This window comes from Eschrichtius robustus, chromosome 15 (genome assembly GCF_028021215.1).
Source record: "Eschrichtius robustus isolate mEscRob2 chromosome 15, mEscRob2.pri, whole genome shotgun sequence".
NCBI classification, from domain to species: domain Eukaryota; kingdom Metazoa; phylum Chordata; class Mammalia; order Artiodactyla; family Eschrichtiidae; genus Eschrichtius; species Eschrichtius robustus.
In genome coordinates this window covers 64,953,966-65,530,681 of record NC_090838.1, presented here as the reverse complement: position 1 = coordinate 65,530,681, position 576,716 = coordinate 64,953,966, and the positions used below count along the sequence as shown (strand labels likewise).

Here is a 576,716-nt window from a genome sequence, read left to right as displayed (position 1 = left end):
AGAAATAAAAGGAATCCAAATCGGAAAAGAAGAAGTAAAGCTGTCACTTTTTGCAGATGACTTGAAACTATACATACAGAATCCTAAAGATGCTACCAGAAAAATACTAGAGCTTATCAATGAATTTGGTAAAGTAACAAGGTACAAAATTAATGCACAGAAATCTCTTGCATTCCCCTACACTAATGATGAAAAATCTGAAGGAGAAATTAAGGAAACACTCCCATTTACCATTGCAATAAAAAGAATAAAATACCTAGGAATAAACCTACATAAGGAGACAAAAGACTTATATGCTGAAAACTATAAGACACTGATGAAAGGAATTAAAGATGATACAAACAGATGGAGAGATATACCATGTTCTTGGATTGGAAGAATCAACATTGTGAAAATGACTATACTACGCAAGGCAATCTACAGATTCAATGCAATCTCTATCAACTTACCAATGGCATTTTTTACAGAACAAGGAAAAAGTCTTCACATTTGTATGGAGATACAATAAACCCTGAATAGCCAAAACAATCTTGAGGGAAAAAAACGGAGCTTGAGGAATCAGATGCCCTGACTTCAGACTATACTATAAAGCTACAGTAATCAAGAGTGTATGGTACTGGCACAAACAGAAATATAGATCAATGGAACAGGATAGAAAGCACAGAGATAAACCCACATGCCTATGGCCAACTAATCTATGACAAAGGAGACTAGTATATACAATGGAGAAAAGACTGTCTCTTCAATAAATGGTGCCAGGAAAACTGGACAGCTACATGTAAAAGAATGGAATTAGAACCCTCCCTAACACCATACAGAAAAATAAACTCAAAATGTATTAAAGACCTAAAGGTAAGGCCAGACTCTTAGAGGAAATCATAGGAAGAACACACTATGACATAAATCGCAGCAAGATCTTTTTTGACCCACCTCCTAGAGTAATGGAAATAAAAACAAAAATAAACAAATGGGACCCAATGAAACTTAAAAGCTTTTGCTCAGCAAAGGAAAGTGTAAACAGGATGAAAAGACAACCTTCAGAATGGGAGAAAATATTTGCAAATGAATCAATGGACAAAGGATTAATCTCCAAATTAGATAAACAGCTCAGGCAGTTCAATATTAAAAAAAAAAAAAGCCAATGAAAAAATGGGTTGAAGACCTAAATAGACATTTCTCCAAAGAAGACATACAGATGGCCAAGAGGTACATGGAAAGCTGCTCAACATCACTAATTACTAGAGAAATGCAAATCAAAACTACAATGACGTATCACCTCACACTGGTTAGAATGGGCATCATCAGAAAATCTATGAACAACAAATGCTGGAGAGGGTGTGGAGAAAAGGGAACACTCTTGCATTGTTTGTGAAAATATAAATTGATACAGCCACTATGGAGAACAGTATAGAGGTTCCTTAAAATCTAAAAACAGAATTACCATATGACCCAGCAATCCCACTACTGGGCACATACCCAGAGAAAGCCATAATTCAAAAAGACACATGCACCCCAGTGTTCATTTCACCACTATATACAATACCAGGTCATGGAAGCAACCTAAATGCCCATCAACAGATGAATGGATAAAGAAGATGTGGTACATATATACAATGGAATATTACTGAACCATAAAAAGGAATGAAATTGGACCATTTGTAGAGATGTGGATGGACCTAGAGACTGTCATACAGAGTGAAATAAGTCAGAAAGTGAAAAACAAATATTGTATATTAATGCATATATGTGGAATCTAGAAAAATGTTAAGATGAACTGGTTTGCAAGGCAGAAGTAGAGACACAGATGTAGAGAAGAAACCTATGGACACCAAGGAGGGAAAGCGGGGTAGGGAAGGTGTTGGTGGTGTGATGCATTGAGTGACTGGGATTGACATATATACACTAATATGTATAAAATATATAAGTAATAAGAACCTGCTGTATAAAAAAAAATAAATAAAATTCAAAAAACCAAAAAAAAAAAAGAAAACAAAAAGAAAAGTCTATAACATAAAATAAAAAAATAATTGAAGGGAAAAAATCCCACTGATAAAGGTAAACACATAGTGAAGGCTGTTGATCAACTACTTTAATAAGCTGGTACAAAAGTTAAAAGACAGAAATTGTAAAATCAAATATAACTATAGAAAATATTTAAATGATATACATAAAGATGTGAGATATGACACTTGAACATAAAATGTGGGAGGGTGAGGTAAAAGAGAGCTTTTAGAATATGCTTGAATTTAAACAACTATCAGTCTAAAAGAAGTAGATATATTTATAGGTTGATATATATTACCTCATGGTAATCACAAATCAAAACGTACAATAGATACACAAAAACAAAGGAAAATACATTAAAAGAATCATATACCATGAGCAAGTGTGATTTATCCCAGGGATGCAAAGATTCTTCAATATCCACAAATCAATCCGTGTGATATACCACATTAACAAATTGAAGAATAAAAAACATATGATCATCTCAATAGATGCAGAAAAAGCTTTTGACAAAATTCAACACCCATTTATGATAAAAACTCTCCAGAATGTGAGCATAGAAGGAACATACCTCAAATTAATAAAAGCCATATATGACAAAGCCACAGATAGCATCATATTCAACAGGGAAAAGCTGAAAGCATTTCCTCTAAGATCAGGAACAAGACAAGAATATCCACTCTCACCCCTTTTATTCAACATAGTTTTGGAGGTCTTAGTCATGGCAATTAGAGAAGAAAAAGAAATGGAAGGAATCCAAATTGGGAAAGAAGAAATAAAACTTACTGTTTGCAGATGACATGATAGTATACATAGAAAATCCTAAAGATGCTACCAGAAAACTACTAGAGCTCATCATTGAATTTGGTAAAGTTGCAGGATACAAAATTAATACACAGAAATCTGTTGCATTTCTGTGCACTAAGAACGAAAGATCAGAAAGAGAAATTAAAGAATCCCATTTACCATCACATCAAAAAGAATAAAATACCTAGGAATAAACCTACCTAGGGAGACAAAAGACTTGTACTCCGAAAACTATGACACTGATGAAATAAATAGAAGATGACACAAACAGATGGAAAGATATATATACCATGTTCTTGGATTGGAAGAATCAATATTGTAAAAATGACTATACTACTCATGGCAATCTACAGATTCAAGGCCATCCCTATCAAATTACCAATGGCATTTTCCCCAAACTAGAACAAAAAAAGTTTAAATTTGTATGGAATACAAAAGACCCCAAATAGCAAAAATAATCTTGAGAAAGAAAACCTAAGCTGGAAGAATCAGAGCCCCTGACTTCAGGCTATACTAAAAGCTACAGTCATCAAAACAGTATGGTACAGGCACAAAAACAGACATATAGATCAATGGAACAGGACAGAAAGCCTAGAAAGAAACCCACACACCTGTGGCAATCAATGTATGACAAAGGAGGCAAGAATATACAATGGAGAAAAGATGGTCTCTTCAATAACTGGTGCTCAGAAAACTGGACAGCTACATGTAAAAGACTGAAATTAGAATGTTCTCTAATGCCATACACAAAAATAAACTCAAAATTTATTAAAGTCCTAAATGTAAGACTGTATACTATAAAACTTTTAGAGGAAAACATAGGCAGAACAGTCTTTGACATAAATCAGCAAATTCTTTTGGGATCCACCCCCTAGAGTAATGAAAATAAAACAAAAATAAACAAATGGGACCTAATTAAACCTGTAAACTTTTGCACAGCAAAGGAAACCATAAACAAAATGAAAAGACAGTCCACAGAATGGGAGAAAAATTTGGAAACGATTCAACTGACAAGAAATTAATCTCCAACATATACAAGAAGCTCAATATCAAAAAACAACCAACCCAATCAAAAATGGGCAGAAGACTTTAATAGATATTTCTCCAAAGAAGACATACAGATGGTCAAAAGGTTCATGAAAAGATGCTCAACATTGTTAATTATTACAGAAATGCAAATCAAAACTACAGTGAGGTATTACTTCACATTGTGAGAATGGTCATCATCAAAATGTCTACAAACTATAAATGCTGGAGAGGGTGTGGAGAAAAGAGAACCTTCCTACACTGTTGGTGGGAATGTAAATTGGTACATCTGCTATGGATAACATTATGGAGGATCCTTAAAAAACTAAAAATAGAGCTATTATATGATCCTGAAATTCCACTCCTGGGCATATATCTGTAGAAAACCATAATTTGAAAAGACACATGAACTCCAATGTTTATTGCAGCACTAGTTACAATAGCCAAGACATGGAAGCAACCTCAATGTCCATCGACAGACGAATGGATAAAGAGGATGTGGTATATATATATATATATACAATGGAATATTACTCAGCCATAAAAAAGAAGGAAATAGTGTCATTTGCAGCAACATGGAGGGACCTAGAGATTATCATACTAAGTGACGTAAGTCAGACAAAGACAAATATCATATGATATTACTTATTTGTGGAATCTAAAAAAATGATACAAATGAACTTTTTTAAAAAACAGAAACAGACTCACAGACTTAGAAAACAAATTTATGGTTATAACGGGAGAAAGGTGGGAGGGGAGGGATAAATTAGGCATTTGGGATTAACATATACACAGTACTATGTATAAAATAGTTAATCAACAACGACCTACTGTATAACACAAGGAACTTTATTCAATATTATGTAATAACCTAAATGGGAAAAGAATCTGAAAAAGAACAGGTATATGTATATGTATAACTGAATCACTTTGCAGTACACCTGAAACTAACACAAAATTGTTAATCAACTATACTCCAATATATAGTAAAATTTTTAAAAAAGAACCCAAATTTAATATTAAAGAAAATCATCAAACCACAAGGTAAGAGACTAAAAGAAGAGAGAACTACAAAACAACCAGAAAACAAGAAACAAAGTGGCATTAAATACACACCTATCAATAATCACTTTAAAAGTAAATGGACTAGGGGGGTGATCAAGATGATGGAATGGAATGATGTGGAGCTCACCCCCACACACAAATAAATAAAAAATATATCTACATGTGGAACAATTCTCATAGAATACCCACTGAATGCTGGCAGAAGACCTCATACAACAAAAGATGCAAGAAATATCACCATGTAACTAGGTAGAATGAAGGGGGAAAGAAAGGAATCAGGACAAGACCTGAGCCCCTGGGAGAGAGCTGTGAAAGGGGAAAAATTTCTTCACAATGGGGATCCCCTTCATCAACTCAGATGTCAGTGGGACAGATAGGGAGGATCAGAAGCTCAGAGGAGAGTGCAGCAGTCAGCTTGCTGTAGGGAGAACAGAGACAAGCACAGATGGTCTGTGTTACCTTGCTGTATTTCCTGGCCCAAGATCCATATGCCTGCTTGTGTGTGCAGCAGCTGGGTACTGTAACTCAGGCTTCAGTGGACTGATCCAGGAAGAGGACATGGTTTACCTGCATGGAGACAGCCCAAAGGATCTGGAGTGTGGTCCAGGCCACATCTGAAGGTGTGTATAGGACAGAGCCCAGGTCCCCCATAGAAGCACTATTGTTAACATGCACATGAAGACAGGGGTGTGGCCCTGCCATAGCAGCCTCATTTTCAGTGTGCTCAACTCTGGGAGCATGCAAGCACCAGTGTGGTGCCCACACTTGGAGAGATGGCTGAATCTGAGCAAATTCCTGGTGGGTGCACGAGTTCAGTGAATTTATGCCAGTAGCAGCACCTGGGACACCACCAAGCTGATAAGTGGTACGCCCATAGCAGGCTTTGTGGGTGCCCACACATAGAAGCGGGACTGAAATCTGAGCCAATTATTGCCTGAGGGACATCTGAGCCAATAACCAGTGCTCCTGCAGCAGAAGTGACCCCAAGGGCAGTGGCAACAACAGTGAACTTTGTGGGCATGCACACCACATAGCAGGTACCATCACAGAATCACTTGTCCTGGCAGACAGCTCCTGAGGAGGAACACACAGTGACTCCTTTCCCAGATGGAGTGCTCCAGTCCTGCCTACCTCCCACTGAAGCTTAGAACCAGATCTGGGGGCTTCTACTCAAACAACTGGGAAGCAGACCCTGCCCCTGACAGGGCTGTGACAACCATAGAGCAAAGAGGAAGCCCTGCACAATATCCAGTGCAGGCTCTGGTCACCACAACACTAATTAAACTCCTTATCAAAGGGATAATGGTCAGCACACCCTGAGAAAAGACATTGCAGGCATCCATGCCAACAACAACCCTGACACCAAAAATATTGGACTCACACAGGCTACTCAGGGAAACGCCCACATAAAAATAGCCCTTCAAGACCACGGTAGATAGCTATTTCCTCAAAATTCATGGAGTCAGAGAAATAAAAGTAAAATGAAAAAGCAGAGGAGCCCACTCCCAATTAAAATAACAAACAATGAAACAGACATCTCCAGTCTACCACACCTGGAGTTCAAAAAGAAGATAATAAAAATACTGAGGAAATTAAGAAAGGCCATTGGTAAAAATGCAGATCACTGTAACAAGGAATTAGAAACTATAACAAGGAGCCAATCAAAATTAGACACAACTGCCAACAGAAAACCAAGCTAAAGGCCATAAATGGCAAAAAATGTAATGCAGAAGAACAAATAAGTGATCTGGAAGTTAGAATAATGTAAATCTCCCAATCAGAATGACAGAAGACAAATGATAAAAAATGAAAGCAACATAAGAGATCTATGGGATAGTATAAAGCGTGCCAACCTATGCATAGTAAGAATGCCAGAAGGAGAAAGAAGAGAAAGGGGGATCAATAATGTATTCAAAGAAATTATGGCTGAAAAATTCCCAAACCTAAAGAAGGAAACAAATATCCAGACACAGGAAGCACAGAGGGTCCCTAACAAGATGAACCCAAACAAATTTACTCCAAGACATAGTATAATTAAAATGGAAAAGTTAAAAATAAAGAGAGGATTCCAAAAGCAGGAAAAAAAAAAAAAAACACAAAGAGTTAGTTTCAAGGGAACTCCCATAAGGCTGTCAGCTGATTCCTCTACAGAAACTTTGAAGGCCAGGGGGAGTGGAAAGATATATTCAAAGTTCTGAAAGGGAAAAACAAGCAACCTAGGATATTCTACATAGCAAGATTATCATTTAGAATAGGAAACATAAAGAATTTCTCAGACAAGCAAAAACTAAAAGATTACAGCAATACCAAATTTATCCTAAAAGAAATATTGAAAGGCCTTTTCTAAATAGAAAAGGAGCATGAATCTATAGGAAAGGGGAAATCACAATAGGATAAGCAAATATATAAAAGGATTGTAGATCACTTAAGCCATTACATAGGTATTTTAAAAATCAAAAATAATTTTGTAAAGGTGATTATAACTACAGTGAACAGTGAAGGGATATGCATGAAGATGTAAAATAGGACGTCAAAATAAAAAAAATGTGGGGGAGGGGAGTAAGAAACTGTAGAGTTTTAAGAATGTATTTGAGTTTCTATGACAACCTGTCTAGAGTAAGTAGCTGCACTAATGGGGTAACATAATTGAAAACCAGAGTAACCACAAGTCAAAAATATACAATAGATTCACAAAAATCAAAAAGAAGGGAACTCAAGCATAATACAAAAGAAAACCATCAAATCACAAAAGGAAAAACAAAAAGAACAAAGAAATACAAAATCAAATAGAAAACAAGTTTTAAAATGTTAATAAATATATGTCTATCAATAATTCCCTTAATTGTCAGTGGATTAAATGTTCCAATCAAAAGACATACAATGGTAGATTGTATAATAAAACAGGAGCCTACAATATGCTGCCTATAAGAGACCCACTCTATTGCAAAGGACAACATAGATTGAAAGTGAGGGGATGGGAAAAAAGTTATTTCATGAAAATGGAAATGACAAGAAAGCAAGGCTAACAATACTCACAGCAGACAAAATAGGCTTTAAAACAAAGGCCATAAAGAAAGACACTATATAATGATAAAAAGATCAATACATGAGGAGAATATTACACTCCTTAACATATAGGCACCCAATATAGGAACACCTAAACATATAAAACAAATACTAACAAACACAAAAGGAGAAAATATGGGAATAAAATAATAGTAGGAGACTTCTACACTCCACTGACATCAATGGACAGATATTCCAGATAGAAAATCAACAAGGCAAGAGAGATCTTAAATGACACAAGAGAACAGACTTAATTTATATGTTCAGGACATTACATCCAAAAAACATAGAATACACATTGTTTTCATGCACACATGGAGCATTCTCTAGGATAGACCACATACTAGGACAAAAAACAAGCCTCAACAAATTTAAGAGGATAGAAATTATTACACACATTTCTAACCACAGCAGCATGAAACTAGAAATCAACCACAGAAAGAGAAATGAGAAAAATACAACTGCATGGAAACTAAATATCATGCCCATGAAAAAGCAATGGGTCAACAATGAAATCAAATAGAAAATTTTAAAAAAACCTTCAGAAAACTGACACTGAAAACACAACCATACAAACTCTACGTGATGCAGCAAAAGTAGTCCTAAGAGGGAGTTCATAGAGATACAGGTTTTCCTCAAGAAACAAGAAAAAAATCTCAAATAAACAACCTAACCTACAAACTAAAAGTATTAGAAAAGGAAAAGCAAACAAAACCGGAAGTCAGCAGAAGGAAGAAAATAATAAAGATCAGACAGGAAATAAATACAATAGACATTTATAAAATAGAAACAGGATATGGTTCAAGATGGCAGAAGAGTAAGACGCAGAGATCACCTTCCTCCCCACAGATACATCAGAAATACATCTACGGGTGGAACTGCTCCTATAGAACACCTACTGAATGCTGGCAGAAGACCTCAGACCAACCAAAAGGCAAGAAACTCCCCACGTACCTGGGTAGGGCAAAAGAAAAAAGAAAAACAGAGACAAAGAATAGGGACAGGACCTGCATCACTGGGAGAGAGCTGTGAAGGAGGAAAGGTTTCCACACACTAGGAAGCCCCTTCACGGGCAGAGACTGCGGGGGGTGGAGGGGGAAGCTTCAGAGCCATGGAGGAGAGCGCAGCAACAGGGGTGCGGAGGGCAAAGCAGAGAGCTTCCCACACAGAGGATCAGTGCCGACCAGCACACACCAGCCCGAGAGGCTTGTCTGCTCCCACGCCGGGACGGGAGGGGGCTGGGAGCTGAGGCTCGGGCTTCGGGCGGATCTCAGGGAGAGGACTGGTGTTGGTCGCGTGAAAAAAGCCTGAAGGGGGCTAGTGCGCCACAGCTAGCCGGGAGGGAGTCCGGGAAAGAATCTGGAACTGCTGAAGAGGCAAGAGACTTTTTCTTCCCTCTTTGTTTCCTGGTGCGTGAGGAGAGGGGTTTAAGAGTGCTGCTTAAAGGAGCTCCAGAGACGGGCACGAGCTGCGGCTGTCAGTGCGAACCCCAGAGACGGGCATGAAATGCTGAGGCTGCTGCTGCCGCCACCAAGAAACCTGTGTGAGAGCACAGGTCACTATCCACACTGCCCCTCCTGGAAGCCTGTTCAGCCCTCCACTGCCAGGGTCCCATGATCCAGGGACAACTTCCTGGGGAGAACGCATGGTGCCTCAGGCTGGTGCAACATCCCGCCGGCCTCTGCCGCCCCTGGCTCACCCCGCATCCGTATCCCTGCCTCGCCCCAGCCTGAGTGAGCCAGAGCCCCCGAATCAGCTGCTCCTTTAACCCCGTCCTGTCTGAGCGAAGAAAAGACGCCCTCAGGCAACCTACACACAGAGGCGCGTCCAAATCCAAAGCTGAACCCCAGGAGCTCTGTGAACAATGAAGAGAAAGAGAAATCTCTCCCAGCAGCCTCAGGAGCAGTGGATGAAATCTCCACAGTCAACTTGATGTACCCTGCATCTGTGGAATACCTGAATAGGCAACGAATCATCCCAAATTGAGGAGGTGGACTTTGGGAGCAAAGATATATTATTTTTTCCCCTTTCTCTCTTTTTGTGAGTGTGTATGTGTATGCTTCTGTGTGTGATTTTGTCTGTATAGCTTTTGCTTTCACCATTTGTCCTAGGGTTCTGTCTGTCCTTTTTTTTTTTTTTTTTTTTTTACTTTAAAAAAATTTTGTCTTAATAACTATTTTTTATTTTAATAACTTTATTTTATTTTACTTTATTTTATTTTATTTTATTTTATTTTATTTTATTCTATCCTCTTTCTTTTATTCTTTCTATTTTTTCTCCGTTTTATTCTGACCCGTGTGGATAAAAGGCACATGGTGCTCTAGCCTGGAGTCAGCGCTGTGCCTCTGAGGTGGGAGAGCCAACTTCAGGACACTGGTCCACAAGAAACCTCCCGGCTCCACGTAATATCAAATGGTGAAAATCTCCCAAGGACCCCCATCTCAACACCAAGACCCAGCTTCACGCAATGACCAGGAAGCTACAGTGCTGGACACCCTATGCCAAACAACTAGCAAGACAGGAACACAGACCCATCCATTAACAGAGAGGCTGCTTAAAATCATAATAAGGCCACAGACACCCCAAAACACACCACCAGACGTGGACTTGTCCACCAGAAAGACAAGATCCAGCCTCATCCACCAGAACACAGGCACTAGTCCCCTCCACCAGGAAGCCTACACAACCCACTGAACCAACCTTAGCCACTGGGGGCAGACACCAAAAACAATGGAAACTACGAACCTGCAGCCTGCAAAAAGGAGACCCCTCAAAACAGTAAGTTAAGCAAAATAAGAACACAGAGAAACACACAGCGGATGAAGGAGCAAGGTAAAAACCCACCAGACCTAACAAATGAAGAGGAAATACGCAGTCTACATGAAAAAGAATTCAGAATAATGATAGTAACGTTGATCAAAAATCATGGAAATAGAATGGAGAAAGTACAAGAAACGTTTAACAAGTACCTAGAAGAACTAAAGAGCAAACAAACAATGATGAACAACACAATAAATGAAATTAAAAATTCTCTAGAAGGGATCAATAGCAGAATAACTGAGGCAGAAGAACGGATCAGTGACCTGGAAGATAAAATAGTGGAAATAACTACTGCAGAGCAGAATAAAGACAAAAAGAATGAAAAGAATTGAGGACAGACTCAGAGACGTCTGGGACAAGATTGAATGCACCAAAATTCGAATTATAGGGGTCCCAGAAGAAGAAGAGGAAAAGAAAGGGACTGAGAAAATATTTGAAGAGATTATAGTTGAAAACTTCCTTAATATGGGAAAGGAAATAGTTAATCAAGTCCAGGAAACACAGAGAGCCACATACAGGATAAAACCAAGGAGACACACGCCAAGACACAAACTAATCAAACAAATTAATCAAACTATCAAAAATTAAATACAAAGAAAACATATTAAAAGCAGCAAGGGAAAAATGACAAATAACATACAAGGGAACTCCCATAAGGTTAACATCTGATTTCTCAGCAGAAACTCTACAAGCCAGAAGAGAGTGGCATGATATACTTAAAGTGATGAAAGGGAAGAACCTACAACCAAGATTACTCTACCTGGCAAGGATCTCATTTAGATTTGATGGAGAAACCAAAAGCTTTACAGACAAGCAAAAGCTAAGAGAATTCAGCACCACCAAACCAGCTCTACAACAAATGCTAAAGGAACTTCTCTAAGTGGGAAACACAAGAGAAGAAAAGGACCTACAAAAACAAACCCAAAACAATTAAGGAAATGGGAATAGGAACATACATATCTATAATTACCTTAAAGGTAAATGGATTAAATGCTCCAACCAAAAGACACAGACTGGCTGAATGGATAAAAAACAAGACCCATACATATGCTGTCTACAAGAGACCCACTTTAGACCTAGGGACACATACAGACTGAAAGTGAGGGGATGGAAAAAGATATTCCATGCAAATGGAAATCAAAAGAAAGCTGGAGTAGCTATACTCATATCAGATAAAATAGACTTTAAAATAAAGAATGTTACAAGAGATAAGGAAAGACACTACATAATGATAAAGGGATCAATCCAAGAAGAAGATATAACAATTATTAATATATATGCACCCAACATAGGAGCACCTCAATACATAAGGCAACTACTAACAGCTATAAAAGAGGAAATTGAGAGCAACACAATAATAGTGGGGGACTTTAACACCTCACTTACACCAATGGACAGATCATCCAGACAGAAAATTAATAAGGAAACAAAAGCTTTAAATGACACAATAGACCAGATAGATTTAATTGATATTTATAGGACATTCCATCCATAAACAGCAGATTACACGTTCTTCTCAAGTGCGCACGGAACATTCTCCAGGATAGATCACATCTTGGGTCACAAATCAAGGCTCAGTAAGTTTAAGAAAATTGAAATCATATCAAGCATCTTTTCTGACCACAGCGCTATGAGATTAGAAATGAATTACAAGGAAAAAAAGGTAAACAACACAAACACATGGAGGCTAAACAATACGTCATTAAATAACCAAGAGCTCACTGAAGAAATCAAAGAAGAAATCAAAAAATACCTAGAGACAAAGGACAATGAAAACACGATGACCGAAAACCTATGGGATGCAGCAAAAGCAGTTCTAAGAGGGAAGTTTATAGCTATACAAGCCTACCTAAAGAAACAAGAAAAATCTCAAGTAAACAATCTAAACTTACACCTAAAGAAACTAGAGAAAGAAGAACAAACAAAACCCAAAGTTGGCAGAAAGAAAGAAATCATAAAGATCAGAGTGGAAATAAATGAAATAGAAACAAAGAAAGCAATAGCAAATATCAATAAAACTAAAACCTGCTTCTTTGAGAAGATAAACAAAATTGATAAGTCATTAGCCAGACTCATCAAGAAAAAGAGGGAGAGGTCTCAAATCAATAAAATCAGAAATGAAAAAGGAGAAGTTACAACAGACACCACAGAAATACAAAACATCCTAAGAGACTACTACAAGCAACTCTATGCCAATAAAATGGACACCCTGGAAGAAATGGACAAATCCTAGAAAGATATAACTTTCCAAGACTGAACCAGGAAGAAATAGAAAATATGAACAGACCAATCACAAGTAATGAAATTGAAATTGTGATTAAAAATCTTCCAACAAACAAAAGTCCAGCACCAGATGGCTTCACAGGTGAATTCTATCAAACATTTAGAGAAGAGCTAACACCCATCCTTCTCAAACTCTTCCAAAAAATTGCAGAGGAAGGAACACTCCCAAACTCATTCTATGAGGTCACCATCACCCTGATACCAAAACCAGACAAAGATACTACAAAAAAAGAAAATTACAGACCAATATCACTGATGAATATAGATGCAAAAATCCTCAACAAAATACTGGCAAACAGAATCCAACAACACATTAAAAGGATCATAAACCACGATCAAGTGGGATTTATCCCAGGGATGCAAGGATTCTTCAATATACGCAAATCAATCAATGTGATACACCATATTAACAAATTGAAGAATAAAAACCATATGATCATCTCAATCGATGCAGAAAAAGCTTTTGACAAAATTCAACACCCATTTATAAAAAAAACTCTCCAAAAAGTAGACATATGGGGAACCTACCTCAAGATAATAAAGGCCATATACGCAAACCAACAGCAAACATCATTCTCAATGGTGAAAAACTAAAAGCATTTCCTCTAAGATCAGGAATGAGACAAGGATTCCACTGTCATCACTATTATTCAACATAGTTTTGGAAGTCCTAGCCACGGCAATCAGAGAAGAAAAAGAAATAAAATGAATACAAATTGGAAAAGAAGAAGTAAAACTGCCACTGTTTGCAGATGACATGATACTATACATAGAGAATCCTAAAACTGCCACCAGAAAACTACTAGATCTAATTAATGAATTGGTAAAGTTGCAGGATACAAAATTAATGCACAGAAATCTCTTGCATTCCTATACACTAATGATGAAAAATCTGAAAGAGAAATTATGGAAACACTTCCATTTACCATTGCAACAAAAAGAATAAAATACCTAGGAATAAACCTACCTAGGGAGACAAAAGACCTGTATGCAGAAAACTATACGACACTGATGAAAGAAATTAAAGATGATACCAACAGATGGAGAGATATACCATGTTCTTGGATTGGAAGAATCAATATTGTGAAAATGACTATACTACCCAAAGCTATCTACAGATTCAATGCAATCCCTATCAAATTACCAATGGCATTTTTTACAGAACTAGAACAAATCATCTTAAAATTTGTATGGAGACACAAAAGACCCCGAATAGCCAAAGAAGTCTTGAGGGGAAAAAATGGAGCTGGAGGAATCAGACTCCCTGACTTCAGACTATACTACAAAGCTACAGTAATCAAGACAATATGGTACTGGCACAAAAACAGAAACATAGATCAATGGAACAAGATAGAAAGCCAAGAGATAAACCCACACACCTATTGTCAACTAATCTATGGCAAAGGAGGCAAAGATATACAGTGGAGAAAAGACAGTCTCTTCAATAAGTGGTGCTGGGAAAACTGGATAGCAACATGTAAAATAATGAAATTAGAATACTCCCTAACATCATACACAAAAATAAACTCAAAATGGATTAGAGACCTAAATGTAAGACTGGACACTATAAAACTCTTAGAGGAAAACATAGGAAGAACACACTTTGACATAAATCACAGCAAGATCTTTTTTGATCCACCTCCTAGAATAACAGAAATAAAAACAAAAATAAACAAATGGGACCTAATGAAACTTCAAAGCTTTTGCACAGCTAATGAAACCATAAACAAGACGAAAAGACAACCCTCAGAATGGGAGAAAATATTTGCAAATGAATCAACGGACAAAGGATTAATCTCCAAAATATATAAACAGCTCATTCAGCTCAATATTAAAGAAACAAACAACCCAATCCAAAAATGGGCAGAAGACCTAAATAGATATTTCTCCAAAGAAGACATACAGATGTCCACGAAGCACACGAAAAGATCCTCAACATCACTAGTTATTAGAAAAATGCAAATCAAAACTACAATGAGGTATCACCTCACACCAGTTAGAATGGGCATCATCAGAAAATCTACAAACAACAAATGCTGGAGAGGGTGTGGAGAAAAGGGAACCCTCTTGCACTGTTGATGGGAAAGTAAATTGATACAGCCACTATGGAGAACAATATGGAGGTTCCTTTAAAAACTAAAAATAGAATTACCATATGACCCAGCAATCCCACTACTGGGCATATACCCAGAGAAAACCATAATTCAAAAAGACACATGCACCCCAATGTTCATTGCAGCACTATTTGCAATAGCCAGGTCATGGAAGCAACAAAATGCCCATCGACAGATGAATGGATAAAGAAGTTGTGGTACATATATACAATGGAATATTATTCAGCAATAAAAAGGAACGAAATTGAGTCATTTTTTGAGAAGTGGATGGATCTAGAGACTGTCATACAGAGTGAAGTAAGTCAGAAAGAGAAAAACAAATATCGTATATTAACGCATGTATGTGGAACCTAGAAAAATGGTACAGATGAACCGGGTTGCAGGGCAAAAGTTGAGACACAGATGTAGAGAGCAAACATATGGACACCAAGGGGGGAAAATTGTGGTGGGGTGAGGATGGTGGTGTGCTGAATTGGGCGATTTGGGATTGACATGTATACAGTGATGTGTATAAAATTGAAGATTGATTTAAAAAAAAAGCAGCAAGGGAAAAATAGCAAATAACACACAACGGAGTCACCATAAGGATAACAGCTGATCTTTAAGCAGAAACTCTGCAAGCCAGAAGGGGGTGGCAGGGCATATTTAAAGTGATGAAGGAGAAAAACCTACAACCAAGATTACTCTACCCAGCAAGGATCTCATTCAGACTTGATGGAGAAATTAAAGACTTTACAGACAAGAAAAGCTGAGAGAGTTCAGCACCATCAAACCAGCTTTACAAGAAATGCTAAAGGAACTTCTCTAGGCAGGAAACACAAGAGAAGGTAAAGACCTACAATAACAAACCCAAAACAATTAAGAAAATGGGAATAGGAACATACATATTGATAATTACCTTAAATGTAAATGGATTAAAAGCTCCCACCAAAAGACACAGACTAGCTGAATGGATACAAAAACAAGACCCGTATATATGCTGTCTACAAGAGACCAACTTCAGACGTAGGGAAACATACAGAATGAAAGTGAGGGGATGGAAAAAGATATTTCATGCAAATGGAAATCAAAAGAAAGCTGGAGCAGAAATTCTCATATCAGACAAAATAGATGTTAAAATATAGACTATTACAAGAGACAAAGAAGGACACTACATAATGATCAAGGGATCAATCCAAGAAGATATAACAGTTGTAAATATTTACACACCCAACATAGGAGCACCTAAATACATAAGGCAAATACTAACAATGATAAAAGGAGAAATCAACAGTAACACAATCATACTAGGGGCCTTTAACACCCCACTTTCACCAATGGACTGAGCATCCAAAATGAAAATAAATAAGGAAACACAAGCTTTAAATGATACATTAAACAAGATGGACTTAACTGATATTGACAGGACATTCCATCCAAAAAGAACAGAATATACATTCTTCTCAAGTGCTCATGGAACATTCTCCAGGATAGATCATATCTTGGGACACAAATCAATCCTTGGTAAATTTAAGAAAATTGAAATCGTATCAAGTAACTTTTCTGACCACAACGCTATGAGACTAGATATCAATTACAGGGCAAGATCTGTAAAAAAAACAAACACATGGAGGTTAAACAATACACTACTTAAAAACCAAGAGATCACTGAAGAAATCAAAGAGGAAATCAAAAAATATATAGAAACAAATGACAATGAAAACACGACGACTCAAAACCTGTGGGATGCAGCAAAAACAGTTCAAAGTGGGAGGTTTATAGCAATACAATCCTACCTTAAGAAACAGGAAACATCTCAAATAAACAACCTAACCTTGCACCTAAAGCAATTAGAGAAAGAAGAACAAAAAAACCCCAAAGTTAGCAGAAGGAAAGAAACCATAAAGATCAGATCAGAAATAAATGAAAAAGAAATGAAGGAAACGATAGCAAAGTTCAATAACACTAAAAGCTAGTTCTTTGAGAAGATAAACAAAATTGATAAACCATTAGCCAGATTCATCAACAAAAAAAGGGAGAAGACTCAGATCATTAGAATTAGAAATGAAAAAGTAGAAGTAACAACTGACACTGCAGAAATAGAAACGATCATGAGAGATTACTACAAGCAACTCTATGAAAATAAACTGGACAGCCTGGAAGAAATGGACAAATTATTAGAAATGCACAACCTGCCTGAGACTGAACCAGGAAGAAATACAATATACGAACACACCAATCACAAGCACTGAAATTGAAACTGTGATTAAAAATCTTCCAACAAACAAAAGCCCAGGACCTGATGCCTTTACAGGTGAATTCAATCAAACATTTAGAGAAGAGCTAACACCTATCCTTCTCAAACTCTTCCAAAATATTGCAGAGGGAGGAACACTCCCAAACTCATTCTACGAGGCCAACATCACCCTGATACCAAAACCAGACAAATACGTCACAAAGAATGAAAAATACAGGTCAATATCACTGATGAACATAGATGCAAAAATCCTCAACAAAATACTAGAAAACAGAATCCAACAGCACATTAAAAGGATCATACACCATGATCAAGTGGGGTTTATTCCAGGAATGAAAGGATTCTTCAATATACTCAAATCAGTCAATGTGATACACCATATTAACAAATTGAAGGAGAAAAACCATATAAACATCTCAATCGATGCAGAGAAAGCTTTTGACAAAATTCAACACCCATTTATGATAAAAGCCCTGCAGAAAGTAGGCATAGAGGGAACTTTCCTCAACATAATAAAGGCCATATATGACAAACCCACAGCCAACATCATCCTCAATGGTGAAAAACTGAAAACATTTCCACTAAGATCAGGAGCTAGACAAGGTTGCCCACTCTCACCACTATTATTCAACATAGTTTTGGAAGTGTTAGCCACAGCAATCAGAGAAGAAAAAGAAATAAAAGGAATCCAAATTGGAAAAGAAGAAGTAAAGCTGTCACTCTTTGCAGATGACATGATACTATACATAGAGAATCCTAAAGATGCTTCCAGAAAACTACTAGCGCTAATCAATGAATTTGATAAAGTAGCAGGATACAAAATTAGTGCACAGAAAGCTCTTTCATTCCTATACACTAATGATGAATAATCTGAAAGTGGAATTACGAAAATACTCCCTTTTACCATTGCAACAAAATGAATAAAATATCTAGGAATAAACCTACCGAAGGAGACAAAAGACCTGTATACAGAAAATTATAAGACACTGATGAAAGAAATTAAAGATGATACAAATAGATGAAGAGATATACCATGTTCTTGGATTGGAAGAATCAACATTGTGAAAATGACTCTACTACCCAAAGCAATCTACAGATTCAATGCAATCCCTATCAAACTACCACTGGCATATTTTACAGAACTAGAACAAAAAATTTCACAGTTTGTATGGAAACACAAAAGACCCCGAATAGCCAAAGCCATCTTGAGAACGAAAAATGGAGCTGGAGGAATCTGACTCCCTGACTTCAGACTATACTACAAAGCTACAGTAATCAAGACAGTATGGTACTGGCACTAAAACAGAAACATAGTTCAACGGAACAAGATAGAAAGCCCAGGGATAAACCCATGCACATATGGTCACCTTATCTTTGATAAAGGAGGCAAGCATATACAGTGGAGAAAAGACAGCCTCTTCAATAAGTGGTGCTGGGAAAACTGGATAGCAACATGTAAAATAATGAAATTAGAATACTCCCTAACATCATACACAAAAATAAACTCAAAATGGATTAGAGACCTAAATGTAAGACTGGACACTATAAAACTCTTAGAGGAAAACATAGGAAGAACACACTTTGACATAAATCACAGCAAGATCTTTTTTGATCCACCTCCTAGAATAACAGAAATAAAAACAAAAATAAACAAATGGGACCTAATAAAACTTAAAAGCTTTTTCACAACAAAGGAAACCATAAACAAGACCAAAAGAAAACACTCAGCATAGGAGAAAATATTTACAAATGAAGCAACCGACAAAGGATTAATCTCCAAAATTTACAAGCAGCTCATGCAGCTCAATATCAAAAATCAAAGAACCCAATCCAAAAATGGGCAGAAGACCTAAATAGACATTTCTCCAAAGAAGATATACAGATTGCCAACAAACACGTGAAAGAATGCTCAATATCATTAACCATTAGAGAAATGCAAATCAAAACTACAATGAGATATCATCTCACACCAGTCAGAATGGTCATCATCAAAAGATCTAGAAACAATAAATGCTGGAGAGGGTGTGGGGAAAAGGGAACACTCTTGCACTGTTGGTGGGAATGTAAATTGATACAGCCACTATGGAGAACAGTCTGGAGGTTCTTTAAAAAACTAAAAATAGAACTACCATATGACCCAGCAATCCCACTATTGGGCATATACCCTGAGAAAACCATAATTCAAAAAGAGTCATGTACCAAAATGTTCATTGCAGCTCTATTTACAATAGCTAAGACATGGAAACAACTTAAGTGTCCATCAACAGATGAATGGATAAAGAAGATGTGGCACATATATACAATGGAATATTACTCAGCCATAAAAAGAAACGAAATTGAGTTATTTGCAGTGAGGTGGATGGACCTAGACTCTGTCATACAGAGTGAAGTAAGTCAGAAAGAGAAAAAGAAATATCATATGCTAACACATATATATGGAATCTAGGAAAAAAAAAAAAAAAGAAGTTCATGAAGAACCTAGGGGCAAGACGGGAATAAAGACACTGACCTACTAAAGAATGGACTTGAGGATATGGAGAGGGGGATGGGTAAGCTGTGACAAAGTGAGAGAGTGGCATGGACATATATACAATACCAAACGTAAAATAGATAGCTAGTGGGAAGCAGCCGCCTAGTACAGGGAGATCAACTCGGTGCTTTGTGACCACCTAGAGGGGTGGGAGGGAGGGAGATGCAAGAGGGAAGAGATATGGGAACATATGTATATGTATAACTGATTCACTTTGTTATAAAAACAGAAACTGACAAACCATTGTAAAGCAATTATACTCCAATAACGATGTTAAAAATATACAAACAAATCAATAAAACCAAGAGCTGGTTTTTGGAAAGAATGAATAAAATTAACAAACCTCTCTCAAGACTCACCAAGAGGAAAAGAGAGGACCCAAATAAAGAACATAAGAAATGGAACAGGAGAAATAACAATCAAGACTGCAGAAATACAAATATATATATAAGAGAATACTGTGAACAATTATCTGACAACAAATTGGACAACCTAGAAGATGGAAAAGTTTCTAGAAATATACAGCCCACCAAAACTGAATCAAGAGGAAACTGATAATTTACATCGACTGATCACTAGAAGTGAAAGAGAATGTGTAGTTTAAAAACTCCCTGCAGGAGACCTTCAAGATGGCAGATGAGTGAGACGTGGAGATCACCTTTCTCTCCACAAATACATCAGAAATACATCTATATATGGAACAGCTCCTACAGAACACTTACTGAACGCTGGCAGAAGACCTCAGACTTCCCAAAAGACAAGAAACTCCCCAGATACCAGGCTAGGGCAAAAGAAAAGAGGAAAAACAGAGACAAAAGAATAGGGATGGGACCTGCACCTCTGGGAGGGAGCTCTGAAGGGGGAAAAGTTTCCACACACTAGGAAGCCCCTTCACTGGCAAAGATGGGGGTTGGCAGGGGGGGAAGCTTTGGAGCCATGGAAGAGAGAGCATAACAACAGGGGTGCAGAGGGCAAAGTGGAGAGATTCCCGCACAGAGGATTGGTGCCGACCAGCACTCACCAGCTTGAGAGGTTTTTCTGCTCACCCTCCAGGGTGGGTGGGGGCTGGGAGCTGAGGCTCCGGCTTCGAAGGTCAGATCCCAGGGAGAGGACTGGGGTTGGCTGCATGAACACAGCCTGAAGGGGGCTAGTGCACCACAGCAAGTTGGGAGGGAGTCCAGGAAAAAGTCTGGAACTGTCTAAGATGCAAGAGACCATTCTTTTGGGGTGCATGAGGAGAGGGGATTCAGAGCACAGCCTAAACGAGCTCCAGAGACCGGCAGGAAATACTAAGGCTACTGCTGCTGCCACCAAGAAACCTGTGTGCAAGCACAGGTCACTATCCACACCTCCCCTCCTGGGAGCCTGTACAGCCCACCATTGCCAGGGTCCTGTGATCCAGGAAAAATTTCCCTGGGGGAACACACGGTGCACCTCAAGCTGTTGCAACGTCATGCCAGCCTCTGCTGCCGCAGGCTCACCCCGAATTCCATACCCCTCCCTCACCCTGGCCTGAGTGAGCCAGAGCCCCCTAATCAGCTACTCATTTAACCCCATCCTATGTGGGCGGGAACAGATGCCCTCAGGTGACCTACATGCAGAGGCAGGGCCAAATCCAAAGCTGAACCCCAGGAGCTGTGCAAACAAAGAAAAGAAAAGGAAATTTATCCCAGCAGCCTCAGGAGCAGCAAATTAAATCTCCACAATCTACTTGATGTACCCTGCGTCTCTGGATACCTGGACAAACAAAGAATCATCCCAAAATTGAGGCAGTGGACTTTCGGAGCAACTGTAGACTTGGGGTTTCCTTTCTGGATTTACTTTGTTGCTGGTTTTATGTTTATCTTAGTTTAGTATTTAGAGTTTATTATCATTGGTAGATTTGTTTATTGATTTAGTTGCTCTCTTCCTCTTTTTTTTTGTATATAGATATACATATTTTTTTTTCCTTTTTCCCTTTTTGTGAGTGGGTATGTATATGCTTTCTTGTGTGATTTTGTCTATATAGCTTTGCTTTTACCATTTGTCCTGGAGTTCTGCCTGTCTTTTTTGTTTGTTTTTTGTTTTTTTAAGTATAGTCTTTAGTGCTTGTTATCATTGGTAGATTTGTTTGTTAGCTTGGATGCTCTCTTTTTTCTTTCTATTTTTTAAATTATGCTTTACTTTTTTATGTTTAATAATTAGTTTTTATTTTTTAATTTAATAACTTTATTTTATTTTATTTCCTTTTTTCTTCTTTTTCTTCAGAGCTGTGTGGCTGACAGGGTCTTGGTGCTCAAGCCGGGTGTCAGGCCTGTGCCTCTGAGGTGGGAGAGCTGAGTTCAGGACATTGGTCCACCAGAGACCTCATGGCTCTATGTAATATCAAATGGCAAAAGCTCTAACAGAGATCTCATTCTGAACGCTAACACCCAGCTCCACTCAATGACCAACAAGCAGCAGTGCTGGACACACTATGCCAAACAACTAGCAAGACAGGAACACAACCCCACCCATTAGCAGAGAGGCTGCCTCAAATCATAATAAGGTCACAGACACCACAGGAAAAGGTCCTGCCCACCAGAAAGACAAGATCCAGCCTCATCCAGCAGAACACAGGAGCTAGTCCCTTCCAGAAAGAAGCCTATACAACCCACTGAATCAACCTCACCCACTGTGGGCAGACATGAAAAACAACAGGATCTACGAACCTGCAGCCTGTGAAAAGGACACCCCAAACACAGTAAGTTAAGCAAAATGAGAAGACAGGGAAACACACAGCAGATGAAGAAACAAGGTAAAATCCCACCAGACCAAATAAATGAAGAGGAAATAAGCAGTGTACCTGAAAAAGAATTCAGAGTAATAATAGTAAAGATGATCCAAAATCTTGGAAATAGAATGGAGAAAATACAAAAAAACGTTTAACAAGGACTTAGAAGAACTAAAGAGCAAACAAACAATGATGAACAAATCAATAAATGAAATTTAAAATCCTCTAGAAGGAATCAATAGCAGAATAACTGTGGCAGAAGAATGGATAAGTGACCTGGAAGATAAAATAGTGGAAATAACTACTGCAGAGCAGAATAAAGAAAAAAGAATGAAAGAATTGAGGACAGTCTCAGAGACCTCTGGGACAATATTAAACGCACCAACATTCAAATTATAGGTGTCCCAGAAGAAGAAGAGGAAAATAAAGGGACTGAGAAAATATTTAAAGAGATTATATTTGAAAACATCCCTAATATGGGAAAGAAAATAGTCAATCAAGTCCAGGAAGCGCAGAGAGTCCCATAAAGGATATAACTAGGAGAAACATGCCAAGACACATATTAATTAAACTTTGAAAAATTAAATACAAAAAAAAATATTAAAAGCAGCAAGGGAAGAAAACCCCAAAAATATACAAGGGAATCCCCATAAGGTTAACAGGTGATCTTTCAGCAGGAACTCTGCAAGCCAGAAGGGAGTGGCAGGACATATATAAAGTGATGAAAGGGGAAAACCTAAAACCAAGATTATTCTACCCAGCAAGAATCTCATTCAGATTTGACGGAGAAATTAAAATTTTACAGACAAACAAAAGCTAAGAGAATTCAGCACCACCAAACCAACATTACAACACATGTTAAAGCAACGTTTCTAGGCAGGAAACACAAGAGAAGGAAAAGACCTACAATAACAAACCCAAAACAATTAAGAAAATGGGAATAGGAACATACATATCGATAAATAACTAAAATGGAAATGGATTAAATGTTCCAACCAAAAGACATAGAATGGCTGAATGGATACAAAAACAAGACCATATATATTTTGTCTACAAGACACTCACCTCAGACCTAGGGACACATACAGACTGAAAGTGAGGGGATGGAAAAAGATACTCCATACAAACGGAAATCAAAAGAAAGATGCACTAGCAATTCTCATATCAGACAAAATAGACTTTAAAATAAAGACTATTACAAGAGACAAAGAAGGACACTACATAATGATCAAGGGATCAATCCAAGAAGAAGATATAACAGTTGTAAATATTTATGCACCCAACATAGAAGCACTTCAACATATAAGGCAAATGCTAACAGCCATAAAAGGGGAAAGTGACAGTAACACAATCATTTTAGGGGACTTTAACACCCCACTTTCACCAATGGACAGAGCATCCAAAATGAAAATAAAGAAGGAAACAAAAGCTTTAAAGGATACGTTACACAAGATGGACTTAATTAATATTTGTAAGATATTCCATCCAATAACAACAGTATACATTTTCTTCTCAAGTGCTCATGGAACGTTCTCCAGGATAGATCATATCTTGGGACACAAATCAAGCCTTGGTAAATCTAAGAAAATTGAAATCATATCGTGTCTTTTCCGACCACAATGCTATGAGACTATATATAAATTACTGGGAAAAATCTGTAAAAAATACAAACAAATGGAGGCTAAACAATACACTAATACGTAACCAAGAGATCACTGAAGAAATCAAACAGGAAATCAAAAAATATCTAGAAACAAATGACAATGAAAACACAATGACCCAAAACCTATGGGATGGAGCAAAAGCAGTTCTAAGAGGGAAGTTCATAACAATACAATCCTACCTCAAGAAACAAGAAACATCTGAAACAAACAACCTAACCTTACCCCTAAAGCAATTAGAGAAAGAAAAACAAAAAAAAAAAAACCCAAAGTTAGAAGAAGGAAAGAAATCATAAAGATCAGATCAGAAATAAAGGAAAAAGAAATGAAGGAAATGATAACAAAGATCAATAAAACTAAAAGCTGGTTTTTTGAGAAGATATACAAAATTGATAAACCATTAGCCAGACTGATCAAGAACAAAAGGGAGAAGACTCAAATCAATAGAATTAGAAATGAAAAAGGAGAAATAACAACTGACACAGCAGAAATACAAAGCATCATGAAAAAATACTACAAGGAACTCTATGCCAATAAAATGGACAACCTGGAAAAAGTGGACAAATTCTTAGAAAAGCACAACCTTCCAAGACTGAACCAGGAAAAAATATAAACAGACCAATCACAAGCACTGAAATTGAGATTGTGTTTTAAATCTCCCAACAAACAAAAGCCCAGGACCAAATGGCTTTACAGGCGAATTCTATCAAAAATTTAGAGAAGAGCTAACACCTATTCTTCTCAAACTCTTCCAAAATATTGCAAAGGGAGGAACACTCCCAAACTCATTCGACGAGGCTACCATCACCCTGATACCAAAACCAGACAAAGATGTCACGAAGAAAGAAAAATACAAGCCAATATCACTGCTGAACATAGATGCAAAAATCCTCAACAAAATACTAGCAAACAGAATCCAACAGCACATTAAAAGGATCATAAACCATGATCAAGTGGGGTTTATCCCAGGAATGCAAAGATTCTTTAATATATGCAAATCAATCAATGTGATATACCATATTAAAAAATTGAAGGAGAAAAACCATATGATCATCTCAATAGATGCAGAAAAAGCTTTTGACAAAATTCAACACCATTTATAATAAAAACCCTCCAGAAAGTAGGCATAGAGGGAACTGACCTCAACATAATAAAGGCTATACATGACAAACCCACAACCAATATCATTCTCAATGGTGAAAAGCTAAAACCATTTCCTCTAAGGTCAGGAACAAGACAAGGTTGTCCACTCTCACCACTATTATTCAACATAGATTTGGAAGTTTTAGCCTCCGCAATCAGAGAAGAAAAAGAAATAAAAGGAATCCAAATTGGAAAAGAAGAAGTAAAGCTGTCACTGTCTGCAGATGACATGATACTATACATAGAGAATCCTAAAGATGACACAAGAAAATACTAGAGGTAATCAACGAACTTGGTAAAGGAGCAGGATACAAAATTAATGCACAGAAATCTCTTTCATTCCTATACACTAATGATGAAAAATCTGAAAGAGAAATTAAGGAAATACTCCCATTTACCATTGCAACAAAAAGAATAAAATACCTAGGAATAAACCTACCTAAGGAGACAAAAGACCTGTATGCAGAAAACTATAAGACATTGATGAAAGAAATTAAAGACGATACAAACAGATGAAGAGATATACCATGTTCTTGGATTGGAAGAATCAACATTGTGAAAATGACTATACTACCCAAAGCAATCTACAGATTCAATGCAATCCCTATCAAACTACCACTGGCATTTTTCACAGAACTAGAACAAAAAATTTCAAGATTTATATGGAAACAGAAAAGAACCTGAATAGCCAAAGCAATCTTGAGAAAGAAAAACGGAGCTGGAGGAATCAGGCTCCCTGTCTTCAGACTATACTACAAAGTTACAGTAATGAAGACAGTATGGTACTGGAACAAATACAGAAATATAGATCAATGGAACGGGATAGAAAGCCCAGAGATAAACCCACGCAAATATGGTCACCTTATTTTTGGTAAAGGAGGCAAGAATATACAATGGAGAAAAGACAGCCTCTTCAATAAGTGGTGCTGGGAAAACTGGAGAGCTACATGTAAAAGAATGAAGCTACAACACTCCCTAACACCATACACAAAAATAAACTCAAAATGGATTAAAGACCTAAATGTAAGGCCAGACACTATAAAACTCTTAGAGATAAACATAGGCAGAACACTCTATGACATGAATCACAGTGATATCCTTTTTGACCCACCTCCTAGAGAAATGGAAATTCAAACAAAAATAAACAAATGGGACCTAATGAAACTTAAAATCTTTTGCACAACAAAGGAAACAGTAGACAAGATGAAAAACAACTGCAAATGAAGCAACTGACAAAGGATTAATCTCCAAAATTACAAAGAGCTCATACATCTCAATATCAAAAAAACAAACAACCCAATCCAAAATGGGCAGATCTATATAGACATTTCTCCAAAGAAGATATACAGGGTGCCAACCAACACATGAAAGGATGCTCAACATCAGATATCATTAGAGGAATGGAAATCAAAACTACAATGAGGTATCACCTCACAGCAGTCAGAATGGTCATCATCAAAAACCTACACACAATAAATGCGGAGAGGGTGTGGAGAAAAGGGAACCGTCTTGCACTGTTGGTGGGAATGTAAATTGATACAGCCACTATGGAGAATAGTATGGAGGTTCCTTAAATCTCTGAAAATAGAACTACTGTACAACCCAGAAATCCCACTACTGGGTATATACCCTGAGAAAACCATATTTCAAAAATAGTGATATACCACAATGTTCATTGCAGCTCTATTTACAATAGCCAGGACATGAAAGCAACCTAAGTGTCCATCGACAGATGAATGGATAAAGAAGATGTGGCACATATATAAAATGGAATATTACTCAGCCATATAAAGAAACGAAATTGAGTTATTTGTAGTGAGGTGGATGGACCTAGACTCTGTCATAGACAGTGAAGTAAGTCAGAAAGAGAAAAGCAAATACTGTATGTAACACATATATATGGAATCTAAAAAAAAAAAAAAAAAAAAAAGGAAATTGTTCTGAAGAACCTAGGGGCAGGACAGGAATAACGATGCAGATGTAGAGAATGGACTTGAGGACACAGGGAGGGGGAAGGGTAAGCTGGGACGAAGTGAGAGGGTGGCTTGGAGTTACATATACTACTAAATGTAAAATAGATAGCTAGTGGGAAGCAGCTGCATAGCATAGGGAGAGCAGCTCGGTGCTTTGTGATCACCCAGAATGGTGGGATAGGGAGGGTGAGTGGGAGGTGCAAGAGGGAGGAAATATGGGGATATATGTATATGTATAGCTGATTCACTTTGTTATAAAGCAGAAACTAACACACCATTGTAAAGCAATTATACTCCAAAAAAGATATTAAATAAAAAAAAAAAATCACTTCCTGCAAACAAAAGTCCAGGGTTGGATAGCTTCACTGAGAAATTTAACCAAGTGTACAAAGAAGAACCTTTACTGATTCTTCTCAAACACTTCCAAAAATTTAAGTGTATGGAACACTCCCAAAGGCACCCTAGGGAGCAATTGTCACCCTGTTACCAAAACCAAAGACACTACGAAAACAGAAAATTACAGGTCAATACCTTTGATGAATTTAGATGCAAAAATCTTCAGCAAAATACTAATGCACTGAATCCAACAACACATAAAAAATATCACACCATGATCAGGTTGGATTCATGCCACGGCAAAAGGATGGTTCAACATACACAAATGAATCAGTGTGATACACCACATCAACAAATGAAAACACAAAAACTGCATTATCTTCTCAATAGAAGCAGAAAAAGCATTAGATAAAATTCAACATTGATTCATGATAAAAACTCTCACTAAGGAGGGTATAGAGAGATCATATTTCCACATAATAAAAGCCATTTATGACAAAGCCTCAGCCAAAATAATACTCAACAGTGAAAAGCTGAAAGCTTTCCTACTAAAATCTGGAATAAGACAAGGATGTCCACTCTCTCCACTTTTATTTAAGATAGTGCTGGAAGTCCTAACCACAGCAATCAGACAAGAAAATGAAATAAAATATATCCAATTTGGAAGGGAAGAGGTAATATTGTCCTTAAATGCAGATGAAATGATATTCTGTATAGAAAACACTAAAGACTCCACACAAAAACTATTAGAACTGAGAAAAATTCAGCAAGGTAGCAGGATACAAGATTAACATACAGAAATCTCTTGTATTTCATTAACTAACAATGAAATATCAGAATGAGAAAATAAGAAAACAATCCCATTTAAAATTGAATCAAAAATAAAATAACCTAGGAATAAATCTGACCAAGGAGGTGAATTACTTATTTGCTGAAAACTATAAAACATTGATAAAGGTATTTTGAGATGATTCAAAGAAATGGAAAGATATTTCATACTCTTGGACTGGGAGACTTAATATTGTAAAAATGGCCATACTCCCCAAAGCAATCTACAGATTTAATGCAATCACTATCCAATTACCCATGGCAATTTTCACTGAACTAGAGAAATAATCCTAAAATTTATATGGAACCCCAAAAGGCCCAGAATTGCCCAGCAATCCTGAAGAAAAAGAAAAAAACTGGAGACACAGCTCTCCCAGACAATACTACAAAGCTACAGTAATTAAAACAGTGTGGTATTGGCACAAAAACAGACATACCGATCAATGGAACAGAATAGAGAGCCAAGAAATAAACCACACACCTATGGTCTATTCATCCATGACACAGGAGTCAAGAATATACAGCAGAGAAAAACAGTCTCTTCAGGAACTGGTGCTGATGAATCTGGACAGCTGCATGTAAATCAATGAAGTTATAACACTCCCTCACAACATGTACAAAAATAAACTTAAAATGGCTTAAAGACCTAAATATGACAAGACACTATAAAACTCCTAGAAGGCAAAACATAGGCAAAAGGCATAGGCAAAACATCTTCTGATATATATCATAGCAATAGGTCAGTTTCCCAAGGCAAAAGAAATTAAAGCAAAAATAAACAAATGGGACCTGATCAAACTTATAAGCTTTTGCACAACAAAGGAAACCATAAACAAAATGAAGAGACAACTTACTGACTGGGAGAAAATATTTGCAAATGATGAGACTGAAAAGGGCTTAATTCCCAAAATATGCAAAAACAGCTCATACAACTAAAGATCAAAAAACAAACAAACCAATCAATAAATGGGCAGAAGACCTAAATAGACATTTCTCCAAAGAAGATATACAGATGGCCAACAGGCACACGATAAGATGCTCCACATCACTAAATATTGGAGAAATGCAAATCAAAACTACAATGAGGTATCACCTCACACGCGTCAGAATTGCCATCATCAAAATGTCTGCAAATAATAAATGCCGGAGACGTTACACAAAAACTCTAATTCAAAAAGGTACACACACTCCAATGTTCATAGCAGCACTATTTACAATAGCTTAGACATGAAAAAACCCTAAATGTCTATCAAATTATGAATGCATAAAGATTTGGTATTTATATACAATGGAATATTACCCAGCCATAAAAGAGAATGAAATAATGCTATTTGCAGCAACATGGATGGACCTAGAGATTATCATATTAAGTGAAGTAAGTCAGACAGAGAAGAGAAATATCATATCATTTATTTGTGGAATCTTTAAAGGATTCAAACGAAATTACTTACAAAACAGAAAGAGAGTTATAGGCATAGAAACAATGTTATGGTACTAAAGGTGAAGGGAGGGAATAAATTAGAATTTGGGGAATAACAGATACACACTACTATATATAATATAGTTAAACAGCAAGGAATTGCTGTATAACATAGGGAACTATATTCAATATCTTGTTATAACCTATAATGGAAAAGAATCTGTAAAAGAATATATACATGTATATATGTAATATATGTTTAACTGAATCATTTTGCTATGTACCTGAAACTAACACAATGTTGTAAATCAAGTATACTTCAATTAAAAGAAAATGTAAATGGACTAACTGCTCCAATTTTTATTTTAGATACACAGGGTGGCTGATTGAATAGTGAAAAAGACTCATCTACATGCTGCCTACAAGAGACTCAGTTCAGAGCTAAAGACACTCACAGAATAAAAGTGAAGTGATGGAAAAAAGATAAAGATATCTTTCATGCAAAGATAAATAAAAGAAAGCAGGGATAACAATATGCATATCAGACAAAATTGACAGTAAAATAAAATCTATAATAAAAGACAATGAAGAGCATTATATTAATGATAAAGGAGTCAATCCAAGAAGATGATATAACATTCATAAACATGTATGCACCTAATTTAGGAGCACATAAATATATAAAGCAAATATTAATAGACAAAATGGAGAAATTGACAGTGGTACAATTATAGAAGGGGACTTTATTACCCTACTTAACATCAATGGATAGATCATTCAGACAGAAAATCAATGAGGAAACAGTGACCTTAAATCAGTGGTCCCCCAGCTTTTTGGCACCAGGGACCAGTTTCGTGGAAGACAATTTTTCCATGGACCAGGGTGGGGAGGGTATATTGTTTGGGGATGACTGAAGTGCATTATATTTATTGTGCACTTTATTTCTATTATTATTACATTGTAATATATAATGAAATAATTGTACAGCTCACCATAATGCAGAATCAGTGGGAGCCCTGAGCTTGTTTTCCTGCAACTAGATGGTCCCATCAGGGGGTGATGGGAGACAGTGACACCTGAAGTGTGTTGTTTATGTCCAGTCTACCATAATCTCATTTTGGTTGCTGTCACTGCAGAAAACCCTGCTTCACAAAGATAGGATGTTCAAAATGAAAGACGGCTTTTCAGTGCTTTTGTGCAATGCAATCTCAGGACATTCTGCCTTGACTTTAATCCAGACATGGAGATTTGAATTTGTCTCAAACATACTTTTAAGGCCACCATCATTTGCAATCTCAAGCAGTTGATCCCCTTTAGCACAGAGAAAGTTGATTCACCTGGCTTATTCACAAATGGGTCGTGGATCCATTGCTTCCCAGTTTGGAGGTCTTTTGTAGTTGGGAAGTAATGCTCAAACTCTTTTGAAAGCTGAGATAGGTGATCATGCGCCAGCTGGGAAAAAGAAGGCCTTGGCTCAGTCTCTTTCAAAATCTCTTGCTACTGTTTGAAATATGTCAAAAATCCCAATGTTCACTTGTTGCCCCCATAATTCCAGTTTGGCTTTGAATGCAGCCACTTTATCTGCTGACTTGAACACAGTTATCGTTCTCCCCTGAAGTGACAGATTGAGTTCGTTGAGCAGGTTGAATATGTCACACAAGTAAGCAAGTTTTTGCAACCCATTCTGTGTCACTGAAATGTGATGCCAGTGGTGACTGTTTTTCGAGAAGAAATCTCTGGAGCAGCTCTCATAACTCAGAAACTCAGGCCAGTGATCTACCTTTAGAAAGCCATCTCACTTCGGTGTATAAGAGAAGACATGTGTGCTCTGTGTCCATCTCCTCAAAGAGCTGACTGAACAGACATGAGTTAAGAGCATGTACTTTAATGTGGTGATAATTTTAATCACATCCTACAAAACGTTGTTAAATTCAGGTGACATTATTTGGCTAGCCAGCATTTTTCTGTGGATGAAACAGTGCACAGACTCACATTCAGAAATAAACTCTTTGACCTGAGTAGTGAAACCAGAAAGCCGTCAGTCATGGCAGCTGCTCCGTCCATGCATATACTGACATAAAATGACTAGTTCAGTTTTCCTGATATATAATCATTCAAAGATTTGAATAGTTCTGCAGCTGTGATGTTGGTTGACAACAAAAGTGCACATAACATATCCTCATGCACATCCTCCTGAAAAATATGTCACATAAAAACAAGCATTGTTGCCTTGATGTCAACATCAGTAGACTCGTCAACCTGTATTGCATAGCACGGTGATTCATAAATCATTTCTAACAATTGTGCCTCAATGTCCTCTGCTATTTCATCAATTCGTCGAGTTATGGTGCTAAGCCGAAAGAAGAACATGTGTCACCATTTGAACTGCAGCCTCTCCTAAAAGTTCATGACAAAGGTCCTTAGCAGGAGGCAGGATCAACTCTCACCAATAATAAAGGGCTTCTTAGCTTAACAATGCAGTTAACCACTAAGAATGATATTCTTCAGTGACACATTTGATGAAGTGGTGGCCTTCAATAATTGCTTCTGTTCTTCATGTTCAAGTGTTTTTTCTTTTGAAAAACTCCAAAGGCTCCTTTTAATGCAGGGTGCTTGGTCTCCATGTGGCAGAGCAGTTTTGAAGGTTTCATGGCTTCCTTGGATAGCCAGTTGCCACATATTATACAAAGCAGGCTTGGAGATGTGAATCACCTGTTGCAATGAACCCGTAATTTAAGTAGGACTCTTGGTATTTTCTTTTAAATGCAGCTTTCTTTTTGCTGGCAGTCTTAGAGTCTTCTGCTGTCTCATTATTGGGTCTTTCCCCCTTTTCAAAGAAGCTCTCCAGCTATGTTTGTTTTTTACTCATTTTGGCTAGGGTTAGCTTGTGGGCTTACCAAAACTGTGACTTACCAAAACAAGTGCACAGTGCGGGAAAGAAGCACAGACGGAAGTGGTAAATAAAATAATGGGCAGGCCACACACGGACTAAAATAAGTTGGATTCTGACTTAAAGCCTTTCACCAGATGCAGCTTAATTGTCACTTGCCACTCATTGAAACGGTTTTGATATGAGTCTGCAATCAATTGATTTATTATGGTCTCTGTGCAGTCAAACCTCACTGCTAATGATAATCTTTATTTGCAGCCCCTCCCCAGTGCTAGCACCACTGTCTCAGTTCCACCTCAGATCATCAGGCATTAGATTCTCATAGGGAGTGCACAACCTAGATCCCTTGCATGCGCAGTTCACAGCAGGGTTCACAGTCCTATGAGAATCCAATGCTGCCACTGATCTGACAGGAGGCAGCACTCAGGCAGTAATGCGAGAAATGGGGAGCAGCTGTAAATACAGATGAAGCTTCACTCACTTGTCCACTGCTCACCTCCTGCTGTGCAGCCCAGTTCCTAACAGGCCACGTCCCAGACAGGTCTATGGCCCAGGGGTTGGGGACCCCTGCCTTAAATGACACAGTAGATCAGATGGATTTACTTGATATCTATGAGACATCTCATCTAAAAACAGCAGAATACACATTTTTTTCATGTAAACTTGGAAATTTCTCCAAGATAGATCACATGTTGGTTCACAAAACAAATCTCAATAGATTTAAGAAGATAGAAATCATATCAAGCATCTTTTCTGACCACATTGACATGAAATAGAAATCAATTACAGAAATAAAACTGTAAGAAACCACAAACATGTGGAGACTAAACAACATGCTGCTAAAAACTCCAGTGGATCAATAAAAACATAAAAGAGGAATTTAAAAAAAAAAAAAAAACAACCTTGAGATGAACAAAAAAAGAAATGCAACTTTCCAAAATCTAGTAATGCAGAAACAATATTTCTAAGAGGGAAGTTTATAGTGATACAGACCTACTTCAAGGAAAAATAAATACTCAAAATACAACCTAATTTGCATCTAAAGGTTTTGAAAAAGAAGAACAACCAAAGCCCAAGGTTAGCAGAAGGAAGAAAATAATAAAAAAACAGAGTGGAAATAAAATAGAATAGAGACCAAAGGAAAAAAGATCAATGAAACAAAGAGCTGGTTTTATAAAAAGATAAGCAAAATTGATAAACATTTAGGCAGGCTCACTAAGCAAAAAAGAGAGAGGGCTCAAATAGACAAAATCAAAAAGGAAAGAGAAGGTTACAACCAATATTCCAGAAATACAAATTATCATAAGAGAATACTACAGATGGTCAAATGTCAACAAATTGGACAAACTAGGGGAAATGCAAAATTCCTAGAAACATACTATATACCAAGACTGAATCAGGAAGAAATAGAATATCTGAACGGACTAATTACTAGTATTGAAATTGAATCCGTAATTTAAAATCTCTCAACAAACAAAAGTCCATGACGAGGAGCTTCACAGAAGAATGTTACTAAACATTTAAAGAGGAGTTAACAGCTACTGTTCTCCAACTATTCCAAAAAATATTGAAGAGAAGGGATCACTTCCAGACTCATTCTATGAGGCCAGCATTACCATGATACTAAAACCGGACAAGGACACTATAAAAAAAGAAAACTACACACCAGAAATCTCTCATAAATATAGATGCAAAAATCCTCAACAAAATATTATCAAGCAAAATTCAACAGTACAAAATGGATCATACATCATGATCAAATGGGATTTATTCCAGGGATGCAAGGATGGTTCAATTTCTGCACAAAAATTAATGTGACACATCATGTTAACAAAAAGAAGGATGAAAAACACATGATCATCTCAATAAATGCTGGGAAAGAATTTGACAAAATTCAACATCCATTCATGATAAAAACTCTCAACAGAGTTTGTATGGGGAAACATACCTTAACATAATAAAGCCCTTATGAAAAGCCCATAGTGAACATCATACTCAATGGTGAAAAGCTGAAAGCTTTTCCTCTAAGATCAGATGTAAGATAAAAATGCCCACTCTTACCACTTCTCTTCTATTTAACATAGCATTGGAAGTCCTAGCCACAGCAATCAGACAAGAATGAGAAATAAAAGGCATCCAAATTGGAAGGTAAGAAGTAAAATTGTTATTGTTTGCAGATGACATGATACTGTATATAGAATGTCCTAAAGAGTCAACCAAAGTACTATTTGAAGATATGGGGATATATGTATATGTATAGCTGATTCACTTTGTTATAAAGCAGAAACTATCACACCATTGTAAAGCAATTATACTCCAATAAAGATGTTTTTTTAAAAAGTACTATTTGAACTAATAAATGAATTCAGTAAAGTTGCAGGATACAAGATTAATATACAGAAATCTGTTGCATTTCTATACACTAAGAACAAAGTATCATAAAGAGAACCCCAAATCCAATTTATAATCAAATAAAAAAGAATAAAATACCTAGGAATTAATTTAAGCAGCTAGGTGAAAATTATAAGAAAATTATAAGACATTGATGAAGGAAACTGAAGATAATGCATGTTTGTGGATTGGAAAATTAATATTGTTTAAATATCCACACTACCCAAAGCATTTACAGATTCAGTGCAATCTCTATCAAAATAACTATAACATTTTTCACAGAACTAGAAATAATCTTAAAATGTGTATGGAACCAAAAAAGACACGGAAAAGCCACAGCAATCTTTACAAAAGAGAACTAAGCTGGAGCCACATTACCTGATTTCAAATTATACCACAAAGCTACAGTAATCAAAACAGTATGGTAATGGCACAAAGGCAAACACATAGATCAATGGAATAGAATAGAGAGGCCAGAAATAAACACATGCATATATGGTCTATTCATCTACAATAAAGGAGGCCAGAATACATAATGCAAAAAAGAGAGTCTCTAAAGTAAATAGTGTTGGGAAAACTGGACAGCTACATGTAAAAGAATAAAACTAGAACATTTTACCATACTGTTTACAAAAAATAAACTCAAAATGAATTAAAAACATAAACGTAAGACCTGAAACCATAAAACTCCTAGAAGAAAGCATTTGCATATGCTCTTTGACACAGGTCTAGGCAACATTTTTTGGATCTGTCTCTTCAAGCAATGGAAGCAAATGCAAAAATATACAACTGGCATTTAATCAAACCTAAAAGCTTTTGCAGAGAGTAGGAAACCATCAACAGAATGAAAAGGCAACCTACCGAATGGTTGAAGATATGTGCAAACAATATGCTTAATCAGAGGTTAATATCCAAAATATATAACAAACTCATACAACTCAATATCAAAAGAACAAACTAATGTGTTAAAAATGGGCAGAGGACCTGGATAGGCATTTTTCCAAAGAAGACACGTAGATGACCAACAAGCACATGAAAAGATGCTCAACAACACTAATCATCAGGGAAATCCATACCAGAAACAAAAGGAGCTATCACCTCACACTTGTTAGAATGGCTATTATCAAAAAGGCAAGAAATTATGAGTGTTGGTGAGGATGTGGAGAAAATGGAACCCTCATGCACCGTTGGGCCTTGAGTTGGTACAGCCACTATATAAAATAGTATGGATCTTCCTCAAAAAATTAAAAATAGAAGTCCCATACAATCCAGCAATTCCACTCCTGAACAAAGACAAAGGCAGTATCAATCCAAGTTAACTAGAAGGCTTTCTTAAGAGACCTATGCCATCAAATCATACACAAGTTGCCCTTTTAAATTCTAAGAAGGAAAATAAATTATGGTCAATTATGTATTTCAAGTTTTTCTAACTCATACATTAATTTTAGGTTAAATTAATTCCAAGTATAACGATTTATTTTCTTATGCAGTCTGGAAACTCAGTACACACTTTGTGGCACACTGGGGCTTTTTTATAGACTGCATGAGCAGTTGAATGGTTATGGGAGTTCATTTAACCATTTGTAATGGTTACAGAACTGTTTCATTGTTCTGGGGTTTGGGGTTGTTTTGTCAACTATTGGTCACATTTATAGTTTCATTTGTTTTTTGGTCTTGAACTTCTCAATTATAAAATTATCACAAAAAATAATGATTTATAGATTTGCATAAGACCTTGATTCTGTTTTGTTTAAGTAAATATTTTCAGAATCCATGCATTAGTATAGTAGTTCTGTTCCTTTTAAGATAAAGAGTGTTGTGCCAGACTGATGGGGAGGGAAAACGGAAACGGCTGGAAGCTGGCTAAATTGTTAGAAAAGAGATCAATTTTATGTAAATGTGAGTAATTAATCAGCAATCACATCAAAAACAAATACCATCCTCTGGTATTTGTTTTTGGCTCTTCATGTGAAGAGCCATCCTCTGAGAGGGGAAAATTGCTTTCCTCTATTAAAAATAGACTGTCAGACAGCATTTCAGATCTGTCTTTTGCTTCTAATTTTCCCCAAGCTGTCTGGAGAGGAAGGTACTCCCCCTCCTGCCCCATTCTGAGAAGCTACAGGACTTGAGCTGAAGTTTGGCTAAAGCCATGACTAAATAAAGAGTAAAGAGCTGTCCAGGGATCTCAGAGCTGTGGACTAACGTCAGGCAACCACGTCACAACAAATTATAGAACATTCAAACTATAAAAGAGAAGATTTAGAAAATCTATCTTACCTTTTTCCTGACCCAATATTTATTCCCTTTTCTTCTAAGACAGACTCTCCAACCTGTTGAGCATAAACCTCAGTGATGGTGAAAGGCAGCTGCTCCATATTTACTTTGTTATTGGAGTGTGAATATGTCTCTGGAGTGGAATCTCAGAACTTCTCATTTTCCCATCCTCCAGAACTGAGTGACAAATGGGTTGATTTGAGCCCTTCTGGTGGCTTTACTTGGAGAGATAAGCCTTAATTTACTGGGATTGCTGGCTGGTAGGTCACCTATGATTATAGCTGCCATAACTATATTTCCCAGCATGGGGAGAGATCCTTAAGAAGAACAAAGCCAATGCACAAGAAAGAAGATTTAAAAGATGGAATGAAAATGAAAGGATCCTGATAACACTTTTTGTGATCCTGGCATGGTTGCAGATGACCTGTTCAACCCGCAGACCCTACCCCTAACCTCATTCTATTTTCTCAAACTAATTTGAGTTTTGATTACTTGTAACAGCAACTACTAGAGAAAGAGTTTTCCAAAGGTTACACAGGTTTCTGAAGTTGACTTGTCTATTGGTTGTTTTTTTGTGTTTAATTAATATTTTATGCAAACTTATGTGCCTGTAACTATGCAAATCTTGGAGAATAAAAACGATAAATAAAGCTTAATTTTTTGCTTTCATAGTGTGGGGGAAGAAAACATTTTTCTCAGCCCTCTTAGGGCCCTGGCTGGGCCTGAAAATTAAACTGTCAGAGACAAAGTAACAGAAAAAAAGAATACAAAATGATTTAATATAAGTTTTACATGACACAGGAGGCTTCATAAGGAAATGAAGACCTGAAGAAACAGTTAAACCTGAGTATTAATACCAGGTTTGGTGAAGAGTGTACAGTCTATGATAGGTCAAAGTATAAGTAAGTGTAGTAAACTGAAAAAAACTTAGCAGTGTCTATTTGTTCAGATGTCATCAGAGATAAGGATACTCCTTTCTTCCCAGTATAGGGAGGACACCTCTCACATGATAGTTTTATGACCTACTTTAGGGATGTCTGTGTAGGGAAGGTCAGAGTAATCTTCCTGCTTCTGTTGTTTTCTCAAACTCCTTCAGCTTAAAATATTCAATATGCCAAAGTGCCATATTTTGGGGTAGCATGTCCTTAAACCTCACTAACAGATTACACAATTAGACAAGATAAATCAATGCAAGAGGATAGAATTTTGAAAAATGAAATTTAGGTTGGATTTATTCCATTGCTAAATATCTATATCTCAATTTTAAAGTTTTAAAATATTTGAATTATGATTATTGTTATTATTCAATGCCAGAAGACTCACAGGCTCTGCATAAAGTTTTTTTCCTTCCTTAAACATGACTGTTTCATTTGAGAATGTAAAATGGATATATATTAAATTTGTAACAAAAATATAAGAAAAAACAATTGCAGACTTTTTGTAAAATAAAAACATAAAATGTTTTATACAAAAATGTATGGAAATGCATCCAGCACAGTTCTGACAGATAAATTCAATGCCATACTTCTATTATTAAAGAAAAGATTTAATGTGGATTATTACCAAATTAGAAAAAAGTTTAAAGATACAAGAAAATGTAAATAATGATATAAAAAGCTAATAAAATAGGGGAAAAAAGCAGAATTGAGATATTCTGAACAAATTTTTAAAATATAAACAAGAGTAAACAAATATGACAATTTAATCAGAAAGCAAAAGAATTATAAAACTGAAATTAAAAGATACTAAAAAATTACAAGATTATTCACTTCAACTAATTAGAATAGCTTGATGAAACTGATGAAACTCCAGGACAAGATGATTACTCCAAATTGAATAAAAAATAAGAGAAAACCAAATATACCAAGTATGGTTTCTGACAGAGAGCAGACACTCAACAAATTGAATGAATAAACAGAAAAGATTTGAAATATGTGTCAAAATACAGCATTTAGGCAACTTCTAATAAGTGTAATTTCAAACTTCCAAGGGTTTAGTATCAGCCACACTACAGGAATTGTTTCGGTGTTCAGAAAATGACAGCAATGTATGCAGTCTATATAAAGAAGCAGGTTTTATCTAAGAATATTTATATAGGTGGCAAAAAAGAAAATCACAAACAAAACACATATGGTTATATCTTAAATAAATGGTATGAGTATAATGTGTTTATGATTATATCTAATGAAAATGGATGGATGGATTTCCACTAATTAAGAGACCATGTTTGGGTTGTCTGATTTTAAAGAGGCTGCAGGCCATAAACATTTGTTTGGGTATCCCAAGAAGCAACTCAAAGAGATGAGCACTAGTTTTACAGAAGACAAAACGAAGGTTTGGGAGGCACATATGAATGTCAAGGTAGGAAAAAATGGATAGTAGGGGTAGAAAATAATATGCCCCCCCAACACTCACAGGAAAAAAAGTCAAACTGTGGCTTCCAATAAGTATTTCAAATCAGAAACTTTACGAACTGCAAACCTTAATTTTTGGTCAAACTGCTTCTCACATGGTCATCTATGGTGTGATCCCAAGTGAAGATCAACAATAATTTATAAACCATGATTAGTGTTTCTCCTATGTAATGCTGGCAGTATAATACTAGTAGACTGATTATTGAGTTATTAAGTTAAAAAATAATTCAAATATGAAAAATCATAATACTTAGAAATAAACATAGTTAAAACTTGTATGAATAAGGCTAAAGAACAAAAGCACAAAAAGATTTGGAATTAGAGGGGAAGTGACCAAGATGACAAAGTAGGAAGACACTGAGCTCACCTCCTCCCATTGGTACACAAAAATTACAGCCCCTTACAGAGCAACTACCAATCAGAACAACCTGAAGACTAACAGAAAATATTTTCCATCTATCGATGAGAATGACATGAAGACCAGCAGAACAGATTTTCCTCAACTAAAGACATAAAGAAAGGTCCACAATGAGATAGGTAGAAGGAGTGGAGACATGGTACAGTCAAGAACCACACTCCCTTGGTAGGCAAACCAAAAGGGGAAGGATAATCATAATTCCAGATGATCTCACCAAGGAGTGAGTGATCCAAGCCCCACATCAGGCTCCCCATACTATGCGTCCTGCATTGGGAAGACAAGCCCCCCAAATGTGTGGTTTTCAAGACAAGTGCAGCTTGCATACAGGAGAGCTGGAGCTGTAGAAAACAGACTCTGTTCTTAAAGAGCATGTACAAAATCTCCCACACTCTGAGTCCCAGCACAAAGTCAGTAATTTGAAAGAAGCCTGGGCCAGAGCCACTTATTGATCTTAGAGAGCTTCCCAGAGAGTAAGGAGGCAACTGAAACTCCCCTTAAGGACATAGATGCTGGCAGCAGCCATTTTTAGGAGCTTGTTCTTTGACGAGGACAACAGTGATGGAAAGCACCATTTTGGAGTTCTCCTTCTAGCTTATTAGTGCCAGGGTCTCTACTTCCCACCTGCAGGTCAGCACCAGTCCTGGAGTCCAAAAGGCCAAGCAGCCAGGCATGCCAAGACTAGGCCCCACCCACCAGCAGGCCAGAACTAGCCCCAGGGACCCTGGATCACACAGCCAACCATTCCAGGACTCATCCCTGACCACCAGTACATCAGCACCAGTACTGGGGCCCTCAGGTTGCACAGCCAGCTGTGCTGGGACCCAGCTCCACCAACCAGAAGGCTGACAGTCACCATATGAAGCAGGACCTGGAGGCCTACCAAACTAGGGGCTAGCCAGGCCTACCAGTGCACACACCATAGTCAGCCATCCACATCAGAAAGGTCCATGCAGCCGACATAGGAGACACCCCTAAAACATACAACTTTAGTGACCAGAGTAAAATGTAATGCTCTGCCCCATAAGATGTCTCCTACATAAGGTGACTTCTCCAAGATTAGGAATTGTAACTAACCTATGTTTATGTAGGTCAAAAGGATACAAACACTGAGAATTTGGCAAAATGAGGAGACATAATAATAAGCTCCAAAACAATGAATGAGACAAAACCTCAGAAAAAAATACTATATGAATGGGGGATAAGCAATCTACCTGATATAGAGTTCAAGGTGATAATAATCAAAGAGGCTCATTGAACTATAAGAAAGAATGGATGAACACAATGAGAATTTTAACAAAGAGCTAGGAAATATAAAGGGAAACCAAACATAGCAGAAGAATATAATAAGTGAAATAAAAAATATACTGGAAAGAATCAACAGTAGACTAGATGAGTCAGAGGAACAGATCAACAAACTGGAAGACAGAGTATTAGAAATCATCCAATCAGAACAATAAAAAGAAAAAACATCCTTTAAGACAGCTTAAGAGACCTCTGGGACAATATCAAGCACACTAAAATTTTCATCTTAGGGGTCCCTTAGAAAGAAGAGAGAGAAAAATTAGAGAACACATTAGAAGAAATAATAGCTGAAAACTTCCGTAACCTGGGGCATAAACAGACATCCTGGTCCAGGAAACACAGAGTGTCCCAAACAAGATACATCCAAAGAGGTCCATACCAAAACACATTATAATTAAAATGTCAAAAATTAAAGATAAAGAGAGAATCTTAAATGCTGCAAGTGAAAAGCAACTAATTACATAAGATGGAACTCTCATAAAACTATCTTCAGCTGACTTTTCAGCAGAAACTTTCTGGGCCAGAGGGAGTGGCACAATATATTCAAAGTGATGAAATGGAAAAACCTGCAATCAAGAATACTCTACTTGGAAAGGCCAACATTCAGATTTGAAGGAGAGATAAAGACTTTTACAGACAATCAAGTCTAAAAGAGTTCAGCATAACTAAACTGGCTTTACAAGAAATGTTAAAGGGAATCTTCAAAGGAGAAAAGACTACAACTAGATATATGAAAATTACAAAAGTAAAATCTCACTGGTAAACTCAAACATACAATAAAGGTAGTGAATAGCAGGAAGGTTAAAAACAGGAGTAGTAACATCACCTACATCCACAATAAGTGATTTCGTGATAGACAAAACCAACCAAAAACAAAACCAAAAAAACCCAAAAGACAAAAAATACAATGCTAAAACATTAAAAGTGGAGAGGGAAGGAAAAATTCAGGGTTGTTAGAATGCTTTTGAACTTAAGAGAACGTCAACTTAAAATAATCATATATATAGGTATATATATATATCATATATATATGATATATATATATATGATATATATATGATATATATACATATAAAGAAGGAACAAGAAAAAACCTCAGAAAAAAATACTAAATGAAGGGGAGATAAGCAATCTACCTGATACAGAGCTCAAGGTGATAATCAAAGGGGCTCACTGAACTATAAGAAAGAATGGATGAACACAATGAGAATTTTAACAAAGAGCTAGAAAATATAAAGAGAAACCAAACAAATTTATATTATATATAAATTATATATACATAAACCTCAAGGCAACCCTAAACCAAAAACTTATAATAGATACACACACACACTAAAAGAGACAAGAATCTAAACAACACTAAAGATTGTCATTAAATCACATGTGAAGAGAGCAAAAGAAGAAGGAAAGAAAAAGAACAAAAAAAGTTAATAAAATGGCAGTTGTACACACCTATCAATAAGTGCTTTAAGTGTAAATGGATTAAATACTCCAATCAAAAGACATAGAGTGGCTGAATGGGTAAAAAGCAAGAATCATATATATGCTGCCTACAGGAGATTCACTTCAGAACTAAAGACACACACACAGACTGAAAGTAAAGGGCTGAGAAAATGTATTCTATGAAATAGAAATGAAGAAAAGCTGGGTTAGCAATATTTGTATCAGGCAAAATAGACTTTAAAACAAAGACAGTAACCAGAGACAAAGAAAGACATTACATAATGATAAAGGGATCAATCAAATAAGAAGACATAACAATTGTAAATGTGTATGCACCCAACATAGGAGCACCTAAATATATAAAGCAGATTTAACAAACATAAAGGGAGAAATTTACAGTAATACAATAATAGTAGGGGACTTTAACATCCCACTTATGTCAATGGACAGAACATCCAGAGAGAAAATCAATAAGGAAACACTGGCATTAAATGACACCTTATATCAGATGAAATAAATACATATATACAGAACATTTCAACCAAAAACAGAAGAATGCGCATTCTTTTCAAGTACACATAGAACATTCTCTAGTATAAATCACATGATTAGCCACAAAATATCTCAATATTAAATTAATATTTATAAATATATTTATTATAAAAATATATATTTATAATTAGGAAGATTTAAATCATATCAAGCATCTTTTCTGACCACAGAGGTATGGGACTAGAAATAACTACAAGAAATAAACTGCAAAAAACACAAACACACGGAGGCTAACCTATATATAAGCAAGCAATGAGTCACTTATGAGATCAAGGTGGAAATCAAAAACTACCTGGAAATGTAATGTACAGCACAGGGAATATAACCAATATTTTATAATAAATTTAAATTGAGTATAACCTATAAAAATCACTATTTGTACACCTGAAACTAATATAAAATTGTAAATTAACTATACTTTAATTAAAAAACACCTGGAGACAAATGAAAATGGAAACATAATGATCCAAAATTTATGGGATGCAGCAAGGCATTTCCCCAAGAGGGAAATTTATAATAGCCTACCTCAGGAAACAAGAAAAATCTCAAATAAACAATCTAAACTTACACCTAAAGGAATACAAACAAAACACAGAATTAGTATAAGGGAAGAAATAATAAAGATCAGAGCAGAAATAAATGAAATGAAGACTAAAAAAAAAAAAGAAAAATAGAAAAGATCAATGAAACTAAGAACTGGTTCTTTAGAAAGATAAACAAAATTGAAAAAACTTTAACTAAACTCATCAAGAAAAAGAGTGGGTGAGTTAAATGAAATAATAAATGAAAAAGAAGCTAGAACAAACAGAAGAGAAATACAAAGGATCATAAGCAATTACAGACATTATACACCAATAAATTGGCAACCTAGAAGAAATGGATACATTCATAGAAATGTACGAACTCCCAAGATTGAATCAGAAAGTAATATAAAATATGAACAGAACAATTACCACTAATGAAATTGAATCAGTAATAAAAATCCCAAAAAACAAAGCGTAGAAACAGAAAGCTTTTCACGGGTGAATTCTACCAAATATTTAAAGAGTTAATGCCTACCCCTAATCAAACTATTCAAAAAAAATGGAAGCATAAGGAACATTTCTGAACTCATTCTGTGAGGCTGACATCACCCTGACATAAAAACCAGACAAAGATACCACACAAAAAAGTAAATAGGGCAATATCACTGATGAACATAGATAAAAAATCCTCAATAAAATATTAGCAACTGAATTTAACAATACATTAAGAGGATTATACATCATGATCAAGTAGGGTCTATCCTATGGATGCAAGGATGATTCAATATCTACAAATTAGTTCATGTGCTATACCACATTAACAAATGAAGAATAAGAATCATATAATCATCTCAATAGATGAAGAAAAAGCTTTCGACAAAACACAACATCCATTTATGATAAAAACTCTCAAGAAAGTGGGTCTAGAGGGAACATACCTTAACATAATAAAGGCTATATAAGACAATCCCATAGCTAACATCTTACTCAATGGTGAAAAACTGAAAGCTTTTCCTCTAAGATTAGGAACAAGACAAGGATTACCATTCTCATCACTTCTATTTAATATAGTATTGGAAATTTTCACCACAGCAATCAGACAAGTAAAAGAAATAAAAAGAATCAAAATGGGAAGGGAAAAAGTAAAATTGCCACTATTTACAGAAAACATATAGAATATATAGAAAACCTTAAAGACTCCACACACAAAAAAAAAACTATTGAAACTAATAAATGACTTTAGTAAAGTTGCAGGACACAAGATTAATATATAGAAATCTGTTGCATTTCTATATACGAATAATGAACTACTAGAAAGAGAATTTAAGAAAACAATCCCATTTACAATCAAATCACAAATAATAAAATACCTAAGAATAAAACTAAAGAGGTAAAACACCTGTACTCAGAAAGCTATAAGACTCAGATGAAAGAAATTGTAGAAGAATGAATGGAAAGATATATATACTTATGGATTGAAATAAATAATATTATTAAAGTGACTACACTACCCAAAGCAATCTACAGATTTAATGTAAACCCTTTCAAAATACCAATGGAATTCTCACAGAACTAAACAAAATAACTCTAAAATTTACATGAAAAACAAGACCCTGAAGAGCAAAACAATATTGTGAGAGAAGAACAAAGTTGAAAATATCATGAGCCCTGATTTCAAACTCTACTACAAAGCTACAGTAATCAAAACAGTATAGTATTGGCACAAAAACAAACACATAGATCAATAGAACAGAATAGAGAGTTCAAAAATGAACTCACAGTTACATGGTCAATTAATCTATGACAATGATGCAAGCATATACAATGGGGAAAAAACAGCTCCTTCAATACATGATTGTAGGGAAACTGGACAGCAACATGCAAAAGAATAAAACTGGACTACTTTCTTACACCATATACCAAAGTGAAATCAAAATGGTTTAAAGAACTAAGGTAAAGTCTGAAGTCATAAAACTCTTAGAAGGAAACATAGGCAGTATGCTGTTTGAAACCAGTCTTAGCAATAACTTTTTGAATATGTTTCCTCAGGCAAGGGAAACAAAAGTAAAAATAAACAAATGTGACTACATCAAACTAAAAAGCTTTTGCACAACACAGGAGACTGCCAACAAAATGAAAAGGCAGACTAGTGAATGAGAGAAAATATTTTCAAATGATGTCTGACAAGAGATTAATATCCAAAATATACAGGCATCAAAAAACCGGAACAACCCAATTAAAAAATGGGCAGAGGACCCAAATAGACATTTTTCCAATGAAGGCATACAGATGACCAACAGACACACGATAAGATGCTCAACATCAATAATCATCAGGGAAATGTAAACTGGAACCACAATAAGATATCACCTTAAACTTGTCAGAATGGCTATTATCAAAAAGACAACAAATAACAAGTGTTGAAGAAAATGTAGAGAAAAGGGAACCCTTCTGCACTGTTGACAGGAATGTAACTTGATGCAGCCACTCTGGAAAAGAGTATGAAGTTCCTCAAAAAATTCAAAATAGAACTAATATAAGATCCGACAGTTCCACTTCAGTGTATTTTTCCAAAGAAACAAATACACTAATACCAAACGATATATGCATCCCTTTGTCACTGCAGTCACAATAGCCAAGATATGGCAGGAACCTAGCTGCCTATCAATAGATGAATGGATAAAGAATATGTGAGATATACATAGATACATAGATATAAACAAGAATACTACTCATCCATAAAAAAAGAATGAAATCTTGTCATTTGGAACAACATGGATGGACCTAGAGGGTATTATGCTAAATGAAATAAGTCAGACAGAGAAAGACAAATACCATATGATTTCACTTATATGTGGAATATAGAAAATAAGTCAAATGAATAAACATTAAAAAACAGAAACAGAAACAGAGTCAAAGATACGGAGAAAAAACAGGTGTTGTTAGAGAGAAGGGTTAGAGGGATGAATGAATTAGGTGAGCTAGATTAAGAGGTACAAACTTCCAGTTACAACACAAATGAGTCATGGAGATGAAATGCACAGCATTTGGAATATAGTCAATAATAATATAGTATTTTTGTATGGTGACATTGTTTTAACTAGAATTAACCTGGTGATCATTTAGTAACGTATAGGAATATTGAATCACTATGTTGTGTACCAGGAACTAACATAATGTTATAGGTCAATTATACTTCAGCAAACAAACAAACAAACTCATAGAAATGGAGATCAGACCAGAGGTGTGGTGTGGGGGAAGGGGAACTGGATGAAGGTGGTCAAAAGGTACAAGCTTCCAATTAGAAGGTTAATAAGTAGTAGGGATGTAATATACAACAAGATTAATATAGTTAACACAGTTGTTATATATGTTTCATATATGTTATATATGAAAGTTAAGAGAGTAAATTATAAGCATTCTTATCACATGGAAACAATATATTTTTTAATTTTTCTTTTATTTTGTGCCTACATAGATGATAGTTCACTAAACTTATTGTGGTAATCATTTCATGATGTATGTAAGTCAAATTATTATGCTATACATCTTAAACTTATACAGTGCTTTAAGTCATTTATATCTCAGTAAAACTGGAAGAATATAAATAAAATAAAAATAGAAAAAAAGACTTGGAATTAAAAATACAGCAAAAAGATTTAATTTTGTAAAGTTAACATTTTTTCCCAAATTTATTTATACCCATATTTTTCAGTTGAAATTCTAAAGGGAGATTTTAGAAATTTAATGTACATACTTAGATTTTTCTGAAGGGAAAAAAAAGGGCAAGAGTATCTAGTAACATTTTGAAAAGAAAACTCATAAAATGATTTGTCTTATAAAACAATAAAAAGTTCTTTTAAAAAGAATTATTTTTATGGATTTAAAAATATTTTTCATCTACCAGTAATCTATATACACTACAGGAAAGATCATTTAATCCAATAGCAAATTTTACATTTTATATTTATATCAGTATAATTGATTTAAGCAACATGTTATTGTTTTATTAATTTTTTAAAGACCTTTAAATTTTTCACATCTTATATTTGATAACAGCAACATAGGCATTGTTATAAGATTTTCATGTTCTGAATACATTGAAAGGCTTAGAATAAAACATATATTTTTACATATATGTTTACATAATTTTTTTCAAGAATCAAAGTACAGACAGAAACCATAACCATGATTTTATTCTTTTTTTTTTCCTCTGACCAAAGTACTCAGTTTCATCCAGAAATTTAAAGAGATATTGGCAACTCTCTCAAGGCTTGTAAGAACTTGAAGAGGGGGACAGAGTTATGAGATAAATGTAAATTGTCACTCTTTCCATACGTCCTTAAGCTTCGTTTTGCCTGCTTCATTTGATAAAGTTTGCACTGTCCATTCAGCTATGTTAAAGAGTCTACTTAGCAAACTTTAAAAACTGTTTCTGCCTAAGGATGCTATCCTACTGACTGCCCCTTTGGAGACAATACAACAAATCACTTCTTTTTATGGGGAATCGCAAAGCAAAGCAATAAAACATGTTCAGAAGTAACTAAACACAGCATGCCCAGTCATTACTGCTTGGTTCTGCAATTTCAAATCTATAATTAGATATGTTCTTAGGTTTTTCCCGGCTTTAATGATCTCCATTCTGTTTATGACAAATGCTAGAGAGCCACCTCCTGGGGGAATTGCCTGGGGGGGAAGATGAGCTGATGAGAGATTGTTTTATCTGAGATGCAATTTCTCATTTTCAGGTTGTTCAACATTCCAACATGTCAGAAAAATATAGGTACATTGTCTGTGGTTGTGTGTGGTGGACAGTGTGGGAGCAATGTGGCACAGCTTAGGGAGTTGTCAAACTGAAGCACTAAACAAGCAAAGTCTGGGTTGGAAGTTTTAATTAGAGTCTGCCCCTTTGGGCTATGCACTTCATTGCTGTACTTTGATTCTCATGAGTTGGTTAATGAATAGCTGGGGAAAGATACGTGTATTTATGGTTATTCAGTAAGTTGCCCAACATTTACTGAGTGCTTAGTACACATGAAGTGTTGTGCCAGGAACTATGAGGGACAAAACAACTCCTCATAATCTACCTGGAAAGAAACACTGTCAAAAACAAAATCAATAATGGTGAAGCAGGCAATGAAAGCTCCTCAGGGAAGAATTCTCTGACCTCTCCAGCCTCAGTCAAACCTTTGTCCAAGCCTTATTATGATGCTTAGTACATTGCAATGATTATTTGTTTGCACACTTGTTTTATTCACAGCTCCTTGAGAACGAACTATTTTTATTCATATTCCATTTCTTAGTGTCTTACATGATCCTGACATGAAGTGTGTGCTCAGAAAATGGGAGTGAGTGTGCGAGTTAATGAACATGGAATAGGGCCACCTCTTTATTGGAGGAATGGTACCAATGGCTATTGGTAGAGAGGGTCAGAGAAGGAAGTCTGCGAGAGTGCATAGGGATGCACAAGGGAGTCTTTGTATCCACTCTAGGTGAAAGAGCACTGACTAAAGGATTGATGTTAAGTGTAATACACTTTCAGTGATGATATCATAATGGGTCCATCTGCCTCCCTGAAAAGAGTATTTCCTCAACAGTCCTTAAATTCCTTTGGAGTAAGGATATCTTTATTAAAATTGAAATCTTGTTTGGGAGACTTCAGGCATCAACATCTTGTAAATAAATACTTTATCAGAGACATCCTTTTTGGAATATTCCCAAGGGTGGAAGGGGAACTAGGCTTGACACATGGGAGATCTGTTTGAGGAAGCAGGTCTGAGCAGGATCCTCAGCACAGAGAAGTAGCGTAAGAATATCACCTAGTAGTTAGTTTCTAGGAAAGAGACAAGAGTAAGACACAGCAATTGGGCAAGACCTAAAATACAAGCCTGATAAATGGGCACATGGAGGTAGGTTGCTTTTTGTATTATTCCTATTCCTTTTATTTCCCCATGGAAAAGTTACCTGGAAGTTACAGCAGCCTGTAGAATCTGCAATTTCAAACCTAACTTGAATGAGAAGTGTTTGAGGAGTAAAGACAAATTTGATCCTCCCCATGGCTAGAGGGAATAATTGGTTCCATCTGTACAACCAAGAGAAAAGAACCAAAGCACAAGTTTAGAATCCATTTTCCAATTCCTGAAGGGTAAGCTGGGACAAAGTGAGAGAGTGGCATGGACATATATACACTACCAAATGTAAAATAGATAGCTGGTGGGAAGCAGCCGCATAGCACAGGGAGATCAGCTCAGTGCTTTGTGACCACCTAGAGGGGTGCGATAGGGAGGGTGGGAGGGAGATGCAAGAGGGAGGAGATATGGAGATATATGTATATGTATAGCTGATTCACTTTGTTGTAAAGCAGAAACTAACACACCATTGTAAGGCAATTATACTCCAATAAAGATGTTTTTAAAAATCTAGTTAAGTATAGAGTTTTATTATTATTAATGACTCTAGTTAAGGTTGAAAAATTAGTTTAGTTTACTGAAAATGTTGCAAAATTGCATAGAAAATAACATAAATACCAAGCAACTAGAAGCTACAGGAAAATGAAAGAGAAGTTTCATTTTGAATGTTGTTTTCTATATGAAAGAGTAATCATAATAAACAAAGAAGTCTCTACAAAGGATCAGCCTTTAGTTTTTGTTTTTGTTTTTTAAAACTGGGTCTCAGAAATTCAAAACGTGCTTAGAAACATGCTTGCTGTATAACAAAAAATCATGAGACAGCTATGAGTTAAAGCATTATAACAATTTAAACCATTAAATACCTTAATTTCTAAAGGATTGCTATTGTTTAAAGGATTTCTTTTTATGTCCAACAGTTCTGTGTTCACTTGACCTGATGTCTCTGTCTGCTAGTGGACAAGTTACCTTTGGCATACTCTAGTGCTGTAGGTAAGCATGAAGTACCTTCATCTAAGAGGCTTCTGGCTTTCTTCACTGCAGATGACAGACAAAATATCTGTGACCTTTGGTCAGGGATACATGGGGGCCCTATCATTTACAGGGTTTGTACTTAACTCCTGCCTAAATACAGAGACATGGGAAGCTATCTCTGATAAAACTTTCTGATATATATTTTTCATTCCCATTCTATCCTTGAAGGTAACACACAAGTTAGTAAGAACAAAAAGAGCTTAATTAAATAAGGAAAACATCAGTTTAAATAAGAAATCAGTAATAAACACCTAAAATCCTAATCTCACAAGTACCCAAATCTCTTGAATCCTAGAGCTCCTCAGAGGCACAAAAGAGATTTGGGTTCAAGGCTTTTTCCTTCTCCTCTTGCTCCTCCCTCCCATCCACCTGAAACAGAATATGCTTCAGGAAGCAGAAAGTAGGCCATTAGGTTAATGGGTATTTTAGTACTTGCTAGAGATGCGAGGAACTCAGGCAAAACCCTGACACAGAAGTGAGAAGGCACACAGAGAATGGAGTCTAAGCTTTGGAACCCAGTAGACAGTAGAACTGGGATGGAAGGAGATAAATAAAAGGAATGAGTAGTTGAGAGGAAACTCCAGACCACAGTGAGAAAATTCATGGAGTCCCTGAGGTGGGCTAATAATTTGGCACACCTTCAAATGAATGTGCCTGCTTTAGCTCACCCTGATGTAACATAATCCATTCTGGCTGAACTTAATAGCTCTTGATAACATATCAACAAATTACACTTAAGTTTATATATACAATTTCACTGTACACTCAACCTCCTTGTTTTTCTCAGTTACAACTCCCAAGAAAGCCAGTGACAGCTCTTGGAAACCTCACAGAGTAGAGAGCTAATTATAGGTTTCAGCAAATTCCTTCAAAAGTCTACCTTTGTGACTTGATGATCATTGAAAAAGCTAAGCAGATCAGATGTTCTTTTGAATAAAGCAAACATTTTTGTATCATATTTTGAAATGCAAAGTTCATGTGATAGGAAAACATTCTCCAACTTCACCTCAGTTTTTGTTCTTCCAGCACTTTTCTGTTTGCTCTTCTTGTTGATTACAGCCAGTTAATTACTTATATCTGGTTCTCATTGGAATCAGCCCACCACATTTGGTGAGTCTTCCCAGTTTCAATTGTTCTTTAGCATTTCCAGTCCATCCTAACTATCTTACAGTGTCATTTTATCACCACATTCTAGTCTTCATTGGCTCACCATTTTCAGTGCTTGGTAATGAACAAGCACCAGTGTCTGAGTAATCATGTGAAACCATGACCAATTAAACTTTGAGGAAGCATACCAAAGCACTTCTTATATGCAGATATTTATTCAATTTTTTAAAATGAAGATGAGATCAATTTACCACTAATAAAGATTTTATACCCCATTTATATTTAAAAAATAAGAAATTTATTGCAAGTCATTTGCATATTAGGCCTACTATGATTTTAGTTAATACAAATTATCGCCTTAACATAAGGCATGAATCAGTTTCAGACTTGCAGTTCACCTGACTGCTGGCTTGGTCTCTGAGTTAGTGATGCAGCCTTGGGTTGCACCATGCAACTTAAATACTACATTATAGAAATAGAAAATAAAATGAGAAGGTGATGGTAAGGAACACTTTTCCAAAACTTTCCATGAAGGCTTGTAGAAAGTAATTCTAATCTAGATTTCACTACTTGGGAATCTGAATTAATTGACATCATTATTCAGATTTGCATCACCAATTTTTTAAAAAGATATTGCCTGTCAAAATATTTCTTAAGTCAATCAACTGTGTTGTCCAAAATATCAGTTTTTTTTTAATATTTATTTATTTATTTATTTATTTATTTATTTATTTATTTATTTATTTATGGCTGTGTTGGGTCTTTGTTTCTGTGCGAGGGGTTTCTCCATTTGCGGCAAGTGGGGGCCACTCTTCATCGCGTTGCGCGGGCCTCTTCACCATGGCGGCCTCTCTTGTTGTGGAGCACGGGCTCCAGACGCGCAGGCTCAGTAATTGTGGCTCACGGGCCTAGTCGCTCCGCAGCATGTGGGATCTTCCCAGGCCAGGGCTCGAACCCGTGTGCCCTGCTTTGGCAGGCAGATTCTCAACCACTGCGCCACCAGGGAAGCCCCAAAATATCAGTTTTAATTAAATACTCCACCAAAAATATTAGTCTCATTAAGCCACCACCTCCACTTTTCCAGCCCACCTTTGGTGACACTGATTGATTTTGAAAAGACTAGAAATATTCAGCAATTTCAACATCTCTTATAGAAAGAGTTCATGAAAATATTTGAAAATTTCTCCACCCTTTCTTTCTGGTTCCCAAAATCAACAACTCCTGATCCTGACCCAAACGTGAGTTCATTGATTCCAAATAAAGCTTAAATCTCTTGGAAACGTAAACATTTTTTTTCTTTAACCCAGAGAGGAATTAGAAGCTGCTGATTCTGCATCCATTTTAAACTAAATTTAATATATAAACAATTTAGGTCTTCCCTGGTGATGCAGGGGTTAAGAATCCACCTGCCAGTGCAGGGGATACGAGTTCGATCCCTGGTCTGGGAAGATCCCACATGCCACAGAGCAACTAAGCCCGTGCACCACAACTACTGAGCCTGCACTCTAGAGCCCATGTGCCACAACTACTGAAGCCCACATGCCTAAAGCCCGTGCTCCACAACAAGAGAAGCCACTGCAATGTGAAGCCCACGCACCACAACAAAGAGTAGCTCCTGCTTGCCGCAACTAGAGAAAGCCCACAGGCAGCAACGAAGACCCAAAGCAGCCCAAAATAAATAAATTTAAAAAAAAGATATAAACAATTTAGCTACCTCAGTGAGTGCTGACAAGGAACCAGTCACTTCTTACTCCCATACTGTCCCTATTTAGGCTGCCTAACCACTGGTTTTTATAAATAAAGAGGAGAAAAGGGAAAGAAAAGAGAGATTTAGCTCATCATTGAAATGGAAGCTTATTGGGTTGATCTGGTTGACATTTTTACTTTCTGATCACATGTTGAGCAAGATTGAGTACCACTATGATAAACTATCGATGGAGCTGGGGTTGGGTGGGGTTGACGTGGTCTTGCTCTTGGTGTGTGTTTGTTTGGGGAATATTTTGGTTCTTTGCAAAAATCAAGTCCTCTTGCTAAGACGGTTTACCAGTGATACTGTAATGCCAAGGATGCAAACTTGGTGTCTTGGAGTCTTTGTCCAGCCCATCAGACTTGCTTGTTTGATATTCACAGTCTTAAAAAAACTGAGCCAACACTTAAAGATCAGATGATTTCATATAAAAACTCTCATTTCTAGCTTTCCTGAAAAATAAAAATAAGATAAAATTTGATAAGAAAACAATGGTCTGTATTTCCCCCAAATTCTAATTGCATAAAGCTGAGTAGCAGTTGTCTACCCCAGTCTGTGCTAGTCTTATCATTCACAACTCTTTCCTTTAGTTGAGTTTCACTTGTCATTTAACATCATGCTTGTGCTGTTGTTTTTCTTAGTAATAGTAAAATAAATCTTGAAAGTGGGAAAATGAAAGGCAGGCTAAGAACTGTTTTTTTTTTCCCCCAAGATAAACAACTGACCATGTTTATTTGTGCAGGTGAAAAAAATCCATATGTTTAATAAGCAAACAAGGATCTGATTCATAAGAAAACTTAAGTTGGCAACCCATCATATTAATTTGTGTTACCCTCATGCCCTATGTAGGTGTTGGAGTTGGAACCCCTGAATTATTACATTCTCTTCATCAGTGGTTCTCAACAAAGGGGAGTAGAGGAATGTCAGAATCATAGAGTGCATTTTTCAAAGTACACATCCTTCCACATGGGCATTTCTGGGAAGCCAACCCCTTCTGGAAGCTTCATCTAATTGCAAAAGCTGTCTAAGAGATTCTGATATGATTATCTGGTGGAGAACTCCACATCTGGTATATTGAAAGACATCGTGATGATTTTATTATAATTTTTCTCCCCTGTCCATCCCCAAATAAAATGCCTGACATCACTAGAGTTCAAGCATTATGCCCAACACCCTTAATAGGGCTAAAGTTCTGTGTATACATGGTGAGAAGCTGCCAAGAAGAGTCTTCTGACTGTGAAGTTCTTGCTGAAATGGTATGTGGGACTTAAGTTTGGTGCAAAAACTTCCTGACACCTTAGAAAATGTATTAGAACAGTTAGCTCCAAGTCAGGATATCTCTAGATGGGTGGTTCACAAATTTGTGAACCTAAGGAGCTTATTAAAATATCAATGTAAAGGCCTCATATCATTGTTTTCTACTAGTAATTCTGTGTGGGTGTTGAGAGACAAACCGACAAATCAGCATCAGCCACCATATATAAAAATAGAGCTCTGACCCACAACCTCTGCAACAACTAGTCCAGGAAGCCAAACCATGACATCTTCTGTCCCTGCTTCCAAGTTAGTACTAACCCAAGAAAGCCAAATATGCTCTCCTAACTAACCTCATAGGATGCTCCAATTCTAGTTAGTTGACCTCCAACTTCCCTGTGCCAACAACCTTCAATCAGGGCATACCAGTATCTTTTCTTTTTCCACTGTAACCTTTTATACTGCCCTGCCTGCCTTTGTGTTTCCGCCAAATGCAAATGACGATGGCTAAATTCTTTACTATAGCAAACTCTGAACAAATAACCTTTGTTTGTTCTCTTTATTTATTTTCAGAGGTTCTAGATAATTCTGTTACACACCAACATTTAAGAATTACTTTTGCGTATATGTATGTGGAAAGGGGGCAGATTCTCATGTGCCCCAAGCCCCACTCAAAATTCCAACAGAAACAGAATCTCTCGGAAATGTACTGGGAAATAAAAAAAAAAAATTAAAAATCCTCTTCCAGGTTATTCTAATAATCAAGGAAATTAGAGAGACTCTCTACTATGCTGCTGTCCACAGGTCTGTGCCAGGTTGGTGGAATATAAAGCACCTAGAAAACTTATTATAAATAGAAATTTCCAGGTTTCATCCTTGGAGATTCTGATATTATAAGTCTGGGCTTCCCTACTGATTCTGATGAATAGCATGTTTTGGAAAGCAGTACTCTATCTTTGTGATTCTCAAACAGCAGTGTGCACACAAATCCCCTGGAGATCTTGTAAAAACTCAGATTCTGATTCCGTAGGTCTGAGGTAAGGCTGAGATTCTGCACATCTAACAAGCTCCCATATGATGCTTCTGTTGCTGTTCTGCTAACTCTACTTAGAGCAGTCAACATTGGCTACACAACAGAACCAAACAGCCTTGGGAGTGAAACTCAAGCACCAGGCAATCCCAATGTACAACCAGTCATAACACTGGTTCATCTTCATACTGCCTAGCCACATGATTGGAGCAGTGTTTTCACAGGAATGGCAGCACAAGCAATCAGATTAGAGCTCTGTTGAAATCATCACTGATATGTTATTCACATTTCAGCATGGTTTTGTGGTTCTTGCAATTTCCTGTAGGCATGAGGATGCCTGGAAGGCCACCAAATGCACTAAGGAAGGGTTATTCTATGGAATTCCTGTTAAACTGTTGAACTACCTTGTCTTGATCTTTGAAGGGCTTCCTGCTGAGGGGGAGGTATAACAGTGATCTGGAATATCTCATGTGGAAAACTTTGATCTGAGAGATATTAGTCTTCAATTACTGAGGGAATTTCCATAAGTTAAATTTGTCTTCAACTCAGAGTTGAGTGTGATTGGATGCTACCAACTTACACACACAACACTGGTGATCAGATCTTTTATTTTTCATTTTTCTTCTCTAGGGTTTCATGACTGATTACAAGGATAAGGGAGATGATAGTGTTGTTGATAAGAAGGAATATTTGTATGGGTTATAATTACAATTCATCCTTCACCAGATGGCTTCATCCTGTTGCCAGGCATTTGATGAGCTAATTCATGAACACTGTTGCTGGGATGTGTTAATGTCTAAGAACTTGCTCATTTAATGGACCATTGTGAAGGTGCTTGACAGACCTTTGGATGCTTGGCTCATTTTTGCTTAGAGGATAAATGAGCTAGCACATAATTAAATCTAAGAGAGCTACTCCAGAAGAAAAAGTACCTCATACCCAAGGATTATGTGGGTTTCAAGCAAGAATGGATGACAACAGAATCGAGCAAATTTGTGATAACAGTCTTGGAACCATTTTATCATGAGTTAAATGAACACAAGATTTTTAAAAATCCTCTATCCAAAATGCGCTGTAACAGATCAACTGTAAAGGCCTCATGGCTGATAAATATTCCAATCTGCCTGTGCTCTGTAATTATTCAGAATAAAACAACCTCTGTATAATGAATGTCTCATTTTCAACCATGTCTTAGTGTATAAACAAAAGATATCTCTAAGAAATATTCAGACATCCGAAAACTGGGTCACATTAGAGTTAAACATGGTGAGCCAAAGGTTATTTTTAATTACTGTGATTTAGTACCTAATTCTCAGGCAGAGGCTAGGAAGTTAGCAGGGAGAAGGCAGCAGAATGCCCAAGTGAAAAAAAACCTTTATCATACATAAACCAGTGCATGTCTGCTTTCAAAGGATCAAGTTAGCTCTAAAATATTGATATCCAGATATCCAGTTGTGGGCCTAGTGGCCATGAGTCATTGTCCATGAGTCATGGACAGTTATAAATAAATAAATATTTCTATAAATAAATAAATATATAAATATAGTACCATTATTTTAACAACATACCTTATTTTAACAATATACCCTTGTATATATAACACGTACCTTTATTTTAAAAAGAAATTTGATGTGAGTTCAAAACTTTTCTGAACAGAGAGCTCTAAAAGATAAAATGGGTAACAGATTGGCTGAATTTTATACCAATGTTTAGCAAATTGAGATATAGTGACTCCAAATCAAAGAAAGGAAACATTTGAAATTAACATCTTGCATTATAACGTGGTAATAGGCTAATACTGCTTTCTTTCACCATTGTATTTTAATACCCAAGGAGACATATTTCAAGGAAGAAAACCTAGCAAAGGCACTAAATCTGGAGATTAGAGAAATCTATATGACACAGTCTGGAGAATTTCTAATGATTACCTTATCAATGGGTTTAGCTTGAGAAACACAATATTGAACTGCATATACCCAGCCTTACTTCATCCCCACCATACACCCCCATGGACAGAAACCCAGGGAGCCCACCACTGACCACACAATGGGCACTTCCTTCTAAGGGGCCAGGGCCCTGTCCCCTCCCTTGCACCCACCACACAGCAGCATGTCTATCTCCATTCAGACCCAACTTTGAGAAAAAGGCACGGGTAAGAGAACTGACGATTCCCTTGTTTCTGGGATATGTAGTCATCTCAGAAAAGCCTGGGAACTATGAATATATGTGTATCACATATATAAAAACAAGAGCTGCAGATTAGAGCTGACTCTTTTCCATCTTTAGATAACTCTGTTACTGAACCAAACTTGGGTCCATTCACCCATGTGCAGTAAAGCCAATCTATTGACACTAGGTTTTGGTAAAGGAAAGTGCAGTGTTTATTGTAAGGCAACATACAAGGAGTGCAGGACACCTAGTGCTCAAAAAGCCAGAACTCCCTGAGGGTTTCAGCAAAGCATTTTTTAAATTAACTAATTTTTTTTAAATTGAAATATAGTTGTTTTACAATGCTTTGTTAGTTTCTGTTGTACAGCAAAGTGATCCAGTTACACACAAACACACACTCACACACACATTTTTTTTTTCTTTTTCATAGTCTTTTCCATTATAGGATATTACAAGATATTGAATATAATTCTCTATACTATACAATAACTCCTTGTTGTTTATCTATTTTATATATAGTAGTGTGTATTTGTTAATCACAAGCTCCTAATGTATCCCTCTCCCTTTTCCCCTTTGGTAACCATAAGGTCTGTGAGTCTGTTTCTGTTTTGTAAATAAGTTTATTTATATCATTTTTTAGATCTACATATGTGATATCATATGATATTTGTCTTTGTCTGACTTACTTCATTTAGTATGATAATCTTTAGGTTCACCCATGTTGCTGCAAATGCCATTATTTCAATCTTCTTTATGGCTGAGTAATATTCAATTCTGTGTATCAGAATATTATATATATATATATACACTATATATATGCAACATATATATATACACACAGAATGGAATATTATACATAGTGTGTATATATATATATATATATATATATATATATATATATATATATATATATATACATATATGCACACACAATGGGATATTATACATAGTGTATATATACATATATATATACATATATATACACACATATATACACACACAATTAAATATTATACATAGTGTATACACACAGACACACATCTTCTTTATCCATTCATTTGTCGATAGACACTTGGGTTGCTTCCATGTCTTGGTTATTGTAAATAGTGCTGCAATAACATTAGGGTTCATGTATCTTTTTGAATTATAGTTTCCTCCAGATATATGTCCAGGTGTGGGATCACTAGATCATATGGGAGCTATTTTTTTTAAAAGGCCAGTTGAGGGAGAGGAGACTTAGGGTATGTGATCAGCTTGTGCACAATTCTCTGATTGGTTGATGGTGAGGTAACTGAGTGGTGGTGCAAGGGTTAATATTATCAATCCTTAGGCTCCTTAGGCCTGGGGGCTATGTGCTCATGGTCATCAAATGGTTAACAGCCTTCCAATAGGTGGGGGTTTTAGTATCTGTAAAACAACTCAGGAAATGTGCATCAGATACGTTATCTAGGTACTTCAGAGAGGAGCTAAAGCAGAGGATATTGGGGAGGGGTCTGTCCTAGGAAGGCCCCATAGTGTCCTGCTCAGTTACAACTTGAGGGGAGAAGGTCCATCTCAGTCCAGTAGCGCTCCTTAGGGACATTTCTGGCCAACCTCAAGAATTTGGGCCAGACACTCCCTAAACAATACCCACTAAAATTCTGTGGGTAGCTGCTTCTTAAAGCATTAGTTAACTAAAATATAACAGTGATATGATAAAATTAGCAAGTGAAGGTCCTAAGAATAATTCAGGTAAAGAGAATCATTTGAAGATGCAGAAAGAGTAAATATTTGCAAATTAGTTGCTATAGGAAACAGAATTAAAAATTAAAAGGGGAGAGAGGAGAAGATGGCGGAAGAGTAAGATGCGGAGATCACCTTCCTCTCCACAGATACATCAGAAATACATCTACACGTGGAACTACTCCTACAGAACATCCACTGAACGCTGGCAGAAGACGTCAGACCTCACAAATGGCAAGAAACTCCCCCCGTACCTGGGTAGGGCAAAAGAAAAAAGAAATAACAGAGACAAAAGAATAGGGATGGGACCTGCACCAGTGAGAGGGAGCTGTGAAGGAGGAAAGCTTTCGACACACTAGGAAGCCCCTTAGCGGGCGGAGACTGCGGGTGGCAGAGAGGGGAAGCTTCGGAGCCACGGAGGAGGGTGCAGCCACAGGGGTGCGGCGGGCAAAGCGGAGAGGTTTACGCGCAGAGGATCGATGCTGACCAGCACTCACCAGCCCAAGAGGTTCGTCTGTTCACCCGCCGGGGTGGGCGGGGGCTGGCAGCTGAGGCTCGGGCTGCGGTCGGATTGCAGGAAGAGGACTGGGGTTGGCGACGTGAACACAGACTGAAGGGGTTAGTGCACCACAGCTAGCCAGGAGGGAGTCCGGGAAAAGGTCTGGAGCTGCCGAACAGGGAAGAGACTTTTTCTTGCCTCTTTATTTCCTGGTGCGCACGGAGAGGGGATTCAGAGTGCCGCCTAAACGAGCTCCAGAGATGGGCGCGAGCCGCGGCTATCAGCGCGGACCCCAGAGACGGGCATGAAACGCTAAGTCTGCTGCTGCCACCACCAAGAAGCCTGTGTGTGAGCACAGGTCACTATCCACTGCCCCTCCTGGGAGCCTGTGCAGCCCGCCACTGCCAGGGTCCCGTGATCCAGTGACAACTTCCCCGGGAGAATGCATGGCGCACATCAGGCTGGGGCAATGTCACACCGGCCTCTGCCGCTGCAGGCTCGCCCCGCATCCGAACCCCTCCCTCCCCCTGGCCTGAGTGGGCCAGAAACCCCAAAGCAGCTGCTCCTTTAACCCCATCCTGTCTGAGCGAAGAACAGACGCCCTCAAGTGACCTACACACAGAGGCAGGTCCCAATCCAAAGCTAAACACCGGGAGCTGTGCGAACAAAGAAGAGAAAGGGAAATCACTCCCAGCAGCCTCAGAGGCAGTGGATTAAAGCTCCACAATCAACTTGATGTACCCTGCATTGGTGGAATACCTGAATAGACAACGAATCATCCCAAATTGAGGAGGTGGACTTTGGGAGCAAGATATATTATTTTTTCCCCTTTTCCTCTTCTTGTGAGTGTGTATGTGTATGCTTCTGTGTGAGATTTTGTCTGTATAGCTTTGCTTTCACCATTTGTCCTAGGGTTCTGTCCGTCCATTTTTTGTTGTTGTTGTTGTGTTTTTTTATGTTTTACTTTAAAAATTTTTTTTCCTTAATAATTATTTTTTTATTTTTTATTTTAATAAGTTTATTTTATTTTATTTTATTTTATTTTATCCTCTTTCTTTTTTTCTTTCTATTTTTTCTCCCTTTTACTCTGAGCCATGTGGATGAATGGCTCTTTGTGCTCCAGCCAGGAAAGCCAACTTAAGGACACTGGTCCACAACAGACCTCCCAGCTCCACGTAACACAAAATGGCAAATATCTCCCAGAGATCTCCATCTCAACACCAAGACCCAGCTTCACTCAACGACCAGCAAGCTACAGTGCTGGACACCCTATGACAAACAACTAGCAAGATAGGAACACAGCCCCATCCATTAGCAGAGAGGCTGCCTAAAATCATAAGAAGGCCACAGACACCACAAAACACACCACCAGACGTGGACCTGCCCACCAGAAACACAAGATCCAGTCTCATCCACCAGAACACAGGCACTAGTCCCCTCCACCAGGAAGCCTACACAACCCACTGAACCAACCTTAGCCACTGGGGACAGGTACCAAAAACAACGGGAACTACGAACCTGCAGCCTGCAAAAAGGAGACCACAAACACAGTAAGATAAGCAAAATGAGAAGACAGAAAAACACACAAGAAATGAAGGGGAAAGGTAAAAACACACCAGACCTAATAAATGATGAGGAAATAGGCAGTCTACCTGAAAAAGAATTCAGAATAATGATAGTAAAGATGATCCAAAATCTTGGAAATAGAATAGACAAAATGCAAGAAACATTTAACAAGGACTTAGAAGAACGAAAGAGGAACCAAGCAATGATGAACAACAAAATAAATGAAATTTAAAATACTCTAGAAAGGATCAATAGCAGAATAACTGAGGCAGAAAAACGGATAAGTGATCTGGAAGATAAAATAGTGGAAATAACTACTGCAGAGAAGAATAAAGAAAAAAGAATGAAAAAAACTGAGGACAGTCTCAGAGACCTCTGGGACAACATTAAGTGCACCAACATTCGAATTATAGGGGTCCCAGAAGAAGAAAAGAAAAAGAAAGGGACTGAGAAAATATTTGAAGAGATTCTAGTTGAAAACTTCCCTAATATGGGAAAGGAAATAGTTAATCAAGTCCTGGAAGCACAGAGAGTCCCATACAGGATAAATCCAAGGAGAAACACGCCAAGACACATATTAATCAAACTATCAAAAATTAAATATAAAGAAAACATATTAAAAGCAGCAAGGGAAAAATAACAAATAACACACAAGGGAATCCCCATAAGGTTAACAGCTGATCTTTCAGCAGAAACCCTGCAAGCCAGAAGGGAGTGGCAGGACATATTTAAAGTGATGAAGGAGAAAAACCTACAACCAAGATTACTCTACCCAGCAAAGATCTCATTCAGATTTGATGGAGAAATTAAAACCTTTACAGACAAGCAAAAGCTGAGAGAGTTCAGCACCACCAAACCAACTTTACAACAAATACTAAAGGAACTTCTCTAGGCAAGAAACACAAGAGAAGGAAAACACCTACAATAACAAACCCAAAACATTTAAGAAAATGGGAATAGGAGCATACATATCAATAATTACCTTGAATGTAAATGGAATAAATGCTCCCACCAAAAGACACAGACTGGCTGAATGGATACAAAAACAAGACCTGTATATGTGCTGTCTACAAGAGACCTACTTCAGACCTAGGGAAACATACAGACTGAAAGTGAGGGGATGGAAAAAGATATTCCATGCAAATGGAAATCAGAAGAAAGCTGGAATAGCAATTCTTATATCAGAGAAAATCGACTTTAAAATAAAGACTTACAAGAGACAAAGAAGGACACTATATAATGATCAAGGTATTGATCCAAGAAGAAGATGTAACAATTGTAAATATTTATGCACCCAACATAGGAGCACATCAATACATAAGGCAAATACTAACAGCCATAAAAGGGGAAATCGACAGTAACACAATCATAGGAGGGGACATTGACACCCCACTTTCACCAATGGACAGATCATCCAAAATGAAAATAAATAAGGAAACACAAGTTTTAAATGATACATTAAACAAGATGGACTTAATTGATATTTATAGGACATTCCACCCAAAAACAACAGAATACACATTTTTCTCAAGTGCTCACGGAACCTTTTCCAGGATAGATCATATCTTGGGTCACAAATCAATCCTTGGTAAATTTAAGAAAATTGAAATCATATCAAGGATCTTTTCTGACCACAACGCTATGAGACTAGATATGAATTAAAGGAAAAGATCTGTAAAAAACACAAACACATGGAGGCTAAACAATACACTACTTAATAACGAAGTGATCACTGAAGAAATCAAAAGGGAAATCAAAAAATACCTAGAAACAAATGACAATGGAGACACGACGACCCAAAACCTATGGGACACAGGAAAAGCAGTTCTAAGAGGGAAGTTTATAGCAATACAAGCCTACCTCACGAAACAGGAAACATCTCGAATAAACAACCTAACCTTGCACCTAAAGCAATTAGAGAAAGAAGAACAAAAAAACCCCAAAGTTAGCAGAAGGAAAGAAATCATAAAGATCAGTTCAGAAATAAATGAAAAATAAATGAAGAAAACAATAGCAAAGATCAATAAAACTAAAAGCTGGTTCTTTGAGAAGATAAACAAAATTGATAAACCATTAGCCAGACTCATCAAGAGAAAAAGGGATAAGAATCAAATCAATAGAATTAGAAATGAAAAAGTAGAAGTAACAACTGACACTGCAGAAATACAAACGATCATGAGAGATTACTACAAGCAACTCTATGCCAATAAAATGGAAAACCTGGAAGAAATGAACAAATTCTTAGAAATGCACAACCTGCTGAGACTGAACCAGGAAGAAATAGAAAATATGAACAGACCAATCACAAGCACTGAAATTGAAACTGTGATTAAAATCTTCCAACAAAGAAAAGCCCAGGACCAGATGGCTTCACAGGCGAATTCTATCAAACATTTAAAGAAGAGCTAACACCTATCCTTCTCAAACTCTTGCAAAATATTGCAGAGGGAGGAACACTTCCAAACTCATTCTACGAGGCCACCATCACCCTGATACCAAAACCAGACAAAGATGTCACAAAGAAAGAAAACTACAGGCCAATATCACTGATGAACATAGATGCAAAAATCCTCAACGAAATACTAGCAAACAGAATCCAACAGCACTTTAAATGGATCATATACCATGATCAAGTGGGGTTTATTCCAGGAATGCAAGGATTCTTCAATATATGCAAATCAATCAACGTGATACACCATATTAACAAATTGAAGGAGAAAAAATATATGATCATCTCAATAGATGCAGAGAAAGCTTTCGACAAAATTCAACACCCATTTATGATAAAAGCCCTGCAGAAAGTAGGCATAGAGGGAACTTTCCTCAACATAATAAAGGCCATATATTACAAACCCACAGCCAACATCATCCTCAATGGTGAAAAACTGAAACCATTTCCACTAAGATCAGGAATAAGACAAGTTTACCCACTCTCACCACTATTATTCAACATAATTTTGGAAGTTTTAGCCATAGCAATCAGAGAAGAAAAAGAAATAAAAGGAATCCAAATCGGAAAAGAAGAAGTAAAGCTGTCACTCTTTGCAGATGACATGATACTATACGTAGAGAATCCTAAAGATGCTACCAGAAAACTACTAGAGCTAATCAATGAATTTGGTAAAGTAGCAGGATACAAAATTAATGCACAGAAATCTCTTGCATTCCTATCCATTAATGATGAAAAATCTGAAATTAAAATTAAGAAAACACTCCCATTTACCATTGCAACAAAAAGAATAAAATATCTAGGAATAAACCTACCTAAGGAGACAAAAGACCTGTATGCAGAAAATTATAAGACACTGATGAAAGAAATTAAAGATGACACAAATAGATGGAGAGATATACCATGTTTTTGGATTGGAAGAATCAACATTGTGAAAATGACTCTACTACCCAAAGCAATCTACAGATTCAATGCAATCCCTATCAACCTACCACTGGCATTTTTCACAGAACTAGAACAAAAAATTTCACAATTTGTATGGAAACACAAAAGACCCCGAATAGCCAAAGCAATCTTGAGAACAAAATATGGAGCTGGAGGAATCAGGCTCCCTGACTTCAGACTATACTACAAAGCTACATTAATCTAGAGAGTATGATACTGGCACAAAAACAGAAACATAGATCAATGTTTCTAGATTTTTTGATGATGGCCATTCTGACCGGTGTGAGATGATATCTCACTGTAGTTTTGACTTGCCTTTCTCTAATGATTAATGATGTTGAGCATTCTTTCATGTGTTTGTTGGCAATCTGTATATCTTCTTTGGAGAAATGTCTATTTAGTTCTTCTGCCCATTTTTGGGTTGGATTGTTTGTTTTTTGTTATTAAGCTGCATGAGCTGCTTGTTAATTTTGGAGATTAATCCTTTGTCAGTTGCTTCATTTGCAAATATTTTCTCCCATTCTGAGGGTTGTCTTTTGGTCTTGTTTATGGTTTCCTTTGCTGTGCAAAAGCTTTTAAGTTTCATTAGGTCCCATTTGTTTATTTTTGTTTTTATTTCCATTTCTTTAGGAGCTGGGTCAAAAAGGATCTTGCTGTGATTTATATCATAGAGTGTTCTGATGTGTATAAAATTGATGACTGATTAAAAAATAAATTAAAAAAATCTAGAAACAATAAATGCTGGAGAGGGTGTGGAGAAAAGGGAACACTCTTACACTGTTGGTGGGAATGTAAATTGATACAGCCACTATGGAGAACAGTATGGAGGTTCCTTAAAATACTAAAAATAGAACTACCATATGACCCAGCAATCCCACTACTGGGCATATACTCTGAGAAAACCATAATTCAAAAAGAGTCATGTACCAAAATGTTCATTGCAGCTCTATTTACAATAGCCAGGACATGGAAGCAACCTAAGTGTCCATCATCGGATGAATGGATAAAGAAGATGTGGCACATATATACAATGGAATATTACTCAGCCATAAAAATAAACGAAATGGAGTTATTTGTAGTGAGGTGGATGGGGTTAGAGTCTGTCATACAGAGTGAAGTAAGTCAGAAAGAGAAAAATAAATACAGTACGCTAACACATATATATGGAATCTAAGGGGAAAAAAAAAAAGGTCATGAAGAACCTAGTGGTAAGATGGGAATAAAGATACAGACCTACTAGAGAATGGACTTGAGGATATGGGGAGGGGGAAGGGTAAGATGTGACAAAGTGAGAGAGTGGCATGGACATATATACGCTACCAAATGTAAAATAGATAGCCAGTGGGAAGCAACCGCATAGCACAGGGAGATCAGCTCTGTACTTGTGACCACCTAGAGGTGTGGGATAGGGAGGGTGAGAGGGAGGGAGATGCAAGAAGGAAGAGATATGGGAACATATGTATATGTATAACTGATTCACTTTGTTATAAAGCAGAAACTAACACCATTGTAAAGCAATTATACTCCAATAAAGATGTTAAAAGAAAAAAATAAAAATTAAAAAAATTAAAAGTTATCTGAGTATAAATTGACAAACCAGAAGATTCCAGGGGTCAGAGGTTGAACACTATGCTCAGTCTCTTAACATTGGTACCGAGCAGGGCCCTGTTATTTACCAAAGACGTCTCAACCAGTCAACCAATGTAAGTACTGACACATGTACATACAAACAACAAACATGGTCCCACAAACAAAGTATCGGACAATGTGTAGCCCAGAGATTTCATTTGCACTCCCAAACTGAGACTCAAAGTGGCTTGCAGTGAATGGGTAGAATTTTCCCGTCCTGCACAAGCCTGAGTGGCTCACCCCAAAACAATACACACAAAAATACAAACAACAGATAAGGTATGGCTGCACAGACAGAAAATCAGAGGAGGTATAGTTTAAAAATTCCATTTCTATTCCCAGACAATGGTTTCCAAACAGATTTGCTCAGTTCCTGAAAGAGAATAAACTCACAATTGGCTATCAGGGAGCCCAGAGTGGCTCAGTTCCCACAAGGGAGTGAGCCCAGGGTAGCTAGCCCAGATAGAGTGGAGAGAATTCCCAGCCTTTCTATTCCTGTGACAGTACAGCTCTAGCTGAAGTTAATAATTTAGGCTACCATGTGAAGGACACCTCTCCTCACTTTTAAGACTATACATTGGCCAAACAGAATTACAATAGAATCTCATTCTTTTTAGTCTTAGGTTCATAGCTATAGGTCGACCAGTCTGCCATAATTTTCCCCAGGAAGCTATCAGATGGAACTGAAGAAGCACTTCCCATATCTGATAGAAAAACATGCGAATAAACACTCATGCATGGATGAAAACAAACCAGAACACTCACCAGCAGACAGAAGCCTTATGCCAGAAAAAAACAAAAAAGAAAAACAGACAGCACAAACCTCAGAGTGGCCGCTTCCAAGTCCCACTAAGCCCATGACCAAGTGGCACCTTACAAACGGGATTTCCAAAATGAAGAATCCCCATAAGGGAATCAAATGTTCCCCAGACAGAACCTAAAATTCCTCAGATGGACAAGATCAAAGGAGCCTGGGAGTGCAATCCTGGGGACTTACCCAGATTCTGGCAGAGGTGTCACGACTTCAGACACTATCTTTCTCCTTCCCCAAAATAATCCCTTGGAGTAGGAATTTCAGGCTGACTGAGGCAGGAGGAAGAAGGGAGTGTCCTCAAGGCAAAAGTGACCTTGGCAGCTGCTAGAATGGGCCCTCTTCTGCTGCCCACTCCTGCCTTGGAGTTCAGACTACCAGGACTGGGTATAACCAGGGCTCCACCTTTTCAGGCAAGGATCCCAGGCATCTGGCCTCTAAAAGAATTCTCCTACCCTCCGCTCTCTCGAAGAGGCTGGTTTGGAGAAAAGCTTGGAGTGTCCGATCAAGCCAGAGGATCCTCCAGGGGCCGTCCCCAAGTCATCCCCACTTTGGGCACCAATTTGAAGTCAAATCTGTCCTCTATACCCTGTCTCAAAGTTAAATCTCAGAGACAGAATTTTGGGTGAAGCAAAAAAATATAGCTTTATTGCTTTGCCAGGCAAAGGGAGCTACAGCGAGCTATTGCCCTCAAAACTGTGTGTCCCAACATGGAGAGGGTAGTGAGATGTTTTATAGTAATGGTTCAAAGAGGGTGTGATCAGCTTGTGGGCATTCTTATGTTTGGTTGGTGGTGAGGTAAGTAGGAGTCAGCATCATCAACCTTCAGGTTCCAACTGGTCTGGGGTCTATGTGCTTTTGGGCAGCATACCATCATTAATTGTTAACTTTTCCTACCTGGAGGTGGTTTCAGTATCTGCAAAACAACTCAAAGATATTGTTGTGTGTGTCCTTGATCGGGAACCGGACCTTGCCTCAAAGCTGAACACTGTTTCTCTTGACTTTGTTTCTCCCTTGTCTCGTATCCCCTCCCTTCCATAATTAACAACTGCTTGAACCTGCCCATTTGGAACTCAGGGAACGTCATGGAAGGCTGAATGAAGGTTATTTCTTGTAATCAAAGAAATGGGGGACACAGAAATATTTTGTGCCCAGGATCCCCAAAGGGTCCTGCTCAGTATCAACATCTGCGATTTAACACTCTGTGGGAACAAAGAAGCCCCTACTGAGTGCCAATGAGTCAGCCTGTCTACTCCAGAGGCTGGCAGAGAGAAGGCAGCAGCCATCAGGGAAATCAGATGCAGCTGTTGGAAACTGGGGAGAAGTCAGGATTTGAATTCAGGTTTACTTTATTCCCAAGACATTTCTGCCATAACCATATGCTCTCAAAAAAACACATTCCCACTTCTCTATCTTCTGGTTAAATTGATGTCTTAGGCAGAATTATGGTCCTTAGTTATTTCCCTTAATAACTTCCTTTCCTATTTCTCGGGTCAGTTTACTATGCCTATTTGAGCCTGTACTCTGAATTCACTTTTTCCTTGGCACACATTCTCTCATTTGGACCAGCTACAATTGGCTGGTGATTGTCAGACAATTAGTAACCAATTATTATCAACCTGATAGCAATTCACCAGATGAAGAGTATTAAGGTAATATTGATACCGAGCAGGGCCCTGTGGGGCTCCTGGGCACCAAGGTTTTCTGTGTCCCCCATTTCTTTGATTACAGGAAATAGCCTTCATTTAACCTCCATGACCTCCTTGAGTTCCAAGGGCAGATTCAAGCAGTTGTTAATTATGGAAGGGAGGGGATATGAGACAAGGGAGAAACAAAGTCAAGAGAAACAGTGTTCAGCCTTGAGGCAAGGTCCTGGTTCCCCATCAAGGACACACACAACAATATCTTTGAGTTGTTTTGCAGATGCTGAAACCACCTCCAGGTAGGAAAAGTTAACAATTAATGATGGTATGCTGCCCACAAGCACATAGACCCCAGACCAGTTGGAACCTAAAGGTTGATGATGCTGACTAAAGGTTGATGATGGTGACTTACCTTACCACTAACCAATCAGAAAAATGTCTACGAGCTGATAACTCCTTCTTTGAACCATTACTATAAAAACTTCTCACTACCTTCTCCAAGGGGGACACCATTTTTGGAGGCACTAGCCTGCTGTGTTCCCTCTTTGTCTGGCAAAGAAATAAAGCCACTCTTTTTCTTTCCTCCTAAATTCTGTCTCTGTATTTCTATTCAGCACCAGTGTACAGAAGTCGAGATTTCAGCAACAATATGAAGGGGAGAAAAATTTTCCCCTACTTTCCAGTCTCTGTCACAAAAGAAACTTAAAAAAAATATTACTTAAACCAGTATTACTCACTTTGATAAGTCATCTCAGTAGATACGATTTCAAATGATTTTCTAAGAAAATCAAATCCACTTTTAAAGGACAAAAGTTTGGCATAATTCAGATAGTCAAAGGAATATGATGTATATTCTGAAAGCAATTCAAGGTTAGTTTAAAAATAAAGTCTGAGCAATGATGGTATGGTTGGAATAAATACAAAGTCTTTCAAAGTGACCGTGTTAAAATTCAACATTCCTTTGAATACAAATTTTCTGGCATGTTATTAAAAACTTCATTTTCTTATTTTTTCAGTACCTGAAAACTATCTTCACCTTTCCAATAAGTATTGCTTTGTGCCTAAACTGGACAGAGTTGCTTTATGTTACTTACAATTAAAAACACTAATTAATACACAATTTTGAACCTGAAGTAAGAGTTCATATGACAGACCTTAAATATAAAACCTGGATTACTCAAAGCATGCAGCGTGGTTCACTCTATTCTGTCTCAGATCCATTTAATGCACTATAGAAAAAAAAAAAATGGTTAAACTCTTAGCTGTTTACTGGGATTCAACAGTTTTTTGGGATTCAGATCATGTAGCTCACATAAAACTCCATGGGACTTGGCAGAAAATGTTGCATTATTAAGGGATATTGGCTACTTCTTGTGGCTTCCAGAAAGGGTGCTATTCACGATAGGGTTAACAACAGGTGTATCCCTAGGCCCACCAATCAGAATGGATGCTGGGTGTGGAGCTGAGGCCCTGTTGAGCCCCACATCACCCTTTAGTTTTTGGACATGGTGTCCTATATGTGGTCCTGGGGAGGGGCCCGGAAAGAATGAAAGATAGTAAAGCTACTAAAAAGAGGCTTAAAGCTTTAATTCTTACAGTGCTATAACAATAGTTTTGATCTTAAAGGTAAACTAATTAAATTTTACTTCTGGCCTTCAGGAAGATCCTTCAAGAAAAAAGCTCTTGTCCAAGTTGACACATTTGATAGGAGCAGAAAGAGATTAAAATGCAGCTGAACTTTCTCTGTGACCAGTAATCCAGGATCTATGAGGGCGAGTTAAACTGACAAAGAAAACCCAGCTTAGAAAAAAGCCCATGATACTCAACTCCTAAAACAATTCCCAGGCTCCAAAATCAACAGCGAGGGGACTGTTGAAGCAGCCCCCTGAAGAGGAATCTTCCATACATGTTTCTTAATCATAGTCCTAGAAGTCAAATATATATGGGAAACTTCACCAGGATGAGAGTTCAGGGACCAGGCACAGGAGGAGAGGGTATGTTTTGATCCAGTCTGGCACAGATCATGCATTTTCTGTTTCCCCCTTCATAGATGGGAGCTCCTGTTAGGGTTTTCCTGCTTTCTCTCCACTATTGGTTATTCACTGAGTTGGGGTGATTAAATTTATGAATTAACCATAAAGTGGCAGACAAAAAGAAGCCATAACCAGACTACACCCATCACCTAGGGGTCTTAGTCTTAGAGCTAGATGAGGAACTGGATGTGATTTGGGGTGATCTCCTTTTCAGGGGATGGTGGTGAATGTGTATGTGATTTCACATGAGACAGTTGTTACATTGGGAATTCTGGTATTGTGAGTATAAGAATAAAGGTTAGTATAAGCCCTGGGCAGCCATGAGGTGGAATGTAACAGGCTATGGTAGCTGCATTTATCTGCCTAACAAACTTTCCTTTTCTTCTGTTGAGAGCTTTTGCTTCCATGTCACCAAAGCAGCCAGTGAGACAATGCCTGGCCAATCAAAAGCCCCCATTGTCCAGTGAAGTGATTCCTTCTGGTGTGGTCACGACTTAAGTAGACATGGGGAGAAATGTGTTCCCTGTTGATGGTGACTTGGTAAACTATGGTCCCCACCACATGGAGAAGAGATAAGAACTGAACAATGACAATACTCATAGTGTGGAGTATACAATTTCCGATGCTGAGACCCTCATTCCTGGTTTCCATAGCTCTTCCAAAATTTTTGTGAGCTAATCTCTGGATCTACCAATCTATCATCTATCTATCTATCAATATTTTATTTATGTGAATATATATAATTACACATATATATTCTATATAGAATTCTAAATATATATATGAATTTATTTTCCTTCACTTGCAACTAAAAAAAATTACCATGCAATATAAACTTGAATTCAATTACTAGCAATAGAATGATCAAAATAACCCTCCAAAATGTACAGCCTTCTTATAACATGTATCATTTAAATAATTCTGCCATTATTTTTAAAGAGGTTATACACAGAATACCATGAGAGATTAAAAGCTACCATAATGTGTGTGACACTACAATGTGTGTGACACTACTATGTGTAAAAATTAGGAAAATATTTTAGAATTTATTTAGCAATTTATACAAAGTACGTTCACACTTCAGTTTTCACGGAAAAGGAACATAATACAAATCAGCTGGTGATGATAATAGAAATCACTTATTAAGCACCTACTCAGTTCCATGTCTTAGTAGGCACTTTACATGGATTATCTCTAATATAATGACCCTGCATTGCAAGGATTTGTGTCCCAGTTTACAAATAGGGGAAATGAGGTTCACAGAGGTTCAATAACTTTACCAAGTTTCTAGACAGTGGATTGTAGGGTCAGGTCTGAAGTCCAACTTTGATGCTTCCAAAATTTGTGTGCTTTACCCCATATCACACCACATCTCTTCTTTACTTATTGGGATACCATCTTTCAAATAAGAAGCAAGAGTGACTAGCTGAACTACCAGACCCAACATCTTAGATACAGAGAGGTCTGGCCAGGAAAAGAGGTGAGATGGAATGCAAGACAGTAGGAAGGATTGCACGTTGTTAAGGATAACATTGATTCCTACAGAGGTGCAGCTTTTCAGTTTGCACAGCCCTTCTGTGTTGTCTCATTACAAAGGCATCTGACTACAGATTGCAAGTAGCAAAAAGGGTTTTCTCTAGGTATCAACAAAAGTAAAGCTAAAAAGTGGTGGGGGTCAGGGAGGGGGCAGTACATAAACATAAGCAAGGTGCTGTCTATGAGCAGCAGCTTCCTGGAGCACAAGTGGCAGGACAAGAAGACACTGTCAGTCTGTATTGGGGCAATCAAGGGCAGATGTCTCTCTGCATAAACAAGAGCACTGCATTGATTAGTGCTGCCAAATGCTCGCAGGGGCTAGAGGACCACCCAAGCAGCCACTGGCTCCTATAGATTATATGCTGAGTAGTCTTCCAGCTGCAGAACAAAGGAAGGCTACAGGGAGGCTGAGGGAAGAAGGCAGCTTTCCCTTCCATTCACAGCAGACATAGGAGCCCCTGTCAACCAGAAATGCAAATACCTAGGCTTAAGTGAGCTGAAAATTCTTCTGCTGATTTCTTCACTCACACTGCTTTCTGCTCTGTATTCCTGCTCAAGGTTAATGTAAGAAGTATCAAATTTGTGTATTTAGCAGCCTGATCATACCTCAAAGGTCAGGGAAACCACAGGGTCCCCAAGATAAATAGGCCTCCCCCTTTCCTCTGGATTATATCCAGAGTGTTATTAAGGTATTAGCATCTCTGCCAAATCTTGTTTGTAGAAACAAGATACACTTTGGTTAATTATTCTTACCTAAATTAAAATGTCTGTTCAAACCTGGCTCATTTTCTCCAGGAATTTGGGTCTTTCTAAGAAATAAAAGAAGATCTTGACATTTTTCTCTTTTCATAGGCAGGAGACATATTTATTTTGCAGTTAACAGAAGATATCCTTGGTTACATTCTTGCTTGAGGACAAATTTCCAGATCTAATTCTGTTATTAACCATGGCCTTTGGAGAATTGGTAACAAATAACTAGGAAGGGAGTGAAAACACTGATTCAATAAGTTGAGCTCAGAAAATGACCAAGTCAGAAATAAGAAGGAAGTGTGAAGTGTCAGGCTCCTGACAAGGTTAGGGAGAAAGATTTGTAAGCCAGAGGTAAATCACACTTAGACCTGAACTACTACCTCCTGTCCCCCTTGCAGCCTCTGATGTCAGGACTAAGCCCCCAGAAATGAGTGGCTTTGATTAGTACCGGTGAATCAGTTCAGTTAAGAAATCCAGTGGCTTCAACTTCCAGTTCAAAATGGCAGTGAACAGTAGTTCCTCTATTGTCCCTGGTCTCATAACCAGAGTCTATAACCCATGGATGTGAGTTTTGAGGTGGCCTGAGCATTCTTGTCCTTCCCACCCTTTACTCTTCCATCGTGGTAACTGAGCAGGACCTTATGGGGACTTCCCAGGTCAGGGCCTTCCCAAGACAGGTCCTTCCCCCATATCCTCTGCTTTAGCTCCTCTCTGAAGTACCTAGGTAACAATATTTGATGCACATTTCCTGATTTGTTTTACAGATGTAACCACCCCCCCATCAAATGTAAGATGTTAACCACTAGATGACCATGAGCACATAACCCCAGACCTCCTGGAGCCTAAGGACTGATGATGTTAACCCCTGTGACACCACCCTGTTGCCTCACCATCAGCCAATCAGAGAATTGCGCATGAGCTGATCACCTACGCTGCGACTCCCCTCCCTCACCTGGCTTTTAAAAATGTTTTGCTGAAACCCTTTGGGGGAACTCAGGTTTTTTGGGGACATAAGCCACCTGTCTCCTTGCATGGCCCGGCAATAAACCTTCTTCTGCTCCAAACTTCGACATTTTGGTTTGTTTGGCTTCACTGTGCATTGGGGACACAAACTTGTGCTAACATCATCATACTAAACTTTCTACTGTCAGCAACTATTGTCAGCCCTCCATATCTACTGGTTCTGCATCTGGGGATTCAACCAAAGGTAGATAGAAAATACTTGGGAAAAAAAAAACTCCAGAAAGTTCCAAAAAGCAAAACTTGAATCTGCTGTGCACCAGCAACTGTTTACATAGCATTCGCATTATGTTTACAACTATTTACATAGCATTTACATTGTATTAGCTGTTATGAGTAATCTAGAGATGATTTAAAGTATATAGAAGAATGTGCATAAGTTACGCACAAATACTATGCTGTTAATATATAAGGTATTCGAGCATCCATGGATTTTGGTGTTCACAGGGGATCCTTGACCCAATCCTTTGCAGATACTGAGGGACAAACATACTAGAAAATGATTAAGCCTTAATGGGAGTGGGACTGGGAGAGAATTCTGGGAGGCACAGCCCCACCTGTAAGTAACCTTGTAACAGTTGGGCTCACCTGTGTTCTTAATGTAGCCCATGGGTCTAGGATGCCAAGTACCCAGGGAGTGATCAAAGATATCATTTTTGTTCAGTAGAACCTGCTTCAATGATACTGGGTCACTCTATTATTTGTATTTCAAATGTATTAACATAAAGGATGGAGCCTATGCATTAAAAGTTAAATTTCTCAAATGTCACTAGGAGAAGTTATCCTATCTTACTACAATGAATTAAGTAGATTTCATCTCAGTATATGATCCAAGATATTCTCTAAAGAGCATGGGAGTTACATCTTTCTTAAAGAGTTGAGAGGATAAAAGAATACAATTATCTGGGTTCAGAGCATTTTTTGGATATGATTGTCAAACTTTAAACATGTCTTCTATCATTATTTCTCATGTAATCCAAGTTTCTACTATGTCTTAGCTAATTATTATCATTTATACTTTAAATATTACAGTTCATCAATATTTTAAAAATTTATTAGTGTAGAACTAATATATAATGTGTCCTGCCTTGTTGAATTGTTTGGGAATGGTCTTTTGATTAATGGTCTTTTGTCCTCAGAGCAGGACACTGATCTCCAATAAATATCCATTTGGTCCAACTTGGTGTGTGTAATCCTCTGAATCAGGACCTTATCTTCGAAGATATCTACTGTCTTGAAATCCACTTGGTATAAATCTGGGGACATATTACTGTTACTTTCAGTTCAACAGGCAGCAAGAAAACAACTTGATTTTATTGAAAGTTAATTCTCTATGGTTTCCCATTTTCTCATAACTTCTGGGTCTTGGTTTATTTGACACTGTTTACCTTGGACATTCATGTGTGAAGAGGTCCCCACTAGATAGAGTGTAAGTTCTGAGAACCAGTGGGGAGGCTGTGCCCACTGATGGATGCAAATTCTTACCTGGTTGCCTCTGTTTGCCCCTTCTTCCTGCTTTATAACAGGGTCCTCTCCCTCATGGAAGATGAGAACTGCCAACTAAAAATTGGCACTCACCATCTGCCTTTATAAGGATTAGGTCACTAGCCACTGCAGTCACTGACCTTCAACACATCCTGAAAGGAGTTCAGTGTGGGGATCAGGAATGAGGTTCTCTGTGCTCTGGGAAAAAGTGGCAGAACAGGCCTTCAGGAGAATATTAGACATTCTCAGGAGAATATTTTATGAGCCCAAATTCTTGCATCTTCTCATACCTAGAAAAGCACTAAAACCATTAATGCAGATATCTGTTCCTCATTACTAGCAGTAACCTTCATGAGATGGCAACAATTTCCTGCAAAAATGTGTGCTGATTTCATGTATTCCCCTTCACTAAAATCATATATAATATTTACCCTCTGCCCACCTCTTCAGAGCAGTTCCTCAGAGCTATCTGATATGCTCTCTCCCAGGCTATAGTCCTCATTTTGCCCCAAAATAAAACTTACCCACAACTCTCACGTTGTGCATTTGTTTTCAGAACTCAATATGCTGACTGAACTCAATTTGAGACATTGTTAGCCATTGATGGCAGGAAAAAATAAACCAAGCCTCTTGGGGGAGGAATTAGAAACAATTTAGGAAGGCCAAAGCAAGGATCTACATAAGGGCTACACATGGAAACAGCTAAGAGTCAGATGTTTAACACATACAGGAATGAAAAAGGAGCAAGTTGGGCAAAGCAGGAGTTGTTTTGGGGAGGCTGTTCTGGACAACATTGCACTCTCCACGGTGGGTGTGTTCTTTGAACATATGTCAGGCTGGAGTCACAATAGAAGTCACTCACAGATCGTGACCAGCACTTTGAAGAATACCAAGTCTCCTAGGAAAACTGATAGGAAACTTTCCAGTCCAAAGAATTCAAAAGCTCCCTCCAGCCCCTGGCTCTTGATGGAAAGATACTGCCTAAGCAGAGGAATTATCTCGCTGGCCACCTCTTAACTCCCTTGTCAGCTCTTTGTCATCTCCACAATCTCTAAATATCTAAGTATCCCAGGCCTTGGGTATCTCTCTCTCTCCTTTTAAGAATCCTCATTTCCTAGATTATCTCATCCAGACCCAAGGCTTGAATGAGATATATAGATAGATAGATAGATAGATAGATAGATAGATAGATAGATAGATAGATATAGATAGATAGATAGATATAGATATAGATGTATATATATACATCTATATATATAATTTTTATTGAAGTATAGTTGATTTACAATATTGTGTAAGTTTCAGGTGTACTGCACAGCGATTCAGATATATATATATACATATATATATATATATGTATATATATATATATATATATACACACACATATTTATATGTATATATATATATATATATTCTTTTTCAGATTATTTTCCCTTATAGGTTATTACATAATATTAAGTATAGTTCCCTGTGCTATAGAGTACATCCTTGTTGGTTATCTATTTTATATGTAGTAGTGAGTTTATGTTAATCCCAGTCTCCTAATATATCCCTCCCCCTCCACCCCCCTTTTCCCTTTGGTAACCATAAATTTGTTTTCTGTGTTTGTGAGTCTCTTTCTGTTCTGGAAACAAGTTCATTTGTGTCTTTTTTTAAAGATTCACATATAAGCGATATCATATGATATTTTTCTCTGTCTGGCTTACTTCACTTAGTATGATAATCTCTAGCTCCATCCATCTTGCTGTAAATGGCTAAATGCCATTTATATATTGATGATTCCCAAAATTTTCTCTCTCTCCTTTGAACTCAGAACTTTTATACCGATCTACATATTTGACATCTTCACTTTTGATCTAATGGATATCTCAATATGAATATGTCCAGAATTGATTTGGATTTCCTTGCCCCAAATCTGCTCCTCCTGAGGCTTCCCTATCTTAGTAAACAGCATCTTGATTTTAAGGATTGCTCAGGATTAAAAACCAATAGCTAGTGGGAAACAGCCACATAGCACAGCAGATCAACTCGGTGCTTTGTGACCACCTAGAGGGGTGGGATAGGGAGGGTGGGAGGGAGGGAGACGCAAGAGGGAACAGATAAGGGGATATATGTATATGTATATGATTCACTTTGTTATACAGCAGAAACTAACACACAATTGTAAAGCAATTATACTCCAATAAAGATGGTTAAAAAAAAAAAACTTGGGGTTATCATTAACCCTGTTCTTTCTCCCACATATATATCCAAGATGTTGGTAAATCCAGTCGATGCTTTCTTCAAAATATATCCAGAATAAGACCATTTCTCACTACCTCTATGTGGTGGCTCAAGCTACTGTTATTTTTTAGATTATGCAGTAATCTCCTGACTGGTCTCCCTGCTTTCACCCTCATCTTCTTCCCAGTTTTCCACATAACATCTGAAGAGATTAATTTAAAACAAAGTCTGACTAAGTCACTCCTCTGTTCCAGAACTTCCAGTGGTTTCTCATCTCACAGAATAAACTCCAAAGTCCTTGCCAGGCCCCCAAAGACCAGCTTCTGGTCATGTCTATGAATTCCTTCCCTTCTTCCACTGCACCCTCACTAGTTTCCCTCCCATTCCTCAGTCATTTGACCAGGCTCTTATCTTTGGCTTTTTCTCTTGCTTTTCCACCTGTCTGGGAAGTTCTTCCAACAGGTTTCACAAGACTGACTTTTTCATTCCTTTAAATAACTCCGCATTTTTCAGCTTCTCGGGAAGATCTTTCCTAACTCCCCTGTGTGAAGTAACATCCTCCCTCTGTCATCTCACTATCTCTTCCATCTCTGCCTTATTTTTCTGCATAGCATGTATCACTACCTAATATGCGAGGTTGTAGTTTACTTGGATATTGTCTCTCTTTCCTGTGCTAGAGTGTAAGCTTCACAAGAGCAGGAACTTTGTTGTGTCACTGTTATATTTTCAGGCTCATAGGAGGCTCCCAGTAAATGTTTGTTGAATGAATGAATGGAGATGTACAACCACTTCTGTGCTCTGGCCCTGGTCCTGCAATAAAGAGGACAGGCTCCTTGGCCTATTTGAAATATCTGGGGCAGTTGACCCCATACCTGGCCCTCTCCAACTCTCTTCCTTTATATGGACCACCTTAACCCTCCAGTTCTCAGTGATGTCTCACTGAAAGGAACCATACTGTGCAATCTCTATCTCTGTAGCTTGCCTTGATGGTTGTGGAAGAAAGCCAAAGTATTTGTGGAGACTAATGAATTTTTCAAGTCATTGATTCCGGAATTCAAATGCATGTTTTTTTTCCTATAACTGAACTTAATTTAGTTGTTAAGACTGTATTTCCACTAACTGTCAAAAACTTAATCATCAATTCAAAGTAGCTCAGATAGTCTAGCTTTATGGCAATTCAAGATTTTAATACATCCTTTTATTTTTGTCCTCTTTGGGACTAGATTGGGGCTGGGGAGGCTAAGCTATCTTCCTGTCACTAAAGGAGGGAACTTCTGCTCTATGAGCCATCCTCTTTCCTTCTTGGCCCTGGTAAGATTCTCTTGTCATATCCATACTCCTGTCTTTACCTCAGGCCAAAAACACCACACGTTTCACCTTCCTCATCCTGAGCACAGACTCCTTTGGGATATTTCCTCTCAGAACTTCTTGCAGCCCCTTTGCATGGCTCAGGAAGTCTAGGCTGGAAGTTATGGATGTATCCTTATTTTATGGGGCCTGTACTTTATATAATTTGGGGATGGGGGCTTTTTAAAGAAATAAAACATACAAAATTAGGAAAAAAAGTGAATTTTTACTTTTAATGAGATAAGAAATTACAACAAATTTAACATTTAAAAAAGTTGAGATACCACAAACATTACAAAATCTAGAAAAATACTTTTACTTAATTTACTGTCTTAACTCAGTAGTACTTTTGCTCCCCCCCACCCCCCGCTTTTCTGGCATGTTCTTCCATTACCTCTTAAGTTACAACAATTTTAGAATATTTTTTTAAGAAGTAGAATAGAAAGATAATTCAGTGTTTCCTTCAGGATGGTTGACAAAACATGTGGCTTCACAGGCAGACATATGCTCTCTTGAAAGTATTAATACAAGCTGTGCCTTACTAACAAAGAAATTCTGGTAAATTCTATTTTGTATGATTCTCATTAAAAAAAAAAAAGTTAAGTATGTTTCCAAGAGGAGAGAATGTCTATGTTGACAAGATGGCAATGAGAACCAAACTCTCAGTTTACAATTTTACACATTGTTGTTTAGAAGAATTTCCCACAGATTAGCCTCTGGTGCCATACATTTCAGCTATGGTTTCTTCTCCACTACCCACATTTTTCCAGTAGTTCTGGGCACTACAAGGTATATTCATATTATAATATGTTCTTTGACTCTGTATCTTTCCATCATGATGTCAGACAGGACAGCACAGTTTAAGGTAATAAGAGTATTCCTGAAAGATATTTCTACACTAGGACGACTATGTAAAGTGTCTGCTAGCCCTGTAAATATATCCAATACATGCAACTGGTATGTATTATCAACTAACCTTTCTTTTACACAGATCTCAAACATTTTACTCTATATAAGGGAATTGTGACTGAGGGGCAGATGGAAAAGAAAGAAACAGTAGTCTTAAGTAATTGCAGCTAAGATATCTTACTTGTGAGAACATTTTTGGGCCCTCCCAGGCTTTATAAGAGGGAGGTCCAGAACTTAAGTCTCCTTAGCTTCACAGTAATTTACTCTTCCCTCTGTTGGGAAGTGCTGATTGTGTGAAGCTGCCCTTAGGCACATATACCCAAACTCTTCCCTGGGACATTGTCACTCCACCATTCAAGAGCAATGTTGGATGAGACTTGAGACTCCCAGGCTATGCTCTGACAAGTGAATCCCAAAGACACATCCTATGCTCTCATATTGGCCCTAAAAATATGTCTTAAGTTCCCATCACATATGCAGCACCTGAAACTTGAGGTAAGGACCTGAGTCTATTCTTGGATATCCCAGCAGCATCAAAGTTCTCATTAACTTCCTGCTAGTTTTCCCTTATTGCTGAATGGAATTCTTACCTCATTTAAAGAAGAAAAATTTTATGACATTACACCTTTTCTTTTTCTAACTCTGTACGTTATGGTATAAACTCCACACCTTTTGTTCTCCAAGCTTGGTCCTTGTTCCTTCTAAGCTAGACCATTTTTTTTTTTTTAAGAATTCAAAATGAAAATTATTTCTCTCTCATAAACCCAGTTCTTATAAATCAATAGTGCACTGGCTTTCAAGACTATTCTCTTAACCAAAGATTTGAAAGTCTGTTTGAGAACCAAAAAGTCAAGAAAATGACTCTTCTTTGTCTATGTGTTTGCTTCCTCTGAGTGCTCTTTGGGGGAAGAAAAAAAAAAAGCTACTTCTGAAGACTAAACAAGGGAGGGTAGACTATGGGACAGGGAAAAGCAATCTATCAATATCTCAACATATGTTTCTGCTTTAGAAAGTACTGATTTGGGCTTCTAGGTACCAGAAAGATTAACTAGAATAATTGTGATAAATTATTATCAATGGGGGAGCTGTGATATCAGTAAGAGTCCCATTAGACACAAATAGAAAGGGATTTAGGTGTTTCCAAATTTTGGAAGGGTTTAAAAAAGCAGGTTCTAGGCTAGGTTTCTAGAAATGACTTTTGGAACAAAACTGACCAAGAGATCTGTACTTGTGCCATAATTAGAAATTTGGTAAATCAGTAAGACATTGTACCCCATTCTGGCTCCAGGATCACACACCACTCCATTTCTAACTGGGGATCAAACATCTGCCACCAGAAGAGTTAGCTCCTGCACATTTACATGCCAATTAGAGCCATAATTAGCAACATGGATGTCTCACATGCTGTCACCTCCTTCCCTCAGAACTCGATTCTAAATTCAGGCCTCACATGAATGCATCTGATCATTTTAGTACAGAGAAGTCTGGAACATATAATTTTCAGCTTCCCAGCCTCTGAAGTAGAAAAGAGGAAGGCACACTAGGAGGAGGTTGGAAGAGACGTTAGCGTCCCAACCTGTCATCTACCTGCCAGAGCTGTGTACATTAACCTACCTCTGGGAGCTACATCTTTGCCTCATCCTTTCTGATTGGCATATAATCCATTCCACCTTGGCCCTTCATGGAGGTAAACCTATGTCTTCTTTTACCTGATAGAATTTCTATAAATAGCCCTAGGACTATTCATCCCCATGAGATAGCCTTGAATGTAAGTGTGTTCTTCCACTTCCATCCAATTTGTCTTAGCTTCTGGGGTGTGACTTGTTTACAAACCAAATTTTGATGCTGGAAACAGTCTAGTTTTACTTTCTAAATAACAAGTTTAAAAAACCTCATTTTGGTACAAACAATGCTCTCATAGAAGGGTTCTAACATCAATGATTGAAATTCTGATTTCTTAACACAAAACTGGAGAGATTCAGGTTGCTTGTACTGTGAGAGTCTTACTTTTCTCAACAAACATGCATCTTGGCTATAAAATATTGTGTGGGCTCATGACCCCATTAAATTCTGTAAATTAAATTCCAATTGTTTATTATAGTAAATGATATCAGACCAAGATTAAATGAGTCTGTAGAAACAATATCATTCAATCATGGAGAAACTGAAAGCATTTTATTCATGATGGAGCATAAATAGCATGTTTAGATTTCATTATTTAATAAAAATTGATATAAATTAGCTTTTCTCCTAATTTAGTTTCATTCAGGCATGCCTTTTAATTCCTCTTAATTCACTCATTCATAGAGTCAGTACAGAAACGTATGAAAGACATTAATCTTAATCTCATAATAATTTTAACAAAGGTCCCTTGTTCATGTCTAGGTAGTATTTTACTTCCTTCCATTGTGACACTAAAACTCAATATGTTGGTAGGATGTGTGGTAGGAGAAATAGACACAGGTTATAACAATGCATGTGGTTATCTGGAATCCTCCAACGGTGTCATTAGGTGTCCTCTGGGACATGAGCTTCCTTCCATCACCTTCTACCACCTGGCACTCAATGAGAGGGCCATACTTACATGAACGCACTTCACATCCTCCTTTTGACTTCAACACTGGCCGCACAGGGAGCCCTTGTGGCTGTGCCTAGATACTGTACACTTCTGCCTCCTGCACTTCTCTGTTACCCATATCAATCTACCATTCTGCCCTGGGCTTTCTGATCCTTGAAAGTGTCCTGAGGTGGAGTGTTCCTCAGGAACTATAGAAGTGTCCCTTGGAAGGAGGGGCCCCCACCTCAGTGTGGATCAGGACTCCTGCCTACTTTTATCCCCTCTAGCTGGAGTATGGCAGAGTGCCCAGTTCCCTACTGTGTTTCTCTCCCTTGTCTGCAAACAAGGACATGGACCCATGTTATTGGGTAAGGAAATGCTGAAAGGATATGTCTCCATACCAGGAATAAAAGGTGGCAATCAAACATTCATCCACTTATTTACTTTGGAGCCTCTGTACTCCTCTGAATCCCTAGCTACCCACCAACACACACACACACACACAGACACACTCACCCCCATAAGCTATGGGAGCAGATAATTTTGAAATCTCATATATCACCAACCGCAGAGCAGAGTTCTTGGGTGACAGTGGGAGCTGCTGCCTCTTGCAGCTGGTGCACAGATAACTTCAAACCTGCTATATATGTTTATTGAAGTATAGTTGATGTATTGGTTTGGCCAAAAAATTCATTCAGATTTTTCTGTAAGATGTTATGGAAAAACCCAAATGAAATCTATGGCCAACCCACTAACATATGACATAAGTTACAAGTGTACAATATAGTAATTCACAATTTTTAATGGTATACTCCATTTATAGTTATTATAAAATATTGGCTATATTTCCTGCATTATAAATATAAAGATGTATTTATCCTTATAGCTTGTTTTATACATAACAGTTTATAACTTCATGTGACCTATACATGTCATCAATTGTTAAATGATCCTATGTATTCCATTCCATGTGTTTGAGCTTGAATTCTTGTGTGTGTGTGTGTACAGTAAATGTGTTGAAGAAATGAATGACAGTGCCTAGCCAAGTTCCTGGTGTGAGGTACATTTGAAATAAATCCTACCTACCTTTCAGGAGCCCTTTCTGTTACGAGAGTGGGCTGTCTCCTTTTATAATAGACTCTTTGTAAAGCTCCATCATTTCAAATGTGATTTTCTAATCTTCATATTAGTAGTTCCTCCTCTCTCATATTCTTCTTTCATATTCTTTAGGCTCTTTTATCTAATCAAAGGGTGAGACAAGGCTAACTTCCTCCTCACTTTGCCAGCCTGACAGCTGAGGCTTTGGTGGCTGCTTGGAAAGCAAGAATAAAGACCCCGTGGGCATGGGTCTTATAATTTACTGTGTGTAAGAGCCACCCAGGAAGCTTGTTAAAGTTCAGAGTTGTGGGCCTCCCCACTGGAAGCTGATTTGTTAGGTTGAGAGTTGGGTCCTGAAATCTGTATTTTATTTTATTTTATTTTTTAATTTATTTATTTATTTACTTTTGGCTGTGTTGGGTCTTCGTTTCTGTGCGAGGGCTTTCTCTAGTTGTGGCAAGCGGGGGCCACTCTTCACAGCAGTGCGCGGGCCTCTCACCATCGCGGCCTCTCCTGTTGCGGAGCACAGGCTCCAGACGCGCAGGCTCAGTAGTTGTGGCTCGCAGGCCCAGTTGCTCCATGGCATGTGGGATCTTCCCAGACCAGGGCTCGAACCCGTATCCCCTGCATTGGCAGGCTGACTCTCAACCACTGCACCACCAGGGGAGCCCCTGAAATCTGTATTTTAAAGAACAGCCAGGTGTTTTTGATACAAGGGGTCTTCAAATGACACTTTGAGGAGCACTCTCCATAGGACCAAATTTCTCCCACTATTTGGGTATTTCGGGGCTGCCAAAGTTCGGAAGTTCAGCATGGGTTGACTTTTTCCCTTCACTTGTATCTCAGATGGCTTATATTTGTTAATTTACAAGGGTAACCTTAATCTGCAAAAATAAATTTAATCTCTGAAAGCTAATTGAGGGTGTTATCATAAACCTTCTTTCAGACACCAACATCTATAGGGACTTGCTCTTCTGATTAGTGAGCTCAGGCCCAGGAGGTTTCCCTTCTAGTGTGTCTGCATGGGATATTGGTTTTAAATGCCGAAGAGGAACCTAGGGAATTTGACCCTGCAGCAGGAATTTCTAAAATACAAGATAGTGATAACTAAATCATAAGTTTGGGCTGTAATAGTTGCTCTAAAGCCATGTGCCACCTTGCAGAGGAATGACCACTTCAACATTCAAATCTTGTTGGGGGAGTGGGGAGATGAGGGAGGAGCTAAGAAACAAATCAAGGAGGGCTCCCCTATTGCCTGTGTCTGGCACCTGTGTGGAGGGTGGGGTCACCTGTACAACTGAAGAAAGAAAAAGGGGGAGCAATCAGAATTACAAAGCAGTTGAGGCCATATGGTGAATCCTGTAAAAGTTCTCTGATTCCTCCCAAGCATCTTTTGTACCACATGGTGAATGCTTGATTAGAGTCACAAAGACATGTATCTTACTTATTCAGAGAACATGCATCATACACAGACATGAGTTTTGAAAGACTACAGTGTTTCCTTGTTTCTGGAATTAGTTGATCACATTGAAACATTGAGATTTCACATAAAAATCCAGGTTTCTGGTTGTCCCTGGAAAATGGGAAGATCTCAACACATTGGGCCCTAACTCTGTCTGGTAACCTTAGTTGGAGCTAAGGAACCAGCTGTCTCTGAGAGAGGCTTCTCAATCTTCCACATCTGCATTCCTCAACTATTGTTTTACCTACCAGTCCCCCAGTGCTTTTGGCCTTACACATGATATTTAAAAGCTGCCTTTCACATGTAATGAATTCTTTACAACTCATCTGAGAGGATATGATTTCACACTCTTACAGTGAGTTTCCTGTCTTCCAGTCACTGTCCCTTTGGAAGAGGCCAGGGGAGCCAAAAGTATTCCCAAGTCAGCCCTTGCCTGCCTAGCAGAGATGCCTCTCAATCCCCTCCTCTGCTGCTCTAATAATGACCTCCAGCAAGGGTGACTTCCAGCAAGAGTGACCAACTCATCCTGGTTTGTTGGAGTTATTCCTCATTTTAACACTGAAAGTCCCACTTCCTGGAAAACTCCTCAATCCCAGGCAAACTGGGACAGTTGCTCAACCTATCTCCAGTTGGCCAAAGGGACTTTGGAATTTGGGGCTGTGGGCATCAAGCTCGGAAGCACATTCTTGAGCTCCACCTGCCCTAGCTTTGGAAAGCTCAAAGCATTGTCAGGAGAAGTTCTAAGCAACCTATAATAAGAACTCTTGTATGCTGACAAGGGAGGAGCAATTTATGATGTACTGTGTCTTTCTGTAGGAATGGGAAATTAGATTTCTTCCTATTCTTTCTTTGTATATTTAACGTAACTGAACAAGGAATTAATGGTTACGGATGGCCAACAGTCTTACCTGGCTGCATCTGCCTCCTGCCCAGCTGGACGTTCACTGTGTACCTGGACTTCTGGATCCAAGGGAGAGATCTTTTCCTGTAATTATAAGGATGGTAAATAGAGATTGTAAAAAGACTGCCTTCATAACACTCACATCCAATTTTTGACTCAGACATTTCATTTCAAATGTTTTGGGGGCTATTGTTTATGAAAGTGGAGGTTAGCTTGTACCAGCTTATAAGATCCAGATACATAGGTGTGGTACAAACCCATGATTGTATCTATCTATGAGTTTTATTTTGTTCACATTTTTTTTACAGTCTTAAAATTAATATGTGCTTTTAATGGAAATATCCAAAACATTCAGACAAGTGTAAAGAGAAAAAAGAATCCATTATTCCTCACATAAACTAACTATTATCAACTTTATAATTTTATTTAAAATGTTTTTTATTGAAGTACAGTTGGTTTACAATGTTGTGTTAGTTTCTGGTGTACAGCAAAGTGATTCAGTTACACACCCACATTTTTTTTTCCTTTTCACATTATTTTCCATTATAAGTTATTACAAGATATTGAATATAGTTCCCTATGCTAGTGGTCCCCAACCTTTTTGGCAGCAGGGACCTGCTTCATGGAAGACAATTTTTCCATGGACAGTGGTGGGGGCAGGGGGAGAAGGGATGGTTCAGGCGGTAATGTGAGCAATGTTTCAGGCGGTAATGCAAGCAATGGCGAGCGATGATGAACGATGGGAAACAGCAGATGAAGCTTCACTCATTTGCCTGCCGTTCACCTCCTGCTCTGAAGCCCTCACCGGTCCACGGCCCAGAGGTTGGGGACCACTGTCGTATGCTATACAATAACTCCTTGTTGTTTATCTATTTTATATATAGTAGTATGTATCTGTTAATCACAAGCTCCTAATTTATCCCTTCCCCCTTTCCCCTTTGGTAACCATGTTTGTTTTCTATGTCTATGAGTCTGTTTCTGTTTTGTAAACAAGTTCATTTGTATCATTTTTTAGATTCCACATATATGTGATATCATATGATATTTGTCTTTCTCTGTCTGACTTACTTCACTTAGTATGATAATGTCTAGGTGCACCCATGTTGCTGCAGATGGCATTATTTCATTCTTTTTTATGGCTGAGTAATATTCCATTGTATATATATGCCACATCTTCTTTATCCATTCACCTGTTGATGGACACTTAGGCTGCTCCCACATCTTGTCTATTGTAAATAGTGCTGCTATGAACTTTGGGGTGCATGTATCTTTTCCAATTAGAGGGTTGTTTTCAGATATATGCCCAGGAGTGGGATTACTGGATCATATGGTACCTTTATTTTTAGTTTTTTAAGGAATCTCCATACTGTTCTGCATAGTGGCTGCACCATTCCTACCAACAGTGTAGGAGGGTTCCCTTTTCTCCACACCCTCTCCAGCACTTATTACTTGTAGACTTTTTTTTTTTTTTTTTGGCTGCATCAGGTCTTAGTGTGGCATGTGGGATCTTCACTGCAGTGTGTGGGTTTCTCTCTAGTTGTGTTGGGTGGGCTCCAGAGCATGCAGGCTCAGTAGTTGCAACACATGGACTCTCCAGTCATGGCATGCAGGCTCTAGTGTGCATGGGCTTAGTTGCCCTACAGCATGTGGGATCTTAGTTCCCTGACCAGGGATTGAACTCACATCCCCTGCATTGGAAGGCAGATTCTTAACCACTAGACCACCAGGGAAGTTCCTACTTGTAAACTTTTTGATGTCCATTCTGACTGTTGTGAGGTGATACATCATAGTTTTGATTTGCATTTTTCTAATAATTAGCAATTCAACTTTATAATTTGAATCTTATAATTTGTATCATATAACTCGTATCTTCCTTCTTTCACTTAATGTTACTTCATTAGCAAAGATGTCATTAAAAAAAATATTTCACAACTGAGAGAACACAGGTACATAACCAGTGGAGATGACGCTGATGCTCGGCTAGCTGTTGGGTGGGAGCAGGGTCCTGGAGCTGCCTGCTCTGCCAGGCTTTCACCCTCTAGTGACGAATACCTTCAAAAATCTATGTCAGCATCAAATATACCTAGAGAGCAATATACTATAGTTATATATGTGCATGTAATACATGCACATAGTTTTAAGTTAAAAATCAAATGCTACTAAATGGCTACTAGAAGCTAAGATTACTATTTTTTTTCTTTTCTTCTGGTATTTATCTCTATATTCAAATACACACATACATCACCTGCAATAAAGTCAATAAACATCTAAACATACACACACAGACACACACACACACACAGATATATACATGTGTGTGTTTGGATATTACTTATTGACTTTTTTATTACAGGTGAAGTGTTTTGTGTCATTTGTTTATTTGTTACCATATTCTTTTCTATTCCTACTCTTCCATCCTCTTGGTATGGCTATATGACAGTTTGGGGGTCAATCTGTATTCATCAGTTTTGTCATTTTGACTATGCGAATATTGTTCACTGCTGATCCAAACTGAGTACTGTGATTACATCTTCTTTCTTAGAGAAGTGGCTTAGAACCTGACAATCTGAGTTTGAATTCCACTCTGGTACCTTAGGTACATCACTGCTCTATTATTCCCTCACTGTATAACACAGATATCAAGAATATCAACTTGTTAGGGTGATTTTAAAGATTAAATGAGTTAACATGTAAAAAGGCTTAGAACATTAGTCTCATATCAGGAGTATTCAATAACATTTAGCTATAATTATTGCTCAACTTATTCTGTACTATGGTATTAATATTGCCCCACTAAAATTTTGGCTTAATTTTTTTTAATCTCTTAGTCTTTTTACACCATTTAATAGTTCTATAAAACGGCTCAAACCAATTTCCTACACATTCAAATATATCAGGTAGTCTTTCAGGGTTGAGGGATTTATAAGAGTGGTAGGGATTATGGTAAACTGTAGGAGATATCCATTCAGAGGTTCTCTGTCTGCTTGGTTTTATTTAAGGCAGGTTTCCCTTACAACTTGCTGCACAGCTGTCCTCAGAGCTTTTCTTGCCATCATCCTTGGATTTCCCTGGCCTTCCTTCTATCTGAGACCCTGGCTTACTGAGCGCTATGCTCTTCTCTTTTTGGTGTAACTCCTTGCTTTGGTAGAAATCATCCATCTGTGATATCTTGAGAATACTTGAGCAAGGCTAAATGCAGGCATAGTTTTTGAGATTTTGCTTGTCAAAATATGCCTTAATTCTATTTTTCTACTTAATTGATGATTTGGTTAAATATAGACCTCTAGGTCAAAAATCTGATTTTTAAAGGCATTTTTGTATTCTGGCCTATAGTGTTCCTGTTGAGAAAGTCTACTGCCACTCTCATTCCAGTCTTTTGTCTGAGACCTGATTCTCCTTTCTGGAAGAATTTAGACTCTTCTATTTATCTCCAGTGTTCTGGGATTTCATAACCATGTTTGTGTGTTGTGGTTCCCCCCCCCCCCCCGTTCATTGTGCTGGGCACTCATTGGGTTGAGAAATCTGGAAATGAATATTTTTAGTTCTGGAAAATGTCCTTGCATTTCTTTTCTTTGATCATTTTCTTTCCCACTAATTTAATTAATACTCCTATTAGTACGATGTTGGCCCTCCCAATGGGTTCCCTGATTTTCTATCTTTCTCATCTTTGTCTTTTCTTCTGCTTTCCAGGAAATAACCCCAGTTTTGTCTTCCAAACACTTTACTGGATGTTTTCTTAGCTATCAGTTTTTAAAATTTCTAAGATGATAGCACCACTCAGCAGCATATTTAACTTTATGAATAGAACATAATTTACTTAAATTTTCTCCTAATATTGGACACTTTGATTGGTTATAAATTTTTATAGAAAATGAGGCAATAAACATATGTAAATATATCTGCAACCACAGATCCAATGAATTCAATACAATTTTTCAAAAGTGAACATACTGAGACAAATAATATGAATATTTTAAAGTTCTTTGTTATTGATTTATTTTTCTTTATTTCATTTTTTATTGAAATATAGTTGACATGCAATATTATTAGTTTCAGTTGTACTACATAGTGATTTGGTATTTTCACACATTATAAAATGATATCATGATAGGTGTAATAACCATCTGTCTCCATACAAAGTTATTACAATATTGCTGATGATTTTCCTTATGCTGTATATTACATCCCTATCACTTATTTTATAACTGGATATTTGTAACTCTTAATCCAGTTCACCTATTTCACTCCCCACCATTCCCCTACCCTTAGAAAACCACTTATTTCTTCTCTGTATCTATGAGTCTGTTTTTGTTTTATTTTGTTTGTGTGTTTTGTTTTTTGGATTCCACATATAAATGAGATCATATGGTATTTGTCATCTCTATCTGACTTATTTCACTTTGTACAATACCCCTTAGATCCATCCACGTTTTCTCAAATGGCAGTATTCCATTTTTTAATGGTTGAAATTATTCCATTGTATATGTACCACATCTACTATATCCATTCCTCTATTGTTGGTCACTTAGGTTGCTTCCATATCTTGGCTATTGTAAATAATGTTGCAATGAACATAGGGATGTATATATCTTTTTGAATTAGTGTTTTTATTTTCTTTAAGTAAATACCCAGAAATGAAATTCCTGGATCATATGACAAGTCTATTTTTAATTTTTTGAGGAAACTCCATACTGTTTTCCATAGTGGCAGCACCAATTTGCAATCCCAGCAGCAGTGTACCAGAATTCCCTTTTCTCTACATCCTTGCCAACACTTGTTATTTGTTGTCTTACTGATAACCGCCATCTGACAGATGTGAGACAGTATCTCACTGTGGTTTTGGTTTGCATTTCCCTGATGATTAGTGACATCAATCATCTTTTTTATGTGCCTGTTGGTCATCTGCATGTCTTTGGAAAAATGTCATTTCAGGTCCTCTGCCCATTTTTTAATCAGATTGGGTTCTTTTTTGTTTGTTGACTTGTTTTGTTCTTTTGTTTTTTTGCTGTTGAGTTGTATGGTATGAGTTCTTTGCATATTTTGGATATTAACCACTTATCGTATAAATTGATTGTTAATATCTTCTCCCATTCAGTAGGTTGACTTTTCGTCTTGTTGATGGTCTCCTTCACTGTGCAAAACTTTTTAGTTTAATGTGCTCCCATTTGCTTATTTTTGCCTTTATTTCCCTTACCTGAGGAGATATAGCCAAAAAACTATGGCTAAGACTGATGACAAAGAGCGTATTGCCTATGTATTCTTCTTGGAGTTTTATGGTTTCAGGTCTTTGAGTTTATTTTTGTATATGTGTGAGAAAGTTTGATTATAATTTTCCCAACATTATTTACTGAAGAGGGAGATTTTCCCCCAATGTAGATTAACTGACCATATAAGTGAGAGTTTATTTCTGGCTGCTGTATTCTGTTCCATTGATCTATGTGTCTGTTTTTGTGCCAGCATTATGACACTGTTGTGATTAGTATAGCTTTGTAGTATATTTTGAAATTAGGGAGCATGATACCTCCAGCTTTGTTCTTCTTTCTCAAGATTGTTTTGGCTACTTGGGTCTTTTGTGTTTCTACACAAATTTTAAAATGTTTTGTTCTTGTTCTGTGAAAAATACCTTTGTATTTTGATATGGATTGCACTGAATCTGTAGATTGCATTGTGTAGCATGTTTATTTTAACAATATTATTTCTTCTGATCCATGAACACATTATATATTTCCATTTGTTTGTGTCTTCGTCAACTTCTTTCATAAATGTCTTATATTTTGGGGATACAAGTCTTTTATCTCTTTGGTAAGATTTATTCCTACGTATATTCTTTTTTTATGCAGTTGTAAATTGAATTGTTTTCTTAATTTCTTTTTCTGATAGTTCTATATTAGTGTGTAGAAACACAACAGATTTCTGTACTTTCATTTTGTATCCTGCAACTTTAATGAATTCATTTATTGTTTGAATAGTTTGTGGTGGCATCTTTAGGATTTTCTATGTATAGTATCATGTCATCTGCAAACAGTAACAAATTTATTTCTTCCTTTTCAATTTGAATTACTTTTTTCTTTTTCTTGTATGATTTCCATGGCTAGGACTTCCAATAGTATGTTGAATAAAAGTGGCAAGGGTGGGTATCCTTGTCTTGTCCCTGATCTTAGAGGAAAGACTTTCAGCTTTTAACCATTGAGTATGATGTTAGCTATTGGTTTGTCATATAAACCTTTATTACCTTTATTGTGTTCAGGTATGTACGTTATACCTCCTTTGTTGAGAGTTTTTATTGTAAATGCATGTTAAATTTTGTCAAAATCTTTTTCTGCATCTATTGAGATGATCATATGATTTTTTATTCTTCAATTTGTTAATATGGTGTATCCCATTGATTTGCAGAAAACTGAAGCATCATTTTTTCCCAGAGATAGATCCTACCTGATAATGATGTATGATACTTTTAATGTACTGTTGAATTCTGTTTGTTAATATTTTGTTGAGTATTTTTGCATCTATGTTTACCAGTGATTTTAGCCCATAATTTTCTTTTTTTGTGGTATCTTTGTTCTGGCTTTGGTATCAGGGTGATGCTGGCCTCATAGAATGAGTTGGGAAGCATTCCTTCCTCTTCAATTTTTTGGTATAGTGTGAGAAAAATAAATGTAGATTTCACCTATAAAGGCATCTGGTCCCGGACTTTTGTTTGTTGGGAGTTTCTTTATTACTGATTCAATATCATTACTGGTAACTGGTCTGTTCATATTTTGTCTTTCTTCCTGATTCAATCTTGGGAGGTTGCATATTTCTAGGAATTTGTCCATTTCTTCTAGGTTGCCCTGTTTTTTTTTTTTTTTTGGTGTATTATTGTTCATAATAATCTCTTATGATCATTTGTATTTATTTGGTATCAGGTGTAACTTCTTTTTCATTTCTGATTTTATTTATTTGGGCCCTCTCTTTTTTTTTTCTTGATGAGTCCAGCTAAAGTCATTTTTCTCCAGGTATTTTTTATTTTCCTCTTTGGTTTCTTCAGTGACCTATTGATTGTTTAGTAGCATATTGTTTAGCTTTCACATGTTTGTGGGGGGTTTTCTTGCAGTTTTTTCTTGTAGTTTATTTCCAGTTTCATAACATTGATGACCTATGGAATCATACTTGGAACCAAGATGGAAAAAACGCTTGATAGGATTTCAGTCTTCTTAAATTTACTGAGACTTGTTTTGTGACCTAGCATGTGATCTATCCTGGAGCATGTTCCATGTGCACTTGAAAAGAATGTGTATTCTATTGTTTTTGGATGAACTGTTTTATATATATATAATATATATATATATTTATGTAGTTATAAATATATATATTATATATATATATATATTTATGTAGTTATAAATATATATATATATACATTTATTAAGTTTATCTGTTCTAATGTATGATTTAAGTCCACTGTTTCCATTTTGATTTTATGTCTGGATGATCTGCACATTGATGTACATGGGCTGTTAAAGTTGCCTGCTATTATTGTGTTACTGTCAACTTCTGTCTTTATGTTGTTATCATTAGCTTTATGTATTTAGGTGCTCCTATGTTGGGTGCATATATATGTACAATTGTTATATCTTCTTCTTGGATTGATCTTTCTATTATTATGTAATGTCCTTGTCTCATGTTACTGTTTTTATTTTAAAGTCTATTTATCTGATATAAGTATTGCTACTGCGACTTTCTTTTCATTTCCATTTTCATGGAATACCTTTTCTCCAGCCCCTCATTTTCAGTCTGTGTGTGTGTCTTTAGATCTGATCTGAGGTGAGTCTTTTAGGTAGCATATATTTGGGTATTGTTTTTTATCCATTCAGCCACTCTATGTCTTTTGATTAGATCAGTTAGTCCAGTTACATTTAAAGTAATCATTGATAGGTTCATTTTACCATTTTGTTCAACTGGAAAACATCTGATTATTTTTGCAGTAGTTGTTGTTTTGGTTTCTTTCTTTTGTCTCCTTTTGCTCTCTTCCTTTGTTATTGTTTTTTTAAACTTTTATGTATGTATGTATGTATGTATTCAGGCTGCACCGTACAGCTTGTGGGATCTTAGTTCCTCAACAGGGATTGGGCCCTGACAGTGAAAGCACTGAGTTCTAACCACTGGACTGCCAGGCAATTACCCTCTTCCTTTGTATTTTGTTGACTATTTTTTGTTTTATGTTTTGATTCCTTTGTCTTCTTCGTGTGTGTATCTAGTACAGCTTTTTGGTTTGTAGTTACCATGAGGTTTATTTTTAACAATCTATATATTTACATATAATTATTTTAAGTTGCTGATCTCAAGTTTGAAAGCATTTAAACAACCCTGCATACTTACTCCTCCTCCCATGTTTACTGTTTTTGACATCATATTTACATCTTATTATCCCTTAAATACTTATTGTGGATCTATATGATTTTACTACTTTTGTCAGTTAACCTTTCTACTAGCTTTGTAAGTGGTTGATCTACTACCTTTACTGTATATTTGCCTTACAAATGAGACATTTCCTCTTGTAAATTTTGTTTTTCTAGTTGTGGCCTTTCTTTTCTGCTTAGAGAAGTCCCTTTAACATTTCTTGTGAAGCTGGTTTCATGGTGCTGGACTATTTTAGCTTTTGCTTGTCTGGAAAACTTTTGCTTCCTTCTTCAAGTGTGAATTCTTGGTTGTAGGTTTCTCCTTTTCATCACTTTAAATATATTATTCCACTCTCTTCTGTCCTGCAAAGTTTCTGCTGAAAAGTCAGCTCATAGTCTTATGGGTGCTCCTTTCCTTGTATGTAACTAGCTGCTTTTCCTTTGCTGCTTTTAATATTCTCTCTTTATCTTTAACTTTTTGGCATTATAATTACAATGTATCTTGGTGTGATCTTTTTTGGGTTGATCCTGTTTGGGACTCTTTGTGATTCCTGGACCTGGAAGTCTGTTTCCTTTGCCAGGTTAAGGAAATTGTTAGTTCTTATGTCTTCAACTATGTTCTTTGCCTCTCTCTCTTTTGTCTTTCTGTGACACTTATAATGAAAAATTTAGGAGGTTTGATGTTGTCGCAGAGGTCTCTTAAACTGTCCTCATTCTAAAAAATTCTCCTCTTTTCTTCTGTTCAGCTTGAGTGATTTCCACTATTCTGTCTTCCAGTTTGCTGGTTTGTTCCTCTGTATCATTCACCCTGTGCAGAGACTGCCAGCTGCTGGTGGGTAAGGCTGGGGCTTGTCATGGCTGGTTGCACCACCAAGGGAGTCTAGGTCCTGGTGCTGGGCCACTTGTGGGTAGGGCCAGGTCATGAGGTAGCTGGCTACAGAGTTTGAGGGGTCCTCGGACTAATTCTGGCCCAGTGGTGAGAGGAGCCAAGGTCTCAGTGTGACTGGTTCTGGGGCTAGTGGTCTTGGAGTTAGTGTCAGCCTGCTGATGGGTGTGACCATGGACCAGAGGGTTCCCAAGACTGCTGTTGGCCTGATAGTTGTTGGGGTCTGACATGGCTTGCTGCAGGGTCCATGGTGTTCCAGGTCTAGTGTAAGCCCACTGGTGGGTAGGACCAGATACTGAGGTGGTAGACTATGGGACCCAAAATGTCCCAGTGCTGGTGTCTGCACATTGATGGGTGGGGCCAAAGCCCAGAGAGTCTTGGGGCTGGTGCCAGACCACTAGTGTGAAGAGCTGGGTCCTTGGGTCTCTGGCTGTGAGGCTAGGGGTCCCTGAGATGGGTTGGCCCACTGGTGAATGGGACCAGAATCTAAAGGTTTCTGGGGTTAGTTCTGGACCACTGGAGGGTGGAGTCAAGTTCCTACCTCTCTGGCTCTAGGCCTGGGGTTCCTGAAGCTGGTGTTGGCCTACTGGTGGGTGGAGATGAGGCCTGAGGGGTCCCAGAGCTGGTGCCTGTCCCCTGGTGGGTGAGGCCAGGTCCTGGGGCTAATGCTGGTCAAATGGTGGACAGAGCTGAGTTCTGTGGTCTCTGGCTATGAGAACCAGGAGTCCTGGAGCTGGTGGGTGGCTCTGTTGTTTGGATCTGGGGCCCTGGGTGTCCTGAGGTTAGTGCAGTCCCACTGGTGCATGGGGCCAGGCCATAGGCCCTTGGTAGGTGGGGCCAGCTCCACTAGCCCTGAGCTAGAGGTACTTTGGAGAATACATAGGAAGTAATTGCTTCCACCCTTGCAGTTATAAGAGAGAGAGAGAACAGCAGCTATTGGAGGTGAGATAATGAACAAATATCAATAATTAAGTGTGAGCAGGGATTCGAAACAATAGGTGACCATGAGATAACAAACAATCTTAGAACGGGGCAGGGGCTTAATCCACTGTACTTGAAAATGAAAGGAAGGATGACCTCAGAAGGCTAGATGACCTAGAAACATTTGGATTACACATTGTCATTATTTGTCTCATTTTTCTTCTCCTGCTGCACTCCATATCTAACTTATTCCCTTATTTGTTCCCCTAAATTGCATCTCTCTTTAGACTTACTTACCTGGAAATTGACTGGAATTATTATGCCCCTTTTCAAGCCTAGTAATTTATTGTCTACCCTTAGGAGACAGCTTATTTGACCCTAAATTTTTATAATAAATAAGAAACATGATCCTATTCTTTATAATTATAGTTTCTGAAGGCGATTAAAACAGATTTCTAACCATAGTTTATAATATGACTGAGACATGAGTCATAGACTCAGCAGTGAAGTAAGTTACTGTCTTCTATCCTCCATTTTTTCTGATAAGAAGCCAACCATGATTTACATCATTGTTCTACTGTATGAAATAAATCATTTTTCTCTGGCTACTTTAAATTTTTTTCCTTATCTTTAGATTTTTTTTTTTTTACCAATTTGACTATGTGTCTTGATGTAACTTTCTGCTTGATGTTTGTGGGGCATTTTGAATCTCTAAGTTAATGGCTTTCATAAATTGTATTCATTAGTTCTTTAAGAATTTTTTCTCCATTCTTTCTCTTTTCTCCTTCCAGTACTCCAACTGTGTATGTATTAAGCTGCTAAATAAATGGTTCCACAGGTCTTTGAGGGGCTCTGATGATTTTAATTCAATCTTTTTCTCTATGACCTTCAGATTAGATAATTCCTTTTGATCCATTTTCAGATTAACTGACTTCTGCTATTTCCAATCTATAGTTAAGTCAATCCTATGAATTTTCATTTCAATAATTTTATTTTTCAGCTCTAGAATTTACGTTTCTTTAACATAGCATCTATTATGCTATTTTCCACTTGATTATTTATTGCTCATATATTTTTCTTTAAGTTCTTAAACATATTTGTAAGAGCTGCTTTTAAGTTCTTTTTTGCTAATTACAGCATGTAGATAAACTTGGTATTGGTTTTTATTTTCACTTCCTCCTTCTCCTTCTTCAGTATGTCCATGATTTTCATGTTTCTTCACATGCCTCATGACTTTTATTGAAAACTGGAGATTATGAGTTTTGGAGTTTTAACTGGCTATATTGTACATGTTGAGAGCTGCAAAGTGTCAAGGTGGTCAATTTAGCCAAACTAAATCCTTAGTTCACTTTTTGTGATAGTGTAAGCAAGAGGCCAAAAAGAGAAGAGTATTGTTGGCTCTCCCAATGTTCCCAGTGACAAGGGTCAGTTGGATCACTGCAGCTGGGGAACCAAAAGTTCCTGCTATTTTCTGGAACTGGATGCCAGGGTGAGAGAGAGGGGAAGAACTAGGATTGGAAAAGACTGAGTCAGAGTAGGGAAAAGTATCCCCTTGGAACTTTGATAAAGAGATCTTGGCAGAGGAGTCTGAACATGTCTTAGCTGAACATCCTCCCCACCCTCCTCCTTCCCCACATAAGGAGGTCTCTGAATGGAAGTGCCTGGGATAGAATTGAAGATATTCATAAGAGCATAGTCAGCCCAGGGAGAGGAAGTGACTGAGTCCATTACTACAACTACCTTCAGAGGTCACAGGGTGCACCAAATCAGATGTGGAGAGGGCTGCTTTTCCCCCTATGAGGCTTGCTAGGTAAATTTTGTAACTGTCTATGGTCAGGCCTGAAAGATCACACATAGGATTCTGAACTGCAGCTAACTCCAGTAGAGGCTTTAGATTCTGTCATGCTCCTCTGGAAAGTGATTTTTTTTTTTCTAGCAAGAGTTAACTTGGCTAGACTCAAACTACAAACTGTCTTTGTTTCAATTGGCAGCTGCTAAAATCTTCATTTCGTTCTTTCAGCCTCGGGCTGCTGCTTTGTGACCAGGCTCCCTTGGGTGTCTCCCTTATTTGTGTAGTTTGGCAGCTAATCAAAGTTTTGGGCATATTTTAAATGAATATTTTGGGGTTCAATCGCTCTGAACCATCATTCCTTCTAGAATTTCTCCCATGTAATAAGTTGAATAGTGGATATATCCACATTGCAATCTCAGGAACCTGTGAACTTTACCTTATATGGCAAAAGATGTGATAGTTAAGAATCTTGAGAGGAAAAATTTATCCTTGATCATTTGGGTGGACCCTAAATGCAATCACGTATATAATTATAAGGAAGAAGCAGAGGGAGTTTTGAGACAGACAAACAGAGGAGAAGACAGGCAGAAGAGGAAGAGGTAGAGATTCGAGTGATTTGCCTACAAACGAAGGAATGCCTGGAACCAAGAAGCTAGAAAAGGCAAGGAATTGAGTTTCCCTAGAGCCACCAGAAGGAGCATGGTCCTGTAAACACCTTGATTTCATACTACTGATTTTCAGATCTATAAGAGAATAACTTTCTCTTGTTTCAAGCCACGCAGTTTGAGGTAACTTTTTACAGCAGCCAAAAGAAACAACTAAACCTCTTAACTTTCTGGTTGTTCTGCCACTCTGGCTTTTGTCCTCTGACACCTCAAGACAGTAAGACTGTTGAATTCTGTGGTTTGGTAAATGGAAACAAAAATCATCAAGAAGGAAAAAATAAAGGGAGTTTCATGGTTAAGGTCCCACAGCAAGTTAATGGCCAATCAATGTCATCATTATTTACTTGTAGATGTGGTGTGATTTTTAGGCATTCAGACACTTTTCCTGTCCATGTTGCCTTTGTGGTGCCTAAAATCCTATCATCACTAAGGAGTTTTTTATGAATTGTAAAGACTTTCTGGCTTTTAGGGTCTTCCATTATCATGGAGCTACTCTCAGATGAGGTAACAACTTCTTCCACAAACGAACATGACAGTGAAACTGAGCACGACCCTGTGGGGCTCCTGGGCATGGAAGCCTTTGCACGTTTCCTTTTTGTTTCTTTTTTGAAGGGAATCGACTCCAGCCTCCATGACCTTCCCTGAGTTCCAAAGGGCAGATTCAAACAGCTGCTAATCAGGGAAGAGAGGGGATGCAGAGACAAGGGAGGGGCAATCAAGAAACAATAGTACAACCTTGGGGCAGGGTCTAGTTCTGTTTCAAGGGATACACATAACAATATTTTTGAGCTCTTTACAGAACCAAAACTCCCAATAAATGAAAGACATCAGCATTCTTCATTCCAGAGAAGATCACCTTAGGCCAGATTAAAGGAACCGGGGAAACTCGTCAAGAGATTACCTGAAACCAGATTAAAGGAGTGCAGCCCCTGCACACACCGTAATCTTATCAGCAACCCCACTCTTGAACTGTTGCTATAAAAATCCTCATCAAAGCAATAAAGCTATTTGTTTCAGCATCAACAATATTGAAAACAAACTTAAAACAAGGCTCTGTGGGAAAGAGACAATGTTAGCCATTTTTGGGAGGGTAAAGACATGACCCATGTCCACTGATTTCTACTTCATCCCTTAGCTTCCACAATATTTAGCTTATATATTTAACACCCAGAACTAGGATCAAAGTATGCTGTTGAGCCAGGCAGATTGAAGGGAAAAGATAGCCTAGGACTGGTAGAAGTGGCAGGAAGATATGTAAAGTAGCTGACCTAAAATTATCTACTAATTCAAATTAAGGTGTATTAATTTCTCCAGAGGGAGGCAGGATGCTTTGTTTAGATGGGGTGAGGTAATTGAAGCTGTTCTGTGATTCATCACTGAAGTTACTGCTTATCACTCTTATTTCCCATGGAGGCCTAACCATAAGTAAGCAGAGTATGCTACCCAGAGGGTTGGAATGTGCTTGTTTTATTTATATTTAAATGCAGGGCTGAATCCAAGTCTTGTGGTGATATGATTGCCAGGGTCTTCAGTGAAAGATTTAATTCCTCAACACATAAGAATATGTCCAAGTTGTCATGGTAGTGCTGAGCGTAGTTGGATATGAATGGCATAATCAATTAAGGAAATCATCAATCTATTAATAAATTAATAAATGCTAATTGACTGTAGAAAAGTGGGTTAAGCATTTTAGGGGGATATAAATAGGCATAAGAAGTCCCTGTCCTTAAATTATGTAGGACATACTGAAAGGCCATTTTCAGTCCTATAGACCTCACCTGTAGCAATATTAACCACAATCTATGGCTTCACTCCAAGTCCATTATAGGTATATCAGGCACTCCTTTCCCTGAGAGAACTCTGGGAATTATTTGCCATCACCAGGCTGACCTGAGTGACACATGCATGAGACTACATTAACATTGAGACACAACTTCTTCTTCTACCACTGCTTGGGGACTCTTCATTTAACTGGCCCTCTGCCTTAGTTCCTAGGTTTTAGTTTTATTTTGTTTGTTTGTTCCTGTTCTTATTATTAATGGAGCCCAGCCCTGAACACCAGCTCAGTCTCAAGGTACCTGCTACCCTTAGTCTCTTTGCCCTAGCACTAAAGCAAGATTTCTCCACTTCTGCATTATCAACATTTAGGGCAAGATGATTCTTTGTTGTGGGTGGCTGTTCTGTGGATTGCAGGATGCTCTAGCAGCATCCTGGCCTCTAATCACTAGATGCCATTAGAACCCAACTATTTCCCTCCCAGGTATGACAATCAAAAGTGTTTCCTCCAGATATTGCCAAATGTCTTGGTGGGGCAGAATCACCCTGAATTCAGAATTCTTGCTTTAGACCCTCCCCTACATCTCTCCATTGACTCAGAAAGACTTCCTTTTTCTAGGAGTTGTCGACTATAATCATAAACTTCTTACCTTTACTTTTTTTTTTCCCTCCCACAAGTAGAATAAGGATTTAATATTTATTTTCTTAATGCCTAAGAGGCTAAGTACTTCCATCCTTGAGCCAAGCACACCTGGAGATGGATGCTGACTGGAATCAGACTGAGGTTGTCAGTATCCTTTAGAGTTGATAATTTGGAGAGCTAGCTGGTTGGTTATGCTTAGTACACAAGTTGGCTTGTCCATCCCACTTCTACCTCCCCACCTGATAGAACAGGCTTGTACTTGCCTAACAACTGAGAACACTTAGTACACCTTCAGATAGGGCCATGCTTTTTATGGCAAACATAAAACCACAAGAAGGTTCCTAACACTATAAAGCAGTATACATAAATGTACACTGAAAGATGGCTGCCATTAACTGGCATAATTGTGGAGCACCTGCAACTTGAATTGGGCTTTAAAGAAAGGGATGATTTGATGGAGTAAAAGTAGGAGAGTAAGGGAGTTAGTAATTCTAAGTGTTTCATGTGCAAAAATTAATATGAGCAGTCCAAAGAGTTGGGAAAAACATGATATGGTTTGGAGGGCCAATGTTATGAGGAAATGACCCAGATAGGAAAGAATGAAGACGTTCAGGCGTGAAAATACACAAGAATTTTTCAACAGTAGTTTGAAGGTATGCCTGTCTAGAGTGATTATTATGTAAAAAAAATTTAAGTATCCCTTAGAAGATGCCTGTCTTCTGGCAGAGAGAACCTGAGAAAAGGTGTACTTGATCAGATACACTATACATCAACAAAAATACTTTGGCAAAATTCTCCTAAGTTTATAAAAAGAAATGAACAGGAAAGAAACTTATGAAGTTTTTGACAAAAATGAATATGGGGACCTGTCTCCAGTGTCAAGAGTGAAGGTTTGTGAGGGAGGAGATCAAGATGGCAGAGTAGAGGGACATAGAGCTCAACTCCTCCTACAAATACATCAAAAATACATCTACATGTGAAACAATTCTCCCAGTATACCTATTGAAAGTTTGCAGAAGGTCTCATCCAACCAGAGCTGCAGGAAAGATAGGAGAAGAAGAGGAATCGGGATGGGACCTGAGTTTCTGGAAGGGAGCTGTGAAAGAGGAAAGGTTCTTTCACTCTGGAACCTCCTTCACTGGCTGGGGGGTTTATCAGGACAGATAGGGAGTTTCAGGGGCTTGAGAGGAGAGTGTGGAAGCTGACATGAGGCCAAACAGGATAAAGAGAGGCCAGCACAGATGGTCCTTGCCACATCATCACACTTCCCAGCCCGAGACATGTACCTGCTGGTGTGTGCAGTGACTGGTTTTTGAAACTCAAGCTTCAGTGGACTGACCTGGGGAGAAAACTTGGCTTTGCTGTGCAGAGATAGCCTGAAGGGCCTGGAGTGTAACCTGGGCCAAAACTGGAGCAGGATGGAATGCAGGTTCACCATAGGAGCCCCATTGTCAACATAGGAAGGGAGGGGCGTGGGTTACCATTGTAGCCTTATTGTGTGCTCACAGCAGGGAACAGCTCCAGCCATCACAGGTTTTGCAAACTTTGTGGGTGCACACATGGGGGGGCAGGGCTAAAATCGGAGCTAATTACCAGCACTCTTACTGTGGACATGGAGTTGTGGCTTTGGGGGATTTTTGCACTGGTGGCTTTGTGAGTCTGCACACACACCTGAGGGACATCTAAGCCAATTACTGGCACTCACACAGCAGAGGTGACCCCTGAGGGCAGCACCAGCAACTGTGATCTTTTTGGGTGTGCACAGCAGGTGGCAGGCAGCATCACAGAGTCACACGTCCCAGAAGACAGCTCCTGGGGAAGAACCTGCAATGGCTCCTTTCCCAGAGGGAGCACTCCAGTCCCACCTACCTTACACTGAAGCTTAGAATTGGATCTGGGGGCTTCTACTTCAATAACTGGGGAGCAGACTCTGTATCTGACAGGGCTTTGACAACCACAGAGAAAAGAGGAGGCCCCACCCAACATCCACTGTAGGCTCTGGTCACCACAATACCAAACACACTCCCTATCAAGGGGACAAGGGTCAGCACAATCTGAGGAAAGATGTGGCAAACATCAATAACAAAAAACAAACCTTGAACCAAAAATATTGGATTCTCATAGTCTACACATGGTTGTTCCCAAATAAAAACAACCCTTCAATACCACAGTAGATAACTGTTTCTCCTAAATTCATAGAGTAAAGTGAAAAAAGCAGAGGAACTGCCCTTTTCAATTAAGAAAACAATAGAAATTCCCCTGAAAGAATAAACAATGAAACAAACCTCTGGTAGACCTCTGGTAGACCAAGCCACCAGAAGCTGAATTCAAAAAGGAGGTAATAAAAATGCTGAAGGTACTAAGGAAGACTATTGATAGAAATGTGGATCACTATGGCAAGGAACTAGAAAATATAAAGAGGAGCCAATCAAAATTAGACAACTCAATTACCAAGATAAAAACCAATCTAGAAGCAGTGAATAGAAGACTAAATGAAACAAGAAAACAAATAAGTTATCTGGAAGACAGAATAATGGAAATCACCCAATCAGAACATCAGACAGAAGGGCAAATAAAAAAAAAAAAACAAAAAAAACGAAAGCAACATATGAGATCTATGGGATAATATAAAATGACAACCAATTCATCATGGAATTCCAGGAGGAAAGGAGAGGGAGAAGGGCATCAAAAATGTATTTGAAGAAATTATGGCTGAAAACTTCCCAAACCTAAAGAAGGAAACAGATATCCAGGTACAGGAAGCATAAAGCGTCCCCCAAAAGATGAACCCAAACAGACCCACACCAAGACATATCATAATTAAAATGGCAAAAGTTAATGACAAAGAGAGGATTCTAGAGGCAGCAAAAGATAGGGTCAGTTACAAGGGAACACCCTTAAATCTATCAGCTGATTTCTCTGCACAAACTTTGTAGGCCAGAGGGAGTGGCATGATATACTCAAAGTCCTGAAAGGGAAAAAACTGAAACATAAGATACTATATTCAGGAAGATTATTTTTTAGAATAGAAGGAGAAATAAAGAATTTCTCAGTCAAGCAAAAATGAAAAGAATACAGCAATACTAAACTTATCCTAAAGAAATATGGAAAGGTCATCTCCAAATAGAAAAGAAGCAAGAATCTATAGAAAAGGGAAAATCACAATAGGAAAAGTAAATATATAAAATGATTGAAAATCACTTAAATAAGCCAGTACATAGATTAAAAAATAATCCAAAAATTCTGTGAGATTATAAATACAATGAACTGCAAAAGGATAAACATTAAGATGTAAAATACGACATTAAAATCACTAAATATGGGAGAGAGGAGTAAGAAAATGTAGAGCTTTTAGAATGTGTTTGAGATTTATGACTACCAGTCTAAAGCAAGTAGATATAGTTATGGGTTTACGTAATTGAAAATCAGGATAATCACAAGCCAAAAACATACAATAGATTTACAAAAACAGAAAAGAAAGGAACTCAAGCAAAATACAAAAGAAAACCATCAAACCACAAAAAAGAAGAAAGGGAAAAAGAAGAAATACAAACTCAACTAGAAAATAAGGTTTAAAATGGCAATAATTTATACTTATCAATAATTACCTTAAATGTCAATGGACTAAATGCTTCAGTCAAAAGACATAGTGTGGCAGATTGGATAATAAAATAATTAATATCCTACATATGCTGCCTACAAGAGACTCACTTTAGGGTGAAAGACACACATAGAATGAAAATGAGGGGATGGAAAAAGATATTTCATGCAAATGTAAGGGACAGGAAAGCAGGGGTAGCAATACCCATATCAGAAAATATAGGCCATAAACACAGTCCATAAAAAAAGACAATGAAGGATACAATACAATGATAAACTGATCAATACAAGAAGAAGATATCACACTCATTAACAACATCTATGCACCCAATATAGGAGTACCTAAATATATAAAATAAATACTAAGAGACATAAAGAGAGAAATTAGGAATACAATAATATTCCTAATACAATAGGAATACAATAATACTAGGAGACTTTAACACCCCCACTGACATCAGTGGACCATTCTTCCAGACAGAAAATCAATAAGACAGCAGAGACCCTAAATGACACAAGAGAACAATTCAGGACATTACATCCAAAAAACACAGAATGCACATTCTCTTCAAGCACACATGGAACATTCTCTAGGATAGATTACATACCAGGACACAAAACAAGTCTCAACAAATTTCAGAGGATAGAAATTATTTCAAGCATCTTTTCTGACCACTATGGCATGAAAATAGAAATAAAACACAGAAAAACAAACGAGAAAAAAATTACATGGAGACTAAACAGCATGCCACTAAAAAACCATTAGGTCAATAATGAAATCAAAGAGGAAACTTAAAAATAACCTGAGATAAATGACAATGAAAACACAACCTTACAGAATCTATGGGATGCAGCAAACACAGTCCTAAGAGGGAAGTTCATAGAGCTACAAGCTTTCCTCAAAAAACAAGAAAAATCTCAAATAAAGAACCTAACTTACCACTTAAAAGAATTAGAAAAAGAAGAACAAAATGACACTTAAAGTCTGAAGAAAAAGAAATAATAAAGATCAGAGAGGAAATAAATAAAATAAAGATTTTAAAAAATAGAAAAAAATCAATAAAACCAAGAGCTGGTTTTTGGAAAAAGATAAACAAGATTGACAAACTTCTGGCAAGGCTCACCAAGAAGAAAATAGAGAACCCAAATAAACAGAATAAGAAATGAAAGAGGAGAAATAACATCTGGTACCACAGAAATACAAAAAACCATCAGAGAATATTATGAACAATTATATGCCAACATATTGAGCAACCTACAAGAAACGGACAAGTTTCCAGAAACATACAGTTCACCAAAACTGAATCAAGAAGAAATAGATAATTTGAACAGACTGATCACTAGACGTAAAATAGAATTTGTAATTTTCAAACTCCCTGCAAACAAAAGTCCAGGACCACTGGAGAATTCTACCAAACATACAAAGAAGAACTTATACTGATTCTTCTTAAACTCTTCCAAAAGATTGAAGAAGAGGGAACACTCCCAGATTTATTCCAGGAAACCACCCTCACCCTGATACCAAAACCAGACAAAGACACTACCAAAAAAGAAAACTACAGGTCAATATCTTTGGTGAATTTAGATGCAAAAATCCTCAGCAAAATATTAACAAGCCAAATCCAACAACACATAAAAAGGATCATACACCATGATCAGGTTGGATTCATGCCAGGGTACAAAGATGGTTCAACATATGCAAATGAATCAATGTGATACACTACAGCAACAAATGAAAACACAAAAATCACATGGTTATCTATTATCTCAATAGAAGCAGAACATGCATTTGATAAAATTCATGATAAAATCTCATGATAAAAGCTCTTGCCAAAGAGGGTATAAAGGGAACATATCTCAACATAATAAAAGCCATTTGTGACAAACACACAGCAACATAATACTCAATGGTGAAAAGCTGAAAGCCTTCCTGTTAAATTCTGGAACAAGACAAAGATGCCCACTTTCATCACTTCTATTCAACATAGTATTAGAACTCTTAGCCATGGCAATCAGACAAGAAAAAGAAATAAAATGTATACAAATCAGAAAGGAGGAGGTAAAATTGTCATTAAATGCAGATGACATGATACTTTATATAGAAAACCCTAAAGACTCCACACAAAAACTATTACAATTGATGAATGAATTCAGCAAAATAGCAGGATACAAGATTAATATACAGATATCTGTTGCATTTCTTTACACTAGCAATGAAATATCAGAAATAGAAAGTAAAAAAACAAAACCCACTTAAAATCACATCAAAAAACAAGAAAAAACAAAAACAAAAAACCTAGAAATAAACCTAATTAAGGAGGTGAAAGACTTATATGCTGAGAACTATAAAACATTGGTAAAGGAGATCAAAGATGATTCAAGGAAATGAAAAGATAGCTCATGCTCTTAGATTGGAAGAATTAATATTGTTAAAATGGCCATACTACCCAAAGCAATCCACAGATCTAATGTAATCCCTATCAAATACCCATGACACTTTTCACTGAAATAGATCAAAGAGTCCTAAAATTTATATGGAATCACAAAAGACTTAGAATTTTCAAAGTAATCCTTAGGAAAAAGAACAAAGCTGGAGGCATAACCCTTCCAGTCTTAGGACTATAGTACAAAGCTACAGTAATCAAAACAGGAATGTACTGGCACAAATAGAGACATATGAATCAATGGAACAGAATAGAGAGCCCAGAAATAAACCCACACCTACAGTTAATTAATCATTGACAAAGGAGGCAAGAATATACAATGGAGAAAAGACAGTCTCTTCAGCGAGTGGTGTTGGGAAAGCTGGACAGCCACATGTAAATCAGGGAAATGAGAACACTCCCTCACACCATACACAAAAATAAGTTCAAAGTGGCTTAAATACTGAAATATCATATAAGACATAATTAGCATAAAACGCCTAGAAGAGAACATAGGCAAAACATTCTCTGACATAAATTATAGCAGTATTTTCTTAGGTCTGTCTCCCAAGGCAAAAGAACTAAAAGTGAAAATAAACAAATGGAACATCATCAAACTTAAAAGCTTTTGCACAGCAAAGGAAACCATAAACAAAATGAAAAGACAACACACAGAATGGGAGAAAATATTACCAAATGATACGACTGACCAGGGCTTAATTTCCAAAACATGCTAACAGCTCATAGAACTAAAGATCAGAAAAACAAACAACCCAATCAAAAAATGAGCAGAAGACTTAAATAGACGTTTCTCCAAAGAAGACATACAGATGGTCAACAGGCACATGAAAAGATGTTCAACATTGCTAATTATTAGAGAAATGCAAATCAAAACTACAATAAGGTGTCACCTCAAACAGGTTATAATGACCATCATCAAAAAATATACAAATAATAAATGCTGGAGAGGGTGTGGAGAAAAGGGAACCCTCCTACACTGTTGGTGGGGATACAAATTGGTACAGCCACTATGGAAAACAGTATGGAGGTTCCTTAAAAAACTAAAAATAGAGTTACCATATAATCCAGCAATCTCACTCCTGGGTGTATATCTAATTTGAAAAGATACATGCACCCCAATGTTAATCACAGTATTATTTGCAATAGACAAGACATGGAAGCAACATAAGTGTCCATCAGCAGATGAATGGCTAAAGAAGATATGGTATACATATATAGTGGAATATACTCACCCATAAAAAACAATGCCATTTACAGCAAGATGGATGGACCTAGAGATTATCATTCTACGTGAAGTCAGAAAGAGAAAGACAAATATTATATGATGTCACTTATATGTGGAATCTAAAAATAGTAAATTGAACTTATTTACAAAACATAAACAGACTCACAGATATAGAAAACAAACTTATGGTTACCAAAGAGGAAAGGGGGAGGGATAAATTAGGAGTATGGGATTAACAGATACACACTACTACATATAAAATAAACAATGAGGATTTACTATATGGCACAGGGAACTATATTCAATATCTGGTAATAACTTATAACGGAAAAGAATTGAGTTTGGATATATATCTGAATCACTTTGCTGTAAATCTGAAACTAACCCAAAGTTGTAAATCAACTATACTTCAATTAAAAAAAAAAAAAAAGAGTGAAGTGTTGGAATCTAAGAGTCATATAATTGTTTCATGATCTTGAGCAAATTCCTTAAATGTCAACCTTAAGATAGTGAAAATAGTACCAGTGCATGCTTGTTGAGAAAGTTATTAAATGTAATACTTGTAGCACAGTAGACCCTCACCATATGGCACCTATTTTTAAATATATATCAAATATTAAAACATCACTTAAAGTTACAATGTATATTACAATCTACTCCTGGTACATGGATATAAAGATATCAATAGATAACACTACATAAATGAAAACAATAATATTAATATATGTAACAGAGCTGGACTAAGTAGTATGTAAGCAGAAAGCCACTGTATTTTTTTCTCACTGTCCCTTAATACACTGGCTCTCTATAATCATCCTTCTATGGCACTGAATATAAATGTCTGGCAAATTCCAGAACTTTTCCATATATTCAAAAGTCCCAAACTTCAAAAGCAAATACCAAAACACCAAAACTTTAATCTTTTAACCAATCTCAAACTTCTCAATTTTTCTAAGTTCTGGTCTGAATCGTATTCTGAAATTGATCATAGGGAAAGGGATTGTTAAGACTCTTTTATTATTTCTCTCTGTTTTGATTTTCTGTCAAAAAAATCTTCACTGATTCTGCAGTTGGTTCCTCCAGGGTTGCAGACCCCCTTCCAGCAGGAGACCTCCAACTGCAGTTCCCTGTTATGCACAATGCCTTCTCTCCTGGCCACTTATAACTCCTCCTCAGCCACTTGTTTCTAGGATAATTCAGAGTCCCCATCTGTGCGACAGGAAACACACATTCTTGTCCAACAGAAGTCAGGAAGGCACTCTCCCTTCTCTATGCTGTCAGAACTGTTAGACAGCCTCTTATCTTTGGACTATTTGAGGAGCTCGCATCTTCTGCTCTGTGGGTGGGGGATACCTTAGCACACTTACTCTTTGTCCATCTCGGAGTATCCTTCTTATATAACCTGGAGGTGATAGGAACTAATGATGGTGAAATTTGTTTTCTATCTTCCTATTGCAAGTTCTGTAGAGATATTCTTCCTATTCCAAGTCCAATAGAGATATGCTTTTGAATGATGGGGTAATTGATACCTACTTTTCCCAGGTTTACAATGTAAGTTAAAGCTCCCAAAAGGGAAGAAGTCCTATTTTAACATCCTATTACATGTACACTTAATGATGGTTGAGGCACAAATAAAAACATAACAATGTGGTGACTTTTATTGATAGATTATTTGTTGCTAGTCATTGTACAAAGGGTGGCACAATATTAACTCACTAAACCCCACAACAGCCCTGTGAGGAAACTCTGACTCAGAGAGGTTATGTGATTTGGTTAAGTTCACACAGCTAGTAGTTAGAAAAAGAAACAAGAATTTATAAGATGTGCTGGGACAATTGATTATCTTATTGTAAAATTTCCAGTTTCTTTCATCCACTGAACTTTGAAGCAAACCTCAGACTATTAAAATAGTCATATGTTAGTGAACAAAAAGGAGAAGCAGGAGAAGGAGATCAAGATGGTGGAGTAACCGGACATGGAGCTCACCACCCCCCATGAACACATAAAAAATAGATATACATGTGGAACAATTCTCACAGAAAACTAACTGGAAACTGGTGGAAGGACTCCTGTACAACCAAGGTTGTAAGAAAAATACACACGCAATTGGGTAGGACAGAAAGAAAAACAGTTGAGTCGGGACGTGTGCCCCTGGGAGTGGATTCAGAGGAAAAGGGAGATCGCATGGCTGGACACGTACCCCCAGGAAGTTAAGGGGTTGAGTCACAGACCAGGTGTCCCAGTCCTGGTGTCCTACACCCCATAGGAGACAAACACCCTTGGCTGCTTAGAGAACCACTGGAGAGAGAGAAAAGCTGGAGAAGCCTAGAACCCACTTGTAAGGAGTGTGTGGGTGCTGGCTTGTCCCCAGGCAGTGTGGAAAGGTCTGTATTAGCAGTTGTCACCTCGCTGTGCCCCCTAGCCTGAGCTGAGTGAATGCACTGAGCCCACCTACTCCATGCAACACCGTGGCACTGGGTATAGTGTGGCCAGAATCTGGACAAAAACTTGATCTAGGGATGCATGGGTGACCCAGGGGCCAGAAGCATAGCCCAGGTGGGGCTGCAGTGGCCATTGTTGGTGCTTACAAAGCAGCACCCCAGAAGCAACCCATACTTCTAATTGCAGGACATCTGCTGGAATTTCCATGACTGCCTGGTTTCATGCCCCAGCACAAGCCAAATATATGCTCTAGCTCTGCTAACTCCACACCACAGTGCAGTGCTAGATCTGGGAGGCCACAACCAGGAAAAACACATGACAGTGGGCTCCATTTGAGCAAAGCCACAGACACCTGCACAGGGAGAACATTGGATCTCTGTAAGTGCATGAGTCTCACTTGCTTTATAATTCCCCTCCTTTGAGACAAAGTTTGCCATGCAGGGAGAAGGTAAAACATACTTGGAGGGAACAGAGCCAGCTTGAGAACAACCCACAGTGCATAGGCTCCAGCAACTTGATAGCAGACCCCACTCCTGACAGGGTGGTGACAGCTACTGAGCAGAGAGGAAGTCCTGCCTCACACCCTGAGTGGGCTCTCTATATCCTCCATCAACAGCCACATCCTCTACCAAGGTGATAGCTGCCAGCACACCCTGAGGAAATAATTGATTGGCATCCACATTAAATCCAGCCCCCACCACCAAAGGCTTTGGGCACAAACAGTCTGCGTAGGGATGCTCCCACATAAGAACATCCATTCAAGACCACAAATGCTAAATTTTTCATCTAAATTCATAGAGACAGAGAAAGTTAAGTAAAATGAAAAGGAGAGGAACTACTCTCAATTGAAAGAGCAAGGAAAAAGCCCTGAAAAAATAAATAATAAAAATTAAATAAATAAATAAATAAATAAATAAATAAATAAATAAATAAATAAATAAATCATAATACAGAAATAAACAATTCACCAGATAAAGAATTCAAATCATTGGTATTAAAAATGCTAACTGAATTAAGGAATAAAATTGATCTAAACATAGATCATTTTTACAAGGTACTAGAAAATATAAAGAAGACTCAATAAAAAATAGATAATATCTGAGATAAAAAACAGTCTACCACACTCTATCTTGAGACTGGCCATGGTTGTGGAGTATAAAAACCGTGAACTCACCTCTTCTCATGAACACACCAAAATCACAACTATTTGTGGAACAACCATCAATGAAAAAGACTGGAACCTACTAGAAAAGATCTTCCACAACTAAAGGCATAAAGAAGAAACAATAACAAGATGGGTAGGAGAAGAAGACTGGTGCTATAGTCAAGTCATGCCCCCAGGTGGGTGACCCACAAACTGAACTATAATTATATTGCAGAGGTTCTCCCATAGGACTGAAAGTACTGAGCCACACGTTGGGCTCTCCAGCCCAAGGATCCTGCACCAGGAAGGTGAGTCCCCAGAGCATTTGGCTTTGAAGGCAAGCTGGGCTTGATTTCATGAGTCCCACATGACTGGGGGAAATAGAGACTTCACTCTTAAAGTGTACACACAAAACCTCACTTGTTCTGGGAACCCAGGGCAAAAGCAGTAATTTAGTAGAAGCCAGGGCTAGACTGACCTGTCTTGGAGAGTCTTCTGGAGAGGCATCGTGTGGCTGTGACTCACCCTGCAGAAATAGATGCTAGCAGCAGCCATTCTTGAGAGCTTCAGCTACTGCATGAATGCTGGTGCTGGTGGGTGTCACTGTGGAACCCTCACTCTAGCTTATTCGTTCTGAGACCTGGCCCCACTCAATAGCCTGTAGGCTCCAGTGATGAAATACCTCAGGCTAAGCAACTAATTGGATGAGGACACAGCCGCCCCCCCCCACATTAGCAGACAAGCTGCCTAAAATCCTCCTGAGCACACAGCCACCTCTGGACATGGCCCAGCTCACCAGAGGGCCCAGAACCAGCTCCACCCACCAGTGGGCAGGCACCAGCCCCAGACTACCCTGGGCTCAAGCCCTGCACTCAGGAAGCCTGCTCTAAGCTCTGGACTAGGCTTACCCACCAAGGGTCAGACACCAGATGCAAGAAAAGCACAAATTTACAGCCTGCAGACTCAGCCTGCCTATAGCATGTGAGACCCTGCCATGGGATCACCTGGGCCAAGCCCTGCCCACTAGCAGGCCAAAACAAGCTTTGGGACTCGCTGGACCCCACACCAAGGTGTGTCAGGAACAGGTGCCCCTGCCTCCACCAGTGATCTGAAACAAGTTCTGGGATTTCTAGGCCATGTAAACAGACTCCAGGACTTGGCTCTGCCTGCCAGTAGTCCAGCACTAACCACAGCAACTGGCTTCACATACCAGTGGATGGGAAACAGCTCCAGAATCTTTGGACTCTGACTCCACCACCAGTGCACAAGCATTAGCCCTGGGGTCCCCAGGGGTTCTGCAGTCAGCCACCTTGTGAACTTGCCCACCAACCAGCAGCCTCCACACAAAGCCAGCCTTGGAAACCAACCAGAGGGGGGCCAACCAAGCCTACCAAACTGCCCATATAGTCAGCATGCCACAACAGAAAGACCCATGTCATCCTCCTGGGGGAACCCCCTAGAGCATATAGCTTGGGTTACAAGAAGTGAGTGTATTGCGAGGAAGCATAGGACGTCTCCTACAGAAGGACACTTCTCCAAAGTTGGAAAGTATAACTAGCCTACGAGACACACAAAAATAAAAGTAACAACTTAAGCAAAATGAGGAGACAGAGGAACATGTTCCTCCTGATGAAGGAACAAGATAAAACCCCAGAAGAAGAACTAAGTGAAGTGGAGATAGGCAATCTACCCAAGAAAGAGTACAGGGTAGTGATCATAAAGATAATCAAAGAACTTGGGTGAAGAATGGGTGTACAGACTGAGAAGTTAGAAGTTTTTAATGAAGAGTGAGAAAATATAAAGAACAACCAAACGAGATGAAGAATACAATAACTGAAGTGAAAAATACACTAGAAGAAATCAACAGTAGACTAAATGATACAGAGGAATGGATCAGTGAGCGGGAAGACAAAGTAGTGGAAATCACTCAAGCTGAACAGAAAAAAGAATGAAAAGAAATGAGGACAGTTTAAGAGACCTCTGGGACAACATTAAGTGCACTAATATTTGAATTATATAGGTCCCAGAAGGAGAAGAGAGAAAGGGAGCTAAGAACATATTTCAAGACATAATAGCTGAAAAATTCACTAACCTGCAAAAGGAAACAGTCATCCAAGTCCAGGAAGCCTAGAGTCCTATACAAGATTAACCCAAAGAGGAACATACCAAGACACATTGTAATTAAAAAGGCAAAAATTGAGAGAGGAGAAGATGGCGGAAGAGTAAGACGTGGAGATCACCTTCCTCCCCAGAGTTACGTCAGAAATACATCTAGACGTGGAAATGCTCCTATAGAACACCCACTGAACGCTGGCAGAAGACGTCAGTCCTCCCAAAAGGCAGGAAACTCCCCACGTACCTGGGTAGGGCAAAAGAAAAAAAATAACAGAGACGGAAGTATAGGGACGGGACCTGCACCAGTGGGAGGGAGCTGTGAAGGAGGAAATGTTTCCACACACTAGGAAACCCTTTCATGGGCGGAGACTGTAGGTGGCAGCGGGGGGAAGCTTCAGAGCCACGGAGGAGAGTGCAGCAACAGAGGTGCGCAGGGCAAAGCGGAGAGATTCCCACACAGAGGATCGGTGCTGACTAGCACTCACCAGCCCGCAAGGCTTCTCTGCTTACCTGCCCAGGGTGGGCAGGGGCTGGGAGCTGAGGCTCGGGCTTCTGTCAGATTGCAGGGAGAGGACTAGTGTTGGAGGCCTGAACACAGCCTGAAGGGGTTAGTGCACCACAGCTAGCCGGGAGGGAGTCCAGGAAAAGGTCTGGAGCTGCTGAACAGGCAAGAGACTTTTTCTTGCCTCTTTGTTTCCTGGTGCGCGAGGAGAGGGGATTCAGAGCGCTGCCTAAACGAGCTCCAGAGACGGGCGCGAGCCGCGGCTATCAGCACGGACCACAGAGACGGGCATGAAACGCTAAGGCTGCTGCTGCCACGACCAAGAAGCCTGTGTGCGAGGACAGGTCACTATCCACACCTCCCCTCCCTGGAGGCTGCGCAGCCCGCCACTCCCAGGGTCCCGTGATCCAAGGACAACTTCCCGGGGAGAACGCACAGCGCACCTCAGGCTACTGCAATGTCACGCTGGCCTCTGCCGCCACAGGCTCGCCCCGCATCCGTATCCCTCCCTCCACCGGCCTGAGTGAGCCAGAGCCCCGGAAGCAGCTGCTCCTTTAACCCCGTCATGTGTCAGCGAAGAACAGATGCCCTCAGGCGACCTACATGCAGAGGCGGGTCCAAATCCAAAGCTCAACCCCGGGAGATGTGCGAATAAAGAAGAGAAAAGGAAATTTCTCCCAGCAGCCTCAGAAGCAGCGGATTAAAGCTCCACAAACAACTTGATGTACCTGCATCTGTGGAATACCTGAATAGACAACGAATCATCCCAAATTGAGGAGGTGGACTTTGGCAGCAAGATATATTGTTTTTTCCCCTTTTCCTCTTTTGGTGAGTGTGTATGTGTATGCTTCCGTGTGAGATTTTGTCTGTATAGTTTTGCTTTCACCATTTGTCCTAAGGTTCTGTCTGTCCGGCTTTTTGTTTTGTTTTGTGTTGTTTCTTTTACTTAAAAAAATTTTTTTCTCTTTTTCTTAATAATTATTTTTTATTTTAATAACTTTATTTTATTTTATCTTTATTTTATTTTATTTTATCCTCTTTCATTTTTCTTTCTATTTTTTCTCCCTTTTATTCCGAGCTGTGTGGATGAAAGGCTCTTGGTGCTCCAGCTAGGCATCAGGGCTGTGCCTATGAGGTGGGAGAGCCAACTTCAGGACACTGGTCCACAAGAGACCTCCCAGCTCCACATAATACCAAACAGTGAAAATCTCCCAGAGATCTCCATCTCAACACCAAGACCCAGCTTCACTCAACGACCAGCAAGCTACAGTGCTGGACACCCTATGCCAAACAACTAGCAAGACACGAACACAGCCCCATCCATTAGCAGAGAAGCTGCCTAAAATCATAAGAAGGTTACAGACACCACAAAACACACCACCAGACATGGACCGGCCCACCAGAAAGACAAGATCCAGCCTCATCCACCAGAACACAGGCACTACTCCCCTCCATCAGGAAGCCTACACAACCCACTGAACCAACCTTAGCCACTGCGGACAGATACCAAAAACAACAGGAACTATGAACCTGCAGCCTGCGAAAAAGAGACCCCAAACACAGTAAGATAAGCAAAATGAGAAGACAGAAAATCACACAGCAGATGAAAGAGAAAGGAAAAAACACAACAAACCTAATAAATGATGAGGAAATAGGCAGTCTACCTGAAAAAGAATTCAGAATAATGATAGTAAAGATGATCCAAAATCTTGGAAATAGAATAGACAAAATGCAAGAAACATTTAACAAGGACATAGAAGAACGAAAGATGAACCAAGCAATGATGAACAACAAAGTAAATGAAATTAAAAATACTCTAGAAGGGATCAACAGCAGAACAACTGAGGCAGAAGAACGGGTAAGTGACCTGCAGATAAAATAGTGGAAATAACGACTGCAGAGCAGATTAAAGAAAAAAGAATGAAAAGAACTGAGGACAGTTTCAGAGACCTCTGGGACAATATTAAATGCACCAACATTCGAATTATAGGGGTCCCAGAAGAAGAAGAGAAAAAGAAAGGGACTGAGAAAATATTTGAAGAGATTCTAGTTGAAAATTTCCCTAATATGGGAAAGGAAATAGTTAATCAAGTCCTGGAAGCACAGAGAGTCCCATACAGGATAAATCCAAGGAGAAACACGCCAAGACACATATTAATCAAACTATCAAAAATTAAATATAAAGAAAACATATTAAAAGCAGCAAGGGAAAAACAACAAATAACACACAAGGGAATCCCCATGAGGTTAACAGCTGATCTTTCAGCAGAAACTCTGCAAGCCAGAAGTGAGTGGCAGGACATATTTAAAGTGATGAAGGATAAAAACCTACAACCAAGATTACTCTACTCAGCAAGGATCTCATTCAGATTTGATGGAGAAATTAAAACCTTTACAGACAAGCAAAAGCTGAGAGAGTTCAGCAACACCAAACCAGCTTTACAAGATATGCTAAAGGAACTTCTATAGGCAAGAAACACAAGAGAAGGAAAACATCTACAATAACAAACCCAAAACATTTAAGAAAATGGGCATAGGAACATACATATCGATAATTACCTTGAATGTAAATGGAGTAAATGCTCCCACCAAAAGACACAAACTGGCTGAATGGATACAAAAACAAGACCTGTATATATGCTGTCTACAAGAGACCCACTTCAGACCTAGGGAAACATACAAACTGAAAGTGAGGGGATGGAAAAAGATATTCCATGCAAATGGAAATCAAAAGAAAGCTGGAATAGCAATTCTTATATCAGACAAAAGAGACTTTAAAATAAAGACTATTACAAGAGACAAAGAAGGACACTATATAATGATCAAGTGATCAATCCAAGAAGAAGATATAACAGTTGAAAATATTTATGCACCCAACATAGGAGCACCTCATTACATAAGGCAAATACTAACAGCCATAAGAGGGGAAATCGACAATAACACAATAATAGTAAGGGACTCTAACACCCCACTTTCACGAATGGACAGATCATCCAAAATGAAAATAAATAAGTAAACACAAGCCTTAAATGATACATTAAACAAGATGGACTTAATTGATATTTATAGGACATTCCACCCAAAAACAACAGAATACACATTTTTCTCAAGTGCTCATGGAACATTCTCCAGGATAGATCATATCTTGGGTCACAAATCAAGCCTCGGTAAATTTAAGAAAATTGAAATCGTATCAAGTATCTTTTCCGACCACAACGCTATGAGACTAGATATCAATTACAGGAAAACATCTGTAAAAAATACAAACACATGGAGGCTACACAATACACTATTTAATAACGAAGTGATCACTGAAGAAATCAAAGGGGAAATCAAAAAATACCTAGAAGCAAATGGCAATGGAGACACGACGACCCAATACCTATGGGATGCAGCAAAAGCAGTTCTAAGCGGGAAGTTTATAGCAATACAAGCCTACTGCAAGAAACAGGAAACATTTCAAATAAACAACCTAACCTTGCACCTGAAGCAATTAGAGAAAGAAGAACAAAAAAACCCCAAATTTAGCAGAAGGAAAGAAATCATAAAGATCAAATCAGAAATAAATGAAAAAGAAATGAAGGAAACAATAGCACATATCAATAAAACTAAAAGCTGGTTCTTTGAGAAGATAAACAAAATTGATAAACCATTAGCCAGACTCATCAAGAAAAAAAGGGAGAAGACTCAAATCAATAGAATTAGAAATGAAAAAGGAGAAGTAACAACTGACACTGCAGAAATACAAACGATCATGAGAGATTACTACAAACAGCTGTATGCCAATAAAATGGACAACCTGGAAGAAATGGACAAATTCTTGGAAATGCACAATGTACCGAGACTGAACCAGGAAGAAATAGAAAATATGAACAGACCAATCACAAGCACTGAAATTAAAACTGTGATTGAAAATCGTCCAACAAACAAAAGTCCAAGACCAGATGGCTTCACAGGCGAATTCTACCAAACATTTAGAGAAGAGCTAACACCTATCCTTCTCAAATTGTTCCAAAATATTGCAGAGGGAGGAACACTCCCAAACTCATTCTACGAGACCACCATCACCCTGATATCAAAACCAGACAAAGATGTCACAAAGAAAGAAATCTACAGGCCAATATCACTGTTGAACATAGATGCAAAAATCCTCAACGAAATACTAGCAAACAGAATCCAACAGTACATTAAAAGGATCATACACCATGACCAAGTGGGGTTTATTCAAGGAATTCAAGGATTCTTCGATATACGCAAATCAATCAACGTGATACACCATATTAACAAATTGAAAGAGAAAAACCATATGATCATCTCAATAGATGCAGAGAAAGATTTCGACAAAATTCAACACCCATTTATGATAAAAGCCCTGCAGAAAGTAGGCATAGAGGGAAATTTCCTCAACATAATAAAGGCCATATATGACAAACCCACAGCCAACATTGTCCTCAGTGGTGAAAAACTGAAACCATTTCCACTAAGATCAGGAGCTAGACAAGGTTGCCCACTCTCACCACTATTATTCAACATAGTTTTGGAAGTGTTAGCCACAGCAATCAGAGAAGAACAAGAAATAAAAGGAATGCAAATCGGAAAAGAAGAAGTAAAGCTGTCACTGTTTTCAGATGACATGATACTATACGTAGAGAATCCTAAAGATGCTACCAGAAAACTAGTAGAGCTAATCAATGAATTTGGTAAAGTAGCAGGATAAAAATTAATGCACAGATATCTCTTGCATTCGTATCCATTAGTGATGAAAAATCTGAAAGTAAAATTAAGAAAACACTCCCATTTACCACTGCAACAAAAAGAATAACATATCTAGGAATAAACCTACCTAAGGAGACAAAAGACCTGTATGCAGAAAATTATAAGACACTGATGAAAGAAATTAAAGATGACACAAATAGATGGAGAGATATACCATGTTTTTGGATTGGAAGAATCAATATTGTGAAAATGACTCTACTACCCAAAGCAATCTACAGATTCAATGCAATCCCTATCAAACTACCACTGGCATTTTTCACAGAACTAGAACAAAAAATTTCACAATTTGTATGGAAACACAAAAGACACTGAATAGCCAAAGCAGTCCTGAGAAAGAAAAATGGAGCTGGAGGAATCAGGCTTCCTGACTTCAGAGTAGACTACAAAGCTACAGTAATCAAGACCGTATGGTACTGGCACTAAAACAGAAACATAGATCAATGGAACAAGATAGAAAGCCCAGAGATAAACCCACGCACATATGGTCACCTTATCTTTGATAAAGGAGGCAAGCATATACAGTGGAGAAAAGACAGCCTCTTCAATAAGTGGTGCTGGGAAAATTGGACAGGTACATGTAAAAGTATGAAATTAGAACACTCCCTAACACCATACACAAAAATAAACTCAAAATGGATTAAAGACCTAAATGTAAGACCAGACACTATCAAACTCTTAGAGGAAGACATAGGCAGAACAGTGTATGACATAAATCACAGCAAGATCTTTTTTGACCCAGCTCCTAGGGAAATGGAAATAAAAACCCAAATAAACAAATGGGACCTAATGAAACTTAAAAGCTCTTGCACAACAAAGGAAACCATAAACAAGACAAAAAGACAACCCTCAGAATGGGAGAAAATATTTGCAAATGAAGCAACTGACAAAGGATTAATCTCTAAAATTTAGAATTAGCTCATTCAGCTGAATAACACAAAAACAAACAACCCAATCCAAAAATGGGCAGAAGACCTAAACAGACATTTCTCCAAAGAAGATATACAGATTGCCATCAAACACATGAAAGAAAGATCAACATCATTAATCATTAGAGAAATGCAAATCAAAACTACAATGAGATATCATCTCACACCGGTCAGAATGGCTATCATCAAAAAATCTACAACAATAAATGCTGGAGAGGGTGTGGAGAAAAGGGAACACTCTTGCACTGTTGGTGGGAATGTAAATTGATACAGCCACTCTGGAGAACAGTATGGAGGTTCCTTAAAAAACTAAAAATAGAACTACCATATGATGCAGCAATCCCACTACTGGGCATATACCCTGAGAAAAGCATAATTCAAAAAGAGTCATGTACCAGAATGTTCATTGCACCTCTATCTACAATAGATAGGACATGGAAGCAACCTAAGTGTCCATCACTGGATGAATGGATAAAGAATATGTGCTACATATATACAATGGAATATTACTCAGCCATAAAAAGAAACGAAATGGAGTTATTTGTAGTGAGGTGCATGGAGTTAGAGTCTCTCATACAGAGTGAGGTAAGTCAGAAAGAGAAAAACAAATACAGTATGCTAACACATATATATAGAATCTAAGGGAAAAAAAAAAAGGTCATGAAGAACCTAGTGGCAGGACAGGAATAAAGACAGAGACCTACTAGAGAATGGACCTGCAGACTGAGGATATGGGGAGGGGGAAGGGTAAGATGTGACAAAGTGAGAGAGTGGCATGGACATATATACACTACCAAACGTAAAATAGATAGCTAGTGGGAAGCAACCGCATAGCACAGGGAGATCAGCTCTGTGTTATGTGACCACATAGAGAGGTGGGATAGGGAGGGTGAGAGGGAGGGAAATACAAGAGGGAAGAGGTATGGGAACATATATATATGTATAACTGATTCACTTTGTTATAAAGCAGAAACTAACACACCATTGTAAAGCAATTATACTCCAATAAAGATGGTAAAAAAAAAGGCAAAAATTAAAGATAAAGAGAGAGGGGGAGGAGAGAAGATGGCGGAAGAGTAAGACGCAGAGATCACCTTCCTTCCCACAGATACAGTAGGCATACATCTACACATGGAACTGCTCCTACAGAACACCCACTGAACGCTGGCAGAAAACGTCCGACCTCCAAAAAGGCAAGAAACTCCCCCCGTACTTGGGTAGGGCAAAAGAAAAAAGAAATAACAGAGACAAAAGAATAGGGACAGCACCTGCAGCAGTGGGAGGGAGCTGTGAAGGAGGAAAGATCTCCACGCACTACGAAGCCCCTTCGCGGGCAGAGACTGCGGGTGGCAGAGGGGGGAAGCTTCAGAGCCACGGAGGAGAGCACAGCCACAGGGGTGCGGAGGGCAAAGCAGAGAGGTTCCCGCACGGAGGAGCGGTGCCGACCAGCACTCACCAGCCTGAGAGGCTTGTCTGCTCCCCCGCCGGGGCGGGCAGGGCTGGGAGCTGAGGCTCGGGCTTCGGTCGGATCGCAGGGAGAGGACTGGCGTTGGTGGCGTGAACACAGCCTGAAGGGGTTAGCGCACCACAGCTAGCCGGGGCGGGGGGGGGAGTCCTGGGAAAACGTCTGCCGCTGCCGAAGAGGCAAGAGACTTTTTCTTCCCTCTTTGTTTCCTGGTGCATGAGGAGAGGGGATTCAGAGCGCCACCTAAACAAACCCCAGAGACGGGCGCAAGCCGCGGGTATCAGCGCAGACCTCACAGCAACAGGGGCGCAGAGGAAAAAACGGAGAGACTCCCGCACAGAGGCTCAGCGCCGAGCAGCGCTCACCAGCCCAAGAGGCTTGTCTGCTCAGCTGCCGGGGCGGGCGGGGCTGGGAGCTGAGGCTTGGCTTCAGTCAGATCGCAGGGAGAGGACTGGGGCTGGCGACATGAACACAGCCTGAAGGGGTTGGCGCACCACAGCTGGCTGGGAGGGAAACCGGGAAAAAGTCTGCAGCTGCCAAAGAAGCAAGAGACTTTTTCTTGCCTCTTTGTTTCACGGCGTGCAGGAGAGGGGATTCAGAGCGCCGCCTAAACGAACTCCAGAGACGGGCGCGAGCCGCGGCTGTCAGCGCGGATCCCAGAGACGGGCATGAGATGCTAAGGCTGCTGCTGCCGCCACCAAGAAGCCTGTGTGGGAGCACAGGTCACTCTCCACACCACCCTTCCCAGGAGCCGGTGCAGCCCGCCACTGCGAGGGTCCCGTGATCCGGGGACAACTTCCCCGGGAGAACGCACTGCGCGCCTCAGGCTGGTGCAACATCACGCCGGCCTCCGCTGCCGCAGGCTCGCCCCACCTCCTCCGTACTGCTCCCTGCACCCCGCCTGAGAGAGCCAGAGCCGCCGAAGCAGCTGCTCCTTTAACCCCGTCCTGTCTGGGTGGTGAACAGACGCCCTCAGGCGACCTACCCGCAGAGGCGGGTCCAAATCCAAAGCTGAACCCCAGGAGCTGTGCGAACAGGGAAGAGAAGGGGAAATCTCTCCCAGCAGCCTCAGAAGCAGCGGATTAAAACTCCACAAACAACTTGATGTTCCTGCATCTGTTGAATACCTGAATAGACAACGAATCATCCCAAATTCAGGAGGTGGAATGTGGGAGCAGGATATATTAATTTTTCCCCTTTTCCTTTTTTTTGTGAGTGTATATGTATACGCTTCTGGGTGAGATTTTGTCTGTATAGCTTTGCTTTACAATAGCTTTATTTTACTTCACTATATTATAACCTCTTTCTTTCTTTCTTTCTTTCTATTTTTTCTCCCTTTTACTCTGAGCCGTGTGGACGAAAGGCTCTTGGTGCTCCAGCCAGTCATCAGGGCCGTGCCTCTGAGGTGGGAGAGCCAATGTCAGGACACTGGTCCACAAGAGACCTCCCAGCTCCACGTAATACCAAATGGCAAAAATCTCTCAGAGATCTCCATCTCAACATCAAGACCCAGCTTCACTCAACGACCAGCAAGCTACAGTGCTGGACACCCTATGCCAAACAACTAGCAAGACACGAACACAGCCCCATCCATTAGCAGAGAGGCTGCCTAAAATCATAATAAGGCCACAGACACCCCAAAATACACCACCAGACGTGGACGTGCCCACCAGAAAGACAAGATCCAGCCTCATCCACCAGAACTCAGGCACTAGTTCCCTCCACCAGGAAGCCTACACAACCCACTGAACCAACCTTAGCCACTGGGGACAGATACCAAAAACAACGGGAACTACGAACCTGCAGTCTGTGAAAAGGAGACCCCAAACACAGTAAGATAAGCAAAATGAGACGACAGAAAAACACACAGAAGATGAAGGAGCAGGGTCAAAACACACCAGACTTAACAAATTAAGAAGAAATAGGTAGTCCACCTGAAAAAGAATTCAGAATAATGATAGTAAGGATGATCCAAAATCTTGGAAATAGAATAGACAAAATGCAAGAAACATTTAACAAGGACGTAGAAGAACTAAAGAGGAACCAAGCAATGATGAAAAACACAATAAATGAAATTAAAAATACTCTAGATGGGATCAATAGCAGAATAACTGAGGCAGAAGAAAGGATAAGTGACCTGGAAGATAAAATGGTAGAAATAACTACTACAGAGCAGGATAAAGAAAAAAGAATGAAAAGAACTGAGGACACTCTCAGAGACCTCTGGGACAACGTTAAACACACCAACATTCGAATTATAGGGGTCCCAGAAGAAGAAGAGAAAAAGAAAGGGACTGAGAAAATATTTGAAGAGATTCTAGTTGAAAACTTCCCTAATATGGGAAAGGAAATAGTTTATCAAGTCCTGGAAGCACAGAGAGTCCCATACAGGATAAACCCAAGGAGAAACACGCCAAGACACATATTAATCAAACTGTCAAAAATTAAATATAAGGAAAACATATTAAAGGCAGCAAGGGAAAAACAACAAATAACACACAAGGGAATCCCCATAAGGCTAACATCTGATCTTTCAGCAGAAACTCTGCAAGCCAGAAGGGAGTGGCAGGATATACTTAAAGTGATGAAGGAGAAAAACCTACAACCAAGATTACTCTACCCAGCAAGGATCTCATTCAGATTCGATGGAGAAATTAAAACCTTCACAGACAAGCAAAAGCTGAGAGAGTTCAGCACCACCAAACCAGCTTTACAACAAATGCTACAGGAACTTCTCTAGGCAAGAAACACAAGAGAAGGAAAACACCTACAATAACAAACCCAAAACATTTAAGAAAATGGGAATAGGAACATACATATCGATAATTACCTTGAATGTAAATGGATTAAATGCTCCCACCAAAAGACACAGGCTGGCTGAATGGATACAAAAACAAGACCCATATATATGCTGTCTACAAGAGACCCACTTCAGACCTAGAGACACATACAGACTGAAAGTGAGGGGATGGAAAAAGATATTCCATGCTAATGGAAATCAAAAGAAAGCTGGAATAGCAATTCTCATATCAGACAAAATAGACTTTAAAATAAAGACTATTACAAGAGACAAAGAAGGACAGTATATAATGATCAAGGGATCGATCCAAGAGGAAGGTATATCAATTGTAAATATTTATGCACCCAACATAGGAGCACCTCAATACATAAGGCAAATACTAACAGCCATAAAAGGGGAAATCGACAGCAACACAATCATAGTAGGGTACTTTAACACCCCACTTTCACCTATGGACAGATCATCCAAAATGAAAATAAATAAGGAAACACAAGCTTTAAATGATACATTAAGCAAGATGGACTTAATTGATATTTATAGGACATTCCACCCAAAAACAACAGAATACACATTTTTCTCAAGTGCTCATGGAACATTCTCCAGGATAGATCATATCTTGGGTCACAAATCAAACCTTGGTAAATTTAAGAAAATTGAAATCGTATCAAGTATCTTTTCCGACCACAACGCTATGAGACTAGATATAAATTACAGGAAAACATCTGTAAAAAATACAAACACATGGAGGCTACACAATACATTACTTAATAACGAAGTGATCACTGAAGAAATCAAAGGGGAAATCAAAAAATACCTAGAAAAAAATGACAATGGAGATACGATGACCCAAAGCCTATGGGACGCAGCAAAAGCAGTGCTAAGAGGGAAGTTTATAGCAATACAAGCCTACCTCAAGAAACAGGAAACATCTCGAATAAACAACCTAACCTTGCACCTAAAGCAATTAGAGAAAGAAGAACAAAAAAACCCCAAAGCCAGCAGAAGGAAAGAAATTATAAAGAACACTTCAGAAATAAATGAAAAAGAAATGAAGGAAACAATAGCAAAAAGCAATGAAACTAAAAGCTGGTTCTTTGAGAAGATAAACAAAATTGATAAACCATTAGCCAGACTCATCAAGAGAAAAAGGGAGAAGACTCAGATCAATAGAATTAGAAATGAAAAAGGAGAAGTAACCACTGACACTGCAGAAATACAAAAGATCATGAGAGATTACTACAAGCAACTCTATGCCAATAAAATGGACAACCTGGAAGAAATGGACAGATTCTTAGAAATGCACAAACTGCCGAGACTGAACCAGGAAGAAATAGAAAATATGAACAGACCAATCACAAGCACTGAAATTGAAACTGTGATTAAAAACCTTCCAACAAACAAAAGCCCAGGACCAGATGGCTTCACAGGAAAATTCTATCAAACATTTAGAGAAGAGCTAACACCTATCCTTCTCAAACTCTTCCAAAATATTGCAGAGGGAGGAACACTCCCAAACTCATTCTACGAGGCCACCATCACCCTGATACCAAAACCAGACAAAGACGTCACAAAGAAAGAAAACTACAGGCCAATATCACTGATGAACATAGATGCAAAAATCCTCAACAAAATACTAGCAAACAGAATCCTACAGCACATTAAAAGGATCATACACCATGAGGTTCCTGAAAAAACTACAAATAGAACTACCATACGACCCAGCAATCCCAATACTGGGCATATACCCTGAGAAAACCATAGGTCAAAAAGAGTCATGTACCAAAATGTTCATTGCAGCTCTATTTACAATAGCCAGGACATGGAAGCAACCTAAATGTCCATCGACAGATGAATGGATAAAGAAGATGTGGCACATATATACAATGGAATATTACTCAGCCATAAAAAGAAATGAAATGGAGGTATTTGTAATGAGGTGGATGGAGTTAGAGTCTGTCATACAGAGTGAAGTAAGTCAGAAAGAGAAAAACAAATACAGTATGCTAACACATATATACGGAATCTAAGGAAAAAAAAAAAAAAAAAGGCCATGAAGAACCTAGTGGCAAGACGGGAATAAAGACACAGACCTACTAGAGAATGGACTTGAGGATATGGGGAGGGGGTGGGGTGAGATGTGACAGGGTAAGAGAGTGTCATGGACATATATACACTACCAAATGTAAAATAGATAACTAGTGGGAAGCAGCCGCATAGCACAGGGAGATCAGCTCGGTGCTTTTTGACCACCTAGAGGGGTGGGATGGGGAGGGTGGGAGGGAGGGAGATGCAAGAGGGAAGAGAAATGGGAACATATTGTATATGTATAACTGATTCACTTTGTTATAAAGCAGAAGCTAACACACCATTGTAAGGCAATTATACTTCAATAAAGATGTTTTAAAAAAAAAAAAAAAAAGGATCATACACCATGATCAAGTGGGGTTTGTCCCAGGAATGCAAGGATTCTTCAATATACGCGAATCAATCCATGTGATACACCATATTAACAAATTGAAGGAGAAAAGCCATATGATCATCTCAATAGATGCAGACAAAGCTTTTGACAAAATTCAACACCCATTTATGATAAAAGCCCTGCAGAAAGTAGGCATAGAGGGAACTTTCCTCAACATAATAAAGGCCATATATGACAAACCCACAGCCAACATCATCCTCAATGGTGAAAAACTGAAACCATTTCCACTAAGATCAGGAACAAGACAAGGTTGCCCACTCTCACCACTATTCTTCAACATAGTTTTGGAAGTGTTAGCCACAGCAATCAGAGAAGACAAAGAAATAAAAGGAATCCAAATCGGGAAAGAAGAAGTAAAGCTGTCACTCTTTGCAGATGACATGATACTATACATAGAGAATCCTAAAGATGCTACCAGAAAACTCCCTGAGCTAATCAATGAATTTGGTAAAGTAGCAGGATACAAAATTAATGCACAGAAATCTCTTGCATTCCTCTCCACTAATGATGAAAAATCTGAAAGTGAAATTAAGAAAACACTCCCATTTACCATTGCAACAAAAAGAATAAAATATCTAGGAATAAACCTACCTAAGGAGACAAAAGACCTGTATGCAGAAAATTATAAGACACTGATGAAAGAAATTAAAGATGACTCAAAAAGATGTGGTGCTATAGCATGTTTTTGGATTGGAAGAATCAACATGGTGAAAATGACTCTACTACCCAAAGCAATCTACAGATTCAATGCAATCCCTATCAAACTACCACTGGCATTTTTCACAGAACTAGAACAAAAAATTTCACAATTTGTATGGAAACACAAAAGACCCCGAATAGCCAAAGCAATCTTGAGAACAAAATATGGAGCTGGAGGAATCAGGCTCCCTGACTTCAGACTATACTACAAAGCTACAGTAATCAAGACAATATGGTACTGGCACAAAAACAGAATTATAGATCAATGGAACAGGATAGAAAGCCCAGAGATAAACCCACGCACATATGGTCACCTTATCTTTGATAAAGGAGGCAAGCATATACAGTGGAGAAAAGACAGCCTCTTCAATAAGTGGTGCTGGGAAAATTGGACAGGTACATGTAAAAGTATGAAATTAGAACACTCCCTGACACCATGCACAAAAATAAACTCAAAATGGATTAAAGACCTAAGTGTAAGGCCAGACACTATCAAACTCTTAGAGGAAAACATAGGCAGGACACTCTATGACATACATCACAGCAAGATTCTTTTTGACCCAGCTCCCAGAGAAATGGAAATAAGAACACAAATAAACAAATGGGACCTAATGAAACTTAAAAGCTTTTGCACAGCAAAGGAAACCATAAACAAGACCAAAAGACAACCATCAGAATGGGAGAAAATATTTGCAAATGAAGCAACTGACAAAGGATTAATCTCCAAGATCTACAAGCAGCTCATGCAGCTCAATAACAAAAAAAGAACAACCCAATCCAAAAATGGGCAGAAGACCTAAATAGACATTTCTCCAAAGAAGATATACAGATGGCCTACAAACACATGAAAGAATGCTCAACATCATTAATCATTAGAGAAATGCAAATCAAAACTACAATGAGATATCATCTCACACCGGTCAGAATGGCCATCATCAAAAAATCTAGAAACAATAAATGCTGGAGAGGGTGTGGAGGAAAGGGAAAACTCTTGCACTGTTGGTGGGAATGTAAATTGATACAGCCACTATGGAGAACAGTATGGAGGTTCCTGAAAAAACTACAAATAGAACTACCTTATGACCCAGCAATCCCAATACTGGGCATATACCCTGAGAAAACCATAGGTCAAAAAGAGTCACATACCAAAATGTTCATTGCAGCTCTATTTACAATAGCCAGGACATGGAAGCAACCTAAATGTCCATCGACAGATGAATGGATAAAGAAGATATGGCACATATATACAATGGAATATTACTCAGCCATAAAAGGAAATGAAATTGAGTTATTTGTAGTGAGGTGGATGGACCTAGAGTCTGTCATACAGAGTGAAGTAAGTCAGAAAGAGAAAAACAAATACAGTATGCTAACACATATATACGGAATCTAAGGAAAAAAAAAAAAAAAGCCATGAAGAACCTAGTGGCAAGACGGGAATAAAGACACAGACCTACTAGAGAATGGACTTGAGGATGTGGGGAGGGGGTGGGGTGAGATGTGACAGGGTAAGAGAGTGTCATGGACATATATACACTACCAAATGTAAAATAGATAACTAGTGGGAAGCAGCCGCATAGCACAGGGAGATCAGCTCGGTGCTTTGTGACCACCTAGAGGGGTGGGATGGGGAGGGTGGGATGGAGGGAGATGCAAGAGGGAAGAGAAATGGGAACATACTGTATATGTATAACTGATTCCCTTTGTTATAAAGCAGAAGCTAACACACCATTGTAAGGCAATTATACTTCAATAAAGATGTTTAAAAAAAAAAAAAAAAGAATCATACACCATGATCAAGTGAGATTTATCCCAGGGATGCAAGGATTTTTCAATATCCACAAATCAATCAATATGATACACCATATTAACAAATTAAATAATAAAAATCATAATATAATCTCAAATAGATGCAGAAAAAGCATTTGACAAAATTCAACATTCATTTATGATAAAAAAAATCTCCAGAAAGTGGGCATAGAGGAAACATATCTCAACATAATAAAGACTGTAGAAGACAAACCCACAGCTAACATCACACTCTTATGAATAGTTGGGAAACATTTCCTCTGAGGTCAGAACAAGATAAGGATACCCACTATTACCACTTTTATTCAGCATAGAATTGGAAGTTCTAGTCACAGCAATCAGACAAGAAAAATAAATAAAAAGAATCTAAATTAGAAAGGAAGAAGTATAATTTTTGCTGTTTGCAGGTAACATGATACTATACATAGAAAATCCTAAAGATGCCACCAGAAAACTACTAGAGCTCATCAGTGAATTCAATAAAGATGCAGAATATAAAATTAATATAGAGAACTCTGTTGCATTTATATACACTAACAATGAACTATCAGAAAGAGTAATTAAGGTAAAAATCCAATTTACCATCATGTCAAAAATAACAGAATACCTAGGAATAAACCTACCTGAGGAGATAAAAGAGCTGTATTCAGAAAACTATAATATACTGATGAAAGACATTGAAGAGGACACAAACAGATATACTGTGCTCTTGTATAGGAAGAATTAATAGTGTTAAAATGACCATACTACCCAAACCAATCTACAGATTCCATGCTATCCTTATCAAGATACCAAATACATTTTCACAGAAGAAGAACAAATAATTTAAAAATCTTTATGGAAACACAAAAGACCTTGAATAGCAAAAACAATCTTGAGAAAGAAGAAGAGAGCTGGAGTAAACATGCTCTCTGATGTCAAACTATACTACAAAGATACAGTAATTAAAACAGTATGATAATGGCACAAAATCAGACACAAAGAACAATGGAACAAAAGAGAGAGCCCAGAAATAAACTCACAAAATTATGGTCAATTAATCTATGACAAAGGAGGCCAGGATATACAATGGAGAAAGACAGACTGTTCAATAAGGGTTGCTGAGAAGATTGGACAACTACATGTAAAAGAATGAAATTAGAACATTCTCTAACACCATATATGAAAATATGCTCAAAATGGATTAAAGAACTAAATGTAAGACTGGAAACATAAAACTCCTGGAGGAAAACATGGGCAGACAAAACTTTTACATAAATCACAGCAATATTTTTTGGATCTCTCTCCTAAAGCAAAGGAAATGAAAGTAAAAATAAACAAATGGGACCTAGTTAAACTTAAAATCATTTGCCCAGTAAGGAAACCAGCTACAAATGAAAAAACAGTCTACTGAATGGAAGAAAGTATTTGCAAATGATATGACCAATGAGGGGTTAATAGCCAAAATATATAAACATCTCACACAACTCAACATCAAAAAATTCCAAACAACCTAATTTAAAAATTGGTAGAAGACTTGAATAGACATTTTCCTAAAGAGGCCATGTAGGTACACAACAGGCACATGAAAAGATGCTCTACATCACTAATCAACAGGAAAATGCAAATGAAAACCACATGAGATAAAATCTCACACCTATCACAAAGGCTATCATCTAAAAGAACACAAATAACAAATGTTAGGAAGGATGTGGAGAAAAGGGAATCCTAGTACACTGTTGGTGGGAATGTACATTGGTGCAGCCACTGTGGAAAACAGTATGGAGGTTTCTCAAAAAACTAAAAAGAGAATTACCATGTGACCCTGCAATTCCACTCCTGGGTACATATCAAAAAAAAATACATATTCAAAAACATTCAAGCAGAGACCTTCAAGATGGCAGAAGAGTGAGATTTGGAAATTGCCTTCCTCCCCACAAATACATCAGAAATACATCTACTTGTGGAACAACTCCTACAGAACACGTACTGAACGCTGGCAGAAGACCTGACTTTTCAAAAGGCAAGAAACTCCCCATGTACCTGGGTAGGGCAAAAGAAAAAAGAAAAAACAGAGACAAAAGAATAGGGATGGGACCTGCACCACTGGGAGGGAGCTGTGAAAGAGGAAAAGTTTCCACACACTAGGAAAGCCCTTCACTGGTTGAGACGGGGGGTTGCAGAGGGGAAGCTTCAGAGCCACAGAGGAGACCACAGCAACAGGGGTGCAGAGGGCAAAGTGGAAAGATTCCCGCTCAGAGGATAAGTGTCAACCAGCACTCACCAGCCTGAGATGCTTGTCTGCTCACCCACCGGCCGGGATGGGTGGGGGCTGGGTGTTGAGGCTCAGGCTTCAGAGGTCAGATCCCAGGGAGAGGACTGGGGTTGGCTGCGTGAACACAGCCTGAAGGGGGCTAGTGAGCCACAGCTAGCTGGGAGGGAGTCTGGCAAAAAGACTGCACATGCCTAAGAGGCAAGAGATCATTGTTTCGGGGAGTGCGAGGAGAGGGGATTCAGAGCACTGCCTAAACGAGCTCCAGGGACAGGCGCTAGCCGTGGCTATCAGTGCAGAAACCAGACACGGGCAGGAAACGCTAAGGCTGCTGCTGCAACCACCAAGAAGCCTGTGTGCAAGCACAGGTCACTATCCACACGTCCTTTTCTGGGAGCCTAGGCAGCCCGCCACTGCCAGGGTCCTGGGATCCAGGGACAACTTCCCCGGGAGAACACACGGCGCAACTCAGGCTGTTGTAACATCACACTGGCTTCTGCCGCAGCAGGCTGGCCCCGCATTCCATACCACTCCCTTCCCCCGGCCTGAGTGAGCCAGAGCCCCCTAATCAGCTGCTACTTTAACCCCATCCTGTCTGATAGAAGAATAGACGCCCTCAGGCAACCTACACACAGAGGCAAAGCCAAATCCAAAGCTAAACCCAGAGGTTTGCAAACAAAGAAGAGAAAGGGAAATCTCTCCCAGCAGCCTCAGGAACAGAGGAGTAAATCTAAACAATCAACTTGATGTACCCTGCGTCTGTGGAATACCTGAATAGACAACAATTCATCACAAAATTGAGGCGGTGGACGTTGGGAGCAATGATATTTTTTTTTCTCCTTTTTCTCTTTTGGTGAGTGTGTATGTGGATGCTTCTTGGTGTGATTTTTTCTGTATAGCTTTGCTTTTATCATTTGTCCTAGGGTTCTCTCTGTCCATTTTAATTTTGGGGTTTTTTGGTGGGGGGGTTAGTATAGTTTTTAGCACTTGTTATCATTGGTGGATTTGGTTTTTGGTTTGATTGCCCTCTACTTTCTTTCTTTTTTTTTTCCTTACTTTTTAATTTTTTTTATTTCTAATAATTATTTTTTACTTTTTATTTTATTTACTTTATATTTTTCTTTCTTTCTTTCTTTCTTTCTTTCTTTCTTTCTTTCTTTCTTTCTTTCTTTCTTTCTTTCTTTTCTTTCTTTCTCCCTTCTCTTCTGAGCCGTGTGGCTGACAGGGTCTTGGTGCACTGGCCGGGTGTCAGGCTTGTGCCTCTGTGGTAGGAGAGTCGAGTTCAGGACATTGGTCCAACAGAGACCTTCCACCTCCATGTAATATTAAATGGTGAAAGCTCTCCAAGAGATCACCATCTCAACACTAAGACCCAGCTTCACTCAACGACCAGCAAGCTACTGTGCTGGACACCCTATGCCAAACAACTAGCAAGACAGGAACACAAACTCACCCATTAGCAGAGAGGTTGCCTCAAATAATAATAAGGTCACAGACACCCCAAAACACAGCACCAGATGCGGTCTTGTCCACCAGAAAGACAAAATACAGCCCCATCCTCCAGAGCATAGGCACCAGTCCCGTCCACCAGGAAAGCTACAAAACCCACTGAACCAACCTTCGCCACTGGGGGCAGACACCAAAAACAACGGGAACTATGAAGCTGCAGCCTGTGAAAAGGAAACCCCACACACAGTAAGTTAAGCAACATGAGAAGAAAGAGAAACACAAGGCAGATGAAGAAGCAAGGTAAAACCCCACCAGACCAAACAAATGAAGAGGAAATAGGCAGTCTACCCGAAAAAGAATTCAGAATAATGATAGTAAAGATGATCCAAAATTTTAGAAATAGAATGGAGAAAATACAAGAAACGTATAACAAGGACCTAGAAGAATGAAAGAGAAAACAACAATGATGAACAACACAATAAAATAAATTAAAAATTCTCTAGAAGGAATCATTAGCAGAATGACTGAGGCAGAACTGATAAGGGACCTGGGCGATAAAATAGTGGAAATAACTACCACAGAGCAAAATAAAGAAAAAAACATGAAGAGAATTGAGGACAGCCTCAGAGACCACTGCGACAACATGAAATGCACCAACATTCGAATTATAAGGGTCCCAGAAGAAGAGAAAGTGAAAGGGACTGAGAAAATATTTGAAGAGATTATAGTTGAAAACTTCCTTAATATGGGAAAGGAAATAGTTAATCAAGTCCAGGAAGCACAGACAGTCCCATACAGGATAAATCCAAAGAGAAACGTGGCAAGACACATATTAATCAATCTATCAAAAATTAAATACAAAGAAAAAATATTAAAAGCAGCAAGGGAAAAACAACAAATAACATACAAGGGAATCCCCATAAGGTTAAGAGCTGATCTTTCAGCAGAAATTCTGCAAGCCAGAAGGGAGGGGCAGCACATATTAAGAGTGATGAAAGGGAAAAACCTACAACCAAGAATACTCTACCCAGCAAGGATCTCATTTAGATTCGATGGAGAAATTAAAATATTTACAGACAAACAAAAGCTAAGAGAAATCAGCACTACCAAACCAGCTTTACAACAAATGCTAAAGGAAATTCTCTAGGCAGGAAAAACAAGAGAAGGAAAAGACATTCAATGACAAATCCAAAACAATTTAGAAAATGGGGGGCTTCCCTGGTTGCGCAGTGGTTGAGAATCTTCCTGCTAATGCAGGGGACATGGGTTCGAGCCCTGGTCTGGGAAGATCCCAACTGCCACGGAGCAACTAGTCCTGTGAGCCACAGTTACTGAGCCTGCGTGTTTGGAGCCTGTGCTCCACAACAAGAGAGGCTGCGATAGTGACAGGCCCGCGCACCGCGATGAAGAGTGGCCCCGCTTGCCGCAACTAGAGAAAGCCCTTGCACAGAAACGAAGGCCCAACACAGCCAAAAATAAATAAATTAATTAAAAAAAAAAGTTCACAGAGGTGAATGGGAATGAAAGGGGCAACCCAGTTGGCAGAGCCCCCCCCCCAAAAAAAGAAAATGGTAACAGTAACATACATATTGATAATTAACTTAAATATAAATCGATTAAATGCTCCAACAAAAAAGACATAGACTAGTTGAATGGATACAAACACTAGACCCATATATAGGCTGTCTAAAAGAGACCGACTTCATACCTAGGGACACATACAGACTGAAAGTGAGGGGATGGAAAAAGATATTCCATGCAAATGGAAATCAAAAGAAAACAGGAGTAGCAATTCTCATAGCAGACAAAATCGACTTTAAAATAAACTATTACAAGAGACAAAGAAGGACACTACATAATGATCAAGGGATCAATTCAAGAAGAAGATATAACAATTGTAAATATTTATGCATCCAACATAGGAGCACCTCAATACATAAGGCAAATGTTAACAGCCATAAAAGGGGAAATTAACAGTAATAAAATCATAGTAGGGGACTTTAACACCCCACTTTCACCAATGGACAGATCATTCAAAATGAAAATAAATAAGGAGAAACAAGCTTTAAATGACACATTAAACAAGATGAACTTAACTGATACATATAGGACATTCTATCCAAAAACAAGAGAATACACTTTCTTTTCAAGTGCTCATGGAATATTCTCCAGGATAGATCATATCTTGGGTCACAAATCAAGCCTTGGTAAATTTAAGAAAATTGAAATCATATTAAGTATCTTTTCCGACCACAATGCTATGAGTCTAGATAACAATTACAGGAAAATAACAGTAAAATTACAAACACATGAGGCTAAAAATACATTACTAAAATAACCAAGAGACCACTGAAGAAATCAAAGAGGAAATTAAAAAATACCTAGAAACAAATGAGAAGGAAAGCACAACGACTCAAAACCTATGGGATACAGCAAAAGCAGTTCTAAGAGGGAAGTTTATAGCAATACAATCCTACCTCAAAATACTAGAAACATCTCAAATAAACAACCTAACCTTACACCTAAAGCAATTAGAGAAAGAAGAACAAAAATCTCCATAGTTAGCAGAAGGAAAAAAAAAATCATAAAGATCGGATCAGAAATAAATGAAAAAGAAATGAAGGAAACAATAACAAAGATCAATAAAACTAAAAGTTGGTTCTTTGAGAAGATAAACAAAATTGATAAACCATTAACCAGACTCATCAGGAAAGAAAGGGAGAAGACTCAAATCAATAGAATTAGAAATGAAAAAGGAGAAGTAACAACTGACACTGCAGAAATACAAAGGATCATGAGGGATTACTATAAGCAACTATATGCCAATAAAATGGACAGCCTGGAAGAAATGGACAAAATCTTATAATAGCACAATGTTCCGAGACTGAACCAGGAAGAAATAGAAAATATAAACAGACCAAACACAAGCACTGATATTGAGACTGTGATTAAAAATCTTCCAACAAACAAAAGCCCAGGACCAGATAGCTTCACAGGCAGAGTCTATCAAACATTTACAGAAGAGCTAACACCTATCCTTCCCAAACTCTTCCAAAATATAGAAGAGGGAGGAACACTCCCAAACCCATTCTATGAGGCCACCCACACGATGATAACAAAACCAGACAAAGATGTCACAAAGAAAGAAAACTACAGGCCAATATCACTGATGAACATAGATGCAAAAATCCTGAACAAAATCCTACCAAATAGAATCCAACAGCACATTAAAAGGGTCATACACCATGATCAAGTGAGGTTTACCCCAGGAATGCAAGGATTCTTCAATATACGCAAATCAATCAATGTGATACACCATATTAACAAATTGAAGGATTAAAACCATATGATCATCTCAATAGATACAGAAGAAGCTTTCAACAAAATTCAACATCAATTTATGATAAAAAAAAACCCTCCAAAAAGTAGGCATAGAGGGAATTTACCTCAAGATAATAAAGGCCATATATGATAAACCCACAGCCATCATCATTCTCAGTGGTGAGAAACTGAAACCATTTCCACTAAGATCAGGAAGAAGACTAGGTTGCCCACTCTCACCACTACTTTGCAACATATTTTTGGAAGTTTTAGCCACACCAATCAGAGAAGAAAAAGAAATAAAGAGTCCAAATCAGAAAAGAAGTAAAACTGTCACTCTTTGCAGATGATATGATACTATACATATAGAATCCTAAAGATGCTACCAGAAAACTACTAGAGGTAATCAATGAATTTGGTAAAGTAGCAGGATTTAAAATTAATGCACAGAAATCTCTTGCATTCCTATATAGTAATGATGAAAAATCTGAAAGAGAAATTAATGAAACACTCCCATTTACCATTGCAACAAAAAGAATAAAATACCTAGGAATAAACCTACCTAAAGAGACAAAAGACCTTTATGCAGCAAACTATAAGACACTGATGAAAGAAATTAAAGATGATACCAACAGATAGAGAGATATACTATATTCTTGGATTGGAAGAATCAACATTGTGAAAATGACTCTACTACCCAATGCAATCTACAGATTCAATACAATCCCTATAAACTACCAATGGCATTTTTCACAAAACTAGAAAAAAAAATTCACAATGTATATGGAAACACAAAAGACCCCGAATAGCCAAAGCAATCTTGAGAAAGAAAAACAGAGTTAGAGAAATGAAGCTCCCTGACTTCAGACTATACTACAAAACTACAGTAATCAAGACAGGATGGTACAGGCACAAAAGCAGAGATATAGATCAATGGAACAGGATAGAAAGCCAAGAGATAAAGCCATGCACATATGATTACCTTATTTTTGATAAAGGAGGCAAGAATATACAAGGGAGAAAAACAGCCTCTTCATTAAGTGGTGCTGGAAAAACTAGATAGCTGCATGTAAAGGAATGAACACTTCCTAACACCATACACAAAAATAAACTCAAAATGTATTAAGACCTAGATGTAAGACTGTATACTATAGAACTTTTAGAGGAAAACATAGGCAGAACACTCTTTGACATAAATCACAGCAAGATCCTTTTTGACCCACCTCCTAGAGAAATGAAAATAAAAACAAAAAATTTTTAAATGAGACCTAATGAAACTTAAAAGCTTTTGCACAGCAAAGGAAACCATAATCAAGACGAAAAGACAAACCTCAGAATGGGAGAAAAAATTTGCAAATGAAGCAACAGATAAAGGATTAATCTCCAAAATTTACAAGCAGCTCATGCAGCTCAATATCAAAAACACAAACAACCCAATCCAAACATGGGCAGAAGACCTAAACAGACATTTCTCCAAAGAAGATATACAGATTGCCAACAAACACATGGAAGAATGCTCAACATCATTAATCATTAGAGAAATGCAAATCAAAACTACCATGAGTTATCACCTCACACCAGTCAGAATAGCCATCATTAGAAAATCTAGAAACAGGGCTTCCCTGGTGGCGCAGTGGTTCGGAGTCTGCCTGCCAGTGCGGGGGATGTGGGTTCAAACCCTGGTCTGGGAGGATCCCATGTGCCGTGGAGCAACTAGGCCCGTGAGCCACAATTACTGAGCCTGCATATCTGGAGCCTGTGCTCCGCAACAAGAGAGGCCGCTATAATGAGAGGCCTGCACACCGTGATGAAGAGTGGCCCCCACTTGCCACAACTAGAGAAAGCCCTCACATGGAAATGAAGACCCAACACAGCCATAAATGAATAAATAAATAAAAATAAATAAACCCAAAAGTTAAAAAAAAAAGGTTTGAAAGCAGATATATTATAAAAAAAAATCTAGAAACAATAAATGCTGGAGAGGGTGTGGAGAAAAGGGAGCCCTCTTGCACTGTTGGTGGGAATGCAAACTGATACAGCCACTATGGAGAAGAGTATGGGGGGAGGGTCCTTAGAAAACTAAAAATAGAACTACCATATGACCCATCAATCCCACTACTGGGCATATACCCTGAGAAAATCATAACTCAAAAAGAGTCATGTACCACAATGTTGATTGCTGCTCTATTTACAATAACCAGGACGTGGAATCAACCTAAGTGTCCATCAACAGATGAATGGATAAAGAAGATGTAGCACATACATACCATGGAATATTACTCAGCCATAAAAAGAAACCGAATTGAGTTATTTGTAGTGAGGTGGATGGACCTAGTGTCTGTCATACAGAGTGAACTAAGTCAGAAAGAGAAAAACAAATACCGAATGCTAACACATATATGTGGAATTTTTTTAAAAATGGTTATGAAAAACCTAAGGGCAGGACAGGAATAAAGACACAGACGTAGAGAATGTAGTCGAGGATACAGGGAGTGGGAAGCGTAAGCTTGGATGAAGTAAGAGAGTGACATGGACTTATATATACCACCAAATATAAAATAGATAGCTAGTGGAAAACAGCCACATAGCACAGGGTGATCAGCTCAGTGCCTTGTGACTACTTAGAGGGGTGGGATAGGGAGGTTGGGAAGGAGACGCAAGTAGGAGGAGATATGGGGATATATGTATATTTATAGCTGACTCACTTTGTTATAAAAGCAGAAACTAACATACCATTGTAAAGTAATTATACTCCAATAAGGATGTAAAAAGAAAAAGAAAGAGAATGGCAGAAAGTATTTGCAAATGAAGCAACTGACAAAGGATTAATCTCCAAAATTTACAAGAAGCTCATGCAGCTCAATATCAAAAAAACAAACAACCCAATCCAAAAATGGGCAGAGGACCTAAACAGACATTTCTCCCAAGAAGATATACAGATAGTCAACAAACACATGAAAGAATGCTCAACATCACTATTAATTAGAGAAATGCAAATCAAAACTACAATAAGGTATCACCTCACACCAGTCAGAACGGACATCATCAAAAAATCTACAAACAATAAATGCTGGAGAGGGTGTCGAGAAAAGGGAACCCTCCTGCACAGTTGGTGGGAATGTAAATTTATACAACCACTATGGAAAACATAGTGGAGGGTACTTAAAAAACTATAAACAGAACTACCATACCACCCAGCATTCCCACTACTGGGCATATACCCTGAGAAAACTATAATTCAAAAAGAGTCATGTACTTCAATGTTCATTGCAGCTCTATTTACAATAGCCAGGACATGGAAGCAACCTAAGTATCCATCGTCAGATGAATGGATAGAGAGGAAGGATGTGACACATATATGCAATAGAATAATACTCAGCCATAAAAAGAAACCAAATTGAATTATTTATAGAGAGGTGGATGGACTAGAGTCTGTCATACGGAGTGAAGTAAGTCAGAAAGAGAAAACAAATACTGTATGCTAACACATATATATGGAATCGAAAAAATAAATGGTTATGAAGAACCTAAGGGCAGGACAGGAATAAAGATGCAGATGTGGAGAATGGACTTGAGGACATGGGGAGGGGGAAGGGTAAGCTGGGATGAAGTGAGAGAGTGGCATGAACTAACATATACTACCAAATGTAAAATAGATAGCTAGTGGGAAGCAGCCACATAGAGCAGGGAGATCTGCTTGGTGCTTTGTGATCAGCTAGAGGGGTGGGATATGGAGGGTGGGAGGGAGACACAAGAGGAAGGCAATATGGGGATATATGTATATGTATAGCTGATTCATTTTGTTATAAAGCAGAAACTAACACACCATTGTAAAGCAATTATACTCCCATAAAGATGTTTAAAAAAAAATTCAAGCATCTCAATGTTCATAGCAGCATTATTTACAATTTCCAAGATATGGAAGCAGTCTAATTGTCCATCAACAGATGAATGGATTAAGAAGTTGTGGTATATATATATATATATATATACGCACACACACACACACACACAGACACACACACACAATGGAATATTACTCAGCCATAACAAAGAATAAAATTTTGCCATTTGAAGCAACATGAATGGACTTTGATGGTATTATGCTAAGTGAAATAAGTCAGACAGAGAAATACAAAAACTGAATGATATCACTTATATGTGGAATCTAAAAATTAAAACACACTAATGAATATAACAAAAAATAAAGAGACTCATGGATATAGGGAACAAATTAGTGGTTATCAGTGTGGAGAAGGGCGTGGGAACCGGTGAGATAGTGGTAGGAGATTAAGAGGTAAAATCTATTATGTATAATATAAGCTACAAGGGTATATTATACAACACAGGAGATATAGCCAATATTTTATAATACTATAGGTGGAGTATAACCTTTAAAAATTATGAGTCACTGTATTGTATATCTGTAACTTATATATTATTGTTTTTCAACTATACTTCACTTTATAAAAAAAACACTCTAGAAACAATGTATAGTAGACTAAAAGAGAAGAATGCATAAGTGATCTGGAATATAGAGTAATGGCGATAAGCTAATCAGAACAACTGACAGAATTACAAATGAAACAACAACAACAAAAAACATACAAGATCTATGGGGTAGTATCAAGCATACCAACATTTGCATTATAGGGGTTCCAGAACGAGAAAAGAAGAGAAGGGAATTAAAAATGCATTTGAAGAAATTATGGCTGAAAATTTCCCAAACCTAAAGAAGGAAACAGCCAGGTACAGAAAGCACAGAGAGTCTCAAACAAATGATCACAATAGACCCACACCAAGACATATCATAATTAAAATGGCATAAGTTAAAGATAAAGAGAGAATTCTAAAGGCATCAAGAGAAAGACAAAAAGTCATGTACAAGGGAATCCCCATAATGCTATCAGCTTCTTTCTCTGCAAAATTTTGCAGGTGAGATAGTAGTGGCATGATATAGTCAAAGTGCTGAAAGGAATAAACCTGCCACCTAGTATACTGTACACAGCTAGATTATAATTTATAATGGAAGGAGAGATAAAGAGCTTCTCAAACAGGTAAAAACTAAAAGAATACAGCAATATTGAATTTACGTTAAAAGAAATGTTGAAGGGTCTTCTCTAAATTGAAGAAACCTAAGAATCTACAGGAAAGGGAAAATCCTGATAGGAAAGGTAAATATATAATAAAGATAGAAGATCACTTAAATAAGCCTACACATCCATTAAAAGACAAAAAATTGTAAACCAAATGAAATCTCAGTAAACAGTAAAGGAATAAGCTATGACATCAAAAACACAAAATGTGGGGGAGAGGAATACAATACCTTTTAAAATGTGTTTGAAACTTAAATGACAATCAGTTTAAAGCAAGTAGATACAATTATGGGCCAACATATATGAACTCCTTGGTAACCATAAATCAAAAGCCTACAATAGATACACAAAAACTAGCAAGAAAGGAACCCAAACACACTAGTAAAGAAAATCATCAAACCATAACGGTAGAAACAAAAACAGGGAATGAATAGAGAACAACTACAAAAACGACTGGAAACAAGGAATAAAAAGGCAATAAACACATACCTTTCAACAATTATTTTAAATGTTGATGTATGAAATGCTCCAATCAAAAGACACAAGGTGAACACACCTACGGTCACCTTATCTATGAAAAAGGAGGCAAAAATTATACAATGGAGAAAAGACAGCCTCTTCAATAAGTGGTGTTGGGAAAACTAGATAGCTACATGTAAAAGAATGAAATTAGAACACTCCCTAACACCATATACAAAAATAAACTCAAAATGAATTAAAGACCTAAATGTAAATCTAGACACTATAAAACTCTTAAAGGAAAATATAGGCAGAACACTCTTTGACATAAATTGCAGCAAGATCTTTTTTGACCCACCTCCTAGAGTAATGAAAATAAAAACAAAAATAAACAAGTGGCACCTAATGAAACTTAAAAGCTTTTGCACAGCAAAGGAAAACATAAACAAGATGAAAAGACAACCCTCAGAATGGGAGAAAATATTTGCAAATGGAGCAACTGGCAAAGGACTAATATCCATAATTTACATGTAGCTCATGCAGCTCCATATGAAATAAACAAACAACCCAATCCAAAAATGGACAGAAGACCTAAATAGACATTTCTCCAAAGGAGATATACAGACAGCCAACAAACACATGAAAGAATGCTCAAAGTCATTAATCATTAGAGAAATGTAAATCAAAACTACAATGAGGTATCACCTCACACCAGTCAGAATGGCCATTATCAAAAATCTACAAACAATAAATTCTGGAGAGGGTGTGGAGAAAAGGGAACCCTCTTGCACTGTTGGTGGGAATGTAAATTGATACAGCCACTGTGGAGAACAGTATGGAGTTTCCTTAAAAAACTAAAAGTAGAATTACCATATGCCCCAGCAATCCCACTACTGGACATATACCCTGAGGAAACCATAATTGAAAAAGACACATGCACCACAGTGTTCATTGCAGCACTATTTACAATAGCCAGGACATGGGAGTAACCTAAGTGTCCATCAATAGATGAATGGATAAAGAAGGAGTGGTACATATACACAATGGAATATTACTCAGCCATTAAAAAGAAAGAAATTGGGTTATTTGTAGAGACGTGGATGGACTTAGTGAGGGTCATGCAGAGTGAAGTAAGCCAGAAAGAGAAAAACAAATGTCATATATTAACACATATATGTGGAATCTGGAAAAATGGTATAGATGATATTATTTGCAAAGCAGAAATAGAGACACAGATGTAGAGAACAAATGTATGGATACCAAGGAGGAAAGAGGGGGGCAGTGGGAGGAATTGGGAGATTGGGATTGACACATATACACTATTGTTACTATGTATAAAATAGACAACAAATGAGAACATACTGTATAGCACAGGGAACTCTACATAATGCACTGTGGTGACCTAAATGGGAAGGAAGTCCAAAAAAGAGGGGATATATGTATATTCATAGCTGGTTCATTTGGCTCCACAGTAGAAACTCTGACTTCAGGGCTAAAGAAACAGACAGACTGAAAGTGTGGGGATGGAAAAAGATATGCAAAGGCAAAAGAAAAGAAAGTGAAAACAACAATGCCCATACCAGAAAAAAAGACTAGACTTTAAAACAAAGTTTATAACAAATAAAGGCATTGTATATTAATAAAGGGAATGATAAAGGGATCAATACCAGAAGAGGATATTACACTCATTAACATGTACACATTCAATACAGAAGCACCTAAATATATAAAGGGACAAATTGACTACAACATAATAATAGTAGGGAAATTTAACGTCCCATTGACATCAATGGACATATCATTCAGGCAACAAATAAATAAGGCAACAGTGGTCTTAAATGACACGATAGACCAATTGTACTTAATAGATATCTACACGACATTACATCCAAAAATAGCAGAATACAAATTCTTTTCAACTCTCCATGGGAAGTTCTCCAGAATAGATCATATACTATGCCACAAAATAAGCCTCAACAAAATTAAGAGGATAGAAGTTATATCAAGCATTCTCTCTGACCACAATGGTATGAAACTAGAAATCAACTACCAAGAAAAATGGGGGGGAAAAAAAAGCAAGTGGAGACTAAACAGCATGCTGCTAAAAAATACCAATTGGTCAATGATTAAATCAAAGAGGAAATTAAAAAATACCTCAAGATGAATGAAAATGGAAATATCACTTTCCACAATCCATGGAATGCAGCAAAAGCAGTTCTAAGAGGGAGGTTCATAGCAATATAGGTCTTCCTCAAGAAACAGGAAAAATCTCAATCAATCTTACCTACCACCTAAAAAACTAGAAAAAGGAAACTAACAAAGCCCAGAGTCAGCAAAAGGAAGGAAATAATAAAGGTCACATAGGAAATAAATAAAATAGAGATTGAAAAAACAATAGAAAAATCAATGAAACAAAGAGCTGATGTTTTGGAAAGATAAACAAAATTAATAAACCTTTAGCCAGAAGAAAAGAGAGAGGCCACAAATAAACAAAATAAGAAATGAAGCAGGAGAAATAACCAATACTACAAAGGTACAAAAAATCATGAGAAAACATACAGATGGCCAACAGGCACATGATATGATGCTCAACCTGACTAATCATCAGAGAATTGCAAATCAAAACCACCATGAGATAGCACCCTACACATATCATAATAGCTATCCTCAGAAGGTCTACAGATAACCAATATTGACAAGGATATGGAAAAAACTTAACCCTTGTACACTGTTAATGGGAATGTAAATTGGTGCAGCCACTATGGAAAACGGTATGGAGGTTCCTTTAAAAACTAAAACTAGAACTACCATATGATTCAGCAATTCCACTCTTTGGTATATATCTGAGAATAAAGAAAACATCAATTCAAAAAGATACATGAACCCCAAATTTTAGAGCAGCATTGTTTACAAGAGCCAAGATATGGAAGCAACCCGTGTCTATCAACAAATGAATAGATAATGAAGATGTGGTTTATATATATATATATATATATATATATATATATATATATATATATATATATATATACACCCACAATGGAATATTAGTCAGCCATAAAAATGAAATTCTACCTCTTGCAACAATATGGATGGACCTAGTTTTATTATGTTTAGTGAAATAAATCAAAGATAACACTATGTTATTATTTATATATAGAATCTAAAAAATGAAACAAACAAATCAATGTAACAAAACAGAAACAGGCTCACATATATAAAGAACTATCTAGTGATTACCAGTAGGGAGAGAAAAGGGGGAAGGGGAAAATTAGCAGTGAGGATTAAGAGGCACCAACTATTATGTATAAAATAAATAAGGTACAAGGATATGTTATACAGCACAGGGAATATAGCCAATATCTTATAATAACTTTAAATGGAATGTAATCTGTAAAAATATTGAATTACTATGTTATATGCCTGAAACTAATATAAATTTGTAAATCAACTATACTTCAATTTTTAAAAAGACAGAGTATGCGCCATAAGGGAGTGTAGATACTAAAAGTAAGATGTTTATGTAAGCAGTGTTACATTGCTATTACCATCGTTTACGTAATCAATGCAATGTTAAAGACATACACATTATCTTCTTTAATTCTCAAACTGTCCTTGAGGAAGGTAATACTCATATCATTTTATTGTTGGACATCTTTATGATCATTACCTTGATCTCTTTATTGGGTAAATTGCTTATCTCTACCTCATTTAGATCTTTTCTGAGTTTATGTGTTGTTTGTTTGTTTGAAGCATGCTCCTCTGTGTCCTCATTTTGCCCAATCTCTGAGTTTATTTCTATGTATTAGGTAGGTTGATTACATTTTCCTCTTTTAGAGAAATGGCCTTATGTAGACGACGTCCTAAGGGGTCCAGCAACATGCTCCCCTCTGGTCACCAGAGCCATGTGCTCTAGAGGTGCCCTTATATTTGTTGTGTGCACCTTTCTATTGTGGTGGGGCCAACTATTATGTCTGTGTTGGTAGGTGGGATTGAGCCCTGTCCTGATTGTCTGTGAAGCTGTGCTTCATGCAGTGGCTGCAGGCACACTGGATGGTGGGGTTGTCTTCCCATGCAGGTGGCTCGGGGTTGGTGCTGGCCCATTGGTGGGTGGGGTGGGGTCCCTGGTACTAATACACTAGAGGGGGGATTCCAAAATGGCACTTGCCAGTGATAGCTCCTCATAAGGAGCTCCCCCAAAAGGCTGCCACCAATGGCTCTATCCCCAGCACAAGTCCCAGTTGCCTCCTGCCTCTCTGGGAGGCTCTCCAAGCAATCAGGAAGGGCGTCTGACCCAGGCCACTTCTTTTTTTTTTAAATAAATGTATTTATTATTATTTATTTATTTATTTATGGCTGTGTTGGGTCTTCGTTTCTGTGTGAAGGCTTTCTCTAGTTGCGGCGAGCGGGGGCCAGTCTTCATCGCGGTGCGCGGGCCTCTCACCATCGTGGCCTCTCTTGTTGCAGAGCACAGGCTCCAGACGCGCAGGCTCAGTAGCTGTGGCTCACGGGCCCAGTTGCTCCGCGTCATGTGGGATCTTCCCAGACCAGGGCTCAAACCCGTGTCCCCTGCATTGGCAGGCAGATTCTCAACCACTGCACCACCAGGGAAGCCCCCCAGGCCACTTCTAATTACTGCCTCTGCACTGGGACACCAAGCATGTGAGATTTTGTGTGCACAATTTAAGAAAGGATTCCCCATTTCCTATAGCCCTCAGGCTCTCCCATATGCAAGTTCCACCAGCCTCCAAAGCCAAATGTTTTGAGGGCTCGTCTTCCTGGTGCAGGACTCCCTGGCTGAGGAGTCTGATGTGGGGCTTGGATACCTCTTTCCCTGGGGAGGGCCTCTGCAATTGTGATTATCCTCCCATTTGTGGGTCACCTTCCCAGGGGAGTGAGTCTTGACTATACCATGTCTCCACACTTCCTACCCATCTTGTTGTGGTTCCTTCTTTATACCTTTAGTTGTAGAAAATCTTTTCTGCTAGTCTTCAGGTTGTTCTCATAGTTGCTCTGTAAATAATTGTAATTTTGGTGCGTTCATGGGAAGAGATGAGTTCATGGTCTTCCTACTTGGCCACCTCCTCTAATACCCTATACTTTAGAAAAAGGTGACAGCAAATGAAAATATTGATCAAGCCTGAGATTTTTTCTGTTAAATGTGATATGTGTCACAGATGACACATTTTTATATATTCACATCTCTTATCCCAGGAGGACATCACACAGAAGCCATAAATCCTGGCAAATAGAAATAAAAGCAGAACCATAATTGATAATTTATTAATTTTTCATCTACCCTGTATATTAGCTAGAATTTTACTCTTTAGAGAGGAATGCCTTTTTATTTTATTCCTTTTCTCTTCCACTTTGCAAAGACACATTCAGACTCTCATAATCACTCTGCATCTACTTCAGCTGTTCATATACACTATCCTTAAAAATTTTCCCAGAGAGATACACTAAAATTACTATTATCCCCTGACCATGTTAATATTGGTTTCCATCTCAGTAACGCACAATTATATTCTGTTCCCATGGATGTCAGTACATCCATTGTGTGCTCTTGCTCTTTCTCGCAATACAGCCTTTTTCTTGCAATCATTAACTAAATAACAACTCTTATCCAGTTCATCCAAAATGAAATAACTTGTTTCAAGGTTTTTTGTGACCAATCATCCTTTAAAACTACTTTGGACGGCCTTTAGGTCATTACCTCTAAAGACGTGTTGTTGTCTGCCTCTCTTTAAAAAAAAAAAGCAATAAGGTTAATATCCTCATAAAGTTCCTATATTTGTGACTTCCAAGGTGCTTGGGGAATGTTAGCTCATCAGTTCAAGGTCCCAAATGCAACACCTGCTCCTAGTGGTTGCCTCCATCACTCCTGGTGCTCTATAAACGCTGGATCGTAGGAGTCTAGGGCCTTCAAGGTGGGTTGATGGCAAACGCAAACCAGAGGAATTTTATAGCAGGAGAAGGAGTTGCCAAATAGCCTAAAGACTTCCCCACAGTCACCTGATGATTCAGGCTGAACCCCAAACAGAGTCCAGGCACGCACTCCAGGCTTTGGAGAGGAGCCAACTGGGCGGTGGTGGCCACAGGCCATTTAGAGATGCTTTGTAATAACAAAGACCATGTCCTGGAGCAGTTCTTGGGGCCTCCACAGTGCTGTGAAAGAGGACTAGCACCTCTTCCAAGCCACTGGAGTGAAAGGAAAGGGAAGAGACTGGATAGGACGTCAATGCACAAGTTAGGGATCAAAAATTCAGAGAAGAGCATTCCTAAGGCAAGTGTTTACTAAGGCCCTACTGTGTGTGTGGCATCGGATATGGGGAGACAAAGGAGACAGGTGACCCCCTCAGGGAGCCCACCATCACCTGGTGGCAGCCCTGCTGGGTAAACAGCAGGCTCTGAACAAGGAAGAATGGAGTGAGTGCTATGGCAGGTATGGAGGGGGTCTGCTCACTTTGGGCCATCTTCATCTGAGTCACCAGCACCTCCCATCTGACCTCTGCATTGGTCTATCAACTGCTTTCCTGCAGCCACCACACAACAGCCAGAGAGTGAAAAAATGCAATAACACTTCCCTGTGTCAATGTTCTCATGGCTTCTCCCAGCACGAGTTAAAATCCTGACTCCTTATTGCAGCCTGCAGGGCTCCAGTCTGGCTCCTGCCTCTCTCCCAGACCTCTTCCCCTCTCATTGCCTTTCTAACTCATTTCTCCCCCAACACATGCTTTTCTTTGCTCCAGGAAAACACTGCCTCAACCCTCCCCACAGTCAGCATCTTCTAATCAATCAGATCTTGGCTTACCTCTCTCCTCCTCAGAAAGGCCTTCACTCCGCTTCTTATATATAGTAGCCTGTGCAAGTCCCTCTCCATTATGTGAACCTGTCTTATTTCCTTCACGGCAGTTGTCCATATCTGAACTGCTTACTCTCCCTTATGTATTTGTTCACTTACATATTGCCAGTCTTCCTGTATTCGTTAGCTGTTGTATAACAAGCCACCTCAAAACTCAGTGGCTTAAAATAACGATTGACTGTTTTGTTCATGAGTCTGCAGGTCAACTGGATGATTCATCTGGTATTGCCTGGGCTCATGTGGCTCTGCAGATCTGGGTACCCTCACATGTTTGGAGATTGACGGGCTGTGATCTGGTCTAGGAGGTTCTTGGTTGGGACGACTGGGGTCTCCAGTTCATGGCCTCTTATCTACCAGCAGGCTAGTCTGGGCTTGTTTTAATGTGGTTAGCAGAGTGTATGTGTGTGAGAGAGAGAGAATGGGAAAAGAAGTTCACAAGACCTCATAAGGTTTAGGCTCAGAACTGTGTCTGCCACCCTTTAAGAAACAAAGACTTTGCACCGGAGTCTTTTAAGATAGACCACAGTGTCTGTCCCTACCATGGCTGAGCAGACCACACTGCCTACTCCCACCACCTTCAGTTCAGTTCAGAGGCATCTCACTGTTCAGAACACTATGAGGAACAAGGGTCTGTGTGGGAAATGGTTACTTTAAAAAAAATGTTTCATGAGTCTGGAGAAGTAGGAGGGGCATAACATCCACATACAGTTATAATCATAGTACTCATGTTATTATATTAGAAGTGCTGACGCAAGATAAAATAAAGTGATTATATGTAAAGCACATAGAATAGTGCCTGGCACATAGTAATCACTGTTTAAGTGCCAGGGATCCTCCTCTTCCTCCTCCTGCCTCCTGTTATTATTATTGTTTATTGTTTGGAAGATTTACAGTTTAATGATTTCTGATCTGTTGCTGCCTCCCTGCCTTTCTAAATTCAACCATTTTTGTGTAATTCAATCCAATTTAATACATATATATTGATCATCCACTCTGGGAAGAACACTGTATGGAAGGGAGTGCTAACAAATACATAGTTAAATAACATTATTCTTGCCTTCAGAGAGCTAACAATCTAATTTGAATGAGGTATAATGCACACCAGATAGTCTGTCTTGTGAAAGGTTGGCTGAGGAAGGGAGCCAGTGACTAAGTAACACATCAACACTTGAAGTGGGGAAGGAGTTGCTTCCACACTAGTGGTTCCAGGTGACCAGAGTTTATGGGGAGCTGAATGCAGCTTCCCTCCCTTTCTCAGCCAACTCCAATATCCTCTCTCATCATCCAAGTGGCTTCAGGCCTTAAGGGCAGCTGGACATAAAGTGATTCCTGGGACTCTTTTGGGGGTTGAACTAAGAGAACAATAGAATTCGGTAGAGCTTCCTCTAGCAGACTGGGCTTTGTTGGGAGATCAGAATGAAAACTTGGAGGAGAACCGAAACAGAGGAAACTGGGTACTCAGATCTTAAAATAGGGGCAAGTATCTGCCCTGGGTTGGTGTACCAGGGAGTCTCCATGATGCTCAAAAGGTCTAGAGGAAATAGGAAGGATGAGGTAGGTCTCCCTGCCCCTGGGGCAGAAAAAGGCTAGGAGAATGGAAGGCAGGGATGCTCCCTGGCAGTATCACAGCAGAACTTTGATAGCCTGTATGTTGGGGGAGGGAGTGGACAACCCTAACCCTAATCCCACAACTTCTTTCATGACCTGGGTAATCACTAACTGTCCACTGTTTAGAATGCTTCAACCTGAGCCCTGGTAACGTAAGAAAGAAAACAGCAATCTATGCAATGGTACCTAGCAGTCAGAAAAAAAATGAAGCTAGACAATCAGAAAACATGTTCAGGTAAGAGAGCTGCTGAAAGAGTTACATGAACACCTGAATAAAACATTACAATAACAGTAAGTATCCTTAAGGAGATTCAAGAAACTAAGCAAAAACATTTTGGCTAAAATACTCTACATCTGTATTAAAAGACCCAAGGGAAAGGTTTAGAAAAATCAAGTGCCAGAAATATATTTGAACACAAATCAGAAATATAAAAAAGATGGAAACCATGAGGAAATTTTAAAGAAACTCTCAGAATCGCGTTCAAATTTTTATTTTTTTTTTTACTGCAATTCACACAAGGATGTAATGGAAATAAAAATTTCACAAAACAATACTTACCCTTACTCTATGTGTTATGCACTCTGACATTTTCTATTCTGTTATTTCATTTTTTAGATACTAGTTACCACCAAGGGGTGAGGCATAGTTTTTAAAACATTCACAGAATGAATACAAGAGACATAGCATGCCAAAAATAAGAGTCCCAAAAGGAGAAAAAAGGACTAATGGAAAAGAGGTAATAATTTCAAAAAATACTAGAAGAAAATTTTCTTGAGATGAAGAAAGGACTCATCTAGTTTCATGCTGGATTTTAAATAACAGACCCCTTTATTTCCAAAACTTGCTTGAAGAGAAGACTGACCCAAAGTACTTGATAAAAGCACAGATCACTGAGCCCCAATCCAGTCCTACCAAATTAGAATTTTTAGGGGAAAATGATAACATGTTTATTTAACAAGTAATTCAAGATATTCTTATCATCTGAGAAATTTGGAAAACACTTAGACCTCTTTTAAGCTCCCCTAACTTCAATGTGCATACGAGTCGCCTACAGTCTTTTTTTTTTAACATCTTTATTGGAGTATAATTGCTTTACAATGTTGTGTTAGTTTCTGCTGTATAACAAAGTGAATCAGCTATATGTATACTAATATCCCCATATCCACCCCGCTCTTGTGTCTCGCTCCCACACTCCCTATCCCACCCCTCTAGGTGGTCTCAAAGTACAGAGCTGATCTCCCTGTGCCATGCAGTTGTTTCCCACTAGCTATCTGTTTTACATTTGGTAATGTATATATGTCAGTGCTACTCTCTCACTTCATCCCACTTTACCCTTCCCCTTCCCCGTGTCCTCAAGTACATTCTCTACATCTGCGTTTTTATTCCTGTCCTGCCCCTAGGTTCATCAGAACCATTTTTTTTTTCCAGATACCATATATATGTATTAGCATACGGTACTTGTTTTTCTCTTTCTGACTTACTTCACTCTGTATGACAGACTCTAGGTCCATCCACCTCACTGCAAATAACTCAATTTGGTTTCTTTTTATGGCTGAGTTATAGTCCATTGTATATATGTGCCACATCTTCTTTATCCATTCATCTGTTGATGGACATTTAGATTGCTTCCATGTTCTGGCTATTGTAAATAGTGCTGCAATGAACACTGTGTAATAAGACCTACAGTCTTATTAAAATGCCTACCTAGTTTGGTAGTTCTGCATTGGCCCAAGAACTTACATTCCCAAGTAGCTTCCGGGTGATGCCAATGCTGCTGGTTCAGGGACCAGGAGTAATACTTTGGCCATAGTTAAAGATTAGATGCTTCACAGTTCATTTTTTGATACATAACATTGATACCAAAACCTTATCAAGATAGAAAAGGAAAAGAGGAAAAAAAGCTAGACATCAATCTTGCTTAGGCAAATAGATGCAAAAATGTTAAATAAAACATAAGCAATTTGATTCCAGCAATGTATCAAAGGAATGATATAGCCTCTGGCCAAGCGGAATTCATGCCAGGAAGGTTAGGTTACGTCAGTGTTTGGGTCAGTGTTGGGAAGTCTATCCATTTAATCCATTGTGTCAACAAGTTAGTGAAAAAAATTGCACATTCATATCAGCAAATCCCGAAAAAGGCATTAAAAAAAAAAGAAATGATATGACATTCCAATGAAAACTTCAATGCAAAATATAGTAGAAGGCAGCTATTTAAACGTAAAAGACTGTCTAGCAAATTTAACAACAAATATTATCCTAAATGGTAAAAAAACAAAACCATCCTAATTAACTTCAGAAACTGTATGGAAATACCTTCTACCACTATTCTGAATTCGACTTTGTCTTGGAAGGTAAAGGAAATTCAATGAGCCAAGAAAATGTTAAAGATGTGATTGAAAACCAAAGAAACTCAAGTGAAAAACACTAGAATTTTCTTGAATAAGAAATTTAGTAGAATGGCTAGGTCTCACACACACACACTCACACAGACACATACAAACAAATACATATACACAGAAGTCAATAGGCTTTCTTTGATCTAGGGTAAAAAAGGAAAATATTTCATTTACAATAGAAACAAAACACATGGAAATACCTTTAATCAAAAGACTGGATCTATTTTAACCAAAATTATAAAATCTTTTTTGAAAGGCATAAAACAAGACTTGAAGAAATGGAAAGGCATACCATGTTCTTGGAAGAAAAACTCTAGTATCAAAAATGTCAATTTTGTCAAAATTAAATAAATTACAGGCAGTTCCAATTAGAATAGTACTGTAGTCTATTTTGTTTGGAATTTTTAAAATTGAATTAAAAATACTAAAATTTAAATGTGATGTCCCAAAATAGATAAGAAAATCATGAAATGAGCACTTATGTGAACTTGCCTTACCAGTATCAGAATATTTTTCTGTTAGGATAAGCTACTATATCATAGTGAGTAACAAATTAATCCCAAGCCCTAGTGCTTTAACAAGAGAAGAATTCATTTCTTGCTTATGCTACACGTCCATAATGATTTGGCAGGGGCCTGTGTTATACAGTCACTCCAGAATTCCAGATGATTGGGACCTGTCCTCCTGTAGCTGCATCATTTGGGACTTGGCAGGAGACAGTATATGGAGAAGTCTCTCTCTCTCTTACTCTCTTTATTTTACTCCCTCCCCTGCCCACACACACACACTTCTATGCTTTAGCCTGGAAGTGACACATATCATTTCCACTAACAACCTGTTGGCTGAATTAGTTGTCTCTGCCTAATTGCAAGGGAGCTAGGAAAAGTAGGAGCTCATATGAATTATATGTACAATGTTGCTATAGAATAGATAAATAGATCAGTGGGAAAGACTGGAGAATATAAATATTAAATCACATATATTCAAAATTTTATTCTATGACAAGGATAATGATTTAATTCACTATGAAAGTGGATAGAGCTGTGGAAATGAGCAAACTACACGAAAAAAGTATTTTACATAATATAAAATAGCAAACTCAAGGTGAATTAAAGACCTAAATATAAAAAAAAAGAAACAGTAAAAACCTGAAAAGAAAATCTAGGAAACAATGTGAAAAAAGCCAGGATTTGGGGAGGTTCTTTTAAACCAGAACTTAAAAAACCCAAAAGGTATTAAAGCAAATACAGACTACTTAAAAATTGTTCACATTTTTATGGAAAATACATAAATTCGAGATAAATAATAACACTAGAAAAAATATTTGAAATATTCATGACATGCAAAGTGTTTATACCTATAACATACAAAGAGTACCTAGAAAAAAATGACCAGAAAGCAATCCAACAGAAAAAGGGATAAAGGGGTATGAATAGACAATTTATAGAAGGGACAATCCACATAGCCAAAAAATATTAAAAGAAGTTGTCCAAATTCTCTAGTTGTCAGGAAAATAAACACTATGTATTAACAATGTGATAATATTTTACATATTTTAGACTGACAAAACTAAGAAAAAACCTTAATATCTATTACTGTAGGTGATGTGGGGAAAACAGTAATTTAATCACTAGTGAAATGTTATAGTGTTGTATCCTTTTAGAAGGCAATCTGGCAACATAAAATAGAAACATACAACACATATACATATATGCATATGAATATAAATACAATCCATTACCTAGCAATTCCACTTGGAATCTATCCCATTGAAATAAAGCATCGGACTGTGGAGACATAGAAATGTTTATAGTAGCATTGTCTTTAGCAGCAAAAACTGGAAGCAAAGTGAATTTTAATACAAATAGGGAAGAGAGTGTATAAATTATGATGCATCTATACTCCAAGAATAATATTTAGCCATTGAAAAGAATCAGTTAAATCTACCTGTTGTCTCTGAAGCATCCAAACAATGTTTTGAGTGAGAAAAACAAAATTCAGATGATAGTGAAAATCCTATATGTGTAAATATATGGCTATTGTGTTTGCATTTCTGCTTATATAATATTAAAGGGCCTGTACAAATAAGAAAGAATTTATACTAGGTTGTCAACAGAATTTTCTTTGAGCCTGGTGGGTCTGTGTTGTGTGCCAAGGAGGAAGTTCAGTAGAAAGGAGAGCCAAGGAAACAAATATCAACTCTTGGAGAAAAAAAGCATATATAGGATCTTACTGATAAAATTTTGCAAAGTTATTCCCTGTGTAGGGAAGGAGTGATGCCAGAGCAAGTCCCTGCTTAGAAGGTGTGTGTGTGTGTGTGTGTGTGTGTGTGTGTGTGTGTGTGTGTGTGAATTAAGGACAACTTTGGCTACTGTATGGCTGAGTCATTTTATTAATGTGAAACTATCATGAATATGCTTTGTTTTTTTTTGTGGGAAAGAAATTAACTTTAACAAGTCATACATACTTAGGACATGGCTACCAGCCATGAGGATCCAGGAACAGGAAGGAGCCACCCAGGCCAGCCTCACCCACTCTTCGGGGCCAGGAATGCAGACCCTTGAAGGCCAGAGTAAGAAATGTAGGTGTTCTTCTGAGTTAGCTGGACCTTGTGGGACTTTAAGCAGGGTGACATGATTTGACATATGAAATGTATATATGGGATATTCTCCTCTCTTTCACCCTCAGCCTCCTCTCATCCTTAACATTCTTCAGGCTTAACATTCAAATCCACAGATATGATTTTCTACCCTCTTCCCTGGTTCCCCTCATTGTCTAGATTAATGCCTCCCTCTTCTCTTATCAGGAGATAATACTTTGCTCATCATAATACTGCCCATTTTGTGTAGGTAATTGTCTCTTTCTCTGTCACTATACTGTAAATGTTTTCTAGCCTATATCCACAGCACAGTAGTACCTGGTTCAAATTATCATCTTGCCCCACTAATGGAGGATTAATAGATAAATCATAATTTTTTAGCATTTATTTTAAATTTATTTATATTTAGCTTTTATTATATACTTAGGATTTATTCTCTTTCTTCCCACCCCACCCCCAAGCACTGAGTAAAATTCCTTTAGAAAAAGTCAGGCTGCCTCCACCGGACAGGGAGAAAGAGGGAAAGATAGCTTTAAGACAGCTTGGGAGGAAAAATTAAAGGTGGACACACACATACATACTCACACGGTCAGCTCTGCGAGGTGGTGGAAGCAGCAGTGAGAGATCCAGAGTGGAAGAGAAGGTGTTCCCTTCCACAAGAAGGCTCTCCTTTGATGCCTCTCTAAATGGGGTGGGGTGGGGTGGGGTGGGGACGTGTGGCCACTGTTCTCTTCAAGGTATCACTAGAGTCTTCTTTTCAGGGTTTAAGGGTGCTTGGAGGACCAGGCAGTGCAATATGCGATTCATATAAACGCTGAAATTCCAGGATTCAACAAGAGCAGAGTGAACTAGCAGATTCCCCGAAAGCATCGGATTTTAGCCCGGCTTAAATCCATACAATACGTTTCTGAACATTAAAGCGCTTCCCGCCAGATACTTTGCTCCCTCGCAAGAGAAGCGCTCAACCAGGCAGAACGAGTGCATAAACTCGGCTCCCAGTAGAGTGCCGGCTTACTCAAACCCGAGCTCCCGCGCCCATCCCAGCCGACATCCCACAGTTCCGAGTCCCCGCAGTGAAAGGTGAGGGATCGGGCAGAGGGGTAGATGGCCCCCAGAAAGGCTCGGAAGATTCGAGTGCCCACGGAACCTCATCTCCCAGGGTGTCTGGCTGGAACGCCCTCAGAACCTCAGTCCACCTCGGTTTCTGCGAAACGGTTGGCACCTATGGGCGAGCCCTTCCCAGCTTCTCCCAGCGCCCTGTACCAGCTTGGCCATTTGAAATGGTCTTGGACTAGGAGACGAGGCCTCGAAGCCCGCCAGAGTCGGGTCTAGGGTGGGGAGATAAGGCGAGCAGACATGCCCTCTAGTATTTATGCAAACCTGGCAGCCGGATGGGGAGGGGAGGAAGAGCCGCCGACGCCACCCCGGGACCGGCTCTGGCCCACAGGCCGGGGAGGCGCGGAGGCAGAGGCTGCTGGTCTCGGGACGGCCAACGCGAGACCGCAGTGGGTGCTGGCAGAGAGCCCAGAGATGCGCGCCTGGGAGACATACCGCTTCGCAGGGAGCTCAGCGCAGTCCCCACTGCCTGAGCGGGGGCCTCATCTGGAGAGCGCTACTGAAGATTTTCATGGGGCGAGGGGTGGCTGGGAAAGGTGTCCCCAAAGCTTAGAACCTATCACTGCTTCCCGGGGGAATCGGCCTGCTAGGAAAAGGAACTAGGTATTTTGGGAGTGTTTCGGGCTGGAGCGAGGCCCGGAGCGAGCGCTGGCACGTCGCCCCCACACTTGGCCAACTCCGACCGCCAGAAGCAGGGGCCTCTGCAGAGCTATGGCAGCATTCCTGCCCTCCCTGGATGTTGAGCGTCCATCGCTACAGCTCTTTCGCGAATCCTTCCTTTCCCCTTGGTTCATCTGGGGTTCCAGCTGCGGACCCCATCTGGCGCAGTTACTCCGAGGGGACCTAGCTAGCGCCCCCTCGAGGAGTGCGTGGGGAACCCGGCTTGCAGACTCTCACAGCAGGTAGCAGCAAAAGGCTTGGTGGCTGAGATGGTGCAGTGAGACAGTTGTCAACAGATGGTGCAGCTGCAGCTCTGCGCAAGGGGACTGGCTAGCACGTAGCCAGGTACTGCCCCTTCCCAGTGACGTCTTTACAGTGGGTTATAAAGACCTCACGCGCAGCCTGCCAAGGTTCTGCTAACTCCCGAGCTGAGCAGGACCCGAGCCAAGAGGCGCCTGCAAAGCTGCAGACGGTGGCGGCGGTAGTGAAAGCAAAGGAAAAAATCTCCAGCTGGACGCAGGGCCCCAGAATTCCTGCCACAGACTCTGAACTTTGACAGGTCGTGCTGTGACTAATACCCCCCCACCCCCACCTTCGCCCCGAAGTCCTCACGCAGCACAGGGCTTTGCCTTTCCCGCTGCAGGTAGGAGGAATAGCAGTTGCAAGCAGCAGCAGGTGCAGAAAGGTGGAGGATCTCTGCTTCCTGGAACCGTGACCCGTGGAATTTCTTTCTCTTTTCCAGCTCAACGCAGGAGAGACGCTGTCTCCAGATTACAGAACTCAAGTGCTTTCTGAGGCTCGAAAGTGGAAGAATTCAAAGCCACCAAGGGCATACAGCACATCTAGAAGCTTTTATCTTAGCGCCAAGTCTTCTGCTTACAAGGAAAGAGTTCTGTCCAGAAAGAGCCTGCAGCCCTCCTGTCTTGGTTAAACAGGACTCTGACACCAGGTGCTGGCTCAGGACCCTGCTGCAAAGGGTTTGTGTGTGTGTACAGAGAGGAAGGTTTAACCGCTTAGCAGAAGAATGGATAACGTCCTCCCTGTGGACTCAGACCTCTTCCCAAATATCTCCACCAACACCTCGGAGCCCAACCAGTTTGTGCAGCCGGCCTGGCAAATTGTCCTTTGGGCAGCTGCCTACACAGTCATTGTGGTGACCTCTGTGGTGGGCAACGTGGTGGTGATGTGGATCATCTTGGCTCACAAGAGAATGAGGACAGTTACTAACTATTTCCTGGTGAACCTGGCCTTCGCAGAGGCCTCCATGGCTGCATTCAATACGGTGGTGAACTTCACTTATGCTGTCCACAACGAGTGGTACTACGGCCTGTTCTACTGCAAATTCCACAACTTCTTCCCCATTGCTGCTGTCTTTGCCAGTATCTACTCCATGACAGCTGTGGCCTTCGATAGGTGAGCTTGCCCTTTGTGGAAAAGGGAAAAAATATCCTTAAAGGAAGATAGCATTGCTATGGAGCTTCAGGTTTGGATAGTGCCTGGTTCAAGGTGGAGATTGGCCACTTGAACCCCTGGATTTATACTGACAGTTAGCTGAGTCACTTGTTGATGGGGGATTTTATCTTATCTCATGATTTTCTTTTCTATTTCTCTTTCTTTTTCTACTCCTTTTCACCCATCACCAGTCTCCCTTCCTTTATGTATACATCCCACCTTTTTTCTTCATTTCTCTCTTTTATTTTTCCCTTCTCCACTCATCTTCCTGACATTTTCCATTCAACTCCTACTTTGCTTCTTTCAATATATTCCTTCTCTCTTTTGCCTTTAAAGCCTGAAGGGGATACCCAGGATGTGGCCAAGGGGCTGGCCCCTGGCTAGGGCTTTGTGAATCCTTGCAGGCCAGCTATTTAGCTGTACAGCCTTTTGATACCTTCCAGTTTTAAGTACACATAGGCAAAATTTCTCATTTTCAATTTTTCCTGAATATTCAGGAACTTTCTTCTCCCACCACAACTCTCCAATATTATTTGGATGTGAAGAGCATTTTATTAGAATCATAAAATACTCAGGATTCTAATTCAGCTTTCTCTATGCTGCTAGGGGTTCTCATTCAGAAATGAGAGGCAGCTATGCTGTTCTTAAGGAATTCCACAGATAAGGATCCAAGAGTTTTTCTAAACTTCTCTGGCCATGTGAGGTCAATGTTTTTAGGCTCTCTACATCCACAGAGAAACATGCTTAGCAAAGGCAATTAAAGGCAATTGAAAGCTCTTTCTTTCCTGCACCCAACAGGCTAGGGTTTCAGAAGCTGATTAAAAGTGAAAATGTTGGCATTTTCACACATTGGAGCTACAGTTCTGGAATGAAAGTGTCCTCAGGTGGCATGATGGAAAGTTGATCATTAGAGCACAGCTCTATTTGTATTGACCTTTTTGTGGGTGTCCTAGGTCTCTAATGTGTATATCTATGGGTGTACAAGTGTTAAATGTTTACCTAGGATGTGGAGGTATGTTTAAAACACCTACCACTGTGATTTTAAAATGGGTTCTTTTGATGGCCTTGCTGAGATAAATGAATATGAGAAGCCCAAAGAAGGAGCTAAGAGAAAAACTTCAAAAAAATCATTCCCAAATTACTGAATTCTTTTGTATAGAGATTTGCAATTGATTTGAGGTCTTTTGCAGGTTCTGTAGTCAATGATCACTTTTAAAATCGGAGAAAACTATGTTTCCTTTGCAGTGATGTCCAAATGCTAATTTTTAAGTTCCCTTTATGCAACTCTTAAGTGCTTAATATGTTGTGTGTAAAATAAGTTGTGGTGAATCAATTTATATTTTAAATGTAGAAGGGAAACCAATTACTCAAAGTGGTAGTGAAATGAATTCTTTTGTAAATTTATCTCTTATGCTACTCTGGTTTTTAGATATTTGGTTTGCTGAAAGTGAGGTACCTGTAATCTTTCTGCACTGACTTGCTCCTTTAACTTCACATCAGCCCCCTTAAACTTAGAAAACTCACAGCATGATGTATAACTGATTATATGTGCAGTGAAATCTGGTGCCTTTTCGGTCTTACACACGCTGTCTTGATTATCTCTAAATTAGAGGGAAAGTTGGTATTTTTACTGCATCGGGTACTTGTGTGAGCTCAAGGGAGACCTGACAGTCAGCATGAGCCCAAGCATTCAGTAGCTGATGGAACACCAGAGAACAGCTCTCTTGCTTTGGCTTACACAGAAATGACATGTTCTACAGCCCTTCTCTTTCCCTTTGAATGTAGAAGGTTAGGGGCAAGATTTGGTGTCAAACTCTTCAGTGGGTTGGGCAAGGAGCCAGATTTTGGCTGCCTTGACTCTGGCATCACAGGCTCCACTGTTTCTCTCCAGGCAAACCATAGACCCTGACCCTTCATGACACCTGTTCAGTGAGGTCAGAGGATCTCTGGTGTCAGAGCTGAGAGCAATGACAAAAACAAGAAATGTCACCTGTGCCTGATGTGCAGATTATCAATGGCATGCTCAGGGCTAGAGTTCAGGGCTAGAGTTCAAGGTAGAGTTAGAGATGATGCCTCAAGGCTGTGTCTCCAAGTCCTCCAAGTGCTCCTTCTGTTTTTCCTTGCTCAGCCTCATGAGCTGAGTAAATTAATCCCCTCAGGCCCCCTGATGAATCTAGCTCCACCACAGGCATGGTCATCCATTCTCTCCCAAGAATGCTTTAGAAAGGAAGAGGCCTCCAGCTCTTTCCACATGAATGATCGCTTCTTTCTCCACCATGACAATGCAGACTTTGAGGAAATGTTAAGTTACCTTTTTGTATGCTCCTTGAATTTTTAACAGATAATCTTTGAATCATCTTTAAAATGAAAGCAACGTGGTTTTCCTGATTATAAAATTAAACCTTGTTCATGAAGGACAGAGAAACAAAAATACAAATCAGCCATTAATTCACAACGCAAAAGTTACAACTGTTAACAGTTGAATTTCTTTTATGACTATTACACTACATAATTGAAGTCAGATTCTGGATAATTTTGTAGCTTACTTTTTTCCATTGATATTAATGGAAAACATTAATAATATTTTCCCATGTTATTAAAAAGTCTTCAGTAACATAATCATAGTGGTTTCCTATTATTCCATTTTATGAATGTGCCATTATTACTTTAACCATCCCCCTACTGCTGGGAATCTAGGTGATGTCTAGATTATTTTTTTGCCATTATGATTAAAGTACTAATAAACATTTCTGTATGATAATTTTATTTTGCTTTCTTGATTATTTCTTTAGGGTAGATTTCCCAGAAGTAGAATTACTGGGTCAAATGAAATGAAATTTTTAAAAACATTTCTTCCTAATTTTAAAGGATTATAAACTCTGGGCAGAGCAAGGAACATTTCTCTTCTGTCTTGTTTATCTTCTCAAAACAGAGAAGAGTGCTTGGCACTTAACAGTCACTACATGTTTATTGATTAAACGAATGAATGAATGAATAAAATAATACATGCTCCTAGAAGAACATTTGGAAGAACATCATCAATGGCATGCTCAGGGTTACAGTTCAAGGTAGAGTTAGGCATAAGGCTTCAAGGCTGTATCTCCAAGTCCTCCATTTAAAAAAATGTAAAAATCTACAAGTCCACTATTGACAGTTTACCTGTTAAAAGTCTGGAATGCTAGCTTATACTTTTTCTGTGTTATTTATACCACATAAAGTCACTCATACTTTTTAAGATAAATTTTGGATCATAATAAAAACAGTTTCAGCAGCTGTTTTTTTGTGTGTTTTGTTTTGTCCCTTAGCATCATATCATGGCCATTTTCCATGTCATGAAATAGTTTTCAAAATAGGATTTTTAATGGATGCATTATATTGCAAGGCTGTAATCATTTATTTAACCATTCCTCTATTTTTAGATGTATATTGTTTCCATTTTCAATGATTACAAGTAACTTTGAAATTAATATCCTTGACATAAATCTTTGAGAGCATCCCTTGATCTTTTCATAAAATAAACTCCTTAAAGTTGAATAGTTAGGTCAAACCGTCTTGGTAAACTATGCCAAATTTCCTTCTAGAAATAAAATGTAAGCAAAGAAAAAACTTCAGCTGCAGATTGTAGAACTAATTTGAATCTTTCTTGTAATCTTTCCATAGAATGAGGGGAGAGAGGGGATGAATGAGATCCCCTTCAGAAGGAATACTTATTTACTGAAGGCAATGACTACCTAGAACTTTAAAAAGCTGCAGAGATAAATATACTAAATAATATCATGTCTACCTCTAATTAAACTCCAAAAAACACCAGGGATTTTACATTTTAAAACTCCATAAGATTTTTAAATTCCTTCCTATTGTACAAACGAAAAGGTGTGTGTGATGTTTCATGAAATTAGGAGCTGGAGGACACTGAGAGGTGACACCTTCATTTTTCAGGAGCCAGTGATGATGACTGGTTCTAGTTTTGTGGAGCAGCATCTAAGAAGAGAGGAGGGGGGAACCAATCCTTAAGCCCCACAAGATGGGCTACAAAGGCAAAATGTAACCTCACTTGGAACCTAGCACACAGCAACAGGAGGCTCAGAAAAGCTCTGGTCTGATAACACTGCTTCTCTACCTGGTAGGGGCAGTTATAATTTCAGCAAGATGAAAGGTAAAGGTTGCTCACTACTCAGATTGGTTCTAGATATGTTGTATTTGAGTGAAAGAAAACATCCAATGATGGTCTCTGGACAATATGAAATTTGGTCAGGACCAAAAATATAGTTGCTCAGATAGGGGTAATGGTTGAAGATAGAAGAGGGAATGAACTCTCTGAGAGATTAAAAGAGGAACCAAGAGTAAAGACATGCATAAATAACAAAACTCTGCCTACTAATTCCCTGGTATCCATCCCACTCTGTTCCAGTCATACTCAGCTACAAGTCTAAATAGCCTGCTTCCCAAGTCTCTGCTAGACCTGCAGTCTGTCCTTGAACCTCACCTTGTTGACAGACTTGGATCTCAGGGCAGTCCTTCTCCATCACACCCAGAGGCGAGTCTTAGATCCCAAGATCCTTTTCACTAATTTAGATAGATCTTACAATCCATGACTAAGCACCTGAGTTTTGCTGAGAATGTCCATTCACTAGAAGCTCATCCACAGTAACTGACCCTGTCTTTTCAAATCAGGAATCTCGAATATCAGGGTTGATGCAGATCAACTTGAGTTGTTACATCTTGGATGAGTCATTTTGGCTGCAGAACTTTTCCTGGAGAGGTTTAATGGCCACCTACTCTCTGGAGTTGCCCCACTGCACTTGCCACATCCTCTCCCTACTCATATGACCACCCCCACCCCCAGTGTCCTGAATGGTCAAGGCCCTTGGTGGTGGGGATGGGGTTAGCTGTCAGAAACATAGATAGGTTCAACTGGGGGAAAATAAAGAGTAATTCTCAATGTAAAAGCATGTAGTAGGAGCACAAGACTTTGTTATTATTATTGTTGTTGAATTAGCAAATGACAGAATAATGATCGTGAGGGAGAAACACACGGTTAAACTTGGACAAAGATCATCAGTCCATCAAGAGATGGGGCCACCATGTAAGGTGGTTCCTGAAGCAGGGCTTCATGTCTTCCCTCAAAGGGCTTATACTACATAATGTGGCAAATAAGACTGATTTAAAGATAACTACAACATAAGGTGTTATGTGATAGGTTTCACAGGTATTGTACAGACAAATTCTATAGGAGTGAAGAGGAGGGAGGTTATCTAGCAACAATGATCAAGGAAGACCTCAAATGGTGGCAACTGATTTGGGCCTTGAAGATTAGATAAGATTTTTAGAGAAGAAGATAAATAATGGTGACATTCTAGGTAAAAGAAACTGCGTGACAAAAGTATGGAAGTAAAATGTTGCAAAGTGTTTGGGGAGAATGACAGGCTGACTCAATTGCAGTGAATTCACAAGTGAATCAAGGAATGAATGGAGGAGTTGGTCAGAAGAAAATGAGTACAGTTTTTGTTGGATTTTATGTGAAAATATAATGATTAGTTGGAAATGCCCAACAAGCAGTGTAAGAGATGGGGCTAGAGAATGAGAACCCAGGGACCAAAATGTTTACTTAGGAATTTTCCAAACAGATGGCTTATGGGAGATTTGAAAGTAGAGAACATCTCTTTTACCTATATATGTGTTTCCAGAGAAGAGACCAAAGATTCATGGAAATGTGCTATCAGGCAATAGGAGGGAAAAATGAAGAAACAGAGAGTTAGTGGAATAATCAGGACATGAGGAGAGACAAAAATTAAGAAAGGAAAATTGTGGTGGGTTATATTAATTATAGTGTCATTAGAATCCAAGGATGATGACACTGACTTTGGCAATTAGAGAACATAGGTGAGCTGTGAGAGACAGTGTCAGCAAAGTATGATAAGGGGGGATAAAATTAGATGGCAGTGAGGGAAATGGCCTCTTCCTCATCCATCCATCCATCTATCCATTCATGAAACCATTTTTGAGCACTTAACTATGTACCAGATGCTGAGGCAGTAAAACATTGCCTTTATCCTTCTGCTCTCTGTCTTCAGCTATTGACAAATTTATGAACACCGTTATAACCCAATGTAATTAGTACCATGCAGACGGAGTTTGGAGACAAAGCAAAGAACTATCCTTGGGAAGATGAGAAACACTTACGGTAAAATTAAACAAAGAAGAGGAGGGGAGGAGGAAAGAAAGAGCAAAGTACAGAGAAAACAATGTGGAGTTTGGGTTTTTTAAAATAAACTTCAGGAGCACTGGATCAGGGAATTATCATAATGATTTATTAATGTTTGTCACTAGGAAACTAGAGTGGAGATTTTATGTTAATAAAATTTATAATGATACCTTATGATGTCTGCTCTCCAATCCATTGTCTCATCTAATCTTCAATACCAATGGGGATTCAGTTTCCACCTTGTAAAGACTATTAGAAACAATTTCTTTTAACATCATCCTCATACTCTCCACTCCCTCATAGCTTGGAGACCCATGCAATTTGCATTTATGTGTCTTAGATATCTGCCTGTATACTCCTGCTCAAGGTGGCTTTTGAATGCTATATCATTTAAGGAAAGTGATGTAAGGGTCCTACTGTGTCAGAGAGGATGTTAGAGCACTTTTGACAAGTTTTCACTCAAATAATAATTCAACCCCACAACCTTCTAGACGAGGTCATTGTAAGAGGATCAAATTCTGCTTAAATATTTTACTCAATTGGTCTCATTTGTTAAATCCATTCCATTTTGAATCATTATAAAATTATTCCTTTTGTTGAAGGAATAATGCCCCTGATTTGGGTCTGCTCTTACTAGTATAATGTCTCTTCCATGTGGCCATCTCTCTGATAGATCCCTCCTGAAGGTTCTCTATCCTTGGTTAACTGTCCCTGGTTCCTTCATCTTTCCATCTTCATTGGTCTCTACTTGCTATTCCTGTTTGCTAATGGTCCTTTTAAATGAGAGTTTAACTAATGTCCGGAACTGAGCATTACCCTGTTAAAATCACCTTGTCCATATCTACCTGCTGTGGGGCTGGCATACTACCTGGTGACTTCGTCTTCTTAGACTCAGTTCAGGTGTCACCTCCACCAAGAAGCTTACCTTAATCTACAAGTCTAGATGAGGTGTCCTTCTTATATATTCCTATGTCATTTAGCCAACTCTCTGTATATTCCTATGTCATTTATGCAACTCTCTGTAACATGTTGGTCTCTCCCACACCTCCCTACCCACTAAATTACAAGCACCATGAAAACAGGAATGCTTTGTCTGGTTTCCTGTTACCAGCAGCTATCCAGTTGTCTGGCACAGAATAGGTACTCATTAAAGTGTTTATAGTGGTTGACATGACTGTACCTCTCTTCTGCACACATCAACCAAAATCTAAAAACCAGATCCAATGCATCAGACAGACTTCAAAGCACACCTATGATGCTATGCTTTGAAGCAAAAGAAAAATCAGGCCAAATTTATGTCTACCACGGAGTTTTCCTACAATATAGAACACTTTTGGTTTAGAACTCCCTTTTCAAGAATAACTACATGTTCTAATTCACCTTGTCTCTTCCATACTTCACTTGACTCATCCCCACTGGATTCCTGACCCACACTCTGTCCCCAACAGGTATTACACCCCAGGAGAACACCTTCAGTTGAGAGAGGTGTTTATCATTTCTACCTTACCTCCAGTCTATCAAGGCATACTGGAAACTGAGATCTTTCATGGACACTTCTGTGGCCCAACTGTTGCCAACCCCTCTGGCTTTTTCTCCAACACCCCTGCTAGCAAAAGGAAGTGAACTCTCTGATTTACTTAGCATTCCTGAGGCAGGACCAGCAAAAACCTCTCTTCCATCCAGCCCTTCAAGTCCTATAACTACAGTAGTTGTCTGAACACCTAGACTATACCATATTAAAATACCACCACAGACACAGGAAAATTCCAGCAGAGTGGCGTGAGAAAGTCATAGACCTGGAGGACCGACTGGGAAACTGACTTACATTGCCCAAACCTTCCCTCTTGCCACATTTAGAAGCTGTGATTCCAACTTACTGGAAGGGGAAATATGAGGCTCTATGGATAAGGAACCCCAGGGATGAAAAGACGGTTTAATGATGCCCATGTAACATAAATCTTAGCATGAATATTAATACGTGAACTGCCTTAGGAACTTTGTCTAAGCAGCCTGGAGTCTGATGCCCTTTCCTTCTCTTTTATAATTCTTTACTAAATCTACTTTCCAATTCAGCTTTATCACTACGTTTAATATTTGGGACTCTCCGTGAAGTGCCTTTCATGTCCTTTGTATAAGAGTGTCTTGTAATATACTTACATCTGACCTTTGATTATGGAGTTTAGTGTAGGAAAGAGCACAGGCAGTGGGTTCCAACAGTGGTTCTACCACTTACTAGGTATGTGAATATGGGCAAGATACTTAACCTCTCTGGGCCTCAATTTCCCCATCTGATAAAAGGGATATTAATAAAGGTTACCTTGTGGAATACTGCTGCAAGGAGAGAAGGAAAAGGAAAGGAATGGAAAGGTATGAAAAGTTCCTGATCTGTGATCTCCAAAAAACACTGACACACCATTATAGCCATTATACACACCCATTTCTGTCAGCCTCCTCTTGGATTCCTTCTACATTAGGTATAACAGCAACAGGGTGAAACGATTATATCCTTCCCCACAATAAATATAGTTTAAAATACTTCTAATTGGGTCACCAAACCTGTTTCTAAATGCCATCCAGCATCCTTCCCATCTGTGGAGATGCACACACCCTCTATAAGAAGCCAAGCATTTGGATATTGTATACTGTTGACTCTTGAACAACAGGAGTTTGAATTGCATGGGTCCACTTATACCCAGATATTTTACAATAGTAAATAATATAGTTCTACACAGTCAGTGATTGTTTGAATCCACAGATATGGAGGAACAGAGGGCAGGCTATAAATTATACTGTGGATTTTCAAGGGTTGGTTCCTCTGATCCCTGTATTGTTCAAGAATCAACTGTATTACAGCCCAGAAAAAACAAATCATTTTCTTTTATACCATCTCCAAAATTACACAGTCACTTCCTACATCCTGTATGTCCCAAAGTCACCACCCTCACATGAAGCATCATTTTCGTGTTTAATGACTGGGGAGAACTTGGTCATAGCAAAAAACTCTTACTTACTGCATGTGTTTTTGCTGATACTCAATTTGTTAAAGTTGTATTTCTTTTGCCTTTGAACACATCTTCTAATTCCTGGAAGTTTTCTTATAAATCTAGTTTGTATGTATTAAACATCCACTTTCCCTTGTCCTGGGACTAATGCTCAATTAGCTATTAAATATGAGATGGCGTCCTTCCACCTAAACATTTAACAACATTTTCAAACTTAATCAATTGAATGATCTTACATATTTACAATTAGTCACAAAATTTTATAAACAAACCAAATAAGCTTAAAAATGTAAACATCACATTTAAACTTGTAAATTTCACTAAATATTTCAAACTATAATTGCAAACTTAATACATCTGGTTTTGTTAAAACTTCAGATCCCTAACTGGATGATTTATAAATAGGAGAAACAAAATCTTTCTCCGGATGTACATAATCCCAGCAAAGTTAATAAATCAAAACTTCTAAATTTAGCATATCAAATTCTCTTAAAACATGTCAACCTCCTAAGAACTACACTTACAAATTCAATAAATGAGGTTCTCGTGAGTATCTAAACAATGACTATGATATTACTTAGGTAAATCTTCTTAAGTATTTCAATTAAAATTATAAATCTGGTAGGTCAAATTCTCTAATATTTCAGATTCTCATTTCCAACATATTAAAAACAAATCACCCATAAAGTAACATATACTGCTCATAAAACTTACTACTACACCCACACTTCTTACATAGAAGTACCACTTCTTCATTGTCTATTAACTTTTTAAAAATGCCTCCCTGTGGTTACAGAGTTACACAAGCAGAGGTGGCAGAATCATCTTCTCCTTAAGGGGCAACTGAGTTTCTGGAATCAGGGTTGAGTCAGAGATCTGAATCTGGGTGTGCCTTTCAGGGGTCTTGCCCAGAGCTGCCACCCAATACCCTGTGCCCTTTTCACAGTGGAGCTCTGCTGGCTCAGTGCCCACAGTACCACCAACACCTTGTTACTGGAATTGACTTTTGTAGACCCATTGTGTGTGGTATTTCTGTGGCTTCCTTCAAGTTTTACCCCTTACCAAATTTCATCTTAACATTTTATCATCTGATTTACCTAGACGGAATCACACAGAGCTTCAGCCCACACTTAGTTTGCATCCAACTGTTTTATTACCTGAGTAGAACTAGCTGCATACTGTACTCTTTTTTATTTTACCTTCTTATCGACCTCCATTTCGGACTAGCTCATTTATATGGATAAAATGACAAAAAAAAAAAAAAAACAACAAAAAACAACTACCGTCTGTCCTGGGTCCTTCAGTTTCTTTTTTTTTTTATTTCTGAGATATACATTTTAAAGTAATAACAAAAATTATGACTTATAACATTATACCAGAACATATAAGATTTTTAGAAATTTCATGTAATGTCTGAAACATTTATATTAACATATTTCCATACAAGTAACCCAATGAAAGTTTAGTATTAGTTGTTTTGTTTGTTTGTTTTTATACTGCAGGTTCTTGTTAGTCATCAATTTCATACACATCAGTGTATACATGTCAATCCCAATCGCCCAATTCAGCACACCACCATCCCCACCCCACCACAGTTTTCCCCCCTTGGTGTCCATATGTCTGTTCTCTACCTCTGTGTCTCAACTTCTGCCCTGCAAACCGGCTCATCTATACCATTTTTCTAGGTTCCACATACATGTGTTAATATACGATATTTGTTTTTCTCTTTCTGACTTACTTCACTCTGTATGACAGTCTCTAGATCTACCCACATCTCAGCAAATGACTCAATTTCGTTCCTTTTTATGGCTGAGTAATATTCCATTGTGTATATGTACCACAACTTCTTTAACCATTCATCTGTCGATGGGCATTTAGGTTGCTTCCATGACCTGGCTATTGTAAATAGTGCTGCAATGAACATTGGGGTGCATGTGTCTTTTTGAATTATGGTTTTCTCTGGGTATACGCCCAGTAGTGGGATTGCTGGATCATATGGTAAATCTATTTTTAGTTTTTAAAGGAACCTCCATACTGTTCTCCATAGTGGCTGTATCAATTTACATTCCCACCAACAGTGCAAGAGGGTTCCCTTTTCTCCACACCCTCTCCAGCATTTGTTGTTTGTAGATTTTCTGATGATGCCCATTCTAACTGGTGTGAGGTGATACCTAATTGTAGTTTTGATTTGCACTTCTCTAATAATTAGTGATGTTGAGCAGCTTTTCATGTGCTTTTTGGCCATCTGTATGTCTTCTTTGGAGAAATGTCTATTTAGGTCTTCTGCCCATTTTTGGATTGGGGTGTTTGTTTCTTTAATATTGAGCTGAATGAGCTGTTTATATATTTTGGAGATTAATCCTTTGTCCGTTGATTCGTTTGCAAATATTTTCTCCCTTTCTGAGGGTTGTGTTTTCGTCTTATTTTTGGTTTCCTTTGCTGTGTAAAAGTTTTGAAGTTTCATTAGGTCCCATTTGTTTATTTTTGTTTTTATTTCCATTACTCTAGGAGGTGGATCAAAAAAGATCTTGCTGTGATTGGTGTCAAAGAGTGTTCTTCCTATGTTTTCCACTAAGAGTTTTATAGTGTCTGGTCTTACATTTACGTTTCAAAAACATTTTGAGTTTATTTTTGTGTATGGTGTTAGGGAGTGTTCTAATTTCATTCTTTTACATGTAGCTGTCCAGTTTTCCCAGCATCACTTATTGAAGAGACTGTCTTTTCTCCATTGTATATCTTTGCCTCCTTTGTCATATATTAGTTGACCATAGGTGCATGGGTTTATCTCTGGGCTTTCTATCCTGTTCCACTGATCTATGTTTCTGTTTTTGTGCCACTACCATATTGTCTTGATTACTGTAGCTTTGCAGTATAGTCTGAAGTCAGGGAGTCTGATTCCTCCAGCTCCGTTTTTTTCCCTCAAGACGGCTTTGGCTATTCGGGGTCTTTTGTGTCTCCATACAAATTTTAAGATGATTTGTTCTAGTTCCGTAAAAAATGCCATTGGTAATTTGATAAGGATTGCATTGAATCTGTAGATTGCTTTGCGTAGTAGAGTCATTTTCACAATATTGATTCTTCCAATCCAAGAACATGGTATATCTCTCCACCTGTTGGTATCATCTTTAATTTCTTTCATCAGTGTCTTATAGTTTTCTGCATACAGGTCTTTTGTCTCCTTAGGTAGGTTTATTCCCAGATATTTTATTCTTTTTGTTGAAATGGTAAATGGGAGTGTTTCCATAATTTCTCTTTCAGATTTTTCATCACTGGTGTATAGGAATGCAAGAGATTTCTGTGCATTACTTTTGTATCCTGCAACTTTACCAAATTCATTGATTGGCTCTTGAAGTTTTCTGGTGGAATTTTTAGGATTCTCTATGTATAGTATCATGTCATCTGCAAACAGTGGCAGTTTTACTTCTTCTTTTCCAATTTGTATTCCTTTTATTTCTTTTTCTTCTCTGATTGCCGTGGCTAGGACTTCCAAAACTATGTTGAATAATAGTGGTGAGAGTGGACATCCTTGACTCATTCCTGATCTTAGAGAAAATGCTTCCAGTTTTTCACCATTGGGAATGATGTTTGCTGTGGTTTTGTCATATATGGCCTTTATTATGTTGAGGAAAGTTCCCTCTGTGCCCACTTTCTGGAGAGTTTTTATCATAAATGGGTGTTGAATTTTGTCAATAGCTTTTTCTGCATCTATTGAGATGATCATATGGTTTTTATTCTTCAATTTGTTAATATGGTGTATCACATTGATTGATTTGCGTATATTGAAGAATCCTTGCATCCCTGAGATAAATCCCACTTGATCGTGGTGTATGATTCTTTTAATGTGTTGTTGGATTCTGTTTGCCAGTATTTTGTTGAGGATTTTTGCATCTATATTCATCAGTGATATTGGTCTGTAACTTTCTTTTTTTGTAGTATCTTTGTCTGGTTTTGGTATCAGGGTGATGGTGGCCTCATAAAATGAGTTTGGGAGTGTTCCTTCCTCTGCAATTTTTTGGAAGAGTTTGAGAAGGATGGTTGTTAGCTCTTTTCTAAATGTTTGATAGAATCCACCTGTGAAGCCATCTGGTCTTGGACTTTTGTTTGTTGGAAAATTTTAAATCACAGTTTCAATTTCATTACTTGTGATTGGTCTCTTCATATTTTCTGTTTCTTCCTGGTTCAGTCTTGGAAGATTATACCTTTCTAAGAATTTGTCCATGTCTTCCAGGTTGTCCATTTTATTGGCATAGAGTTGCTTGTAGTAGTCTTTTAGGATGTTTTGTATTTCTCTGGTGTCTGTTGTAACTTCTTTTTCATTTCTAATTTTATTGATTTGAGTACTCTCCCTCTTTTTCTTGATGAGTCTGGCTAATGGCTTATCAATTTTTTTTATCTCATTCTTTATTTTAAAGACTATGTTATCTGATATGAGTATAGCTACTCCAGCTTTCTTTTGATTTCCATTTGCATGGAATGTCTTTTTCCATCCCCTCACTTTCAGTCTGTATGTGTCCCTAGGTCTGAAGTGGGTCTCTTGTAGGCAGCATATATATGGGTCTTGTCTTTGTATCCATTCAGCAAGCCTGTGTCTTTTGGTTGGAGCATTTAATCCATTCACGTTTAAGGTAATTATTGATATGTATGTTCCTATGACCATTTTCTTAATTGTTTTGGGTTTGTTTTTGTAGGTCCTTTTCTTCTCTTGTGTTTCACACTTAGAGAAGTTCCTTTAGCATTTGTTGTAGAGCTGGTTTGGTGGTGCTGAATTCTCTTAGCTTTTGCTTGTCTGTAAAGCTTTTGATTTCTCCATCAAATCTGAATGAGATCTTTGCCGGGTAGAGTAATCTTGGTTGTAGTTTCTTCCCTTTCATCACTTTAAGTATATCATGCCACTCCCTCCTGGCTTGTAGAGTTTCTGCTGAGAAATCAGCTGTTAACCTTATGGGAGTTCCCTTGTATGTTATTTATCATTTTTACCTTGCTGCTTTCAATAATTTTTCTTTGTCTTTAATTTTTGCCAATTTGATTACTATGTGTCTCGGCGTGTTTCTCCTTGGGTTTATCCTGTATGGGACTTGCTGCCCTTCCTGGACTTGGGTGGCTATTTCCTTTCCCATGTTAGGGAAGTTTTCGATTATAATCTCTTCAAATATTTTCTCTGGTCCTTTCTCTCTCTCTTCTCCTCTGGGACCCCTATAATGCAAATGTTGCGTTTAATGTTGTCCCAGAGGTCTCTTAGGCTGTCTTCATTTCTTTTCATTCTTTTTTCTTTAGTCTGTTCCGCAGCAGTGAATTCCACCACTCTGTCTTCCAGGTCACTTATCCATTCTTCTGCCTCAGTTATTCTGCTATTGATTCCTTCTAGTGTAGCTTTCATTTCAGTTATTGTATTGTTCATCTCTGTTTGTTTGTTATTTAATTCTTCTAGGTCTTTGTTAAACATTTCTTGCATCTTATTGATCTTTGCCTCCATTGTTTTTCTGAGGTCCTGGATCATCTTCACTATCATTATTCTGAATTCTTTTTCTGGAAGGTTGCCTATCTCCACTTCATTTAGTTGTTTTTCTGGGGTTTTATCTCGTTCCTTCATCTGGTATGTAGCCGTCTGCCTTTTCATCTTTCTGTGAATGTGGTTTTTGTTCCACAGGCTGCAGGATTATAGTTTTTCTTGCTTCTGCTGTCTGCCCTCTGGTGGTTGAGGCTATCTCTCCTTCAGTTTCTTTTCTGAGACTTTGATGTCATGAAAAATATGTGCCAGAATTTTTCTGGATATATCCTGTCTCTTCACATGAATCATTAAAAATGGAAAGGCCTCCTCAGGACCCACTGGGGCTTTGGCTTCTTGAACACACAGGGCTGAGTCCATGCTGACAGCCCAGAGGCTTCAGAACACAATGGGGTAGAGTTCATGCTAATGGGAGCCAAGTCTCCTCAGGACTTGCTGGGGCTTCACCTTTGGGAAGTTGTGGGGTCCAGTTCACACTGATGGGAGCCCCGTCTCCTCTAGACCTGCTGGGAGGTAGTGCGGCTGAAGGAAAAGGTAATCCACAGGACCCAAGACATGGTAGCTACTAATATACTATTCCCACGGTGCCTCTTAATACCATGAGGACTCCCAGAAGGGAAACAAATATCACAATTTTGGTTGAATTTAGTCTGACCATGTGGCTGACAGGGTCTTGGCCGGGTGTCATGTCTGTGCCTCTGAGGTGAGAGAGGTGACTTCAGGATATTAGTCCGCCAGAGACCTCCCAGCTCCACATCATATCAAATGGCAAAAGCTCTCCCAGAGATCTCCATCTCAGTGCTAAGACCCAGCTCCACTCAGTGATCAGCAAGCTACAGTGCTGGACACCCTTTGTCAAAAAATGAGCAAGAAAGGAACACAACATCACCCATTAACAGAGAGACTGCTTCAAATCATAATAAGGTCACAGGCACCCCAAAACACACCACTGAGGACAGTTCTGCCCACCAGAAAGACAAGATCCAGCCTCATCCACCAGAACACAGGCACCAGTCCCCTCCACCAGGAAAGCTGGAGTAGCAACCCACTGAACCAACCTTAGCCACTGGGGGCAGACACCAAAAACAATGAGAACTACAAACCTGTAGCCTGCGAACAGGAGACCCTAAACACAGTAAGTTAAGCAAAATGAGAAGACAGAGAAATATGCAACTGATGAAGGAGCAAGGTAAAAACCCACCAGACCAAACAAATGAAGAGGAAATAGGCAGTCTACTTGGAAAAGAATTCAGAGTAATGATAGTAAAGATGATCCAAAATCTTGGAAGTAAAATGGAGAAGATCCAAGAAACGTTTAACAAGGAGCTAGAAGAACAAAAGAGCAAACAAACAATGATGAGCAGGACAATAAATGAAATTAAAAATTCTTTAGAAGGAATCAGTAGCAGAATGACTAAGGCAGAAGAAGGATAGGTGACCTGGAAGAAAAAATAGTGGAAATAAGTACTGCAGAGCAGAATAAAGAAAAAAAAATGAAAAGAATTGAGGACAATCTCAGAGACTTATGACACAACATTAAATGGAACAAAATTCAAATTATAAGGGTCCCGGAAGAAGAAGAGAAAAAGAAAAGGACTGAGAAAATATTTGAAGAGATTATAGTTCAAAACTTCCTCGATATGGGAAAAGAAAAAGACAATCAAGTCCAGGAAGCACAGAAATCCCATACAGGAAAAATCCAAGGAGAAACATTCCAAGACACATATTAATGAAATTATCAAAAATTAAATACAAAGAAAAAATATTAAAAGCAGCAAGGGAAAAACAACAAATAAAATACAAGGGAATCCACATAAGGTTAACAGCTGATCCTTCACCAGAAACTCTACAGGACAGAAGAGAGTGGCAAGACATATTTCAAGTAATGAAAGAGAAAAACCTACAACCAAGATTACTCTACTGAGCAAGAATCTCATTCAGAATCGATGGAGAAATTAAAACCTTTACAGACAAGCAAAAGCTAAGAGAATACAACATCACCAAACGAGCTTTACAACAAATGCTAAAGGAATATCTCTAGGCAGTAAACACAAGAGAAGAAAAAACACCTATAATAACAAACCCAAAACAATTAAGAAATGGCAAGAGGAACATATATATTGATAATTACCTTAAAGGTAAATGGATTAAATGCTCCAACCAAAAGACACAGACTGACTGAGTGGATACAAAAACAAGACCCGTATAAATGCTGTCTACAAAAGACCCACCTCAGACCTAGGGACACATACAGACTGAAAGTGAGGGGATGGAAAAAGATATTCCATACAAACGGAAATCAAAAGAAAGATGGAGTAGCAATTATCATACCAGACAAAATAGACTTTACAATAGACTATTACAAGAGACAAAGAAGGACACTACATAATGATCAAGGGATCAATCCAAGAAGAAGATATAACAATTGTAAATATTTATGCACCCAACATAGGAGCACCTCAATACCTAAGGCAAATGCTAACAGCTATAAAATGGGAAATTGAAAGAAATACAATGATAGTAGTGGATTTTAACACCCCACTTTAACTAATAGACAGATCATCCAAAATGAAAATAAATAAGGAAACACAATCTTCAAATGACACATTAAACAAGATGGACTTAATTGATATTTATAGGACATTCCATCCAAAAACAACAAAATACACTTTCTTCTCAAGTGCTCATGGAACATTCTCCAGGATAGATCATATATTGGATCATAAATCAAACCTTGGTAAACTTGAGAAAATTTATATTGTATCAAGTGTGTTTTCCGACCACAACACTATGAGACTAGATATCAATAACAGGGGAAAATCTGTAAAAAATACAAATACATGGAGGTTAAACAATACACTATTAAATAACCAAGAGATCACTGAAGAAATCAAAGAGGAAATCAGAAAATACCTAGAAACAAATGACAATGAAAACACGATGACCCAAAACCTATGGGATGCAGAAAAAAGCAGTTCTAAGAGGGAAGTTTAGAGCAATATAATCCTACCTCAAGAAACAAGAAACATCTCAAATAAACAACCTAACCTTACACCTAAAGCAATTAGAGAAAGAAGAACAAAAAAACCCCAAAGTTAGCAGAAGGAAAGAAATCGTAAAGATCAGAACAGAAATAAATGAAAAAGAAATGAAGGAAACGATAGCAAAGATCAATAAAACTAAAAGCAGGTTCTTTGAGAACATAAACAAAATTGATAAAGCATTAGCCAGGCTCATCAAGAAAAAAATGGGAGAAGATTGAAATCAATACAATTAGAATTGAAAAAGGGGAAGTAACAACTGACACTGCAGAAAAACAAAGCATCATGAGAGATTACTACAAGCAACTATATGCCAAAAAATGGACAAGCTGGAAAATATGGACAAATACTTAGAAAATCACAACCTTCTGAGACTGAACCAGGAAGAAATAGAAAATTTAAACAGACTAAGAACAAGCACTGAAATTGAGATTGTGATTAAAAATCTTCCAAGAAACAAAAGCCCAGGACCAGATGGCTTCACAGACGAATTCTATCAAACATTTAGAGAAGAGCTAACACCTATCCTTCTCAAACCCTTCGAAAATATAACAGAGGGAGGAACACTCCTAAACTCATTCTACGAGGCCACCGTCACCCTGAAACCAAAACCAGACAAAGATGTCACAAAGAAAGAAAACTACAGGTCAATATCACTGATGAACATAGATGCAAAAATCCTCAACAAAATACTAGCACACAGAATCCAACAGCACATTAACAGGATCATGCACCATGATCAAGTGAGGTTTATCCCAGGAATGCAAGGATGCTTCAATATATGCAAATCAGTCAATGTGATACACCATATTAACAAATTGAATGATAAAAAACATGGTCATCTCAATAGATGCAGAAAAAGCTTCTGACAAAATTCAACACCCATTTATGTTAAAAACCCTCCAGAAAGTAGGCATAGAGGAAACTTACATCAACATAATAAAGGCCATATATGACAAACCCACAGCCAACATCGTTCTCAATGGTGAAAAACTGAAACCATTTCCACTAAGATCAGGAATAAGACAAGGTTGCCCACTCTCACCACTGTTATTCAACATCGTTTTGGAAGTTTTAGCCTCAACAATCAGGGAAGAAAAAGAAATTAAAGCAATCTAAATTGGAAAAGAAGAAGTAAAGCTGTCACTGTTTGCAGATGACATGATACTATACATAGAGAATCCTAAAGATGCTACCAGAAAAGTACTAGAGCTAATCAATGAATTTGGTAAAGTAGCAGGATACAAAATTAATGCATAGAAATCTCTTACATTCCTCTACAATAATGATGAAAAATCTGAAAAAGAAATTAAGGAAATACGTCCATTTACCATTACAACAAAAAGAATAAAATACCTAGGAATAAACCAACCTAAGGAGACAAAAGACCTGTATGCAGAAAACTATAAGACACTGATGAAAGAAATTAAGGATGATACCAACAGATGGAGAGATATACCATGTTCTTGGATTGGAAGAATCAAGATTGTGAAAATGACTCTACTACGCAAAGCAATCTACAGATTCAATGCAATCCCTACCAAACTACCAATGGCATTTTTCACAGAACTAGAACAAAAAATTTCACAATATGTATGGAAACACAAAAGACCCCGAATAGCCAAAGCAATCTTGAGAAAGAAAAATGGAGCTAGAGGAATCAAGCTCCCTGACTTCAGACCATATTACAAAGCTACAGTAATCAAGACAGTATTGTAGTGGCACAAAAACAGAAATATAGATCAATGGAACAAGATAGAAAGCCCAGAGATAAACCCATGCACCTGTGGTCACCTTATCCTTGATAAAGTAGGCAAGTGTATACAATGGAGAAAAGACAGCCTCTTCAATAAGCGGTACTGGGAAACCTGTAAAGCTACATGTAAAAGAATGAAATAAGAACACTCCCTAACACCATACATAAAAATAAACTCAAAATGGATTAAAGACCTAAATATAAGTCCAGACACTGTAAAACTCTTAGAGGAAAGCATAAGCAGAACACTCTATGCCATAAATCACAGCAAGATCTTTTTTGACCCACCTCTAGAGAAAGGGAAGTAAAAACAAAAATAAATCAATGGGACCTAATGAAACTTAAAGGCTTTCCACAGCAAAGGAAATATGGTTTCCTTGTTTTCTTGTTTATGAAAAAGTCGAAAAGACAACCCTCAGAATGGGAGAAAATATTTGCAAATGAAGCAACTGACAGAGGACTAATCTCCAAAATTTACAAGCAGCTCATGCAGCTCAATATCAAAAAAACAAACAACCCAATCCAAAAATGGGCAGAAGACCTAAAGAGACATTTCTCCAAAGAAGATATACAGACAGCCAACAAACACATGAAAGAATGCGCAACATCAGTAATCATTAGCAAAATGCAAATCAAAACTACAATGAGGTATCTCTTCACACCAGTCAGAATGGCCATCATAAAAAAATATACAAACCCTCTTGCACTGTTGGTGGGAGTGTAAGTTGATACAGCCACTATGGAGAACAGTATGAAGGTTCCTTAGAAAACTAAAAATAGAACTACCATATGACCCAGCCATCCACTACTGGACATATATCCTGAGAAAACCATAATTCAAAAAGTGTCATGTACCACAATGTTCATTGCAGCTCTATTTACAATAGCCAGGACATGGAAGCAACCTAAGTGCCCATTGACAGATGAATGGATAAAGAAGATGTAGCACATATATACAATGGAATATTACCCCACCATAAAAGGAAATGAAATTGAGTTATTTGTAGTGAGGTGGATGGACCTAGAGTCTGTCATACAGAGTGAAGTAAGTCAGAAAGAGAAAAACAAATACCATATGCTAACACATATATATGGAATCTAAAAAAAAAAAATTGTTATGAAGAACCTAGGGGCAGGACAGGAATAAAGATGCAGACGTAGAGAATGGACTTGAGGACATGGGGAGTGGGAAGGGTAAGCTGGGACAAAGTGAGAGAGTAGCATGGACATATATACACTACCAAATGTAAAATAGATAGCTAGTGGGAAGCAGCCACATAGCACAGGGAGATCAGCTCTGTACTTTGTGACCACCTAGAGGGGCTGGATGGGGAAGGTGGGAGGGAGAGGCAAGAGGGAGGAGATATGAGGATATATGTATATGTGTATGTATGGCTGATTCACTTTGTTATAAAGCAGAAACTAACACACCATTGTAAAGCAATTATACTTCAATAAAGATGTTAAAAAAATTATTTTTTAAAATGGAAGGGTTAGTGCCTGTTGGTTTGACAAATCCAGGCTCTCAGCATGTTTCAGATCTGTGCCTAGAGACGTTGTGTGCCTCCTGTGTAAAAGGTCTAAACAGCAGCTTCCATTCCTTAGTGGCAAGGCTTTTATTCTTGGAGCCTGGAAGACTTGAATCCTCCAAATGGATAATGAGATTGCCCTTTCTTCAGATCAGCTGGGTTGCCCTATGTGAACAGAGTCTCATGGCTTTTCCACAGCTTTAGGCATGCTGAGTTCCTTTATCTCACCTTCTTTCTCAGTGTCATAGGTTTCAGATAATAAAATAAATGATGCTCTGTTCTTACAGCTCAAGTCAGTACTCTAAGCCATATACGGACTGATGAGCATTTAACCTCACAAATGGTGAGATTAGGAGGATAAACTTAAATACCAACCTTGTACAATTACTTACTTAATTAAATTTTACTGTGGAGAAGTTTCCTCTTGAATAATTAATATGTTTCCTAAGAGTATTTGTCTGACTCTGAAATGTTTTAAAAAACCTCATTAAATATTCTTCTATAAGATCATGTTTAATGGTTACAAAGTATTATAATTTTAATAATCCCACCTCCTAAAAATTTGTAGGTGTTTCTAACTTTTGCTACAATATGTGATTTGTGATTGGTACGTTTTAGCTAAATTTGCACACATGCACAATTATTAGGATAAATTCTTAGAAAAAAGGCCATTAAGGGTGTCAGATATTTATAAGGCTTTGGCTTCATTCTGCTAAATTGGTATTCAAAAAGTTTTAACAATTTAACAGGATGAATCAGAATATATAGACCCATAGTATAAGAGTGCTACTTTCCCCATATTCCTAACAATTTCACGGATATATTTTCCAATTTTAAAGATTAAAATTGTTCATTATGATTGATTTCTTACTATTAAGATTGAATATTTTTGTATATTTATTATTCCTTTATAGATCACTTTTTGTGCATTACCTACTTATGACCCTAGATTTTATTTTATTTTTCTTTTTTAAATTTAATTTAATTTTTTTATACAGCAGGTTCTTATTAGTTATCTATTTTATACATATTAGTGTATATATGTCAAACTCAATCTCCCAATTAATCCCACCACCACCCCACCCCCCATCTCTCTTTCCCTCCTTGGTGTCCATAGGTTTGTTTTCTACATCTGTGTCTCTATTTCTGCCTTGCAAACCGGTTTATCTGTAACATTTCTCTAGATTCCACTTATATGTGTTAATGTACGACATTTGCTTTTCTCTTTCTGACTTACTTCACTCTGTATGACACTCTCTAGGTCCATCCACGTCTCTACAAATGACCCAATTTCGTTCCTTTTTATGCTGAGTAATATTCCATTGCATATATGTACCACATCTTCTTTATCCATTCGTCTGCCAATGGGCATTTAGGTTGCTTATTTACCTGGCTATTGTAAATAGTGCTGCAATGAACATTGGGGTGTATGTATCTTTTTGAATTATGGCTTTCTCTGGGTATATGTCCAGTGGTGGGATTGCTGGGTCATATGGCAATTCTATTTTTAGTTTTTTAAGAAACCTCCATACTGTTCTCCATAGTGGCTGTATCAATTTACCTTCCCACCAGCAGTGCAAGAGGGTTCCCTTTTCTCCACACCCTCTCCAGCATTTGTTGTTTGTAGATTTTCTGATGACGCCCATTCTAACTAGTGTGAGGTGATACCTCATTGTAGTTTTGATTTGCATTTCTCTAATAATTAGTGACGTTGAGTAGCTTTTCATGTGCCTCTTGACCATCTGTATGTCTTCTTCGGAGAAATGTCTATTTAGGTCTTTTGCCCATTTTTTGATTGGGTTATTTGTTTTTTAATATTGAGCTGCATGAGCTGTTTATATATTTTGGAGATTAATCCTTTGTCAGTTGTTTCATTTGCAAATATTTTCTCCCATTCTGAGGGTTGTCTTTTCATCTTGTTTATAGTTTCCTTTGCTGCGCAAATGCTTTTTTCTTTCATTATGTCCCATTTTTTATTTTTGTTTTTATTTCCATTACTCTAGGAGGTGGATCAAAAAAGATCTTGCTGTGATTTATGTCAAAGAGTGCTCTTCCTATGTTTTCCTCCTAAGAGTTTTATAGTGTCTGGTCTTACATTTAGAACTCTAATCCATTTTGAGTTTATTTTTGTGTATGGTGTTAGGGAGTGTTCTTTTTTTTTTTTAACATCTTTATTGGGTATAATTGCTTTACAATCGTGTGTTAGTTTCTGCTTTATAACAAAGTGAATAAGCTATACATATACATATATCCCCATATCTCCTCCCTCCCACCCTCCCTATCCCACCCCTGTAGGTGGTCACAAAGCACAGAGCTGATACCCCTGTGATATGTGGCTGCTTCCCACTAGCTAACTATTTTACATTTGTAGTATATATAAGTCCATGCCACTCTCTCACTTCGTCCCAGCTTACCCTCCCCACTCCCCGTGTCTTCAAGTCCATTCTCTACGTCTGTAGCTTTTTTCCTGTCCTGCCCCTAGGTTCTTCTGACCATTTTCTATTTTCTTTTTTTTTTTTTAGATTCGATATATATGGGTTAGCATAAGGTATTTGTTTTTCTCTTTCTGACTTACTTCACTCTGTATGACAGACCCTAGGTCCATCCACCTCACTACAAATAACTCAGTTCCGTTTCTTTTTATGGCTGAGGAATATTCCATTGTATATATGTGCCACATCTTCTTTATCCATTCATCTGTCATTGGACACTTAGGTTGCTTCCATGTCCTGGCTATTGTAAATAGAACTGCAATGAACATTGTGGTACATGACTCTTTTTGAATTATGTTTTTTTCAGGGTATATGCTCAGTAGTGAGAGTGCTGTGTAGTATGGTAGTTCTATTTTTAGTTTTTTAGAGAACCTCCATACTGTTCTCCCTAGTGGCTGTATCAATTTACATTTCCACCAACAGTGCAAGAGGGTTCATTAGGGATTCTTCTAATTTCACTCTTTTACATGTAGCTGTCCAGTTTTCCCAGCACCACTTATTGAAGAGACTGTCTCTTCTCCATTGTATATCCTTGCCTCTTTTTTCATAGATTAGTTGACCATAGGTGCATGGGTTTATCTCTGGACTTTCTATCCTGTTTCATTAGTCTATATTTCTGTTTTTGTGCCAGTACCATATTGTCTTGAATACTGTAGCTTTGCAGTATAGTCTGAAGTCAGGGAGTCTGATTCCTCCAGCTCCATTTTTTTCCATCAAGATTGCTTTGGCTATTCAGGGTCTTCTGTGTCTCCATACAAATTTGAAGATTTTTTTGTTCTGGTTCTGTAAAAAAAGTGCCGTTGGTAATTTGAGAGGGATTGCATTGAATCTGTAATTGTTTTGGGTAATATAGTCATTTTCACAATATTGATTCTTCCATTCTAAGAACATGGTATATCTCTCCATCTGTCTGTGTCATCTTTGATTTCTTTCATCAGTGTCTTATAGTTTTCTGAGTATACGTCTTTTACCTCCTTAGGTAGGTTTATTCCTAGGTATTTTATACTTTTTTTGCAGTGGTGAATGGGATTGTTTACTTGATTTCTCTTTCTGATATTTCGTTGTTAGTGTATAGGAATGCAAGATATTTCTGTGCATTAATTTTGTATCCTTCAACTTTACCAAATACATTGATTAGCTCTAGTAGTTTTCTGGTGGCATCTTTAGGATTATCTAAGTATAGTATCATGTCATTTGCCAACAGTGACAGTTTTCTTCTTTTCCAATTTGTATTTCTTTTTTTTTTCTTTTTCTTCTCTGATTGCCGTGGCTAATACTTGAAAACTATTTGAATAATAGTGGCGAGAGTGGACATCCTTGTCTTGTTCCTGATCTTAGAGGAAATGCTTTCATTTTTTTCACCATTGAGAATGTTTGCTGTTGGTTTGTCATATATGGCCTTTATTATGTTGAGGTAAGTTCTCTCTATGCCCACTGTCTGGAGTTTGTATTATAAATGCGTTGAATTTTGTCAAAAGTTTTTTCTGCATCTATTGAGATGATCATATGGTTTTTATTCTTCAATTTGTTAATATGGTGTATCACATTGATTGATTTGCATATATTGAAGAGTGCTTGCATCCCTAGGATAAATCCCACTTCATCATTTTGTATGATCATTTTAATGTGTTGTTGGATTCTGTTTGCTAGAATTTTGTTGAGGATTTTTGCATCTATATTCATCAGAGATATTGGTCTGTAATTTTCTTTTTTTTTTTTTTTTTGCAGTGTCTTTGGTATTGGTATCAGGGTGATGGTTGCCTCATAGAATGAGTTTGGGAATGGTCCTTCCTCTGCAATTTTTTGGAAGAGTTTGAGAAGGATAGGTGTTATCTCTTCTCTAAGTGTTGGACAGAATTTGCCTATGAAGCCATCTGTTCCTGAACTTTTCTTTGTCGGAGGGTTTTTAATCACAGTTTCAATTTCATTACCGTGATTTGTCTGTTCATATTGTCTATTTCTTCCTGGTTCAGTCTTGGAAGGTTAAACCTTTCTAAGAAGTTGTCTGTTTCTTCCAGGTTGTCCAATTTATTGGCCCAGAGTTGCTTGCAGTAATCTCTTAGGATGCTTTGTATTTCTGCGGTGTCCATTGTAACTTCTCTTTTTTTTATTTCTATTGTTATCGGTTTGAGTCCTCACCCTCTTTCTTGATTAGTCTGGCTAAACTTTTATCAATTTTGTTTATCTTCTCAAAGAACCAACTTTTACTTTTATTGATCTTTGTTCTTGTTTCCTTTGTTTCTATTTCATTACTTCTGCTCTGATCTTTATGATTTCTTTCCATCTGCTAACTTTGGGTTTTGTTTGTTCTTCTTTCTCTATTTTCTTTAGGTGTAAAATTAGATTTTTTTTTGAGATTTTTCTTGTTTCTTGAAGTAGGATTTTATTGCTATAAACTTCCCTCTTAGAACTGCTTTTGCTGCATCCATGGGTTTCGAGTTGTCGTGTTTTCATTGTCATTTGTTTTTAGGTATTTTTGAATTTTCCCTTTGAGTTCTTCAGTGATCTCTTGGTTACTTTGTAACATATTGTTTAGCCTGCATGTGTTTGTGTTTTTTATGTTTTTTCCCCTGTAATTTATTTCTAATCTCATAGCATTGTGGTTGGAAAAGATGATTTCAATTTTCTTAAATTTACCGAGGCTTGATTTGTGACCCAACATGTGATATATCCTGGAGAATATTTCGTGTGCATGTGAGAAGAAAGTGTAATCTGCTGTTTTCGGATGGAATGTCCTGTAAATATCAATTAAATCTCTCTGGTCTATTGCGTCATTTAAAGCTTCTGTTTCCTTATTGATTTTCTGTCTGGATGATCTGTCAATTGGTGTAAGCGAGGTGTTAAAGTCCCCAACTATTATTGTGTTACTGTCGAATTCCTCTTTTATAGCTGTTATCATTTGCCTTATCTATTGAGGTTCTCCTATGTTAGGTGCATATATAGTTATATTTGTTATATCTTCTTCGTGGATTGATCCCTTGATCATTATGTAGTGTCCTTCCTTGTCTCTTGTAACATTCTCTATTCTAAAGTCTATTTTCTCTGATATGAGAATTGCTACTCCAGTTTTCTTTTGATTTCCATTTGCATGGAATATCTTTTTCCATCCCCTCACTTTCAGTCTGTATGTGTCCCTAGGTCTGAAGTGGGTCTCTTGTATACAACATATATATGGGTCTTGTTTTTGTATCCATTCAGTGAGCCTGTGTCTTTAGTTTGGAGCATTTAATCCATTCACATTTAAAGTAATTATCAATATGTATGTTCCTATTACCTTTTTCTTAATTGTTTTGTTTTTGTAGATCCTTTTCTTCTCTTGTGTTTCCCACTTAGAGAAGTTCCTTTAGCATTTGTTGTAGAGCTGGTTTGGTGGTGCTGAATTTTCTTAGCTTTTGCTTGTCTGTAAAGCTTTTCATTTCTCTGTTGAATCTGAATGAGATCCTTGGGGTAGAGTAATCTTCCTTGCAGATTCTTCCCTTTCATCACTTTAAATATATCGTGCCACTCCCTTCTGGCTTGTAGATTTTCTGCTACGAAATCAGCTGTTAAACTTATGGGAGCTCCCTTGTATGTTATTTGTCGTTTTTCCCTTGTTCCTTTTAATACTTTTTCTTTGTCTTTAATTTTTTCAATTTGATTACTGTGTGTCTCAGCATGTTTCTCCTTGGGTTTCTCCTGCCTGGGACTCTCTGCAGTTTCTGGATTGGTTGGCTATTTCCTTTCCCATGTTAGGGAAGTTTTCGACTATCTCTTCAAATATTTTTTGGGTCCTTGCTCTGTCTCTTCTCCTTCTGGGACCCCTATAATATGAATGTTTTTACGTTTAATGTTGTTCCAGAGGTTTCTTAGGCTATCTTCATTTCTTTTCATTCTTTTTTCTTTAATCTGTTCCACAGCAGTAAATTCCATGATTCTGTTTCCCAGGTCACTTATCCGTTCTTCTGCCTCAGTTTTTCTGCTATTGATTCCTTCTAGTATATTTTTCATTTCAGTTATTGTATTGCTCATCTCTGTTTGTTTGTTCTTTAATTCTTATAGGTCTTTGTTCCTTAATTCTTATAGGTCTTTGTAACATATTTCTTACATATTCTCGATCTTTGGCTCCATTCTTTTTCCAAGGTCCTGGATCATCTTTGCTATCATTATTCTGAATTCATTTTCTGGAAGGTTGCCTATCTCCACTTCATTTTGTTGTTTTTCTGGGGTTTTATCTTGTTCCTTCATCTGGTACATACATCTGCCTTTTCATTTTGTCTATCTTTCTGCAAATGTGGTTTTTGTTCCACAGGCTGCAGGATTGTAGTTCTTGCTTCTGCTGTCTGCCCTCTGGTGGGTGAGGCTATCTAAGAGGCTTGTGCAAGCTTCCTCATGACCCTGGATTTTAAAGTTTACATCTTCATGTTTAAGTTACATATTGAATTGCAACAACTGTATATTAAGGATATAGCCTTTTGACTGTCATACACTGCAAATATTTTTCCATGTTTCTGGTTAAAATTTCAATTTCCTTTTCAGTGATTATCTTAAGTCAAATTATTTTTTTAATAGATACATCCATCTCTCTTTTCTTTTATGGTTTCTCCCTTTGGTTTTATGCTTAGAGAATGCTTCCTCAACCTAAAAGTAAACAAATATGAAGAAACAATTTCACTTGTTTCTATAGTTTAGAGCTTTTTTCTTAAATCATTAATCCATCAGTAATTTAATTTAGATTATGTCTAATTTTTTAAATGCCATATATGTTTATCTGTTGTCCAAACACTATTTATTGAAAGATCATTTCCCTACTGATTTGAGATGTTTCCTTTGTTGGACTCTGAATTTTATGGATACTTGAGCTGTGTTTGATTTATCTGTTTTGTTGCCTGACTATTCCTTTAATAGTACTGGCATGAAATTATTCATCCTGATAAATTCTGGATTCATTATTTAGAATTTCTCTATTGAAAAGTTCTAATTGAATTTTTGTTGGAAAAGCATTAAATGTATTAAATTTAGAAATTAACTTTAGCAGTAATTGTTGGCATATCAAGCTTTTTTTTTCAATGTATGCACATTGTGTATTTTCTACGTATTCAAGCCCATATGTTTTCTTATACAATTTTTTGTGTGTTTTTCTTCATATAATCCTTCACATTTCTTTAAACATTTAAAAATTTAATATTTTTGATTGCTAATGAAAATGTAATTATTTCCCCATGGTTTTTCTAATGGTTATGGTTGGTGTACTAGAAAGCTATTGATATTTTTTATAATCATTTTGAAACCATATCTTAATGAACCTTGCATAGCTGAAATCCTGCTTTTCCTGTTGTTTTTCTCAGATTTTCCTGATAATTGTATAACCTATAAATTATTATATTTTATATTTTTGTTTTATATAAAGTGTCTGTGTCCTCCTCTAGCAGAAACTAGATCTTTCAGAACAATATTTGTTAAAACTGGTAGTAGTAAACATCTTTTCCTATCTCTGACTTTTAAGGAAAGTTTCTCTTAATAATACTGTTAATATATTGGTTTGTTGGTTTAAGAAAGACATTTTAAAATTACTTCATCAATTTCCTGTTTACCAAGAGATTTTTAAAAAGATTTTTAAAAAGTATAGTTGATATCATGTTAGTTTCAGATGTACAACGAATGATTCAGTTATACATGTAATATATATTGTAGGTTAGTATATATATTATATATAGTATGTATAAATATGAAATATATATATATTTCATACTATTTTCCATTATAGGGTATTACAAGATATTGAATATAATATCCTGTGCTATAGAGGAAATCCTGTTGCTTATTATTTTATGTATGGTAGTTTTTATCTGTTAATCCCATACTCCTAACTTGTCTTTCCCCCCTTTCCCATAGTTTCCCCTAGTTTGTTTTCTATATCTGTGAGTCTGTTTCTGTTTTGTATATACATGTACTTGTATATTTTTAGAGTCCACATATAAGTGACATCATACATCATACAGTATACGTCTTTTTCTGTCTGATTTTTTTCACTAAGTGTAATATTCTCTAGGCCCATCCACATTGTTGCAAATGGCAAATTTTTCACTCTTTTTTATGGCTAAGTACAATTCTATTTCATATATATATATATATATATATATATATATATATATATATATCACAGCTTCTTAAGCCAATCATCTTTGATGGTTACTTGGGTTGTTTCCATTTCTTGGCTATTATAAGTAGTGCTACTATGAATATTGGGGTGTATGTATCTTTTCAAATTAGGCTTTTCATTTTTTTTCCAGATATGTACCCAAGAGTGGGATTCCTGGGTCATGTGGTAGCTCTATTTTAATTTTTTAAGGAACCTCCATACTGTTTTCCACAATGGCCGCACCAATTTACATTCCCACCAACAGTGTAGGAGGGTTCCCTCTTATTCGCACTTTCTCCAGCATTTATTATTTGTAGAGTTTTTCATGATAGCTATTCTGACAGGTGTGAGGTGATACCACATGGGCTTTTGACTTACATTTCTCTGATGATTAGCAAAAGTGAGCATGTTTTCATTTGTCTGTTGGTCATCAGTATGTCTTCTTTGGAGAAACGTTTATTTGGGTTTTCTGCCCATTTTTTGAATGGGTTGTTTTTTTTTTTTTTTTTTGATTTTGAGCTTTATGAGTGGTTTGTATATTTTGGATATCAACCCCTGATGGGTCACATCATTTGCAAATATTTCTCCCTTTCCTAGGTTGTCTTTCATGTTCTTAATGGCTTTCTTCACCATGGAAAACTTATAAGTTTGATTAGGTCCTATTCATTTATTTTTGCTTTTATTTGCCTTGGGAGAGTGATCTAAGAAAATATTGTTACAGTTTATGTCCAAGACTGTTTTGCCTATGTTCTCTTCTAGGAGTTTTATAATGTCTTGTCTTATATTTAGGTCTTTAAACCATTTCAAGTTTATTTTTGTATATGGTGTAAGGGAGTGTTCTAATTTCATTGATTTACATGTGGCTGTCCAGCTTTCCCAGCAGCACCTGCTGAAGATACTGTCTTTTCTCCATTGTATATTCTTGCCTTCTTTGTCATATATTAATTTACTGTAGGTGTGTGGGTTTATTTCTGGGCTTTCTATCCTGTTCCACTGATCTATATGTCTGTGTGCCAATACCATGCTCTTATGATTAACTTTATAGTATAATCTGAAGACTGGAAGGGTTATGCCTCCAGCTTTGTTCTTTTTCCTCAGGATTGCTTTTGGTCTTCTGTGGTTTCATGTAAATTTTAGGGTTATTTGGCCTAGTTATCTGAAAAGTGTTGTGGGTATTTTAATAGGGATTGCATTAAATCTGTAGATTGCTTTGGGTAGCATGACCATTTTCACAATATTAATTCTTCCAATCCAAGAACATGGGATATCCTTCCATTTCTTTGAATCAACTTCAATTTCCTTTATCAAAAATGTTTTATAGTTTTCAGCTTATAGGTCTTTCACTTCCTTGGTTAAGTATATTCCTAGGTATTTTTTTGACCTAATTTTAAATGGGATTATTCTTTTACTTTCGCTCCCTGATATTTCATTGTTAGTGTAAAGAAATGCAAACAGATTTTTGTATATTGATCTTGTATCCTGCTTCCTTGTTGAATTCATTTTGTTCTAATACTTTTGGGGTGGAGACTTTAGGATCTTTCTATATGTAGAAAAAATGATGATTATGTCATCTGCAAATACAGTAAGTTGCCTACATACGAATGAGTTCTGTTCCGAGAGTGCATTTGTAAGTCCAATTTGTTTGTAAGTCCAACAAAGTTAGCCTAGGTACCCAGTTAACACAATAGCCTATACAGTACTATACAGTAATAGGTTTATAATACTTCACACAAGTAATACATAAAAAGCAAACACAAAAAATAAAGAAAACATTTTTAAACTTACAGTACAGTACCTTGAAAAGTAGAGTAGTACAGTACAACAGCTGGCATACAGGAGCTGGTATTGAGTGAACAGGCAAGAAGAGTTACTGACTGGAAGGTGGAGAGGAGGTGGGAGATGGTAGAGCTGAAGGATCATCAGCAATAGGAGATGGAGGGCAAGCTGCAATTTCACTCACTCCTGACGTTGATGGAATGCACATTTGCATCCTTGAAAGTTCACATCTTGAAGGTTCGTATGTAGGGGACTTACTGTAGTGACAATTTGACCTCTTCCCTTCCAATCTGGATGCCATTCATTTCTTTTTCTTGTCTGATTGTTGTGGCTAAGACTCCATTGCTATGCAGAAGAGAAGTGGTGAAGTGGGCATTCTTGTCTTATTCCTGAATTTAGCAGGAAGTCTTTCAGCTATTCACCATTGAGTATTATGTCAGCTGTGGGTTTGTCATAAATGGCTTTCATTATGTTGAGATTTGTTCTCTCTATTCCCTCTTTGGTAAGAATCTTTATCGTCATGAATGGATGTTGAATTTTGTCAAATGCTTTCTCTGCATTTATTGAGATGATCATGTGGTTTTTGTTTTTCCTTTTTTTAATGTGGTGTATCACATTGATTGATTTGTGTATCCTTGCAAACCTGGAATGAATCCAACTTGATTATGGTGTATGAACCTTTTAATGTCCTGTTGGATTTGGTTTGATAATGTTTTGTTGAGGATATTTGCATTTATATTCCTCAGAGATATTGGTCTGTAATTTTCTTTTTTTATAGTGTATTTGTCTGGTTTTGGTATCAGGGTGATTGTGGCTTCATACAATGAATTTGAGAGTGTTCACTCCTTTTCAATTTTTTGGAATAGTTTAAGAAGAAAAACAAAAAAAGAAGGATTAGTATAAGTTCTTCTTTGTATGCTTGGTAGAATTCCCCAGTGAAGCTGTCTGATCCTGAACTTTTGTTTGGAGGGAGATTTTTTTATTACAGATTCTATTCCACTTCTAGTGGTGATCTGTTCAAGTTATGTGTTTCTTCTTGACTCGGTTTTGGCAAACTGTATATTTCTAGAAACTTGTCCATTTCTTCAATTTGTTAGCATATAACTATTCATAATATTCTCTTATGATCTTTATTTGAGGATTTTTGTGTCCATGTTCATCAGTGATATGGGCTTGTAACTTTCTTTTTTTGTAGTATCTTTGTCTGGCTTTGGTATCAGGGTGCTAGTGGGGCTGGGGTTTGGGGCATCATAGCTGCAGGAATTGAGGTAGCTGTGCTGCTGCCTAGGATCTGGGCTGCCTCTCTGGTAGACTTCTTCTGGGACCTATCTGCCCCAGATCTAGTGCTAAGCTGTGGTGTGGAGTGGGAAGAGCTGGGGCACTCTTATTGGAAACCAGTCACTGAGTACTCCTGCCCAGCGCCTGTCTTCCTAAGATTCAGCACTTAGCCACTGTGTGTTCTTGTAGCGTTGGCCAGTGCATGCATTGACAGTGGTCTTCCAGGCTCTGCCTGGATCACACTTCAGGCAACTTGCTGTGTCTCTGCATAAATAGACTGAATCTTTGCCCTGATCTTGCACCAGGCTGTGGTGTGGAGTTGAGTGGGGTTGGGGCATTCACCCCTTCAGACTGGGAAGTGCAGCAAGGTGGCAGCTGCCTATGCAGGTCTCTCTCTGGCTTGATTGTTAGCAAGCCAGCACTGCTCACCGGTGGAGTCAAGGCTTCCACAGTCCTTCTATCTATCTCAGCATATTTCTCAGCAAGCAAGGGAACTTGTCTCCTCCATGCAGGACCCCAGGACTGAGATGTGCAGATTGTGAGTCAATCTGCTCTCTCCTCAGGGCGAGAGTCCACCTCTGTAGACCTTCTCGTCCTTATAGATCCCTCTCAGGGTAGCAGGTTCTGACCTGATGCCTTTTTTCCCCATCCTACCTGGTTATGTGGAGATCTTTCTTACAGCTTTGGTTGTATAGGAGATCTTCTGCCAGTTTCCTGTTAGTTTACTGTGAGAATTGTTCCACATGTAGATGTATTTTTGATGAGTTTGTGGGGGGAGGTGAGTTCCATGTCCACCTATTCCACCACCTTGTTCCCACTCCAGATCTAGATATTTAACTTACAAGTTCTTTTTTTTTTTTTTGAGGGGGGAGCATTCATCAATACATTTTTTTCTATTGCCTGGTTTCCTAGTTTTAAACTATTCTAGAGCTCCTAGAATAAACAGTAGTTGGTCTTATGCTTGGCTCTAAATTTGCTTGCTAATGTTTTATTTAAATCTTTGTGTCTTTGCTGTAAAGACCAATTGCCATTTCACTTTTTTTGATGCTGTCTTTTAAAGTTTTTGTTTCAGGGCTATAAGTGAAATAGTTATTTTCTAAAATTTATTCTGCTGGCTGGAAATAACTGAACTTTGGCAAGAAGCTTATATTGCTTCCCACCTTTTCTCTGTTAGTCATCACACAGTAGTACAGGGCATTTCCCAGGCCCTCCAGATTAAGCAAAAAAAAAAAAAAAAAAAAAAAAGAAATAACACAATAGGTTGTTGATTCAGAAAACCAGTGGGAGTGAGGTCGACACAGTAGTTTGCAGATATCACCCTCTCAGTTTAAAAGCCTCACCAGAAAATGATATAAACACATGGAAAGAACCCAAGCCACACACTCTTGTGAGAATGGTCAGTGCAAAAGCCAGCCCCAGGCAGAGCAGGAAGGATGCCAGCAGTAGTTTTCAGTGAATTGAAGTCCTTAATTAGAGGGAGAGCCTGAGCCTTGATGCACCATCTTTTTTTTTTTTTTCCTGACACAATATGCAATGTCCCAAGAGAGACAACACCTCATGGGCAGACAGATTTGGGGAAAATGAAACAAATAAGCAAAATATAGCAGCACATACTTTATCAACTTGGGAGTACATTTTGTAAGACGTTTAAAAAGCCTGTGGTTAATAAAACTGCTTATATAAGGACCTCAGTTTAGAGGGCAAAATAAGCATTGCAATTTTTAAAATTAAACTTTACTTTTAAAACATGGAGTTTTACATTTTTCAGACTCTCTCTTCCCAGAACAATATGAATAAGGCAAGGCAATATCACTGATGAACATAGATGCAAAAGTCTTCAACAAAATACTAGCAATCCAAATCCAATAATACATTAAAGGATCATATACCATGATCAAGTAGGATTTATCCCAGTAATGCAAGGATATTTCAATATCCACAAATCAATCAGTATGATACACCACATAACAAATTGACAAATAAAAACCATATGATCACCTCAATAGATGCAGAAAAATATTTTGACAAATTTCCATACCCATTTATGATAAAAACTCTCCAGAATTTGGGCAGAGGGATCATACCTCAACATAATAAAGGCCATATATGACAAAGTGACAGCTAACATCATACTCAATGGTGAAAAGCTGAAAACATTTCCTCTAAGATCAGGAACAAAACAAGGATATCCACTCTCACCACTTTTATTCAACATAGTTTCAGGAGTCCTAGCCATGACAATCAGAGAAGAAAAAGAAATAAAAGGAATCCAAATTGGAAAAGAAGTAAAACTGTCACTGTTGGCAGATGACATGATTCTATACATAGAAAATCCTGAAGATGCCACCAGAAAACTACTAGAGCTCATCAATGAATTTAGGTAAAGTGGCAGGATACAAAATTAATACACAAAAATCTGCTGCATTTCAATACACAAACAATGAAAGATCAGAGAGAGAAATTCAAGAAGCAATCCTATTTACCATCACACCAAAAAAATTAAAATGCATAGGAATAAACCTACTTAAGGGGACAAAAGACCTGTACCCCAAAAACTATAAGACGCTGATAAAAGAAATCAAAGGTGACACAAGCAGATGGAAAGATATACCATGTTCTGGATTAAAAGAATCAATATTGTCAAAATGACTATACTACCCAAGGCAATCTACAAAGTCAATGCAATCCCTGTCAAATTACCAATGACATTTTTCACAGAACTAGAAAAAAAAAATCTTAAAATTTGTATGGAGAAACAAAAGACTGCAAATAATGAAACCAATTTTGAGAAAGAAAAACGGAGCTAGAGAATCAGACTCCCTGGCTTCAAACTATACTACAAAACTACAGTCATCAGAACAGTATGGTACTGGCACAAAACCAGAAATATAGATCAGTGGGATAGGATAGAAAGCTCAGAAATAAACCCACACACCTATGGTCAATTAATCTCTGACAAAGGAGGCAAGACTATACAATGGAAGAAAGACAGTCTCTTCAATAAATGATGCTGGGAAAACTGGACATCTACATGTAAAAAAAATGAACTTAGAACATTCTTTAACACCATATACAAAAATAAACTCAAAATGGATTAAAGCCTAAATGTAAGACTGGTTACTATAAAACTCTTAGAGGAAAACTTAGGCAGAACATACTTTGACATAAATCACAGCAATATCTTTTTTGATCTGTCTCCTAGACAGATCAAAAATAAACAAATGGGACCTAATTAAACTCAAAACCTATTGCACAGCAAAGGAAACCATGAATAGAACAAAAAGACAACCACAGAATGGGAGAAAATATCTGCAAATGATGCAACTGACAAGGGATTAGTCTCCAAAGTTTACAAACAGCTCATGTGACTCAATATCAAAAAAAACAAACAACCAATCAAGAAATGGGCTGAAGACCTAAATAGACATTTCTCGAAAGAAGACATACAGATAGCCAAGAGGCACCTGAAAAGATGATCAACATCGCTAATTATTAGAGAAATTCAAATCAAACTACAATGAGATATCACCTCACACCAGTCAGAATGGCCATCATCATAAAATCTACAAACAGTAAATACTGGAGAGGGTGTGGAGAAAAGCGAACCCTCCTAAACTGTTGATGGGAATGTAAATTGGTACAGCCACTATCGAGAACAGTATGGAGGTTCCTTAAGGAACTAAAAATAGAGCTATCATATGATCCAGCAAACCCACTCTTGGGCATATATCCAGAGAAAAACCTGGTTCAGAAGGATACATACACCCCAATGTTCATTGCAGCACTGTTTACAAGAGCCAGGACATGGAAGCAACCTAAATGTCCATCAACAGATGAATGGATAAAGAAGATGTGGTACATATATACAATTGAATATTACTCAGCCATTAAAAAGAATGAAATAATGTCATATGCAGCAACATGGATGGACCTGGAGATTATCATACTAAGTGAAGTAAGTCAGAGAAAGACATATTATATGATATTGCTTATATGCAGAATCTTAGAAAAAATGATACAAATAAACTTATTTACAAAACAGTGGGACTTCCCTGGTAGTCCAGTGGTTAAAACTCCATGCTTCCACTGCCGGGGGCACAGGTTCGATCCCTGGTTGGAGAATTAAGATGCTGCATGGCACAGCCACACACACACACAAACAAAACAAAAACCAGACTCAGACTTATTGAATGAACTTATGGTTATCAGGGGGAAAGGTGGAGAGGAGGGATAGATTGCGAGTTTGGGATTGACATGAACACACTGCAATATTTAAAATAGATAAACAACGAGGAGCTACTGTAAAGCACAAGGAACTCTGCTCAATGTTCTGTAATAACCTAAATGGGAAAAGAATTTGAAAAAGAATAGATACAGGTATATGTATAACTGAATCACTTTGCTGTACACTGGAATCTGACACAACATTGTTAATCAACTATACTCCAATGTAACATAAAAATATTTTTTAAAAATGAATAGGGCAAGCAAGTAGATACTATTGAAGAAGAAATATGAATAAACATTTTATGGCTTAAAAAAATCATTATACATACAGGTTATTTGTTTCTAACATATTATTAATACAAACTGAGTTTGGCATGTTTTATTTTCATCATCACTTTGCTTTTAAAGTGATAATTGTATGTTCTACTAACACCAAACGCCCTCGTGCTGTGTAGATGTGGATCTAAGTATTTATAGGGAGTCAATACCATACATACCTTGGCTCCAGTAATACAATAGTCAGCAAGAATCAAGCCTGGTTTCTGCCCTCAAACAGATATTAATAAAACATTAATCCAAAGATTATTCAAATTAATATATAATTACAAACTGTCTTAAGAGCTATTAAAGAATATTAATGTTTTGAGAATATGTAAAAAATTCACTTTGTCTGAATGGTTTTAGGCTGAGATCTAAAGTCTGCGTAGAAATGAGAGTGAACAGTGTAGCAGACGCTGTGGACGGGTTACATAAAAGCCATTTAGGCCCCCTTCTTTTAGCCGTCTTCTACTAGAGACACTATCAATGTCTCAGTCTTCCTTGAAGGGAAAATTGGCCCTATGACAAAGTTTTGGCCAGTGGGGTACAGGAGGAAGTCTCTACAACCAGTTTCTCTTCCTGAATAAAAAGACAATATCTACAAGGGGAAATACTTTTTTATGCTTTGCCTTTTCCCCTTTTTCCTCTTTAGAACAAAGGCAAGAGACCTGGAAGACAGCGGGACATTTTATCTATGAGAACACCCTCTACCCACTAAGGATTGTGGATCAGAGTGAAAGAGCCTGCAACCCTAAGTGCATCATTGGCACACGTATTAGCCTCACACTACCTTGTTTTGATCTTCTTGTTATGAAAAACAAAGAACTCTCTATTTCTTTAAGCCCTTGATCAACAGATTTTCTGTTATTTACGACCAAACATAATCCTAACTAAGAGTGAGGATGGATGGAGAAGAAAGAGTTGCAGACAAGTTAACTGCATTTGTGAAAACCCTGGGCAGGAGGAAGTATGATACATTGGAAGAATCATTACTTTTCATTTATACTTGCCATTTTTCACATTAAAAATTTATTCATGGATAAAATTAAAAGAAAATGCAAGACATATAAAATCACAACTTGTAAGCACTATGGTAATTTATTACCATCCCAAGTATTAGTGGAGCCTCAGTAATAGAGGTTCATTGCAGGCTGTGGGGTAGAAAAGATAGGCTGAAAGTTATCAGAAATTTTCACTATGAGTCCACTCTTTATTTCATACTCAGGAGAGCAAGTGAGTGAGTGACATGACCAGAGGGATTACGTTGAATACACCCTCATTTATCTTTAAAAAAAAATTTTTTTTTTTTTTTTGCCACACCAGAGCATGCAGGATCTTAGATCCCCAACCAAGCTTTGAACCCATGGCCCCTGCAGTGGAAGCACGGAACCTTAATCACTGGACCACCAGGGAAGTCCCTATTTTTAATAATCTATGTTTAACATTATATGAGGAATAATAAATTAATTATTCAGGCAGTTAAGAACAAACAGGTTAACGTATGTTTGCTTTTATTCATTTTTTAAAATTATTTTTCCCTTATTGAACTTGCTCAGGTTATATTTCTATATTTTTATTTAAAAAAATTATTTCCTAGGTGTTTTTAAAAGGAATTTGGGAGAGAAGTATTTAAAAATGACCTCACAATTTTATCTAACTATAAATCAGTATTTGTTTTGTTTTGTTCTATTGAATAGTAGTTGATTTATAATATTGCATTAGTTTCAGATGTACAACATAGTGATTCTCTGTTTTTATAATATACTCCCTGTAAAGTTATTATAAAATACTATATTCCCTTGCTGTATAATATATCCTTGTAGCTTATTCATTTTATACAAAGTTGTTTGTACCTCTTAATCCCCTATTTCTATCTTGCCCCACCCCTGCCTTCCCTCTCCCCATTGGTAACCACTAGCTTGTTCTCTATATCATTAAGTCTGTTTCTGTTTTGTTATATTCATTCATTTGCCTCATTTCTTAAATTCCACAAATAGCATACAGTACTGGTCTTTCTTTGTCTGACTTATTGCACTAAACATAGTACACACCAGGTCCATCCATGTTGTTGCAAATGACAAGTTTTCATTCTTTTAACATCCCTTTGTATATATATACCACATATTCTTTATCCATTCATCTGTTAATGGATACTTACATTGCTTCCATATTTTGGCTATTGTAAACAGTGCTGCTATGAACATTGGGGTGCATGTATCTTTTCAAATTAGTGTTTTTATTTTCTTCATATATATACCCAGGAATGGAATTGTTGGATCATATGGTAGCTCTATTTTTAGTTTGTTGAGGAACCTCCATACTGTTTTCCATAGTGTCTGCACCAATTTACATTCCCACCAAGAGTGTACAAGGGTTCCCTTTTCTTCACATCCTCGCTAACATTTGTTATGTGTGGTCTTCTTGATGAGAGCCATTCTGACACGAGTGAGGTGACATCTCATTGTGGTTTTGATTTGTATTTCTCTGATGATTAGAGATGTTGAGTTTCATGTGCCTATTGGCCATCTGTATGTCTTCTTTGGAAAAATGTCTATTCAGGTCTTCTGCCCATTTTTTAATTGGGTTTATATATATATATATATATATATATATATATATATATATATATATAAATTGAATTGTATGAGCTGTTTATATAGTTTGGATATTAACCCCTTATTGGTCATATCATTTTCAAATATTTTCTTCCATTCAGTAGGTAATAGAAGCAGATTGTTTTAAATAGGGAGATCAGAGAAGGCCTTTCTGAGGAGGTGACATTTGAACAAAGACCAGAATAATGTGATGGAATCTGCCATGTGATTTATCTTGGGCAGGGACTTTCTAGGTAGAAGGGACAGCTAGAATAAAAGGTCCTGAGGCAGGAAATGTTTGTCAATAAAATCTGGGTGTAGCTAGATTGCAGTGATTCAGGGGGAGAAAGACTAATGAGGTTAGAGAAGAAGAGCATATGTACCACACATATTAGTCAAGGTAGGGTGTGATATGCTGCAGTAACAAGCAAACCTTCAAATTCAATGGCTTAATACACAGAAGTTTATTCATCACTCACTCTAAGTCTGCTGCAGGTTCAATTTCTCTTCTGGGAAGCTCCCTGAAAAAATTCCTTTGTTGCAGGCTACTTCCATCTTGTGGCTCAGCCATTTCTACCTGAGCTCCTTGGTTGCTACATTACAAGAAGAAAGTAGTGAGAGTCACACAGGAACTTCAACCTGCCCCAGTCCACAGGCAATACACATCACTTCTCCTCACAGTTCATTAGCAAGAACTAGTCATATGGTCTGGCTCAAATGCCAGGACTCTGGAAAATGTGGGAAAGCAAATGAATATTTAGTGGCCATTAAGAGTTTTTGCCACAGCAAGATAAATTTTGTTTTCATTCTATGTGTGTTGATAAGCTATTAGAATTAAAAAAGAAAGGAAAAAAGAAAGAAACCCCAAGTGCATCACCAACACAATATTAAAAAGCACAAGGTGTGCCTTCAAGATGGCAGAGGAGTAAGACGTGGAGATCACCTTCCTCCCCACAGATACATCAAAACTACATCTACATGTGGAACAACTACTACAAAACACTTACTGAATGCTGGCAGAAGACCTCAGACTTCCCATAAGGCAAGAAACTCCCTGCCTACCTGGGTAGGGCAAAAGGAAAAAGGAAAAACAGAGACAAAAGAATGGGGATGGGACCTGCACCACTGGTAGGGAGCTGTGAAGGAGGAAAGTTTCCACACACTAGGAAGCCCCTTTACTGGCGGAGAAGGGAGGTGGGCAGGGGGGAAGCATTGGAGCCACAGAGGAGAGCACAGCAACAGGGGTGCAGGTGGGAAAGTGGAGAGATTCCCGCACAGAGGATTGGGGCCAACCAGCACTCACTAGCCCAAGAGGCTTGTCTGCTCACCTGCTGGGGCAGGTGGGGGCTGGGAGCTGAGGCTCAGGTTTTGGAGTTCAGATCCCAGGGAGAGGACTAGGGATGGCTGCGTGAACACAGTCTGAAGGGGGTTGGTGAAACACAGCTAGCTGAGAGGGAATCCGGGGGAAAGTCTGGACCAACCTAAGAGTCAAGAGACCATTGTTTCAGGATGCACAAAGAGAGGGGATTCAGAGCACCACCTAAACGAGATCCAGAGATGGGCTCGAGCCACGGCTATCAACGCGGACACCAGAGATGGGCATGAGATGCTAAGGATGCTGCTGCAGCCACCAAGAAGCCTGTGTGAAATCACAGGTCACTATCCACACCTCTCCTCCTGGGAACCTGTGCAGCCTGCCACTGCCAGGGTCCCATGATCCAGGGACGACTTCCCTGGAAGAACACACACCATGCCTCAGGCTGGTGCAACATCACACCAGCCTCTGCCACTGCAGGCTCACCACGCATTCTGTACCCCTCCCACCCCCGGCCTGAGTGAGCCAGAGCCCCCTAATCATCTGTTACTTTAATCCTATTCCATCTGGGCAGGGAACAGACGCCCTCAGGCGACCTACATGCAGAGGCAGGGCTAAATCCAAAGCTGAACCCCAGGAGCCATGCGAACAAAAAAAGAGAAAGGGAAATCTCTCCCAGCAGGCTCAGGAGCAGGGGATTAAATCTGCACAATCAATTTGATGTACCCTGCATCTCAGAAATACCTGAAGAGACAACAAATCATTCCAAAATTGAGGCTGTGGACTGTGGAAACATCTGTAGACTTGTGTTTTGCTTTCTGCATCTAATTTGTTTCTGGTTTTATGTTTATCTTAGAGCTTATTATCATTGGTAGATTTGTTTATTGCTTTGGTGCTCTCTTCATTTTATATATATTTTCTCTTTTTCTGAGTGTGTATGTGTATGCTTCTTTGTGTGATTTTGTCTGTGTAGCTTTGCTTTTGCCATTTGTCCTAGGGTTCTGTCTGTCCTTTTAAATTTTGTTTTCTTAGTATACGTTTAGCACTTGTTATCATTGCTGGATTTGTTTTTTGGTTTGGTTGCTCTCTCTTTCTTTCTTTTATTACTTTTTTATTTTTAATAGATTTTTAATAAATTTATTTCACCTATTTTTTCTTTCTTTCTTTCTTTTTATTTTCTACATTTTCTTTTGAGCTGTGTAGCTGACAGGGCCTTTGTGCTCCAGCCGGCTGTCAGGCTTGAGTCTCTAAGGTGGCAGACCCGAGTTCAGGACGTTGATGCACCAGAGACCTCCTGGCCCCATGTAATATCACACAGTGAAAGCATTCCCGGAGATCTCCATCTCAATGCTAAGACCCAGCTCCACTCAATGACCAGCAACCTACAGTGCTGGACACCCTATGCCAAACAACTGGTAAGACAGGAACACAACCCAACCCCTTAGCAGAGAGGCTGCCTAAAATCATACTAAGGTCACACACACCCCAAAACACACCACCGGATGTGGTCCTGCCTCTTAGAAAGACAAATCCAGGCTCATCCACCAGAACACAGGAACCAGTCCCCTCTACCAGGAAGCCTACACAACCCATTGAACCAAAGTTACCCACTGGGAGCAGACACCAAAAAAAATGGGAACTACAAACCTGTAGCCTGTGGAAAGGAGACCCCAAAAGCAGTAAGTTAAGCAAAATGAGAAGACAGAGAAACACACAGCAGATGAAGGAGCAAGGTAAAAATCCACCAAAACAAACAAAAGAAGAGGAAATAGGCAGTCTACTTGAAAAAGAATTCAAAGTAATGATAGTAAAGAAGATTCAAAATCTTTGAAATAGAATGGAGACAATACAAGAAACGTTTAAAAAGGACCTAGAAGAACGAAAGAGCAAACAAACAATGATGAGCAATGCAATAAATGAAATTAAAAATCCCTAGAAGGGATCAGTAGCAGAATGACTGAGGCAGAAGAACGGATAAATCACCTGGAAGATAAAATAGTGGAAATAACTACCACAGAGCAGAATAAAGAAAAAAGAATGAAAAGAATTGAGGACAATCTCAGAGAACTCTGAGGCAACATTAAATGTAGCAAAATTCAAATTATAAGGGTCCCAGAAGAAGGAGAGAAAAGAAAGATACTGAGAAAATATTTGAAGAGATTATAGTTGAAAACTTCCCTAACATGGGAAAGAAAATAGGCAATCAAGTCCTGGAAGCACAGAGGGTCCCATACAGGATAAATCCAATGAGAAACACGCCAAGACACATATTAATCAAACTATCAAAAATTAAATATAAAGAAAACATATTAAAAGCAGCAAGGGAAAAACAACAAATAACATACAAGGGAATCCCCATAAGGTTAACAGCTGAACTTTCAGCAGAAACTCTGTAAGCCACAAGGGAGGGGCAGGACATATTTAAAGTGATGAATGGGAAAAGCCTACAAACAAGATTAGTCTACCCAGCAAGGATCTCATTCAGATACGATGGAGAAATTAAAAGCTTTAGAGACAGGCAAAAGCTAAGAGAATTCAGCACCACCAAACCAGCTTTAAAACAAATGCTACAGGAAATTCTCTAGGCAGGAAACACAAGACAAGGAAAGGACCTACAATAACAAACCCAAAACAATTAAGAAAACGGTAATAGGAACATACATATCAAAAACTACCTTAAATGTAAATGGAATTAAATGCTCCTACCAAAAGACATAGACTGGCTTAATGGATTAAAAAAAACAAGACCCATATATATGCTGTCTACAAGACACCTACTTAAGGCCTAGGGACACATATAGACTGAAATTGAGGGATGGAAAGAGATATTCCATGCAAATGGAAATAAAAAGAAAGCTGGAGTAACAATTCTCATATCAGACAAAATAGACTTTTGAATAAACACAATTACAAGAGACAAAGAAGGACACTACATAATGATCAAGGGATCAATCCAAGAAGAAGATATAACAATTGTAAATATTTATGCATCCAACATAGGAGTAACACAATACATAAGGCAAATGCTATCAGCCAGAAAAGGAGAAATCAACAGTAACACAATAATAAGAGGGGACTTTAACTTTCACTTTCACCAGTGGAAAGATCATCCAAAATGAAAATAAATAAGGAAACACAAGCTTCAAATGACACATTAAACAAGATGGACTTAATTGATATTTATAGGACATTCCATCCACAAGCAACAGAATACACCTTCTTCTCAAGTGCTCATGGAACATTCTCCAAGATAGATCATAAATTGGGTCACAAATCAAGCCTCAGTAAATTTAAGAAAATTGAAATTATATCAAGTATCTTTTCTGACCACAATGCTATGAGACTAGATATCAATTACAGGAAAAAGTTTGTAAAAAATAGAAAACAAATGGAGGCTAAACAATACACTAATACATAACCAAGAGATCACTGAAGAAATCAAAGAGGAAATCAAAAAATACCTTGAAAAAAATGACAGTGAAAATAGCACGATACAAAACCTATGGGATGCAGCAAAAGCAGTTTTAGGAGGGACGTTTACAGCAATAAAATCCTACCTCAAGAAACAAGAAACATCTCGAATAAACAACCTCACTTACACCTAAAGCAATTAGAGAAAGATGAAAAAAAAAAAAACCCAAAGTTACCAGAAGGAAAGAAATCATACAGATCAAATCAGAAATAAATGAAAAAGAAATGAAGGAAATGATAGCAAAGATCAATAAAACTAAAAGCTGGTTCTGTGGGACGATAAACAAAATTGATAAACCATTAGCCAAACTCATCAAGAAGACTCAAATCAATAGAATTAGAAATGAAAAAGGAGAAGTAACAACTGACACTGCAGAAATACAAAGGATCATGAGAGATTACTATAAGCAACTATATGCCAATAAAATGGAAAACCTGGAATAAATGGACAAATTCTTAGAAAAATACAACATTCCAAGACTGAACCAGGAAGAAATAGATAATATAAACAGACCAATCAGAACCACTGAAATTGAAATTGTGATTTAAAATCTTCCAAAAAACAAAAGCCCAGGACCAGATGGCTTCACAGGTGAATTCTATCAAACATTTAGAGAACAGCTAACACTTATCCTTCTCAAACTCTTCCAAAATATAGCAGAGGTAGGAACACTCCCAAACTCATTTTACGAGGCCACAATCACCCTGATAAAAAAAACCAGACAAAGATGTCACAAAAAAATGAACACTACAGGTCAATATCTCTAATGAACATAGATGCAAAAATCCTCAAAAAAATACTAGCAAACAGAATCCAACAACACATTAAAAGGATTATACACCATGATCAAGTGGGTTTTATCCCAGGAATGCAAGGATTCTTATATATATTCAAATTAATCAATGTGATACGCCATATTAACAAACTGAAGGATAACACCATAAGATCATCTCAATAGATGCAGAAAAAGCTTTTGACAAAATTCAACACCCATTTATGATAAAAACCCTCCAGAATGTGGGCATAGAGGGAACTTACCTCAACATAATAAAGGCCATATATGACAAACCCACATCCAACATCATTCTCAATGGTGAAAAACTGAAAACATTTCTATTAAGATCAGGAAAAAGATAAGGTTGCCAACTCTCACCACTATTATTTAACATAGTTTTGGAAGTTTTAGCCACAGCAATCAGAGAAGAAAAAGAAATAAAAAGTTCAAAGTTGGAAAAGAAGATGTAAAACTGTCACTGTTTGAGATCACATGATACTATACATAAAGAATCCTGAAGATGCTACCAGAAAACTACTGGAGCTAATCAATATATGTGGTAAAGTAGCAGGATGCAAATTTATTGCACAGAAATCTCTTGCATTCCTCTACACTAATGATGAAAAATCTGAAAGAGAAATTAAGGAAACACTCCCATTTACCATTGCAAAAAAAGAATAAATTACCTAGGAATAAACCAACTTAAAGAGGCAAAACACCTGTATGCAGAAGATATAAGATAGTGATGAAAGAAATTAAAGATGACACAAGCAGATGGAGAGATATACTATGTTCCTGGATTGGAAGAGTCAACATTGTGAAATTGACTATACTACCCAAAGCAATATACAGATTCAATGCAATCCCTATCAAACTACCAATGGCATTTTTCACAGAACTAGAACAAAAAATTTCACAATTTGTATGGAAACACAAAAGACCCCGAATAGCCAAAGCAATCTTGAGAAAGAAAAACGGAACTGGAGGAATCAGGCTCCAAGACTTCAGACTATACTACAAAGCTGCAGTAATCAAGACAGTATGGTACTGGCAAAAACAAAACTATAGAACAATGGAACAGGATAAAAATCCCAGAGATATACCCACACATATATGGTCACCTTATTTTTGATAAAGGAGGCAGGAATATACAATGGAGAAAAGACAGCCTCTTTAATAAGTGGCACTGGGAAAACTGAACAGCTACATGTAAAAGAATGAAATTAGAACACTCCCTAACACCATACACACAAATAAACTCAAAATGGATTAAAGACATAAATGTAAGGCCAGACACTATCAAACTTTTAGAGGAAAACATAGGCAGAACACTCTATGACATAATCACAGCAAGATCCTTTTTGACCCACCTCCTAGAGAAATGGAAATAAAAACAAAAATGAACTAATGAGACCTAATGAAACTTAAAAGGTTTTGCACAGCAAAGGAAAACATAAACAAGTCAAAAAGACAACTCTCAGAATGAGAGAAAATATTTGCAAATGAAGTAACTGACAAAGACTTAATCTCCAAACTTATAAGGAGCTCATGCAGTTCAATATCAAGAAAACAAACAACACAATCCAAAAATGGTCAGAAGACCTAAATAGACATTTCTCCAAAGAAGATATACAGATGACCAACAAACACATGAAAGGATGCTCAACATCACTACTCATTAGAGAAATGCAAATCAAAACCACAATGAGGTATCACCCCACACCACTTAGAATGGGCTTCATCAGAAAATCTACAAACAACAAATGCTAAAGAGGGTGTGGAGAAGAGTGAACCCTCTTGCACTGTGGTGGGAATGTAAACTGCTACAGCCTCTATGGAGAACATTATGGAGGTTCCTTAAGAAACTAAAAATGGAACTACCATACTACCCAGCAGTCCCACTACTGGGCATATACCCTGAGAAAACCATAATTCAAAAAGAGTCATGTACCACACTGATCATTGCAGCTCTATTTACAATAGCCAGGACATGGAAGCAACCTAAGTGTCCATCGACAGATGAATGGATAAAGGCAATGTTGCACATATATACAATGAAATATTAGCCATAAAAAGAAACGAAATTGAGTTATTTGTTGTGAGGTGGATGGACCTAGAGACTGTCATACAGAGTTAAGTAAGTCAGAAAGAGAAAAACAAATAATGTATGTTACCACATATATATGGAATCTAAAAAAGAAAAAAAAAATTGTTCTGAAGAACCTAGGGGCAGGACAGGAATAAAGATGCAGATGTAGAGAATGGACTTGAGGACATGGGGAAGGGGAAGGGTAAGATGGGACGAAGTGAGAGAGTGGCATGTACATATATACACTACCAAATGTAAAATAGATAGCTAGTGGGAAGCAACCACATAGCCCAGGGAGATCAGCTCGGTGCTTTGTGTCCACCTAGAGGAGTGGGATAGGGAGGGTGGGAGGGAGACATAAGAGAGAGGGGATATGGAGATATATGCATATGTATAGCTGATTCACTTTGTTATACAGCAGAAACACACCATTGTAAAGCAATTGTACTCCAATAAAGTTGTTAAAAAACTAAAAACATAAAATAAAAAAAATAAAAGCACAACCCCAGCGATTTCAATAGGACATTCACTGAGTGGAGAAGTTCTGCAGATTCTACAAATTATTTCCTGAAGTAATTTTCTCTCAGTACTCAGCATAAACCTGAAAATTACAATAATCCAAATTACTTCATATGCCACTAGTGAAAACATGATAGTAATTATTCATTTACTTTTTACTAATGTTTGTTTACTTGGGTGCCTCTTATGTGTCAAGTTACTATTCTAAGCACTCAGATATATTAGTAAACAAAGCAGCAAAAATCTTGCCCTCAGAGCTTATATTCAAGTGAAGGAACACAAACAATAAATAATAAACTTTAGAAATAATAAATTCCATAGTATATTCAATGGTTATATGAGTTATAGAGAAAGAGTAGAACAAGGTAAAGCAGACTTGGATGCTTGTCAATGCAGGGGTAGGGAGTCTCAACTTAAATCTAATTAAAATCTAAATGCAGGGCTTCCCTGGTGGCAATGTGGTTAAGAATCTGCCTGCCAATGCAGGGGACATGGGTTCGAACCCTGGTCCGGGAAGATCCCACATGCCGTGGAGCAACTAAGCCCATGTGCCACAACTACTGAGTCTGTGCTCTAGAGCCCATGAGCCACGACTACTGAAGCCCACGTGCCTAGACACCATGCTCTGCAACAAGAGAAGCCACCGCAATGAGAAGCTTGCACACCACAACGAAGAGTAGCCCCTGCTCGCCGCAACTAGAGAAAGCCTGTGTGCAGCAATGAAGACCCAACGCAGCCGAAAATAAATAAATAAAATTAATTAATTAATTTTAAAAAATCTAAATGCAATTTAAAGGCTCAAGAAATTAAACATCCCCCCTTATCTCTAGTTCAACTGGTTTTGATAAATTATACAATAAGGGATTACATAAATTGTAATTTTTTTTCTCCTTTACCTACTCTTTTTTAAGTAATTAATTAATTTTTTTTCCTTTGCCTTACTCTTATCAGTATCCATTTACATTTTACTTTTTACTCTATATGCCCCTGTTTAAAAGTGATGACAGTAGCTCTCCAAAAATTCTACTATTAAAGGCCTTTGTTTGAACCATGTTTTTCTAAACTGTTGCTGTCTGTTTGTCCTTTGCTTGAGAAGGTACTATGGAGCACTTGGTATAGAGGGTATGACTAAGGTAACAGGAGAAGAGAGGTTAGGTTAGGCGCTGGTTCCCTCCGACAATCAACTGTGCTAATTCACAGAGTCCACATTTTTAGTTGAAGGTGTAAGAAATTTCTAGTATAAAGAAATAAAGGGTAACAATTTATTTGCCCAAAAAAAGAATAGAATGAGCTGGGTGGAGAAGTGATCTTACCTACACTTTTAAAAGATCATCTGGCTAGTGCATGTTGAATAGACAGTAAGGAGGCAAAAGTGGAAGCAGAGTGACCTGTTAGGATTTCTCCTATGGTGACCCCAGAAGAGCGATCATGGGGGTTTAAACAAGGGTACAATGGTAGAGGTGGTAAGTGTTCAGATTTTGGATATGTTTTTAAAGTAAAGCAAATGATTTACTGATGAAATAGATGTGGCATAGAAGAGAAAAAGAGCAATCAAGAATCACTCCTATGCTTGAGGCTAAGCACTGGGAGAATAGTGATTTCATTTACTAAGACGGGGAAGAATGGAGAAGAAATAGGTTCAGGAACAAAAATCAGTGATTTCAGAGTGATTTTGGCCCTGATAAGTTTGAGATCAGTAGCAGATGGACATGTGGAGATATTGAGTGAACTGACATTTGATTATTATTACTTCAATGAATTTATTTTTTATTGAGGTATAGTAGACATATAACATTATATTAGTTTCAGGTGTACAATACGATGATTCAATGTTTGTAGATATTGTGAAATGATCATGACAGTAAGTCTTGTTAACATCTGTTCACCATACATAATTACAAAAAATTTGTTTTCTTGTGATGAGGACTTTTAAGATCTACTCTTTTAGCAACTTTCAAATATGTAATACAGTATTATTAACAATAGTCACCATGCTGTACATTGCATCCTCATGACTTATTTTATAACTGGAAGTCTGTACCTTTTGATCTCCTTTACCCATTTCACCTCCCCTGCCAAATGTCCACCTCTGGCAACCACCAATCTGTTCTCTGTATCTATGAACTTGTTTTTGTTTTTCTTTTAAATTCCACATATAAGTGAGATCATGTAGTATTTGTCTTTCTCTATCTGATTTGTTTCACTTAGCATAATGTCCCCAAGACCCATCCATGTTGTTGCAAATGGCAAGATTTCATTCTTTTCTTTTAATGGCTGAATAGTATTTTATTGTGTATATATACCACATCTTTATCCATTCATCCATTGATGGACACTTAGATTATTTCCGTATCTTGGCTATTGTAGATGATTCTGCAATGAACATGGTGGTGTATATATTTTTTCAAATCAGTGTTTTTTGTTTTGTTTTGTTTTGTTTTTTTGGCCATGCTGCACAGCTTGTGAGATCTTAGTTCCCCAACTAGGGATTGAACCAGGGCTCTCAGCAGTGAGAGCACTGAGTCCTAACCACTGGACTGCCAGGGAATTCCCTCAAATCAGTAGTTTTTGTTTTCTTTGGATAAATACCCAGAAGAGGAATTGCTGTATAGTATAGTAGTTCTATTCTTAATTTTTTGAGGAGCCTCCATACTGCTTTTAATAGAGACTGCATCAATTTACATTCCCATTAACAGTGCACGAGTGTTCCCTTTTCTCCACATCCTTGCCAACATTTGTTATTTCTTGTCTTTTTGATAATAGTCACTCTAACAGATGTGAGGTGATTGCTTCTTGTGGTTTTGATTTGCATTTCCCTGATGATTAATGATGTTGAGTGTATTTTCATGTACCTGTTGTCTACCTGTTTGTCTTCTTTGGACTAATAGTTGTTTTTTAAATATGGATTTCATGAAGAGAGGTAAGGGCCAGGATACAAATGTGAGATTCATTTGCATATACATAAAACCATAAGGCTGTATACAATTAGCTAGGGGAAAGAGTGAGATAGAGAAGATTGCCACTGATTGAGCCCTAAGTAACTCCAAACTTAGAAAATCAAGAAAAGGAGTAAGAACGAGCAAATATAACCACAAAAGAATAGTCATTAAGTTAACTAGTAGGTTAGGTATTCTGGAAGTTAAATAAAGACTTTCAGGAAGGTTGAGGTACCTATTGTGTCATAAGCTGCTGGGAGGTTAAGTAAGATGAGAGCCAAATCCAGACCATTGTATTTTACAAGATGAGATAATTACTACCCTTGACAAAAGTGTCTTCAATAAAGTGGTGGGTAGTGACTTGTATAGGCTAGCAGAAGACTGTAAGGGAAGTAGTAGACTTATAAATGGGAGAAGAGGAAAAGTAAAGTAGACGGAAGGGACATTAGCATCAAGAAGAATTTTTTAAATTTACAGTATGTTTGTATGGTGATAAGAATGGGGCAACTGAGAGAGGAATTCATGATGCTGATGAGGGGAGAAAGTAAAAGCAAAGCATTTGAATGTGCAAATGGGGTTGGCCTTCAAAATGAAGTGAGACAATAAACACACTATAGCTGAAAGAAAAATGGTCAATGGGTAGAGGTGAAGATAGACTGGTAGGTTTGATGATAAAATTACGTAGTTCATTTTTATTGCTTCTATGTTCCCAGTGAAATAAAAAAGTAAGGTCATCAACTGAAACCGAGGGAAAAGGAGGTGTTAGAGATTGAAAAGAGAGCAAAGGTTGTGAAATAGTTATGTCGTGGAGTTGGAGAGTAAGGTGACTAGAAAATACTTTAAGATTGTTAAGTAATATGGAAGGGTCACTTAAAGTTTACGAATTGACAAGGGAATTTAGAGGTCAATATAATGTGTGTTTTTCTATAATGTAAGCTTAGGGAAAGTAGAGAATTGTGTATTAACATTAACATTTTGTCAGATGAGTGAAATGGAGAGAGGGAAGAAAGTGGAGTCAATGATACATACAAGGGGTGCACCATGGAATCTAAGCTAGGTGAATAGAGAAGCAAGAATGTAAGAGGGTGAGAGATAATAAGAAGTGGTAAGATTGATGGACTGGAGATTCTGGTATTAAGAATTGTTGGATTTGGAGTATGAAAAGGGATGAGCTGAAAAGATAAGAATTGACAGTCACAGAGTAAGAGGCTTGAAGTAAGAATTTTGGAAATGATGTAGTTACTAGTGATGACAAAGTCCAGGTAATGATTCAGGTATGAGAGTGGAAGGCTAGAGGAAAGTGGAGGAAAACATAACTGGAAGTTAAGGAAAACATAACTGGAAGGAGGAAGTTAAGAGAGTGAGTCATGTACGTGGATATTATAGTCACCAAAAATAAAGACAGGAACAGTGGTGGGGAGGAAGACCGTGAGCCAGGGACTAAAATCTCCAATGGATGAAAAGAATGAGTACTAGATGAGTCAGGGAATAGCTGCAACAAGTGCAGCAGGTGGTGTAGTCTTATATCAAATGCTCCAAGGAGGCAGGGGTTTAAAAGAGAAAGGAATAATGGCCTGGAAGTGAAGATTAGGAGCTATAAGTACATGTGCCACTGGTCTAGGCTCTATGGTGGGTGGACTATGGATGAAGAACAGCCAGCCACCTGAGACGACTGCAGTTGTTGAAGTGATATTCTGAAACAGCCAAGTTTCAGATAACAAAATGGTGAAGGGAGCCTCTGAAGAAAAGGGTGAAGATTTTGATGATAGACTATGTGTTCCATAGGGGTAGGAGGTTGGAAGGGTGCATCAGACTAGGGAAGTGCTTGGAGTCATTTTGGAGATAAAAGCCAAGGTGGTTAATGTTAACTGGAGAAGCTCAGACCTCTGGTGGTGGTCAGATACACAGAGAATTAAGAAACAATGGGATTTTTCCTGACAGTCATTATAAGAAAGGCCCATAATGTTCTTAATTAGAGCTACCCCCTTGATACTGGACACCGAGACATCTTTTATTTATTTATTTATTTATTTGTTTGTTTGTTTGTTTAATAACATCTTTATTGGAGTGTAATTGCTTTACAATGGAGTGTTAGTTTCTGCTATATAACAAAGTGAATCAGCTATACATATACATATATCCCCATATCTCCTCCCTCTTGCATCTCCCTCCCACCCTCCCTATTCCACCCCTCTAGGTGGTCACACAGCACGAGCTGTTTAGTGGTAAGGTGGGACCAGGGTAGAAATCTTATCAGGAGCAGTTGGGCTCCATGGGATTCCCTGAAATCCTGCTGTACCAAGAACAATTTTGCCAAAGGCTCTTGGATGTCTAGAGGCCTCCAGAGATTTTCCAGGAAAGTTCATGATTTGGGGAGTAGAATGCTTATCAGAACTGTAGAATATATCATGGAGACATTGCTTGATGCCATTAGCAAGAATAAATTCAGTGGGGTTTTTAAGGAGATTGAAGGAAGTGAAATCCAGGGCATAGATGATTAGTACTAGAGAAAAGAGATTTCTCCAATTGAGAGGGGCAGCAGGAATCTGAGATGTATATGTCTGACTCAATACTTTACTTTTTATATCAAATATTTTATTTCATTTTTAAAATATTATATTGAAGTATAGTTGATTTACAACGTTGTGTTAATTTCCACAGTACAGCAAAGTGATTCAGTTACACACACACACACACACACGCAAACATATATATACTTTGCCACATTCTTTTCCTCGATGGTTTATCACAGTCTATTGAATATAGTTCCCTGTGCTATACAGCAGGACCTTGTTGTTTATCCGTCCTATAGTTTGCATCTATCCTACTAGTTTGCATCTGGTAATCCCAAACTCCCAATCCTTCCCCCCTCCCATCCCTTGGCAACCACAAGTCTGTTTTCTATGTCAATGAGTCTGTTTTTGTTTTGTAGATATGCTCATTTGCATTGTATTTTAGATTTCACATATAAGTGATATCATATGGTATTTGTCTTTCTCTTTCTGACTTCATGTAGTATGATAATCTCTAAGTCCATCCATGTTGTTGCAAATGGCATTATTTCATTCCTTTTTATGGCTGAGTAATATACCACTGTATATATTTACCACATCTTCTTTATCCATTCATCTTTGATGGACATTTAGGTTGTTTCCATGTCTTGGCTACTGTAAATAGTGCTGCTATGAACATAGGGGTGAGTGAATATAGTTTTTTCTGGGTATATGCCCAGGAGTGGGATTGCAGGATCATGTGATAGCTCTATTTTTAGTTTTTTGAGGAAGGTCCATACTGTTCTCCAGAGTGGCTGTACCAATTTACATTCCCACCAACAGTGAGGAGGGTTTCCTTTTCTCCACACCCTCTCCAGCATTTATTGTTTGTAGATTTTTTTTTTTATGATGGCCATTCTGACTGGTGTGAGGTGATATCTCATAGTTTTGATTTGCATTTCTCTAATAATTAGTGATGTTGAGCATCTTTTCATGTGCTTTTTAGCCATCTGTATGTCTTCTGTGGTGAAATGTCTATTTAACTCTTCTGCCCATTTTCTGATTGGGTTGTTTGTTTTTGAGATTGAGCTGCATGAGCTGCTTGATATTTTGGAGAGTAATCTCCTGTCAGTTGCTTAATTTGCAAATATTTTCTTCCATTCTGAGAGTTGTCTTTTCATTTTGTTTATGGTTTCCTTTGCTGTGCAAAAGCTTTTGAATTTAATTAAGTCCCATTTGTTTATTTTTGCTTTTATTTCTATTACCTTCAGGGACTGACCTAAGAAAACACTAGTACAATTTATGTCAGAGAACGTTTTTGCCTACCTTCTCTTCTAGGAGTTTTATGGTGTCATGTCTTGTATGCCCACTCTCACCACTTCTCTTCAACATAGTATTGGAAGTCCTAGCCACAGCAATCAGAAAAGAAAAAGAAATAAAAGGTATTCAAATTGGTAGGGAAGAGGTAAAATTGTCATTATATGCAGATGACATGATACTATATACAGAAAGCCCTGAAGACTTCACACAAAAACTACTAGAACTGATAAACAAATTCAACAAGGTAGCAGGATACAAGATTAACAGATATTGGTTGCACTTCTTTACACTAAAAATGAAATGGCAGAAAGGGAATGTAAATAAACAATCCCTTTTAAAATGACTTTAAAAAAATAAAATATTTAGGAATAAACCAGACCAAGGAGGTGAAAGATTTATATGCTGAGAACTAGAAACCATTAATAAAGGAAACTGAAGATGATTCAAAGAAATGGAAAGATAGCCCATGCTCTTGGATTGGAAGAATTAATATTGTTAAAATGACCATTCAACCCAAAGCACTCTACATATTTAATGTGATCTGTATCAAATTACCCATGATATTTTTCACAGAACTAGAACAAATAATCCTAAAATTTATGTGGAAGCAGTAAAGACCCAGAATTGCCAAAGCAATCCTTAGGAAAAAGAACAAAGCAGGAGGCATAACCCTCCCAGACTTCAGACAATACTACAAAGCTACAGTAATCAAAACAGTGTGATATTGGCACAAAAACAGACATATGGATCCATGGAACAAAATAGAGAGCCCAGAAATAAACATACACACCTATGGACAATTAGTCTTTGACAAAGGCAAGAGTATACAATGGGGAAAAGACAGTCTCTTCAGCAGGTGGTGGTAGAAAATTTGGACATCCACATGTAAATCAATGAAGTTAGAACACTCCCTCACATGATACACAAAAATAAACTCAAAATAGCTTAAAGATTTAAATATATCAACTATCTTTAGTGTCCCCTTTACTATACTGAAATATAATTCATAGATATTATAATCTAACTATATATTTTCAAGGAAAAAAATCAATATAATGTCCTAACTATTATAAAAAAGAAATAAAGAAAAAAAGCAATTTATAATAAAATACTACGTATTTAAATATGGAAATGTTCAGGCATACAATGTGCTGGGCTAGTACCTTTATTTAGAATAAAGAGAATGTGACAGCAACAGATTCAGACAAATACAGTAATGGGGTTTCTTTTTTCTTTAATTGACAGGGTGCTACTCAAATACTATGAGTCATGCTGATATCAGTGACATGATGTTCTGAATTGGGGATCAATTCTTGGTAATGAACAGAACAAAATACAATATCCTCTTATTTGTATGGTAGTTAGGTCCCTAGAAAATTCATGATATTAAAAAAAACTTTAACAATACTTTTTATACTGTAGGCAGAATAATGGTCTCCCAAAGGTGTCCACCTCCTAATCCTCAGAACCTGTGAATATGTTATCTTACATGACACAAGAGAGATGTGATTAAGTTAAGTATCTTGAGATGGATAGATTGTCCTGGGTTATCTGGGTGGGCCCAATGCAACCACAAGCGTCCTTATAAATGAAAGTGGGAGGCAGAAGGGTCAAAACCAGAGAGGGCGATCTGAAGATGCTATGCTATTGGCTTTGAAAATGGAGGTAAAGACCATGAGCCAAGAAATATAGGCAGCCTCTAGAAGCTGGAAAAGTCATGAGAACATATTTTTTCCTAGAGTCTCTAGAAAGAATGGAGCCCTGCTAACACCTTGATTTTATCACAACAAAACCCATTTCAGACTTCCGACCTCTGGAACTCTAAAATAAATTTGTGTTGTTTTAAGTAATAGGAAATTAATTCACTTTATTTATATAAAAATCAAAGCTAGGTTCTGGATTTGGGTACAGATTTTTCACCTGCATGAATATCTGGAGGGACATTCAAAAATCACTTGAAGTTTGGGACAGTATTTCTTTGGACAGTACTGTACCACTCATTGAAGAACATCCAGCATTCCTGGTCCCCACGTCTAAATGCCAGAATCATTGTGACAACCAAAACACACCTTTACAAATAGTAAATTTGCAGAAGAAAGCATCCATCATCCAGAAGCAATGAGAGTGAGGGTACTTATATCTGAGGACTTTGAACTAGAAACCCAATTTCAAAGATACTTTCATGGACGTTTAATTAATTGACACTCAGTAGCCTCAAAGCGGACACTGTTTCAGAGTAAAGGTAAAAAAAAACTATCAGAATTTCTTATAAAGACTCCTGATTGATTCCTTAAAAGCCTGTGTTTGGCCCTTTCTCATCCCCTGCCCCTGAATTGAGACTGAGAACAGAATCTCCATCTGACAGTAGAAGCCATCGCAATCCATAGCCTTCTAATTTCCCAAGGAGGCATCTTTAATGAAATCCCCAACCCTTATAAAAATTCACAAGTGGAGAGGATTAATGCAATTAAAATTGAAAAAAAGTCATTCTCCTTTCAGTCTCCATTGCTATGGATTACGAAAAAAATAAAATCTTTTTTTAATTTTTTTTTTTTAATTTTTGGCTGCATTGGGTCTTCGTTGCTGTGCACGGGCTTTCTCTAGTTGTGGAGAGCGGGGGCTACTCTTCATTGCAGTGCACAGGCTTCTCATTGCGGTGGCTTCTCTTGTTGCAGAGCACCGGCTTTACGTGCACAGGCTTCAGTAGTTGTGGCACATGGGCTCAGTAGTTGTGGCTCATGGGCTCTAGAGCGCAGGCTCAGTAGTTGTAGCACACGGGCTTAGTTGCTCCGTTGCATGTGGGATCTTCCTGGACCAGGGCTCGAACCTGTGTCCCCTGCTTTGGCAGGTGGATTCTTAACCACTGTGCCACCTAATCCTTCCAGATTTAGATTCTAGAAGGGATTTCTACCAGCTCCCAAATGCTCAAGGGACCCTGTTTGTGTCAAATCCAGATTTTAGGGAAGACCCCTAAAACCTTTTATATAATAAGCTCTTCCTCCCTCAGCAGCCATTTGTTATTATCTGCAAAGGTGGGGCATATTTAGCAACTGCTTTCAGAAGAGAAATGTTAGAAAATAATACATGATATATTTCTGTGTTATAGAAGATGTAATCACATCTATGTCATTTGAGGGTTCAATGAAGGATTCTTGGCATAGTACCATGGAGAAAAAGAACCACAGAATTTAGAAAGGGTAATTTACAGATTGTGAGTCAAAACACGGAAGTCCTTTGGTTGGGAGTGCAGCACCAGAGTAAGTGAGGAGCCAAGGCAAAAGAATGATTATTTCATTCCTGAGCTTCTGAGCTGCAGTACTGTAATTAGCCCTCACCAGGGAGACCAGACACCAGCATATTGTTTAGCACATCAGACGTCTGTCCTCTGGGAAGGCTGCATGGCTCAAAGGAATGGAGAAAGCTTATTACAGAACTGTTCTCTGCATAAGAACAGGAAGGTCTAACTTGTGCATTTCCTTCTACTTAAGAATGTAGTTTGATCATTACTAAGTCAAAGGATGTTCTTTATGGTGAGGAAAAAGTATGATGAATATTCTTTCAAGTTAAAAGAGTACATAACTATCGTATAATTAGACAGAACTTTATCTTGCCATCTGCTCCTGTTCACCCCTACGTGCAGACCAGAAAAGGAGTTGTTTTCCCCCTTCTCTGCCTGGTTCATTATGGAGAAGTCAGCTGCTGAGTTCGTCCAGTCATTCCCATCCCACTTTCATTTTTCACACTCTTCCCCTAGTTTAGCCAGATTTACTTGTCCAGTCGATCAGAAGCCAAGTGGAAAATGACCGCTAATTATTATTCATGATTCAAAGAGAGCATTAAAACAATTCACAACAATAAAGTGTGGTAGAAGTATGGCAGAATACACTCTGGAATCACTTTTATCAAAAAATATTTGAAGATTAGAATGTCATAGTTAATCTGGCAGTCAGTTAATAAGCCCTGACAAAGCCTCTTCGGGATTTTTGCTTGCAATACAAGCTCAGCAAAGTAGACAAAATTATGGAAACCTGCAATAACATTGGGTACTAAGGTTAACAGCTGAATGTATACCAGTGTATGGGGACAATTTTGACTGAATTGCAAGTTTACCAAGAACTATGAGACAATAAGTTTCTGTTGTTTAGGCCATCCAGTTTGTGGAACTTGGATATGGCAGCCCTCACAAATGAATACAGACATTTTCTGCTGCTAACATGGGGAAACAGGTGTTGCAACCTCAAAGGCAAGTCATTATTTTTTGAGGTGACCAGAAGAACATATTCATCCCATCCTCTTTCCCACTGGAGAGCGTATTGGCCTGGGAGGCTACAACTCCGCGGATGCAGGGGAAGGTAGAAGACAGGGGAGGGACAAGTGTTGGCACCTGAGATGTGTGTTTAGGCCCCTTAGAGAAAACATGGAAGAGACAGAGCCTTGAAAGAAGGGAGTTCAAGGGACGGTTGTTTTTCATATTCTTACTCAGATCAAAGGATCATGTGCTCATAGAGAAATGGGCATGTGGGACAAGTTCAGCAAAATAACACAAGATAAATATACTTGCTAGGTTTAAAAATTGGGCAGGGGCTGTTCAACCTGCCTTCCGGATTTAGATCCTAGAAGGGATTTCTACCAGCTCCCAAATGCTCAAGGGACCCTGTTTGTGTCAAATCCAGATTTGGCTGGATCTCTATTCAAGAAACCAATATGGGGCTTACAAAAAGATTCTACAGCACGGGATGAGGAGAGCATTCTTCTCAGGAATTAAAGAAAAATGATTCTTTTAATAACAGTACAAGAAAGAGAAAAAAATCAGAAAACATTCACATTAGTTTCTTAATGTACAAAAAAAATCCTCTCAAATGGAGAAGGAAAATAAGAAAATCAATGTGAGAATAAAAAAGGATCTGGCTGAGAGATGAGAAAACAAGAAGGAGGCTAAAAATGCAATTTTAAAATTACGCTGACAATAATGAAAAGCTGAACTGATACAGAAAAGCCAAATCAGTCACACAGAAGAAAAACACAAGTTGTTCTAGAACAAAGAAGAAAAGAGAAGAAAAAATAAAATTTGAGAGAGAAGTTATTAGTTATTAAAAAATACAAGCCAGAAATCCAACTTCACAGAACAACTGTTCTTGCAAAAGAAGCCACCTTAGAATAAAACTTCTCTGAGAAGAATATACATAGAATGGGCTCACATATTCAAAGTAACGTGAATGGGAAAAAAAAAAAAAAAAACAACTATACTCATTAATACTACTTTCACTTTCTGGTAAATTTTTAAATTCTAAGTTAAAATTTTAAATCCCTTTCTATATCCCAGCAGAAAACATTAAAGACATATGAAATGAAACAAAAAATTACTCTGATTTCAGTCTTCTAGTAGTTGGCAATAAATATCAGACAGCAATTGAGCAATGTCTATATAAAATTCTTAGGAGAAAATACTATAACATAATTATTAAATACTTACATTGTTATTCATGCGTGAAAGATATTTTCACATATGCAAGGACTTTGAAAATAGAATAGTCACATCCTTTTCCTGAATAAAAATTAAATCAATGCAAAGACATATTACAACCAGTGAAGAAATGAATCAAAATTGAAGACTCAAGGAGGAAGAACTGGTACAAAACAAGTGATAATGAGAATTGTTACCTGTCAAATACAATTTCCACCCAATTGCTATATAGTAATAAAATTGGAAGCAAAAGTTAAATTCCAAAAGATAAATCTTGAAAGAGATTTATATTTTATTAAAAACAATAATACAATAATAATTTTCAGTGGCATAAGACTAGGATTTAGGTAGAGCTGAGAAGGTAGAAGTACTTGCTGTCTATAAAAAGTAAAGCCATCATAAATTAGATTATTATTATTGATTTAATAATTAGAGAAATATAAGTTAAAGTGTATTTTACCTAACACTTATTTGTGTTTTTTTCTGATTACAAAGCAGAGACATTTTAGAAAATCTGGAAAATAGAAAAACAAGTAAGAAAAAAGTCTCATAATTACAGCACCCAGAAATAATCATTGCCAATACTGTTATATTTCATCATTGGAACTAGGCTGCTATACTTACAATATTGTAATGTGCTTTTCACCTTAACTAAATAAGTTGTTAACCAATATGATTTTTAATTACTGACAGCAAAGTATCCCATTTGTACTAGTTTTATATTTTTGCTGTAACAAATTACCACAAACTTAATGGCTTGAAACAACACAAATTTATTATCTTGCAATTCTGTAGAAATCTTACATGGGTAAAGTCAAGATGTCCGCAGGGCTCTGTTGTTTCCTTTCCTTTCCTTGCTTCTAAAGGCCAACTGCAATCCTTGGCTCATGGGCCCCCTCCTCCATCTTCAAAGTCAGTAACAGTGAATCTCTGACCATTCTTCTCTTGTCATGACTCCCCGGGATCACAGCTAAGAAAAATTCTTCTTCACATTTAAGGACCAGTGTGATTATTTTGCCTCCCACACTATTTATGGTCATAATGCATTTAAACAATCCCCCTTTGTTGGAAAACTGTTTCAAGATTTTTAAAGTAATAAATAACATTTATTCTTCAACATCAGTCTCTGCAAAGTATTTCCATAGGACAAATTTCTAAAATTGGAATTCCAAGTCAACGGTTATTTTTTTTTTTTTAAACATCTTTACTGGAGTATAATTGCTTTACAATGGTGTGTTAGTTCCTGCTTTATAACAAAGTGAATAAGCAATACATATACATATATTCCCATATCTCCTCCCTCTTGACTCTCCCTCCCACCCTCCCTATCTCACGCCTCTATGTGGTCACAAAGCACTGAGCTGATCTCCCTGTGCTCCGCGGCTGCTTCCCACTAGCTATCTATTTTACATTTGGTAGTATATATTAGTCCATGCTACTCTCTCACTTCATCCCAGCTTACCGTTCCCCCTCCCAGTGTCCTCAAGTCCATTCTCTACATCTGTGTCATTATTCCTGTGCTGTTCCTATGTTCTTCATAACCAATTTTTTCTTTTTTATATTCCGTATATATGTGAGAGAACACGGTATTTGTTTTTCTCTTTCTGACTTACTTCACTCTGTATGACAGACTCTAGGTCCATCCACTCACTGCAAATAACTCAATTTCGATTCTTTTTATGGTGGAGTAATATTCCATTGTATATATGTGCCACATCTTCTTTATCCATTCATCTGTCGATGGGCACTTATGTTGTTTCCATGTCCTGGCTATTGTAAATAGAGCTGCAATGAACATTTTGGTACATGACTCTTTTTGAATTATGGTTTTCTCAGGGTATATGCCCAGGAGTGGGATTGCTGGTTCGTAAGGTAGTTCTATTTTTAGCTTTTTAAGGAAACTCCATACTGTTCTCCAGAGTGGCTGTATCAATTTACATTCCCACCAACAGTGCAAGAGGGTTCCCTTTTCTCCACACCCCCTCCAGAATTTATTGTTTGTAGATTTTTGATGATGGCCATTCTGACTGGTGTGAGGTGATACCTCATTGTAGTTTTGATTTACATTTCTCTAATGATTAATGACTTTGAGCATTCTTTCATGTGTTTGTTGGCTGTCTGTATATCTCCTTTGGAGAAATGTCTATTTAGGTCTTCTGTCCATTGTTGGACTGGGTTGTTTGTTTATTTCATATTGAACTGCATGAGCTACTTGTAAATTAGGGATATTAGTCCTTTGCCAGTTGCTTCATTTGCAAATATTGTCTCCCATTCTGAGGGTTGTCTTTTCATCCTGTTTTTATTTTCCTTTGCTGTGCAAAAGCTTTTAAGTTTCATTAGGTCCCATTTGTTCACTTTTGTTTTTATTTTCCTTTCTCTAGGAGGTGAGTCAAAAAAGACCTTGCTGTGATTTATGTCAGAGTCTTCTGTCTATGTTTTCCTCTAAGGGTTTTATAGTGTCTGGCCTTACATTTAGGTCTTTAATCCATTTTGAGCTTACTTTTGTCTATGGTGTTAGGGAGTATTCTAATTTCATTCTTTTATATGCAGCTGTCCAGTTTTCCCACTACCATTTATTGAGGAGGCTGTCTATTCTCCACTGTATACTCTTACCTCCTTTATCAAGGATAAGGTGACCATATGTGCATGGGTTTATCTCTGGGCTTTCTATCCTGTTCCTTTGATCTATATTTCTCTTTTTGTGCCAGTACCATACTGTCTTGATTACTGTAGCTTTGTAGTATAGTCTGAAGTCAGGGAGTGTGATTCCTCCAGCTCCATTTTTCTTTCTCAAGATTATTTTGACTATTCGGGGTCTTTTGTGTTTCCATACATATTGTGAAATTTTTTGTTCTAGTTCTGTGAAAAATGTCATTGGTACTTTGATAGGGATTGCTTTGAATCTGTAGATTGCTTTGGGTAGTAGAGTCATTTTCACAATATTGATTCTTCCAATCCAAGAACATGGAATATCTCTCCAGCTGTTTGTATCATCTTTAATTTCTTTCATCAGTGTCATAGTTTTCTGCATACAGGTCTTTTGTCTCCTTAGGTAGGTTTATTCCTAGGTATTTTATTCTTTTTGTTACTCCCAATGGCCAATGGGAGTTTTTCCTTAATTTCTCTTTCAGATTATTTGTCATTAGTGCATATACATGCAAGCGATTTCTGTGCTTTAATTTTGTATCCTGCTATTTACCAAATCCATTGATTAGCTCTAGTAGTTTTCTGGTAATATCTTTACAATTCTCTATGTATAGTATCATTTCATCTGCAAACAGTGACAGCTTTACTTCTGCTTTTCCAATTTGGATTCCCTTAATTTCATTTCCCTCTCTGATTGCTGTGGCTAAAACTTCCAATACTATGTTGAATAAGAGTGGTGAGAGTGGGCAACCTTGTCTTCTTCTGATCTTAGTGGAAATGGTTTCAGTTTTTCACCATTGAGAATGATGTTGGCTGTGGGTTTGTCATATATGGCCTTTATTATGTTTAGGTAGGTTCCCTCTATGCCCAGTTTCTGGAGGGTTTTTATCATAAATGGGTGTTGAATTTTGTCAAAAGCTTTTCTTGCATCTATTGAGATGATCATATGGTTTTATCCTTCAATTTGTTAATATGGTGTATCACATTGATTAATTTGAATATATATAAGAATCCTTGCATTCCAGGGATATGATTGATCATGGTGTATGATCCTTTTAATGTGCTGTTGGATTCTGTGTGCTAGTATTTTGTTGAGGATTTTTGCATCTGTGTTCATCAGTGATATTGGCCTGTAGTTTTCTTTCTCTGTGACATCTTTGTCTGGTTTTGGTATCAGGGTGATGGTGGCCTCGTAGAATGAGTTTGGTAGTGTTCCTCCCTCTGCTATATTTTGGAAGTGTTTGAGAAGGATAGGTGTTAGCTCTTCTCCAAATGTTTGATAGAATTCGCCTGTGAAGCCATCTGGTCCTGGGCTTTTGTTTGTTGGAAGATTTTTAATCACAGTCTCAATTTCAGTGCTTGTGATTGGTCTGTTGATACTTTCTACTTCTTCCTGGTTCAGTCTCGGAAAGTTGTGCTTTTCTAAGCATTTGTCCATTTATTCCAGGTTGTCCATGTTTTGGCATATAGTTGCTTGTAGTAATCTCTCATGATCCTTTATGTTTCTGCAGTGTCAGTTACTTCTCCTTTTTCATTTCTAATTCTACTGATTTGGGTCTTCTCCCTTTTTTTCTTGATGCGTCTGGCTAATGCTTTATCAATTTTGTTTATCTTCTGAAAGAACCAGCTTTTAGTTTTATTGATCTTTGCTATTGTTTCCTTCATTTCTTTTTCATTCATTTCTGATCTGATCTTTATGATTTCTTTCCTTCTGCTAACCTTGGGGTTTTTTTGTTTGTATTTCTCTAATTGCTTTAGGTGTAAGGTTAGGTTGTTTATTCGGGATGTTTGTTTCATGAGGTAGGATTGTATTGTTATGAACTTCCCTCTTATAACTGCTTTTGCTGTATCCCAAGGTTTTGGGTCATCATGTTTTCATTGTCATTTGTTTCTAGGTATTTTTTGATTTCCTCTTTGATTTCTTCAGTGATCTCTTGGTGACGTACTAGTGTATTGTTTAGCTTCCATTTGTTTGTATATTTTACAGATTTTTTCCTGTAATTGATATCTAATCTCATAGCATTGCTGTCAGAAAAGATACTTGATATGCTTTCAATTTTCTTAAATTGACCAAGGCTTGATTTGTGACCCAATATATGATCTATCTTGAAGAATGTTCCATGAGCACTTGAGAAGAAAATGTTTTGTGTCATTTTTGAATGGAAAGTCCTATAAATATCGATTAAGTCCATCTCATTTAATATGTCATTTAAAGCTTGTGTTTCCTTATTTATTTTCAATTTGGATGATATCTCCATTGGTGAAAGTGGGGTGTTAAAGTTCCCTACTATGATTGTGTTACTGTCTATTTCCCCTTTTATGGTTGTTAGCATTTGCCTTATGTATTGAGGTGCTCCTATGTTGGGTGCATATATACTTAAAATTGTTATATCTTCTTCTTCAATTGATCCCTTGATCATTATGTAGTGTCCTTCCTTGTGCCTTGTAATAGTCTTTATTTTAAAGTCTATTTTGTCTGATATGAGAATTGCTACTCCAGCTTTCTTTTGATTTCCATTTGCATGGAATAACTTCTTCCATCCCCTCACTTTCATTCTGTATGTTTCCCTAGGTCTGAAGTGGGTCTCTTGTAGACAGCATATATATGGGTCTTGTTTTTTGTATCCGTGCAGCCAGTCTGTGTCTCTTGCTTGGGACATTTAATCCATTTACATTTAAGGTAATTATCAATATGTATGTTCCTATTACCATTTTCTTAATTGTTTGGAGTTTGTTATGGTAGGCCTTTTCCTTCTCTTGTGTTTCCTACCTAGAGAAGTTCCTTTAGTATTTGTTGTAAAGCTCGTTTGGTGGTGATGAACTCTCTCAGCTTTTGCTTGTCTGTAAAGGTTTTAATTTCTCTGTCGAATCTGAATGAGATCCTTGCTGGGTAGAGTAGTAATGGTTGTAGGTTCTTCCCTTTCATCACTTTAAATATGTCCTTCCACTCCCTTCTGGCTTGTAGAGTTTCTGCTGAAAGATCAGCTCTTAACCTGAAGGGGATTCCCTTGTATGTTATTTGTTGTTTTTCCCTTGCTGCTTTTAAAATTTTTCTTGGTATTTAATTTTTGATAGTTTGATTAATATGTATCTTGGCATGTTTCTCCTTGGATTTATCCTGTATGGGACTCTCTGCACTTCCTGGACTTGATTAACCCTTTCCTTTCCCTATTAGGGAAATTATCAACTATAATCTCTTCAAATATTTTCTCAGTCCCTTTCTTTTTCTTTTCTTCTTCTGGGACCCCTATAATTCGAATATTGGTGCATTTAATGTTGCCCCAGAAGTCTCTGAGACTGTCCTCAATTCTTTTCATTTTTTTTTCTTTATTCTGCTCTGCTATTTTATCTTCCTGGTTACTTATGTGTTCTTCTGCCTCAGTTATTCTGCTACTGATTTCTTCTAGAGAATTTTAAATTTCATTTATTGTGTTGTTTATCATTGTTTGTTTTTTCTTTAGTTTTTCTAGGCATTTGTTAAACGTTTCTTGTATTTTCTCTATTCTATTTCCAAGATTTTGCATCATCTTTATTATCATTACTCTGAATTCTTTTCCAGGTAGACTGCCTATTTCCTCTTCATTTGTTTGGTCTGATGGGTTTTTGCCTTGCTCCTTCATCTGCTGTGTGTTTCTCTGTCTTCTCATTTTGCTTAATTTACTGTGTTTGGGGTCTCCTTTTCACAGGCTGCAGGTTCGTAGTTCCCCTTGTGTTTGGTGTCTTCCCCCAGTGGCTAAGGTTGGTTCAGTGGGTTGTGTAGCCTTCCTTGTGGATGGGACTGGTTTCTCTGTTCTGGAGGATGAGGCTGGATCTTTTCTCTCTGATGGGCAGGACCTCATCTGGTGGTGTGTTTTGGGGTGTCTATGACTTTATTATGATTTGAGGCAGGCTCTCTGCTAATGGGTAGGTTTGTGCTCCTGTCTTGCTAGTTGTTTGGCATAGGGTGTCCAGCACAGTAGCTTGATGTTTTTTGAGTGGAGTTGGTTCTTAGCATTGAGATGGAGATCTCTGAGAGAGCTTTCACTGTTTAATATTCCATGGAGTTGGGAGGTCTCTGCTGGAGCAATGTCCTGAACTTGACTCTCCCACCTCAGAAGCACTGTCCTGACACCAGGCCAGAGCACCAAGACCCTGTCAGCCACACGGCTCAGAAGTAAAGGTAGGAAAAAAATGAAGGAAAGAATAAAATAAAGTTATTAAAATAAAAAATTATTAAAAATAAAAATATTAAAGCATAATTTAAAAAATGAAAGAAGAGAGCAACCAAACCAAAAAACAAATCCACCAATGATAACAAGCACTAGAAACTATACTAAAAAAAATCCAAAACTGACAGACAGAACCCTAGGACAAATGGTAAAAACAAAGCTATACAGACAAAATCACACAAATAAGCAGACACATACACACTCACCAAAAGAGAAAAAGGAAAAACTATATATATATCGTTGCTCCCAAAGTCCACTGCCTAAATTTTGGGATGATTCATTGCCTATTCAGGTATTCCACAGATGCAGGGTACATCAAATTGATTGTGGAGATTTCATCCTCTGCTCCTGAGGCTGCTGGGAGAAATTTCATTTTCTCTTCTTTTTTTGCACAGCTCCTGGGGTTCAGCTTTGGATTTGGCCCCACCTCTGCATGTAGGTCACCTGAGAGCAACTGTTCCCCGCCCAGACAGGACTAGGTTAAATGAGCAGCTCATTCGGGGGTTCTGGCTCACTCAGGCCAGGGGAAGGCAGGGGTACGGAATGAGGGATGAGCCTATGGTGGCAGAGGCTGGCGTCACATTGCACCAGCCTTGGGCATACTGTGTGTTCTCCTGGGGAAGTTGTCCTTGGATCACAGGACCCTGGCAGTGGCGAACTGCACAGGCTCCCAGGTGGGGAGGTGTGGATAATGACCCGTTTTTGAACACAGGATTCTTGGTGGCTGCAGCAGTAGCCTTAGCATTTCATGCCCATCTCTGGGGTCCACGCTGATAGCCGCGGCTCACACACATCTCTGGAGCTCATTTAGGTGGTGCTCTGAATCCCCTCTCCTCACGCACCCCAAAACAATGGTCTCTTGCTTCTTAACCAGGTCAAGACTTTTTGCCAGACTCCCTCCCAGTAGCTGTGGTGCACTAGCCCCCTCAGGCTGCATTCACATATCCAACACCAGTCTTCTCCCTGGGATCTGACCTCTGAAGCCCAAGCCTCAGCTCCCAGCCCCCACCCACCCTGGCAGCTGAGCAGACAAGCCCCTCAAACTGGTGAGTGCTGTTCTGCACTGATCCTCTGTTCGGGAATCTCTCCACTTTGCTCTCTGCACCTCTGTTGCTGCACTCTCCTCCGTGGCTCTGAAGCTTCCCCCCGCCACCCCCAGTCTTTGCCAGTGAAGGGGCTTCCTAGTGTGTGGAAACTTTTCCTCCTTCACAGCTCCCTCCCAGTGGTGCAGGTCCCATCCCTATTTTATTGTCTCTGTTTTTTCTTTTTTCTTTTGCCCTGCTCAGGTACTTGGGGAGTTTTTTGCCTTTTGGGAAGCATGAGGTCTTCTGCCACCTTTCAGTAGGTGTTCTGTAGGAGTTGTTCCACATGTATATGTATTTCTGATGTATTTGTGGGGAGGAAGGCAATCTCCACATATCACCCCTCTGCCATCTTGAAGGTCTCCCCAATGGTTATTTTTTAAAATGCCAATGCTGTTGACATGTTGCATTTATTTCCTGAAAGTTCTAAACACATCTCTTTTCAGTGATGTGTGGAAATGCCTATTTTGCATCTTGACAACTGGTGATTATATATCTATTTTTTTAATATTTAACAAACTGCTAAGTGGAAAACAGTATCACATTATTATACCAACTGCATTTCTTTGCTTACAATGAGCCGAATCTTTTTTTTCATATTTCTGTTTCACATTTGTATTTCTTTACAAATGGTTTAACTCCTTTCTGCATTTTTATATTGCAGTTTATTTGCTTATTTCTTAAATTTCTTTGTAAGTGTTTTATGTTAATAATTTGAACTCTTTAATATAAGGTACAAATATATTTTGTTTATTTGCTTCTTAAATTTTTCTAAAATTTTTTTTTGACATTCAGAAGTTTTATATACCTAATCTATTAAGCCAATTTTGCTACTAATTTTAAGTTTAGAAAGCTTTCTGTCACCCCAAGATTAAATATTTACCTATATTTCCTTTTAGTTTTTATATGAGTTGAGGTAATATCATATTTTCCCAGATACTTTACAAATTGCACCAGGAGGATTTCCTGGCAATTTTTGCTTTTCCCATATTTATAATGTCACAGATATACTAAATTCTTGTATGTGATAGAGAGTGTTTCTAGGCACTTTATTACAGTTATTTGGTCTATCTTCCTCTCCTTGTGTTGATATGACTTCGTTTTACTATCTGATTAAACAGGAAGTTGTCTCCCACCACCAAACACCCTATGTATATGCCATGCTTCTCCCCTCTGTTTCTGAATTGCTGGACTCTTTTGCCAGTTTATTCTCCCAGATGAACTTTAGAAGCCCTCAGTCATGGTTCAAGAAAAACCTCACTATAATTTTTGTTAGAATTGCATTAAAGTATAAAATGACTGGGCAATAATTCTTTCCTCATAAGCTCTCCCATTTTAAGTTTTCCATTTCACCTCTGATTAACATTTAATGTATTCATCATACAAATGCCCTCTACATTTTAATGAGGTTCTTCTGTACCTTATCTTTTTGTTGCTATTGTGAAAATATGTACTTTTATTATACATATTTTTATTTATCATTACTGTAAGTATATTTTAAAATCTATTATTGCGTATCTATTTTGTAACTAGTGTCAACTGAAAAAAAAAAACACAACCTAAAAGTTGAGAATTATGTTTTATTCAGTGACCTTGAGGACTATAGCTCAGTATACAACCTCTCAGAAAGCTCTGAAAACTGTTCTAAGGAGGTAAACGAGGAGCCAAGATATATAGCAGCTTTTGCTGAAAACAAACATGCAGTCAAACATCAAAAGATTACACTAATCCCCAAAATCAGGTATCTCAAGTTAATGATTTGAGTGCTTTTCTATATATGGGAAGATGAGAGAGTCTGGGCTTAATGAAGTTATCTCTTTGATATGCATCTCAACTATATAGGGCCAGTATCCTATTTTTCTTCATCCTGAATTCCACTCAGGGTGCACCATTGAAGTGGCTGCAGCAGCTGATGGCTTGATGGTGGACAGCATTCTTTGTTTACTGGAATGGCAGGAAATATTTTTGGGGTCTAAATTGCCTCCTCTTGGTCGTAAATTTGAACAAGGTCTGAGAGGCATTTCATGACCAATTTGTTCCATGGCGCTAGAAAGTTGCATTCCTAGGTCAGATAAAGATTTCATTGATAGGCCACTTAATATGCTATATTTTGGGTTAAGCCCTGTTGATAATCTAAAATTCTCTGGATCACCTGTCTTACTAGTCTATTATGATCCAGGAAATATTTTTCCTTTTGCTTCTTCCCATATCTAGAGTTGTACTATTACAATTTTTTTATGTAGAGTTATATATATGATCAACATCCTCAAGACCTTTAGCTATCATTAATTTTGCCAGAGGTCTGTTTACATATTGGGTAATACAAGAGACAACAATCTTACAAAATAAACAGGATATAAGTAACACAGCTTACTATTAATACCTTAATAAAGTCATAGTACATCACAGAGATGCATGAAGCATAATTTGAAAACAACAACAGAGAACAAATTAAAACAATGATTAATATAACTAGTTGTGTACTGGTTGCAATAAGCCATCATGTCCACAGGGGAACCAGCTGGAGAAGCCAAATTCTGAGAGGATCAGGCAGAGAGAAAAAAAAAGTTTAATCTTCATTTACAAAGATATACTTTATCAACTCATAGGTCATAGTTAGGGTAAGAAGAAAGGTTTTCTGGTAAACAAAGATTAAAAGCCAGTATATTTCAGAAAAAATGTCATAAAATTATAAATCATATTTATCAGTTCATTCAGTTCCATGTAATTAATTCCTGTTATCTGGATGAAGTCATTAGGTTTTCCATTAGAGTTTTGTAGTTTCTTATCCAGTTCAGTGGTATGATCTAAAATTCATCAAACACATATTTGTCAAAAAGTCCTTTTTATGAATTTTCTTGAAGATCTTTATTTTATAAAAGCATCAGAGTAAAACAATAATTGTCTATAAGTGACAAAAGACTTAAAATGGCATGGTTAAAAATCTGACTACAATGTAATTGGCAAGAAACCTGGTTATTTCTGTGACATACAAAATTTTAAGATAACTAGAATTATGACTGATAATATTACACATCATAATTTAGGACATATCATAATTTTAGGAATCCCATATAAATTTTGGAATATCTATATTATGACATTTTTCCATACAAAATAACCTAAGAAGGTTTTATCACCACTTATTTGACAATGTTTCCCATATAATTTAACATACCTAATAAACCTACTTAGTTTAACATCTCTCTTTGGGATGTTTCAGGGGCCTTTTGAAGCATTCCAAAGTTAGCTAGAGGTCAAAAGAACCTTCACTAGAATTTGACATTAAGGAAGTTTGTCAAAAAGAAATCAAAAAGTTTTAAAACACCTGGTCAAATAGGATCATAGGTTACTGTGTGACTTTACTTAACCAAAGTGACAACAAGATTTTAAAGGTCCTACAAGATCACTTAAAGGCAAAGAAACTCACACAATCTACTATCAAAAGTAGCTCAATATTTTAAGAAAACTTTATTCTCTTAACAGACAGAGAAAACCAAACTCCAGTCCTGCACCAGCTCACCCTCAATAACAAAATTCATTTACCTAATTGAATTCTGTCCAATCCCAGCCTGACTATGCACAAAACTCTTCTCAGGACTCCATTTCTATGAACCTTCCACAACTTTTTGTACCAATATTAGTTTATTCCTTATTTTTTTCCCATTTAGAAATAACCAGCTTTAGGACAAAACCACTTTCATTCCCCTTAACAAAATGCATTCCCATTTCTCACACCTTCTTTTGCTGAAAACACACATCCTACTTTCCTTGCATACAGAGATGTTTCCCTTATTATTTCTAGTAGCCTTAATTACACATTTTTATTAGAATTCTCAACTCGTAACAACCTTAATCTCTAGTGAAAATCAAGAAGCAATTGTGAACTGTTTGTCATACCAGCATTTCATGATTAGCAAATGTAAGAACATTCTATAACTTCTGGAAACATAAATCTTCTCATAGCACAATTTCTTTCCTCAATGTGATACAGGATATGTGTCTAATAACCTCAAACATCTTTAGTTTTCCTTTCATAGGGGGACAAAAGTATGTAAACTTAGACCTGTTTAGCAGTCAATGTTCCATAACTTTATTTGAAATGACCTGGATATTTAATGAATTCCATAATTTAACTTAGCAAAACTCTAAAGTTTCAAGTTACCAAAAATCTGGAGAAACTATTTTAGCTAAACATACCCCAAACATAATTATTCCTAAATTGTTCACCTGAAAACTTATTTCATTTATCTTTTTAAAAATAACTTATGAAGATATCATACCAAGTTAACTTTTCTTGCTGACAAACTCTGCAACAGAAATACATGAACTTATTGACCTTCAGTAAACCTAGGTACAATAAGAGTAAGACATGTATATATTGATTAAACCAACAAACTTAAGCTAGCTTTAATACCAGATATTAATTTAATGTTGAATATTTCCTAGATAATGTGAACATGAAGTTCATTCTGGACAGTTTTTTTTATATTTAGAAATATTTAAATTGTGTTTACTTACATTTAAGTCAATTAAGTAGAGATATATCATATGCTTAATGTACATACAGACGTAAAAACAGACAAAACTAGATATCCCATAGCTTCATTTTAACACTTAGGTATTACAATATAAACTTACAAGTTTATAAATAACAGCTGGAATAGTTAAATTTACTTGATCAGATGACTAAGGCTTTACTGTTTGTGGAAAAGACTTTCAAGATTTGTATTTGTCCTTGATGAATCGTTAAGGAAGCTGTGAATTAGATTTTGGGTGGGGGAACCTTTCCAGCAGTTATGAGTTTTAAAAGGCCTTTTTTCCCCCTTTTATTTCCTTCAGTTTCAGGTTTTACCTGATTGAGCTAGTTAGGCTCAGTCTCAGGTAGTTGTGGGCTGTATTTACATTTCTGATTTGCAGAGATTTGCAAGACAAAGCCAGTTGTTTTACTTCCCACTAAGAACTGGTCTGCCACCTAAATGATATTAAAAGATTGATTTGCCCAACTATATTTACATTTTTATATCAGTGAGAAAATTTTCAACTAAACTGAAAATCAAGAGTTCTATGTTCTACAATGTTAGGGTTGAATTTATCATGCCTTCAAAAGTTTGCACAAGGCATTCAACAAAGGCCCTCTTTCTGAATACACAGGTTAAACCCAGAGCAAAAATCACTATTATTATCTTTATTAGCCCTTGAATATTAGCTCCCAGTTTTAATTTTATATTGTGTGGGCTCAGGTAACACTGTTGGTTTCTTTTAGCATGTTTAATTACTATTGTTTGAGGGGCAGATTTACATGCCCTGTCTTATAATATCAGGCAGGGGAAGCATTCCCCAATGAGACATAATATTTATCCTACAATATAATTAGGCAAAAGTGATGTAACCATCTTATATAAAGCCCATTTAAATATACTAACTTGTATAAATTTTCATCTTAATTGTGTCAACTTTTATACCTTTAACTTTTGTTTCCTTTAGAACCCCATCAACAAGCCTTCTTTTCCAGCCTTTATATATAAATATATATATATATATATATATATATATATATATATATATATATATATATATATATATGGAGCATATTTTTTGGGGGCCCTTTAATGTTGAGGACCAAGAGGAGGGTCCCTTTGGTCCATCCAACCTTAGGTAATATTGTATCAAACCTTTGTTTTAATGCCATTAACATCATTTTATTTATCCCATTTCTTAATAACTATCTAAAGATTTTTATCCTTTTTGGAGCAGTCCCTTTACATTTTTCATCTTGTTGGGAAGACGTCTCTAGATCACATTTTTATTTCCCTGTTAATCAACCTAATTAACATTAATCAACCTCTTTTACTAGCATCTAAGACTCATTGAGGTGAAGTGAAGACCATAAATTAAGGCTTCTTAAACCATTTTTTGTTTGTTTTAAACTAAGGGAGTTCTTAGGTTAGCTGTCATATAAATATACATGTGTGTGTTTGTGTATGTGTATATACATATATATATACACACACATATATATCCACCTTCTAATTGTTTTTTTCATAGGTTCCAATAAAACAGCTCTTTATGATGAGCATTGTCTAAAACTTTACCAATTAGGAAGTTTCTCCAGTTTAAAGGATTCATCCTCTGGCCATTGACGAGATATATCTTAACAATGATTCAAATCAATAAAACGCAAGAAGAGTCCTCACAACAGAGTGCAAAGGATACAGCCTTCACAATACCTAGACAGCTTATTCCCAAAAACAGTCTAAGAAAATAAAGACCCTTAACTGTACAGGTGGATTCAATAAAGGTTAAGATGACAAAGACTCCCGCGAGTTGGCACAACCAGACAAAAAGACTGCTTGGAATCCCAGTCTATTTGACTGGCTGCCAAAAGTACACCATGTATGCACCTTCTGGATGGCAGAAACTGAGCTCTGAGAACACAGGGGAAAAAAAGCCTATGAAGATCAGGCAGAACAGTTACATCTCAAAGACACAGGGGAAGAATTGCAAGTTGCCCCTAGAAGGGTTTTTTTCCCTTAAGGTCAAAATTCTCAAAGTTTATCAAACCAGCTTTTTCTTAACAGAGCGTGCAAAAACTTAATAATTTGGTACGTCGAAAGAACCCTAATTTGGCTATTTTTAGGACAAGATTTCCTTTCATTCCTGATTAAGCAAGTACTTGTAAGTGTAAATTCTCTACATACATAATAAAAGCTTCGCAGTGTCTTTCAACTAAGAATAACCCCACTACCTCTTCTTGAAACTGTTTGAAGGAAAACATACTCCTCCAGAGAGGAGTTTAACACCATCAAATAAAACTTAGGATCATCTGCCAATATAAAAGATCCAAGACCCAGGAGACACTTACACATATTCATCTGGACTCTCCAAGGAAGCACACAGACACAAGAGGCCTCTGCTAGTACCAAGGCCCTGGTTCCTTGTAGAGTTCAGGAGAAGGAGAGAAGTCTGCTCTGGTTTTCTTCATTGGTTCCAAAACTGTTGACTGAAAAAAATGAACAACCTAAAAGTTGAAAATTATGTTTTATTCAGTGACCTTACCTATATTCTGGGCCTATAGCCCAGTATACAGCCTCTCAGATATCTCTGGGGAACTCTTCCAAAGAGCTAAGGGAGGAGTCAGGATATATAGGAGTTTTTACTTAAAAAAAATTATATAGTTGAACATCAAAAGATTACTGCTAATCACAAAAAGTAGACCTCTCAAGTTAATGATTTTAGTGCCTTTCTATATATGGATAGTTCTGCTTAGACAATGAGGTGTTATTTGTCATTGTACTCATGAGTTTATATTGTGAATGTCTTATTTGCCTTTTTTTTGAGTTGAGAGAAGACTGAGGAGGACAGACTGATGTCTCATCAAGATTGTGCTTCATGAAACAAATTTGGAGGCTTTACTGCTTTTTCTTTGTGATGGATTAGTTTATATATGATAGGAATCATATGATCTGTTAAAAAAAAATTTACCTGTTCAACTGCCTGGGCTCAAAGTATTTCAACAGACAATTTTTTCCCAAAATTCATGATATTTCTAGACTGCCAGTTTATGCTTCAGTTGGTTTTGGCAATTTGTATTTACCCAGAAAATTATCTATTTCATTTGCTGCATTCAATTTTCATCATTGTTAAATCTCTCTCTCTTTTTTTTTTTTTTGGTCTTTATAACTTTATTTTTTTATTGGAGTATAGTTACTTTACAATGTTGTGTTAGTTTCTGCTACACAGCAAACTGAATCCATTATACATATATATGTGTGTGTGTATATATCCATTCTTTTTTAGATTTCTTTTAGGTCCCACAGATCATTGAGTACAGTTCCCTGCACTATACAGTAAGTTCTCATTAGTGATCTATTTTATACATAGTAGTGTATATATGTCAATCCCAATCTCCCAATTTGTCCCACCTCCCCTTCCCCCCTTGGTTACCATAAGTTTGTTCACTACATCTGTGACTCGTTTTCTGCTTTGCAAATAAGTTCATCTGTACCATTTTTCTAGATTCCACATATAAGCAATATTATACAATATTTGTTTTTCTCTTTCTGACTTACTTCAGTCTGTATGACACTCTCTAGTCCATCCATGTCACTGCAAATGGCACTATTTCGTTCTTTTTTATGGCTGAGTAATATTCCATTGTATATATGTACCACATCTTCTTTATCCGTTCCTCTGTTGATGGACATTTAGGTTGATTTCATGTCCTGGCTGTTGTACATAGTGCTGCAATGAACATCGGGGTGCATGTGTCCTTTCGAATTATGGTTTTCTCTAAATATATGCCTAGGAGTGTGATTGCAGGGTCATATGGTAGCTCTATTTTTAGTCTTTTAAGGAACCTCCATACTCTTCTCCATAGTGATTGTACCAATTTACTTTCCCACCAACAGTAAAGGGTTCCCTTTTCTCCACACCCTCTCCAGCATTTATTGTTTGTAGATTTTCCATGATGACCATTCTGACTGGTGTGAGGTGATACCTCATTGTAGACTGGATTTTCATTTCTCTAGTAATTAGTGACATTGAGCATATTTTCATATGCCTCTTGGCCATCTGTATGTCTACTTTGGTGAAATGTTTATTTAGGTCTTCTGCCCATTTTTTGATTGGGTTGTTGGGTTTTGTTTTTTGGTTTGTTTGTTTTTTTATATTGAGCTGCACGAGCTGTTTGTATATTTTGGAGATTAATCCCTTGTCAGTTGCTTCATTTGTAAATATTTTCTCCCATTCTGAGGGTTGTCTTTTTGTCTTGTTTATGGTTTCCTTTGTTGTACAAAAGCTTTTAAGTTTCATTAGGTCCCATTTGTTTATTTTTGCTTTTATTTCCATTTCTCTAAGAGGTGGGCCAAAAACGATCTTGCTGTGATTTATGTCACAGAGTGTTCTGCCTATGTTTTTCTCTAAGAGTTTTAAAGTGTCTGGCCTTACATTTAGGTCTTTAATCCATTTTTTGAGTTTATTTTTGTGTATGGTGTTAGGGAGTGTTCTAATTTCATTCTTTTACATGTAGCTGTCCATTTCCCCAGCACCAATTATTGAAGAGACTGTCTTTTTTCCATTGTATATTCTTGCCTCCTTTGTCATAGATTAGGTGGCTATAGTGTGTGGGTTTACCTCTGGGCTTTCTATCCTGTTCCATTGATCTATATTTCTGTTTTTTGTGTCAGTACCATACTGTTTTGATGACTGTAGCTTTGTAATATAGTCTGATATCAGGGAGCCTAATTCCTCCAACTCCGTTTTTCTTTCTCAAGATTGCTTTGGCTACTCAGGGTCTTTTGTGTTTCCATACAAAATGTAAAAATTTTTGTTCTAGTTCTGTGAAAATTGACATTGGTAATTTGATAGTGATCGCATTGAATCTGCAGATTGCCTTGGACAGTATAGTCATTTTCACAATATTGATTCTTCTAATCCAAGAACATGGTATATCTCTCCATGTGTTTGTGTCATGTTTGACTTCTTTCATCAATATAGTTTTCTGAGTACAGGTCTTTTTCCTCCTTAGTTAGGTTTATATCTAGGTATTTTATTCTTTTTGTTGCACTGGTAAATGGGATTGTTTCCTCTTTCTGACCTTTCATTGTAGGTGCATAGGAATGCGAGAGATTTCTGTGTATTAGCTTTGTATCCCGCAATGTTACCAAATTCATTGATGAGCACTAGTAGTTTTCTGGTAGCATCTTTAGGATTTTCTGTGCATAGTAACATGTCATCTGCAAAGAGTGACAGTTTTACCTCTTCTTTGCCAATTTTTATTCATTTATTTCTTTTTCTTTTCTGATTGCTGTCACTAGGACTTCCAAAACTATGTTGAATAAAAGTGGCGATAGCAGACATGCTTGTCTTGTTCCTGATCTTAGGGGAAATGCTTTCAGCTTTTCACCATTGAGTATGATGTTAACTGTAGGTTTGTTGTATATTGCATTTATTATGTTGAGGTAGGTTCCCTCTATGCCCAGTTTCTGGAGGGTTTTTATCATAAATGGGTGTTGAATTTTGTCAAAAGCTTTTCTTGCATCTATTGAGATGATCATATGGATTTTATTTTTCAATTTGTAAATGTGGTGTATCACATTGATTGATTTGTGTATACTTAAGAATCTTTGCCTCCCTGGAATAAATCCCACTTGATCATGGTATATGATACTTTTATTGGATTCATTTTGCTAGTATTTTGTTGAGGATATTTACATCTATGTTCATCAGTGATATTGGCCTGTAATTTTCTTTTTTGTGATATCTTTGTCTAGTTTTGGTATCAGCATGATGGTGGCCTAGTAGAATGAACTTGGGAGTGTTCATTCCTCTACAATTTTTTGGAAGAGTTTGAGAAACATTGGCATTAACTCTCTCTAATTGTTTAATAGAATTCCCCTGTGAAGCCATCTGGCCTTGGACTTTTGTTTGTTGGATGATTTTCAATCACAGTTTGAAATTCAGTACTTGTGATTGGTCTGTTCATATTTTCTATTTCTCCCTGGTTCAGTCTTGGAAGGTTGTATCTTTCTAAGAATTTGTCCTTTTCTTCTAGGTTTTTCATTTTATTGGAGTATGCTTGCTTGTAGTAATCTCTTATGAGCCTTTGTATTTCTGTGGTGTCAATTATAACTTCTCCTTTTGCTTTGCTAATTTTATTGATTTGAGCTCTCTCCCTTTCTTTCTTTATGAGTCTGGCTAAAGGTTTATCAATGTTGTTTATTTTCTCAGAGAAACAGGTTTTAGTTTCATTGATCTTTGCTATTGTTTTCCTCATCTCTATTTCATTTATTTCTGCTGCAATAGTTATGATTTCTTTCCTTCAATAACTTTGGTTTTTGTTTGTTCTTCTTTCTCTAGTTGCTTTAGGTGTAAGGATGGGTTGTTTATTTGAGATTTTTCTCGTTTCTTGAAGTAGGATTGTACTGCTATAAACTTGCCCCTCAGAACTGCTTTTTGCAGTATACCATAGCTTTTGGATTGTTGAGTTTTCATTGTCATTTGTCTCTAGGTAATTTTTGATTGCCCCTTTGATTTCTTCAGTGATCCATTGGTTGTTTAGTAGCATATTGTTTAGCCTCCACATGTTTCTGTTATTACAGCTCTTTTTTTCCTGTAATTGATTTCTAATCTAATAGTGCTGTGGTCAAAAAATATGATTGATATGATTTCAATTTCTTAAATTTACTGAGGCTTGATTTGTAACCCAAGATGTGCTCTATCCTGTAATGTTCTGTGTGCTCTTTTTTTTTTAAAACAACTTTCTTGGAGTATAATTGCTTTACAATGGTGTGTTAGTTTCTGTTCATAAAAAAGTGAATCAGCTATACCTATACATATATCCTCATATCTCCTCCACTTTGCATCTCCTTCCCACCCTCCCTATCCCACCCGTCTATGTAGTCACAAACCACCGAGCTCATCTCCCTGTGCTATGTGGCTGCTTCCCACTAGCTATCTATTTTACATTTGGTAGTGTAGATAAGTACATGCCACTCTCTCACTTCATCCCATTTTACACTTCCCCCTCCCCATGTCCTCAGGTCCATTTTCTATGTCTGCATCTTTATTCCTGTCCTGCCCCTAGGATCTTCACAACTATTTTTTTTTTTTTAGATTCCATATGTATGTGTTAGTATACAGTATTTGTTTTTCTCTTTCTGACTTACTTCACTCTGTATGACAGACTGTAGGTCCATCCACCTCACTGCAAATAACTCAATTTCGTTTCTTTTTATGGCTGAGTAATATTCCATTGTATATATGTGCCACATTTTCTTTATCCATTCATCTATCGATGGACACTAAGGTTGCTTCCATGTCCGGGCTATTGTAAATAGAGCTGCAATGAACATTGTGGTACATGACTCTTTTTGAATTATCTATTTGAATTATGGTTTTCTCAGGATATATGCCAGTAGTGGGATTGCTGGTTCGTAAGGTAGTTCTATTTTTAGTTTTTTAAGGAACCTCCATACTGTTCTCCATAGTGGCTGTATCAGTTTACATTCCCACCAACAGTGCAAGAGGTTTCCATTTTCTCCACAACCTCTCCAGCATTTATGGTGTGTAGATTTTTGATGATGGCCATTCTGACTGGTTTGAGGTGATAACTCATTGCAGTTTTGATTTGCATTTCTCTAATGATTAGTGATGCTGAGCATTCTTTCATGTCTTTGCTGGCTATCTGTATCTCTTCTTTGGACAAATGTCTATTTAGATCTTCTGCCCATGTTTGGATTAGGTTGTTTGTTTTTTGGATACTGAGCTGCATGAGCTGCTTGTAAATTTTGAAGATTAGTCCTTTGTAAGTTGCTTCATTGGCAAATACTTTCTCCCATTCTGAGGGTTGTCTTTTCATCTTGTGTATGTTTTCCTTTGCTGTGCAAAAGCTTTTAAGTTTCATTAGGTCCCATTTGTTTAGTTTTGTTTTTATTTCCATTTCTCCAGGAGGTGTGTCAAAAAGGATCTGGTTGTGATTTATGTCATATAGTGTTCTGCTTATGTTTTCCTCTGAGAGTTTTATAGTGTCCTGCCTTACGTTTAAGTATTTAATCCATTTTGAGCCTATTTTTGTGTATGGTGTTAAGGAGTTTTCTAATTTCATTCTTTTTCTTATAGCTGTCCAGTTTTCCCAGCACCACTTATTGAAGAGGCTGTCTTTTCTCCATTGTATATTCTTGCATCCTTTATCAAAAGTAAGGTGACCATATGAGTGTGGGTTTATGTCTGGGTTTTCTATCCTGTTCCATTGATCTATATTTCTGTTTTTGCTAGTACCATAATGTCTTGATTACTGTAGCTTTGTAGTATAGTCTGAAGACTTGGAGCCTGATTCCTCCAGCTCCATTTTTCTTTCTCAAAATTACTTTGGCTATTTGGGGTCTTTTGTGTTTCCATACAAATTGTGAAGGTTTTTGTCCTACTTCTGTGAAAAATGCCATTGGTAGTTTGATAGGGATTGCACTGAATCTGTAGATTGCTTTGCGTAGTATAGTCATTTTCACAAAGTTAATTCTTCCAACCCAAGAACATAGTATATCTCTCCATCTGTTCGTATCATCTTTAATTTCTTTCATCAGTGTCTTATAGTTTTCTGCATACAGGTCTTTTGTCTCTTTAGGTATGTTTATTCCTGGGTATTTGATTCTTCTTGTTGCAGTGGTAAATGGGAGTGTGATCTTTATGATTTCTTTCTTTCTGCTAACTTTGGGGTTTTTTTGTCTTCTTTCTCTAATTGCTTTAGGTAAGTTTAAGTTGTTTATTTGATGTGTTTCTTCTTTCTTGAGGTAGGATTGTATTGCTATAAACTTCCCTCTTAGAACTGTTTTTGCTGCATCCCATAGGTTGTGGGTTTTCACTGTCATTTTTTCCTAGGTTTCTTATTTCCTCTTGGATTTTTTTCAGTGATCTCTTGGTTATTTTGTAGTGTATTGTTTATCCTGCATGTGTTTGTACTGTCACACTTATTTTCCTGTAATTGTTATCTAGTCTCAGAGCATTGTAGTCAGAAAAGATACTTGATACACTTTCAATTTTCTTAAATTTACCAAGGCTTGATTTGTGACCCAAGATATGATCTATCCTGGAGAATGTTCCATGAGCACTTGAGAAGAAAGTGTATTCTGTTGTTTTTGGATGGAATGTCCTATAAATATCAATTAAGTCCATCTTGCTTAATGTATCATTTAAAGTTTGTGTTTCTTTATTTATTTTCATTTTGGATGATCTGTCCATTGGTGAAAGTGGGTGTTAAAGTCCCCTACTATTATTGTGGTTCTGTCGATTTCCCCTTTTATGGCTGTTAGCATGTGTCTTATGTATTGAGGTGCTCCTATGCTGGGTGCATAAATATTTACAATTGTTATATCTTCTTCTTGGATTGATCGCCTGATCATTATGTAGTGTCCTTCTTTGTCTCCTGCAATAGACTTTATTTTAAAGTCTAATTTGTCTGATATAAGAATTGCTACTCCAGCTTTCTTTTGATTTCCATTTGCATGGAATATCTTTCTCCATCCCCTCGCTTTCAGTCTGTATGTGTCTCTAGGTCTGAAGGTCTCTTTTAGACAGCCTATATACAGGTCTTGTTTTTGTATCCATTCAGCCAATCTATGTCTTTTTGTGGGAGCATTTAATCCATTTACATTTAAGCTAATTATAGATATGTATATTCCTATTACCATTTTCTTAATTGTTATTGGTTTGTTCTTGTAGGTCTTTTCCTTGTTTTTTCTTTCCTGCCTAGAGAAGTTCCTTTAGCATTATTTTAAAGCTGGTTTGGTGGTTCTGACCTCTCTTAGCTTTTGCTTGTCCATAAGGGTTTTTGTTTGTTTGTTTGTTTGTTTGTTTGTTTTTTCACACACACACACACTGTATTTTATTTTTACAAGAGACAAGTAGACTGACACCAAGCATTGTACAAAGATGACCACAACAAAAGCAACAATGATTGCAATTACCAAACATAAAACACACTCATACTATGTCATAATATTGACATTCAGTCCAGTAATCCTCCACTGCAACAGCTCCTTTACTTTGCAGTGAAAATTGATCTGTACATTCCTTGCCTCTGAGTCCTTGCTGGACCTTTTTCCCTTAAATTCAGACAGCAAGTCACAAAAACCATACTCATCCTCATCAGTTCACTCAGTCCCATGTAATTAATTTTTTTTTCATCTTGATCTTTTGTTAGCACTTCTATGAGTTCATCAGTTTTTCATTAGAGTTCTGAAAATTCAGTTCTGCTTATTCATTCAGTTCAGCAGTACAGTCAGTTACCAGAAACCTGTACTTGTCAGAGTCTTTTCCATGAATTTCCTAAAGACGAAACCCTTTTATAGGAACATATTTGCAAAAGCATCAGAGTACACACAGAACTGTCTGCAAATGACAAAAGACTCAAAAGTGACCACATTTAAAAATTTGATGAAAGTTCACAATAATGCAGTTGACAAGAAAATTAGTTATTTCTGAGATATACATTTTAAGGTAATAACTAGGATTATGACTTACAACATTATACCAGAACATATAAGATTTTTAGAAATTTCACGCAATGTCTGAAGCATTTATATTAACATATTTCCATACAAATAACCCAATGAAAGTTTAGTATTAGTTGTTTTGTTTGTTTGGTTTTTTACACTGCAGGTTCTTATTAGGCATCAATTTTATACACATCAGTGTATACATGGCAATCCCAATCGCCCAATTCAGCACAACACCATCCCCACCCCACCGCAGTCTTCCCCCCTTGGTGTCCATATGTCCATTCTCTACATCTGTGTCTCAACCTCTGCCCTGCAAACTGGCTTATCTGTACCATTTTTCTAGGTTCCACATACATGCGTTAATATACGATATTTGTTTTTCTCTTTCTGACTTACTTCACTCTGTATGACAGTCTCTAGATCCATCCATGTCTCAACAAATGACTCAATTTCGTTCCTTTTTATGGCTGAGTAATATTCCATTGTATATATGTACCACATCTTCTTTATCCATTCGTCTGTTGATGGGCATTTAGGTTGCTTCCATGACCTGGCTATTGTAAATAGTGCTGCAATGAACATTCGGGTGCATGTGTCTTTTTGAATTATGGTTTTCTCTGGGTATATGCCCAGTAGTGGGATTGCTGGGTCATATGGTAATTCTATTTTTAGTTTTTTAAGGAACCTCCATATTGTTCTCCATAGTGGCTGTATCAATTTACATTCCCACCAACAGTGCAAGAGGGTTCCCTTTTCTCCACACCCTCTCCAGCATTTGTTGTTTGTAGATTTTCTGATGATGCCCATTCTAACTGGTGTGAGGTGATACCTCATTGTAGTTTTGATTTGCATTTCTCTAATAATTAGTGATGTTGAGCATCTTTTCATGTGCTTCGTGGCCGTCTGTATGTCTTCTTTGGAGAAATGTCTATTTAGGTCTTCTGCCCATTTTTGGATTGGGGTGTTTGTTTCTTTAATATTGAGCTGAATGGGCTGTTTATATATTTTGGAGATTAATCCATAAGGGTTTTAATTTTTCCGTCAAATCTGAATGAGATCCTTGCTGGGTAAAGTAATCTTGGTTGTAGATTTTCCCCTTTCATCACTTTAAATATGTTCTGCCACTCCCTCTGTCTTGCATAGTTTCTGCTGAAAAAGCAGCTGTTAACCTTATGGGGATTCCCTTGTATGTTATTTGTTGTTCTTCCCTTGCTTCTTTTAATATTTTTTTCTTTGTATTTAATTTTCATAGTTTCATTAATATGTGTCTTGGTGTGTTTCTCCTTGAGTTTATCCTGCATGGGACTGTCTGTGCTTCTTGGAATCGATTAACTGTTTCCTTTCCCATATTAGGGAAGTTTTCTACTATAATCGCTTTAAATATTTTCTTATCCCTTTCTTTTTCTCTTCTTCTTCTGGGACCCCTATAATTTGAATATTGGTTTGTTTGATATTGCCCCAAATGTCTCTGAGACTATGCTCAATTCTTTTCTTTTCTTTTTCTTTATTCAGCTCTGCAGTAATTATTTCCACTATTTTATCTTCCAGGTCACTTATGTGTTCTTTTGCCTCAGTTACTCTGCTATTGATTCCTTCTAGAGAATTTTTAATTTCATTTATAGTGTTGTTCATCATTGTTTGTTTGCTCTGTAGTTCTTCTAGTTCCTTGTTAAACATTTAATGTTTAACATTAAAATGTTTAACATAAAAATACAGACAGACAGAACCCTAGGACAAGTGGTAAAAGCAAAGCTACACAAAGAAAATCACACAGATAAGCAGACACGTACACTCTCACCAAAAGAGAAAACAGAAAAAAAAAAAAAAAAAAAAAATATATATATATATATATATATATATATATATATATATATATATATATATATATATATATATATATATATATATATATATCAATGCTCCCAAAGTCCACTGGCTCAATTTTGGGAAGATTTGTTGTCTATTCAGGTATTCCACAGATGTAGGGTACATCAAGTTGATTGTGGAGATTTAATCCGCTTCTCCTGAGGCTGCTGGAAGGGATTTCCTTTTCTCTTCTTTGTTCGCACGGCTCCTGGGGTTCAGCTTTGGGTTTGGTCCTGCCTCTGTGTGTAGGTCGCCTGAGGGCGTGTGTTCTTCACTCAGACTGATGGGGTTAATGTAGTATCTGATTAGGGAGCTCTGGCTCACTCAGGCCGGCGAGAGGGAGGGCTACGGAATGCGGTGTGAGCCTGCAGCAGCAAAGGCTGGCGTGACGTTGCAACAGCCTGAGGCGTGCCGTGTGTTCTCCCAGGGAAGTTGTCCCTGGATCACGGAACCCTGCCAGTGGCAGGCTGCATAGGCCCCTGGGAGGGGCAGTGTGGATAGTAACCTGTGCTTACACACAGGTTCTTGCTGGCTGCAGCAGCAACCTAAGCATTTCATGCCCATCTCTGGGGTCCGCACTGATAGCCGCAGCTTGCGCCCATCTCTGGAGGTCATTTAGGCAGTGCTCTGAATCCCCTCTCCTTGCACACCTCAAAACAATGGCCTCTTGCCTCTCAGGCAGTTCCAGACTTTTTCCCAGACTCCCTCCTGGATAGCTGTGGTGCACTAGCCCCCTTCAGGCTGTGTTCATGCAGCCAACCCCAGTCCTCTCCCTGTGATCTGACCTCCGAAGGTGGAGCCTCAGCTCCCAGCCCCCACCCAACCCAGTGGGTGAGCAGACAAGCCTCTCAAGCTGGTGAGTGCTGGTCGGCACTGATCCTCTGTGCAGGAATCTCTCCACTTTGCCCTCTGCACCCCTGTCGCTGCTCTCTCCTCCGTGGCTCCCTGCCATCTCCCGTCTCCGCCAGTGAAGGGGCTTCCTAGTGTGTGGAAACATTTCCTCCTTCACAGCTCCCTCCCAGTGGTGCAGACCCCATCCCTATTCTTTTGTCTCTGTTTTTTCTTTTTTCTTTTGCCCTACCCAGGTACATGGGGAGTTTCTTGCCTCTTGGGAGGTCTAATGTCTTCTGCCACCTTTTAGTAGGTGTTCTGTCAGAGTTGTTCCATATGTAGATGTATTTCTGATGTATTTGTGGTGTGGAAGGTGATCTCCTCATCTTACTCTTCTACCATCTTGAAGGTCTCAGCCCCGTGTGCTCTTGGGAAGAAATTGTATTCTGCTGCTTTTGATGGAAGGTGCTCTAAATATCAATTAAGTCTCTCTGGTCTAATGTGTCACTTAAGGCTTGTGTTTCCCTATTAATTTTTTTTCTGGATGATTGGTTTAAGTGGGATGTTAAAGTCCCTCACTATTATTGTGTTGTTGTCAATTTCCCCTTTTATGGCTGTTAGCATTTGCCCTATGTATTGAGGTGCTGTTATGTTGGGTATACATATGTTTACAATTGTTATGTCTTCTTGGGTTGATCCTTTGATTATTATGTAGTTTCCTTCCTTGTCTCTTGTAACAGTCTTTATTTAAAGTCTAGTTTACCTGATATGAGTGTTGCTACTCCAGCTTTCTTTTGATTTCCATTTGCATAGAATATCTTTTTCCATCCCCTCACTTTCAGTCTTTGTGTGTCCCTGGGTCTGAAGTGGTTCTCTTGTAGACAGCATATATATGGATCCTGTTTTTTTATCTATTCAACAAGTCTATGTCTTTTAGTGGGAGCATCTAATCCATTTACATTTTAGGTAATTATCAAAATGTATGTTCCTACTACCATTTTCTCAATTGTTTTTGCTTTGTTTTTGTAGGTGTTTTTCTTCTCTTGTGTTTCCCACCTAGAGATGGTCCTTTAGCATTTGTTGTAAAGCTGGTTTTGTGGTGCTGAATTCTCTTTGTTTTGCTTGCCTGTAAAGCTTTTGATTTCTCCATTGAAACTGCAGAGATCTTTACTGGGTAGAGTAATCTTGCTTGTAGGTTTTCCCCTTTCATCACTTTAAATATATCATTCCACTCCTTTCTGACCTGCAGAGATTCTGCTGAAAAATCAGCTGATAACCTTATAGGGATTTCCTTGTATGTTATTTGTTGCTTTTCCCTTGCTGCTTTTAATATTTTTTCTTTGCATTTAATTTTTGTTAGTTTGATTAATATGTGTCTCTATGTGTTTCTCCTTGAGTTTATGCTGTATGCGACTCTGTGTTTCCTGGACTTGGGTGACTATTTCTTTCCCATATTAGGGAAGTTTTTAACTATAATCACTTCAGATATTTTCTCAGACCCTATCTCTTTCTGTTTTTCTTCTGGCACCCTTATAATTCAAATGTTATTGCATTTAATTTTGTTCCAGAAGTCTCTGAGACTGTCCTCATTTCTTTTCATTCTTTTTTCTTTATTCTATTCTACGCCGTTATTTTCACCATTCTATCTTCTAGCTCACTTATCTGTTCTTCTGCGTCACTTACTCTGCTATTGATTCCTTCTAGTGTATTTTTCATTTCACTTATTGTATTGTTCATCACTGTTCTTTAATTCTTCTAGGTCCTTATTAAACATTTCTTGTATCTTCGTCATCCATGCCTCTGTTCTATTGAGATCCTGGTTAACTTTACTATCATTACTCTGAATTCTTTTTCAGGTAGGTTGCCTATCTCCTCTTCATTTATTTTCTCTTGTAGGTTTTTACCTTGCTTCTTCATCTGCAACAGATTTCTCTGTCATCCCATTTTTTTTAACCTATTGTGTCTGTGGTCTCCTTTTTTCATGCTGCAGGGTTGTAGTTCTCTTTCTTCTGGTGTCTGCCCCTTGGTGGGTGAGGTTGGTCCATGGGCTTGTGCAGGCTTCCTGGTGGGAGGGACTGGTGCCTGTGCTCTGGTGGGTGGAGCTGAGTCTTGTCCCTCTGATGGGCAGGACCACATTAGAGGGTGTGCTTTTGGGTGCCTGTGAGCTTAGTATGACTTTAGGCATCCTGTCTGCTGATGGGTGGGGCTGTGTTCCTGTCTTGCTGGTTGTTTGGCCTGAGATATCCAGCCTTGGAGTTTGCAGGCATTTGGGTGGAGCCATGTCTTGGTGCTGAGATGGGCACCTCCAGGAGAGCTCATGCTGATTGATATTCCCTGGGGCCAGGAATTCTCTGGTGGTCCAGTGGCCTGGACTTAGCACTGCCACCACAGGGGTTCAGGCTCAACCCCCAGCTGGGGAACGAAGTCCCCACAAGGCACCCATTGCAGCAAAATTTTAAAAATTAAAAAAACAGACAAACAAAACCCAAGACAAATAATAAAATCAAAACCAAATAAACAAAAACAGAAACAAAGAATCAAACAGCATAGAAAAAGAAAACAAAAGACAAGAAAACAACCAACCAAACAAAAAAACTGAAAAGCCAAAAGTAACAATAAAAACGAAACAGAAATTTTAAAAAGTTAAAAAAGCGAAGAAAACAAAACAAACACACAAAATGACAAAAAAAGTTAAAAACCAAACAAAAACCTAAACAAAACAAAAAATCACAACAAAAACAGAAAACAAACAAAAAATACAGAACAAAAAATAAAAATTGAAAAATAAAAAATATATTAAAAAATTAAAAAAAATAAAACAACAACAAAACCAAAGAATAAACTTTTTTTTTAAAAAAGAAAAAATATTCCCTGGGTCCTCCTCTATCAGTGTCCTTGTCCCCACAGTGAGCCACAGCCAACCCCTGCCTCCCCAAGAGGCCTTCCAGGACCTCTAGGTATGCCTCTGGACTCACTGTGGGCACTATGGGGGCAGCTCAGACTCTGACCTGACCCAACTCCCATGTGTACATGTCCCAAAGTCCACAGTTGCTAAAGCTAGACTGGTCTCAGTTGTGGGAGCACTCAATGTCCATTCATATATTCCACAGATCCTCAGTTTACCAAGTTGGTTGCCTAGGTTTAATCCACAGCTTGTGCCACTGCATGGAGAGATTTCAGTTTCACTCCCTTAGTTGCCCCATCCCTGGGGCTCAGCTTTGGTTTTAGCCCCACCTCTGTGTGTGGGCCACCCTCAGGCATCTGTTCCCCACCCAGGAGAGAGGGGGCGAAGGGAGTGGCTGACAGGGGCGCACTTGCTCCCTTAGGTGGGAGGGGCATGTGGTAGCAACCAAATGGGGCACGCACTCTCACTCAGGCAGAAGAGGGATAAGGCTCCCTCATCTGCGGTATGCGCACTCGCTCTGATGGGATCCCCCTCAATGCCCATAGAGGCAGGGGCTGGCAAGAGACTGTGACAGACTGGGGTGTGCTCACTCTCGTGGGAGTCCCTCACAGTACCCACAAAGGCAGGGGCTGGCATGTGGGGAGAGGGTCTGTGATGGCAGCCCCACCCCTTGCATGTCACCCAACAATGGTGCCTCACTTCCAAGGCAGACCGTGCTTCCTCCAAGAGTATTCCCAGCAGCTGAGCTCCTCACTCCCATCCCTTCAGGCTGTCTCTGTGCAGCCAACAGTATTCCTCTCCTGAGTCCACCCTCCTAACCCCATGCTTCAGCACCCAGCCCTTGCCAGCATTGGCAGACATCCGTCTCAGTCTGTGGTGTCCACGGCTGTGGCACATAACGTCCATGCAAGTCTCAATCTGTCCTGCCTGCCATGGACCGGCTTCTGTACTTTCTTTTGATAGCCCCCCAAGCCCTACCCCGCCCCCCATTTCAGCATATCTCACCGCTGGTGATGGAGCCTCTCTGGGTGTGGTAACCTCTCCTCTCCTTCAGCTCCCCTCCAGGGGTGTGGGTCCCATCCCGTTTCCTCTTTTCTTTTTCTTCCCTTTCTCTCCTTCATCCTACTTGGTTACCCTGGGATCTTTTCTTGTCCTTTTTGGTGTCTGAGGTCTTCTGCTAATGTTTAGCAGGTGCTCTGTGTGAATTGTTCCACTTGAAGGTGTATTCTTGATGTACTTGTGGGGAGAGGTGATCCCCATGTCCTCCTATTCTGCCATCTTTATCTCGACCTGTTAAATCTTTTTTAAGTTAATGTCTTTAAGTCTTACAAAATAATTCATTTAGTCATAGCTATTTTTCTATTATTTTTATTTTGTACAGTGTATATATGGTCCCTCTTGCTTTTTTAATTTGTATTTGCCTGATTTTTCTTTGTACATTCATTTGTTTATTTTTTAAGGGCATGTGTGTTTATTTCAAGACTAGGGTGACAATGTTTACACCACTTCATGAAACGCTCCAAAGAAACAGAAGAACAGTAATTTTGTAAAAATATAAACTAGTCCACCTGCAGGAGAAACTTAAATGAGTCATTTAAAATTTTGCTGAATACAATGAATAAATTCATGAAGAGTAATAATGGAATACTAGGATAAGGATCAATTTCTCTCTCTCTCCCTGTCTCCCCTCCCTTACTATTAAGACATCTACACTGTTATATTGGTTAGACTACCTTCTTTAAAATAAATCATAAAGTGCTTCTAATAAAAACAAAATTGAATGTCATATTTTTAACATACCTATGTACTAACTTTCTGAGAATTAGTCATCAGGATGTTCAGAGCTCAGTGTCCCTATCTCGACTTTTTTCCTATTTATCTGTTAAAGATTTAATTAAAACAAACAAGCAAAAAAAAAAAAACCCTGGTAATGTTTGCCTACCAAGCAATTAATGTAGAGTTGCATTTAATAGAACATATGTATATGAAACACTAAGTTGATTATTAGGGCTTACATAAATGCCTTTATTTTAGAGTTTGAACATTTCAACTGCCATGAACTGATTCATGTCTTCATTCAAAGCAAATATTTATAGGGCCCAAAGGAAAACACAGAAAAAGCCTATGCTAGGGTAAATAATTAATAGCAGCTGCAATAGATAAACCCTGAATTCTCAGTAGTTCAGCACAAAAGTTTATTGCTTGCTCTCCCACACTCTGATGTGAGTCAGCTGGGGCTCTCCTCTATTTGATGACTCAAGAATCCAATCTCCCTCCATCTTGTGACAGTGTCATTTCAACAATGACTTCCAAGATTGCCATGACAGGGTAAGAGTGAGTGTGGAGTGGCATATCAGCTCTTAACTGTCTTAACCTAGAAGTGACACACATCGCTTCCACTCACATTTTGTTGGTTAGACTTAGTCACACAATCTTACCTAGTTGTAATGGGACTGGTAATTGTAATCTCTCACAGAACCAAGACAGAGAAAATAACTGGATATGAGAGATCACCAACAGTCTCTTCCACGAGTGATAAATACATAGTGCTTCATACTCTCTATAGCAGATTGTAAATGGAATCCCAGCATGGAATTGTAACAACCTTGAAACATCGACAAAATTTCTCTGAGTCATCCATCTGTCAAGGAAGGGGAAATTCCCCATGTGACCCCTCTTGAGTTCTATTAGACGGACTAATAATAAAATTGACACAAGAGAGATAAACAAGACAAAAAGAAACAAATCTTAATTCAAGTACATAGAAGTCTCATAGTGGCCAAAGCAGGCCGCTTTTATAATTTTTTAGACAAAGAAACAATAAATTTGTAAGAAATTGACAGGACAAAGGAACTTAGGTTTTGTGTGCCCAATTAGTGAAGAATCTAAACAGAGTTTGGGCTTGGGGTAGTAAATTAAGAAGTAACAAGGTTTGTTTATACAGGCTTCTAGGCCCAAATTCCCTATCTTTGGTGATAAAGGTCATCTTCTACCTCCAGAGGCAGGGAGTGCACCTTTCACATGAGAGGTTTACTTCCTACTCTTAGGGAGACAGGAGAGTCAGAGGGTCCCTCTTGTGTTGGCCATTTCTTACGTAACTTTAATTCAAAGTAAGCAACATGCCATTCAGGCACATTTTGGGGCTGTCTACCCTGGGCCCAAACAGTTCTTTTTTTAAAATGGTAATATGAAATTAATGTGCCAAAAGATCTTAAGTAAAAAAGGTCAGCATCTTGAGTGTCACCCAGACATAAATAGTGCACCAAAAAATGCTAAAAATATAATTATATGGACTTTCAATTACAGGGAACTGTATCCCCAGTCAAGAAAGTCACGAAATATGATTATTTTTTTAACATCTTTATTGGAATATAATTGCTTTAAAATGGTGTGTTAGTTCTGCTTTATAACAAAGTGAATCAGTTACAAAATATGATTAAATATGTCTGAGATAAAATGGAGCTCAAATAAACCTATTTCCTTTTATATATTTTTTATTTCTAGCTGAAGTTTTTCAATTTCCACTGGCATGCTGTATTGTTCGGGTCTCAAGATTGTCTTTCCTAAAATACCTGACTATAATAAACCTTCATATGCAGGCACCGGCTTTCTTCTGCTATTATTTGGAGATCCAGAAGTGTTGGCCATTGACTTGAATTAGTTAAGTTATGCTACGCTGTGTGCCTCTACCACACTTTTTAAAAATCCTATCATTTTTCTTAAAGAAGTATTTAGGTTGGGTCATGAAAACATACAATATTTTGGGATGGCTTTGACCTTCATAAAGCTGATTTTGTAAACTTTTAATTGCATGGCTGTCTTCTGAATTTGTAGATATCACAAAGTAATAACATTTTATTCTAAGATGCACTTTCAGAACCTTCTTTTGTTCATGATGTGCAAATAGATTTCCAGTACGCTTCTGAGTAATGTTAATGGGAAGATTTCCAAAATTTCCTCTTTTTCTTTCCTTTCCTTTTTTTTTTTTTTTTTTTTGAATAGTCTGTACTTGTTAGAGTCTTGGTTGGGCTTCTCCAACTCCGTTTTGACTAATTCATCCAATATTCACACTGGATTAGTGATTACCTGATTCACCCACTTACTCTTAATCCAAAACTGCCCAGGTTTTCTCTGCAAGCTGATGAGAAGTCATGGCTCAATTCCACAAGCTGAATTTGTACACAGGGTGTCCATTTTTTTTATTTGCAAGTTTTCCTAGGAATCCGTTTTTTAGGAAGTCTACATAGTTGTTTATATGCAGCTGATATTTTAGGGGCATTTTCTGTTAGCTTTTTAGCCACTAATGTTCCTGTCATGATAAATATGCCTGATCTGCTTCTGCTTTATATTATTTGTTGTTGTTATTGTTGTCTATTTACTGTTTTCTTTTTTATACCCTCTTTACTACATCGACTGTGTTTTCTTTGACTTTGTTTCCTCTAGTGATTTGAAAGTTACATACTCTGTAGTTAACTTTTGGGGTTCTAATTTTACCTTTAAAAAAACTTGATCTCCCTCCCTCCCACCCTCCCTATCCCACCCCTCTAGGTGGTCACACAGCAAGAGGGAAGAGATATGGGAACATATGTATATGTACAACTGATTCACTTTGTTATAAAGCAGGAACTAACACACCATTGTAAGCAATTATACTTCAATAAAGATGTTAAAAAATGAAAAAAGAATGAAGTTCTGATACATGCTACAACTGGATCAACCTTGCAAACATTATGCTAAGTGAATAAGCCAGACACAAAAGGACAAATATTGTATGACTCCACTTACATGAAATATTTAGAATAGGCAAATTCATAGAGACAGAAAATAGAACAGAGTTTACTAGGAGCTGGGATATGGGGATGGGAGTTACTGTTTAATAGGTACAGAATCTGGGATGATAAAAAGTTCTTGAAATGTATAGTGGTGACAGTTGCATAACATTGTGATTGTAAAATGATAAATTAAAAAAAAATTGACACTATTATTCTTATCACTGAAAGGCCAAGAATAAAACTGTATTTGTTGCATAGCTCTATGAAAGAGTAACATTTTAGCATGCATTTTTAATTCCTCTTTCCTTTCTCTGACTCACCCAGCTTTAAAAGTTACATATGGATTTTTTTTTTTCTAGTGTAAAACCATTACATTGAGAGGCTTGGTATGGGTATCAAAGAGCTGAGAGTGAAATCTGAAGTCCTCAGCCTCTCTGGGATCTCCCCAGCCTTACAGTCACAGAAAGCTATATATGGGATTCATTTTTATTGGAGTATAGTTGCTTTACAATGTTGTGTTAGTTTCTGCTGTACAACGAAGTGAGTCAGCTATATGTATACATATATCCCCTTCCTCTTTGACCTCGCTCCCACTCCCCCCACATCCCACCCATCTAGGTCATCACAGAGCACCAAGCTGAGCTCCCAGTGCTATACAGCACGTTCCCACTAGCTATTTTACACATGGTAGTGTATATATGTCAATCCTAATCTCCCAATTCGTCCCACCCTCCCATTCCCCCCTGTGTCCACATGACTCATGCTTTTATGCTATATATTTTCTCCTTTAAGAGCTATTTTTAACATTTGTTTTGTCTTATAGTAATATTAAACTACTATTAAATGTTGGTTTTTATTTAGATTATTGCAATGTTAGCCATAATCTTTTTAGTCAGCAACTTTCCTTTATTTGGACTCTGTGAGTTGTTTCTCTCCAATTAAATAATGTCTTTGGTGTTGCTGTTGTTGTTGTTGTTTACAAGGAAGGTATGGCTGGCATATTTTCTGAGCTTTTATGTTCCTGAGAACTTCTTTCTGTTGCCTGAACACGTTAATAGTAACTTAGGTAGACGATTCTCAGACTATAAGATTCCTCCTCCCATAATTTTATAAATGTGGTTCATTTGTTTTCTGGAATTTTATAATAGGAAAGAATTATGAGACCAGCCTAATATTTTTTTTCCTATAGGCAAAATGTGTATCTTCTTGGATGGCTGGTAGAATTCTTTTTTAACTCTTTTCTTCTTTTTAATTTATTTATTTTTGGCTGCGTTGGGTCTTCATTGCTGAGTGCAGGCTTTCTATTGTTGCAGCGAGAGGGGGCTACTCTTCATTGCAGTGTGCAGGCTTCTCATTGTGGTGGCTTCTCTTGTTGCAGAGCATGGGCTCTAGGTGCGTGGGCTTCAGTAGTTGTAGCTCATGGGCTCTAGAGTGCAGGCTCAGTAGTTACGGTGCACGGGCTTAGTTGCTCCGCAGCATGTGGGATCTTCCCTGACCACGGATTGAACCCATGTGCCCTGCATTGGCAGGCATATTCTTAACTACTGCACCACCAGGGAAGTCCCTCTTTTTTAACTCTGAAATAAGAAAAAAATATATATCAGAGTGTCTCTAGGCGTGTATTCCCTCTCCCACATACATTGATTTTGTTTAGTATAAGCAGCCCTAGATGTTTATTCAACTTAGGAACATTTTTCTTTTATGTCTGAAATCATTACTTCTGCTCAAATGATTTAGTTCTCCTGTTCAAGAACCCTAATTTCCTCATTATTTTTATTTTGTTCTCATTTTCCTTTTCATTCTGGAACAACTTCTAAAGCTGGTTCATTCATTTCTAATTTGCTTTTCTGCAATTTACTTACTCCAATGTTGAAATTACTTCTGTAGGCATATTTTTAACTCCTTCAAAATTGTTTCTCATTTCAATCAACACTTTTTTCATTCCTGCCTCTTATTTTGGCTATATATATTTTTTTAATTTCAGCTTTTATTCCTTTGATCTCATCTTTCATCTGTTTTGTGGAGTTCATATTATCCTGAATACTTTTTAAAGCCCAAAGCAACTGCACTATAAAATTTCTTTCTGGAAACCACAGTAAGTCTTTTTTTTTTTTTTTTCCAAAACTGTGTTCTTCCTCTGCCTTTTGAGTATGTTCTCCTCCTTTCATAATACACACTCATAATTTCTTGGCTCTAAGTTCAATTTTTTTCTATTTATTCATCTTTTAATGTGGAAAGTTCTTCTCAGGCTAAGGTTTACTGTAAGTGCCATATTTTTTTTAACTTGGTTTCCCTCACTGTCCACATAATTGCTGATAATATTCTCATTTCTGATCTTCAGATCAAGTCTTGTTTGATATTTATACATTCTAGTTCTTTTTTTTTTTTTTTTTTTTTTTACTGTTTTGAAGTATTTTATTTAATATTGCCAGGAGGAGACATCTGGTTCTACTGTTTATTTATCTTTTCATCAGTGACAATGATTCCTACACACTAGTTCTTTACTTACCTGACCCAGTGAATGGTAGGTTTCCTTGCCACATAGTAAATGCTCAGTAGATGTGTTCTCCAGTATTCAACAGAACTCCCAGAACATACCACAACTCCATCAGGCTCAGCTCCTTCCAGCTGCCAACCTGACCCTTCTAGATATAGGCACTCCCAGTCACACAGCATTGTGGGTAATTATAGTCCCAGTACTGATGCAAGAAAACAACAATTAATGCCAGGGAAGAAGTAGCAATATGGCTCCAGTTATTCTAGAAGGCAGATCTAGGTTGGCTTCTCTTTCTCCAGTAGGAAGACTCCATGTTTCTAAGGGAAGGATTTGTGGTAGACATATAGCTTTATAAAGCTATGAATGTCCTACCACCCTTTTCCTTTCTCCTACCTGTAAGTTTTCTCAGAATTTTGGTTGACAGAAATTCTTTTTGTTTCCTGGCATAAACTCAGGAATACTCAGAGTTTCCAGTTTTATTGAAAATAGTTTCTTGGAGTTGAAGAAGTTGGAGGAGAGAAAAAACATGATTTATTAGATTTTTTAATAAAAAGATAATACAACAATTAATAATTATTTAGATTTAACTGTGTTCAGTACTTACCAGTTGACCTTTTATAATACAGCTTCCCCATTTGTTTACTTTGATTTGTGTCTTAGCTGGTACAAGTACTTAATACTCCAAATGATTTAACTGGTGTGGGCATATTGTTTGGGGTCCGCTTTCTGAACCCTTTCAAGTCTAGAATTAGTTAATAGCCAAGCTGGACTAGAAATAGGTCTCCTATTCCTTGGCCTTTCCTACAAAATTAGCTGCTTTACTTATCTCTCAAAAAAAAAAAAAAAAGAAATTACCAATAAAAACTTGTTTTGTCAGCTCATGGTTGTTTTAAGAATTAAATGAGAAAATATATCTAAAGCACTTAGTACAACACCCTTAGAGTTGTTATCTCTGTTTTACAAATACAGAAACAGATGTTCAGAGATTGACAACTTGCTGGAAGCCACAAAGCTTGTCAGAGGAAGAACCAGGGCTGGGACATGGGACAATTGAATTCAGAGCAGAGGCTCAACTCTCACTAAATAGCAAGCATCTCACAGACCACAGATTTCTCTTTTCAGTTCTGCTATCCTCTGGCATGTTAATTTGAAGAATACTCAGCTTTCAGGGCTCAGCTGCCAAATTAGATTATGTTGCAAACAGTCAGCTGTCTCCCTGTGCTATAGCACATACTCAGCAGGCATTTCAACAAAAATTGATGAAAATATATGACAATCACCCAAAGCTGACAAAAACAACTTTTACCCCTGCTGATAAAAACTAACAGATTCTAAGGTTAGAGCTTTACTTGAAGCTTGGATTAGAGACCCCCTCTTAGGACCATTTCCATTTATCTATTTAAATATATATTTTACCTTGGATAGTATCTATGCTGTTGCTGCCCCTTATAGTAATCCCTTTTATTAAGTCAGACCCAAATAATACACAATATGCCTGCTCCACTCAGGAAAAAGCCCGAGAGTAAAGGAGACTTGGGAAGTTTTGGAAATCTCTCCTTGTCCACTATTTCTAATCAAAATTATACTGATTAGGTAGTTACCTGGAATAATGCTTTCCCCACAAATGCCTAGGCATTCACACACCTGAAGATCTCAGAGACATTAACCTGAAGTGAATTAGATCCCAAAGTAATGAGGAGTGCTGGAGAACCAACCTGGGTCATAGTTAGAGCCTCATATTCTCTCTGTCCTCCACTGTCTCTATGATCTTAGATAAATTCTCAACATAGCAAGGCTTCCATTTTCTCATAGATAAAATAAGGTTTAGACCTAACCTATGAGGTGATAATGAGAATTGCATAAATCCATATGTGTCTATGCAAGTTCTCTGAGAAACCAGCTCTGAACTAAAGGTTATTTCCATGGGAAATTGGACTCAGAATGTTCCTACTTCCCTGTCTCTAGGTAGAAACACCATAAATTGCTTCACAGTTGTGAATTCTCTCTCAATAGTAAGAAGATTTTCATTCAGGCTCCTTCCCACATCTTCCTGATAGTGACCAGTAACCAGAACTGAAAGAATGGAATGAAATATTGAAATTGTTCGTCTCAAATTATCCACCTCCTCCTGAATAAAATAAATACATTTATATTTTTTTCCTTTTTTTTTTTTTGGAAGTATAGTTACCCCTGGGAGTGAGGGCAGTGCATCCCTGTGCCTGGCCTCTGCCCTGGGGTGTGGTGGGGTTCCCGTTGATGCCACTTGTCAAGGTTCTGGCCCAGGGCTATTTGGGGTTTGCCTGGACTATTTATGTCCCTTTTTATGGCACGTTGTACATGAACTGGTGGGGAACTAAGTGAGTGCAACCCTCCATTTTCAGCTCTTACCGGTACCTTCTCTGAGCCCACTAAGTCAAATCCTTGTCTTTGTAGGTCTTTACCTTGCCTGAGTCCTCTCTTTTAGGAGTGTAAGAAAGAGAAGTGTGGGACCTAATCAAGCAACCAGGTGGCCTTTACTTCCATGGATGGATGAGGAAACTACAGTGGGCATGTGGTACAAAGGAAAATGGAAGGAAAGATGATTTGTTCAGACGTGGTGGAGTGGCATCTAGCCTTCCTCCATGTCTCAGTTACCAGTTTGCTCCAAGTTAGTATTCTTTCCTCTTTCACTTTCCTTCTCAATGCTTCCCCAACCCCCATCCTACCACTATCACAAACTTGAAATAAAGCTGAGGAGACATCACTTCCAGCCTCTATTTCCAGTCACAGTGATCCAGGGCAGTGGCTGGGATGCTTTGGGGAGATGAGTCCTTTGGATAGATGGATGGAGCACCCAGCCCCCACCCCTACTCCCATCATGAGGGAGGAAGAGGTATCAGCATCACCCTGTGGACATACAAAGGCTTTCTTATTTTCCTATTCAACTTAATAGAAATGCAGTGTATCCTTACATTGCATTATCTCTTTACCTCCTTTAGGAGAAAACTAAACTTGAATGAACATAACAAAATACAATGTAAAAATACAAATTGGAACAGGGGTTGGCAAAATTTCTGGAAAAGGTCAATATATTAGTTTCCTAGTTTTTAACAAGTTACCACAACCTGGGTGGCTTAAAACAACATAATATTAGTTTCTCACAGTTCTGGGAATCAGAAGTGTAAAATCAAAGTGTTAGCAGGTCTGCATTTCCTCCAAAGGCTCTACAGAATCCTTAATTCCCTCTTCCAGCTTCTGGTGGTTCCAGGAGTTTCTTGGTTTGTGGCTATGTAATTTCAATCTCTGCCTCCATTATCATATGGCCTTCTCCTCTGTGTCTGCATGCATCATCACCTCTGTCTCTTACAAGAACACTTGTCATTGTATTTGAGGCCCACCCTGATAAATCTAGGATGATCTCATCTCAAGATCCTTAATTTCATCTGCAAAGATTTTTTCTAAATCAGGTCACTTTCACAGGGGCTGGATATCAGGGCATGAACACATCTTTTGGGGAAGACACCATTCAACCCACGACAGTCAGATAATAAGTATTTTAGGCTTTATGGGCCATAAATGTTGCAACTATTTTATGTCCCAAATACTTGATTCTGCTACTGCAGCACAAAGGCAGCCATAGACAATCCATAAATAAATGAGTGTGGCTGTAGCCCAGGAAAATTTAATTTATGGACACTGAGATTCAAATTCCATAGAATTTTCACATTATGAAATATTCTCCTTTTTATTTTTTTTATCATCCATTAAAAAATGTAGGGCTTCCCTGGTGGCACAGTGGTTAAGAATCTGCCTGCCAATGCAGGGGACAAGGGTTCGAGCCCTGGTCTGGGAAGATTCCACATGCTGCGGAGCAACTAAGCCCGTGTGCCACAACTACTGAGCCTGCACTCTAGAGCCCGCGAGCCACAACTACTGCGCCCACATGCCACAACTACTGAAGCCTGCGTGCCTAGAGCCCGTGCTCCACAACAAGAGAAGCCACCTCAATGAGAAGACTGTGCACCGCCATGAAGAATAGCCCCTGCTCGCAGCAACTAGAGAAAGCCCGAGCACAGCAACAAAGACCCAACGTAGCCAAAAATAAATAAATAAAATAAATACATTTTTAAAAAAAATGTAAAAACCATTCTTTGCCCATACACCATATAAAAAAACAGGCAGCAGGCCAGATTTGGCCCACAGGCTGTAATTTGCTGATCCTGGGTTGGAATTATAGAATATATTTTAAATCACCTTGATTTCTTTTTGGAGGCCTCCATTAACCTTCAAATGAGGCCAACTATCTTTTCTGTGTCTTCTTTATTCTAAAAGTTTCTGTGTCTTTTGACATACCTTGTGACTGCTCTCCTTTTCAAAACTCTTCCTCCAGCCATATGGATATGATAAAATGTAAATGTGGCTTCACAAGAAATATGATAATGGAGGGTAATATGGTGACTCTCTAAGGCAGGAAGGTGGTGGTCTTGACCTTGTTTATGTGTATTTGAGCTATATGACCCATAAGAACAGGATATGGTGACTTCTATGGAAGGAATAGAACCTCCCACAAATGAGCTTGGCCAGATGTGCCATTGGGGTGGGAGATGAATGGAGTTAATGACATTAGAGAGAGAGAAACAGAGACAGAGAGAAAGGGGAAAGAAAAGCATGTAAACAAAGAGAAGGGGAGATGCGGAAAAGAAGGGAGAGAAAAGAGAAAGATGAAATAAGGTTGCTAAAGGCAGAAAAGGAAGTTAAATCCAAATAATGCTAAGGTAGCTTGAGGCTTACTAAGCCATACCAGGAGAGAGAGCAATTAGAGACATCTTAGAGCTGAGGAGAATTAAGATGTGTTAGGAGTTGAAATCTCAAGAATGGAGAGAACATCCTTGAAGGCCAAGGGCAGGATGAACAAGAACACTGGATCTTAAGGAAAGTTCCTGACTGTTTGGGGGTTTGTTTTTGTTATTTTTTAAATGGCAGACAAGGTGTAACCACCTTCCAAAATTAACAAAGTAAGTTGTATTTAGCAGCCCTTTCCTTTGGTATGGAGAAGTGGGGTCCAGGATGACTGTGCTTGCGATGAATTTCTGTGAACAAAAGAATGGGGAAAGTTTAGATTTCCAGGGAGAAGGGGCGCTTCCTCAGGCCACCGTGACTGAGGTAGAAGTGGACTGGATTTGGGCTCTGAAGCCAGCTGCACAGGGTGGGCCAGAAGTGGTGATGGGGTCATAATAGGATCTGAGCAGTGCTTTGGAGAGTGATTCAGGGGACTCCTCTGACAGCAAGGGGATGCAGGGTGGATGGACAGAGAGAGACTGGGGCAAGAAAACCAGAGAACATAGGACAATTAAGAGTGTGGGGAGGAAGAGATTTTCTTCTACTCTTCTAGGTTCTCCTGGCTTGTCTAAGAGTTAAATTGACATGAGACAGATTAACAGGAGAAAATCAAATTTTAATAACATGGGAGAGACCCAGGAGTATTGAGTAACTTGACAAAATGGCCTCAACCGTTACCTTAAATACCATCTTCAGCTAAAGACAAAAGAGGTTGTTGGAGCTAGGGGTTTGGGACTTCACAGGGGAGGGGAGGAAGGCCATTCACATGGAGATGAAAAAGCAAATGTTTGATAAAAAAATATTTGCTGGGCCATGCAGAGATAATGGGACACAAGGAGGAATTTTAACAAATGGACTTTTCTAGGTTCCTCCCTGTCTACACACCTAGTTCATACTATAATTATCTATGATGATAGCTGTCTTCCTAAAACAGGTCCTCTGTCTACATTCTTTTAGGCATTTAGGGAGAAGATCAAAGTTTCTTACTGATTCTTTTGGGACTTGAATGTTTTCAGCTTGAAATAATCTGCATGCCAGAGATATTTTGGGGTGGCAAGTTTTGCTTCCCTACAGTGGCCTCTGGCCTCAGTCCAGGCAGGATGAATAAGAGCCTGTCCCACAGGTGATGAAAGGAAGAAAGTTGGGAAACCCTTTTCAGAGAGGGACCATGGCTGGGTGGCTAACAGGCTGACATTTTTCATTCAGATGTGCTGGGTTTAGTCTTGAATCCCTGGTGGTTTTTGCTTGGCTGATTAGCTCCCTGGAGCCAAACTTCCAGTTAGAAACCTCCCAGAGTAGGCAGCTTCAGAAACACAGTTCTCCATGAGGTGCTCAGTCTGGAGGGTCTAACTACTCCCAAGTGGGCTCCTCAGGGGTGTTGCTGTTTGGGGGTTTTCAGGAACAGGACGTTCATACCTCAGCAGCAATAGTGTGACCCTGATTGTTGGAATCCAAGGGGAAGCCAGGAGCCTGGGAGGAAGGCAGCATCATGCTCAGCTTTCCTATGGGTCAAGCACTGCTTTGGGCACTAGGAGGGGCACCTGAGAGAGCTAGTGTTCCACACAGCCAGCCCCCAACCCCCATCCTTCAATTAACCCCCGTCCTTCTGTTAACAAGCAAGCTCAACCTTTATTGAAATCCTTCAACCAGGCTAGTCCTTTACCAAGGCTGATGATGTCCTTATATAGCAGGGACACCCCAGTTGTCTTCTTTGTACAACACCCTGAATAAAGCTGAATAGTGCTGTACAGAGTCAGCAACTTCAGTAAAAAGTTTAATGAGTCTGGTTAGAGTATTTACGTGATGCCAATGACCTATAATTAGCGTGAGTAGGAGAGAGAATGTGCAAGTAGTCAAATTCTTACACATAACAGTTAAGACTGTCTCTTCTGTTTTGTTCCCTGGGTTTTCCTGCCTGGATCTTCTGCCCTGATAAGTTAAAAGGGTTAGCAGCCGTGTGGAAGGAAATGGGAAATGTGTTGGGTGATTTTCAGGAATCTTGTTGCTGCTTCTCCCTCAGTGATATACACCTACTCTAAGAATTAAGAGGTTTGTTTTAATAGTCTTTGTTCTGATTCTAAAAATGAATCCTAGGTCCTTAGATCTGGAAGATATCTCAGAGCACAGGCAGCCAACATTGGTATTTGACAAATGGGGTCAGTGACCCTCAGAAGGGAGTAACTTGTCCTGGGTGAGTTACCTCATTTCAATGTCAGGACTATCTTTCCTTTGAGCAATTTTTCAAAATGTCCCACTGCGGTATGGATGATGTCAGAAGATTCCTGTCAACTTCTGCTTCCATGCCATGTCACAGTATCTCATTAGATTCAATCAAGGTGATTGTGACTATCGTGTCATTCCCAGTCAGCTATCCTGTTGAACTTTTGCCTAAAACAATTCTTCCAATAGGTCTTGGACCCATCTCTCTTTGGGATTTAATAGTCATTGACCCATCTACTGAGGATGGCAGAGTGTGCTGTGTAGTCCGCTCTTCCAGGGAGCATGTCACTATCCCCTTAGAAATGAATTACCCAATGGGAAAAGAGTTCGAGTGATGAGGAGAGCTGTGATCGAAAGTCATGTTTAGTGGTATTTATCAATTGTGTATTAAGCATTAATTGAACACCTATGTGTATCAACTACTAAGCTTGCTGTTTTCAGAGTCAGAAGGAGTCAGACCTCTGACACTTCAACTCTTGGCTTTTTGGCTGAACTGAGAGCCTGGATGTCCATTTTCAGGGTTCCCATAGCCCTTTGAACATACATTAATTAAAGTTCTTATCTCACTGTATTGTAATTCAGTGCTATCACGTCTTTTGGTTTTTTTTACTAAACTCCAAGCTCTTCAAGAGCAACTCAGTGTCATTCATCTCTGTGAAACTTACCCTTAGCAAAGTGCCTGGTGTTTCATAGATGCTTAATGAATACATTTTGTAGGGATGGATGAAAGAAGGAATAAATGTGAGGCTAAGCCCATTATGTTATCACCACTTGACACTTGTCACTGAAATGTTCCCATTAAGGGTTTGGAGAAATGTCAGTGCCGTGAACATTTGACATCACAGCAATAGAGGGGAAGGACAATTGAAATGTCAGCTGGTTTGGACCATGTGCCAAACATCCTGGGGGTGGGGGCTGGTAGGGATGCTTTCCAGCTAAGTTCTGGGAAGGAACATAGTACTTATATAAGTTCTGGCAACTACTTACTTACACAAACAGGAAAACGCTCCACCACCTCACTTGATTTGAACTGGAATTCTGGTCTCCATTTGATGGCTGAAACAATGCAGGGCATTGTAAAACATTTCAGATCAGTTGGTTTCCCTGGCAGCTTAGTTTGTGTCAGTGCAGAAGCACAGAGCAGATCATGTGTCTGTATTAACAAGCCTGCAGAACCTCCCTTGGGCTGAAAAACTAGGACTACAGAGGAAGTGATGGGAAAATTTTTCAGGACCATTATCTCAGGGCCATCATCTTTAACACATTTCATGTTAAAACATTGCCTGGAAGTTGGCCAGAACTAACAATAACACCATCTGTTGTATAGTGGTTTATAATTTATAAAACATTTCACAGTCGTTATCACACATTTTTTGGCAACTGCAACTCCACTTTATAGAAGAGTAAATTGAGACTCATTAAGGTTTGTTGACTTCACACACTAACTAGTAGATTCCATGTGTACTGTCTCCTCTGTGGTTATTAGCATCACAAGAAATTCAGTGATCCTTATCTCAACTTTGGCACTCCCCAATTCCACTGAAACTGTTCTTGCCATTGTGACCAGCAATCTCCTAGAAGCCAAATATCATGGACTCTTCCATTTTTATCTTGCCTGATCCTTCTGTAACAAATGACCATGTGGACTACTTCCTGCTTCTTAAGGCAGTCTTCTTTGGTTTCTATGATGCTGTATCCTCCTGGTTTTCTTCCTCTGTCTTAAAACACACCTTTTCAATATCATTTACTGGCACCTCTGTCCCTGTGCACATTATGTTGGTATTCTCCAGCATTTGGTCTTTGTCCCTTTTCTCTTTGTACTCCACACTCTCCTAGGGGATCTCATCTATGTTCATGGCTACAACCATTAACTTCACAGTGGTAACTCCCAAATCTCTGTTGCCAGATCTCTTATCTGAATTCAAGTTGTATAACTGATGTGATTGCTGCATCTCTCCACCTACATGTGAAAATTCCACACACTAGATTGTTCTAACATTACAGTATTGGATATGCCCATTCAGCAGGGTATAATGTTTCTTCACGTATTCAACTTTTCATTATTTCTTTCAGTAAAGGAATATTTAGTAGTTTCCTTCATATAGATTTTACATAACTCAATTTACTTCTAAGTATTATATACTTTCATGACCATTGTGATATGATCTTATTTCCATTATGATATATAAATGGCTATGCTAGTATGTAAAGAATCTATTCATTTTTACACATTTGTTTTGAAACCATCTTCCGAAATCTCTAATTAGTTTTATCTGTTTTTCAGTTGATTCTTTTTGGTTTTGTAGATAGGCTATTATCTGCAAATAATGATAGTTTTCTCTCAGTTTACACTATTTAAGCCTCTTACTGCTTTTCTCATCTTAATTACATGGACTAACCTAGAACAATATTACCACCAGCAATAATAATCATTAGACCACTTCAATTTTTCATCATAAATCTTAATATCCTTTCACTACTAAATTAAATCTATGTATATACTTTATTTTATTGAGGGAATATCATTCTATTTCTATTTTACATTAGTAAATGATGTTAATTTTTATTAACCATCTTTTAATTATCCATAAAAAGATATTTTTTCTCCTTTGATCTAGTCATATAATAGATGATATTAATAGATTTTCTGATATTGAATTGTCTTTTCAGTATTTTTTTTTCTAGAAAGTGCCCCATTTAATTTAAAAACTGAAAATTTTATTTACCTAAGGGGACCACATTTTAAATTTATTAATTATTGCCTCCCTTTCTAGAATTCCTATTATACTATATTTTATCTCCTAAACCCACCCCTCATATCACTTATATTTTATGTATTATATTTGTTTTGTCTTTTGCTTCTGAGTTTTGGGAAAATTTCTCAAACTGAACTTTTGAGTCACTGATGTGATTTTCTATGCTATCTAATCTGTTATTCACGACTACAAATGGCAAATAAAATTTGAAATTTAAAAAGAATTTACAAATTTATAAGAAAAATGTATGTTTTAAGAAATGAAATTAGTTTACAAATTTAAATGTTTAAGAACAATATTTCCTGACATCAGATTTTTGCTTTTAGATGGGGTGGGTGCTTAAATCCCAACTTTTATTGAGAATATGAATCAATTTTGTTTTGTTTCTTGTTATAACTTTTACTTTTTGGAGTAAACTTCCTTCAGAGAACATTTATTCTAATTCTTCAGATGTATTTTCTTCATTCAAATTGCTGAATCATTTCATATAACTGATTTTTCTAACCCTGTTCATGGCTGTGAGTTACAATGTTTTCTGTCAGAGATCATGGGGATACTTGTTCTAATCTTAAGTTTAAGAAAAAGAGAAAAGCAGAAGTCTGCAGCTTTAGTTTTGTAGGACCACAGTTGGCTGTGAAGATTGGGAAAAGGCTATAGCTAGAAACATCTGCACAAAAGAGAACCTCGTGTTGTGAGAAATAATTTCTTCAAGGCCATAGCATAAGTCCCTGGTTAACTCAGAACCCCACAGGCTATGTCCACACTTTTAATTATCACAACTCTCAAGCCTGGAAGGGCTCCATCTATCAGCCCCTACAGTATTTCCTGAACACTTATGAAACCCATGCCTTTTGTCCCAATCATGGCCCCATGGAGTCCTGGGCCTGCTGCCCAAAATTAACAACACTTGTGCCAAGTCAGAATTCCCCTCAACTGTGGAAACTAAGAAAGTAATTACAAACGAAGGCAGTCTCATGGTGGGGAGCTTCACTGCTAAGTAGATGGGAAATCACTCCTCTTCTTCTTATGCACAGAACTGGAGGCATTGGTCACCAGTTAATGCAGACTACTAGCACCACAGTTTTACGATATATTAGGCAGTATAATGCTGTAAGTGTTCGGTCTGTAGAGCCAGACTCCTTGGCTCCAAATACTAGCTCTTCTACTAGCTGTGGGACTGATGAACATAGTTACCTTCCCTGTGCTATGGTGTCTTCATCTGTACTAGGGGGATAATAATAACCCATCAGTGTGGATAGTGATAACACTCACCTATCACGGAGTACCATGATGTAAAGCATTCCAGACAATGGCCACACACAGTAATGCTTGGTCAATGTTAACTAATGTAAAGACTGTCACCACTTATGGTTCAAGGAAGGCATCCTTCCTTGATTATTCTTTTTATATTTCTTTGGATATTTCCATGGAAATTTGAGAAAGAGTAGAGTTAAATGTGTAGGCTCAAATGTCCATCTTGTTCCAGAAATTCTGAAGTAATCTTTCTGAAATGAAAGCTGATCATTTCACTCCCTGATTTAAACATTTAAATAGTAGTCCCTATCAAATAGGGTAAAATTCAAACTTGTTGGTGCCATCAACAAGGCCACCTGGAATCTAGCTCACCTTCCAGTCTTTCTCTAACCTTGTCCTCTCTCATACCCTAGGCTCCAGCCCAACCAAACCTCCTGGCTCATCATGGTAGTCCACACTGCAGGGTCTCTGCTCGTATGGAGTCTTCCGCCTGGAAGCCTTCCTCCCACCATCTTCTCAGCACCCTTGTGCACTTTATTTGCTCTATTGCAATTCTGAAGGCTCACTTCAGATATTGCCTCCTCTGTGAAGCCCAGAATTGTACCAGCAGATCCTTCCTTGGTATTCACACTGAACCGAGTGCAGGTTTCTCTATAATGTGAACGTAAGGCTATATTCTCAACTGCCATGGTTGTTGGAATCAACTAGGGAGCTTATCAACAATACAAATAATGTCTCTGGAAGATTCCAGTTCATTAGGTTAGGAATCCATATAAATTATAAAACAACTAAGGTGATTCTGAGGACCAGTCAAGTTTGGGTTAATAGTACATCCTCTCTAGTTAACATCCCTGCTCTGGTTAGCAAGGCTCCTCTCTTGTTAGGTCCTCCTTTCTGGTTAAACTGCCCTCCCTTCTGATTAGGATGTCCTCCTCTCTGGTTAACTTGCCCTCCCCTCTGGTTAGCGAGCCCTACTCTTTCTAACAGGCCATGGATTTCTTTCAAACAGGCACCATGTCTTATCTGTCTTATGTCCCCAACACCTTACACAATTCCAGGCACTTAAAAATGTGTTGCATGAATGAATGAATGAATAACTGAATCACCTTTCCCCTAAATGTTCCAGCCTCCAGTCTCCGAGGTGTTTCTGTCTTTTATTGTTCATTGCTTTTGCCCACTCCCAGTTGAATTTCGGGGACTAAACTGAGGAGCTTATAAGTGAGTCAGAAACCATTGTTTCTACTTTGGCAACATATGCCAGACTTGGTTGCCAAACTTACCGTGAATCTTCTGTCTTCTTGAGAATGGAAACCCAGGGAATCAGAGGGGCTATTGTGTAGCAGCTTCCTCCTGAGACTTAAATATTTGGCAACTTCAGCCTTGGCATGAGGACTGGCATAAAAACAAAACAAACAAACAAACAAAAAAAAAAACTGAACACCTAGAAAGCACAAGCCAGCATCTTAAATGGACTTAGTGGTGTGCTAGACAGGACATAGGAGAAAGGCTGGAGACTCTAGGATTGAGCCAGTCTCTCCTCCACTAGCTTCTAGTGGCTGTGTTACTTTAGGCAAGTCATCAACTACTCTGAACCTCAGTGTTCTCATCCACAAAAGAAGGATGAATACAGGATATCACAGGGTTCATATGAGAATAAAATGAATAGTATATGTGAAAGCATCGAGTATAGTGTAAGAAATGTTTCCTCTCTCCTTTCTGTAATATCTTGGGTGTTGGCGTGGAAAATTGCAGCAGAACAGTAGAGCGCAACGAGAAACTTGGGCTTGGACTCTCACAGTGAGATGGGGCAGAGAGTGGGGTAGGCAGCTGCAGGAAACTGGAGAGTTCAGTTTAGCAAGTAGACCACAGTTTCAGAAGGTATAAAAAACACACCATTGAGATAGACCAAGCAAGCCACCTTCTTAGAATATCCAAGAATCTTCATAGGGTTTCTGTAACAGGAGATGGAATAACACGTTTTTGGCACATATCAGTGCTCTTTGGGGAAAGGCCCATACCTCATTCATCTGTGTAGTTCTAGTGCCTATTGAGTGCCTGATAGAGGACCAATAAATATCTGTAAAGTGAATAGTAGGAGGACAAGGTCATAGCTTGACACCATCTCTCCCTTGTTCTTTCCTAGTTCCTCAGTCCTCCAGATGATGTGTGATGTGAATAAATTGATGTTTACTGTGGGTCATACAGGCCATTTTGTTCATGCTCCTGTCTTCACACCTGGATGTGCTTAAGCCATTACAGACAGACTTCTGTTTACTGTGCTATTCTTTTTTTTTTTTTAACATCTTTATTGAAGTATAATTGCTTTACAATGGTGTGTTAGTTTCTGCTTTAAAACAAAGTGAATCAGTTATACATATACATATGTTCCCATATCTCTTCCCTCTTGCATCTCCCTCCCTCCCACCCTCCCCATTCCACCCCTCTAGGTGGTCACAAAGCACCGAGCTGATCTCCCTGTGCTATGCGGCTGCTTCCCATTAGCTATCTATTTTAACATTTGGTAGTGTATATATGTCCATGACACTCTCTCACCCTGTCACATCTCACCCCTCCCCCTCCCCATATCCTCAAGTCCATTCTTTAGAAGGTCTGTGTCTTTATTCCCATCTTGCCACTAGGTTCTTCATGACCTTTTTTTTTTTTTTCCCTTAGATTCCATATATATGTGTTAGCATACTGTATTTGTTTTTCTCTTTCTGACTTACTTCACTCTGTATGACAGACTCTAACTCCATCCACCTCATTACAAATACCTCCATTTCATTTCTTTTTATGGCTGAGTAATATTCCATTGTATATATGTGCCACATCTTCTTTATCCAGTCATCTGATGATGGACACTTTGGTTGCTTCCATGTCCTGGCTATTGTAAATAGAGCTGCAATGAATATTTTGGTACATGACTCTTTTTGAATTATGGTTTTCTCAGGGTATATGCCCAGTAGTGGGATTGCTGGGTCGTATGGTAGTTCTATTTTTAGTTTTTTAAGGAACCTCCATACTGTTCTCCATAGTGGCTGTAACAATTTACATTCCCACCAAGAGTGCAAGAGTGTCCCCTTTTCTCCACACCTTCTCCAGCATTTATTGTTTCTAGATTTTTTGATGACGGCCATTCTGACCGGTGTGAGATGATACCTCATTGTAGTTTTGATTTGCATTTCTCTAATGATTAAGGATGTTGAGCATTCTTTCATGTGTTTGTTGGCAATCTGTATATCTTCTTTGGAGAAATCTCTATTTCGGTCTTCTGCCCATTTTTGGATTGGGTTGTTGGTTTTTTTGTTATTGAGCTGCATGAGCTGCTTGTAAATCTTGGAGATTAATCCTTTGTCAGTTGCTTCATTTGCAAATATTTTCTCCCATTCTGAGGGTTGTCTTTTGGTCTTCTTTATGGTTTCCTTTGCTGTGCAAAAGCTTTTAAGTTTCATTAGGTCCCATTTGTTTATTTGTGTTTTTATTTCCATTTCTCTAGGAGCTGGGTCAAAAAGGATCTTGCTGCGATTTATGTCATAGAGTGTTCTGCCTATGTTTTCCTCTAAGAGTCTGACACTGTCTGGCTTTATACTTAGGTCGTTAATCCATTTTGAGTTTATTATTGTGTATGGTGTCAGGGAGTGTTCTAATTTCATACTTTTACATGTACCTGTCCAATTTTCCCAGCACCACTTATTGAAGAGACTGTCTTTTCTCCACTGTATATGCTTGCCTCCTTTATCAAAGATAAGGTGACCATATGTGCGTGGGTTTATCTCTGGGCTTTCTCTCCTGTTCCATTGATCTATATTTCTGTTTTTGTGCCAGTACCATACTGTCTTGATTACTGTAGCTTTGTAATATAGTCTGAAGTCAGGGAGCCTGATTCCTCCAGCTCCATTTTTCGTTCTCAAGATTGCTTTGGCTATTCGGGGTCTTTTGTGTCTCCATACAAATTGTGAAATGTTTTGTTCTAGTTCTGTGAAAAATGCCAGTGGTAGTTTGATAGGGATTGCATTGAATCTGTAGATTGCTTTGGGTAGTAGAGTCATTTTCACAATGTTGATTCTTCCAATCCAAGAACATGGTATATCTCTCCATCTATTTGTATCATCTTTAATTTCTTTCATCAGTGTCCTATAATTTTCTACATACAGGTCTTTTGTCTCCTTAGGTAGGTTTATTCCTAGATATTTTATTCTTTTTGTTGCAATGGTAAACGGGAGTGTTTTCTTAATTTCACTTTCAGATTTTTCATCATTAGTATATAGGAATGCAAGAGATTTCTGTGCATTAATTTTGTATCCTGCTACTTTACCAAATTCATTGATTAGCTCTAGTAGTTTTCTGGTGGCAGTTTTAGGATTCTCTATGTATAGTATCATGTCATCTGCAAACAGTGACAGCTTTACTTCTTCTTTTCCGATTTGGATTCCTTTTATTTCTTGTTCTTTTCTGATTGCTGTGGCTAACACTTCCAAAACTATGTTGAATAATAGTGGTGAGAGTGAGCAACCTTGTCTTGTTCCTGATCTTAGTGGAAATGGTTTCAGTTTTTCACCATTGAGGACAATGTTGGCTGTGGGTTTGTCATATATGGCCTTTATTATGTTGAGGAAAGCTCCCTGTATGCCTACTTTCTGCAGGGCTTTTATCATAAATGGGTGTTGAATTTGGTCGAAAGCTTTCTCTCCATCTACTGAGATGATCATATGGTTTTTCTCCTTCAATTTGTTAATATGATGTATCACGTTGATTGATTTGGGTATATTGAAGAATCCTTGCATTCCTGGATTAAACCCCAGTTGATCATGGTGTATAATCCTTTTAATGTGCTGTTGGATTCTGTTTGCTAGTATTTTGTTGAGGATTTTTGCATCTATGTTCATCAGTGATATTGGCCTGTAGTTTTCTTTCTTTGTGACATCTTTGTCTGGTTTTGGTATCAGGGTGATGGTGGCCTCGTAGAATGACTTGGGGAGTGTTCCTCCCTCTGCAATATTTTGGAAGAGTTTGAGAAGATAGGTGTTAGCTCTTCTCTAAATGTTTGATAGAATTCGCCAGTGAAGTCATCTGGTCCTGGGCTTTTGTTTGTTGGAAGATTTTTAATCACATTTTCAATTTCAGTGCTTGTGATTGGTCTGTTCATATTTTCTATTTCTTCCTGGTTCAGTCTCGGTAGGTTGTGCATTTCTAAGAATCTGTCCATTTCTTCCAAGTTGTCCATTTTATTGGCATAGAGTTGCTTGTAGTAATCTCTCATAATCGTTTGTATTTCTGCAGCGTCAGTGGTTACTTCTCCTTTTTCATTTCTAATTCTATTGATTTGAGTCTTCTCCCTTTTCTCGTGATGAGTCTGGCTAATGGTTTATCAATTTTGTTTATCTTCTTGAAGAACCAGCTTTTAGTTTCATTGATTTTTGCTATTGTTTCCTTCATTTCTTTTTCAATTATTTCTGATTTGATCTTTATGATTTCTTTCCTTCTGCTAGCTTTGGGGTTTTTTGCTCTTCTTTCTCTAATTGCTTTAGGTGTAAGGTTAGGTTGTTTATTCGAGATATTTCCTGTTGCTTGAGGTAGGCTTCTATTGCTATAAACTTCCCTCTTAGAATTGCTTTTGCTGCATCCCATAGGTTTTGGGTTGTCGTGTCTCCATTGTCATTTGTTTCTAGGTATTTTTTGATTTCCCCTTTGATTTCTTCAGTGATCACTTCGTTATTAAGCAGTGTATTGTGTAGCCTCCATGTGTTTGTATTTTTTACAGATCTTTTCCTGTAATTGATATCTAGTCTCATAGTGTTGTGGTCAGAAAAGATACTTGATACGATTTCAATTTTCTTAAATTTACCAAGGCTTGATTTGTGACCCAAGATATGATCTATCCTGGAGAATGTTCCATGAGCACTTGAGAAAAATGTGTATTCTGTTGTTTTTGGGTGGAATGTCCTATAAATATCAATTAAGTCCATCTTGTTTAATGTATCATTTAAAGCTTGTGTTTCCTTATTTATTTTCATTTTGGATGATCTGTCCATTGGTGAAAGTGGGGTGTTAAAGTCCCCTACTATGATTGTGTTACTGTCGATTTCCCCTTTTATGGCTGTTAGTATTTGCCTTATGTATTGAGGTGCCCCTATGTTGGGTGCATAAATATTTACAATTGTTATACCTTCCTCTTGGATCGATCCCTTGATCATTATGTAGTGTCCTTCTTTGTCTCTTGTAATAGTCTTTATTTTAAAGTCTATTTTGTCTGATATGAGAATTGCTACTTCAGCTTTCTTTTCATTTCCATTTGCATGGAATATCTTTTTCCATCCCCTCACTTTCAGTCTGTATGTGTCTCCAGGTCTGAAGTGGGTTTCTTGTAGACAGCATATATATGGGTCTTGTTTTTGTATCCATTCAGCCAGTCTGTGTCTTTTGGTGGGAGCATTTAATCCATTTACATTTAAGGTAATTATTGATATGTATGTTCCTATTCCCATTTTCTTAAATGGTTTGGGTTTGTTATTGTAGGTGTTTTCCTTCTCTTGTATTTCTTGCCTAGAGAAGTTCCTTTAGCATTTGTTGTAAAGCTGGTTTGGTGGTGCTGAACTCTCTCAGCTTTTGCTTGTCTGTAAAGGTTTTAATTTCTCCATCAAATCTGAATGAGATCCTTGCTGGGTAGAGTAACCTTGGTTGTAGGTTTTTCTCCTTCATGACTTTAAATATATCCTGCCACTCCCTTCTGGCTTGCAGAGTTTCTGCTGAAAGATCAGCTGTTAACCATATGGGGATTCCCTTGTGTGTTATTTGTTGTTTTTCCCTTGTTGCTTTTAATATGTTTTCTTTATATTTAATTTTTGGTAGTTTGATTAATATGTGTCTTGGCGTGTTTCTCCTTGGGTTTATCCTGTATGGGACTCTCTGTGCTTCCAGGACTTGATTAACTATTTCCTTTCCCATATTAGGGAAGTTTTCAACTATAATCTCTTCAAATATTTTCTCAGTCCCTTTCTTTTTCGCTTCTTCTTCTGGGACCCCTATAATTCGAATGTTGGTGCATTTAATATTGTCCCAGAGGTCTCTGAGACTGTCCTCAGTTCTTTCCATTCTTTTTTCTTTATTCTGCTCTGCAGTAGTTATTTCCACTATTTTATCTTCCAGGTCACTTACCTGTTCTTCTGCCTCAGTTATTCTGCTATTGATCCCGTCTAGAGTACTTTTAATTTCATTTATTGTGTTTTTCATCATTGCCTGTTTCCTCTTTAGTTCTTCTACCTCCTTGTTAAATGTTTCTTGCATTTTGTCTATTCTATTTCCAAGATTTTGGATCATCTTTACTATCATTATTCTGAATTCTTTTTCAGGTAGACTGCCTATTTCCTCTTCATTTGTTAGGTCTGGTGTGTTTTGACCCTGCTCCTTCACCTGCTGTGTGTTTTTTTGTCTTCTCATTTCGTTTATCTTACTGTGTTTGGGGTCTTCTTTTCACAGGCTGCAGGTTTGTAGTTCCCATTGTTTTTGGTATCTGTCCCCAGTGGCTAAGGTTGGTTCAGTGGGTTGTGTAGGCTTCCTGGTGGAGGGGACTAGTGCCTGTGTTCTGGTGGATGAGGTTGGATCTTGTCTTTCTGGTGGGCATGTCCACGTCTGGTGGTGTGTTTTGGGGGGTCTGTGGCCTTATTATGATTTTAGGCAGCCTCTCTGTTAATGGATGGAGCTGTGTTCCTGTCTTGCTAGTTGTTTGGCATAGGATGTCCAGCACTGTAGCTTGCTGGTCGTTGAGCGAAGCTGGGTCTTGATGTTGAGATGGAGATCTCTGAGAGATTTTCGCCGTTTGTTATTACGTGGAGCTGGGAGGTCTCTTGTGGACCAGTGTCCTGAAGTTGGCTCTCCCACCTCAGAGGCACAGCCCTGATGCCTGGCTGGAGCACCAAGAGCCTTCCATCCACACAGCTCAGAATATAAGGGAGAAAAAAATAGAAAGAAAGAAAGAAAGAGGATAAAATTAAATAAAATAAAGCTATTATAATAAAAAATAAGAAAAAAATTATTGAGTAAATGTATTCAGAAAAAAAAATTTTTAATTCTTAAAAATAGATGTATTAATTTTTATAATAAAAATAAGAAAAAAATTATTAAGAAAAAAATTTATTAAGAAAATAAATTTTAATTTTTTAAAATAAAAAATATGAAAAAACTTATTAAATTTTTTTTTTAATTTCTAAAAATAGAAAATAAGGAAAAAGTTATTTAGAAAACATTTATTAGGGAAAAAATTTTTTTTTAAGTTAAAAAAAAAAAAAACAACAAAAAAAACAGACAGACCTAACCCTAGGACTAATGGTGAAAACAAAGCTATACAGACAAAATCTCACCCAGAAGCCTACACATATACACTCACAAAGAAAGGAAAAGGGGAAATATTAATATATCCTGCTTCCAAAGTCCACCTCTTGAACTTAGGATGATTCGTTGTCTATTCAGGTATTCAACAGATGCAGGCACATCAAATTGTTTGTGGCGCTTTAATCCGCTGCTTCTGAGGCTGCTGGGAGAGATTTCCCTTTCTCTTCTTTGTTTGTACAGCTCCCGGGGTTCAGCTTTGGATTTGTACCCGCCTCTGCATGTAGGTCGCCTGAGGGCGTCCGTTCCCCGCCCAGACAGAACGGGGTTAAAGAAGCAGCTGCTTCGGGGGCTCTGGCTCACTCAGGCCAGGGGGAGGGAGGGATACGGATGCGGGGCGAGCCTGCGGTGGCAGAGGCCGGCGTGACGTTTCAGCAGCTTGAGGCGCGCCGAGCGTTCTCCCGGGGAAGTTGTCCCCGGATCCCGGGAGCCTGGCAGTGGCGAGCTGCACCGGCTCCTGGGAGGGGTGGTGTGGAGAGTGACCTGTGCTCCCACACAGGCTTCTTGGTGGCGGCAGCAGCAGCCTTAGCATCTCATGCCCGTCTCTGGGATCCACGCTGACAGCCGCGGCTCGCGCCCGTCTCTGGAGTTCGTTTAGGCGGCGCTCTGAATCCCCTCTCCTTGCGTGCCGCGAAACAAAGAGGCAAGAAAAAGTCCCTTGCCTCTTCGGCGGCTGCAGACTTTTTCCTGGACTCCCTCCCGGCTAGCTGTGATGCACTAGCCCCTTCAGGCTGTGTTCACGCCGACAACCCCAGTCCTCTCCCTGTGATCCGACCGAAGCCCGAGCCTCGGCTCCCAGCCCCCGCCCTTCCCGGCGAGTGAGTAGACAAGCCTCTCGGGCTGGTGAGTGCGGCTCGGTGCCGAGCCTCTGTGCGGGAATCTCTCCGTTTTTCCTTCTGCGTCCCTGTTGCTGTGGGATCCGCGCTGATAGCCGCGGCTCGCGCCTGCCTCTGGGGTCCCCGCTGATAGCCATGGCTCGCGCCCATCTCTGGAGTTCATTTAGGTGGCACTCTGAATCCCCTCTCCTTGCACGCCGCGAAACAAAGAGGCAAGAAAAAGTCTCTTGCCTCTTCGGCAGCTGCAGACTTTTTCCCGGACTTCCTCCCAGCTAGCACCGAAGCCGGAGCCTCAGCTCCCAGCCCCCGCCCGCCCCGGCGGCTGAGCAGACAAGCCTCTCGGGCTGGTGAGTGTTACTCAGCACTGATCCTCCGTGCGGGAATCTCTCCGCTTTGCCCTCCACACCCCTGTGGCTGCACCCTCCTCCGTGGCTCCGAAGCTTCCCCCCTCTGCCACCCGCAGTCTCCGCCCGCGAAGGGGCTCCTAGTGTGTGGAAACCTTTCCTCCTTCACAGCTCCCTCCCACTGGTGCAGGTCCCATCCCTATTCTTTTGTCTCTGGTATTTATTTTTTCTTTTGCCCTACCCAAGTACGTGGGGATTTTCTTGCCTTTGGGGAGGTCTGACGTCTTCTGCCAGCATTCAGTGGGTGTTCTGTAGGAGCAGTTCCACGTGTAGATGTATTTCTACTGTATCTGTGGGAAGGAAGGTGATCTGCACGTCTTACTCTTCCACCATCTTCCTGTGCTATTCTTCACAGTGCCCAGGATCCACATAGCTTGCTCTTGCATGGTGACTGAGCTTTCTTCTCTCAGATAAAGTCATGAGTGTCACAAAGAACTGTTATTAAGGAGGGTTTCTTGTTGGAGAGGCATCAAGTCCTGTTTAATGTATCAGGGAAAATTTATCATTTAAAGCTCCAAATGTTTTCTAAGGAGGGTGGGTCCCATTATGAGTTGGCTTTGTTCTCCTGAGACCCTATGGATTTGGATTTGCAAACTGAAAGAACTAGAGGGTTCCACATTCTGAAGGGAGAGTGACTTGGGACTTCTGAGGCAATCCAAGAGAAGAGAGAGAGCCAACAAGATGATGTGAGTTACTCAGTGAGACCCTCCTGTGATCTCTAAATCGCAGTTCTTACTAGACTCCCCAACTTGTATGGAAACCAATAAAAAGTGAGTTTTGCATCCAGGTGAATGAGGGGAAAAGTAACCTATGCATTTAGGAACTAGTTACAATGGGAACCATGAAAAGAAAGACCATGTGAATCCCCACACATCATGAATAGGACCTTGGACTTTACCAAGATTACAAAACTAAGAGTTTGAGCCAAATTAATCTGTACCACTGAAGGGCAAGGCAGGGACATCTCAAGTAATACCTGTATCCTCTGAACTTGGCATCAATCTAGACACCAAAAAGAATGCCTAATTAGCATGCAAACTGTCCTTGTCCTCAAGGGGCATACAGTCTCGTTGTACAGACAAGACATAAAGCCATTGGGCAATGTGCTTTCAGGCTGCATTTTAGTTTCAGTGCAGTAATGGAGATGATTAGAGAAAGGCCTTGAGCAGGGCTTCTTGAGAGGTCAACCTGAGTTGAGTCTTAAAAGGGAGGTGAGAGTATTGGGTATGACAGAATACAAGAACAGCTTTTTCAAGAGCTCCCTGTCATAATTTAAAACAGACCAGTCAGGAAGTACCCAAGAAGAAAAAAACAGCTCTATCCACTGCTCATTTTAAGCATATACCTCAAATAATTTCCCTGTGTAAACTTTGCAGGCAAATTTGGCTTCCTTTTTCCTTTTAATGACTTTTAAAAGTCATTTCACCAGATGGACATTTACCTGACTTGGTTCTTTTTCTAAAAATAAAACAAAACAAAAACAAACAAGAATAAAACAAAACAAAAAAATTTTTTCTGTCACTTTTAGCATCCTACCTTCATTTTCATTTGTCATTGGCCTTTCTGGATTAATTTGAGTTGGAGAAACGCATGCACTTTCCACTCACCCAATCCTTTACTCTCAGCAAATTGTGTAGAGTGTCTACACGTAATAGAGCAGGTTACTTCGAGAAATTCAGTTGTAACTTCCAAAGGCCAATGGGTAAAATTATTTCCATTTCCATTGTGGCCAGGAAAGGTAGAGATAATCTTACAGTGTCCAAAAATTGATTCTCCATATGATGGGACTTCAATTTCCATTTTAATGGAAACACGTTGATTTTAAAGGAACAAAAGCATATTTCTGAATTATGTGTCTTCTCTCCCCATTAACAACCTGGACGTGTATGGGCTACATTTTTATTCCAGTTCTGCTGGGGGGCACTGATCAGGGCTGTTGTGTACCTGATATCTGATCTTTCTTACCTCTCTGCCTTATTGATTCCCCTCCTGAATGAGATGTTAGTATCTTGGCTATGTCTCAAATAAACTTACAATTCAGGTTTCTGTTTCTTCCCCAGTGGAGCGTCTCAAATCCTATGTCTTCAGCTCAACAGGAAGGTAACTTTGTTATCAGATTATTGAATGCTGATGATTTACTTGCTTATATATGAGGGAAAGAAAGATCTGAAATATTCAATTACATATACAAAAGTTCATGGTTCTCTATGTGGGGGACCCAGTGTGACTGAAGTGCATAGAAAGATGCTGCTTTACACAGCTTCACTAAGTGGAGAGGAAAGCCCCGTGGGTCAGACAGAGCTAAACAGACCCGTTGTTATGCCTTTGTAGCCACAGCAGGGAAGCCAGAAGCACGGATTCTCCTTTACCACTCTCACTTTAGTAGAAAAATTACAGGCGCTGAAGTCAGACAGCCTGGACTCCAATCTTGCCTGATCCCTAACTCCAGCCCAATAGGCCTATTCAGACAACTCCCCTTGCCCCAATTCCTCACTAGCAATGGGATCTTGGGCAAATAATGTAATTGCTTTGTGTCTCAGTTTCCTTATGGGCAAAATATAAGAGATAATACTTGGGTAACAGAGCATGTTATAGGAAATAAAAACCAGAATAATGCCTGGAGACCCCCATTTAAGCATCCCATATTGAATGCTTAAACAAATGTTCATTTCATTTCCCTTTCCTTTAGAAGGTTAAATTAATGATTTGACTGTTTAGTGGAGGGGTGGGCACACTATGGCCAATGGACCAAAGGCATCCAGCTACCTGTTTTCATAAATGAAGTTTCACGGGAACATAGTCACACACGTGCATTTGTATGTTGCCTGTGGCTGTCACTCAACAGCAGTTGAGTGGAAAATGGCAGAGTTGAGTAGTTGCAATAAAGGCTATATGGGGGGTCGGATCAAGATGGCAGAGTAGAAAGACATGGAACTTACCCCCCCTCGACAAACACATCAAAAATACATCTACATGTGGAACAATTCTCACTGAAAACCAACTGGAAACTGGCAGAAAGTTTTCTGTATGACCAAGGCTGTAAGAAAAATCCATATGTAATCAGGTAGGAAGGGAAGAAAAGTGATGAGATCGGGACCTGTGCCCTTGGGAGGGGACTCAGAGGAAAAGGGAGATTACACAGACAGATACCCACCCTGGGGAGTGACTGATGAGAGCCAGAGATTGGACACCTCATTCCTGGGTCCTACACAGGGGAGATGAGCTCCTTTGGCTGGTTGGAGGACCACTGGAACTAAGAGGAGGGCTGTGGGAAGGCTGAACTCCACTTGTGAGGAGTGCATGAATGCTGGCTTGTCTCCAAGATGGAGTGGAGAGGGTGATTAGAAAAATTCTCCAGTGGCTGCTGGGTTTCCTGCAACACCCTCAGCATTGCCCCAACCCAAGCCAAGTGAACACTCCAACTGCACTCACTCCATGTCACAGCTTGACACAGGATCTAGGGCTGTCACAACCAGGGAGAAAACTCAACCATGGGACTCAGAGGTGACCTAGTCCTAGGATGGATCCTGGATGGGACAGCAGTGGCCATTGTTGGGGCTTTTACTCAAGCAGCACCTCAGAAACAACCCAGAACTCTGATAGTGACCACTTTACCACAACTCACACCCTGATATGACTGAAAATTCACACAGGCCTGCCTGACCTGCAGTACAGCTCCACAACAGGGCAAGGTGGCAGAGGTTGGGGGGAGTGATTGGCAGTGAGAGACAGAGGGGATTTGGACCCAAGGCTGTGTCTGAGCAGAGTGAGAGAAATAATTGCTGATACAGGCCTCCCATGCTTCAGCACTCTCCCCCTCCAGGGCAAAGGTTCTGGTGCTGGGAGAGGGGAAAGCACACAGCTAAAAGGAAAAGAGCCAGTTCAGGCCCATACTCAGGGCTTCTGCTCCAGCAACTTAGGATCAGATCCCAACCCCAATAAGGCAGTGTTGGCCACTGAGCAGATGGAAACCCCACTTCACACCTGGCTCCAGCTTTATCCCTTCTGTCTCCAACCCCACCTCCTTCCACCTCTTAGCACACCCTGAGGAAAGATGTATCTTGTCTCCATGTCAAATTCAGCTCACCCACCAAAGGCATTGGGCACACATAGTCTGTATAGTGATGCTCTCAAATAAAAACACCCCTTCAAGACTGTCATAGGTAACTGTTTCACCTAAATTCATAGAGGCAGAAAAAGTTAAGCAAAATGAAAAGACAGAGGAACTGGTTTCAATTGAAAATGCAAGAGAAAACTCCTGAAAGAGTAAACAATAAAACAGAAATAAACAACTTACCAAATAAAGAATTCAACATTGGTAATAAGAAGGTTAACTGAATTAAGATCAAAACCAAAGACACTTTAAATACAGAAAATTACAAGCCAATATCTTTGATGAATATAGATGCAAAAATCCCCAATAAGGTGTCAGCAAATCAAATCCAACAATATATAAAAAAGATCATACACCATGATCAAATGGGATTTATTCCAGGGATGCAAGGATAGTTCAGTATTCACAAATCAAACAAGATGATACACCACATTAACAAAATGAAGGATAAAAATCACATAATCATCTTAAAAAATTGGCAGAAGAACTGAATAGACATTTTTGTAAAGAGAAAATGCAGATGGCCAACAGGCACATGAAAAGATGCTGAACGTTGCTAATCATCAGGGAAATGCAAATCAAAATCATAGTAAGATGTCACCACACACCTATCAGAATGACCATCATCAAAAAGAACACCATTAACAAATACTAGGGAGGATGTGGAGAAAAGAGAAACCTCCTACCCGGTTGGTGGGAATGTAAGTTGGTGCAGCCATTGTGGAAAACAGTATGGAGATTTCTCAAAACACTAAAAATAGAACTTCCATATGACCCAGCAATTTCACTTCTGGGTATACATTCAAAAGATAGAAACACTAAATCAAAAAGATACATGCACCCCAATGCTCATAACAGAATTAGTTTTTATAATTGCCAAGGTATGGAAGCAACCTAAGTGTCCACCAACAGATGAATGGATGAAGATGTGGTACGTATATACAATGAAATATTATTCAGCCATTAAAAAGAATGAAATAATGTCATTTGCAGCAACATGGATGAAACTGGAGATTATCATATTAAGTGAAGTACGTTAGACAGAGAAAGACAAGTATCATATAATATTGCTTATATGCAGAATCTTTAAAAAATGATACAAATGAACTTGTTTACAAAACAGAAACACACTCACAGACTTAGAGAATGAACTTATGGTTACTGGGGGGAAGGGAAGGATAGACTGGGAGTTTGGGATTGGCATATACACACTGCTATATTTAAAATGGATAACTAACAAGGACCTACTGTATAGCACAGGGAACTCCGCTCAATATCCTGTAATAACCTAAATGGGAAAAGATTTTGTAAAAGAATAGATACATGTATATGTATAAATGAATCACTTTGCTGTACACCTGAAACTAACACAATATTGTTAATCAACTATACTCCAATACAAAATAAAAATTAAAAAATGAAGATATGGTATATATACACACACACATATATATATACACACACACAATGGACTACTACTCAGGCATAAAAAAGAATAAAATTTTGCCATTTGCCTCAACACGGATGGACTTGGAGGGTATTATGCTAAATGATATCACTTTTATGTGGAGTCTAAAAAATACAACAAACTAGTGAATAAAACAAAAAAGAAACAGACTCACAGATATAGAGAACAAACTAGTGGTTATCAATGGGGAGAATAAAGGTGAGAGGGGCAATATAGGAGTAAGGGTATTTTAAAAAAAGAGTTACTATGGGATTATATGAAATCATGTATATGAAACTTCTGAAAATAAAGCACTATAGAATTTATAAAAACTTTCATTCAATGAAAAGTAGTTTCATTAATGAAAAAGTAATTTTGAAAAAGTAATGAAAAACTAATTTCATTAATGAAATTTAAAAAAATCAATTGATCATCTCAATAGACAGAAAAATATGTGACAAAATTCAATATCCATTCATGAGAAAAACTTTCATAAAAGTTGGTATAGAGGGAACATAATAAATCTCATGTATGAAAAACTCACAGCTAACATCATATTCAATGGTGAAAAATTGAGAGCTATACCTCTAAATTTAGGAATAAGACAAGGATGTCCACTCTTACAACTTCCTTTTAAATTAGTATTGGAAGTCCCAGCCACAGCAATCAGACAAGGAAAAGAAATAAAAGGAATCCAAATTGGAAGGGAAGAAGTAAAACCATCACTATTTGCAGAAAATGTAATATGTTATATAGAAAACCCTAACATCTCCACCAAAAAACCGATTCAAACAAATAAAAATTCAGTAAAGTTGCAGTACAAAATTAATATACAGAAATCTGTTGCATTTCTATACACTAATAATGAAATAGAAGGACATTCAAGAGAGCAGAGGAGTAAGACGTGGAGATCACCTTCTTCCCCACAAATACATCAGAAATATGACTACATGTGGAACAACTACAGAACACCTACCGAATGCTGGCAGAAGACCTTAGACTTCCCAAAAGGGTCTTGGTGCTCCAGCCGGGTGTCAGGCCTGTGCCTCTGAGGGGGGAGAGCCGAGTTCAGGACATTGGTCCACCAGAGACCTCCTGGCTCCATGTAATAACAAATGGTGAAAGGTCTCCCAGAGATCTCCATCTCACAGCTAAGACCCAGCTCCACTCAAAAAGCAGCAAGCTACAGTGCTGAACAACCTATGTCAAAAACTAGCAAGACAGGAACACAAACCAATCCATTAGCAGAGAAACTGCCTAAAATCATAATAAGGTCACAGACACCCCAAAACACACCACTGTACGCAGTCCTGCCCACAAGAAAGACAAGATTCAGCCTCATCCACCATAACACAGGCACTAGTCCACTCCACCAGGAAGCCTACACAAACTACTGAACCAATCTTAACCACTGAGGGCAGACACCAAACACAGGAGGAACTATGAGCCTGCAGCCTGCAAAAAGGTGATCCCAAACACAGTAAGTTAAGCAAAATAAGAAGACAGAGAGGAGGAGCTTCAAGATGGCGGAAGAATAAGATGTGGAGATCACCTTACTCCCCACAAATACATCAGAAATACATCTACATGTGGAACAACTCCTACAGAACACCTACTGAACGCTGGCAGAAGACCTCAGATCTCCCAAAAGGCAAGAAACTCCCCATGTACCTGGGTAGGGCAAAAGAAAAAAGAAAAAACAGAGACAAAAGAATAGGCACAGGACCTGCACCTCCAGGAGGGAGCTGTGAAGGAGGAAAGTTTTCCAAACACTAGGAAGCCCCTTCACGGGGGGAGACTGCAGGTGGCAGAGGGGGGAAGCTTCGGAGCCATGGAGAAGAGCGCAGCAACAGGGGTGCAGAGGGCAAAGCGGAGAGATTCCCACACAGAGGATTGGTGCTTACCAGCACTCACCAGCCCGAGAGGCTTGTCTGCTCAGCAGCCGGGACAGGTAGGGGCTGGGAGCTGTGGCTCTAGCTTCGGAAGTCAGATGCCAGGGAGAAGATTGGTGTTGGCTGCATGAACACAGCCTGAAGGGGGCTACTGTGCCACACCTAGCCAGGAAGGAGTCCGGGAAAAAGTCTGGAGCTGCTGAAGAGGCAAGAGACTTTTTCTTGCTTCTTTCTTTCCTGGTGCGCCAGGAGAGGGGATTAAGAGCACTGCTTAAAGGAGCACCAGAGACGGGTGCGAGTCGCGGCTATGAGCGTGGACACCAGAGATGGGCATGAGACGCTAAGGTTGCTGACGCAGCCACCAAGAAGCCTGTGTGCAAGCACAGGTCACTATCCACAACTCCCCTCCCGGGAGCCAGTGCATCCTGCCACTGCCAGGATCCCGTGATCCAGGGACAACTTCCCAAGGAGAACACATGGCACACCTCAGGCTGGTGCAATGTCACTCTGGCCTCTGCCACCACAGGCTCGCCCCGAACTCCCTATCCCTCAATCCACCCGGCCTGAGTGAGCCAGAGTCCCAGAATCAGCTGTTCCTTTAACCCCATCCTGTCTGAGAGAAGAACAGACGCCCTCAGGCGACCTACATGCATAGGCGGGGCCAAGTCCAAAGCTGAAACCCAGGAGCTGTGCGAACAAAGAAGAGAAAGGGAAATCTCTCCCAGCAGCCTCAGAAGGAGCGGATTAAATCTTCACAATCAACCTGATGTACCCTGCATCAGAGGAATACCTGAATAGACAATGAATCATCCCAAATTGAGGAGGTGGCCTTTGGGAGCAATGATATATATATATATTTTTTCCCTTTTTCTCTTTTTGTGAGTGTGTACGTGTATGCTTCTGTGTGTGATTATGTCTGTATAGCTTTGTTTTTCCCATTTGTCCTGGGTTTGGTCTGTCCTTTTTTTTTTTTCTTTTTAGTATAGTTTTTAGTGCTTGTTATCATTGGTGGATTTACTTTTGGTTTGGTTGCACTCTTCTTTCTTTTTTTTTTATTACTTAAAATAATTCTTTAAATAATTATTTTTAGTTTGTATTTGAATAACTTTATTTTATTTTATTTTATTTTATTTTACCTTCTTCTTTCTTTCGTTCTTTTGTTCCTCACTTTTATTCTGAGCCGTGGGGATGACAGGCTCTTGGTGCTCCAGCCAAGCATCAGGGCCGGGCCTCCGAGGCAGGAGAGCCAGGTTCAGGACATTGGTCCAAAAGAGACCTCCCACTTCCATGTAATATCAAATGGTGAAAATCTCCCAGAGATCTCCACATCAACGTCAAGACCCAGCTCAACTCAACGACCAGTAAGGTCCAGTGCTGGACACCCTACACGAAACAACTACCAAGACAGGAACACAATCCCACCCATTAGCAGAGAGGCTGCCTAAAATCATAAGGCCACAGAAACCCCAAAACACACCACCAGACGTGGACCTGCCCACAAGGAAGACAAGATACAGACTCATACACAAGAACGCAGGCACTAGTCCCCTCCACCAGGAAACCAACACAACCCACTGAACCAACCTTAGCCACTGGGGGCAGACACCAAAAACAACAAGAACTACAAACCTGCAGCCTGTGAAAACAAGACCGCAAACACAGTAAGTTAAGCAAAAGAGAAGACAGAGAAACACACAGCAGATGAAGGACCAAGGTAAAAACCCACCAGACCTAACAAATGAAGAGGAAATAAGCAGTCTACCTGAAAAAGAATTCAGAATAATGATAGTAAAGATGATCCAAAATCTTGGAAATAGAATGCAGAAAATGCAAGAAACGTTTAAAAAAACCTAGAAGAAATAAAGAGCAAACAAACAGTGATGAACAACACAATAAATGAAACTAAAAACTTTCTAGAAGGGATCAACAGCAGAATAACTGAGGCAGAAGAACGGATAAGTGACCTGGAAGATAAAATACTGGAAATAACTACTGCTGAGCAGAATAAAGAAAAAAAAAAAGAAAAGAAAAGAATTGAGGACAGTCTCAGAGACCTCTGGGACAATATTAAACGCACCAACATTCGAAGTATAGGGGTCCCAGAAGAAGAAGAGAAAAACAAAGGGACTGAGAAAATATTTGAAGAGATTATAGTTGAAAACTTCCCTAATATGGGAAAGGAAATAGTTAATCAAGTCCAGGAAACACAGAGAGTCCCATACAGGATAAATCCAAGGAGAAACACGCCAAGACACATATAAATCAAACTATCAAAAATTAAATACAAAGAAAAAATATTAGAAGCAGCAAGGGAAAAACAACAAATAACATACAAGGGAATCCCCATAACGTTAACAGCTGATCTTTCAGCAGAATCTCTGTAAGCCAGAAGGGAGTGGCAGGACATATTTAAAGTAATGAAGCGGAACAATTTACAACCAAGATTACTCTACCCAGCAAGGACCTCATTCAGATCTGACGGACAATTTAAAACCTTTACAAACAAGCAAAAGCTAAGAGAATTCACCACCACAAAACCAGCTTTAAAACAAATGCTAAACGAACTTCTCTAGGCATGAAACACAAGAGAAGGAAAAGACCTACAATAACAAACCCCAAACAATTAAGAAAATGGTAATAGGAACATACATATTGATAATTACCTTAAATATAAAAGGATTAAATGCCCCAACCAAAAGACAAAGACTGTCTGAATAGATACAAAAACAAGACCCGTGTATATGCTGTCTACAAGAGACCCACTTCAGACCTGGGAAACATACAGACTGAAAGTGAGGGGATGGAAAAAGATATTCCATGCAAATGGAAATCAAAAGAAAGCCTGAGAAGCAATTCTTATATCAGATAAAATAGACTTTAAAATAAATATTATTACAAGAGACAAAGAAGGACACTACATGATGACAGTAACACAATCATAGTAGGGGACATTAACACCCCACTTTCACCAATAGACAGATCATCCAAAAAGAAAATAAAAAAGGAAACACAAGCTTTAAATGATACATTAAACAAGATGGACTTCATTGTTATTTATAGGACATTCCATCCAAAAATACAGAATACACTTTGTTCTCAAGTGCTCATAGAACATTCTCCAGGATAGATCATATCTTGGGGCACAAATCAAGCCTTGGTAAATTTAAGAAAATTGAAATCGTATCAAATATCATTTCCAACCACAACGCTATGACACTAGATATCAATTACACAAAAAATTCTATAAAAAATATAAACATACGGAGGCTAAACAATACACTGCTTAATAACCAAGAGATCACTGAAGATATGAAAGAGGAAATCAAAAATACCTAGAAACAAATGACAATGAAAACACGACAACCCAAAACCTATGGGATGCAGCAAAAACAGTTTTAAGAGGGAAGTCTATAGCAATACAATCCTACCTTAAGAAACAAGAAACATGTCAAATAAACAACCTAACCTTAAACCTAAAGCAATTAGAGAAAGATGAACATAAAAACCCCAAAGTATAGTGGGAAGAAAGAAATCATAAAGATCAGATCACAAATAAATGAAAAAGAAATGAATGAAATGATAGGAAACATCAATAAAACTAAAAGCAGGTTCCTTGAGAAGATAAACAAAATTAATAAACCATTAGCCAGACTCATCAAGAAAAAAAGGGAGAAGACTCAGATAAATAGAATTAGAAATGAAAAAGGAGAAGTAACTATTGACACTGCACACATACAAAGGATGATTAGAGATTACTACAAGGAACTATATGCCAATAAAATGGACAACCAGGAAAAAATGGACAAATTCTTAGAAAAGCACAATGTTCCAGGACTGAACCAGGAAGAAATAGAAAATATGAACAGACCAAACACAAGCACTGAAATTGAAACTGTGATTAAAAATCTTCTAATGAATAAAAGCCCAGGACCAGATGGCTTCACAGGCGAATTCTATCAAACATTTAGAGAAGAGCTAACACCTATCCTTCTCAAACTCGTCCAAAATATAACAGAGGGAGGAACACTCCCAAACTCATTCTACAAGGCCACCATCACCCTGATACCAAAACCAGACAAAGATGTCACAAAGAAAGAAAACTACAGGCCAGTATCACTGAGGAATATAGATGCAAAAATTCTCAACAAAATACTAGCAAACAGAATCCAACAGCACATTAAAAGGACCATACACCATGATCAAGTGGGGTTTATCCCAGGAATGCAAGGATTCTTCAATATATGCAAATCAATCAATTTGATACACCATATTAACAAATTGAAGGAGAAAAACCATATGATCATATCAATAGATGCAGAGAAAGCCTTTCACAAATTTCAACACCCATTGATGATAAAAACTCTCCAGAAATTAGCATAGAGTGAAGGCCATATATGACAAACCCACAGCCAACATCATTCTCAATGGTGAAAAACAGAAACCATTTCCTCAAAAATCAGGAAAAAGACAAGGTTGCCCACTCTCACCACTATTATTCAACACAGTTTTGGAAGTTTTAGCCACAGTAATCAGAGAAGAAAAAGAAATCCAAATCGGAAAAGAAGAAATAAAGCTGTCACTGTTTGCCGATGACATGATAATATACATAAAGAATCCTGAAGAGGCTATCAGAAAGCTACTAGAGCTAATCAATGAATTTGGTAAAGTAGCAGGATACAAAATTAATGCACAGAAATCCCTGACATTCCTATATCTAATGATGAAAAATCTGAAAGTGAAATTAAGAAAACACTCCCGTTTACCATTGCAACAAAAAGAATAAGTAAATAAAATATCTAGGAATAAACCTACTTAAGGAGACTAAAGAACAGTATGCAGAAAATTATGACACTGATGAAAGAAATTAAACATGATACAATTAGATGGAGAGATATACCATGTTCTTGGATTGGAAGAATCAACATGGTGAAAATGACTCTACTACCCAAAGCAATCTACAGATTCAATGCAATCCCTATGAAACTACCACAGGCATGTTTCACAGACTAGAACACAAAATTTCACAATTTGTATGGAAACACAAAAGACCCCAAATCACAAAAGCAATCTTGAGAAAGAAAACCAGAGCTGGAGGAATCAGGCTCCCTGACTTCAGACTATACTACAAAGCTACAGAAATCAAGACAGTATGGTACAGGCACAAAGACAGAAATATAGATCAATGGAATAGGATAGAAAGCTCAGAGATAAACCCACGCTTATATGGTCAGCTTATTTTTGATAAAGGAGGCAAGGATATACAATGGATAAAAGACAGCCTCTTCAATAAGCGGTGCTGGGAAAACTGTACAGCTACATGTAAAAGTATGAAATTAGAACACTCCCTAACACCATACACAAAAATAAACTCAAAATGGATTAAAGACCTAAATGTATGGTCAGACACTGTTAAACTTTTAGAGGAAAATATAGGCAGAACACTCTATGACATAAATCACAGCAAGATCCTTTTTGACCCACCACCTAGAGAAATGGAAATAAAAACAAAAATAAACAACTGGGACCTAATGAAACTTAAAACCTTTTGCACAGCAAAGGATACCATAAATAAGACAAAAAGACAATCCTCAGAATGGGAGAAAATATTTGCAAATGAAACAACTGACAAAGGATTAATCTCCAAAAATTTACAAGCAGCCCATGCAGCTCAATATCAAGAAAACAAACAACCCAATACAAAAATGGGCTGAAGAACTAAATAGACATTTCTCCAAAGAAGATATACAGATTGCCAACAAATATATGAAAGAATGCTTAACATCATTAATCATTAGAGAAATGCAAACCAAAACTACAAGGAGATATCATCTCACACCGGTCAGAATGGCCATCATCAAAAAAATCTACAAATAATAAATGCTGGAGAGCGTGTGGAGAAAATGGGACAATCTTGCACTGTTGGTGGGAATGCAAAATGTTACAGCCACTATGGAGAACAGTATGGAGGTTCCTTGAAAAACTAAAAATAGAACTACCATACTACCCAGCAATCCCACTACAGGGCATATACCCTGAGAAAACCATAATTCAAAAAGAGTCATGTGCCAAAATGTTCATTGCAGCTCTATTTACAATGGCCAGACCATGGAAGCAACCTAAGTGTCCATCAACAGATGAATGGATAAAGATGATGTGGCACATATATACAATGGAATATTACTCAGCCATAAAAGGAAACGGAATTGAGTTATTTGTAATGAGGTGGATTGACCTAGATTCTGTCATACAGAGTGATGTAAGTCAGAAAGAGAAAAAAAAATACCATATGCTAACATATATATATGGAATCTAAAAAAAAAAAAAAAAAGGTCATGAAGAACCTAGGGACAAAATGGGAAAAAACAAGCAGACCTACCAGAGAATGGACATGAGGATATGGGGAGAGGGAAGGGTAAGCTGGGACAAAGTGAGAGAGTGGCATGGACATATATACACTACCAAATGTAAAACAGATAGCTAGTGGGAAGCAGCCACATAGCACAGGGAGATCAGCTCAGTGCTTTTGACCACCTAGAGGGGTGGGATAGGGAGGGTGGGAGAGATGGAGATTCAAGAGGTAAGATATATGGGGATATATGTATATGTATAAGTGGTTCACTTTGTTATAAAGCAGAAATTAACAGACCATTGTAAAGCAATTATTCTCCAATAGGGATGTAAAAAAAAAAAAAAAAAAAAAACAGAAGAAGACAGAGAAACACACAGCAAAGTAGAACCACACCAGAAGCAAGGTAAAACCACACCAGACCAAACAAGTGAAGAGGAAATAGGCAGTCTACCTGAAAAAGAATTCAGAGTGATGATAGTAAAAATGATCCAAAATCATGGAAATAGAATGGAGAAAATACAAGAAACGTTTAACAAGGACCTAGAAGAATGAAAGAGCAAAGAAACAATGATGAACAACACAATAAATGAAACCAAAAATTCTTTAGAAGAAATCAATAACAGAATAACTGAAATAGAAGAATGGATAAGTGAGCTGGAAGATAAAATAGTGGAAATAACTACTGCAGAACAGAATAAAGAAAAAAAAATGAAAAGAATTTGGGACAGATTTAGAGACCTCTGGGACAACATTAAATGCACCAACATTCACATTATAGGGGTCCGAGAAGAAGAAGAGAAAAAGAAAGGGACTGAGAAAATATGTGAAAAGGTTATAGTTGAAAACTTCCCTAATATGGGAAAGAATATAGTCAATCAATTCCAGGAAGCACAGAGAGTACCATACAGAATAAATACAAAGAGAAACATGCCAAGATTCATATTAATAAAACCATTAGAAATTAAATACAAAGAAAAAATATTAAAAACAACAAGGGAAAAACAACAAATAACATACAAGGGAATGCCCATAAGGTTAATAGCTGATATTTTAGCAAAAACTCTGAAAGCCAGAAGGGGGTGGCAAGACATATGTAATGTGAAGAAAGGGAAAAATCTACAACCAAGATTATTCTACCCAGCAAGGATCTCATTCAGATTCGATGGAGAAATTAAAATCTTAACAGACAAGTAAAAGCTAAGAGAATTCAGCACCACCAAACCAGCTTTACAACAAATGCTAAAGGAACTTTAAACAGATTAAATGCTCCAACCAAAAGACATAGACTGGTTTAATGGATACAAAACCAAGATCCATATATATGCTGTCTACAAGAGACCCACGTCAGACTTAGAGCCACATACAGACTGAAAGTGAGGGGATGGAAGAAGATATTCCATGAAAATAGAAATCAAAAGAAAGCCAGAGTAGCAATTCCTATATCAGACAAAATAGACTTTAAAATAAAGAGTATTACAAGAGACGAACAAGGATACTAGGTAATGATCAAGGGATCAATCCAAGAAGAAGATATAACAATTGTAAATATTTATGCACCCAACATAGGAGCACATCAATACATAAGGCAAATGCTAAAAGCCATAAAAGGGGAAATCAACAGTAACACAATCATACTAGGGAACTTTAAAACCTCACTTTCACCAATGGACAGATCATCCAAAATGAAAATAAATAAGGAAACACAAGCTTTACATGACACATTAAACAAGATGGACTTAAGATATTTATAGGACATTCCATCCAAAAGCAACAGAATACATTTTCTTCTCAAGTACTCATGGAACATTCTTCAAAATAGATCATATCTTGGGTCACAAATCAAGCCATGCTAAATTGAAGAAAATTGAAATCGTATCAAGTATCTTTTCCGACCAAGACGCTATGAGACTAGATATAAATTACAGGAAAAAATCTGTAAAAAATACAAACACACGAAGGCTAAACAATACATTTCTTAAGAACCAAGAGAGCACTGAAGAAATCAAAGTGGAAAACAAAAAGCATCTAAAAACAAAAGACAATGAAAACACGATGACCCAAAATCTACGGGATGCAACAAAAAACAGCTCTAAGAGGGAAGGATTTGTAGCAATACAATCCTACCTCAAAAAACAAGAAACATCTCAAATAAACAACCTAACCTTACACCTAAAGCAATTAGAGAGAGAGATGAACAACAACAACAAAAAAACAAAGTTAGCAGAAGGAACGAAATCATGAATATCAGATCAGAAATAAATGAAAAAGAAATGAAGGAAATGATAGCAAAGATCAATAAAACTAAAAGCTGGTTCTTTGAGAAGATAAACAAAATTGATAAACCATTAGCCAGACTCATCAAGAAAAAAAGGGAGAAGACTCTAATCAATAGAATTAGAAATGAAAAAGGAGAAGTAACCACTGACACTGCAGAAATACAAACGATCATGAGAGATTACTACAAGCAACTCTATGCCAATAAAATGGACAACCTGGAAGAAATGGACAAATTCTTAGAAAAGCACAACCTTCTTAGACTGAACCAGGAAGAAATAGAAAATATAAACAGACCAATCATAAGCACTGAAATTGAAACTGTGATTAAAAACCTTCCAACAAGCAAAAGCCCAGGACCGGACGGCTTCACAGGCGATTTCTATAAAACAATTAGAGTAGAGCTAACACCTATCCTTCTCAAACTCTTCCAAACTATAGCAGAGGGAGGAACACTCCCAAACTCATTCTACGAGGCCACCATCACCCTGATACCAAAACCAGGCAAGATGTCACAAAGAAGGAAAACTACAGGCCAATATTACTAATAAACAGAGTTGCAAAAATCCTCAACAAAATATTAGCAAGCAGAAGCCGAAAGCACATTAAAAGGATCACAAAAAAAATAAATAAATAAATAAAAAATAAAGGATCACACACCATGATCAAGTGGGTTTATCCCAGGAATGCAAGGATTCTTCAATATATACAAATCAATCAATGTGATAAACCATATTAACAAATTGAAGGAGAAAAACCATATGATCATCTCATTAGATGCAGAAGAAGCTTTTGACAAAATTCAACACCGATTTATGAAAAAACCCTCCAGAAAGTAGGCATAGAAGGAACTTAACTCAACATAATAAAGGCCATATATGACAAACCCACAGCCAACATCATTCTCAATGGTGAAAAACTGAAACCATTTCCTCTAAGATCAGGGACAAGACAAGGTTGTGCCCTCCCACCACCAATATTCAACATAGTTTTGGAAGTTTTAACCACAGCAATCAGGGAATAAAACGAATCCAAATCAGAAAAGAAGAAATAAAGTTTTCATTGTTTGCAGACGACATTATACTATACATAGAGAATTCTAAACATGCTACCAGAAAACTACTAGAGCTAATCAATGAATTTGGTAAAGTAGCAGGATACAAAATTAATGCACAGAAATCTCTTGCATTCCTATACACTAATGATGAAAAATCTGAAAGTGAAATTAAGGAAACACTCCTATTTACCATTGCAACAAAAAGAATAAAATACCTAGGAATAAACCTACCTAAGGAGGCAAAAAACCTGTATGCAGAAGACTATAAGACACTGATGAAAGAAATTAAAGATGATACAAACAGATGGAAAGATATACCATGTTCTTGGATTGGAACAATCAACATTGTGAAAATGACTCTACTACCCTAAGAAATCTACAGATTCAATGCAATCCCTATCAAACTACCAATGGCATTTTTCACAGAACTAGAACAAAAAATTTCACAATTTGTATGGAGAATACCCCAGATAGGCAAAGCAATCTTGAGAAAGAAAAATGGAACTGGAGGAATCAGGCTCCCTGACTTCAGACTATACTACAAAGTTACAGTAATTAAGACAGTATGGTACTGGCACAAAAACAGAAATATAGATCAATGGAACAGGATAGAAAGCCCAGAGATAAACCCACGCTCATATGGTCACCTTATTTTTGATAAAGGAAGCAAGGATATACAATGGACAAAAGACAGTCTCTTCAATAAGTGGTGTGGGAAAACTGGACAGCTACATGAAAAAGAATGAAATTAGAACACTCCTTAACACCATACACAAAATAGACTCAAAATGGATTAAAGACCTAAATGTAAGGCAGGGCACTATAAAACTCTTAGAGGAAAACATAGGCAAGAACACTATGTGACATAAATCACAGCAAGGTCCTTTTTGACCCATCTCCTAGAGAAATTGAAAAAGAAACAAAAATAAAGAAATGGGACCTAATGAAACTTAAAAGCTTTTGCACAGCAAAGGAAAACTTAAACAAGATGAAAAGACAACCCTCAGAATGGGAGAAAATATTTGCAAATGAAGCAACAGACAAAGGATTAATCTCCAACATTTACAAGCAGCTCATGCAGCTCAATATCAAAAAATCAAGCAACCCAATCCAAAAATGGACAGAAGACTTAAAGAGACGTTTCTCCAAAGTAGATATACAGATTGTCAACAAACACATGAAAGGATACTCAACATCACTAATCATTAGAGAAATGTATATCAAAACTATAATGAGGTATCATGTCACACCAGTCAGAATGACCATCATCAAAAAATCTACAAAGAATAAATGCTGGAGAGCGTGTGGGGTAAAGGGAACCCTCTTGCACTGTTGGTGGGAATGGAAATTTATACAGCCACTATGGAGAACAGTATGAGGGTTCCTTCAAAAACTAAAAATAGAACTACCATACGACCCAGCAGTCCCACTACTGGGCATATACCCTGAGAAAACCATAATTCAAAAAGATTCATGTACCAGAATGTTCATTGCAGCTCTATTTACAATAGCTAGGACATGGAAGCAACCTAAGTGTCCATGGACAGATGAATGGTTAAAGAAGGTGTGGCACGTATATACAATGGAATATTACTCAGCCATAAAAAGAAGCAAAATTGAGTTATTTGTAGTAAGGTGGATGGACCTAGAGTCTGACATACAGAGTGAAGTAAGTCAGAAGGAGAAAAATAAATACCGTATGCTAACACATATACATGGAATCTAAAAAAAAGGGGGGGGGGTTCTGAAGAACCTAGTGGCAGGACAGGAATAAAGATGCAGATATTGAGAGTGTACTTGAGGACATGGGGAGGTGGAACTGTAAGCTGGGACGAAGTGAGAGGGAAGCATGGACTTATATATACTACCAGCTGTAAAATAGATAACTAGTGGGAAGCAGCCGCATAGCACAAGGAGATCAGCTTGGTGCCTTGTGATCACTTAGAGGGGTGGCATAGGGAGGGTGGGAGGGAGACACAAGAAGGAGGAGGTATGGTGATATATGTACATGTATAGCTGATTCACTTTTTTATAAAGCAGAAACTAACACACCATTGTAAAGCAATTATACTGCAATAAAGTTGTTAAAATAAAAGTAATGAAATAGCAGAAAGAGAAAGTTTTTTTTTTTAAAATTCCATTTAAAATTGCATCAAAAAGAATAAAATATCTAGGAATATACTTAACCGAGGTGGTGGAAACCTATACTCTGAAAACTCTAAAATATTGATGAAGGAAATTGAAGATGATACAAAGAAATGGAAAGTTATCCCATGCTCTTGGATTGGAAGAATTAATATTGTTAAAATGGTCATACTACCGAAAACAATCTACTATCAAAACAATTTAATGCAACCCCTATCAAAACACCCATGCAATTTTTTACAAAACCAGAACAAATAATCCTAAAATTTATATGGACCCATAAAAGACCTGGAACTGCCAAAGCAATCTTGAGAAAGAAAAACAAAGCTGGAAGTGTCACACTCCCTGACTTCAGACTATGGTACTGTCACAAAAACAGACACATAGATCAATGGAACAGAATAGAGAGTCCAAAAATAAACCCATGTACCTAAGGTCAATTAATCTTTGACAAAGGAGGCAAGGATATACAATGGAGAAAAGACCGCCACTTCAATAAGTGGTACTGGGAAAACTGGACAGCTACATGTAAAAGAATGACATTAGATCATTTCCTCACCCTGTACAAAAATAAACTCAAAACGGATTAAAGACCTAAATGTAAGACCTAAAACCATAAACTTGCTAGGCATAACACTTTTGACATAAATTATAGAATTTTTTTTGGATTTGTCTCCTAAGGCGAATGAAATAAAGATAAAATTAAGTAAATGGAATAGAATTACCATATGATCCAGCAATCCCACTACTGGGCATATATGCAGAGAAAACCATAATTCAAAAAGACACATGCACCCCAATGTTCATTGCAGCACTATATACAATAGCGAGGTCATGGAGGCAACCTAAATGCCCATTGACAGACGGATGGATAAAGAAGTTGTGGTACATATATACAATGGAATATTACTCAGCCATAAAAAGGAACAAAATTGAGTCATTTGTTGAGACTGGATAGATGGATCTAGAGACTGTCATACAGAGTGAAGTAAGTCAGAAAGAGAAAAACAAATATCGTATATTAATGCATGTATGTGGAACCTAGAAAAATGGTACAGATGAACCGGTTTGCAGGACAGAAGTTGAGCCACAGATGTAGAGAACAAACGTATGGACACCAAGGGGGGGAAAACCACGGTGGGGTGGGGATGGTGGTGTGCTGAATTGGTCTATTGGGATTGACATGTATACACTGATGTGTATAAAATTGATGACTAATAAGAACCTGCAGTATAAACAAACAAACAAACAAAACAACTAATACTAAACTTTCTTTGGGTTATTTGTATGGAAATATGTTAATATAAATGTTTCAGACATTACATGAAATTTCTAAAAATCTTATATGTTCTGGTATAATGTTATAAGTCAAAATTCTAGTTATTACTTTAAAACATATCTCAGAAATAACTAAATTTCCTTGTCAATTGCATTATTATGAACTTTCATCAAATCTTTAACCGTGGTCATTTTTAAGTCTTTTGTCATTTACAGACAGTTCTGGGTGTACTCTGATGCTTTTGCAAATATGTTCCTATAAAAGGGTTTCATCTTCAAGGAATTCATGGAAAAGACTGACAAGTACAGGTTTCTGGTAATTGACTATACAGCTGTACTGAATGAATAAGCATTTTCAAAACTCTAATGGAAAACTGATGAACTCATAAAAATGCTAACAAAGATCAAGAAGAAAAAAAATTAATTACATGGGACTGAGTGAACTGCTGAGGATGATTATAATTTTTGTGACTTTCTGTTTGAATTAAAAAAAAATCCCACAAGCACTCAGAGACAAAAAATATACAAAGCAATTGTCACTGCAAAGCAAAGGAGCTGTTACAGCGGAGAATTACTGGACTGAACGTCAATATTATGACATAGTATGAGTGTGTTTCATGTTTGGTAATTGCAATCATTGTTGCTTTTGTTGTGGTCATCCATCTACAATGCTTGGTGTCAGTCTATTTATCTCTTGTAAAAATAAAATTCAGTGTGTGTGTGTGTGAAAAAAGAAATAAGTAAATGGTATCTAATTAAACTTAAAAGATTTTGCATAGCAAAGAAAACCATCAGCAAAGTAAGGAGAAAACCTATTGAATGGGAGAAAATATTTGCAAATGACATGACCGACAAGGGGTTAATATCCACAATATAGAAATAGCTCATACAGCTCTATATCAAAAAAACAAATAATCCAATTGAAAAATGGACTGAAGGCCTGAAGAGACATTTTCCCAAAGAAGACATACAGATGGCCAATAAGCACATGAAAAGATGCTCAACATTGTCCATTATTAGAGAAATGCATATCAAAACCACAATGAGATATTACCTCAGACCTTTCAGAATGACCATCATCAAAAAGTCTACAAATAACAAGTATTGACGAGGATGTGGAGAAAAAGGAACCCTAGTATACTGTTGGTGTAAATATAAATTGGTGTAACCATTATGGAAAACAGTATGAGGGTTCCTCAAAAAACTAAAAATAGAACTACCATTTTATCCAGCAATTCCACTCCTTTGTGTATATCCAGAAGAAAAAACAAAAACACTAATCCAAAAAGATACATGCACCCTAATGTTCATGGTAGCACTGTTTACAATAACCAAGACATGGAAACAACCCAAGTGTCCATCAACAGATGAATGGATAAAGAAGATGTGGTTTTTGTATACAATGGAATATTACTCAGCCATAAAAATGAATGAAATTCTGCCATTTATAGCAACATGGATGGACCTAGAGAATATTATGCTTAGTGAAATAAGTCAGAGAAAGACAAATATTATATGATACCATTTATATGTGGAATCTAAAAAATAAAACAAATAAATGTATATAGCAAAACAGACACAGACTCACAGATATAGAAAACAAACAATGGTTACCAAAGAGTAGAGGGAATAGAGGAGAGACAAGATAAGGGCATGAAACTGAAATACAAACTACTATGTAAAAAATAGATAAGCAACAAGGATATATTGTACAGCACAGGGAATTATAGCCATTATCTTGTAATAACTTTTAATGGAATATAACCTGTAAAAATACTGAATACTATGCTGTACATCTGAAACTAATATAGTATTGTAGATCAACTATACTTCAACAAAAAAAGATCATAAGGCCCACAATCATTTTCACAGTGTTGATTCTTGCAAACCAAGAACATGGTGTACCTCTCCATGTGTTTGTATCATCTTTAATTTCTTTCATCAGTGTCTTATAGTTTTCCACATACAGATCTTATGTCTCTTCGGTAGGTTTATTCCTAGGTATTTTATTCTTTTTGTTCCAGTGATAAATGGGAGTGTTTCCTTAAGTTCTCTTTTAGATTTTTCATCATTAGTGTATAGGAATGCAAGAGATTTCTGTGCATTAATTTTGTATCCTGCTACTTTACCAAATTCATGGATTAGCTCTAGTAGTTTTCTGGTAGCATCTTTAGGATTCTCTATGTTTAGTATCATGTCACCTGCAAACAGTGGAAGCTTCACTTCTTCTTTTCTGATTTGGATTCCTTTTATTTTTTTTTTCTTCCCTGATTGCTATGGCTAAAACTTCCAAAACTATGTTGAATAATAGTGGTGAGAGTGGGCATCCTTGCTTTGTTCCTGATTTTAGAGGAAATGGTTTCCGTTTTTCACCATTTAGAAAAATGATGGCTGTGGGTTTGTCATATATGGCCTTTATTATGTTGAGGTAAGTTCTCTCTATGTGTACTTTATGGAGAGTTTTTATCATAAATGGTGTTGAATTCTTTCGAAAGCTTTTTTGTGTCTATTGAGATTATCATGTGGTTTTAATCCTTCAGTGTGTTAATAAGGTGTAACACATTGATTGATTTGCATGTATTGAAGAATCCTTGCATTCCTGGGATAAACCCCACTTGGTCATGGTGTATGATCCTTTTCATGTGCCATTGGATTCTGTTTGCTAGTATTTGTTCAGGATTTTGCATCTATGTTCATCAGTGATATTGGTCTGTAGTTTTCTTTTTTTGTAACATCTTTGTCTGGTTTTGGTATCAGGGTTATGTTGGCCTCATAGAATGAGTTTTGGAGTGTTCCTCCCTCTGCTATATTTTGGAAGAGTTTGAGAAGGATAGGTGTTAGCTCTTCATTAAATGTTTTACAGAATTTGCCTGTGAAGCCATCTGGTCGTGCGCTTTTATTTGTTGGAAGATTTTTAATCACACTCTCAATTTCAGTGCTTGGGATTTGTCTGTTTATATTTTCTATTTCTTCCTGGTTCAGTCTCGGAAAGTTGTGTGTTCCTAAGAATTTGTCCATTTCTTCCAGGTTGTCCATTTTATTGGCATATGTTACTTGTGGTAATCCCTCATGATTCTTTGTATTTCTGCAGTGTCAGTTGTTATTTCTCCTTTTTCATTTCTAATTCTGTTGATTCTCCTTTTTTTTCTTTATGAGTCTGGCTAGTGGTTTATCAACTTTTTTTATCTTCTCAAGCAAGCATCTTAGTTTTTTTGATCTGTGCCATTGTTTCCATCATTTCTTTTTAATTTACTTCTGATCTGATCTTTATGGTTTCTTTCTTTCTGCTAACTTTGGGGTTCTTTTTCGTCTTTCTCTAATTGCTTTAGGTGTACTTTTAGGTTGTTTATTTGAGATGTTTCTTGTTTCTTGAGGTAGGATTGTATTGGTATAAACTTCCCTCTTAGCAACTACTTTCACTGCATCCCATAGGTTCTGGGTCATTGTGTTTTCATTGTCATTTGTCTCTAGGTAATTTTTGATTTCCTCTTTGATTTCTTCAGTGGTCTCTTGGTTATTTAGTAGTGTATTTTTTAGCCTCCATGTGTTTGTATTTTTACTGTTATTTTCCTGTAATTGTTATCTAGATTCATAGCCGTGTGGTCAGAAAAGATACTTGATATGATTTCAGTTTTCTTAACTTTACCAAGGCTTGATTTCTGACCCAAGATATGATCTATCCTGGAGAATGTTCCATGAGCACTTGAGAAGAAAGTGTATTCTGTTGTTTTTGGGTGGAATGTCCTATAAAAATCAATTAAGTCCATCTTGTTTAATGAATCATTTAAAGTTTGTGTTTCCTTATTTTTTTTCATTTTGGATGATCTGTCCATTGGTGAAAGTGGGGTGTTAAAATCCCCTACTGTTATATGTTACTGTCAATTTCCCCTTTTATGGCTGTTACCATTTGCCTTATGTATTGAGGTGGTCCTATGCTGGGTGCGTAAATATTTACAATTGTTATATCTTCTTCTTGGAATGATCCCTTGATCATTATGTAGTGTCCTTCACTGTCTCCTGTGATAGTATTTATTTTGAAGTCTATTTCATCCGATATGAGAATTGCTACTCCAGCTTTCTTTTGATTTCCATTTGCATGGTATATCTTTATCCATCCCCTCACTTTCAGTCTGAATGTGTCCCTAGGTCTGAAGTGGGTCTCTTGTAGACAGCATATATATGGGTCTTGTTTTCGTATCCATTCAGCCAGTCTATGTCATTTGGTTGGAGTTTTTAATCCCTTTACATTTAAGGTAATTCTCGATATGTATTTGCCTATTACCATTTTCTTAATTATTTTGGGTTTGTTTTTTTAGTTCTTTTCCTTCTCTTGTGTTTCCTGCCTAAAGAATTTCCTTTAGCATTTGTTGTAAAGCTGGTTCTGTGATGTTGAATTCTCTTAACATTTGCTTCTCTGTAAATTTTAAATTTCTACATCAAATCTGAATGAAATCCTTGCTGGATAAAGTAATCTTGGTTGTAGATTTTTACCTTTCATCACCCGAAATATGTCCTGCCACTCCCTACTACCTTGCAGAGTTTCTGCTGAAAGATCAGCTGTTAACCTTATGGGGACTCTCTTGTGTATTTTTTGTTGCTTTTCCCTTGCTGCTTTTAATATTTTTTCTTTGTATTTAATTTTTGAGAGTTATTTTTTAACATCTTTATTGGAGTATAATTGCTTTACAATGGTGTGTTAGTTTCTGCTTTATAACAAAGTGATTCAGTTATACATATACATATGTTCCCATATCTCTACCCTCTTGCATCTCCCTCCCTCCCACCCACCCTATCCCACACCTCTAGATGGTCACAAAGCACAGAGCTGACCTCCATGTGCTATGAGGTTCCGTCCCACTAGCTATCTATTTTACGTTTGGTAGTGTATATATGTCCATGCCACGCTCTCTCTTTGTCATATCTTACCCTTCCGCCTCCCCATATCCTCAAGTCCATTCTCTAGTAGGTCTGTGTGTTTATTCCCATCTTGCCACTAGGTTCTTCATGACCTTTTTTTTTTCCCCTTAGATTCTATATATATGTGTTAGCATCTCGTATTTGTTTTTCTCTTTCTGACTTACTTCACTCTCTATGACAGACTCTAGGTCCATCCATCTCACTACACATAACTCAATTTCGTTTCATTTTATGGCTGAGTAATATTCCATTGTATATATGTGCCACATATTCTTTATCCATTAATCCGATGATGGAAACTTAGGTTGCTTCCGTGTCCTGGCTATTGTAGATAGAGGTGCAATGAACATTCTGATACATGACTCTTTTTGAAAAATGGTTTTCTCAGGGTATATGCCCAGTAGTGGGACTGCTGGGTCGTATGGTAGCTCTATTTTTAGTTTAGTAAGGAACCTCCATACTGTTCTCCATAGTGGCTGTATCAATTTACATTTCCAGCAACAGTGCAAGAGTGTTCCCTTTTCTCCACACCCTCTCCAGCATTTATTGTTTGTAGATTTTTTGATGATGGCCATTCCGACCGGTGTGAGATGATATCTCATTGTAGTTTTGATTTGCAATTCTCTAATAATTAATGATGTTGAGCATTCTTTCATGTGTTTGTTGGCAATCTGTATATCTTCTTTGGAGAAATGTCTATTTAGGTCTTCTGCCCATTTTTGGATTGGGTTGTTGGTTTTTTTGTTATTGAGCTGCATGAGCTGCTTGTAAATCTTGGAGATTAATCCTTTGTCAGTTGCTTCATTTGCAAATATTTTCTCCCATTCTGAGGGTTGTCTTTTCATCTTGTTTATGGTTTCCTTTGCTGTGCAAAAGCTTTTAAGTTTCATTAGGTCCCATTTGTTTATTTGTGTTTTTATTTCCATTTCTCTAGGAGCTGGGTCAAAAAAGATCTTGCTGTGCTATATGTCATAGAGTGTTCTGCCTATGTTTTCCTCTAAGAGTTTGATAGTGTCTGGCTTTACATTTAGGTCTTTAATCCATTTTGAGTTTATTTTTGTGTATGGTGTTAGGGAGTGTTCTAACTTCATACTTTTACATGTACCTGTCCAGTTTTCCCAGCACCACTTATTGAAGAGGCTGTCTTTTCTCCACTGTATATGCTGGCTTCCTTTATCAAAGATAAGGTGACCATATGTGCGTGGGTTTATCTCGGGGCTTTCTACCCTGTTCCATTGATCTATGTTTCTGTTTTTGTGCCAGTACCATATTGTCTTGATTATTGTAGCTTTGTAGTATAGTCTGAAGTCAGGGAGCCTGATTCCTCCAGCTCCATTTTTCGTTCTCAAGATTGCTTTGGCTATTCTGGGTCTTTTGTGTTTCCATACAAATTGTGAAAATTTTTGTTCTAGTTCTGTGAAAAATGCCAGTGGTAGTTTGATAGGGATTGCATTAAATCTGTAGATTGCTTTGGGTAGTAGAGTCATTTTCACAATGTTGATTCTTCCAATCCAAGAACATGGTATATCTCTCCATCTATTTGTATCATCTTTAATTTCTTTCATCAGTGTCTTATAATTTTCTGCATACAAGTCTTTTGTCTCCTTAGGTAGGTTTATTCCTAGGTATTTTATTCTTTTTGTTGCAATGGCAAACAGGAGTGTTTTCTTAATTTCACTTTCAGGTTTTTCATCATTAGTGTATAGGAATTCAAGAGATTTCTGTGCATTAATTTTGTATCCTGCTACTTTACCAAATTCATTGATTAGCTCTAGTAGTTTTCTGGTAGCATATTAAAGATTCTCTATGTATAGTATCATGTCATCTGCAAACAGTGACAGCTTTACTTCTTCTTTTCCGATTTGGATTCCTTTTATTTCTTGTTCTTCTCTGATTGCTGTGGCTAACACTTCCAAAACTATGTTGAACAATAGTGGTGAGAGTGAGCAACCTTGTCTTGTTCCTGATCTTAGTGGAAATGGTTTCAGTTTTTCACCATTGAGGACAATGTTGGCTGTGGGTTTGTCATATATGGCCTTTATTATGTTGAGGAAAGTTCCCTATATGCCTACTTTCTGCAGGGCTTTTATCATAAATGGGTGTTGAATTTGGTCGAAAGCTTTCTCTGCATCTATTGAGATGATCGTATGGTTTTTCTCCTTCAATTTGTTAATATGATGTATCACGTTGATTGATTTGCGTATATTGAAGAACCCTTGCATTCCTGGAATAAACCCCACTTGATCATGGTGTATGATCCTTTTAATGTATTGTTGGATTCTGTTTGCTAGTATTTTGTTGAGGATTTTTGCACCTATGTTCATCAGTGACATTAGCCTGTAGTTTTCTTTCTTTGTGACATCTTTGTCTGGTTTTGGTATCAGGGTGATGTTGGCCTCGTAGAATGAGTTGGGGAGTTTTCCTGCCTCTGCAATATTTTGAAAGACTTTGAGAAGGATAAGTGTCAGCTCTTCTCTAAATGTTTGATAAAATTCGCCTGTGAAGCCATCTGGTCCTGGGCTTTTGTTTGTTGGAAGATTTTTAATAACAGTTTCAATTTCAGTGCTTGTGATTGGTCTGTTCATATTTTCTATTTCTTCCTGGTTCAATCTCGGCAAGTTGTGCATTTCTAAGAATCTGTCCATTTCTTCCAGGTTGTCCATTTTATTGGCATAGAGTTGCTTGTAGTAATCTCTCATGATTGTTTCTATTTCTGCAGTGTCAGTTGTTACTTCTCCTTTTTCATTTCTAATTCTATTGATTTGAGTCTTCTCCCTTTTTTTCTTGATGAGTCTGGCTAATGGTTTATCAATTTTGTTTATCTTCTCAAAGAACCAGCTTTTAGTTTTATTGATCTTTGCTATTGTTCCCTTCATTTCTTTTTCATTTATTTCTGATCTGATCTTTATGATTTCTTTCCTTCTGCTATCTTTGGGATTTTTTTGTTCTTCTTTCTCTAATTGCTTTAGGTGCAAGTTTAGGTTGTTTATTCGAGATATTTCCTGTTTCTTGAGGTAGGCTTGTATTGCTATAAACTTCCCTCTTAGAACAGCTTTTCCTGCGTCCCATAGGTTTTATGTCGTCGTGTCTCCATTGTCATTTGTTTCTAGGTATTTTTTGATTTCCCCTTTGATTTCTTCAGTGAGCACTTCTTTGTTAAACAGTGTATAGTGTGCCCTCCGTGTGTTTGTATTTTTTACAGATCTTTTCCTGTAATTGATATCTAGTCTCATAGCATTGTGGTCAGAAAAGATACTTGATACGGTTTCAATTTTCTTAAATTTACCAAGGCTTGATTTGTGACCCAAGATATGATCTATCCTGGAGAATGTTCCATGAGCACTTGAGAAAAATATGTAATCTGTTGTTTTTGCGTGGAATGTCCTATAAATATCAATTAAGTCCATCTTGTTTAATGTATCATTCAAAGCTTGTGTTTTGTTATTTATTTTCATTTTGGATGATCTGTCCATTGGTGAAAGTGGGGTGTTAACGTCCCCTACTATGATTGTGTTAATGACGATTTCCCCTTTTATGTTTGTTAGTATTTGCCTTATGTATTGAGGTGCCCCTACGTTGGGTGCATAAATATTTACAATTGTTATACCTTCTTCTTAGATCGATCCTTTGATCATTATATAGTGTCCTTCTTTGTATCTTGTAATAGTCTTTATTTTAAAGTCTGTTTTGTCTGATATGAGAATTGCTACTTCAGCTTTCTTTTGATTTCCATTTGCATGGAATATCTTTTTCCATACCCTCACTTTCAGTCTCTATGTGTCCCTAGGTCTGCATTGGGTCTCTTGTAGACAGCATATATATGGTTCTTGTTTTTGTATCCATTCAGCCAGTCGGTGTCTTTTGGTGGGAGCATTTAATCCATTTACATTTAAGGTACTTTTCGATATGTATGTTCCTATTCCCATTTTCTTAAATGGTTTGGGTTTGTTATTGTAGGTGTTTTCCTTCTCTTGTGTTTCATGCCTAGAGAAGTTCCTTTAGCATTTGTTGTAAAGCTGGTTTGGTGGTGCTGAACTCTCTCAGCTTTTGCTTGTCTGTGAAGATTTTAATTTCTCCATCAAATCTGAATGAGATCCTTGCTGGGTAGAGTAATCTTGGTTGTAGGTTTTTCTCCTTCATCATTTTAAGTATATCCTGCCACTCTCTTCTGGCTTGCAGGGTTTATGCTGAAAGATCAGCTGTTAACCTTATGGGGTTTAACTTGTGTGTTATTTGTTGTTTTTCCCTTGCTGCTTTTAATATGTTTTCTTTATATTTAATTTTGATAGTTTGATTAATATGTGTCTTGGCGTGTTTCTCCTAGGATTTATTCTGTATGGGACTCTCTGTGCCTCCAGGACTTGATTAACTATTTCCTTTCCCATATTAGGGAAGTTTTCAACTAGAATCTCTTCAAATATTTTCTAAGTCCCTTTCTTTTTCTCTTCTTATTCTGGGACCCCTATCATTCGAATTTGGTGCATTTAATGTGGTCCCAGAGGTCTCTGAGAGTGTCCTCAGTTCTTTTCATTCTTTTTTCTTTATTCTGCTCTGCAGTAGTTATTTCCACTATTTTATTTTCCAGGTCACTTATCCATTCTTCTGCCTCAGTTATTCTGCTATTGATCCCTTCTAAAGTATTTTAATTTCATTTATTGTGTTTTTCATTGTTGCTTGGCTCCTCTTTCGTTCTTCTACATCCTTGTTAAATGTTTCTTGCATTTTGACTATTCTATTTCCAAGATTTTGGATCAGCTTTGCTATAATTATTCTGAATTCTTTTTCATGTAGGCTGCCTATTTCCTCTTCATTTGTTAGGTCTGGTGTGTTTTTACCTTGCTCCTTCATCTGCTGTGTGTTTTTTTGTCTTCTCATTTTGCTTATCTTACTGTGTTTGGGGTCTCCTTTTCACAGGCTGCAGGTTCGTAGTTCCTGTTGTTTTCGGTATCTGTCCCCAGTGGCTACGTTTGGTTCAGTGGGTTATGTAGGCTTCCTGGTGGAGGGGACTAGTGCCTGTGTCCTGGTGGATGAGGCTGGATATTGTCTTTCCGGTGGGCACGTCCGCGTCTGGTGGTGTGTTTTGGGGTGTCTGTGGCCTTATTATGATTTTAGGCAACCTCTCCACTAATGGATGGGGCTGTGTTCCTGTCTTGCTAGTTGTTTGGCATAGGGTGTCCAGCACTGTAGCTTGCTGGTCGTTGAGTGAAGCTGGGTCTTGGTGTTGAGATGGAGAGCTCTGAGAGATTTTCGCTGTTTGGTATTACGTGGACCTGGGAGGTCTTTTGTGGACCAGTGTCCTGAAGTTGGCTCTCCCACCTCAAGGCCACAGCCCTGATGCCTGGCTGGAGCACCAAGAGCCTTTCATCCACACGGCTCAGAATAAAAGGGAGAAAAAATAGAAAGAAAGAAAGAAAGAGGATAAAATAAAATAAAATAGAGTAAGATAAAATAAAATAAAGCTATTATAGTAAAAAATAAGAAAAAAAATTAAGAAAAATAATTTTTTTAGTTTTTTAAAATAAAATTTTTAATTTTTTAAAATAAAAAGTAAGAAAGAAATTATGGAAAAAAATTTTTTTTAATTTTTAAAATAAAAAATAATAAAAAAATTATTAAGAAAAATTTATTAAGAAAAATATTATTTAATTTTTAATATAAAAAATAAGAAAAAATTATTAAGAAAAAAAATTTTTTAAGTAAAAAACAAAATCCAAAAAAAACAAAGAAAAAAATGGACGGACGAGCCCTAGGACAAATGGTGAAAACAAAGCTATACAGACAAAATCTCACACAGAAGCATACATATACACTCACAAAAAGAGGAAAAGGGGCAAAAATAATATACCCTGCTCCCAAAGTCCACCTCCTCAATTTGGGATGATTCGTTGTCTATTCATGTATTCAACAGATGCAGGTACATCAAGTTGTTTGTGGAGATTTAATCCGCTGCTTCTGAGGCTGCTGGGAGAAATTTCCCTTTCTCTTCTTTGTTCGTACATCTCCCAAGGTTCAGCTTTGGATTTGGACCCACCTCTGCGTGTAGGTCGCCTGAGGGCGTCTGTTCTTCGCTCACACAGTATAGGGTTAAAGGAGCAGCTGCTTCAGGGGCTCTTGCTCACTCTGGCTGGGGGGAGGGAGGGGTACAGATGCAGGGGGAGCCTGTGGCGGCAGAGGCCGGCGTGATGTTGCAGCAGCCTGAGGTGTGCCGTGCGTTCTCCCAGGGAAGTTGTCCCTGGATCACGGGACCCTGGCAGTGGCGGCCTGCACCAGCTCCCAGGAGGGGCAGTGTGCATAGTGACCTGTGCTTGCACACAGGCTTCTTGGTCGTGGCAGCAGCAGCCTTAACGTCTCCTGCCGTCTCTGGGGTCCCTGCTAATAGCCGCGGCTCACGCCCTTCTCTGGAGCTCGTTTAGGCGGCGATCTGAATCCCCTCTCCTCGCGCACCAGTAAACAAAGAGGCAAGAAAAAGTCTCTTGCCTCTTTGGCAGCTCCAAATCTTTTCCCAGACTCCCTCCCTGCTAGCTGTGGTGCACTAACCCCTTCAGGCTGTGTTCACATCACCAACCCCAGTCCTCTCCCTGAAATCCGACCGAAGCCCGAACCTCAGCTCCCAGCTCCCGCCCGCCCCTATGGGTGAGAAGACGAGCCTCTTGGGCTGGTGAGTGCTGCTCGGCACTGATCCTCTATGCGGGAATCTCTCCACTTTGCCCTCCGCACCCCTGTGGCTGTGCTCTCCTCCGTGGCTCTGAAGCTTCCCCTCTCTGCCACCTGCAGTTTCCGTCTGCGAAGGGGCTTCCTAGTGTGTGGAAACCTTTCCTCCTTCACAGCTCCCTCCCACTGGTACAGGTCCCGTCCCTATTCTTCCGTCTCTGTTATCTCTTTTTTCTTTTGCCCTACCCAGGTACGTGGGGAGTTTCTTGCCTTTTGTGAGGTCTGACGTCTTCTCAGCGTTCAGTGGGTGTTCTATAGGAGGAGTTCCACGTGTAGATATATTTCTGATGTATCTGTGGGGAGGAAGGTGATCTCTGTGTTTTACTCTTCCGCCATCTTGCCGAGACCCCCAATTTTTGAGAGTTTGATTAATATGTGTCTTGATGTGTTTCTCCTTGGATTTATCGTCTATGAGAGTCTCTGTGCTTCCTGGACTTGATTGACTATTTCGTTTCCCATGTTAAGGAAGTTTTCAACTAAATCTCTTCAAATATTTTCTCAGACCCTTTATTTTTCTCTTCTTCTTCTGGGACCTCTATAACTTGAATGTTGATGCATTTAATTTTGTCCCAGAGATGTCTGAGATTGTCCTCAATTCTTTTCATTCTTTTTTCTTATTCTGCTCTGTAGTAGCTATTTCCACTATTTTATCTTCCAGATCACTTATCCGTTCTTCTGCCTCAGTTTTTCTGCTATTGATTCCTTTTAGAGAATTTTTAATTTCATTTATTTTGTTGTTCATTATTGTTTGTTTGCTCTTTAGTTCTTCTAGGTCCTTGTTAAAAGTGTCTTGTATTTTCTCCATTCTATATCCAAGGTTTTGCTTCATCTTTACTATCATTGCTCTGAATCTCTTTTCAGGTAGACTGCCTATTTTCTCTTCATTTGTTTGTTCTGGTGGGGTTTTACCTTGCTCCTTCTTTGGCTGCATCTTTCTCTGTCTTCCCATTTTGATTAATTTGCTTTTTTTGGTTTCTCCTTTTCACAGGCTGTAGGTTCGTAGTTCCCGTTGCTTTTGGTGTCTGCTCCCATTGGGTGAGGTTGGTTCAGTGGGTTGTGTTGGCTTCCTGTTGGAGGAGACTTGTGCCTGTGTTCTGGTCAGTCAAGCTGGATCTTGTCTTTTGGTGGGCAGTGCTGCATCCAATAATGTGTTTTGGGGTGTTTGTTAACTTATTATGATTTTAGGCAACCTCTCTGCTAATGGGTGGGGTTGTGTTTCTGTCTTGCTAGTTGTTTTGCATGGGGCATCCAGCACTGGATCTTGCTGGCCGTTGGGGGGAGCTGGGCCTTAGCATTGAGACAGAGATATCTGGGAGAGCTCTCGCTGATTGATATTACTTGGCCCAGGAGGTCTCTGATGGTCCAATGTCCTGAACTCAGCTCTCCCACCTCAAAGGCTCAGGCCTGACACCCGGCCAGAACACCAACACCCTGTCAGCCACATGGCTCAGAAGAAATGGGAGAAAAAAAGAAAGAAAGTAAATAAAAAATAAAATAACTAAAATAAAAAATATTTTAAATTATTTTTCAGAAATGAAGAGAGCAACCAAACCAATAAACTAATCCACCAATGGTAACAAGCATTAAAATGTATACTAAGATAAACATAAAAATCAGAAAGAAGTCAGTCACAGGCAGCAAACCCCAAGTCTACTGTTGCTCCTAAAGTCCACTGCCTCAATTTTGGGAACATTCATTGTCTATTCAGGTATTCTACAGATGCAGCGTACCTCAAGTTCATTGTGGGGATTTAATCTGCTGCTTCTGAGCCTGCATGGTGAAATTTCCCTTTCTCTTCTTTGTTCGCACAGCTCCTGGGGTTCAGCTTTTGTTTTGGCTCCAGCTCTGCATGTAGGTTGTCCTCAGGCTTCTGTTCCTGCCCAGACAGGACTGGTTAAAGTAGCAGCTGACTAGGGGCTCTGGCTCACTCTTGCTGGGGGGAGGGAGGGGTACAGTAGTCTTAATTGGAATGCGGGGCAAGCCTGTGGGAGCAGAGACCAGCATGATGTTGCAACAGCCTGAGGCTCACCGTGTGTTCTCCTGCAGAAGTTGTCCCTGGATCACGGGACTCTGGCGGTGGCAGGATGTATAGGTCCCCCGGCGGGGGTGTGTGTAGATGGTGACCTGTGCTTGCACACAGGATTCTTGGTGGCTGCAGCAGCAGTGTTAGTGTTTCATGCCTGTCTCTGGGGTCCTAGCTGATAGCCTCAGCTTACTACCATCTCTGGAGCTCATTTAGGTGGTGCTCTGCCTTCTGTGGGCAGACAGGGAAGGATTCCCCTCTCCTCGCGTACACCAAAACAATGGTCTCTTGCCTCTTAGGTAGGTCCAGAGTTTTTCCCAGACTCCCTCCCAGCTAGCTGTGGCACACCAGCCCCCTTCAGGCTGTCTTCATACAGCCAACCCCAGTCCTTTCCCTGGGATCTGACCTCCAAAGCCCGAGCCTCAGCTCCCAGCCCTGACCCGCTCTGGCGGGTGAGCAGACAAGTGTCTCAGTCTGGTGAGTGCTTGTTGGCACTGATCCTCCATGCGGGAATCTCTCTGCTTTGCCCTCTGCACCTCTGTTGCTGTGCCCTCCTCCGTGGCTCCAAAGCTTCCCCCCGCCCACCCCCTCTCCCTGCCAGTGAAGGGTCTTCCTAGTGTGTGGAAACTTTTCCTCCTTCACACCTCCCAGAGGTGCAGGTCCCATCCCTATTCTTTTGTCTCTGTTTTTTCTTTTTTCTTTTTCCCTACCCAAGTACATGGGGATTTTCTTACCTTTTGGGAAGTCTGAGGTCTTCTGCCAGCGTTCAGTAGGTGTTCTGTAGGAGTTGTTCCACATGTAGGTGTATTTTTGATGTATTTGTGGGTAGGAAGGTGATCTCCACATCTTATTTCTCTGCCATCTTGAAGGTCCCCCTCTATACTTTTTCAATCTTATGTAAAGTCTTGTACAAAAGCAGCTTCAAGACAGCCCTCTCCTCTCCCATCAGCCCAATTTATTCCCCTAGCCCTTCAAATACAGAAATTCTGGGGCCACCACAAGCTTTAAACACAACTTGTCCTTAAACTGGACCTTGATTGTTCATGCCAACTCTCTGGGACTCAGTGTTCTCATGTGTCTAGTGAAGGGACTGGATTACACAACCTGTAATCCTTCTCCCCATCCTAACAGCCTGCCTAGTCACTGTGGTCCTATGTGTCATCAACATGCAAGGAACACAGACACACTCACCCTGATTCTTGGTTCAAACTGCTTCTAGGATAGCAAGTTACCATTGACCTAACACTTTCTCCTTGAAGTCCAGGCTAAGAGGCCATTTTAAACTGATGATTAGGACATACTTATCTGTTGAGATCTGCTCTGCCATCATCCACCCTCAGATGTTTGTGATCTTTCTAAAGCTCTGAATGTGGCATAACACACCTTGATGAGTTGCCTTTCTTCCTGTCTTCCCTGGGCCTGAATATCTGTTTGGTGAGTGTCCCTAACAATGCTTCACATGACAATCACAAGTCCTTAATTTTTGTCTTATTTGGTCCTCATTATATTAACATGAGATGGAAAAGTTTAAGTGCCTGTTAGGAATTTGGTCATTTCTGATTGGAATAAGGGGATTTTGAAAGACACTGGCTGAGAGTTCCTATAAAATGTGACAGAGATGAGGGAAGGAACAGACCTCACAGCAGTTAGGAGAAGCAACCCAGCTCCACCTCCAGGGCCAAGACTCACAGCAAAACTAGTACATGGGCTTCACAGAACATCTACAGAAATGTTTCACCAATAAGGAAACCAAGAATCAAGAAAAGATGATTTGCCAAAAGCTCTCACTATTCAGTGGCAGAAAAAGAAAAGGCTAGAATTCAGTTCTTTCTGATTTGTTTTCAGAGGAGATTTTGTTTGTTGTTGCACTACATCAGGAAGTGCAAATTCCACATGTCTTCTGTTTTGGGTTGTATAAGAATGAATAAGTGAGTGCCAGGCCCCTTGAAGCTTGGACCTACATCTACCAAGGAAAAAACCACTGCACAGGACAGGAAGGAGGCCAGAGAGATGGCTGTACAGAGGACTCCAGAAGCACGAGGAGACTGAGCTGTGCCTTGTCAGATGACATGCCTGGGCCCCTCTGCCAACCCCTGACCTCCCTGTGCACTTCCTTCTTCCTTGGGGATGTGCTTTTCTCCTCCTGTGCAATCCCCACATTCACAATCTGTGAGCTTTATCCTCTGTCAACACCCCACTAGTTCCTGGTGTCACAATAGCTCTCTGGTGACAAAGAAATGAGATTTACAAAAAGGCAATGTGGCAGGATGCTGAATAAAGGAGGAAGATTTGTTACACAGGGGAGGGGGAAGGTGAATCAGGTTCCTCCTCCATAGAGGAGCATGGTCTTACGGTCCCCCAGTCGGGGCAGTTCATTCCATCAAACCCTAGAGGGGGTCTGTTCGTAGCTGTCTACATTTTAGTGTCCCTTTACCAGTCTGTGACAGCATGTTTCAGCAATTGTCATGCTTAAATATCTCAGTGGAATTCACACATGGGGACTGTGGGGATGAATAATATACTATTCCAAATTTTTTTTACCACGAAATACTATTTAAGTTGTAAATTGAGTACTTCCATCTTTGACAACAGCTATTAAGCTGACACCACTGCTTCATTGTCCTTTTGCTGTTTGAGCAACATTTTGGTGCCTGGCCCCAGATTCAGTCAGTCACACATGGTTTAAATAGTTTAAGTGTCTGGCGCCCTAGATACCCAGGTTTAAGTTAGGTGCTGAGCCTCTGAGAAGACATCGTGCTGCCTCTGGTCATGTGCCTTACAAAGATGTTAGGGAAAAATGAACCTGTGTCATGTGCTACTGTGCACCAGGCTCTGTCCATTTCCTTATCATGTTACCGCAGTCAGCCATCATTACCCAGTAAATAATATGTGGCCTGAGAAACCCCTTCAAGAGAGGTTAAGTAGCTGAAAAAGCAATAAGTAAAAGCAAGGAGGAGAAGGAAAGAAGTATGTTCTGTGCTGGGAGCCCCATGGGAGGAGGAAAGTCATGACTCAGACAACACGAGCTCTAATGCCCAGAAATACAGATAAAGGAAACCCTAGATCACCAGCAGGATGGGCCACAGGGTGGTCTGTAAACACAAACCTTTGTAGTGTTTACTTTCTGGAAAGCGTGTTTTCCTCTCTTGAGCTCTTACTCTATGTTTGGCAGCCTTGGTCCCAGCATCCTTCATATGTTCCCTTGGAGGCTATCATCCTCTCTGGGCACTTTCACCAGCAGAGACTCACAAGACCATAGCCTTACTCACTCAATTCATTATCCTTGTTTTCCCATCAATATCTGGAAGGAGCAAACTCAGAGGCCAACCTCTGCATGCTTAATAGAGGGAGTTGTTAAATTAATTAGATGGTAGTCACTAAGGGGCTATGTTGTACCTGGCCAGGTGCCATGGGGATACAAAAGAAACAGTACTTGTTTATTCCTGATAAGCATTTAATAACATGTTAGAAGTGATTATAAACAAGCCAGTACTTTTCAGGTCCCCAGATCTTTGTATATGCTGTTGCTTCCTCCTAGAAAGAATGTGGCACACAGTTCTCCATAGATGTACACAACAACTCATCTTTCAAGGTCAAATTCAAATACCACCTCCACTGAGAAACTTCTCTGACTTTCATGCCCAGGCTGAAATGGCTTTCTGTCTCTCTATGCTTCCTACGCATTGTAACTCTACTGCAGCACGCACGGGGCACCATTGCATCTTCATTATCATGTAAATGTGTGCCTCTCCCACAAGACAGATTCTCCTTCAAAAAAGTGAATATACTGAGCTCTGATATGACACATAGAAGGGGATAAAATAATGCTTATTGAATAACTGAGTAAAAAATAAATTAAGATAAAGTATGAATATATAGGTTTGTATGTGCAGAGAAAGAAAGTTTCACCCATTGTTGACAGTGAATGTGAGAGTCCTGGATAGTACTATGATTAAAAGCAAAGCAAAACGGGGGTGTGGGGGGGGGGAATGAATGCAAAGGCTCTGAAGACACACTGCCAAGTTCAAACCCAGACCCATCACTTGGTGTATGAGATGTTTAAATTCTCTGAGCTTCAATTGCCTCATATGGAAAATGGGAGTCATAACAGTAGATTGCCTCAAAGAACCAGTGAAAGATAAAGTGAGTTAATGCACAGAAAATACATAAAACTTGGCACTTCCCAAGCACTCAGTATGTTAGCTAGGTATTTTTATTAGGGAAGGAAGGTGGGAGAGAGGTTTTCCCTTTATGTCCTCCTGTATTATTTGAAATTTTACTCCAAATATTTAGACAAGAAAAAGAAAAATAAGACAACAGAACTTCTGCTTCTAGCAAAATGGCAGACAAGATATTCTGATTTATGTTCTTGAAATCAACCAAAAACTTCTGGATGAGATACCACCATCATCAAAACAAACAAACAAACAAAACGCTTTTAAATGTAATAATTATCTGGTGAGAAAGTGAGGAATATTCAGGTAAAAATTTAAATGAAGATAAGATTTCTAAGTATTGGACATAGCAGCAAAGCTAGCTTTTGTCTCCAGGGCATTTGACCTCAATTTTGGCTTACAGGGTATGGGAACAAAGCCTAGGACCTGCGCAAGGTGGATTGTCTAATAGGATACCTTCTCTTAAAGTTGAGAAGCAAAGGGGAACACCTTAAGTGTTTGAAAGAGCTAGAAATGCCTACCCTGCTAGGGAGTGCAAGGAAATTTGCCCATCCCAACCTTGGTGCTCAGTCAACAGAAAAAAAAAAAACCTTTCCTGAAAGTTTGCAGCAGAAAAGGAGTTCTCACATGGTTATGCAGGATGGATCCATATCAGTTAGTTTGTCTAAAACTCCTTACACTGAAATCTAGTTTACAGTGGTCCTAGCCTGGAAGTGCTCCAAGGTTCTTGGCAGAAACTATTGAAAGTCTTTTCTGAACACACCTTCAACCGAAGCATCAATGAATTCTCACAGATAAGGTTCCAAGGAAAATAAACAGGATGCAGTCAAAATGAAGCAGATAATGAAACAAAGACTTCAGCTACTGGAGTTAGTAGAGACACAGAATACAAACTACATTTACTACATATAAAGAAATTTTAAACGAAGTTTGAAAATATGAGGAGCAAGTGAAAAATATAAAGAATGACCAAGCATGCTGAAAAATGAGTAAATCGCAATTATAAAAATGAAAAATAATAAGACTTGAAATGTAAATCAGTGGACAAGTCTAGTAGTAGAAATGTTAAGGAGAGAATCAGTGAACTGGATGATTGATCCAAAAACTTAATGAGAATGAGGCACAAATACACAAAAAGATAGATTTAAAAGACAAAACTAGGCTTCCCTGGTGGTGCAGTGGTTGAGAATCTGCCTGCCAATGCAGGGGACACGGGTTCGAGCCCTGGTCTGGGAAGATCCCACATGACGCGGAGCAACTAGGCCCATGAGCCACAATTACTGAGCCTGCGCAATTGGAGCCTGTGCTCCGCAACAAGAGAGGCCACGATAATGAGAGGCCCACGCACCATGACGAAGAGTGGCCCCCACTTGCCGCAACTAGAGAAAGCCCTTGCACAGAAACAGAGACCCAACACAGCCATAAATAAATAAATAAATAAATAAATTTTTAAAAAAAGAAAAGGATAAAACTAAGCTCTATAAGTTGCCTCTATGTTTCTTTTTAATATTTTACCAAATTTAGATACTCCATAATTGTAGTCCTTCCCAGTTTCATACCAGTCCATTCAGATCCAGAATATAAACTATTTAGTAAAAAATAGGATATCCAAAAGAAGATGTGGTATACACACACACACACACACACACACACACACACAATGGAATACTACTCAGCCATAAAAAAGAATGAAATAATGCCATTTGCAGTAACATGGATGGACCTAGACATTATCATACTACATGAAATAAGTCAGAAAGAGAAAGACAAATGCCATATGTTATCACTTATATGTGGAATCTAAAATACGACACAAATGAACTTATCTATGAAACAGAAACAGACTCACAGACATAGAGAACAGACTTGTGGTGGCCAAAGGGGAGGGAGGAAGGGGGAGTTTGGAATTAGCAGATGCAAACTATTATATATAGAATGGATAAACAACAGGGTCCTATTGTATAGCACAGGGAACTATATTCAATATCCTGTAATAAACCATAGTGGAAAAGCATATATAAAAGTATATATATATATATATATATCACTTTGTTGTATAACAGAAACTAACACAATTAAATCAACTATACTTCAATAAAATAATTTTTTTATAAAAATAGGAGATCCATCAAAAGATTCTTCCCACAAGTCAAAATATTCCTAAGAGCAATTCAAGAATTTCAAAATTAAATTGTGCACACCATAGGGCTTTTATGGTTTACTTTGTGCAGTTCCTCTCTTGCTTTTACAGGGATAAATTTCAATGTCTTTTTGTTTGCCAGATTTGTATTCAAAAGTTGAAATTTTCTAAAAGCTTTCAAAAGCTAAAATTTTGAGATACTCCATTAAAAACATATTTATGAAGATTTTCAGTGCATTTTAAACAAAATGCAACCAAAAAGAGTCCTCACTTACAGAAAGTTCAATACTGTTTCTTAGGTTAATTCACAAAACAGTTTATCAAATGCTCAAATATTTCTAAGATCCTATTAAAATGTACTTTTGTATTCATCATTAAATTTATCACCAAAAATACACGTTAGTTTAGTTACTCTGTACCTACAAATTTTTAAATAAATTTAAACAACATCAGCTTCTATTTCAATTGGTAAAATAAAACAACTTGTTTGGACACAGTGGTAAATTATGTATATCACAATCTATTCCAAACACATTTCGGTTCCATAGATTTCTTAATTGAGTTCTAACATTTTTAACACATTGTATTCATATTAGTACCAAAACAAGACAAAACAAACCAATTTATCTTCACTGTTGAAGTTTGAAATGAATTTATGACAACATTTACAACAATGTCAGTTTGAAAACTGACATTTCCAAAAACTTTGAATCCATGAAGTGAAGTAAAAAACAATTGAACCGTTATGGGAATTAACTGATTTCCTATTTGAAAAATCTGATGACATGTATAAAATTATAATGTGGTGTATCACATTGATTGTTTTGCATATATTGAAAAACCTTTGCATCCCTGGGATAAATCCCACTTTATCATGGTGTATGATCCTTTTAATGTGTTGTTGGATTCTGTTTGCTAGTATTTTCTTCAGAATTTTTGTGTCTATGTTCATCAGTGCTACTAGCCTGTAATTTTCTTTTTTTGTGATATCTTTGTCTGGTTTTGATATCAGGGTGATGGTGGCCTCCTAGAATGAGCTTGGGAGTGTTCCTTCCTCTGCGATTTTTTGGAAGAGTTTGAGAAGTATAGGTGTTAATTCTTCTCTAAATGTTTGATAGAATTCGCCTGTGAAGCCATCTGGTCCTGGGCTTTTGTTTGTTGGAAGATTTTTAATCACAGTTTCAATTTCAGTACTTGTGATTGGCCTGTTCATATTTTCTATTTCTTCCTGGTTCAGTCTTGGAAGGTCGTACCTTTCTAAGACTATGTCCATTTCTTCTATGTTGTCCATTTTATTGGCATGATGTTCCTTGTAGCAGTCTCTTATGATTCTTTGTATTTCTGTGGTGTCCATTGTTAACCTCTCCTTTTCATCTCTAATTTTATTGATTTGAGCACTCTCCCTTTTTTTCTTGATCACTCTGGCTAAAGGTTTATCAATTTTGTTTATCTTCTCAAAGAACCAGCCTTTAGTTTCATTGATCTTTGCTATTGTCTCCTTCATCTCTATTTGCAAAGTTCTTCTGCTAACTAAGCCATAATATTAATACCTATCACTTGAACTTCTGTACATGCACAAGAAAAAGTGGATTGAAATTGAATGAAATTAATTTAGAAAGGTCATTTAAGCTAAATGAAAAGTCATGCTTCACAGAATGATGAGCAAACACACCATTTTCACTGCATATGTTACATCAACACCTTTGGGCACAGTTGTCTTAAAGTAACTATTGACTTTTTGGCATAGATGCTGCTGCTTCTTCAGTAGATTTGTGTCTCCTTGTTCTCATGTGTTCAGTGATAACACTTTCGCCCCATAGAAAGTAAATGTTTAAAATCCCTTTGTGCAAGTTACACATTCATCATCAACTTTCATGAAAAGCAGAAATTTAGTCGTTACATTTTCGTTAAACATACTCTTTTAACTTATTGCATTCAAAAGATTTTTTAACAAAGAAAGCACTATCAATCAATTAATTAATTGTTCATACAATTTGTACTATATAATAAAAGGCAAAATCACTGTACTAAGGGTGACCAAATTACTCTATACTGTCTACAGCAGGATTCAGCCTCCATCCTGCTCATATTAGTGATAACTCTCCAGGTTTCCCAAGAACCCTGCCAGCCATGCTCTGGTGACCTGGGGCAATAAAAGGCTGCAGGCAGAGGACACAGCATAACTGACTGATGATCAGTTGGTTGGCAGGGTCAGCAGCATTAAACAATTTTCCTGCAACTACCTGAGTCCTAGTAGGGTTCATTTTACCCATGATTGTCCTGCCTGATGTACTTGAGTGGGAGAGATTTCAGAGCTGCGGATGCAAAATTTAAGGAGACACAGAAAGTCAGCAATCAAGAAAAATAATATCTAAAGACAATATTTTATTTTTAAATCTTTTTTATTTATTTATTTTTTATACAGCAGGTTCTTATTAGTTATCTATTTTATACTTATTAGTGTGTATATGTCAATCCCAATTCATCCCACCACCGTCACACACACACGCACACACCCACTATCCCCTTTGGTGTCCATACATTTGTTCTCTACATCTGTGTCTCTATTTCTGCCTTGCAAACTGGTTCATCTTTACCATTTTTCTGGATTCCACATATATGCTTTAATATACGATATTTGTTTTTCTCTTTCTGACTTACTTCACTCTATATGACAGTCTCTAGGTGCAATCATGTCTCTACAAATGACCCAATTTCATTCCTTTTTATGACTCTGTAATATTCCATTGTATATATGTACCACATCTTCTTTATCCATTCGTCTGTCAATGGAAATTGAGGTTGCTTCCATGACCTACTGTAAATAGTGCTACAATGAACATTGGGGTGCATGTGTCTTTTTGAATTATGGTTTACTCAGGGTATATGCCCAGCAGTGGGATTGATGGGTCATATGGTAATTCTATTTTTAGTTTTTTAAGGAACCTCCATACTGTTCTCCATAGTGTCTGTATCAATTTACATTCCCACCAACAATATTTTAAAATATTGAAATTAATGCAAAACCTTTATGCTGAGTAAAATGTCAAATTTTTCAATAAAGACAGGATCCAACACTGTACTTGTACAACCCTAACACAGTGAGTGCCTCACTCACTTTACCCTCATCCCAACCCACAGGTCCTGCTTTTGTGGGGTGAATCAGAAAGAACTGTAGGAGGAAAAGGGGTTGCCCTAAGTGAGAAAGAGGTAAGAACATGCCATACTCCAAATCCCCTCGCATCACACTCATTTCTCAGGTTCCCTTGCTTTAAGTTTTCCGCTATCAAGAATAAAAGCCAAGCCTATTGTTGTCCAAAAAATATGACAGTCCTGCTGAGAAAAAGGAAGGCAGAGAATCAGGAAAACCCTAAATACACCTTTGTGTAACTGTGGCAATCTCTATAGAACCTACCAGACTCGATGAAATGGACATTTCAGCACCAGAAGAAAAACATCTTTGATGTTGCTCACACAAAATTCAAAATTGGTCAGAATAAAACATTAACTTACTATCAAGGCCACACTGCATGGTAAGATGAAAATTTAAACCCATCTCAGATTATGGCCAATTACATTTTCCTACCTAGCTGACCAGAGAGAGTTATTCCATATCTTCAAATAAATACTCAGAAGTGAAATTAATGAATCATATGGTGGTTCTACTCTTAATTTTTGAGGAACTTCCATAATGTTTTCCATAGTGACTGCACCAATTTACATTCCCATGAACAGGGCATAAGGTTTCCCTTTTCTCTACATCCTTGCCAACACTTGTTATTTGTTGTCTTTGTGATAAGAGGTATGCTGACAGGTGTGAGGTGATATCTCATTGTGATTTAGATTTGCATTTCCCTGATGATTAGTGATGTTGAGCATCTTTTCATGTGTCTATTGGCCATCTGTATGTCTTCTTTGGAAAAATATCTATTCAGTTCTTCTACCCATTTTTTAATCAGGTTCCTTTGGGGTTTCTTTTGATGGTGAGTTATATGAGTTCTTTGTGTATTTTGGATATTAACCCATAATCAGATATATCATTTGCAAATACCTTCTCCCATTCAGTAGGCTGCCTTTTTGTTTTGCTGATAGTTTGTTTCACTGCACAAAAGATTTTTAGTTTGATGTAGTCCCATTTGTATGCTTTTGCTTTTGTTTCCCTTGCCTGAAGAGACATTTCCCAAAAAAAAATTGCCTAGACCAATGTCAAAGATCATAATGCCTATGCTTTCTTCTAGGATTTTTGTGGTTTCAAGTCTTACATTTAGGTCTTTAATCTAGTTTCAGTTTATTTTTGTATATGGTATGAGAAGGTAATCCATTTTGATTACTTTGCATGTAGTTGTCCAGTTTTCCCATCATTTATTAAAGAGTTTGTTTTTTCCTCATTGTATATTCTTGCCTCACTGTCATAGATTAGTTTACCATATAATTTTGAGTTAAATTAGAGCTCTCTATTCTGTTCTATTGATCTATGTTTGTTTTTATGCCGGTACCATACTGTTTTGATTACTGTAGCTTTGTAGTATAGTTTGAAATCAGGAAGCATTATGCCTTCAGCCTTGTTCTTCTTTGTCAAGATTGTTTGTGTCACTTGGGATCTGTCGTGTTTCCACAGAAATTTGAAAACTACTTGTTCTAGTTCTATGGAAAATGCCATTGGTATTTTAATAAAAATTGCATTGAATCTGTAGATTTCCTTGGATAGTATGATCATTATAACAATATTAATTTTTCCAATTTGTGAATATGGTATATCTTTCCATCTGTTTGTGTAATCTTCAATTTACTTCATCAGAGTTTTCTAGTTTTTGGAGTACAAAACTGTCTTGGTTAGCTTTATTCTTAGGGATTTTATTCTTTTTGATGTGATTTTAAATGGGATTGTTTTCTCAATTTCTCTTTATGATAGTTCATTGCTATAATATAGAAACAGAACAGATTATTGTATATTAATTTGGAGGCTACACCTTTACTGAATTAATTTATTAATTTGAGTATTTATTGGTGGTGTCTTTAGGATTTTGTATAGTATCATGTCATCAGCAAACAGTGACACCTTTACTTGTTCCTTTCCAATTTTGATTCCTTTTATTTATTTTTCTTGTTTGATTGCTGTGTTTAGGACTTCTAATACTATGTTGAATAAAAGGGGCAAAAATGGACATCCTTGTCTTGTTCCTGATCTTAGAGGAAATGCTTTCAGCATTTCACCATTAAATATGATGTTAGTGGTGGGCTTGTCATATATGGCCTTTATATGTTGAGGTACATTCCCTATATGCCCACTTGTTGAGAGTGTTTATCATAAATGGATGTTAAATTTTGCCAAAAATTTTTCTACATCTAATGAATGAACTTATAATTTTTATTCTTCATTTGTTAACTTGGGTGTCACGTTGACTGATTTGCTGATATTGAACCACCCTTGCATCCCTGTGATAGATTCCACTAGATCATAATGAATGATCCTATTAATGTATTGTCTAATTCGGTTTGCTAGCATTTTGTTCAGGATTTTTGCATCTATATTCATCAGTGATATTGACCTGTAATTTATTTTTTTGTGGTATCTTTGTCTGATGTTGGTATCAGGGTGATGCTGGTTTCATATAATGAATTTGGAAGTGTTCTTTCCTCTTGAGTATTTTGGAATAATTTGAGAAGGTTAGATGTTAACCCTTCTTTAAATGTTTTGTAAAGTTCATCTGTGAAGCTGCCTGATTCTTCACTTTTGTTAGTTGGGAGTTTTTAAATTACTGATTCAGCTTCTTTATTGTTAATTTGTCTGTTCATATTTTTTTATTTCTTCCTGATTCAGTCTTGGGAGATCGTGCATTTCTAAGAATTTTCCATTTCTTCTAAGTTGTCCATTTTATTGGTGTATATTTTTCATAGTAATCTCTTATTATCCTTTGTATTTCTGAAGTATGGGTCTGTAAATTCTCCTTTTTCATTTCTGATTTTATTTATTTAGGTCCTCTCTTTCTCTTGATGAGTCTGGCTAAAGATTTATCAATTTTGTTTATCTTTTCAAAGAACCAGCTCTTAGTTTCATTGATCTTTTCTATTGTTTTTTCAGTCTCTATTTAATTTATTTCTGTTCTGATATTTTTCATTTCTTTCCTTCCACTACTTTGGATTTTGTTTCTTTCCTAGTTCCTTTAGGTTTAAGGATAAATTGTTTATTCGAGATTTTTCTTGTTTCCTGATGTCCACTTGTATAAACTTCCCTCTTGTAAATGCTTTTGCTGCACCCCATAGATTTTGGATCCACTTTCAATTTCTCTCCAGGTATTCTTTATTTCCTCTTTGATATCGTCAGTGACCCATTGGTTGTTTTCTAGCATATTGTTTAGACTCCATGTGTTTGTGTTTTTGCAGTTTTTTTCATGTAGTTGATTTCTAGTCTCATACCATTGTGGTCAGAATAGATGCTTGGGAACTTCCCTGGTGGTCCAGTGATTAAGAATCCACCTTCCAATGCAGGGACACAGGTTTAATCCCTGGTTGGGGAACTTATATCCTACATGCTGCAGGGCAACTAAGCTCCCATGCCAACACTACTGAGCCCACATGCTCTGGGGCCTGTGAGCCACAACTAGAGAGAAGCCCACATGCTGTAACTAGAGAAGCCCGTGTGCTGCAACAAAGAGACTGCACACCACAACTGAAGATCCCATATGCCACAACAAAGATCCTGCATGCTGCAACTAAGACCTGATGCAGCCAAATAAATAAATAAATAAATAATAAAATATTAAAAAAAGAATAGATGCTTGATATGTTTTCAATCTTTTTAAATTTATTGATTGTTTTGTGGCTCAGTATGTGATCTATTTTTAGAGAATGTTCCATGTGCCCTTGAAAAGAATGTGTATTCTGCTGCTTTTAGATGGAATGTTCTATATAATTCTATTAAGTTCATTTGGTCTAATGTGTTGTTTCTCTAATGTGTTGTTGCCAGCGTTTTCCTGTTGATTTGTGTCTCAAAGATCTGTCCATTAATGTAAGTGGGGTGTTAAGGTCCCCTGCTATTATTGTATTAGTATCAGTCCTTTATTCAGTGCTTTGCTCTTCTCCACTTCACTTAGTCCTTCACCTGGGGTTTTATCTTGTTCCCTCATTTGGAACATATTTCTTTGTTGTCTCATTTTGCCCAAGGCTCTGTGTTTATTTGTATATATTAGCTAGGTCAGTTACTTTTTCCAGTCTTGGAGAAAAGAACTTACATAGCAGATTCCAATGGGTCCCAGTAACACACTCCCCTTTGGACACTAGAGATATATTATCTATCTTGGTGTGCCCTCTGTGTGGGCTGAATGGGCCCATTTGTTGTAGTGGGACCAACTAGTGTGAGTGTGCTGGTTGGCAGGGCTGTTTCCCAGCCCAGCTGGCTGCCAGTCCTGCCTTGTGTGTATGCTGCCAGTCACTGGTGGGTACATCCTGGTCCTGGGATGGCTGACTGCACGTGCTAGGGGGTCCCAGCACTGATGCTGGCCCACTAGTGGACAGGGCTAGGGCCTTGGGTGTCCTGGAGCTAGTGCAGTCCTGCTGGTGAGTAGTGCTAAATCCCAGCATGGCTGTTTGTGCCAGGAGGCCATAGGGCTGTTCCTAGTACACGGGTGGGTGGTATAGGTCCAGGCATCGTTGGTTATGTGGCCCAGGAAGTCCCTGGGTTGATCCTATCCTACTAGTGGGCACTGCTGGTTCCTGGCATAGTTGACTGCATAACCCAGGGAGTCCCAGCGCTGGTTCTGGACTACTGGTGCATGGGGCCTAGCTCCAGTGTTAATAGACTAGAGGGAAGATGTCAAAATTGTCCTTGCCAGAACCAGTGTCCTTGTGGTAGACCAAGCTGTCAAAAATAGCTGCCTTTAGAGACTTGCCAGCAAGATGACAGAGTAGAAGGATGTGAGCTTATCCCTTCTTACAAAGGCATCAAAATCAAAACTAACAGTTGAAAAAAAAATTTTTTAAATAAAACGCTGGAACCTGCCAAAAAATATACCTTAAGTCAAAAGACAAAGAAGAAGTCACAATGAGATAGTAGGAGGGATGCAACTGCAATAAAAGCAAATCCCATACCCGCCAGGTGGGTGGCCAACAAACCAGAAAATAATTATACCACAGAAGTTCTCCCACAGGAGTGAAAGTCCTGAGCCCCACATCAGGCTTCCCAACCTGGAGGTCTGGCAATGGGAGGAGGAGTCCCAGAGAATCTAGCTTTGAGAGCCAGTGGGGTTTGATTGCAGGAATTCCACAGGGCTGGAAGAAACAGAAACTCTATTCTTGGAGGGGACACCCAAGGTCTATTGTGCATGAAGGCCCAGGGAAAAAAGCAGTGACATCATAAGAGACTGGGCCAGAGCTACTTGCTTGTATTAGAGGGTCTCCTGCAGAGGCAGGGCGTGGCTGTGGCTCACTGCAGGGACAAAAACACTGGCAGCAGAAGCTCTGGTGAGTACTCATTGGAATGAGCCCTTCTGGAGGCCACCATTTCCCCCCAAGACCTAGCCCCACCCAACAGACTTTAGGCTCTGGTGCTGGGATGCCTCAGGCCAAACAACTAACAGGGCAGGAAAACAGCCCAACACATCAGCAGACAATCTGCTTAAAGTTTTCCTGAGCACAGCCCTGCCACCAGAGGGACAAGACCCAGCCCTACCCACCAGCAGACAGGAACCAGGCCCTCCCACCAGGAAGCCTGCACAAGCCTCTTAGACAGCCTCATCCAATAGAAGGCAGACAGCAGAAGCAAGTAGAACTAAAACTGCAGCCTGCAGAAAGGAAACCACAATCACAGAAAGATAGACAAGATGATATGTCAGAGGAATATGTCCCAGATGAAGGAACAAGATAAAACCCCAGAAAAACAACTAAGTGAAGTGGAGATCGGCAATCTACCAGAAAAAGAGTTCAGAGTTATGATAGTAAATGCGATCCAAGACCTCAGAAAAAGAATGGAGGCATAGATTGAGAAAACACAAGAAATATTTAATGAAGACCTAGAAGAACTAAAGAACAAACAAACAGAGGTGAACAATACAATAACTGAAATGAAAAATACACTAGAAGGAATAAATAGCCGAGTGAGGAAGAAGAATAGATAAGTGAACTGGAAGACAGAATAGTAGAAATCACTGTCATGGAACAGAATAAAGAAAAAATAAAATGAAGACAGTCTAAGAGACATATGGGACAACATTAAAGGCACCAATATTTGCATCATAGAGTTCCCAGGAGAAGAGACAGAGAAAGGACCTGAGAAAACATTTGAAGAGATAATAGCTGAAAATTTCCCTAACATGAGAAAGGAAAGAGTCACCCAAGTCCAGGAAGCACAGAGAGTCCCACGCAGCATAAAACCAGGAGGAAAATGCCAAGACACATAGTAATCAAACTGACAAAAATTAAAGACAAAGAAAAAATATTAAAATCAAAAGGGGAAAAGCAACAAAAAACATATAAGGGAATCCCCATAAGGTTATCACCTGAATTCTCAGGAGGAACTCTGCAGACCAGAAGGGAATGGCATGACATATTTAAAGGGATGAAAGGGAAAAAACCTACAACCAAGAATACTCTACCCAGCGAGGCTCTCTTTCAGATTTGAGGGAGAAATCAAAAGCTTCAGAAACAAGGAAAAGCTAAGAGAGTTCAGCACCACCAGACCAGCTTGGCAACAAATGCTAAAGGAACTTCTCTAAGTAGAATACAAGGCCACTACTAGAAACAACAAAATTATGAATGGAAAAGCTCACTGGTAAAGGCAAACATAAAATAAAGGTAGGAAATCATCTGCACAAATATAAGATATCAAAACAAGCAATTGTGAGAAGAGGAGAGTACAAATGCAGGATATTGGAAATGAATCTGAAATTAAAAGACCAGCAACTTAAAACAATCTTGTTTATATATAGACTGCTAAATCAAATCCTCATGGTAACCACAAACAAAAAATCTACAATAGAGGCACACACAAAAAAGAAAAGTGAATCCAAATACAACACTAAAGTTAGTCATCAAATCACAAGAGAAGAGAACCAAAGAGGAAGGGAAGAAAAAAGATGTACACAAAAATAATCCAAAACGATTAAGAAAATGGCAACAGGAACATACATTTTGATAATTACTTTAAATGTAAATGGATTAAATGCTCCAACCAAAAGACACGGACTGGCTGAACAGATAAAAAAAACAAGACCCATATATATGCTGTCTACAAGAGACCCACTTCATCTAGGGGCACATACAGACTGAAAGTGAAGGGATGGAAAAGGAATTACGTACAAATGGAAATCAGAAGAAAGCTGGGTAGCAATAATCATATTAGACAAAATAGACTTTAAAATAAAGATTATTATAAGAGACAAAGAAGGACACTACATAATGATCAAGGGATCAATCCAAGAAGAAGATATAATAAATGAAAATATACATGCACCCAACATAGGAGCACCTCAATATATAAGCCAAATACTAACAGCCATAAAGGGAGAAGTTGAGAGTAACACAATAATAGTGGGGGAATTTAACACCCCACTTTCATCAATGGACAGATGATCCAAACAGAAAATCAATAAGGAAACACAGGCCTTAAATGACACATTAGACCAGATAAACTTAATTAATATTTATAGAACATTCAATATGAAAGCAGCAGAATACACATTCTCCTCAATGGCACATGGAACATTCTCCAGGATTGACCACATGCTGAGCAACAAAGTGAGCCTCAGTAAATTTTAAAAAATTGAAATCATATCAAGTATCTTTTCCAACCACAATGTTGGCGAGGAAATTAGAAATCAACTACAAGAAAAAACTCCAAAAAAAACCCCGCAAACACGTGGAGGCTAAACAATATGCCACTAAACAACCAATGGATCACTGTGGGAAAGCAAAGAGGAAATCGGAAAATACCTAGAGACAAATGAAATCAAAAGCATGACAATCCAAAACCTATGGACTGTGGCAAAAGCAGTTCTAAGAAGGAAGATTATAACAATACAATCTTACCTCAGGAAACAAGAAAACTCACGAATAGACAACATAAACTTACACCTAAAACAACTAGAGGAAGAACAAACAAAACCCAAAGTAGTAGAAGGAAAGAAATCATAAAGATCAGACCAGAAATAAATGATATAGAAACAAAGACAACAATAGAAAAGATCAAGTTAATACTTTGATCAAAAGCTGGAGAGACCTTCAAGACAGCGGAGGAGTAAGACATGGAGATCATGCCCACAAATACATCACAAATACATCTACATGTGGAACACCTCCTACAGAACACCTAGTGAACGTTAGCAGAAGATCTCACACTTCCCAAAAGACAAGAAACACCACACATACCCGGCCGTGTGGCTGACAGGGTCTTGGTGCTCCGGCCAGGTGTCAGCCCTGTGCCTCTGAGGTGGGAGAGCCGAGTTCAGGACATCGGTCCACCAGAGACCGACCGGCTCCATGTAATATAAAACAGCAAAAGGTCTCCCGGAGATATCGAGCTCAATGCTAAGACCCAACTCCACTCAAAAACCAGCAAGCTACAGTGCTGGACAACATCTGCCAAATAACTAGCAAGACAGGAACACAACCCCAACCATTAGCAGAGAGGCTGCCTAAAATCATAATAAGGTCACAGACACCCCAAAACACACCACCAGACACGGTCCTCCCACCAGAAAGACAAGATACAGCCTCATTTACCAGAACACAGGCAATAGTCCCCTCCACCAGCAAGCCTACACAACCCACTGAACCAACCTTAGCCACTGGGGGCAGACACCAAAAACAATGGGAACTATGAACCTGTAGCCTGTGAAAAGAAGACTTCAAACACAGTAAGTTAAGCAAAATGAGAAGACAGGGAAACACACAGCAGATGAAGGAGCAAGGCAAAAACCCACCAGACCGAAAAACTGAAGAGGAAATAGGCAGTCTACCTGAAAAAGAATTCAGAGTAATGATAGTAAAGATGACCCAAAATCTTGGAAAAAGAATGGGGAAAATAGAAGAAATGATTAACAAGGACCTAGAAGAACTAAAGAGCAAACAAACAATGATGAACAACACAAAAAATGAAATTTAAAATTCTCTAGAAGGAATCAATAGCAGAATAACTGAGGCAGAAGAAAGGATAAGTGACCTGGAAGATAAAAGAGTGTAAATAACTACTGCAGAGCAGAATAAAGAAAAAGGAGGAAAAGAATTGAGGACAGTCTTAGAGACAACTGGGAAAACATTAAACACAGCAACATTCGAATTATAGTGGTCCCAGAAGAAGAAGAGAAAAAGAAAGGGACTGAGAAAATATTTGAAGAGATTATATACGAAAACTTCCCTAATATGGAAAAGGAAATAGTCAATCAAGAACAGGAAGCACAGAGAGTCCATTACAGGATAAATCCAAGGAGAAAAATGCCTCGACACATATTAATCAAACTCTCAAAAATTAAATGCAAAGAAAAAATATTAAAAACAGCAAGGGAAAAACAACAAATAACATATAAGGGAATCCCCATAAGGTTAACAGCTGATCTTTCAGCAAAAACTGCAAGCCAGAAGGGAGTAGCAAGACATATTTAAAGTGATGAAAGGGAATAACCTACAACCAAGATTACTCTACCCAGCAAGGATCTCATTCAAATTCGATGGAGAAAATAAAACCTTTACAGACAAGCAAAAGCTAAGATAATTCAGCACCACCAAACCAGCTTTACAACAAATGCTAAAGGAACTTCTCTAGGCAGGAAACACAAGAGAAGGAAAAGACCTGAAATAACAAACCCAAAACAATTCAGGAAATGGTAATAGAAATATACATATCGATAATTACCTTAAATGTAAATGGATTAGCTGTTCCCACCAAAATACATAGACTGGCTGAATGGATACAAAAACAAGACCTGTATATATGCTGTCCACAAGAGACCCACTTCAGACCTAGGGACACATAAACACTGAAAGTGAGGGGATGGAAAAAGTTATTCCATTAAAATGGAAATCAAAGAAAGCTGGAGTAGCAATTCTCATATCAGACAAAATAGACTTTAAAATAAAGACTATTACAAGAAACAAAGGACGCTACAAAATGATCAAGGGATCAATCCAAGAAGAAGATATAAAAATTGTAAATATTTACGCACCCAACATAGGTGAACTTCAATACCTAAGGGAAATACTAACAGCTATAAAAGAGGAAATCAACAGTAACACAATCATAGTAGGGGCTTTTAACACCCCACTTTCACCAATAGACAGATCATCAAAAATGAAAATAAATAGGGAAACAGAAACTTTAAATGATACATTAAACAAGATGGACTAATTGACATTTATAGGACATTCCATCCAAAAACTACAGAATAAACTTTCTTCTCAGGGCTCATGGAATATTCTCCATGATAGATCATATCTTGTGTCACAAATAAAGCTTTGGTAAATTTAAGAATATTGAAATCATATCAAGTATCTTTTCCATCCACAGTGCTATGAGACTAGATATCAATTACAGGGAAAACTCTATAAAAAAATACAAGCACATGAAGGCTAAACAATACACTACTTAATAACCAAGAGATCATTGAAGAAATCAAAGAGGAAAAAAAAAATACCTAGAAACAAATAACAATGGAGACATGATGATGCAAAACCTATGGAATGCAGCAAAAGCTGCTCTAAGACGGAAGTTTATAGCAATACAATCCTGCCTCAAGAAACAAGAAACATCTCAAATAAACAATATAAACTTACAACTAAAGCAATTAGAGAAAGAAGAACAAAAAAAAAACAAAGTTAGCAGAAAGAAAGAAATCATAAAGATCAGATCAGACATAAATGAAAAAGAAATGAAGGAAACAATAACAAAGATCAATAAAATAGAAAGCTGGTTCTTTGAGAAGATAAACGAAATTGATAAACCATTAACCAGACTCATCAAGAAAAAAAGGGAGAAGATTCAAATCAATAGAATTAGAAATCAAAAAGGAGAAGTGACAACTGACACTGCAGAAATAAAAAGGATCATGAGGGATTACTACAAGCAACTCTATGCCAATAAAAAGGACAACCTGGAAGAAATGGACAAATTCTCAGAAAAGTGCAACCTTCCAAGACTGAACCAGGAAGAAATAGAAAATATAAACAGACAAAACACAAGCACTGAAATTGAAACTGTGATTAAAAATCTTCCAACAAACAAAAGCCCAGGACCAGATGGCTTCACAGGAGAATTCTCTCAAACATTTAGAGAAGAGCTAACACCTATCCTTCTCAAAATCTTCTAATATATAGCAGAGGGAGGAACACTCCCAAACTCAGTCTCTGAGGTCACCATCACCATGATAACAAAACCAGACAAAGGTGTCACAAAGAAAGAAAACTACAGGTCAATATCACTGATGAACATAGATGCAAAAATCCTGAACAAAATGCTAGCAAACAGAATCCAACAGCACATTAAAAGGATCATACACCATGATCAAGTGAGATTTATCCCAGGATTGCAAGGATTTTTGAACACAAGCAGATGAATCAATGTGATAAACAATGTTAACAAATTGAAGGAGAAAAAACATATGATCATCTCAATAGATACAGAAAAATCTTTCGACAAAGTTCAACACACTTTTATGATAAAAAAAACCTCCAGAAAGTAGGCATAGAGGGAACTTACCTCAACACAATAAAGGCCACATATGACAAACCCACAGCTAACATTATTCTCAATGGTGGAAAACTGAAACCATTTCCTCTAAGATGAGGAACAAGACAAGGTTGTCCACTCTTACCACTATTATTCAACATAGTATTGGAAGTTTTAGCCACAACAATCAGAGAAGGAAAAGAAATAAAAGGAATCCAAATCAGAAAAAAACGAAGTAAAGCTATCACTGTTTGCAGATGACATGATACTATACATAGACAATCCTAAAGCTGCTACCAGAAAACTACTAGAGTTAATCAATCAATTTGGTAAAGTAGCAGGATACAAATTAATTCACAGAAATCTCCTGCATTCCTACACACTAATGAGTGAAAAATCTGAAAGAGAAATTAAGGAAACACTCCCATTTACCATTGCAACAAAAGGAATAAAATACCTAGGAATAAACCTACATAAAGAGGCAAAAGACCTGTATGCAGTAAACTATAAGATACTGATGAAAGAAATTAAAGATGATACAAATAGATGGAGAAATATACCATGTTATTGGATTGCAAGAGTCAACATTGTGAAAATGACTATACAACCCATAGCAATCTACAGATTCAGTGCAATCCCTATCAAACTACCAATGGCGTTTTTCACAGAACTAGAACAAAAAAATTCACAATTTGTATGGAAATGCAAAAGACCCCGAATAGAAAAAGCCAACTTGAGAAAAAAAACGGAGCTGGAAGAATCAGGCTGCCGGGCTTCAGATTATACTACAAAGCTACAGTCATCAGGAGAGTATGGTACTGGCACAAAACCAGAAATATAGATCAATGGAACAGGATAGAAAGCACAGAGATAAAACCATGTACATATGGTCACCTTATTTTTGATAGAGAATCCAAGAGTATACAATGGAGAAAATACTGTCTCTTCAGTAAGTGGTGCTGGGAAAACTGGACAGCTACATGTAGAAGAATGAAATTAGAACACTCCCTAACACCATACACAAAAATAAACTCAAAATGTATTAAAGACCTAAATGTAAGGCCAGACACTATAAAACTCTTAGAGGAAAACATAGTCAGAACACTCTATGACATAAATCACAGCAGTCATGCTTTTGGACACACTTCCTAGAGAAATGGAAATAAAAACAAAAATAAACAAATGGCACCTTGTGAAACTTAAAAGCTTTTACACAGAAAAGGAAACCATAAACAAGGTGAAAAGACAACCCTCATAATTGGAGAAAATATTTGCAAATGAAGCAACTGACAAAGGATTAATCTCCAAATTTACAAGCAGCTCATGCAGCTCAATATCAAAAAAACAAAAAACAAAAAACTACTACCCAGTCAAAAAATGGGCAGAAGACCTAAATAGACATTTCTCCAAAGAAGAGATATACATATTGCCAACAAACAGGAAAGGATGCTCAACATCACTAATCATTAGAGAAATGCAAATCAAACTTCAATGAGGTATCACCTCACACCAGTAAGAATGGCCATCAGCAAAAAATCTACAAACAATAAATGCTGGAGAGGGTGTGGAGAAAAGGGAACCCTCTTGCACTGTTGGTGGGAATGGAAATTGATACAGCCTGTATGGAGATCATTATGGACGTTCCTTAAGAAACTAAAAATATAACTACCATATGACCCAGCAATCTCACTGGGCATATACCCTGAGAAAACCATAATTTCAAAAGAGTCGTGTAACACAATGTTCATTGCAGCTCTATTTACATTAGCTAGGACATGGAAGCAACCTAAGTGTTCATCGACAGATGAATGGAATAAGAAGATATGGCACATATATACAATGGAATATTACTCAACCATAAAATGAAACGAAACTGAGTTATTTGTAGTGAGGTGGATGGACCTAGAGACTGTCATACAGAGTGAAGTAAGTTAGAAGGAGTAAAACAAATACTGTATGCTAACACAAATATATGGAATCTAAAAAAAACAAAAGAAAATGGTTCTGAATAACCTAGGGGCAGGACAGGAATAAAGACGCAGATGTAGAGAATGGACTTGAGGACACAGGGAGGGGGAAGGGTTAGCTGGGACGAAGTGAGAGAGTGGCATTGACTTATTTATACTACCAAATGTAAAATAGATAGCTAGTGGGATGCAGCCGCATAGCACAGGGAGTTCAGCTTGGTGCTTTGTGACCACCTAGAGGGGTGGGATAGGGAGGGTGGGAGGAAGACACAAGGTGGAGGAGATATGGGGATATATGTATATGTATAGCCGATTCACTTTGTTATAAATCAGAATCTAACCACCATTGTAAAGCAATTGTACTCCAATAATGTTGTTTAAAAAATTAAAAGATCAAAAGCTGTTGTTTTGCAAAGATAAACAGAATTGATAAACTTTTATCTAAACTCATCAAGAAATAAAGCGAGAGGGCTGAACTCAATAAAATTAGAAATGAATAAGGAGAAGTTGCAATGGAAACCACAGAAATACAAAGGATCATAAGAGACTATTACAAGAAACTATGTGCCAATAAAATGCACAGCCTGGAAGAAATGGACAAATTCTTAGAAAGGTACAATCTCCCAAGTCTGAACCCAGAAGCAATAAAAAATATGAACAGACAAATCACAGGTACTGAAATTTAAACTGTGATTTTAAAACTCCCAAGAAACAAAATTCCAGGACCTAATGGCTTCACGGGCGAATTCTATCAAACATTTAGAGACAAGTTAACACTTATCCCTCTCAAGCTCCTCCAAAAAGTTGCAGAGGAAGGAATAATTGCAAACTCATTCTATGAGGCCGCCATCACACTGATACCAAAGCCAGACAAAGATACCACAGAAAAAGAAAATTATAGGCCAATATCACTGATGAACATAGATGTAAAAAATCCTCAAGAAAATACTAGCAATCCAAATCCAACAGTACATTATGATGTACTCCATGATCAAGTGAGATTTATCCCAGGGATGCAAGGATTTTTCAATATCCACAAATCAATCAGTGTGATACACCACATAACAAATTGAAGAATAAAACCCATATGATCGTCTAAATAGATGCAGAAAAACTTTTGACAAATTCAACACCCATTTATGATAAAAACCCTCCAGAAAATAGGCATAGAGGGAACTTACCTCAACATAATAAAGGCCATATATGACAAACCTACCACTAACATCATGCTCACTGGTGAAAAGCTGAAAGCATTTCCTCTAAGATCAGGAACAAGACAAGGATGTCCGCTCTCACCACTTTTATTCAACATAGTTTTGGAAGTCCTTGCCATGGCATTAAAGAAGAAAAAGAATAAAGTAAGTGCAAACTGGAAAGGAACAAGTAAAACTGTCACAGTTTGCAGATGACATGATACTATACATAGAAAATCCTAAAGATGCCACCAGAAAAATACTAGAGCTCATCAATGAATTTGGTAACGTTTCAGGATACAAAATTAATACATAGAAATCTCTTGCACTTCTCTACACTAACAACAACAAAAGATCAGAAAGAGAAATTAAAGAAACAATCCCATTTACCATCGCATCAAAAAGAATAAAATACCTAGGAATATATCTACCTAAGGATACAAAGGACCTGTTCCAAAAACTGTAAGATGCTGATGAAAGTAATTGAACGTGACACAGACAGATGGAAAGATATACCATGTTCTGGATTGAAAGAATCAATATTGTCAAAAAGACTCTACTACCCAAGGTAATCTACAGAGTCAATGCCAACCCTATCAAATTACCAATGGCATTCTTCACAGAACTAGAACAAAGTAAGTTAAAATTTGTATGGAGGCACAAAAGACACCGAATAGCCAAAGCAATCTTGAGACAAAAAACGGAGCTAAAGGAATCAGGCTCCTTGACTTTGGACTATACTATGAAACTACAGTCATCAAAACAGTATGGTACTGGCACAAAACCAGAAATATAGATCAATGGGATAGGATAGAAAGCCCAGAAATAAACCCACAAACCTATGGTCAGTTAATCTCTGACAAAGGAGGCAAGACTATACAATGGAGGAAAGACAATCTCTTCAATAAATGGTGCTGGAAAACTGGACAACTACATGGGAAAAAATGAACTTAGAAAATTCTTTAACACCATACACAAAAATCAACTGAAAATGTATTAAAGACCTAAATGTACGACTGGATACTACAAAACTCTTAGAGGAAAACACAGGCAGAACACTGTTTGACATAAATCACAGCAATATCTTTTTCGATCTCTAGGATTCATTCAATCCTAAAGTAATGGAAATAAAACAAATGGGACCTAATTAAACTCAAAAGCTTTTGAAGAGCAAAAGAAACCATAAACAACATAAAAAGACAACACACCAAATGGGATAAAGTATTTGCAAACAATGCAACTGACAGGGGATCAGTCTCCAAAATTTACAAATAGCTCATGCAACTCAATATGAAAAAAACAAACAACCCAATCAAAAAATGGGCTGAAGACCTAAACAGACATTTCTCCAAAGAAGATATACAGATTGCCAACAGACACATGAAAGAATGCTCAACATCATTAATCATTAGAGAAATGCAAATCAAAACTACAATGAGATATCACCTCACACTTGTCAGAATTACCATCATCAAAAAATCTACAAACAGTAAGTACTGGAGAGGGTGTGGAGAAAAGGGAACCCTCCTACACTGTTGGTGGGAATGTAAATTGGTACAGCCACTCTGGAGAACAGTATGGAGGTTCCTTAAGGAACTAAAAATAGAGCTACCATATGATCCAGTAATCCCACTCCTTGGCATATATCCGGAGAAAAACATGGTTCAAAAGGATACATGCACCCCAATGTTCATTGTAGCACTGTTTACAATAGCCAGGACATGGAAGCAACCTAAATGTCCATCAACAGATGAATACATAAAGAAGATGTAGTATATATGCAATGGAATATTATTCAGCCATACGAAGAACGAAATAATGCGATTTGCAGCAATATGGATGGACCTGGAGATTATCATGCTTAGTGAGGTCAGACAGGGAAAGACAAATACCATATGATATTGCTTATATGCAGAATCTTTAAAAAATGATACAAATGAACTTATTTACAAAACAGAAACAGATTCACAGAGAAGGAACTTATGGTTGCCAGAGGTGAAGGGTGGGTGGGAGGGATAGATTGGGAGTTTGGGATTGACATGTACACACTACTCTTGTATTTAAAATGGATAACCAACAAGTACCTACTGCATAGCACAGGGAACTCTGCTTAATGTTCTGTAATAATGTAAATGGGAAAAGAATTTTAAAAAAGAATAGACACATGCATATGTATAACTGAATCACTTTGCTGTACACCTGAAACTAACAAAACATTGTTAATCAACTATGTTCCAATATAGTAAAATAAAAATTTAAAAAAAACACAGAGATTGATATCTGGATGTGAATGATCCAGAGCCTATTAAATGTTAACCTACCCACACCAGCTACTCCAGCTCCTTTTAAAGCTTCCATTATAGAAAGTGGGATTGCTTAAAAGCCTTCATTACAAACAGATTGGTAGATTAAAATACCAGCATCCCTACTGACACCAGGTGGTGTGTGGTTTTAACTTGTTTGCCATTCCTTTTTATTTGTTTGTTTTTAATATGGAATAAACAGCTTTGCCCATTTTTTAAAAAATGGCTGCCTTGATTGTCTATGTCTCCAGTGGGAGTCCCAGTTCCCTCTTGCCTCTCTGAGGGGCTCTCTAAGATCAGCAAGTGGGTCTGACCCAGTCTCCTTTTAAATTACTGCTTCTGCAGTGGGTCTCAGAGAGTGTGAAATTTTGCATGTACCCTTCAAGCCCAGAGTCTGTTTCTCAAAGCCCTCCCGCTCTCCCATATGCAAACCTGGTTAGCCTTCAAAGCCCGATGTTTGGGGACTCACCTTCCCAGTAAAGGACCTCTGGGATTGGGAGCCCTATGTGGGGCTTGGACCCCTCACTCCTTGTGAAGAACCTCTGCAATTGTGATTATCCTCCTATTTGTTGGTCACCTCGCCAGGACTGTGGGTCTTGACTATACCATGTCTTTGCCCCCCACCCCACCTGTCTCCCTGTGGTTCCTTCTTTATATATTTAGTTGTGGAAAATCTTTTTGGTTCATCTTCATGTCATTCTCACAGATAGTTGATCTGTAAATAGTTCTAATTTTGGTGTGTCCATGGGAGGAGTCGAGCTCAGGGTCTTCCTATTCTGTCATCTTGGCTGTTCCTCAAAACACTCAGGATATTATATTTGGTTTAGACCTTTACTGCATTTTGCCCATAGTCCATTTCAGTCCTTAGTCATGCATACTTTTATGGTAACCCTGGCTGGAGACTCCACATCTGAATAATATTTGAACCACATGGGTCCACCTGAATAGGACAACTTGGACAACAGTCATCCACATCCCCTCCTTCAATTCACTCTAAATTGTCACAGGCTCTTGGTTCCATCTGTCTTTGTACCCATTTCTTATGGTCTTGTTTACTGCAATCTTGCTGTCATTTGGTACTTTTTGAAATAAGTCCACCAACAGTGTTATGAATCTACTTGGGCTTGGAGGCAAAAAAAATCATGCTATTTAGAGTTGTGCATAACATAACAGTGAGAATGTGACAGGCTCTGCCATTACCACAATGATTTAGTAGATGACTCTGTGTCATCTATATTGGCTGCTCAAAGACCTATTTTGTTATAAGTTGTGAGATTTGTCTTAGTTGAGTAGATAGAGTTGCTGGTCAAATGATCTGGCTAAATGAGGTCCCTGAATTTTGATGATTAAAGAAATGTCCTGGAAGAAAACCCCGACTGATGAAATGTTAGTGACCTCAGGTAGAAAGACTATGTGCTCCTTATAATGGAAGGGAGGGGAGTAGGAGAAAGGATGAAGTGACCTCTTGTTCAGAGGAAGAGCCAAAGGGTGATACCATGTAGAAAGACTGAGTTTTGTTTTGTACAGTTCCCAACATACTGGTCAATGCAGAATTTATTTGACAAATACTTATTGAGAATTTAAGGGCTTAATGTCAAGAGCTAGGAAATTCTGAAGACCTGGATCCAGTGAGATCACTCCTGCAGGATGATCCTGGATGTCTGTATGACAGAAAACACTGAGCAATAATTATTCTCACATATGTTCAGACTGGGAGAAACAAAGGTATAATATGCGTGTACTTCTCCTGCTGCATGTATTCTTATTCAACAACCATTTACAGAGCCCCTGCCATGTGCCAAGAAATTTGTATATTAATTTATTAAATTAAGCTTTCATTGAGTATTTACTATATCTTAGGCACTGAGGAAGCCAAGGATACCAGCACGAATAAATCACAGCAACTACCATCCTCAAAGAATCTGTGGAGGTTAAAGAGATAGCCATGCTCTCAGCTGTCACCCCTCCTGGTCATTTGAACCCAGGGAGATGCAACCCCTCAAAGGAAACTTGTACCATCACAGGAAGAAGGGAGTGGGGATAAGGGAGAGCAAGGACTGGAATTGGAGGGGAAAGTGTAGAAGAAGGATGTGGTAAGACAGATCTCCTAGCCGAGCAAAGACATTCTCTTTACCAAATGACTTAGGGCTGGTATAGGCGAAAGTTATGAGAATACTGCAGCTTGTCAGAAGATTGGAATTCTTTCTCACAATAAGATTGTTTCACTCTGTGTTTTTAAAAATGTGCAGGCTTATATTTTGCCAGACTTAAAGCACTATATGGAGAGTTCTTTTTATAAAGCAAAATCATGCAGGAGGAAGAGAGCACCTCAAGTTTTCATCAGAGAGGCCACATACAATTCAAATCAGAGCTCATGGCCCGCCATGGGACTGAAACAACCTGAAGTGGAGAACATAATCCACATCCCACACAGCCTCCAGACAGTCTCTCTGGTAGCCTGATGATTAATGCATAAACTAGAAAGACATTTCATTGACTGCCTTCTAGTCCCATGAGCACAATGTAGTCAATAAATATTTATTGAATGTAATTTCCTGGGGCTTGCAGCACTTACTCTGTGATAACTTACAAGCAAATAAGCAAGAATTGTTCAGGGTGGTTACAAATAAATATATAAATGTATGTTAATGGAATCCAAAATACAAATGGACAGTAAGAAAGGAAATATGCATCCTTCTGCAGACAAGTCATCCAAGTGGTACTAGATTTGGGGTAAATACGAAAGAAGTGCATTACACAAGACCCAGAAGTGAGAATTGCAAGAGAGAGAAAGAAGAAAGGAAAAAAGGGAGGAAGGAGCTTTATAAATGGCTCTATTTCATACAAATGAAAATATATACGTTTTTTAAAGTCAATCTTTTTTAGTCTCTCTAGCTTTATGTGTACAATACTTTCCTCTGTCACTGAAATAGCTCCTACACTCGGGAAATGGCAGAGTTAACTGAACTGGGCTTCCAAATTACAATACTTGCAATAAAAATAAAATATGGCTTTCTGCCACCCATTTGGAGCTACAACACCAATATGCTTATGCGATCCCCCTTAAGCCCCAGTCACATTAGATTCTGAGCCATGTATCACCAATTCGGGCATGAGGGTGACTGTTAGGTTAAATTTATTTAAGTCTGAACATTTATTCTGAGTTAAAAGTAAATTAAAAATTTGCATTTGAGATAATACCCAAAAGGGACAGTGTAATCACCACATTCTCCCTTGTGCATCCTCTCTAAGCTCCTGTGAAGTCTGAGAATGCACAGACACAGTGAAAGCAGGAGCCTGGGAGGTGCTGAAGCTGAGACAGGCATCTTCATGGCTGCATGTCCAGCTTGGTAGGGGAAAGATCTTGCCTCTGGGAAATGCTTCAGTAAGCAATTCTACAATTTTAATACAAACACTCAAAAGAAACTCTAGCTACGACCAACCAGGTCCAGCCCTTCAGCAAATTGGAAAGAAGACAATAGTGATTGCACAAATCCACATCCACTGGCTCTGATTGCAGGATTGCCACAACCACCCCATGACTAAAGAGGAAACAAAGGTTTCATTGCTGTCAGGCAGCAGGAAATAGGCAGAACCAAGAGGGAAATCAAGACTTCTCAGGATTATTTTCAGGATACCACCCTAAGTATGGAAGGTCATCAGGTCTGCAGTACACTGGACCTCCCTTGGAAGTAGCCAGACAATGCTTGATTCACTGCAGGTTGAGAGTTGTCTTTGCCCTTTCTTTTTTATATATAAATTTATTTATTATTTATTTATTTTTGGCTGCGTTGGGTCTTCATTGTTGCATGAGGGCATTCTCTAGTTGCAGCGGGCGGGGGCTACTCTTCGTTGTGGTGCGTGGGTTTCTCATTGCAGTGGCTTCTATTGTTGCGGAGCACGGGCTCTAGGCACGTGGGCTTCAGTAGTTATGGCATGCAGGCTCAGTATTTGTGGTTCACGGGCTCTAGAGCACAGGCTCAGTAGTTGTCATGCACAGGTTTAGTTGCCCCGTGACATGTGGCATCTTCCCGAACCAAGGCTCGAACCCGTGTCCCCTGCATTGGCAGGCAGATTCTTAAACACTGTGCCACCAGGGAATTCCCTGTCTTTGCCCTTTCAATGCTCTGTAGATAGCAGTTGAGTAACAGACTTTATAGCCACCAAATCAACCAGGGAAATTTGCCCAGAGATTTATAGATTACTACTCATCTCCACCACAATATCTTTTACAAGTCTCTTCCTAATTCTACTCTCTCCTCACTTCAAGCCTACCTACACTTAGTGCCTTTTTTTTGTTAAAGCATAATTTTATTTCCCAAATAGGTGATAACTTTTTCAGGGTCATGCTGACACTTTTGTGTGTTTGACAAAGGAGGGGCACAGTGACTTGCTGATATGTCATGACTAAAATATTCAAATAAGAATAGAGACATGGGTATGAAATGTATAGTGTGGGAAGTCAATAATTATGTAATATCTTTTTAGGGTGACAGATCATAACCAGATTTCTTATGGTGATCATTTTGAACTGCATAGAAATATCCAATCACTATGCTGTATACCAGGAACTAACATAGTGCTATACTTCAAAAACAAACAAATTCATAGAAAAAGAAGATCAGATTTGTGGTTTTCAGAGGTGGGGGTTGGGGGGGGTGGGAATTGGGTAAAAGTAGCCAAAAGGTACAAACTTTTCATTATAAGATAAAAAAAGTACTAGGGATGTAATGTACAACATGATAAATATAATTGACATTGCTGTATGTTATATATGAAAGTTGTTAAGAGAATAAATCCTAAGAGCTCTCATCACAAGGAAAAAAATTACTATCAACCCTTAGAATGTATATATATATATATATATATATATATATATATATATATATATATATATATATACCACTTTGGTGTACAGTAGAAACTAACACAATATTATAAATCAACAATACTTGAATAAAATTAATTTAAAAAAAGACTACCTAACCACTTTCCAAAAGAGGGAGAAGGAAAAGATCCTGGGGTTTCCCTTGTGGGGAGCTATCATCAGTTCAGATTACATATGTAAAAGCTGACCTGAGGGACTGGTGCAACTTCACACCGGCCTCTGCCTCTGCAGGCTCGCCCCGCATCCCTACCCCTCCCTCCCCCCGGGCTGAGTGAGCCAGAGCCCTCGATTCAGCTGTTCCTTTAACCCCGTCCTGTCTGAGCGAAGACCAGACGCCCTCAGACGACCTACACGCAGAGGCAGGACCAAATCCAAAGCTGAACCCAAGGACCTGTGTGAACAAAGAAGAGAAAGGGAAATTTCTCCCAGCAGCATCAGGAGCAGCGGATTAAAGCTCCACAATCAACTTGATGTACCCTGCAACTGTGGAATACCTGAATAGACAACGAATCATCCCAAATTGAGGAGGTGGATTTTGGGAGCAAAGATATATTATTTTTATCCCTTTTTCTCTTTTTCTAAGTGTGTATGTGTATGCTTCTGTGTGTGATTTTCTCTGCATAGCTATGTTTTCACCATTTGTTCTAGGGTTCTGCCTGTCCATTGTTGTTTTTTTTTTTACTTTTTAAATTTTTTTCTTAATAATTTTCATTTTTTATTTTAATAACTTTTTAATTTTATTTTATTTTATCCTCTTTCTTTCTTTCAATGTTTTCTGCCTTTTATTCTGAGTCATGTGGATGAAAGGCTCTTGGTGCTCCAGACAGGAGTCAGAGCTGTGCCTCTGAGGTGGGACAGCCAACTTCAGGACACTGGTCCACAAAAGACCTCCCAGCTCCACATAATATCAAATGGAGAAAATCACCCAGAGATCTCCATCTCAACGCCAAGACCTAGCTTCACTCAACGACCAGCAAGCTACAGTGCTGGACACCCTACGCCAAACAACTAGCAAGACAGGAACACAGCCCCATCCATTAGTGGAGAGGTTGCCTAAAATCATAATAAGGCCACAGACACCCCAAAACACACCACCAGACATGGACCGGCCCACCAGGAAGACGAGATCCAGCCTCATCCACCAGAACACAGGCACTAGTCTCCTCCACCAGGAAGCCTACACAACCCACTGAACCAATCTTAGTCACTGGGGACAGACACAAAAAACAACGGGAATTAGGAACCTGCAGCCTGCGAAAAGGAGACCCCAAACACAGTAAGTTCAGCAAAATGAGAAGACAGAAAAACACACAGCAGATGAAGGAGCAAGGTAAAAACCCAACAGACCTAATATATCAAGAGTAAATAGGCAGTCTACCTGAAAAAGAATTCAGAATAATGATAGTAAAGATGATCCAAAATCTTGGAAATAGAATAGAGAAAATAAAAGAAACGTTTAACAAGGACCTAGAAGAACCAAAGAGCAAACAAACAATGATGAACAACACAATAAATGAAATTTAAAATTCTCTAGAAGGGATCAATAGCAGAATAACTGAGGCAGAAGAACGGATAAGTGACCTGGAAGATAAAATAGTGGAAATAACGACTGCAGAGCAGAATAAAGAAAAAAGAATGAAAAGAACTGAGGACAGTCTCAGAGACCTCTGGGACAACATTAAATGCACCAACATTCGAATTATAGGGGTCCCAGAAGAAGAAGGGAAAAAGAAAGGGACTGGGAAAATATTTGAAAAGATTATAGTTGAAAACTTCCCTAATATGGGAAAGGAAATATTTAATCAAGTCCAGGAAGCACAGAGAGTCCCATACAGGATAAATCCAAGGAGACACATGCCAAAACACATATTAATCAAACTATCAAAAATTAAATACAAAAAAACATATTAAAAGCAGCAAGGGAAAAACAACATATAACACACAAGGGAATCCCCATAAGGTTAACAGCTGATCTTTCAGCAGAAACTCTGCAAGCCAGAAGGGAGTGGCAGGATACACTTAAAGGGATGAAGGAGAAAAACCTACAACCAAGATTACTCTACCCAGCAAGGATCTCATTCAGATTTCATGGAGAAATTAAAACTTTTACAGACAAGCAAAAGATCAGAGAGTTCAGCACCACCAAACCAGCTTTACAACAAATGCTAAAGGAACTCCTCTAGGCAGAAAACACAAGAGAAGGAAAACACCTACAATAACAAACCCAAAGCAATTAAGAAAATGGGAATAGGAACTTACATATCGATAATTACCTTAAATGTAAATGGATTAAATGTTCCCACCAAAAGACACAGAATCACTGAATGGATACAAAAACAAGACCCATATGTATGCTGTCTACAAGAGACCCACTTCAGGCCTAAGGAAACATACAGACCAAAAGTGAGGGGATGGAAAAAGATATTCCAGGCAAATGGAAATCAAAAGAAAGCTGGAATAGCAATGCTCATATCAGACAAAATAGAGTTTAAAGTAAAGACTATTACAAGAGACAAAGAAGGACACTACATAATGATCAAGGGATTGATCCAAGAAGAAGATACAACAATTGTAAATATTTATGCACCCAACATAGGAGCACCTCAATACATAAGGCAAATACTAACAGCCATGAAAGGGGAGATTGACAGTAACACAATCATAGTGGCGGACTTTAACACCCCACTTTCACCAATGGACAGATCATCTAAAATGAAAATAAATAAGGAAACACAAGCTTTAAATGATACATTAAACTAGATGGACTTAATTGATATTTATAGGACATTCTATCCAAAAACAACAGAACACACTTTCTTCTCAAGTGCTCATGGAACCTTCTCCAGGATAGATCATATCTTGGGTCACAAATCAAGCCTTAGTAAATTTAAGAAGATTGAAATCATATCAAGTATCATTTCTGACCACAACGCTATGAGACCAGGTATCAATTAAAGGAAAAGTTCTGTAAAAAATACAAACACATGGAGGCTGAACAATACACTATTTAATAACGAAGTGATCACAGAAGAAATCAAAAATTACATAGAAACAAATGACAATGGAGACACGACAGTGCAAAACCTATGCGATGCAGCAAAAGCAGTTCTAAGAGGGAAGTTTATAGCAAGACAATCCTACCTTAAGAAACAGGAAACATCTCAAATAAACAACCTAACCTTGCACCTACAGTAATTAGAGAAAGAAGAAGAAAAAAACCCCAAAGTTAGCAGAAGGAAAGAAATCATAAATATCAGATCTGAAATAAATGAAAAAGAAATGAAGGAAACAATAGCAAAGATCAATGAAACTAAAAGCTGGTTCTTTGAGAAGATAAACAAAATTGATAAACCATTAGCCAGACTCATCAAGAAAAAAAGGGAAAAGACTCAAATCAATACAGTTAGAAATGAAAAAGGAGAAGTAACAACTGACACTGCATAAATACAAAGGATCATGAGAGATTACTACAAGCAACTCTATACCAATAAAATGGACAACCTGGAAGAAATGGACAAATTCTTGGAAATGCACAACCTTCCGAGACAGAACCAGGAAGAAATAGAAAATATGAACAGACAAATCACAAGCACTGAAATTGAAACTGTGATTAAAAATCTTTCAACAAACAAAAACCGAGGATCAGATGGCTTCACAGGCGAATTCTATGAAACATTTAGAGAAGAGCTAACACCTATCCTTCTCAAACTCTTCCAAAATATAGCAGAGGGAGGAACACTCCCAAACTCATTTTATGAGGCCACCATCACCCTGATACCAAAACCAGACAAAGACGTCACAAAGAAAGAAAACTACAGGCCAATATCAATGATGAACATAGATGCAAAAATCCTCAACAAAATACTAGCAAACAGAATCCAACAGCACCTTAAAAGGATCATACACCATGATCAAGTGGGAGTTATTCCAGGAATGCAAGGATTCTTCAATATATGCAAATCAATCAATGTGATACACCATATTAACAAATTGAAGGACAAAAACCATATGATAATCTCAATTGATGCAGAGAAAGCTTTTGAGAAAATTCAAGACCTATTTACGAAAAAAACCCTGCAGAGAGGATTAACCAAGATGGCGGAGTAGAAGGACGTGCTCTCACTCCCTCTTGCGAGAGCACCAGAATCACAACTGGCTGCTGGACAATCATCGACAGGAAGACACTGGAACTCACCAAGGAGGATACCCCACGTCCAAGGACAGAGGAGAAGCCACAGTGAGACGGTAGGAGGGGCACAATCAGAGTAAAATCAAATCCCATAACTGTTGGGTGGGTGACTCACAGACTGGCGAACACTTATACCACAGAAGTCCACCCACTGGAGTGAAGCTTCTGAGCCCCACGTCAGGCTTCCCAACCTGGGGGTCCGGCAACGGGAGGAGGAATTCCTAGAGAATCAGACTTTGAAGCCTAGTGGGAATTGATTGCAGGACTTTGACAGGACTGGGGGAAACAGAGACCCCACTCTTGGAGGGCACACACAAAGTAGTGTACTCATCGGGACCCAGGGGAAGGAGCAGTGACCCTGGGGGAGACTGAACCAGACCTACCTGCTGGTGTTGGGGGGTCTCCTGCAGAGGCGGGAGGTGGCTCTGTTTCACCATGGGGACAAGGACACTGGCAGCGGAGGTTCTGGGAAGTGCTCCTTGGCGTGAGCCCTCCCAGAGTCTGCCATTAACCCCATCAAAGAGCCCAGGTAGGCTCCAGTGTTGGGTTGCCTCAGGCCAAACAACCAACAGGGAGGGAATCCAGCCCCACCCATCAACAGTCAAGTGGATTAAAGTGTTACGGAGCTCTGTGCGCCACAGCAACAGTCAGCTCTACCCACCACCAGAGCCTCCCATCAAGCCTCTTAGATAGCCTCAACCACCAGAGGACAGACAGCAGAAGCAAGAAAAACTACAATCTTGCAGCCTGTGGACCAAAAGCCACAGTTACAGAAAGATAGACAAGATGAAAAGGCAGAGGGCTATATATCAGATGAAGGAACAAGAAAAAACCCCAGAAAAACAACTAAATGAAGTGGAGATAGGCAACCTTCCAGAAAAAGAATTCAGAATCATGATAGTGAAGATGATCCAGGACCTCGGAATAAGAATGGAGGCAAAGATCGAGAAGATGCAAGAAATGATTAACAAAGACCTAGAAGAATTAAAGAACAAACAAACAGAGATGACCAATACAATAACTGAAATGAAAACTACACTAGAAGGAATCAATAGCAGAATAACTGAGGCAGAAGAACGGATAAGTGACCTGGAAGACAGACTGGTGGAATTCACTACTGAGGAACAGACTAAAGAAAAAAGAATGAAAAGAAATGAAGACAGCCTAAGAGACCTCTGGGACAACATTAAATGCAACAACATTCGAATTATAGGGGTCCCAGAAGGAGAAGAGAGAGAGAAAGGGCCAGAAAAATATTTGAAGAGATTATAGTCGAAAACTTCCCTAACATGGGAAAGGAAATAGCCACCCAAGTCCAGGAAGTGCAGAGAGTCCCATACAGAATAAACCCAAGGAGAAACACGCCGAGACACATAGTAATCAAAATGGCAAAAATTAAAGACAAAGAAAAATTATTGAAAGCAGCAAGGGAAAAATGACAAATAACATACAAGGGAACTCCCATAAGGTTAACAGCTGATTTCTCAGCAGAAACTCTACAAGCCAGAAGGCAGTGGCATGATATACTTAAAGTGATGAAAGGGAAGAACCTACAACCAAGATTACTCTACCCAGCAAGGAACTCATTTAGATTTGATGGAGAAATCAAAAGCTTTACAGACAAGCAAAGGCTAAGCGAATTCAGCACCACCAAACCAGCTCTACAACAAATGCTAAAGGAACTTCTCTAAGTGGGAAACACAAGAGAAGAAAAGGACCTACAAAAACAAACCCAAAACAATTAAGAAAATGGTCATAGGAACATACATATCGATAATTACCTTAAACGTGAATGGATTAAATGCTCCAACCAAAAGACACAGGCTTGCTGAATGGATACAAAAACAAGACCCATATATATGCTGTCTACAAGAGACCCACTTTAGACTTAGGGACACATACAGACTGAAAGTGAGGGGATGGAAAAAGATATTCCATGCAAATGGAAATCAAAAGAAAGCTGGAGTAGCTATACTCATATCAGATAAAATAGACTTTAAAGTAAAGAATGTTACAAGAGAGAAAGAAGGACACTACATAATGATCAAGGGATCAATCCAAGAAGAAGATATAACAATTATAAATATATATGCACCCAACATAGGAGCACCTCAATACATAAGGCAACTGCTAACAGCCATAAAAGAGGAAATTGACAGTAACACAATAATAGTGGGGGACTTTAACACCTCACTTACACCAATGGACAGATCATCCAAAATGAAAATTAATAAGGAAACACAAGCTTTAAATGACACAATAGACCAGATAGATTTAATTGATATTTAATAGACATTCCATACAAAAACAGCAGATTACACATTCTTCTCAAGTGCGCACGGAACATTCTCCAGGATAGATCACATCTTGGGTCACAAATCAAGCCTCAGTAAATTTAAGAAAATTGAAATCATATCCAGCATCTTTTCTGACCACAATGCTATGAGATTAGAAATGAATTACAGGGAAAAAAACGTAAAAAAGACAAACACATGGAGGCTAAACAATACGTTACTAAATAAACAAGAGATCACTGAAGAAATCAAAGAAGAAATCAAAAAATACCTAGAGACAAAGGACAATGAAAACACGACAACCCAAAACCTATGGGATGCAGCAAAAGCAGTTCTAAGAGGGAAGTTTATAGCTATACAAGCCTACCTAAAGAAACAAGAAAAATCTCAAGTAAACAATCTAACCTTACACCTAAAGAAACTAGAGAAAGAAGAATAAACAAAACCCAAAGTTAGCAGAAGGAAAGAAATCATAAAGATCAGAGCAGAAATAAATGAAATAGAAACAAAGAAAACAATAGCAAAGATCAATAAAACTAAAAGCTGATTCTTTGAGAAGATAAACAAAATTGATAAGCCATTAGCCAGACTCATCAAGAAAAAGAGGGAGAGGACTCAAATCAATAAAATCAGAAATGAAAAAGGAGAAGTTACAACAGACACTGCAGAAATACAAAGCATCCTAAGAGACTACTACAAGCAACTTTATGCCAATAAAATGGACAACTTGGAAGAAATGGACAAATTCTTAGAAAGGTATAACCTTCTAAGACTGAACCAGGAAGAAACAGAAAATAGGAACAGGCCAATCACAAGCAATGAAATTGAAACTGTGATTAAAAATCTTCCAACAAACAAAAGTCCAGGACCAGATGCTTTCTCAATAGATGCAGAAAAAGCTTTTGACAAAATTCAACACCCATTTATGATAAAAACTCTCCAGAAAGTGGGCATAGAGGGAACCTACCTCAACATAATAAAGGCCATATATGACAAACCCACAGCAAACATCATTCTCAATGGTGAAAAACTGAAAGCATTTCCTCTAAGATCAGGAACGAGACAAGGATGTCCACTCTCACCACTATTATTCAACGTAGTTCTGGAAGTCTTAGCCACGGCAATCAGAGAAGAAAAAGAAATAAAAGGAATACAAATTGGAAAAGAAGAAGTAAAACTGTCACTGTTTGCGGATGACATGATATTATACATAGAGAATCCTAAAACTGCCACCAGAAAACTGCTAGATCTAATTAATGAATTTGGTAAAGTTGCAGGATACAAAATTAATGCACAGAAATCTCTGGCATTCCTACACACTAATGATGAAAAATCTGAAAGAGAAATTATGGAAACACTCCCATTTACCATTGCAACAAAAAGAAGAAAATACCTAGGAATAAACCTACCTAGGGAGACAAAACACCTGTATGCAGAAAACTATACGACACTGATGAAAGAAATTAAAGATGATACCAACAGATGGAGAGATATACCATGTTCTTGGATTGGAAGAATCAACATTGTGAAAATGAGTATACTACCCAAAGCAATCTACAGATTCAATGCAATCCCTATCAAATTACCAATGGCATTTTTTACGGAACTAGAACAAATCATCTTAAAATTTGTATGGAGACACAAAAGACCCCGAATAGCCAAAGCTGTCTTGAGGGAAAAAAACGGAGCTGGAGGAATTAGACTCCCTGGCTTCAGACTATACTACAAAGCTACAGTAATCAAGACAATATGGTACTGGCACAAAAATAGAAACATAGATCAATGGAACAAGATAGAAAGCCCAGAGATAAACCCACGCACCTATGGTCAACTAACCTATGACAAAGGAGGCAAATATATACAATGGAGAAAAGACAGTCTCTTCAATAAGTGGTGCTGGGAAAACTGGACAGCTACATGTAAAAGAATGAAATTAGAATACTCCCTAACACCATACACAAAAATAAACTCAAAATGGATTCGAGACCTACATGTAAGACTGGACACTATAAAACTCTTAGAGGAAAACATAGGAAGAACAGTCTTTGACATAAATCACAGCAAGATCTTTTTTGATCCACCTCCTAGAGTAATGGAAATAAAAACAAAAATAAACAAATGGGACCTAATGAACCTTCAAAGCTTTTGCACAGCAAAGGAAACCATAAACAAGACGAAAAGACAACCCTCAGAATAGGAGAAACTATTTGCAAACGAATCAACGGACAAAGGATTAATCTCCAAAATATATAAACAGCTCATTCAGCTCAATATTAAAGAAACAAACACCCCAATCCAAAAATGGGCAGAAGACCTAAATAGACATTTCTCCAAAGAAGACATACAGACGGCCACAAAGCACATGAAAAGATGCTCAACATCACTAATTATTAGAGAAATGCAAATCAAAACTACAATGAGGTATCACCTCACACCAGTTAGAATGGGCATCATCAGAAAATCTACAAACAACAAATGCTGGAGAGGGTGTGGAGAAAAGGGAACCCTCTTGCACTGTTGGTGGGAATGTAAATTGATACAGCCACTATGGAGAACAATATGGAGGTTCCTTAAAAAACTAAAAATAGAATTACCATATGACCCAGCAATCCCACTGCTGGGCATATACCCAGAGAAAACCGTAATTCAAAAAGACACATGCACCCCAATGTTCATTGCAGCACTATTTACAATAGCCAGGTCATGGAAGCAACCTAAATGCCCATCAACAGACGAATGGATAAAGAAGATGTGGTACATATATACAATGGAATATTACTCAGCCATAAAAAGGAACGAAATTGAGTCATTTGTAGAGACGTGGATGGATCTAGAGACTGTCATACAGAGTGAAGTAAGTCAGAAAGAGAAAAACAAATATCGTATATTAACGCATGTATGTGGAACCTAGAAAAATGGTACAGATGAGCCAGTTTGCAGGGCAGAGGTTGAGACACAGATGTAGAGAATGAACATATGGACACCAAGGGGGGAAAACTGCGGTGGGGTGGGTATGGTGTTGTGCTGAATTGGGCGATTGGGATTGACATGTATACACTGATGTGTATAAAATTGATGCCTAATAAGAACCTGCAGTATAAAAAAACAAACAAACAAAACAACTAATACTAAACTTTCATTGGGTTATTTGTATGGAAATATGTTAATATAAATGTTTCAGACATTACATGAAATTTCTAAAAATCTTATATGTTCTGGTATAATGTTATAAGTCATAATCCTAGTTATTACCTTAAAATGTATATCTCAGAAATAACTAATTTTCTTGTCAACTGCATTATTATGAACTTTCATCAAATTTTTAACTGTGGTCATTTTTAAGTCTTTTGTCATTTACAGACAGTTCTGTGTGTACTCTGATGCTTTTGCAAATATGTTCCTATAAAAGGGTCTCATCTTTAAGAAATTCATGGAAAAGACTCTGACAAGTACAGGTTTCTGGTAACTGACTGTACTGCTGAACGGAATGAATAAGCATTTTCAGAACTCTAATGAAAAACTGATGAACTCATAAAAGTGCTAACAAAAGATCAAGATGAAAAAAAAATTTTAATTACATGGGACTGAGTGAACTGATGAGGATGAGTATAATTTTTGTGACTTTCTGTCTGAATAAAAAAAAAAAATCCAACAAGGACTCAGAGGCAAAGAATATACAAATCAATTTTCACTGCAAAGTAAAGGAGCTGTTACAGCGGAGGATTATTGGACTGAATGTCAATATTATGACATAGTATGAGTGTGTTTCATGTTTGGTAATTGCAATCATTGTTGCTTTTGTTGTGGTCATCCATGTACATGCTTGGTGTCAGTCTATTTATCTCTTGTAAAAATAAAATATAGTATGTATGTGTGAAAAAAAAAAAAAAACCCTGCAGAAAGTAGGCATAGAGGGAACTTCCCTCAATGTAATAAAGGCCATATATGACAAACCCACAGTCAACATCATCCTCAATGGTGAAAAACTGAAACCATTTCCACTAAGATCAGGAACAAGACAAGGTTGCCCACTCTCACCACTATTATTCAACATAGTTGTGGAAGTGTTAGCCATAGCAATCAAAGAAGAAAAGGAAATAAAAGGAATCCAAATTGAAAAAGAAGAAGTAAAGCTGTCACTGTTTGCAGATGACATGATACTATACATAGAGAGTCCTAAAGATGCTACCAGAAAACTACTAGAGCTAATCAATGAATTTGGTAAAGTAACAGGATACAAAATTAATGCACAGAAATCTCTGGCATTCCTATACCCTAATGATGAAAAATCTGAAATTGAAATTAAGGAAACACTCCCATTTACCACTGCAACAAAAAGAATAAAATATCTACGAATAAACCTACCTAAGGAGACAAAAGACCTGTATGCAGAAAATTATAAGACACTGTTGAAAGAAATTAAAGATGATACAAATAGATGGAGAGATATACCATGTTCTTGGATTGGAAGAATCAACATTGTGAAAATGACTGTACTACCCAAAGCAATCTACAGATTTAATGCAGTCCCTATCAAACTACCACTGGCATTTTTCACAGAACTAGAACAAAAAATTTCACAATTTTTATGGAAACACTAAAGACCCCGAATAGCCAAAGCAATCTTGAGAACAAAAAATGGAGCTGGAGGAATCAGTCTCACTGACTTCAGACTATACTACAAAGTTACAGTAATCAAGACAGGTTGGTACTGGCACAAAAACAGAAACATAGATCAGTGGAACCTGATAGAAAGCCCAGAGATAAACCCATGCACATATGGTCACCTTATCTTTGATGAAGGAGGCAAGGATATACAGTGGAGAAAAGACAGCCTCTTCAATAAGTGGTGCTGGGAAAACTGGACAGGTACAAGTAAAAGTATGAAGTTAGAACACTCCCTAACACCATACACAAAAATAAACTCAAAATGGATTAAAGACCTAAATGTAAGGACAGACACTATCAAACTCTTAGAGGATAACATAGGCAGAACACTCTATGACTTAAATCACAGCAAGATCCTTTTTGACCCAACTCCTAGAGAAATGGAAATAAAAACAAAATTAAACAAATGTGACCTAATGAAACTTAAAAGCTTTTGCACAGCAAAGGAAACCATAAATAAGACCAAAAGACAACCCTCAGAATGGGAGAAAATATTTGCAAATGAAGCAACTGACAAAGGATTAATCTCCAAAATTTACAAGCAGCTCATGCAGCTCAATATCAAAAAAACAAATAATCCAACCAAAAAATGGTCAGAAAACCTAAATAGACATTTCTCCAAAGAAGATATACAGATTGCCAACAAACACATGAAAGAATGCTCAACATCTTTAATCATTAGAGAAATGCAAATCAAAACTACAATGAGATATCATCTCACACCAGTCAGACTGGCCATCATCAAAAATCTAGAAACAATAAATGCTGGAGAGGGTGTGGAGAAAAGGGAACACTCTTGCACTGTTGGTGGGAATGGAAATTGATACAGCCACTCTGGAGAACAGTATGGAGGTTCCTTAAAAAACTGCAAATAGAACTACCATACGACCCAGCAATCCCACTACAGGGCATATACCCTGAGAAAACCATAACTCAAAAAGAGTCATGTACCACAATGTTCATTGTAGCTGTATTTACAATAACCAGGACATGGAGGCAACCTAGGTGTCCATTGACAGATGAATGGATAATGAAGATGTGGCACATATATACAATGGAATATTACTCAGCCATAAAATGAAACGAAATTGAGTTATGTGTAGTGAGATGGATGGACCTAGAGTCTGTCATAGAGAGTGAAGTAAGTCAGAAAGAGAAAAACAAATACCGTATGCTAACACATATATATGGAATCTAAGAAAAAAAAAATGTCATGAAGAACCTAGTGGCAAGATGGGAATAAAGACACAGACCTACTAGAGAACGGACTTGAGGATATGGGGAGGGAGAAGGGTAAGCTGTGACAAAGTGAGAGAGTGGCATGGACATATATACACTACCAAACGTAAAATAGATAGCTAGTGGGAAGCAGACGCATAGCACCGGGAGATCAGCTCGGTGCTTTGTGACCATCTAGAGGGGTGGGATAGGGAGAGTGGGAGGGAGGGAGACGGAAGAGGGAAGACATGTGGAAACATATGTATATGTATAACTGATTCACTTTGTTATAAAGCCGAAACTAACACACCTTTGTAAACAATTATACTCCAATAAAGATGTTAAAATAAAAAAAAGCTGACCTGAGGCATCGTAATATACTTTCATATTCTGAACACTGTCAATGCCATCGCTCTTACAGACCAGAGAAGGAAAGCCTAGGTGCCTAGCAAGAAAATCTGGGAAAAGATATTCTAAAGTTTAGGGTGATAAAAGGACGATCAGGGAAGCCTTCATGTAAACTGAACCTTCAAGCTTCTCAGACAAGGAAGATGTAACTATTCATAACATGGAGAAGGGAAGAAGTCTCTGAATGCTTCTTGCCCTTCAAGCCAGGTGCTCAGCAGGCTCACCCCAAATCCAGCAAAGCACACCCCTTTAAGCCTCTTCAATAGTCCACCTGCCATTCCGAATCTGCAGAATCTCCCTAAGGCTCTGAGGTATTTATCAGATTACCACTTGAGGTCACATATCCTACTGTCATGTTTTGTGGCTGTTTATTTATATGCATTTTCTCCTTGGAGAAATTAGAAACTCGGAGTTCACAAGGAAACACAGTGTTCTGCATGGGGCAGGTGCACAGTGTGAATTTGTAGTGCACATACTAAATGAAATTGCTTTCCTTGTAACCCTGGCCCCAGTTCCAGCCTAGAGATCCTAGAGTCCAAAGACTGTAAAAAAGAATTATGTGGAGCCAGCTGACAGCTGTTCTATTTGTCTGCTCATTTCTGAAGTCTCCATTGACTATTCAGTCCCATAGAAGCCAGAAACACCTGCCTGTCAGAGAATCAAATGCATGATTCGGAGATTTTGTCAGATATTTAAACCCCGAAGGCGGTATAAGACATAATTCCTACTCTGAAAAAAAAAATGCATATTTTAAGGGATGGATCCATGAACTCTGCAAAAAAAAAAAAATTGTTTTCAGTGTAGACAATATTTATTGACAGGTGTTAAGAGTGCCAAATAGTAACACAGGGATGGGAAAAGAAGTTGGCATGGTTCCCCTTCCCCAAGTGAGGACCCTGTAACCAGGCCAGTGAGGTGGTAGTACTTGACTGCAGCCACTTTGAGTCCAGCGTCCTCTGAAGAACAAGTTTCCAGGCAGGAGGGGTCCTCACAACATGGGGGAAGGGAGCAGTACCCTAGAAGGGGCGTGAGCTATGTTCCATCCCAAGCTGCTTTGTTCCTGTCCACCACACACCTCAAAAGCTTGGGGCAGGGGTGTTAGGGGACTGGGCTAAACCTATCCCTTTAGAAGGTAGATGACTTCTTCAATGCAGGAGGCAGAATTGATGTGATTATAACTGATATGAAATGCTGATTGGAATATTTGCTAATTCTAAAATCTCTGCTAAATCTCAAAGTCTATACACAAATTCAGACGTGGACACTCATTCAGATGACACCACTCAGTGCTTGATCCCAAGTAAGAGATGGAGAAATGGCTCCAGACCTAAAGTCATCATTCACTTTGCTTCCCTCTTCCTGCAGAGAGGTTTCATCTACCCTGGGCTTTGATATGCTCAAGTGTGTCTGTCTCAGGAGGTGGAGAGTCTCTTTCTCTTCATGAAGCATACTTTGTTAGCCATACACTGACTTCTAGATGTTCAAAGAATTGGTGAAGATTTCTCCAGGAGCTATTTTTTTTGTTGGCTTTAGGCCACTGCTTTCTCATTCGTACACATTCACTTCCCTTCAAATTGTGTGGACCTGTACAGGATTGCTAGCCTTTTACATTGCCACACCAGGACTTTAAAAACTACTATTTCTAACACCATTATTCCTTAATCCAAAAAAGGTAAAAATAGGCTTTACATTGACTAAATTCACAAAGTTGTTCTTATTTTTCTTATTTCACTGTAAGCCACTGACATATACTTAGACATCATGTCCTTAGCATAAGGACAAGGATGAAAATTTCTCTCCTGAAATGTTGCTAGATGGGTTCTAAAATATTAAAAATATATGGCTGAGTTTAGCATTTATGCCATAAAAGTCATAAAGCTTAAGGATAGAATATGAAAAAGAAAATAATTGTAAAAATCACCAGGACTCAAAGGGTTTCTGGAGAATTTTTCACTGGGCAGGAACAATGCATAATCACTAATGCAGATTATGGTGACCAAATTGGAATTCTGTCCTTTCTTCTCTGTTCCAGGTACATGGCCATCATCCACCCCCTCCAGCCCCGGCTGTCGGCCACAGCCACCAAGGTGGTCATCTGTGTCATCTGGGTCCTGGCTCTCCTCCTGGCCTTCCCCCAGGGCTACTACTCAACCACGGAGACCATGCCCAACCGAGTGGTGTGCATGATCGAATGGCCAGAGCATCCCAACAAGATTTATGAGAAAGTGTGAGTAGAGATGAATTCCAGTGCCTTCTTTGCCCTTTCTTATTCCTTCTTTCTTTTGTTCTTTTGTAGCTTAGGACTTAATTTGTATGTTCGGGTTTTATTTGTAAACATTTCTCACAACCACTCTGATGTCAGGTTGATGTGTCCATAATTATCAGGAGACTATTATGTCCCAAATACTATTCTGGACTTTGAATGAAAAGTTTTAAAATATAAGACCTGGATCCTGTTATAGCATACCATTTGGGCACACTACTGTATCCCTCTTACCAGTGACTTTGCCCTGCCTGTGTCTGCATTTCTTTGCCTGGGAACTTTTTCCTACCCTATAGAATGCCATTTTTCCCTCTTGCACAGCATGCCAGAGGGTAAGGGAATTATCCTTCCCTCCACACTCCCAGCAGCTCTCAAAAACAACTGATGGAGGAACTTCCCTGGTGGTGCAGTGGTTAAGAATCCGCCTGCCAATGCAGGGGACAGGGGTTAGAGCCCTGGTCCGGGAAGGTCTCACATGCCGTGGAGCAACTAAGCCAGTGCACCACAACTACTGAGCCTGTGCTCTAAAGCCTGCGAGCCACAACTATTGAAGCCCACACGCTTAGAGCCCGTGCTCCGCAACAAGTGATGCCACCGCAATGAGAAGCCCGCGCACCGCAGTGAAGAGTAGCCTCCGCTCACCGCAACTAGAGAGAGCCTGCACACAGCAACAAAGACCCAACTCAACCAAAAAAAACAAACAAACAAACTGATGGGAGTTGGCATATGAACACCCCAGCTCCCTCCCCCTTCAGGTGGGAGGTCTCTGAGGTGTGTGTGTTTTACTGTGTTCAGGATTTCCTCTTGGGATTAAGCTCCCTGGTAGCAGCTGGCTCAATGACACACCCTTTGTTAGCCCCACTCCCTACTGGTGTTTCTTTCTCCTTCCAAATAAGTCATTTGCACTTGAATCTTTATCTCAGGTTGTGTCTCTGGGGAAAACTAAACCAAAACACCTACTTTCTAGGATTTTGCAGCTGGAAAAATACTTACACCTGTGAAATGCATGGGAAGGCAAGGCCAGAACATTGAGACCTTATGAGTTACAGGTCCCCCACAGGACAGGCCTGCTTCTCTTCCAGCGGCCTGACCGATCACATTTAGGGTTTTTTAAAGCTATCTTGGCACATTTTTCCAAGATTTCTTATCTTAGAGGCAACATTATAATGGCTTATTCTTTGTTTTGTTCTATTCAAGTGAGCAGCAATGTGACATTTATATTATCATCAGTTTTGTGGATTCAAAGCACATTGATAATATGGCTCCTTTTGAAAGTCTTCTGTAATTTTCCAATCTTGGGTTTATTAAGTGAATTGTAAAAGACCACTGGTGTTAGAAGATCTGGGTTTTAATTACAAGATTGCCAGTTTCTAGCTATGTGACCCTGGGCAAGGGCGCAGTCTCTCCTCGTTGTTAAATGGAACATGATAAAGCACTGCCTCACATAAAAAACTGTTTTGAAGAGCAAATAAGTTAATGTATTCTCACCTTGTAAGCCATTAAATGCCATACGAAAGATAAGATACTGTTGTTGAACTAAATTCATTAGACAGTATAATATAATCACTATAGACTTTTGAACTTATTACATGGTAAAATGAGACACTGTACCTGTTGGCCCTCTAGATTTGAGGGTCCAAAAGCCTGTTGCACACAGAGTTACACTACTGCATCTGTTCCATGGAGCATGGAAATGTGGCTTGCCAGAAAGCAATACATAAAGCTCAGACTTTGCCTTCCAGACACAGACAGCAGGATTTAATTGATCAGTCAGTGGGACGATTAATGCTTAGCCTAGGAGATATTGAGCATTTTTCTTTCAAATGAAGCTACAAGCCTGAGCAGAGTCACAGCGGGAGAAAGAATATAGCTTTACAAGCTGTACAGGACCCATGAACATGTTCAAGCCAGAAGCTTCCCTCAAAAGGGGGGAAAAAAACCCTCTGAATTAAAGCTCATTATATAAACTGCTTCAGAAACTGCTGTCAACTTCAGAGACCTTAGCTCAGTTCTTAGTTCTTGTGATCTTTTCAAAGTCTAATCACCTTTCTGCAACTTTTTGCTTCAAATAAGCACAGTTCTTTTATCTTCCAACAAATTCAAATTTTAACTTGGAAATAAAGGTTTATTTTCTCATAGATCTCTGGGATCTCATGCAATAAACAGTAGTGTTTAGTGTTTTACTTTTAAACATTTTGCTATTTTATGCTTACTAATGATTAGAAAGACCCTTTGAGACTCAACGTTTTGGACTGTCCTTTCAAGTTACCTTTAAAGAATTTTGGGTAACTGCTACTGGATGCAGGGTTAGGTTTGCCATTATTATTTATTTCATGATTTTAACCTAAAAAAAATGGGCCTGGATTAAGAGCTCCTGATTTTATCTATTCAAGATGTATAAAATGTTTATAGATGCAGTAGTAAGTTGAAAGAGTCCACATTTGCCATTCACATATTGTCTGTGATACAAACATAAGTGTAAGCTTTATGCAAACCTATTTTGTTTTTGTCAGTATCTGTCATAATGCATCATGATATATTTTTTAGGGAATTTAAATTTCATCAGTTCTAAACTAAGTACTTTATTATATTCTCTTCTATTAGAACTAATGATTGCCATTTCCACAGTACACAGTAATTCCAAATTTGAAACCATAAGGAAACTTTACTTTGAGACAGGGTAAGAGCATAGGCTTGAGAGTTAAATGAGGGATCAACTCCCAGCTACATCTCTCTCTAGTTGAGTCATAATGGTCAAGTTATTCAAGCTTCTAAGCCTAATAGTACAGTCCATATAGAGGTGTTGAGAGAAGTAAATAAGGTACTTGCTTAGCTCAGTGCCATGAACATTGGAAAGAATCTAGTGAATGTTACCTACTGTTGTTAGCATCATTCATTGATCTGGGTACATGGGCAGAAAACTGGCAGCAGAGAGTGAGGTGGGCAAATGCTTAGGCCCAATTCATCTGATGAATAATTTATGCCAGATAATTACACTAAAATGTTTTGTGAAAATCTTAGATTGCTGCATTTGCCTTCTGGTTACATGGTTAACCTCTAACCCTGATCATTTATCATTTAGATTCTTATTAATACATGGATTAAATTAAGCACTTTTAAAGAAAGGCAATCCAATAAAAGAACAGGTAAAAGATATCTTTATATATTAAATGACCAATTAATATATAAAGAGGCACACAACTTCATTCATCAACAGTGAAATGAAAATTAAAACCATGATGAGATCTTACTATCCACCTATTAGACTAGCAAATGTTCAGAAGTCTGACTAAACTAAGCATTTAAAACTTTTGGTGAAGAACCTTAGTAGACTGCTAAAAGTATACATTGATAAAACCACATTGGAAAACATTTTGTAGTATCTAGAAAAGAAGAAACTATTCATACCTCCATAACCCTGCAATTTCACTAAGGGGTAATTAATTACCCTAGAAAAACTCATGCTGTGAACCCACATACATCTCGATATTGTTTATATCAGCATCATTCTTAAAGCCCTAAACTGGAGATACTCCAAATGTCCATCTTCAGTTAGATGGATATTTTAAATGTGGTACAAGCATGCAATGGAATATTACGTAGTTGACAGAATGAACAAAATGTAGCTCCATGCAGCATAAATGGCTCTTGTAAATAAGGTTTTAAAACAAGCAAAATGAAAGGTGGTAATACTACAACTGCAAGCAAAGAAGTAGTCACCATGAAAGTGAAGACTGTGATTATCTTTCAAGGAAGAGAAAGGGATGTGATCAAGAAGGGACACTAGGAGTTGCTTCTGAGGACATGGCATTATATTTCTCCAGCACAATGGTAGTAGCATGAATGTTTGCTTAAAATTTACTCATAATACCAAGTAGTTTGACTTATGCACTTTTTCTGGAATTTATGTTTCATTTTTATTTAACTTAAAATTAAATGCTATCCAAAGGTTTTTGCTTTTACAAGCTCTCAAGATACTGCTTCCATTGGGATAACCCCAAAATTCCCTCCATAAGAAATTATCTTCTGAAGTGTGGGTTCTGCCTGGGGTGACATTCAAAGTACTCATCTCTGAATAAGCCGAAGTATGGATAGGCCCCATTTCATTCTCATGTTTACTTGCATTTTGCCTTGCTGACTCCTATGTGTCAGCCCATTTGGAATTTTTCCAATTGGTCTAAGGGGGGTTAGGACAAATTATTGTCCCTGGAAGGATGTGACAAATGTTAACCAGAGAACAAGCCCATAGACTCTCCACAGCACTCATCCCTTGCTGCTATTATTCATAAGCACGTACATCTGGGCTACAAAATGCTACAGATAGACTTGGTTCATCTTCCTGGAAAATCATTTAAAACTTCATTTTGCATTTAAAAATATAAATAAATTATGGAGTATAATGAAAATTCTTATAATTTCTTTTATCACCCATATTCCCATCATTTACAAAGGCTCTAACATTTTGATGAATTCCCATCCAGGGAAATATTGTTCTTAGTTTCTTTTGAAGTGTCTTGTGTACCTACAGGTCAACACAAATATAGATTGTTTCCATTTTTGTAACACAAAATGTAGCTTATTATGCACATTGTTCTGTACCCTGTTGTTTATTTAACTTAATACGTCTTAGAGACCTTTTCATATTAATTCATGAAGAGCTTCTCTATTCTTTTTTTCAGCTACACAGTACTCCATGTTATAAATGTACAATATTATTTAACCAGTCACTTTTAGTGGACTTGGGATTGTCTCCAGCCTTTTGCTATTGGAGTGCTGTCATGAATAACCTTTACATTTATCATGTAAGGCTATGTGGAGCATAAAAATCCCAAAAATGGAATTGCTGAGTCAAATTTTTATATTTGCCCTCCATACTAATTTACATTTCCACCAGAAATGTGTGAAAGTCTCTGTTTCTCCACAGCCTTGCCACCAGACTATATTGTCAAGATTTTAGATTTTTGCCCACTGAAGTTGAAAATGCATTTCTCTTATTAGGAATGGGGTTGAATTTTTTTCATAATTTGAGTCATTTTTATTTACGTCTTATAATCCGCCATTTACCGTATCATAAAGAATTTATTATGTCATTAAACATGTTTCTACAATTTGATGTGAATATATATGTGTGTATGCATATGTAAATAATAGTTTTTTTAACTAATCTCCTTCTTTGAAAATTGATTACTCCAGTGATTTCCCTTAGCTGACTAGTAAGATAAAACAGCAAATTTCATAAGCAGGCTGCTTCTAGCTACATCCCTAGATTCATGCAGGGACAGGTTCAATGTCTTCTGCCATCCACTGTTTATGTCTACAATCTGCAGTTATGGAATGTTATTCTAACATTATAACATTCATGAAACTGGAGACTTGAGTTCATTATTAATATAGTATTGTCATAGTTTGTGATTGAGTCCTGCCATAATTTTAGCAACTTGGCAACTGTGACTGCTCTCGTGAAACTGTGACACTACCTAGGAAGTCCTATAATGGTAGAGTGATTGACTGGTGAGGAAGAAAAATTTCACAGGTAACCAAAAGTAACTCTTCCCAATGGAGAAAAAAAGCACAGTAAAAGAAAAATTAAAGTATAAAGAAGAAATATTTGGCTTTGCAAAATGCAATTTCAGTAGCTTTCAAAATTATTTGGATCCAAGCCCACTCTTGAGGATGCTATGCAAGCTGTCAAGTTGCCATGGCCCTGGAAGGTTATGGGGTAATACCCCCGAGGACAAGGAAGATGAATGAGCCAATATTTCTTTATCAGAGGGCTCACCAATACGGCCAAGAAAATGTCTGTAATAGGGATGAAAAATGAGAACTACATCCCAAAGAATGAGATTTAGGCAGCCTGGGGAATTTCAGCTTCCCTGAATCATTTATTAATATTGGTCATATGTCATTTTCTGTTACTTAAACTTCTTTGTACATAACTTTGTGGTAAAGCTTTAGCATGAAGTAAGATGTGCTTATCTGAATTCCAAATATTACCAATAGTCCTGGGAAAGGAAACTATGTCAGAAAACAGCATCACTCATGACTATAATTACCTGGAGATTTTGTGGAAGTGTACATGAATGTGGATATATTAACTCTAATATAATTCTTTTATTTTGTATAAATTTATTCATTTTATTTATTTATTTTTGGCTGCACTGGGTCTTCGTTGCTGCCCTCGGGCTTTCTCTAGTTGTGGCGAGTGGGGGCTACTCTTCGTTGCAGTGCACGGGCTTCTCATTGTGGTAGCTTCTCTTGTTGCAGAGCATGGGCTCTAGGTGCATGGGCTTCAGTAGTTGTGACATGCAAGCTCAGTAGTTGTGGCTCACGGGCTCTGGAGCACAGGCTCAGTAGTTGTTGCACAGGGGCTTAGTTGCTCTGTGGCATGTGGGATCTTCCAAGACTAGGGCTCCAACCCGTGTCCCCTGCATTGGCAAGCAGATTCTTTTTTTTTTTTTTTAAGCATCTTTATTGGAGTATAATTGCTTTACAATGTTGTGTTAGTTTCTGCTGTATAGCAAAGTGAATCAGCTATACATATACATATATCTCCATATCCCCTCCCTCTTGTGTCTCCCTCCCATCTTCCCTATCCCACCCCTCTAGGTGGTCACAAAGCACTGAGCTGATATCCCTGTGCTATGCAGCTGCTTCCCACTAGCTATCTATTTTACATTTGATAGTGTATATATGTCACTGCCACTCTCTCACTTCGTCCCAGCTTACCCTTCCCCCTCCCTGTGTCCTAAAGTCCATTCTCTACGTCTGGCAGGTGTATTCTAAACCACTGCACCACCAGGGAGGTCCTCTAATATAATTCTTTATTAATACCAATTGAAACAGAAGACTATCTTTATTTATAGCATTTTGTCTTTTGTATGTCATGTCCCACCATCTTAGCTGAAATATTTACATTTATACATATCCTTTAGTTTCATTAATAATAATGAAAATTAAAAATTGACTAATTGGTGGAGAATAAGAAGGAAAAAAGAATATTAGAAAAAGTACCTGCAGTTTACTTCCCCAATTTTCCACATTCTTGATTATTTCACAAATGAAAAACAAGTATGGATCCTTTACCAAGCTGCTCCAGGCCTTGCCAAAAGGGTGTCAGCATATTTGTGGTTCCAGGACTGTTTATGCTAGCTTCTATGATTAATCTCCTCCCCGACACCCACTACATTTATATAGCCCAGCACTCCTAGTATTGTCACTGCTGTTGATGGAAAGCAGTTAAACTGATAATGAAAAGTACATTGATATTTCAGGGAAAAATGGTTGCATAAAAACAAGCCTTTAACCCTGACTCTCAGACAAAAAAATTACAGTAAATAAAGTAAAAAAAAAAGAAGGAGAAGGAGAAGGAAAAGCCTACATTAATGCAGAAACTATGGAGGTTGCCATAAAAATGCCAGAAATTTCACTACATTTCTGGTAGATATTGCACAGACAGAGACAAAGAGGAGGCAGTAGCCACCATGGGAAGTTATGTGCAATACATATGGCAACCCCTAATTTGGAGGTGAAAGTGTAAGCCTGAAAAAGATGGGACTACCAAATTTGGGATTCCTTTGTGTTGTCATGTTAAATTTCCAGAGATAGCTGACCTTACCGAAAGAGAAAACACAACCAGGCCTGAAAGTGTAATTGAATGTAAGATTAAATGGACAATTTTCTACAAAACTGTAAATCACATTAATGCAGCTTGAGAGGGGAAGAATGAAAATACTGTTCAAGAGTTACATTTATAAAAGGCAATGGAATCAAAATTTGTGCAGAGAATTTCTTTCAAATATCTTATAAGCTCTTAATGAGTTCAGAACCATATGGAGAACTTGCTAATTTATTATACACATTTGGTATGACCTAAATGTAAAAAGTTGACAAACTAAGCTCCAAAAACAAACCTTTAGGCCAATTCCATTTCCAACTATAGATAAGAGATTCACACAAAGGAATTCAAAATTATATTAAAATAACAATGTTTTATTTTTTGAGCATGACTTCTTCCAGCAATAACGTTAGTAAGTTATCAGGAAATTGTTATTTTATTTTATCAAATGAACTGGTCAAAGAGAAGTATATATTTTCTCAATAAATGTCAAAAATAAATTTGTTAAAATATAATATGTATTAAAGAAAAAAATAGTTTATATCAGCAATAATCCTTGAGAAAATAAAGTGAATAACACATCTTCTTTACAATAGAAACAAACAAAACCCCAGAAAATTAAGAAATTGGCATTATATGAAGAAAAACAAAAAAATTATGCTATTTTAGACTTTACTGAATGCCATAACAGAATATTTGAGAAACATTTCACATGACCCAAAACCTGGAAAGTATCTAAGGGTATATAGGAAACAATCTCCCTTCTATATACATATTTTTTAAATTTGTACACCAATGTTCATAGCAGCATTATTCACAATAGCCAAAAAGGTGGAAATGCCCTTCTGTCTTTATGTAATTCCATGAAGATATCAGTTCTTCTCAAACTATTCCAACAAGTATGTTTAGATGGCTGATAAAGCAAATCATCTGAAAGAATAAATGGATTAAAATAGTTCAAGAAAATGTTGAAAGAGAAGAATTAATTTCGATATCAGCAAAATAAAAAAGAAATATAAGAAGTGACTTGCTCTTTCAGATATGAAAATACTCAGTACTGAGGATAGAATTGATCAATAAAAAACAGAATAGAAATCACACACACATACAAACACACACACACACACACAGACACATACATACACACACACAGAAACCCAAGAATATAAAGTTTTGTATATAGTATACGCTACAGATAACATGTGAATTCTGAAATGATTTTTCCATAAATTTTTTTTGGAAACCTGAGAACCCCAAATTCTGTAGGATTTTGTAACTTGAATGACTTTATAAGTAACCATTGTGGGTAACCACATAACTCACAGCTACCCACAACTTAGAGAGTCAAAATTACATTAGTGTACTGAAGCCTCTAAGAGGCTTTCCATTTTTAAATTTTTAAATTTACTTTTTTATGTAATATATTCATGTGGTTTAAAAACCAGTAAGTGTAAAAAGTAATCAGAAAAAAGATTTCTCCCTCTAACCACTGTTCTTAGTTTCTTTTGAATTTTTAAATTTTAATTAATTTATTTTTTTATACAGCAGGTTCTTATTAGTTATACATTTTATACATATTAGTGTATATATGTCAATCCCAATCTCCCAATTCATCACAGCACCACCTTTACCCTGCCACTTTCTCCCCTTGGTGTCCATATGTTTGTTCTCTACATCTGTGTCTCTATTTCTGCCCTGCCAACCGGTTCATCTGTACCATTTTTCTAGGTTCCACATATATGCGTTAATATACTACATTTGTTTTCCTCTTTCTGACTTTCTTCACTCTATATGACAGCCTCTAGATCCATCCACGTTTCTACAAATGACCCAATTTCATTCCTTTTTACAGCTGAGTAATATTCCATTGTATATATGTACCACATCTTCTTTATCCATTCCTCTGTCAATGGGCATTTAGGTTGCTTCCATGACCTGGCTATTGTAAATAGTGCTGCAATGAACATTGGGATGCATGTGTCTTTTTGAATTATGGTGTTCTCTGGTTATACGCCCAGTAGTGGGATTGCTGGGTCATATGGTAATTCTATTTTTAGTTTTTTAAGGAACCTCCATACTGTTCTCCATAGTGGCTGTATCATTTTACATTCCCACCAACAGTGCAAGAGGGTTCCCTTTTCTCCACACCCTCTCCAGCATTTCTTGTTTGTAGATTTTCTGATGATGCCAATCCTAACTGGTGTGAGGTGATACCTCATTGTAATTTTGATTTGCATTTCTCTAATAATTAGTGATGTTGAGCAGCTTTTCATGTGCTTCTTGGCCAACAATATGTCTTCTTTGGAGAAATGTCTATTTAGGTCTTCTGCCCATTTTTTTATTGGGTTATTTGTTTTTTTAATATTGAGCTGCATGAAGATGTTTATATATTTTGGAGATTAATCCTTTGTCCATTGATTCATTTTCAAATATTTTCTCCCATTCTGAGGGTTGTCTTTTCGTCTTGTTTGTAGTTTCCTTTGCTGTGCAAAAGCTTTTAAGTTTCATTAGGTCCCATTTGTTTATTTTTGTTTTTATTTCCATTACTCTAGGAGGTGGATCAAAAAAGATCTTGCTGTGATTTATGTCAAAGAGTGTTCTGCCTATGTTTTCCTCTAAGAGTTTTATAGTGTCCAGTCTTACATTTAGGTCTTGAATCCATTTTGAGTTTATTTTTGTGTATGGTGTTAGGGAGTATTCTAATTTCATTCTTTAACATGTAGCTGTCCAGTTTTCCCAGCACCACTTATTGAAGAGACTGTCTTTTCTCCATTGTATATCCTTGCCTCCTTTGTCATAGTTTAGTTGACCATAGGTGCGTGGGTTTATCTCTGGGCTTTCTATCCTATTCCATTGATCTATACTTCTCTTTTTTGTGCCAGTACCATATTGTCTTGATTACTGTATCTTTGTAGTTTAGTCTGAAGTCAGGGAGTCTGATTCCTCCAGATCTGTTTGTTTCCCTGAAGACTGCTTTTGCTATTCGGGGTCTTTTGTGTCTCCATACAAATTTTAAGATTTTTTTGTTCTAGTTCTTTAAAAAAATGCCATTGGTAATTTGATAGGGATGGCATTGAATCTGTAGATTGCTTTGGGTAGTATAGTCATTTTTACAATATTGATTCTTCCAATCCAAGAACATCGTATATCTCTCCATCTGTTTTGTTATTAGTTTCTTGTGAGCTTTCCAAAGTTCCTTTCTGCTTATCTAAAAGGGTTTGACTATATATTCTAATTGTCTCCTTTCTTAACACAAAGTGTCATATATAACATACTATATTCTTGTTTTTTCCACTTACAGTTTAACTCAGATATCCTTTCCCCTTAGTATTGAGCAAATAGTCTCATTGTTTTCTTTACAGCTGCATAGTATTACGTTGTATAGAAAAAACATAAATTATTTATCTGGCATGATATTGATTTATATTTGGAGTGTTCCTAGTGTTTTGCTATTTCAAATAATATTGTAATGAATAGGCTCCATTCTGATAATTTTGCAGTAAAGAAATCTGATGGTTTTGTTTAAACCTTGTGTTTCCCAAATTTACTTGATCATAGAATCCTTCTTTTGACTAACCCCTGGTAACATCCCACAGAAATATTGTCCATAATATATATTCTGGTGAAACTCTGCACTAATCATAAAAATGTGTTTCTTTCTCACATCTTAAAACGAATATAAATTCTAAATAAATTGGAAAGGAGTGAAAGCTTTCAAAAAATAACACTCAAGACAAAACTAAAATGAAAGAGATGGCTGGTTTGAGTATAAACTTAGATATAGATACAGGTATATATATATTTGTTAAATACTGTATGTCAGGAAACTCCATGAGAGAGTTTGGCAAATGACAAAGTGAGGGAAAAAACCCACAATGTATGAGACAAACCATTGACATAATTATCATAGAGGAGACCTGAGCACCTGTGGTTGGAGCGCTGAGTCCAAACCACTGGACTAACAGAGATCTTCAGGCCCCAGGAATATTAGTCAGTGTGAGCTCTCTCAGAGGTCCTCATCTCGGCAACAAGACCTGCCTCCATCCAACTGCCTGCAAACTCCAGTGGCGGATGCCTCAGGCCAAACAATCAGTAAGATAGGAACACAGCCCCACCCATCAAAAAAATGAGATGACCAAAAAATATGTTACAGATGAAGGATTAAGGTAAAATCTTACAAGAGCAAATAAATGAAGAGGAAATAGGCAACATACCTGAAAAAGAATTCAGAGTAACAGTAGTAAAGATGATCCAAATAGAAATAGAAATGGAGGCATGAATTGAGAAAATAAAAGAAATGTTTAACAAGGACCTACAAGAACTAAACAACAAACAAACAGTGATGAACAACACAATAACTGAAATGAAAAATACACTAGAAGGAATCAATAGCAGAATAACTGAGGCAGAAGAACAGATAAATGAACTGGAAGATAGAATGGTGAAAATAACTGCCATGGAATGGAATAAAGAAAAAAGACTGAAAAGAAATGAGGACAGTCTCAGAGACCTCTGGGACAAATTAAATTCAACAACATTCGAATTATAGGGGTCCCAGAAGAGGAAGAGAAAGAAATAGGATCTGAGAAAATATTTGAAGAGATTATAGTCAAAAACTTCCCTGACATGGGAAAGGAAATAGCCACACAGGTCCAGGAACCACAGAGAATCCCATACAGCATAAACCCAAGATGAAACACACTGAGACACATATTAATCAAACTAAAAAACATAAATTCAAGGAAAAAATATTAAAAACAGCAAGGGAAAAGCAACAAATAATATAAAAGAGAATTCCCATAAGGTTATCAGCTGATTTTTCAGCAGAAACTCTGTAGGATAGAAGGGAGTGCCAGGATATATTGAAAGTGATGAAAGGGAAAATCCTACAACCAAGATTACACTACCCAGCAAGGATCTCGCTCAGATTCAACAGAGAAATGAAAAGCTTTACAGACAAGCAAAAGCTAAGAGAATTCAGCACCACAAAACCAACTTTCCAACAAATGCTAAAGGAACTTCTCTAAGTGGGAAACACAAGAGAAGAAAAAGACCCACCAAAAAAAAACACAAAACAATTAAGAAAATAGCAATAGGAACATACATATCAATAATTATCTTGAAAGTAAATAGATTAAGTGCTCCAACCAAAAGACACAGATTGGCTGAATGGATACAAAAACAAGACCTGTATATAATCTGTCTACAAGAGACCCATTTCAGTCCTAGGGACACATACAGACAGAAAGTGAGGGGATGGAAAAAAGATATTCCATGCAAATGGAAATCAAAAGAAAGATGGAGTAGCAATATTCATATCAGAAAAAATAGACTTTAAAATAAAGACTGTTGCAAGAGAAAGGACACTACATAATGATCAAGGGATCAATCAAAAATGAAGATATAACAATTGTAAATATATATGCACCCAACATAGAAGCACCTCAATATATAAGGCAAATGCTAATAGTCATAAAAGGGGAAATCAACAGTAACACAATAATAGTGGGGGACTTTAACACCCCACTTACATCAATAGACAGATCATCCAGAGAGAAAATAAACAAAGAAACACAAGCTTTAAATGACACAACAGTCCAAATAGATTTAATTGATATTTATAGAACATTCCACCCAAAAGTGGTAGAATACACTTTCTTCTCAAGTGCACATGGAACATTCTCCAAGATAGGTCAAATCTTGGGTCACAGATAAAGCCTTGGTAAATTTAAAACAACTGAAATCATATCAAGAATCTTTTCTGACCACAACTCTATGAGATTAGAAATCAATTACAGGAAAAAAACTGTAAAAAACACGAACAAATGGAGGCTAAATATTATGCTACTAAATAACTAAGAGATCACAGAAGAAATCAAAAAGTACATAGAAACAAATGACAATGAAAACATGAAAACCCAAAACCTATGGGACACAGTAAAAGCAATTCTAAGAGGCAAGTTTATAGCAATTCAATCTCACCTCAAGAAACCAGAAAAGTCTCAAATAAAAAATCTAACCTTACACCTAAAGCAACTAGAGAAAGAAGAACAAAAAGAAACCCCCAAAGTTAATAAAAGGAAAGAAATCATAAAGACCAGAGCAGAAATACATGAAATAGAAATGAAGAAAACAATAGCAAACATCAATAAAACTAAAAGTTGATTCTCTGAGAACATAAAAAAAATTGATAAACCTTTAACCAGATGCATCAAGAAAAAAGGGATAGAATTCAAATCAATAAAATTAGAAATGAAATGGAGAAATTATAACTGACAATGCAGGAATACAAAGGATCATAAGAGACTACACAAGCAACACTATGCCAATAGAATGGACAACATGGAAGAAATGGAAAGATTCTTAGAAAAGTACAACCTTCCAAAAATGAACCAGGATGAATTAGAAGATATGAACATACCAATCACAAGTAATGAAATTGAAACTGTAATTAAAATCTTCCAGTAGGGCTTCCCTGGTGGCGCAATGGTTAAGAATCTGCCTGCCAATGCAGGGGACACAGTTTCGAGCCCTGGTCTGGGAAGATCCCACATGCTGCGGAGCAACTAAGTACATGTGGCACAACCATGGAGGCTGTGCTCTAGAGCCCCCGAGCCACAAGCACGGAGCCTGCATGCTGCAACTACTGAAGCCCACACACCTAGAGCCCATGCTCAATAACAAAGAGGAGCCACCACAATGGGAAGCCCACGCACCATAACCAAGAGTAGCCCCCACTCACCACAATTGGAGAAAGCCCACACACAGCAACAAAAGCCCAATGCAGCCAAAAATAAATAAATAAAATAAATTAAAAAAATTTTTTTCCCTTAAACAAAAGTCCAGGACCAGAGGGCGTCACAGGCGAATTCTATCAAACATTTAGAGAAGAGCTAGCACCTTTGCTTCTTAAACTCTTCCAAAAAATTGCAGAGGGAGGAACACACCCAAACTCATTCTATGAGGCCACCATCACACTGATACCAAAACCAGATAAATATGTCACAAAAAAAGAAAATTACAGACCAGTATCACTGAAGAATATAGATGCAAAAATCCTCAAAAAAATAATAGCAAACAGAATCCAACAACACATTAAAAGGACCATACACTGTGATCAAGTTGGATTTATCCCAGGGATGCAAGGATTCTTCAATACACACAAATTAATCAGTGTGATACACCATATTAACAAATTAAGAATAAAAAGCATATGATCATCTCAATAGATTAAAAAAAAAGCTTTTGACAAAATTCAACACTCATTTATGATAAAAACTCTCCAGAAAGTGGGCATAGAGGTAATCTACCTCAACATAAAAAAGGCCATATATGACAAACCCACAGCAAACATCATTCTTTTTTTTTTTAAACATCTTTATTGAAGTATAATTGCCTTACAATGGTGTGTTAGCTTCTGCTTTATAACAAAGTGAATCAGTTATACATAACAATATGTTCCCATTTCTCTTCCCTTTTGCATCTCCCTCCCTCCCACCCTCCCCATCCCATCCCTCTAGGTGGTCACAAAGCACCGAGCTGATCTCCCTGTGCTATGCAGCTGCTTCCCACTAGTTATCTATTTTACATTTGGTAGTGTATATATGTCCATGACACTCTCTTACCCTGTCACATCTCACCCCACCCCCTCCCCATATCCTCAAGTCCATTCTCTAGTAGGTCTGTGTCTTTATTCCCATCTTGCCACTAGGTTCTTCATGGCCTTTTTTTTTTTTTTCCTTAGATTCCGTATATATGTGTTAGCATACTGTATTTGTTTTTCTCTTTCTGACTTACTTCACTCTGTATGACAGACTCTGACTCCATCCACCTCATTACAAATACCTCCATTTCATTTCTTTTTATGGCTGAGTAATATTCCATTGTATATATGTGCCACATCTTCTTTATCCATTCATCTGTCGATGGACATTTAGGTTGCTTCCTTGTCCTGGCTATTGTAAATAGAGCTGCAATGAACATTTTGGTACATGACTCTTTTTGACCTATGGTTTTCTCAGGGTATAAGCCCAGTAGTGGGATTGCTGGGTCGTATGGTAGTTCTATTTGCAGTTTTTTAAGGAACCTCCATACTGTTCTCCATAGTGGCTGTATCAATTTCCATTCCCACCAACAGTGCAAGAGTGTTCCCTTTTCTCCACACCCTCTCCAGCATTTATTGTTTCTAGATTTTTTGATGATGGCCATTCTGACCGGTGTGAGATGATATCTCATTGTAGTTTTGATTTGCATTTCTCCAATGATTAATGATGTTGAGCATTCTTTCATGTGTCTGTAGGCCATCTGTATATCTTCTCTGGAGAAATGTCTATTTAGGTCTTCTGCCCATTTTTGGATTGGGTTGTTGGTTTTTTTGTTATTGAGCTGCATGAGCTGCTTGTAAATCTTGGAGATTAATCCTTTGTCAGTTGCTTCATTTGCAAATATTTTCTCCCATTCTGATGGTTGTCTTTTGGTCTTGTTTATGGTTTCCTTTGCTGTGCAAAAGCTTTTAAGTTTCATTAGGTCCCATTTGGCAAACATCATTCTTAATGGTGAAAAACTGAAAGTTTTCCTCCAAGATCAGGAACAAGACAAGGATGTCCACTCTCTCCACTTTTATTTAACATAGTTTTGGAAGTCTTAGCCATGGCAATCAGAGAAAAAAAGAGAAATAAAAGGAAAACAAATTGGAAAAGAAGAAGTAAACCTGTCATTGTTCACAGATGACATAATACTATATATATAGAAAATCCTAAAGATGCTACCAGAAAACTACTACAGCTAATCAATGAATTTATTAAAGTTGCAGGATACAAAGTTAATGCACAGAAATCTCTTGCATTCCTATACTCTAATGATGAAAGCTCAGAAACAGAAATTAAGGAAACACTCCCATTTACCATTGCAACAAATAGAATAAAATACCTGTGAATAAACCTACCTAACGAGACAAAACACCTGTACTCACAAAACTATAAAACACTGATAATAGAAATCAAAAATAATGCAAACAGATGGAGAGATATACCATGTATTGGAAGGATCAATATTGTCAAAATGGCTGTACTACCCAAAGTAATCCACAGATACAATGCAATCCCTATCAAATTACCAATGGCATTTTTCAAAGTATTAGAACAACAAAAACAAAAAATTTGGGCTTCCCTGGTGGTGCAGTGGTTGAGAATCTGCCTGCCAATGCAGGGGACACGGGTTCGAGCCCTGATCTGGGAAGATCCCACATGCTGCGGAGCAGCTGGGCCAGTGAACCACAACTACTAAGCCTGCGCATCTGGAGCCTGTGCTCCGCAACAAGAGAGGCCGCGATAGTGAGAGGCCCTCACACCGCAATGAAGAGTGGCCCCCACTTGCCGCAACTAGAGAAAGCCCTCGCACAGAAACAAAGACCCAACACAGCCAAAAATAAATATAAAAAAAAAAATTTACAATTTGCATGGAAACAGAAAAGCTGTAAATAGCCAAAACAATCTTGAGAAAGTAAAACAGAGCTAGAGGAATCAGACTCCCTGACTTCAGAATATACTACAAAGCTACAGTAATCAAGACAATATTGTACTGACACAAAAACAGAAATATAGATCAATGGTACAGGATAGAAAGCCCAGAGATAAACCCACACACATATGGTCACCTAATCTATGACAAAGGAGGCAAGGATATACAATGGAGAAAAGACAGTCTCTCCAATAAGTGGTGCTAGGAAAACTGGACAGCTACATGTAAAAGAATGAAATTAGAACACTCCCTAACACCATACACAAAAATAAACTCAAAATGGATTAAAGACCTAAATGTAAGACCAGACAATGTAAAACTATTAGAAGAAAACATAGGCAGAACACTCTTTGACATAAATCACAGCAACATCTTTTTTGACCCACCCTCTAGAGTGATGAAAATAATAACAAAAATAAACAAATGGGACCTAAATAAACTTAAAAGCTTTTGCACAGCAAAAGGAACCATCAACAAATAGAAAAGACAACCACAGAATGGGAGAAAATATTTGCAAATGAAGTAACTGACAAAGGATTAGTCTCCAAAATATGCAAACAGCCATTGCAGCTCAATGTTAAAAAAAAAACAAAAAAAACAGTTCAATCAAAAAATTTGGGGAAGGTCAGCCTTTCAGGTTCCTTTTCCTGCGTGCAATTCTCCATTTCTTACCTTTAATTTCTTATCCCTTTGAGACTAAAATACTTTCACAGACCTAGAACAGGCCTTCAGACAAAAATAATTGTTGTCAGAGACTGTAATATGGTGTATGGGAGGAGTTTCAAGATGGCGGAAGAGTAAGATGTGGAGATCAACTTCCTCCCCAAAAATATATCAGAAATACATCTACTTGTGGAACGACTCTTACAGAACACCTACTGAACACTGGCAGAAAACCTCAGACCTCCCAAATGGTGTCAGGCCTGTGCCTCTGAGGTGGGAGAGCCAGGTTAAGGACATTGGTCCACAAAAGACCTCCCAGCTCCATGTAATATCAAACGGCAAAAATCTCCCAGAGATCTCCATCTCAATGTCAAGACCCAGTTCCACTCAACGACCAGTAAGCTCCAGTGCAGGACACCCTATGCCAAACAACTAGCAAGGCAGGAACACAACCCCACTCATTAGCAGAGAGGCTGCCTAAAATCATAATAAGGTCACAGACACCCCAAAACACACCACCAGACGTGGACATGCCCACCAGAAAGACAAGATCCAGCCTCATCCACCAGAACACAGACACTAGTCCCCTCCACAAGGAAGCCTACACAACTCAATGAACCAAACTTGGCCACTGGGCGCAGACACCAAAAACAATGGAAACTATGAACCTGCAGCCTGTGAAAAGGAGACCCCAAACACAGTAAGTTAAGCAAATGAGAAGACAGACAAACACACAGCAGATGAAGGAGCAAGGTAAAAACACACCAGACCTAACAAATGAAGATGAAATAGGCAGTCTACCTGAAAAAGAATCCAGGATAATAATAGTAAAGATGATCCAAAATCTTGGAAATAGAATGGAGAAAATACAAGAAATGTTTAACAAGGACCTAGAAGAACTAAAGAGCAAACAAACAGTGATGAACAACAAAATAAATGAAATTAAAAATTCTCTATAAGGTATCAATAGCAGAGTAACTGATGCAGAAGAAGGGATAAGTGACCTGGAAGATAAAATAGTAGAATTAACTACTGCAGAGCAGAAAAAAGAAAAAAAGGAAAGAGAAGAATTGGGGACAGTCTCAGAGACTTCTGGGACACCATTAAACACACCAACATTCGAATTATAGGGGTCCCAGAAGAAGAAGAGAAAAAGAAAAGGACTGAGAAAATATTTGAAGAGATTCTAGTTGAAAACTTCCCTAGTAAGGGAAAGGAAATAGTTAATCAAGTCGAGGAAGCACAGAGAGTCCCATACAGGATAAATCCAAGGAGACACATGCCAAGATACATATTAATAAAACTTTCAAAAATTAAATACAAAGAAAAAATATTAAAAGCAGCAAGGGAAAAACAACAAATAACACATAAGGGAATCCCCATAAGGTTAACAGCTGATCGTTCAGCAGAAACACTGCAAACCAGAAGGGAGTGGCAGGACATATTTAAAGTGATGAAGGGGGAAAACGTACAACCAAGATTACTCTACCCAGCAAGGATCTCATTCATATTTGATGGAGAAATTGAAACCTTTACAGACAAGCAAAAGCTAAGAAAATTCAGCACCACCAAACCAGCTTTACTACAAATGCTAAAGGAACTTCTCTAGGCAGCAAAACCAAGAGAAGGAAAAGACCTCCAATAACAAACTCAAAACAATTATGAAAATTGTAATAGGAACATACATATCAATAATTATGTTAAATGTAACTGGATTAAATGCTCCAACCAAAAGACATAGACTGGCTGACTGGACACAAAAACAAGACCTGTATATATGCTGTCTACAAGAGACCCACTTCAGACCTAGGGAAACATACAGACTGAAAGTGAGGGGATGGAAAAAGATATTCCATGCAAATGGAAATCAAAAGAAAGCTGGAATAGCAATTCTCATATCAAACAACATAGACTTTAAAATAAAGACTATTACAAGGGACAAACAAGGACACTACATGATGATTAAGGGATCAATCAAAGAACAAGCGATAACAATTGTAAATATTTATACACACAACATAGGAGCACCTCAATACATGAGGCAAATACTAACAGCCATAAAAGGGGAAATCAACAGTAACACAATCATAGTAGGGGATTTTAACACCCCACTTTCACCAATGGACAGATCATCTAAAATGAAAATAAGTAAGGAAACACAAGCTTTAAATGATACTTTAAACAAGATGGACTTAGTTGATATTTATAGGACATTCCATCCAAAAACAACAGAACACACTTTCTTCTCAAGTGTTCATGGAACATTCTCCTGGATAGATCATATCTTGGGTCACAAACCAAGCCTTACTATTTAAGAAAGTTTAAATCGTATCAAGTATCTATTCCAACCACAACGCTAAGAGACTAGATATCAATTACAGGAAAAAATGTGTAAAACATACAAACAACTTGAGGATAAACAATACACTAAGAGGTCACTGAAAAAATCAAAGAGGAAATCAAAAAATACCTAGAAACAAATGACAATGAACACGATGACCCAAAACCTATGGCATGCAGCAAAAGCAGTTCTAAGAGGGAAGTTTATAGCAATACAATCCTACATTAAGAAACAAGAAACATCTCAAATAAACAACCTAAACTTACAACTAAAACAATTAGAGAAACAAGAACAAAAACCCCCAAAGTTAGCAGGAGGAAAGAAATCATAAAGATCAGATCAGAAATAAGTGAAAAAGAAATGATAACAAAGATCAATAAAACTAAAAGCTGGTTCTTTGAGAAGATAAACAAAATTGATAAACCATTAGCTAGACTCATCAAAAAAAAAAAGGAGAAGACTCAAATCTATAGAATTAGAAATGAAAAAGGAGAAGTATCAACTGACACTGAAGAAATACAAAGGATCATGAGGATTACTACAAGAACTATAGGCCAATAAATTGGACAACCTGGAAGAAATGGACAAATTCTTAGAAAAACACAACTTTCCAAGACTGAACCAGGAAGAAATAGAAAATATGAACAGACCAATCACAAGCACTGAAATTGAAACTGATTAAAAATCTTCCAACAAACAAAAGCTCAGGACCAGATGGCTTCATAGGTGAATTCTATCAAACATTTAGAGAAGAGCTAACACCTATCCTTCTCAAACTCTTCCAAAATATAGCAGAGGGAGGAACACTCTCAACCAAACTCATTCTATGATGCCACCATCACCATGATACCAAAACCAGACAAAGATGTCACAAAGAAAGAAAACTACAGGCCAATATCACTGATGAACATAGATGCAAAAATCCTCAACAAAATACTAGCAAACAGAATCCAACAGCACATTAAAAAGATCATACACCATGATCAAGTGAGATTTATCCCAGGAGTGCAAGGATTCTTCAATATATGCAAAACAATCAATGTGATACACCATATTAAAAAATTGAAGGACAAAAACCATATGATCAACTCAACAGATGCAGAGAAAGCTTTTGACAAAATTCAACTTTCATTTATGATAAAAACCCTCCAGAAAGTAGGCATAGAGGGAACTTACCTCAACATAATAAAGGCCATATATGACAAACCCACAGCCAACATCGTTCTCAATAGTGAAAAACTGAAACCATTTCCTCCAAGATCAGGAACAAGACAAGGTTGTCCACTCTCACCACTATTATTCAACATAGTATTGGAAGTTTTAGCCACAGCAATCAGAGAAGGAAAAGAAATAAAAGGAATCCAAATCGGAAAAAAAAAAGTAACTCTATCACTGCTTGCAGATGACATGATACTATACATAGACAATCCTAAAGATGCTACCAGAAAACTACCAGAGCTAATCAATGAATTTGGTAAACTAGCAGGATACAAATTAATTCACAGAAATCTCCTGCATTCCTAAACACTAATGAGTGAAAAATCTTAAAGAGAAATTAAGGAAACAGTCCCATTTACCATTGCAACAAAAGGAATAAAATACCTAGGAATAAACCTACATAAAGAGGCAAAAGACCTGTATGCAGTAAACTATAAGACACTGATGAAAGAAATTAAAGATGATACAAATAGATGGAGACATATGCCATGTTATTGGATTGGAAGAGTCAACGTTGTGAAAATGACTATACTACCCATAGCAATCTACAGATTCAGTGCAATCCCTATCAAACTACCAATGGCATTTTTCACAGAACTAGAAGAAAAAATTTCACAATTTGTATGGAAACACAAAAGACACCGAATAGCAAAAGCCAACTTGAGAAAGAAAAATGGAGCTGGAGGAATCAGGCTCCCGGGCTTCAGATTATACTACAAAGCTACAGTCATCAGGAGAGTATGGTACTGGCACAAAACCAGAAATATAGATCAATGGAACAGGATAGAAAGCACAGAGACAAACCCATGTACATATGGTCACCTTATTTTTGATAAAGAAGCCAAGAGTATACAATGGAGAAAATACTGTCTCTTCAGTAAGTGGTGCTGGGAAAACTGGACAGCTACATGTAAAAGAATGAAATTAGAACACTCCCTAACACCATACACAAAAATAAACTCAAAATGTATTAAAGACCTAAATGTAAGGCCAGACACTATAAAACTCTTAGAGGAAAACATAGTCAGAACACTCTATGACATAAAACACAGCAATCATGCTTTTGGACCCACTTCCTAGAGAAATAGAAATAAAAACAAAAATAAACAAATGGCACCTTATGAAACTTAAAAGCTTTTACACAGAAAAGGAAACCATAAACAAGGTGAAAAGACAACCCTCAGAATGGGAGAAAATATTTGCAAATGAAGCAACTGACAAAGGATTAATCTCCAAATTTACAAGCAGCTCATGCAGCTCAATATCAAAAAAAAAAAAAAAAAAAAAACTACCCAGTCCAAAAATGGGCTGAAGACCTAAATAGACATTTATCCAAAGAAGATGTACATATTGCCAACAAACATGAAAGGATGCTCAACATCACTAATCATTAGAGAAATGCAAATCAAACTTCAATGAGATATCATCTCACACCGGTCAGAATGGCCATCAGCAAAAAATCTAGAAACAATAAATGCTGGAGAGGGTGTGGAGAAAAGGGAACCCTCTTGCACTGTTGGTGGGAATGGAAATTGATACAGCCTGTATGGAGAACAGTATGGACGTTCCTTAAGAAACTAAAAATATAACTACCATATGACCCAGCAATCTCACTACTGGGCATATATCCTGAGAAAACCATAATTCCAAAAAGTTGTGTAACACAATGTTCATTGCAGCTCTATTTACATTAGCTAGGACATGGAAGCAACCTAAGTGTCCATCAACAGATGAATGGAATAAGAAGATATGGCACATATATACAATGGAATATTACTCAGCCATAAAATGAAACAAAACTGAGTTATTTGTAGTGAGGTGGATGGACCTAGAGACTGTCATACAGAGTGAAGTAAGTCAGAAAGAGAAAAACAAATACCGTATGCTAACACATATATGGAATCCAAAAAAAGAAAAAGGAAAAAAAAAAAAAACGGTCAGAAGAACCTAGGGGCAAGACGGGAATAAAGATGCAGACCTGCTAGAGAATGGACTTGAGGATACGGGGAGGGGGAAGGGTAAGCTGGGACAAAGTGAGAGAGTGGCATGGACATATATACACTACCAAACGTAAAATAGATAGCTAGTGGGAAGCAGCCGCATAGCACAGGGAGATCAGCTCGGTGCTTTGTCACCACCTAGAGGGGTGATATAGGGAAGGTGGGAGGGAGGGAGATGCAAGAGGGAAGAGATATGGGGATATATGTATATGTATAACTGATTCACTTTGTTATAAGGCAGAAACTAAGACACCATTGTAAAACATTTATACTCTAATGAAGATGTTTAAAAAAATCACTAGGGAATAAAAAGATGAAAAAAATGAATATTTTAGCACCTGAAAAAAATAGTTTGGCAAATTATATAGTTATTAGTCCGGAGTCATTTTCCCACAAATTCTTTAGACGTTGTTCTGTGGTCCTCTGGCATTTCGTTTCATGAGGAAATCTGATGCCATCTGATATTTTTCCATTGTAGATTATTTGTGATATCTGCCTACATGCATTTAAGATTTTTCTCTATGCTTTATATGTATACCCACAGAATATATGTATATATTTAGATGTTTATATTGTATTTTTCTATCATTTCTGAGACCTTATAATCTTACATCAGATCTCTAGTTCAAGGAAAATTTTTTAAATATTTTTTTCTTTTATTTGCTTGCCCTCTGTTCTGCTCTCCTCAGAGTTAATGCTATGTATAAATTGTTTCCCTCAAGTCTGTTCTCCATGTCCCTTACTATTTTACTAATCTTGGTTATTTCCTTCTGTTTTTTTTTTTTTTGGTTTCTGGGTGAACTCTCAATCATTAGTAATGAAATTGTGAGATCAAGAGTTTATCTGCTGTTCACTGCTTCTGTTGCATTTTTAAATTCTGTAATCATGTTTTCCTTGGAAAGAAGTATTTCCTGCCTTTTTCATATGTGCAGCAGTCTCTCAAATCTGGTTTTAAAAACAAATAAGGGATTGCCTGGAGTTTCCACCTGTTTCTTGAAGCAAGATTTTTCACAGAGACACATTTAGTTCTTTCCCAGATTCCCATTGTCAGTTCTACCAAATATCAAACTTTTTCTCTTTTTGCTCATCTTCATAAAGTGTAGCCCAGTGTGGAGAGCTAAGATGGCTTCAGAGTTTTAGGGGTCCCTACTCAAATCTTTCAATGGCAGGTGAAAGGAGAAGAAGGAAGTGTGGGTTTGCTGTGGTTTCCTCCTCCCAGCTGCCTCCCTACTGTAGGGTGGCACAGCCCAAAGATATTCGGAGCCCTGCCCCCTTCTCTAGTTATTAGGTTTCATGCCCCCAGGTGTTCAAGCTCCTGAGCTAACAGTTTCTTACCCCGATGCCTGCTGCGCTTTCCAAAACTTGAAGCAGGATTGAGGTCTAGCCTCAACCATTCCCTCAAGCCCTTCTTCACCATCACCCTGCAGCCTTCTGCACATGGGCAGCCTCCTTACACTTGCTTTCCCTCGTGGGCTGTTCTTTCCCCAGCAGGCTGGACTCTCCCTCCAACAGGTCTCAGCTGCTCAGTGACCTGAAGAAATTTGCTCTGGCCCACGGTGGACACCTTCCACTTGCTTCCAGAGCTGAAAAGGATTTTTACATTTCTTTGACCATTTCAGAGACTACTCCAGAGGGAGAAGGAATTAACTATATTGGGCTTAAACTGGAGTATTACATCCAAATTTTGAAGTGATTCCTTTTATATTTTTCAACGAGTAACATATCGAAGTAATTTGTTTTTATGAGCTTATCTTTTATCTAACCACTTTACTTATTCTAATGATGTTTAAGCTGATTCTTTTTCTAGAAACACAATCATATCATCTGCAAATAATAATTCTTTCTTTCATCTTTCTAGTGGTTATAACTTTTACTTCTGCTTCACGTTGTATTATAATGACCAAAACTTTTACAAGGTTGAATAATAATGACTTCCTTAACTTTCTTACTGTTCTGAGAATGCCTCCAGAATTTTACCATTAAGTAGGTTTTTGGCTATTGATTTCACAAGTTTAATATTTGGAACTTGCTGAGAAGATCATTTCTCAATATTCATACCTTTTATTATTTTAAGAAGCATTCTATTCCTGGTTTGGCAAAGAGTTTTATCAAAATATGTCAGCATCTGTTGAGAAAAGTATTTTTTTAGTATGCAAATCATTATAATATCTATCCCTAAGATAAGTCTTAGTTGGTCACAGTGTATTATGCTCTCAATATACTGACTAGTTATGTTAAATAAGATTTTATATCAATATTCAAAAGTAATATTTGTCTTTTTGTGCTCTTTTTGTCAGGTTTTGTTGTCAAGGTTAGGGTTTTGAAAACTATACTTGTTTTCCATAATAGCATTGGTATTAGCAAAGGAACTCACCCATGAAACCAACTAGCCCTAGAGTCTTTTATGGAAGGACATTAGTACATTTTTTAGTTCTATCACAGCTACTGTATTTTTGTTTGTTTCAATTTTTTAATGTATATTATTTTTAAGAAAAAAAATCTATTTTATAGTGACTTTCAATATACAGTTATACACCATCTTTAAATTTTTTTTTAATTTTGACTTTATTTTTATTCCAAAGTACTTGCCAGAGGAGATTATTTATCCATTCTCTTTTTCATTCATTAATTTTGCTCTTATTTTTATTTTCTTCCTCCTGCCTTTTAAAAAATGTATTTAAATGTATATTTTCTAAATTACAGGGTTGAAGAGTTACTCCACTTATTTTATTTTTCAAATAGTGAAATGATCTAACACTTAGATCCACTTTGTCTCCCTTCCAGTAGCACTGATATATATATATAGTGCTCTCTTATTCTCTACTTTTAAAATATTCTATCACTATATTTTTCTAAATATCCAGTAGGTATTTAGAAAAGTTTTATTTTTTAAAGTCCAAGATTGACATGTACACACTGCTATATTTAAAATAGATAAACAACAAGAACCTATAATATAGCACCAGAAACTCTGCTCAGTATTCTGTAATAACCTAAATGGGAAAAGAATTTGAAAAAAATAGAAAAATAAATAAATAAATAAAAATTTAAAAAAATGAATAAATATCTGGATTTTTATGAGATGCAAAACAAAAACCTCTTATTAAGAGAATGTGTGAAATATTATCTACTGTTTTATCTACATGCATTGAGGTGACCTTATGTTTCTTCTCATTAGTCTGTTAGTGTGGTGATTTTCTTTTTTTTTTTTTAGATATTCTGATATTGAAATATCTTGCATTCCTGAAATAAAGCATACCTGGACATGATTTATAATATAATTTTTTAAAAGTCCAAGATATATGGCATTGTTCTTTCTTTCTCTCTTTCTCTTTCTTTCTTTCTTCTTTTCTTCCTTCCTTTCCTCTATCTCTCTCTCTCTCTCTCTCTCTCTCTCACTGTTTTCATTTTTGTTTGTGTTATATTGTATTTCCAGCACTTTCATGCTCTGTAGCACTACAAGATGCTTTAGGCTCATCCTGTATATTTCCTGCCCCAAACCTACAATCAGCCATTTCTCTAAGGAGCCCTAGTTTCTTTTATTGGAGAATGATATTAAAAATCAAGATCTGGGCTCTAGATGTATTACTGTTATTTTTAACTGACTAAACAAACACTAAAATTTTCTCAGTTTCTGTTTCCAATGTTGTTAACTATTGATAGGTAGAACCCACATGAACAGAAGTTCTTTGGGATCCTCAGTAATTTTTATAGTGTAAAGAGGTCCTAAGGCCAAGTGATTGAAAACAACTTATATAGATCTGCCCTCTTAAAAGTGTTTTTTATTTTATCTTATAATTATGGTTTATAAACAATGTAATCTCAAGCTCAAACAAAAGGTCAGGACTGCAAATATATGGTCAAATGTCACCCATCTGAAATTCTGTAAAGGGCTAAGTATTCAGGACTGAATCTTGGGAAGGAAACATCAGTACACGTCTAATAGCATTAAGTAACCCATCTATCGTCCTATATTTGTCCTGTAACTCTTCAGTAATTTGATATGATTTAGTTTATTTCTTTGTAAAATGTGGTCTCCATTTTCAGTGATGTGTGTAAGAATTTGTTACTAGTGTGTAATCCATCTCTGAATGAATTATTGTTATAAAATTTATGCTTAAGCTATTGAATCAACTCATGAGTAGGACAAGATGAACTGGTTTCCAATATTTTAACATCCCCTGTCTCCTCAAGGAGATCAGGGATTATATAAACTGGAACTTCTTAATAAAGAGAACTTTTTCTTTCCTGAAAAAAAATAAAAATAAAAATAAATAAATAAACAATGTCATCTCTATATACTTTTGTTTTACTAATCATCACCAGTTTATTAGTGCTATGGCTTCCTGATTTTGAATTCTCATTTTGGCTCATCTCTCATTGTCCTGGAGCATGTCTCTTGGTAGCTTCTTTGCAGAAAAGAGTACTTTCTTGCATATTTGAGAATACTTTTTCATACAAACGGCAGCTTGATTTGGTATAGATTGTCAGAATACTGTGTGTCCTTTTAGGCTCAGCAAATATTACTCTTTTGTTGTTTGAAGTCACAATGGTCTCTCCTTTTGTGGGTAGCCTGAATTTTACTCCAAGATCCTTATAGGATTTTATATTAATCTAGGAAACCCAAACAAGATTGAAATATTACATCTGCACTTAATCGAATCATCACTGTCAATTTTTATGCCAAGATATATTTTACATATGAAAAAAAATTTTTTACTCTATTATAATTAGTACTCTTTTGACTGCAAGTAATAGAAAATGATTTTGGATAGTGTACCAGTTAACTCCTGCTGGGTAACAGATCATTCCAAAACATACTGGTTTAAAGTAACAACTATTCATTCAGGTCATGATTTTGTGAGTTGGTTAGCTAGTCTGGATTGTGTCAACTCAGCTAAACTCTGTGGGACTCTCTCATATGTCTTCAGGTTATCTGAGTGCTGGATAACCTAGGAACCCTTACTCACATATCTGGCACTTGGAAGATTGCCAACCAGGATGACAGTGGTGACTGAACCATGTGTTTCTCATCATTCAGCAGGAGTGCTTAGGCTTCTTCTCCTGAATTTCAAAAGCAGCAAGAGAGGACAAGTCCTATTGCACTAGTGCTTTTCAAGTCTCTGCATGCCCCACATATGCTGATATGCCATTGGCCAAACAAGTCATATGGCAAAAAATATGTACATATCTTTACCTTCAATTGCAGAGGAGAACCTGGCATTTATTTCTCAGGTACAGTTCCAGAATTTATGATGATGATTTGCTCAACGTGGTCAAGAGCTTACTCCCAAATTTATCCACAGTAGGGCCATCATTCATCAACTATGTGACTTTGAGACAGTCACTCCACTAATCTTCTGAGCCTCAGTTTTCTCATCTGAAAATAATAGTATGTACATCATGAGTTATTGTGAAGATTAGATGAAATAGTGCATGCTAAGGACTTAGCAAGTGTCTGGTACATAGTAATCATCCAATTAATGCTGACAGCCACTAATTCTTAAGTTATTTCATTTAATTATTATTAAAAATATGGTAGATCTTGCAGACCATTGCTGAGGAGATTACCAAGGATGTTTAGTGAATTGGGGGTTGCATTCCTCTGATTCACAGTTACTTCATAGTTCCCATGAACTTTCTTTTTTAAATTATTCTTCTTAAAAGGAGAGAGCTATGGTCATTCAGTGTGATTTATCATTTCACTCATTCACTTAGCAAGTATTTATGAACACTTATTTTATGGCAGGTACTATGCTAAAGATATATCAATGGCCAAGATGCAACCCCAATCTCAATGCCCTTAAAGTCTACCGGTCAATCAGAGAAGTAAAGGAACATTTAAATACAGGAGTGGGTACTACAAGGATAAAAGGTTCACAGTGCCAGGAAAGAACAAAGGCAGTTGTTCTTAACCTGGGATCATAAAACATCCAACAGACAAAGTAAGTAACCAGCTGAGTCCTGGAGGTTAAGTCTGAGTTAGTCAGACAGCATGTGGATGGGGGGGTGGGGGAAACAAAGCAGTATGCAGAGTTCAGTGGAAGAAAGAATTCCAGGTTGAAGCAACAGCATGCTCTGAAAGAGAGGTAATATGTTATGTTTAAGAAACTGAATTAAAAAACGATAATCATTAACATTCATTAAGCATCAATGGTGTTCCAGGCACTCTGCCAAGAACTTTACATGTCTCATCTCATTCCATTCCCACAGCAGCTCAGTAAGTTAGGTAAATGTTCAAGAATCTCTTGCTAGTAAGTGGCATAACAAAAATTTGAGCCAAGGAAGTCTGACTTTGGAGTTCATTCATTAGCCATTACATCATCCTGCCCCTCTGAATAAATTCAGAGTGGTTGAGAGGAATATGTGTGTGTGTGCTGTAGTTTGTGTGTGTGGTGTGTGGTAGGTAATTGTGTTGGTGTGTGGTGTGGTGTGTGTGGTATATGTATGTATGTGGTTGTGTTCATGTATGGTGTGGTGTGGAGGGGGTGTATGTATTGGTGTGGTGTGTGTGTGGTATGTATATATGGTGTGGGGTGGTGTGTGTGTGTGTGTGTGTGTGTGGTGTGGTGTGGTGTGATGGGTGGGACAGGATGGGAATAAGTGAAGAAATTCAAGCCTAGAGATCATGAAGAGCACTGCAGATCCACTGAAAAGTTTAGACTTTACCCTGACAACAATGGGGGAGTAAATGCTGGAACAGGAAAGCCTGAAGCAAGAGGGTGATCATGAGACACCTGTAAGTTACATCCCAGTAGACATAAAAGTCCAGCTCACAAGTAAGGTCTGAGGTAGAGATATAAAACTGTGAATTATGGGCATCCTTGGGAGCAGACAAGTAACCTAGGGAGAGCTAATCAAAGGTTTGGACAAAGCCCTGAGGAAGTCAGTAGAATAGGAAGGCTCGACAAAGGGGAATGTGGATCAGTGGCCAGCAGCCTGGGGTGTGTAGTCACAGAAGAATGGAAGGAAAAGAACCCAGGAATTGAAAGTCAAATCAGTCTAGCTCTTCAAACCTCTCCCAGTGTTAGTATCTGGGGCAGCACCAGACAAGGATGTGGGTGGTTGGATTCATCTTGGGCTGACATGCTATTAGGTGAATATCATAGTGGGTGGAAAGGGTAAGTGTATTGGAGGCAGCTGAATAGAGTGATTACATTGATGGACAAGGAGGGAAGAAAAACCTGAAGAGACTGAGAGATAGGAAGAAAGTGGCAGGCTCAAATGATTTGAGTTCCTATTGAGACAGAGAACTGTGACACTGGAATTACATGGGCAAGTGAGCTAGGAGGATGGACATGGTATTTATGGAGGGGATGTTTGAAATCCACATCCCAAAAGTGGTGCACAGTGCAGGTGTGACCAGAGAGCACATAACTGAGGTGAAGAAGAGAGTAAAGTCACTAGAGATGAGGAGTCTAAGAACTGAGATGTCAGAGTGCCGAGTGCTGGGCAGTCTTCCTCAGAAGGAAGAAGTCACTGCAATGAGACAGAAGCCAGATGGAGAGGAAAGCTTCCAGCCAGAGCTAAAATCCTCAGTGATTAGGGAAGCATGACCAGAAGTTTGGAGAGTAATAACAATGAGGGAGAGAGGTATGTGACCAGACACGTGCTCCTTAAAGGAATGGTGTTTGACAGAACAGAAGGGAAAGTGGTCTGGAAGAAGCAGGACAACCCTCACCTTACCTCCTGGTTCTGAGGGGAGTAAATATGAACGCAAGAAGAAAATTTTGCCTTAATCTGCAAAGGAGTATAGAGAACACATGTTCTCAGGGGTTCTAATAAGGCTAGAAGTAGAAGGAAGAGTCCTAAAACTTTGAGGATAGATGGGAATTTACTTGCCACAAAGCAGTTCAAAGACAAAACAAGAGAGTTTGAGAGGAAAGTGAGAGAGACTAGATTAGCTAATAGGATGAGAATCAACTGATGGAGTGAGCTGGACATGGTGGTGAGCAAGGTTGGTAAGGATGTAAGTTTCAGGGATGAAACCTTGGAAATCTCTTAGCAGATGAGTCACTCAGTTCAGGTTCCTTGATTCCAAGGTTTGACCAATATTGAGGCAGCTGTTCCCAGGGTTTTCCCTTTGTCTTTCTCATAGGACAACTGCTCCCTCAGCTTCCACAAAAGTATTTCTGGGAGACTGAGGATGTTTATTAAAGTAAACAAGATCATTTCTGACCAAAAATCAGAAACAACCTGAATGTACCATGAAATGGACTGGTTTGCTCATGTTTTAGAATATTATGCAGCTGCTAAAATGTTTAGGACATATTTGTAATAATATGGGAAAATGCTTATGTTGGGGTACAAAAAGGAAACGGAACTGCAGTATGATGATGACAATTATGTAAAAACTAAACACTAAAAGGAATCTATGCATAGAATTTTTCTTTTTTGGAAATGGAATATATCAAATTATTGTCTTTTTTTGGATGGTGACTCTTCTAGTATTTTTTCTCTCTGCATTCTTCCCTGCATTATATGATTTTCCAGTTTTTTATGGTAGGTGTACTACTTCGGTAACGGAATGTGTGACATATTCGGCTGTATGCTGGCATATTCATCATGTTGTAGCTTGAAATTGGCCATAGCAAAAGTATTCACACCACAGAATGCTACCGATTAGAGACTTTTCAGAAAGCCAAGTGTTACCAACATACCACTAGCTGTACGTCACCACCAGGAATGCTTGATGAATATTTGGGTAAACCCAGGAGCAGGCAAAGGTTTGAGAGACTGAATGTTCCATTTGTCTTTACCCTGATGCAAATCCCTAGAGAGCAGAGAAACAACTTGCTCATGTCTCAGCTGAGCAATAGGAAGAAACAAAATCTGTCTCTCAGATATAGAAAGTAAATAATAGCTGCCTCCATTTTGGGTGCGCCCCCCAGGCATGGACAGTGGTCAGCTGCTCATCCCAAACTGGGAGTGAGAAGGGTACCTGAAACCAGCTTAGTCCCAAACAGTCTTCACTCTTGCCCCCCATGTGGTTATCTGTCACTGTCACTGCTTTTCACATGTTGAGTTCTATGGGTTATGTCATTTATTTTTAAAAAATCCAGGTTGGCTCTAATCCTGAATGCACTGTTTTTTAGGTGAGAGAATGTTTAGCTCAAGTCTCCAAATATAGGCATACCTTGGAGATATTGGGGTTAGGTTCCAGACCACCAAGATAAAGCATATACTGCAATAAAGTGAGTCACACAAACTTTTTGGTTTCCCAATGCATATTAAAGTTATGTTTACACTATACTATTAAGTGTGCAGTAATATCATGTCTAAAAGAACAATGTACATACCTTAATTAAGAAATACGTTATTGCTAAAAGATGCTAGCCATCATCTGAGCCTTCAGTGAGTTGTAATCTCTTTGCTGGTAGAGGGTATTGCTACAGTGTTGATGGCTGCTGACTGATCAGGGTGGTGGCTGTTGAAGGTTGGGTTGGCTGTGGAAATTTCTCAAAATAAGACAACAACAATGAAGTGTGCCACAACGAATGACTCTTCTTTTCATGAACAATATCTCTGTAGCATGCAATGCTATTTGATAGCATTTTACCCACAGTAGAACTTTTTTCAAAATTGGAGACAATTCTCTCAAACTCTGCCACTACTTTATCAGCTAAGTTCATGTAATATTCTAAATCCTTTGTCATTTCAACAATCTTCTCAGCATCTTCACCAGGAGTAGACTCCATGTCAAGAAACCACTTTATTTGCTCATCCATAAGTAATTCTGCACCCATTAAAGTTTTATCCTAAGATTGCAACAACTCAGTCACATTTTTATGCCCCACTTCTAATTCTGGTTCTCTTGCTATTTCCACCACATTTGCAGTTACTTCCTCCACTGAAGCCTTGAACACCTCAGAGTCATCCAGGAGGGTTAGAATCAACTTCGTCCAAACTCCTGTGCATGTTGATATTTTGACCTCTTCCCATGAATAATGAATGTTCTTAATGGCATCTAGAATTGTGAATCCTTCCCAGAAGGTTTTCAATTGACTTTGCCCAGATCCATCAAAAGAATCACTATTTATGGCAAATATAGCCTTACAAAATGTATTTCTTAAATAATAAGGCTTGAAAGTACAAATTACTCCTTGATCCATGGGCTGCAGGGTGGATATTGTGTTAGCAGGCATGAAAACAACATTAATCTTGTTGTACATCTCTATCAGAGTTCTTGGGTGACCAGGTACATTGCCAATGAGTAGAAATATTTTGAAGGAAATCTTCTTTTTCTGAGCAGTGGGCTTAAAATATTCAGTAAACAATGTCGTAAACATAAGTGCTGTCGTTCAGGCTTTGTTGTTCCATTTGGGCACAGGCAGTAGACTTAGTGTAATTATTAAGGGCCTTACACTCTTCAGAATGGTAAATGAGCATTGGCTTCAACTTAAAGTCACCAGCTGCATTAGCCTCTAACAAGAGTCAACCTGTCCTTTGAGGCTTGAAGTCTGGCACTGACTACTCTCTAGCTATGAAAGTCATAGATGGCATCTTCTTCCAATAAAGCTGTTTCATCTATATTGAAAAATCTATTGTTTGGTGTAGCCACCTTCATGAATTATCTTAGCTAAATCTGGATAACTTGCTGCAGCTTTTAGATCAGCAGTTGCTGCTTCCCCTTGTACTTTTGTTATGGAGATGGCTTCTTACCTTACCTCAAGAGCCAACTTCTGCTAGCTTCAAACTTTTCTTCTGCAGCTTCATCACCTCTCTCAGCCTTCACAGAATTGAAGAGAGTTGGGGTCTTACTCTAGATTAGGGTTTGGCTTAAGGGAATGTTGTGGCAGCTTTGATCTTCTATTCAGACCACTAAAACTTTCTCCAGATCAGCAATAAGGCTATTTCTCTTTCTTATTATTCATGTGTTCACTGGAGTAGCACTTTCAATTTCCTTCAAGAACTTTACCTTTGCATTCACAACTTGGCTAACTGTTTGAGGCCTAGCTTTTGGTCTATCTCAGTTTTCAACATGTCTTCCTCATTAAGCTTAATCATTTCTAGCTTTTGATTTAAAGTGAGAGATGTGTGACTCTTCTTCCACTTGAAAACTTAAAGGCCATTGTAGGGTTATTAATTGGCCTAATTTCAATATTCTTGTGTCTCAGGGAATATGGAGAGGGAAAGAGATGGGGGAATGGTCGGTTGGTGGAGCAGTCAGAGTACACACATGTTTTGATAAAGTTTGCTGTCTTATATGAGCACCGTTTGTGGTACCCCAAAACAATTTCAATAGTAACATCAAATATCACTGATGACAGATCACCATAAAAATATGATAATAATGAAGACATTTGAAAAGTGAGAAAAGTGAACAAATGCTATTGGAAAAATGGTGCCTATAGACTTGCTTGATGCAGGGTTGCCACAAACCCTCAATTTGTAAAAATGCAATATATGCAAAGTGCAATAAAATGAGGTTTACCTGTACTCAGATACCTGACAGAACAGAAATAGTTTCATCACCGACAATTAAAAAAAATTAATGAAGCAGTGGCATTATTGAAAGCCAAGAGTGAGAAATAGTCAAAGAAAAATTACTGAGTTATTTAATCTAGTTCCCCAGTTGTAAAACTTTTTTTATATATACTGTGTAGCTACTCAGAACAGAAGACTCTGAAGAGCCACTTTCCTCTCTTGCCACATTCACCACACCCATGAAAATTAACTGGCTGTTTAATTGTGGTCAGAAAGTATCTACTTACATTCTTTCTACTTCAAATGAGCATGGATGTGGAAGTGGAGAACTATTGTTTCAGAAATATAGTATGTGGTAAAGAGAAGGAGAGAAAGATAAGATTTAGTCTTATGAGGCTATATGCTAAGGAAATTGTTTTCAGGATACAAGAGACTTGAACACATTATCTGACTGAAGGGATAGAAAAACTGGAAGAGAGACTTCCCTGGTGGTCCAGTGTAAAGAGTCCACCTTGCAATGTCAGGGACGCAGGTTCGATACCTGGTCAGGGAACTAAGATCCCACATGCTGTGGGGCAAATAAGCCCACACGCCACAACTACTGGGCTTGCACGCCTCAACTAACTAGAGAGCCTATGTGCTGAAGACTATAAAGCCCACACACTCTGGAGCTCACGTGCCACAACTAGAGAAGAAGAAAAAAGAAAAAGCCCACATGCCACAACTAGAGAGAAGCCCACACACCACAACAAAGGGCTCGTGCACCACAACTAAGACCCGATGCAGCCAAAAAGAATAAAAAAGAAAAAAGAAAAACTGGAGGATATGAGATAGGGGTTGATGGGTGGAGCAAGGTTTTGAAGGAGGTATATGATAGGCTGTGAGCCCAAGTAAAAGGTTTGGCCCTGGAGCAGAAGAAGAGCACTATCTTCCTCTGAAACAAGAGAGAAGAATGAGTAGATGTACAAAAGTATGGAGAGAAGCTGAGATATCCATGTTGGAAGTTCTTGATATTCTCAGTGAAGTGGGAGGCAAGGTCATTTACAGAAAGAAGTGAGAAGGTTCTGGAATGTACAACAGACAATGTGAGAGGGAGCAATGAGGCACCAACTGAAATAGCTTTGCAGCTATGCATACATGATAATGAACAAACCACACATATTTGCAGAGCCCTATATAGTTCACAAAGTATCATTCACACATTTTATATTTCTTTATTTGCACAATAGTCCTGTACACTAGGAAGTGCAGGTATTATATCTAATTTCACATGAAGAATACAACCAGAGAGATTAAGAAATTTACCTACACAACTAGTAACTGGTGGAGCCAAGAGTCAAATCCGTATCTTCCAAATCCAAATTCTGTGTATTTTCATGCTACCAGGGTATTTTCCAACTGGGTTCTGAGTTGTATTGGAGTTCTGAAGAGTTTCCATTGGCTGGCTGGGGTTTAGGGGAAACTAAAGTGTCTTGCCTCCTAATCCCCTGCTTCAACTAGAGTATCGACTTTCTTTTAAGCATCTCACTCTCCATGTCAACCCAACTGCTCCAAAGTATTCAGAGCTGCACAGGCAAAAGGATTGTGCCCAGTGAAAAGAAGAGGTATCCATGGATTTTATAATCAACTGACATCCCCAGTTCCCAGAAAAGTACTACACCATCTGATTGCACATGACAGTAAACTTCACAGATGAAGAGGGTATAGCCTTGTACATATCCTTCTACCCCCCAACTCTCACCAGTCCTCTCCTTGACCCCAAGCCTTAGCAGCTGTCAGAATAGTTGCCCGAACAAATTAATCTAAAATCTCAGGCTCTTATCAAAACAAAGTGTTACTTCTCACGCACAGTATAAGTCCCAGATCCTGCTCCTCACAATCAGAAACTTGTGTAATGAAGGTTCTGCTATCTTGTAGCTGCACCACCTGGAGTATTTCCAATGCACCACAGAAGTGGCAGAGAGGGATGGACAAGGCACCCCTGACTGGATGTAATATGTCACTTCTGCTTACATTCCTGTTTGCCAGAGCTCACTCACAGGACCCCCATCTGACTGCAAGGGAGACCAAGACATGAAAGGGAACACACGGATTTTAGATTAGTACCCACTGTTCTGACTCAGAAACCCCTGACCTAAGAGAGTAAATATAGCTTTTTTACCTGAATATTCAAGGCTCCCCTAGTTTGACCAGAGTGAGTAGCAAACAGCCCACACATGACTTCACTTCTGCAAAACTCACCCACTCATTTCAATGCCTAAGTCTCAGCCCCTGATTTTTTTCCTCCTGAAACACCCTCCCTCTCTACTTATCCAACCTCTATCTTTCCTTAAGATTCAGATAAAATATCACCTCTTCCATGAATATCCCAGACTCCCCATCCTTCACAAGTTCCCTCCTCTAATGGGAGCTGGAGAAGGTGCTGTATACAATGTTGTCATCCCCAATCAATTGCCTGGAGGCTGACCAAACTGTGGACTGGGTTATAGCCATGCAAAGGAGGTCTGTTGTGTGGGTGTGCCACTGCCTAAGTGTGTACACTCAGGGAGAATGAAGGAACAGGAAAAGAGTGAAAGTCAGCCCCATGGTCAGCTCCTTAGCAGTTAAATAGATCCCAGATATTTTCAGAGCACCTACCACATATTAAGCACAGTGCCAGACCCTATGGAAAAGCCAGGTAATACGATATATTGCCCATGCCTTCATAGAGCTGCTCATTACACAGAGCATGACTCCTCCTGGATCTCCATACCCAGTAAGTTGCCAAGTTCTGTTGATTCACAAATGACTCTCATGTCTATACTCACATCTCTATTCTAAGGACTACTGCCCTGAGTGAGCTCCTCATCATTTTTTGTTTGTTTGTTTGAATGATTCTGGTCATCTAGTTGTTCTCCTTGACACTGTGGGGAAATACCTGTTCAAAATTCCTGTTCTAGTATCCAAGGCTTCACCAGATAACCCCAGGTGCACCTCTCTGAGGTTACCTTTCACACTCTTATCACACACCATTGATCCCACATTCCAGACAGTCAGAGAAATTTAGTGACCCCAGTGAAGCTATTTCCTCACCTTGGAATTTCCATTCCTAGAAATCTCTGCCTTTAGAAAATCCTGCCTATCCTTGAAAGTTGAGTGCAAATAGCGTGCTTCATCACTACCACTACCACCATCTTCATGGCCACCACTACTTTCACTACAATTACCACAGCAGCTTCTACTACCACCACTACCTTTACCTCCATCACCACCATCATTATGACCACAACCACCACCATCATCATCACCACCATTTCTATCACCATCACTCCCATCATCACTGCCACTACCACTAACACAGTCACTGCCATTATCACCACCACCATCACCATCATGGATACCCCCACCACAGAAGAGTTTAGAAGTCACAAACTATGAATGTTATTTAGTTTAAGAGCCAGCCACCACACATGGAGATGTCAGAGATCACTGTGGTCATTGGTTGTTAATGAATACCCTTCCTGGTTGATGGACAATTTTGTATCTAACTGGAAAATTAAAGAAACAGAAGCTTTGGTTCAGTTTTCTAGATATTTTACCCAAATAAATTCCATAGCCTATCTTTATTTTAATTTAAAGAATATATATGGAATACTTAGAACAATTTTTGACTCGTTTTTCAACTTGAGTCCTTCCATTTGGAAAACTGTGACTTTTTTTCCTCCTAGCACCCTATAATTAAATCAACACTAACAGCATTATCAATCACAAATATGCTTTAAGGAGCTATTTGCACACAATGTTATCTGTACATGGTATGGGTTATCTTAGGCATAGCCATGAAAACACCGTGTCAAGAGAGAGCACTACTGCTAAGAGTTGGAAGACCTAGGTTCTAGTACTGGTTTTGCCTCTAACATGTGGTATAACCAGAGTAACTCTCTGTCCCTCTGTGAGCTTGCTCCTCATCTGCAGATAGAGAGTTTTGAACTGGATCATTGCTAATGTCCCAGGATTCTAAGGCAAAACTCTTAGGCCTCATCTTATTATTCCACAGGTAAATCCAGTTATCAAAGGGGCTAGTCAGGAATTTTCTCCAATTAAAAGCCAAGGCACATTGACCAAACAGCCCATATGGTAGGTTGCTGAGGTGTTACAAATCTAACAGAAACTGTCAGTCATAATGCCACAAAGACTTAGAATTACCATCCTACCAAATACAAGGCAGAGACAGATTCTGCAGATGCTACAGATGAACAAACTAAGTGGCTTCAGATTCTTGTCTATACTTCACAGGTGTTAAGGCCTTTGATTCCCAATGCCCACCCTCATAGCCCTTTTTCAGTGTCTCTAACCAGCAGTCTTGAGTTTGTTGAGAATTCCACAGGCGGGTTAAGAGTAGATCAGATTCATTCTGCTCCAAGTTTAATGATGGAGAAAATCTAGCTAAAAGAACATAGCTTACAGTTGCTATTCACAAACCCTCTGGTCCTTTCCATTGCCCAACCTCTAACTCCCAAGATCTGTGAGATTTTTGCTGCATAGATATTATGCACAAATGGTAAATTAAAATTCTCAATATTCAGGTAAATCTTTTCTATACTCTATGGAAACTCATGCAGGAGGAAATGGAGGATTAATTTGTGAGGAGGAAGAAAATCAGGGTTAAACACTAGCTCATTGTAAATCATAAAAATGAAACTATGACACATCTTCCCCCTTTCTCCTGTTGCCTCTTCCTTTGAACTGTTTTTTTTTTTTTTTGAGAATAAGGTTTTTCTTTTTTCTTATTCTGATTGAGGTATAGTTGATTTACAATATTAGTTTCAGGTGAACAACATAGTGATTCTTATTTATTTTGTATCTAGTGGCTTGTACCATGTTGCTGTCCCCCCTTCCTTCTCACACTGGAAACCACTAGTTTGTTCTCTGTATCTGTACATCTGTTTCTTTTTTGTTGTATTTGTCCATTTGTTTTATTTTTTAGATTCTACATATAAATGATAACATACAGTATCAATCTTTCTCTGACTTATTTCACTAAGCATAATACCCTCCAGGTCCATCTATGTTGTTGCAAATGGCAAAATTTTCATTCCTTTTTATGTCTGAGTAGTATTCCATTGTGTGTGTGTGAGTGTATAAATGTCACATATTTTTTATCCATTCATCTGTTGACACTTAGGTTGCTTCCATATCTTAGCTATTGTAAATAATGCTACTATAAACATTGGGGTGCATATATCTTTACAAATTAGTGTTTTCATTTTCTTTGGATATATACCCAGCAGTGGAATTACTGGATATATAGTAGTTCTATTTTTAGTTTATTGAAAAGCCTCCATACTATTTTCCACAGTAGCTGCATGAATTTCATTCCTGCCAACAGTTTACAAGGGTTCACTTTTCTCCATATCCTTGCCAACATTTGTTATTTGTGATCTTTTTGAAGATAGCCATTCTGACAGGTGTGAGGTAATATCTCATTGTGGTTTTGATGTGCATTTCTCTGATGATTAATGATGTTTAGTATCTTTTCATGTATCTGTTGGCCATCTAAATGTCTTCTTTGGAAAAAGTCTATTCAGGTCTTCTGCCCATTTTTTAATCAGGTTGTTTGGGGTTTTTTTTTTATATTGAATTGTATGGGTTGTTTACATATTTTGGATATTGACCCCTAATAAGTCATATCATTTGCAAATATTTTCTGCCATTCAGTAAGTGGCCTTTTGTTTTGTCAATGATTTCCTTTGATGTGCAAAAGCTTTTTAGTTTGATATAGTTCCATTTGTTTATTTTTGTTTTTGTTTCCTTTGCCTTAGGAGACAGATCAAAAAAATATATTGTTACAATTTATATCAAGCAGTATTCTGCCTATGTTCTCTTCTAGGATTTTTAGGTATCCAGTCCTACATTTAGGTCTTTAATACATTGTGAGTTTATCCTTGTAGATGGCGTGAGAAAACGTTCAATCTTCAACTTTTTACTTGTAGCTATCCAGTTTTCCCAGCACTACTTATTGAAGGGACTGTCTTTTCCCCATTCTATATTCTTGCCTCCTTTGTCATAGATTAATTGACCTATGGTGTGTGGGTTTATTTCTGGGCTCTGAATTCTGTTCCATTGATCTATGTGTCTTTTTTGTGCCAGTACCATACTGTTTTGTTTACTATAGCTTTGTACTATAGTCTGAAATCAGGGCACATGACACCTCCAGCCCTGTTTTTCTTTCTCAAGATTGTTTTGATTATTAGGGGTCTTTGTGTTTCTACACAAATTTTAAAGTTATTTGTTCTAGTTCAGTGAAAAATGCCTTTGGTACTTTGATAGGGATTGCATTGCATCTGTAGGTTGCCTTGGGTAGTGTGGTAATTTTACCAATAGTAATTCTTCCAATCCATGAACCCAATATATCTGTCCATCTGTTTGTGTCATCTTCAATTTCTTTCACTGGTGTCATAGTTTTCTGAGTACAAGTCTTTTACTTCCTTAGTTAGGATTATTTTGAGGTATTTTATTCCTTTTGATGTGATTGTAAATGAGATTGTTTCCTTAATTTCTCTTTCTGATAGTTCATTGTTAGTATAGAAATACAGTAGATTTCTATATATTAATTTTGTGTCCTGCAAATTTACTGAATTATTTGATGAGCTCTAGTAGTTTTCTGGTGTCATCTTTTGGATTTTCTGTGTGTAGTATCATGTCATTTGCAAACTATGATAGTTTTACTTCTTCCTTTCCAGTTTGCATTCCTTTTATTTCTTTTTCTTGTCTGATTGCTGTGGCTAAGACTTCCAATACCATGTCGAATAAAAGTAGCAAGAGTGGGCATCCTTGTCTTGTTCCTGATCTTAGGGGAAACGCTTTTAGCTTTTCACTGCTGGGCATGATGTTAGCTGTGGGCTTATCATATATGGCCTTTATTATGTTGAGGTATGTTCCCTCTATACCCACATTGTGGAGAGTTTTTTTTTATCATAACTGAATGTTGAACTTTGTCAAAAGCTTTTTCTACTGGCCTGCTGGTGTGTGGGCTTGGTCCTGCCATGGCAGGCTGCAGGGCTGCAGTTGTCCTGGGGCTGGTATGCACCTGCTGGTGAGTGAAGTTTGTCCCAAGGCTAGAGCAGGCTAGCTGGTGGGCAGTGCCAGGGCCCAGGAGATTCTGGGGCTGGTGCATGCCCACTGGTGGGTGGAGCTGGGTCCTGAGGTCTATGACTGCAAAGCCCTGGGGGTTTCAGGTCTAGTGTCTACATACTGGTGTGTGGGGGTGGGTCCTGCACACTCTGGGCAGGGCTGTGTCCAAGGGTGTCTGTGGGCTCAAGGAATCTTAAGGCAGCCTGTCTGCTGGTAGCAGGTAGGGGCTGTTTCCCTGTCTAGTTAATTTCTTGGCATGAGACATCCCAGTACTGGTGCCTACAGGCTGATGGGTGAGGACAGGGCTGGGTCCTGAGGCTAATAAGCTAGAGGGAGGATTCCAAAATGTCACCTGCCAGCACCAGTGTCCACACCATAGAATAAGCTCCCCAAAATGGGTGCTGCCAGTGTCTGTGTCCATGGATGAGCTCCAGTTGCCTCCTGCCTCTCCAGGAAACTCTCCAAGATCAGCATGTAGGTCTGACCCAGGCTCTTTTCAAATTACTGCTTCTGCCTTAGGTCCCAGAGCTTGTGAGATTTTGCATGTGCCCCTTAAGAGTGAAGCCTCTATTTCCCCCAATCCTTTGGGACTCCCCAATATAAGGCCCACTGGACTTCAAAGCCAAATGTTCTGGGGTGCTCATCCTCCTGGTGCACGACCCCAAGGCTGGGGATCCTGATGTGCGGTTCAGATCCCTCACTCTTTGGGGAGAACTTCTACAATTGTAATTATTCTCCCATTTGTGGGTCACCCACCCATGCTACAGTCTTGGCTGTACCATGACTCTGCCCCTCCTGCCAGTCTCATTGTGATTCCTTCTTTATATCTTTAGTTGTAGAAAATCTTTTCTGGTAGGTTCCAGGCTTTTTCATCAATACTTGTTCTGTAAATTGTTGTAATTTGGTGTGCTCATGAGAGGAGCTGAGCTCAGGGTCTTCCTACTCTGCCATCTTGGGAACGCCCCCACTGCCTTTGCACTCTTAAAGGGCCTCAAGTCCAGATACACAGTCTGTGTCATCTATTGCATACCTCTCACTGATGATATGATTTATTTCTCACTAAGGTATTAGAAACAAATTTAGTTTACCATACATAAAATAACATTGCTGTAGATGACAAGGAGTAGTTGAAGACTCTTAATCAGGAATTTTCTTATTTTGATAGCTTTAATTCCATTTCCCCTTTTCTCAGCAACTCCAGATTTCTTTCATGTTACCCCTTCTGTGTAAAATTGTTTTCCACTTAATTCTTGGAAAGAACCCTCCAGACAAAGGTAATCACACTGACATGGTTGGTTAAGGCAGACAGTCTTTGATAGGATCTGTTGATCTGTGAGATTGATCTTATGAACCAGATTATGGAGGATCCTATTTATCATCCCAGGGAATAGGGTTCTGATCCTGTAAGTCAGGCAATTCTAAGTGGTCTTTGGAGACCCCCTCATCCCCCAACAAGGAGCTGTCATAGATGGGTAGGTGTGGGGATTGGGTGGGGATCTGTGCCTCCAGTGTGGAGTGATAGATGAACATCAGTTGCTGGATATAGGTAGTCCAATTTTTCAGAGAATAGGAGTCTGAATTACAGAGATACTTTATCCAGCACTGGATTCTCTTGATCTGTCTATAACTCTTTTGAAATTGGATTAAAATGTCCCCAACTCCCGTTTTCTAACACCTCTCTATATCTGCATTGTTCAACTAAGTTACAACAAAAGGTTTTTTTCTTTTTCAATTTTTATTGGAGTAAAGTTGATTTACAATATTGTGTTAGTTTCAGGTGTACACCAAAGTGAGTCAGTTATACATATACATATATCCACTCTTCTTTTTAGATTTTTTTTCCCAATAGGCCATTACAGAATATTGAGTAGAGTTCCCTGTGCTCTACAGTAGGTTCTTATTAGTCATCTATTTTATATATAGTAGTGTGTATATGTCAATCTCAGTCTCCCAATTTATCTCTTCCCCCCTTATACCCTGGTAACCAAAGTTTGTTTTCTACATCTGTGACTCTACTTCTGTTTGGTAAATAAGTCCATTTGTACCTTTTTCTAGATTCCATATATAAGTGATATCATATGACATTTGTATCTCTGTGTCTGACATACTTCACTCAGTATGACAATCTCTAGGTCCATCCATGTTGATGCAAATGACATTCTTTAGTTCTTTTTTATGGCTGAGTAATATTCCATTGTATATATGTACCGCATCTTCTTTATCCATTCCTCTCTTGGTGGACATTTAGGTTGTTTCCGTGTCCTGGCTATTGTAAATGGTACTGCAATGAACATTGAGGTGCACGTATTTTTTGAATTATGGTTTTCTCTGGGTATCTGCCTAGGAGTGGGACTACTGGGTCATATGGTAGTTCTATTTTTAATTTTTTAAGGAACCTCCATACTGCTCTCCATAGTGGCTGTACCAATTTACATTCTCACCAATAGTGAGGAGGGTTCCCTTTTCTCCACAGCCTCTCCAGCATTTATTGTTTGTAGATTTCTTGATGATGGCCATTCTAACCAGTGTGAGGTGATACCTCATTGTAGTTTTGATTTGCATTTCTCTAATAATTAGCAATGTTGAGCATCTTTTCATGTGCTTTTCAGAAACCTGTTATGTCTTCTTTGGAGAAATGTCTACTTAGATCTTCCCCCCATTTGTTGATTGGGTTTTTTTTTTTTTTTTGATATTGAGCTGCATGAGCTCTTTGTATATTTTGGAAATAAAGTGCTTGTCAGCTGCTTCATTTGCAAATATTTTCTGCCATTCTGAGGGCCGTCTTTTCGTTTTGTTTATGGTTTCCTCTGCTGTGTAAAAGCTTTTACGTTTCATTAGGTCCCATTTTTTTTATTATTATTTAAATTTTCATTGCACTAGGAGGTGGATCAAAAAATATCTTCCTGCGATTTATGTCAAAGAGTGTTCTGCCTATGTTTTCCTCGAATAGTTTTATAGTGTCTGGTCTTGCATTTAGGTCTTTCACCAATTTTGAGGGGTTTTTTTTTTTCATTTTATTTTATTTTATTTTTTAACATCTTTATTAGAGTATAATTACTTTACAATGGTGTGTCAGTTTCTGCTTTATAACAAAGTGAATCAGTTATACATATACATATGTCCCCATATATCTTCCCCCCTGCATCGCCCTCTCTCCCACCCTCCCTATCCCACCCCTCCAGGTGGTCACAAAGCACCGAGCTGATCTCCCTGTGCTATGCGGCTGCTTCCCACCAGCTATCTACTTTACGTTTGGTAGTGTATATATGTCCATGCCACTCTCTCACTTTGTCCCAGCTTACCCTTCCCCCTCCCCATATCCTCAAGTCCATTCTCTAGTAGGTTTGTGTCTTTATTCCCGTCTTGCCTCTAGGTTCTTCTGACCATTTTCTATTTTCTTTTCTTTATTTTTTAGATTCTATATATATGTGTTAGCATACGGTGTTTGTTTTTCTCTTTCTGACTTACTTCACTCTGTATGACAGTCTCTAGGTCCATCCTCTTCACTACAAATAACTCAGTTTCATTCCTTTTTATGGCTGAGTAATATTCCATTGTATATATGTGCCACATCTTCTTTATCCATTCATCTGTTGATGGACACTTAGGCTGCTTCCATGCCCTGGCTATTGTAAATAGGGCTGAAATGAACATTTTGGTACATGACTCATTGAGCTATGGTTTTCTCGGGGTATATGCCCAGTAGTGGGATTGCTGGGTCGTATGGTAGTTCTATTTTTAGTTTTTTAAGGAACCTCCCTACTGTTTCCATAGTGGCTGTATCAATTTCCATTCCCACCAACAGTGCAAGAGGGTTCCCTTTTCTCCACACCCTCTCCAGCATTTATTGTTTGTAGATTTTTTGATGATGGCCATTCTGACCAGTGTGAGATGATATCTCACTGTAGTTTTGATCTGCATTTCTCTAATGTTTAATGATGTTGAGCATTCTTTCATGTGTTTGTTGGCAATCTGGATATCTTCTTTGGAGAAATGTCTATTTAGGTCTTCTGCCCATTTTTGGATTGGGTTGTTTGTTTTTTTGATATTGAGCTGCATGAGTTGCTTGTATGTTTTGGAGATTAATCCTTTGTCCATTGCTTCACTTGCAAATATTTTCTCCCATTCTGAGGGTTATCTTTTCATCTTGTTTATGGTTTCCTTTGCTGTGCAAATGCTTTTAAGTTTCATTAGGTCTCATTTGTTTATTTTTGTTTTTATTTCCATTTCTCTAGGAGGTGGGTCAAAAAAGATCTTGCTGTGATTTACGTCATAGAGTGCTCTGCCTATGTTTTCCTCTAAGAGTTTGATGGTGTCTGGCCTTATTTAGGCCTTTAATCCATTTTGAGTTTATTTTTGTGTATGGTGTTAGTGAGTGTTCTAATTTCATTCTTTTACATGTAGCTGCCCTGTTTTCCCAGTACCACTTATTGAAGAGACTGCCTTTTCTCAATTGTATATTCTTGCCTCCTTTGTCATAGATTAGGTAATCATGGTACATGGGTTTATTTCTGGGCTTTCTGTCCTGTTCCATTGATCTCTATTTCTGTTTTTGTGTCAGTACCATACTATTTTGATGACTGTAGCTTTGCAGTATAGTCTGAAGTCAGGGAGCTGATTCTTCCGGCTCTGATTTTTTTTTTTCTCATGTTTGCTTTGGCTATTTGGGGTTTTTTGTGTTTCCATACAAATTGTAAAAATTTTTTGTTCTAATTCTGTGAAAATTGCCATTGGTAATTTGATAGGGATTGCGTTGGATCTGCAGACTGCTTTGGGTAGTACAGTCATTTTGACAATGTTGATTCTTCCAATCCAAGAACATGGTATATCTCTCCATCTGTCTGTGTCATATTTTATTCGTTTCATTAGTGTCTTATAGTTTTCTGAGTACAGGTCTTTTGCCTCCTTAGCTAGGTTGAATGCTAGGTATTTTATACTTTTTGTTCCAATGGTAAATGGGATTGTTTCCTTAATTTATCTTTCTAATCTTTTGTTGTTAGTGTATAAGAATGAGAGATATTTATTGTATTAATTTTATATCCTGCAACTTTACCAAATTCATTGATGAGCTGTAGTAGCTTTCTGGTAGCATCTTTAGAATTTTTAATGTATAGTATCGTCATCTGCAAACAGTGACACTTTAACCTCTTCCTTTCCAATTTGTATGCAGTTTATTTCTTTTTCTTCTCTGATTGCCAGAGCTAGGACTTCTAAAACTATGTTGAATATAAGTGGAGAGAGTGGACATCCTTCTCTTCTTCCTGATCTCTGAGGAAATGTTTTCAGTTTTCCACCATTGAAAATGATGTTTGCTGTGGGTTTGTCGTATATGGCCTTTATTATGTTGAGGTAGGTTCCCTCTTTGTCTACTTTCTGGAGAGTTTTTATTATAAATGGGTGTTGAATTTTGTCAAAAGCTTTTTCTGCATCTATTGAGATGATCATATAGTTTTTATTCTTCAGTTTGTTAATATGGTGTATCACACTGATTGATTTGCATATATTGAAGAATCCTTGCATCCCTGGAAAAAATCCCACTTGATCATGGTGTATAATCATTTTAATGTGTTGTTAGATTCTGTTTGCTAGTATTTTGTTGAGGATTTTTACATCTATGTTCATCAATGATATTGGTCTGTAATTTTTGTGTGTGATATCTTTGTCTGGTTTTGGTATCAGGGTGATAGTGCCCTCCTAGTATGAGCTTGGGAGTGTTCCTTCCTCTGCAATTTTTTGAAGAGTTTCAGAAGGGTAGGTGTTAACTCTTCTCCAAATGTTTGATGGAATTTTCGTGTGAAGCCATCTCATCCTGGACTTCATTTTGTTGGAAGATTTTTAATTACAGTTTGAATTTCAGTACTAGTGATTGGCCTCTTCATAATTTCTGTTTCTTCATGGTTCTATCATGGAAGGTTGTACCTTTCTAAGAATTTTTCCATTTCTTCCAGGTTGTCCATTTTATTGGCATATAGTTGTTCACAGCAGTCTCTTATGATCCTTTGTATTTCTGTGGTGTCTGTTTAACTTCTTTTTCATTTCCAATTTTATTGATTTGAGTCCTCTCCCTTTTTTCTTCATGAGTCTGGCTAAAGTTTTATCAATTTTATCTTCTCTAAGAACCAGCTTTTAGTTTCATTGATTGTTGCTATTGTTTTCTTCCTCTCTATTTCATTTACTTCTGCTCTGATCTTTATGATTTCTTTCCTTCTACTAACTTTCGGTTTTGCTTTTTCTTCCTTCTCTAGTTGCTTTAGGTGTAAGGTTAGGTTGTTTATTTGAGATTTTGCTTCTTTCTTGAGGTGAGATTGTATTGCTGTAAACTTCCCTCTTAGAACTGCTTTTGCTGCATTCCATAGGTTTTGGATCATCGTTGTCATTTATCTCTAGGTACTTTTTGATTTCCTCTTTGATTTCTTCAGTGATCCATTGGTTATTTAGTTACATATTGTTTAGTCTCTATGTGTTTGTGTTTTTTACAGTTTTTTTTCCTGTAATTGATTTCTAATCTCATAGCATTGTGGTCAGAAAAGACGCTTAAATTTGCCAAGGCTTGACTTGTGACCCAAGATGTGATCTATCCTGGAGAATGTTCTGTGTGCATTTGAGAAGTGTAATCTGTTGTTTTTGGATGGAATGTCCTATAAACATCAATTAAGTTTATCTGGTCTAGTGTGTAATTTAAGGCTTATGTTTCCTCATTAATTATCTGTCTGGATTATCTGTCCATTGGTGTAAGTGGGGTGTTAAAGTCCCCCACTATTATTGTGTTACTGTCAATTTCCCCTTTTATGACTATTAGCATTTGCCTTATATATTGAGATGCTCCTATATTGGGTGCACATATATTTACAATTGTTATATCTTATTTTTGGATTGATCCCTTGATCATTATGTAGTGTCCTTCTTGTCTCTTGCAACAGTCTTTATTTTAAAGTCTATTTTATCTAATATGAGTATTGCTATTCCAGCTTTCTTTTGATTTCCATTTGCATGGAATACATTTTTCCATCCCCTCACTTTCAGGCTGTATGTGTCCCTAGGTCTGAAGTGGGTCTCTTGTAGATGGCATATATACAGGTCTTGTTTTTGTACCCATTCAGCCAGTCTGTGTCTTTTGGTTGGAGCATTTAATCCATTTACATTTAAGGTAATTACTGATATGTATGTTCTTATTGCCATTTTATTAATTGTTTTGGGTTTGTTTTTGTAGGTCTTTTTTCTTCCCTTCCTCTTTTGCTCTCTTCTCTTGTGGTTTGATGACCATCTTTAGTGTTGTGTTTGGGTTGCTTTTTCTTTTTTGTGTGTGTAGCTATTGCAGTTTTTTGGTTTGCATTTCCCATGAAGTTTTGATAAAGCAGTCTATATATGTAAAAGGTTGTTTAAGTTGCTAGTCTCTTAATTTCAAATACAATTCCCATTTCCTACCTTTGTACTCTCCTCTCATCATGGTTGCTGGTTTTGATATCATATTTGTGTAGATGATTTCCTGCTTTTATTGTATGTTTGCCTTTACCAGTGGGCTTTCCCATTTGTGATTTTCTTATTTCTAGTTGTGGCCTCTCCCCCCAACCCCTTTGCTTAGAGAAGTTCCTTTGGCATTTGTTATAAAGATGGTTTGGTGGTGCTGAATTCTCTTAGCTTTTGCTTGTCTCTAAAGCTTTTGATTTATCCTTCAAATCTGAATGAGAGCCTTGCTGGGTAGAGTATTCTTGGTTGTAGGTTTTTCCCTTTCATCACTTTGAATTTATCGTGTCACTCCCTTCTGGCCTGCAGAGTTTCTGCTGAAAAATCAGCTGATAACCTTCTGGGAATTCCCTTTTATGTTAATTGTTGCTTTTCCCTTGTTGCTTTCAATATTTTTTCACTATATTTAATTTTTGTTAGTTTGATTAATGTGTGTCTTGGTGTGTTCCTCCTTGGGTTTATCCTGTATGGGACTCTCTGAACTTCCTGGACTTCGGTGACTCTTCCTTTTCCCATTTTAAGGAAGTTTTCAAATAGAATCTCTTCAAATATTTTCTTAGGTTCTTTCTCTTTTTCTTCCTCTCCTGGGACCCCTATAATGTGAATGTCGGTGCATGTAATGTTGTCCCAGATGTCTCTGAGACTGTCCTTATTTCTTTTTATTCTTTTTTCTTTGTTCTATTCTGCAGCAGTGATTTCCATCATTCTGTCTTCCAGCTCACTTACCATTCTTCTGCCTCGGTTATTCTGCTGTTGGTTCCTTCTAGTGTATTTTTCATTTCAGTTATTGTATTGTTCATCTCTGTTTGTTTGTTCTTTAGTTCTTCTAGGTCTTTTTGTTAAACATTTCTTATATCTTCTCAATCCGTGCCTCAATTCTTTTTTTGAGATCTTGGATCCTCTTTAATATCATTACTCTGAGTTCTTTTTCAGGTAGATTGCCTGTCTCTTCAAAGGAAGAAGTTTTCTTGTAGGTTTTTATCTTTCTCCTTTGCAACATGTTTCTTTGTCATCTCATTTTGTGAAACTTACTGTGTTTGTGGTCTCCTTTCCACAGGCTGCAAGATCATAGTTCCTCTTGCTTCTGGTGTCTGCCCCCTGTTGGGTGAGGTTGGTCCAGAGGCTTGTGCCATTATCCCCTTGATATGGGTTTTGACTTGTGTGGTGACCAGAGCCTGCCCTAGATATTGAGCAGGGTCTCCCCTTTGCTCTGTGGTTCTCACTGCCCTTCAAGGCCAGTGGCTGCTCCGTCATTGTTGGAGTAGAGGTGCCCCCAGATCTGTTTCTTAGCTGTGTTTTTGATCTGTGGTGTGAGGTAGATGGAATTGTAGCACCCTCACTGGGAGAGAAGCCACTGACTATTCCTCCTCTGGAGCTGTTCACCTGTGAATGTGTTCTGTTGTGTCACTTTTCACCCATTGTATGGGCTCACAAAGTACACTCTTGTTGACACTGCTCTCAGTCCCACCTTAACTGTGCATGCGCCGGTAATTGGCCCTGGTGACTCTTGTTTTCACCAGGCCACCAGCACAGATCCACTGAGATCAGGTCCCACGACTGCAGTTGTCATGCACCTGCACCCACTGTGGGAGCTATGGAAGCAGCCCAGACTCTGGCTTTGCCCAACCCCCACATGTACATGCCCACAAAGCCCATAGCTGCTAAAGCCAGCCCCGTCCCAGCTGCCAGAGCACTTGTTGTCCTTTTGGATGTTTCACAGGTGCTGAATTTAGGAAGCTGTCACCAGAGTTGTAACTCCGTAGTTCGTGAAGCCATGAGGAGAGATTTCAGCTCTTCTTCCTTAGTCACATGGCCCCTGTGGCTCTGCTGTGGTTTCAGACCCTCCTCTGGGCAGATTTCCTAGTGGGGGGAGCTATCCATGCCCTCTCAGGACAGCAGGGCGGGTCCCAGTGCCCACTGACAGATTTCCTAGTTGCAGAAGCTATACCTGCCCTTCTGCGTCAGCAGGGGCATGTCCTGGTGTCTGCCCATGGGTTTGGAAGAGGTAGCCAGTGCCCACCTCTGGAGCCCAAGATGGCAGCTGCGACTTGCCCCTGCCCCCAGAGCTCCTGTTGGTGGCATCCTGTTGCCTGGGAACACTCACAGGAAAAGAAGTTCTTATGGTGGTCCCACCCCTCTCCATGTGCCTTCCAATAATGGTGACTTGCCTCTCTGGTGGGCCCAGGTTTCTTCCTAGTACACCCTCAGTTGCCACTGCCCAACCTCTTAAGGCTGTTTCCACACCTAACCCTGGTCCTCTCCTTGAGACTGACCTTCAGAGCCTGAGCTTCATTCCCCAACCCCCCCACACACTGACAGAGGAATGTCTCAGGTTGGGGAGTGCAGGGTGGTGGTGCCGACCCTCTGTGCAAGTTACTCTTAGTTTTGCCTTCCACAAACTGATTGCTGCTCTCTCCTCTTAGGCTCTGAAGCTCCCCCTCTTTCCAGGCTGATCTCCCCACCAGTGAGGAGACTTCCCAAGGTGCGGGAACATTTCCTTCTTCACAGCTCCCTCCATGGGGCACAGGTCCCATCCTGATTCCTTCTTTTTTCCTTTTCCTTTTTTCCTACCCAGTTACATGGAGGTTTTTTTCCCTTTTTGGATATCTGAGGTCTTCTGTCAGCACTCAGTAGCTGTTCTGTGTGAATCGTTCCACTTGTACAAACACAATTGTTCCACTTGTATTTTCCATGTTTCTGTGGAAGAAGGTGAACTCTGCTTCCTACTCCTCCGTCATCTTGGTCTCTTCTTTACAACAGAAGCTTTTGATGATGTAAGTGATGATTATAATGTACAAGGAAAATAATCTTTATTATTTAGAACCCCAACAACTGCCATGTTAACTGGCAAGGACTTTGTTTTCTGAGCACCATAATAAGTTGGAAACATGAATTCAGAGAAGAAAACTGGTGGTATTGCATTCTGCACAATCAAGGGAGGAGGCATTTGAAGTTGGGGGAGGGATGAGAAGGATGGGAACCAGAGGATTGGCATCATATCGGGAAAGGTGACTCAGAATATGTGAATATGGAATTGTTTACTACAGTGTGTGTGATGCAAACCCTCCCTCCTATCACCCTGTCAGATTATCAGGGAGGTCTTTGCTGCTCATTGATGTGAGTATATGTATGGTGTTTGTGTGTTCTTTTGAGAGAATTGGAAGGTTTGCTGAGTTCTGCATCCAGGTTAAGTTGGAATAAAAACAAACACCATATATAGAGTTTCAGTTTTGCAAGATGAAAAGTTTTGGAGGTGGACAGTGGTAGTGGGTGTATAACAAAATGAATGTATTTAATACCAATGAACTGTACACTAAAAATGATTAAGATGGTAAATATTTTAAAAATGATGGTAAATATTATATGTATTTTACCACAATTTTTAAAAAATCTTTAAAGCATCACATGCTGATGTTACAGTCATTCCTCGTTTAAATTTCTCCTAAAAATCCTGGGAGGTAGGTGTTATTATCCTTATTTAATGAATGAAAACAATTTGTAAACTGAGGCATATAAAACTTATGTAAACTGCCCACAGTCATATATCAGTGGGTGGAAGAGCAACTTCTTCACCAGGTGGGCTGCCTTCTGTCCAACTGCCAGGATCAAGGAGCCTTTGAGGGTAAGTCCCAGCCCAAACAGCAGGCAGGTGTCAGAGCCACGCAAGAGAATGCAAACAGATTCCTCTTTTTGAGCTTTGAAATACAATTCAAAGTTCACCTCAGATCATTTATTGTCCCCGGGTATGTCATTCATGGTCAAGAGTAATATAAAAGAAATATAAGGCAAGAAACCATTTAGAAGTGGGAAATGGACATAGCCTTTGAAGTTAGACAGATTTAAGATAGAGTTCCAGCCTATCAGTCACTACTGTTAGTGACTGTCTCACTAACAGTCACTTAAGTAAGTTTTTTTAACAGTTCTGAGTATTAGTTTCCTAATCTGTAAAATGGGTATAATAGTACCTCCCTTATAGGATTATAGAGAGGATTGGAAACAATGCAGCTGAAGCAGGAACTTGTGAATGGAACTGTCATTATTATTATTGGACATGGACCCTGCTGTCAAACTACTTAGAACATAAAATCTGAGGAGAACTTGAATATCATCTAATTGAGCCCCTTATTGTAAAATGGAGAGAATGAGGTCTAGACTGGTTGGGTAATTTTTCAAGGTCATCATTAACTTATGACCGAGTTAGGAGTAATAACCCAGTGTGAAATTATTTTTTACCTCCAAGCACATAAGAAATAGAAGATTACAAAAAGGAATTCTGTCAAACACTGAGATGTGAAATAAAAAATTTACTCCATGAGCAACCAGGGGAGGCAGAATCAGTGCAAACCAGAGCCAGGAAAGAAGGCTGGAACTTGACTGGAACTTGGAGAGTGGAATGCTAATGGGCAGAGCAGATACCCATGCTTAGTTTACATCCTAGCGGGGGGGGGGGGGGGGAATTAAGCAATACATAAACAAAAATAAGTAAATTGTATAGCATGTTAGAAGGTGAAAAACAATATGGGGAAAAAGTTAAAATCAGAGTGGAGATGGCAGTTCAGAGGACAGGAAAGGAGTGGGTTGTACTTTGCAGTAGGATGGTCATGTCATTGAGAAGTGATCTTTGAGCAGACCTGAGGAGGCAATAATATATTTTTTTCAGCAAATGCTGTGATAAGTCCTCACACTGTACTTATGGACAAAACGGTGCAATATAGATAATTAGATGAATGGTGTTGATAATGATTTTGATGAACTGATGAGTTGCCATATTTGGTGCATTCATTTTAAGCCAGGCAGTATGTTGTGGTTTCCAGAAATTTATTTCTTTTAGTATTGATAAAACCCTTGTAATGCACTATGGTTGGATGGGGGGAAGGTAGGACGTGGAGTGGTGGTGGTGACAAAACCAAGCCCTCTCCACTCAGACTCCCTTAACTGCTTCCAGCTTCTACATTAAGAATTTAGCCTCTCGGCAACATTTTCCCAATCTGTCAGCTAAGACAGTGACACCTCTGCCCCTACCAACATGTTCACATGGTTATACATTTCATTTCTCTGAAATGAAATTTAAAGAATTTAGGTGTACGACATAATGGTTTGATATATGTATATATTGTGAAATGATTACCACAGTAAGTTTAGTTACCATTCATCACTTCACACAGTTACAATTTATTTTTCTTGAGATGAGAACTTTTAAGCAACTTTCAAATACAATACAATATTGTTAACTATAATCACATTTTGTGTATCACATCCCTAGGACTTATCTTACAATTGGAAGTTTGTACCTTTTGGCCACCTTCACCCATTTTCTCCACTCTTTATCCCTTACCTATGGCAACCACCAATCTATACTCCGTGAGTTTGGTTTTTTTCAGATTCCGCATATAAGTGAGATCATACAGCATTTGCCTTTCTTTGTTTGACTTATTTCACCTAGCATAATGTGCTCAAAGTCCATCCATGTTGTTTCAAATGGCAGGATTTCCTTCCATTGGACGACATTAAGCAGAGGAACAGCATGTTTGAATTACATGTCAATAAGATCACTCAGAATGCAGTGCTGAAATAGGGACTTAAGGCAGAAGCAGGGAGACCATGGCAGTGGCTTAGGCCAAAATGCTGCAAGCGGAGGTGGTGAAAAGCAGTCTGATTCTTGATATATCTTTGAAAGGAGAGTTAGTAGATTTTGCTGATGAAACATCTTACATTTATGCAAAAGATGAGTCATGGTGTACTTCCTATGTAAAATTGTGGCAGATGTGATCTCTGGGACGTGAAGAACTCTCTAACCAGTGGCCTCATCTGAAACTCTGTACCTGGCCCCCAGTCCTGTGTTCTAGGCCAAAGAGAGGAACATGTGATAAGCCTCCATGGTGTCTAATTGAGCCTGGGCTACCTTACATGGGTGTGTTAAAACTGGAAACCACTATAATCAGATGGAAAATTGCCACTTGCTGAGAGCTTGATATTCTCTAAGGGAATCTATCAAACTAGCAAGAAGATGGGGGCAGCACATGGAAAGGGGAGGGGAAGGAGTTGTGAGCAGCTCAAGCAGAAGAGCTTTGGGGAAGAGGGAAAAGATTTGAAATCCAGAGAGCAGGAATCTCAGGAAGTGAGAATAGGTAGCTCAGGTCAAGGGAATTAAGAAGGGAGACATGATTTGAGGTTTGCGGGTTGGGAGGATACCATAAGTCATTTTGCTTCCATGTTCCTTGTAAATGACCCACCTAACCCACCATTGCCATACACGTGGTAGATATTGTCTAAAGTACAAGGGTCTCCACCTTATGGAAGAAGAAGGGAAGAGGAGGGAGACACACACACACACAACATACATGCACGTGCACATGCACCTTAGCACTCTCACCAATGCAATTTCATCAGTCTGTTTTAAGATGAAACGAGGCTTCACATAAATGTCTAAGCTTGACATGCATAGCTTAGGGCTATGCCCTCAGATTCTCCAGAGGATACATGTCCCCAGTTCCTCTGCTGCAAGAAGTAACTTTCATCAAAAAGTCTGAAAGGACCAGTAATTGCCCCCCGCCCCGCTTTCGTTTTCTCTCTCCTCAACCTGAACAACACAGAACTGTCAGAATGACCATGCCACAAAGCAAACACATTTATGAATTCATTCAGCAAATATTTACTGAGTCTCTAACCCTGGATGTACAGCAGTGAACAAACCAAAGATTATCCCTATCTTCCATGTGTTTAAAATCAAGTGGCAAAGACACACATCAAATAATCATCTAACGATATAATATCATCAACTGTGATAAGCATTTGAAAGACGACAGTCTACCTTGAGAACAAATAAAAAGGCTGGAGGTTTCGAGGAAGATGCCCAGCGGGCCTAAGCCTTGAGGAGTTTATGAATGAAAAAGGAGAGTAGGGAGACTTATTCCAAGCAGAGAGGCTGCAAGGAATGGTCCTGAGGCTGGAAGCAGTAGGACCTGATCAAGAACAAGAACCAAGTCCAGCCAGGATGGCTGGAACAAGGTTCATGGGAGAGTGGCTTGAGATGTGGCTGCAGAAAGGGGCAGGGCCAGGTCAGACAAAGCATCGCTGGCCAGTTGAGGGTCTAGGTCTTTATCCATCACCAAAAGGGATAGGTGGAACTTCAGGCTGCAGGATCAAACCACAAGGCGAGCTCAGCTAGAGAAGCAAGGACTCAGGTGTGGCAGGACTGCAGATGAGAGAAGTTCATTCTACCACAGAGGAGAGCTTCCCTTGGAAGGATTCCAAAAACAATAACTAAATGCCTGCCCCTGGGGGTCAAGTTCCTTATCAGTGAGTAGGTCTCTATGTAACTGCATGTAGCACTTTGCCTCATGAAAATACCACAAATAGCAACTAGGTAATTAGAATCCTGACCCTACTAGAGCTGCAGATAGATGTTTTAGTAACAGTATCAAAAATGCTTCAATTCCTCCAGGTGAATAGACTACTTAGTAAACTAGGACCAGGTCTCAGCAGGGGAGAAGTGATTAGGAATGGTAAGGAGATAAACAGGTGTCCAATTATTTGTTTAAAATGGAAAGGGGTGGGGAAATCAGTGACAACCTGGAGATATAGCTGGAGAAGTACTGACTAGCACAAAAGGGACTTTAATCACAGGTCTCTACTTGAAGTTGTTTGGGACTGATGGGGCTTCTTTAGGCCAGGGTTTTAATTAGTTTCGATTTGAATTTACACTTCTACAGCTTTTCTCAACAGTAAACCCTGTCAAATGTGTGTAGTGAATGATAATTGTTCTTTGTAGCCACCTAGTACAAGCTCCCCTAGAAGGGCTCTTGTTTCTTTAAGGTCAGAATTCTGAAAAGATGTTTCATCAAGCCAGATTCTCTAACTTAATGTGTATGCAATAAAAGAGGCCCATATTGGCTATTTTCATGGGGAGATTTCCTTTAATACCCAATTAAGTAAGTACTTGTAAGTATAAGTTTTGTACATACATAAATCTAGCTGGAGTGTTAGTTGGAGGTTGGCTCTCTGGTGCCCCTCGTTTAAGCCAGCCTCTCAAATAATCACCCAGTCCAGACTGCTCAGTGTCTCTCAAATGAGCAACTCCCAGTGTCTTTCAACCAGATTCCCACAGTATCTTTCAACTGGGGAGCCAGGTACTTGTTATACACCACCACATGAATTTCAGGATCATCAGCCAATAATCTGAAAATCCAAGAACCAGGAGAGACTCACCCAAATTTGTCTGGACTCTCTGAGAAGGCAGATGGGTACAAGAGGCCTCTGCTGATACTGTCGACCTAAAAAATATTCACAACCTAAAAGTTGAGAGTTATGTTTTATTCGGCAGGAATTTTTAGGACTTCAAGGCTGGGAGTCAGAATCTCAAGTAACCCTGAAAGAACTGTTCTGAGGAGGCGAAGGGGGAGCTAGTATATACAGGAGTTTTGCAACAAAAGGCAGATAGTCAGGAACATCAAAAGATTACTGTTAATTAAAGGAAACCAGATATGCCAGGTTAAGGAATTTAGCACTTTTCTATGTATGGGAAGATGCAAGAGTCTGAGCTCACTGAAATCATTCCTTTGATAGGCACCTCAGCTATCTGGGGCCAGTATCCTGTGTTTTCATATTCTGAGTTTCCTCAGGGCTCACGTAGGAAGTGGCTGAAGTCTGTTGGCTGCTAGATGGCAAGTATTCTTTCCTTCCTGAGTGTCCTCAGGGCTCACCAGTTCACCATAGGCTGTGGCTGCAATCCCTGATGACTGTGACATCCTTTGTTTACTGATATGGCAGGAAATATTCCATTTCTCAATGCCAAGGCTCCAGTTCCTCATAGAGTTCAGGCAAAGGAGAGAAGTCTGCTCTGGGTCCCTTCATTGGTTGCTAAAACTGTCAACTGAAAAAAATGCACAACCTAAAAGTTGAAAATTATGCTTTATTTGGGGTATTACTGAGGACTTAAGCCTGGGATACAGCCTCTCAGATAGCTCTGAGGGACTCTTCCAAAGAGGTAAGGGAGGAGACAGGATATATAGGAATTTTTGCAAAGAAACCAAGAACAAAAACAGGTAAGACAACATCAAAACATTACTGCTAATTAAAGAAAAACCAGACATCTCAAGTTAATGAATTTAGCACTTTTCTATGTATGGGAAGATGCAAGAGTCTGGGCTTAATGAAGTCATTCCTTTGATATGCACCTTAACTATCTAGGGCCAGTATCCTGTTTTTCTCCATCCTGAATCCCCTCAGCATGCACTGTAGTGGCTGATAGCTTGATGGCCGCAACATCCTTTGTTTACTGAAATGGCAGGCAACATTCTTTGTCCACACCTGATATGACCATTGAAATAGTAATCTAACCTCCAGCTACTCAAATGCAGCCATGCTTCCTCCTGGGAATATAGTGCAATGGACTGGGCATATGAGACTCCCCAATGTGATTCATTCATTCATTCATTCAACAAATATTTATCAAGTGTTCACTATGTGCCACGTGCTGTGCTTGGCCCTGAGAATAATTCATGTTTTATAAAACTGGCATGATAAATATTCCAGGAGAGTTGGTTTTACTCAGTGATAAGTAATTTGAAAGTTAATTTTAACAGATACAAAAATGTATCATGGCATAAAATATAAAATCTGCATGAAGTTTTAAGATAAAACAAGAGGCTTTACATAAATGTCTGAGCTTGACAGGCATAGCTTAGGGCTATGCCCTCAGATTCCCCAGAGGATACACATGTCCCCAGTTCCTCTGCTGCAAGAAGCAACTTTGATCAAAAAGTCTGAGAAGACCGATAATTGCTCCCCTTCCTTCATTTTCTCTCTCCTCAACCCAAACAATTTAGAACTGTCAGAATGACCTTACCACAGACCAGTTTTATTGTCATTCTGTAACTGAAGGGCTCTTGATCCCCAGGAGCTCTAGTTTTTGGGGCCAAAACTAACACTCCCAAAAGTATTAGTTCACAATTAAATTCTAAACTGGTTAGTGCCAACTAGTAATGTCCATGTACAGTAGGTTTTCTAAAAATGCTTGTACATGCTGATGGTGTAGATAAAGTATTCCAATGGAAGCAGAAAAGAAAGGTGATTATGAAATGAGGAAATCCAAGTAGGCTCCATGGAAGAAGAGGAACGTCAGTAAGATTTGAAGAAAGGTCAGGAGTTTAGCCACATGGGGGACTATAAAGAGTGGTTGATGCTGGAAGAAATCAACAATGACTGACTCCAGCCAGGTCACCCTCATTACCTCCAGGACTTTGCTCAATAATTTGTGTGCCTTGGAATTCCTTCCAAATATTGACAAATACTGCAAGGCAAAATTCAAATCTTATCTCCTAGGGGAGGTCCTTCCTGATGCTTGCAGTTAATTTCAGTAAGAATTACTTTCCTCACAATCTTAATATCCTGAAGTATAAGTAATAAACATGTAACAACCATTTGCAAAATTGGAGAGTAACTGCTTCGGCTAATGCTGTGATCTGTGGTCAGATCCACTTAATTGCTTCAAAACCAGCCTCTGAAAACCTTCTCTGAATCTTGTGATGCAGCAACCTGCCTGATGTGAGGCAGCTGCTTAGCAAATGTTGGTCTCTTCCTTCTCCAAACTACTGTAGCGCTCAAGCCTGCCAAAACAAGAGTGCATCTTGCATACTATGTCTAAATATTAAAAAGTTATAAATCAAGATAATAAACCATTCATTAACATCTTTATCCTCTTATCTTGAAAAAATACACCTTAATGTTGACCTGAAGCCCAGGTTTGAACATTTTACTCCTTGACGTTCTCTGTGGGAACATGATCTTGCAGGACAACCTAGCCTCTAGCTCACAGACTGGTCTACTTTCCTTCCCACCACTGCTTCTGCCCCTACCCAGAGATGGGGTCTCACACAGTGACACCTCAATCTCTGCATCCAAGTTCTTTCTAAATCCAGTCCCTATAAGCAGTTGCCCCTTGGCCACCCCACAGGCAACACAAGCAGCATTGTCTACACTTGGGGAGACCGACCCAAAGGAAGAGGCTTACACAGGCCCCAGAAATAGGGTCTAGGGAATTCCAGGGTTCCAAGTACAACATGATGAGGGTGGAGGGGTCACCTACAGGCATGTCTTCTTGACCCCAGGAAGGGCACAGACTCCTTGCTTTATGGGGTTGGCCTGGTCATGAAAGGGCCTGACAGGGGCTCCTATAGCAAAGGACATGGGATAATGACCCTCTCTTGCCTAGGTATAAGGTGGGGCTGGGAGCACTAATGTGCTCTCTCTGGAAGAGAGACTAGACACAGAAAGATATGCTAAGGAGACTTATCATAATAGCCCCTTCAACTGTGATGGACAACATTACAGCCGTAGCCATCTGTTGAGGCAGAAAGAGATGTATATGAGAAAGGGAGTAAAAAGCTTTCACATGGAAGAGGTATGGGACTTACTTTGGGTTGTTCCAAAGAGCAAAATTAGGACCAATGAATGGAAGCGGCAGGAAGGCATGTCATGTGGCATTCATGTAAAGACAACTTTGGGAATAATTACTACTGAGAAGTAATGGTATAGACTGCCTTGTGAAGTGAGAGCTCCCTGGCATTGGTAAGGCCTCAAGCACAGACAGGATTTTGATGCTTTAATACATTTGTCAGAGAGCTTGTGGGTGCATGATTCGATGTCTGTGTTCACTTTACATGAACTTTAGAATTATTTTGTCATATTTTCCCCTTAATAATTCTGAGAATCTTCAGGATTTGTTACTAAATAGATTTTTTTAAAAATATGGTGGGTAGTGGAAGAACTATCAAAAAAGAGAGAAAGAACTCTCATCTACTAAGAACCTATAGGAGACAAGTCATGGTGCTAAACATTTAGCACACAGTGTGACTATCAGAAAAGGAACAAAGGAAGACAAGAATATTCATGGTTTGAAAACCACTTAGAGTTACTATTTGCTTTCTTGGTGCCCAAAGAGGATCCTTAGTTCCCCTGAATATATCACTACCAGGACCCTGGTTGCATCTCTGTGCTACCTCCATGATGTTGGAAGTGGCATAGATGGTGTAATTGGAACATATTAGAGTGGAACGTGGAAAAGCAAACAAAGATGCTATTGGACGTTTTGCCTAGAAGCAGAGGGTCTTCATAGAAAGGAGAAATAATAAAATGGAAGCAAAGGGGAACTAATAGAAATGAAATTATTATTTTGAATGACATTAATTTTTTGTCAAGCTCTTATATGAGCCAGGTACTATGCTAAGCACTTTAAATGAATAACCCCTGTTCTTTCCTCCCTGCTGGTGGTCAGAGGCCTTACCTGGGTGATATAGGGGAGCCCTTCTCACTCCCAATCTGGAACATTTCCCTGCTCTAATAATAGCAGTCACACCAATAGAGAAGTGGTTCATTTGATATCAGGAGTCCCAAATTAAAATGCAGATTCTCCAGAAGGGGCAATGCAATAGATGTGGATGAGCTTTCCAACCTGAGTTAATTGATGTGAGTTTGATTATTGGAGGAAAGAGAGAAGAGCACAGAGCTGAGACCAAGAAAAATGGGAAGATTGAAGAATAAAGAGAAGAGGACAAGATCATCAATGGGTTATGTTCCTAGGAGCTTTCCCTGAACCCTCTTGTCTGGAGGAGCAGGCACCAGCCCAGAGCTCCCATGATACATGTACTCTCCCATCACAGCACTTTCACACCATATTGCAATGCATTATCCAGTGACTGAATTCTCAGTAGACCTGAGCTACTGAGAATTTAGCAGAACTAAAGAGAGCAGGGACTGGGTCTATGTTGCTCATCACAGTACCCTCAGCATTCCAGAACTGTCCCACAATAAATGCTGAGAAAGTATTTGAAAAGTGGATGTAAGAATGAATGAATGCACGTGCTGACCTGTTGACTACAAGGCTCTGCCTCAGGATGACCTCCTACACATCCCTTGCCAGAATGTTTGTGTATTTGAGTTGTTCCCATGTCAATCATCAGATATTTGTGGAATTTTTGTAGTCCGGTGTCAGCAATTTACCAAAAACCTCTCTTTTCTCTTAGCTCCTTTGGGAAGAATTCTACCTTATAGGAAGAAAAATTCACAGCAGAACAATCTGAACAATCTTTTAGTGGAGATGAATTAGCCACTGTAGGTTGGTTGGCATAGAAAAATCACACTCTGTGGTGTCAAAAGACCTGAGTTTGAATCCTGTCAATATTACTGTATTTTCTCTCTGAGTCTCAGCTCTCATAAGCAAAATTAAAATAACAATAGGTATATGGTGAGAATTATATGAAATTACTTGTGTAAAACATCTGGAACCTCGTAGCACCTGGTAAAGGCTAGTACACTCCCCTTTCCTACTGAGTAAAAAAGTCAATTAACAAAAGAGTTATCTTGCCAAGACTTAGAGTTCTCAGTCTCTTCCAGAGCTGGGAAGGTCTTGGAGGTTAGAACCCAGTCCCATCACTTTAGAGAAGAGAAAGAGATACAGAGATAAGCAGCAGTCAGCCCAATGTTGCACCAGTGATTGTCAAGGCCAGCAAAACCAACCTTTATTACACACCAGCACTGCCCAACTAGTCCCTTTATGATGCACTTGGAATTGCCACTGAAGGAAGCTGTACTCTCAACTTTCACAGATGGCTGCTTCAAGGTTTGCAGGTGCATTTGTCCTGTATTAATGCCAGCCTTCCTGTGGAGTTGGCTTGGACTGCCTTCCTCACTCTAATTAACTTCAAGAGGCAAACCACATGTACAGTTCCCAGAAGCTGGATCGACTGGACTGTGTTTTCACTCTCTTAGCCTTTCAGCTAACAAATATAAGCTTCTGTATTTGTAAAGCTGCCTGGGATGGGGGTGAGGGGCGGTGGGGTGTTGGGAGGTGATATTGTCAGGGAAAACAGTACGTGGTAGATTCTTAGAAGCATCCATCATATGACAAGGTCTTTTCCCAAACACTGCCTGGTATAGGATTGTGGGTATTTCATGGAATTCCTACCCATATGATCCAGTCTCTTCTTTTCAGATATGAGAAACTGAGGTTTAACAAGAGGAAGAGACTTGTTCACGGTCATATAAGCAATTAGTAGGGACAGAATAGCAGAGGCAGATTGAAGCACAAACCTGCATCTGCCATTCACTTGTGTTAAAATCTCCCACCCAGTGTGGTTGTGAATTTATCCATTTCTCCTAGTACTTATGTTGTGTATTGCTTTATACCTCGTAAAGCTATGCTATACAGATTAAAATAAGTTTTAACTTTCTGGTGATTTTACAGAGACTCGATTCCTAATATTGGATATTAGGATATTGGATATTCCTAAACTTTGGCTTAATGTCTATTTGTCTGATGTTAACATAGTTACCTCTTGCTTGTAATATCTTCTTCTGTCCTTTTACTGTCAATTTTTCTGTGTTCTTTTGTTTTGTGTGTCACTTTCATAAAGAGCATTTACCTGGATTTCTCATCATTGCTGTTGTTTAAAATATAATCTTACCATCTTACTGGCCTTTTAGCCAGTGAATTTAGTCTCTTTATATTTATTGTATTCGTTGACAATATTTTGATTTATTTCCACATTTTATTTTCTTAAAACATTTGTTATATAATTTTTATTTTTACAAATAAATGTATGTAACATATATGTAAATAATGGGGCATATTAATAATTTATAATATAGGAATCTAACAACGTCTTGTGAACTAGAACATTATTAAGCTATAGAAACCATCTCTGCTTCCTTCCCATAGGTGGTCTGTATGGATTCCTCAAAAATAGGAATTTTCTTGATTTTCACCTTTATGGAAATGGCTGCATTTAGTTTTCATAATTAGTTTAACATTTTTGCTTGACATTATGTAGCTGTGGTTCATTAGTGTTAACTGCTCCATATTGTCTCCTGTATAAGTACACCATAATTCATTTATCTGTTCTATTACTTGTCATCACTTAGGTGGTTTCCAATTTTTTGCTGCTATGAAATACTTGTGTATGATTCCTGAGGCCCAAGTAGAAGAGTTTCTCTAGGGCATATATCTTAAAGTGAAATTAACTTGAGTTCACACATGTTCAACTTTATATGAGAATGTCTATATGATAATTGTTTTCCAAAGTGGGTGTACCAACCTACATACCTGCCAGCAGTAAATAAGAGTTCCTGGTGTTCTGTGTCCTTGTCAACACTTGGTGTTGCCAGACTTCTTTATTTTTGGCCTATATAGTAAATGTAAAATGCTATCTTGTTGTGATCTTAATTTGCATCTTTATGAGGAAGAAGATAGCTGTTTCAAGAAGAGGGAGTGATCAGCTGCATGGAATGCTGCTTCCAGTTATAATGGTTTAATGGTTCACCCCTCTCAAAGATGTCTGCATTTTAATATGGGACAGTGTTTTAACTCAAAGGAATGGATTTTAAATAGTGTACAATCAGCCCTATTATAGCCATTGAAAGAGGGGACAGCTGGGAAGAGGAGCAGGCTCACAGCAACCCCACATCTAGGGTAAACAACGATACTGATTTGTCTGGAACTGAGGGGTTTCCCTGAATGTAGGACTTTCCGTTTTAAAGTCAGGAAAATCCCAGGCAAGCCAAGACAATTTGGTCACCTACTTACACTACATATATAGATGCTCTCCAACCCTATTAGGACTAAAACATTTTATTCCATGAAGGAAGACTAATCCTCATGCACACACACCCCAAATTAGCCTGTCCTCTGTATGGCAGATGGCAGCATATAGACTACAATTCGAAGCTACCGTCTTGCCTGAAAATACTGCTGTTATTAGTGAATAAGGTGAATGAAATAATTTTACTTCTCATTTTAAAAGAGAAATCTGTAAAAAAAAATTTTTTTAAGAGAAATCTGGATCATGTTGCATTTTATGTCAGTATAGTCCTCAGTAGCTATTTTTACAAAAATTCCTATTTCCCCATAGTGGGGAAAAACATCTCAAAAATGATGCAGGATCCAGGGCCAGTCTACCTGGGAAAATCAACCACATTCTATAGAGCCATGTTACTTGGACATGAAGTTTGAGTTTTGCCTCCCCCACAAGGCAGAGTATGCCCAAGAGCTCCTGATGCACTGTTAACAGGGCTTAACAGTTAAGAGACTTAATAGGGGTCTTGCTAGAGGCTGGAGTTTCAGGGAACAAGAATGACAAAACCCCCATTGTCAATTTTTTTCCTTTGCATCAAGTTATGACAGCACCAGCCAACACTTGTGTCAGTGGTTTCTTACCTTGAAGATAAGCTGGGTGCTCCTCATGAGCTGGGCTGGCATTCAGCAGAAGCAAACAAGCACAGCTGCACCAGTTGTGAAAATATTTTGACACTTCCTTCCATTTAGTAGATAGTATATAACATAGTAGGTGTTTAAAAAAAAACACTACTTAATAATATAAACTCTAATATGTGTGGTTCATCTCGGACACTATACATGCCATATAATTCCAAGATGTGTTTTGGGTTTGGGCAGAACACAAAATGGGAGGGGTGGTGCAGGTATCCTTTATTTCAGGGCTTGTGAAGTTGCCTTCAGGTTCAAAGCCCTTGGGTAGGAAAGGGCCTCAAAGCTGAGCTGAGGAAACCTATTCTGTAAATGTCTCACCCTACCCAGCAGAAATGGTCCTCCAGGTGGGTTTGGGGAGCCTTGCTTTATTTGGCCATATGTCTCTCGGTAAGAGGTGGCCATTCCTATGTGAGGCTGTGGAAAATTCCGTTAAATGGAAGTGGGAGAGATTCCTTTCTCTGTTCTATTTCCTCCGTGACTGGTCTCCAGACAGAGAAGCTTCGTTACCCACAGGTTGACTGCTCCCTCCTCCCAGGCCAGCCCCAGTGGGTGCCCACCTGACTCCAGGCAGAGAAAACCGCAAGCTGCACTCTCACCTCTGAGCAACCACCATGCCCTTATCCTTTATTGCTTTTTGTTTCTTTATCTCTTCTGTCTTGGTCCCACTTAGAAACTGAACTCAAGCCAGTTACTGCCTTACCAGCCAGCACCAACATCGTGTGGCCCCCTTATCACACACCCTCCCTAAGAGGGAGATCAGAGTGAAGAGGCAGGCTCCAAGCCCTGGTGACCAGCACCAGGAAGTCATCACCCTTCTCCTCAAATTCCTGCTCTTGGAAATAAAGTCACCGTCTGAGATTTTCACTGGGAGCTTCCACACACAGAGGATGCCAAAGCTGTCTTTACATCAGGGGCTTGTCTGTGAAAGTGACACTGCCCAGTTTGAGAACACCTAAAACCCCAATCAGGGTGATCTCAGAGGTGGGACTGGACTGTGATTGTGAGTAGATGGAAATAAAATCAATCCGATTGTAGCTTGTCTGGAGGGTGACTGCAGTCAAAGAAAGAGACTGATTGCCCAGATTCTCAGGTGTTTCCAAATACCCAGTCTGTATACCTGTGGGTAATGAGGTTTTTTTCATTTAAAGGTCTGGTTTTCATGCTGAAATTATGCCCACCCTTCTTTTCTGTTATTAAAATATACTTTGCCAAATGGAGTGATGAAGACAATCATCAGTAGCTTAGTTTAGTTTACCTTAGTTTAGCTTACCTTAGTTTAGCTTAGGTTAATTCTGTTGTTCCATCCTTACTTGGAACAATAAGAAACTGAAAAAACATACCTACATCAGTTCCCAAATTTTATTTAAAATTTTTCCATGAAGTACAGAAGTCTGGGAACAATAGATCTTGAGATTTTAGGCAAAAGGGTTCTGAAGCTGTCTTCACCCTGCTAAGCCAGCTTCAGGACACCAACTGTGTGCCAGGCACTATGCAAGGGCAGATGTCCCCTCAGGAATAGGTGTGTCCATCCCTCTGACAAATAGATTCTCACTGTGGAAGGGGGTGCACCTGCCTTTCAGGCTCTCAGAGTCTGATGCCAGGGAGGCCCTGGATTCAGCCAGCCAATGCTCCTAGTGCTGAATCTGATTACATGATCTGCAGCCTTTTGATTTGGCCAGCACCAACACCCAGTTTACTTAGTGGTCATATTTCTCCCTTAAAAATGGTTTACAAATCAGATTCCTGAGAGTGTGGTTAGTATGCCCATGCCTGTGAGGCTATGCATGCTGACAAATGAGGGTTCTGGGGCTCAAAGACTGGAGCCAGCCCCTGCACTAGAGAAAACTTATTAAGGAAAATGCCCTTGGGGGTCTCTTGGTGTCTGGCCAACCAGCCATCCCCTGAGACACCATTGTGTACAACAGACACAATGTCCCTCTCAGAGCACCGTTTTTTCACATGTAGCAAGAGCCACCTGCCTCAGAATCATTGAGGCACTTGTTAAAATTCATGCTCCCAGGACTTCCCTCAGAATCTCTAGGGTAGGGCCCAGAAATCATCATTTTTAAAGCTGGCTCACAGTGATATTTTTTTAAACATCCTGTTTGAGACTAACTGCTATGAAGATGGAAGAAATGGGTTTAAATATGATGGGAAAGTCTCTTGTCTTTCTGCTTCTAGACCCAGGAAACTGCCTTCTTATCTTTAAAAACACTTTTTGTTGTTATTGTCAAGATGGCACCAAAACAGGTTTTCACCAGAGAATTGTACTCAGAGATCTGAGTCTGGAATAAACTGGGGTTATCTTAATTTAGGCTGCTGCAACAAAATACCATAGGCTAGGTGACTTAAACAACAAACATTTATTTCTCACAGTTTTGAAGGTTGGTAAATCCAAGATCAAGATGCTGGCCCATTCTTTTTCTGGTGAGAACCCTCTTCCTGGTTTGTGGAGGGACACCTTCTTGCTGTATCCTCAATGGCGGAGAAAGAGAGATCATTTCTCTCTTCTTATAAGAGCTCCACCCTCATGACCTAATTACCTCCCAAAGACTCCCGCCTCCTAATACCATCCCACTGGGAGTTAGCGTTTCAACAGGTCCATTTGGGGAACACAGACATTCAGTCTCTAACAGAAGTCTTTCTTGGAGAGTCATAGTGAAGAGCAAAGGGGTCTTGGGGTTGGACCCTTGCTGGTCCCCTTCCCACTCCTAATTTTCTTCTACTGGAGAGAGGGGAAAGCAAGCAGTGACCTGCGCTACGCATGGTTCCCCCAGGTGGACACTGGTACCCTCAGGACTCTGCTTTTCACAGACAAATTCAGCAGAGAACAAACACCACTCATGTGACTGTGTGGACCAGGAGGGGTTAGATGAACGGTGTCACAATGAGGAAGGATATGTGATTTGATAGAAATGAAGGTGCTAAAGAATCTTAACCTTTCAAGGCTACCGCCTTTCACTTACCGCCCACTCCCCCCACACACACACACAATCTGTGGTACCCTGGGGCCTCTTGGCACACCATTTCTATAGTATGAAGGTACAATGATAGAGTGGAAAAAGAAATAAATATCTGGATTAAAGCTCCAGCTCAAACCACATCAGTCAAGGAACATCTTTGAACCTCAAATTAAATTGAAAAATTGGGATGATGAACCGCAATCTTAACAGAATTGGTTAAACAGGGTAAGACATGGTAATTTTCTGGACTGCAGTTGGTGCTAAATCAAAGGTAGCTCAATCCAATGTGTTCACCTAGGCATTGTTCCCAAGGTTTTCCATGGTTTCTATGGCCATCCCCAACCTCAACTCTCCCACCTTATATTTTCTCCTGATATTTTCTCCCCTATCAGACTCAGATTTCCCAGGAATGCTAGTAAAAGCCAGGAAATGAGGCTAATTGTGTCCATATTAATTCATGCTACTTGGCAATCTTCTCTTACTGATGTCAGCAGATGCCTTCCTGTGGCCAGTCTCCTCAGATCTCTAATCCTGTCCTGCATACTTGACTCAGTAGATGGCTCATGTCAACCACACTGAGAAGACAGAAACTGGACCTCCCTTCTCTTCTCTTTCCCTCTCTGCAATTGAGCCCTCTTTCTGCTCCTTCTGAGCTATTCCTAGCTAACTTCCTCTTCATATTGCCGTTGACTCCTGTCATTCACCCACAAATCCATGCAGTACTCACCCCAGACTAAACATTGGTCTTCTGGCTGCCTCACCACCTCTTCCTTCTCAGCACAAACATCTACACTATGCCTGCTACAGTTATTTTTTTCATTGACATATTCCTTTGTTCCTGCTTTCTGGCTTTTGTCCCCATCCTAACACTAAAATTGCTCATGACTGACCTCATCATTATCAAATCCAGAACTGTTCTCAGGCCTCTTCCAATGAAGTAAGAGCATAAGAGAAAGCAAAGTAAGGGAAAACAGAAAAGACCATTCCTGAACAGCCACTCTGGGCACTAGTTAGCTAGTAAGAATGGGGACTGAAGATTATAGAGAGCTTTAAATGTTGTGCTAAGGAGTTCATGCTTAATCTGGTAGGCAATAGGAAGCCTAAACAGGGAGGACATTTGTACCAACAATCAGAGCTGAGTAGTAGAAAACTTAATCCGTGGCTGATAATGTAGGGAGAAGAAAGATACCCATGGTCTGTGTTTTCACAGAGTTTACAGGTAACTTGGAAGACAAAGCTAAGGTGCCTGAAATGAAAAACTGTACAAGGCATCAAGTAATCAAAAACTTAGTAGATGTTAAGTGGTCTGGGAGATCAAAGGAACAGGAGGGATTGTGAAGACCAGACTCATCCAGAGAACTTCTCAGCATCAGGAGATGGGCCTTGAAGAAGGGTAGGAGTTGGGTTGGTGCCAGAAGAAGGGAGAGCATCGCGATAGCACTAATAACATCAGTGAAGGCACAGTGTTGATCTATACTACTTTCTTCTTTTTTTTTTAATACATCTTTATTGGAGTATAATTGTTTCACAATACTGTGTTAGTTTCTGTTGTACAACAAAGTGAATCAGCCATATGCATATATATATCCCCATATTCCCACCCTCTTGAGCCTCCCTCCCACCCTCCCTATCCCACCCCTCTAGGTGGTCACAAAGCACCGAACTAATCTCCCTGTGCTATGCTGCTGCTTCCCACTAGCTATCTATTTTACATTGGGTAGTGTATACATGTCAATGCTACTCTCACTTCACCCCAGCTTCCCCCTCCCCCCCGGTGTCCTTAAGTGCATTCTCTATGTCTACGTCTTTATTCCTGCCCTGCCACTAGGTTCATCAGAATCTTTTTTTTTTTTTTTTTAGATTCCATATATATGCGTTAGCATATGGTATTTGTTTTTCTCTTTCTGACTTATTTCACTCTGTATGACGGACTCTAGGTCCATCCACCTCACTACAAATAACTCAATTTCAGTTCTTTTTATGGCTGAGAAATATTCCATTGTATATATGTGCCACATCTTCTTTATCCATTCATCTGTCGATGGATATTTGGGTTGCTTCCATGTCCTGGCTATTGTAAATAGTGCTGCAATGAACACTGTGGTACATGTCTCTTTTTGAATTATGGTTTTCTCAGGATATATGTCCAGAAGTGGGATTGCTGGGTCATACAGTACTTCTATTTTTAGTTTTTTAAGGAACCTCCATACTGTTCTCCACAGTGGTTGTATCAAATTACATTCCCACCAACAGTGAAAGTAGGTTCCCTTTTCTCCACACCCTCTCCAGCATTTATTGTTTGTAGATTTTTTGATAATGGCTATTCTGACCAGTGTGAGGTGATACCTCATTGTAGTTTTGGTTTGCATTTCTCTAATAATTAGTGATGTTGAGCATCTTTTCATGTGCCTCTTGGCCATCTTTATGTCTTCTTTGGTAAAATGTCCATTAAGGTCTTCTGCCCATTTTTTAATTGGGTTGTTTGTTTTTTTGATATTGAGCTCCATGGGCTATTTGTATATTTTGGAGATTAAGCCTTTGTCTGTTTTTTCATTTGCAAATATTTTCTCCCACTGTACCATTGATCTATAATTCTGTTTTTGTGCCAGTAACATACTGTCTTGATTACTGTAGCTTTGTAGTATAGTTTGAAGTTGGGAAGCCTGATTCCTCCAGCTCAGTTTTTCTCTCTCAAGATTGCTTTGGCTATTTGGGGTCTTTTGTGTTTCCATAGGCATTGTAAAATTTTTTGTTCTAATTCTGTGAAGAATGCCATTGGTAGTTTGATAGGGATTACATTGAATCTGTAGATTGCTTTGGGCAGTTTAGTCATTTTCACAATATTGATTCTTCCAATCCAAGACCATGGTATATTTCTCCATCTGTTTATGTCATCTTTGATTTCTTTCATCAGTGTTTTATAGTTTTCTGAGTACAAGTCTTTCACCTCCTTAGGCAGGTTTATTCCTAGGTACTTTATTCTTTTTGTTGTGATGGTAAATGGGATTGTTTCCTTAATATCTCTTTCTGATTTCTCATTGTTAGCGTATAGGAATGTCAGAGATTTCTGTGCATTAATTTTGTATCCTGCAAACTTACCAAATTCATTGATTAGTTCTAGTAGTTTTCTGGTGACATCTTTAGGATTTTCTATGTATAATATCATGTCATCTGCAAGCAGTGACAGCGTTACTTCTTCTTTTCCAATTTGTATACAGTTTATTTCTTTTTCTTCTCTGATTGCCGTGGCTAGGATTTCCAAAACCATGATGAATAAAAGTGGTGAGTGTGGATCTCTTGTCTTGTTCCTGATCTTAGTGGAAATGCTTTCAGTTTTTCACCATTGAGAAAGATGTGTGCTGTGGGTTTGTCATATATGGCCTTTATTATGTTGAGATGGGTTCCCTCTGTGCTCATTTTCTGGAGAGTTTTTTTTTACCATAAATTGGTGTTGGATTTTATCAAAAGCTTTTTCTACATCTATTGAGATGATCATATGGTTTTTATTCCTTAATTTGTTAATATAGTATATCACACTGATTCATTTGTGGATATTGATACATCCTTGCATCCCTGGGATAAATCTCACTTGATCATGGTGTATGATCCTTTTAATACGTTGTTGGATTCAGTTTGCTAGTATTTTGTTCAGGATGTTTGCATCTATGTTCATCAGTGATATTGGTTTGTAATTTTCTTTTTTTGTGATATCTCTTTCTGGTTTTGGTATCAGGGTGATGGTGGCTTCGTAGAATGAATTTTGGAGTGTTCCTCCCTCTGCAATTTTTTGCAAGAGTTTGAGAAGGATCGGTGTTAGCTCTTCTCTAAATGTTTGATAGAATTTGCCTGTGAAGCCATCTGGTCCTGGACTTTCGTTTGTTGGAAAATTTTTAATTACAGTTTCAATTTCATTACTTGTGATAGATCTGTTTATATTTTCTAATTCTTCCTGGTTCAGTCTTGGAAAATTGTACCTTTCTAAGAATTTGTCCATTTCTTCAAGGTTGTCCATTTTATTGGCATATAGTTGTTAGTAGTAGTCTCTAATAATCCTTTGTATTTCTGTAGTGTCAGTAGTGATTTCTCCTTTTTCATTTCTAATTTTATTGATTTGCATCCTCTCCCTTTTTTGTGTGTACTAGTAACAGCCTCTTCTCTTTGCAGTACAGTGGAACAGAGTGGGCAAAGTTTAAGAGGCCAGGTAGTAAATATTTTAGGTTTTGAAGGCCCTATGGTCTCTGTCCCCTAAGCCACAGAAGCATGAAAGCATCTACTGACTAGATTCTCTTCAGCCAACTTGAGGAGGTATGAAAAGCTGTCAACACTCCTTCATTAAAAATGTTTGTCCTCTCACATATAACGCACAGCAGACTTCAAACTGATTCAAACTTCAATCTAGAAATGTAGTCTCCTTGATAATTTCTTGTGAAACACACAAATTGCATTGCTCAATTTGTTAATGAAAACTGTAGACTTGCAGCCTGTGTGGTTCACAGCATAACGGTCTATTGTCTATGTTGAGAAATTTTGGCTGAGGTACTGAAAGTAAAGTGTTTGTCTTTCCCACATATTTCAGGCAACTGAGAGTCTTTGGGCTCAGGGTTCAAGACAGGAAAAGGCTGTGGAAATACAAAAAGGAATCCAGATGTAAGCTGAAATCCAAGACTTGGCCACATTCCAAGTCACCCATGTAGATGGAATTGAATTCTGTGTCTGATATTTTAAGCTATGCTATTTTTCAGTGAATTATCTGCATTATTAAATGCTGTGAATAATTTTTGTGCTTAACATACGTGTTTATTCTTGAAAATTGTATTTTCCCTGCTCTAAGAGACATTTATCCATTCTTCTTTCAAGCTCATCTAAAGAGAAATAATAGAAATGCAAAGGGTTAAAATGAGAAAAGAACATATCTGTTTTCTATTCCCATTTCAACCCTGAGTGACTTGAACAAAGCAGTTATCTTCCTTGTACCTTCATTTTTCAATTTAAAATGGGGTTAGCAATATCTGTCCCTTACCCCACGTCCCAGAAGTAATAGATGAAGTCAAATCCACTTTTCAGAAACACCTTTACAATGAAACTACTGCACATAGAAAATGTGAAATTTCTACATCTTCTACAAGCAAATGGCTGTTTATGTTGTACCACACTTGATAAACTAAATTTCATCAGACTTTATCAAAAGAAAAAAGGCCACTACCTGGCCATTTGTTAGTGGTTGTTATGCCAAGATTTTCCTTGTGGAGAGAAAATACTATCAAGGCATAGCAAGAAAAGTGGGCACTCAGCATGAGGGCCATGAGACTGAGCACTTAGTCCAGACCTGGGGACATGAATGGTTATTAGTTGCAGGCTCTTGTGACTACAATTGTTTTGATTATTTTGTGTTTTCCAGATGCCAGGGACTAGAGTATAAAAACACCCACATTTATAGGCAACTTACTTATATAAGGGAATGTTTACTAATACCAGTTAGTATCAATCAAATTTTAAACAATGCCCTACCAAAATTAACAGTATTTTAAATGCTCAACAGAATGGTAAAGTACAAGCTTCAGTTCTGCTGCATGTAGCTGAGTCCTCTTTGGCTCAGCATTCATCACAAGCTTCAGCAGCCAAGGCATAAGCTCATCCCAGATCTGTCCCTACTTGCTTATACAGCAAGGAATATTCCACTGCAGTGATAGTCAGTGAAGCCAACCTCAAGGTGAGCAAAACACGTAGAGTTAAGCACTATCTAAAGAGGTTGAAAGTGGGTAAGTTATATAAACAAAACATTTATCAATGTCCACAGACACTCAGAAAAAACAAATCACAGATAAAATGCAATCTTGTTCTCAATGGGCTTGTAATTATCTGAGGAGGTTTGCAAAGCCCAAGCCATGTTGGTAAAGACCAGGCCAAGGTACATACCGGAAAATGACATCATGACATGGTAAGGGATTGGGAGGAGGGGTATGCAGTTTACAATTAATTCAAGCACATAAAATGCATGCTATTTTATTAATAGGTTACAGAAATACCAGTCACCTAAATGAAATACTGAATGGTCCAAGTGCCAGCTGCAGTTTGGCGCCACCTGGTGGCAATGTCTTTTCAGACGTCAATTATCTGAGCTCTGTGTCTGGCTGGGGTCTCCAGAACTACCATGGGGATTCAAGGAATATCTACATGATTTGATGTTATCTGCCAGACTGGGAAGATTGACCAGGGAGCATAGTACAGATTCAGGAAATCTGTCTCTGTCTCCCTGCTTCCTGAGACAGAGACTTCCTCTCCACCACATCTCCTACCCCACACAAGGTAATGGGAACTTTGTGGCCACCACTATCTCTGGCCAGCCCACTTGGATCCACTCTGGAAACCAGTCCTCCTCATTCACATCTCAAAGCCTCACTGACATGGAGTTGTTGGGTGAGGCATATTTTACAGAAGATTTGGGGAGTGTTTAGAGAAATCAGAGATTTACAGTATAGGACAGGATTGTACTTTCTTGAATTTACTTCAGATACCACGGTTCCTGCAGTATATTGAGCAGTCCTTACCATAGGAAATTTCTTGCTAGATGTGTCCTTTTACAAGTCCCTGCTACCAACCAAGGGGTCTCAATATCTTTCTCTCTCTCTCTCTCTCTTAATCTCTCCTTTTCCCTCTCCTTCTTGTTACTGGTACTCTTGATATTTTTCTTCCTCACGGACAGTAGTTTGGCATTTTTCACCCCACCTTAAGCTAAGCTTCTGGCCTATCTTTTCTTATTGCAAAACACAATAAGATCCTCAGCCAAACCAACTACCAACTACCAACAACCAACAAACCAACTACTAATTTGTTATTCTCTCTCAGATATATGAAGCCTGCAGAAGCTTTGAAATTTATGGTTTGTTTTTTTCTTTAACATATCCACCGAATAAAAATTTCAGGCAGGATTACTAGCCACCTGCCTCCACCCAAATCTCTGCCCTGCCCCTAAGCAGGCTGGAGGGAAGAGGGGTGTGGATAAGGGAACTGAGTTTCTTTCTGCTGGAGTCCAATATTTAAATATTTCTTGTTAGAGCATTTCCAAACTCTGGAGCCATTCCTGGCAACACATCCTTATAGAACCTTTCTGTTTGCCTGAAAGAGCTGACGAAGAAAGAATCTGAAACAAGGACATAAGGCCCTGGGCAGATCAATAGCATCCACCACTGAACTTCATCATGAGAATCAATGCTGGAATGGACCAGTGAACTGATCATCTGATATCTTTTGGGAAGCTGCAAGCCTGGCTGCAAATAACTAAAACCATCCCTTGACCCTCTTCTTAAGAAATGTGCAGGAATGGAGATACTTTATTTTTTGGAACTAAGTAAAATAATAAGCGATTTTAACTGCCATAGGATAAAAAATGTACTACAAAGCCACAAAAATTGAGATGGTGTGAAGCTGATACCAGAAAGGAGGGATAGATCCAGGAAACAGAGCAAAAGCCCAGAAACAAAGCCATGTGAGTGTATAAGTTAGAAGTGCAATTTTGAATCATCAGGGAAAGGATGGAGTGTCCAATAGTGGTACTTGGGAAACTATAAACAATTGTTAGAGAAAGCAAATTTGGAGCCTTTTCTCATAATACCAAAGTAGATCCCTGATAGACTGAATAGTTAAATGCAAATAAATAAACAAGCTAGGAGAAAGCATAAGTGAATGTTTTCATGATTTTTATATGGAAAAGACATTTTAACTATGATATGATAGAATCCATAAAGAGTTCTTACAAATTAGCAAAGACAATATGAACACCCCAATGTAAAATTAAGTAAATTATGCAAGTGGTCAATTCACAAAAAAAGAAATGACAATAACTAAATAGCATAATTGTAAATTTTCAATTTACAATGAATCCCCTCCTGTGGTGGATACCATCAGGAGGATTTCTTGCTGTAGGGAATGGATGAGGTGAGAATTCTAATGTCCTTTGAAGCCTGAGCTTATATATTTCTGTGAAGTATTGGGTTGGCCAAAAAGTTCATTCGGGCCAAACCAATATTTCCTTGGTGCCTGTGTTGTAAAAGGAATTAAAGAGAAATAACACTGGGCTCTCCCTCTAAGGACTATATCATCCAATCAAGCAGATAAGGGGAGGGAGATCAAGATTGCATAGTAAGGGGACACAGAGTTTACTTCCCCCCACAAACAGATCAAAAATACATCTACATGTGGAGCAATTCTCACTGGAAACTATCTGGAAACTGGCAGAAAGACTCCTGTACAATCAAAGCTATAAGAAAGATACACATGGAATTGGGTTGGAAGGGAAGAGAAGCGATCAGTTCAGTACCCTTGGGAGGGGACTAGGAGGAAAAGGGCAATTAAACAGGCAGAGATCCTCCCTGGGGTGTGAGCAGTTTGAGCCATATATTGGCCACCCCAACCCTGGGGTCTGATGCCAGGAAGATGAACACCCTTGGCTGGTTGGAGGGCTGGTGGCACTAACAGGAGGGCAGAGGGAAGCCTGAACTCCAGTCATGAGGAATACATAAACACTTGCTTGCTCCTGAAGCAGGGCAGAGAGGGAGAATTTAAATCACACTAGTGACTGACTGGTTTCCCGCCACCTCCCCGGCATGCACCCCAGCCTGGACTGAGCAAATGCTCCAACACTGCTTGCCTTGCATCGCAGCTCCAAACTGGAGCAAGGACTGCTACAACCAAGGAAAAAGCTGGGCTGTGAGATGCTGAAGAATCTCAAACCCTAAGTGGTGTCTGAGCAGGGAAAAGGCAGCCATTATTGGCAATTATACAGGTGGCACATCAGAGGCAGTCTGGATTTCTGACAGCAGCCAGACTGCCACAACCCACATCCCAAACCTTGCTGACTACCTTCAACAGTCCCTCTTGTACCAGTACTGCTGGGTGCAGGAGCTGGGAGGGAGAAGAGCACACACTTAAAGGGAACAGAGCCAGCTCGGGCCCAACCTTCAGGATTTCTTCTGCTCCAGCAACTTGGGACCTGACCCCACAACTGATAGGGCAGAAACAGCCATTGAGCATAGAGGAAGCCCTGCTTCACATTGGCTCTGGCCCTAGTCTTTCCATCTCCAGCCCCAGCTCCTTACAAGATGATAGCTGCCAGCACACCCTGAAGAAGATGTGACTTGTGTTCACATCAAATACAGCTCTCTGACCAAAGCCACTGGGCATAGGCAGACTGTGTAGGGACACTCCCACACAAGGACACACCTTCAAGACTACAATAGGTAACTGTTTCACTTAATTGCATAGAGACAGAGAAAGATAAGCAAAATGAGAAGACAGAGGAATTTGTCACAATTGAAAGTGCAAGAGAAAATCCATGAAAAAACAACTAATAAAACAGAAATAAACAATTAACCAGATAAAGAATTCAAAGCATTAGTATTAAGAATGCTAACTGAATTAGAAAAATGAACAGATGAACACAGTGAGAAATTTAACAAGGAACTAGAATAAATAAATAAGAATGAGTCGGAAGTGAAGAATACAATAAATGAAAGGAAAAGCACACTAGAGGAATGAACAGCAGACTTGGTGATACAGAGGAATGCATAAGTGATCTGGATGATAGAATAATGGAAATCACCCAATCAGAATAGAAAAAAAAATTTTGTTTTCAATGAGAATAGTTTAAGGGATCTTTGGAACAATAGCAAACATACCAACATTTGCATTATAGGGGTCCCAGAAGGAGGAAAGAGAGAGAAGGGGGTTAAAAATATATTTAATGAAATTATGGCTGGAAACTTCCCAAGCCTGAAGAAGGAAACAGATATCTAGGTACAGGAAGCACAGAGAATCCCAAACAAGATAAACTTAAATAGACCCACACCAAGACATATCATAATTAAAATGGCAAAATTAAAGAGAGAATTCTAAAGGTAGCAAAATAAAAACCAAGAATCATATACAAAGGAACCCCCATAAGGTTAACAGCTGCTTTTTCTGCAGAAACTATGCAGGCCCGAAGGGAGTAGCATGATATATTTAAAGTACTGAAAGGGAAGAGCCTGCAACCAAGGATAATCTACCCAGAAAGATCATCATTTAAAATAGAAGGAGAGATAAAGAAATGTTCAGATAAGCAAAAACTAAAAGAGTCGATCAATACTAAACCTTCCCTAAAAGAAATGTTAAAGGGTCTTCTCTAAAGGGAAAAGAAAAGGCTAAAACATGAAGATTCTGTAGGAAAGGGGGAAATCCCACTAGAAAGGCTGAAAGGCTGAGGATCAACAACTTAAATAAGCTAATCCAAAGATTAGAGTACAAAAAAGTGTAAAATCAAGTATAACTAGAATAATCAGTAAAGGGATAAATATGAAGGTGTAAAATGTGACATCAAAAACACAAAGTATGGGGGAAGGGAATAAAAAATGTAGATCTTTTAGAATATGTTTGAACTTAAAGGACTTCCTGCTTAAAACAAATAAATATAAGTGAACATATATGAACCCCATGGTAACCATAAATCAAAAAGCTACAGTAAATACACAAAAACAAGAGAGAAGGGAAGATAAGCATACCACTAAGGAAATCATCAAACCACAAGTGGAGAGACTAAGAGAAAAAGAAAAGAACAGGGAAAAACTACAAAAACAACTTGAAAATGAGTAATAAAATGTCAATAAGTGCATACCTATCAATAATTACTTTAAATGTCAATGGACTGAATGCTCCAACCAAAAGACATAGAATGGCTGAATGGATAAAGAAAAAAACAAGACCCATCTATATGCTGCTTACAAGAGATGCACTGCAGAACCAAAGACACACAGAATGAAATTAAGGGGATAGAAATAGATATTTCATGCAAATGGAAATGACAAGGAAGCAGATAGCAATACTCATATCAGACAAAATAGACTTTAAAACAAATTCTATAACAAAAGACAAATAAGGGCAGTATATAGTGATAAAGTGATCAATACAAGAGGAGGGTATTACACACATTAACATATATGCACCCTATACAGGACCACCTATATATATAAAGCAAATATTAAGAGACATATAAAAAGAAATTGGCAATACAATAATAGTAGGGGACTTTAACACCCCACTTACACCAGGGTGCCTTAAAACTCCCTGAGCCCACAGCCACCACTGGACACAGTCCTGCCCACCAAAATGTCCAGGACCTGGCCCCACACACCAGAGTGCAAGCACAAAAACTGGGACCCCCAGGGCCTTGCACTCAGAGACCCCAGGACTCAGCTTCACCCACCAGTAGACGGACCCCTTCCACAGAATCCCTGGCCCCACCCACCCTGCTCTAGCCTTGAGACCAGCCTCACTCACTAGCAGGTGGACATGAGCCACAGAACATTCACAGCCCCATAGCCTGAGGACCCAGTCCACACAATAGCAGGCCAGATCCCGCCCTGGGACCAGCTGGGCCCCAGCTTTGCCCACCAGTGAGAATGTTCTCCTCAGGACCAGCCTAACCCACCAGCAGGTGGACCTCAGCCATAGGACAACTGCAACCCCACAGCCTGAAGACCTAGCCCACTCACCACCAGTCCAGCACCTGCCCTGGGTCTGACTGAACCCAGGCCCTGCCCACTAGCAGGCCAACAGAAGCTTTGGGACACCCCCGACAAAACAGCCTACTGTGTCAGAAACTGGCCCCACCCACCAGCAGTCTGACACAAGCTCTGGGACCCTGGGGTCTTGCAGTTAGATCCCAGGACCCAACTCTGCCTGCCAGTGGCCAGCATTAGCCCCAGGACCTGGCTTCACCCACCAGTGGGCAGGTAACAATGCTGGAGTCTCCTGGACCCCAACTCCGTCCACCAGTGGGTCAGCACAAGCCCTTGGCCCTCCTTAGGTTCTGAAGCCAACTGCCTTGTAACCCAGCCTCACCAACTAGTGTCCAGCAACATTCACACATGGCAGGGCCTAGCAACCAACCAGACCAGGGCCAACCAAGCCTACCAAACTACTCACAGTAGTCAACCTGCCACAGCAGAAGAACCCACAAAGCCCACATAGGGGAGCATATAGCTCTAGTGATGAGAGGGGAGTGTGCTGCCAGACACACAGGACATCTCTTATAAAAGGCCACCTTTCCACAGTCAGGAAATATAACCAAGCTTCCAGATACATAGAAATTAAAAACAGCAAGTTGGGCAAAATAAGGCAACAGAGGAACTTGTTCCAAATGAAGGAACAAGATAAAACCCCAGAAGAGGAGCTAAGTGAAGCGGAGATATGCACTCTACCCAAGAAAGAGTTTAGGGTAATGAACTCGGGAGAAGAATAGATGCACAGAGCCAGAAGTTATAAGTTTTTAACAAAGAGTTAGAAAATATAAAGAATAACCAAATAGAGATGAAGAATACAATAACTGAAATGAAAAATACACCAGAAGGAATCAAAAGTAGACTAAATGATACAGAGGAATGAATCAGTGAGCTGGAAGACAGGGTAGTGGAAATCACTGCCACTGAACAGAAAAAAAAAGAAAAGAATGTAAGGAAATGAGGACAGTTTAAGAGCCCTCTGGGGCAACACCAAGTGCACTAATATTTGCTTTATAGAGATTCCAGGAGAAGAGAGAGAGAGAACGGGGCTGAGAACATATTTGAAAACATAATAGCTGAAAACTTCCCTATCCTGGGAAAGGAACAGTCATCCAAGTCCAGGAAGCACAGAGAGTCCCATACAGGATTAACCCAAAGAGGAACACACCAAGACACATTCTAATTAAAATGACAAAAATTAAAGATAAAGAAAGAATATTAAAAGCAGCAAGGGAAAAGCAACAAATAACATACAAGGAAACTCCCATAAGGCTATCAACTGACTTTTCAGTAGAAAATCTGCAGGTCAGAAGTGAGTGGCATGATATATTTAAAGTGATAAAAGAGGAAAAGCCTACAACCAAAAATACAGTACCCATCAAGGCTCTCCTTCAGATTTGATGAAGGGGTCAAAAATTTTACAGACAAGCAAAAGCTAAAATAGTTCAGCAACCACACCAGCTTTAATAGAAATGCTAAAGGGACTTCTCTAAGTAAAAAAAGGAAAGGCCACAACTAGAAACATGAAAATTATGAAAGGAAAAAACTCATTAGTAAAGGCAAATATACAGTAAAGGTAGGAAATGATCCATGCATAAAGCTAGTAGGAAGGTTAAAAGACAGAAGTAGTAAAATCACCTATATCCACAATAATCAGCTAAGGGATACCCCAAACAATTAGATGTAAAATGTGAAGTCAAAAACAATAATCGAGAGGAGAGGAGAATACAAATGCAGGGTTGTTAAAATGTTTTTGAAATTAAGAGATCAGCAACTTAAAACAATCATATATACACATAGATATTTAGATATATATAAACTTTATGGTAATCACAAACCAAAAATCTATAATAGATACACACACAAAAGAGAAAGGAATCCAAACATAAAACTAAGATAGTCATCAAATCACAGTAGAAGAGAAAAAAAGAAGAAACAAAAAGAACTACAAAAACAATGCAAAAAACAATAAACAAAATAGCAGTAAGAAAGTACATATCAATAATTACTTTAAATGTAAATGGACTAAATGCTCCTATCAAAAGACATAGAGTGGCTGAAAGAATATAAAACAAGACCTGTATATAATGCTGCTTACAAGATACTCACCTCAGATCTAAAGATGCAGACTGAAAGTAGGGGATGGAAAAAGGTAATCCATGCAAATGGAAATCAAAAGAAAGCTGGGGTAATTTTTCATAGAACTAGAACAAATAATTTTAAAATTTGTATGGAAACGCAAAAGACCCTGAAAAGCCAAAATAATCTTGAGAAAGAAGAGAGCTCGAGGAGCTTCTGGACATCAGACTATACTACAAAACTATAATAGTAAAAACAGTATGGTACTGGCACAAAAACAGACACATAGATCAATGGAACAGAATTGAGAGCCCAGAAATAAACCCACGCACTTATGGTCAATTAATCTATGACAAATGAGGCAATAATATACAATTGGAAAAAGACAGTTTCTTCAATAAGTGATGCTGGGAACATTGGACAACTACATGTAAGAAAATTATATTAGGGTTAAAGACCTAAATACAAGGCTTGAAACCATAAAACTCCTAGAAGAAAACATAGGCAGAACACTCATTGACATAAATCATAGCAATATTGTTTTGGATCTGTCTCCTAAGGCAAAGGAAATAAAAGCAAAAATAAACAAAAGGGACCTAATTGAACTTAAAAGCTTTTGTACTGCAAAGGGAACCATGGACAAAATGAAAAGACAACCTACTGAATGGGAGAAAATAGTTACAAATGATATAACCAATAAGGGTTTAATATCCAAAATATATAAAGAGTTCATACAGCTCAATATCAAGAAACAACCCAATTAAAAATGGACAGAAGACCTGATTAGACATATTTCCAAAGAAGACATATAGATGGCTAACAGGCACATGAAAACATGCTTAATATCACTAATCATCAGAGAAATGCAAATCAAAACCACAATGAGATATCACCTCACACTTGTCAGAATGGCTATCTTCAAAAATTCTACAGATAACAAATGTTGGTGAGGATGTGAAGAAACCTACACTGTTGGTGTGAATGTAAATTGGTGCAGTCACTATGGAAATCAGAAATGAGGTTCCTCAAAAAACTAAAAATAGAATTAGCCATATGACCCAGCAAATCCATTCCTGGATGTATATACAAAAAACAAAAACACTAATTCAAAAAGATACATGCATCCCAATGTTCATAGTAGCATAATTGACAATAGCCAGGACATGGAAGCAACCTAAGTGTCCATCACCAGAGAAATGACTAAAGAAGATGTGGTATATAAATATTAATACAATGAACTATTACTCAGCCATAAAAAGGAATGAAATTTTGCCACTTGCAACAACATGGATGGACTTGGAAGGTACTTAGTGAAATAAGTCAGACAGAGAAAGACAAAATACTGTATGTTATCACTTATATGTGGAATCTAAAAAATAAAACAAACTAGTGAATATAACAAAAGAGAAACAGATTCATAGATATAGTGACAAACTAGTGCTTACCAGTGGTGAGAGGCAAGGGTGGAGGGGCAAGATAAGAGTATGGGATTAAGAGGTACAAACTACTATGTATAAAATAAATAAGCTACAAGGATATATTGTACATAATAGGGGGTATAGTCAATATTTTATAATAACTATAAATGGAGTATAACCTCTAAAATTGTGAATCACTATGTTGCACTGAAACATATAATTTTATAAATCAACTATGCCTCAGTTTTTAAAAAGACTTAATAAAAACACAAAAAAATCAATGCACGTGTCTCATCTATCACATCATGTGGGAACCAAGCTGTCCTTTCAGTCACAGTCTATTGCAGTCACTCCTGATTCTTTCCCTGGCTCAGATTTGGCATATCCCTGATCCCTGATCCCTGATCTTTTCTCCCAAGGCAGATATTAATTCTGAGAGCTATCAGATTCGAGAGCCAAAAAAACCCATGAAGCATACAAAATAAGATTATACTAGGTCCTATTGACCAGTTCTCTAAAATAATTATTCTGGCAAAATATTAAAATTCATATTTATCTCCAATTAACTGCAAGAATAGGTAAAACTTCTCCAAGAATGTGTCAAGATGGAAGAAATATATTTATTTTCATATTTTCTAGTGATTAAATTTCATTCATTTGACCTACATTCATTTAGACTTTTTGATAACTTGGACATAGGATTGAGCACTTGCAACTTCCATGTGAAAGGGGTTTATATGAGCAAGATTTACTTACCCTTTGATCACAGTGGAGGATTTTTATTATTTTGGAGGTTGTTGAGGAGTATCTGAGGGGAATAGAAGGCTGAAAATCTGGAGACCCTGGACGCCAGGTCAGATTAAATGTTCTTAAGGTTTTTTATTATATTATATAATATATATGTGTGTGTATGACATTTGCATATGTGATAAAATATTCATAATGTAAAATTTATCATTTTACATTCACAATGTTATGCAAGTGACACCACTATCCATTTCAAGAACTTTTTATCATCCCAGATTCTGTACCTATTAAACAGTAACTCTCAACCCCATATCCCAGCTCCTGGTAACCACTGTTCTATTTTCTGTCTCTATGAATTTTCCTGTTCTAAATATTTCATGTAAGTGGAGTCATACAATATTTGGCATTTTGTGTCTGGCTTATTCACTTAGCATAATGTTTGCAAGTTTAATCCAATTGTAGCATGTATCAGAACTTCATTCTTTTTTTTTAACATCTTTATTGAAGTATAATTGCTTTAAAATGCTGTGTTAGTTTCTGCTTTATAACAAAGTGAATCAGTTATACATACACATATGTTCCCATATCTCTTCACTCTTGCATCTCCCTCCCTCCCACCCTCCCTATCGCACCCCTCTAGGTGGTCACACAGCACCGAGCTGATCTCCCTGTGCTATGCGGTTGCTTCCCACTAGCTACCTATTTTACGTTTGGTACTGTATATATGTCCATGCCACTCTCTCACTTTGTCACAGCTTACCCTGCCCCCTCCCCATACCCTCAAGTCCATTCCCTACTAGGTCTGTGTCTTTATTCCCGTCTTGCCACTAGGTTCTTCATGACCTTTTTTTTTTCCCCCTTACATTCCATATATATGTGTTAGCATAAGGTATTTGTTTCTCTCTTTCTGACTTACTTCACTCTGTATGACAGACTCTAACTCCATCGACCTCACTACAAATAACGCAATTTCATTTCTTTTTATGGCTGAGTAATATTCCATTGTATATATGTGCCACATCTTCTTTATCCATTCATCCGATGATGGACACATAGGTTGCTTCCATGTCCTGGCTATTGTAAATGGAGCTGCAATGAACATTTTGGTACATGACTCTTTTTGAATTATGGTTTTCTCAGGGTATATGCCCAGTAGTGGGATTGCTGGGCCATATGGTAGTTCTATTTTTAGTTTTTTAAATAACCTCCATACTGTTCTCCAGAGTGGCTGTATCAATTTCCATTCCCACCAACAGTGCAAGAGGGTTCCCTTTTCTCCACACCCTCTCCAGCATTTATTGTTTGTAGATATTTTGATGATGGCCATTCTGACCGGTGTGAGATGATATCTCATTGTAGTTTTGATTTGCATTTCTCTAATGATTAATGCTGTTGAGCATTCTTTCATGTGTGTGTTGACAATCTGTATATCTTCTTTGGAGAAATGTCTGTTTAGGTCTTCTGCCCATTTTTGGATTGGGTTGTTTGTTTTTTTGTTATTGAGCTGCATGAGCTGCTTGTAAATCTTGGAGATTAATCCTTTCTCAGTTGCTTCATTGGCAAATATTTTCTCCCATTCTGAGGGTTGTCTTTTCGTCTTGTTTATGGTTTCTTTTGCTGTGCAAATGCTTTTAAGTTTCATTAGGTCCCATTTGTTTATTTTTGTTTTTATTTCCATTTCTGCAGGACATGGGTCAAAAAAGATCTTGCTGTGATTTATGTCATCGAGTTTCTGCCTATGTTTTCCTCTAAGAGTTTGATAGTGTCTGGCCTTACATTTACGTCTTTAATCCATTTTGAGTTCATTTTTGTGTATGGTGTTAGGGAGTGTTCTATTTACATACTTTTACATGTACCTGTCCAGTTTTCCCAGCACCACTTATTGAAGTGGCTGTCTTTTCTCCACTGTATATGCTTGCCTCTTTTATCAAAGATAAGCTGACCATATGTGCGTGGGTTTATCTCTGGGCTTTCTATCCTGTTCCATTGATCTATAATTCTGTTTTTGTGCCAGTACCATATTGTCTTGATTACTGTAGCTTTGTAGTATAGTCTGAAGTCAAGGAGCCTGATTCCTCCAGCTCCATTTGTTGTTCTCAAGATTGTTTTGGCTATTCGGGGTCTTTTGTGTTTCCATACAAATTGTGAACTTTTTTGTTCTAGTTCTGTGAAAAATGCCAGTGGTAGTTTGATAGGGATTGCATTGAATCTGTAGATTGCTTTGGGTAGTAGAGTCATTTTCACCATGTTGATTCTTCCAATCCAAGAACATGGTATATCTCTCCATCTATTTGTATCATCTTTAATTTCTTTCATCAGTGTCTTATAATTTTCTGCATACAGGTCTTTTGTCTCCTTAGGTAGGTTTATTCCTAGATATTTTATTCTTTTTGTTGCAATGGTAAATGGGAGTGTTTTCTTAATTTCACTTTCAGATTTTTCATCATTAGTGGAGAGGAATGCAAGAGATTTCTGTGCATTAATTTTGTATCCTGCTACTTTACCAAATTCATTGATTAGCTCTAGTAGTTTTCTGGTAGCATCTTTAGGATTCTCTATGTATAGTATCATGTCATCTGCAAACTGACAGCTTTACTTCTTCTTTTCCGATTTGGATTCCTTTTATTTCTTGTTCTTCTCTGATTGCTGTGGCTAACACTTCCAAAACTATGTTGAATAATAGTGGTGAGAGTGGGCAACCTTGTCTTGTTCCTGATCTTAGTGGAAATGGTTTCAGTTTTTCACCATTGAGAACAATATTGGCTGTGGGTTTGTCATACATGGCCTTTACTATGTTGACAAAAGTTCCCTCTATGCCTACTTTCTGCAGGGTTTTTATCATAAATGGATGTTGAATTTTGTCAAAAGCTTTTTCTGCATCTATTGAGATGATCATATGGTTTTTCTCCTTCAATTTGTTAATATGGTGTATCACGTTGATTGATTTGCATATATTGAAGAATCCTTGAATTCCTGGAATAAACCCCACTTGATCATGGTGTATGATTCTTTTAATGTGTTGTTGGATTCTGTTTCCTAGTATTTTGTTGAGGATTTTTGCATCTATGTTCATCAGTGATATTGGCCTGTAGTTTTCTTTCTTTGTGACATCTTTGTCTGGTTTTGGTATCAGGGTGCTGGTGGCCTCGTAGAATGAGTTGGGGAGTGTTCCTCCCTCTGCTATATTTTGGAAGAGTTTGAGAAGGATAGGTGTTAGCTCTTCTCTAAATGTTTGATAGAATACGCTTTTGAAGCCATCTGGTCCTGGGCTTTTGTTTGTTGGAAGATTTTTAATCACAGTTTCAATTTCAGTGCTTGTGATTGGTCTGTTCATATTTTCTATTTCTTCCAGGTTCAGTCTCAGAAGGTTGTGCATTTCCAAGAATTTGTCCATTTCTTCCAGGTTGTCCATTTTATTTGCGTAGAGTTGCTTGTAATAATCTCTCATGATCATTTGTATTTCTGCAGTGTCCGTTGTTAATTCTCCTTTTTCATTTATAATTCTATTGATTTGAGGCTTCTCCCTTTTTTTCTTGATGAGTCTGGCTAATGGTTTATCAACTTTGTTTATCTTCTCAAAGAACGTTCTTTTAGTTTTATTGATCTTTGCTATCATTTCCTTCATTTCTTTTTAGTTTATTTCTCATCTGATCTTTATGATTTCTTTCCTTCTGCTAACTTTGGGGCTTTTTTGTTCTTCTTTCTCTAATTGCTTTAGGTGCAAGGTTAGGTTGTTTATTTGAGATGTTTCCTGTTTCTTAAGGTAGGATTGTATTGCTATAGACTTCCCTCTTAGAACTGCTTTTGCTGCATCCCATAGGTTTTGGGTCGTCGTGTCCCCATTGCCATTTGTTTCTAGGTATTTTTTGATTTCCCCTTTGATTTCTTCAGTGATCACTTCGTTATTAAGTAGTGTATTGGGTAGTCTCCATGTGTTTGTATTTTTTACAGATCTTTTCCTGTAATTGATATCTAGTCTCATAGCGTTGTGGTCGGAAAAGGTACTTGATAAGATTTCAGCTTTCTTAAATTTACCAAGGCTTGATTTGTGACCCAAGATATGATCTATCCTGGAGAAGGTTCCATGAGCACTTGAGAAAATTGTGTATTCTGTTGTTTTTGGGTGGAATGTCCTATAAATATCAATTAAGTCCATCTTGTTTAATGTATCATTTAAAGCTTGTGTTTCCTTATTTATTTTCATTTTGGATGATCTGTCCATTGGTGAAAGTGGGGTGTTAAAGTCCCCTACTATGATTGTGTTACTGTCAATTTCCCCTTTATGGCTGTTAGTATTTGCCTTATGTATTGAGGTGCTCCTACGTTGGGTGCATAAATATTTACAATTGTTATATCTTCTCCTTGGATCGATCCCTTGATCATTATGTAGTGTCCTTCTTTGTCTCTTGTAATAGTTTTTATTTTAAAGTCTATTTTGTCTGATATGAGAATTGCTACTTCAGCTTTCTTTTCATTTCCATTTGCATGGAAAATCTTTTTCCATCCCCTCACTTTCAGTCTGTATGTGTTCCTAGGTCTGAAGTGGGTCTCTTGTAGACAGCATATGTATGGGTCTTGTTTTTGTATCCATTCAGCCAGTCTGTGCCTTTTGGTGGGAGAATTTAATCCATTTACATTTAAGGTAATTATCAATATGTATGTTCCTACTCCCATTTTCTTAAATGTTTTGGGTTTGTTATTGTAGGTGTTTCCCTTCTCTTGTGTTTCTTTCCTAGAGAAGTTCCTTTAGCATTTGTTGTAAAGCTGGCTTGGTGATGCTGAACTCTCTCAGCTTTTGCTTGTCTGTAAAGGTTTTAATTTCTCCATCAAATCTGAATGAGATACTTGCTGGGTAGAGTAATCTTGGTTGTAGGTTTTTCTCCTTCATCACTTTAAATATGTCCTGCCACTCCCTTCTGGCTTGCAGGGTTTCTGATGAAAGTTCAGCTGTTAACCTTATGGGGATTCCCTTGTGTGTTATTTGTTGTTTTTCCCTTGCTGCTTTTAATATGTTTTCTTTACATTTAATTTTTGATAGTTTGATTAATATGTGTCTTGGCATGTTTCTCCTAGGATTTATCCTGTATGGGACTCTCTGTGTCATAGAAATGACTTTTAACTATTTCCTTTCCCATATTAGGGAAGTTTTCAACTATAATCTCTTCAAATATTTTCTCAGTCCCTTTCTTTTTCTCTTCTTCTTCTGGGACCCCTATCAGTCAAATGTTGGTGCACTTAATGTTGTCCCAGAGGTCTCTGAGACTGTCCTCAGTTATTTTCATTCTTTTTTCTTTATTCTGTTCTGCAGTAGTTATTTCCACTATTTTATCTTCCAGGTCACTTATCCGTTCTTCTGCCTCAGTTATTCTGCTATTGATCCCATCTAGAGTATTTTAAATTTCATTTATTGTGTTGTTCATCATTGCTTGTTTCCTCTTTCGTTCTTCTAGGTCCTTGTTAAATGTTTCTTGCATTTTGTCTATTCTATTTCCAAGATTTTGGATCATGTTTACTATCATTATTCTGAATTCTTTTTCAGGTAGACTGCCTATTTCATCTTCATTTGTTAGGTCTGGTGTGTTTTTACCTTTCTCCTTCATCTGCTGTGTGTTTTTCTGTCTTCTCATTTTGCTTATCTTACTGTGTTTGGGGTCTCTTTTTCACAGGCTGCAGGTTCATAGTTCCCGTTGTTTTTGGTGTCTGTCCCCAGTGGCTAAGGTTGGTTCAGTGGGTTATGTAGGCTTCCTGGTGGAGGGGACTAGTGCCTGTGTTCTGGTGGATGAGCCTGGATCTTGTCTTTCTGGTGGGCAGGTCCACGTCTGGTGGTGTGTTTTGGGGTGTCTGTGGCCTTATTATGATTTTAGGCAGCCTCTCTGCTAAAGGATGGGGCTGTGTTCCTGTCTTGCTAGTTGTTTGGCATAGGGTGTCCAGCAGTGTAGCTTGCTGGTCCTTGAGTGAAGCTGGGTCTTGATATTGAGATGGAGATCTCTGAGAGATTTTCACTGTTTGGTATTATGTGGAGCGGGAGGTCTCTTGTGGACCAGTGTACTGAAGTTGGCTCTCCCACCTCAGAGGCACAGCCTTGATGCCTGGCTGGAGCACCAAGAGCCTTTCATCCACACGGTTCAGAATAAAAGGGAGAAAAATAGAAAGAAAGAAAGAAAGAAAGAAAGAAAGAAAGAAAGAAAGAAAGAAAGAAAGAAAGAAAGAAAGAAAGAAAGGGGATAAAGTAAAACAAAGATAAAATAAAATAAAGTTTTTAAAATAAAAGATAAAAAATAATTATTAAGAAAAAAATTATTTTTAAGTAAAAAAAAAAAAAAAACAAATGGACAGACAGAACCCTAGGACAAATGGTGAAAGCAAAACTATACAGACAAAATCTCACACAGAAGCGTACACATACACACTCACAAAAAGAAGAAAAGGGGAAAAAATAATATATCTTGCTCCCAAAGTCCACTTCCTCAATTTGGGATAATTCATTGTCTATTCAGGTATTCCACAGACGCAAGTACATCAAGTTGATTGCGGAGCTTTGATCCGCTGCTTCTGAGGCTGCTGGCAGAAATTTCCTTTCTCTTCTTTGTTTGCACAGCTCCCGAGGTTCAGCTTTGGATTTGGCCCCGGCTCTGCATGTAGGTCGCCTGAGGGCGTCTGTTCTTCCGCTCAGACAGGACAGGGTTAAAGGAGCAGCTCATTCAGGGGCTCTGGCTCACTCAGGCAGGGGGTGCGAGTGGTATGGAATGCGGGGAGGGCCTGTGGCGGCAGTGGCAGGTGTAACATTGCACCAGCCTGAGGCGTGCCATGTGTTCTCCAGGGGAAGTTGTCCCTCGATCACGGGACCCTGGCAGTGGCGGGCTGCACAGGCTCCCTGGAGGGTCGGTGTGGATAGCGACCTGTGCTTGCACACAGGCTTCTTGGTGGCAGCAGCAGCAGCCTTAGCATCTCATGCTCATCTCTGGGGTCCACGCTGATAGCCGCGTCTCAGGCCCATCTCTGGAGCTCCTTTAAGCAGCGCTCTTAATCCCCTCTCCTCGCGCACCAGGAAACAAAGCGGCAAGAAAAAGTCTCTTGCCTCTTCTGCAGGTCCAGACCTTTTCCCAGATTCTCTCTCAGCTAGCTGTGGTGCAGTAACCCTTTCAGGCTGTGTTCACACCACCAACCCCAGTCCTCTCCTTGGGATCTGACCGAAGCCCAAGCCTCAGCTCCCAGCCCCCGCCCTTCCCGGCGGGGGAGCAGACAAGCCTCTCAGGCTGGTGAGTGCAGGTCGGCACCGCTCCTCTGTGCGGGAGTCTCTCCGCTTTGCCCTCCGCACCCCTGTTGCTGCGCTCTCCTCCATGGCTCTGAAGCTTCCCCGCTCCGCCACCCACAGTCTCCGCCTGTGAAGGGGCTTCCTAGTGTGTGGAAACCTTTCCTCCTTCACAGCTCCCTCCCAGAGGTGCAGGTCCCATCCCTATTCTTTTGTCTCTGTTTTTTCTTTTTTCTTTTGCCCTACCCAGGTACATCGGGAGTTTCTTGCCTTTTGGGAGGTCTGAGGTCTTCTGCCAGTGTTCAGTAGGTGTTCTACAGGAGCAGTTCCACGTGTAGATGTATTTCTGATATATCTGTGGGGAGGAAGGTGATCTCTACGTCTTACTCTTCCGCCATCTTCTCCTCTCTCCCCTCAGAACTTCATTCTTTTTTAAGGCTAAGTAATATTCTATTTTATGTATATACCACATTTTGATTATCCATTCATCTAATGAGGGGCACTTGGGTTGTTTCCACCCTTTGGTTATTGTGAATAATGCTGCTATGAACATTGGTGTACAAGTATTTGTTTGAGTCCCTGCATTCAATTCTGGGTATGTATCTAGAAGTGGAATTGCTGGGGCATATTCCTGTCATTCTTAATTATCCCTGTTAGAGCATGGACCTGTCTATAACTCATTTTAGTTGAAATTAAGTCCATACTTTTTCTTTCTCACAAATGAATAACAAAATAACTTTTCCTTCTTAAAAAAAAAAAAAAAAGAGGCTGATAATTTATGTTTACTGATTTAGCTTAGCATTTTCCTAATGGTCTGATCTGTGAATTTCTAAAGAGTACTTTGTGGGTTTTTTTTTTGTTGTTGTTGTTGTTGTTGTTTTTAACATCTATATTGGAGTATAATTGCTTTACAATGGTGTGTTAGTTTCTGCTCTATAACATAGTGAATCAGCTATACATATACATATATCCCCATATCTCCTCCCTCTTGCATCTCCCTCCCACCCTCCCTATCCCACCTCTCTAGGTAGTCACAAAGCACTGAGCTGATCTCCCTGGAGCACTTTGTTTTAAAGTATAGATTTCATTTTTTTATTCAGGTATAGTGAGGCCAACAGATCAGGACATGATTTCCATTGAAAAGATAGTTTATTACTCATAGTTCCCAAGAGGAAGGCGCACACCACCCCACAGAGGGTCACAGGCAGAGAGCATGGAGAAACTGTAGGAAAGTCTTTTACTATGTTTTTGAGGGAAGCAGCCAGTGAGGCAGGGTAAACAGGCCTGGCATTTTCTTGTTTGAATCATTTCAGTGGGCTCCAGTGTAGGGGCTGCCTATAGATGTCTGAGGTGGCCCTGGGGTGATTAGGGCAGGAGGATAGTATCCTGCACTGTAAAAGCCCCCAAAAAGCAGATAGACGGCAGGTAGGGGCCTTGGGTTGTTTAGTTTGCATATGAAGTCACACTAGCTGTAGTTATCTCTAGGAGTTAGCTAGCTCTGGACAGGCAGTCCCTCCTAGATCATCAGCAAGACCCAAGACGTCAAAGCATCAGATACAGAAACTAGAAAATATCATTAATACATACTTTAGTGATGTCATTAAATCTCAAACAACAATATAGTAGTTCCAAGAGGCTTGTAGGCCTTGGATCTGAAAAGGTGATTCTCAATGTTAGCCATATTCCAGAATGGCTTGGGGAATTTTCTAAACTGGTTTCCTGCTCCCACACTCATGACCAATTACATGAGTATCTCTGGACACTGATCATTTAAAAATCTCCCCCGATTTTTCTCATGTGATTCTGAGCTTGAGAACCACTGGTCTAAGTGTTTCTCAAAGTCTGAACCAGAACCAGCAGCAGCATCACCTGGGAACTTGTTATAAATGCAGATTCTCAGACTTACCTCAGACATGCTAAGTTGGAAACTGGGTGGGGCCCTGGGTGGGGCCCAGATTGGGGCCCAGCCCTCCATATTTGTACAAGCCCTCTAGGTGATTCTGAGGCTGGTTTAAGTTTGAGAACCACTGGTCCAAGGTAAGGAGCATCTGTGACTTGACTGCAGTATTCTCCCATCACATCCCTGACTCCAAAAAGATGCTCAGTGCTCTGAGGCAAAGACCCCACAAAGCTCAGTTAACATGTTTTTATCACCAAGTAAGTATTGGTCTTCAAAAGGGAGGGCTGTTCTTACAGATAGAAGAAGTAGGTGCAACCTGCAGGTTCCCAGGATCTCCCTGACACCATAGTCTCCAAACATTTTGATTTCAAGCAGTATCTATACAGCAAACAGGAAGAGGGACTGAGATCAGGTAGGAAACCAGTATGCAGTCACTGCTGTGGTGACTAGAGAACTGAGGCTCCCAAGAAATCTTCCAGAGGAGACAAAGTGAACATTGAAAGTCCAGTAAGACTGGAACAGCCTGTCTGCACGGAACAGCCTGTCTGTACATAACAGCTTGCACTAAACACCCTGCTTTGCCGAATCTGTGGCTTGTTACTTTAAGAACTCTTCAAGTTTCGTCAAGTTGCAAATGTTAGCATTCAGAGGAGGCAGAATAAGTGGTAAAGCCGGTGGCTTTGCAAAGAAGTGCATGAAAACAAACTATTGATAAATGAGAAATTGAGGGAGTAAGTGGGTTTTCCTTTTTGGAAAAAAATATTGCAGAATATAAGCATAAATAGTGGAAGAAAATATCACTGGGTGACTAGAGCTAATCAATGAATTTGGTAAAGTTGCAGGATACAAAATTAATGCACAGAAATCTCTTGCATTCCTATACACTAATAATGAAAGATCAGAAAGAGAAATTAAGGAAATAATCCCATTCACCATTGCAACAAAAAGAATAAAATACCTAGGAATAAACCTACCTAAGGAGGTAAAAGACCTGTACTCAGAAAACTATAAGACACTGATGAAAGAAATCAAAGATGACACAAACAGATGGAGAGATATACCATGTTCTTGGATTGGAAGAATCAAAATTGTGAAAATGACTATACTGCCCAAAGCAATCTACAGATTCAATGCAATCCCTATCGAATTACCAGTGGCATTTTTTTACAGAACTAGAACAAAAAAATCTTAATATTTGTATGGAGACACAAAGACCCTGAATAGCCAAAGCAGTCTTGAGGGAAAAAAAAACAGAGCTGGAGGAGTCAGACTCCCTGACTTCAGACTATACTACAAAGCTACAGTAATCAAGAAAATATGGTACTGGCAAAAAAACAGAAATATAGATCAATATAACAGGATAGAAAGACCAGAGATAAACCCACACACATATGGTAAACTAATCTATGACCAAGGAGGCAAGGATATACAATGGAGAAAAGATAGTCTCTTCAATAAGTGGTGCTGGGAAAACTGGACAGCTACATGTAAAAGAACGAAAATAGAACCCTCCCTAACACCATACAGAAAAATAAACTCAAAATCGATTAGAGACCTAAATGTAAGACCAGACACTATAAAAATCTTAGAGGAAAACATAGGCAGAACACTCTTTGACATAACTCACATCAAGATCTTTTTTGATCCACCTCCTAGAGTAATGGAAATAAAAACAAAAATAAACAAATGGGACCTAATGAAACTTAAAAGCTTTTGCACAGCCAAGGAAACTACAAACAAGATGAAAAGACAACCCTCAGAATGGGAGAAAATATTTGCAAATGAATCAATGTACAAAGGATTAATCTCCAAATATATTAACAGCTCATGCAGCTCAATATTAAAAAAAAAACAAATAACCCAATCAAAAAATGGGCAGAAGACCTAAATAGACATTTCTCCACAGAAGACATACAGATGGCCAAGAAGCACATGAAAAGATGCTCAACATCACTAATTATTAGAGAAATGCAAATCAAAACCACAATGAGGTATCACCTCACACCAGTTAGAATGGGCATCATCCGAAAATCTACAAACAACAAATGCTGGAGAGGGTGTGGAGAAAAGGGAACCCTCTTGCACTGTTGGTGGGAATATAAATTGATACAGCCACTATGGAGAACAGTATGGAGGTTCCTTTAAAAAATAAAAATAAAATTACCATGTGACCCAGCAATCCCACTACTAGGCATATACCTAGAGAAAACCATAATTCAAAAAGACACATGCACCCTGACGTTCATTGCAGCACTATTTACAGTAGCCAGGTCATGGAAACAACCTAAATGCCCATTGACAGATGAATGGATAAAGAAGATGTGGTACATATATACAATGGAATATTACTCAGCCATTAAAAGGAATGAAATTGAGTCATTTGTAGAGACGTGGATGGATCTAGAGACTGTCATACAGAGTGAAGTAAGTCAGAAAGAGAAAAACAAATATCGTATATTAACGTATATATGTGGAGCCCAGAAAAATGGTACAGATGAACCGGTTTGCAGGGCAGAAATAGAGACACAGTGTAGAGAACAAACATATGGACACCAAGGGGGGAAAGTGGTGGTGGTGATGGTGGTGGTTGGATGAATTGGGAGATTGGGATTGACATATATACACTAATATGTATAACATAGATAACTAATAAGAACCTGCTGTATAAAAAAATATATTAAATTAAATTTAAAAATTAAAAAATATATATCAGTGGCTGACTTTTCTCCATTGGCAAGAAGCTGATTCTGTGGTCACAGTCCTGTGTTCTAATCTCAGCTCCTCATTTTACCAGCTGTGAATCTAGGAAAGTTAATTAAATTCTAAGCTTTGGTTTCCTTATCTACAAAATGGGATTATGATAGTATCTACCTAATCATTTGTTTTGAGGATTAAAGAAGATAATGCCAGTAAAGTGCATGGCACTGTGCTATTCACCCAATAAAATCTAACTTCCAGTTCAGCTATTAATACTATCATTAATGTTATTATGAACACAGTGACCTAGAGTAAACCCCTCAAAATATTAGCTCTTCTCATTATTATTATTATCAGGAATGCTGAGGCTTTGCATTAAACTCACATCAGGGGGAAAGGCCTATAACTAGCCAGACATGCCAAGGACCATCTGAGAAAAAATATTCTTTCTCAAAATTCAAATAACTTATTAAAATGTCCAACTTACAATGAGCTTCATCTTAAACAGAATAGGATAAGTTGTGCTGTTGTAAGAAACCTCAAAATCTGTGGTTTAACACTGCAAAGGTTTGTTTCTTTCTCATATTCCAATCAGACTCAAATCATTTGGTATCTGTCCTCCAAGTGGTAACTCAGAGACCCAGACAGCTTCCATCTGGAGATATATATTTAAGGACCAGGCCTAGAAGTAGCTTAAACTTTGTGGCTCTCACCTACTGATCCTAATTCTAGGATAAGTCTTACCTCTCTCCAAGATAATTATACTTATATCCGTGAAGCCATTTGTTATTTAGGATAGACTGTCTCATTAACCATGACGATGGTTCTCATCTGAATGTACTAGTTGGTCTATGTCTCTGCACCAAAACTGACCCTGTTTAAATCTGACAAGTATGTATTGAGCAGTAAAATCACCGCCTTTATTCTAGAGAATATACTTCCATTAATGCAGCCTAAGATTGCATTTTCCTTTTGGAGGGAGAGGTAAGCAATATTGAACTTAACATCAACTAAAATTGCCGTAGGTATACAACAGATTCAGTTCCCTCTGATCAGTGTTTTTTCTTCTCTTTTCATTCTGAATAGGAATCTCCATTACAGAAAAAGTCCACAAGAAAGACATAAGTTGAAGAGATTTGCTTTCTCTACTTTATCCATTATCACCCATCCATCCAATGCAGGTGGCTAGCCTTATCATCAAAGCTTATTAATGGCAAATGCTGAGAAATGTAACTGTCAAGGCTTGACCAACACTATTATTTCTTGAACTGACCCCTCCCATCCACCTTGTTGCAGGTACCACATCTGTGTGACTGTGTTGATCTACTTCCTCCCCCTGCTGGTGATAGGTTATGCGTACACTGCAGTGGGCATCACACTGTGGGCCAGCGAGATCCCTGGGGACTCCTCTGACCGTTACCACGAGCAAGTCTCTGCCAAGCGCAAGGTGAGCAAAGGACAGGCAGCACTTAACCCACCCTGGCATAGGTGACAGACCAGCAAGCTTATGAGCCCCAGAGCCTCAGGAGACCCAGAGGCAGCAGGCACAAAACATCCCTGGGTCCTGGGAACAATAGAAGGGAGTGGAGGAAAGGGGAGGGGAGGGGAGGGATGGGATCTTTCTTCAATGTTTTCATAACCTAGGCCTGCCTCTACAGGCATAAGCCACCTCACTCTCGCCTTAAGACTAATTGAAAACTGTCGAGTCATTAAAACACAAACACACATATTTAACTACAAAAGCATGAAGAGTTATTCAGTTCTCTTTTATTATTAAAATTTGACAAAATAGTACATATACTTGGTTCAAACATCAAAAAATACTAAAAGAAACAAAATTATGGTGATGGAGAACAGACTAGGAGTTGCCAGGACTAGTACTGGGGGAAGAGTCTGCCTACAAAGGGATAGCATGAGTGAGTTTCTTTGTGATGATGGAGCAGCTATGTATCCTGATTGCTGTGGGTTTTTCACTTATCTCTGCATATGATAAAATTTCATAGAACTATACACAAAAAAATGCATGTAAAAAGTGGCAAAATCCAAATGCAGTCTGTTAATAGTACTGCACTATCATCAGTTTCGTGATTTTGATCATGTGGCATAGTTATGTAAGATGATATCATTGGGAGAAGCTGTGTGATGGGTACCTGGAAACTCTCTGACCTATTTTTACAACTTCTTGGGAGTCTTAAATTATTTGAAAATTAAAAGTCAAAAAATATATTGAGTCTTACCATGAAAGGGCTTCCTCCTTTCTAGGTCCTCCATCTACACAGTTCCCAAATGTATGCGTGCACACACACACACACACACACACACACACACAAACACATACACACACACTATGATAACCACAGTTGTTGTTAATCCTTTCAGATATTGTAATGCATTTATACGCCAAATAAATATATATTCTTTTCTTTCTTACACAAATAGTAAATACACGCTGTTCTTCCCCTCATTTTTAAATTTAACAATATCCACAAAATCTTCAAAAATCAATATAGAAAGAGATTTCTCATTCTTTTTTTTTCTCTTTTGGTACTTCTTTGCATAGTATTTCATTGTGTGGATGCTAGATAGCTTTTCTTTTTTACTGAAATACAGTTGATTTACAATAGTATGTTAATTCCAGGTGTATTATATAATGATTTGACATTTGCATCCACTAGCACCACAATAATTCTAGTAACCATCTGTCCCCATACAAAGTTATTAAAATATTACTGACCATATTCCTTATGCTGCTTATTACATCCCCATGACTTATTTAAGGTTTGTACCCCTTAATCCCCTTCACCCATTCCACCCACCTGCCCATCCCCCTTCTTTCTGGCAACCACCCTTTTATTCTCTACATCTTTATGAGTCTGCTTTTGTTTTGTTTGTTTCTTTGTTTTGTTTTTTAGATTCCACATATAAGTGAGATCATGTGATATTTGACTTTCTCTTAGGATAATACCCTCTATATTCATCCATGTTGTCCCAAATGACAAGATTTCATTTTTTAGTGTCTGGGTAATATTCCATTGTATGTGTGTGTGTATGTGTGTGTGTGTATATATATATATATATAATATATTTTTATATCCATTCCTCTATCAATGGACACTTAGGTTGCTTCCATATCTTGGCTATTGTAAATAATGCTCCTATAAACATCAGGGTGCATGTATCTTTTCAAAGTGCTTTTGTTTCCTTTGGATAAATACCCAGAGGTGTAGTTGCTGGATCATATGGTAGTTCTATTTTCAATTTGTTGAGGAAACTCCACACTGTTTTCCAGAGTGGCTGCACCAATTTACATTTCCACCAACAGTTTACAAAGGTTCATTTTTCTCCACATCCTTGCCAATGCTTGTTATCTGCTGTCTTTGTGATATAGCCATTCTGACACGTGTGAAGTGATATCTCATTGCGGTTTTGGTTTGATGAGTGATGTTGGGCATCTTTACATGTGCCTTTTGGCCATCTGCATGCCGTATTTGGAAAAACATCTCTTCAGGTCCCTGCCATTTTTTAATGCAGTTGTTTGGTTTTTTTGATGTTGAGTTATATGAGTTCTTTGTATATTTTAGATATTAATCCCCTATCAGATATATTATTTGCAAATATTCAGTAAGCTGCCTTTTTGTTTTGTTTATAGTTTCCTTCACTGTGCAAAAGCTTTTCACTTTGATGTAGTCTTATTTGTTAATTTTTGCTCTTGTTTCCCTTGCCTGAGGAGACAAATTTTAAAAAAATGCTAAGACCAGTGTCAAAAAGGGTGCTTCCTATGTTTTCTTCTAGAAGTTTTGTGGTTTCAGGTCTTCCATTTAAGTTTTTATTCCAGTTTGAATTTATTTTTATATATGATGTGAGAATGTAATCCAGTTTTATTTTTTTGCATATAGCAGTCAACTTTTCCCAACATGGTTTGTTGAAGAGGCTTTATTTTCCCCACTGTAATTCTTGCCTCCTTTGTCATAGATTAATTGACCATATGGGTGTGGGTTTATTTCTGGGATCTCTATTCTGTTCTTTTGAGCTCTGTGTCTGTTTTGTGCCAGTACCATACTGTTTTGATTACTGTAGCTTTTAGTATGTTTTTGAAATCTAGAGCATAATGCCTCCAGCTTTGTTCTTCTTTCTCAAGATTGTCATGGTTATTTGGGGTCTTTTGTGTCTCTGTATAAGTTTTAGAATTATTTGTTGTAGTTCTGTGAAATTGCCTTTGGTATTTTGATAGATTGCATTGAATCTGTAGGTTGCCTTGGGTAGTATGGTAATCTTAACATTATTAATTCTTCCAATCTGTGAGCATGCTATATCTTGGTTTTTGCTTGTGTCCCCTTCAATTTATTTTATCATTGTCTTATAGTTTTCCAAGTACAAGTTGTCTACCTCCTCAGTTAGGTTTATTCTTAGGTATTTTATTCTTTTTGATGCAATTGTAAATGGGACTGTTTTCTTAATTTCTCCTTCTGATATTTCATTGTTAGTATATAGAAATGCAACAGATTTCTGTATATTAGTTTTATATCCTGAAACTTTATTGAATTTGTTTATTAGTTCTAATGGTTTTTTGGTGGCTTCTTTAGGATATTCAATGTATAGTATCCTGTCATCTGCAAACAGTGACAGTTTGACGTCTTCCTTTCTATTTTGGATATCTGTTATTTCTTTTTCTTGTCTGATTGCTTTGACTAGAACTCCCAATACTACATTGAATAAAAGGGGTGAGAGTGGGCAACCTTTTCTTGTTTCTGATCTTAGGGGAAATGCTTTCACCTTTTCACCACTGAGTATGATGTTAGCTATGGGTTTGTCACATATGGCCTTTATATGTTGAGGTATGTTCCCTCTATACCCACTTTGTTGAGAGTTTTTATCATAAAAAAATACTGAATTTTGTCAAAAGTTTTTTCTGCATCTATGAAAATGATCGTATGATTTTTTCTTCTTCAGTTTGTTAGTGTGATGTAACACATTAACTAATTTGCTGATGTTGAAACATCCTTGCATCCCAGGCATAAATTCCACTCAATCATGGTGTATGATCCTTTTAATGTATTGTTGAATTCTGTTTGCTAATATTTTGTTGAGGATTTTTGCATCCATGTTCATCAGTTATATTGGTCTGTAATGTACTTATTGCCATTTTGTTAATTGTTTTCTGGTTGTTTTTATAGTTCTTTATTCTTCTCTCTTTTTTGCTCTCTTCCCCTGTGGTTTAATGTCTGCCTTTAATGTTATGTTTGGATCCCTTTCTCTTTTTTCATGTGTATCTATTAGAGATTTTTCTGGTTTGTGGTTACCATGAGGTTTATATATAGCAAACTATATATACATACACATGTGATTTTTTTTTTTTTATGGCTGCATTGGGTCTTTGTTGCTGCATGCAGACTTTCTCTAGTTGCGGGTTGTGGGGGCTACTCTTTGCTGTGGTGTGAGGGCTTCTCACTGTGGTGGCTTCTCTTGTTGTGGAGCATGGGCTCTAGGTGCGCAGGCTTCAGTAGTTGTGGCATGCGAACTCAGTAGTTGTGGCTCACAGGCTCTAGAGTGCAGGCTCAGTAGTTGTGGCGCATGGGCTCTGTGGCATGTGGGATCTTCCCAGACCAGGGCTCGAACCTGTGTCCCCCACATTGGCAGGCAGATTCTTAACCACTGCACCACAGGGAAGTCCCACATGTGATTATTTTAAAGTTGGTGACCACTTAAGTCTGAACACATTCTAACCACCCTTCATTTTTATTTGCCCCCCCCCACATTTAATGTTTTTGACATCATATTTTACATCTTTTTGTTTTGTGTATCCCTTAACTACTTATTGTGGATATAGATGATTTTACTACTTTTGTCTTTAATCGTCCTACTAGCTTTATAAGTGGTTGATCTACTATCTTTATTGTATGTTTGCTTTAACCAATGAGATTTTTCCTCTCATAATTTTCATATTTCTGGTTGTGGCCTTTTCTTTTCCCCTTAGAGAAGTCCCTTTAACATTTCCCGTTAAGCCAGTTAAATGGTGCTGAATTCTTTTAGCTGTTGCTTGTCTTAAAATTTTTATCTCTCCTTCAAATCTGAATGATAGCCTTGCCAGATAGAGTATTCTTGGTTGCATGTTTTATCCTTTCATCACTTTGAATATATGGTGCCACACCCTTCTGGCCTGCAAAATTTCTACTGAAAAGTCAGCTGACAGTCTTATGGGAGTTCCATGTATGTCACTATTTGTTTCCTCTTGCTGCTCTTAATATTCTCTCTTTATCTTTAATATAATGTGTATTGGTGTGGACTGCTTTGGGTTCATCTTGTTTGGGACTCTTTGTGCTTCTTGGACATGGATGTCTGTTTCCTTTCCCAGATTGGGGAACTTTTCAGCTATTATTCCTTCAAATAAGTTCTTTGATGCTTTCTCTCTCTCTTATCCTTCTTGGACCCCTATGATGCAAATATTTGTACACTTTGGTTGTCCCAGAAGTCTCTTAAACTACACTCATTTTTTGTTAATTATTTTCTTTTTTAATTTTTTGTTCAGCTTGGATGTCTTCCAGTTTGCTGATCCACTCCTCTGTATCACCTAATCCACTGTTGATTCCTTCTAGTGAATTTTTTATTTCAGTTATTGTATTCTTCAGCTCTGTTTGGTTCCTTATATTTTCTAATTTTATTTAAATTCTCATTGTGTTTATCCATTCTTCTCTCAAGTTCATTGAGCATATTTATTATCATTACTTTGAAATCTTTTTTAAGTAGATTGCTTATCTCCACCTCATTTAGTTCTTTTTCTGAGGTTTTGTCTTGTGCCTTTGTTGAGAACATATTCCTCTGTCTCCAAAAATTGTGTGTATTTATTTCTCTGTGCTTATTTCTATGCATTAGGTAAGTTGCTTACATGCTCTGATCTTGGAGAAGTGGTCTTGTGTTGGAGCTGTCCTGTGGGGCCCAGCAGCACACTCTCCTCTGATCAACAGAGCTATATGCTCTAGGGGTGCCCCCTATGTGTGCTGTGTGGGCCCTTCTGTTGTGGTGGGACTGACTACTGTGGGCATGCTGGTAGGTGAGGTTGGCCCCCAGCCCAGTTCACTGCCGACCCTGCCTTGTGACTGCTAGCCCACTGGTGTACAGGGCCAGGTCCTGGGGCAGCTGGCTGTGGGTCTATGAGGGCCCTGGGGCTGGTACCAGCCCACTGGTGGGTGGGTAACCTCCCAGAGCTAATAGGCTAGAAGAAGAACTCCAAAATGGCATTTGCCAAAACCAGTGTCCTCATGGTAGAATGAGCTCCCAAAATGGCTGCCACTGGTGTTTTTGTCCACAAGGATGGTCCCAATTGCTTCCTTCCTCTCCAGGAGACTCTTCAAGGTCAGCAAGTGGGTCTGGCTCAGGCTCCTCTCAAATCACTGCCTCTGTGCTGGGACTCAGAGCATGTGAGATTTTTTGTGCACTCTTTAAGAGAAGAATCTCTGTTTCCTACAGCTCTCTAGTCCTCCTGTGTGCAAGCCCTGCTGGCCTTCAAAACAAGAGATTCTGAGGGTTTGTCTTCCTGGTGCAGGACCCCCTAGCTGGGGAACCTGATGTGGGGCTCAGACCTCTTGCTCCTTGGGGAGGCCCTCTGAAATTGTGATCATCCTTGCATTTGTGGGTGACCTCCCCAGGGGTATGGGTCTTGACTATACTGCATCTCTGCCCCTCCCATCCATCTCATTGTGATTCCTTATTTATAACTTTAGTTCAAGAAAATCTTTTCTGCTAGTCTTCAGGTCGTTCTCATTGATAGTTGTTCTGTAACTAGTTGGTGTGCCCATGGGAGGAGGTGAGCTCAGTGTCTTCCTACTCCACTATCTTGGCCACACCTCTCCTCGGTCATTTTTTCTCTGAAGGTTTCTTGGGAATAAAAAGGAATGGGTTAAGCAATCCCACTACTGGGCATATACCCAGAGAAAACCGTAATTCAAAAAGACACATGCACCCCAATGTTCATTGCAGCACTATTTACAATAGCCAGGTCATGGAAGCAACCTAAATGCCCATCTACAGATGAATGGATAAAGAAGTTGTGGTACATATATACAATGGAATATTACTCAGCCATAAAAAGGAATGAAATTGAGTCATTTGTTGAGACGTGGATGGATCTAGAGACTGTCATAGAGAGTGAAGTAAGTCAGAAAGAGAAAAACAAATATCGTATATTAACGCATGTATGTGGAACCTAGAAAAATGGTACAGATGAACTGGTTTGCAGGGCAGAAGTTGAGACACAGATGTAGAGAACAAACATATGGACACCAAGGGGGGAACATGGCGGTGGGGTAGGGATGGTGGTGTGCTGAATTGGGCGATTGGGATTGACATGTATACACTGATGTGTATAAAATTGATGACTGATTTTTAAAAAAAAAGGAATGGGTTATATCACCCAGTATTCATAAAACCATTTTATGAATATCCCCTTTAAACATCTGACACTCCCTTGCTGCAGCTGTCCAAATCCCACCTCTTCTCTTTCCCTCCCCCGAGTCTTCAAACCTAGAAGCCTGCTCTGGTTCATGGCCCCTTTCCCTCTGCTGCTTCCTCCTCATTCCTGGGTCTTTTCCTCCCCAACACCCATACCCCTTTGCTCATTAATCTGGTCTCCCTTGGCTTCTCCAGTCATTGCCCAGAAGTATGGTATAACACAGTTCTCAAACATGAGTGCACATCAGAATAATCAGAAGGGCTTGTCAAAGTCTGAATTCTGGGTCCCACACTCAAAGTTTCTGATTCAATTAGTCTGGAATGGGGTCCAAGGATTTGCATTTCTGACAAGTTCTGTTATGGTTATGTTGCTGGTCCTGAGGCCACCCTCTGAGAATCACTGACATAACCAAAGTCCTTTGGTACCACATATAAATGGTCCTTCCTCCACCTTGAAAGGTGTTATTATAATTACTTTACACCCCATATCACACTGTGCACAGTCAGGGGGCAGGATAAGACAGAAAATAACCATGAGAAAGGGAGGATGTGCTGGTGGTCTCACCTGTCTCACCCTCTTGCCAGGTGGTTAAGATGATGATTGTTGTTGTATGCACCTTTGCCATCTGCTGGCTACCTTTCCACATCTTCTTCCTCCTGCCTTACATCAACCCTGATCTCTACCTGGAGAAGTTTATTCAGCAGGTTTACCTGGCCATCATGTGGCTGGCCATGAGCTCTACAATGTACAACCCCATCATCTACTGCTGCCTCAATGACAGGTAAGAACCCCATCCCCCATACTGTCTCCAGGACAAGAAACTAATCATCACACTGTTCAATCCGCTGACTGAACCATGTGATGATTAGTTCTCTGTAGTCTTTACCACTCCCTCTTGTCTCACAGCTGGCTTTCCTCATTTAGGTTGGCTACTTGGGGACTACACAGACAAATGGTCTTCTTGTCACCATGCAGGAATATGAGCTCTGAGGAGACTTTTTTTTCTTTTCCAAGATGAACCAGAAATCCATGTTTTTATGTGAAATCTTCTAACTTTTAAACACTCGTTACTAAGTCAGTAGTAGAGGGTGGGATGCAGGGACAGATAAAAAACCCTCTGTGATTAATACATATAAAGCAGGTTGCAAGCTGGATCAAGCTCATGAATTGCTCAATCTGCGCTATGGATTCCATGCACAGAGGGCTGTCCATGCAGACAGAGAGAAAGAGAATCAGAGAGAGAGAGAGTCAGAGAGTGAATGAGTCAGAGAGTGATAGTGAGAGAGAGACTGACAGAGAACAAGAGAGAAAGAGAGAAATTGATGCCACTAGAATAATTATCCACCACATGGCATCTTTTCCCTTCTCTGGTCTCTAATTTTCTTCTTCCCATCCCATCATAAAATCTGGGCAGCTTTGTCCAGTTTCTTCCAGCACTTCCAGCAGGACAGGGTAAGCAAAAAGAAGTCAGAGCCTCAAAGACCTGATTCTGCCTTTACTTGGCCACAGGGGCCAGAAGAGCCTTCCCTGAAGTGGAAGCCAACCTCAGACAAGTAAGAGAAGCTAGAGCCATCTAGAATGGTATTCAGCAATAGGGAATTCACCACTATGTGCAGAGTCCCCAAGAGGGAGCTGGTATGCCATGGTGGCAGCTCACTCATTTGGAGCACCACCTCAGCCTCTGTGAAAAAGGAGGCAGGAGAAGGAGGGGGAGGGAAAAAAGGCGTGTCACATTTATAGCCAACAGTTACCAGCCTATAACGTGCCTTCTCTGAATGAGACACTCAGGTGCTATGAATTTGGGGACAGGTATTCCATGGGACTTGTTCAAATGGTCTTGTTTGTCTAACTCATGGATTTATCTTTCTTCTAGGAGCCTCACAACATACGTAAACATTTCTAAGTTTAATCTCCCAAAAGCTAATTCTGAAGGGATATGACTGGCAGAAAATCAGTGGGCTACTTGAAGGAAAGGACTGAGTCTTGACACAGTATTGTGCATATAGTAAACACTTGGTGAATGTTTTTACTGATGTTGAACTGACCCAAAATCAGCTGACCCTGAACCAGTGGAGGCAGCATATTTCAACAGCCACCCTAAGTACAGACATGCATTTGACATGAACTTGGGTTCTAGTCCTGGATTTGACCTTGATCACTAACCTTTGAATCTTTTTGCCCTTAGCATCTTCAGCTGTCAATTAATTTTAAAAAATAATAACACAGTGTCTCATTTGGGTTTGTCCACATATTAAAGAGCTACTGCAATGGTGGGAACACCCTCTGAAAGCAGGTCATACTCAAGGATTACCTCTCCTTCCACTCTCTTCAGGTTTCGTCTGGGCTTCAAGCATGCCTTTCGGTGCTGCCCTTTCATCAGTGCTGGTGACTATGAGGGGCTCGAAATGAAATCCACTAGGTACCTCCAGACGCAGGGCAGTGTGTATAAAGTCAGCCGCCTGGAGACCACTGTCTCCACAGTGGTGGGGACCCATGAGGAAGACCTGGAGGAAGGCCCTAAGGCCATGCCTTCATCCCTGGACAAGACCTCCAATGACTCCTCTCACAGCGACTCTAAGACCATGATGGAGAACTTCAGCTTCTACTCCAACATGCTCTCCTAGACTACAGGGCCTTCAGTAGGCACAGTCACCTTTGTCTTTGTCTTGCTTCATTTCATGCATGGATAAATCCTCAATATAGAGACCATAAGAAACACTCTTGGGGCTTGTGAAAGGGTCAGAATAGTTTAGGAAAAACATTCCATTCTGGAGTCAAAAACCTGCATTCTTCTATGTCTTTGCCACCCACATGCTGTGTGACCCAAAACAAACCATCGAACTTCTCTGAGCCTGTACAATGGGAAGGTTAGACTCGATTTTCTCTACAATCCATTCCAAGATTCTAGAATTAACTTTAATTGTATGTTGGCACTCATTTCAGGGTAATTCCTGCAATGCAGCAACAGGTCCAACTGATCTGTTTGCCTAGAGCTGCTGTCTTATTTCAATAAAGGTGTTCTCAGTCTTGCTTAGGTTATTTTCCTTTAGCTGGTGGCTCATACTTCATCAGCCTCTGCTTGATAAGGTGAACAAAAGGAGGAACCACATAAAATCTGAATGAATGATGTAACACTCTCTTCTAAGGACCCATGAAAAGAAGGCATACTTCTGCCCCTTTTTGGCATCTCAATATCTCAGTGCATTATGGGATTGAGAGCCTCAAGTTTATCTGCATTATGTCCCCAGTGACTGTCCTGAGCAATCAATGCAGATAGAATATGGCCACTGATACTAGCTAATGTCTGTTATGAACCAAGACTCAGGAGAACTGTGCAATACTTAATCTATCTGATCCTCTCTTTCCTTATTTGTAAAACTATGAGCTGAACTACATCATCTAGGGGTCCTTTTGAATTTTAACATTCATTGGTTCAATGATTGTGTCAGTCTTTTTTTTTTGTTCAACCAAAAACTTGTAGTCTCAGGAAGAATAGAAGCAGTAAGTCCAGCAAATTAACACCTGGCTGCTAGAGATGTAGCAACTGCTAAGACCATGTATCAGTATCCACATATGACTTTCTCTGATTTATCCTAAAACTGTGAGCACTTTGCTTCTCCTGAAGATTTTGGCCTTTGACGGAGCAGAGGACTTCGTGTCAAATCCTACATCTCTCTATCAGGCTTTAACAGGCTAAGTCTCCCAGCTGGAGAATGCCACCAGGGAAGAAAAACATGTAGGCTCCCTGCTCTGGCCTTTTGGGTATCTTAGGGCGGGGCACTCACCTAGATTTTTAGCTTTATACTAGCATAAGGCATGAGCTCAGATGCCCAGTGACTGAGGAGGCTGCACCCTGCAACAACACTTGTGGGAAGAGACCACCTTGCATCTTCCCTTTAGACTCTCTGAATCTCCCCTTCCTGCCACCAGCTTTGCTGGCCTCCTGTCTAAAAGAGGTGGGATGATCAATCAACCCTACAGAAGAGTCAGTTGACAGAGAGTCATGAACTTAAAGCTTCGTGCCCTGACACAGTTTGGGGGTTACAGCAGGTGAATGTGCAGTTTCTTTCAGTCTCCCAGATCTGTGCTTTGTCCAGATGTGGCTGAAAGCAGAAACCTCATGTATACCATAAATGCCTTCTTCGTGGTTCAAAGAATGCATGCACATATTCTGCATCCATCATGTTGAGGGAGAACCGTGCTGCACATAGGGTTTACAGCCTTTACCAACTGTGCTGGCCCTAACCCTACCAGGACATTGACAGGCCAGGAAGAAGCTATATAGCAACAGTGTAAGCCAGAAAGACCTGACAGTCATATCCTCCAAAGCAGCATGAGAAGGATTAAATAAACTAAGAAAACCAGCTCAGTGCAAATATATGAATGGAACACATAATTTAGGGACAACAAAAGTCAGTGCCCAAAGCATTAGTCTTACTTCTGATAAAGAATCATGCCATGTATGGATTATTCACTTCAGAGGGATGTAAAGAACTGGCATGATTATGAGAAGTACCTAAGAAGAAAGTGTTAATGAGTAGGGGACATCCCCTCTATGGAAGAGGTTAGAGTTGAATTCAACAAGGATTATTGAGCACTTGCTCTGGACTTGGCCCTGAGCTGGGGACACACAGCTCCTTCTGTTCTTGAGGAGCCTACCGACAGGCCATTGTTAACTCACCAGTCTTAGTGGGTCTAGGCTGCCCAGCAGGCATGGAGGCAGTTGAGAAGCAGATTTTCCACAGGATTCTAAAAGACCCACACTCAACATGGGTAATCGGGCCAAAGACCTTAAGATAGCCTTTTGCAATGAGAGCTCTCTGAGATAATTCCAAAGAGAGCACCAGCCAATCCAGGGGAACTGAAGGGATGCGTTTGGACAGCATCATCACTGCACATAATAGGAGTAGACAGTTTCAAATATGGCAGAACATTTCCTCTGAGAGAGCCCAGCAAGCCTTCCTCTGACCCACTCTGCAACACCCATTTAACTTATGAATTTGTTGTCTCCTCCCATGTGTGAGAAACACCATGATCTGCACTGTGCATTGGTCTCATTCTTATAGAAATCTGTCATCCTGTGTTTATCTCCTAAGTGTTTTTCCTTGATATTCTGTTCAGTAGTAATAGAATATAAGGCTTCGTGGGGCTATCACTGTTATGTTACTTCCAAAATGTGGGATCCAGTTGCTGTCAATGAGCTATTTGTATTGTGCCGATTCCTCCTCATTCTTTCACAGAGAGAAGCTGATGTATATAATGGATTCACAGTAGTACCATAGCAATTGAGGGTTGGGGAGGGACACTATATGGCAAGAACTAAAGGATAGGGGTCCTTGTCTTCCTCACCTCCCACTGGAGTGCTAAGACATACTGGAATGTCCTTTCTCTTGGAAGGACTGAGTGGAACCCTTGGAAAAGGGGACTTGGGAGCTAACCTTATTGACCTGGTTTCAGGAAGAATCATGTAAGTGGAGAGGAGTAGTTCTTGAAGTTTCTATGTTTTCCAACCTGAGATCATGGAAAGAATCTCCATACAGAAATAAAGTATGTTTTTAACTGTCTCATGCCTCTGTCTCATCTCCAGGGAAACTAAGCACCCTACAAGATGCTGAATGGGGTGGTACTATGAATCTTAATAAATTGCATAGACCAAAGAATGGAACCCAACACCCAGAAAACTCCTATCTCTATAACAAAATGGGTTGGCAAGATGTGGGAACTATTTCCAGGTAGGGATCTGGGAAGGTAATATGGGATTGTGTGAAGTGACCAACAGTGTCACCTATGAGTAGAGCTGTGTCAGTTCAGATCCTCCTAGAAGCAGACACCAAGACAGAGTCAGAAGTGCAAGAGATTTATTGAGGGAACACTTGGGAAAGATAAGGGGTGAGGAAGGTAAGCAGGGGAGGCCTTGAGACCACTATGCAGATCTGACACCTGTGAAAAAGTGAGGGGAAGATTGGGCAGGAGGAGCTTCCATATGAGGTGCAGCCCTGAGAAAGTGTCAGCTGGCCCACCAGTGTGCAAAGGGTGCCCAGAGAAAAGCCCCAGCAGGCAGAAATGGCCAGGCTTGGCACCCTCAACATGCTGGGTCACTGACTGGGAGCTCTCCGGGGAGAGGGTGGTCTGCTCTTGAACACTGTGGTGGTCCCTGAAGGCACAGCAGCTGGAGGCAGGCAGCTGATGGCACGCCCACTGCCGGGCTTCTCCTGAAGGGAGATCTGTACCATCACTACCACAGCTGCCGCCAGAGCTTCGGTCCAGCCCCCTCTGTTTGAAAACACACATCAGGAAACCCTTGGCAGTATTAGAAACTTCAATGGTTAATCTCTGTGAGCCCGGGCAACCTGAACGGAAGCCCAGGAAGTAGGGGCCACCCTGTACCACCTCACCCCTCAGGCATGCATCCTCAAAAGAGTGATGAGCAGCTGTCAGCAAACTTGCGATGACAAAGATTGTAAAGCCTATAAAAGAGGGAGTGTTTTTTTTTTAACATCTTTATTGGAGTATAATTGCTTTACAATTGTGTGTTTGTTAGTTTCTGCTTTATAACAAAGTGAATCAGCTATACATATACATATATCCCCATATCTCTTCCCTTTTGTGTCTCCCTCCTATCCTCCCTAACCCACCCCTCTAGGTGGTCACAAAGCACTGAGCTGATCTCCCTGTGCTATGCGGCTGCTTCCCACTAGCTATCTATTTTACAATTTGGTAGTGTATATATGTCTTTGCCACTCTCTCACTTCGTCCCAGCTTACCCCTCCCCCTCCCCGTGTCCTCAAGTCCATTCTCTACGTCTGCATTAAAAGAGGAAGTTTTGAGGAGAATCTAGATAGCTTCGCAACACGATGAGTATCAGAAACAAATAATAAAGATGTTTCTGTTTAAACTAAGGCATCTTAAACTGAGGTGCCTGGATAAGCTTCAAGAAATCCACAACTTCACTTCAAGGTCTCCACAAATCATATGTAAAACACTGTGTGTGTGTGTAATAAAGGGTGCAAAACCTGAATCTTCTCAGAAGAAATCATTCATCCTCCACTCTCTAGAGAAGGAGAGAAAATAAATTGTTTATGGGAGAGAAGTGAGGAGCCCTGAGGCCTTCAGAGCACACTGAGAGGTAGGTGAGCCCTGGGAGAACCAGGGTGGCTGCCATGAAACTTGAAACAACTTTGGAACAAAATCATAATTCACCTCAGGCGTCCAGATGTGTTAAAGCTGTAGAACATCCTTAAAGATGTCTGTGGCAGTAAAAACACCAAATTCATGATTAAGGGGTGTGCTCACTCTTCCATGGAAAGATGAGTATTTGTTAGCTGAAGAAAGACTAACCTTAGTTACAGGTCAACAAATAATATCAGCTGTGGAGTATTGATATTCTTGTGGAAATGCAAGCACGTTTTCATTTAGTCCTGTGTAAGCACGTGTGACCTCATACACGCTGAATGTGCTTAGCTTTAGGGGCCAGTCTGGCTTTGGTAATTCTCCCTGCATAGCTGCCTCAGATTCTTTTCATGAATAAATGGATTTCCTCAGCTCTGGAACCCAAGAGGGGGTTTCAGTCAAGGCCTCAGAGTCAGGCAAGGTAGGGACACACCAAGAGCATTCCTCTCCATCTTCAAAGGTGAAGGGAGCACTTCACTGCAGAAACTGCCTTCCTGATCTCCACAGGCAATGTTCTGAGACACCCTCATTTATCTTTACCAATTAGGAAAACAGGGAGGAATGAGGCATGGAAGGGCACATCTCATGAACACCAAATTCAACATAAAATTCAACCTTTGGTTCTGGTTTCTTTCTCAAGCAGTGCAGCTAGCAAGGAGAAAAGACTGCTAATTAGAAACAAGTGAAAAAGTGTATCAGCAATGACATGAGCCCCACCGGGGGTGCTACCCTTGCTCCGCCACTGTCTGCTGGCATGTTAGCAGCATCTATTCCACGAGCTTCAGAGATTTTCACACAGACAGATTCAAACCCAAGTGCTCTGCATTGTGTTCACATGTCCTTTGTCTCTTTCCTCTTCTTTTTATGTCTAGTATCCTTTTGTACTCCACTCTTTAGTCCAACATTATTTTCATTCCTAGAAACCCTCTCCTCCTAACATACTCCCTGCTGAAATCTCTAGGTTTTAATCCCACTATTCTGGATGGCTTCTTAGTACACATTTTAATAAAGAACGTATTTGGTGTAATAGTGAAAACCCACCATCCCTAACAAATTCTCTTTTCCTATCTCAAGTACCCTCTTGCCCACTTCATGTACTCACTCACCCACTCTTTTCTTTCACCCCCTAACCTCACCTCCCACTCACCCATTTTCTGAAATTAAGAGGACTTTCAGAGCAGGACTCCTGAATTAGTGCCAACACTCAAAAGAAGCAGCTGAAGCAAGAGATCCAGCCACTAGGCTGGGCTGGGAGAACAGCAGACTCCAGAGGGAGGCCAGGTTCCAGTGCTGTCATCTCCTAACCATGCCAATACATGAATTTAAAGAAGAATGTTAGTGCATGAAGAGGCCAGGCAGTGCATGCTCACTGCCCAGAAAGCTCATTCTGAATTTGGCTGTGCTCCTCTGCCCTTTTCTGACTCATTGACCCATGCCCATTGCCCTCTTTTTCCATAACCACAGCCTGGAGGAGTACCTGTTTTGGCAGAAGTGTCCTAAGGGACAATAACTATTCCTGAAACATGGCAGCCACCTAGGCTGGTCCAGATAGTCAAAAAGAGATGCTGTTATGGATGATTATAAACATGATTCTGGGTTGACCTCAGAAATTTGGGGACAACCTGAACACTATCTCAAAAAGAGAGGCAGCACTTTTCTGCTTATTTTATACCTATAAGGACTTGACAGCTGATAATTCAACTTCATCCACTGAATATTTTCCATGATGTAGCAGGCACACTGTGGGGGATTGGAAATATAAATTTCAATAGCACATGGTCCCTGCCCTCAAAAAACTTACAGTCCAGAGGGGTAGACAGAGGTTCACCACAGTTCAGTGGGAAGAATGTCAAAGTAGAGATGCTGGAAAGAACTCTTGATGTTTTACCACACCAAATGTTGTCGAAAGACAACAAAATCTTAAGCCCAATGTTTTTCTCAGTGGCAACGCACATACAATCACTCACAGAAAATGTTTTCCTGTATCATTGACTGACTTCCACAAACTCCTAAGTTTTCTCATATCAGATGGACATCCTTACTCTTTTAGGTTGTGAAGTTCCAAATTCTTTAACCCTCTTTCAATTGTTGATTTTTCAGTTGGGTTTGTTGTTGAGTTTAAATCCTCCCAAATCAAAACGCAGTCCCTCAGTAGTCTCAGTTGAATCTGACCACCACTACCTCTACCCTCACCTCTCTCCAGGTTCCACTTTTGGACCACAGGACTGCTTTCGGCTGCCCTCTGGAGGACTCTATAAAAAGGCACAGGTTACGGATTGAAATGAATGAAGTACCCAATACTAAAGCCAAATGCCCTCTACCAGCAGGTGGCGATGCCACTTTAATGTGTCCCAGGAGTCAATGCCATGAGCATGACTTTCCTGTGCCTGGGTGTTTGGGTTATAGATTCAAAGAAAGAAGACACACATTAGAATATGTGGACGTGAAAATGGGGACTTCTCATACAATTGTACTCATCATACATACAGTCACCTCTGTTCCCACCAGAGGAGCTCCCGATCTGATTATGGGAGCCAATCATGGGACTCCACCATGGACTCCTCATGTCATTATCCTTCTGTCCTCTCTGATCTGAAGATCCCACATCCCTAACCATGGTGGGCATTCTGCCAACTCCGGAATACCCTTGTGTTGATCCTAATGTTCCAGTGGGAGTTGTCACAATGGGAGTGAAGAACAGTGCAGAACTATGACCACACGGATAAGCAGAGTAGGTGACATGGCATCTCAGCAGCCCACTCAGAGATATCATGCAAGCCCCTCTCTTTAAAAAATAACAAGCTTGGGGGAGGAGCTTCAAGATGGCGGAAGAGTAAGACTGGAGATCACCTTCCTCCCCACAAATACATCAGAAATACATCTACATGTGGAACAACTCCTACAGAACACCCGCTGAACGTTGGCAGAAGAACTCAGACCTCCCAAAAGGCAAGAAACTCCCCACGTACCTGGGTAGGGCAAAAGAAAAAAGAAAAAACAGAGACAAAGAATAGGGACGGGACCTGCACGAGTGGGAGGGAGCTGTGAAGGAGGAAAGGTTTCCACACACTAGGAAGCCCCTTCATGGGCAGAGACTGCGGGTGGCGGAGGGGGGAAGCTTCGGAGCCACAGAGGAGAGCGCAGCAACAGGGGTGCAGAGGGCAAAGCGGAGAGATTCCCGCACAGAGGACCGATGCTGGCCAGCACTCACCAGCCCAGGAGGTTTGTCTGATCACCCACCGGGACTGGTTGTACTGGGAGCGGAGGCTCAGGCTTCGGTCGGATCCCAGGGAGAGGACTGGGGTTGGCTGCGTGAACACAGCCTGAAGGGGGCTAGTGCACCACAGCTAGCTGGGAGGGAGTCCAGGAAAAAGTCTGGAGCTGCCAAAGAGGCAAGAGACTTTTTCTTCCTTCATTGTTTCCTGGTGCGTGAAATGAGGGGATTAAGAGCACTGCTTAAAGGAGCTCCAGAGATGGTCGCGAGCCGCAGCTATCAGCACGGACCACAGAGACGGGCATGAGACGCTAAGGTGGCTGCTGTAGCCACCAAGAAGCCTGTGTGCAAGCACAGGTCACTATCCACACCTCCCCTGCTGGGAGCCTGTGCAGCCCGCCACTGCCAGGCTCCCATGATCCAGGGACAACTTTCCCGGGAGAACACACGGCATGCCTCAGGCTGATGCAACGTTACACCTGCCTCTGCCGCCACAGGCTCTCCCTGCATTCCATACCACTCCCACCCCCGGCCTGAGTGAGCCAGAGCCCCCGAAGCAGCTGTTCCTTTAACCCCGTCCTGTCTGAGTGAAGAACAGACGCCCTCAAGCTACCTATATGCAGAGGCGGGTCCAAATCCAAAGCTGAACCCCAGGAGCTCTGCGGACAAAGAAGAGAAAGGGAAATTTCTCCCAGCAGCCTCAGGAGCAGCGGGTTAAATTTCCACAATCAACTTGATGTACCCTGCATCTCTGGAAAACCTGAATAGACAAAGAATCATCTCAAATTGAGGAGGTGGACTTTGGGAGCAACTATATATATATCTTTTTTACCCTTTTCTCTTTTTGTGAGTGTGTATGTGTATGCTTCTGTGTGTGATTTTGTCTGTATAGCTTTGCTTTTACCATTTGTCCTAGGGGTCCATCTATCCGTTTTTTAGTTTTGTTTTGTTTTTGTATAGTTTTTAGCACTTGTTATCATTGGTGGATTTGTTTTTTGGTTTTGTTGCTCTCTTCTTTCTTTCGTTTTTATTACTTAAAAAAATTTTTTTAATAATTATTTTTTATTTTAATAACTTTATTTTACCATATTTTATCTTCTTCTTTCTTTTTTTCTCCCTTTTATTCTGAGCCGTGTGGATGAAAGGCTCCTGGTGCTCCAGCCAGGTGTCAGTGCTGTGCATCTGAGGTGGGAGAGCCAAGTTCAGGACACTGGTCCACAAGAGACTTCCCAGCTCCATGTAATACCAAACGATGAAAATCTCCCAGAGATCTCCATCTCAGTGCCAAGACCCAGCTGCACTCAACGACCAGCAGGCTACAATGCTGGACACCCTATGCCAAACAACTAGCAAGACAGGAACACAACTCCATCCATTAGCAGAGAGGCTGCCTAAAATCATAATAAGGCCACAGACACCCCAAAACACACCACCAGATGTAGACCTGCCCACCAGAAAGATGAGATCCAGGCCCATCCACCAGAACATGGGCACTAGTCCCCTCCACGAGGAAGCCTACACAACCCACTGAACCAACCTTAGCCACTGGGGACAGACACCAAAAACAAAGGGAACTATGAACCTGCAGCCTGTGGAAAGGAGACCCCAAAAACAGTAAGTTAAGCAAAATGAGAAGACAGAGAAACACACAGCAGATGAAGGAGCAAGGCAAAAACCCACCAGACCTAGCAAATGAGGAGGAACTAGGCAGTCTACCTGAAACAGAATTCAGAATAATGATAGTAAAGATGATCCAAAATCTTGGAAATAGAATGGAGAAACGTTTAACAAGGACCTAGAAGAACTAAAGAGCAAACAAACAGTGGTGAACAACACAATAAATGAAATTAAAAATTCTCTACAAAGGATCAATAGCAGAATAACTGAGTCAGAAGAATGGATAAGTGAACTGGAAGATAAAATAGTGGAGATAACTACTGCAGAGCAGAATAAAGAAAAAAAGAATGAAAAGAATTGAGGACAGTCTCAGAGACCACTGGGACAACATTAAACGCACCAACATTCGAATGATAGGGGTCCCAGAAGAAGAAGACAAAAAGAAAGGGACTTAGAAAATATTTGAAGAGATTATAGTTGAAAACTTCCTTAATATGGGAAAGGAAATAGTTAATCAAGTCCAGGAAGCACAGAGAGTCCCATACAGGATAAATACAAGGAGAAACATGCAAAGACACATATTAATCAAACTATGAAAAATTAAATACAAAGAAAAAATATTAAAAGCAGCAAGGGAAAAAGAACAAATAACACACAAGGGAATCCCCATAAGGTTAACAGCTGATCTTTCAGCAGAAACTCTGCAAGCCAGAAGGGAGTGGCAGGACATATTTAAAGTGATGAAGGAGAAAAAGCTACAACCAAGATTACTCGACCCAGCAAGGATCTAATTCAGATTTGACGGAGAAATAAAAACCTTTACAGACAAGCAAAGCTAAGAGAATTCAGCACCACCAAACCAGCTTTACAACAAATGCTAAAGGAGCTTCTCTAGGCAGCAAACCCAAGAGAAGGAAAACACCTACAATAGCAAACCCAGAACAATTAAGAAAATGGTAATAGGAACATATATATTGATAATTACTTTAAATATAAAGGGATTAAATGCTCCAACCATAGGACATAGACTGGCTGAATGGATACAAAAACAAGACCCATATATATGCTGTCTACAAGAGACCCACTTCGGACCTAGGAACACATACAGAATGAAAGTGAGGGGATGGAAAAAAGATATTCCATGCAAATGGAAATCAAAAGAAAGATGGAGTAGCAATTCTCATATCAGACAAAATAGGCTTTAAAACAAAGACTATCACAAGAGACAAAGAAGGACACTACATAATGATCAAAGGATCGATCCAAGAAGAAGATATAACAATTGTAAATATTTATGCACCCAACATAGGAGCACCTCAATACATAAAGCAAATATTAACAGCCATAAAAGGGGAAATTGACAGTAACACAATCATAGTAGGGGACTTTGACACCCTACTTTCACCAATGGACAGATAATCCAAATTGAAAATAAATAAGTAAACAGAAGCTTTAAATGACACAATAGACCAGATAGATTTAATTGATATTTATAGGACATTCCATCCATAAACAGCAGATTACACTTTCTTCTCCAGTGCGCATGGAACATTCTCCAGGATAGATCACATCTTGGGTCACAAATCAAGCCTCAGTAAATTTAAGAAAATCGAAATCATATCCAGCATCTTTTCTGACCACAACGCTATGAGATTAGAAAAGAATTACAGGGGAAAAAACGTAAAAAACACAAACACATGGAGGCTAAACAATACGTTACTAAATAACCAAGAGATCAATGAAGAAATCAAAGAGGAAATCAAAAAATACCTAGAACCAAATGACAATGAAAACACGGCTATCCAAAACCTATGGGATGCAGCAAGAGCAGTTCTAAGGGGATGTTTATAGCTTTACAAGTCTACCTCAAGAAACAAGAAAAATCTAAAATAAACAATCTAACCTTACACCTAAAAGAACTAGAGAAAGAAGAACAAACAAAACCCAAAGTTAGCAGAAGGAAAGAAATCATAAAGATCAGAGCAGAAATAAATGAAATAGAAACAAAGAAAGCAATAGCAAAGATCAATAAAACTAAAAGCTGGTTCTTTGAGAAGAAGAACGAAATTGATTAACCATTAGCCTGACTTATCAAGAAAAAGAGGGAGAGGACTCAAATCAATAAAATTAGAAATGAAAAAGGAGAAGTTACAACAGACACCATGGAAATACAAAGCATCCTAAGAGCCTACTACAAGCAACTCTATGCCAATAAAATGGACAACCTGGAAGAAATGGACAAATTCTGAGAAAGGTATAACCTTCCAAGACTGAACCAGGAAGAAATAGAAAATATGAACAGACCTATCACAAGTACTGAAATTGAAACTGTGATTAAAATCTTCCAACAAACAAAAGTCCAGGACCAGATGGCTTCACAGGTGAATTCTATCAAACATTTAGAGAAGAGCTAACACCCATCCTTCTCAAACTCTTCCAAAAATTTGCAGAGGAAGGAACATTCCCAAATTAATTCTATGAGGCCACCATCACCCTGATACCAACACCAGACAAAGAAACTACAAAAAAAGAAAATTACAGACCAATATCACTGATGAATATAGATGCAAGAATCCTCAACAAAATACTAGTAAACAGACTCCAACAACACATTAAAAGGATCATACACCATGATCAAGTGAGATTTATCCCAGGGATGCAAGGATTCCTCAATATGTGCAAATCAATCAATATGATACACCATATTAACAAATTGAAGAATAAAACCACATGATCATCTCCATAGATGCAGAAAAAGATTTGACAAAATTCAACACCTATTTATATAAAAACTCTCCAGAAAGTGTGCATAGAGGGAAACTACCTCAACATAAGAAATGCCATATACGACAAACCCACAGCAAACATCATTCTCAATGGTGAAAAACTGAAACCATTTCCTCTAAGATCAAGAAGAAGAGAAGGATGTCCACTCTCACCACTATTATTCAACATAGTTTTGGAAGTCCTAGCCACAGCAATCACAGAATAAAAAGAAATAAAAAGAATAAAAATTAGAAAAGAAGAAGTAAAATTGTCACTGTTTACAGATGACATGATACTATACATAGAGAATCCTAAAACTGCCACCAGAAAACTACTAGAGCTAATCAATGAATTTGGTAAAGTTGCAGGATACAAAATTAATGCACAGAATCTCTTGCATTCCTATACACTAATGATGAAAAATCTGAAACAGAAATTAAGGAAACACTCCCATTTACCACTGCAGCAAAAAGAATAAAATACAGGAATAAACCTACCTAGGGAGACAAAAGACCTGTGTGCAGAAAACTATAAGACACTGATAAAAGAAACTAAAGATGATACCAACAGATGGAGAGATATACCATGTTCTTGGAATGGAAGAATCAATACTGTGAAAATGACTATACTACCCGAAGCAATCTACAGATTCAATGCAGTCCCTATCTAATTACCAATGGCATTTTTTATGGAACTAGAACAGAAAATCTTAAAATTTGCATGGAGACACAAAAGATGCCGAATAGCCAAAGCAGTCTTGAGGGGAAAAAAAATGGAGCTGGAAGAATCAGACTCCCTGACTTCAGACTATACTACAAAGCTACAGTAATCAAGGCAATATGGTACTGGCACAAAAACAGAAACATAGATCAATGGAACAAGATAAAAAGCCCAGAGATAAACCCACGGACATATGGTCAACTAATCTATGACAAAGGAGGCAAGGATATACAATGGGAAAAGACAGTGTCTTCAAAGAGTGTTGCTGGGAACACTAGACAGCAACATGTAAAAGAATGAAATTAGAACACTCCCTAACACCATACACAAAAATAAACTCAAAATCGATTAGAGACCTAAATGTAAGACTGGACACTATCAAACTCTTAGAGGAAAACATAGGAAGAACACACTTTGACATAAATCACAGCAAGATCTATTTTGATCCACCTCCTAGAGTAATGGAAATAAAAACAAAAATAAACAAATGGGACCTAATTAAACTTAAAAGCTTTTGCACAGCAAAGGAAACCATAACAAGATGAAAAGACAACCCTCAGAATGGGAGAAACTATTTGCAAATGAATCAATGGGCAAAGGATTAATCTCCAAAATATATAAACAGCTCAGGCAGCTCAATATTAAGGAAACAAACAACCCAATCCAAAAATGGGCAGAAGACCTAAATAGACATTTCTCCACAGAAGACATACAGATGGCCAAGAAGCACATGAAAAGCTGCTCAACATCACTAATTATTACAGAAATGCAAATCAAAACAACAATGAGGTATCACCTCTCACCAGGTAAAATGGGCATCATCAGAAAATCTGCAAACAACAAAAGCTGGAGAGGGTGTGCAGAAAAAGGAACCCTCCTGCACTGTTGATGGGAATGTAAATTGATACAACCACTATGGAGAACACTATGGAGGTTCCTTAAAATACTAAAAATAGAATTACCATATGATCTAGCAATCCCACTACTGGGCATATGTCCAGAGAAAACCATAATTCAAAAAGACACATGCACCCCAATGTTCATTGCAGCACTATTTACAATAGCCAGGTCATGGAAGCAACCTAAATGCCCATCGACAGACAAATGGATAAAGAAGATGTGGTACATATATACAATGGAATATTACTCAGCCATAAAAAGGAACGAAATTGGGTCATTTGTAGAGACGTGGATGGATCTAGAGACTGTCATACAGAGTGAGGTAAGTCAGAAAGAGAAAAACAAATATCGTATATTAACGCATATAAGTGGAACCTAGAAAAATGGTACCATTGAACGGATTGCAGGGCAGAAATTGAGACACAAACATAGAGAACAAACGTATGGACACCAAGGGGGGAAAGCTGTGGCGGGTGGTGGTGTGATGAATTGGGTGATTGGGATTGACTATATACACTGATGTGTATAAAATTGATGACTAATAAGAACCTGCATATAAAAAAAAAATACAAACACATGGAGGCTAAAAAATACACTACTTAATAACCAAGAGTTCACTGAAAAATCAAAGAGGAAATCAAAAAATACCTAGAAACAAATGACAACACAAACACAACGACCCAAAACCTATGGGTTGCAGCAAAAGCAGTTCTAAGAGGGAAGTTTATAGCAATACAATCCTACCTTAAGAAACAAGAAACATCTGAAATAAACAACCTAACCTTACACCTAAACAATTAGAGAAAGAAGAACAAAAAAACCCCAAAGTTAGCAGAAGGAAAGAAGTCTTAAAGATCAGATCACAAATAAATGAAAAAGAAATGAAGGAAACGATAGCAAAGATCAATAAAACTAAAAGCTTTTTCTTTGAGAAGATAAACAAAATTGATAAACCATTAGCCAGACTCATCACGAAAAAAAGGGAGAAGACTTAAGTCAAAAGAATTAGAAATGAAAAGGAGAAGTAAAAACTGACACTGCAGAACTACAAAGGATCATGAGAGATTACTTCAAGCAACTATATGCCAATAAAATGGACAATCTAAAAGAAATGGACAAATTCTTAGAAATGCACAACCTGCCGAGACTGAACCAGGAAAAAATAGAAAATATGAAGAGACCAATCACAAGGACTGAAATTGAAACTGTGATTAAAAATATTCCAACAAACAAAAGGCGAGGATGGGACGGCTTCACAGGTGAATTCTATCAATCATTTAGAGAAGAGCTAACACCTATCCTTCTCACGAGGCCACCATCACCCTGATACCAAAACCAGACAAAGATGTCACAAAGAAAGAAAACTACAGGCTAATGTCACTGATGAACATAGGTGCAAAAATCCTCAACAAAATACTAGCAAACAGAATCCAACAGCACATTAGAAGGATCATACACCATGATCAAGTGGGGTTTATCCCAGGAATGCAAGGATTCTTCAATATATGCAAATCAATCAACGTGATACACCATATTAGCAAACTGAAGGAGAAAAACCATATGATCATCTCAATAGATGCAGAGAAAGCTTTCGACATGATTCAACACCCATTTATGATGAAAACCCTCCAGAACGTAGGCATAGAGGGAACTTTCCTCAACATAATAAAGGCCATATATGACACACCCACAGCCAACATAGTCCTCAGTGGTGAAAAACTGAAACCATTTCCACTAAGATCAGGAACAAGACAAGGTTGCCCACTCTCACTACTATTATACAACATAGCTTTGGAAGTTTTAGCCATAGCAATCAGAGAAGAACAAGAAATAAAAGAAATCCAAATCGGAAAAGAAGAAGTAAAGCTGTCACTCTTTGCAGATTACATGATACTATACATAGAGAATCCTAAAGTTGCTATCAGAAAACTACTAGAGCTGATCAATGAATTTGGTAATGTAGCAGGATACAAAATTAATGCACAGAAATCTCTTGCATTCGTGTACACTAATGATGAAAAATCTGAAAGAGAATTTAAGGAAACACCCCCATTTACCATTGCAACAAAAAGAATAAAATATCTAGGAATAAACCTACCTAAGGAGACAAAAGACCTGTATGCAGAAAATTATAAGACAGTGATGAAAGAAGTTAAAGATGATGCAAATAGATGGATAGATATACCATGTTCTTGGATTGGAAGAATCAAGATTGTGAAATTGACTCTACTACCCAAAGCAATCTACAGATTCAATGCAATCCCTATCAAACTACCACTGGCATTTTTCACAGAACTAGAACAAAAAAGTTCACAATTTGTATGGAAACAGAAAAGACCCCGAATAGCCAAAACAATCTTGGGACAGAAAAACAGAGCTGGAGGAGTCAGGCTCCCGTCTTCAGACTATACTACCAAGCTACAGTAAACAAGACAGTATGGTACTGGCACAAAAACAGAAATATAGATCAATGGAACAGTATAGAAAGCCCAGAGATAAACCCACGCACATATGGTCACCTTATCTTTGATAAAGGAGGCAAGAATATACAATGGAGATAAGACCGTCTCTTCAATAAGTGGTGCTGGGAAAACTGGACAGCTACATGTAATAGAATGAAATTAGAACACTCCCTAACACCATACACAAAAGTAAACTCAAAATGTATTAAAGACCTAAATGTAAGGCCAGACACTATCAAACTCTTAGAGGAAAACATAAGCAGAACACTCTATGACATAAATCACAGCAAGATCCTTTTTGACCCACCTCCTAGAGAAATGGAAATAAAAACAAAAATAAACAAATGGGACCTAATGAAACTTAAAAGCTTTTGCACAGCAAAGGAAACCATAAACAAGACAAAAAGACAACCCTCAGAATGAGAGAAAATATTTGCAAATGAAGCAACTGACAAAGGATTAATCTCCAAATTTACGAGCAGCACATGCAGCTCAATATCAAGAAAACAAACAACCCAATCCAAAAATGGGCAGAAGATCTAAATAGACATTTCTCCAAAGAAGATATACAGATTGCCAACAAACACATGAAAGAATGCTCAACATCATTAATTATTAGAGAAATGCAAATCAAAACTACAATGAGATATCATCTCACACCGGTCGGAATGGCCATCATCAAAAAATCTACAAACAATAAATGCTGGAGAGGGTGTGGAGAAAAGGGAACACTCTTGCACTGTTGCTGGAAATGTAAATTGATACAGCCACTCTGGAGAACAGTATGGAGGTTCCTTAAAAAACTAAAAATAGAATTACCATACGACCCAGCAATCCCACTACTGGGCATATACCCTGAGAAAACCATAATTCAAAAAGAGTCATGTACCACAATGTTCACTGCAGCTCTATTTACAATAGCCAGGACATGGAAGCAACCTAAGTGTCCATCGACAGATGAATGGATAAAGAAGATGTGGCACATATATACAATGGAGTATTACTCAGCCATAAAAAGAAACGAAATTGAGTTATTTGTACTGAGGTGGATGGACCTAGAGTCTGTCATACAGAGTGAAGTAAGTCAGAAAGAGAAAAACAAATACCATATGCTAACACATATATATGGAATCTAAAAAAAAAAAAAGGTCATGAAGAACCTAGGGGCAAGACGGGAATAAAGAAGCAGACCTACTAGAGAATGGATTTGGGGATATGGAGAGGGGGAACGGTAAACTGGGACAAAGTGAGAGAGTGGCATGGACATATATACAGTACCAAACACAAAATAGTTAGGTAGTGGGAGGCAGCCACATGGCACGGGGAGATCAACTCGGTGATTTGTGGCCGCCTGGAGGGGTGGGAATAGGAGGGGGTAGGGGGGGAGATGCAGGAGGGAGGAGATGTGGGGACGTGTGTGTCTGTGTATGGCTGATTCGCTTTGTTGTAGAGCAGAACCTAACACACCATTGTAGGGCAATTGTGCTCCAATAAAGATGTTAAAAAATTAAAAAAAAAAAAAAAAGAGAATCCACCTGCCAATGCAGGGGACACAGGTTCGAGCCCTGGTCCAGGAATATCCAACATTCCACGGAGCAACTAAGCCCGTGCGCCACAACCACTGAGCCTGCACTCTAGAGCTCACAAGCCACAACTACTGAGCCTGCATGCCACAGCTACTGAAGCACACGTGCCTAGAGCCCATGCCCTGCAACAAGAGAAGCCACCGCAATGAGAAGCCCGGGCACCACAACAAAGAGTAGCCCTCACTTGCCACAACTAGAGAAAGCCTGTGAGCAGCAACGAAGACTCAAAGCAGCCATAAATAAGTAAATAAATAAATAACTAAATAAATTTATAAATGAATTTATAAAATAAATGAATAAAAAAGCCTATATATCAATTGCTATTCTTGATAACACTTACCTAAACAATCAGACCAAGTTTATTGAAACCAGACTTATTTTGCAAACAAGTTAGTTTACTTTGGCTATATTTGGTGGAAAGAAGGATGACATTAGAGAAAAAAATGTTTCAGTAATATACCTTTGTGGATATTAAGTTCTAGTGCTATTAATTGTCTTTAAGGTTTGGTATTTACTGCCTGAAACTCACTTCCCAGCTGCCTCCTTGATGCTCTGTTACATTATTACAAACTTTAATTGAATTATTAAAAGGACATTTTAAGCCGATTTTTGAAGTTTATCACAGTAATCTATCTTTGGATGAAGATCAGATGCCCCTTGACTTACAACCAGGAGCATATAAAATGAAAAAGACATCACTTAAAGGACTCTCTCCAGCCTGGATGTAAAGGCCCTTATCAGGTACTTTTAACTACCTGATGCACAAAAAAACTAAAGGGAATTGACTCTTGGTTTCACATTTCCCACTTAAAAAGGGCCCCTGCACTGGACTTGTTCATAGAGAGGATCACTAACCTCAAATTCACCTTAAAGCAACACTCAAACAACATCAGAAGAAGACAACATCAGAAGTAGACTGCTATCCCAAGATGCTGGACCTTACCTGTATGATTATTTATAGTATTTTCTTCATTTCTTGGGCTTCTATATATGAATTATGACCTTATTAATGCTACTAGCTATATTACTTGTACTCTGCTTATTTTATAAGACTGTTTTTCTTGTATTACACAATGTGCAACTGAGTCTGTGACAAAAATAACAATGACTAAGTGAATTGAAACAATTGTCCAGCTATATAATTCTATATAACAGTAAGATTGATTGTAATAGTGTAAACTCTAGACAGGGGAAGAAGCAACAAGGGAGAATCATTTCCTGGACCATAACAGACTAGTAAGACAGGTGGTCCAGAGACATTTACAATTAACAGGGCCCAGTTCAGTCATAGCACATCGAGTGGTCTATCAACAAAATACTCTCTTGACCTAGGAATTAGCCTTCCTAGGGCCAAGGGACAAATTTGTCTTGAAATGCCTCCCAAACTTTGGCTGAATTTATGACCAAAATGGGGGAACTACAAACAAAAGAAAAGCAAAGAGCGTTTCACTAACTATCCAAGTCTACAAATATTAACCTGCTGCAGTCACTGACTGACAATATACTCAGTGCTTCAGACAAAGAGATTAAGGCAATAACAGGATGAAGCACTCTGTGATTCAGAGAGAAGAAATTAAAGATGATAACAAGATGCTCTGTGCTTTGGACAAACAGGCCTTAGATAGTTAGATGCTTTTCAAGAAGAATTTTAATGAACCTCACTTCTTGCATCTTGCCACACATAGAAAAGCACTATAATAATTAACTTGAGATATCTGTTCTTTGTGACTTTCAGTAATTTTTCACCAAGATGTATATTCAACTGCATGTACTCCCTAAAAAAATCACATATAAACTAGCTTTCCCCCTACATCTTTGAAGCAGTTCCTCAGAGCTATCTGAGAGGCTATCTCCCAGTTTATAGTCCTCAATAAGACCCTGAATAAACCTTTATTCACAACACTCACATTGTGCATTTTTCTTCCAGTCAACACTTTCTATTTCCGTTTTATTTGCTTTGTTGCTACTAATTGCTTCAAAACTTTTTGGAAAGAGGAAAAGTAGAAATAAGTTTAATTAAACAAACAAACAAAAATACACACTTTGAGTTTATGCTGAGAGTACTATGTCTGAGGAATCAGTGAATGGAGATTGAGAGCAAAAACCCCACAACTTGGGATAACATTTAAACAATTCTGGAAGCCAAATATCTTTTCCTGGACCTTCCAGGATATGGTGGATGTTCATATGTTTTAAGGAGAATGGAGTTATTGGATTCCTACCCAGGGAGAGCCCTGAAATCTATGAAAAACACTTTGGTGAGAACATCAGAGGTTTTTAAAGAGAATGGAAGCATCCTTTATTATAGAAACCACTCTTGAAGCAGCTATACATAAGCATCTATTATGTGCCTCTTACTCTAATATGAGTATGTAATTAAAAGAATCTTTTTAATTTATAAAGTAACTTGAACTTAAATATGCATGTGTTGCCCAGGGGTCAGGGTAACAACTGTACTCTGATTCCTCTGGCAAATCAGTACAGCTATCCATGAGATTCAACATATGAGAAAAATCCAAAAAGAATAAGGCATTCAGAACAAACAAGGCATACTACAACCCTTTCCTTTCATCTAAAAGGGGTTTGGCATTGTCAGTTTGCCTCAGTTGTTTCATTTTAGCAGCTGTGGTGACCACAGAAATATGTCCTTCCCCTCATTAAGACTCTTAAAATTCCTTGGGAGAGATAGTTTAATGTTTAATCAGAAATGTCAATTACTATCCAAATTTCACCAGAAAAAAACATTTAACACAAATGGAGAGAAAGACTTTGAAACCTGTGACTCCTTTAGATTTTCTTTAGCTGGTTCATACTGTGCTTAGGGGCAGGCCTTCTAGAATTCTGTATGACATCAAATCTGTGATCACTCTAAAGGCTCTAACCATTCTCCATAATGGTGCTTGCATTCTGAAAATTGATTTCAGGTGTTCAGATCAAAGTAGTTCTGGTTATTCCCTTGAAAGTTTATGCTTCAACTGATCAGTCCAATTTGTCATGAATTTGTGATTTTTATTTAAAACCTGATTTTTTCAATTTACTTCCTCTTAAAACTCTGTGCTCAGAATGCTTGATTAGGTTCTAACAATGTGCATCTGGTTTAAACAATTTCTTATCTAATGAGATACTTTAGCTTTTCTTTTTTCTTTTCTTTTTTTTTTCTTTTTGCTATTTTCACCCTTTTTTTTTAATTTAATTTTTTTATACAGCAGGCTCTTATTAGTTCTCTATTTTATACATATTAGTGTATATACGTCAATCCCAATCTCCCAATTCATCCAACTACCACCACCATGCCCCACCCCGCTTTCCCCCCTTGGTGTCCATACATTTGTCCTCTACATCTGTCTCTATTTCTGCCCTGCAAACCGGTTCATCTGTACCATTTTTCTAGGTTCCACATATATGTGTTAATATACGATATTTGTTTTCCTCTTTCTGATTTACTTCACTCTGTATGACAGTCTCTAGGTCCATCCACGTCTCTACAAATGACGCAATTTTGTTCCTTTTAATGGTTGAGTAATATTCCATTTATATCTTCTTTATCCATTTGTCTGTCAATGAGCATTTAGGTTGCTTCCATGACCAGGCTATTGTAAATAGTTCTGTAATGAACATTGGGGTGCATGTGTCTTTTTGAATTATGGTTTTCACCGGGTATAAGCCCAGTAGAGGGATTGCTGGATCATATGGTAATTCTATTCTTAGTTTTTTAAGGAACCTCCATACTGTTCTCCATAGTGGCTGTATCAATTTACATACCCACCAACAGTGCAAGAGGGTTCCCTTTTCTCCACACCCTCTCCAGCATTTATTGTTTCTTGATTTTATGATGACGCCCATTCAAAACTACCTCACTGTAGTTTTGGTTTGCATTTCTCTAATAATTAGTGGTGTTGAACAGCTTTTCATGTGCCTCTTGGCCATCTGTATGTCTTCTTTGCAGAAATGTCTATTTAGGTCTTCTGCCCACTTTATCATTGGGTTGTTTGTTTTTTTAATATTGAGCTGCATGAGCTGTTTATATATTTTAGAGACTAATCCTTTGTCCATTGATTCCTTTGCAAATATTTTCTCCTATTCTGAGGGTTGTCTCTTCGTCTTGTTTATGGTTTCCTTTGCTGTGCAAAAGCTTTTAAGTTTCATTAGGTCCCACTTGTTTATTTTGGTTTTTATTTCTGTTACTCTAGGAGGTGGATCAAAATACATCTTGCTGTGATTTATGTCGAAGACTATTCTGTCTATGTTTTCCTCTAACAGTTTTATAGTGTCTAGTCTTACATTTAGGTCTTTAATCCATTTTGAGTTTATTTTTGTGTATGGTGTTAGGGAGGGTTCTAATTTCATTCTTTTACATGTAGCTGTCCAGTTTTCCCAGCACCACTTATTGAAGAGACTGTCTTTTCTCCATTGTATATACTAGTCTCCTTTGTCATAGATTAGTTGACCACAGGTGTGTGGGTTGATCTCTGGGCTTTCTATCCGGTTCCATTGACCTATATTTTGGTTTTTGTGCCAGTACCATATGTCTTCATAACTGTAGCTTTATAGTATAGTCTGAAGCCAGGGCATCTGATTCCTCAAGCTCTGTTTTTTTCCCTCAAGATTGCTTTGGCTATTCGGGGTCTTTTGCGTCTCCATGCAAATTTTAAGATTTTTTGTTCTAGTTCTGTAAAAAATGGCATTGGTAATCTGATAGGGATTGGATTGAATCTGTAGATTGCTTTGGGTAGTATAGGCATTTTCACAATATTGATTCTTCCAATCCAGGAACATGGTAAATCTCTCCATCTGTTTGTGTCATCTTTGGTTTCTTTCATCACTGTGTTATAGTTTTCTGAGTACAGGTCTTTTACCTCTTTAGGTAGGTTTATTCCTAGGTATTTTATTCCTTTTGTTGCAATGGTGAATGGGATTGTTTCCTTAATTTCTCTTTGTGACCTTTCATTGTTAGTGTATAGGAATGTAAGAGATTTCTGTGCTTTAATTTTGTATCCTGGAACTTTACCAGATTCATTGATCAGCTATAGTTCTCTGGTAGCATCTTTTGGATTCTCTATGTATAGGATCATGTCATCTGCAAACAGTGACAGTTTTAATTCTTCTTTTCCAATTTGTAATACTTTTATTTTTTTTCTTCTCTAATTGCCATGGCTAGCACTTCCAAAACTATGTTGAATAATAGTGGCAAGAATGGGCATCCTTGTCTTGTTCCTGATCTTTGAGGAAATGTTTTCAGTTTTTCACCATTGAGGACGATGTTGGCTGTGGGTTTGTCATATATGGTCTTTATTATGGTGAGGTAGATTCCCTCTACACCCACTTTCTGGAGAGATTTTTTTTATCATAAATGGGCGTTGAATTTTGTCAAAAGCTTTCTCTGCATCTATGGAGATGATCATATGGTTTTTATCCTTCAATTTGTTAATATGGTTTATCACATTGATTGATTTACATATATTGAAGAATCCTTGCATTCCTGGGATAAACCCCATTTGATCATGGTGTATGATCCTTTTAATGTGCTGTTGGATTCTGTTTGCTAGTATTTTTTTTGAGGATTTTTGCATCTATGTTCATCAGCGATATTGGCCGGTAGATTTCTTTCTTTGTGACATCTTTGTCTGGTTTTGGTATCAGGGTGATGGTGGTCTTGTAGAATGAATTGAGGGTGTTCCTCCATCTGCTATATTTTGGAAGAGTTTGAAAAGGATAGGTGTTAGCTCTTCTCTAAATGTTTGATAGAATTCACCTGTGAATCCATCTGGTCGTGGGCTTTTGTTTGCTAGAAGATTTTTAATCACAATCTCAATTTCAGTGCTTGTGATTGGTCTGTTTATATTTTCTATTTCTTCCTGGTTCAGTCTCAGGAGGTTGTGCTTTTCTAAGAATTTGTCCGTTTCTTCCAGGTTGTCCATTTTATTGGCATAGAATTGCCTGTAGTAATCTCTCATGATCGTTTGTATTTCTGCAGTGTCAGTGGTTACTTCTCCTTTTTCTTTTCTAATTCTATTGATTTGAGTCTTCTCCCTTTTTTTCATGATGAGTTTGGCTAATGGTTTATCAATTTTGTTTATCTTCTCAAAGAACCAGCTTTTAGTTTTATTGATCTTTGCTATTGTTTCCTTCATTTCTTTTTCATTTATTTCTTTTTTTTTAACATCTTTTTATTGGAGTATAATTGCTTTACAATGGGGTGTTAGTTTCTGCTTTATAACAAAGTGAATCAGCAATACATATACATATATCCCCATATCTCTTCCCTCTTGCGTCTCCCTCCCTCCCACCCTCCCTATCCCACCCCTCTAGGTGGTCACAAAGCATCCAGGTGATCTCCCTGTGCTATGCGGCTGGTTCACACTAGCTATCTATTTTACGTTTGGTAGTGTATATATGTCCATGCCACTCTCTCACTTTGTCCCAGCTTACCCTTCCCCCTCTCTGTATCCTCAAGTCCATTCTCCAGTATATCTGCATCTTTATTCCTGTCTTGTCTAGGTTCTTCAGGACCTATATTTTTTCTATTTTTTTAGATACCATATATATGTGTTAGCATACGGTATTTGTTTTTCTCTTTCTGACTTACTTCACTCTGTATGACAGTCCCTAGGTCCATCCACCTCACTACAAATAACTCAGTTTTGTTCCGTATTATGGCTGAGTAATATTCCATTGTATATATGTGCCACATCTTCTTTATCCATTCATCTGTTGATGGACACTTAGGTTGCTTCCATGTCATGGCTATTACAAATAGAGCTGCAATGAATATTTTGGTACATGACTCTTTTTGAATTATGGTTTTCTCAGGGTATATGCCCAGTAGTGGGATTGCTGGGTCATATGTTAGTTCTGTTTCTAGTTTTTTAAGGACCCTCCATACTGTTCTCCAAAGTGGCTGTATCAAGTTACATTCCCAACAAGAGTGCAAGAGTGTTCCCTTTTCTCCACACCCTCTCCAGCATTTATTGTTTGTAGATTTTTTGATAATGGCCATTCTGACTGGTGTGAGATGATATCTCACTGTAATTTTGATTTGCATTTCTGTAATGATTAATGATGTTGAGCATTCTTTCATGTATCTGTTGGCAATCTGTATATCTTCTTTGGAGAAATGTTTATTTAGGTCTTCTGCCCATTTTTGGATTGGGTTGTTTGTTTTTTTTTTGATATTGAGCTGCATGAGCTGCTTGTAATTTTGGAGATTAATCCTTTGTCAGTTGCTTCATTTGCAAATATTTTCTTCCATTCTGAGGGTTGTCTTTTTGTCTTGCTTATGGTTTCCTTTGTTGTGCAAAAGCTTTTAAGATTCATTAGGTCCCATTTGTTTATTTTTGTTTTCATTTCCATTACTCTAGGAGGTGGATCAAAAAAGATCTTGCTGTGATTTATGTCAAAGTGTGTTCTTCCTATGTTTTCCTCTAAGAGTTTGATAGTGTCTGGCCTTACATTTAGGTCTTTAATCGATTTTGAGTTTATTTTTGTGTATGGTGTTAGGGAGTGCTCGAATTTCATTCTTTGACATGTAGCTTTCCAGTTTTCCCAGCACCACTTACTGAAGAGGCTGTCTTTTCTCCACTGTATATTCTTGCCTCCTTTATCAAAGATAAGTTGATCATATGTGCGTGGGTTTATCTTTGGGCTTTCTATACTGTTCCATTGAAATATATTTCTGTTTCTGTACCAGTACCATAGTGTCTTGTTTACTGTAGCTTTGTAGTGTAGTCTGAAGTCAGGGAGCCTGATTCCTCCAGCTCCATTTTTCTTTCTCAAGTTTGCTCTGGATATTCGGGGTCTTTTCTGTTTCTATACAAATTGTGAAATTTTTTGTTCTAGCTCTGTGAAAAATGTCATTGGTAGTTTGATAGGGATTGCATTGAATCTGTAGATTGCTTTGGGTAGTAGAGCTATTTTCACAATCTTGATTCTTCCAATCCAAGAACATTGTATATCTCTCCATCTATTTGTATCATCTTTAAATTCTTTCATCAGTGTCTTATAATTTTCTGCATACAGGTCTTTTATCTCTTTAGGTAGTTTTATTCTGTGATATTTTATTCTTTTTGTTGCAATGGTAAATGGGAGTGTTTTCCTAATTTCACTTTCAGATTTATCATCATTAGTGTATAGGAATGCAAGAGATTTCTGTGCATTAATTTTGTATCCTGCTACTTTACCAAATTCATAGATTAGGTCTGTAGTTTACTGGTAGCATCTTTAGGATTCTCTATACATAGTATCATGTCATCTGCAAACAGTGACATCTTCACTTCTTCTTTTCTGGTTTGGATTCCTTTTATTTCTTTCTCTTCTCTGATTGCTGTCGCTAAAACTTCCAATACTATGTTGAATTATAGTGGTGAGAGTGGGCTACCTTGTCTTGTTCCTGATCTTGGTGGAAATGGTTTCATTTTTCCACCATTGAGGACGATGTTGGCTGTGGGATTGTCATATATGGCCTTTATTATGTTGAGGAAATTTCCCTCTATGCCTACTTTCTGGAGAGTTTTTATCATAAATGGGTGTTGAATTTTGTTGAAAGCTTTCTCTGCATCTATTGAGATGATCATATGGTTTTTCTCCTTCAATTTGTTAATATGGTGTATCACATTGATTGTGTATATTGAAGAATCCTTGCATTCCTGGGATAAACCCCACTTGATCATGGCGTATCATCCTTTTAAGGTGCTGTTGGATTCTGTTTGCTAGTATTTTGTTAAGGATTTTTGCATCTATGTTCATCAATGATATTTGTTTGTAGTTTTCTTTTTTTCTGTGACATCTTAGTCTGCTTTTGTATCAGGGTGATGGTGGCCTTGTAGAATGAGTTTGGGAGTGTTCGTCTCTCTGCTATATTTTGGAAGAGTTGAGAATGATAGGGGTTAGCTCTTCTCTGAATGTTTGATAAAATTCGCCTCTGAAGCCATCTGTTCTTGGGCTTTTTTTTTGTTGGAAGATTTTTAATCACAGTCTCAATTTCAGTGCTTGTGATTGGTCTGTTGATACTTTCTATTTCTTCCTGGTTCAGTCTCGGAAGGTTGTGCATTTCTAAGAATTTGTCCATTTCTTCCAGGTTGTCCATTTTATTGGCATATAGTTGCTTGAAGTAATCTCTCATGATTCTTTGTATTTCTTCAGTGTCAGTTTTTACTTCTCCTTTTTCATTTCAAATTCTATTCATTTGAGTCTTCTTCCTTTTTTTCTTTATAAGTCTGGCTAATGCTTTATCAATTTTGTTTATCTTCTCAAAGAACCAGCTTTTAGTTTTATTGATCTTTGCTATTGTTTCCTTCATTTCTTTTTCTTTTATTTGTGATCTGATCTTTATCATTTCAGTCCTTCTGCTAACATTTTTGTTTTTGTTTGTTCTTCTTTCTCTAATTGCTTGAGTTGTAAGTTTAGGTTGTTTATTTGAGTTGTTTCTTGTTTCTTGAGGTAGGATTGTATCGCTGTAAACTTCCTTCTTGGAACTGCTTTTGCTGCATCCCATAGGTTTGGGTCGTCGTGTTTTCATTGTCATTTTTTTCTAGGTATTTTTTGATTTCCTCTTTGATTTCATCAGTGATGTCTTAGTTATTTAGTACTGTATTGTTTAGCGTCCAAATATTTGTATTTTTTACAGACTTTTTCCTGTAGTTGATATCTAGTCTCATAGGGTTGTGGTCAGAAAAGATACTTGATAAATTTCAAATTTCTTAAATTTATCAAGCCTTTATTTGTGACCCAAGATATGATATATCCTGGAGAATGTTCCATGAGCACTTGAGAAGAAAGTGTATTCTGCTGTTTTTGGATGGAATGTCCTATAAATATCAATTAAGTCCATCTTGTTTAATGTATCATTTCAAGCATGTGGTTCTTTATTTATTTTCATTTTAGATGATCTGTCCATTGGTGAAAGTGGGGTGTTAAAAGTCCCCTAGTATGATTGTGTTACTATCAATTTCCCCTTTTATGGCTGTTAGCATTTGCCTTATGTATTGAGGTGCTCCTATATTGGATGCATAAATATTTACTATTGCTATATCTTAGATTATCTTGGATTATCTTGGATTGATCCCTTGATCATTATGTAGTGTCCTTCTTTGTCTCTTGTAATAGTCTTTATTTTAAAGTCTATTTTGTCTGATATGAGAATTGCTACTCCAGGTTTCTTCTGATTTCCATTTGCATGGAATATCTTTTTCCATTCCTTCAGTTTCCATCTCTATGTGTCCCTAGGTTTGAAGTGGGTCTCTTGTAGACAGCATATATATGGGTCATGCTTTTGTATCATTCAGCCCGTCTATGTCTTTTGGTTGGAGCATTTAATACATTTACATTTTAGGTAATTATCGATATGTATGTTCCTATTACCATTTTCTTAATTGTTTTGGGTTTGTTATTGTAGGTCTTTTCCTTCGCTTTTGTTTCTTGCCTAGAGAATTTCCTTTATCATTTGTTGTAAAGCTGGTTTGGTGGTGCTGAATTCTCTTAGCTTTTGCTTGTCTGTAAAGATTTTAATTTCTCTGTTGAATTTGAATGAGATCTTTGCTGGGTAGTGTAATCTTGGTTGTAGGTTTTTCTCTTTCATCACTTTAAATATGTCCTGCCACTCCCTTCTGGCTTGCAGAGTTTTTGCTGAAAGATCAGCTATTAACCTTATGGGGATTCCCTTGTGTGTTATTTGTTGTTTTGCCCTTGTTGCTTTTAATATTTTTTCCTCGTATTTAATATTTGTTAGATTGATTAATATGTGTCTTGTCGTGTTTCTCCTTGTATGGATCCTGTATGGGACTCTCTGTGCTTCCTGGACTTGATTGACTATTTCCTTTCCCATATTAGGGAAGTTTTCAACTATAATCTCTTCAAATATTTTCTCAGTCCCTTTCTTTTTCTCTTCTTCTTCTGGGACCTCTATTATTCTAATGTTGGTGCATTTAATGTTGTCCCAGAGGCCTCTGAGATTGTCCTCAATTCTTTTCATTCTTTATTCTCTATTCTGCTCTGCAGTAGTTATTTCCACTATTTTATCCTCCAGGTCACTTATCCGTTCTTCTGCCTCAGTTATTCTGCTATTGATTCCTTCTAGAGAATTTTTAATTTCATTTATTGTGTTGTTTATCATTGGTTGTTTGCTCTTTTGTTCTTCTAGGTCCTTGTTAAACGTTTCTTGTATTTTCTCCATTCTATTTCCAAGATTTTGGATCATCTTTAGTATCATTACTCTGAATTCTTTTGCAGGTAGCCTGCCTATTCCTTCTTTCTTTGTTTGGTCTGGTGAGTTTTTACCTTGTTCCTTCATCTGCTGTGTCTCTGTCTTCTCATTTTGCTTAACTTACTGTGTTTGGGGTCTGCTTCTCGCAGGCTGCAGGTTCATAGTTCCTGTTGTTTTTGGTGTCTGCCCCCAGTGGCTAAGTTTGGTTTAGTGGGTTGTGAAGGCTTCCTGGTGGAGGGGACTAGTGCCTGTGTTCTGGTGGATGAGTCTGGATCTTGTCTTTCTGTTGGGCAGGACCACATCCGACTGTGCATTTTGGTGTGTCTGTGACCTTATTATGATTTTAGGCAGCCTCTCTGCTAATGGGTTGTGTTGTGTTCCTGTCTTTCTAGTTGTCTGGCATAGGGTGTCCAGCACTGTAGGTTGCTGGTCGTTGAGTGGAGCTGGGTCTTAGCGTTGAGATGGAGATCTCTGGGAGAGCTTTTACCATTTGATATCACATGGAGCCAGGAGGTCTCTGGTGGACCAATGTCCTGAACTCGGTTCTCCCACCTCAGAGGAACAGGCCTGACACCTGGCTGGAGCAAGAAGACCCTGTCAGCCACACAGCTCAGGAGAAAATGGTGAAAGAAAGAAAGAAGAAAGAAAGAAGGAAAGAAAGAAAGAAAGAAAGAAAGAAAGAAAGAAAGAAAGAAAGAAAGAAAGAAAGGAAGGAAGGAAGGAAGAAAGAAAGAAAGAAAGGAAGAAGGAAAGAAGGAAAGGAAGAAGGAAAGAAGGAAAGGAAGAAAAGAAAAGAAAGTTATTTAAAAAAATATAAATTATTAAAAATAAAAAACTAAAAAGTAATTTAATAAAAGGAAGAAAGAAGAGAGCACCCAAACCAAAAAACAAATTCACAAATGATAACAAGCACTAAAAACTATAATTAAAAAAAAAGGACAGACAGAACCCTAGGACAATTGGTAAAAGCAAACCTATACAGAGAAAATCACACAAAGAAGCATTACACATGCACACTCACAAAAAGAGAAAAAGAAAAAAATATATATACATATCTATATATATATTAAAAAAAGGAAGAGAGCAACCAAATCAATAAACAAATCTACCCATGATAATAACCTCTAAATACTAAACTAATATAAACATAAGACCAGAAAAAATTAGATGCAGAAAGCAAACCCCAAGTCTACAGTTGCTCCCAAAGTCCACCGCCTCAGTTTTGGGATGATTCGTTGTCTATTCAGGTATTCCAGAGATGCAGGGTACATCAAGTTGATTGTGGAGATTTAATCCGCTGCTTCTGAGGCTGCCAGGAGAAATTTCCCTTTCTCTTCTTTGTTCGCACAGCTCCTGGGGTTCAGCCTTGGATTTGGCCCCACCTTTGCGTGTAGGTTGCCTGAGGTCATCTGTTCCCCACTCAGACAGGATGGGGTTAAAGTAACCTCTGATTAGGGGGCTCTGGCTCACTCAGTCTTGGGGAGTTGGGGGGAGTGGAGGTGTATGGAATGCAGGGCGAGCCTGCCATGGCAGAGGCTGGGGTGATGTTGCAACAGCCTGAGGCATGCTGTGTGTTCTCCTGGGGACATTTTCCATGGATCACAGGACCCTAGCAGTGGCCGGCTGCACAGGCTCCCAGGAGGGGAGGTGTGGATAGTGACCTGTGCTTGCATACAGGCTTCTTGGTGGCTGCAGCAGCAGCCTTAGTGTTTCATGCCCGTCTCTGGGTCCGAGCTGATAGCCACGGCTCAAACCCGTCTCTGGAGCTCATTTAGGCAGTGCTCTGCATCCCCTCTCCTCGCACACCTGGAAACAACGGTCTCTTGCTTCTTAGGCAGGTCTAGACTTTTTCCTGGACTCCCTCCTGGCTAGCTATGGCTCACTAGCCCCCTTCAGGCTGTGTTCACGCAGCCAACCCCAGTCCTCTCCCTGGGCTCTGACCTCCGAAGCCAGAGCCTCAGCTCCCAGCCCCCACCCGCCCTGGCGGGTGAGCAGAAAAGCCTCTCAGGCTGGTGAGTGCTGGTCAGCACTGATTCTCTGTGGGGGAATCTCTCCGCTTTGCCCTCTGGACCCTTGTTGCTACACTCTCCTCCATGGCTCCAAAGCTTCCCCGCTCCGCCACCCACAGTCTCCGCCCGTGAAGGGGCTTCCTAGTGTGTGGAAACCTTTCCTCCTTCACAGCTCCCTCCCAGAGGTGCAGGTATTGTCCCTATTCTCTTATCTCTTTTTTCTTTTTTCTTTTGCTCTACCCAGGTACGTGGGAGTTTCTTCTCTTTTGGGAAGTCTGAGGTCTTCTGCCAGCGTTCAGTAGGTGTTCTGTAGGAGTTGTTCCACATGTAGATGTATTTCTGATGTATTTGTGGGGAGGAAGGTGATCTCCACGTCTTACTCCTCTGCCATCTTGAAAGTCTCCCCCTCGGCAGGCGGATTCTTAACCAATGAGCCACCAGGGAAGCCCAGGAGTATAATTGATTAACAATATTGTGTTAGTTTCAGGTGTACAGCAAAGTGATTCAGTTATACATATACATGTATCTATCCTTTTTCAAAATCTTTTCCCGTTTAGGTTGTTACATAATATTGAGCAGAGTTCCCTGTGTTACATAGTAGGTCCTTGTTGGTTATCCATTTTAAATATAACAGTGTGTATATGTCAATCCCAAACTCCGTAACTATCCCTCCCCCCCAACCTTCCCCCACCCAGTAACCATAAGTTCCTTCTCTAAGTCTGTGAGTCTGTTCCTGTTTTGTAAATAAGTTCATTTGTATCATTTTTATTAGAATCTACATATAAGTGATATCATACGATATTTCTCTTTCTCTGTCTGACTTACTTCACTCGGTATGACAATCTCTAGGCTCATCCATGTTCCTGCAAGTGGCATTATTTCATTCTTTTTAATGCCTGAGTAATATTCCATTCTATATATGTACCACGTCTTCTTTATCCATTCCTCTGTTGATGGATATTTAGGTTGCTTCCATGTCCTGGCTATTGTAAATAGTGCTGCAATGAACATTGGGGTGCAAGTATATTTTCAAATTATGGTTTGCTCTGGGTATATGCCCAGGAGTTGGATTGTTGGGTCATATGGTGGTTCTACTTTTAGTTTTTTCACGACCCTCCAAACTGTTTTCCATAGTGGCTGTACCAATTTACATATCCACCAACTGTCTGAGGGTTCCCTTCTCTCCACAACTTTTCCAACATTTATTCTTTGTGGATTTTTTGATGATAGCCATTCTGACTGGTGTGAGGTGACACCTCATTGTAGTTTTGATATGCATTTCTCTAATAATTAGCAATGTTGAACATCTTTTCATGTGCCTCTTGGCCATCTGTATGTCTTCTTTGGAGAAATGTCTATTTAGGTCTTCTGCGCGTTTTTTTATTGGGTTGTATGTTTTTTCAATATTGAGCTGCATGAGCTGTTTCTATATTTTAGAGATTAATCCCTTGTCAGTTGCTTTGATTGCAAATATTTTCTCCCATTCTGAGGGTTCTCTTTTTGTCTCGTTTATGGGTTCCTTTAATGTGCAAAAGCTTTTAAGTTTAATTAGGTCCCACTTGTTTATTTTTGTTTTTATTTTTATTACTCTAGGAGGTGGGTTAAAAAAGATCTTGCTGCACTTTATGTCAGAGAGTGTTCTGCTTATGTTTTCCTCTAAAGGTTTTAAAGTATCTGGTCTCGTTTTAGCTCTTCAATCCATTTTGAGTATATTTTTGTGTATGGTGTTAGGGAGGGTTCTAATTTCATTCTTTTACATGTAGCTGTCCAGTTTTCCCAGCACCACTTACTGAAGAGACTCTCTTTTCTCCATTGTATATTATTGCCTCCTTTGTCATAGATTAGGTGACCATAGGTGTGTGGGCTTATCTCTGGGATTTCTATCCTGTTCCATTGATCTATATTTCTGTTTTTGTGCCAGTATGATACTGTCTTGATAACTGTAGCTTTGTAGTATAGTCTGAAGTCAGGGAGCCTGATTCCTTATTCCTCCAGCTCCGTTTTTCTTTCTCAAGCTTGCTTTGGCTATTTTGGGTGTTTTGTGTTTCCAAATAAATTGTAAAATTTTTGTTCTAATTCTGTGAAAAATGCCATTGGTAATTTGATAGGGATTGCATTGAATCTTTAGATCGCTTTGGGTAGTATAGACATTTTCACAATATTGATTCTTCCAATCCAAGAACATGGTATGTCTCTCCATCTATTTGAGTCATCTCTTATTTCTTTCATCAGTGTCTTATAGTTTTCAGAGTATGGGTCTTTTACTTCCTTAGGTAGGCTTATTTCTAGGTATTTTATTCTTTTTGTTGCAATGGTAAATGGGATTGCTTCCTTAATTTCTCTTTCTGATCTTTCGTTGTTAGTGTATAGGAAGAGATTTCCGTGTATTAATTTTGTATCCTGCAACTTTACCAAATTCATTGATTATCTCTAGTAGTTTTCTGGTAGCATCTTTAGGATTTTCTATGTATAGTATCATGTCATCTGCAAACAGTGACAGTTTGGATTCCCATTTGGATTCATTTTATTTCTTTTTCTTCTCTGATTGCCATGGCTAGCACTTCCAAAACTATGTTGAATAAAAGTGACAAGAGTAGACGTCCTTGTCTTGTTCCTGATCTTAAAGGAAATGCTTTCAGCTTTTCACCATTGAGAATGATATTTGCTGTGGGTTTGTCATATATGGCCTTTATTATGTTGAGGTAGGTTCCTTTTTTGCCTACTTTCTGGAGAGTTTTACCATAAATAGGTGTTGAATTTTGGCAAAAGCTTTTTCTGCATCTATTGAGATGATCATATGGTTTTTATTCTTCAATTTGTTAATATGGTTTATCACATTGATTGATTTGCATATACTGAAGAAGCCTTGCATCCCTGGGATAAATCCCACTTGATCATGGTGTATGATCCTTTTAATGTGTTGTTGGATTCTGTTTGCTAGTATTTTGTTGAGGATTTTTGCATCTATATTCATCAGTGATATTGGCCTATAATTTTTTGTGTGATATCTTTGGTTGGTTTTTGTATCAGGGTGATGGTGGCCTCGTAGAATGAGTTTGGGAGTTTTCCTTCCTCTGCAAATTTTTGGCATGGTTTCAGAAGGATAGGTGTTAGCTCTTCTCTAAATGTTTGATAGAATTCACCTGTGAAGCCATCTGGCCTTGGACTTTTGTTTGCTGGGAGTTTTTAAATCACAGTTTCAATTTCAGTACTTGTGATTGGTCTGTTCATATTTTCTATTTCTTCCTGGTTCGGTCTTGAGAGATTGTATCTTTCTATGAATTTGTCCATTTCTTCCAGGTTGTCCATCTTTTTGGCATACGGTTGCTTGTTGTAGCCTCTTATAGCCTTTGTATTTCTGTGGTGTCAGTTGTAACTTCTCCTTTTTCATATCTAATGTTATTGATTTGAGTTCTCCCCCTTTTTTTCTTGATGAGTCCTGCTAAACGTTTATCAATTTTATATTTTTAAAGAACCAGCTTTTAGTTTATTGATCTTTGCTGTTGTTTTCTTCCTGTCTATTTCATTTATTTCTGCTTTGATTTCTTGATTTCTTTCCTTCTACTAATTTTAGCTTTTGTTGGTTTTTTTTTCTCCAGTTGTTTTAGGTGTAAGGTTAGGTTGTTTATTTGTGATTTTTCTTGTTTCCTGAGGTAAGATTGTGTTGCTATAAACTTCCTTCTTAGAACTGCTTTTGCTGCATCCCATAGGTTTGGATCATTGTGCTCTCATTTTCATTTGTCTCTAGGTATTTTTTGATTTCCTCTTTGATTTCTTCAGTGATCCATTGGTTCTTTAGTAGCATACTGTTTAGCCTCCACGTGTTTGTGTTTTTACATTTTTTTTCCTTGTAGTTTACTTCTAGTCTCAAAGCGGAGTGGTCAGAAAAGATGCTTGATATGATTTCAATTTTCTTAAATTTACCAAGGCTCACTTTGTGGCCCAGGATGTGGTCAATCCTGGAGAATGTTTCATGTGCACATGAAAAGAATGTGTATTCTGCTGCTTTTGGTTGGAATGTGCTATAAATAACATTTAAGTCCATCTGGTCTAATATGTCATTTAAGGCCAGTGTTTCCTTATTGATTTTCTGTCTGGATGATCTGTCCATTGATGAAAGTGGGATGTTAAATTCCCCCACTATTATTGTGTCACTGTCAATTTCTCCCTTTATGGCTGTTAGTATTTGCCTTATATATTGAGGTGCTCCTATGTTGGGTGCATATATATTTACAATTGTTATCTTCTTCTTGGATTGATCCCTTGATCATTATGTACTGCCTTTCGTTGTCTCTTGTAACACTCTTTATTTTAAAGTCTATTTTGTCTGATATGAGTATTGCTACTCCAGCTTTCCTTTGATTTCCATTTGCATGGACTACAGTAAGTCTCCTACATACGAACAAGTTCTGTTCCGAGAACATGTTCATAAGTCCAATTTGTTTGTAAGTCCTCAAAGTTAACCTAGATACCCAACTAACACAATCAGCTATATAGTACTGTACTGTAATAGGTTTATAATACTTTTCACAAAAATAATATATAAAAAACAAACAAAAAAAAATAAAGAAAACATTTTAAATCTTACAGTACAGTACCTTGAAAAGTAGACTAGTACAGTACAACAGCTGGCATACAGGGGCTGGCATCAAATGAACAGGCAAGAAGAGTTACTGACTGGAAGGGAGAGGAGGTGGGAGGTGGTAGAGCTGAAGGATCATCAACAATAGGAGATGGAGGGCAAGCTGAAATTTCACTCATACCTGACGTTGATGGCACAGGTTCTGGTTCCTTGCTGGATTCAATTCTATCTACCCTCTTGAAAAAATGATCCAGTGATGTCTGGGTAGTAGATCTTTTTGTCTCATCATAATGACATGGTAGCACCGGATTGCATTCTGAACAGCTACTGCAACCTTTGTGTACCATTCTATGTTTGGGTGCCTCAAAAACTAACAGTGCCTCCTCAAATAAAGAAAATCCCCTTGCCATTTTCTGTGTCATGAACCTCTTCTTATTTCTTCTTCCTCTTGTCTCTCTCATCCTTTCTTGGCACTCGGTGCTTCTTAGCAGTACCAACTACATCACCACTGCTTTTACACTTGCTTCCGTACATCCTGGGCTTGAAATAAAGATACTGTACTATTGTACCCTATACAGTACTGTACAGTAAAGTACACAAAAGCACAACCAGTTGTAGAGGATGCACACACATGACAATGTACACCAGACACATGAACTAACTTACATGATTGGACAAGTGAATGCACGTTTGCCTCTTTGAAAGTCTGCAAGTTGAATGTTTGTATGTAGGGGAATTACTGTACCTTTTTGCATCCCCTCATTTTCAGTCTGTATGTGTCCCTATGTCTGAAGTAGGTAGCTTGTAGATAGCATATATATGGGTCTTATTTTCTGCATCCATTCAGCCAGTCTATGTCTTTTGGTTGGAGCATTTAATCCATTTGTTTTAAGGTAATTATTAATATGTACGTTCCCATTGCCATTTTCTTAATTGTTTTGGGTTTATTTTTGTAGGTCTTTTTTCTTCCCTTCCTCTCTTGTTCTCTTCTCATGTGGTTTGATGACCATCTTTAGTGTTGTGTTGGTGTTGATTTTTCTTTTTTGTGTATGTATCTATTGTAGTTCTGGGGTTTGCTGTTCCAAAGAGGTTTTGCTATAGCAGTCTATATATGTACAGGGTTGTTTTAAGTTGCTGGTCTCTTTCCTGCCTAGGGAAGTTCCTTTAGCATTTGTTGCAAAGCTTGTCTGGTGGTGCTGAATTCTCTTAGCTTTTGCATGTCTGTAAAGCTTTGAATTTCTCTGTCGAATATGAATGAGAGTCTTGTTGGGTAGAGTATTCTTGGTTGAAGGTTCTTCCGTTTCATCACTTTAAATATGTTGTGCCAATCCTGGCCTGCAGAGTTTCTGCTGAGAAATCAGCCTATAACTTTATGCGAGTTCCCTTGTATGTTATTTGTCATTTTTCCCTTGTTGCTTTTAATATTTTTTCTTTGTGTTTAATTTTTTGTCAGTTTGATTACTCTGTGTCTCAACGTGTTCCTCCTTGGGTTTATCCTGCCTGAGACTCTGCATTTCCTGGACTTGGGTGACTGTTTCTTTTCCCATGTTAGGAAAGCTTTTAGCAGTTATCTCTTCAAATATTTTTTCAGGCCCTTCTCCTTCTGGGACCCTTATAATACAAATGTTGGTGCATTTAATGTTGTCCCAGAGGTCTCTTAGACTGTCTTCATTTCTTTTCATTCTTTTTTCTTTATTCTGTTCCATGGCAGTGATTTCCACCACTCTGTCTTCAAGCTCACTTATCTGTTCTTCTGCCTCAGTCATTCTGATATTGATTCCTTCTAGTGTATTTTTTGTTTCAGTTTTTGTATCATTCATCTCTATTTGTTTGTTCTTTAGTTCTTCTAGGTATTTGTTAAACATTTCTTGTATCTTCTCAATCCTTTACCAGTGAGCTTTCCCGTTTGTGCCTCCATTCTTTTTCCAAGACCTTGGATCATCTTTACTATCATTACTCTGAATTCTTTTTCAGGTAGATTGCCTATCTCCTCTTCATTTAGTTGTTCTTGTAGGTTTGTATCTTGCTCCTTCATCTGCAACATATTTCTTTGTCATCTCATTTTGTCAAACTTACTGTGTTTGTGGTCTCTTTTCCACAGGCTGCAGGATCATAGTTCCTCTTGCTGCTGGTGTCTGTCCCCTGGTGGGTGAGTTTGGTCCAGAGGCTTGTGCCATTATCCCCTTGATAGAGGGTTTGACTGGTATTGTGGTGACAAGAGTCTGCCCTGGATATTAAGTGGGGCCTCCCCTTTGCTCTGTGGTTGTCCCTGCCCTGTCAGGGTCAGAGTCTGCTCTCTGGTTATTGGAGTAGACGCCCCCAGATATGTGTCTTCATTGTGTTTCTGATCTGTGGTGTGAGGTAGGTGGGATTTCAGCATTTCCACTGTGAAAGAAGCCACTGAGTATTCCTCCTCTGTAGCTGTTCATCTGTGAATGTGCTCTGTTGTGTCCTCTTTCACCCACTGTGTGGGCTCAAAAATTACACTGTTGTTGGCACTGCTCTTGGTCCCACCTTAGTTGTGGGTGTGCCAGCAACTGGCCCTGGTGTCTCTCAGGCATTGTTTTCACCAGGTCACTGGCACAGATCCACTGAGATCAGGTCCCAGGACTGCAGTAGTTGTGCATCTGGACCTGCTGTGAGAGCTATGGAGGCAGCTCAGACTCTGGCCTGGCCCAACCCCTGCATGTATGTGCCCACAAAGCCCACAGCTGTTAAAGCCAGACCCATCTCAGCTGCTGGAGCACTTGTTGTCCTTTTCAATGTTTCTCAGGCACTGAATTTAGGAAGCCGTCAGTGGAGGTGTAACTCCACAGTTTGTGCAGCCATGAAGAGAGATTTCAGCTCTTCTTCCTTAGTCACATGGCCAACCCCTGGGGCTAAGCTGTGGTTTCAGCCCTTCCTCTGCGTGTCTTCCTCCCACCACAGTCTGCCCCAGAGGTTGCTGGAGCCCACGAGCCCATCAGGTAGGAAGGACCTGAGGTGGCGATCAGGGTGAGTGGGTCACCCAAGCAGGGCAGGTGGGGGCAGAGGAGGCGATGGCAGGGGCATATGAGCCTGATCTGGTGGGAGCCCTCCCTAGTGCCCGTGGAGGCAGGGCCAGCATGTGAGGAGAGAGGCTGCAATGGTGGCCCAGCTCTTTGTGTGTCACTCAATGATGGCACTTCTCTTCTGTGGCAGTCTGGGTTTCCTCCACAAGCATTCCCATTTGTGGAGCTCCTCACTCCCATCCCCTCAGGCTGTCTCCTCACAGCCAACAGCAGTCCCCTCCCTGGGTTTGCTCTCCAAACCCCATGTTCCAGTACTCAGCCCCCATGCACAGTGGTGGACAACTGTCTCAGCCTGGGGTGTGCAGTGCTGTGGCATGGACAATCTGGGTAGATCTCACTCTGTCCTGCCTGCCACAGACTTGTTGCTAGGATCTCCTCCAAGCCCCTGAAACTCCCTTTCTGTCCCAATTGATCCCCCAACCAGTGAGAGGGCTTCCACAGATACAGGAACCTCTCCTCACCTTTAGCTCTCTGCCAGGGGCTCAGGTCCCATCCTGCTTCCTCTCCTCTTCCTTTCCCTTTCTTCTTTATTTCATCCTACCTGGTTATGTGGGGATCTTTCTTGTCCTTTTAGGTGTCTGAGGTCCTCTGCCAATGTTCAGCGGGTGCTCTGTGAGAACTGTTCCATTTGTAGATGTATTCTTGACACACTTGTGGTGAGAGATGAACTCCATGTCCTTCTACTCCTCTGCCATCTTGGAAAGTCCACCAATCAATTTTAAATGTTTGAAATCATATAGAATGTATATCCTCCAACCACAATGGAATTATTTTAGGAAGAAAATAATTAATAAAAAGATAGTTAGAAAAATCCCAAAGTAAGGAATATATTTCTAAAGCAAAACTCCCGGGTCAAAAAAAATCACAATGGAAATTAGAAATTATTCTAAATGGAAAAAAATTATTCTAAATGAAATGATAGTTAAAATATAACATATCAAAACTTTTAGGGTACAGCTAAAGTAGTACTTACAAGAAAATGTGGAGCTTTAAATACTTGCATTAGAAAAAAGGCTGAAAATTGATTACCTAAGTATGTATTTCAAAAGTTAGAGAAAAATTAGCAAATTAAAACATAATCAAAGCATGATTAGCCTGGTATATAGTAAATACCATAAAGTGCTAGCTATTATTATTACCTAGCTTAGAGTAAAAGTGGGTGTTATATATGCTACATGGTTTACTGAAAGAAACTTACCAGATTGTCTGCCCTGGAACGTGGGTTTAAAACCCGATATGTTAATAAAATAGCAATTCTAATTTTTTTTTAATTTTTATTTATTTTATTTTTGGCTGTGTTGGGTCTTCGTTTCTGTGCGAGGGCTTTCTCCAGTTGCGGCAAGCGGGGGCCACTCTTCATCGCGGTGCGCGGGCCTCTCACTATTGTGGCCTCTCTTGTTGCGGAGCACAGGCTCCAGACGCGCAGGCTCAGTAGTTGTGGCTCACGGGCCTAGTTGCTCCGCAGCATGTGGGATCTTCCCAGACCAGGGCTCGAACCCGTGTCCCCTGCATCGGCAGGCAGATTCTCAACCACTGCGCCACCAGGGAAGCCCAGCAATTCTAATTTTTAAAAATGAAACAAAGCAAAGACCAATGGTTAAGGACTTCTCTGGTGATGCAGTGGTTAAGAATCCACCTGCCAATGCAGGGGACATGGGTTCGAGCCCTGGTCCAGGAAGATTTCACATGCCGCGGAGCAACTAAGTCTGTGCGCCACAACTACTGAGCCCGGATGCCACAACTACTGAAGCTCGCATGCCTAGAGACTGTGCTCTGCAACAAGAGAAGTCACTGCAATGAGAAGCCTGTGCAACGAAGAGTAGGCCCCACTTGCTGCAACTAGAGAAAGCCCACGTGCAGCAACAGAGACCCCACACGGCCAAAATTTTAATTAATTAAAATTTTTTAACTAAAAAAAAAGAGCAATGGTTAAGATGGATAGCTCTAAAGCTAAAGGTACATGGGTTGGACTCCAGGATCTATGGTTGACAAATTATATGACTATTTCCATTATCTATTGCTCTATAACAAACTATCCCAACAGTCAGTGGCTTAAAACACCACGATTTTATTGCATACAATTTTTCGTGTTGGAAATGCAGGCAGACTCAGCAAGCAAGTCTCTGCTCCATGTGGCATTAGCAAGGCCCCTGCACGTGGCTGCATTCAGCTAACGACTAGGCTGGGCTAACAGGTCCAAGATGGCTTCACCCACAGGACAAGGCTTAGGTGGGGCTGTCAGCTAGCACACTCTGGTTCTCCTCCACATGGCCTCTAACTCCACATGGTCCCTATTATCATATGGCCTCTGTCTCCAGCAGCCTGGACTTTACATGGGAGTCAAGTTAGTAGGAGAATGAAAACAGACTCTGCAAAGCCTCCAAAAGAAACCATAAACAAAATGAAAAGGCAACCATAAGAATGGGAGAAAATATTTTCAAAGGATGTGACTGACAAGGGATTAATCTCCAAAATATACAAACAGCCCATAGCAAAAAAAAATCAAATCAATATCAAAAAAACAACCCAATCAAAAAAACTGGCAGAAGATCTAAACAGACATTTCTCCAAACAAGACAAACAGATGGCCAAGAGGCACATGAAAAGATGCTCAACATCACTAATTATTAGAAAAATGCAGATCAAAACTACAATGAGATATCACCTCACATGAGTCAGAATGTCCATCATCAAAAAGTCTACAAATAATAAATGCTGGAGAGGGTGTGGAGAAAAAGGAACCCTCCTACACTGCCAGTGGGAACGTAAATTGGTGCAACCACTATGGAAAATAGTATGAGGACCCTTAAAAAACTAAAAATAGAGCTACCATATGATCCTGCAATCCCACTCCTGATCATATATCCAGAGAAAACCATAACTTGAAAAGATACATGTACCCCAATGTTCATTGCAGCACTATTTACAATAGTCAAGACATGGAAGAAACCTAAATATCCATCGACAGAGGAGTGGATAAAGAAGATGTGGTACATGTACACAATGGAATATTACTCAGCCATAAAAAAGAATGAAATAATGCCATTTGCAGCAACATGGATTGACCTAGAGACTATCATACTGAGTGAAGTAAGCCAGACAAAGACAAATATCATATGATATTGCTTATATGTGGAATCTAAAAAAAAAGATGATATAAATGAACCTATTTACAAAACAGAAATAGACCCACAGACATAGAAAATAAATTTATGGTTACCAAAGGCGAAAGTAGGGGGGAGGGATAAATTAGGGATTTGGCATTAACATATATACACTACTGTGTACAAAATAGATAACCAACAAGGACCTACTGTATAGCACAGGGAAGGAACTCTACTTAATATTTTGTAATAACCTAAAAGGGAAAAGGATCTGAAAAAGAATATATATATACAGTGAATCACTGATTCGCTTTGGTATATACCTGAAACTAATACAACATTATAAATCAACTATACTTCAATTTTTTTTTTAAAGTTGAACCATATCTCTTTCATTGCATTCTACTGGTCAAAGCAAGTCACAGACCAGTCCAGTTTAAGGAAAAGAGAAATAGACTACACCTCTTGATAGAAGTGACAAAGTCACTTTGAAAAACTAGAAGAGATTGTTGCCACAATCTTTGGAAACAAAACACTACAGGGACCTTGAGCAATTTACTCATACTTTCTGTGCCTCAGTTCCCCCACCTGTATAGGGAGATGATACTAATTCCCAGGTTGTTGTGAAAATTAAGTGAGAAAAAATATGATGCACATAGATGCGTCTAATGCAGTGATTCTGAAAACTTGGTGTTTATTAAACGTTTATTAAAAAAAGATTCCTGGACCCCACCCTCTAGAGTTTCAGATTGAGCAGGTCTGGGGTAGAGCCCTCAATTTTCCATTTTTAAAAGTTCCCAGGTGATGCTATTGCTGCTGATCTTCAACCACCCTTTAAGTAGTACTGGGATGGTATACAATCAGCACTCAATAACTCTTAGCTATTTTTATTGTAAACAAAAGAGGGAAAAAAATGATTATAGACAGCTTTGCTATTTTTAGACCCTGAAGGCACAAGGAAGTAACATTATTGTCTTTCTCTCCCCTGAAGGAAAGAGTTTGTATGTGTTAAAAAAAAAAAAATTGCAAAATGGGACTAAATACATGGCTGAGCCTTTCAATGCTGTGGTTCACTGAGGGCCAGTCAATGAGGAACCCTCCTTGAGGAAGCACGTTTGGTGCTATGCGGCAAAGGATAGATAGAAACAAGACAAAGGGGAGAAGTGCCTTCCAGGAAAACACATGAATAGATGTACATCAGTCATAGTCACTATGTGCACTGTTTAATGAGTTATTTTTTTAAATCAGGCAATGTGGCAGAACTGTAAGGGAAGAAAAGAATATTCATTCTGCATAATCCCCAGGCCTCCACAGCCCCATTTTTCTCATGTAGAATCAGGATGCCAAGCTTTGTCAGCTCCACTGTATCATTATCCAGCCTGGGCCTCTTCAAGTTGTCATGGTAACAGCATAACTTCATCTCTCTTGCTTTTTCTCACAAACTAGTCAAAGGAATGAAATGTCATGACATCAGCATATCTCCCATTTTCAGCTGAATTTCTTTGGAAACTGCATGTTCGCAAGAGCAGATTCATGAATTCTCAGGGTTGAGCCCTCTCTTTTGTGGGTAACTCTTGTCAGAAATCTAACCCTTTGTTTTCTGAAGCAATGTGTGACCTTGTACTTCAGCTCTGGGAGCCCTTGACTTTTGCAGGCTGAGTCCCATGTTCCCTGTGGCTTTGAATGTATCTGTTTTCTCAATGAGAAAGAAGTAAATGCAGTTTTAATACCAAATTTATTCCAGCCCTATGCCACATCACCCTGCTCAATAACAATCCTCAGAAAGAAAAGGAGAACACAATTTAATTTCTAGATACTGTAAGGATTAATTGGGCTTTTTTTTTTTCCCTTGAGTCAGCTCTCATGGTTTCATATCATCTATTTTAAGTTAAAAGAATCCTCAAATGTGTAGTGTTTAGGTCACACTTAAACTTGCATCAGAATCACCTGGGGGGCTTGTTAAAACACATTGCTGCCATTTCCGATTCAGCAGGTATGGAAGGGGTCTGAGAATTTATATTTCTAACAAGTTCCCAGGTGATGTTGATACTGCTGTCTGGGGACCACACGTTGAGCACCATCAATAGTTGCTGAGGCTAGTTAGTAAGGCTCTGAATGACCAACAGTTGGTAAACTCCGGGAATGCACCTCTAGTTAGCCTGTTAAAAGCAGGAGTGGCCAGGGGAAGGGCTCTCACAGTACTTGCAGATAGAAGATACTGGTTCCACATCGACATTTCTCCACCCCGACTAAATAATGTGTCCTCGTAGGCAAGTCATAGAACTTCTCTAAGCCAAAATTTGACCTTAAAATAATAATAATATCCCCTTACTTAACTTTGCAAATTTATTGTTCTAATTGAATACAACAAAGTGTGTGAGGCTACTCAGTCAGTGGGGAACTGCTATATAAACACAAGTTGTTAAGAGTGTTGCTGCCAAGACTAACTCTTTTCATAACTATTGAAATGAAATTTTATTCATATTCTCAAGGCCACCTCAAAGGTTACCTCCTCAGGAACATGGCCCCTAATCCCCATCGACAGAATTGATCCTTTTCTCATCAAAACTGCCACAATATTTAGTTTATACCTCTCTTTTGATACTTAATTTTTGTAAGATGTAAAATTTGATAAGTTACATGCCTGTCTCCCCCATAGATTCTGAACTCTTTGAAGACAGGACACATGTCGATTTTACCTTTTGAAGTCCTGTACCCCACCATCATTCTTAGCACAGTGTTATACACTTTTAAGCATTTAATAAATACTTGTTTGAACTAATAAATAAATAAATAAAAACATTAAGTTACATATCCTTGATTTCAGATAAGATGATAACATATACACAGTGTATACCTGCATTCTTCCCCTCCTCTCTCACAACCTCACTATCCAAATATATTATATATATATACATATATATATATATATACTGTATATATAATATATAATATATAGGCTGTATTTACTGTGTCATAGTGTATATATATTTTATATATATATATATATATATATATATATATATATATAATATATATACACACACATATACACACATACACACAAATAATAAAGAGTGAACTCAAGAAACTAAAACTTGTAACTTGTGGTCATATCCAGCATGGAACCAGTTTACATGGTTCAGGTACCCTCAAGGTAGACTCTTTGGAAGATGGAAGCAAGCTGGATAGTGAGCAACTCTCAGCCCCACATCAGTTGGTTGACCTCTACCAGGGCCAGCTTCCAAGAAAAGAAGCAACAGGACAGAGACTGCCAGACCTGAGATTTCCCTTGATAATATGGCTCCCAGTGCTGTGCTGTGGGCATTGTCCTTAGCCATGCAAATCTGGGTGGGATCAGATAAACTAGAATTAGTGAAGATCTGTATGTTTTCAGCTGTCTTGGCCACTAGAATTCTGCAACTGCAGAACACCACCACCCCCACCTTTTCTTACTTAAGGATCTTGGTTACAAGAGAAGACTGGGTGGAAAGTAAGGAACAAAACACCATAATTTTCATGAAGCCTATCCAGGAATCACTAGACACCTTCAACTAACCAGGAAGCTCCCACACCTTGTCAGCATCTTGACTTCCAGAGAGGGAAAACCTGATGAGCCCATTCCATGAGCAAGTGCAGATGACTTGCCAGTAACCTTGGCCTCAAGCTCAGGAGGGAGGGCCAGATCAATTGTACAGTCCTAAACAGAACAGAGGTCACTTCTTTCTCTATATAACTGGGAACATCTTCCCCTAGGCATCATGTTTATCTGGAATTCTTGGCATGGGGTGCAGAGGGTAGATTCTGATAGGAAACCTAGGCAACACTGGCTACAGAAACTTGAGATGAAGTAGAAGAGACAGGTTCTTCAAATGGCCCAGCCAGGGACCTCAGGCAGAGGAAGCCCCAGTTAGACCAAGGAGAGATAGACAAAGGGCCACAGCAGTGGCAATGGACTGCACCTGCCACTCATCCTTGTCCACAGCCCTCTGCAGGGACAATCTTCAAGGTCCTCACTCTTGCAGGGGTATGGAGTGCTCATATGCATAAATCTCCTTTGGACTTGGTTTTTCTGAGACTGTCTCTGAATTTCTGGCAAAAAAAGCAAAGACCCAACCAGGAATATAATGGCCTGACACCTCTGGGGCCCTGATCTCAGCACCTAGATGGCCTTTCTTCCTCTTGATTTCACTTCTGTCCTCTTTAATGTCAATAATGAACAGAAAATATTTAAACAAAATTTACAAATCCAATTCACATATTAAAATATTTTAATCAACCCTGGTTTTTGTCATCTGCAATTGAACACCACTTTATTATTATTGTGTAAATATTCCCCAAAATACATTTTCTCATTTAAATACCACAGGAAACTGAATACCTAAGAGGGCTGTCATTTGTAACTGTCACTCAACTCTTCTAAGTCCAGCAAGATAAATGGGTTATGGAGAATTTTCTTTCTTTATACTCTGCACCTCAGTGTCTACTCACCTAAAATAATTCTTGCTCTGTGCTATAAAATATTTAAAAATATAATATTCTGTTTATCTTTTAAAGTGCATTTCTGGTGACATTCAGTATAAAAATCCTTATAAAATGCCCTCCTCCAAAATGTGTTTACTGGAGCCCTGAGTAACTTTTAAAATCACCCTCAGTATCCTGGGTCCTCTGTCACTTGTCCAAATTTGGTGGATTTGTTCACAGCAGCCATGCTTGTCATCAGATTCATACCGTCCTTCATGTCATTTAAGGAAATGGCCAATAGGATGCACAAGGCCCTGCGGGTTTTCAGAGTCTGGATTTTTTTTTATTCTATCAAGTAATTTGAAAGTGGTTTCTTCAAACCAGCTAGAAAGCCAACTATTTCTGAATGTGACTCAGATAAAAGAAGACAACACGAAAGCACTTTGAAGGAGACCATGAGGGGGAAGCTCATTCAATCCAAGATACTTTTTAATCAGCTACCTTCTACTTGGCCCAGAAGAAATAAGGAAGAGAAAAATAAAAAGCAAATAGGGATGGCTAAAATGAGCAGTACTTATTGGTGGCCCACCCAAGAGGAAAATAAGGATTTAATAGCTATGATACTTTAAATTATTTTAGAGCATTTCTAAATTTTCAAAGTAATTTTACATGTATTATCTCTTTGTATTCTTCTAGCAGGAGTGCAGGAAGGATTGTTTCCATTTGTATTATTGCTATTATCCTAATTATTACCACTGCTTAACAGAGACCAAGGACAGGGCTGGAAGAATCTGGCATATCACCTTATACACATGAGAGAAAGTGGCTTTTGTCCTTAGAGACTCTTCTGTTTTACACATTATGAAGTACAGTTTTTCCAAGGTCCTGCCCAGTGAATTCAAGATGGAACATGATTAGGGACTTCCCAGGTGGCACAGTCGTTAAGAATCCGCCTGCAAATGCAGGGGACACAAGTTCGATCTCTGGTCCGGGAAGATCCCACATGATGCGGAGCAACTAAGCCCATGTGCCACAACTACTGAGCCTGCACGTCACAACTACTGAGCCTGCGTGCTGTACCTACTGAAGCCCGTGCACCTAGAGCCTGTGCTCCACAACAAGAGAAACCACTGCAATGAGAAGCCCACGCACTGCAATGAAGAATAGCCCCTGCTCGTGGCAACTAGAGAAAGCCTGCGTGCAGCAACAAAGACCCAATGCAGCCAAAAGAAAAAAAAAAAAAAAGATGGAACATGGTTAGAAAGTGAGGAAGATAAGGGACTGGGCAAGAAGTGGGGTACAAGGAGGGAAGAGCAAATGGTTCCACATGTGGGTTGTGAACAGAAGTGCCAGGAGCATGCTGGAGGCCATTGCAAGGAGCCAGATCAGCCCACTGATCTCATAGCCAGCTGGACAGGGGATAGTTGGGTTGTCAAGATCTAACCAAAAGATTCTAAGAAACATGGGGTTTATTGAAAAATTGATGAAGCTACACCAGCAAATACCCATTTGCAGTCCCCAACCCAGATTAGGGTATTAGGAAAACACTTTTAGTGGCAGACAAAATTTTTCATCATTTTAGAGAGTTCTACTGGACAGTGCTGGTCTAGACTAGATTTGAAATTATCTAGGCAGTAGATGATAACAGGGTCCCCTCGTTACCTGGGCTCTAAAGGCAGTGGTGTGACTCTGAGTCAAGTGCTCACTTGGTAGAGCTAACAAATCTGCTTACGGACTCCACAGGAAGACCATATACCAGTCCATAGGATAGCATTTGCCCACAGGAGGGTAAGTGGCTAAAAAGGAAGCTACCTAGTAAATACTGGAGGTACATCTTCCCTTTTTCCAGACAATGCAATTCTAATTCAAAAGTCCAGGACTTCCCTGGTGGCCCAGTGGTTAAGACTCCGTGCTTCCACTACAGGGGGTGTGGGTTCAATCCCCGGTGGGGGAACTAAGATCCCACATGCCATGCAGTGCGGCCAAAAGGTAAAATAGAAATTCAAAAGTCCTTTTAGAATCTCTGCATTTGCCTCCCCACCCAACTTCACCCATTCCTTAAAGGTCTTAGAAGGCCAATTGGCAATACCGATTAGACTAAAGGAGAGACAAAGAGCTCCTCAAGAAAGATTCTGCTTTTTCACCTTAGGACATGTATCTTTCTTCCCAGAGACTTGTGTTTTCTTCTCTCAGAAATAGGAAGGATGGTACCAAAACTCCATTGCCCACTTACTGGGAATCTGGATTGGGGACCACAAATAAGTGCTTGTTTGTGTGGCATCAGCCATTTTTCATTAACCCCCACATTTCTTAGAATCTTCTTGCTGGTTCTTTACAACACAACCATCCTGTGGGATATATACCTCTTTTTATATACCAGTTGACTGTCCCATGTGATTTTATCCCAGCCCAGGAAAGTCTTAGGCCCACCAGATCCAAGCAAGTGCCAAGACATCAGAGCCAAAAGTAGTGATTTGTTTGTGCATTACTGTGAAGGCTGGAGTCAAAATGAACTAGGAAGGTAATGAGATATATAGACACAGATATGACTCAGAAATAGAAGATTCAGGTGAGGAACCAAGGACCAGGACAAAAGATGGAACATGTTAAAAAAAAAAAAAAAAAAACAGAGATGGATGGCCTATGTACTGTTAACCAAAACTTCAGAAATGGAGACCTGATTGAAATAAAGAGGCATTTATTTGAGGTTTGTTAGGACTGCAGCCCAGGAGATCCAAAAATCACTTAAATTATGTTCTGCTGAACTACAAAAGGGAGGAGGTTTATAAAGGCAAAAAAACACAAGGTTGCATCAGTTGTTTGTCAAGAATTAGGATTGGAGCTGGCAAGAAGTATGGGTGCTTGTTAAACAAGGATTGGCTGGGGTCTGAAATGATTACATAGTTGCAAAGGACAGAATTGGGGTGACTTTGAAACTACAAGGTTGTAACTAGCATCTTAACAGGTATTGTTTTGAAAATGGCTGGTAGTGTCCTTGAGTTTGATACAGTTTAGAGAAAATTCAACTTCTCAGTGATGCAGAAACATGTCTGAAACCATATCCACAATGGCTACCTGGCTCCAATTTGGATGCCTGAACCATAGTTACTCCATTTTGATTTTTAAATGATCTTAAATATGTCACCAGTACTAAGGAGTGCATCAAAACAAACAGCCCAGGACCCCCACAGAACTGTGCTTGGGGGTCCAGTCTGTCAGGGTGGTCATCTGCCCACAGTGTCTCTTCTAAATCTGTTGGCCACACTGCCCTTTGGCCATAACAGTTAGTCATATCCTGTACCCAATATACAGAGTCAACAAAGCCAGAAGCTACCTTTGGGGCTATTCTTTGCTCTCCCTCCATTCCACCATAGTCATGTCCCTTCTAGAGTGTACAGTGCAAATCCCGAATCTAGAACTAGATTAGCTGGTAACCTCACCTCCTTGGAATATAGGTGAAAATAAAGTCTGAGAAAATACATGCATAAAGGTCTCCAAACAACAAAAATAATGATGTTAAAGTTACTGCAGTCTACTTATGGGATTAGTCTTCAATCTCTCATGCAGAATTTATTGATCTTATTTTACACCACATAGTAACAAGTTTAACTGTCTGGTTTATCAGTCCACAGCAAATGTGAAGCAAAAAATCAGGGAAAGGAGACCAAACATTATAAAAGAGACATAAGGTCAACTCACAAAGCACAAGTTGAGGCCATTTGGTATAGCATTAAACTATTTCACTTCATAACAGTAGCTTCCAGTAATTAGCACAAAATGATTATATTATGTCCAGTTTTCTCTGCTTAAATCACAGATTTGTCATAATAATTCAGAGATTAAAGATACTGGTTTATGTGCTAAGCCGTATCTCTTTTTTGTTTTATTTTCATCTTTTTATTTTACCCTTGAAGAAAGGAGGAAGAAGTTACTTTCTTCTCTCGAGACCCAGCAGAGGTGGATCCTGCAAAATGATGACCCAGTTACAGAAAGTGGAATAAAGGTCACCAGAGGCGGCAGGGAGGGAGAAATGAGAAGTCATTGTTTAAAGTATATAGAATTTCTGTTCAGGATGATGAAAAAGTTCTGGAAATGGATAGTGGTGATGGTTGTACAACATAGTAAATATAACTAATGCCACCTAAATTGTACCTGTACACTTAAAATGATCAAAATGGTAAATTTGATGTTATGTACACTTTACCACAATAAAAATAAACTAATTAATTAATTAAAGATTAAAAGGCAGCCCAGCTAAGGAGCTAAAGACAGAGTGGGGGATGGAAAAAACCTCCGGGAAGGAACTCTAGGAGGCGTGATCTCTACCATGCAGTTTGAATTTTCCTTTGCTGCATGGTAATTACCACCTGTTCTCACCAAGTCTTCAGGTAAAGCCTGCTCTAGGCTGTTCTTTGGAGAGAAAAAGTAGGTCATTTCTGGACTATGATGAAAGCACAGTCACCTGGAGAAAGAGTAATGAGAAGAAGTATTGACCAGCAGAGCAGCTATTGGCTAAGGCTGCATGTGGGAATGAAAGGATATGGAGGACATGTGAGCATTCCCTGGAGCCTCTCAGGAACAGCAATGGAAGGAATTCTCTCACAGGCTGGACTCCCACACGCTGTGAGCCACGTACTAAAGGCTGGACCACTGGCTACAACCCTAACTTCTTCCCTGACCCCAGCATCTTCTCAGATTTCTACCCAGCCTGGCTCCACTACCTGCACTGTGGCTCTGGCAGCCTCTTGGGGACGCTTTGGACTTGAATCCAACGTTACCCAGAGTCTTCCTGCAGCTGAGACATTCTGGTCACCTTCCATCCCCCAATCCGTCCCATCCTCCTCATGCCCTGCCCCTCCTAGAGTTATTACCACCCTCACTCCTAGGATCCCCACTGAAACCAGCTTCACCCAAGCCCCAGGAAGGATCACAGAGTTCTACTGTGGCTGACACCTCTTCCTCAAGCACAGAGCCACCTCTGTTGGCCCAGATCTCCATCCAATACAATTTTTTCAATTCTGTTGGTCACCAGGTGCTAAAGTAAATCCAGGAGCATCTCACTGCTCAGGTACTATAACATTCCTCCACCTGGTCCTAGGTGTAATCATTATCAAAATAGTGCTCTTAGGGTCCCTCTAATATGGTGTAGTGTGGGGCTGACTGGTCCCTGGTACCACTCTGTGTAACCCCTCTTGAGAGTAGCTGAAGGATCTAAAACCACCCTTGGGTGCTGCTTAATTTTCTTCCTATTTAGGACTCCCTGGATACAGCTAAGCATGAGATGCCTGTATCAGTCAAGGCCCCAGCATCCTGAACTGAGATGTCACATGCAACTTTGGATAATTTGAGAGCAGTTTACTAAGGGACTATTCACAAAAGTGTAGGCAAGGAGTAGGGACTTCACAAGGAGTAGTGTGGTAGCCCAAAATCAGAAACAGCCATCATCTCACCCCTAGGACTGAAGGGGTGAAGGAGGTGTGATTAAGGGAACTTGCAGATGAGGAGGCTAAGTTGAGAGGAGGTCTGCCAAAAGCTGAGGCTTTTGGTCAAGGGCCACAGCTACTTGTGGCGATCCCACTGGGAGAAAGGAAATGTACATTGGCTTGACTCTCCCTCTCTCCCGCCCATCTCCTGTGGAGACTGAAGGAAGCCCACTGATGTAAGGGCATGCAGGTCAGCTTCCCAGGGCACAGGGCAGCATGGAGAAGGGTGCAGGTGGATGATAACCAGCACAGTGCCCCTGCCCTTGGTAACTGAACATCACTCACCTGCATAGTGCTGACTAATATGTGCCCACAGTGCTGGTGACAGGGGAGGAGGAGGAGGGAAGACTAAGGTAACCTATGCCCTACAGAGTTTCAAACCCAGACATTGAGACACAAACCCAAAGAAGGCAGATTAAAGATTTGAGCAAGACAGATCTCCCTGGCCACAATTTAGCGCTCCCGGCACTGGGTACAGCTCCCTCTCTCCTTTCCAACCCTCTCACTCACTAGCTGATTTCCCACTCAAAAATAGTGCTAATAACACAATTTTAAAAATCAACCCTTAAAGACATAAATAGGCAATTTATAGACAAAAATTACAAATGACTTACCAACATATGAAAATATGCTCAATCTCATAATTTATGAATTGCTAAGGTACTATTTTTTTAAACCTCTCATACTGGCAAAGATTAAAAGATTCAGTGATACACAATACCTGCATGGTTATGAGGAAACTATTGGTAGCAATATAAATTGAAGAAATTTCTTTGGAGGATCATAAATTTAAGATTTACATATTCATTAATTTAGCAATCTTACTTCCAGAAAGGTTTTCTATAAATACTCTCCCACATGCAAGCAAAAAACTCAACAAGGATATTCGTTTCCACATTGTATGTAAAAGCAAGGATTTGGGATTAGGATTGGAAAAATCCTAATTGTTTAGAAATAGAGGAATGTTTAAATAAATATGGTTTGTATATACAGTGTAATACTACATAACAGACTTTAAAAATAGATACATATTGTGCTGGTAAGGAAACATCTCTAAGATATGTTATTACATAAAAAGCAAGGTACAGAACAATAGGTATAGTATGGCCCTATTTGTGGAGTTTTTAGGTTTTGGGGTGGGGGGGGTGGAGGTTGGTTTTTTTTTTTTTTTTGATGGAGCCATAATCAAGTAGAATATGGGCCATGAAAAAAGTAAGTTCATTTTTTCCCACCACTTCTGCTTAAACTCACCTTGTGTACTTGTTCTTTTTCTGCACTCCAGATGAAATTGCTGGCAGGTCCTATAGTTTCCAGCCACTCCTAGATACTTTTAAAGCCCCCAGTCACATTCAGTTATAAGAAAAACCTCATATTAGTAAGTTACAATCCATCGAGTATAGTAGCTAAAACTCCAGTCTCATCAAATGTCAAACTTCTCTTCTCTGTCAGTCTAGGCCTGCTGTCTGCCGGTCGGTGCTGTTGGGGGTGGGGCTATGGTGGGGCGAATTTGGCTGCTCTCTCTTCCCCACTCACCTTCCCCAGTCGCTTGCTGGCTGCAGTTTCTGGCCCACCCACCCCACCTTAGAGTGCAGGGGAAGAGGGCCTATAGGGAGAGGGTAGTCTTCTGTGGCTGATGCAGAGGTAATGGAGCCTGGTTCTCTGAGTGTGACAGATGCAGAGTTTCCAGATGTTTTACAGAGAGCTATTATAAGATTTGATTTTTCTTTTTTTCCCTCCCTTTTTGAAGCTTCTCGCACTGAGGACTGATAGTTATGGCTCCCTTGCCCCAGGAGCTGTCTCTTGTCTGGCTGTAGACAACCTCTTCCTCAGGCCCACACATTCACTCTGTTGGGATCTCATGGTCCCACCATGAAATTTTCCTTGGTGGAACCCAAAGCAACCCTAAGCTACTCCCCAAACCCAAGAGAATCCACATCTGGTCCCCTCCAAACATGCATTTTTGCTCCACAGCTACTGAAAATGTAGCCCAGTTCTAAGGTAGCCACCTATCTTCATTCAACCCCCAGGTAGACGGTTCAAAACAGCCTTTTCACCTTCTGCAGACAGAAACGATGCATCTTTATTTCTAACAGATACCAGGCAACAAGGTCCAGCCCTCTGGAAGACGGACTTAAAGCCCTCTCACTTGGCCAAGCACACTGACAACACTCTCTGAAGAAATCTCTCAGCCTCTACGCCCACTACTCTTATTGGCCAGGAGAGGGTTGCTAATACAGCCAATCCTCTCTCACCGTCTCTCAGCACAACCTACAAAGGCAGTTGACCCAGTGTAAGTATAAAGCATCTACAGTACTTTTGCAGGCCTTTAGGCCTCACTCAAAAGGAAGAAACATCTTATTGCATATACATATAACCATGTATAAGCAAAAAAAAAAAAAAAAGTTCTGGAAGGATTATACAAGAAATCATCCACAGTGATAAACTCTGGGGGTTAACTGGGGGACCAGGATGAGAGGGAAATTTACTTTTCATTGTATACCCTTCTATATTTTTAATCATTTTTATAATGGCATGTATTACTTTTAAAACTAAACAAAAATCTAGTTAATACATTTTAAAATACTAGAGAGATTTTTATACCTCAAGATCAAAGAAGACTTCATTGATACAATGGTAAGTAAAACACCAAACAATTACAAAATATATTAGAAAATATGATCTCATTTATGATAGCAACCAAAGAGATAAAATACAAGACAAGGGCAAAATCTGTCAGAAGTAAACTTTAAAATTCTACTGAAGAACATAATAGAATAATTGAATAAATGGAAAAACATATTCTGTTCTTGAAAGACTTAATAGTTTAAAGATGTCAATTCTCCCTAAATTAAACAATAAAAGTATACAATCTCAATAAAATCCCAATGGGTTTTGGAGGGATATAAGGGGGGGAGACTAGGCAAGTTGATTATAAAATTCATATAAAAAATAAAAATTAAAGATGGACTAGGAAAACTCTTTTAGGCCAACCAGAGAGCAGAACATTTTGTATTGTTCTGGTAATTAAAACCATTTGACAAACTACTGAGCAAACACAACCATTGAAACACCACCAAAAGAACAGTGACGTAATAAAAGTGTAAACCAAAAATCCAAAGAGAATGGGAGGAACAGAGGAAGCTATAAACTGGATGCTTTATGGAGTAGAGGGGTATAAGAATGAGGAAGGGTTTTCCCCTATAGACCCTGGAAAACCTCAGGACACAGAGGAACAAAGTTCTAAGGAAGGTAAAGATGAGGCAAGGGGCTAAAAACATAGACATTATTTGAAATTCTATTTATGGGGAGATCCAAATCTCCTACATCCCTTCCCCAAGCCTGCCAAGGTAAATAATATCCCCCACTATCCCACCAGATACCATTGATTTCTTCTCTGGGAAAACAGAAATTGAAAAGTAAAATGACTTTCAACCTAGCATCTAGTCTGTACCAAGCCAAACTATCAAGTCAACATGTGGATGGAATAAAGACATTTTCAGAGATGTAATGACTCAGAGAACATACTGTTCTGAAGATGTAAGTGCATGTGATGTTGTAATTTATAATAATTTGTATATTTGGTCTTTGTCCCCATTCCTGGCACAGAGCTCCTAAAGCCCTTAGAATTTCCTAAGTGTTAAGAGCACTAGGAGCAGAGCCTGAACAAAGATTGTAGAGTAGAAGGACGTGCTCTCACTCCCTCTTGCGAGAACACCAGAATCACAACTAGCTGCTGGACAATCATCGACAGGAAGACACTGGAACTCACCAAAAATGACACTCCACATCCAAAGACAAAGGAGAAGCCACAATGGGATGGTAGGAGGGGTGCAACCACAGTAAAATCAAATCCCATCACTGCTGGGTGGGTGACTCACAGACTGGAGAACACTTATACCACAGAAGTCCACCCACTGCAGTGAAAGTGCTGAGCCTCACGTCAGGCTTCCAAACCTGGGGGTCCGGCAAAGGGAGGAGGAATTCCTTGAGAAACAGACTTTGAAGGCTAGAGGGATTTGATTGCAGGACTTTGACAGGACTGGGGGAAACAGAGACTTCACTCTTGGAGGGCACACACAAAGTAGCGTGCGCATCGGGACCCAGGGGAAGGAGCAGTGACCCAGGGGAGACTGAAGCAGACATACCTGCTAGTGTTGGAGGGTCTCCTGCAGAGGAGGGGGGGTGGCTGTGGCTCACCGTGGGGACAAGGACATTGGCAGCAGAAGTTCTGGGAAGTACTCCTTGGCGTGAGCCCTCCCAGAGTCTGTCATTAGCCCAACAAAAGAGCCCAGGTAGGCTCCAGTGTTGGGTTGCCTCAGGCAAACAACCAAAAGGGAGGGAACCCAGCCCAACCCATCAGCAGTCAAGCAGATTAAAGTTTTACTGAGCTCTGCCCACCAGAGCAACAGTCAGCTATACCCACCACCAGTCCCTCTCATTAGGAAACTTGCACAAGCCTCTTACATAGCCTCATCCAACAGAGGGCAGACAGCAGAAACAAGAAGAACTACAATCCTGCAGCCTATGGAACAAAAAACACATTCACAGAAAGATAGACAAGATGAAAAGGCAGAGGGCTATGAACCAGAAGAAGGAACAAGATAAAACCCCAGAAAAACAACTAAATGAAGTGGAGATAGGCAACCTTCCAGAAAAAGAATTCAGAATAATGATAGTGAAGATGATCCAGGACCTCGGAGAAAGAATGGAGGCAAAGATTGAGAAGATGCAAGAAATGTTTAACAAAGAACTAGAAGAATTAAAGAACAAACAAACAGAGATGAACAATACAATAACTGAAATGAAAACTACACTAGAAGGAATCAATAGCAGAATAACTGATGCAGAAAAATGGATAAGTGACCTGGGAGACAGAATGGTGGAATTCACTGCTGTGGAACAGATAAAGAAAAAAGAATGAAAAGAAATGAAGGCAGCCTAAGAGACCTCTGAGACAACATTAAACACAACAACATTCACATTATAGCGGTCTCAGAAGGAGAAGAGAGAGAGAAAGGACCAGAGAAAATATTTGAAGAGATTATAGTTGAAAACTTCCCTAACATGGGAAAGGAAATAGCCACCCAAGTCCAGGAAGCACAGCAAGTCCCAAACAGGATAAACCCAAGGAGAAACACACAGAGACACATAGTAATCAAACTGGCAAAAATTAAAGACAAAGAAAAATTATTGAAAGCAGCAAGGGAAAAAGGACAAATAACATACAAGGGAACTCCCATAAGGTTAACAGCTGATTTCTCAGCAGAAACTCTACAAGCCAGAAGGGAGTGGCATGATATACTTAAAGTGATGAAAGGGAAGAACGTACAACCAAGATTACTCTACCCTGCAAGGATCTCATTCAGATTCAATGGAGAAATCAGAAGCTTTACAGACAAGAAAAGGCTAAGAGAATTCATCACCACCAAACCAGCTCTACAACAAATTCTAAAGGAACTACTCTAAGTGGGAAACACAAGAGAAGAAAAGGACCTACAAAAACAAACCCAAAACAATTAAGAAAATGGGAATAGGAATATACATATCGATAATTACCTTAAAGGTGAATGGATCAAATGCTCCAACCAAAACACAGGCTTCCTGAATGGATACAAAAACAAGACCAATGTATATGCTGTCTACAAGAGACCCACTTCAGACCTAGGGACACATACAGACTGAAAGTGAGGGGATGGAAAATGATATTCCATGCAAATGGAAATCAAAAGAAAGCTGGAGTAGCAATACTCATATCAGATAAAATAGACTTTAAAATAAAGAATGTTACAAGAGGCAAGGAAGGACACTACATAATGATAAAGGGATCAATCCAAGGAGAAGATATAACAATTATAAATATATATGCACCCAACATAGGAGCACCTCAATACATAAGGCAACTGCTAACAGCTATAAAAGAGGAAATCGACAGTAACACAATCATAGTGGGGAACTTTAACACCTCACTTACACCATGGACAGATCATCCAAAATGAAAATAAATAAGGAAACAGAAGCTTTAAATGACACAATAGACCAGGTAGATTTAATTGATATGCATAGGATATTCCATCCAAAAACAGCAGATTACACTATCTTCTCAAGTGTGCACGGAACATTCTCCAGGATAGATCACATCTTGGGTCACAAATCAAGCCTCAGTAAAATTAAGAAAATTGAAATCATATCCAGCATCTTTTCTGACCACAACGCTATGAGATTAAAAATCAATTACAGGGAAAAAAACGTAAAAAACACAAACACATGGAGGCTAAACAATATGTTAATAAATAAGCAAGAGATCACTGAAGAAATCAAAGAGGAAATCAAAAAACACCTAGAGACAAATGACAATGAAAACACGATGATCCAAAACCTATGGGATGCAGCAAAAGCAGTTCTAAGAGGGAAGTTTATAGCTATACAAGCCTACCACAAGAAACAAGAAACATCTCAAGTAAACAATCTAACCTTACACCTAAAGGAACTAGAGAAAGAAGAACAAACAAAACCCAAAGTTAGCAGAAGGAAAGAAATCATAAAGATCAGAGCAGAAATAAATGAAATAGAAACAAAGAAAACAACAGCAAAGATCAATAAAACTAAAAGCTGGTTCTTTGAGAAGATAAACAAAATTGATAAACCATTAGCTAGACTCATCAAGAAAAAGAGGGAAAAGACTAAAATCAATAAAATCAGAAATGAAAAAAGAGAAGTTACAACAGACACCACAGAAATACAAAGCATCCTAAGAGACTACTACAAGCAACACTATGCCGATAAAATGGACAACCTGGAAGAAATGGACAAACTCCAAGACTGAACCAGGAAGAAATAGAAAATATGAACAGACCAATCACAAGTAATGAAATTGAAACTGTGATTAAAAATCTTCCAACAAACAAAAGTCCAGCAACAGATGGCTTCACAGGTGAATTCTATCAAACATTTAGAGAAGAGCTAACACCCATCCTTCTCAAACTCTTCCAAAAAATTGCAGAGGAAGGAACACTCCCAAACTCATTCTATGAGGCCACCATCACCCTGATACCAAAACCAGACAAAGAAACTAAAAAAAAAAAAAAAAAAGAAAATTACAGACCAATATCACTGATGAATATAGATGCAAAAATCCTCAACAAAATACTAGCAAATAGAATCCAACAACACATTGAAAGGATCATACCATGATCAAGTGGGATTTATCCCACGGATGCAAGGATTCTTCAATATACGCAAATCAATCAATGTGATACACCATATTAACAAACTGAAGACTAAAAACCACATGATCATCTCAATAGATGCAGAAAAAGCTTTTGACAAAATGCAACACCGATTTATGCTCAAAACTCTCCAGAAAGGGGGCATAGAGGGAACCTACCTCAACATAATAAAGGCCATATATGACTAACCCACAGCAAACATCATTCTCAATGGTGAAAAATTGAAAGCATTTCCTCTAAGATCAGGAACAAGACAAGGATGTCCACTCTCACCATTATTATTCAACATAGTTTTGGAGTCCTAGCCACGGCAATCACAGAAGGAAAAGAAATAAAAGCAATTCAAATTGGAAAAGAAGAAGTAAAACTGTCACTGTTTGCAGATGACATGATATTATACATAGGGAATCCTAAAGATGCTACCAGAAAACTACTAGAGCTAATCAATGAATTTGGTAAAGTTGCCAGATACAGAGTTAATGCACAGAAATCTCTTGCAATCCTATACACTAATGATGAAAAATCTGAAAGAGAAATTAAGGAAACACTCCCATTTACCATTGCAACAAAACGAATAAAATACCTAGGAATAAACCTACCTAGGGAGACAAAAGACCTGTGTGCAGAAAACTATAAGACACTGATGAAAGAAACTAAAGATGATACCAACAGATGGAGAGATATACCATGTTCTTGGATTGGAAGAATCAGTATTATGAAAATGATTATACTACCCAAAGCAATCTACAGATTCAATGCAATCCCTATTAAATTACCAATGACAATTTTTACAGAACTAGAACAAACAATCTTAAAATTTGTGGGGAGACATAAAAGACCCCGAATAGCCAAAGCCGTCTTGAGGGAAAAAAACGGAGCTGGAGAAATCAGACTCCCTGAATTCAGACCATACTACAAAGCTACAGTAATCAAGACAATACGGTACTGGCACAAAAACAGAAACAGAGATCAATGGTACAAGATAGAAAGCCCAGAGATAAACCCATGCACATATGGTCAACTAATCTATGACAAAGGAGGCAAGGATATACAATGGAGAAAAGACAGTCTTTTCAATAAGTGGTGCTGGGAAAACTGGACAGCTACATGTAAAATAATGAATTTAGAACACTCCTTAACACCATACACAAAAATAAACTCAAAATGGATTGAGACCTAAATATAAGACCGGACACTATTAAACTCTTGGAGGAAAACATAGGAAGAACACACTTTGACATAAATCACAGCAACATCTTTTTTGATCCACCTGCTAGAGAAATGGAAATAAAAACAAAAATAAACAAATGGGACCTAATGAAACTTAAAAGCTTTTGCACAGCAAAGGAAACCATAAACAAGACGAAAAGACAACCCTCAGAATGGGCGAAAATATTTGCAAACGCATCTACAGACAAAGGATTAATCTCCTAAATATATAAACAGTTCATGCAGCTCAATATTAAAGAAACAAACAACCCAATCCAAAAATGGGCAGAAGATCTAAATAGACATTTCTCCAAGGAAGACATACAGACGGCCACGAAGCACATGAAAAGATGCTCAACATCACTAATTATTAGAGAAATGCAAATCAAAACTACAATGAGGTATCACCTCACACCAGTTAGAATGGGCATCATCCGAAAATCTACAAACAACAAATGCTGGAGAGGGTGTGGAGAAAAGGGAACCCTCTTGCACTGTTGGTGGGAATGTAAATTGATACAGCCACTATGGAGAACAGTATGGAGGTTCCTTTAAAAACTAAAAGTAGAATTACCATATGATCCAGCAATCCCACTCCTGGGCATATACCCAGAGAAAACCATAATTCAAAAAGACAGATGCACCCCAATGTTCATTGCAGCACTATTTACAGTAGCCAGGTCATGGAAGCAGCCTAAATACCCATTGACAGACGAATGAATAAAGAAGATGTGGTATATATATACAATGGAATATTACTCAGCCATAAAAAGGAACGAAATTGGGTCATTTGTTGAGACGTGGATGGATCTAGAGACTGTCATAGAGAGTGAAGTAAGTCAGAAAGAGAAAAACAAATATCGTATATTAACGCATATATGTGGAACCTAGAAAAATGGTACAGATGAACCGGTTTGCAGGGCAGAAATTGAGACACAGATGTAGAGAACAAACGTATGGACACCAAGGGCGGAAAGCCGGGGTGGGGGGGGTTGTTGGTGTGATGAATTGGGCGATTGGGATTGACATGTATACACTGATGTGTAGAAAATTGATGACTAATAAGAACCTGCTGTATAAACAATAAATAAAATAAAATGTAATTTTTTTTTTTTAAAAAAAGAGCACTAGGAGCATCTTTTGTTCTAATATTTGGTCTTTCACCACAGTTCCTGAAATAGAGTTCCTAAATCCCTTGGAATTTCCTGGGTGATAGGAAATTTGTTCTAATAAGGTGCCTCTTGGTGTGCTCCTGGATGGGGGCTGGTCACTAGAAAGACCAAGCCATGATTAGATGCTTGGAGTTTTCAGTCCCACCCCTCCATTCTCCAGAGAAGGGAAAGGGGCTGGAAATGGAATTAATAATTGATCATTCCTGTATAGGAAGCCTCCAAAAAATCCCAATAGTATGGGGTTCCGAGAGCTTCCATATTGGTGAGCACATCCCCAGCTCCACAGGGACAAAACTCCTGTGCTATGGATCCTCCCACACCTCACCCTATGTATCTCTTCATCTGGATGTCCATCTGTATCCTTTATCATACCCATTAATAAACTGGTAAACTTGTTTCCCTGAATTCTGTGAGCCACTCTAGCAAATTAATCGAATCTGAGGAGGGGGAAATGGAAACCTCAGATTTATAGCTGATAGGTCAGAAGCACTGGTAACAACCTGGACTTATGATTGGCATGTGAAGTGGGATGGCATCATGTGGGACTGGGTCCCTAACCTGTGGGATCTGACACTATCTTCAGGTAGATGGTGTCAGAATGGAGTTAAGTTGTAGGACACCCAGCTGGTGTCACAGAGAGTTGCTTGGTGGGGGAAAACCCCCACACATCTGGTGTCAGAAGTGTTGTGAGGGTGGTAAAAAGGAGGAAAGACTGAGGTTTTTCCTTAAACAGTGCCTCTCAAACTTTCCTGAGCAATGCAACCACTTGAGGATCTTATTAAACTGTACATTCTGATTCAGATCCTGGTGATATTGGTGTTGCTGCACCATACTTTGAGCAGCAAGATACCACAGTAGCAGTTTTCATTATTTCTTTTAGTTTCTATTTTTTCTTTTCTTTTCTTTTTTTATTGGAGTATAGTTGCTTTACAATGTTGTGTTAGCTTCTACTGCACAGTAAAATGAATCAGCCATACATATACATATATCCCCTCCCTTTTGGATTCCCCTCCCATTTAGGACACCACAGTGAATTAAGTAGAGTTCCCTGCGTTATACATTATGTTCCCTTCAGTTGTCTATTTTATCCCAGGGATGCAAGGATTTTTCAATATCCACAAATCAATCAGTGTGATACACCACATAACAAACAAGAATAAAAAACATATGATCATCTCAATAGATGCAGAAAAAGCTTTTGACAAAATTCAACGTGCATTTATATAAAAACTCTCTGGAGAGTGGGCACAGAGGGAACATACCTCAACATAATAAAGGCCTTATATGACGAAGCTCCAGCTAACAACATACTCAACAGTGAAAAACTGAAAGCATTTCCTCTAAGGTAAGGAAGAAGATAAAGATGTCCACTCTCATCACTATTATTCAACGTAGTTTTGAAAGTCCTAGCCACAGCAAACAGAGAAGGAAAAAAATAAAAGGAATTCAAATTAGGAAAGAAGTAAAATTGTCACTGTTTGCAGATGACATGAAATTATACATAGAAAATCCTAAAGATGCCACCAGAAAACTACTAGAGCTCATTAATGAATTCGGTAAAGTTGCAGGATACAAAATTTATACACAGAAATTTGTTGCATTTCTATACACTATCAACAAAAGATCAGAAAGAGATATTCAAGAAACAATCCCATTTACCATTCCATCAATAAACAAATAAATAAAATACCTAAGAATAAACCTACCTAAGGAGACAAAAGACCTGTACTCCAAAAACTATAATACGCTGATGAAAGAAATCAAAGATGACACAAACAGGTGGAAAGATATACCATGATCTTGGATTAGAAGAATCAATATTGTCAAAATGACTATACTATCCAATTCAATCTACAGATTCAATGCAATCGCTATCAAATTACCAATGGCATTTTTTCACAGAACTAGAACAAATATATCTTAAAATTTATTGGAAACACAAAAGACCCTGAATAGCCAAAGCAATCTTGAGAAAGAAAAACAGCTGGAGGAATCAGGCTCCCAGGCTTCAGACTATACCACAAAGCTACGGTCATCAAAATAGTATGGTACTGGCACAAAACATAAATATAGATCAATGGAAGAGCATAGAAAGCCCAGAGATAAACCCATGCACCTATGACCAATTAATCTACAACAAAGTAGGCAAGACTATACAATGGAGGAAAGACAGTCCCTTCAATAAATGGTGCTGGGAAAACTAGACAGATACATGTTAAAAAATGAAATTAGAACACTCTTTAACACCATACACAAAAATAAACTCAAAATGGATTAAAGACCTAAATGTAAGACATAGGCAGAACACACTTTGACATAAATCGCAGAAGTACCTTTTTAGACCCACCTCCTACAGTAATGGAAATAAAAACAAAAATAAACAAATGGGACCTAATTAAACTCAAAAGCTTTTGCACAGCCAAGGAAACCATAAACAAAACAAAAAGACAACCCACAGAATGTGAGAAAATATTTGCAAACGATGTGACTAGCAAGGGATTAGTCTCCAAAATTTACAAACAGCTCATGTGGCTTAATATCAAAGAAACAAACAACCCAATCAAAAAATGGGCAGAAGAACTAAAGAGACATTTCTCCAAAGAAGACATACAGAGGGCCAAGAGGCACATGAAAAGATGCTCAACATCACTAATCATTAGAGAGATGCAAATCAAAACTACAATGAGATATCACCTCACACCAGTCAGAATGGCCTTCATCAAAAAATCTGCAAACAATAAATGCTGCAGGGGTTGTGGAGAAAATAGAACCCTCCTACACTGTTGGTGGGAATGTAAATTGGTACCGCCACTATGGAGAACAGTGTGAGGATCCTTAAAAAACTAAAAATAGAGCTACCATATGATCCTGCAATCCCACTCTTGGGCATATATCTGGAGAGAAACATGGTTCAAAAGGATATATGTACCCCATTGTTCATTGCAGCACTGTTTACAATAGCCAAGACATGGAAGTAATGTAAATATCCACTGACAGATGAATGGATAAAGAAGATGTGGTACATATATACAAAGTGTCTATATTGTAAATATAAAAATAAAGAATGAAATAATGCCATTTGTGACAACATGGATGGACCTGGAGATTATCATACTAATTGAAGTAAGTCAGACAGAGAAAGACAAGTATCATATGATATCACTTGTTGCAGATTCTAATAAAAAATGATACAAATGAACTTATTTACAAAACGGAAAAAGACTCACAGACTTAGAGAACAAACGTACAGTTACCAGAAGGGAAGGGTGGAGGTGAGGGATAGATTGGGAGTTCTGGATCAACATGCACACACTGCTATATTTAACACAAAATGTCTTTCCCTGAAAAAAAAAAGAAAAAAACTATGGAAGTAAATAGCAAAGAGAAAAACTAGAATAGCTGAACATGGTTGTCTCTGAGGATTATGACTGGGACAGGAGTGGGAAAGGCATGGCTGATTCTCATTATAAGCCTATTAGTACCGTGCCAGGCATTCTCTCTGCTCTACATGCACACTGTCCTTCTCCCATCTGCTTGTTACCCTTCTCTGTCCTACTCTGAGCCCCAGGAGGCTGACCTTGATGTTTCTTTGCCCCTGGGTTCTGGTTGAATCAGCCATTGGGAGGCACTGCAGAGATAAAAGTGTGGAAGGAGGGAGGGATTTCCTGCATTGTGGTAATCTCCCTGAGCTGCGGGGTGTTTCTGGGCAGGGCATTCATTTCTCATCCAAGCTCCAGCTCTCACCAGCTCTTGTGCAATGTCCCCTCCCCTTGCTCCTTCAGGCCCAGGAACGGGAACAGCTTCTCAATGTCCCTTGCTGTGAATCTTAATCCCACCCTCACCTCTGAAAATTGCCCCTTTACTAAAGTCTCTTGAACTTCTTGAGTGCCTTAGTTTTCTGCCAGGACCCTGACAGATATTGATACAAATACTATATTGTGTGACTTTTAAAAATTTTGTACATGCCCAAATTATATTCTAAAAAAAAAAGTAATGGCCCATTTTCTTTAAAAATGTCAAAATCATGAATAACAAAACCTAAAGACCTGATACAGATTAAAGAAGACCAAAAAAAAGACATGAAAACTAGATAAAAGGAATGACCCTGGATTGCATCTCAATAAGAAAAAAATTATGAAAATTCAATTATTGAGACAGACAATTGACAGAATTTGAATAAATCCATACATTACATTAGATTGTAACAAGGTTAGATTTCCTGGTTTTTATCACTGTCTCATGGTTAAGTAAGTGAATGCCCTTGTTCTTAGAAAAAAGTTACTGAAGTATTTAGGAGTTAAGGGGCATCATGTCTGCAATTTACTCTTAAAAAGTTCAGAATAAAAATTATATAATAATAATATATATAATAAAGGGTGATAAATAGAGAAAATGAATCTAGGTGAAGGTGATATGGGAGTCTTTTGTATTAGTCTTGCACCATAAGTTTGAAATTATTTCAAAATGTAAAGTTTAAAAAACATTATATGAGTTATTTTGACAAAAGACTCAAGTAATTTGGTACTGGTACATAATAGGTCAATGGAATAGAACAGAGAATCCATAAATACATATATCCCAGCATGTATGGAATTTAATACATTAAAAGGGTGGCATTTTGGGAATTCCCTGGTGGTCCAGGGGTTAGGACTCAGCGCTTTCACTGCCGGGGTGTGAGTTTGATCCCTGATCAGAGAACTAAGATCCTGGAAGCTGCATGGCACAGCCAAAAAAAAGCGGGGGGGGGGGGGTAGCATTTCATACATAAAGTAGGTAAACAACAAGGTCCTCCTGTACAGCACAGGGAACTATATTCAATATCCTGTAATAACCATAATGGAAAAGAATATGAAAAAGAATATATATATATATGTATAACTCAATCACTTTGCTGTACACAGAAACTAACACAATATTGTAAATCAACTATACCTCAATTTTTTTTAAAAGGGTGGCATTTCAAAACATCATGTGCCGAGGGTAGGGGTGGGGATGAATGTTTTAAATGGCATATGAATAACTAAGTAGCCATCCAGAAAAGAAGTATCATTGGCTCCCTACATCACTCTATAGGCAAAAATAAGTTCCAGATGGATCAAAAGCTTAAGCATTAAAAGAAAACAAAAAAATACTAGAAAAAGAAAAACCATGAGAGGAGGAGACTTAGTAGGGGCCACATCTATAGGAGTCAAAATCTCCAGACAACTGCACATCCAGTCCCTCTGCAGCTGGCTGCCATCTCCTAACCAGCCTTGGCCAATCCTCTGACTGGGCCTTTGTATAGAGAATTAATGGTGCAAAGACAGGAAGGGTGTGGGTGGTGGCAGCATGGCAGCATTTATTGGCCAGGGGTAGTGGTGGCACCAGCAAGCAGCACTGACAGAGGTTGAGGGAAGGGGGCAACTGAGGAGTCCCTGCTCAGAGGACAGCAGAGGTGTCCTTACTAGACCTATCCTTTGGGGGAATCTAGCTGTGCTTCTGGTTGTCCAGCTTCCCGTTCTTCCCACCCACTTTCTAAGCCTGCTTCTTCAGGCTACTGCTGATCCTACGAGCTACTTGACATTAAATTCCTTTTCTGTTTAAAATCAACCATTGTTCGTTTCTCTTGCTTACCACCTAGAATCTTAACTATACATACACATACACGCATACTCACACACATTCATTTTTACAAAAATGGTATGTGTATGCATAGATAGATAGATACATAGATACACAGATACATAGATAGATACATGGATAGATAGATCAGTCACATATATGCCACTATATGGCTTCTTTTTTCCCTTTTCTGCTTAAAATTATACATCTATAGGGGGATAGCTTCAAGATAGCAGAGGAGTAAGACGTGGAGATCACCCTCCTCCCCACAAATACATCAAAAATACATCTACATGTGGAACAGCTCCTACAGAGCACCTACTCAACGCTGGCAGAAGATCTCAGATTTCCCAAAAGGCAAGAAACTCCCCCACGTACCTGGGCAGGGCAAAAGATAAAAGAAGAAACAGAGATAAGAGAATAGAGATGGGACCTGCACCTCAGGGAGGGAGCTGTGAAGCAGGAAAAGTTTCCACACACTAGGAAGCCCCTTCAAAGGCAGAGATAGGGTGGTGGGGCGGGGGGGGAATCTTTGGAGCCATGGAGGAGAGCACAGCAACAGGGGTGCAGCGGGCAAAGTGGAGAGATTCCCGCACAGAGGATCAGTGGCAACCACCTCTCACCAGCCTGAGAGGCTTGTCTGCTCACCTGCTGGGATGTGTGGGGGATGGGAGCTGAGGCTCGAGCTTCAGAGGTCAGATCCCAGGGAGAGGACTGGGGTTGGCTGCGTGAACACAGCCTGAAGGGGGCTAGTGTGCCACAGCTAGCTAGGAGGGAGTCTGGGAAAATGTCTGGAACTGCCTAAGAGGCAAGAGACCATTGTTTCGGAGTGTGCAAGGACAGGGGATTCAGAGCACTGCCTAAACGAGCTAGAGAGATGGGCGCGAGCCACGGCTATCAGCGAAGACATGAGAGACGGGCATGAGACGCTAAGGCTGCTGCTGCAGCCACCAAGAAGCCTGTGTGCAAGCACAGGTCACTATCCACACCTCTCCTCCCAGGAGCCTGTGCAGCCCACCACTCCCAGGGTCCCGATATCCAGGGACAACGTCCCCAGAAGAACACACATCATGCCTCAGGCGGTTACAATGACACGCTGGCCTCTGCTGCTGCAGGGCCACCCCACATTCCATACCCCTCCCTCTCCCTGGCCTGAGTGACCCAGAGCCCCCTGATCAGCTGCTACTTTAACCCCGTCCTGTCTGGGTGGGGAACAGATGGCCTCAGGTGACCTACATGCAGAGGCGGGGCCAAATCCAAAGCTGAACCCCAGGAGCTGTGCGAACAAAGAAGAGAAAGGGAAATCTCTCCATGCAGCCTCAGAAGCAGCACATTAAATCTCCACAATCAAATTGATGTACCCTTCATCTGTGGAATACCTGAATAGACAATGAATCATCCCAAGATTGAGGCAATTGACTTTGGGATCAACTGTAGACTTGCGGTTTGCTTTCTGCATCTAATTTGTTTCTGGTTTTATGTTTATCTTAGTTTAGTATTTAGAGTTTATTATCATTGGTAGATTTGTTTATTGATTTCATTGCTCTCTTCCTTTTTAAATATATATATATATATTTTTTTCCTTTTTCTCCCTTTGTGGGTGTGTATATGCATGCTTCTTTCTGTGATTTTGTCTGTATAGCTTTGCTTTTACCATTTGTCCTACACTTCTCTCTGTCCTTTTTTTTTTTTTTTTTTTTTTTAGTATAGTTTTTAGCACTTATTATCATTGTTGGATTTGTTTTTTGGTTTGGTTGCTCTCTTCTTTCTTTTTTTCTTTTTTTATTACTTCTTAGTTTTTGTTATTTTTAATAATTTATTTCTTATTTTAATAACTTTATTTTCTTTCTTTCTTCCTTTCTTTCTTTCTTTCTTTCTTTCTTTCTTTCTTTCTTTCTTTCTCCATTTCCTTCTGAGCCGTGTGGCTGACAGGGTATACATGCTCCAGCCAGGTGTCAGGCCTGTGCCTCTGAGGTGAGAGAGCCGAGTTCAGGACATGGGTCCACCAGAGACCTCCTGGCTCCACATAATATCAAATGATGAAAGCTCTCACAGGGATCTCCATCTCAACACTAATACCCAGCTCCACACAACGATCAGCAAGCTACAGTGCTGGACACCCTATGCCAAACAACTAGAAAGACAGGAACACAACCCCACTCATTAGCAGAGAGGCTGCCTCAAAACATAATAAGGTCACAGACACACCAAAACCCACCAACAGACGTGGTCCTGCCCACCAGAAATACAAGATCCAGCCTCATCCACCAGAACACAGGCACCAGTCCACTCCACCAGGAAGCCTACACAACCCATTGAGCCAACCTTAGCCACTGGGGGCAGACACCATAAACAATGGGAACTATGAACCTGCAGCCTGCAAGAAGCAGACCCCAAATACAGTAAGTTAAGTGAAATGAGAAGACAGAGAAACACACAGCAGATGAAGGAGCAAGGTAAAAACTCGCCAGACCAAACAAACAAAGAGGAAATAGGGAGTCTACCCGAAAAGGAATTCAGAGTAATGATAATAAAGATGTTCCAAAATCTTGGAAATAGAATGGAGAAAATACAAGAAACGTTTAACAAGGACCTAGAAGAACTAAAGAGCAAACAAACAATGATCAACATCACAATAAATGAAATTAAATATTCTCTAGAAGGAATCAATAGCAGAATAACTGAGGTAGAAGAAGGGATAAGTGACCTGGAAGATAAAATAGTGGGAAAAACTATTGCAGAGAAGAATAAAGAAAAATGAATGAAAAGAATTGAGGACAGACTCAGAGACGGCTGGGACAACATGAAATGCACCAACATTCAAATTATAGGGGTCCCAGAAGAAGAAGAGAAAAAGAAAGGGACTGAGAAAATATTAGAAAAGATTATAGTTGAAAACTTCCCTAATACGGGAAAGGAAAGAGTCAATCAAGTCCAGGAAGCACAGAGAGTCCCATACAGGATAAATCCTAGGAGAAACACGCCAAGACACATATTAATCAAACTATGAAAAATTAAATACAAAGAAAAAATATTAAAAGTAGTAAGGGAAAAACAAAAGATAACATACAAGGGAATCCCCATAAGATTAACAGCTAATCTTTCAGCAGAAACACTGCAAGCCAGGAGGGAGTGGCAGGACATATTTAAAGTGATGAAAGGGAAAAAGCTACAAACATGATTACTCTATCCAACAAGGATCTCATTCAGATTCAACAGAGATATTAAACACTTTACAGACAAGCAAAAGCTAAGAGAATTCAACACCACCAAACTAGCTTTACAATAAATCCTTAAGGAACGTCTCGAGGCAGGAAACACAGGGAAGTAAATGACCTACAATAACAAACCCAAAACAATTAAGAAAATGGTAATAGGAACATACACATCGATAACTACCTTAAATGTAAATGGATTAAATGTTCCAGCTGAAAGACATAGACTGGCTAAATGGATACAAAAAGAAGATTCATATATATGCTGTCTACAAGAGACCCACTTTGGACCTAGGGACACATAGAGACGGAAACTGAGGGAATGGAAAAAGATACTCCATGCAAATGGAAATCAAAAGAAACCTGGAGCAGCAATTCTCATATCAGACCAAACAGACTTTAAAATACAGACTATTACAAGAGACAAAGAAGGACACTACATAATGATCAAGGGATCAATCCAAGAAGAAGATATAACAATTGTAAATATTTATGCACTCAACATAGGAGCACCTCAATACATAAGGCAAATGCTAAAAGCCATAAAAGGGGAAATTGACAGTAACACAATCATAGTAGGGGACTTTAACACCCCACTTTCACCAATGGACAGATCATCCAAACTGAAAGTAAATAAGGAAACACAAGCTTTAAATGATACATTAAACAAGATGACTTAACTGATATTTATAGGACATTCCATCCAAAAACAACAGAATACACTTTCTTCTCAAGTGCTCATGGAACATTCTCCAGGATAGTTCATATCTTGGGTCACGAATCAAGCCTTGGTAAATTTAAGAAATTTGAAATCTTATCAGGTATCTTTTCTGACCACAATGCTATGAGACTAGATATCAATTACAGGAAAAAATCTGTAAAAAACACAAATACATGGAGGCTAAACAATACACTACTAAATAACCAAGAGATCACTGAGGAAATCAAAAGATACGTAGAAACAAATGATAATAAAAACACGACAACACAAAACATATGGGATGCAGCAAAAGCAGTTCTAAGAGGGCAGTTTATAGCAATACAATCCTACCTCAAGAAACAAGAAACTTCTCAAATAAACAATCTAACCATACACCTCAAGCATTTAGAGAAAGAAGAACAAACAAAAATCCCAAAGTTAGCAAAAGGAAAGAAATCATAGGGATCAGATCAGAAAGAAATGAAAAGAAATGAAGGAAACAATAGTAAAGATCAATAAAACTAAAAGCTGGTTCTTTTTTTTTTTTTTTAAAGGTTAGGGATCCTTTTTTTTTTATTAACTAATTTATTTATTTTTGGCTGCATTGGGTCTTCGTTTCTGTGCGAGGGCTTTCTCTAGTTGCAGCAAGCGGGGGCCACTCTTCATCGCACTGTGCAGGCCTCTCACTATCGCAGCCTCTCTTGTTGCGGAGCATGGGCTCCAGACGCGCAGGCTCAGTAGTTGTGGCTCACAGGCCTAGTTGCTCCGTGGCATGTGGGATCTTCCCAGACCAGGGCTCGAACCCGTGTCTCCTGCATTGGCAGGCAGATTCTCAACCACTGCGCCACCAGGGAAGCCCCCAAAAAGCTGGTTCTTTGAGAAGATAAACAAAATTGATAAACCATTAGCCAAACTCATCAAGAAAACTTGGGAGAAGACTCAAAGCAATAGAATTAGAAATGAAAAAGGAGAAGTAACAATGACACTGCAGAAATACAAAGGATCGTGAGAGATCACTACTAGCAAGTATATGCCAATAAAGTGGACAACCTGGAAGAAATGGACATATTCTTCAAAAAGCACAACCTCCCAAGACTGAACCAGGAAAAAGTAGAAAATATAAACCGACCAATCACAAGCACTGAAATTGAAGCTGTGATTAAAAATCTTCCAACAAACAAAAGCCCAGGACCAGATGGATTCAGAGGCGAATTCTATCAAACATTTAGAGAAGAGCTAACACCTATCCTTCTCAAACTCTTCCAAAATATAGCAGAGGGAGGAGCACTCCCAAACTCATTCTATGAGGCTACGATCACCCTGATACAAAAGCAGACGAAGATGTCACAGAAAAAAAGAAAACTACAAACAAATATCATTGATGAACATAGATGCAAAAATCCTTAACAAAATACTAGCAAACAGAATCCAACAGCACATTAAAAGGATTATATGCCATGATCAAGTGGGCTTTATCCCAGGAATGCAAGGATTCTTCAATATACACAAATCAATCAATGTGATAAACCATATTAACAAATTGAAGTAGAAAAACCATATGATCATCTCAATAGATGCAGAACAACCTTTTGACAATATTCAACTCCCATTTATGATAAAAAGCCTCCAGAAAGTAGGCATAGAGGGAACTTACCTCAACATAATAAAGGCCATATATGAAAAACCCACAGCCAACCTCGTTCTCAATGGTGAAAAACTGAAACCATTTCCTGTAAGATGAGGAACAAGACAAGGTTGTCCACTCTCACCAATATTATTCAACAGAGTTTTGGAAGTTTTAGCCACAACAATCAGAGAAGAACAAGAAATAAAAGGAATCCAAATCAGAAAAGAAGAAGTAAAACTATCACTGTTTGCAGATGATATGACATTACACATAGAGAATCCCAACGATGCTACCAGAAAACTACTAGAGCTAACCAATGAATCTGGTAAAGTTGCAGGATACAAAATTAATGCACAGAATCTCTTGCATTCCTATACACTAATGATGAAAAACCTGAAAGAGAAATTCAGGAAACACTCCCATTTACCATTACAACCAAAAGAATAAAATACCTAGCAATAAACCTACCTAAGGAGACAAAAGACCTGTATGCAGAAAAATATAAGACACTGATGAAAGAAATTAAAGATGATACAAACAGATGAAAAGATATATCATGTTCTTGGACTGGAACAATCAACATTGTGAAAATGACTCTAATACCCAAAGCAATCTACATTCAATGCAATCCCTATCAAACTACCAATGGCATTTTTCACAGAACTAGAACAAAAAATTTCACAATTTGTATGGAAACACAAAAGACACCGAACAGCCAAAGCAATCTTGAGAAAGAAAAACAGAGCTGGAGGAATCAGGCTCCCTGACTTCAGACTGTACTACAAAGCTACAGTAATCAAGACAGTATGGTACTGGCACATAACCAGAAACATAGATCAATCGAACAGGATAAAAGCCCAGAGATAAACCCACACACTTATGGTCACCTTATCTTTGATAAAGAAGGCAAGAATATACAATGGAGAAAAGACAGCCTCTTCAATAAGTGGTGCTGGGAAAACTGGACAGCTACATGTAAAAGAACGTAATTAGAACACTCCCTAACACCATACATAAAAATAAACTCAAAATGGATTAAACACCTAAATGTAAGGCCAAACACTATAAAACTCTTAAAGGAAAACATAGGCAGAACACTCTATGACATAAATCACAGCAAGATTGTTTTTGACCCACCTTCTAGAGAAATGGAAATAAAAACAAATAAATGGGACCTAATGAAACTTAAAAGTTTTTGCACAGCAAAGGAAACCATAAACAGGATGAAAAGACTACCCTCAGAATGGGAGAAAATATTTGTAAACGAAGCAACTAACAAAGGATTAATCTCCAAAATGTACAAACAGCTCATGCAGCTCACTATCAAAGAAACAAGCAATCCAATCCAAAAATGGGCAGAAGATCTAAATAGACATTTCTCCAAAGAAGATATACAGACTGCTAACAAACACATGAAAGAATGCTCAACATCAGTAATCATTAGAGAAATGCAAATCAAAACTACAATGAGGTATCACCTCACACCAGTCTGAATGGCCATCATTTAAAAAGCTACAAACAATAAGTTCTGGAGAGGTTATGGAGAAAAGGGAACCCTCTTGCACTGTTGGTGGGAATGTAAAGTGATCCAGCCACTCTGGAGAACAGTATGGAGGTTCCTTAAAAAACTAAAACTACGACCCAGCAGTCCCACTACTGGGCTGGGCACATACCCTGAGAAAACCATAATTCAAAAAGTCATGTACCACAATGGTCATTGCAGCACTCTTTGCAATAGCCAGGACATGGAAGCAACCTAAATGTACATCGACAGATGAATGGATAAAGAAGATGTGGCACATATACACAATGTAATATTACTCAGCCATAAAAAGAAATGAAATTGAGTTATTTGTATTGAGGTGGATCGACCTAGAGACTGTCATACAGAGCGAAGTAAGTCAGAAGTAGAAAAACAAATACCGTTTGCTAACACATGTATATGGAATCTAAAAAAAAAAAAGAAAAAAAGAAAAAATTGGTTCTGAAGAACATAGGGGCAGGAACAGGTATAAAGACATAGACGTAGAGCATGGACTTGAGGACACGGAGAGGGGGAAGGGTAAACTGGGGCGAAGTGAGAGAGTGGCATGGACTCATATACTACCAAATGTAATATAGATAGCTAGCGGGAAGCAGCTACATAGCACAGGGAGATCAGCTCGGTGCTTTGTGTCCACCTAGAGGGGTGGGATAGGGAGGATGGGAGGGAGATGCAAGAGGGAGGAGATATGGGGATATATGTTTATGTATAGCTGATTCACTTTGTTATACTGCAGAAACTAACACACCATTGTAAAGCAATTATAGTCCAATAAAGATGTTAAAAAAAATTATACATATATAAATCTGAAAAACGCATACAAAATGTCGGAAAGCTAACACAGCAAACTGCTAACAGTGGTTACTATGGGGACGGAGAGCTTAATGAAGGACCTTGACTCTAGGGAACTTCTACATTTTAATCTATCTTCTGTGTTATTTTAATTTTTTAAGTTATCATATATTCATGGACTACTTTTTAAAAATATAAATATTTTAACACAGTTTTTTTCAAACAAGTCTTTTACTTGTTTTACACCAGAGCCCAACTGGGGGTACCATGAAGCAGGCAGACCCTGTCCCCAGCCTCATGAAGCTGGCAGTCTCCTGGGAGACAGGGACAGGGAAACAAGCACTGGTTCAAGAGTGTGGTAAGCCCTGTGATGAGGAGAGAAAGGGCATGTGGGAGCACAGAGCGAGGGCACCTACCCTCACCTAGCAGGTGGCCTGGAAATTTTCTCAAGCCTTAGACTTAAAAAAAGAGTAGAAGTCAGGAGGCAAATGGGGGAGAGGAGAATGAGCAGAAAAGTACAACAGGCAGAGGGAACAGCATCTGCAAAGCCAGAGACCATGGCTCCCTAGGGAAATCCAGAGTGGCTAGAGTTCAAGGAGAGTGGGGAGGAGAAACAAGCATAGAGAGGCAGGCAAGGTCCCATCAGAAACCTTGTAAAGAAAGACCTTGTAAGGTCTTATTAAGCAGGTTGGACTTTATCCTAGAAGCAAATATGTATTCAGAGAGGGCCTGAAGCAGAAAGGCTGATGGACCCACCCTTTAGCATGATCAGTTAATCAGCATCTCCTCCTCCAGACTATATCAGCTGTGATGCATGGCATTCTTACTCTCATTGTCTTACAACTGCAAAGTTTTCTCATCTTTTAGAACACTGGGTAGTGTTTTCCTAGTGTCAACTGAAGGAAGACCATCCATCCATCTGTCCCCAGCTTATAACTCCTGGCTCTTATTGCCAACTTTAACAGACACTTTTCCCTAGGGCCAAATACACCATCATTCCTAAACTACTAGCTATATAATACGATGAAAATCAAACCCAGACCAAAAAAAGCCCTTTCTACAAGTTTAGTGTGGAAGAATCTCCTGGTGAAATCCATGGGCAGGTCTGTTTAGCCATTCTAGGCCCTGCGGGGCCCAGGCTGTGTTCTCGAACATTGGCACATACCACAATTAACACCTCAACCCGTCCTTGCCACAGACACTAGTCTGTTGGCACCTGCTGGCACTGTCACTCTCCCCTTCCTGCCTCCCACTGCCACCTTCGCTTAAGGTTTCCTCTTATCTTGTGCCCAAACATCTGCTTTAAGGCCACAGTCTATCTCTTAAGCTCGGAGCTTGAGTGTTTCCCATGACAATGAGCTCTGTTGGGAATTTTCTCTCCGTTTCTGTAATGTCTGATATTTTTCTCTATTAGGACACATATTCTGACTTATCGACATTTTCACTTTTACAAACTGCGTTGTGAAATCACTGTGATTCATGTCACTCGTAATTAGGAATGAAAATTAGGAGAAAACCAATTTAGCTTCTTGCTTTTAGCATGACAAGAGAATAATCCAGAAATTATCCCTAAGATTTTCATTCAGCATTCACCTGGTATTTTACTATCTCAAAGCACCAAAGGCAAATAAGAAATACTATCACCCACTGTTTTGAAATATAGTTTCACAGTTGATTATTCAGAAATCACACATTTCTTTAAAACAAATTGAGGGTCTTCAGTAAATTCACTATCTTTGTGTAATTTTAGAAGCCAAACATTGATCTTTGCTTCATGACAACCTGGTGTGACATTCCTGAGATAGGACAGATGACTTCTACAACTCTCACTGCCCTGCTGCTCCCTGGTCAGTCTCTATTTTTTTGAAGTATAGTCGATTTAAATATTATATTAGTTTCAGGTATACAGCATAGTGATTCAGTATTTTTACAGATTATATACTCCATTAAAAGTTATTACAAAATAATGGCTATAATTCCCTGTGCTATACAATATACCCTTGTTGTTTACCTATTTTATACATAGTGGTTTGTATATGTTAATCCCATATCCCTAATTTGCCCCTCCCCCTTTCCTATCCCCTCTGGTAACCACTAGTTTGTTTTCTATATCTGTGAGTCTGTTTCTATTTTGCATATACATTCATTTGTATTATTTTTTAGATTCCACATATAAGTAAAATCATACAGTATTTGTCTTTCTCTGTCTGACTTATTTCACTAAGCATAATATTCTATAAATGGCAGAATTTCATTCTTTTTCTATGGCTCAGTACACTGTTGGCGGGAATGTTCATTGGTGCAGCCACTATAGAAAACGGTATGGAGGTTCCTCAGAAACCTAAAAATAGAACTATCATATGACACAGAAGTTCCACTTCTGGGTATATATCCAGAAAAAAACCCAAAAACAATAATTAGAAAACATACATGTACCCCAACGTTCATAGCAACACTATTTACAATTGCCAAGATATGGAAGCAACCCAAGTTGCTTCATTCAACAGGTGAATGGTCAGTCTCTATTTACCTTCTTCAATAAGGTAGAGATGTGCTCATTATCAGCTCATCAAGAAAACACTGTGAACTGACAGGCATAGACATCTTTTTAAAAGCATGTCTTTCTCTGTTCACTGTACTAGACTCTATTTGGCAGTGGGGAGCAAAAGGAACATGTTGTCTGTCTTGGGTAAAAGCTCTCCAGCATCCCCAAAGAGGTCCTTCACAGTGACATTAATAATCTCAGTATGTCTCAGACTAAGAAACCTGGGGTTGTCAGCACATCTAAATGAACTTTTTCTCAGAAGCAAACTCTCATTAACCAAGCCCAATGTCTGATGTGCAGACATGTCTCCATTTATGTTGTTTCCCTTATGTGTGTTTGGCAGAGCCCTCATTTCTTATTTAGAGCTTTTATTATCATAGACAAGCCACATTCAGAATAGAAAGGGTTTCAATGCTCAGTAAGTATTACTGAAGGCTGACACTGAAGTTGACAAAAGCTGTAGTAGCAGTACCCAGTGTTGATTCAACACTGTTCCCAGCATGGTGCTGAGGGCTTTACTAGCATTATCTCACTGTGACCCTCACAATGACCTTATGGAGTGGCGATTGTTATTATCACCGAGGCTTAGAAATGTTAATATACCCACAATCCCACACGTAAGAGTTGTTACAAAAATGAGATGCTGTGGCTGAGACTTCTAGATGTCCACCAAAATCTGTCCATCACTTGACCATAACAATAGAGTTGTGGCTGGGCACATGGCCCCCTAGGCAGAAACTATTTCCTCACTGTCCTTGCAACTAGATGTGGCTACTTGACTAAGTATGGATAAATGAGATTTGAACTGAAGTAATGTATACAACTTCTTAGTCCTCTCCAACTGAAGAGTCCCTTGTCCTGCTAACACTCTCTTTCCCTTCCTGTGAATTGGAACTGGACTTGGAGATCACCCAGCTTTGATCTAGAGTTACTCTGTCAAATACAGTAACCACTAGACACCTGTGGCCATTTAAATTTAAATTAATTAAAATTAAGCAAAATTAAAAATTTAGTTCCTCAGCCACATTTCAACGGCTAGCCACATATGGCTGGTGACTATCACTGTACACCACAGATGTAGAACATTTCCATCATCACAGAAAGTTCTACTGGGCAGTACTACACAGTTGGTAACCACAAAGCAATGAGATAGAAGGATCCTGGATTCCAAATGACCCCATAGAACAGAGCTGCCCTGCTAGTCTACACCAGTTGAATTGTAACATGGAGGAGAAATAAACTTCTACTTGATTTAAGCCAGTGTATTTTGGGGGATATTTGTTACAGCAAATTAGTTTTTACCCTAATACAGAAAACTAGGGGTATCACTGCCAGGTAGTTCAGCACAACAGCCAGTGAGTGGTGGGTCTTTCTCACCCGCCCCATGGTTTCCACTGCCTAAAGACTGGACATTTGTGTTTTGATTATTTTAGATCTGGTCCATGATGTCCCACAATTTTGACCTGTGCAGATCACCTTCTTCTCATTCTACAGCATCTCCTCTCTCTTCCTCTACCTGTTGGATGTTGTTACCATCTGATACATTGAAATATTTATAGAGTTCTATAAATATGGGCATAATGCAGCCTGCAGATTCTCCCAAATGTGACCAAAACACCTCAATTCTCTCCTGTATCATTTCCTATAGGAAGTTTACTTCTAATATGTGTGTATTCTGACTGTATGCAATTTTCCAATACATCCCTTGCTTGGCAAGTCAGTAATCTACAATGAAGAACAACTCTTACAAGGAGTGAAATACTCCCTATGAATAAGGCCGCCAATCCTCTTGTTTCCCTGTAATGACGCAACATGGACAGACAACTCATAGCTGGAAATGGCCCTATTCATTCATAAAGAGAAATCACTGTCATGGTGAATGGAAATAGAACACATTCCCATGATCAGCGCCTTCTCTCCCTGGGGCAGAGCTACCTGTGAAGCCAGGTCAGCACCAAATTGTTGCTTGGGGAATGTGGGCTCAGAACAAATGGAGCTCAATATACAATTCCAGTGGTTGAAGGCACCTGAATAGGACAGGCTGTCATGCCTGGTCAATGGGACCACAATACTCAGAGGCACAGGCTCAAGCTACCCTACCTAGTGGAGGATGGGGCCCACCAACATATCTCTGGGACTCCTTCCTCACTTTCACGACTGAACAGTGCCCCCTACTGATTGACACATTCTTCTAGATATATTTGATCAGGCCTAGCTGAATCTGGGAGCAACTCAGCGTCTGAACTCAGCTTGACTTTGAGGTTCTACTTTCAGAGGGCAATCTTCCTACCCCTTATTTCCAAATTCTTGGGAAAAACACACCATAGCTCATACACTAGAGCATATTATCATAAGCAAAGGGCTTTGATCATGGGATTCTGAGCAGAGCCTCACACTTGTTTCCTCTGGACTGTATGAAATCTTAACAGCAGGGATAATACATTTGTGAGGTTCAGATAGCCTACAGTGAAACAGAAGTAAAAACTCTGGATAGTGCACTCGATATACCACTTGGAGAGAGTTTGGGAGGCTTCCGGGCCAGAATCCATAGAAAAAATATAATTGTCATTTCTCAGAAAACACAGAGGAAATTCCTAAAATTGTCACAGCCTTAACCTGATTTGGCAGAAGAAATCACCTCCACCAAGGGGTGGTCTAAGTGTGGCCACCTTCACCAAAGGCTTGGGGATCCAGTCTCCCTCTGCTGGTTATGGCCCAGGAATGTAGGAGTCTCTAAATTCCTAGGCCACCTGCCAGCTTTATGCTAGCATTTCAGGACCACTTCTTACTATGAGAGTGACTGCTTTATTAATTATGAATCAGTTCAACAGACATGATGAAGGGCCCATGCCCTGCCCTTAGGATTTACATTTTCCTGTAGACCAGAAGTCTGTGGATCAGTGCCAGGGAAAAAATTACTTGGAGCATTTGTTTTTAAAAAAGAGAGAGAGCAAGAGAGATTCTTGGAGCTCCAACCTTGAGGTTCTGATTCATTAGGTCTGGGGGGTGGTATGGTCCAGAAATTGGCATTTTTAACAAATGCTGCAGAAGAATCTGATACATAGTCAAGTTTTGGAACTAGTCTTCAGAACAGTAATTTCCAAACTGAATTCCCATCACTCTTGTGACACTCTGAAGGATACAGCCTTGGTTATGTGCAAGTCTTACCATGCCAACACTAACTGTACCCATAAGCTCCCATTGAGAGAATACATTACAGTGTACATGAGAATGGTTTTAACTAGGAAGGGCCTTAAATTGACTCTAATAAATTTATTTTAAAGTCAACTATTGTTAGTAACAAGTCACTTGTGAATGTGTTGATAGCAACACATCTATATCATAGCTGTTCCACGGTGGGGTTTGAAGACACAGCATCAGTCACCTCTTCTGGAAGCAATGGGAGTTTTCGGGGTAGAAATCCTCAAGGTCTGGGAGATGACTGTCCTTGTCTTGGGTAGGGAGGTAGTTTATCTTAATTTCTTCTGGTTGGGATGTAACTTTCCTTTCTCACACTCATCACTTTTGAGTCTCTATTAATGCATCACTAAAATATTCATTTGGATTAGAGAAATTTACTCCCGAGTGGTTCTCCTTCCACATTCCCATGTCCTGCAGGACCAGAATGGATCTATTCATCTCAGCACCTGTGCTGCACAAAAAAAATGTTCGGTGGACTGGACTTTTGGATGCCTTCTATCGCTTTCATTTTCACTTAGTCTCTCATGGGATTGCAATGGTCCTTATTTTCCCAACATTTTATTTTGAAAAATTTTAAAAGGAAAAGTTGACTCACCACCAGATCATCTAATTGTTATATATAATCTGTTTTATCACATAATTCTTCATCTATCAATCCATCTTATTTCTGATCCATTTCAAAGTAAGTTGTAGATACCATTACATACTGCCTCTAAACACTTCAGTATGCACATCAACTAGAATACAAAATTTGTCTATGGGAATTTTTTAAGGTAAAATTTACATACAGTGAACTGCAATAATCTTAAATGTACCATTTGCTGAATGTTGACAAACACAAACCTCCATATGATCCACACACCTACAGAGATATAGAACATAGAAAATTCCCTCAAGCCTCTTCCCAGGCAATTCCCACCTCCATCCCTCAGAGACAACAATGCTCTTATTTTTTTCCACCATAGTTAATTTGACCTGTTCTAGAGCTTTATATAAATGGAATTATACAGTATTACTTTTTTGTGCAACACAGATAACACAAAATGTAATCTGGCTTCCAGAAAATTGGGATATTTTATCACTCTTAGGAAACCATTAGGCAATACTGGGCCAAGCAATCTCAAGCCCAGCTCAGAGATTTTAATGGTTAGTTCCAACCCAGTATCAAAAAGCTCCTAGTTCTGGTCCCTCCTTACATCAATCTCCTCCTAGTTCTGGTCCCTCCTCACATCATAACAACATGCATCGCATAATATGCGATGCAGAGAAGAACAGAGATGAAAGCTTTAAAAAAAATTTTCCACCACCTAGAAATAACCATTAACATTAGGTAGAAAATCACCCTAGGCATATTTCCATGAGAGAAAGATGGGTAGGATGAGGGACACATACATGATACAATCAAATCCCACACACACCAGGTGGGTGACCCACAAAGTGGAAAATAATTATATCACAGTTTCTCCCATAGGCGTGAGAGTTCTGAGCCTCATGTCAGCCTTCCCAGTCTGGGGGTCTGGCACTGGGAGGAGGAGCCCCCAGAGCATTTGGCTTTGAGGGCCAGCGGGGCTTGATCACAGGAACTCCACTGGACTGGGGGAAACAGAAACGCCACTCTTGGAGGGCATACTCAAGGTCTAGTGCCCACCAGGACCCAGGGGGAAAAGCAGTGACTTCATAGGAGCCTGGGCCAGACCTACCTGCTCGTCTTGGAGGGTCACCTGAGGAGGTGGGGGGCAACTGTGGTTCACTGCGGGGACAAGGACACTCGTGGCAGAGGTACTGGGGAGTACTCATGGGCATGAGCTGTCCTGGAGGCTGCCATTTTGACAAGGTCAAATGCACAAACATTTGCGTTATAGGGGTCCCAGAAGAAGAGGGAAAGAAAGGGCCTGAGAAAATATTTGAAGAGATAATAGCTGAAAACTTCCCTAATGTGGGAAAGGAAACAGTCACCGAAGTTCAGGAAGCACAGAGCCTCGTACAGGGTAAACCCAAGGAGGAACACACCAAGACAAATATTAATCAAATTGACAAAAATTAAAGACAAAGAGAAAATATTAAAAGCAACTAGGGAAAAGCAACAAACAGCATACACGGGAATTCCCAGAAGGTTATCAGCTGATTTTTCAGCAGAAACTCTGCAGGCCAGAAGGGAGTGACACGATAAATTCAAAGTGATGAAAGGGAAAAACCTACAACCAAGAATACTCTACCCAGCAAGGCTCTCATTCAGATTCGAAGGAGAAATCAAAAGCTTTAGAGACAAGCAAAAGGTAAGAGAATTTAGCACCACCAAACCAGCTTTACAACAAATGCTAAAGGAACTTCTCTAAGCAAAGGGGTTGGGGGGAGAGGCCACAACTAGAAATAAGAAAATCACAAGTGGGAAAGCCCACTGGTAAAGGCAAACATACAATAAAAGCAGGAAATCATCCACACACAAATATGATATCAAAACCAGCAACCATGATGAGAGGAGAGTACAAAGGTAAGAAATGGGAATTGCATTTGAAATTAAGAGACTAGCAACTTAAACAACCTTGTACATATATAGACTGCTTTATCAAAACCTCATGGGAAATGCAAACCAAAATACTACAATAGCTACCCACACAAAAAAGAAAAAGCAACCCAAACACAACACTAAACATGGTCATCAAACCACAAGAAAAGAGAACAAAAGAGGAAGGGAAGAAAAAAGACCTACAAAAACAAACCCAAAACAATTAATAAAATGGCAATAAGAATATACATATCAGTAATTACCTTAAATGTAAATGGATTAAATGCTCCAACCAAAAGACACAGATTGGCTGAATGGATACAAAAACAAGACCTGTATATATGCTATCTACCAGAGACCCACTTCAAATCTAGGCACACGTATAGAATGAAAGTGATAGGATGGAAAAAGATATTCCATGCAAATGGAAACCAAAAGAAAGCTAGAGTAGCAATACTTGTATCAGAAAAAATAGACTTTAAAATAAAGAATGATACAAGAGACAAGGAAGGACACTACATAATGATCAAGGGATCAATCCAAGAAGAAGATATAACAATTATAAATATATATGCACCCAACATAGGAGCACCTCAGTACATAAGGCAAATGCTAACAGCTATAAAAGAGGAAATTGACAGTAACACAATAATTGTGGGGGACTATAACAACCTACTTTCATCAATGGACAGATCACCCAGAGAGAAAATCAATAAGGAAACAAAGGCCTTAAATGACACATTAGACCAGATGAACTTAATTGATATCCATAGAACATTCCATCCGAAAGCAGCAGAATACACTTTCTTTTCAAATGCACATGGAACATTCTCCAGGATAGATCATATCTTGGGCCATAAATCAAGCCTCGGTAAATTTAAGAAAATTGAAATCACATCAAGCATCTTTTCTGACCACAACGTATGAGATTGAAATCAACTACAAGAAGAAACTGCAAAAAATACAAACAAGGGAGGCTAAACAATATACTATTAAACAACTAATGGATCACTGAAGAAATCAAAGAGGAAATCAAAAAAATACCTAGAGACAAATGAAAAGAAAAACACGACTATCCAAAACCTGTAAGATGCAGCAAAAGCAGTTCTAAGAGGGAAGTTTATAGCAATGCACGTGCTAGCAAGGATGCAGAACAACCGAAATTCTAAAACACTGCTGGTATAAATGCAAAATGGTACTGGTACTTTGGAAAACAGTTGGGCAGATTCTTTAAAAAGTAAACATATGTTTACAAGATCCAGCATTCCCACTCCTATGTATTTACCCAAGAGACATGAAAAGTTAATATTCACACAAAAACCTACATGCAAATATTTACAGCACCTTTATTCATAATCACCAAAAACTGGCAAATATCCCTCAACTGGGGAATGGATAAACAAAATGTGGTACGTACATTCCATACAATGGAATACTACACAGAAATAAAAAGAGACAAACTACCGATACACACAACATAAATGAATCTCAAATGCATTATTAAGGAAGCCAGGCTCAAAAGTCTACAAACTGTATGATTCCATTTATGAAGGCAAACTATGTGGGCAATAAATAGATCAGTGGTTGCCAGGAGCTGGCACACTGGTTGGGTGGGAGAGGACTATAAAGAGGCAGCACTAGGGAATTTTTGTGGTGATGTAACTTTTCTAATCTTTGATTGAGATGGTCATTAAATGCATTTATCAAAACTCATAAAACTATATACTAAAAGGGGTGAATTTTGCTGAAAAAAAAAGGGCAGTTCATAAAAGAAAAACATGTCATATGGAAGAAACTTTAGAATAACCCACTCAACTGATAAGAGGGAAAACTCAGGAAGGGTAAGTGATTAACACAGTTTTATCTAAGGTAGTAGGAGTAGTGAGATGAGAACCAAAGTCTCCTGACCCATCCATGATCCCTTCTACTACAGCAATATTTTCCAATGCTGTTTTACCTTGACCCCCAGTAAGAAATACACCATTACCACAAAGTTGGCAGCTTAAACCAACACTCATTTATTATCTTACAGTTCTGCAGCTTAGAAGTCTGGCACAGTGTGACCATATTATCTGCTCAGGGTCTCACCAGGCCAAAGTGAAGGTGTCAGCTGGCCTGGGCTTTTTCTGGAGGCTCTAAGGGACAACCCATTTCCAAGACCAGGCAAGTTACCAGCAGAATTCAGTTCAATGCAGTTGTGGGACTGAGGTCATTTCCTTGCTGGCTGTCAGCCAGCAGTTGTTCTCATCTTCTAAAGGCTGCCACATTCCTTGGCTCATGACCCTCTCCATCTTCAAAGCAAGCAACAATAGATCATGTCCTTTTCATGCTTTGAATCTTTCTGATGTCCTCTTCTACCACATCTCTATAACTTCTACCCTCAGCCAGGAGAAAGCTCTGCTTTTAAGAGTCCATGTGATTACTCTGGGGCTGGCCAGATAATCCAGGATAATCTATTTTAAAGTCTACTGATTAGTAACCTTAATTACATATGCAACATTCCCTCTTGCCATGTAACATATTCACAAGCATGACACCAGGGGCAAAGGTCATGGGGGCCAAAACTGTGCCCACCACATAGATTTTCCACAATGATGTAGTATACACACATATAAATGAAACAAAAATACTTACCTTTCACTCAGTTCAACACTCCACTGCTTTTAATATTTTATTTTAAAATGACAGTGGCAACAGTACATTGATTTCATGTCCTATTAATGGGCTGCAACCTCTAAGTTTATCTTGAAAAAAGGCCTGCATTCCCTTTTAAATTGCAATCTGCAATAATAATACGAGGCCCATGGAAGGGCCTCAGGGGCCTGTGTAACCCCTGAAATTATATGCAAAGTTCTGGTACTAACTAATCATAAGAAAAGCAGACAAACCCATGTCGGGGACAGTCTGCTGGATACCTCCCCAGTGCTACTGAAGGCTATCATGGTCATGAAAAGAGAAAACAGACCAGAGGAGACTGGGAGACATGACAAGTAAATGCAATGTACTGGGTTGGATCTTAGAACAGAAAAAGGATATTAATGGGAAAACTGGAGAAATCCAAAAAGTCTGGAGTTTAGTAAATAGTGATATAAACGTCAGTTTCTTAGGTTTGACAAATGTACCTGGCAACGTAAGATGTTAACAATGGGAAACTAGGTGAGGAGTATACAAGAACCCTGTACTATCTTTGCAGCTTTTCTGTAAATCAGTATTATTCTAAAAAAAAATTTACTTATAAAACATTACAAGATTGAGCATCTGCACATCCTTCTAGGGAGATTTATATACTTTATACCTTCCATTCATGATCCAAAAATATTTAAGTCCCACTGTCCAAGGCTTCCTGCTGCTTTCCTTAACCACTACTTTCTAAGTACTCTGCCTCCTTCCTCCTATGTCACCCACACCTTCTCTCAAAAAACAAGATTTAACTAGGACCTGGGGAAGGGAAGAATGGGGAATTATTTTCTAATGGGTTCAGTTTCAGTGTGGGAAGATGAAAAATGTTCTGGAGATGGATGATGGTGGTAACAATGGGAATAAATGCCACAGAACTGTACACTTAAAAGTGGTTAAAATGATACATTTTATGTTATGTATATTTCACAATTTTAAAAATAAAGGAATGGGTACTGATACATGCTATAACATAGATAAACCTTACAAAACATTATCTTAAGCAAAAGAAGGCAGACACGAAATACCACCTATTATGTAATTCCCTTAACAATGCTCTAAAATTGACTATAGCAACAGTTTTACATAACTGTGCATATATTAAAAACTACTGAAATGTATACTTTAAGTGGGTAAATTGTATGGTAGGTGAATTATATCTCAATAAAGCTACTGAAATATTTTAACTGGTTTTAAATCTAGGATCACATTTATTTGACATCTGAAGACCTTAAGTGACATCCTATAAATTCTGGAGCCACACTCTGCTGATGTGCTAAAAAAATGAACAAATAAATGAAAGACTGGGGTTTACAATGGCTAGCAGGGAAGATCAGAAAAATCTGTGGCTAGGCATGGTGGCTCTCCAGTCATGAGGCAAAAACAAAGGCAAGATTATAAAACACACTAGGTTGAGGTTGATCAGAAACTTTTATTTGGTCCTTATCATTTATTAAGCAACCTACAAAATCATTTTCTATATCTGTACCACAAGCAGCAGCAGCTGCATCCAGGCCAGAAATGGAAGACACAAGTAGTGGAAGACCTTATAAAGAAAAGCTAAGAGGTGAGATCTCTGCTTATCCAGGTGAAGGTAGAACAGGAAAAGTGTGTAAGTCCAGTATTCCAAAGACTCTTCGTCAAAGGTGAGACTTGCAGAGGCCCTAGCTGAAGGATGCAGGTACAGGCTCACAAAACTGCCCAGCTCAGCAATCAATCCAAAGTACCTAAAAACACAAAGAGCAATGTTGAAAGCAAGGTGTCTCAAGAGCTAGATGAATGTAGCAAACTGGGCAAAGTTAAGTGGCAGCTGCTTTGGTACTGGCAGTTCTTCTAAGACCAAAATACTCATTTTGGGGAATATCTATCAAAAGGTCCTTTGGGAAGAACATGTCATTACAGAGGCTGGGCAGTTAAGTCTGGAGAGTTCAATTTAGAGGTGGGAAAAGGGCTAAGAAATTGTGTTGGTTAATGAGCATCTGTGGAGACTACAACAAGGAGTGAGTGATACAAAATAAATAAGTTCTCTAAGCAGAGTTTATAATCTTTGAAAAAGTTCCAGGTCAAGATGGGAAACTGGGGACTTCCCTGGTGGCGCAGTGGTTAAGAATCCTCCTGCCATCTTAAGGGACATGGGTTCGATCCCTGGTCTGGGAAGATCCCACATGCCACAGAGCAAATAAGCCCGTGTGCCACAACTACTGAGCCTGCACTCTAGAACCTGCGAGCCACAACTACTGAGCCCACATGCCGCAACTACTGAAGCCCACATGCCTAGAGCCCGTGCTCCGCAACAAGAGAAGCCACCACCATGAGAAGCCTGAGCACCGCAACGAAGAGCAGCCTCCACTCGCCGCAACTAGAGAAAGCCCGCACGCAGCAATGAAGACCCAATGCAGCGAAAAATAAAATTTTTTTTTTAATTTTAAAAAAAGATGGAAACTGAACCCTCAAGTTTGTATGCCCTCCCATGCAAGATTCCACTTGAAAGGAAAAAAATCTTCTAACAGGTATATAAATCTACAACAAAGAGATTTGGTTGAAACAAAAAACTGACAAAGAAATCTGACTGAAGTGTGTTTATAAATAGGGCAGAAGAAAATAAGCCTACAATAAACACAGAAGGGGGTGCAGCAGAGGTGGGAACCCATCTAACTAGAAAACTCATGGGGAGGATCTAGACTGACACCAAAAATGACAGAAAGAGATGCAAGGCTAACATGGGTAATGACTCGAGGGTCTACATGATAAACAGTTGACCCCATCTCCCCACAACCCTCCCTGTGTGCAGCACTACCAGAAAACAAGCATTGAAACTAAATCTAACTTGAAAACAAAATCAGCAGGCTCTCTTCTAAAGAACTAAATGAATTATCTGGAGAACTAGAGCAGCTTCTGAAAATTCCAGCTTCCCACAGTCAAGTTTTCTGCAATTCTGGCCTTTGGAGGCCCCCAACATAACATCTGGTCCCACCCGCTACCCACACTAAAGTAAAACTGCAAGGCAAAAACCACCCTCCATACACATAAACATACACAGGTTCCAAACAGCCTTCTTATTCCCTCATTCTAAAATAGAATAAAAATTACAAGGCATTTGAAGAAAGCCTATCCAGTAAAAGGAAAGATTAGAAAGAATAATTCAGGGAAAAGAACACATAAGAGGGGCTTCTTTGGTGGCGCAGTGGTTGAGAATCTGCCTGCCCATGCAGGGGACATGGGTTTGAGCCCTGGTCTGGGAGGATCCCACATGCCGCGGAGCAGCTAGGCCTGTGAGCCACAATTGCTGAGCCTGCACGTCTGGAGCCTGTGCCCCACAACAAGAGAGGCCACGATAGTGAGAGGCCCATGCACCGTGACGAAGAGTGGCCCCCACTTGCCGCAACTGGAGAAAGCCCTCGCACAGAAACGAAGACCCAACACAGCCATAAATAAATAATTAAATAATTAAAAATATATATCATAAAAAAAAAAGAACACATAAGAACAAAACAAAGCAAAAGACCTCAAAATGTTTTTAATAGCCTCTGCTTTTGATAATGGCAAATTTCTGCTGATACCAACTGATACAGCTGATTGAACTATTTTTAAAAAGAAAATCCTTCAGGCATTAAACAGGCCTCAAGAAAAGGCAAACCCAAAATCTAGAGAAGGCAAAAACACAAAGAAAACCCAGCCTCCAAAACTGCTTTTACCTCAGGGGAATCTGCCAATCCAAAAGAGAGCTGAGAAACTGTTGTGATTTGGGCTGAGCAAATGAAGGGTCAAATCTGAGAATCTGCCCAAGTGGAAAGGTTTGATAATTGCCCCCTTTCTAAAAGCTGGATTCCCAAAAGGCTACACCCTCAGAGTAAGGCTGAACTAGAATTAAATCAGTCCCCTCATAGACCTGCCATCACAGTTTATATCACCACAGTGATCAAGTAATCCTCAAGTCTTGGATTCAAAAAGGAGGTTCTGCACTGATACATGTCCATAGATGTCTTGCAGAAGCAAATGAAAATCTCTGAAGAAAAGTCTCATTATACTGGCCTCAAATAATTATCCAACAAATAATTTTTTCAAATATTAATACAATGACAAATATACCAAGATAACTAGGCAAATAAAAAAAGACCATGAGACAGTACCAACAGAAACAATAGACAGAAAAGTAAATAAATAAGCCAGGCTTAAAAGGCTTTGGATATTAGATTGGACACAGACTATAAACAATTGTACATACTATGTTTAGTGAAATAAAAGACAAGCTTCAAAACATCTGCAGCAAATACAAAGTGACAAAATAGATTTGAAAAATAACTAAATGGAATTTGCAGAAACTGAAAAATAAAACAAGAACTGAAACTAATAAATCAACAGGAAAGTTTAAAGGAGACAAGACCACTGAACAGAGAATTAATAAACTGGAAGGTCAGAAAAATTACACAGAATACATCATGGAGAGGCAAAATGATGGTTGACTTTTAGCATACATTTAATGTGAATCCCAGAGAGAAAGGAGAAAGAACAAGAGAAAGGAGAGAGAAAGAGACTTCTCCAGGACAGATGAAAGACATCAATCCATAGATTTAAAAAGCCTAAGCAGACTACATAAAAGGAAATTATACCTAGACATTGAGTGAAACTACAGAAAAAATAAAGAGAAAATCTTCAAAGCAGACAGAAAAAAGGGACAAATTTGCTTCAAAAGAGAGAAGAATGACTGTTTCAAGGTGCTAAAACAAAGTTCCACCTAGAATTCTATATTCAGCAAAATATCTTTCAATAAAGAAAGTAAATCAGCAAGCCAGAACAGGTAGAGAAAAAAAGTAAAATAAAGGCTTTTTTATACCAAAAAAGAAAAGCAGAGTTTGCTACCATCAGACCCTTTAGGATTTACTTCAGAAAGAAAGACATGATCACAAACGGAGGAGCAGAAATATGAAAAGGAAAGATGACCAAAGACAGTATAAATATGTGGATAAATTTATATATCATTGCCTGTATAATATAGCAATAATATAATATAGCCTTATGTGGATTGACAAAGACAACACAAAATAGGTGACAATACCAGCATAAGTGGGGGATGAGGGACTTGTAAATTGAGCTAATGGATTCTAAGATCCCATTTTGTTGAGGATAAAGGGAAAGGTACTAGCACTAGGCTCTGATAAATTAAGGATGCATGTAGTAACTGGTAGGGTAGCAAAAAAAAAGAGTATACAACTTCCAAATTGATAGAGGGAAAACTGAATAAATTATACTCAAAAAAAGGTAAAAAATGGAAAGAAAAAAAATAAAACATAAAATAAGAAAGACAGATAGTAAGCACAAAATAAGATGGTACTTCTAACCCATATATATCATTAACTACATTAAATTAAATGCCCCACTTAAAGACAAAGAATATAAGCCTTAAAATAATTCACATCACACACATCAAAAATACATCCACATGTGGAGGAATTCTCACTGAAAACTACCTGGAGTCTGGCAGAACTCCTGTACAATCAAAGCTGTAAGAAAGATCCACACAGAGTCAGGTAGGAAGGGAAGAGAAGTGGTCAGGTCAGGACAGGCTTGGAGATCCTCCCTGGGTAGTGAGCAGTTTGAATCACAACATGGGCACCCCAGATCTGGGGTCCAACACAAGGAGGATGAGTCCTCTTAGCTGGTTTGAAATCCAGTGGGACTGACAGTGTGGCTGTAAGAAACCTAGTCTCCACTCGTGAAGAGTGCACACACGCTTGCTTACTCCCAAAATAAGGCAGAGGAAGCAGACTGAAACTGTGACCAACCAGTGCATGCCCCAGCCCACACCAAGCACCCCCTCCAGCCCCCCTTAATCCACAGCACAGCTCCACACTAGGGCAAAGGCTGCCACAGCTGAGGAGAACACACAGTTGTGAGGGACGGAGCCAGCTTGAATCTGGCACGGCATCTGAATAGAGCAAGGGAACCCATGACTGGTGGTCACAGGGCAGCAAATCAGGAGTGGTCTGGAGTTCTGACTGGTGCTGGGACCACCCCAGCGCATACCCCAGTCCACGCCAAATGCCCACTCTGGCCCCTCTTGCTCCGCAACAGTTCCCCACTAGGGCAAAGGCTGCCACTGCAGAGGAAAGTACAAACTGTGGAGGACAGAGTAGGCTCAAACTTGGCACAGCACCCAGACAGGGAAAGGGCACCATTACTAGCATTCACAGGGGCAGCAGATCACAAGCAGTCTGTAGCTCTGACTGGTGCCAGGACCATCCAAGTGTGGGCCCCAGCCTCCACTGGGTGCCCAATCCAGCCCCTCTGGTTCCAGCACTGCTCCCATCGGAGCAAAGGTGCTGATGTGGGGAGGGGGGAACAGCACACACTCAAAGTGAACAGAACCAACTCGGACCCTACTCTCAGGGTCTCTGCTCCAGCAATTTGGGACCTGACACCATTCCTGATAGGGCAGTGTTGGCAACTGAGGAGTGGAGAAGACCCAGCTTGCATCTGCCTCTGGCTCCAGCCCCTCCATGTCCAGCCCCACCTTCTACCAAGGTGATAGCTTCCAGCACACTCTGGGGTAAGATGTGACTTGTGTTCACTTCAGATCCAGCTCTCCCATCAAAGCCACTGAGCACACACAGACTATATAGAGACGCTCCCACACAAGCACACCCCTTCAAGACCAGGATGGGTAACTGTTTCACCTAATTTCACACAGACAGAGAAAGTTAAGGAAAATGAGAAGACAAAGGAATTTCTTTAAAATGAAAGAACAAGGAAAAAAACCCTGAAAAAACAACTAATGAAACAGAAATAAGTAATTTACCAGATAAAATGTTCAAAGCATTAGTAACAAGAATGCTAACTGAACTAGGGAAAAGAATAGATGAACTAGGGAAAAGAATAGATGAACAGTAAAAATTTGTACAAGGAACCGGAAAGTATAAGAAAGAACTAGTCAGAACTGAAATGAAAAACACCCCAGAAGGAATTAACAGAAGATTAGGTGATACAGAAGAATGCAAAAATGATCTGAAGATAGAATAATGGAAATCACCCAATCAGAACAGCAAAAAGAAAAACATTAAAAAATGAATATAGTATAAGGGACCTCTGGGACAACATCCAGCATACCAACATTCAAACTATAGGGGTCCCAGAAGAAGAGAGAGAGAGAGAGAGAGGGATCAGAAATGTATTTGATGAGATTATGGCTGAATACTTCCTGATCCTGAAGAAGGAAACAGATATCCAGATAAATAAAGCAGAAATGCTCAAGAGTCTTCTTTACGTGGAAAATAAAAGGCTACAACAGGAAGAAAGACTCTATAGGAAAGGAAAAATCTCACTTGTATAGGCAAATATATATTAAAAGGCTGTGGATCAACCTCTGAAATAAGCTAGTAAGAAGATTAAAAGACAAAAACCAGAGAATTCCCTGGTGGTCCAGTGGTTAGGACTCAGCGCTTTCGGTTCCGTGGGCCCAGGTTTAATCCCTGGTCAGAGAACTAAGTTCCCACAAGCCACATAGCACGGCCACAAAAAAAAAAAAAAAAAAAAAAAAAAAAAAAGAGGATAAAAAATTGTAAAATCAACTATAACTACAATAACAGTTAAGGAATAAACATAAAGATGTAAAATATGACATCAAAACAATAAAACATAGGGGAAAGGAGTGAAAAAATGTACATCTTTTAGAATGTGTTTGAACTTAAATGACTACCAGTTTAAAACTTGTAGTTATATATAGGTCAACATATATGAACCCCATGGTAACCACAAATCAAAATCCTATAACAGATAAACAAAAACTAGAGAGAAAGGAACACAAGCATAGCACTAAATAGAATCATCAAAGCACAAGGGAAGAAACTAAAAGCAGAAGAACAGGAAAGAACTACAAAAACCAGAAAACAATGAACAAAATGGCAGTAAGTACGTACCTATCAATAATGATCTTAAATGTCAATGGACTAAATGCTCCAATCATAAGCATAGGGTGGCTGACTGGATGAAAAAACAATACCTATCTATTATGCTGCTTACAAGAGACCCACCTCAAAGCTTCAGCCATACACAGACTCAAAGTGTGGGGATGGAAAAAGATATTTCATGCAAATGGAAATGACAAGAAAGCTGGGGTAGAAATAGTCCTCTCAGACAAAATAGCCTTTAAAACAAAGTCTATAAAACAAGACAAAGAAGGGCATTATATAATGATAAAGGGATCAATACAAAGACAGGATGTAACATTCAATAACATATGCACCTAATATAGGAGTACCTAGTACATAAAGCAAACAGTAACAGACATAAAGGGAGAAACTGAGAGTAATACAATAGTAGTAGGGGACTTTGACACCCCACTTACATCAATGGACAGATCATCCAGATACAAAGTCAAAAAGGAAACTGTGGTCTTAAATGACATATTAGACCAGTTAACTTAAAAGATACCTACAGGATATTCCACCCAAAAACAACAGAATACACGTTCTTTTCAAATGCACAAAGAATGTTCTCCAGGACAGATCACATGCCAGGTCACTAAACAAGTCTCAACAAATTTAACAGGTTAGAAATTATATCAAGCATTTTTTCCCAGCACAATGGTGTGAAACCAGAAATCAGTCACAGGAAGAAAAATGGGGAAAACACAAACATGCGGAGACTAAACATATGCTACTCAAAAACCAATGGGTCACTGAAGAAATCCAAGAGAAAATCAGAAACTACCTCAAGACAAATAAAAATGGAAACAGAACTTTCCAAAATCTTTGGGATGCAGCAAAAGCAGTTCTAAGAGAAAAGTTTGGAGCAACAGAGGCCTACCTCGAGAAATGAGAAAAATCTCAAACAACATAACCTACCACCTAAAAGAATTAGAAAAAAAAGGTCAAAGCCAAAAGTCAGCAGGACAAAGGTAACAATAAAGATCAAAGAGGAAAAAAATGAAACAGAGAAACATACAACGATAGAAAAGATCAGTGAAACCAAGAGCTGGTTTTTTGAAAAGATAAACAAAATTGAAAAGTCTTTAGTCAACTCATCAAGAAAAAAAGAGGATCCAAATAAACAAAATAAGAGATACAAAAAAATCATAAGAGAATACTACCAACAGTTATATGCCAACAAATTGGGCAATCTAGAAGAAATGGATACATGTCTAGAAACAGACAACATTCCAAGACTGAATAAGAAAGAAACAGATAATCTGAACAGCTGGACCACCAGTAGTGAAACTGAACTATTAATCAAAACACGCCCAGCAAACAAAACTCCAGGACCAGATGGCTTCACAGAGAAATTCTACCAAACGTATAAAGAAGAGCTAGTACCTATCCTTCTCAAACTATTCCAAAAACCTGGAAGATGAAACACTCACAAATTCATTCTACAGTAAGACCACCATTACCCTGATACCAAAACCAGACAAAGAAACTACAAAAAACAAAAGTTACAGGCCAATTATCACTGATGAATATAAATGCAAACACCCTCAACAAAATACTAGCAAACCAAATCCAACAATATGTTTTAAAAGGATCATACACCATGATCAAGTAGAATTTATTCCAGGGATGCAAGGATAGTTCAATATTCACAAATCAATCAATGTGATACACCACATTAACAAAAGGAAAGACAAAAACCACATGACCATCTTAACAGATGGAGAAAAAGCATTTAACAAAATCCTACGCCCTTTTATGATAAAAACTCTCATCAATGTTGTTCCTACCAGACTGGCAAAAATCAAACCCTGATAATACCAAGTGTTGGTGAGAATGAGGAACAATGGGAACTGTCATACACTGCTGATAGAGATGTGAATCAGGTATACAGGATGTTTGGCAGTATCCACAAAAAATATACATATTCTATACCATATTCATTTCATAAGGAAAGGCTTAGAAAAGAATATATATATATACACATATATAACCATATTTGCATTAAAATACCCAGAAGATTAGACAAGAGACTAATAACCGCTACCTAAAGGGAGGGGACCTATATAAGGGATTAAAGGACAGACAGGGTAGAGGAAGACTGTTCACAATACCGTTTTTCAACTTCTACACTCAACCTATATAGCATGGAAGATCTAATTATGATAAGGAGGTATGTTTTCAGCCTTGACACAAAGTGAGAGCTAGAAGTGAGCTAAATATGGGAAAGGAAGGAATAAGAGAACTAACAGTCATACCTTACAAAGTGAGGAGTCAACAACAAAAAATACATATTTTAGTATGTTATATAAATTGTAAAGGTAACAGAGAAACTAAAAATAATGATAAAACTACCAAAAATCAGAAAGGAGGGAAGGGACTGATGGGGTACTATAGGTTAGCCAAACCTTCATTTATCATAGCAGGAAGTCAAAGGATAAGATCTACAGTTGATAAATCAACAACAAAGCATATTATTCAAAAATGTAAGAAGCCATCTGAAAAGCTAAAAACAGAAATAATAAAAGGATGAGGGCCATTTCATTATAAGTCATTAGGTAACTATTTCACTTTTAAACAGGAATATATACTGACTCAACTAAAAAGAAAAAAAATTTCACTTAGAACATACACATCTAAGGACATAAGAACATTTATTTTACCAGGTACAAAATAATATAATACTGACTAAGTCCAAGGGGGCTAAAATGACCAAAATTCAGATCTACTAATGTAGGATAGAGCAGAGGGATTCAACTACTGAGATTATTGAATCCAAAGATGAAAATGAACACATCCACCACTCATTAAATGGCCATTTATTAAAAATCCAAGCCAAGCACTATGCATGGTATAGGCTAAAGTGGAAAACCTTGTTAAGTTCTCTCCACTTCTATTCCTAGCACCCTCCAATTTATCATCCTGGCACCAGAGGTTGGCAGTTTTATGTCTTTAAATAGAACTTTGATCACATCGCTCATCTCTTTGAAAAGATGGTAATTAAAAATAAACAGGTAGAAGTGCTCACTTCGGCACTACACTTACTAAAATTGTAACGATACAGGGAAAGTTAGCATGGTCCCTGTGCAAGGATGACACAAATTCATGAAGTGTTCCATATTTAAAAATAAAATAAAATAAAAATAAACAGGTAGAGTTAGGCTCCAAACATTTTGGATTGAGGAACTGACAGGATGTCAGTCACAAGAAATTTTCCGCCTTAGGTAGGCAGCTAACAAGTTATTTTTAAGAAAAATGAGTAATCAGAAAAGAGGCTTAAAAAAGATCTACAAATTAAGAGAATACTCAATAATCTAGGCTCAAAGCTAGCCATGGGAATATATCTTAAAAGACATTTAAAAGAATATATCAAGAGGGCCAGGGGCCTAGGTTGATTACAGATGCAGAACAAAGGAGTAAAAATAGTGAAATAAATAATTCAAGAAAAGATTTCTGAAAGTAATGAGGCTTCAGGGAGGTAGCTGAGAACATCCTGGTGCGATAAAGGTGAGAATGAACTGAAGGTGCATGGCTTTTGCAAAGCTCTTCAATCAGAATATATGTAGGGAATAGTAAGCTGATCAGATTTAGGAATTAAGTAGGAGAGAGAGCTCTAAGAGAAGTTAGTTAAAATGAGGTATCTCAAATATTTTCTATTTCAATGACAAGATTTAGTTAGTATACAAGAGTTAATCTAAAATTCCTAAGAACAAATAGATACAGGCCAGAACAGAATCTCACTGTGGCAAAATAATCACTTTACACAGACTGCTGAAGAAGAAAAAAGAAGAAGCAACCCTTTAAATGATGGCAATCATTTCTGATCTCTAGCGTTATGATGAGGGGTAAGATTTATATCTAAGAATGGAGATCAAAGTAAGAATCAAACTTCTGAATCCACCTAAATACACTGGGGTCTTTATAGTCCCTCCCATTTTGTTATGGTTAAGCAGTTTTCAGGAAGAAGTTCTAACTACCCAAGGGAACTTGAATTAGAATTTGTTTTTCCTATCTTAATAGGAAATAGGGAGAAAGAATTATTCCTACATGAACAAGGAAGAACCAGGCCATCAGTTTTATAAGGTTTTGAACTCAGATCGTTAGCATGGGAAAGACAGGTGGAAATGATTACCCCGTGATAGAGAACTCACCTTCCAGGAAAGCAAATTCATCCACAGCTTCTATTGCATTATCTGAAACACAAGGTAAAGGGACACCTGACTAACTCTGGTCATCAGGGCATCAACCGCTTACAAAAGCACAACCCACACAGTGAAGGGCATGAGGCTTTATGCAAATTAGGGCATTTATAAAATTTGTCCCTCGCTATCTTGAAATCCATATCTACTCCACCACCAAATTTTACACATCAGCTGTCTCTCTGAGAGTAAGAAAATAAGAAAAGCCTGGTTAAATACTGCTCACTGAGGGGAACATCTTTACTCTGAAAGTCATCAGAGAAGAGCTGCCTATACAGCAGGGAAAGCGATATTATGGTATATGAAAGCTTACAGATGTTTTAGGGTTACCAGCTAAAAAGCAGAGTCAGAAATCAAACCTCTACTTTCTAGGTGAATAAAAAACAGTCAAGCCTGGTACAATACGGCAGAAGGTATAAAGGGGTCTAGTTAGCTTTGGCAACATCTAGACTCCTTCGGTTCTCTGTCCCAGCACCTCGCCAGCCACCCAAAGCAGATTTTCAAAAGATAGGGTTTTCTGGCACTGTGGCAGCCCAAGAGAAAACATCGTAGGAAGAGACCTGTGGCACCGCTCATCTTACAGTGATGCCGTCTTAACCAGTGTAAGGGAAAACCTTGCCCAGCCCTCTCGTCTGCCCCGGGATCCAAGATACCACAGTGACACTTTACCCAAATCTCTCCTCTGAAGGGTTTTCCTCTTCCCCTGTTGAGCACAACAGTAGGCATCTTTTGCAATGGTTTCCACAAACAGTTCCTGTGAAGAAAAGAAGCAGAAAAAAAAAAAAAAAAACAGTAAAAGTTATAATACAAACCAAAATTGAAAAAACAAAACAAACAAGCAGAGTTGTATGGATGAATTCTAGTACAATTCTTGTGCGTGCTTCTGTTGGCGGTGGGGGAACGGACAGGGGTGTAAGAGAGGTTCTCAGGGAAGCTGAAGGCTCTCCTGGACTTCATAAAAGTCTAGTCCCCTTCCCCCTCCTGCAGTCGCCCATGACACATCCGTCCCTCCCTCACTTGTAGATCCACCACACTCATTTACTTGAGGCTCCTACAAGTTCAGCGTTAGACTGGAGATGCAAATTAATGTTGCGTCCAGGCCCTCATGAAGAGGTAGGTATGTTAGCAAACCAGTACAACTACTTTATGTGACCCTTTTTCCGTCCTCCCTTCCTATACTCACACCTCAGAATCCGGCCCCAGCACCTCTCTCACCTCCCGGTGCTCAGCACACCCCGCCCCAAAACCTCTTCTCGCTCCCCACGTTCCCCAAACCTGGCCCAAAAGCTCGCTAAGCCCCGCCCTTCGGAAAGGCCCCGAGCCCCGCCCCTCGCCACGCACCCCCGCCACCCCCTTGTGCCTCCGCCGCACCGCGGCTCGTGCCAGAATGAAGATGGCTTCCTGTCCTGCGAGCGTCACGTCGGGGTCCGCCTTCACCAAGGCCTTCACTCGCGCCAGAGGCAGCCTTGAGAGACGAGCCCCGGGCGCACTCGTCGGGGCATGGGGCTGCGGAGCCGCTGCGTCCCCACCGGTGCCCTCCTCCTCCCGGAAAGCCCCCTTTCCAGCCGCCAAAGCCGCCATCCGGGCCCAGAGTGCTGCGCGCGGCCGCCGACTGTGTGCACACAGGCGGTGCCGGCCCCCTTCTCGCGCGCGCTGGAAGCCACGCCCCCTACGGGCGCGTGACTCCGCCCATCACGCGGCGGGGCGCCAGACGGGCCTTTTTGCGCCACTCGCAGCGCCTTTGGGGGCCTGGTAGCCTGTCTTGCCGTTACAGATGAGTCTCACGCGACATCATGCCTAGTTGAGCCCTCTTTTGAGAAATTTGATTGTAAAAGTAAACACAGCAGTAATAGAAATATATACAGGAGAAACTTGAACAAGTTTATGTGCTACTGGAAGAGACAGTAAAATAAGAGCAATAAAAATGTAGGAGGGGGCTTCCCTGGTGGCGCAGTGGTTGAGAATCTGCCTGCCAATGCAGGGGACACGGGTTCGAGCCCTGGTCTGGGAAGATCCCACATGCCGCAGAGCAACTGGGCCCGTGAGCCACAACTACTGAGCCTGCGTCTGGAGCCTGTGCTCTGCAACAAGAGAGGCCGCGACAGTGAGGGGCCCGCGCACCGCAATGAAGAGTAGCCTCTGCTTGCCGCAACTAGAGAAAGCCCTCGCAACAGAAACGAAGACCCAACACAGCCAAAAATTAATTAATTAATTAATTAATTTTTAAAAAAAATGTAGGAGGGAAAAGAAACAAGTTATGGACATCATTTCAACAATTCTTCCCTCTTTCTCGTGACAAAATGCCATCTATATCAGTTAGGGTACAATTAGGAGAAAGAAACCGCACAGGGTTTGAGCAGGGAAAGTAATTTGAACAGGAAAGTTTAATATAAAAATTCCTAACTTTAACAGGGAATTGACTATTAAGGGGCAAAGAAAAGTCTAAAGAATAGAGGAATTGCATGTATGTTCCCAGGACTGGGGTAGAAAACCCAAGGATGGAACGAACATGGGAGAGCACCCCCTCCCACCAGAGCTGAGATCAAGATCTTGTTGCAGAGGGCCAGCCACGACTCACTGAAGTGCCCGCTGGCAGGACTCATGGGCAGTTCACTTCTCTGGGGTGCTTTGGAGAGGTGCTGCACACTTCTGGCCACTGTGCACTACAAAAACCTGCTCCCAAAACACACTGGGACCAGTTAATGCCCCTTTTGTCCTCCAGTGCACTCTACTGATACAGCATAACATCGTAATCATCTGGCTGAGGAGAAACGTTTTGACATCACCAGCAAGCAATGAAGATGGACCTGGAGCTAAGAGACAAGAGGCTGATAGCAGCACACCACACCAGGTTAAATCGAATCCTATGCCTATGCTACAGTGACACCCACGCAGCTGTATGTGGATAGAGAGAACAGCAAAAAACGTCAACAACAAAAACCAAACTGACTGGTCTTACCAGTCTTGTCCTCAGTCTCAAGTGAAAATGAAGGCAGCCAACAATCCCACCACATTCTGCTCACTTGCCTACTCACCAGATGATTATCTGACACCTTCTCCTCAATCCACCTGGCTCTCTCTGCTGATGATATCGGTTGCTATTTCACAGAGAAAATAGAAGCACTGAGAATGGAGCTTCCGCCGACTCTCATCACTGCGCCTATACACCTAACAGTACCTACACCCAGGTGCTCTGCCTTCCCACCTGCCACTGGACTGAAATGTCAGTGCTCCTCTCCAAGGCCATCCCCTCCACGTTTGTCCATTAGATTCCTAACCCTTCTTACCTTCTCAAGGAAATCACTCTGGCATCTCTTTTCTCTCTCTTGCTCTTGCTCCCTTGCTGTCTTTCTCTCCCTCTGCTGAACCATCCCTATCAGCATACATCTTTTTTTTTTTTTTTTTGGAACTTTGTATATACCCCTTTATTAGCTTCTGGCAATGGATGTTGCTGGGGAGAACTGTTAAATGAGCTTGATGATTTTTTTTGCCTTATAGAAGAAAAAATGTAGAAAGTGCATTACATGTATTACATAACATTACATGTAATGTTATGTAATATATATTTTACATAATATTGTACATATATGCATATACACATATACATTAACACGTGGGTTTTGATATGTATGCATCAATTTTTGTTTTACTATTGTGTGTTTTTTCAGTATACAGACTTACTTCATCATTTAAGGAATAATTTTTGTTTTTATGGTGGGGTTTTTTTGTGGGTTTTTTTGGGATTTTTAAAATTTATTTTATTTATTTATTTATTTTATTGATTTGGTTGTGCCAGGTCTTAGTTGTGGCATGTGAACCCTTAGTTGCAACATGTATGCAGGATCTAGTTCCCCGAACAGGGATCGAACCCAGGCCGCCTGCATTGGGAGCATGGAGTCCTAACCACTGCGCCACCAGGGAAGTCCCTATGGTGTTTTTAATGGTTGAATATCTTTTCAGGGATACTAGTTATCCCCAAGTTAGATCATCTTTGTCCTCCATGTTGATTGCCTTATAATTGTTCTGATTTTGTTCTTTTTTCATTCATTGTGGTTACGTTAAGCCTTTGTTTCATGTCAGTAATTCATTTCATAGCTGTGTTTATCTGCTTTCTTTTGTTTCTAATTTACTTATCAGTTTTATAATAATGGCATCTCGGCTCTTAATTTGTTTCCATAGCTATATAAACAGCCATTTAGTCTCATTCTGTTTTCATCATTTGCCATGTGAGTTCTTGTTTTAAGTCTTATTAAAATTTTAAATCACATGAAGCACTTGTGGGCAATTTTCCTGTTTCATAGAGCATGTTTTCTTCCAGATGGGGTTCTTCAACTGTCTTTTGTATACCACCTTCCATTCTTTTAATATTTTACTGTAGCATATTTGTACATTTGCCATACTCTTTTGTTATTTTTAAAAATGTTGCCTGTACTTAATGGGAGAAGTTCTAGTTAGTCTTCTACTTGCTTGATATAACATGAATGAATTTTCCATGACTCCTTATAATCTATTTATCCTTTTTGAGTAGTGGTGGGTCCAGTATTTTTTTTAATTTACATCTTTATTTGAGTATAATTGCTTTACATTGTTGTGTTAGTTGCTGCTGTATAACAAAGTGAATCAGCTATGCGTATACATATATCCCCATATCCCCTCCCTCTTGCGTCTCCCTCCCACCCTCCCTATCCCACCCCTCTAGGTGGTCACAAAGCACCAAGCTGATCTCCCTGTGCTATGAGGCTGCTTCCCACTAGCTATCTATTTTACATTTGGTAGTGTATATATGTCCATGCCACTCTCTCACTTCTTCCCAGCTTACCCTTCCCCCTCCCCATGTCCTCAAGTCCATTCTCTATGTCTGCGTCTTTATTCCTGTCCTGCCCCTAGGTTCTTCAGTACCATTTTTTTTTAAGATTCCATATATATGTGTTAGCATACGGTATTTGTTTTTCACTTTGTGACTTACTTCACTCTGTATGACAGACTCTAGGTCCATCCACCTCACTACAAATAACTCAATTTCGTTTCTTTTTATGACTGAGTAATAGTCCATTGTATATATGTGCCACATCTTCTTTATCCGTTCATCTGTCAATGGACACTTAGATTGTTTCCATGTCCTGGCTATTGTAAATAAAGCTGCAATGAACATTGTGGTACATGGCTCTTTTCGAATTATGGTTTTCTCAGGGTATATGCCCAGAAGTGGGATTGCTGGGTCGTATGGTAGTTCTATTTATAGTTTTTTAAGGAACATCCATACTGTTCTCCATAGTGGCTGTATCAGTTTACATTCCCACCAACAGTGCAAGAGGGTTCCCTTTTCTCCACACCCTCAACAGCATTTATTGTTTGTAGATTTTTTGATGATGGCCATTCTGACTGGTGTGAGGTGATACCTCATTGTACTTTTGATTTGCATTTCTCTAATGATTAGTGATGTCGAGCATTCTTTCATGTGTTTGTTGGCAATCTGTATATCTTCTTTGGAGAAATGTCTATTTAGGTCTTCAGCCCATTTTTGGATTGGATTATTTGTTTTTTTGATACTGAGCTGCATGAGCTGTTTGTATATTTTGGAGATTAATTTGTCAGTTGCTTCATTTGCAAATATTTTCTCCCATTCTGAGGGTTGTCTTTTCATCTTGTTTATGGTTTCCTTTGCTGTGCAAGAGCTTTTAAGTTTCATTAGGTCCCATTTGTTTATTTCTGTTTTTATTTCCATTTCTCTAGGAGGTGGGTCAGAAAGGATCTTGCTGTGATTTATGTCATAGAGTGTTCTGCCCATGTTTTCCTCCAAGAGTTTTGTAGTGTCTGGCTTTACATTTAAGCCTTTAATCCATTTTGAGTTTATTTTTGTGTATGGTGTTAGGGCAGCATACATCTTTACAAAAAATTTACTCTTGACTCCACACACTCCTGCAACTTCTACCTCATTTCTTTTTTTTTTTTTTTTGAAAACATTTTTTAAATTTTTATTTATTTATTTTTATTTTTGGCTGCATTGGGTCTTTTTGCTGCATGCAGGCTTTCTCTAATTGTGGCAAGCGTGGGTTACTCTTCATTGTGGTGTGTGGGCTTCTCATTGCGGTGGCTTCTCTTGTTGTGGAGCATGGGCTCTAGGCGTGTGGGCTTCAGTAGTTGTGGCACGTGGGCTCAGTAGTTGTGGCGCACAGGCTTAGTTGCTCTGCGGCATGTGCGATCTTCCTGGACCAGGGCTTGAACCTGTGTCCCCTGCATTGGCAGGTGGATTCTTAACCACTGCGCCACCAGGGAAGTCCCTTCTGCCTCATTTCTTTGCTCTTATTTGCAACAAAAGTCTTTTGCAAGCTTATCTATATTCATTGTCTCCAATTTTTCCCTTTTCGCTCCCTCTTGCTCTTACTCCAGTGAGGTATTTATCACCACCAGTCCACTGAGGCTGCATTTTCAAGATCACCAATGACCAGGGCCACCCCTGATGTGCAGGAACCTGGAAAGATATTTTTTAAGGGCTCTTGTCTACCTAAACAATTTGATTTTTAAGTGTATTTCAAAATTTATGGGCCCATGTGAAGTGTTGATATTTAATCAATGAAGATTTAGAATCATCAATAGAGGTATTTACATATTTGTTCATTGTATCAAGACTGCACATGAAGACTCTTCATAGAGTCCAGGCACCAATTATTCCTGTTCAGGTGCAGGAAACATCTTTTTATGCTCTTTTGGCTTATGTTACATCTCTCACTGTGAGAATAAGACAGCAACACAATAGCGATAACAATTGCTCACAATGCCAGGGCTCTTTGAAACCTGTTTGTATTGAAACAGTATGGTTTTGGGTTTGGGCTTTTTGTTTGTTTTTTGTGCCTCTTCAGTCCTCTAATCCCATTTATTTAATTCTGGTTGCATCATTACTCATGACACTGCAACATGGATCATGGCACCTGTGCATACTCTCTCAAAGGGTGTCTCTGTGCTTCATTGATGATGACCAAAAAATGCAAGCCTTACCGAGCCTTGTATGCATGAAAATATGAATGATAATCAATTTTCTGATTATGTTAAATTTTCTGCTTGAAATTTTATAATGTTAACATAGAACAACACATCTTCAAACCACATATTCTCTTGAATTCTTTAGGCTGCAATCACTGCATTTTTAGAATGTAATCATTTTAAGTGTTGCCTGCAGTCCTGGTTCCAAACACTACCATCAACAGGGAGGAGAGGTAAGGAGACATGAATGGAGCAAGAAAAACAGTCCTGGTAACACAAGAAATGTTTATTCCTTGTTGGGCATAGCTTAAGACTGACCTGGGAAAGCACACTATCACCATATCATCTGGAGGCAAGAGAGGACATTGGTTGGAAGAGCCTGTTGGCATTGCAAAGCAATAGTCTTAAAAGCCCTCAGAGGAGGTATGCACAGCCACCCCAGGAGGACTTTCTGATGTATGGTACAAAGCCTGAGGAGGGCATGGGATGACAACCCCCAGTGGCAAGGGGATATACACGATAAAGAATGCCTGCCACTGTCCCACACCTTTGAGTGCTATATATCAGAGATGACACTATGGTTGGAACACAGATGGGTGAGAGCTGAGGTATGGGCCCACACATGCAGCTCGAGTCTGAGTATTGGCAGTGGATCATTAGTAGCCCAGTGCCCTGTGTCTGATGTGAGAGTCACCCTAAATCAGTGTGTCAGTTCCATTCTGGTGACCCAATCTCACACAATTCCATATCAGCCAGTAGGAACAATTTAGTTGCCAGGCTGCCCTCCCAGACCAGGACCCAGCCAAGAGTCCTCAGAGGAACCTATTGGCACAAATCTTGGGGTTCCTCAAGATAACAGGTCAACCCTACAAGTGGAGTAGAGGTTCAGAGTGTGCCCCCACAGTGAGAGAAAACAAGAATTGGGGTCCACACATGTTCCTGTCTAAAGACAGGGGCCGTCATTTGTCCCCAACCCCTGGGGTCTACCATGACTAAGTGAGCCCTACTAGAAGAGGAGATCAGATAACCCCATTTATATTTTTCCACTTGCATTGTTGCCCAAGCTTCTCTCCAGGGATCCTCATTTTTGTTCTAGACTTGACCTTACCCTTGATCACTTTAAGGCCCAGATATAAAATTCCTCATTGTGAAGAATTAATTTTTATAGTCTTTGGAGATACCCAATGATTCATCAGGAAGTTTGTTTTTCCAAAGATGCTATAGAGTCACAGAATTTCCAAGCTTGAAGGGATTTGAGACATTCATAAAATCATAGACATTCAGATCTGGAGGAGCTTTAGGGTCATTCAGATCAATTCTTTATTTCTGAATTCCCTCTTTCTAAGACTCCTTTCTTGGTTTCCATAACATCCAATACCCTAGTTTCCCTCCTATCTTTCTAGTCACTCTTTCTCAGTCTCCTTTGCAGGCTACTTTTTCCAGAGCTAAACCTTCATACTCTTTTGCTCACTCTAGATCCCTAGGTGAGCTCATCCAGGCCCATGGCTTTAAATACCATCTATATGCTAATGATTCCCAAATTTATATTTCCAGCCCCACACTCTCCAAGGAGTTTCAAGCTCATATATCCAGCTGTCTATTCCTTGCCACTAGTATATCTCTCAAAAGTCTCAAACTTGAAATGCTTTAAAATGGACTCTAGATTCTACCTTTCACACATATCAATGAGTTCTTCCCTTAGTATTCCAATCAAAGGAAATGGCTCCACAATCCATACAGATGCCAAAGCCTGAAACCCCAGAATCCTTATTCTTACTTACTTTCTTTCCCTCAGTCTCACATCCAGTCTGTTAATAAATTCTTTCCATTCTTCCCACCTTTTTTCAAGTGCATCTACTTCTGTTAATTTCCAATGCCAACATTCTTATCCAAGCCATCATCATCTATATCTCCTCTGGACCACTCCAGTAGTGTCCTAACTGGTTTTCCCTATTCCAATACCACCTCAATCCATGCTCTGTGTAGCAACTGGAGGATTCTTTCAAGGTGTGAATTTAAATCTTAAATCATCCAATGACTCCCACTGTACCCACAATAAATTCCAAACTCATATTACTGCTTCAAATGGCTCTGTCACCTCTAACCTCATCTCATACATCCCCTCTTGCTCACTGTGCTCCAGTATTGCTGGCCTTTCATTGCCTTGACCACACCAAGCTTTTTCCACCCTCAGGGACTTCACATACTAGGACCTCTTCCTGGAATATTCTTCTACTAATTTCTTTTTTAGGTCATAGCTTGTCATGGTTTTAAACACATCTACAAGTTCTTGGGCTTTAACCTATCAAAAGGGGGAATCTGAGTTTCCCTCCCCTTGCTTCCAATGAATAAAATGCTGCAGAAGTGACCCTGTTTGAAGTGACTCTGACTTCTAAAACTAGGTCAAAAAAGGTGATACAGCTTCCAACTTGGTTCTCTCTCGGGAGGCTCACCCTTGGAACCCAGCCACCATGAAAGGAGCCACATGGAGAGGCCACATGCAGGTGTCTTAGCTGACTGCCCGGTTCAGGTCCCTAGCAACAGCCAGCATCAACCACTAGACATGTAAATGAGGAAGATTTCAGATGAGTCCAATCCCCATCCTCCAAGCTGCCCCAGTTGATGCTAGGTAGAACAGAGACATGCTCTACCAAGCCGCACCTAAATTACAGATTTGTGAGCAAAATAACAGCTACCATTGTTTTAAGCTGCTAAGTTTTGGGGTCATTTGTTGCATAGCAATAGATGTCTGGAATACAGCCGATATGTCCCCTCCTCAGAACTGCCCTCCCTGACCATCCTATCTAAGTGTCTGCTGGTTCCATCCACCACTAATAAATGATTAATCATTATTATTAACTTCAATGCCCAGCCTAGTGCCTGGCACATAGGAGGTGCTCAGTGAATATTTGTGGAATGATCGATTAAGTGAGTGAATACTCTTGTCACATTTGAAGTTATCAGTCATTAATAAGATGGAAGTTTGTTTAATCATTTGCAGGGTGGTAACATCAAACATCAACTCAGATAGAGGGAAGGGGAGTTACAGAGCATGCTCTCCTGGTGCTGCTGCATGGTCAGGGTGGGCAGACTTGATGGCCACCACTCAGGGGCCTAGATAACTAGAAGTCACTAGGGCCTGGGAAAGTAGAGAGGGAGCCCCAAAGACACTAGTCCTGGTGTCAGTGTAGCAGAGAGTCTGCCTTATCTGTTACCAAGGAAACAAGTGACTCTCCTTGTTATCTGTTATGCCTGCCAGCACATGTCTTTCTCAGAGGTGGCATATTCCCAATTTGGAAAACAGAAGACATGTGGACTGAGGCAGAAGAATTTCAGAGAATCATTCTTACAAGAGATGCTTGACTTTGGCAGAGTTGATAATGACAAACATGTCAGATGATTGAGTTTCAGGCTGGTTCCTGGGGGCCCTGTTCATTGCTTTCCACTCCAACTTGTAGTTTCCTTGGTGACAGGACAGCTGCTGGGCAGATGGCGGCTTTGGGACCACCTGACTAGCTTTGAAGCTAACTGACTCTGACAGCTTTGATTGGAATGAAAAGATTTAGGGTTCCTACTGGCTTTCTTAAATTAAACCCTCCCTCCTGGACTGAGTTTGTTTATGAATGTTGCATTACATTAGGGGATTTTCCTGTGACAACAGAGTTCCTTTACCATAGATGTTGACTAGTTGGGGTTGCTGGCAGGTTTTCTGAGGTTGGGTTCCTCAAAGCAGCCCAGCCAGGCAAGGCTACACCCTCATCTGTTCCCCCAAACAATGCCTCTCAGTGGTGTGTACCAATCAGGTCTCAATAGGAAAACAGAAACCACACCAGTTATTTTGACAGAAAGAATTTAACCTAGGCAATAGGTGATACAAGTACTGGAGGCTGAAAAGGTAAAAAAGGAATTTCAAGATAAACACAGAGGCAGTAGCTGCAGCAGGCAGCTCCATCTCTGGGACTGGAGAGCAAAGGGAAGAGATTGGGGTCCTAATCCTTTAGAAGTTTGGCAGAGGGACCCTGCAGAGCTGGAACCCAGACCTCCAAGGAGTGGCAACTGCCTAGTATCTGTGAGGCTGGTGCTGGGAGTGTAGAAAAAACTGGAAAATGGAACACATTGCTATTAGAAAGAACAGTCATTGCTAGAGTTATGCTCATGGGAGCAAGAAGCAGTGAGGAAGGAGCGAGTCTCTGCTCCCTCCTCCAGCCTCATAACCCACTTTGTTGGCAGAGCCTAACCCGGAGCTAGCTGGCCACAGAGAATTGTGGTTTTCAAAAAGCCACAGCCCCAGTGTCACAGAGTAGAGTGTAAAAGGGTGGGTCTGAGCTGAGAGACATTAGCTTCATAACCAGCACAGGATTCTGAACAAAAGGATCACAGTAGATGATGAGATAGAACACCCAGGCCACGAATACCCACACCTTCTCTTTCACGGGTGGAAATCACCCATGTTTACTTAGTTCTTTGCACATTACAGAGAACTTCTCACATTGTCTTATTTAAAGGCAGATAATGATAACATGGGAGAAACTGCCTATGTGTTCTGGCCCTGAGGAGAATGGGAGACTGTCCTGTGTCCAACATTGGTCCACTTTGCCCCCACTTTGTCCCTGAGCTCCTGCCCTCAGGGCCTAGAACGGCCAGGTGCAGACTGATCTGTGCTTCTCTCATCTAGTACATTTCCAACAGATCTGGATGTTTCCAACTTGTTCCTCAGGAGCAGGTGGGAGGGTCACCAAGCAGGACAGTCACCCTGCCCTCCAACCCTGTTTCAGCCAGAATAGCTCCACAGCATTTATTTATCATATTTGGTTTCCAAGTCAGTTTACATTTGAAGAGGAAGTTGTGCAGGGAACAATAGCTGGCAGACCGTTACCCTAGAGGGAGAGCCTTCAAACTGCCACTGCCAAGTGTGCCAACAAGGCTGACTTCCAATGGTCTCCTCCTCTGAGATGTCCTCTCTCCCTACCAATCTGAGGCAAGTATCAGTCCCTGTTTGTCCCCTTCAGAGGCTAACCCTCCCCAAAACCTCTTAAGAGTGTCCCTTCAAAGGCATGTTGCTGGGTGGTGTACTCAGTGTTCAATGTCTGGGTGCATGGGTTGTGCCCATTTATATGTAGGTATAATTTGAGGTATTGTTTTTTGTTCATATGTTGGTTGATGTGTTTTTCTGCAAGAAGTCTTTTAATCCAGCCTAGAGGAAGAGAAGGGTAGGAAAGGGGTGACTCAGCAGGAAGGAAGGAATAATATTTTTCCTTTCCCAAATACACCCCAGACTTACACCTGCCCCTAACATTTGTCAGAGTATACATGGAGGCAGTGGGCCCATACTCCCACCTTCTCTTCCCACTCCCAACCCCACCCAGCAGGCATTAAACACACACCTCAACCCACATGTCTAAATCCTATCCAAAACCCGTCTACAAACAGCTGCCCTTAGCTACCCCTGAGACCTAGGTGAGCTCACCATAGGCAGGACAGATGGGGAAGAGGCTCATGAAGCCCTGGAAGAGAATGGGGTATTTGGGCAGGGAATTTTGAATCCCAGGTACCCAAATGCGGCCTAAAGGGAGGGACTGACCTTGGTTGGCACAGACTTCTTGGCCTGTGGACTTCTTATCCTGTGGGGAGGGGTCAGCCCCCACCAGGACCAGGACAAGGGTCCTGAAATCAAGGCTCAGATTGTAGCCTGAGAAGACAAGAGGCTTCCTGGACAAAGCAGAGCCCAGAAGGAGTCACTAGGTAGCCAGCCTCCTTCTGAAGTCCCCACCCAAGCAGGTACCCCCTATGCCCGGGCAAGAAGCAAGAGAAGTCAAGGTAAGGGGCCAGTGCTCAACAGCAGTGTCCTGTGGCAATGAGGGCAGGGGTAGCCACAGCTATGCAGGCTGGCCAGGGGGCCACTTCCTTAGCAGAAGCCTGAAAGAGCTCCATTAAGGCCTCCAGGATCCCATCATGACATGTGAAGGAGGTGGGCTCTCCAAAGATGGACACTGGGCCACACCCTGGCTGATGGTGGGGGCAGGGGGAAGGTGAAGTGATAGCTGCTTACAAATTAACTCTAGAAAAGCAGAAATATGATGTTTCTTCACTTTGTTGCGCTTGTCAATTTTAAGTCTTTTCCCAGTTCTGCCCACCACCACCATACTCTCTTAAGGTTCAGAGTTCTTGCGTTTACAACCCTTCATTTTAGCGCCTAATATATCTTTTTTAAACTTTTCATATGGAGAAATTCAGTGAAAGGTAAAAGTAGATAGAAGACTACAATGAACCCATATGTACCCATCACCCCCATCTTGTTCTATCCAAAATCCCATCTATTTCTCCCCTCCTGTGTTATTTTGAGGCAATCCCAAGTATCGTTTGGTTTCATCATTTAATATTTCAGTGTATATCTCTTTAAATTGATTCTTTTAAAAAATTACCTCAATGCCTCTATTAAGGAAGATAAAAATTCCTTAATATCATCAAATATCGACTCAGTGTTCTCATTTCCTTGTCTCCTAAATATCGCTCATGGTGCTTTGGGAGGGACCCTGGCAGGAGCACAATGTGAGACAGGACAACAGTGGACCTCGCTGTGGCCCAGACCAGGTGAGTGCTAAAGGTTCAAATGGGGGAAGAAATGGTAGGAGATGCCCAGGGAGCATGGGACCATGAACCAGCACTGAGCAGACGGGACAGAATCCTCTCCCATTCCTTCCCAACCAGAGGGAAAGGGGAGGTTTGAATAAGAAGGCACTGTCAGAGAACAGCCAAGTTCATTTTCCTCCCTTCTCTCCTGGGCACCTTCTTGGCGTACTCACTCCCAACACTTTCATCTCCCTTCACAGCCTGAAAGGGAGACACTTTCTCCTTCACCTGCTCATCTGCAATGCAAACAAGGTACTGGGTACATAGTAGGTGCTTGAGAAATGGTTTGCTGGGCACTACCTGGCTAGACAGCTGGATGGCCATTGTTGGAGTACAGGGCAGGCTACTGTAAAATGTGCCTCAATGGCCTATTGATTATTTTGAATTAAAGTTACTTAAGAAATGCCCAATGCAAGAGGGACACTCTGTCCCTCCCTTCTGTCTCCCTGAGAGCAGGAAATAAAGGTGCACTCCTGCCTCTGAAGGTAAAGTCCCTTATCTCCAGAGACAGGGAATTTAGGCCCAGAAGCCTATATAAACAAACCTTGTATGAGTGGAAAAGTGTTGCCTGTCATATCAGTAGACAAAGGATATTGCAGCCATCGAGCCATGACCTTACAGTCACCCTGATGGTGAACTCTGAGGGAACTCAGAATAGAAACAGGATGCCCGCCATCAAGCCATCAGCCACTGCAGCCACCCCACAAGTGTGCATCCTGAGGAGACTCAAGATGAGAAACACAGGATACCGGCCCCAGATACCTGAGGTCCATATCAAAGGAATGATTTCAGTGAGCCCAGATTCTTGCATCTTCCCATACATAGAAAATTGCTAAATTCCTTAACTTGAGATGTC

The 576,716-nt window shown here is 38.7% G+C and overlaps 2 protein-coding genes and 1 non-coding gene across 4 annotated transcripts; 2 read left to right on the top strand and 1 right to left on the bottom strand.

Annotated features, from left to right (window-relative positions):
* Positions 1-159,440: 159,440 nt before the first annotated feature.
* Positions 159,441-464,415, top strand: TACR1 (tachykinin receptor 1). The gene is made up of 5 exons (XM_068564534.1): positions 159,441-159,829; positions 356,904-357,098; positions 454,642-454,792; positions 462,376-462,572; positions 464,124-464,415. The coding sequence occupies exons 1-5, from the start codon at positions 159,441-159,443 to the stop codon at positions 464,413-464,415; spliced, it is 1,224 nt and encodes a 407-aa protein (XP_068420635.1).
* Positions 464,416-551,540: 87,125 nt separating this feature from the next.
* On the bottom strand, positions 551,541-563,887 carry POLE4 (DNA polymerase epsilon 4, accessory subunit). Of its 2 annotated transcripts, none has more exons than XM_068564469.1 (4): positions 563,591-563,887; positions 562,919-563,003; positions 562,202-562,243; positions 551,541-551,855 (listed from the first exon to the last, which is right to left on the bottom strand). In XM_068564469.1, exons 1-4 carry the CDS (start codon positions 563,828-563,830, stop codon positions 551,842-551,844), a joined length of 381 nt encoding a protein of 126 aa, XP_068420570.1. In that variant the 5' UTR covers positions 563,831-563,887; the 3' UTR covers positions 551,541-551,841. The 2 variants fall into 2 exon arrangements, with proteins under 2 accessions (XP_068420570.1, XP_068420571.1); XM_068564470.1 differs by having other exon boundaries at positions 563,621-563,887.
* Positions 561,071-561,175, top strand: LOC137778222 (U6 spliceosomal RNA). The gene has a single exon (XR_011076800.1). It is a non-coding gene; the product is annotated as a U6 spliceosomal RNA (small nuclear RNA).
* Positions 563,888-576,716: the final 12,829 nt, after the last annotated feature.

Bases quoted from the DNA above. Each gene is read 5' to 3' on its own strand.
- TACR1 (XM_068564534.1), top strand. From the start codon at position 159,441: ATGGATAACGTCCTCCCTGTGGACTCAGACCTCTTCCCAAATATCTCC. The intron at 454,793-462,375 runs GTGAGCAAAGGA...CCCTCTTGCCAG, and splicing joins AAGTCTCTGCCAAGCGCAAG to GTGGTTAAGATGATGATTGT. The intron at 462,573-464,123 runs GTAAGAACCCCA...CACTCTCTTCAG, and splicing joins TACTGCTGCCTCAATGACAG to GTTTCGTCTGGGCTTCAAGC.
- POLE4 (XM_068564469.1), bottom strand. From the start codon at position 563,830: ATGGCGGCTTTGGCGGCTGGAAAGGGGGCTTTCCGGGAGGAGGAGGGC. The intron at 563,004-563,590 runs GTGCGTGGCGAG...TTTTCTTCACAG, and splicing joins GGCACAAGGGGGTGGCGGGG to GAACTGTTTGTGGAAACCAT. The intron at 562,244-562,918 runs GTAAAGTGTCAC...CTTGTGTTTCAG, and splicing joins CCTTCAGAGGAGAGATTTGG to ATAATGCAATAGAAGCTGTG.